Source organism: Solanum verrucosum, unplaced genomic scaffold, assembly GCF_900185275.1.
Source record: "Solanum verrucosum unplaced genomic scaffold, falcon-dt-bn FXZP01000268.1, whole genome shotgun sequence".
In the NCBI taxonomy this organism is placed as follows: domain Eukaryota; kingdom Viridiplantae; phylum Streptophyta; class Magnoliopsida; order Solanales; family Solanaceae; genus Solanum; species Solanum verrucosum.
In genome coordinates this window covers 3,403,385-3,898,892 of record NW_026019957.1, presented here as the reverse complement: position 1 = coordinate 3,898,892, position 495,508 = coordinate 3,403,385, and the positions used below count along the sequence as shown (strand labels likewise).

At 31.9% G+C, this 495,508-nt stretch overlaps 41 protein-coding genes, 1 long non-coding RNA gene, 2 other non-coding genes and 3 pseudogenes across 54 annotated transcripts; 22 read left to right on the top strand and 25 right to left on the bottom strand.

Annotated features, from left to right (window-relative positions):
• Window positions 1-11,175: 11,175 nt before the first annotated feature.
• Window positions 11,176-12,979, top strand: LOC125814412 (myricetin O-methyltransferase-like). The gene is given in 3 exon segments (XM_049493861.1): window positions 11,176-11,271; window positions 11,273-11,929; window positions 12,677-12,979. Coding segments are annotated over 3 exon segments (1,056 nt in total).
• Window positions 12,980-26,717: 13,738 nt separating this feature from the next.
• On the top strand, window positions 26,718-29,134 carry LOC125814411 (2-oxoglutarate-dependent dioxygenase 19-like). Its single transcript, XM_049493860.1, has 4 exons — window positions 26,718-27,041; window positions 27,490-27,725; window positions 27,814-28,141; window positions 28,799-29,134. The coding sequence occupies exons 1-4, from the start codon at window positions 26,790-26,792 to the stop codon at window positions 29,042-29,044; spliced, it is 1,062 nt and encodes a 353-aa protein (XP_049349817.1). The 5' UTR covers window positions 26,718-26,789; the 3' UTR covers window positions 29,045-29,134.
• A 2,869-nt stretch (window positions 29,135-32,003) lies between these two features.
• Window positions 32,004-32,927, top strand: LOC125814420 (probable acetyltransferase NATA1-like). Its single transcript, XM_049493867.1, has 2 exons — window positions 32,004-32,405; window positions 32,559-32,927. The coding sequence occupies exons 1-2, from the start codon at window positions 32,032-32,034 to the stop codon at window positions 32,923-32,925; spliced, it is 741 nt and encodes a 246-aa protein (XP_049349824.1). The 5' UTR covers window positions 32,004-32,031; the 3' UTR covers window positions 32,926-32,927.
• A 5,390-nt stretch (window positions 32,928-38,317) lies between these two features.
• Window positions 38,318-41,085, top strand: LOC125814435 (uncharacterized; annotated as a pseudogene). The gene is made up of 4 exons (XR_007442121.1): window positions 38,318-38,704; window positions 39,782-39,852; window positions 40,527-40,716; window positions 40,805-41,085. The product of XR_007442121.1 is annotated as an uncharacterized LOC125814435 (transcript).
• Window positions 41,086-42,946: 1,861 nt separating this feature from the next.
• On the top strand, window positions 42,947-43,028 carry TRNAS-UGA (transfer RNA serine (anticodon UGA)). Its single transcript has one exon. It is a non-coding gene; the product is annotated as a tRNA-Ser (tRNA).
• A 6,718-nt stretch (window positions 43,029-49,746) lies between these two features.
• LOC125814406 ((-)-camphene/tricyclene synthase, chloroplastic-like) lies at window positions 49,747-54,294 on the top strand. The gene is made up of 5 exons (XM_049493855.1): window positions 49,747-50,132; window positions 50,466-50,684; window positions 51,644-51,782; window positions 52,575-52,823; window positions 53,989-54,294. The coding sequence occupies exons 1-5, from the start codon at window positions 49,747-49,749 to the stop codon at window positions 54,292-54,294; spliced, it is 1,299 nt and encodes a 432-aa protein (XP_049349812.1).
• Window positions 54,295-57,078: 2,784 nt separating this feature from the next.
• TRNAS-UGA (transfer RNA serine (anticodon UGA)) lies at window positions 57,079-57,160 on the top strand. The gene has a single exon. It is a non-coding gene; the product is annotated as a tRNA-Ser (tRNA).
• A 1,837-nt stretch (window positions 57,161-58,997) lies between these two features.
• LOC125814403 (histidine decarboxylase-like) lies at window positions 58,998-63,162 on the bottom strand. The gene is made up of 6 exons (XM_049493852.1): window positions 63,094-63,162; window positions 62,063-62,291; window positions 60,719-60,953; window positions 59,999-60,192; window positions 59,777-59,913; window positions 58,998-59,697 (listed from the first exon to the last, which is right to left on the bottom strand). Exons 1-6 carry the CDS (start codon window positions 63,115-63,117, stop codon window positions 59,119-59,121), a joined length of 1,398 nt encoding a protein of 465 aa, XP_049349809.1. The 5' UTR covers window positions 63,118-63,162; the 3' UTR covers window positions 58,998-59,118.
• A 21,924-nt stretch (window positions 63,163-85,086) lies between these two features.
• Window positions 85,087-87,396, top strand: LOC125814404 (histidine decarboxylase-like). The gene is made up of 5 exons (XM_049493853.1): window positions 85,087-85,303; window positions 85,762-85,996; window positions 86,076-86,269; window positions 86,355-86,491; window positions 86,572-87,396. Exons 1-5 carry the CDS (start codon window positions 85,150-85,152, stop codon window positions 87,148-87,150), a joined length of 1,299 nt encoding a protein of 432 aa, XP_049349810.1. The 5' UTR covers window positions 85,087-85,149; the 3' UTR covers window positions 87,151-87,396.
• Window positions 87,397-96,531: 9,135 nt separating this feature from the next.
• On the bottom strand, window positions 96,532-97,240 carry LOC125814423 (tyramine N-feruloyltransferase 10/30-like). Its single transcript, XM_049493871.1, has one exon. The coding sequence runs from the start codon at window positions 97,224-97,226 to the stop codon at window positions 96,540-96,542; it is 687 nt and encodes a 228-aa protein (XP_049349828.1). The 5' UTR covers window positions 97,227-97,240; the 3' UTR covers window positions 96,532-96,539.
• A 9,038-nt stretch (window positions 97,241-106,278) lies between these two features.
• Window positions 106,279-111,084, top strand: LOC125814421 (probable phospholipid hydroperoxide glutathione peroxidase). The gene is made up of 6 exons (XM_049493869.1): window positions 106,279-106,663; window positions 108,273-108,349; window positions 108,444-108,505; window positions 109,370-109,488; window positions 109,570-109,737; window positions 110,909-111,084. The coding sequence occupies exons 1-6, from the start codon at window positions 106,403-106,405 to the stop codon at window positions 110,936-110,938; spliced, it is 717 nt and encodes a 238-aa protein (XP_049349826.1). The 5' UTR covers window positions 106,279-106,402; the 3' UTR covers window positions 110,939-111,084.
• Window positions 111,085-122,001: 10,917 nt separating this feature from the next.
• LOC125814369 (probable phospholipid hydroperoxide glutathione peroxidase) lies at window positions 122,002-124,715 on the top strand. The gene is made up of 3 exons (XM_049493826.1): window positions 122,002-122,109; window positions 124,327-124,551; window positions 124,674-124,715. The coding sequence occupies exons 1-3, from the start codon at window positions 122,002-122,004 to the stop codon at window positions 124,713-124,715; spliced, it is 375 nt and encodes a 124-aa protein (XP_049349783.1).
• A 933-nt stretch (window positions 124,716-125,648) lies between these two features.
• On the top strand, window positions 125,649-132,226 carry LOC125814440 (enhancer of rudimentary homolog). Its single transcript, XM_049493883.1, has 5 exons — window positions 125,649-125,748; window positions 129,552-129,645; window positions 131,126-131,246; window positions 131,729-131,838; window positions 131,988-132,226. Exons 1-4 carry the CDS (start codon window positions 125,746-125,748, stop codon window positions 131,823-131,825), a joined length of 315 nt encoding a protein of 104 aa, XP_049349840.1. The 5' UTR covers window positions 125,649-125,745; the 3' UTR covers window positions 131,826-131,838; window positions 131,988-132,226.
• A 799-nt stretch (window positions 132,227-133,025) lies between these two features.
• Window positions 133,026-133,648, bottom strand: LOC125814426 (pectinesterase inhibitor 6-like). Its single transcript, XM_049493873.1, has one exon. The coding sequence runs from the start codon at window positions 133,611-133,613 to the stop codon at window positions 133,026-133,028; it is 588 nt and encodes a 195-aa protein (XP_049349830.1). The 5' UTR covers window positions 133,614-133,648.
• Window positions 133,649-134,391: 743 nt separating this feature from the next.
• LOC125814401 (probable folate-biopterin transporter 2) lies at window positions 134,392-141,235 on the bottom strand. 2 transcript variants are annotated; one of them, XM_049493849.1, is made up of 5 exons: window positions 140,522-141,235; window positions 136,683-136,942; window positions 136,454-136,549; window positions 136,216-136,386; window positions 134,392-135,270 (listed from the first exon to the last, which is right to left on the bottom strand). In XM_049493849.1, exons 1-5 carry the CDS (start codon window positions 140,928-140,930, stop codon window positions 134,665-134,667), a joined length of 1,542 nt encoding a protein of 513 aa, XP_049349806.1. In that variant the 5' UTR covers window positions 140,931-141,235; the 3' UTR covers window positions 134,392-134,664. The 2 variants fall into 2 exon arrangements, with proteins under 2 accessions (XP_049349806.1, XP_049349807.1); XM_049493850.1 differs by having other exon boundaries at window positions 140,554-140,767.
• A 1,331-nt stretch (window positions 141,236-142,566) lies between these two features.
• LOC125814433 (mediator of RNA polymerase II transcription subunit 30) lies at window positions 142,567-145,521 on the top strand. The gene is made up of 3 exons (XM_049493878.1): window positions 142,567-143,016; window positions 144,379-144,477; window positions 145,044-145,521. The coding sequence occupies exons 1-3, from the start codon at window positions 142,627-142,629 to the stop codon at window positions 145,140-145,142; spliced, it is 588 nt and encodes a 195-aa protein (XP_049349835.1). The 5' UTR covers window positions 142,567-142,626; the 3' UTR covers window positions 145,143-145,521.
• Window positions 145,522-146,561: 1,040 nt separating this feature from the next.
• LOC125814393 (conserved oligomeric Golgi complex subunit 2) lies at window positions 146,562-149,175 on the bottom strand. Its single transcript, XM_049493842.1, has one exon. The coding sequence runs from the start codon at window positions 149,032-149,034 to the stop codon at window positions 146,806-146,808; it is 2,229 nt and encodes a 742-aa protein (XP_049349799.1). The 5' UTR covers window positions 149,035-149,175; the 3' UTR covers window positions 146,562-146,805.
• Window positions 149,176-151,212: 2,037 nt separating this feature from the next.
• On the top strand, window positions 151,213-157,407 carry LOC125814434 (uncharacterized). Its single transcript, XM_049493879.1, has 6 exons — window positions 151,213-151,426; window positions 151,603-151,659; window positions 154,126-154,279; window positions 154,489-154,586; window positions 154,718-154,783; window positions 156,949-157,407. Exons 1-6 carry the CDS (start codon window positions 151,298-151,300, stop codon window positions 156,979-156,981), a joined length of 537 nt encoding a protein of 178 aa, XP_049349836.1. The 5' UTR covers window positions 151,213-151,297; the 3' UTR covers window positions 156,982-157,407.
• A 1,589-nt stretch (window positions 157,408-158,996) lies between these two features.
• On the top strand, window positions 158,997-171,845 carry LOC125814397 (probable monogalactosyldiacylglycerol synthase, chloroplastic). The gene is made up of 8 exons (XM_049493846.1): window positions 158,997-159,797; window positions 160,072-160,244; window positions 162,927-163,088; window positions 163,165-163,306; window positions 165,439-165,663; window positions 166,270-166,332; window positions 166,476-166,550; window positions 171,603-171,845. The coding sequence occupies exons 1-8, from the start codon at window positions 159,273-159,275 to the stop codon at window positions 171,834-171,836; spliced, it is 1,599 nt and encodes a 532-aa protein (XP_049349803.1). The 5' UTR covers window positions 158,997-159,272; the 3' UTR covers window positions 171,837-171,845.
• Window positions 171,846-172,443: 598 nt separating this feature from the next.
• LOC125814436 (uncharacterized) lies at window positions 172,444-177,118 on the top strand. The gene is made up of 5 exons (XM_049493880.1): window positions 172,444-172,700; window positions 172,796-172,891; window positions 174,957-175,082; window positions 175,547-175,586; window positions 176,772-177,118. The coding sequence occupies exons 1-5, from the start codon at window positions 172,545-172,547 to the stop codon at window positions 176,840-176,842; spliced, it is 489 nt and encodes a 162-aa protein (XP_049349837.1). The 5' UTR covers window positions 172,444-172,544; the 3' UTR covers window positions 176,843-177,118.
• A 1,109-nt stretch (window positions 177,119-178,227) lies between these two features.
• LOC125814437 (uncharacterized) lies at window positions 178,228-182,115 on the bottom strand. The gene is made up of 3 exons (XM_049493881.1): window positions 181,814-182,115; window positions 178,718-178,867; window positions 178,228-178,572 (listed from the first exon to the last, which is right to left on the bottom strand). The coding sequence occupies exons 1-3, from the start codon at window positions 182,024-182,026 to the stop codon at window positions 178,477-178,479; spliced, it is 459 nt and encodes a 152-aa protein (XP_049349838.1). The 5' UTR covers window positions 182,027-182,115; the 3' UTR covers window positions 178,228-178,476.
• A 1,019-nt stretch (window positions 182,116-183,134) lies between these two features.
• On the bottom strand, window positions 183,135-187,700 carry LOC125814407 (uncharacterized). Its single transcript, XM_049493856.1, has 7 exons — window positions 187,462-187,700; window positions 187,241-187,363; window positions 186,536-186,747; window positions 185,584-185,727; window positions 184,712-184,929; window positions 184,086-184,344; window positions 183,135-183,636 (listed from the first exon to the last, which is right to left on the bottom strand). The coding sequence occupies exons 1-7, from the start codon at window positions 187,577-187,579 to the stop codon at window positions 183,502-183,504; spliced, it is 1,209 nt and encodes a 402-aa protein (XP_049349813.1). The 5' UTR covers window positions 187,580-187,700; the 3' UTR covers window positions 183,135-183,501.
• A 3,430-nt stretch (window positions 187,701-191,130) lies between these two features.
• On the top strand, window positions 191,131-214,575 carry LOC125814392 (dynamin-related protein 3A-like). The gene is given in 21 exon segments (XM_049493841.1): window positions 191,131-191,532; window positions 193,148-193,430; window positions 193,600-193,628; window positions 193,791-193,892; window positions 194,608-194,676; window positions 194,759-194,818; window positions 195,361-195,474; window positions 195,724-195,772; window positions 198,422-198,531; window positions 198,748-198,840; window positions 198,941-199,033; window positions 199,183-199,320; window positions 200,787-200,873; window positions 205,752-205,794; window positions 205,908-205,975; window positions 205,977-206,004; window positions 212,674-212,813; window positions 212,916-213,059; window positions 213,175-213,227; window positions 213,751-213,850; window positions 214,208-214,575. Coding segments are annotated over 21 exon segments (2,319 nt in total). The 3' UTR covers window positions 214,322-214,575.
• Window positions 214,576-216,572: 1,997 nt separating this feature from the next.
• Window positions 216,573-217,652, top strand: LOC125814416 (protein ENHANCED DISEASE RESISTANCE 2). Its single transcript, XM_049493863.1, has one exon. It carries the CDS (start codon window positions 216,654-216,656, stop codon window positions 217,524-217,526), a length of 873 nt encoding a protein of 290 aa, XP_049349820.1. The 5' UTR covers window positions 216,573-216,653; the 3' UTR covers window positions 217,527-217,652.
• A 543-nt stretch (window positions 217,653-218,195) lies between these two features.
• LOC125814445 (uncharacterized) lies at window positions 218,196-223,409 on the bottom strand. The gene is made up of 3 exons (XR_007442122.1): window positions 223,252-223,409; window positions 223,056-223,167; window positions 218,196-218,210 (listed from the first exon to the last, which is right to left on the bottom strand). It is a non-coding gene; the product is annotated as an uncharacterized LOC125814445 (long non-coding RNA).
• Window positions 223,410-224,518: 1,109 nt separating this feature from the next.
• On the bottom strand, window positions 224,519-396,383 carry LOC125814442 (anaphase-promoting complex subunit 13). 4 transcript variants are annotated; one of them, XM_049493885.1, is made up of 4 exons: window positions 396,379-396,383; window positions 226,550-226,642; window positions 225,781-225,834; window positions 224,519-224,929 (listed from the first exon to the last, which is right to left on the bottom strand). In XM_049493885.1, the coding sequence occupies exons 2-4, from the start codon at window positions 226,629-226,631 to the stop codon at window positions 224,862-224,864; spliced, it is 204 nt and encodes a 67-aa protein (XP_049349842.1). In that variant the 5' UTR covers window positions 226,632-226,642; window positions 396,379-396,383; the 3' UTR covers window positions 224,519-224,861. The 4 variants fall into 4 exon arrangements, with proteins under 4 accessions (XP_049349842.1, XP_049349843.1, XP_049349844.1 ...); XM_049493886.1 differs by lacking the exon at window positions 396,379-396,383 and adding an exon at window positions 281,115-281,118; XM_049493887.1 differs by lacking the exon at window positions 396,379-396,383 and adding an exon at window positions 242,585-242,588.
• Window positions 229,289-234,425, bottom strand: LOC125814409 (3-oxoacyl-[acyl-carrier-protein] synthase 3 A, chloroplastic-like). Of its 2 annotated transcripts, none has more exons than XM_049493857.1 (9): window positions 234,307-234,425; window positions 233,575-233,622; window positions 232,465-232,613; window positions 232,160-232,296; window positions 231,309-231,414; window positions 230,694-230,812; window positions 230,197-230,261; window positions 229,878-230,103; window positions 229,289-229,522 (listed from the first exon to the last, which is right to left on the bottom strand). In XM_049493857.1, exons 1-9 carry the CDS (start codon window positions 234,381-234,383, stop codon window positions 229,301-229,303), a joined length of 1,149 nt encoding a protein of 382 aa, XP_049349814.1. In that variant the 5' UTR covers window positions 234,384-234,425; the 3' UTR covers window positions 229,289-229,300. The 2 variants fall into 2 exon arrangements, with proteins under 2 accessions (XP_049349814.1, XP_049349815.1); XM_049493858.1 differs by having other exon boundaries at window positions 233,575-233,619.
• LOC125814402 (rop guanine nucleotide exchange factor 5-like) lies at window positions 238,021-240,251 on the bottom strand. Its single transcript, XM_049493851.1, is given in 7 exon segments — window positions 238,021-238,473; window positions 238,476-238,623; window positions 238,712-239,068; window positions 239,231-239,521; window positions 239,607-239,681; window positions 239,815-239,969; window positions 240,051-240,251. Coding segments are annotated over 7 exon segments (1,422 nt in total). The 5' UTR covers window positions 240,160-240,251; the 3' UTR covers window positions 238,021-238,186.
• On the top strand, window positions 259,412-263,088 carry LOC125814424 (peptidyl-prolyl cis-trans isomerase FKBP13, chloroplastic-like). The gene is given in 6 exon segments (XM_049493872.1): window positions 259,412-259,619; window positions 259,621-259,842; window positions 261,524-261,616; window positions 262,278-262,338; window positions 262,423-262,491; window positions 262,956-263,088. Coding segments are annotated over 6 exon segments (681 nt in total). The 5' UTR covers window positions 259,412-259,448; the 3' UTR covers window positions 263,021-263,088.
• Window positions 269,260-271,204, bottom strand: LOC125814413 (zinc finger protein CONSTANS-LIKE 4-like). Its single transcript, XM_049493862.1, has 2 exons — window positions 270,379-271,204; window positions 269,260-269,794 (listed from the first exon to the last, which is right to left on the bottom strand). The coding sequence occupies exons 1-2, from the start codon at window positions 271,105-271,107 to the stop codon at window positions 269,474-269,476; spliced, it is 1,050 nt and encodes a 349-aa protein (XP_049349819.1). The 5' UTR covers window positions 271,108-271,204; the 3' UTR covers window positions 269,260-269,473.
• Window positions 287,531-288,121, top strand: LOC125814368 (protein GLUTAMINE DUMPER 1-like). Its single transcript, XM_049493825.1, has one exon. It carries the CDS (start codon window positions 287,531-287,533, stop codon window positions 288,119-288,121), a length of 591 nt encoding a protein of 196 aa, XP_049349782.1.
• On the top strand, window positions 294,614-311,977 carry LOC125814419 (uncharacterized protein At1g32220, chloroplastic). Of its 2 annotated transcripts, none has more exons than XM_049493865.1 (10): window positions 294,614-294,793; window positions 298,984-299,101; window positions 299,197-299,285; window positions 302,091-302,146; window positions 302,229-302,284; window positions 305,078-305,171; window positions 308,824-308,903; window positions 310,228-310,270; window positions 311,101-311,192; window positions 311,657-311,977. In XM_049493865.1, exons 1-10 carry the CDS (start codon window positions 294,750-294,752, stop codon window positions 311,834-311,836), a joined length of 852 nt encoding a protein of 283 aa, XP_049349822.1. In that variant the 5' UTR covers window positions 294,614-294,749; the 3' UTR covers window positions 311,837-311,977. The 2 variants fall into 2 exon arrangements, with proteins under 2 accessions (XP_049349822.1, XP_049349823.1); XM_049493866.1 differs by having other exon boundaries at window positions 294,656-294,793; window positions 298,987-299,101.
• LOC125814367 (glutamate receptor 2.8-like) lies at window positions 325,305-332,743 on the bottom strand. The gene is made up of 6 exons (XM_049493824.1): window positions 332,536-332,743; window positions 329,103-329,882; window positions 327,544-328,094; window positions 327,093-327,405; window positions 326,056-326,462; window positions 325,305-325,871 (listed from the first exon to the last, which is right to left on the bottom strand). Exons 1-6 carry the CDS (start codon window positions 332,741-332,743, stop codon window positions 325,305-325,307), a joined length of 2,826 nt encoding a protein of 941 aa, XP_049349781.1.
• On the bottom strand, window positions 343,436-344,146 carry LOC125814365 (uncharacterized; annotated as a pseudogene).
• Window positions 344,146-345,326, bottom strand: LOC125814364 (uncharacterized). The gene is made up of 2 exons (XM_049493823.1): window positions 345,165-345,326; window positions 344,146-345,069 (listed from the first exon to the last, which is right to left on the bottom strand). The coding sequence occupies exons 1-2, from the start codon at window positions 345,324-345,326 to the stop codon at window positions 344,146-344,148; spliced, it is 1,086 nt and encodes a 361-aa protein (XP_049349780.1).
• Window positions 352,266-359,615, bottom strand: LOC125814443 (glutamate receptor 2.8-like). The gene is made up of 6 exons (XM_049493889.1): window positions 359,402-359,615; window positions 356,077-356,856; window positions 354,505-355,055; window positions 354,054-354,366; window positions 353,017-353,423; window positions 352,266-352,832 (listed from the first exon to the last, which is right to left on the bottom strand). The coding sequence occupies exons 1-6, from the start codon at window positions 359,613-359,615 to the stop codon at window positions 352,266-352,268; spliced, it is 2,832 nt and encodes a 943-aa protein (XP_049349846.1).
• LOC125814410 (acetylajmalan esterase-like) lies at window positions 370,577-373,064 on the bottom strand. The gene is made up of 5 exons (XM_049493859.1): window positions 372,779-373,064; window positions 371,731-371,937; window positions 371,455-371,603; window positions 371,087-371,360; window positions 370,577-370,981 (listed from the first exon to the last, which is right to left on the bottom strand). The coding sequence occupies exons 1-5, from the start codon at window positions 373,062-373,064 to the stop codon at window positions 370,764-370,766; spliced, it is 1,134 nt and encodes a 377-aa protein (XP_049349816.1). The 3' UTR covers window positions 370,577-370,763.
• LOC125814363 (B3 domain-containing protein REM9-like) lies at window positions 376,586-378,577 on the bottom strand. The gene is made up of 4 exons (XM_049493822.1): window positions 378,512-378,577; window positions 378,054-378,372; window positions 377,196-377,341; window positions 376,586-376,951 (listed from the first exon to the last, which is right to left on the bottom strand). The coding sequence occupies exons 1-4, from the start codon at window positions 378,575-378,577 to the stop codon at window positions 376,586-376,588; spliced, it is 897 nt and encodes a 298-aa protein (XP_049349779.1).
• Window positions 379,978-393,729, top strand: LOC125814400 (protein KAKU4). The gene is made up of 11 exons (XM_049493848.1): window positions 379,978-380,271; window positions 383,015-383,070; window positions 385,916-385,992; window positions 388,268-388,347; window positions 388,481-388,593; window positions 389,467-389,646; window positions 391,184-391,436; window positions 391,553-391,632; window positions 391,798-391,876; window positions 393,036-393,123; window positions 393,201-393,729. The coding sequence occupies exons 1-11, from the start codon at window positions 380,019-380,021 to the stop codon at window positions 393,517-393,519; spliced, it is 1,578 nt and encodes a 525-aa protein (XP_049349805.1). The 5' UTR covers window positions 379,978-380,018; the 3' UTR covers window positions 393,520-393,729.
• LOC125814444 (cytoplasmic 60S subunit biogenesis factor REI1 homolog 1-like) lies at window positions 393,698-395,833 on the bottom strand (annotated as a pseudogene).
• A 464-nt stretch (window positions 396,384-396,847) lies between the features above and the next one.
• LOC125814399 (probable E3 ubiquitin-protein ligase RHG1A) lies at window positions 396,848-402,699 on the bottom strand. Its single transcript, XM_049493847.1, has 6 exons — window positions 402,467-402,699; window positions 398,684-399,846; window positions 398,548-398,598; window positions 398,369-398,467; window positions 398,003-398,167; window positions 396,848-397,198 (listed from the first exon to the last, which is right to left on the bottom strand). The coding sequence occupies exons 2-6, from the start codon at window positions 399,821-399,823 to the stop codon at window positions 397,067-397,069; spliced, it is 1,587 nt and encodes a 528-aa protein (XP_049349804.1). The 5' UTR covers window positions 399,824-399,846; window positions 402,467-402,699; the 3' UTR covers window positions 396,848-397,066.
• A 17,401-nt stretch (window positions 402,700-420,100) lies between these two features.
• Window positions 420,101-422,647, top strand: LOC125814396 (uncharacterized). Its single transcript, XM_049493845.1, has 2 exons — window positions 420,101-420,222; window positions 420,916-422,647. Exon 2 carries the CDS (start codon window positions 420,952-420,954, stop codon window positions 422,563-422,565), a length of 1,614 nt encoding a protein of 537 aa, XP_049349802.1. The 5' UTR covers window positions 420,101-420,222; window positions 420,916-420,951; the 3' UTR covers window positions 422,566-422,647.
• Window positions 422,648-428,918: 6,271 nt separating this feature from the next.
• LOC125814530 (serine/arginine-rich splicing factor RSZ22-like) lies at window positions 428,919-433,456 on the bottom strand. Of its 2 annotated transcripts, none has more exons than XM_049493985.1 (6): window positions 433,178-433,456; window positions 431,055-431,157; window positions 430,250-430,338; window positions 429,799-430,024; window positions 429,610-429,720; window positions 428,919-429,233 (listed from the first exon to the last, which is right to left on the bottom strand). In XM_049493985.1, the coding sequence occupies exons 1-6, from the start codon at window positions 433,206-433,208 to the stop codon at window positions 429,197-429,199; spliced, it is 597 nt and encodes a 198-aa protein (XP_049349942.1). In that variant the 5' UTR covers window positions 433,209-433,456; the 3' UTR covers window positions 428,919-429,196. The 2 variants fall into 2 exon arrangements, with proteins under 2 accessions (XP_049349942.1, XP_049349941.1); XM_049493984.1 differs by lacking the exon at window positions 433,178-433,456 and adding an exon at window positions 432,199-432,350.
• Window positions 433,457-436,008: 2,552 nt separating this feature from the next.
• LOC125814536 (probable sarcosine oxidase) lies at window positions 436,009-437,372 on the bottom strand. The gene has a single exon (XM_049493991.1). It carries the CDS (start codon window positions 437,329-437,331, stop codon window positions 436,015-436,017), a length of 1,317 nt encoding a protein of 438 aa, XP_049349948.1. The 5' UTR covers window positions 437,332-437,372; the 3' UTR covers window positions 436,009-436,014.
• Window positions 437,373-447,839: 10,467 nt separating this feature from the next.
• On the bottom strand, window positions 447,840-461,961 carry LOC125814639 (trans-Golgi network-localized SYP41-interacting protein 1). 3 transcript variants are annotated; one of them, XM_049494109.1, is made up of 11 exons: window positions 461,947-461,961; window positions 461,734-461,854; window positions 459,115-459,648; window positions 458,761-458,995; window positions 453,356-458,688; window positions 451,415-452,195; window positions 450,632-451,317; window positions 449,501-449,636; window positions 448,679-448,760; window positions 448,476-448,589; window positions 447,840-448,142 (listed from the first exon to the last, which is right to left on the bottom strand). In XM_049494109.1, exons 2-10 carry the CDS (start codon window positions 461,782-461,784, stop codon window positions 448,487-448,489), a joined length of 7,941 nt encoding a protein of 2,646 aa, XP_049350066.1. In that variant the 5' UTR covers window positions 461,785-461,854; window positions 461,947-461,961; the 3' UTR covers window positions 447,840-448,142; window positions 448,476-448,486. The 3 variants fall into 3 exon arrangements, with proteins under 3 accessions (XP_049350066.1, XP_049350068.1, XP_049350067.1); XM_049494111.1 differs by lacking the exons at window positions 461,734-461,854; window positions 461,947-461,961 and having other exon boundaries at window positions 458,761-459,006; window positions 459,115-459,258; XM_049494110.1 differs by lacking the exons at window positions 461,734-461,854; window positions 461,947-461,961 and having other exon boundaries at window positions 458,761-459,006; window positions 459,106-459,249.
• A 1,315-nt stretch (window positions 461,962-463,276) lies between these two features.
• On the bottom strand, window positions 463,277-465,200 carry LOC125814596 (UDP-glycosyltransferase 74G1-like). The gene is made up of 2 exons (XM_049494060.1): window positions 464,555-465,200; window positions 463,277-464,079 (listed from the first exon to the last, which is right to left on the bottom strand). The coding sequence occupies exons 1-2, from the start codon at window positions 465,194-465,196 to the stop codon at window positions 463,345-463,347; spliced, it is 1,377 nt and encodes a 458-aa protein (XP_049350017.1). The 5' UTR covers window positions 465,197-465,200; the 3' UTR covers window positions 463,277-463,344.
• A 268-nt stretch (window positions 465,201-465,468) lies between these two features.
• Window positions 465,469-467,201, bottom strand: LOC125814595 (UDP-glycosyltransferase 74G1-like). The gene is made up of 2 exons (XM_049494059.1): window positions 466,463-467,201; window positions 465,469-466,351 (listed from the first exon to the last, which is right to left on the bottom strand). The coding sequence occupies exons 1-2, from the start codon at window positions 467,102-467,104 to the stop codon at window positions 465,617-465,619; spliced, it is 1,377 nt and encodes a 458-aa protein (XP_049350016.1). The 5' UTR covers window positions 467,105-467,201; the 3' UTR covers window positions 465,469-465,616.
• Window positions 467,202-495,508: the final 28,307 nt, after the last annotated feature.

Sequence of the window (495,508 nt, the reverse complement as noted above, 5' to 3'; positions counted from 1 at the left end):
TGAAGATTGGAATGGAGAATTGAAGCTTGAGATTGAGTCTTGAATCCGGAATTAGAGCTTGAGATGTTTGAATTTGGTTGAAGATCTTGGTGGAATTTTGGAGAAAGCTTAGAGAGTGTTTTTGAAGTTAAAAAAAATGACTAAGTATGGGACATTTATAAAAAATGTCCGTAACCCGCATAAAAAAAAAGCTCATTGGAAATTGCAAATCTGCACAGACAGGTTTTACGAAAATGGTCATAACTCCCTCATCCTAACTCGGAATGAGGTGAAACCAAGTGCGTTGGAAAAATAACTCAAAGAGCTTTAATTTAATAAGTTGTGGCCCTTCCAGTTTCTTGTGTGCTAAGAGATATGCCCCTTTAAAATTGACCCTCCAAATCACATTTTTTTGCGATTTTTGAATTTTGATACGGTTGCTCTAAAATTCGGGTTAGACCCATTTCCCACTCAATTTGATCCCCTGAATAAGAATATGAAGTCGAATTTCCGAAATCATGCACGGATTTTGAGATATATGGAAATTACAATTATAGGTGTTTCCGAAGCACATTTTCGGGCATTTTTGGGGTCGTTTCAGGGCCCAAGATGGGTTGCTAGGTAGAACTCAATGATAGAGTAATGTTAGTTCCACCATCTGGACCTAACAAGAAGCATAATTCTATTCTAAAATTTCGTTTCATTTAACAAGAGAATTCAAATGGCAATACAATGAGACATTATCACATTGGTTCAAGACAATATTTTTATTGTTACATTATAAATGTTATAGACAGGTTAAAAAGGTATATTTATTGTAATTAAAAATAATTTCATAAAATAATATAACCGAAACTTTATGTAAGCTTATCTGCATAACCTAAATTGTGGTGACAATTAATTTCACCAAGTATGTTCTATTAAAAAAAAAATAGCAATAACGCCTGAAAGCTAAGGGACATTATATATTGTATCACATGTCAAAAAAAAAATGTACACCATCACATGCGAGCCTGCAAGGACAATATATAATATATATGAAAAGTCAAATGATTCTAGGTGTTTGTTTCTAGCATACCGTCCTAATAAGTTTGGGGTCTAAAGCCAAATTTTATAAAGAGATCTTATTTTTTTTGCTGACATATATAAATTGAATAATTATAACATACAAGGTAGGCGCATACATTATGAAGTAAGAATGTAAATTTTCAATGAAAAATATATAATATAAAGTTAGAATAATTATAAAGCCTGACTCAAAAAATTGAAAACAATATATATTGATATCGAAATAGTGTTGCATTGAAATTGATAAGTTAATATAATGATATAAAAATAGTGTTGGTTAGGTTTATTATTTTGAAATTCAAAGAGGACACCAAACAATAAATTTGACTTTTTTTTATAAACACACAATAGATTTTGCCTAATGCAGAAGGTTTGACGTTTGAGAGACTTTAAAATATTCAATAATGAGAGAATAAAAATAATGGAAGGGGAATAAAAAAAAAGTAAATATAAGAATAATAATGTTGGTTCATGATAATCGTCTGAATATAAATGAGGCAACAAAATAGATAGTCACATAAGAAAGGTTTCTACAATTAACTAAATATTATTCTATTTCTCAATTATTACAACGATCTCTATATTAATTGTAACGACCCGAACCGTCGTTATTTAGAAAAGGAAAAACGTCGGGAGAACTGGACACATCATCCCGCCATAGCGGGACATATGCCGCTAGGGCGGCGGCGCTCCAGCGGGACAGGGAGCGCCAAAACGAGATGGTCGGAGCAGAACTTAAATGACACGAAATCTTATTTTCTCCTTTTTCCCAAAACACCAAAAAATGGGGAGAATCACCCCGGAAACCCTTAAAAAGATAGGCTTGAGAAGAAAGGAGAAAGAGATTTCTAGCGTATGGACGACGATAGCTTGCGAATTTCCAGTCAAAATCCACCGTCTCGTTGACTGAAAACCAGGATTGGAGCCATAATCCCTTGCAGTTATTTGGCGCCTTAATTGAGTAGTGTTAAATCTGTGTGCACTGAGTAGTATATTGTTAATTGACAGTAGACTTCATGCGTAGGCCTACGGGTACGAAAAAGGGATGATTATAGATATATACTATCAATTGTTGAGTAAGATGGGCACCGTAAAAGGAAACCTTGTCCTGTGAGATAGGTCTAGAGGATGTTTCGACTTCTGCTTATTGTGTTGTGCATTCTTGTTATTGGTCCCATGTTATGTGTACCTGAATGAGAATAGAGAAATGTGAACCGAAATCAAGGGAACAACTAATTATGAATAATTACATGCCATGAACCTGTCACTTGATTGTATGATTTGAGTATCGTTCATTATGGATGTGATTGTAATTGTGTTAACTGGATCGGATGTCACGTTCCGACACATATATTGGATCGAATGTCACGTTCTGACATATATATTGGATCGAATGTCACGTTCTGGCACATATATTGGATCAGATGTCACATTTCGACACATATATTGAATCACGTGTCACGTTCCGCACATAAATAATGGATTGAGTGTCACGTTCTGACACACTAATAGCTTGGGTGTGAGTTCCATGAGAGAACCATTGGTGACTACTATGTTCATATCTACCTGATGTTGGGAATTAGTATGGTGCTTCTAAAATGATGACTGAATTGTATTCTGCATATGTGTGTTCTACCATGTCGTGTTTACCTGTTATATGTCTCGTATTGAATGAATTGTGAATGGTCAGGCCCAATCGGAATGTGGTATGATAAGTGGGGACTGAGGTTCCAAGTGTTACTATGTATTGCTTTAGAAAGGATGTATGTGTTCTTAAAAGTGGGGAGGTGTTTGTGTCGTAAATGTTTGGCAGCTAGGTCTTACCTGGGAAGGGGATTCATATTGAAACGGTTAGCGAGCCTTGATAACATGCACTATGGGGTCAATGGTGAGTGGTGATGTGGAACAAATAAGGGTATGTCGTGAGGGGTTGACCGAATTGGTAGTGATTGTATTTGGGGTCCCCTCTATGAGATAGAATGGCTAAGTCATGATTAAGAGCGGAGCGAGTAAGGGGTTAGAGTCAAGTATACTAGTGTGATTTAAGGTGTTTGGAAATGGTAAGGGCAGGAGGATAAGGGTTGAAGGGTGTACGGTTTTATTGCATGTTTCCTGCTAGTCGATTTCCTTATATTATGCGGTGGGTATCGGGTTGACCGATGATGCCTACCAGTACATGTGGTTTGTACTGATACTACTCTTGCTATGTCTTTTTGGCATAGTGTGGTTGTAGGATCAGTGATGTTTCATAGGTGAAGAGGAAGATAATCTCCAACAACTCCTATTTTTTCTTCCATGTAGTGGGAGCTGCGTCATTTGTTATTATGTTACATGCCTTGTAAATCTTAGAAGCTCTTGTACCTGTTTAGACTAGATCCCTGGGGTGTTAATTACTTTACAAGTCTTAACTTGAATCGTTGAAAAACACTTTATTTTGTAAAATCTCATGAATGTTATTTTATCTCCAGTTTTTTTAATCTTCCGCATATCTTTAACTGTTTGGGAATCAAAGATTCTCCTACTTAGGTGTTAGAGTAGGTGCCCGCACGGCCCGATGGATTGGGTCGTAACATTAAATGAGGTAATAAATTATTATATTTTCTATTCAATTTTTTCTTTTCAAGTTTATTAATATATGAGATTTTTTAACAATATATATATATATATATATATATATATATATATATATAGGTAGGCCAAACACATATGCAGACCCTTAAACTTGTCCCTAAATTTCATTTTGACACTCCAACTCAACCTTGTTCCATTTTAACCCTTCAACTTCAATTTTTTATGTTCCATTTTGACACTTCTAAGTGATGTGACAGAGAGTGTGCATCACACATTCTCTAAGAGAGTGAAAGACAAAAAAAGTATTTTTTAAAAAAATAATAAAAGATTACCCTTCAACTCTATTTCTTTTATGTACCAGTTAACACAAAATACTAATTTTATGATTTCTTTATTTCTATTTATGTTATTCAACTGCAAATTTGCATTTTAAAAAATCAACGATCATTCGTTAATTATTGTAAAAATTAAAACTGACGGATTATCTTTTTTTTTATAAAAGAAGTAATAATTTCTTTTTAAGAGTTTTTCTATATTTTTGCGTGAAAAATAACCGATGAAAGTGTGTCGATTTTCTTTCTTAAAAAATCAATGACAACCCAACGAAGTCTATCGAGTTTCAACATTTTTTTGTAGTGTTATTAATTAGCAATGAACATGAGTTGTTTTTACTCGTATTTAGTTGAATGAAAAATTAGAAAGCTGATATTTGAGTTAGTCCAAGTAGACTAGATATGAAAAAAATATGTGATGTTATTTAAATTAACTAATTGTTTTTAAAAAAAACCAACACACTTTCACCGATTATTTTTTCACACAATAATGTACAGAAACTCTACAAAAAATATATTTTTAAAAAAACGATGTTCATCCATTATTTTGTAACACAATAATGGCATGTGAAGTACACACATCCCACTTTGTTGATTCTTTGGAAAGAAGTTCTAAAATGGAACATAAAAATTGGAGTTGAAGGGTTAAAATGGAATAAGATTGAGTTAGAGTGCCAAAAAGAAATTTATGGACAAATTTAAGGGTCTGCATATGTGTTTGACATATATATATATATATATATATATATATATTTCTTGCTTTCTATGAGAATTTTGAATTTAATGGCCTGTAATGACTTCCTATCTACATCAAGATTTCAACGAAATCTAATTATTGTGGTCATTTACTTTTTAAGGTTTTAGGAACATCCTTATAATAAGCACGTGCTACTATTTTCTCTGATATAATAAAGACACCTACATATATATATATATATATATATATATATATATATATATATATATTTCTTGCTTTCTATGAGAATTTTGAATTTAATGGCCTGTAATGACTTCCTATCTACATCAAGATTTCAACGAAATCTAATTATTGTGGTCATTTATTTTTTAAGGTTTTAGGAACATCCTTATAATAAGCACGTGCTACTATTTTCTCTGATATAATAAAGACACCTACACACACTATTACTTGCAACTTGCAAGACAATAACACAAGTGAAAGGACATATGAATAACACCAAGTTATAGATAGGAAATATATGGATGTTGAAATTCTATTTTAGGAGAAAAAAACATAATAAAAATAATAATTAATCTTTGTAATATTTACATTTTGGGGATGCTAACCTTCTATAGTTTACTAAATTAAATTCGTAAATATACATTTTATATATACGTAAATCTCAAGAAAAAAAAATACTCCAATCAAATCTTTCAACACAAAATGAATTAGGTGGCCATGCTAACCTTCTATAGTTTACAAAACCGCTTGTACGTATATACGTAAATCTCAAGAAAAAAAAAACTCCAATTATTGAGTCTAGTACCTCTTCAATTTGTGAGTAAAAGCTTCTCCCGTCAGGGAAAAGTATTTCTTAGTATGTTGTGAGTATGTAAAATATATTATGGTTTGTTGGTAAAATAATGGTGTGAAATAAAAAGTTTGGTTTATATATTTCTCTTCTTTGAGCTCCATAAATAGTCTTAAGTTAAGGTTGCGATCGTAAGCCTTGAGGAAGAATAGTAAAGAAGTAGCCAAAAGACTGAGGTCGTTAGGGTGAAATATTGTTCATAGCCTGAAGGAGAACTACTGTTGTAGTGATAAAGACTGTTCATCGATCAAAAAGAAGGAAGGTATACACGCTCAACTTGTTGTTTCATATTTATTATTTTTACAATAAACTATATTTATATTTTATAACATACTTAGACATAAAAGGAAATACTTAGTACCTATAGGGAATAAAAAATTATTGAAAATCATAAACAATATGTATAAATTGTATCTGTTTATACACATTCTTTTAGCATTTATAAAATGAAAAACATTCAACAACACTTGCATCAAATAAGAAGAAGAGCCTGGAGGCATAAAAAAACTTTATATCACTTTAATAAAGCAATTCTTGAAATGGAACAAGCATACTTAAATGCAAGTAGAAGATCTACAAGACTCATATTTGCTATACATGAGATGAAAATGTATAGAATTCAAGAAATTTTTGAATATAAAAATGCTAAGGCAATCTTAGATAGAAATTTAGTATTTACTGCTTAATATTATCCGCACACCCTGTCTTAAATTTGACAAATAGACAGCCAAACATATATATATATATATATATATATATATCGCAGTTTTTTCTCTGCCAATTTAAATCTTTTCTTTTACTTCCTCACTTGCATTTTCCTTTTTTTGCTTGTTAACTCTTATTGTGATTTTATTTTATTATATATATATCGCAGATGAGTTTCAAAGCTTCTTTAATAAAATAAAATCACAATAAGAGTTAACAAGCAAAAAAAGGAAAATGCAAGTGAGGAAGTAAAAGAAAAGATTTAAATTGACAGAGAAAAAAAATGTAAAAGAAATGAAATAAGTACCATATGGGTCCCACAATATACAAATGGCATCCCAAAGAGGCCTCACACAACTGACAATATGTGTGCCTCACACAGAATAAAGTTTTTCAGTGATTCTAGGTGTTTGTTTGTAGCATACCGTCTTAACAAGTTTGGGGTCTAAAGCTAAACTGTATAGAGAGATCTTTTTTTTTGACATATATAAATTGAATAATTATAACATACGAGGTAGAATATACCCAGACATTATGAAGTAAGAATGTAAATTTTCAATGAAAAATATATAATATAAAGTTAGAATAATTATAAAACCTGACTCAAAAAATTGAAAACTTTATATTGATATCGAAATAGTGTTTTGCTGAATTTGATAAGTTAATATAATGATATAAAAATAGTGTTGTAGTATTTTGAAATTTGAAGAGGACACCAAAAAACGAATTTGATTTTTTTATTAACACACAACAATAGATTTTGCCTAATGCAGAGGGTTTGATGTTTGAGAGACTTTAGAATATTCGATAATGAGGAGAAAAAAAAATGAAAGGGGACTCAAAAAAAGTAAATATAAGAATAATAATAATGTTGGTTCATTATAATCGTCTGAATATAAATGAGACAACAAAATAGATAGTCACATAAGTAAGGTTTCTACAATTAACTAAATAGGCGAAATAGTCTGATGGACCCTTGTACTTGTATACATTTGTATTCTGGACCCTTCTACTTAACTATTTGTCAATTGAACCCTTAAATTCAATGTAACTTAGCATTTTAAACCCCTTTGGCTCTGCGTGTACTTCAAACTCTCAACAAAAATGACACATTATCATCCACATCAGATTTAAAATTACACATCATTTATTATTTATTTATTTAAAAAAATCAATTGTGTTTTATTTAATAAAAAGTAAAACAATAAAATTTAAATTTATTCCTTAAGCTAAAAAAGAAACCCAACATATTTCCAAAATAGATTAGGCAATAAGCTCTTCAACTTCTTCTGAACTTTGACAATGGTGGCGCTTCTATGGAGGAGATCAAGCTGGTGGTGCGTTTCTTCCTCGGAGGGTGAGTCCCCATTCCCATCTTAAAACATACAAAATCTACTATTTTCCTTTCCTCCTCCTTCAACCACACTACAACAAATATGATATATAGCTACGAAATTATTAGCTACGACATCAAATTCGTCACTAATTGTTCGCTTTTAGTGACAAAATTTACTTTTCGTGCTTAAATATATGAGACACATACTTTTAGTGACGAAACAAAAAAATCGTAGCAAAGTTTCATCTACTAAAGTTTCCCACCAAAAAATTAATTGGCGCCATTTGTTAAGTAGTGTTAGTCACAAATTTAAAGTTATCGGTGACACATTATTTCGTCACTAATAATGTATCTAATTCATGACAAATTATTTTGTCTTAAAATTTATTGATTTTTTTACCCAAAAAAATTTCATCTAAAAAAATATGTTGTTACAATATCGACAAATTAGAATTTGTAGTTAAATATTATAAGTTTTAGCTATAAGAATTTAACTTTAATTATGATATTTATTTTCGTCACTAATAGTATAAATAATTGGTGACAAAGATTTTATTGTCTCTAAACAATCTGTGATTCAGTGACAACAAAAAAATTGTCACAAAATATGTAAGGTGTTAAATAGTGACGACTTAAAATTTGTAGTGAATAATTCAACTATTTGCTACGAAAAAAATTCATAGCTAAATACAATTTTTTTTGCTACAATTGTTCATAATTACAAGTGACAACTTACAAAAAGAATAATATAAGTGCTTCATAAGAAATAGACAGAGTCCTTTCGTTAATTGGCGAGGAAAAATATTAAAACCAACGAATTCGGTCCATTTTGTAAAAATGAAAAAGTTCAATTCATGAATTTTCTTAAATTACACAATTATGCATCATTTCAAAAATACAATCCAGGTTATAAGTATCGTGAGTGGGGTACGATTCTGCCACTAGATCACTAATATTTTTTGGTTTAACACTTTTATTTTTTTATTTGATACACTTTCATCGATAAAGACGATAGAAAAAATAATTCTCAAGTCTTGGTGCTAATTTTTGTGCGTGTCTATTGATTTGTGATTGGTAAACTGCATAGACTAAGTCGATCTATTTGCTTCTGTCTAAAAATATGTAGTTATTTAATAGTAATTCCACAAATGCACGTAGATCAACTATACAGAGATAACATCAACTTACAAACTTAGACTTTGCAAAGGTGCGAAATATTTCATGAATTTCTATTAACTTTTCCATCAGTGTAAAAATCGAAATAAACTAAAAATATGAAAGCACAAATGAAAGAAACGAACAACCTAGGATTTCAAATATATTATGATGAAGTACTATATATAGTTATGGGTATCAATGTTTTTTTTTTACAAAACAATTGATTTACTGACCGAATTGAATCGATTATTCAATTTTTTAAATAAAATCAAAAGTTTAATTTTATTTAAATTTATAATTGTACTATATAATTTTTAAAATTTATAAAAATAACTAAATAAAATAACAGAATCGTACTGAATATATTTAAAGATATGTTAAAAAAATATACAATTCAATTAAAATATAATCTACATTGAATGAATTGTGGGTGGTAACTTTCATGCACTTGTGTATATGTATAAATAATCATATAATATATTATATCTACAAAAGTTAAATTTGAAAGAAGTGAATGAAGTAGAAAATGAATTAAAATGAGAGACAAGAGAGAGTTGATCTGATGGTAAGCACTCCTCATTTCCAACCTTAAGGTTGTGAGTTCGAATCCCCAAGAAAGCATGATGTGGGAGCTCTTAGGGAGGAGTTTAAAATAAATTTGAGATGGGGTGGGGGGGGTGGGGTGGGGGGAGGATAATAGGAAAATTAATCTTTTTATAATAATAAAATTGTCCCTAATTAATACATTTAATAACAAAATAATTTTTGGTATATAAAATATAGTCATTAGCGACGATATAATTTTGTCGGTAGTAATAACCTTTTTAGTGACAAAACATACTATTATCTACAAAAAATATACTTTTTACGACAAATGAATTTGTCACAAATGTTTAAGCATTTGGGGACGATTTTTCTTTTTATAGTTAATATAATACTTTTAGCGACGAAGCACTAAATCGTCTTTGTATACTTTTAGAGACACATTTAGTGATGACTGAGTGACGAATTATTTTTCGTCTCACAAGAATTTTAGTGACGAAATATGATTTATAAATGACGAAATTATTTGTCCCTCATAATCGAATTTGTTGTAGTGCCATCACACAACTACCAACCTAAATCTCTGCCGCCGCCGCCGCAGATCTAGCCGAAAATCTCTTCGCTGTCGTAACTAAATCCTCCAACCCTCACCCGCCTCATTCTCCACTGACTAGCACCGTCTCTCTCACTCTACTGCGAACTAGTTTTCTCCGACATGCACCACCAGCATTGACCTCTCCCACTAGCGGTGATTCAATGGACTCAAGGAGGTTTCAATGCCAAGATCTCTTAAAGATGATGACAATAGTATGAAAAGGAAAAAAAAAAAGAGTCGGGGCATGTAGATGGCTGCAAATGAAGGTGGAGTGGGTGAAGAAGATGGAGACTTTTTAATTAAATTTTTAACTTTTGTATTATTTTATTCTTTTATTAATATAATTTTAAAACTGAAATATAGTACTCACTCGCCTTAAGGAGGTGAAGTCACACACTTTCACCAACTCAGCCATCTTAAAGACACGTAAGTGTGGTCAATGTTCTGAGGGGTTCGATAAATTGTGTTTTATTGAGTTTAAGGGTCCAAATGACAAATGTATAAGTAGAAGGGTTCAAAATACAAACTGACACAAGTACAAGGGTCTATCATACCATTTCGCCAACTAAATATTATTCTATTTCTCAATTATTACAACGATCTCTATATTAAATGAGGTAAAAAATTATTATATTTTCTATCCAATTTTTTTCAAATTTATCAATATATGAGATTTTTTAACAATATATATACAATACATATATATATATAGACCTCTTGATTCTTGAAAGAAAGTGGGGGCCTCAAAAATATTGAGGCCCCAAGCGATTGCTTTAGTGACCTTATGATCGAGACGACCCTGATTTATTGCTTTCTATGAGAATTTTGAATTTAATGGCCCGTAATGACTTAATATCTACATCAAGATTTCAACGAAATCTAATTATTGTGGTCATTTATATTTTAAGGTTTTAGGAACATCCTTATAATAAGCACGTGCTACTATTTTAGGAACACCAAGTTATGGATAGGAAATATGTGGATGTTGTATTTTCATTTTAGGAGAAAAAAACATAATAAAAATAATAATTAATCTTTGTAATATTTACATTTTAGGGATGCTAACCTTCTATAGTTTACTAAATTAAATTCGTAAATATATATTTTTTATATACGTAAATCTCAAGAAAAAAAAAACTCCAATCAAATCTTTCAACATACAATGAATTAGGTGGCCATGCTAACCTTCTATAGTTTACATAAACTGCTTGTACGTATATACGTAAATCTCAAAAAAAAAAAAAAAAAAAAACTCCAGTTATTGAGTCTAGTACTCCTTACTCTTGTATATATTTACATCTTATTTGTAGCTTTAGATGACAACTCTAAGCAAAATAAATGTCAACGAGTGAGAGTAACTCTGAGCTTCTCCAAGCTCAAACTCAAATTTGGAACCATATTTTCTCATTTATGAGTTCTTCAGCGTTAAGATGTTGCAGTTCAACTAGAAATTCCTGATATTCTTTACAAACATGGTAAGCCTATGCATCTTTCCGATCTCTCTACTGAACTTTCCCTCATAATCGACCCTTCTAAGATTTCCTTCTTACCAAATTTAATGCGATTTTTGGTTCATTCTGGTATAATAGAACAACATGATCATGATTACTATTCTCTTACCCCTTCTAGTCGTTTTCTTGTGAAAGATGAGCCCTTTAATTTGAGATCACTCGTGCTTCTCACCCATGATCCATCTGTTCAAAAAGCATGGTTTGAGTTAGGTAATTGGTACAAAAATGATTTTCCCACCTCATTTCATACTGCTAATGGAAAATCTTTGTGGGATTACCTTTCGAAAGAACCAAAATTAGGTGATATTTTCAATGATGTAATGGCTAGTGAGTCAGGATTGATTGTCAATATGCTTATCACGGAGTGTAGACACATTTTTGAGGGGTTGACATCATTGGTAGACGTTGGAGGTGGCACTGGCACTGTGGCGATTGCCATAGCCAAAGCTTTTCCTTCCATAAATTGCATTGTACTTGATCTTCCACATGTTATAGAGGACCTCAAGAGCAATGGAAACATGGAGTTTGTTGGAGGAGACATGTTCCAAAAGATTCCTAATGCTAATGCAATCTTACTCAAGGTACAAGTATATATAGTTCTTTAGAAATGACCTTTTATAAATATTGCATGTATGATTTTTCGAAAAATATATTGTTATCGCTCCTTTTTCAATCTCTCCTTAGGAGTTTTCACCTGAGCAATTTCGTCTTGTTAATTTTCATACTTAATCATGATTAACTAATGCATAGTTTTATGATCTTATTAAGAATATATGACTTCATAATCAACTACCATGATTTGTTATAAACATGAACTATTTAAAATTCCACCATAAATTTATGTAAAATCTAGCAAAATTCACATCCAAGATACTTAGGAGAATCTCTTGGTTATTTTTGTGTATAGGGCTTGAAAAACGGTTAAGAAAAGAAGTAATCAACCAATCAGATTCATTAAATATGAGTTGGATAACCGACTATTTAAAAATGGATCAATTATGAATGTTATTCATTAAAAAAATAGATATATAGGTGGATAATATGGATCTATTTATTTTTATATTATAAATGCTCATTTGTTTACTTAATATTTTTCATTAATTCTTGCTTTTTGAAAATATAAACTTATTTTTATTTTTAACTTGTTTTTTCACTTGACTATTGGTATTCATATTATTCACCGAATATCCCCCTCCTCTTTTTTTTTTTTCTTTTTTTTAATATGGTAAGTATTTATCTATTTTTGACCCGTTTAAAGTTTCTTGTCCATTTGTGAAAATAAAATTCCATTCAGAATATATGTTTGAATTTTTCATCATATTAAACAGTGGATTTTACATAACTGGAATGACGAAGATTGTGTGAAGATACTGAAAAAATGCAAAGAGTCAATTCCGAGTAGGGATGAAGGAGGGAAATTGATCATTATTGACGTTGTGTTGGAAGATCCAAAGAACACGAGTGACTATGTTCGAGCACAACATAATATGGATATGATGATGATGGTTTGTTTTGCTGCTAAAGAGAGAACTAAGAAGGAATGGGAAAAACTCTTCAATGAAGCTGGTTTCAATGAATGCAAAATAACATCCATTCTGGGTTCAAGATCTCTGATTGAAGTATATCCTTGAACAAGTGTTGTTTCGATTTTTCACCATGATCTATGATGTTTTGGTTTTCTATTCATGTTGATGATGCAATTATGTACAACACTTGATCACTTATTATTGGATATATGTTGATATTATCTCGTTTGGTAGGCCGCATTATAAGAAATGGTCTATGTATTATGTATAGGATTATTTAGTACTATGTTTGGTAGGAATTACATCCTACATGGTATTATAGGATGTATTACTAATATCTTCCCTTTTGGAAGGTATTAATAATATATAGGATATAATATCATGGGATAAATGTATGTAAAGACAAAAATATCCCTCAACTCATTTTAATTATTTTGTTTAATTTTTTGATTTTATGTATGATATACTCTGATAATATCATTAACTAGTGAGTAATTTCCAAACAAGAAACCTTAATGATACATATATATATATATATATATATCCTATGTATTGTCGACCCATCCTATGTAATGTCGACCCATCATTCAAAAGGTAAAGTTTACCTACATAACCTAAATTGTGGTGACTATAAATTTCACCAAGTATGTTGTATTAAAAAAAATTATTTAGCAATAAGGCCTGAAACCTAAGTGACATATATTGTATAAAACATGTCATTGTCTATAAAAATCAATGCACACTATCACATGCAAACCTACGAGGACAATAATATATATGAAGAGTCAAATGATTGAAGTGTCTGTTTCTTGCTTTCTATCAGAATTTTTTGAATTTTATGGCTTGTAGTAATTTCATATCTACATCAAGATCTCAACGATATCTAATTATTGTGGTCATTTATAATATAATATAATATATTATATATGTAGTATTTCGGGAAAAAATAAGATATTGAGAACATTCCTAAAATAAACATATGCTACTATTTTCTTTGAAACCCATATTGAAACAAACCCGAATAGATCATTATAATAATAAGAATGGAACATGATTATAACTTTAGAATAGTACTTACAACTCTCAAATTGTTGAATTACAATGGGATTATTGAAATTACAAGTAGCTAAAGGATAGAGATAAGAATCGGATGAGAATATCTAGCAAAATTCACATCCAAGATACTTAGGAGAATATCTAAGTTATTTTTGTGTATAGGGCTTGAAAAACTATTAAGAAAATAAGTAATCAACCAATCAGATTCATTAAATATGAGTTGGATAACCGACTATTTAAAAATGGATCAATTATGAATATTATTCATTAAAAAAAATTAGATATCTAGGTGGATAATATGAATCTATTTTTATATTATCAATGCTCATTTAATTTGTTTACTTAATATTTTTCATAAATTCTTGCTTTTTGAAAATATAAACTTATTTTCATTTTTAACTTGTTTTTTCCAATATATATATGCTTGAATTTTTCATCATATTAATTAAACAGTGATTTTACATAACTGGAATGACAAAGATTGTGTGAAGATATTGAAAAAATGCAAAGAGTCAATTCCGAGTAGGGATGAAGGAGGGAAATTGATTATTATTGACGTTGTGTTGGAAGATCCAAAGAACAACACTGACTGTGTTCGAGCACAACATAATATGGATATGATGATGATGGTTTGTTTTGCTGCTAAAGAGAGAACTAAGAAGGAATGGGAAAAACTCTTCAATGAAGCTGGTTTCAATGAATGCAAAATAACTTCCATTCAGGGTTCAAAATCTATAATTCAAGTATATCCTTGATACAACAATTGTTTCGATTTGTCACCATGATCAATGATGCTTGTGTTATCACCTAAGACCTCATAAAGGAGAAAATATGGTTCCAAATTTGAGTTTTGAGCTTGGAGAAGCTCGGAGTTTCTCTCACTCGATGACATTTATTTTGCTTAGAGTTGTCATCTAAACCCATAAATAGCATGTAATATATTGTAAAAATATGATAAGATAAATTGTATATTTATGTAATTTTTCCATTATTTTAAGTTCTATGGTCTAGTTTTACTTTCTATTTTCTTGTCGACCCATCATTCAAAAGGTAAAGTTTACTTACATAACCTAAATTGTGGTGACTATTAATTTCATCAAGTATGTTGTATTAAAAAAAAATCATTTAGCAATAAGGCCTGAAAGCTAAAGGACATATATTGTATAACATGTCATTGTCTATTAAAATTAATGTACAGTACTATCACATGCAAATCTTGAGGTGTTTGTTTCTTGATTTCTATCAGAAATTCTTGAATTTTATGGCTTGTAATAATTTCATATCTACATCAAGATCTCAACGATATCTAATTATTGTGGTTATTTATTATATATATATAGATATAGTATTCCGAGGGAAAATAAGGTATTAAGAACATCCTTAAAATAAGCATATGCTACTATTTTCTTTGATATAAAGACACCTATACAGAAACAAACCTGAATAGATCATTATAATAATAAGAACGGAACATGATTACAACTTTAAAATAGTACTTACAACTCTCAAACTATAGGATTACAATGGAAATATTGAAATTACAAGTATCTAAATGATAGAGATAAGAATGGGATGAGAAATTTAGATTCCTAGAAAGAAGATGATATGGACAAACGGTTTTTTCACGAAATACATAATCCTCCAAAATCGCATATGACAACCATTTAAACTAGGGGAAACTAAGCAAATACCACATAAAACAAAATAATTACAAGCATATACCCCTTTACATTCATACCCCACTAAATAATTACACTATATACTCCCCAACTAATTTCGCTTAACTAATATTAAATCAATATCATAAATTGTATTGGTATCATTAAGACTGTTAATTTCGCTTAATTGATACTACATCAATATATATATATATATATATATATATATATATATTATATTATATTGGTATCATTAAGATTTCTAATTCAAAAATTACTCATTAATCAAGAATACCATAAGATTCAAATAATTTCGCGATGAAGGTGTTAGGCATCTTGAAAAATCAATAAATACGGTTACCGATGAATTTAATCATTTTCTGGTAACAAAATGTAACTAGCTTGATTAAAACAGAAAAAATTAGGAGAAAGTTTGTTTTGAAATAATATTTATTTGTCGACACTTAATTACTAGCAGAACACAGAAGAAAATCTATGAAACCAAATATGGATAGTAACAATCCTTCTGTTTTTGAAGCATCTCCTTCTTAGTCACCTTATTTTAAAGTGATTTTGAATGATTCTTTTTGTGTGAAATCTTAAAGAATAAACTACTTAAACTCCACTTTATTGGTGAGGATTCGATTTCCCACATAATAATCTCCTCACCATTTCCTCTTTCCCTATCCCCAATTTTGAAAAGAAAAAAAAGAACCAATAATCGATAAATTGATATTTTAATAATTTTACAATCCTTTAATATATTACATTCTACAAATTAATAATCGATAAATTGAATCAATAAATCTCAAAATCGAATTGAACTGATCAATACAGAGTCCTAAGCGTCACCACAAGTTTGTTTAGTATTTCTTTGTTTTATACTTATTTAAATTATGTAAGATTTTTTAATTGCTTTATGAACCATAGATAATGTCATAATGACATGATCCAATTCCCAACCATTTAAAACTAAATAGACACATAACATCCAATTCCATAAAATATCTAATATTCTGTTCATGATTAGGATTTTGTTCGATTAATTAAATCTCAATCACTATATTTTAATCGTAACATGTGTCACTTATCTAAGTAAGAGTTTGGCAAGTGGAAAAGATAAAATTAATTCTGAATTATTTAAATCATATGAAGATCTAGAAGACAAATCAAGAATACTATTACTGAATTAATGGAAATTTTGTTACTATGAAATTCATTTTTAAGATAAAGGACAAATTAGCTAGTATAGTTTGAAATGATCACAATATTATAAAATGATTATTCAACATTAATGGACATATTCCGATTTTATTTTATTTTTTGGACAATTTTATTAAATCATGCTCATAATCATAACAATACTAACACATGTAAAGGCATATGACATGTTATTCTATTATTTTTTTTTTAAAAGAATTAAGTTTTGCTCTACTCTACTGTGATCCATCCTATTTAAATATTTTTCTGTCCGCCTTATTAAGATTTTTTTTCTATTTTGCCCCGTCTTAATTATCATTTTAATTTTCTAGTGATCAAAGTTAAAAACAAAATAAAAAAAATCTTACAAGTAAATATTCAACATTCATTGTTCTTCTAAGTTCTAACATACTTGACATGTTCCTATTTTTCCCCATCTATTTTTATTTTTACTTTTTAGTGATTAATTTTTTTTTTAAAATCTTACAAGTGAATATTCAATATTAATTGTTTTTTTGAAGTTTTAACACACATAGTTTTTACTCCCATATTTCATAATTCCCAAGATATCTATTATAGGTAGTAAAATTATGAACTCCCCCCCCCCCCCCAACACCCACCCACACACAACTCTCATGATATTTATTTAATTAATCATATATGAATATTTTAAAAATAATATCTTTTTATTTTTTTTATTTAACACACATATACACATATTGTCACATACTCCATTATTGTTTTATTTAATTTCCTCTTTTGGCTAAACCATGAGAAGTATCAAAAGGCCATGTTCTAGTTTGAATAGTATAAGAGAAAATATATAAATTCATCATTAAAGTTGTCTCGAAATTTTAAAAAGATACCTTAATTTTGTGGGTGTTTTATTACCCCACAAAACTATTTCTAACAATTATAAATACACCATTTTAACCCATTCTCACAGTAGCTGTAATCTCACGTATTGGGGGGGGGGGGGGCGTGAATGAAAAAAAATCACCCTCAAGCCAATCTAAAAATGTCACGTAGCAAGATTGTAAGCCTCCATTTTCTAAAAAAAGTTCAAGAAACAGAGAATTTCTTGATCAATGCCTTTCATGGTGGTTGTTGAAGAACAATTTCATATTTACTTAAGAATTTAAGAAGATTTTATACGATTCCTAAGGGAAAATCTTTAATGTTATGTAAACAGTGAAAACGAAGGATTCCACAAAAATCTCATATCCAAAACCTTCCATTTTCCACCTCTGCAAAAACTCCATTTTAGCTCATTCCATCTTCGTCTTCTGCAACAACAACAAAAAATAGAGCTACAACTGTACGCCGCTAAAAGAACCCATCAATTGAAATTTCAAAATTATCTCAATGCCTTTGAATTCTTTCCTCAACAATGCAACAACCCATCAAGAACAATTTATATCTGTTAAACCCAAATTAGTTAATGCACTCATTTACATTGAAGTTTTTGAGTTTGTACTCACAACTTGCCTGTGCTTTTGAACTTGACCAAGAAGATTTTGAGGATCAAAATGTGAGTGAGTTAGGATTTTACCCAATTCGTTATTAAATCAGTAAGCAGGTGAAACACACGCACAAGCTATGAGATTATAAAAGATGTAAAAAGGGTGTATTTATAGTTATTGGAAATAGTTTTGTGGGGTAATAAAACAATCGCAAAGTTAAAATGTCTTTTTGAAAATACGAGTTAACTTTAATGATGACTTTATGTCTTTTCTCTAATTATTAATACTTGATATGCTAAAAGTTGGCTAGATTTGATTTTTCTGTACCTTCGACTAAATTAAAACAATCGACAAAGCTATAGATAGAGTCAAATACGTAAGTTCGACTCAATTAATAATTATTTTTAAAAAAAATAATTTTTTTATTTTATTTAATTAAAAAATAGTTCTTAGATATAATATATTTTAAAAATTTATACGATATTATTTTAAACTTGGTATAATATTTAAGGGTTTTTTCAAAAAAATTGTGATTTAAAATCATTATTAAATATTTATGTAACTAAAAGAATTTTCATTAGATGAAAAGAGAAAATTTCAAAAATAAATTATTTTTAATTACAGAAAAGTTATACTAAAAATAAAAATATGTTACACAAATTAAAATAGAAAAAATAATTATTAATTAAATAATCACGATAATAATCAAATCCAAACATGAGTCACTACAATTTTTCCCTGCATATGCTGTTGATAGAGATATTTGTGGAATGGTTTCATTTAAATTAGTTCTCTTTTGAGCTTAGAATTCGATGATTTTCACATCGTTCTTCTCATTTTTGTAAAGGTAACCTTTGTAATGGTATTTTCATGATTATTTAACGTTTCTACTAATAGATTTGATTGAAAAATTGGGGGTTTGGGCCCTAAATTTGGAAGAAATGTTTTTTTTTGTTATTTGGGGGTAGAAATAAGTATGGGACTACACAACCTCAAACACATCAAGGATTATTCTACAAGTTACCATATCTTTGCTTTTGAGCAAGATACAATATATCAACTCATTTACATGGTTCATTTGATTAGTCACCTTATTTTAAAGTGATTTTGAATGATTATGTCACGATCCGAGTCTATACCCTGGACGTGGCCGGCACTCGAAGACCATTGCTGGTCCCCAAGCGAACCCTCATCCTGGCTGACTACAAGCGGAAAACTAACTTAAGCATGCAAAAGCTTAAAACTGAATAAAATTCAATAAACTCAACTTTACAAAACTTTAACTCAAATGAACAACTTAGAATAAAAATAATATATTCAACTCGCCATAAAATAGGCAACTTAAGTCTTTAAAACATTTAACAAAATAAATGAAGATTTCTAAAACTCTATTGTCTATCTATGAAGCCTCTAAATGACAATGATGGAAGTCGGGACGAAACCCACGACCTCCTAACAACTGAAAGTAAATGGAATCCTCCGGAAGCAAGGAGGCCCACCATAGCTAAATCGAACTCCATGTGACTTCAACAAAGCTCTTGTTGATGATCCTGAATACCTGGATCTGCATCATGAGAAGATGCAGGCCAAATGACTCAGTACGTGGAATGTACGAGCATGTAAGGGGAATTCGAAAGCATAACATAAGCTTGAAAAGGATCTGAAAGAAACTGAAGAACTTACCTGGCTCAACTCAACTCAACATAACTGAACTCATTTCATTATAAAGCAGTTTAAAACAGGTGCAATATAAAGAAAAAGGAAAACTGTTTAAAACAAGATGTTAACTCATAATCATAATATCATAAAAGACATACCATGCTCTCTCTCAAAGACTACTTGTGCAATGCATGAATGAAGTCTCATACCCCTATTCACACTAAGCAGAACCCCTTGAGGAATCATGGAAATACTGATGTGGGAGTTTCTCTAACCGACAACTATCACATAAGAGTTATTGTGATGATACAACGATCTTCCGTACACTGCCAACGCATCCTATACCCTGCCAAAGGTGTAGGACCTGAATTACTAAGTGAATCCACTAGTCTATGCGAAAATGATTCATCTAAAAAGTATGACCCTTTTCTACCCATGATGGCTACATGATTTAAAGGGGGCTGATAGTTGTATGAACTCTTCCCCATCGGTGCTCAATACTACTCCCAAAAATAATATTATATTATATTAGCTCTTTATGTTTAAAACATACTTCTTTCTGTGATTTGAGAAATTGCTCAAAAACTTAGCTCAAAGGCTATCTTGGAAATCTCAGTTTCCTCTCTTGCTTCATTTAAAAAGCGATTACTCTTTTCTAAAAACTAGCCCGAAGGCTCTTTGGAAATCTCAGTTTCCATTCTTATTTAAATGTGAAAAACGTTTTAAATCTCTTTGGGAATACATAGTCCCCTTATACTTTTGAAGAAATGAACTTCCAACTCTACTTTTTACTGAACTCAAAACTTAAGTCTTAAAACAAAATTTAAATAGTTGTAAAAGACTTCTTAAAATATGGTCTATGCCGAATTATGGACGTGAACGACTCAATGCAAGGTTTTCAATAACCATAGATAGAACTCAATACTCAAGACTTAGAACTTGAAGATATTATTCCTCTCAAAGGTACTCAACTGATGGAGTTCATGCGAAAGTTATGAGTATGAACGACTCAACTCGAAGTTCTACATAACTACATGGAACTCATGTATACAACTCTTCTCATTCTCTTACTTACTTCCTCTAAAAAAAGTTAGTTCAATTCAATAGTTGATCTCAAAGGATTCACAATTTAACTCAAAGGCTTTCTTGAGCTCTACTTTTAACTCTCTCTTGAATGCGAATTATGAATTCAAGAGTTATGGTTCATGCTATGAAAGATATCATGATGTCAAAGTAGATTCATGAGTACATTCTCCTCATCCTCACACTCACTTGCTCTAGTCTTGATACAAGTTACTAGAAGTTGTAGAAGACTCCACAAAATGACTCAAAGGGACTTTCTTAGAATGTTTGAAAGAATTCTCAAAACTTAACTCTTAACTCTACCTTAAATTTGAATTATGAATTCAAGGTTATGATCATGTTAGGAATGATTTTAGGTGTTTAGAAGTAGCTTAGAGTAGTTAGAATCGAAAATGAGAGAAGGTGTACTTTAAACGAACTCAAACGGGGCAATCGACGACAAACTGGATAGGGCAGGAGACCCTAAGGCTATGGGTGACGCGAAGCGCCAGCCCCTAAACTTCAGAGGAGGGTTTGGGGCGCATCGCGCCAGGCCTCCAACCCAGAAAATATGATGAACTTTTTTGCTCGGTTTCTCACCCTAACTCCCCTTGAATCGAACGGTTTCTTCCCCAATCACTTAGAATCAATTACTTAACATAATTACACTCTAATCTACTCAATACATCCCTTAAAACACTCACTTTAATCTCAAAAAATCATCTAAAACCCAACACAACAAGATTTAGAATGAACTTCAAGAACACCTATCAAGAACTCATCAAGAACTCTAATATATCAACTTCAAGAATGAAATTTCGCTGAAAATAACATGATTGGCGTGTGGGTGAACTAACCCAACACTATGGAAGTTTACAAACCTCTTAGGGATCAAACCCATGGCGACAATCCGCAACAACTCTCAAGAATGTCGACAAACGCCTTCATCCTTTCTCTTTTCTCCTCTTCTCTCTTCTTCTTTTCTCTTCTTGAACTCTCAACTAAAACCCTAGGCGTAAACTAGGATTATAAAACTGAACCTAATCATATTAGACCCCTAAAATTTACTAAAAATGAATTAAATCTAATTGGGTAAGGAAAAGACCAAAATACCCCTCTAAAATCCGGTTTTGACTTTCCTTAACTAGCAGCCTAACTTCAAAAGGCCATATCTCACTCATCCGAACTCGAAACTTAGAAAACTCGGCGGCGTTGGAAAGATAATTCAAAGCTATTTCCTACGGTATATGGTAGCACACCTAACTCATCCAGAGATATGAGTTATGGTTGTTTGAAGTCGACCCAAAAGTCATACTTAGCTTAACTTGCAAAATTTCAGATTTTGCTATTTCCAATTTAATTCTTTTTGGAACTCAAGGTGCTACATCTAATGACCTTAATACTTAAGAAATTTTAATTCCTCGATAAAATCTTACTCATAACGAAGGATGGTTCAAGTCTTAGCTCAATTTTCTGGGGTGTTACAGATTCTTTTTGTGTGAAATCTTAAGGAATAAACTACTTGAACTCCACTTTGTTGGTGAGGATTCGATTCCCCATATAATAATCTCCTCACCATTTCTTTTTTCCCTACCCCCAATTTTAAAAGGAAAAAAAGAACCAATAATCGATAAATTAATATTTTAATAATTTTACAATCCTTTAACATATTTACATTCTACAAATTAATAATCGATAAATTGAATTTGAAAATCTCAAAAATCAAATCGAACTGATCAATAGAGAGTCCTAAGCGTCACCACAAGTTTGTTTAGTATTTCTTTTTTTTATACTTATTTAAATTATGTAAGATTTTTAATTGCTTTAAGAGCCATAGATAATGTCATAATGACATGATCCAATTCCCAACCATTTAAAACTAAATGGACACATAACATCCCATTCCATAAAATATCTATTATTCTGTTCATGATTAGGATTTTGTTTGATTAATTAAATCTCAATCACTATATTTTAATCGTAACATGTGTCACTTATCTAAGTAAGAGTTTGGCAAGTGGAGATCTATGACAAGTAGAGATGAGAAAAGATAAAACTGATTCTGAATTATTTAAATCATATGAAGATATAGAAGACAAATCAAGAATACTATTACTGAATTAATGGAAATTTTGTTACTATGAAATTCATTTTTAAGATAAAGGACAAATTAGCTAGTATAGTTTGAAATGATCACAATATTATAAAATGATTATTCAACATTAATGGACATATTCCGATTTTATTTTATTTTGTGGACAATTTTATTGAATCATGCTCATAATCATAACAATACTAACACATGTAAAGGCATATGACATGTTATTCTATTAAAAAAAATTTATAAGAATTAAGTTTTGCTCTACTCTACTGTGATCTATCCTATTTAAATATTTTTCTGTCCGCCTTATTAAGATTTTTTCTATTTTACCCCGTCGTAATTATCATTTTAATTTTCTAGTGATCAAAGTTAAAAAAAAAAAAAAAAAAAATCTTACAAGTAAATATTCAACATTAATTGTTCTTCTAAGTTCTAACATACTTGACATGTTCCTATTTTCCCCCATCTATTTTTATTTTTACTTTTTAGTGATTAAATTTTTAAAAAATAAATCTTACAAGTGAATATTCAATATTATGACTCCCCCTCCCCCCCACACACACACAACTCTCGCTCTTATCTCCATGATATTTATTTAATTAATCATTTATGAATATTTTAAAAATGATATCTTTTTATTTTGTTTATTTAACACACATATACACATATTGTCACATACTCCATTATTGTTTTATTTAATTTCCTCTTTTGGCTAAACCATGTTCTAGTTTGAATAGTATAAGATAAAATACATAAAGTGATTATTGAAGTTGTTTTGAAATTTTAAAAAGACACCTTAATTTTGTGGGTGTCCTATTACCCCACGAAACTATTTCTAACAATTATAAATACACCATTTTAACTCATTCTCAGAGCAGCTGTAATCTCACGTATTGGGGGCGCGTGAATGAAAAAAAAATCACCCTCAAGCCAATCTAAAAATGTCACGTAGCAAGATTTTAAGCCTTCATTTTCTAAAAAAAGTTCAAGAAACAGAGAATTTCTTGGTCAATGCCTTTCATGGTGGTTGTTGAAGAACAATTTCATATTTACTTAAGAATTTAAGAAGATTTTATACGATTCCTAAGTGAAAATCTTCACTGTTATGTAAACAGTGAAAACGAAGGATTCCGCAAAAATCTCATATCCAAAATCTTCCATTTTTCACCTTTGCAATAACTCTATTTTAGCTCATTCCATCTTCGTCTTCTGCAATAACAACAAAAATAGAGCTACAACGGCAATAGAATAACCACAAAGTTAAGATATCTTTTTGAAAATATAAGACAATTTTAATGGTGACTTTATGTCTTTTCTCTAATTATTAATACTTGATATGCTAAAAGTTGGCTAGATTTGTTTTTTTGCAACAAAGAAAGAGGCATGTGTTCACTGTACCTTCGACTCAATTAAAACAATCGACAAAGCTATTGATAGAGTCAAATACGTAAGTTCGACTCAAATAGTAATTATTTTTTTTAAAAATAATTTTTTATTTTATTTAATTAAAAATAGTTCTTAGAGATAATATATTTTAAAAATTTATACGATATTATTTTAAACTTGGTATAATATTTAAGGGTTTTTCAAAAAAATTGTGATTTAAAATCATTATTAAATATTTATGTAGCTAAAAGAATTTTCATTAGATGAAAAGAGAAAATTTTAAAAATAAATTATTTTTAATTACAGAAAAGTTATACTAAAAATAAAAATATGTTACACAAATTAAAATAGAAAAAATAATTATTAATTAAATAATCACGATAATAATCAAATCCAAACATGCGTCACTAAAATTTTCAGTCATCAAAAAGATACTCTTGATGTGATATATGTTATAAAACTGAAAAATCGTCAAAAATATCTTTTGAATTATACAAATTGAATAAATATATATAATTAATAGTTTAATTTAAAAATATGTTTATTATCAATAATTTAATTCAGAAATATTATATAATGCGTAAAAATGTCTTTTTCCTAATATATATATATATATATATATATAATTAACTAAAATTTATTATTAGAAAAAGAATGTGTCTAAAACGAAATGAAATAATATATTGAATTATTTGAGAAAAGGGTATATTTGACTCATTAAATAATTAAAAAAAATTTAATCAAATTATTAACGAAAGTGATATTTTTTAAACAAATGACATTTTTATTCAATTTCACATAGTTCAAAATATACTTTTTAAACTTTCTTCTGTATAATTGGTTAAATAAATGGTCACTGAAAAAATAGAACATCTCATTTTCCTATATTCAATAACTTCTCTTATAGTCACAACTATTATCATAGACGCTTACCACGTTCATTTTTGAAAATCCATGCCTCCTTTCTACTCGGTTACCACGCTCATTTTTGAAGTCTCACCCAACTCTTTTCCTCAAAATACCTCTAAAAATCCGATTTTTAATCCGAGTTTGAAAATCATTAATCTTGATTCATCTATATTAGACTCAAAACTAGAACTGTTCAGAACAAACAACAACATATTCAGTATAGTCTCACAAGCAGATAAGTCCTTATCTTGTGAAGGTACATAAGTTGTTTTTGATAAATCCTTGACTCAAGAATTGATCAGAGCCAATGAAGATAATAACGTCTTCGTAGCTGGAAAAATGTTAGGGAGTTAGGGAACATGTATGTTAGGGAGTGTTATAGTTAGAAAGTGTGGATTTGGAAAAATGTTGTCAAACGTTTTAGGCTTTGCTACAAGTGAGGATGCTAACAATTAGTTTAGATAGAACTATTAAATATTAATTCTAAGTTGTATGTCAAAATCTAGAGTCATCAAAAGATTCGTGAATACAAGTGTTTCGTATTTAAGGGGTCGTTTGTTAGGACGTATTAGAAAATAATAATACATATTTTACTGATATATTGTTCAATATACTTTTTCAATCTATGTAATACATGAAAAATCATGATATTCGCAATACAAGAGGTTTAAATGTATGTATTAGCATTAATACAATTGCCTCATAACCTTTTCCACACACATCCTTTCTGTTATATTTGTGGAGGGTATTTTTATGAACAAATAAGTAATTTGTTTTAAAAATATGCCATGCATGTTTTAACAGTTTGTCAAGCTATCTGACTAAGGAGAGTGTTAACACATCTTCAACAGGAGCAGAATATTTTGCGATAATAAAGCAACGATATCTCCATAACAAAGAATTAACCCAACATTACATAGAAGGATTAGTTACCATTAAAGTGTGTGATGTATTATAATATCGATATTTTAGGATTAGCTATTTATTTCTTAGCCCATTTATTATGTGGACATATTTTGTTATTGTTATATTTCTAGTTTATCTAAAACAAAAAAAATTCAGACGCAACTTTCCTTCTCGTTATTTTTTCTAGTCTATGTCCAATAATAATATAGGGACGAAACAAATAATTTGAATTTAGACGCAACTTTCCTTCTCGTTATTTTTTCTAGAGTTTTCTTTGCTCTATGTCCATTAATAATTTAGGAAAGAAACTAATAATTTGCGTCATGTTTTCAATACCTTCTCTCATATATGGACAAGTTTACTATCAGACAAAATAACAACTCATTAAAAAAAAGGTTAAAATTGCAAATCAAATATCTCCATTGGCAACTAAAGTTGTTGTTCTCTTATAAATCATCATCATATGGCATGCACAATATACCACCATTTTTAACTAAAATTAAAGTTCTTATATTATGACAACTCCAATAATTCAACCATCCATTAGTGTTAAAACACTTTCTGAATCACCAAATCTCAAATCTATCCCTTCTAATTATGTTAACTCTGATATCTATCCCTTTGATTTCATTGCATCTAAGCCACATGATTATTCAAACTCCATCCCCACCGTTGATTTTTCGCTACTCACATCCATTGATCCTCATCAACGGTCTCAAGCTATCAACAATCTCAATAAAGCTTGCCAAGAATGGGGATTTTTCATGGTACACTATAATATGTTTTTATATTATTATTATTTTTTGGTGAGGAACTATGAAACTAAGAATATTACACATAATTGTGTGTACTTCTTTTGTCCTAACTTATGTAAAAACGTTGAGTTGATTTCAAAATGGTTAGTTTTTATCTCAGAAAATCATGTGTTCTTTTTTATAATCATTTTCTTCAACAAAAAAATTAATTTTCTGATATAATAACTTTTAGTTGATTGATTGGACAAGGAGTTAATTTGAGGATGAAACTTATGGCTCTTAAACAAGTCATACATATTTATATTTATGTAGTTATGACTCATTTCAAGTAAAGGTAAAATAGAATTAAATTGTTACATGCTAAATATAAAAAAATGTCATTTTTTTCTAGACAGACTGTTTAACAGACTAAAAAGGAAAAATAATAATATTGTATACCTAAATATGTTTCATGGTGAAGGTGGTAAACCATGGGATACAAGAAAGTTTGATAAAGAAAGTGATTGATGGTACTCAAGGATTTTTCAATTTAAGAGAGGAGGAGAAGAAAGAATTTGAAGGGAAACATGTTTTGGACCCTATAAGGTATGGGACAAGCTTCAATACCTCTAAGGAGAAAGCTTTCTTTTGGAGGGACTATCTTAAGGTGTTTGTGCATCCAAAGTTCCACTCTCCTAGCAAACCCGATCGATACAGGTATACCAGGAATCTTAATAGCTCAGTTTGTTGACTATACTTACGTATAACCATTATTATTATTTTATTTCTCTTTTTTTTTTAATAGTGATATTATGTGGGAGTATTGTGAGAAAGTTAGAGAAGTAACAAAAGTATTACTTGGAGGACTATCACAAGGCTTAGGACTTGAAGAATGTTATTTGGAAAAAACTCTAGAGATGAAGTCAGGATTTCAAATTTTTATTGCAAATTATTACCCATGTTGTCCTCAGCCAGAACTTGCACTTGGTATGCCACCTCATTCAGATCATGGCCTTTTAACTCTAATTATTCAAAACCAAGTTGGAGGATTACAAGTTCAACATCAAGGCAAATGGATTCATGTCAATGCACTTCCTAACTCTCTCTTGGTCAATACTGGTGACCATCTCGAGGTAATTCAATTGATTGACTATCTGAATTGTTATCTCATCGGTAAGGGTTCAATTCCCCACCTCCTAATCCCCTTAAATTAACAGATAATTTTTAAAAATATGTATTGATTAGTTTTCTTAACTTTGATACAATTGTGATAGGTTTGATCGTAAAAAAAGTTGTATGCTATCCGTCTAAGTAATTTTTAAGGAAAGAGGTCTGAAATATATCTAAATATTGACCGAGTAACAATCCCAAACTTTGGGCAGGACCTATTACCCCATGCACTATTTAATAGTGTATTTTAAAGATATGTAAATGTCCAGCTGGATAAGTTACTATTTATAATGATGCAGTATTTATGATGTCCACGTGGACACCTATATATCTTTAAATACACTATTAAATAGTGCAGAGGGTAATAGGTTCTGCCCAAAGTTTGGAATGGTTACAGTAATTTCGGTCAAAATTCGGATATATTTCGAACCCTTTTTCCTAATTTTTACACTACTATAAAGTCATCATGTTCACCTATTGTAGGATGCAACATGTAACGTTTATTTATTTTCAAGATTTTAAATTCCACATTTGATTCATTAATGGAGAATTTCAGTAAATCAATTGATTGACTGTTTGAACTGTCACCTAGTTATATGTGTGTTTCTATTGCTTGGTAGATTTTTAGTAATGGGAAGTACAAGAGCAATGTACACAAAGTAGTGGTGAACAACACAAGTCCAAGAATATCAGTAGCTGTTGCTCATGGACCATCACTAGAAGCAATTGTAAGTCCTGCTTCCCCATTGGTACAAAGTGAAACCAATTATATACCAATGAAGTACAAGGATTACATGGAGATGCAACAAAGTAATCAACTTCACCAAAAATCCATTCTGGAACAAGTCAAAATTCAAAGGAACTGATAATTTTTTCCTAATATATATTGGGAAATATTTATGTAATAATGTTAGAATCTTAATGTACTGATGCTTATTATTGAATCCATTACATTTGTGTATATATATACACAATGATATTGTATTTTTATATAAAAACAAGGGTGACATTCAGAATTGCAACAATTATAAGAGTATCAAGTTGCTAAGTCATACAATAAAAGTTTGTGACAGGGTGGTGGAGATGAGGGTCATATGAGGAGGGGTGTGACTATATATTTTTGTGACCCAGTTCAGATTTGTATCGAAACTTTCCAGTTTTGATGGAGTTGAACTAAGGATCAACCCTTAGCTTGTTTTGTATACTAACTGAATACTTCCTAGAAAATAAGTATGTATATATTTTAGATTATTTTAGGAATATATGTAGTCCGATTAAAAATAAAAATTGAATATAATAAATAGATAACCCCTAGTTCCACCTTAAATTTTTTTTTATATATATATATATATATATATATATATATATATATATATATATATATATATATATATACTTGAATTATAGCTCATATATTTAAATTATTAAATATATGAGAAATATTTATTGAAAATGCAAGGTAGAAATGAAACTTATTTCTTGGACACATATAATAAAGTTTCTTTCTTAACACATGCATTTGTCTAATAATAATAAAAAAAGTAGTGTAACATCACTTTCATGGTTAGCTATTCAATCTTCTAGCTGACTTCCTTTGAATTTGAATTTGAATTTGAATTATATACTTGATGCTTATATATAGTAAAAAAAAGTTTTAAAAAATGTGGGATGTGTGTCTCAAATATGTCCAAGTCTCTTCATTGTCCATTTTGTACTCCATAACAGCTATATATATATATATATATATATATATATATATACTTGTCCAGTTGCAATTATAAAGTACTAGTAATTAGGGGTGTATGTAATCGGGTTGGTTTGGGTTTTTCAAATATCAAATCAAACTATTTGTGTTGGATTTTCAAATTTATAAACCAAACCAAACCAATAAAACACGGATTTTTCAACCTCGGGGTTTTTCGGGTTTTTCTGTTAAAGTATTATACAAACATATAATTTACTTGTACTTCAAATATTTCTTTAGTCCTACCAAAATACAACTATCTAAGGTGTTTCTTAAGAAAATAACACAAAATATGATATGATTAATGACACTAAAATATCCAACAAAAAAAAATAATGAAATCGCGAAAAATAAATATTGCAAATTAATAAGTCATAATGAAAATGATTATAATTTAAAAGTACTAAATAATGCTAAAATAAGTCTAATAAGTATTAGCTACATGACTAAATATTAAAGGAAATAAAAATTAGATTATGTATTTTAATTGTCTAAACCAATGTAAAACTAAAGAACAAATATTCAATATTATTGTCATTCTTAGTGTTGACTTGATTTTCCTTTTTGCATTAGTATTAATTTGATTTTGATTTAAGCTTTATTATAGTTACCAACATCTATGAACTATAATCTTTATTGGACCATTCAGAATTCTAAGTTTCAAACTTGAAATAATATATTAAAAGATAAAAACTATGAAAAAGTATAAGAAATATTTAAAAATTATATCAAAGTAAATATTTTTATGTATAAAATAAAATTTTAAAATTATCTATATAATGTCGGGTTGGTTTGATCTCGGATTGTTTTTTTTAGTTAAAACCAAACCAATCCAAATATAGTCTTTTTTTTTTCAATACCAAACCAAGTCTAACCAAACTACTAGTCAGGATTTTTTTTTCAATTTGACTTGATTTGCGATTTGGTTCGATTTTCTATTCAATTTTGTATACCCTACTAGTAATAATAGTTGTTGAGACATTGAAGGAAGAGTGAAGTAGCTAGTTTACTTCACAATATTATCTTTGACGGTAAAAGTTTCATGGGTATTTTATTTAGATATCGATATTTAATCTGTATTTATTTTTTAAAATTCTTTTGGTACATTTATTAATTTCAAAATTACTCTAGATATGTTGTTTCTTATGTGGTATTTGAAGTTACATATATTTAAAATTCAGACGTTTCTGCCACAAATTTGAATAAAAGTAACTATACCTTGGCTATATGTTTGTTTGTTTTGCACTAGAGAAGATGCACCTGTCCAATGTACTAGGTAGAGGCTTTCATTAGATCGCGATGTACGTATTATAAAGTTGAAGTAACGAGTTAAATGGAAGGTGGCTAAAGCTATAGACGAGTCAATAATCAATCAGGAGCGGACCCACCCTTGGCCAAGGGGTATCAAGTGACACCCCTTCGCCGGAAAATTACATTATATATAGAGGTCAAATTTTGGTTTAATAAATATATATAAAGTATTGACACCTCTTAACACAAGTGAAAAGTTTAGTGTAGTGGCTAAGGGGTTGATAAAGTTCCGAAATTTGAGTCGAAAGTATCTAATGCATAGGAATATTTTATCTAATATTAAAGTGCTCAATCAAAATAATTCATAATTCTAGTGTCTAAATAGAATGTACTAGCAAGTGTAAAATGTTATCGTTTTATTCAACCAAAAAGTCATGGATTCAATAAGGTAGATCTGGCATGGTTGGAGCTTCATTGTCCATAAAATGTTCCAATAATTTCTATATAGATATGGTATTTATATTGAAAATATTATTAAATATATAAGAACTATTTATTAAAAATCAAATATCAGCTATATATGTCTCAAATATGTCCACGTCTCTTCATTATCCATTTAGTACCCCATAACAGCTAAAGACGAGTCAATATTCAACGAAAAGTTATTCTTGTGTGATGTGTTAAAGATAAATATATATTTTAATAATTAAAAAAGTGACCCCTCTCTAGACAATATCTTATAAAGAACTTTAGTTTCCTAATTAGAATAAAGGGTCACTAAAAAATAGTAACATATTATTGTCTTATCATTTTCTTTTATAGTCGCAACTATTATCATAGCTTACAATACTTCCAAATATGGCTGAAAAAATCAGTTTCAACACTCAAATCTTTGGTAGAGTCCGCCTCGCTACGGAATCGGACGTGCCACATCTCCACAAACTCATGTATCAAATGGCAAAATATCACAATTACACTAAAGTTTTTAATGCCACGGAAGCTTCCGTTACTACCAATCTTTTCAAATCCGATAATCCATGCCCTCCTTTTTACTCGGTTACCACATTCATTCTTGAAGTCTCACCCGACTCTTTTCCTCAAAATACCCCTAAAAATCCCATTTTCGACCCAATTTTGAAAACTGTTGATTTTGATTCACCTATATTAGACTCAGAATTAGAACTGTTCAGAACAAACAACAACATATTCAATACAGTCTCACAAGTGGATAAATCCTTATCTTGTGAAGGGAGAGAAGTTGCTTCTGATAGACCCTTGACTCAAGAACTGTTCAGAACAAACAACAACATATCCAATACAGTCTCACAAGTGAATAAACCCTTATCTTGTGAAGGTAGAGAAGTTGTTTCTGATAGACTCTCGACTCAAAAACTGTTCAGAAGTACTAGTAATGAAGATAATAACGTCTTTGTAGCTGGCTATGTTCTTTTTTACCCTTGCTATTCGGGTTACTTTGAGAAACCTGGTTTTTTTATTGAGAACATGTTTGTTAGGGAGTGTTATAGAAAGTGTGGATTTGGGAAAATGTTGTTTTCTGCTGTGGCATCTCAAGCAATTAAAATGGGGTTTACTAAAGTTGATTGGCTTACTGTTGGATGGAATGAAAATGCAATTGATTTTTATCTTGGGATCGGAGCTTATATTATGCAAGAAGTCAAACGTTTTAGGCTTTCTGGTGAAGGACTTGATGCATTTGCTACAAATGATCAAGATGGTGGTGACAAGGTTTGAGTCGGGGGTCTATCGAAACAGTCTCTACACCTTAGAAAGATAGAGATAAAATTTGCGTACATTCATTTTCTCTATACTCTAATTATGAAATCACACGAGATATGTTATTATTAATGGAGATGATGACAAGTTTAGACAGAACTATTGTAAGTATATAAAAAAATCTTTGTTAGCGGCATTCTCCCTTCTATCTATCAACTATTTCATTATAAAACTTTCTCCCCGAACTGCGGAACTAACAAGTCTATTAGAAAGTCGAATTAGCCACTTTTACACGAATTTTCAAGTGGATGAAATAGGTTGAGTGGTCTCAGTTGGGGATGGGGATGGGTATGAAAGAGTCCACCGCCTGCCTTATTAGTCTCAAATAAGGTGTGCATACCTGCTTTCTAAGTGGATTGGTTCGAATTTTTCATTTATCAAATTAAATAATGTTGGGTTAATATCTCCAAATCAAATAAAAAAAGTGTTTTACATGTTTTTTCCCAACTTAGTAGAAGTATTAAAAACTTTACAAGATACAATCAACAACATAAAGCTTATGCTTTACTTAAACTTCTATCACCCCAATGTGGTAAGTGAAGGAGTTAAAAAGGGACGAAGTAGACCTAAAATCATAGACTTCACTAAAGATAGGCTACTAGGAGGATATGTTTTAGACTCAGTATAAAATTTTTATTATTATCAATTTATTATTAGAATTAGTATTACGAATATTTTTCCTATTTCAGCTTGACAATGATCTTCTACTATAAGATGATAATCCATTGGCATATTGTAAGGTGATAATATGTAATATACTTTTACACATATGGTGTGTTTGGTAAAGACTTGAAAAATAAGTAGGTTAACTTACACATTTTTTTTTGTTTGGTAACTAAAATAATATTATCTCAAGAGTAACCTACATATTTTTATTGTTTGGTAAGAACACGAACATTATTTTAAGAGTATTTATATATTATCTAGCGAAATACTATAGGGTGAAATATGGTGTGGAGTGGGCTGCGGATTCAAGGGTTGGGATGATTAAGTGGAGGGATGTGGGGTATTGGATGAATGATGAAGAGATAATGAACTTACAATGTCACTTTGTAACTTGTTTTCCCTACTTTGATTAATCAAGTCATTTTCCTTATTTCTAAGTAACTTTCTTTTCCTAAAAAAAATATTTTTTGGTGTACCAAAACACTACCAAAGTATCATATAATTAACATATACTTTCATAAGATAAGAACTACGATGAGTAGGATTTCCAACCAACTTTACTAACTCGAAGAACAACTTCAGATTACAACTCTACCAGGTGTCACACCCCAAATTCGGATGTGATGGCACGTGTCCATTTCCCACCGGACACATCAGCCTAACCCAACCACAACGATATAGAAGTAGAAATACGATAATAAAAGATAATAAACAAGCGGAAGACTTTAATTAAGACTCAACACTACCCAGAATTTGGTTGTCACATGTACAAACCTCTAAATACAGAATTCGAATAAAAATATACAAGTCTCAGAGTAAAGTTCTCGAATAGAACAAAACTGAAAGTAATGATAACTCAAGGGCACGTTTGGAATGAACCGCTACCTCTCGAGTATGTCCCGAAGCTCAATCTTCTAAAGAAAATACTAAGCCGAATCTGAGAGAGAGTTGTCAACCTACACAATTGTGTAGAAGCAAGGGTGAGTACCGAAAACCACTGGTACTCGCAAGTAACTATAAACTAAGCAAAACTAGCAGCTACAAACAACTTCTTTCAATCCCAACCGAACCACCGAAACTTCAATCTAACAGCAAACCAACCAACCTATACCAAACAGATCATATTCAACAGCCAGAACCAACAGTATATCCTCATCAACCTCAGATCAACAAATAAGAGCAAGCAGATCAAATTCCACATAAGAAGGGTAAACCGATACAATCCACACATCACAGACAAAGATAAGACAAATGCGATGCAAAATGCAATAATGATGTCATGTAGTCATGATGCATGTCTGTCCTACAATACACATATGTTGATGTAATCAGTCCGCGCTGAATACTCAAATCAGAACCCATGGGGGCCACACATGGACCATGTATCACCGTCGAAACCAGATCCCATCGGCATCCAAATCACTAGCCGAAGCTAGTCCATCTCATATATCTCTAGCCGGAGCTAGTCTCAACTGTGTCTCATATCCATCCATCCTCATATCAGTGTCTCAGAACTCATGCAACAGATAGTTCACACATGGGATGAATAATGAATATGCACATGTCATCAATCACAATCATATCACGATCACATCATAGTATTACACATCATCTGTCTCAATCACAACCATATCACGGCCACATCATAGTAATACACATCACATGTCTCAATCACAACCATATCACGACCACATCATAGTATTACACATCACCTGTCTCAATCACCACCATATCACAACAACATCATAGTATTACACATCACCTATCTCAATCACAACCATATCACGATCACATCATAACACATTTAGCTCGTTTTATTCCCCATCTTTCATTTACAACAAATTTCAATCAACAAATAAAACTCATCCTCAATCCCCATTACTCCCCAACACAATTAGGAAAGTAGTCATGCGTAGTCTAAGAGTTTTAAAAAGTTTGGAAGCCACTTGCCTTAAAACGAACTCCAAAAGTTACTTGACTTGAGCCTTTCCTTTCCGAGTAGAATCTGGATCACGATAATCTATTCAAACAATTATTCACAATCACAATTCGAGTCCAATGACACCAAAATCAAGAAATTTAGGGAAAAAGGGCAAAACGGTCCAAAAGTCTCATACCGGAAAACGATACCCAAATCTGGAAATTTTTGATGTAAAATGATCCTTAAAGTATTTGGAAGCTAATGGTGAAAACTAATTTGAAAACGGAGTTGAAATCAATTCACAAACTCAATTTGAAGGAAAATCTACGTTCTTGAAGAAGCCTAAAATATTCGGATCCGAAACCCCGACTCGAAAATGAAATATCTCTTGAAAAACATCTTACCCATGCTTAGATAAGTTCAAATATGAAATTTCATCAAAAACGGAGTTAAGATCGACCTTGAAATTCTCAATTTATCAAACTTTAACTTTACCGGGAAAGCCCAAATTGTACGCGGTTAATATGATGAAAATAATCGATGAATCAATAATTTTATGTTAAAATCAGTTTACCCATAACATAAGGATCGTAAATATACCTTTTTCATCAAAAAGGGAGTCCAAATCGATAAAACCCCAATTTTTCCCAAGAGGTTTACGGATAGGAAAAAAAATCAGATAAAGAAATTATGAGAAAATGTCGAATTGAAGATTGAATACTAACCCTCATATTAATTCAAGAAGAAACCCGTAAGAATCACTCCATTCCGATCTCTAGAACTCCCGATATGCTCAAAATACCAAATGAACACAGTCTGAGATTTTTATAACAGTGCATGGCTGTTATGCACCAGCAAAACAGCAGTTAATCTTTCACTAAAAAGGCCGTAATTTCCTCATACGATAGTGAAATGACCGATTCTTTTTTGTAAATGTCTTAAATAATGATACGGACCTGCTCGTTCAATCGGAGCTCAATTTCATGCTCGTTTGCCCAGTCAAATATCATTTCTACTCGGTAAACAATTATTTCTTATTTGCGATAAAAGTCCAATCTCGGGTTAGCGAAAATGCACCAAAAGTTACAGATAAGTCCTATAATTCATGCTCAAAATTTCAGAACCTTCGGAATAATTTTTCGACCTTTAAAACTAATAATGAACCCTTTAGTTGCCACAATTTGCTGAAATAGTATCAAAGCATCCAAGAAGCTTAAAAACTTACCCAAAACTCATTTGGCACTTCCCGAACACAAACCAAATATGCTACTAGCTTGAAAATGACATTTCGGACTCAATGAAATCGTCGGAATTTGAATTCGAGGTCTCCTTGACCCGGTATCCGATAAGGCGTCAAGAAACTAACTTTAGGCTCAAAAACTCGAAACGTACTCGGGGCCTCTAAAAATTCAACCAAGACTCATACTATACTTAGAATCACCCCCTGAATCCAACGGTGCCCTCGGAATTCCATTTTGAGCACCGAAACCTCGTTTGTTGACCAAAGTCAACTCTTGATCAAAATTTCACAATTTTAGCAACTTAGGACCTCAAATCTTTGTTTTAACTCCAAATTCGACTCCGTAAATTCTCATAGACCCGTTTCGACATTCTAAAACTGCTGGAATCGACGGAAATCCGATTCGAGTCTCGAAACTCCAAATGACTCGAAATAGCACTTTTAACCAAACTTTAACTCTTAAACACTCAACTTTCCAAAAAATTTCCTCCAAACCAACTTCGAAAAATACAACAATTAGGACTCGGGGCAACTATCGGGAGGGGTAAAACGGTCATTTTATGAAAATTTTCAAAAATGACCTTTAGGGTCATTACACCAGGTTCCTTATCCAGAATTCTGCTGGATGATAAATTTCAACCAAGAATTGGAGATTTTGGCCTAGCCAGGTTGTTTTCCCTCGAAGATCAAGAATATTTCAAACACTACATTTGACTGGACACGAAATTCAAGAATAAAAGAAAAATTCAAATATTAAATCCTAAGAAGAACCCAAATGTAATTTTGCCGATGAACCCAGATGTATTTTTGTCATGTAAAAGAAATCATCTTCGTCCTTGTTTTTCGCGTGCAATATTTGGAGGCACAATATGTTCTTGATAAAGACAAATATGTTTTTTTAAGCACAATAAGTTTTCCATGGTGAGACTCAGACACATCATTACTAAACATTATTTTAAATTTTTAAGTGTCTTACTTTGATTTTGTCCTCATTTGCATCGAGAAACCGTTTTATAAACACTGAATCAAACCAAACTGATCTAGTTTGGTCAAGAATTCAGTGCACGCTTCTTAAAAACTAAACATTAAAGAATTGAACCAAAATTTCAATAAAACCGAACCAAAAAACCAAACACCCATCCCCATTCCTAGTTGGGGTAACTTTAATTATCTTCTCTCTATATATATATATACCCGGTGTCCGGCTCACATTGGAGCCCCAACTAAATCAGGATCGCGCACTGCACAGCCCATTCGGGGGTGACACTCCCAATAGGATTTTCTCCAACCCAGGCCAAGGCTCGAACCCGAGGTCTCGGAGGTGGCACTCCCAACATGATTTTCTCCATATCCAGGGCTCAAACCCGAAACCTTTGACTAAAGATGAAATATTCTCACCAATGCACCACAACCCACGCTGATTCCTATATATTTTATACCTAATCTAAAATTTGTGCTTACGAGGAGAAAAACAATACAAGAGTTGGACAGGAAAAAGGAAAAAAAGATAAAAGGAGAGAAAGACAAATGGAAAGATATATGGAGATGGAGGAAACAAAGATTTCCTCTAATGTCCTCCAACCACACCCACACACACAATTCAACCTCTTTCCACAATTAACCCCTCTTTTTTTCCCTTCCATATATGGGGTTTTATCTAAGTACCCCATCCACATTATCCCTCTTGATAAAATGGACCAACTATTCTTCAAAGATTTGATTTTTTTGATGTGGGTTTGAGTATTCATGAAATTTTGGGGCTTTTTCCCTTGGTGGGTATGTGCTAGTGAATAGAGATGAAAAGGTCTGTTGAGGGTTTCAATGGAATTAGTTTTGTTGATGAAGAAGAATCCAAGGTGGAGAAGCTAAACCAGAAAAAGCTGTTAAATGAGTTATTAGAACTGCAAAAGGTTTGAACTTTTCTTGATTTTTATGTTTTTGTGAATCCTAATTAGTTTGATTTTAGATTATCTTGTTTGTTCCTTTTTCAGTAATCCCCATTGTGAACTTGTCTAATTGAGTTTGGTAGTTATTGTGCTGTTTTTATTTGTTACTTTGAAGGGGTTGTTCGGTATAGTGTATAAGAATAATATTCAATAGGGTGTATTAGCTGTGGTGGAGCTAGGAATTTGACGAAGGGTATGCAAAATTAAATATATTCATAATAGCTAACATTTTACCTTTGTACAACACATAATTTTCCGAGGAAAGGTGTGCACCGGACTGCCCTTCGCCCAGAGGCAAGCCCAGGATTAGAAGACTTCGGGTGCATCAATATTACCTTAGCTCAAATATGAGCTCTAAGCTAAGCTTAAAATAAAAACAATAAAAAAAATTGAGCTCTAAGCTAAACTTATAATAAAAACAATGAAAAAGGACTTTAGCTGGATTTGAACCCTCGTCTCTGGGTGATTCTTCTAGCTTGTACCAGCAACACAAGGGCACTCCTATGCTTCTCATGGGTACATTGTTAACTAAATCCTAGTTTATGCCAGTTTCTCAAAATAGATATATATATATACACATGATTTTTTTCGAAGTTAGTAGGTGCACGTGCACCCCCTCCAAAGGTGTGGGTCCGCCTCTACCTTTTCCTAAGGTGGCTCCGCCTATGTGTATTAGTAATGTTGAGATTAGTTATGTTGGGATTATGTCTATCCACTGTTTGGTCAGGTGTATTAAGGTTTGCTTTGTCTTTAACCATGCTTATCCATGTATTAATAGCCTTATATCGCTAATACTATGGTTTGGCTATGCATTAGTTATACATCGTTTAATATTGAATAGGCATGTATTAGTTATATATAGGCTAAAAATCCTACCAAGCAAACAATTAAGTAATATCATGAATAATACATGTATTAGATTAGGATTCTGAATTGCTTTTTTCCCGTGTGATTATTGACTGTTCTGTAGATGAAATTGTGTATTCAACTTGATAATTCTGGATGTTAGTTGTGTGATGATGGTGTGGCAATTGTGTATAGGATTTTGTCTCCAAGAAGAGGAAGTTGCAGGCTGCAAAGCTGAAGAAAGAAAACATTTTGGGTGAAATCCTGTATGATCATAATTTTCTCAATCCTAAAGTAGTTAGATTCTACTATATGAATCCTCTATAAACATTTCGTTCTGTTTTAGCCTGTTTCATTCCAATGCTCGATATTTCTTCTTTTAGACACGTAAGGGGTTTTCAAGAATCGGAGATTCTCTGTATCTCACACTATATGCATATATACAATGACCATACCTTAATCTCAACTAATTGGTATCACCTATTGTGGATACTTTTCTTTTCTCTTAAATGATGTAAAGGGACAAAAAAGAATAGAAGAAGAGTACAATAACAACATAACTAGTGTTATTGCACACGCTATGTTGCCCGGACAATCCAAAAGTGTTGTCGCATCCGTATCGAATTCTCCAAAAGTACACTATTTTTGGAGTATCCGACGCCCATCAATCGTTATTTTTGAAGAGTCTAAGCAATATAGTCCATAAGTGGGGTCTTGGGAGGATAGAGTGTACACAAACCTAACCTAACCCTTACCTCGTAGAGATAAAGAGGTTGTTTCTGATAGACTCTCAGCTAAAATAAAGCATTTCAAAGCCGTTTGAAAAAAGGAATAGAAAAATGAAAGCAGTAACAACAAAAAAATAATGCAAAATTGAGAGTAGCACACAAAACATACAGAAGAAGAGTAATGTCCTAATATCATACTTGTTTAATTTCAGATTCTTAAAGCAAAGGCGTAGATACTTATTGAAAAGCCAATCTTCCGATGACGATAATGAAAAGAACATTTCACATTTAAAAGAACACTTCGATGCTGAGAGTGAAGTCCCTAAAGTAGAAAGATCCAACAGTGGCTATGATGCAGTAGTAGAGTCAGCTCGTCCTGCCTTCACCTCAAAGTTCAACTCGGTAACATACTACAGTTAAGATATGTCAAAGATTAGAATATTCAATGCTTTAAGAGTTATCTAAGTTTAATTAATTATTCATGTTACAGGAACATCATGAAGTAGGATACGAAGAACTGTTAGCAGGCGGGGACGTGTTAAGAATGGAGTGTGTGCCAAAGAATTACAAAGAAGAAACTCTCCTGGCATGGTCAAGTCACATTGAAGGTCTAAAATTCTGATATATCTTTCTTTAAGGAGAGTGATCTCCATAACTTATCGATATCTTATTCTTGATTCCCTTTTCGCTTTCCTCCTTTGTTGCCACGGTGAAACACATTAACTTGGAGTATGCAATATCTGAGGTTGTCTAATCTTTTTCTGGGCATAATTTATTAGCCATGTGCTTATAATTTGCAGTTCTGTAGTTTGATAATATTGGTTTGTGTTTTCAAGTGTCTACGATGTGGCGTGGTACCTTTGCTTTATATGCAGAGGCGGACTTAGGATTCCTAATAATGGAATTCAAAAGAAGTCATACTAAAGTGGTGGTAATGGGATTAGACCACAAAATGTTACTAATGGAATTCAACCATTAGTAATCTTGAAACTGTACTCTGTATTTCAAGTTGATTTTGGGAGCGTAATTGTGTTTATATTTCCAGATTACAGGTCGCGGACTAGCCTTCGATGTGTTGTTTGTGTCTTTTTTAACTATACTTTGACAGTAAGAAGCTTCCCATTGTGTGAGAGTTTTGGGAAGTTGCACATGGAAAATGGCTTTTTAGCTCCCACATTTACTCATTTTCCCCACTTTTAAATGCACTAGTTTGATTGACATGGAGTTTTAAGCGCGATATACGTGCATCTGAGGGTGTAGTTTATTGGTCAATGAAGTAGGTGCAAACCTCGGAGATCATGATTCAAATCTAAAAGAGATGAAGATAAAAAATTAGGTGATTTCTTCTTATCTGCCAAAAACTTGGAGGACAGAGTTATCTAGTACTTGTGTTGATGGTTGCTAGAAGCTACACAATGGAACAATCGAGATGTGGCCAAGCAAGCTCGAGCACCACCTTGTATAAGAAAAAAATGAGCACTATTTTGCGATGCTATGGAGTAAGTAGCTATATGAATCTTCAATGTCCATATTGCTCCATTTAAAGCTTATCCATCTATTTTGAAGATTCAACATAACTTTGACTAGATTTACTCTGAATCTCAAGTTACCACAACCTTTCTCCTCCCTCAGGACTGACAATGTAAGCAAGCTCATACTTGGAAGTTGATTGTCTAAATTTATGTGACTTATCGTATAGGGTTATCGATTCAGGAATGGCTGCATTGGATTGTACATTTAGTTACTAATACGCTTCACCGTCCTTCATGCTTAAGCATATCATGCTTGTAGTTGTTGTACACACCATTGTAGTGTATATACTTCTCCATATGCAGCATAAGGATACTTATAGAAGGGAATATGGTTCTCAATGTTACCTGTTAATTGAGTGGAAAGAGGATATTTTAGACTCGGAGGCGAATTCATGATTTAAAGCTTATGAATTCTTATCGCAATGAAAATTGGGTTAACAGTCAAATATTTATATGGAATAGCTATTAGATTCTCAGAAACTCGTACATAAAGGTTTAGATCATAATATTTTTTGTTTTATGAAAATTTGTTAGGGTAAAATCGAAAGCTTAAAAATATAGTATTGTTTTCCAAAAAATTACGATCACATAAATTGAGTTAGAGGAAATATTATTTCTTCACTTCAATAAATAATTCTTACCGTAAAATTCATGTGGAATAATTTTCTTTAAAATGAGGAAAATGACTTTAAGTTTTACGAGTGACATTCCATATTTATTGTATCCATTCAACACGCGTCATTTTCACCTTCATCCTTTTAGCCTCATTCCAATTTCCCACCCTCACTCCCAACTCTTCTGTTATTTATCTAGATTATATACAAATATCTTTCTTCGTACCAAACACACCTTGAAAGTATGTAGTTTCCTCATTATGTCATAAAAGTATTTTATTTTTTTATCGAGTCTTGATTTCTTATTTTATCCTCAACATTAATAATTTATTTTCTAAATCATTTTTCAAGATCCAAAGACAATATATCAAATCATCAATATATTTAACTGACATGTAACATCTTAAGTGAACACATGAAAGTGAACGGAAGGAGTGCTATTCATTAATTTAGATAGACATTTTTGCTATTGCTATAAACAACAATGTCAATATGTCCGAGTGGTTAAGGAGACAGACTTGAAATCTGTTGGGCTTCGCCCGCGCAGGTTCGAACCCTGCTGTTGACGTTTTTCTTTTTCTTTTTTTAATTTTGAAAATTAAAAATATTTAAGAAATAAGTCCTTCCGAATTGTGTTTTGATTAAACCAATTTTGAAAATTAAAAATATTTAAGAAATAAGTCCTTTCGAATTGTGTTTTGATTGAACCATTAGATCTATATCCTGATTTTGGAATCATAGCAGAAAGAATCATCGAATTTTGAGTTCATATGAAAAAGTTATGATCTTTTTATCAAACTCTGCTAATCTATCGACATGCTTACATAATAAGCTAGTAAATCCCTACCTTTATTTATTTTTTTAAAGTTCAAATATAATATCCATTGAGACTAATAGTACTAGATCATCCACAAGTTTAGGGCCACCATTGATGTATATTGTAATGAGTAATCATGTGTCGATAACGCATGATTTTTGTGAATAAGAAAATAAATAAGGAGAAAAGAGAAGAATATTTTTTTTTTTGAAAGATTAATTTATAATGAAGAAAACTTTTTTATTTATAAGAAAAAACTGACTTGATTCCTAACTAGGATTACTAACAATCAACTCACATAGCAACAATGTAAATTACTACCGTTTACAATTAAATCTAAAGACATTTGCTTCTTTTTTTCCGTACGTAAGCTCAAGTTATAGTCATTTCAATTTATTGTGTCTACGACTCTTTAGTACATATTATAATTAGACATATTTTACTATGATATATATTATTTATCTATACTATTAAAATATTACGTATTTTACTATTAATGAGAAGTTTTCAACGTATCATACGCTTATATATATACAAATACACAAAAATAAGGAGAGAGGCGAGTGAGATTGGGGAGGGAGGGGAGTTGATTCGAATGCATTTCAGATATATGTGATTCACACTAGACACACACTAGATATATGTATTTGTATGTATCTGAAATTCTTATGTATCTGAGATACTGATAACATGGGAGAGTGGTGAGCGAGATGGGAGAGAGGCGAGCGAGATTTTGAGGTATTTGGTGGAGTGTATTAGAAGAAAGTCTATTGATATTATTTAGTATTATGTTTGATAGGAATTTTGGTCCTATGTATAACTAATATTAGTTATACACTTTATTTGATATTATAGGGTGCATAACTAAGATCTTACATTTTGTGGTATTAGTAATACATATGATCTAATATCATGAGATTAAAAATGAACACAAAAATACCCCTCAAATCTTTTTAATCATTTTGTTTATTTTCTTGATTTTATGTTTTATACTTGCACTGGTAAATTTATTTACATAAATTAGCTTACGAATTTTGTTATTGAGAGAGAGTTGTTTGTTGTTAAATAAATCCAATACAATATTTAAAATGTGATTTGCTTAACATTTACTAATTGAAAAGACAAATATATGACCACATAACGTTTGCGATCTTAATTGAATGTATTATTTATTTGATTGTATTATTAATTGTGTGTGTGTGTGGGCGGGGGGGGGGGGGGGGGGTTCCTGATTTTTTTTTGTATTTTCAACAATTTATTAAATTGCACACATATTAAAACTATAACTTGCAAATTTTATGTGTAAACGTAGATGGTTTATTCGATTTTACTATTGTTTATCATCTTTTCGCTTTTAAAAATAAATTATTTATCTTTTTTAAATTGAAAATTGACATTTGTGGGTGGTCAATTTATTAAGATGACAATTATTTACCCACAAATAAATCAAGTGAAAAAATAACAAACATAACGATAACATTATTCTTCTCTTAGCTAGTTAGAAGGCCACAAAAAAATAATATTGTCCGATAGTTATCTACCTTAATCCAATCATAGGAAATATAAAATCTCATAATAATTCAAGAATATAATTGGAAAGAAGCTTTTTGTAGAGTTTTAAACCGAATACAAAATTAAGTGGGAAGCAATGAACCAAACGCTTGATACAAAAATAATCTCTGCATTACGAATACATACGTTACTAATTAATGCATTATTAATCTTTGTACCCAACGACCACTTAGCTTATTATACTCTAATCCTTATCATCTTATCTTCCTTGTTCCTTCCATGAACTCCTTGGATCGAGTCCATTAGACTCCATATTTTTTTTTCTTTACATTTTGGACATTTGTTAAACTTAGACATTTATCTCTATCTTATTTTGTTTATTTGATGATATTAGTTCTAACTTTAATTTAATTTTCTAAAGATGAACCAATTTTGTATTATGTTGATTTATTTCAAATGCTTTTCATCTAATGAATTTTTTTTAAGTAAGCTAGATTGTTCAAAAATAGTTAGATTGTTTCAAGTTAACTTTTTTTCTTATTGACCTAAGAAATGTTTTTACCTTACTTTAAATTATTATTCAATGTTTGTTAAATATTTTTAGTTAAATCGATGTATATATAACCACATGATAAAAGACATTTTAAATGCTAAAACCTTCTCAAAATGAAAATATGAACCTCTTATTCAATTTCTCTAAATTTTTAAAAGATTTATTTGTTAGAGACTTTTTAAATTAACTTTTTCTTTTTCTAAATTTAATTTCTTCAAATAATTATGTAGTGACTCTTTCTAAGTATATTTTTTCTTAATTAATTTTAGAGTTAGAATATTTCAAAAGTAATTTTCAAAAGATCATGACACATAACAACCACTGCACACTCAAAAGAAATAATATTTTTTTTTTATTTTCCACCCCACTAAAAATATCGCTCACATTTCTTCAAAACCTATTTTCTTTATATAGCCTATAATATACCTCACTCTACTCTCTAATTTTTCCACCTTGTATTAATTGATCAGTAACCAATTTCAACAAACGAGTATCCATTTTTCACCTTGAATTAATCAACCTATAGCCAATTTCAATAAACGTATATACCCTTTTAACTTTAATATTTTTTAATTAAAAAATAGGAAAAAGATCAATTTATTTTATAAAAAAGATATTATAGACTTTTTAAATTTCTGGCCAAATATTTTGGCCATTTAGCATTACCCATATTTTATACTATTTTGTGCACTCTCAAAGTTCGAGGGTATAAATGTCAACTGAAACTAAATTAAAGGGCACATTTATGTATTATATCTTTTATAAATGTATTTTCATTTAAACAACATAAACGATGTTAATTAATATGTAGGTACCATATAATTGTTTTACATATGTAATTGTTAATGTAGGGACACCTTGTACATATAAAGACAATACATGCTAATAGCTTCTAAATTTTGAATTAATTACTTTTTATATAACTTGGGAGATACAATGTCAGAAATTAAAGACATATCATACCGTACTAATTAAGATGTTTGATTGTTGATGTAGGGACACCGACACACATAAATATAATCGGAGGAGTTTGATTTTTAAAATAAAGTTTGGAAGTGTAAAAATCAATTAGGAAAAAAGGGAGAAAATTATTATATTGCATTAGTAATATACTAGCTTATAAGATCTGAATTAATTTTTTTTTTTTTTATTTGATACGAAAATAATTATATCGCATAAGATGAGATATGGAGGTGAAATTTAAAATAATGACATTTAAATAGAAATGGAGAGAGAGTAATAGTTATACTTCTTTGGCAAATGAATTTTTACTTATAGAAATAGAGAAAATTTAGAGGTATGGGACAACGTTATGGAGGGGGTGGGGAGGTTCTTTCTGAAAAAGAGATTTTTGGGTGTGATGCTGTTGTAGCGGCACTAAATAGACACATTAAAAAAGAGTCCTAAAATTTTTACTGGTATTAGTTAAGTGTTATTATATTCACTGATCCAGTGTCGCTAAAGGCTTTGAGACATATACAAAGAGTAGTAATTGCCGCTAAAAATACATATTTAGGTACAATTAAGCTATTGTCGTTAATTAATTGCCACTAAAGATAATTTTTTATGTAGTGTGAAGAAAAAGATCAGATAAGGGGAGGGTATAAGCTATTTTTTAGAACATTATTTTTATGTTATTTAGTATTAATAGATTTTAATTTTTTTTTACTTAATTATAAAATGTCACGTGTAATCATTTAATTAGTTATTTGTCATGTCATTATCGAGCGTATTACACTATTCTAATTATTATGTTTGTTGATTGTGAAAAAAACATCAAAATGACAATAGAATCCTACCATGAGTGTTTAAATGAGCAAAACCAAATTGAAATGTCTAGGTGAAAATTGATATCAATTTCTTGAGACGGCCTATAGATTCCATCGGTTTAAAAAATAGTCTAGATACATATAACTAAAAGCATTTAGTTGGCATTTAATATCCAAATTTGGTAATTTTTTTTGAATTATTTTTAAATAATGTAAATTTCATTTTAAAAAATATATATTTAACTTCATTTCTTACTTGCTAATCTCACGATAATCACCGGCTAATAATTGAATTTAACAAGTAGTTAAATAAAAAATGTGTATCCTTAACCTCATATAAATTTAATTTTTTTTTACTAAACAATAACGTGTTAACCTTGTATAAAAATATATATATAATAGTATATACACAAATATAAGCTAACCAAAATATAATATTTTTATATTAAATTGTGTGGCATAAATATTTGAAAAAAATTACATAAATACACAACTTAAGATATTATAATCTCTAAAATTATCTACCATTTAAAAAATTACAAAAATCCCCTCTTGGATACATCTCTATCTCCTCTCAGATACATCTCTATCCTCTCTTGAATACATCCCTCCCATTATGAATCGTTATGTATCCGACAACAGAGCAATGTATCTAACGCCACAACAAAGTAGAGACCAATGTATCCTACACAACAAAATCTTAAGTAATGTATCAGTTGCAATGTTTCGGACATCCAAGGAGTGTATCTGAGAGCAATTAAAAATTGAGATTTTTGTAATTGAAAAAACTTCTGAAATAAAATATAATTAGCTCCTAAATACATGTGATTTCTGTACTTTATACTAAATATTTTCCCTTACTAGGAGTATACAACTTTTAATTTTCCCCTTAAAAAGTTAGTGGTGTGTGCTTGGGAGAATCTATTTATATATATAGTTACTTGTTGGGAATCCAAAAGGCATCAACCAATATGGGGATGCTAATAATACCTATGGCCATATCTCCACCTATTACTACCAACATTTTTTCCTCTTTCTGTCTAAGAAAACCTTCACTAGTTATATCAAAAGCCAATCTTTCTACAATCCCTCAAAATCATACTAGGCGTTCTGGGAATTACAAACCTCCCATGTGGGATTTTCAGTATATTCAATCCATTCACAATGATTATGTGGTATATATATTTTGTCCATTTTAATTTGCTTTCTTAGTTTGCTTGTTTTATATTTGTTTTAGAAGGAATGTCTCTTTCCTCTTTGACTACTCTTTTAATTTCATTTTTTCACATGATATCACTACTAAAAAATGACTATTTTTCCTATTGAAAAATGTTCAGTGGTTGTCTTCGCAAGTATTTTGATTGGATTAGTGAGAAAAAGAAAAAAAATGGTAATGTTCTTATATGAAAAAATTAGGAAGCTTCTCGCTATAATTCAGTTAGAATTTATTTCTCATTATGCATTTATCTAATGAACTGGTTTGATGAGAAATGAGTGGGAAAATCATGCTCAATAGCACAATTTCCCACTGATTCACGATGAGAAAAACCTTTATTTCGAGTAATATATATTTAAGACAACAAGATTAAATGACATTTTGATATATTAATTATATTTTATGTATCTTTAGTTAAAAATCATAAAATTCAAAAGTTAACTTTATTTTTTAATACTCGGCATCAAATCAAAACCAGATGAAGTATATACTGAGCATTTGTACATGTGTTGTATAGGAAGAGGAGTATATGAAGCGTTTTAACGAACTAATGAAGGAAATGAAGAAGAATTTGATGGTGATGGTTGAAGGATCAAGGTGTGTGCTAGCTTATTTTAAGCGGCTCGATATTATCGGTGGTCTAAAGTCAAAATTTTATTGAGAGAGCTTTATTTTGTTTTTCAAGAAAAATATTTATAAAAAGGAACAAGTGATAGTTACAAATAAAACTCGCAAAACTTTGATAGTTTAAATATTTATTTTACCATTATCTTTTTTTTTTAAAGAAACTTATAACCATATTATTTTTTAAAAATAATCCCCTTGAATATTGGGATCTTAAGACACTTACTTTTTTTATTTGTCCTTAAAGCCACCCAATTGCTTCTTTATGTTTCCTCCATTTTAATTTGTTTGTCTTGTTTTGATTTGACACAGAATTTAAGAAAGTACGTCCTCCGTCCAACAATGCTTGTCCACAATACTAAAAATAGATGACCAACAATACTTGTCCACTTTATGAAATCCATGAATAATTTTACACTTAGTTCCTAATTTATCCTTATTATTAATTATAGTCATTTGCCTATTACATTTTTCAATACATTGTATTTATTATATTCAAAGGGTGATATAGTAAAATCACCCTTCTATTTATAGTTTCTTAAGGGATGTTCCAACTTAATAGTGGACAACTATTATTGAACAGATGGAGTATTAAAGAAAAAAATTGATTAATTTTTATAGTCTTAAACATGTCACACTGAAAGTTATAATTAAAGAGTTGTAAAAAGGAAAGAGACTAAATTAGCTATAAAAAAAAGAAGAAGAACAAAAGAAGTAGACCAAATTGAAATAAAGGAAGCACTACATACATGCTCTGACAATTGACATTAATTTCTTGTTATCTTATGATTAGACATGTTGGGCAATTTCAAGGATGAGAATGGCAATTTGAAACATCAAAGTTTTTGCAACGACACAAAAGGTTTATTACAATTATATGAAGCTTCATTTCTTTCGATGGATACTCATGAAACCACTACTTTATTGGAGTCACATCTAAAGACTTATTTGAATAATAATAAACATGGTCATGAAGACAATTATGTGACTATTATTGAAGCATTAGTCCGCCATGCATTGGAGCTTCCTTTGCATTGCATGATGTTGAGAGTTGAGACAAGTTGGTACCTAAACATTTATGAGAAAATGCCAATTTCTAATCCTCTTTTGCTTGAGCTTGCTAAGTTGGACTTCAACATTGTTCAAGCAACACACCAACAAGATTTAAGATATCTATCAAGGTGAGATATGTAATATTTGTACACTTTAAGTGTGTACAAATAGACACTTAAATTTGTATAAAGTTGAACAAATAGACACAAATTTCCTACATGACATCCTACATGACATCCTACATTGCAATTTGTGTCCTACGTATATTATGTCACGTAAGACCCATATGTCTACTTGTTCAACTTTATACAAGTTTGAATGTCTACTTGTGCACACCCAAAGTCAGAGTTAAAACAAAATTTTCTATGATCCAATTTGTACATACAATTTTATTGCTTTTGCAACCTTTAATTTTCTTGAAGCTAGATTCATCTCCAAATTTTTTCATGTTATTAATTAAGGTGGTGGAAGAGCTCATCCCTGGCAGAAAATTTGCCATTTGCAAGGGATAGAATTGTTGAAGCTTTCTTTTGGATAGTGGGGACAATGTTTGAGCCTCAATACAGTAACAGTAGAAGAATGTTGGCCAAGGTGGCTGCTTTAGGTACTCTCATAGATGATATTTATGATGTCTATGGTACACTTGATGAGTTGGAACTCTTCACTGATGTTGTTGAAAGGTCTGTAACTTTTATCTTTTGTTTATTTAGAAACAAGGTAATTAAAAACGTGCTATGTTAAGAGTCAAACTTCTTAATTTTGATTGTGAATTTACATATTTTTGAAATAAAATTTAGAGTGAAGGATCAAAAACACATTTAAAATATTTCGGTTATTTGAGTTTCGTATCTTAACTATCAGGTGTGAATGTTAAGAGTCAAACTTCTTAATTTTGATTGTGAATTTACATATTTTTGAAATAAAATTTAGAGTGAAGGATCAAAAACACATCTAAAATATTTCGGTTATTTGAGTTTCGTATCTAAACTATCAGGTGTGTGAGTTTTCTGCCTACTATTTACCAAAGATATAATACATAAATATGCCTTTTAACTTGGCTTCAGCTGGTTGCTATGCCCTCCAACTTTGGGTGTACACAAGTAGACACTTAAACTTGTATAAAATTGAACAAGTAGACACACACGTCCTATGTGACATAATATCCGTAGTAGGACGCCACATAGGACACAAAATTGTCTTGTAGGACGTTGTAGGATGAATGTGTCTATTTGATCAATTTTATACAAATTTAAGTGTCTACTTGTGCACACTCAAAGTTGGAGGGCATAGATGTCAGCTGAAGTTAAGTTAAAAGACATATTTATGTATTATGCCATTCATCAAAACACATCTCAACTATCAATTGTTCAATTTTCATACCTGAACGATAATATGAAAAATAAACTGTTGATATATAGTACCTTAGATGTGTTTTTGATTGTTCACACTAAATTTATTATATATTTAGAAACTACGTAAAAATTACTACATGTCATCACAATAAGTAACAATTCAAAATATTTAAATAATGATCGAAGAAAAACACATTTATCTCGAAATTTGAACACCGTCACATCAAAATTTTCGATTATCAAGTAAAATGTGGTTTGTGGTTGTGGTTGTGGTTGGTTACATTCAGAATGGATGTAAAAGCAATGGATCAACTTCCAAATTATATGAAAGTATGTTACCTTGCACTCTTCAACAGTATCACCGAAATTGCTTACGAAGTTCTCAAAGAGCAAGGGATCAACATCATACCCGACCTTACAAAATCAGTAATAAAAACTTGTTTTAATCTCTAATTTGTCTATCGGGAAAATGAAGCAAATATACCCGTTAATTTTGCGATTTAGAGCGAATATATTCTTTGTTAAAAAAGTGGTGTAGATATACTTGTTGTCTAACAAATGATGCATATTTATCCGTTGTTAGACAACAAAGGTATACATGACTAGAAACAAAGAGGCTAAATTTTCTATCGTGAATCAATGAAAAAATTGTGTTACAAAACATGATTTTTCAACCCTATTCTCATCGAACTAGTTCACTAGGAAAATGCAGAATTGGAAACATATTCCCATTAAAATACTTGGAAGCTTATTCTCAATTTTTTTTGTTAAAACACTATTGATCCCTCTGTCAACTTTATGTGACACTTTTCTTTTTAGTTATTCCTAAAATGAACGACACATTTCTATAATTAGTTACAAATTCTTTTAAAATATTCGTTTTATCCTTAATGAGATGACTTGTTTTAAACCACAAGTCAATAATTATTCATTCTATTTTAAACTTTGTGCCAAGTCAAACAACATACATGAATTGAGACTATAGGAGTACTATTTTTTCAATACTCACTGACTCTATCAAAATATCTGTTAGAATAACCACTAAACATATTTCAGTAAGAAAATAATGAATTTTTAGTAGTGACATATACATCACTTCTTCAACGAGGAATATATTAATTCGCTTTAAATCGCAAAGTTAAGGAATAAATTTGCCCTTATTCTCTTCTCTCTCTATATACATATATATTTGATACATGCATCCATGTTATTAATTAGTGGGCAGATTTGTGCAAAGCTTTATTAAGAGAAGCAAAATGGTACTACAATGGATATACTCCAAGTCTTGAAGAATACATGGATAATGCATGGATGTCAATTGGAATTCCTGTGATAGTAATTAATGTATTCTTTTGTGTCACAAATCCAATTACCAAAGAGGCAATAGAATCCTTAAGCAAGTATCCTCACATAATTCGTTGTTCTGCTACAATTATTCGTCTTGCTGATGATTTGGCCACATCAATGGTATGTTTTTGACCCTTACATATATTCTTTCCGTCTCAAAATATTTCTGGTTTATTTTTTTAGGTATAATATATAAATGTATTTTTTAAACTTAGCCTCATTTTACATATATACTCTCCAACTTTGAATGTGCATAAGTAGATATTTAAGCTTGTATAAAGTTGATAAAGTAAACACATGAGACTTACGTGCATGTACATGATCACGTAAAGTGCAAATTGTCATGTAGGATGTCACGTAGGATGTGTGTGTCTATTTGTTCAACTTTATATAAGATAAATGCTACTTATGCACACTCAATGAAGGGTATAAACATAAGCCAAGGCCAAGTTAAAAGGCATATTTATGTCTATTAAAAAACAATGATTGATATGAATATTTTATCATAATATTCATACTAATTGATGTTTTAAAAAATAATTTGGAAAATAAGTAATTAATGCTAAGTGTAAATCATGGAAAATAACAATCGTCTTTTCCAATAAATAAAAGTGAAAATGTATTTTATTTTTAAAATATTAGACAAATAAAAGTAAACAAGTACTCCCTTTGTCCCCTTTTTACTTGTCCAATTTTGACTTTTTACTTACCATTTTTTGACAAATCAAAAAAAGACAATGTTTCTTTTTACCTATTATATCCTCAATTTATTTATAGAATTAATATTTTTGAAAAAAGGTAGAACCTCTTTAATAAGTAAATTGATTTTGGAATTCTATCAATTAATAGGGGTAAAATGGTAAATTCACTGTCATTTATAATTTTCTTAATAGGCGTGTCAAGTAAAAAATGAATAAATAAATAGAGACAGAAGGAACACTACATCAAAAATGATTTTTAGTGGTGATTAATTAACGACAATAACTTAATTGCCATTAAAAATGTATTTTTAGTGGCATTTAACACTCTTTGTAAATGTCCCTAAACTCTAAAGCCTATACCAACAATAGATCCAATGTCAATTAATTAATGATGATAAATGCTTTATCACTCTTTTTTAATATGTATATTTATTACCGCTAAAAATTGTTTTTGTTATAGTGGAGTAGGACAGAAGGAGTAGTGTATATTATAGATCAATAATAGTTGTTTACCTTATTTATTGAAGCAACCAATTCTATTATATTATGAATAGTAACCTATAATTTATTATTCTTTATTTCAGGATGAAATGGAAAGAGGTGACGTTCCCAAATCAATTCAATGTTACATGAATGATCATAAGGGTGCCTCTGAAAAAGAGGCAAGAAAACACATCAATTATTTGATAAAAGAGACATGGAAATTGCTCAACATATCTCAACATGATAATTCATTATTCTCAAAATCACTCATTGAATGTGCAATAAATATTGCAAGAACTGGACAAACCATTTACCAGCATGGAGATGGACATGGAATTCAAAATTATGAGATTAAAAATCGCATTTCCAAATTATTTTTTGAGCCCATTAAATATTCAATTCCATAAAGTCCTACCTATAATTTTTATTTTTATTTTTTACATATGCATTCTTAACGAGTTATTCTAAGTGTGTAAAAAATAAAACCATGTGTGTAATAAAAGTATCTATTGTAGGGCCATAATAATTATATTTTACCGTCTTCTTTTCGTGCCATATGTGCTTAAACTTTATTGTCTCTGCTTTTTGGTGTGCCTCAAGTTGAGGACTTGTGTGCTTCTATAGGATAAGGTACGAATGTGATTTCAAATAGTATGCAACTTAACGAAAATGCACAACACATAAACATATTGTTTAACTTGGTCTTAACTGGGGTATATATTTCTTTCAATTTTAAGTGTACACAAGTAGACACTTAAACTTGAACAAATAGACATACACGTTCTACGTGGCATCTTATATGACAATTCGCGTAAGATACACTCAAACTGATTTGTAACGTAGAACATGAGTATCTTGCTTGTTCATCTTATATGACCTCTCTCTCTCTCTCTCAATTTGGCTCTCCTCTCTCCACCCAACATGTAGCTAAACACAATAGTTTTTAATACAATTGTATTCATTGATACAAATTAGTTATATCAATTGTATTTGTGATACAACATGATAAAACAAATACAATATGTATTCAACCTCTCTCTCGCCTCTCTCACATCGATCTCTGTCAAATATCGTTTGTCTCTCTCCTCCCTGTCCTAGCTAGTCTCTCTCGCCTCTTTCCTCCCTCAACATGTAGTTATAAATCATAGTTAAGCAAATGATACCTATGCATCTCTAATTAAGCCCAAACTATAGTCATTTCTTCCAAGTTTTATGTGAATTTAAATGGGTTGAGGCCCGGATGAACTTTATTTTCTATTTGACAAATTAAAAAATCAATATTGAGAAGTTGGTATGGTATGATAATTTTGTGCAATAATTGGCATACCTTTTTTTTCTTTTTTTGGGAAAAACTACATAACTACGAAACATTACTCTCCCTATAGTTTGAAATAGTTACATGTAGTCTCACTAATTAATAATTTAATACCAGATTTCAAGTCAGATACATCTAGATACATATATGATACACTCTAAAAAATATATATACATAAGGAGAGATGCATGGAGAGGGAGATGCGAGCGAGAGAGGGAAAGAGCTGGGAAGCAAGAGAGTCTGTGTATCCTAAGCCAGTGTATCTCAGATACATGTGAATCCACTTGAATAAAGTGTATCTCAAGTAAATTACACTAAGTTTTGACCTCATATATTGAAGATACATGTATTTGGTACGTAACTAGGCCCTAAATTAGTGAAATTTGTATTGTTTGCTCTAAAGTTTTATCATATGGCATCAATAGCCTATGTAATCGAAATTATTTTTCTTTAAATTAGAAGAAGAAAAAATTAGTACTTCTTAACGATTTCACTACACTATTTAAATATATATTTTTTTAACCAAAAAGGGCTCCTAATTTTGAGCAAAAGTGTTCCACTATTTTCTACCAAATCTTTCTACTTCCTTTTGAAGATTCAACATAACTTGGCTAGTTTTATGTTGAATGTCAAGTTACCAAAACCTTTCTCATGAGAGAGATGCATCATGAACACTTGGATCTTTAGCATATGTCATTCTTTGGTAGGACATGAAATTGAAAGACTTTTCGTATAGGGTTATAGATTCATGAATGGTTGGTTAGGGAACAAGTTATTTTGGGATTAACTATCTCAGGATAAGTTATTTCATTATATATATGAGATAATTTACCCATTATTAAGGTATAAATGGTGGGATAAATAATCTGAAGACTACCTAATACCTTCAACCAAATGTAGGATAAAATAGACCTGCATTATATCTCTGAGATTATTATACCTTATACCTTATACCTCACATCAAACGACTCTTTAGTTATCAATACGCTTCACCTTCCTTCATGCTTGTAGTTGTTGTACACACCGTTGCAGTATACTTCTCCATATGCAGCATAAGGATATTTATAGAAGGGAATATTGTTCTCAATGTTACTGTTAATTAAGTGGAAAGAGGATATCTGAGACTCGGAGGCTAATTCATGATTTAAAGCTTATGAATTCTTACCGCAATAATGAAAATTGGATTCACAATCAAATATATATGAGCAAATAGCTATTAGATTTTCGGAAACTTGAATATAAAGCTTTGGGCCATCATATTTTTTGTGCTATGAAAAATTGTTAGGGTAAAATAGAAAGCTTAAAAATGTATTATTGTTATTCAAAAAAATTACAGTCACATAAATTGAATCGGAGAGAATATATTTCTTTACTTTAATAAATAAATAAGTCTTACAGTAAAATTCATGTGCAACAATTTCCTTCAAAATGAGGAAAACAACTTCAAGTTCTACGAGTGACATTCCATATTAATTGTATCCTTTTAACACAACAACGCCATTTTCACATCCACCCTTGTAGCCCCCATTCCCACCCTCACCCCAACTCCTCTACTATATATTTATCTGAATGATATACAAATATTTTTCTTCGTACCAAACACACCCTGAAACATTTCCTCATTATGTAATTTGTGTTGGTTATAAAAGTATTTTTTTATCGAGTCTTGATTTCTTATTTTACCCTCAACATAAATTATTTATTCTCCAAAATCCAAAGGCAATACATCAATTAAAATGGATATTGAGGAAAATACCCATATTAATCGTTATTTTTTAATGAGCATGTAAAATTGAAAGTAAACAAGTGAAAGTGAATAGAACAGAGGGAGTGATATTCATTTATATATGAACTATTGCTAATTGTACACAACAATGTCAATATGTCCGAGTGGTTAAGGAGACAGACTTGAAATCTGTTGGGCTTCGCCCGCGCAGGTTCGAACCCTGCTGTTGACGTTATGTTTTTTTGTGTGTGTCTACTTGTTCAATTATATATACAAATTATAAGAAAATATCTACAACAATTTTTTTTATTTAAAATGTTTGAATATAAATTTCTTTATTTTACTTTAGAAACAAAAAATTACAGTATATATCATTTTGTATACATTATTATACAGTGAATATATACTATCTGAAAGTAAAAAATTCAAAGCCCTCTTGACTGTTATATATATATATATATATATATTGTATAACTATGTATATTTTCGACTATTATATGATCTAGGAAGGGAAGCCAAATGGTAAATTATATGAAGCTCACATTTAAATTGGTAATAAGACCTAGAAGAATGTATTGATACTATATGTGTGTGGAATTGCCCAAGTTTTCATTTTTTATTTAAAATGTTTGAATATAAATTTCTTTATTTTACTTTAGAAACAAAAAATTACAGTATATATCATTTTGTATACATTATTATACAGTGAATATATACTATCTGAAAGTAAAAAATTCAAAGCCCTCTCGACTGTTATATATATATATTGTATAACTATGTATATTTTCGACTATTATATGATCTAGGAAGGGAAGCCAAATGGTAAATTATATGAAGCTCACATTTAAATTGGTAATAAGACCTAGAAGAATGTATTGATACTATATGTGTGTGGAATTGCCCAAGTTTTCACTGATTTACATTGGTAGTGCATTGAGGAAGCCTATGTATGCATTTTAAATATTGACTTTAGTCAAACTTTACGAGTTCTTAATTTTCAAAATTAAAAAGCTTTCTTGAAATGCATCCCATCACCTTGAAATAATCGTTAGTCAAAAATAACTAACCACATCTATGAAGAGGGTAAAATATGAGAAAAGAAACGATCTGAAGGACATCGTTGCCTACTAAACCACACATTCATCCTCAAACGTAAAGAAATAAAAAGTAGCAAAATGCTAAAAAAAAAATTTTAAATTTTGTTTGTTCACCAAACATTTCATAGAACATCAAACTTCAATTAATTATTTGTTTGTTATCTTTAAATATTCAAAAAATATATTATAAAGTTTTTAAAAATAAATAAAAAGTAAATCAACTAACAAATAAACATTAATATAAACGAAATGATGAACATTTCAAATATTTGGAGGGTTCAATGATTCGATTTTTCAACTAAATATGTGTCTATCAGAAAGAGAAAAATATTTGAATTTTTCAACTATATTGGAGATCCTCAAATTATGCCAATTTTGAGAGTCAATGGATTGACCACTTCTATCTTTAATTAGTATATAATATTCCGTATTTAATTAATTAAATTGACATCCATTTAGGGGGGGGGGGGGGGGGGAATCATAATTAATTAAATTGACATCCATTTAGGGGAAAAAAATTATTCTTTAAATAAAATACTTATATGAAAAGATCTCATTATAGTTCTATAATTCAGAGTATCCTTTCTTAATTGATTTCTTTGAATTATATATTCAAATTTTGCGATCAAATATATTCATTAAAAAAATTAAGTGTTTGCATAATCTTCTCATATTCGAAAAAATAATTCATTAAAATAATGAGTCACCACTGATACCGACTCATCTTATACTACTTCTAGTTGGATGGTAAAGTTCAAGAAGTAGTTTTGCAAATTGGTGTAATTGAAAGTAAGGCAGAAAAAGCTTATGGAATAATTAACACTTCACTATATCTTAAATTTCACACACATTTTTATTGCTTTATATATCTTAAAAGACTCATAATATATAAGATTTTTATCAAACCATGTATTTCCCACAACATTAGTACATTTTATGTGGTACAATACTGATACGACATGTAGAATACAATTTTCTGTAAAAGTGGATAAATAAAAAATGAAGACATAATATAAGTTACAAATTACAAAATGCCATGTCTATAAAAAGACACACTTAGTAGCAAATATATATAATTGATTTTCATAGCCCTCTATGGGATAATAAAATCAATTTTGTGGTAAGAGCAAGTACAATTTTGTGCACCAATATCACTAGCAACACAAGGAGGACTAATTCTTCCATCTTGATACCATTTTTTCCTTTGTTGAAGCAAATCAGTAATGAAACCATCAAGAGTTTCTCTAGTTATGCCTGGCATAACAATAACATGTGCCATATCTCTCACACAAGATAGTTGCCAACGACGAACGAATTCATGGTCACGAGGCCTCTCAAGGACAACTATAATGCTAAGTTCATTCAGCATGACACTGATTCCTGCTTGTTGAAGACGGTCTTTTAAGTATTTAGCATTGTCAAAACATCTCTTAACGTCTTTTTGAAAACCAATTTGACCTTTAGCACTTAGACTGTACCATAAGAAGATCGGAGTCAAACCATTTCGACTTCCAGAAATTGTAGCATCCACAGAAGCAATATATTCAACTCTTCTTGAAAGGTTATTAATGTAACTTTTCCTTGTTATTTGAACTCCACAAGGCATTGGACATCCCAAAAACTTGTGACCAGAAATTGTCACACTTCCAATTGGCTTCTTGAAAGTAATCATCTATTATTAAAAAAATAATCATAAATGTTAGAGTTATTTTTATATTAAGCTAATATACTCTAAGAAAAAAAAAACTTACATTTTTAATAAAAGGAATAATAAGTCCATTTAGTGCTGCATCACAATGAATATAAAATTGATCTTGTGTATAGCCACATTCTTCTAGTGTTTGAAGAATAACATCAAGGTCATCAACAGCTCCTTTAAAAGTAGTACCTACATTTTATAAAATGAAAATTATTAGAAAATGTATAAACTTATATATATAATTACTAGAAAATATCTTAATTAAAATATTTACCAATTGTAACATTAATTATTGCTGGTTTGCCCTTGTTTTGAAGCAATTTAGCTTTTAAATCAGAATAATCCATTTCTCCATTTATTGATGCATTAATATTTTCAAAATCCATTCTATACATCATTGCTGCTTTAGCCACTGAATAATGAGAGTCTTTTGATGCATATAAAATTCCAGTTGGAAATATTTCTCTCCTGAAAATATAAAAAAATAAATTAGACAAGTCAAAAAAATAAAATGAAACACTTTTTAATTTTATTTTAATTGTTTTCTTTAACTATATTATCTCATTCTTGACATTTTTGCCATTATATTAAAAATATTGACTTTATGATGATCCCAAAATAATTTTTTTCATTTGAATATAATTTTTTATAGACTTAGTGTTCAATTTTGCATAGTTGTTGAAGAAAGTGTTTTGGGCTCACGCACTCAAACTTTAAAAATTAGGATAATCTTTTTTATAATTTTCTTTTGTACTAAATTGGTTACCACTCACTCAAAGCTCAAGAAATTTGTTCACCAACCAAAAAAATAAAAATAAATTAAAAACTCAAAAAATTCTAATTAAAAGCATTATGAAGAAATTCTAGTTTTTTTCATTTGAATATAATACTTTTATATAATCAAATTGATCTGATCTAATTTAACTATAAAAAATAATTAAAATTAATTCTCGAGAATCGAAACATTAGAAACTTAGTAAAAATTGATTCTTACCCAACCAAAATGCCATGTAAATTTCCTTCAGTACCACCATTTGTAACATAACCCCAATATTGATCTCTTTCAATTTCCCATAAATCAGCAAACCAATTTAAAACAGCCACTTCAAAATCTTTTGAATGAAAATCCACAGTATTTTGAAGAAATGGATCACCACAATTATTTAAATGGAATTGCAAAAGTGGGGCTAAATTAGCATAGTGCTCATAGCATATGTTCACTGGATAACCTGAAAAAAAAAAAATTAAAAATTCAACAACTCATCATCATAAAAACAAATAAATAATTAATTATTTTTGAACAACAAAGAAAATTAATCATAGTTATGTAAAGGAACTTTATATTTTAACATATCTAGTTTTTATTACGCTTTGATTATCGTTATAACTTGTTATGACTTATGACTATTGTTTATGATGATTTGTCAGGTTAACGTTGTCTATTGTATTTTGTGGTGACTGTTTTCATTTCGATTCTTTCTCTATACTGTTGTTGACCCTTTTTTTCTTTTTCTTGAGCTCAGGATCTATCAGAAACCGTCTGTGTATACTCTACTCTTCCTGGACCCTATTTTATAGGATTATACTAGATATGTTATTATTATTGTTGACATATTAATTTAATAATCGATGCAAGTAAGTTTTTACCATGTCAACTGTTATTTTTGACAGAATTAAATAGTCAATAATTCCAAATTGCTGAGATACTAGTAATTTTGTCAATTAGCTATAGGGAACATGCCTTAAAATTATAATTTTCAAGTTTTCAAATTAATAATTTTCATATAAGAAACTGTCAACACAACATCGTGGAACGATGTAATTGACCTAAGACTTTATAACCTTCTTGCATGTCAGCAATAGATTATGGACTCTAGCGGTGTAAGCAATCATTAATATTTATATTAAAGTAGATTGTCTACAATATTCATCAAAAAATTACTTTTATGTATGTATCAAAAATATTGAACACACCCTTAGCAAAAATCTTGATTTTGCCACTATTGGGTTGCGACTCTTGCACATACCCTATATAAACATTGAATATTTATGCACCACACTATCCTTTTGTAATAAATAGATTATGGACTCGAGTCGTGTAAGCAATCATTAATACTTGTATTACGACAGACTGTCTACATCATTCATCAAAAAATCACTTCTATATATATTTTAATTATTGAATACACCCTATACAAACGCGGAATATTTATGCACCAGACTGTTATTTTTAACAGATAGATAAAAGTACATAATTACCTGATGATTGTGTGAATATTCTTTATACTGTCGATATATAAAACTTATAAGTTGACAATATGTAAAAAAGAATAATTACCTATATGATAGTTGATACGTTGGGTAAGTGTATCAATATAATTCATCAATGTACAATCCAAACTAGGTCCATCATTTTTGCCTGGCTCAGTCACTGAAAGATTCAAATTTTTTCTTGGTGTTGTAGGTGTAGATGAGATCTTAAGTCTCATCATTTCACTAAAATCACCATTTACAATTAATCCAGGTGGTGCCAATCCTCTTGGAGTCACAGCTGATGGCTCAAAGTCCTTGAAAAAAAAAAGAGAAACCATACTTTAGAAACATGAACATAATTTTATTAGGTATTCGATCAGTACCTGTTTTAGGGCTTGACTAATTCGAATTAGCACTAGAAAGTCCAATTATATGTGTATGCGGCTTGTCGATACCAGATTCATATGAACCTAGTACTTTCGACATGCAGTGAAAGTTTATATGTACTTATTAAATATAACGTTAAGAATATAATAGATTGGATGCTAAGAATCTTAAAAATTAAACTCATAAAATTTAAATCGTGAATCAACTACTCCCTATCATATAAAAGTTTGTTGTATTTCCACGAACAAGGATTTGAACCTCAAACTTCTAGTTAACTTCTAGTTAAATGTAGAGGGATTACTTACCCACCCCCACCACGTTTTGTGGACTAAAGAACCATGCAAAAGACTAAAAATCATAAAACAAAGAAAAAGTCTTTTGAGTGATATTAGTTTTCTTTTGGTTCATTTTTCCACACACAACACAAGAAATTTATGGACATGTATACCAATCTTTCCCATTGATTTTCCAAGAAAAGGAATAAGAAATCATGCATAAAGATGAAGCAAAAAAAAAGATTAACCCTCAAGTTATCAAGAAAATCCAAAGAGAAACAACGGATATGATATATTAATATACTTTTAGATGCTAAAAGTATATTAATGACAACAAATTAAATTCCATAAATTAACAAACAATAATAAAACAAAAAAAATTAACCACTTGAAGCCAAAAAAAAAAAAAAAAAAAGAATTTGCAAAGTAATATGTAGTTGAAAGAATTATATACCTTCTCAAATGATAAGCTTCCCATTCTTGAAGCTTACGTTTTTAGTTTATTTGTTAGCTAGAATGGAAAATAATTTTGTGATAGAATTATGTATAATATCTTGAGATTATATAGGTCTAAAAGTTTGTGGGTTTGGGCACCAACCACAATTTTATTTATTTATTTCATTTATTTTTCCTTTCACCTTTTATCTTTTTATTCTTTTCCCCTTCACCTTTTCCTCTTGGTTTCCTTTTTTGCCCACTTTTATAAATTCAAATAATAAGTGATTGAGCACTATTGCAAAAAATAAAAAAATAAAATAGTCATCTTGATTATTATGATTTGTGGCCAATTTTTGACCGCGTGGTACAAAAGACTTGTTAGACTTTGTTAGCCCCTTTGTCTACCAAATAAGTTGGTAGGTGAGAATTAATATAAATCCAAAAAATCAAATATTTCATGCAACAAGTGGTGATGTATATACTCGAGTTTGTAAATATAATTCATTCTTTTCTAATGTGTTATTATGATGGGTTTTTTTTTTATCATATGTTCACCAACTACAAATGACAATTTTTTCTATGTTCATAACATAATATTAATAATTTTTTGATTTGATGTAATACAAGTTACAACTACTTCCTAGCTAATTTTTACTTCATGATATAAGTATATGCGCATAATACACAGATAAACACTTAAATTTGATAATAACTGACAATTAAACATTACTTTAATTAACTTTGAGTGTGAATATACATTTAGAGATCTTAACTCGTCTTCACTATGTTAGTTGAACAGTACTCCAACTTACAAAATGACCATCTAGACATTATCAAAATTTATGTGTCATGTCGTGTCTGATGTCATGAGACATAGTAGGGAAGAGTTTGAATATTTATTTGTCAGTTAAGGTATCTAAATATACACTCTCAAATTTGAAATACTTACTTAACAATGGAGGCAAAATTTAAATGTATGATTATATATTATGTAAATTAAAAAAAATATTCACTCTATTTTTGACATCTGTCGTCCCCACACAACTACATTTCTTACCCCTTATCGTGGGAAAATACATACTTTAGCTTCTCTATAATTAAATTAAAGTGACTCATCATCCCATATATACACTACAAATTAAATATGATATTTAGCTAGACAATCAATTTGTCACTAATTATTCACTTCCCTCAACAAAAATTTTCTCCTTATGTTTACTTTTATTTTTTCGCTTTAAGAATATTTATTGATATTACTCCCTCTATTTTATATTAATTAAATTATTGAGAAATTTTTTATTTTTTAAATTAACTTAATTGTTTAATATTCAAGACTTCTTTTAGAATGTTTTTCCAATTTTATCCTTCATTAGTTAGTATTGGAATTAGTTATTAATCAATATTTAGTTATTTTAATCATAATTTTGATAATAATTAATAAGGGTAAAAATGGAAAGTTAAGCCTAATTTATGACTTAATCTTCTTTTCTTAAAGGGTGTGAAACACCTCAATAATTCAATTAATTTGAAATGAAGGGAGTAGTATTTTATTGTACTAATCATATAATTAATTGATATTTAGTATTATATCTTACAAATATTTTAGGGAATAAGCAATTAATGCTAATAAGGTTAAAACATGAAACTCCCCCCTCCCTCTATATATGTATGTGTGTACACGTTTGTCCAATTTTACATGAAAATTAAAGTAAAAATGTAGGAAGTTTTAAATCTTGCTCAAGAAGTAACTAGAAATGTGTTAAAAAAAAACTTAACTTTATATTAAAAAAATTTACATAAGATGATGTAACAATAATCCACTTTCTCTCATTATAAAAAAAAAAATTGTGCGTGAAAGAACAAGTTATTCAAGTCAAAATAGTTTGTGGAATAGTTCTTTTTTTCAAAAAAAAAAAAAAAAAAGTTTCACCATTATTGATGATATATGACCATTTGAGAGTTACAAAATGTGTTTATTAATCATGGAAAAAGATCAAATAAAAGCCACTCAAGACTAAGTAAAAATAACTCCACTAAATGAGGATAAAATTAAATTAACTGCACTATCTTGAACCAAGTCAAAAAAATTAGGTAGTACCTTTTTTTTTTTTTTACAATAAGCAAAAACAAAATAATAGTAATTAAAAAGATTGTTGTAGTCTATTCTATTACATATTTTTAATTAATCTATACAAGAGCTTTTTCAATAGATTTAGCCAGCTGTGTTAGTTGCCTGACATGAATAATAAGCGTGTTTAACATTAATTCAATTGTTATATTAATATTTTGATTAATATATATATAAAAGAGAAAGTTTCAATGATTATGCAAGATTTTTGGAGATTGAACAAATGTATATTTTTAAAAGGCTTAATTTAAGTACTCTATAGAGTGGAAATTTGAAAAATACTAGTTACATCATTTAGTTTGTGTAGCATCAATACAAGTTGTGATACAGTGGTGAGACGGCTTCATTCTTAATTAGAGATTTTGAGTTCAACTTTTGGATATGGAGAAATTTTGTTGGGAGTATCACCACCGAATGAGTTTCGCAATACACAATCTGAATTTAATCAAGGCTCCAATGTGAACTTCGACATCAAATAAGAAATCAAACTAAAATAAAATAAAATAAAATAAATAATTTAATTTAATTTGTGTAGCCCTAGCTCACATGCTTCATTTCCAATTGACAATGAAAAAGCAAGTGAGATTAGGTAATAATTTGCTTATCGAAAATGAACGGATTGAGTTAAATTTCAAGAGCTAACCACCTCTAGTTTGCACAAAAGAAAAAAATTTGGGATGGATATTTGCATTTTGTCCCCCGTTATGTATTTGTGCAGACTAATTGTTTTAGGTTTAATAAAAGAAATTCTAGACTAAAATATTCTTAAACTCAACAACAAAGATGGAAATGCCGGCAAGCGGAAATAAAAGTAGTAAATCTCATATACATGTGAATGATACTAGATACATGTATATGGATATTTGATAAATTTTGAAATACAGATACTTAAGAAGAGAGACGAGGGACAGAGGGAGAGAGGCTAGCGAGAGAGTCAGATACAATATGTGAATTCACTTGGATATAGTGTATCCGAAACAAATTACATCAAATTTTGATCCAATATATCTGAGATACATGTATCTGGATGCGTTAGATATGTATTTTGGGACTGAATATTGGTAAGAATAGTAGTTTCAAAAACTCACAAAAGACACGTAATTAATTAAACACTAAACTAGTGAAATTTGTGTTGTTTGGTCAACTTTATCTCTTAAAGCAAGAGTCAGGTTCAATCATGACTACTATTCGGATTATTCCCGACCCATCACGTGGGACTCACCATAGACATAGGATATGGGCGTTGTCCAACAATTTTCCTCCCAACATCTGCCAAATGCATCATGTCATCATGGAAATCCTACCCATAACCTTGAATATAATATCACTTGTTAAGATCAAGCGTTTACCAGGCCAAACAAGCCCATCAAGCAGACATCATGTTCAATCATGACTCCAACCAAGTCATCATCAGTCCATCACTTAAACCTTACTATTGGCAAAATATTGGCATTACTCAACAAATTTGATTGTTATGAGTGAGTACAATAGCGAATTAAAAAACAAGTGAGCTTAAGTAATTTGGTGAATATTTGCACAAAAAGAGATATTTTGGAATCAATATAGTTAATTTATCTTGGCTTAAAATACGTATAAGATAAGCAAAGACTCTATGTATTCATATGTTATTTAGTACTCTACAGAAAGGGACGAATGCAGGACAGGGCAGGATGGATTTAAGGCTATGCAGGGTGGGGTGGATTTAAGGTTGTGCAGGGTGGGGAGGGATGCAGGGAGGGTTGGATTGGTTTTAAAAAAAATTAATGTGGGGCAGGTTGTGGGTCTATGCGGTTTTATGCGGGTTTAAACTTAATTTTAACTTTTTACTTGTTATAATTGGAGTCATAAAGCAATATCTCTTAAGATAGTTCTTTTTAAAAGTGCTAAAATATTCGAGATAGTAAATGAAAATTATTCAATCAAAATTCAAAACTAATATCATTTCTTACATGCTTCTCAATTGACCTCTAAAAAATAAATGTTTAAGTCATTATGTGTTAAATTAATATAACTTAATGAAAAATGAATTTTATTTTTAGTATCAAACTTAACTAGAAAAGGAAAATATTATAAATTTATGCGGAGCGGGTTCGTGTGGAGCGGATCTAGCGGGGCGGGGCAGAGAGGGTTGAAAATGAAAAAAATTGTTATACATAATGGATTAATTTTTTTACGGTTAAGCTTAACCCACCCCCAACCTGCACCGCTCCATTGCTATCCTTAAGCTCAAATGTTTAAGTATTATTGACTATGATGAGTGATGACAATTCTATTTTTATTTGGACAACTCATTATTTATTAGTTAGAGATAGATATAGAATTCATTAGTTGTATCACATGTGCACAAATAACTGATTGAGGTATATATTTACGGGAGAACTGATTTTGTAGGTCATTTATTATTATTTTTTAGTTTATGTCTTTTTATATATAAGATTTTTTTAATTTTTTAATTTTTACCTATATATATATCCCAAGAGTATTCATTGTATATAGGTAATTCGTAGTATATATCTGAATCTTTGATAAAGTGATGTAACCAATATGACCAAAAATCAAATCATGAAAAGTAAATTAGATAAAAATACTGAGTGAAGGTTCAATTTTATTCATCTACTATTTTAAACAAATAAGATAGATGAAAGATTGATTTTTCCTATGAATAATTTCTCAATCAAGCTTGTTACTTTGAATTTATCTAATGCAATTTATGTCTTTTGTGGTTCAATTTGCTATATAAGAGTAAATTACTCGATAGTCGATACATAGCAACTACAAATTTTTCTACAAATATCAATATTATGTGGTTCAACTTGCTACATAAAACTCTTCACTTGTACAGTTAGGGGTGTGCATTCGGTTTTTCGGTTTGATTATTCGGTTATGTCAATAATTAATAACATAACCAAAGTAATAATATTTAATCTCTTAAATATACTTTCTAATATAAATCATAAGTAAAACTTAAAACACAATATTTATAAGTATATCTATTATAGATGTAATTCAAACATAAAATATAAATGCAATCATCATGAAAGGCAATAACCAAAAAGAGACAAAAGTGGTTAACTCCAACTTAATTCTAAACCTAAACATATTATATATATATATATAATTCGGGTTTTTTCGATTTTTCGGTTTTTATTTTTTAAAATCCGAAACCAAACAAGGTAATTTATTAATCCAAAACCAATCCAAATAAAAATTCTGTTTGATTATTCGGTTAAATCCGTATAGTGCAAACCCCTACTTGTAATGTTGTCAAAATAAATAAATTTCGAGATTCAAATAAGTCTATCTTTGACCGTAATCATTTTGAATCGTCAATTATTGTGACTTATAATACTTTTTACGTAATTTACAAATATATAAATTTCACTTCAAAAAATTGAAAAAGTCACGCACAAATATTTGATCAAACTTAAATTGTTTGACTCTTGAAAAACAAAAAGTGTCACATAAATTAAGATAAGAGAAGCTTGCGCCCCTAGCGTATCCGCGGATCTCGCTTAGAGTCAAAATTTCACATGGAGACTCTATCATTCTTTGGAGAAAATTTAAATTTGACTCGCTTCATTAATTACGGATTCGATAAAACTCATTTAGAAGTGAAAATAACCTTCTAATCAATTAAATTTAATATTTTTTGTTCAAATTTTATATTTATATTTAATTTATTGAATATATAAAAAAAAATATTGAGGAAAATTTTCAAATATATACCACTTTTGAAAATATTTTCATCACGTTGCCCAATATACATATTTGGGGGAAAATTATTATATATATAGTATCAATCTTGTATAAACGGTATAACAAAATGTTTATACACAAATATCAGTTAAATCGTGTGTTTATGCACAAAATATAGATTACATGGTATAAATATTTTTAAAAGTAGACATGAAGCTTAATTTTTCTCGTATAATTAATTTAGGACTTGTTAATCTTAAAGAACTGGAATCTTCAAAAACATAAACTTTAAATTCTGACTAAACTTCTAATTTCTCAACAATTTTGGCCCAAACTCTATTTATCATGTAAAAAGATTATTTGATAGATATAAATAATATATTCTAAATTTAGTAAACTTGAATTTGTAACTCAAAACTTGTACCAATAAGAGTTCTGATGAAATGGTAAGTACTATTTCATCATCCTTAATCAGAAGCATTGGGTTCTAGTCCCTTTAGATACAACGTCGTTAGGGTGCTCTTTATCCCCTTCCCCCCAATATAAGACTTTCCAACGCGAGTTTAAATATAATCAGACTCTAATATATATATTGAACACCAGAACACCGAATGAAAACTTGTAACTCAAGCCTTGAAGAAAAGTCAAAATGGAAAATCTCATAATCAAATAAAAAGAATGTTCTTGTTAAAAGGAAGTGGAAAATATCTAATTATGAAGATTACGAGTACTGGTCAACAGACAAACATAAAGCAATAATTTTAATATTTATTTAAACAATTAATGAACCTTTGAATTGAGTACTTTTTCTCTCTTCACACTAATAATTAGAAATGAATAGGAACTATATTGAAACTTCTTTAAAATAATAATATTATGATGATGCAATGTATCTATTTATTTAATTAGCTGTTAAAAGATGAATACAAGTTAGGTTGCTCCCATTCCGTAGTTGGAGCTAAAATTTGAAATTTTATGGTATGAACTCGTTAATTATTAATTTTACAATTAAATATTTATACATACTTAATGAATTTGTGGTATAAATACAAAATTTAATAGAACCATTTAAATTCGTTCAAATTTGTATTTGTAGATATCAAAATGAATTTCACTAACTATTTTCGACAAAAAGGTTTGACACATATATATCGAGTTTAAGTTCAAATTTATTCAACTTTTCAAATATTAGAAGACTCTCAATCAAAGTTACATAATTAACTATTGGTTCGCTATTTGAATTATAATATTATTATTTTTACCTTCGAAGGAAAATATCGATTACTAAAGAATATTTTTTATATAGGTTAATTCTAATTCTCCGTGTGAAAGGTAAGTAATTAAATTAGAGCATGACTAGAAAAGGAGCTCTTGACTAGTTTTAGTGTTTGGTTCTTTGTTGAATATTTTGTAAATCCCAATATGTAACTTGTAATATTTGTATTGATTTTTTTTGGTTAAAGTAATATGAAAGCAAAACTTTAGGATGGAAATATAATGTTTGACTGTTGATTCTATAATTCCAAAAAAGAAAGATGAAATTTGAAGTAGGATATTCAAATTTTGACACGAATTCACATGGAGTCAAAAATTTTAAATAAAATCTATATATTATAATAAATTTTATTACTTTTATTACGCTAAAAGTAATAAGAGTTAGAATATTTTATTAGAATAATCCAACTAAGTAATAATGTTGTCTGCTTTAGATTTAGACTCTTAATTAATAATTAGTGGGATTTGTTAAGAATGTTAAAATTCCGTTTACTTTTATCTGTCCATATATTACCATGGTTGTACTTCTTTCAAGAGAACAATCTATGAAGTGCATATTTTACTATAATACTCATGACTATTAATATTTTAGAAAATTTAAAGAAATAATTTGAGAAATTAGTAGTAGATGTCAAGGATAAAACAAGAAAACAAATTGTCTTTTTCTTAATATGCTGAACGGGACAATAAACAAATAAAAGTGAATTAAAAAAATAATTATAATACCTTTTTTAGGAATTTAACAATATGCTCAATTAGGTTTGCCAATTATAATAATAAATCATATGGAAATCACATGTAGCCTTAATTAGTATTATTTGTGTTCAAGCCATGTAGACTTAATTAGTAATAAATTCAAAACAAATAATATTACTAATGGTTAATTAGGCTCTAATATATGATAGCACATGCAATTTTAGGCAAAAATGCACAAACCTTAGTGAAAATAATGAATCCAAGAGGTTTAATTTATATAACGCTTTAAACAAATATTAATCACACCAATAAAAGAGATGTTAAATATTTATCGAAGTAATTATTAAACTCTAGTAACACATCTTATCAACGTATATACAATTAATTAAAGAGAATTAATATAACAAGTTGGACTACTACATTTATAATATACAATTAATTAGAAGTATCTAAGAAATATTTCAAAGATTTTGGTTAGAGAAAAAGGTCCTTAATTTATTTTTTTGTCTCAATTTATGTGATAATATTTGATTTGACATAGAATTTTCTATCTCAATTTATGTTATGTTACTTGATTTGACATAAAAAATTTTAAAAAAAATCAAAACAGTTGGTCTAAAACAAAGTCATAGATATTTCTACGACTATAAATCATTCCACTATGGAAAATAGACATTTTAAGGTAAATTATTACTAAATTTAAAAATGTGTCATTATTTTTTTATATCGACTAAATAGGAATTTATGTATTATCATTTTAAGAAGACGTGATTTGTATAACCTTATCCAGTGTGCGGAGCCAGTTTGATTAAAAATTCTAAAAATATAAAGAAGTAAACACACGAACTAGTCAAATGGGGGATCCAACATATATTAATAAACACAAAAAAAAAATTAAATCATATATAAATAATATAATTTTTCTATGAATAAATTCAAACGACCCCTAGCATCAAGCTAGCTCCAACCCTAACCCTATCAAAGTTGGTAAAAGTTTTTATAACCTTAGATTCACATTACACTGTACGACTGAACTTGTTAACTCTGAGTCCATCGTAAGTCGGTAACCTTCTTCATCAATCATCACCTTTATATATATATTGAATGAAAGTTTGGTAGGGAAAAATTGTAGCTACATAACCTACCAAGAAAACGATATTTTTTAGCCAAAAAAAGCCACATAATGTTTCATAAAAAAAATATGTAATATGTGGACATATTATATACATAGTCAAATATTTCAAATTTTTTTTCTTTTGTTTATTAAGAGTGACACGACTCATAAAAAAACTTACCAACCCTACCAATAATATATAGTACGGAAAGTCATAAAAAATGCTCATGTCATGCCCCACGTAAATATGACTTTTAAGTTTACATGGATTTAAGAAAATATCGTCTAACAAGTGGTACATATATACTTTATCGTATAATAAATAAAATTATGATTAGAGGTCACATGGTAAACGATTAAATAAAAGAGGGATTGAGTTTTTAGTATTTTGGTCGGGTCTGGAGGGGAAAAGATAGATAAGATATTTTTTAAAAGACATTTGACATTTTTGGAATTAAAATAAAAATATTTTAAAATATTGTTTTAATTTAGTAAATGTAGGTATGTTAACGAAAAGTGTAATATGCATTATTTGTTAAACGATAATGATATATATGCACCACTTGTTAGATGATGGAGTATATATATGCACTATTGTCTTAAGGAAGGGTATATTTGTCCAATATCCATTCTTTTAATTAACTAAATACGAAATGTTTCAATTAAATAAATAATACATTATTAGATCAAATTTATCATTTTTTTAATCTATTAAATAAAAATAATGTTCTAAACATATTATAAATGCCTAAAAATGTCCTTCAAACTTCCCCCTAACGTTATTTTTCAGGCGTAAAATTGTCCTTTCATTAACAATATAATTATATAATATTTAATTAAATTTTAATCAAACACGTGACCTTAAATTAATTGCTTTCTCCATTTTAGTCTTGCTTTCTTTTTACACCTATTTATACAGAATGTCTCTTTCTTTTTTTAACAACTTCTTAATTATAACTTTCTACATAATATGCTTAAGATAACAAGATTAAAGTATAATTTGGTAAGTTCTACAAAGTACACATCATGAACTTAAGATCATAAGATTTAAATATGTTAAGGGCATTTATAATCTAATAGGTAGAAGGAATGTAATACTTTATTCGTTTCAAATTGTTTGTCTTACGTACTTTCCTGGTTAGTTTTCTTACAAATGAATATTTCTTTCTTAATTTTATAACTTTTTATTTTAACAATCTTGAATGATATATTTAAGATGATAAGATTTAAATGGCTAGTTTAATATCATAATATTCAAAAGTCTTCTTTATTTTCTTAAATTTTGTGACGAGTCATACTACTAAGACAAACAAATTATAATGAAAGAAGTAAATTGTTATACCATTTATGTAATTTAATTTGTTATAGGAGATTACTTAACATTTGATTCTAAAATATATAATTAATAATATTAAATAAAATTATTTATAATTATCTTTTAAGTAACTCGTTAAACTCATTAAAAGAGTTACAATAAATTATTTTAAATTTATGAGTTATACTCTCACACCCGTCTAATGCATGAATTAATTATAAAACGATTATTGAGTAAAAATTATTAATCAGTAAATAACATAAGATTTATTCTATCAATGGTTATTCTTATTCATATCCTCACATTCTTATTTTATACTTTATCCTCTTTAAATAATAATTAGATTCTCGTATAACTTATACATATACTGACTAGTAATGTGGGAGTTTAATAAAACTAATTACCAAACTACATAATAAAGTTACATGATGATTTTGTTGTTTTATAACCAATCAAATCAAATATTATACTCCATTACTAAAATAAAATTTTATATATCCTAAGAGTTGTTAATTCGTTAAACCTAATATCAGATATTAAGTGGGGGAAGGAATAATTAATTAAATACTACTAATTTCTTTGACAATTGCTACCATGCCAGTAATATATAAAACCAAAAAATAAAAAGTCATTAGAAATTATATGAAAATGAAAAAAAAAATAGTTTAAGTAATTTGGCAAGATTAAATATAGCTCTATACCATGAGAAATTGCTCATAATTATTTTATTAATAATATTCCCCTAGTCAAGTTAGTTTTATAAATATTTTTATTTGTTGACTATTTTTTAAAATAAGAGTAGCAATAAACAAACAAACAAACAAAAAACTTTATCAAGAAGGAAGTGAATATGTATTTTAATTTGACCAATTTTGTTTTTTCTTGAAAAAGACACACGAGCTAAATCAAAACAATTTTTTAATTATATTTGCATATATGTTGAACAATCAAATATTGTTAATTGTAATTAAATTCCATATATTGTTACAATGAAGATGTCACTAAAATAAATTCAACATTCAATTTTGTTTTTTCCCCCTATTGTATGTAGCCCATGCTCACATGTTACATTCACATCAAACATGTGAAAGTATCTGATCAAATACGGGTTCAAGATTTGAAAGTTTTGAGTGAATTAAATAAAAAGAATACGACAATATATATATATCGCATTCCTTAATATAAAAAATTATCATAACAGTTAATCGATAGGATGACAAGTACTTTTCAATCTTTAATCATAAATATCACATCAAGTCCTAAAAAATGAAAACACAAATGCAGTTTTAATAAAATGTGTTTACCTTATATATATCCCTCAATGTGAACTTTCAGACGCAAAACTCAACCCGATCAAAAAGCTAGTACAACATATATTTTCTTGGTCTTGGCCTGCAGGTAGAAGTCTTCAACTGCTGAATATACTCATAAATGCATGGACTACAAACATACCAACGAAAAATTATGTTGCCACCAACATATTAAATACAAATATCAAGTATATATTTTAAATAAAATGGTTTTTCATTTTTATTTGTCATTTTTAACATATCAAAAATTATAATTATTTTTTCTTTATTTTATTCTCAATATTGATTACTTATTTTTCTAAATCATTTTTCAAGACGTGCAAAATTAAAGTACGTGGACAAGTAATGATAAACGGAGGGGTAAAATCTAGAGATTCTAATTCTCATAAGCTAGTCAACATGATTGACTTCTTCTAACTCACCAACATTTGGTGATAAATGAATTAATGCATATAAAGATTATTTGCTTTTCAAAGGTCAAAATTTCCCAAAGGTTAGCCCTACTTAATGTAGTCATAATTGGACCCCAATAAAAGTATTTATATTGACTATATATATACATATCAAGCAGTAAAATTAGACTTTTTTTCATCTTCACAAATATCACTCTAGTTCCCTATTCCCTATTGCCTTTTTGCATTTCTGACAACTAACATTGGGGGAGTCATTTGGCGTGAGATATAAGATATAATAATTTCAGAATAAAATGTAGAATTATTTTATCCTTTATTTGGTTGGAGGTATTAGACCATCTCCAACCCCACTCTATTTTACTCTCCATTCTCTATATTTGGAGAGTAAAATAGAGAAAGGGCGCTCCAACCACCCTCTAAATTACTCTCTATTCTCCATTTATAGAGAGGTGAATAGTAGTTCTCCAAATTTGGAGAACTACTAATCACTTCTCTATTTCACTTTTTCATTATTTTATTATTATTATCTATTATTTTATAGTTAACATATTATTTTTCATATAGACCATTAATTATATCTCTAATATTAATAATTCATTTTAAATGCAATATAACACTTTAAATATATATATTATTAAATATATACTACTTTCATCCCGAATTAATAATGTTTCAATTTTTTTTACTTTTTGTCACTTTAATATAGATTGATATCATTATTATTTTCACTATGAAGAATGCACAAAATTAAAATGATAAGATGAAAATTTTAATTTAAAAATACAATACATGACATAATAATTTAAATACAAGATAACAATACATAACACAATAATTTTATCACAACGATAATTTAGTAATCCGGTAGGTCATTTTTCAGATTTAACAATATTCGGAAAAAAATAGTGTATGATCTTCATAATTAGTGTAGTTGTGATTGCGGTTGTGCTTGTTGATTTCTTTTTTCAATTATTCGTAGTAGTTCTTGTTTAATGAAAATCTCCGATTTGAACAATCTTTAGCTAGACATAAAATGATTAAGGATAAAAATGTTCATTTTGAACTCCATAATGCATTAATAGAGCATTTATGAGAGCAATGTAATAATCTTGAAAGTAGAGTATTTATGTAATTATATTTCACTAATAATTTCACTTTTATTTGAATTGTCCATTAATTTGTAAATTATATAATATTAACTTGCAATTTATGTTATTTATAAATTTAGGAAAAATATAATTTTATATTAAGTAATGAATTTGAAAAAATAAATTTTTATATTACATGAATATTATATAAAGTGATTATTTGGAAAAAAGGAAATAAAGGATGTGTATCATGAAATAAGAAAATAATAATGAAATAGAAATAATAATATAATATTGAGGAGAGAGAAAAAGATTCATTTTTAGAGAGTAAAATAGAGAATTGGGTTGAAGTTGGTTGTCTGAAAAAATAGAGAACTCTATATTTGGAGAGTAAAATAGAGATTAGGGTTGGAGATGCCCTAGTTATGGAATTATTTATCTCATTATTTATATCTTAGTAGTGAAATAAGTTATCCCATTTAAATGATAAAATAATTTATCCCAGGATAATTCGTTCTCAACTAAACGATCTGAGTATAAGAAGAATTAATCTTAAAATAAAATTTAGCATAAGATAATATAATATAAGATTTGTATACACTCTATTTTTCTCCAATTCCATTTTTAGAATTATACTAAATATATTATTGTTATTGATAATGCAATGCTCCATCATCTCAAATTACTTCGTATTTTGTTTTGTTTTTTACATATTCCTTAAAAAAATATTAGTAATTAAGTAAAATATTTTATTATCTTTTTCCATATTTATGTATTAAGATATAAATAATATTTATATTACTTATATTCTTACATAACTCAACTTACTTTTAAACCCAATACTAATAAAAATGATACAAAGGGAGTGATGATTGGGCCATTCTTTAATAAAGAGTGTCATTTAGCTAAACGCATATATAGTATATGCATACATCCTATGATTTTAGTTACAATGCAAGTTTCAAAGTCAATTATTAGAATAAATTAATATCATTTGCGTAAAATTCTGCGTACGCCACTTGTGTCAAGATAAGAAAACAAAAAAATGGCTTATTTTTAATCCCATAAAATAATATAGAAAGTAGTTAGTCTATAGTATTTAATATATGATCAAACAAGGGAAAGGAAAACTACCGACGAGAGTTATAGTGGAGTGATAGGTACTTCTTCATTCTTAATCAAACGTTTTGGGTTTGAGTTCCTCTTAATACAAAGTCGCCTTTATTAGGAAGCACTTTATCCCCATTGTGGGACTTTTTGGCGTAAATCCAGATTTAAGTGGGATTCAATATGAATACTGAACATCGGATAGAAACCAAAAAAGGGAGGAAAGCTGTTTTGTCACACTTTCCCTCCAATCCATAATAAAAAAATTCCATTAATTCAAAAATTATATTAATTCAATCTTATTGCGTATACGTTTGATCAATTTTTGTTCTTTAATCACCGACCAGAAGAAGAAATGGTGGGGATGAAAAAGTAGACTTGGAGATTGTGTTAGGTAGGAAAGAATTTATTTATTTTTTGAAAATAACTGAGTTTTTTTATTTATTTATAATATTTTTAATAAATAAGTAAAAAATAAAAAGCATTTTAAATTATTGTGATTATTCTAGGCAAACACATTATGGTTTGAGAAATGATGGAATCAGAATTTTCGTCAAGAGAATTCAACATCTAATATATAGACATAGAAAATATAATTTAGGCTTAGATATACGACGTAATATTTAATGGACAGAATTTTGGATCAGACTTCACCCTTAGAGTGGAGGGTAGTACTGTGGGGTGCTCAAGATTGTGGCTATGAGTGGGAGTGAAGGTGGGAAGAGATATGTTACTTATAAACGTTTTTTTCATTCGTAAGAAATTAAAGAATTTCTTGAAAAATATTTTTCTCTGTACCGAACAAACCCAAGGGAACCCCACATTACCTTCAATGCTGCCCTTTAGTCTCCAAGAACAGCCACGATTCCAAAAAGTCTATATATATATATATATATATATATATATATATATTACAATTCTTGACAAAGTTAATGGCCATTGTATAGCTACCAACTCCATAGCCAAATTTTTCTATTATTATATAAAATAAAAATCAAATATCAGTGTCTAAATTAAAGGAAAAATAAAAGCATAATGTCGTCATGCTTTCACATTAATGAAGTCACAATATAGTTAGAAAAAAATATCCAAGCTAACCCCCTATTAAATAATTTATTATTATTTCTTGTTATTGCTCAATTGATAAATTAATTGTGGTAATGCATTTATATATACCATTAGACTAAAATAAATATTGAAGTAATTTAGTGCACAAAATAGTTTATGTTAGTAGATTTTACGGAAAGATATGATGTAAACAGGTTATCTTAATTCAAGTATTTATCAACAAAAATATTAAAATGTACGTAGGACAAATGATTAAAACTTAAAAAGTTCATTAATATATGTCTCTAATTAAGTTATTCTGCTGCGTCAACAAAAACAACTTCAATATAAATATTTATTTTTTGACAACAAACAACTTTAATTTTCTATTATGATTTTTTTGTGTGTGAAATTGGTCGATTTTTGAACAAATTAAAGTGCTTAGCCGACTGAATATATACTTAAGTTATTGCAATGCTAGTGCTAGTTTTATAATAATATTATTGATTTTAAATAATGAAATTCAACGTATATATCTAATTAATTAGCCACCAACATGAGTTGGGTGCAGTGACAGGACTGTTTTATCCTTAACCAAAGGTTTCGTGTTCGAGCTCTGAATTTGATAGAAATCTTGTTGGAAGCGCCACCCCGAATAGGCCTTGTCGCGCGTGATCGCCGATCTGAATTTAATCCGAGCTCCAAGCGGACTCTGAATACCGAATAGAAACCAAAATGAAAAAAAATCTAATTAGACAAAAGGTGATGGTGGATATCCAAAAACCTAGTAGTTACACTATTTAGGACAATTACATTTGTATAGACTCTACTTTTTAAATTAATATATTTGATTTTGTAGTTTATAAGACATGAATATGATTACCCACTCCCAAATTTTATAAACAATGTAATTTAATTAACTAGGTGATCTTGTTTAAATGGTAAAGGATTTGTATTCATTAATCAAAAGCTTATAAATTAATTATTGCAAATGGCATAGTTAATTTAATTAAAAAATTTGTTCATGCATGGCTGTTGTCCTATAAGAGATTCCTTTAGATAATTCATTTAGACCGCGTAGAAAGAAAAGGATTGAATAGAGGAACTATCGAGTATTTGAAGATTTCAGATATATCTATATTAATGGTGGCTTATTGTTTTTATGAATTATTTATATGAACAAAAGAAAATTATGTAAAATATTTATTTGAGATCTCACTTAAAAAAATAATTGATATATTTTCAACTTTAAAAAAATCATGTAAGATAACCTAAAATTTCAATCATGGAATTATATAATTTACCCACCCACCCAAAGCTCAATAGTATCTTTAATTAGTCTTTATCATAATAATGTCAAACAATACATATAATTGGTAGAATTTTGACATGATAATTATTATTTTTGGGAAGATCCTTTTTCAAGTACTAACTAACTTTCTTTCATCAAATTGTCAAACATAAATCACTAGTAATCTAGTATAATAATAGATTTATTCTAGCCAAGATAATGATTACCAAATCAAAAAGGAATTATTCTCTTAAACTAGATGCCGCCTAGCATAATAATAAGTTGAATTAATGCATTAAACATAATTAAGAGAACGATACATTGTAGGATAAACTTTGCAATATGGGTTGGTACATGGTAGCACACTAGAACTTATAATTCTTAATGAGATATGTTTATAGTCACACAAATATCAGACTATAAATTTTAAAAATTATATATATAAATATTATGACATATTTACAATAAAAATTTCAAAAATCTTTTTTTTAATTAAATTTACCTTAAGGTCTATGTACAAGCTATTCTTTCCTGGCTCCAATTTATGATATTACACTAGGTATATTATTGTAAATTTTGCGCCAAAGTAACTATAACTAACAAAGTAAAAACCGAACCACAACAAAAATTAAATTTAACTATGAATTTCTTCGTTAATCCGTGAATAAATTGCTCATAGATGATAATAGTTTTACATAATATGTTGTTAAATAAGGATATATATCATAGTTTCAATTTAGCTATAAAATTCGTCCGTCTAGATTTTTTCGATAATCGTAGATCAAGATTGCAACCCGTACATTACTATAATATCACTATTTTTCTATTAAAGTTTTTCACAGTAAAATGTTCAATAATAATTTCTATGGATATTTTGATTGAATTTGTGAGTCAAGAAAAAATAGTAGTGTTTTCACACTAAAAAATCAGGAAGCTTTCTAGTATTTTAGTGAGAATTTGTTTTACACCATACATTTTTCCTATAATCTGATTCTATGGAAAATGAATAAAAAAAAGAATCATATTTTATAACATAAATTTCTGATTAATTTGCGATAATAAAAATTGTTGTTCCTACTAGTGGTATAACAATGAAAGAGATTTGGGTGCATGAGTATCACATGTGGTTTTTGCACCAAAAGTTAGGTACTTGATTCCCATTCGGAACAACTTTTTTCATTTTGACAATGGCTTTTAGATCTAAGTTGAGAGTAATTCTATTTTCCTTTGGGGCCACTTTTTCTATTGGTGCATTAATATCCAAGTATTTTAAGAGGGTGCTTGGTGACCATGATCTATCCAAGTGGACCCTGTGGAGTAGTGGTACCATAAGGTGTCACATGATTTTGTCTATTCCTGGTGGAGTGATGGTACCGCAATGTTCACGTGTAAGATAGAAATATTATTCCAAAAGCATTTATGTATAGCCTGGACCCATCTTTTAATATGAAACCAAACTCTTGTCTTGATTCCAATTCGAGACCCGACATGACTAAGGACACAACCTTAACCTCGACCTGACCTTGGTCTAACCCTAACTTAGGCGCCAACAAACGATCCAACCATGACCTGAGATCCAACGGTGACTCAAGATCTATCCCCGAAACTGATTCCAAACAAGGATATAAAAATTTCAGCCCTAAACCAGGACTTGATATTACCCATAAGTTGGGATTGGGGATAGGGCAAGGTCGTGTTTCGAGTTTGTGAGGAGGTTAGGTCTTGAGTCAAGGTTAAAAGTCAGTAGTAAGGTTAGGGTAGTATATCTGGTACCCAGTCGAGGTCGATCGAGTGTCATGTCTTGGGCTAAGGTCGAGTCGAGTCTAGGTCGGGAGTCAAGTTTTGAGTCTAGTTTTGGAAATCGAGAGTCGAGTCCAATATCGAGAGTCTGATACTAAGTCTTAAGTCAAGTTTGGGGTCAAAAGTATAGTTCCTGCCGGTTGACTTCGAATTCCGGGTTGGGGTTCGAGAGTTGGGATTAATTGGGTCCCGATTTGTGGTCAAGAGTTAGTTCACGTGTGGGGATAATGAGTCAGATCTTGGATCGAGAGTCGAATTTTGGATCCTAGATCAGGGTTAGGGGATGAGATTGAAAGGGATTTTTGTTTCAATAGTTTCATTACTTTACATCAGGAAGTCATTTTCCTCTAATTAGAAGGTAATTAATAAGTTCATCTGGAAAATATTTTCTAAAATATTTAAGCTAACAAAATATGAGAAAACTATAAGATATTTTCAGAAAATGATTTCCTTACCAAACACACATTTCGAACAAAAGGTCTAATTCAAATAAATTGAATATTTTCAAATGTTATATCTGAAATGTATAATACGAAAATTCAAACTAAGAATACTAAAAGTTTTAACTTCAAATTTGTCCGAACTATACCTACCTTTATTTCCTTTGTCAGTTGTATTTCACTATAACCGCAATATTGACAAAAAAATAAGGAGGGAGGAAACAATTATTTTTCGATTTCAATTTACGTAAAACATTTTTCTTTATAATATGTCTCTAAAAAAAGGTCATATTTTTATAATTGAAAATAATTTAACTTTAAAATTTTCTTTTTATTCTTAATGAAATTATGTATATTTATAGTCACACAAATAGTCAAGAAGTATTCTAGACCATAAATTATAAAAGTTTTTTTTTGTTATTTAAATTTTATATCAAATCAAACGGTGTCCCATAAACTAGAACTTAAACGTGACTTTTACTAAAACAGGACAGTCTACATACGATTTAGACCAAGAAATATCATAGTGCTAGGACCACACAATGGTGCAGCCAATTTTTTAAAATATAATTAGTCTATGAAAGTCTTGAAGAAATTGCACTGAACTCCTAAAAATTTACATGTCTTCCTCCTCCCAAATTTTCGATAAATGTTTATTTGTATCGAATATTTATATCAAATCATTCAAATTTACTATAGGTAAATGATTTGATTTGGTAAGAATGTATATTATTAATCGTATGTAAATGCCATAAAAGTTTATGTAAAAAATACAGATCGTATATTAATTGATTTTGATATAAACACGAAACGCGATTATGGAGAACAAATTTAGTCGTATATATAGAAGTTCTTTTTTCCTCTCCAACTTTGTGTTAAAAAAAAAAAAAATAGAGTGCTGAGGCAATAATTTTAATATTTTTTATTACTTACGTTATTGTTCAATTTAAAAAGTACCTAATTCGTTTGAATAAGTTCAAGACATGTAATTAATTTCACATTAATTATTCCATGAGTTTTCAATCTTTACTTGGTCTTGAGTGACTTTTATTAATTTTGATATTTTCTATGATCTAGAAATACATTATGTAACACTCAAACGGTCCACAAAACAATAATACTTTATTTTTGAAGAAGAAAAAAATTCATATAAGCACAATTTTTACTTAAATGGACAATCATCAAGTACTAATAATTAATTAAATGTTTCCTAAAATCTGATTGAAAGTAACTAATATTAGTCCTGTATGATAAGCAATTGGGATATAGTTTATTTGTGTATTAAAAGAAGAAATGGTAAAAAGGGTCATAACAATAATATTACTTAAAAATTGTATTGGTTTGGTGCTTAAATAAATGTCCATTGTGATGTTAAGCTAGCGTTTAATTATAAATTTTTAAATATTTTTTTGAAATTTATGATTAAAACGGGTTCTAAATACTCATGGGGGCAATCGAGACTCCATTCGATACCAGTTGAAGTCAAGTATGATTTTGTGTTGATATGAATAGTATACATACTTATACACAGTCCATATTTCAGAAAAGTAATTAAATCTTATTATATGATTAGCGTGAACATCACTATAATAAATAACATATTTGACAGTAATAACATAATTGTCGTTGTATTATATGTAGCGATAACGATAAATATAAATATTTCTAATCAATATTTTATCTAAATATCGCTAAAGACTTTAATAACTCTGATATTAACTTAATTATCGCTAAATATTTTTGCATCGATAAATATTGAAAAATGTAAAAATATTAGTGGCAGATGGCCGTTATTAAGTGGACATAGTAGTTGTGAAACTTGTGATACATCAAAAAGGCAAGAAAAAAAAATGTTTTTATCCTTCGTGTCAAATTTCCATATAATTTATAGTTGTTGAAAATTGATAAAACTAAAACAAACATAAAATTAATTATTTACATGTTCGAGTTCGAGTTTTTTCTTGAGTAAAAAATTTATCGAAAATAGCTCTCAATATCACACAAAATAAGCATAAGCTAAGGTTTGCGACGATCCGTGTACCTTACCCACTCCAGACCTAGTAATGAGATCTCACGAAATATGTTATTGTTATCGAGGTCTAAGTTTGGAAACCACTTGTCAAATAATGGTATACTAATAACGTGTCCAATTCCATATAATTTATAGTTGTTGAAAATTGATAAAAACTATTATAACAAACACAAAATGAATTATTTACAAGCTCAAGTTTTTTCTTGTGTCAAGGATGTATCGGAAAGAAGTTTTAATCTTACCTCACGTAAGAAAAGGTCTGTGACTCTACCTATACCTCACACTTACCAAACCTAACTTATAAGATTTCACTGGATATATTATTGATATTTAAGAGGCCTAAGTTTAGAAAAAACTTGTGCATGAATCTTTGAATTTTAGAAACCACTTGTCAAATAATGGTATACTAATAACGTGTCAAATTCCATATAATTTATAGTTGTTGAAATTGATAAAACTATTATAACAAACACAAAATGAATTACTTACGAGCTTGAGTTTTTTCTTGAGTCAAGGGTCTATAAAAAATAGCCCTTTTACCTCACATAAGATAGAGATAAGGTTTGCGACTCTACTTATACTTCACACTTACCAGACCTGACTTATAAAATTTCACTTAATATGGTATGGTTGTTTACAAGCTCTAAGTTTAGAAACACTTGTACGTGCATGAATCTTTGAATTGTATTTTACCATTCTCACCTAACATTTTGCCAAAGTTTGAGTAGTCTTTGTAACACGGAGTCAAAGAGTTATACTTTGTGCAAACATATTTTTAATTTAAATAAATTTTATATGTAAGTGGGAAAACAACACAAAGAAGGAAACAAATAGGAAAATGTGAGGAAATAAGAAAACAAAAAATAAAAGTGAGTTGTGGTTGGTGCCCAAACCCACAATCTTTTGTACCTATATATATTCCTAGAATATTATACATAATTATATCCAAACCTGATTTTCCATTCTAAAACTAACAAAAAAAATCTTTAGCTCCAAGAATGGGAAGTTTATCATTTGAGAAGGTATAATTCTTACATATTACAAAACTTTTATCGTAGAATTTCTTCTGAGCTGTCTAAACTTCAACCCTTATTTCTTTCTGCTTTGGTTTTCGCTTCTATTACCGTTTCAGTGACTCATAAGGCTTCCCTCACCTCCGTCTTTGATTCTTTTATCATATTTTAGTTATTTGCATAATTGCATGTATACATCTAAACTTTATTTATTTTTCTCGTTTGTGATATTTTATAGGATTTTGAGCCATCAGTAATCACTCCAAGAGGATTAGCTGGATTAATTGTAAATGGTGATTTTGGTGAAATGATGAGACTTAAGATCTCATCAACACCTACAACACCAAGAAAAAACTTGAATCTTTCAGTGACTGAGCCAGGCAAAAATGATGGACCTACTTTGGATTGTACATTGATGAATTATATTGATACACTTACCCAACGTATCAACTATCATATCGGTAATTATCATCGAGTTTTAAGTTATATACACTGATAGTATAAAGAATGTTTATATTATTCATTAGTCTTTTATATTAGTTAACACGCTATTACATGTTTAAATTCCTAATAAAGTTAAAAGAAATATTTATATTTGTAATTTATAATATCTATTTTTAGTAAATTGATGACAAAGTTGACACGCAAGACTTGTCTTTAGTCTATATGTTGACAATTTCTTCTTTTGGTAAATTTTGAGTAGCTGTGTATTCGTATACATAGATATTAAAGGGGGTATACTTTTCAAAATTTTCAAAAGGGAAGGGACAAAATTGCTATCGCGAGCAATTTTGTATTTTTGACTGAAGCTGTCAAAACGGACTGACTCAATCGACAACTATACATTATATTTTGTTTGTTTGTATGAATTTGTAAATGTTGAGTTGTTGAAATTATTTATTTATTTTTTCTTTTGCAGGTTATCCAGTGAACATATGTTATGAGCACTATGCTAATTTAGCCCCACTTTTGCAATTTCATTTAAATAATTGTGGTGATCCATTTCTTCAAAATACTGTGGATTTTCATTCAAAAGATTTTGAAGTGGCTGTTTTAAATTGGTTTGCTGATTTATGGGAAATTGAAAGAGATCAATATTGGGGTTATGTTACAAATGGTGGTACTGAAGGAAATTTACATGGCATTTTGGTTGGGTAAGTATCAATTTTGACTAAGTTTCTGATGTTTCGATTCTCGAGAGTTAATTTTTAATTAACTTTTATTTTCTTGTAGGAGAGAATTATTTTCAGATGGAATTTTATATGCATCAAAAGACTCTCATTACTCAGTGGCTAAAGCAGCAATGATGTATAGAATGGATTTTGAAAATATTAATGCATCAATAAATGGAGAAATGGATTATTCTGATTTAAAATCTAAATTACTTCAAAACAAGGGAAAACCAGCAATAATTAATGTTACAATTGGTAAATATTTTAATACCTTCCTTTTAATAAAAAAATAATTATTATTGTGTTAACATTTTCTAATAATTATTTGTTTTAATTATAGGTTCTACTTTTAAAGGAGCTATTGATGATCTTGATGTTATTCTTCAAACACTTGAAGATTGTGGCTATACACAAGATCAATTTTATATTCATTGTGATGCAGCACTAAATGGACTTATTATTCCTTTTATTAAAAATGTAAGTTTTTTTTTTCTTAGAGTATATTAGCTTAACATAAAAATAACTCTAATATTTATGATTATATTTTTTAATAACAGATGATTACTTTCAAGAAGCCAATTGGAAGTGTGACAATTTCTGGTCACAAGTTTTTGGGATGTCCAATGCCTTGTGGAGTTCAAATAACAAGGAAAAGTTACATTAACAACCTTTCAAGAAGAGTTGAATACATTGCTTCTGTGGATGCTACAATTTCTGGAAGTCGGAATGGTTTGACTCCGATCTTCTTATGGTACAGTCTAAGTGCTAAAGGTCAAATTGGCTTTCAGAAAGACGTTAAGAGATGTCTTGACAATGCCATATACTTAAAAGACCGTCTTCAGAAAGCAGGAATTAGTGTGATGTTGAATGAGCTTAGCATCATAGTTGTCCTCGAGAGGCCTCGTGACCATGAATTCGTTCGTCGTTGGCAACTATCTTGTGTGAGAGATATGGCACATGTTATTGTTATGCCAGGCATAACTAGAGAAACTCTTGATGGTTTCATTACTGATTTACTTCAACAAAGGAAAAAATGGTATCAAGATGGAAGAATTAGTGCACCTTGTGTTGCTAGTGATATTGGTGCTCAAAATTGTGCTTGCTCTTATCACAAAATTGATTACATTATTGCTTAGAAGGTGATGAAGGGCTTCTACCATAGAGTTTGTCTACATATTACAACTCTTTATGACTTTATTTTTTATTCACATACACAAAAAAAAATTGTATTCTAGATATAATGTATTACTATGCCACATAAATCAATACCTTGTAAAGTACATGGTTTGATGCATATAATAATATTTTGAGAATAAATTTCAAGTTTTCATTTGATTATTAATCTAATTGGGATTATAAGATTATTTTCGATTCTCTCTCCATTTAAATAGAGTTATTGTAAGCTTGACGCTAGATCAATTATAAGGGAGAAAGTTTCAAATATCTTCGATCTTAATAAGAAAATAGAAAAATTAACTAGTGTATCACACATCTATTGATGTAGGTTGCTCGACAACATAAAGCTTGATATGACATAGGTTAGAACATAGTCATAATTAATTTCACTATGCATAATTAAGGAGTAAGATTTCGATTAGGAGTGACGTTTTTCTTCATTATGACTATATATAACATAACAAACAAACAAAAAACAAAATATTTTTTGTTAAAATTTCTCATAGGTATAATCCGTTGAATTAGATGAGCCAAACTAGGCTAAGTCAATAAATGAGCGATTATTAATTCATTCAAACTTAAACAGATTGAATGAGTCATATTCTTATAAGCTAATTTTACCGCACATCATTCCAATATTACCATTATTTATTTATTTAAAAGGGGGGGGGGGGGAGTGGGGGTTAAGGAAAGGGAAAGAAAAGAAGATGAGAAAACGAACCCTCACCTATAAGAAAAAAATTTATATTAATAACCAACTGAGCTTCTAAAATTATTCCACATTCTACTATTACCAAAGACCTTATAAATTCACTTTATAATACTTCTCATTTGCCAGTTTGCAGACTCTATCCCAATATAAAATATTCAAAAGTAAATAAGAAATTTAAAAAGAAATTAAAGTGTGTGTATATGACAATGATTTTTGCATATAATTAAAGTTCAATAAATCAATAGCCCTAAAAAAAATCCTTTTAATTTCTTTAACTTTTAAATAGTAGTAGAGCAAAGCAGGGCCATTGACTCAAGCGTTGATGTTATAAATGTTACACAAAATATTCTTCATATCTTCCGTACATCTCAACTAATTTTCATAAATGTTTGTTACCTGTCGGTAGAAACAAATTCCAGATATAACTCTATCTAGTATCCACCATAACAAGACAAATAAAAACAACCAATATGAGTTATGGTATACTGGTGGGACTTCTCCATCCTTAATCATAGTCTCAGGTACGAGCCCCCTGAGTATGAAATTCAACCGGGAGCGTCATCTCCAGAATGAGCCAAGCAGTGCGCAATCATAATTTAGTCGGATCTCCAATACTGACTCCGCACATATATTTTTTTTAATCCTTTTCAATTTAATTTCTTTAATTAATTTTCCTACCTACCAAATCCAATATGAACCTTTGAACAAGCAATATGTTCCCAAGTCAAAAGTGAAATGCCAATTCATGATGACAACATGCTTAGAAATTAGAACTTGGTCTTGACATTTAATATTTTATTTTAATTAGTTGATGGTTGCCATTACCTAATCAATAATAGTAATAATGTACAATATCCGACCAAGCTCAATCATTTTCATAATCTAATTATTTATTATATCCAAAATCCTTTATCTCAGGTGTCATTTATTTCAAACAATTAAGAAAAAGAATATAATCCATTAAGACTTAGACAAAGTTCTAAACAAAATCGTAATCCCAATTATTATTTTTAATTAATCAACATTGTTTTTCTAATCACTTCTCAAGATTCCAACCACCCCCATTAGATAGATATCCTTATTGACGTGGTCAATAAATATAAATAAAATTTGGAAGAAGAAAAATAACAGTAATTAGGGTAATAAAAAATAATTTCTATGTAACTTCTTAAAAAGTACCACATATTAATTAATGATCTCATGATGGAGAATAATTACCTTGGGTCATAACATAAATTATGAGTTATTTTTTCAGAACTTCTTGCGTTTCAATTTATTTATCTGGTTTGATTTGACATAAAATTTAAGAAAGTAAAAAAATTAATTTAAATCTTATGGTCTTAAACTAATTAAAGATATGTAAAATGTATCAAAATATTCTTTAATATGATTTTAAGCATGCAGAAAGTTAGAATTACAATAAAATCTCACTAAATTAATACTCGATTAATTAATAATCTCTCTAAGATAATAATTTTCTCCGGTCCCGACTTGGACCAATGAAAAAAATCACTCATTTCAATAAGATAATATACTTTCAGAAGACCCCTATACAAATATATGGGGTCCCATTAATATAATAATTCTTTAAAAGTACAAATAGATCTAAGCAAATTTAGTGAAATATGATTCTATTATGTTCTATTTTTTTGCTAAAGTTTAAAACTAATTGAAGCTCATCTCTAACTTTTCTTATTATTGCATCCAAAAGTTTGGGTGTTGTCTTTTCTAATTGCACCATAAAATTGTGAAGAGTTCTAGATGCAAGTGTTTCTTTATGCGTAACTAGTTCCAAAGGTATTGTATCATCTTCAACTTTATCATCAACATTGTTTTTCCAATGATATCCACAATTTATTCCAAGCTCTGGACCTATGAACATGTATCATTTTCACCTATCCATTAGGTTATTAACGTCCATTTTATTGCGGTAATCGAGATCATTAATCATGATCTCAAGTTTATGAATGACGTTTTCACAAGTGGATTCTTTCAAATTCCTTGAAATTTCATCCTTGAACAATTTTTTCGGTGTCGAAACATTCTGTATCGATTAAATAATACCTCTATAAAATAATAATATTTCATGATCCCGCCTATATTAATTTAAAGAGGTTTTACTCTAAATAGTTAACCATAAACATTTGTATTCATACAATATATATGGTACACTAGTTAATGACATTTGTCACTTTTTGTGCTTGATTAAAAGGGATATGTTTAATTTCTTTCTTCAAAAGGCAAGTGTACAACCACTATGATATTAATTAATTGGATCTTCAATGTCCCGATTATTCACGAAACGTAAAAAATAATCATCTATTTTTTAATAAGTTAATTTCATTGTTACCGTTCCAACTGTTAACATTAAATTCACTTATTTAAGACTCTTTATAAATAAAAGACATCAGGTTTTAATGTTTGGAGTGAAATCTTAATAACTTTTAGACAGATGATTAAAATAAATCACATTCACTTAATTAACTAACCATAAATGTTTGTATTCATCAATATATACTCGATATACTACAAATATAGATAATGAAAAATTATATATGTGAACTAAAAATTATGAAGAGATAAAATATAATTTCTATTCTTTTAACCAGAGTAATTTAGATTATAAAAAAAAATGCTTCCCTTTAGACTTAGTATTAGATTTTCATCACTTGATGGTTCCCACTACCTAACATTTAGACATAAATAAACTACAATATCCACCCATTAAGCCAATCATTTATCACAATTAATCTAATAATATGCAATCCCAAACCCTTATGTCATGAGGTATTTATTTCAAACAACAAAATATAAAATAAAATCCACTAGGACACTAATTAATTAATTAACTTAATCGTACTCCTAATTCTTTTAGTAAAAAAAAAAAAGGTACGAGTCACCTAACTTAGTTAATACTAATTCATCTATTTTGTCCTTTAATCCTAAGTTCCAACTACCCCCATTAAATATCCATTTTGAAGTGGTCAAAAAATATAATGACCCCTATTGAAATTAAAGTTTGAATAGAGTAGGATACTATAATACATTTAAACATGTTAACTCGGTTTCTGTTGATATTTATGTCATTCAACTTTGGGTGTGCATAAGTAGACACTTAAATTTGTATAAAATTGAACAAGTAGACACACGTGTCCTACGTGACTTAATACTCATCGGACGCCACATAGGATACAAAATTTCTATGTAGGATGTCATGTAGGATAAATATATCTATTTGTTCAATTTTATATAAGTTTAAATGTCTATTTGTGCACATCCAAAATAAAAGATCATAGTTATGTTACCAAATGAAGTCAAGTTATGAATCATGTTCATGTATTATATCTTTAACAGTTAAACCAATATTTGGAGTGATCAATAAATGAGGTTGATAAAATTTCTATGTAACTTCATATCTTTATAATTTAAGTTTGAATAAAGTAGGTTATTTTTAATAGTTAATAAGTTTGAGTGAAAATTGTGCTACATGTGTCAAAAAGTCAAGTCAGGTTAGACAGGTTGGTAGAGATAGCTAAAGGTGAAAGTAGTTAGTAATGCATGCGGTCAATCGCAAGTTAGAATTTTCATTACGAAGATATCAAAATAAAGAGAGGTAGATCTGAAAAGAAGCAAAGGGGTGATATAAATATACATATATAAATTTACCTAGCTACATACTATAATTTTCTGATAAAAGAGTATTAGTTAACATTCCTCAAGTATAGGTGGCTCCGCCACCTAAGTTGATTGATGGTGTTAGTGGTCAGCTACGTAAGTGATTGATCATAGTGATAATTCACGGTTGTTATAATTATCGATGTTGGATTGCTATTTGTGCAATTAAAGTAGTTGGGTGTCGAAAGTGATGATTGAAGTCCAATAATAATAACGCTGAATTATAATCGATAAAATAGTGATAACAACATATTCAATATAAAAACCATACTTAATAGATAAAAAATATTTTTGTGCAATTTTTAAATAAATTTCTTTGAATATCTAATATATCTTTTATATTTGATCAATGTGAAATTTGTCTAAAATAGTGCATAAATCATAAAGATAAATAAGTCTTTGCAAGGTTAAATTACAATTTTTTGGTGGTGGTGTTCAATTCAGGAGGACTTTGTGATGGTCTTGTAATCTTTTTATTTCCACAAATAAATGAAAATATTAGTATTACTAATGGAAAAAAAACACAATAAATAATACTTTTCCTCTGTTTTCATTTTTGGTTAATAATCGGCTACGTAAATTTTCCATTTTAGAATAATTAATTTGACCATTTTTTCCTACAAAAATTAAAACATGGATAAGTTTCTTATCTTTAAATAAAATATAAAATTTAATAAGTTATAAACATACTAAATAAAGTAATTCTGTCCCTTGAAAACAAATATTTCAATTTGTGTGACCTGATTCAAAGTATATGGGTCATATTAACTAATTTTTTATGTGAATTCGTATATATAACGTTCTTTTTTTATTTTTTTATTTTTATAAAAATTACATGAAAAATACTAACCAAAGTACATGAGTCACCACAGTTAATAATTTAAAATATTTTTTAAAAATATATTATCAAAGATAGCACCATTTGGCTCTGCAAATAATAACTATAACACACAATTAAGTGAACGGATGGACAAATAATTACTCCCTCCGTCTAAAAACAGTTGTCATATTTTGCTAAGAGATAACTTGACTAACTTTTTATGTTAAATTAATTTAAATTAATTGAATATTTAAAACAAAAATTAGGTGTTCAAAAACTACATAAACTGTATTATAAGTTGCAATTTTTTTTATATCATATATTAAAAATACATTTAAAAATATTGCTCAAAATTCAAATAATTTGACTCATGAAACAAGACTTTCAAAAAATTCGATGAACGAACATAGGAAATTTTTTCACGCAAAAAAAATAATTTTTAAGATTATTTTCAAAGAAAAAGATTGTATCCCTTAGTTTTTTATTATTATTTTTATAAATAAAAAACGTACAAGGTCGATTTTTGAAGTGCAAAATTATAATTGAAAAGCATAAATAAAAATGATAAAAATATTTCATTAACGTAAAGAACATGTATGATTGAGTGGTAGAATTGTTTGTCCTATCCGTTGGCTTATTAAAACCGATGAAAGCCAAAACCAACATACAAGATCAATTGTTCCTTGAATTTAATCGATTTTATCCTAATTTTGACCCACCTTTTAGTGGTAAGGAGAAGCGAAACATGACAAGTAATTTAAGGTCAATAGAGTCATAATTTTGGTCAAGCACTAATAAATGTATTTCAAGATGTGCAAGAAAAATTTGTGACACCTTACACATCATGAAAAACATAACACAATTTGTTCTTACCTATCTTGACCTAAATTCCTTTATCAACCAAGTATTCTCAACAATGTCAATAATTTACACAAAATTAAATGACATTTGTCACTTTTGTGCTTAATTAATACTAATTTATTATCACATATATAGACCAAGTGAAATGAATCATTCTGAAGTATCCAAAACTACATCCTTGTATTAAATTTGAACTGACATTTCTTTTGACACATATAATCTTAATTAATATAGTTTCTTTTCTTGACAATGAAAGTCTACAATTATTATGACAATTAATTGGACTTGAAGTAACTAGTTAGTAGTCAGAAACACTCCAAAAATAAAGAATTAGCGATAATAATATAATTATCGTTATATTATATTGATCTGTAATAATAAATATGTATATTTATAATGGCATGCTTTATATAAATATTGTTAAATGATTTAGCGACTAAAGATGCAATGATAAATTGATGATAACTCAATTACGGCTAAATATTTTTACAACAAAATTTAAGAAAAAATTATTATCAATAAATGTCTCTTTTGTTGTAATGGGAGTTCTTTTGAGAAGATAATTTTCACTTGGTTAATATTAATTTGCACCTACAACTCCAATTATTAATTAATTGATATTACTATCCCTATCCAATCCTAGATGAACTCAATAACTCAAAATTCAAACAATGTGATTTTCAGAGACGTATAAGAATTAATTCAAAATAACAATTTTATAATCCAAATATATATATATACCCCAAAATTAAATCAATATATAACATGCCACGTATTACAACTTGTATTACTTAGAAAATAGAATTGTGACAAAGTATATTCGGATATTTGCACACATAGAAAAATAAAATAGGCACGCTATATATTTGTACACTTAAAATAACTCGATTTCTATTGATTTGACAATTAAGTTTTATTTTTTCTTGATTTTAAATGAGAAAGTTTTTGAATGATCTTGATATTTAGAGTTGACAATGATTAGAACAGTGCCAAAGACAATGACATAGCCACATATAGTTTTTATTAAAAAAAATTATATACAAAATAATTATATGAATAATATAGGTTAAAAAATTATTTTTATATATATAGTCGTATATATTAAATCTTAAATATTCTTAACGGAATTTCTGATTTTACTACCTGCCTGAGACAAATTAAGGATTTTTTATACATTTACAAATTAAACAACTCCATAAATTCCAAATTTCTAATGTTTAAACAAAAAAATGAACCCTAATTGTCCTTATTAAGCATTCAAATGAATAGGGGAAAAGTAATTTAAATAATTTTTGGTTTCAATAGAACTTTTGATAAATCTAAACATCAAAGATAAAAATTAAAGTCACAAAAAAAAGCCTAGGAATTTTTATTTTATTTTTATTTTTATTTGTTGTTATTGCTTGTGGAAACTTGATGAGGTGTGATGAAAGATTCTTTCACCAACCCACCTATAGGATGTGTCAAAAGGCAGATAATCTAATCTAGTAGGTATACTTACTTCTCATTCAAAAATATAATTAAAAATTATATAATATACTTAATTATTGCAGCAAAATATGACTTTTTTTAAAGACAAAATTGACCTTTTATGTTATACACAACAACCAATGTTGATTGTGTTCACATCAACTTCTTGACAAATGAAAACAAATGATAAGTGGATATGAATCGTGTGAAGTCTACATTTAAGCTTTAAAAGAAAGATTTCTTTGAATTTTTCTTTTCTCAATAATTGTATTTTTTTTTTCTTGTATAAATTATTTAGACATTTAAAATTATAATTTTCGAAATTTGGACCCCCCCCCCCCCCGCCCCCACGCATTAGCAAGTGAAGGAGCTAATGTGTTGGAGAGTCTCATCAATGTTTGTATCGAATAAATTAAAGATAGACAAAATATGTACTTTTTTTATTAGGTTATATCATACACTTCTTTTATATTAGATAATTGTAATCGTAATATTATTAATACCTCTCCTCTCCCTATTAGTAGACATCCAGCGTTATCACTACTATGTAATGCTCATATTAAGTAATTAATATAATATCTTGTTAACCAAAAATAATAATAATGGAACAAATTGGGTGTTGAGGAACAAAAACAACCTAGAATTAAATAATTTAAGAATAAGTGTTATATCACAAGGTTATTACAAAGTGAAATTAATATATATATATATATATATATATATATATATATATATATATATCGCAGATTCTTCATCTTCCTTCATTGTAAAACGTAAAGTTTGTATTCCATGAAATAGTTCACTAGGTTTTAGTACCATTTACGGTGGTTATCGACAATCGAAAGAGAAGAGGAGAGGAGAGGAGAGAGCATGCCCTCGAGGAAATATTATTCTCTTATTCTACATTCCCTATTTACTTAATTGGCGATGTTTTAAATTCTATTCAGGAAAATATTTTTCAAAAGTAATTTTTATAAAAAAAAATAAAAATTCATACCAAACACGCCCTTTTAAGTTTTGTTCTAAATTATCTATTAGTAGCTATAAGTGTTAAAATCCAATGCGCGTAAATGATCATCTTGGTCATTATTTATCCTTAATAAATATTGAGAGAGAGATTAATGTGATAGACAAGAACAAAGTATTAAATTGAGATCAAGATTAAATAAAGATAACAACAATAACATACTCAGTACAATCCCATAATATAAGATCTTAGGAGGATAAAATGTACTTAGACCTTACATCAAGTTACACTTTATAATACTTTTTTATGAAGCATGAAAAAAAATGACACGTAAATAGACCAGACAGAGTATCCCTATGACGATAGTATTAACACATGTTTGTGGTGTAGTGCTAAGTACTCTTTCATCCTTAACCAAACGTCTGGGGTTCGAGTCCCCTGAGTACGAAACCTCCTTTGTTAGAAAGTGTTTTACCTCAATGTAGGACTTCAATTTCCGGCGCGGATGTGAATATAGTCGAACTTCAATATCGAACACCAGATAGGAAATTAAACCAGGAAAAAAGAAACATGTTTATTCATCCAACATGTACGAAGCCGCCTTTGTTATAAAGCGTTTTACCCCAATGTGGAACTTTGACTTCCGGCGCGAATCTGAATATAATCGAACTTCAATATAGATACCAAACACCATATAGGAAATTAAACCAGGAAAAAAAAACATGTTTAATTCATCCAACATTTCCAAACACAAATCAATACACATATAGTAGTAATAAATACTGCTTTTACAAAATGGAAAAAAAAAAAAAAAACTGCAAAATAAATTTAAATATTTTCATGATCAAATCTCCTTAGGGTCAGCATATTTTTGTAAAGCATCACCAACCATTTTCCCATACCTAAATTCTTCAAATATTTCAACCCCCATATCAACATAAAAATCATATGATTTTTTATTCCAAACTGCCACAATTCCCTCAACTGATGAAAATCCATTATTTGCAGCAATTGATGCAACTGTCCCAAACAACAATCTTCCCATGCCCAATTTCCTATAACTTTCCCTAAAATAAAGACTCTCAAAATAAATCCCAGCCTTATCATAAAAACACGAATAATTCGCGTAAAAAAATGAATATCCAGCAATAAAAACGTCGTTTTTATCATCATCATTGATCGAATTGGACTTGAATTCATCGGCTTCTTTGTCTACGACATTTGCCCTTAGGTCAATTTTTTTTAGGACAGGCTTAAATTTTTCGCCTTTACTATCAATATCTGAAAAAGGCGTTGGCGATACTTCAAGTAGAAGTATTGAAGGACCATAAAATAAAGGACTAGGGTTTGTTTTATTGAATAAAAGGTCACAAAGGGAAGATTCAGTAGCTTTGTAAAGATGAGTGTAATTATGATATTCATGAATTTGGAAAAAAAGTTTGTATATATGATGTATATCATTTTCATTTGCAAGTCTAACTCTAACATAAACTTTTTCAGTAATTGTGAGGGGGTTTTCAATTGTAGCCATGATGATATATAATAATAATAGATGGATGGATTGATGAAGAAAAAAGATTGAAGTGTTTTTGTTTTTGGTTATGATGAGATATGTTTGAATGAATATGGTTATTTATAGTTGAAAACTTTGTGTTGTTTTTGTTTTGTTTATTTGTTATTTTTTGTGTGGTTGTTGGTGGAAAAGTATATTAAATTAAAATTATGAGGCGTATTCAACTATTCATGATGTGCAAGTTAGTGTGTGTTTGGTATGGAGGATGATGTTTTATAATTTTTTATGTTTTGTTAGTTAAAATATTTTGGAAAATGAGTTTCTCGTTGTTTGCAATAAATTTTAAATATATGGAAAATAAATAAATCACACAAATAAAATATAAAGAAATATGAATTTTTTTATTGATAATAGGTGCAGGTATAATTTTGTTCCTTCCTTGATTTTTCTCTCATAAGATTTATTCATGATTCGAGGGCCGTTAGTGGCGTATTTCTCGAACTACGATGATTTAGATTTGACCTCTATATGAATATTTCATGACTTTTGTAGAATATATCGAGATGCCTTTTAAGGGAATTTAGTACCCTTTATATAGGCATGACATGAACTAGGATTTAGGGTTGAGTAGCCTCCAAGAAATCTAATTGAAACTGAATACACCTTCTAAACCCCCCATTCGAATTGAACCCATCTTGTAGAGTCCCGCAAAATTTCAATGTCTACACTCGTAAATGTGGAAAATAATTTCTTTAATAAAAATAGAAAAAATAGGTTTTATAAGTAACATTTCAAGTTCATTGTATGTTTGCTATCTTTTGATCATCCCACCTCTAAACCCCCCATTCCCTATCTCATCATGTCCACGTAATATTTTTCTAGATTACGTAATAATAAACTCACATATTTTTCTATAAAAAAAATGTGAAATATTTTCCTTCGTGCCAGACACACAAGAGATAGTTGAATTTGGTTGAGTTGGTGAAAGGTGAGTAGTGAGTACCATGTCCACGTACTTTGCTGGCTCATCATACTTTCCTATTAAATAAATTTGTTTTGAAAGGGACCATATAATAGTTCTCCTTTTAATTATTTTTTTTTGTGGGGAAATCATAAAGCTATTTTGTATTTTATTTGTTAATTTATTAAATATTAAACAGAAATATTAAAAAATGAGGCAGAGAGTTGATAAACTAGTTGATTGACTTGGCATGTGGTATTTAATAGTATTAAAAATGTTTTAAAGTTGAGATTAGGCAAAATTATTTTCTGTTTTTCTAGTTACTAAATTTATTTAGCACTTTTTGTAAAGACAATCTGTCGGATTTTTTTACAAAGAGTATTATCGGACACTATACTTTTTACAACCATCATCATCAATCACCACTCCAAAAAAAGAAAAAAACACTGATACATAATAGTTTCTTCTTTAAAGTTACAAATATATAAAAATTTGTATATTAAGTGAAAATAGTGCAAAATAAACATCTACTTGGAACCTCAATAATAACAACACCAAAGTGACATACAAGAATTGTAATAACTAGCACAAATTATTTACGAAAAATATTATGTACGCCACTAAATACAATTCGTTAATGAACTCCAATCGTGCAAACTTTATAGAGTATATATAAGTTATCCTTCATCATAGTGTATAAGTTATTCATAGAGTTAACAAGAGACAAGTAGTTGTGTGACCTTGGGTACGAAGTCGCCTTGAGCGTTTTACCCTTTGCGTGAATCTGGATATAATCGAACTCTAACGTGAATATAAAAAAAAAAAATAGTCGTGAGACATTTTCTTCTAATGTGAGAAAATGGTCAAACAATCCAACCTACCACCTACCTACCTATCACTATAATTGACAAATGGTATAAAAAAATCAACCTGCAACCATCAAAGTTTGGTGGAATGGATAACATCTTTGTTTTATTGATTGGTGGAATCAGAATTTAATTAATTTTATAGACTTTAAATTTTAAAATAGCAAAACTAAGGGTTAATAATTAAGTATAATTGAACTTATACAGGACTTTTAGCTTCGCCTCAATTATTATTAATTAACTAGAAATTTTAAGTTTGAAATCCAAAAATATAAATGTACTGATAACAAAATTCCTTATTTTTCAATGACTTTTACATAATACAAGTATAAATTAATTACCTACCTATCACTACAAGTCATCAACTAGAAGGTGACTTGCATGTCTAATATATTAAATAAATATCATATTGATATGGTCCAAGCAATGTTTGATGAGCATGGTATTTTCATTACAAAATCTACTAATAATTCTATAGGAAATCTCATTTTTAATGTCCTAGAAATTTTGATTCTGTCTCGATCCAATATTAAACTTTTATGGCAATAAAAATAATAATATCGTGATTAGTCACTTTTTTTTTTCCTATTTATATGGTACGATTCAAATTTTGAGAGTCAAATTTTTAATTTTTTATTGTAAATAGATTGAATTAACAAAAAGAGAACTTTTAAAAATGACTATATATGTTTAGGTTTAATTAGAGATCTATAACTATAGTTTGCTTAATTATGATTTATAATTACATGTTAAAAGAAGAAAAGAGACAAGCAAAATCGGAAAAGGGAGGAGAGAAGCGAGCGAGAGAAGGGACAAAGAAAAGAGAGGTGAATCATATTTGTATATCTGCTAGATAATTGTGTATATGTATCTAACATATGTATATTTATAACTAAGAAAAAGAATTTTAGATTTTAAAATCATATATAAAATAAAATTGAATAAACCCCTAGATCATACCTAGCTTCGCTCCGTGTACTTGTCTCTACGTTTGGGCAAATATTACGAAACAAACATCTTGCAAGTTGTGATACACACCTCAAACTTTCATTGACTTTTTCTACTCAATTTGGTAAAATAGTCAAACTTAACAACTTACCAACTTTACCAAAATCATCTTATTATTTTAATAATTACAATATTCGACATGCAGGCCAATTAAACTTGGGAAGAAACACGTATGACCTACTATTAAGTAATCACTTACCCTAAACGTTTATATTTTATAAAAACACCCATCATTTATTACTACCAACTTGACAAGCTTGAAAAACCACCACAAAGACACGTATTCAACTTATGTAATAGTATTGTTTCATAGAATTTGTTAATTAAAGTAATGTAAATATAAAAATTGGATGCTTCTCTTTGAGTTGAATTTTTTTTAGTATATCCTACATTGATATATGAAATCGTTAATACGTAGTTTGGAACTTATAATTTATATATGGTTTAATTTATATCACCAAGTAAGTTTATTATAAAATGATAATATAAATTGTTGGGTTCTCCGCAGTTTTGTGGTTAATGAAGTGACATGAAACGGGTAAGTCAAGCTGGTTCAACGGTGCACAGTCTGAAAGAGCTGAATTTGTAGCAAGATCATAAAAGACAAGTGTGAAGAAATTAAGAATGGATAATGTTAATTTCGAATAAACCTGAGGAGACCGAGATGTTTTGAATTGAAGAGTTGAAGTTTGAATTGAAGGAGTCTCACTTGAAGTGGAACTCTAAGTCAAGAAAGTTCGAGTCAATGTGGAATTTGAAGTAAAGAACATCCATTTGAAGAGTTTTGCTTAAATAGAACTATAGAAGCGAAGTCGTGTAGAATATATCTGCACTGACATATCAAAAAGAACAATTAAAAATTTGACATTGCAAGTGTTACCAGAAGATTAAAAGAACACATTAAAAAATCAGGTCTTGGGCTTATGTATTAAAAGATCTTCATTGAGTTGTAATGTTGATGTAATCTTAGTTCAGTGAGTTGTAAATTGAATTAGAAGATTTGTCCTCAAGTTAAGATAACTCGAAAACTCAGGAACACATACCTTAGGAGATTTATGTTGAAGTTTAGGAATTAGAGTTAGTTCTTAAGATTGCAAGAGTTGTAATCTAAATTCATAACTTGAAGTAGGTTTGATGATTTGATTGATTGTTGATGTTTAGGAATCAGAGTTAATTTCTTAGGTTATAGAAAATCTTAAATTGTTGAGGCTTAGTGATTTAGTGAAGTTGAAGTTAAATCTTGTAGCCTGTAGGGGTACAAGTCGTGGTTTTTTTACACCTTTTGACCGGGTGTATTCTACGTAAAACATTATGTTCTTTACTTATTGCTCTTACTGTTTCGTTGGAAAATGTTAGACAAGCAATTTTCCACTTAGGCGGAAAGTTATGTTAAGTAACTAAACTCTAGATCGTGTAGAATATCACAAATTTATGAATATTTTTAATAGTTTTTAAAACGTATGAGTATATATCATATTTCTTTAATAATTTACTTGGACTATTCCTTCTGTTTTTTATTTGTTTATCTGATAACACCAAAACGAACATACTTGGGCCATTGCCCATTAGAGGAAGACTGGTTGTTATATTGGGCCAATATGGACATTAGTCAAGCCCAAGAAACTTCATAAATGGAGTACGAATTGGACCTGATGAACAAAAATCATTTTTAATAGTTGGACGTAGGGGTGTACATGACCGAGTTGGTTCAGGTTTTTCAAATATCAAATTAAATCATTTGTGCAAAAAAATTAAATTTATAAACCAAACCAAACTAATAAAATTCGGATTTTTTCGGGTTTTTCAACCTCGGATTGGTTCGGGTTTTTCAAAAACCAAACCAAACCAAACCAAACCATTGTGTCAAATTTTTTAATTTATAAATCAAACCAAACTAATAAACCTCGAATTTTTTCAAATTTTTGGATTTTTTCGGTAAAGTTTGCATACAAACATATAATTTAACTTGTGCTCCAAATATTTCTTTAGTCCAACCAAAATACAATTATCTAAGGTGTTTCTTTAAAAAGTAACATAAAATATGACTGATGACACAAAAATATTCAATAAAAAATAATAATGAAATCATCATATAAAATAAATATTGCAAAGTCATACTGAAAATGATCATAATTTAAAAGTACTAAATCATGCTAAAATAAGTTTAATAAGTATTAGTTACATTTCTAAATATTTAAGAAAAAATAAAATTAGATTATGTATTTTAATTGTCTAAACTAATGTAAAACTAAAGAACAAATATTCAATATTATTGTCATTCTTAGTGTTGAATTGATTTTCTTTTTGCATTAGTATTAATTTGATTTTGATTTAAGTTTTATTATAATTATCAACATCTATGAACTATAATTTTTATTGGACCATTTCGAATTCTAAGTTATAAACTTGAAATGATATATTAAAATATAAAACTTATGAAATAGTATAAGAAATATGTTAAAATTATATCAAAGTAAATATTTTTATGCATAAAATAAAATTTTAAAATTACATATATAATGTCGGGTTGGTTTGGTCTCGAGTTGTTTTTTTTTAGTTAAAACCAAACCAACCCAAATATAGTCGGGTTTTTTTTTCCAATACCAAATCAAGTCAAACTAAATCACTAGTCTGGTTTTTTTTTCAATTTGATTCGGTTCACGGTTTGGTTCGGTTTTCGATTCGTTTTGTACACCTCTAGTTGGACGATAAAATCGTGTGTTGTTATCATTGCTATTATTTTTTTCACTAATAGGTCTTGGTAACTAATTGTAATTTGACAAATTGCAGTAGCTAGTAATTGTGTTAAAACTAGTTTGTATTAAAATAATTATATTATAATTTTAGGATAATACATCATAAAATAATAATTTTATGTCAAATTTATGAGTTATGACGTTATCTGAGAGTTTTTAACACTTACGAATATAAAATCCTATTTTATTGTTTTTCAAAACAAAACAAAAAAATGAAATACATTTTCTGAACATAGGACCCAAACATATTTTAAAACCTCAATTCATACTTCACTTTATCTGATTTTTCAAAAATATTTGAAAATTACTCTTATTTAGAAGTGGCACTTCGAAAGGACGAACACAGCAACAAATACATGTACAAAAAGTAACATTTATTGTACCATAATTTGATGTCAAGTCATTGTCTTATTGGTGAATAGTATCACTTTTCCTGTATTGAGCCTTTGTTGTTTTCCTTTCTAGGCTGACATATTTACCCCTTTGTGCGTTAACTACTGTTTTCAAATTCTCCTTTTTCAATCTTTGGTTTTCATTTGTCTCTCTCCTCTCACTTCCATGTATCTTTGGAGTATTAATTTTTCTATCTCTCTATTTTGATTTTCTTCTCAGAAAATTTCAATTTGATATATCACTATTTGCTTTTTAAAAAATAAATTTTCAGTTTTGGCTCGACTGGCTTTCAAATTCTCCTACTCTGATTATCCACACCTGCACTAATTTTATTTACTTTCAAATATCTGTATTATAGTTTGTGAACTCAATTAGAAATAAGTTTTTGAGCTTAAAATATTTTTTCCCCGAAATTGAAGCTTGATGTTGGATTAAATATAATAGAGTTACGGAATCTTTCGGAATTTGAAGTTTGCCATTTTGGATATATCAAAAGAAAATTTTATTGAACTGAATTGTGATGGTTTGTTAATGATTTGGAGACCATTTGAGCTTTATAATGTGGCTTCTTTTGTCTGATCTAGACGAAGAAAGTCCGAAGCTTCAAAATTTGACTTTTAAATTGGGTTTCCCCAAATTGTGTATTATTTAAATTATGTATTGTTGAATTTTATTAGAGATCTTTTAGTGAGATTAAATATCAAATTTGAGAATGTTTGGTGAAGTTAGTGTGCTTTTGACTAAAATTTCACCAGCAACTTTGAAATAGAAAATTGAACATTGATGATTTTTGTCGATTTTAAGTGGCAAAGAGAATATCTGATGAAAATCATATGGTGTTTACAGGGCACATATCACGACTATTTTAACAGTTCTTTGGTGTTTGAAATATTGTTGCACAGAACAAAAGGAAAATTATGAGAATAAACAAGATGATACGTACATTTGAAGAAATTGACTAATATGATGATTTAGCAGAAAAATATTTCACCTTCTTTTTCATTTGAAATGGTTGATTGCATAGAATTTTTTACATGTTAATAGATTGAAGTAATATTTCACTTCTTTTTCATTTGAAATGGTTGATTGCATAACATTTTTTACATGTTAATAGCTTTAAGTATGTACTCCGTCTGAAAGTCACTGATTTGTTTGCTCTGATTTTGCTTTCTTGGAGACTTGGGAGTGTTTTTTCATGCTTGAAGAACAAAAAGGTACCTTTTCGAAAGTTGATGGAGAATAGGGCTCCCTCAAATTTCTTCTTAAAAATTATTTTACTTGAGAGGTTTATATCAGTTTATCATATTTAGCACTTTATACCAAGATTATCTTCCCCACACAACTTTTTATTTGGTCAAAACGTCAAAACTAGACAATGAATCAGATACCTTATACAGAACAGGACCTTGACAACAACTCTTATGACCAGCTATTTGTGGACAATATATGCATGCTTGATGTATAAAAAGAAATAGAAAAGTTTGAGTTAAGAATGATAAAGAAGCAGCAAAGCAAAAAAGGAAGCAAAATATTGATTGAATCTTGAAATTTTATTAGTACCACATAAATTGAGAAAGAATAAATAACTTTTATTATTTGAAAATTGCGTAAAAGATATTACAAATCATACAATAATAATTAGCAATTTATAATGTTAAAGACAAAAAAAAAATACCATAGTTAACAATAATTACAAATTTGAACTACTTAAAATTAATATTAAAGTTTGATTAACTCTTTAATTTTGTCTGTGTCACATAAATTGAAACAAAAAATAATACATATTGGGCCCGTGCTAACACGGGCTCCGTGTCTAGTTTATATATAAGGGAAAATTGTATTTAATTGTACCCCATAGCAAACTATTGCTATTTAACCTCTCTCCTGGTGAATCTCGCTCGCCACTCTCATTCTCTCCCTCGCCTCTCTCGTTTTTTATACAAACGCAAGTGTATAAAGTGCGTTTGTGTTTGTATAAAGCGAGAAAAAATTGTATATATACATATATTTTCGTTCCCCTCTCTCCCCTCTCCCAGATCTCGCTCGCCACTCTCCCAGATCTCGCTCTCTCACTTGCCTCTTTCACTTTATACAAAAACCGCAAATTGTATAAAATGTGTTTGTGTTTGTATAAAGCGAGAGAAAATTGTATATATACATATATTTTCGTTCCCCTCTCTCCCCTCTCCTAGATCTCACTCGCCACTCTCCCAGATCTCGCTCTCTCACTTCCCTCTCTCACTTTATACAAAAACACAAATGTATAAAATGCATGAAAATTGTATATATACATATATTTTCGTCCTCCTCTCTCCCCTCTCCCAGATCTCACTCGCCACTCTCCCAGATCTCAATCGTCACTCTCCCAGATCTCGCTCGCTCACTCGCCTCTCTCACTTTATACAATTGATCTTTTTGTATATGTATACCAAAACAGATTATACAACTGCTTTCTTTTGTATATGTATAGCGAAATATACGTATTTATGTTTGCTATGGAGCGCAATTATGCAAAGTTTGCTATAGCATACAAATATGAATTTTGTGTTTGCTATATGTGAAAGTTGCTCTATATATAAACACCAGCTAAATAATTGTTATCTCTAAAAATTTATTTTTTTTTCAAAAAATGTGGAATAAGAAAAGAAAGGCTTGTGGATTTTTTATATTTTTTTTTTTTTGAAAAAAGAGATGGTAAGTAACGAACCACGTGATTCTCCAAACTGGGGCTATTTAATATTTTTTTTGTTTTCACCCTAGTTTAGTATTTCTATTGAATCTCGATTAAATTTAAATTTTGAATTGAAAAATCTCATATTGAGAAAACACAAGTGACGAGAAAGGTGAATTGAAACCCAAAATCCCATATTGAGAGAACAAAGTTGAATTCATACCAAAGCATTCAAACCCAAAACGTTTAATTAAAAATATATAATATTTCGTATTAATCAGACTCTAATATCATAATATCATGAACCTTCATATTAATGAGACTCTAATATCATAAACCAACCACGTGGATCATTACATTCCACTTTCATGAATTAAATTAACCAAAAAAATAAAATAAATAAATCTCCACACTTTCCACATTTTAGTTTTAATTTCCAGAAAAAAAAATTAGTATCATTTCTTGAAGAATTCATAGTCACCAAATTCACTGTTGTTCTTCAAATTTAGGTTTTGTAAATCTGAAATCTAAACACCCAAATGGCTTCTTTATCTTCTTCTTCAGTTTTGTCACCAATTTGTACCTTTTTTTCTCAACCAAAACTGAATCTTTACTGCAACTCTTCTTCCTCTTCTTCCTACAAACCCACTTGTAGTTCTTCCAAATCTTCATTTTTCCAAAATGGGTTATCTTTATTAACAGCTAAATCATTTGGGTCTTCATTGAAATCTAAGAATATGGGCAATACCATCTATGCTAGAGCTGCTACTGAGAAGACTATTTATGACTTCACTGTTAAGGTGTTTATATTTTTTATCTCAATTTTTTAGATATATTTAGAGACTATAAATTTGTTAAAGTTGCAGTTTTTTGGTGGAGCTGGATGTTTTTTTTTTGTTTGGACTCATTTGGTATGAGGGATAAGGAATTACTAATTTCGAGATTAATCTTAGGGTGAGTTTATTTCATGTTTGGTTGGGATGGGATAAAATCGCGGAATAATTTATCCCGGGATTATAGTGTTATTCCACATAGAGGGACCTGTTCCCCTTGCTAGGAGGGATAGCTAATGTCGAGATTAATTTTAGGATGAGTTTATCACATGTTTTGTTGGGATAAAATGGCGGGATAACTTATCCCAGGATTGTAGTGTTATTTTTGTCCGACATTGAGGGTGTCGTTTGCTATGCGGGACAAGGTGAGATATTCCTGGATTAAGTTTGGGATAAAATTTATATTGTGTTTGATTGACGGTATTGATTGAATCTAAGTTGAATCTAGCATCCTATTTAAAGCGATTAATGATTATGTTTACTTGATGTGTGTGAATTTCCATAGTGAAAATAGTTGAAGAAAATAAACCTCAAAGATATCTAGGTAGTGTTATCAAAGGCTCGCTTAAAGTGCGCTTAAGCCGTGAAGCTAGGCTCAAAACGTGTTGAGCGCTTCGCCTCGCTAAATGTGTGCTTTAGTGTCGTCATCAACTTTCTAAGGCATACTTTTCCTTGCTGATGAGCCTCTTCTGAAGAGGCGGCAACACTAAACAAATGTCATTTTATCATAAGAAAGTTTCAATTTTTTTGTTTCATATATTTGTCATTCATGTTTAAAATTATTAGTCTTGGACTAAACATATATATTTATAAGTTTTTCTCCCTTTGCGCCTTTTTTCATTGAAGCTCGTGCTTTACCTGCGCTTTGGGCTTAAAGCCCCAACAGATAGAGCTTTTTTGCTTTTGATAACACTGGTTCTAGGCTGCACATATTCCCTGTTTGAAATTGGTATGAACTGTTGGGATTACCAGAAATAATGTCATACACTGAGATGTTTTTCTCTTTCTGCTGAATGCCTTAATCAAGTGATTGGAGCAAATCCATCCCAGGACATTACTAGCCGGGTTTTGAGTAAGTGTTTTTTCATGAGAAGAAGATATCAGTTTCACACCTTCTATTTGTAGATGACACACTGATATTTTCCAAGCCCGATCGACGGATCGAGATAGATTTGTGCACATTGTATTTTAGGCTGTATATGCAGTGTGCATTAGTGAGAAAGTCAGAGTTAATGCCACCAGACAGGCATACATGAACTCACATTTATGAGGGGATGCAAGGTAGTCGAGATTGTATAAGATTAGTTGGGAGATGGCGAGGGGGACCGATAGCCGGTGGTGATACAGAAATTTGTAAAAAGATTGATGGGGTGGAATAGATAGTATTTTTCTAGACGAGGGAGAGGGAGAACACTTTGAATTATGCAACCTGTCCAGTATCACCATGTATTTATACACTTGTTTTCTATCCCAACAACTATTTGCAAAATGTTTGAAGATATTCAGATTGAAATTCTTTAACCAAGCAAAATGGATATGTTTCCTTGTTTATGTTTATGTTTATGTCTTGATGCAGGATATTGATGGCAAAGATGTTCCACTTAGCACATTTAAGGGAAAGGTTCTTCTAATTGTCAACGTTGCTTCCAGATGGTACTTTCTCCTCCATTTCTGACTGATTGTTTAAGATTCAGATAACTTTACCATAGTTTAGTGATCTGACTGGAGAAACTGGTTTTGGATTCAGTGGCTTGACGACTTCAAATTACACAGAGCTCTCTCGTGTGTATGAGAAGTATAAAAATCAAGGTGAGCTGCATGCTTTAGGATTCAATATGTTGAATCTCTGTAAACGTCTGGAAATTTGGTAACTCTCTTGAAATGACAATGCCTCTCCTGAACATGTATAATTTGTGGTTTCTGCTTATTTTTATTCTACTCATAAGAAAGATAGCCAGTAATACTAACACGTGCACAACAACTACATGAAAATTGAATGGCATAATGATAGCTTTCAAAATCTATTCCTGTTACTAATTGTAGAATAGTTTCCCCCGGTGATAGAATTTGATTACAAAAGGAGTCAATCACCTGAAATTGAACGAATCGACCTATAATGTCATGATGAATCATAGATCCTTTTCCGATTTTATTTTCTAGTAACCGACGAATAGATCAAATATGCTTTTACATTTTTGTAGCCTTTCAACTTCAACTTCCCTTATTTAAGATGCTCTCTTGAGTTGATGGTATATGTCCCTTCGTAAATGCTTGAGGAACAGTGACATTTGATGATTACTAATCCGGCTGTAATCTTTATGGAATAAAAAGCATAGTTTCATTGAGCTATATAGTATCTACAATGTGAGGTATATGAGCCAGTCAAAAGAACTCCTATTAACTGCTATCTCATAGGTCATGCGGCTTTACCAAAGAGACATCGGATGCCTCTCTAGTAACATCCGTAATGAGACATCTTATTAGCAAGTACATGTTATATTTTCATTGCACCACTGGCTTAAAATACGTATTAATTTTGAACAATTTTCTGTCATTGCATAACTATTGAATATGTACTGTTTTAACATGTTCAATTTCAACATTGTAATTTTCACTGATATATAGTTTATCCCATGCATATCCTTCCAACTTAGTTGATCACATTCCTTGCAGGACTTGAGATTCTTGCTTTTCCATGTAATCAGTTTGGGGCTCAAGAGCCAGGATCGAATCCGGAGATTAAACAGTTTGCTTGCACACGGTTTAAAGCTGAATTCCCAATTTTTGACAAGGTTTGCATTTACTTCCCCTGCATATAATTTCTATGGAGTGCCATACTGGTATAATCAAAGGACTAATAAGATATGAAACAGGTCGACGTGAATGGCCCAAACACGGCACCAGTTTACCAGTTCCTAAAATCAAGTGCAGGAGGATTTTTAGGTGATCTGGTTAAGTGGAACTTTGAGAAGTTTCTTGTGGACAAAAATGGTAAAGTTGTTGAGAGGTATCCACCAACGACGTCGCCTTTACAAATCGAGGTACTCACTCTTTTACCTCATTTCTTGTATATATACAATATTTGAAGTCATAGAAGCTCCATAATTGGTTTTAAATCTGCTGTGATGTAATTGATCTCTCACTAAGTCATAGCTTTTTTTGATAACTCGACGGGAAGAATAGGTGAGAATTAGAAGGATAAAGAAGAATTAGAAACGACTTTGATAAAACTTGTAATTTCAAGTAAATAGGAAGAAGGAGAAAAAGAGAGGGGGATAATAATAAGAGAAAGAGGAGTGAAGAGCGAGACGTAGTATTTTAGTATCAAATCAATCAATCAACAACAACAACATACCCAGTGTAGTCCGACAAAGTGGGGTCTTGATAGTATCAAATCAATGCATCGAATAATTTCATGTTTTCAAGTTTTAAATGAAAACGGACCTTGGCCCTAAATCAACCCAAATAAATCCAAATATGATTTCGATGATTGTTTCACTTCAATAGATGTTTTTCCTACAGGCGTCTAGTCTGTCTTAACCCCCCAGTGTATATTAAAACTCTGCCTCCCAAGTCCCAACCTTAACTAGTACTATTATCTCACACGAATTCTCCCTAGTAGCCCGGTAAAATGATCATAACCTTCGACCTGATTTGCATCTAAATACCTCACTATGAGTGCGCTTACAGCTTTGATGGAACGAAAATGCATTACCTCTCTTCTGGTTAATCCCCGATTCACAAAAGGAAAACGAACATGAAAATGCTTTTAGAGTTTGCTATTGACACAACATAGTTCTTGAGTGCACTTCTAAATGTCCAGATAGGAAGAAAGTATTAGGAAAGTTTCATCTGTTTAAGCCTTTCCTTGAGTTGAGGGTCTATCAGAACCAACCTCTCTACCTCTGAGGCAAGAGTAAGGTCTACGTACATTCTACCTTCTCCAGACTCCACTTTTTGTGGTACTACACTTGGTATTTTGGTCATATGTTTAAGCCTCGATGAGGTACCTATGCTGGTGGAAAGTAACAAGTACCTGGTAGAATATTTTAGGTGCATAAGTTAGTTCGAACGTCACCGTTAGTTGAAAACAATTATCATAGGACATACAATAAGAAAAGCTGCATTTCTATTTTTTTTCAATCAACTGCATCTATAGATTATGTTGTTTTCTGCTGTTGCCAAGTAATGTTTTGTTTTAATCTATTGCAGAAAGATATTCAGAAACTTTTGGCAGCTTAAATAATGCTCATGAGAAAAGGCTATTTGTGCAATTCAGCTAAATATATATAGTAGCTTCTCTTTAAACAGTTATTCCCTCTGTTGCTATTTAATTGTCATCGTTTTAGATTTCACGTCACTTAAGAAATTATGTAAGTTTATCATTATATTCTTACTTAGTGTTCTCTTAAAGTCAAGTTTTCAATTAATTAACATAAATTAATTTATTTGACCAATGAACATGAATTAATTACTTAGTTTTCCAATGGTATAATGCATACTTCAAGGATAAAATAGGAAGAATAGTGTCATTTATCCATTGATTTTGTGAAATGACAAATATTACTACCTCTGTCCACTTTTAATTGTTATGTTGCACTTTTCGAAAGTTAATTTCAAAATTAAATTAGATTACATTAATTCAATATTTTAAACAAAAGATTTAGATATTCAAAAACTATATGAAAAGTACTATAAATTGCAATTTTTCGCATATCAATATGATTAAAAAATACATCATAGAATGCTACTCAAAGTTCTTATATATCATAAAGAGTAAAGCACAATCATCCATAGATGAAAAAATAATTAATATTACTTATTTTCTAAGAATACTAAAAATATAAAATATAACTTATATTTAAGAAAAATAGTATCTCATTTATATAAATAATTAATTGTACTTATTTTAAGACAACTGAAAATATAAGATATCACTTATGCTAAAGAAATATAATTTTCCTTCTGTATCAACGTAAATATCTTACATTTTTTTATTGGACAGTAGAAAATATAATAATTAATTTATAATTAGAAAAATAATATCCCCTCCACATCACTTTAAGCGTCTTATTTTTCTTTTAATTAGAAAAAGTTAACTATAGTTAAATTTCGGAGAAAGGCCCAAAATAGTCTCTCGTCTTTGGGTTAAGACTCAAAGTCATCCTTGAGTTTTCACATGGAGCATTAATAGTCCCTTATGTTTGCAATATTGGTGCACTTTTGGTCCTCCTTCAAAATATTGTCTATTTTTTAACATTGATTTTATTCATAATTAATGTATGGAATGTTTAATCGTCATTTTATATATTTAGTAGAAATAATAACTCCATGTGAGAGATTGTGAGAAGAAAAACACTTTATTTTGTTTAGTAGAAATCTTATTGCAGGTAAAGTCGAGACGTTCATCACGACGATTTCACGTATAATAGTACAAATCTTTCTTTTCTTGCAATGTCATACATTAAAATGTTCTTAGTTTAGTTGCAGTAATATTTATACTGAACAAAATAAGGTGTTCTTCTTCTCACCTTCTCTCACATAGAGTTATTATTTCTACTAAATATATAAAAAGACGATGAGACATTCCTTACATAAAATTATGAACAAAATTAATGTTAAAAAATAGGCAAAAGTTTAGGGGAGGACCAAAAGTGCACCAATATTGCAAACATGAAGGACTATTAGTACTCCATGTGAAAACTCAAGGATGACTTTGAGTCTTAACCCAAAGATGAGGGACTATTTTGGATTTTCTCTCGTTAAATTTCTTATTACAAAATTAGAAAGAAAAAACAAATTAAATACATTTACCATGAAAAACTTGAGTAAACTTTTTTCCTATCATATTATATATATATAAAAGAAGATGAAAGTTAACCATAAGTATCCCAATTTTAATTGGAAAAAAAAAAAACTTTTGATCATAAAAATTGGATTTAACTTCTTTTTGTTCTAAACATGGTTAATTATTTTATTCTTTTATAGGTTAACTTCTTCCAAAAAAAAATTATTATAAAAAAATTGTCACAACTCAGACCGTCGTGATTGGTACCCACACTAACCATCCGGTGGAAGATCCATAACTACTAACTAACTAACAATTTAAAGCTACGGAAGCAGGTTTAAATAACTAAATAAGGAAGTTCCCATAAACTTCAACAAAAGATCTAACAACTAAACTAAACAAATGCGGAAGAAATAACCTAGAACCTGAAAGTCAATGTACCAAAACTCTAACAAGATTCATAACTCTAAACAAGAAAATCATCTAAAGAACTAGTCTAAGTCCGAATAAGATGGACTAAGCAAAAAGAGAACTCAAGGCAGCCCGAAAAAACTGGCTCACCCTTGAATTCAAATCGGCGATCACTGATCTTCTAAGCAAGGTCTGTCAATAGCCGTTAGAAGATGTCATGTACTCAACAAAAATAAGAGCAAGTACAGTATCAGTACACAACTACCGTGTACTGGTAGGATCACGCGGCTATCCCACTAAGTGTAACATAAACAAGTTAATACAACATTAAGATCATGCAAAATACCGAACATATACAATATTGAATATCACATCCTCAACAATATACATTTACAACAAGTCATTGGTCCTCTCATGGAACCCAAACCCAAACTGTTAGTGCACCAATTCGTGGTACCCGATCCAATAGTTATGCCAGAACGTGACAACCGATCCCATATTTATGCCGGAACGTGGCAACGAATCCAAATTAGTATGCCGGAACATGACAATCGATTCATTCAACACACCACAATCACAATTATATTCTCAATAATCATACAATCAAGAAGTGATTCATGACATATAGTTATTCGTTCATACTCATTTACAATTAGTGTGATCAACAATGCGTCATTTGCATACATATATGCATCATAATGAAGCAAGAACAAGCTTACATCACACAATCATGAAATTACAACCATCACCTACCTCGAATCCAAGCTTGAATCCCCTAAGGCACTTGAATCTTCTTTTTCCGAATTCGTTCCTCTTGTTCTTGGTCTACAAACAAGCAATATAATACGGGAATCAATAAGCAACCACTAATTACCCGAATTACTAACATTTCTATGAACCCTAGATCAAACCCGTGATCCCAATTATCCAAATTAGGGTTGTTTCCACCATATAATCTATAACAAAACCCTCCCTCATCAATATTCACCCATTCTATTACGTTCTACGGTTCGAAAAATGGATTCGGGGAGTGAAAAACTTACCTTTAGCCTCAAGGATGGTGAAAACGAGTAGGAGGTGCCTGGGATTCGTTCCTTAGCTCTAAAAGTTGAAAAGTGCATAATAAGGTCCTTTAGGGGTTTATTAATGACCTTAAGTCGCGTCGAGCCCGCTACAGCGGCACCCACCTCGCTACAGCAGCCTCACTAGAGCGACCAAAACCACCGCCAAAGCGGCTTGCACGCAACAGTGAGCTATTTTAATAATTTCAAGATTCCCATTTCACAACACACATTTAACCAACGATGCTCAGAAAATCCCCTTCACGCTAAGATCGATTCTGGGAGTTCTACTCGCTCGAATTCAATTCCGTAAAGTCGTACGGATTCCCTAATGAGTTATCTATCCACTCATGTAATCAAAAACATAATTAGATCACCCGATTGTTACCAGATTTTTCTACACATTAATGACTCCGATTTCATCCAAATCTAGACTAGGTTGGGAAATCTCAAGATACTACGAAAAAGTTTTTCGACCCAAATTTTTTTCCTGTTGGCTTTTCTATAACGACGGAACCAAAATGTTACAAAAGTTTAACTCAAAATTTTTTTGTTTTTTTTTTATTTTGGGGTGGGGAGGGGGGGGGGGGGGTTCTTGTAAGTGGGCCTATTTTGAGTGTTCATTTTTCACATTTGAATGTGAAACTAACTAAATACGTAAGGCATAATGGCATCAATAAATCATTGAAGATAACTTTTTAACTTACCTATCATCCAAAGCTTCAAATAAAAAAAGAAAAAGGATAACGACAGTTCAATAAGGTATATTTACCTACATTTTATTCTCTTCCAGATTCGACTTATAAAATCATAGTGAATACGTTATTGTTAAAAGGTGTTTACAAGTCAGTTTGAATCGACTATTGGCTAAAATCAAAATTAAAATCAAATTAATTTAATATTTTTAAAAATTATTAAAATCAAACCAAATATAATACAACACATCATACACGAAAATAAAATCAAAAGACAAACTTGTTCTAAATACTTTTTCTTCGGTATACACATGTTCGGAATTTTTTGGTTTTGGACTATTTTATTATTAAAAAAAAATTTTTGATGAAAATATATGTAAGATATTTAAAGATGTTCATAAAAAAAATATTATGTATATATTATTATCACAAAAAATATGTATATAATTTATCCATTCGATTCAATTATTTCTCTGATTTTCCTGAACAAAATCAAAATCAAAATCAAACTAAATATTAACGATTTTTAAAAATTTAAAACCAAATAAAATCATAAACTCAAATAAAATAGATTTATTTAATCAGTTTGGTTCGACTTTTATCCGAATGGTATATAATTAATGTATATAAAAAATAAAGAAACAACTACCCTTTTTGGGTCTTCAATTTAAAGTTACAGTCCAATTTATTTAAAGAGGAAGACATACCTTTACTAAAAGAAGAATAATTTTTATTTAAAATGACGCCCCACATAATCTACGTACCCCACATTTTTCTTTTTATGTTCCAAAAAAATAATAATATAAAAGTGGCACTATTTATTTTATTATATATATCTTTATATAAAATAAAAATGGTAGTATAAATTTTGTTCTTTGGGTTTTAATATTGAAATGAATAAAAAATCTTAAAATTAACATATTTGTAATTTAAAAAATCAACTAAGTGTAAGGCTTACTATATAATGTCAAATAATGAAATTTTAAAAGGGAAAAGGGTGGCGTCTGAGGCGGAGCCAATATTAAGAGTTAGGGGGTTTTAAATTTCCTTTCACTTCTTTATCATTAAGTTGTCAATCGATTTTGTTAGGGGTTCATAAATTATTTAATTTTCTAGTAAATATAGGGTCTACGGAAAAAACTATTGGGTTCGTTCGACCCCACGAACCCCCACCTAGCTTCGCACTTGAAAAAGTCTCGAATTGGCCATCAAACTTTGAGGAAAGGCTCATCTATGTCATCCGTTAAACTTTTGGCTCATCTATATCATTTCCGTTTGAGAAAAGGTTCATTCATTCCATTATTTGTTAACTGAAATGACATAGATGAACCAAACTTTTAACGGATGGTATAAATGAGTTTTTTCTCAAAGTTGGATGGCACATTTGAACATTTTATCTTTAAAAAAGGATTAATTAATGACATGGCCGAATCATAATAAACCACGTGTAAAAACATATTTTTGCAAAATCGAAATTGTTTTCATTTAACAAATAAATGTATGGATGAGCCTTTTCTCAAACAAAAATGACATAAATAAGCTAAACTTTTGACAAATGGCATAGATGAGTTTTTTCTCTAAGTTCAGTGACATATTTGAGCATTTTCCCATTTGGAAAAGAATCTAAATATCTTTATTTATTTTCTTTTCTCACATTTAATTTTAATTTTTTTTAAAACCATATATACTAAAAACTCACTTAAGGTGGCTTCTACTATTAAATTGATATAAAATAAAGGTTGTGTCCAACAACATATGAGATTCCTTAATTTTGCTTAACAATTATTTAAATATTCTTTTTAACCAAACTTTTTTACAATTTTGTAAATTATACAATTAAAAGGGGCTTTCCATTGAAGAACTATTTTACTACTAGATATAGAACCCCGTGCCAGCACGGGGCCCAATATATATTATTTTTTTATTTTAATTTATGTCATATTATGGAATTTCAGAAGTTATTGAAATTTTTATATGATTTTAAAAATATTTTAAATTTTTAGCTATTGTGATTTGTAGTACTTTTTTTAACATAATTTTGAAAATAATATTTATTACTCTGTTTGTTCTAATTTATGTGGCACACGCAGAATTCCAAGTATTAACCATTTTTTATATGTCTCTTTAATATATTAAGTTGTTAATTATTGTATTTTATAGTACATTTTGAACCTAATTTTTTAATAATATATGTTATTTGCCATGTCCCAATTTATGTGGCATTAATTGATAGATTTGTTGGAGTCGAGAGATTTATTTTGTTAATTATTGTAATTTATAGTTTTTTTTTTTCCGTCAATTTCAAATAATATATGTTGTTAATTGATAGAATACTTTTAATGTAATTTTTTTTAAAAAAATATGTGTGACTCTCCATGTCCCAATTTATGTGGCACATGTAAAGTTTTGACAATTAACCAAAATTTTAATACATTTAAAAAAATATTTTTAAGTCGTTAAATTTTAAGTAATTTAGATTGTTGTATTATTTATTACAATTTATAATACTTTTAAAGTAGTTGAAATATTGTACTATTTATGATTTATAACACTTTTTTTAAAAAATTTATGTCATATTATGGAATTTGAGAAGTTATTGAAATTTTTATATGATTTTAAAAATATTTTAAATTGTTAGCTATTGTGATTTGTAGTACTTTTTTTTAACATAATTTTGAAAATAATATTTATTACTCTATTTGTTCTAATTTATGTGGCAGATGCAGAATTTCAAATATTAACCCTTTTTTATATGTCTCTTTAATATATTAAGTTGTTAATTACTGTATTTTATAGTACATTTTGAACCTAATTTTTTAATAATATATGTTATTTGTCATGTCCCAATTTATGTGGCATTAATTGATAGATTTGTTGGAGTTGAGAGATTTATTTTGTTAATTATTGTAATTTATAATTTATTTTTCGTCAATTTCGTCGACTATTTTTTTTATTAATTATTGTAATTTATTGTTTCTTTTTCGTCAATTTCAAACAATATATGCTTATCATATAATCCATTTTATGTGGTACCAATAGAATTTAGAGAGTCAATTAAATTTTTTATATAAGTTTTAAATAATTAAGCTGTTAATTATTGTAATGTATAGTATTACTTATAGTATTTTTAAATATATTTAAATATTATATGTTAGGTTTTTTATCCTAATTTGTATGGCATTGATAGAATTTAAAGTGTCAAATAATTGTTAATTATTGTAATAGATAATATGGAGTATTTAAGTCATTTATACTATAGTAATTAATATATAATATGTAGTATTTAAGTGGAAGGTGGTGGGTCCACTATATAGTTTGATAAATATATTGGATATTAGTAGTGATTTATAGTAGTGTAATTAATAATATATAATATGTAGTATTTAAGTGGAAGGTGATGGGGCCCACTTATATATTTTATAAATATATTGGACATTAGTAGTGATTTTATTGGAACATTGGTAGTCATTCCTAGACTCTTCTATAATATAGTAATGTTAGATCACAAGAAACACATTGCTCCTTTGGCCCCTTACATAAGAAAAGTATTTATTGTTTATTACCAAGTCAAGAATAAAAATAAAAGCCAACTCATCATCAATAAGAATGACTTGTTCCCTACATATTCATATTTTTGTTTTATACTTTCTTTTTTCCTACCAATGATAGTGTACGGATTAATTTACACGCATCTCAATTATTTAAATGAATATCGGTTATTTCTCATCAATACAATAATGTTCAATCATTTTGTCCACCAAAACTTAAACGTTGCATATGTTTCAGCATAATAAGTTACAAATAATCTTACGTAATAACCAAACATCAGTTCGTACTTAATCGTTTCTGCGTTTAATATTTTCAAAACGTTAATACATGCATAACATGTGTTTGCTAATAGACTAGTCAATTTTATTTTTATTTTTATTTTTATTTTTATTTTTATTTTTTTTATCAAAAATAAATATCAGATAACATTGTACATCAAAGTCTAGACACCCTACATACTCATGCATTTTAATATATATATATATAGAGAGAGAGAAGTCATTGTTGTTCAAATCAAATATAACTATAGATAGAGAAAACCCCTTTCCCCTCCCCAACCAAAAACCTCCCAAAAAAAAAATGGCTTCTATGGTTTTTACATCATCACCTTTTAGTGTTCAATCATTTGTCAAATTAAGAACAAACTCAAATTATCCACATCCTTCATGTTATGTACCTAGGGTAAAAAATTCTTATGAACATTTATCCTATAAGAATATTTCTCATATTGAGTCTTCCAAATCTTTATTTTTAAAGGGTGATAATAATTTCTCTATTTCATCACCAAAATTCCCAAGAGTTGCTTCAACATATTCTCCATCTTTGAATATTATTAAAGCAAGTAGAGATGTAAATATATATCATTACCCAGCATTTGAAGGAGTAAGAATTTTTATTGCTTTCAATAAATGTTAATGATTTAGAATATACAATATAATTTTCATTTATATAGTCGTAATTTTCAGTTGTTTTCTTCACTTCAGGTATTGTATTATTTGTTATTGTCACTTTATTTTTGTCATGACTTCTTTACTATTATTGTATTTTCTTTCAAGAGTGATGTCGATATCTTTATTTAAGTCAACACTACATCAATTTTATCTGTTATTAATTAATGACAATAGTTTAATTGCCTCTAAATATATTCTTTTAGCAGCAGTTAACACTCTTTGTAAATGTCTCTAAAGCCTATAGCGACATTGGATCCAATGACAATTAACTAATGCCAATAAAGGCTTTGTCACTCTTTGTTAATGTGCATATTTATTGTCGCTAAAAGTTTTTTTGTTGTAGTGCGAGGGTAAGCTAAGGTCGGATCTAGAGGAGGTGAGGGTGTTCACCCGAACTCCTTAAGTGAAAAATTATATTGTATATACAAGATATTTTTTATACAAAGTTTTTAGTGTGTATTCATAAATTTTGAATCCCCTAAATACAAGAGTAGAGGTCGAGTTAGTGGTTTAGGGGTTCAAAATTTACCTTGAGGTCCCAAATTTAAATTTCAGGCACTACCTTTTTATTTTTTGAACACACTTAATGAAAATCCTAGATCGACCACTGATCTAAGATCTATTGAAAATAACTTTTCTACCTTTATAAGATTTGTAGACATGTAGGGCAAGACTGCTTCAAACACACCACTCATCTCAAACCCCACATATAAAATTATACTGAGTATGTTATTATTGTTGTAGTAATGATGTTATTGCTATACTCCCTCAATCCCAATTTATTTAGCACTTTTCTTTTTTCGAAAATCAATTTAATCTTTAAATTAAAAATTAAATTAAATTTGATCGACTCAATATTTTGAATGTTTAAATATTGTACTAAAGAGTAATATGAATTGCATCTCTTCTCATGTCAATATGATGAAAAAAATTATATTTTAAAATATTAATCAAGATTTATTTTCTTTGAATATGAATAAACATAAACATAATATGTCATATAATTTAAAGCGGAAAGAGTAATATTTTATTTTAATACACTTTGTTAACTCTTTATTCTTTAAAAACTATTCTTTTTTTCTTTCAAGTGGATAAATATATTCAAGTTTTTCCTTTCTGCTAAATTTTGTGCCAAAATAGTTAAGATTATTTCATAATTATATTTATAACTAATCTGTTTGGATAAACAATTAGAAATGTATTAATTGTTTGTATTATTTTACAGGGAGCTAAAACAGGTTTTGAACTTGGGGACAGATACCGGGGATGTTTCTGCTAATTGTTAATATTCCTCAGATGGGGTATCTATCTCTAATTCATAATAAAAAAATAATTCCTCCGTTTGAATTTAGTTGTCTAATTTTAATTTGATATAACATTTTAAAAAATAATAATTTATAGGTGATAGTGACATGTCACAATAAATTTTAAAATGAGAAAAATATCAAAATAAATAAATAAATGTAATTAGAGGTGATAGTAATTTGTCACATCACCTTATCTATATATAGTTTTATATTATAAACAAATATATAGATTTTTTTGAATATTGATTCCACAGCTTTCAGTATGCACAAAGTTAGTAATTAATCATAAGAAAGTTTATATCCATTATTCATAGGAACTTATACTTTATCATTCCATTTATAATTATTTATTTAAAATTTTGATTTAATTATATTGATATTATTTTAAAAAATAATGTACTACATGATTTAGTGTTTTCTTTATTTATTATAAAAATAAACAATAAAATTAGGTGTTTTCTTTGTTTATTAAAAAAAATAAACAATAAAATAAGTAGCAACTTTCCTCCACGGGAATTAAATCATTGTTCTATAAACAATGTTATTTGTCTGAATATATGTATAATCAAATTATTCTATAAACAATGTTGTTTGTCTGAATATTTATTGTACGTTATAGCGAGATGTTATTCTAGCTAAAGAACATACTATATATATATATATATAATGAAATACTGTTATAAAAATTTGATTAAAGTTATATAATTTCATATTATTATTTTTTTTCATTGTTATATATATTCACAATTTTCCTTCCTTTTTTTAGTTCTAAATGGGTAGAAACGGAGATCAAGTTTCTCAATGATTTGCGTAAATTGTATGAAGGCAAAGTATCCTCCCCATTTAAGAAGGGTATATCATTTTTTTTACTTCTCTTTAATTATTGTTTCCTTCTATATATTTTTTCTTCGGAAAATAATATACTTTCAACTTACTTAGGACATGATTATATATAAAAAGTTATGGAGGTCGTGAATTAGGAGGATTGATTAGAGTATATATATGTTTTATCTTATTATATTAATAGTATTAGCATCAATCTTGCAGCCTCTAGTCCCTCAATTTCTGTTACTACATATGTTGTTTACTGTGTTTCGTTATTGTTTTATTTTATTATAGTTACTGTTTCTTTTCTTTGTATACTCTAGAATGTTTCCTTATTTTGCAATGTTTTCATTACTTCTATATGATATGTGCTGATTGAGTCGATAGTCTTTCAGTAACACAATCTCTTTATCTACCTCCGTGAGATTGAGGTAAAATACACGTACATTACATCATTTACAAGCCTCACTTATATAGAATTCTGATAGTCATACTCAATTAATAAAAACATATACTAATAAGCATTTAGATAGTTATTCTCAACTACTTTGAAACTGAAACATGTTATAGTAGTAATATTTACTTGAATTTTAATTAATTTATTTATAATTTCCAATTGTCATACAATTACCCAAATATTGTTTTTTTCTTTTTATTGGTGTGAAAAAATTTCTCCTCCTTATTTTTTAGGTTTTGAGGTTCTAGGATTTTTTTATGACATGGAAAATCGTCATGGTCTGAAATCCTGGCATTGGGGACAAAATCATGAAATTGAAGCAGAAAAAGGAAGAATTCGTAGACTTGCCAATTTTCCAATTTTCGATAAGGTATAATCATATGATATTCAATATTTATTGATTCGAGTAATTTAGTGTGTTCCGCATAAAATTCAAACCTATTAAAAGAGGAAAACTCATTGTCAAGACATTTCTTATTCATATTTAGCTCGAACTCGAAATATTTTAACTATAACTTCAACTTTCATACCTTCTTTTAAAAAAGAAAAAATTTCGAACTCAAAATATTTTAACTATAACTTCAACTTTCATACCTTTTTTTAAAAAAGAAAAAGAAAAAAAAAATGTTCCACTTCAATTACTTTAACTCTTGCGTTATCATTTGGTCCCAAGTAAATGGTATGATTTCTGTCCTTTTACATAATGTATATATATATATATATATATAATATATATATATATATAAATAAAATACATCTGCGGCAAATATTTAAACATTATTAAATTTTACACTCCGTGGATGAAAATTATTTACACTTTCAAGTTAATTTTACATCCCCTCCCTACCCATTCTTATCTTATACAATATTTATTTTACCCTTAATATTTTCAATCTCCCATTTATGTAATACCTAGGTAGTTTAGATTTTTACCTAAGTTCATAAATATTATAAGTAGAATAACCCTTTTACGAATTTGTTGCAAATTCTAACACTAATTTTTATGATTATGAATGTATGTATGTGCATGCATACTTGTGTGTATATTTAAGCTTTGGCTTAAGTCATACACGTCCCCTTAAAGTTGTCCGCATAATTCACTTAGACACCTCAACTTGGGCTTGTTCCAATTGAACACCTTCATTAGTTAAAAAAATATACCTATTGAACACTGTGTGACAATCAATTAAAAATAGAGAGCGCGTGTCATACACTTGCTAATGATGTGGCATAGTAACAAATAAGAAAAAGACATGTGGCACTTCGTCCATAAAAAAAAGTAAAAAATAAATTAAAAAGAAAAATAATAGAAAAACTATGTTTTTAACAAAAAGAAAAACTCTTTTCTTCTTTGCCAGAACACCCCACCCAACCCACCCATCCACCCTTCGTCCATCCTTCCGCTTTCTTTACCGGAACACGCACAGAGCCGCTGTGACTAAAATCAAGGATAATCATCTTCGTTCCACCTTTTTTTGTCTCAACGTATTTTTTTCCACTCATACACCTATCCCTCTCGTTTATTCCGATATCCATCAACATTTAGTTGTCATTTCTCTCAATCTCACTTTTTTTTTCAATCATCAATTCAGATTCTCATATTTTATTTTTCTTCTTCTATGATGTGAGTTCTTTAGGATTTGAATTTTTTAACAATTTGAAAGAAAATAATTTCATATTCGTATTAGTCTTACCGGAAAAAATGGAATTTCGCCGGAATTATTTTTGACGCATTTGATTTTAGGTTTTGATAATATTAGTACTCCATTGTGGAATACCGCTAGTAAAAATAATCATCAAGGAGTGTATGGGAAAGGGATGTGGCGGGGTCATGGCAAAGAAATTTGGCGGGTTTTTATTTAAATAATATGACATTGAAAAGTTTAATTGGGGATGACACAACCAATAATTTAACTAGCAAATTAAGTTTAGCAGATTTAGGTTTTCGTTTTAACAAAAAATGAAAAAAAAAAAAAGTAGATCGAAAATGAAGTGCAAGAGATTTTTAAGATGGAGTGAAGAAGATGACAGGTAAAGGGGTGTACGGTGGGGTTGTTTCTTTTTCTTGATTAAGAGCTTATTTTTATAGTTATTTAGTTAATGTATGCAGGTGTTAAAAAAGTAACAAATTATCTAAAAAAAAATAAAATTGAAAAATGAAATAGGAACCTATTCACGCGCTCAACAGCGGTGAGGTACACTTATTTTGCCACGTAAGCACTTTGTGTTTAATAGGTATATGTTTTGAACAATTTAAGTGTTCAATAGGTACAAGTCCTAGTTGAGATGTCTAAGTGAATTATGCGGACAACTTTAAGGGGCTATGTATGACTTAAGCCTTAAGCTTTAGTAGGTTACTTATAATTTTTAATTGGCCAAACACATACAACCCTTAAACTTGTTCCTAAATTTCATTTTGACACTCCAACTCAACCTTGTTCCATTTTAACCCTTCAACTCCAATTTTTATGTTCCATTTTGACACTTTTTTTTTTTTATAAGTGATTAAAAAAGATCTTAATTCCTCAAAAATAAATAAATAAATTATTTTTTTGAACATTGATGTCATATTTTACTTATTTAACAGGTTGAAGTGAATGACGATAGTCATGACAATCTTTATAGATTTATGAGGACATCAAGAAATATCCCAAAAATCGAGGAAGAATTTGAAAAATTTCTAATAGACGGAAATGGAATACCTATAAAACACTTTATTCGATACGATGGAGAAACACTAGAACCTCAACCTGTGAGACCAGGAGAATACCCTGGTGAATCATTCACGTCAAAAGATACCAACCCCATAAAGGTACGTATTTATTTACTTTATACTTAATTGAGTGGAGTATTATTTTTAATGTCAAATCAATAAATATTGAATACAACTAATTAATTTACTATTAATGTTTTCTTTTTTCACCCTATTCACAGGCTGAAATTGATAAATTTCATTGGGAAACAGAATCTCAATAATTATTAAATATCTTACATCAAAGTTATTACTCATATTGTGTGAACATTTTACTCCGTAAAAGTATTGTAATAGTAATTGAGATTATAAGAATTATAAATAAATATTGTTGCTTGTTGTTTTACGTATTTATTCTATACCTATGGAGCTTTTGATTTGTATAATTCAGTAGATACATCCAATTTTATACAAATTGTTCAGTTTTGTATAAATTCATTTATACATTGTAATTTGTATAATAAAATATGTATTTGTATAATTATAAGTGTATAAGACGAAAATATATATATTTGTATTTGTATATACACTTTTCTCTCACTTTATACAAACACGAACACATTTTATACTGAAATGTATAAAATGGCTAATTGTATACATAAATCAGATGGCAAAAAATGGGATGTTTGTTGCGAATTACAAATAAAATAAACTATAGCTATAACATTTAATTTGAATTAATAATTTGTTATTTCATACAATTTTTCCTAAATTTAATTATGCTCCATAGGTATAGTTGCATATTTACAGGTTGTAGCTATAGTTAAAACTGTATCGTTTGTATAATTTACGGGTACATTTGTATAATTGAGGCTTGAACTATTTTTGTATAAACTCGAAATAATGAATTTATACAAGCGCAAACATCTGGACTTTAAACAATTATACAAATTATATTATACAAATTTTAAATTATACAAACTCGAAACCTCAGCCCACGTAATTATCACTGAATGTTGGTTACGAGTGGTAATTAACTATTTTTTTTTATTTTTTTAGCCCGTCTAAAAAAACACATAATCGAAAAAATAAATAAGAGTTGAGGGGTATTATTGACTTCTTTTTTTTTTGCTTTGTTAAAACATTAACGAGTCGTCCCGTTCCGTCAACCTGTATTATTTGATTGGGAAAACAGTGGACGGAACAATCGTGCCGCCGCCTCCCTCCATTCCCCTTATTCGTTCCTTACGGGTTTTCCGATCCTCTACTTCAAAATTTCAGCAAATACAGGCTCAATCCTTATTCATTCGTAAAATGGTAATGTTGATTTTCTCAATTCCGACATTGTTTTTATGCTTTTTCCTTGAATTTTATGTGATTTTTCTATAATTTTACATTTTTTTGACCAATCCGATTGTAAGGGTTCCGATTTGCTTATTCTTCAATTGTGGATGCATTTAAGTTTCTTAATGTTATAGGAAAGCAGAAAATAGGATATTCATGCTATTTGTTTTGGGGCTTATGAATTTATATCTTGTTCTTTAGAAGCCTGTGACATGGTATTTAAAGCAGAACTTTTTATGTTTTACCTCCTCTTGGATTAGCTTGCTTTTACTTTTTGTATAAATTTAGCTTCTCTACCTCGAAGACGTAGGAGTAAGGTCTGTGTAGACTCGATACCCTCCCAGGCTTTACTTTGTGGGGTTACACTGGATATGTTGTTGTTTTTGCTTTTGTTTGCTGAGATGATTATGCATTAGCTGGTTTAAAGCCTTTTACTAGCATAATATATTAGTTTAGGCTGGCTAAAAAACTACATTACATACTGTAGCTTTATTTATCTATTTTACTTTTTTTCCTTTGGTGGGGTGGAGAACCGAACATCCAGGATGCTACAGCTTCAGTAGCATCTTCGTTTTCTAAAATTTCCCGTTGGAGTAAAGGGAAGTGGATGAATTGTTCGAAAAAGGAGCTACGGGAATTAAGGTGCAGTACAGGTGCTGTTGAATCTGCAGTTAAGGGAATATCACTAGCTCTTAGAATAAGAGCTCCGGGACTTCATGGCTTTGAAGTATACAAGTTTTGTGATGTGTTTTCCCATGGGTATCTGGCAACCATGTATCTAGGGGGATAATGGGCGATTTGATAGCAAAAGCAATAAGAAATCCTATATAGAATATTTACTTTTTTGGGTTTGTGAGTGGAGGGTATAGTGCATCTTTAGCTCACCGAGGACATGACCCTTGGTAAGAGGGTGTGGAGGTCCATGTTTAGGGCATAAGGTTAGTAGGAAGTTAGGCATATTTCTTTTCCATTCTCAGAGTATTAGTATTACTCTTCCTTTTTTTCCTTATCTTTAGATTTCTATTACTACCTGTTTGTTTCTTTAACCTTGATATCTTATTTTCTTGTTGCTGTTTCTCCTTGTTACTGCCACCTCTTTTTCATCATTCGTTCAACCAATGGTGTATCGGAAATGACCTCTATACGTTCTCAAGGTAGGGGTAAGATCTGCATACACTCTACCCTCCCCATACCCCGCCTATGGAATTACACTAGGTTGTTGTTGTAGTTTGGTTTGTGGATGGAGGAAGAGGGGGAAAGAGAATCCTGTGGGTGATATTAACCATACACTGCTTGAGTGTTAGATGAAGTAGCAACCACTAGGTTACAATTCCAATCTTGTCTTAGTTTAGCTTTGTGTTTTGGTGTTGGAATCCGTGTCTTCCTTTCTCTTTCTTGGAGGAAATGAGGTAATCAAAAGGGTTGATGGAACAAGGTGACACATTTTATGTGACTTCAGCTTCGGTTTTCAATTATATGCAATTAAATTGTTTAAACATATTGGTTGAACAATTCTTTGTTATGAAGCTTTGTTCACAAACGAATGGTTGATCGGTTGAGGCATACTAGTGACAATCTGGAAATTTCATCTTTTACCACCACGTACAATACTTAGTCTGAGGTTACTGTGACCTCAAACTGACCAAACAACTCTGTCATAGAGAAAAAAGGATTGGAAAGAGGCTTTGGCTTACAGCTGTTACCCCTCATTATGCCATTATGAACTTTATGGTAGCAAAATTGATGGTTAGAAGAGCAGTTTTACACACTAATAAAAAAAAGGAGTAGTTTTGCACTAACTATGTCCCACAGATGATATATCAGTAATTTTGAGTTTCCATGTGGTGGTTGACATATACATTACTTCATCAAAAAAAATGTGGTGGTTGACACATCAATTTACTTCATCAAAAAAAATGTGGTGGTTGACATATTGTAGAAGTAGATTAGCTGAACTGATGAGCAAATCAGTTGTCCCTCTTTCATTTTTGGTGTTTTTTGTAATTTATCTATTTAGTTATTGTTTTCTGGGGTGAAGTGGGTGCAAGAGGACTATAAGTACTAGTGAACACCATTACAAAGTCTTCGCTTTTCCTCCTTTAAGAAAGACTTCACTTTTTCGTTCTAGAGCATTAACATGTAAATGAATTCTTGTTTTCAGAAGTCTAGAGAAGAGAAAATCAAAACCATTCACTAGGTTAAGTTTTTATTTATTTGTTTTATTGTGCATATCTTTTCCCAAACTCATCCTCTTCTATGGTTTTGATGTACCTGGAGGCACACAATGTTTCGAGTGTGTGCAGATGAGTCAGCTACAGGGAGTTGTAGCATAAACTAATCTTGAGTTGCTGATGGTTGTATGATTTGTGTACATGCCTACTTGGGTCCTTGTAGTGTTAAACTGGTCATAGAAGTGGAAAGATGGATTGTAGATAGGTAAAGTGAGAAGCGATAATAGAAGATATGACCATATCTTGGCTATGAATATCTGAAATTATACCAGTCATACACTCAAGGCTAGTAAAGTTGATAGTTGTAATAGTCATTGAGGGTATAGAGTTTTCTGACTTGCTGCTAGTGAAGAAACATTTGCTTGAGGAAGTTCCACTGTGAAATAATAATTTGAATAGGTTGAACCTCTGTTCCAGTGAACCTGTCTTTGCTGATTTTGAAAGAGTCTTAGCTCTATATAATGAGGACGATATATTGATTCATATGGATGGTATTAGCTTCTTTTGCAATATTATCCTGTTGCTCCCTCATGGCCACACCATAAGGTATTCTGGTGCTGCCTCAATAAGGTCTCATCTCTTTTTTCTTGGTCAACATCATAATATCCCATCGTCTTATTGTCTTTACCAAATAGTATTATTGATTGGGCTGTACTGGATCACTTTCTCTTTTAGATCTTCTTTCAGTGGAAACCTGAAAGGTAATTTTTGGTGATCTATGATCGTTATCCTTGAACGTACTGTATCACTTTCTCTTTTAAGATGTTCTCTCTGTGGAAAGAGACTTTCTTCGTGATTTATGATGCTTATCCTCAGATGTTGCTTTTTTCCTTCTGGAAAAGCTAAGGTGCCCAAAGTCTCCAATCCTCTATGTGACTTAAGTAACATTTTCTGAATACAAGGACATCTTTCGTCCACTTTGTTTTTCTTTTGAGGGCGAAAAACATACAAAGACACACCGTATGCATCTAGTTAGAGATAAAAGTTCGGATCACCTACAATACTATTTTACTAACAGTTGGGAGAAATTAATGTACATGATTCCCATCCCAATTTATGTATGGTATTTCCATCTTGGGACATCCCCAGGGAGAAAAAAGATACTTCATCAGGCTTAGATATATTTAGGGTAAACCCTGAGGGGTAGCTCAGCTGGTAAAGGCCTGGGACAAAGTCCTTCAGGTCGCCGGTTCGAGCCCCAGCAGGGCCACTGGAGGCATTACAAACCGGCCGCGTCTCCAGGGCCCCGTGGAACTAACCGTGGTGGACCCGCCTTGAAACAGCGGGACCCGGTGGGTACAGCTAGTCGGGTTCGCAAAGCGACGCCCGGAAACCACGGTAAAAAAGAAGAAGATATATTTAGGGTAAGTTGTATGTGCATTTTGATGTAAGAAAAGTGGTACAACATGGAATTCTAATAGGAGTGCTGTATGAAGACAACATGATCTCATTGGCATGATGCTTATAATTTAAGTACATCAAGAACAAGATGAAGGCCAAGAGCTACTAGCATATTTATTTGACTACTCTTTGGGTGCTATGCAGGCAAACAGGCACACTATTGTTCTCATGCAGACATCTCAGAACCGAGCAACTCGCACTTTCATGGATTACGAGTCAATAAGTCAAGCAATGGATGGTATGTATTGCGACATTGCTATAATTGCATTTCACTCTTGATATATTTGCCCTTGTTGAGGCAATACTTGATTCCCCCTGAATGTAGTTAACCAAAAATAAGGCACAAACTTAGGAAAAGATGTCAAGTTCACAAACTTAATTAATCAACAGGATTTATATCAGCAGCATGAAATCTGAAACTAGAACCCAATAGATTACACCTGTAGTACTTGCAAACAATTTCATTATGCATTATCAGCCATTGGAGAAAATCCCTCTCTCTTATTCGAAACTTTGACGAACACTTATTCTTTGTCTTCTCACCGAAGTTCAAGGAACTTTGTCTGGCTAATACAAGCATGTTAGTCTAATTTCCTATTTTGTTCGTCACACTTCTAAAATTATGGGGGGCTAGAATTTTTTTGGTGGGAGAAATTATGTTGGACTAGAGCTAGATGCATATAGGAACGACGTCTATCTTTTGACTTCCAGGTAAAGGAAATCAAGGCAAATAAAGAATCACTCTCATGATTGGATTAGATAGTAAAAAGGAGCTGGGACCGATATCTACTTTTTAGGGATAAGTAAGATCTTAATGTTGAAGGGAAGGGTTTTGTATTGGAACTCCATAACATTGCACATTTTTGCTTTGCATTATAGGTGACACTTCACATTCACAGATGGTTACTTTCATGGAAGCTTGTAAAACACTATCAAGAATCTGTTGTTATAGACCTCATGACAAGAAAGAAGGTTCATTGGTGGGATGTTAGTTTTGGTATAATAGTGGAAACATATACTATAGCTAGTAATGAACTTCTAAGGTGAATTATCCAAAATAATTTGGCGGGAGTCAGGAGAGGTAGAGGCAGGCGTGATTAGTCATGACATGTCGCATCTTTAGCTTACTGAGGACATGACCTTAGATATGAGGGTTTGGAGGGTGCAGATTAGAATAGAATGTTAGTTGGTAATTGAGCGTTCTCTCGCTTTTCTGCGGGATAGACTCGGTGCCATACCTGCACCTACTTTCTTACCAGTAGTATTAGCAATATTCTCGTAGTTTCTTATTCTTCGATTTCGGTTATCCCGTGTGTTTGTTTGTGCTTTGGTTATCGCACTATTTCGTTCTTGTTACTACTCGTTCTTCTGTATGTTGTAGTATTGTTTTCTATTTCACATTATTTCGTTATTGTTAGTTGTTACTGCTTTCATTTCTATATTCCCTTTTTCAAACTACTTTGAAATGTTTTTTAAGCCAAGGGTCTATGGTAACAGCCTCTCTATATCTATAAGGTAGGGTTAAGGATGTGCACTGATCCCACTTGTGGGATTATATTGGGTATGTTGTTGTTGTTGTAGATGGAGGAAGAAAATATCATGGGCGGAAGACATTTTCTTCACATTTTTTGCGTAAATTATTTACCTTGTGCATGTGATTTAAGCTTCAATGTTCCCTCTTATGTTTAGCCATTTTCTAAGATACTTTTTTCCTGCAGGAATTTGTGCTTTGTATGAGAGGAAACTCAAGGAATTGAACCCAGCCATCAGAGAAATCACTTACGACATCTCAGATCTTTACAATTTCATAGATGGCCTTGCTGATATGAGTGCATTAGTGTACCTCTTCCTCCCTCCCTCCTGCTCTCTCTCTCTCCCTCTCTCTCTCTCTCTCTCACACACACACACACACACACACACGCACACACACGCACAGAGATTCCACCTGTGCATCCATTGAATAGAATCCCAAATCAGAGAAATATGCAAGTATTGCACATTTCGTTACCGACACAGAAAAGCAAATATGAAAATATGGCTTTCTGTGAGCAGGTCTTTAAATGCTACTGCTTTTTTCACTAACAAAATTTTCAGTTCATCTCATTGATGTTAAAACATACACATACATCTTACACGTTTCCATTTGACCTCTCGGGTTTCTGTACTTTCATTTCATGAACAGGATGAACTGCTACGTGCACATCAAACAATTGGCCACTGGTCCATCATACCTGATAGAACACACATTGTTCATATTCTTAGCACTCACTATGCTTTTGAAATGTTAACTAATTCCAGCATTATTTGTTGACTTGCTGCAGGTATGATCACTCAATCCAGGCTTACCTCCCCTATGACCGGCAGTGGATAAAACAGAAAACATTGCAACACCTGAAAAAACTGGCATCGCAGAGATAATATATCTTAAAGGCTAGTTTCTGTATACCATGTTCAATTAATTTCCTGATGGCTTTTATGAAGAAAGAGCTGTGGATTGGAAAATTGCAATCTGGAGTAAAAATCTATGTATGATACGCTTCTTTTCCCTGAAATCCAAATCTTATCTGTAGAGCTACAATTGGGAAACCAACTGTTGTCGGAACTGAACCTAACACTGGCGTTGCAATTCAAATCATGGATGTATAACTATGCATAGTTCTGTAAATTGAGCACTTTAAACTTGCTAATGATTCTGAGTCTCATTTCTTGTCAGTACATTTACTTGAACAAATATATGGGCATGAAAAAGTCTTGGACTTGAGACAGTAGACACAATATTGTTGGATAGGTGCTGTTCGAGTCTAATTTGTTTTTCTTTATGATCTTATGCTGAGGTTCTATTGGAAACAGCCATCACGTTCACAAGAATGGATGAGATTTGCATACATGTTATCCTTCTCAGGATCGACTCATGGAATTACAATGAGTATGTTATTCCACTGACTTGACTAGTCTTGCATATAACCTATATTTTATTATATTGATGTGTCAAACCATCTCTAATTCAATCAAAATGATGACTGAAATGGAATTTGGTAATACTGTGGTACGCATCAACAAAGTACAAAAATATTTGCTTATTGGGTGATAAAAGTATCAGTAATTCAAACAATTTTTGAGACCATACAAAAATTCAAGATATAAAAGTGTCTTCAAGCCTATAACATTACAAAAATGTAGAAAATCACATTAGTCTAATTAAACTTTGATTTTTTATTTTTTATTTTAAGTTCAAATGGTAAGCCAATCCACATTGTCATTCTTATTTATTCAAATCTTTGATCTTATATTTCACAAAACCTTGAATTATATGACTCGACATACACATGCACATGTCAAGAAACTAATCTATTTTTTTTGGGAAAAAAAAAATCTTACACGGAAAATACATTTTTTTTTTTACATTATATACTCTTAACCTTTAATAGGAACTGGTTACTAACAACAATACATAGCCAGTATAATCCCATAAATGGGGTCTGGAGAGAATAGAGTGTACATAGACTTAACCCCTATGAGAGAGGTTGTTTCTGATAGACGCTGAACGTAACTTTAAAAAAAAAGGCATTTCAAAGCAGTTGCTAATAAATTCATATAAAGAAAAATCTGCAAATTCTTCTACTTTGAATTTTCTAAGCATTGTGGTCCTGTTGTTGCAAGTTTGTTGACTAAAGCAAGTGCATTACTAGTCATATAACTCACATTTGTGACTTTGTTCAAGAGTAACTTTACTTGTTTTCTCTTTTTGTCTTCAAGTCCATCTAAGCAAGTGTCTTCATCAGTTAGAGCAGCACTTAGCCAAGTGGTCACATCACCCATTTGGTCATTAAAAGTTTGGCTACTAAGTTTTCTTAGCACCCCTAATGAGTTGTGTAGATTGTCAAGTGCATCTTGCAAACAATCAACACAATCTAAAATAGCAACTCTACCTTTCCCTTTCAAGAAATTTTGTTTCCTCAATTTCAACAAGGATTGAGTGACACCCTTGGCTTGGCTTATTGTCACCGAGACCCCGGCCCGGGCCCACTTGCTAGGGTTGTCCTTGGCCGTCCTCGAGAATGATGCTAGCGAGTGGAGGCAAAGGTCCTGATATCGAGTCACACTACATGCATCGCGAACATAACTTTCTCCTCCCTTACTCAAACACATTGTAGAACAAATTAGTGAAGTTAGACATGCTAGGACTAGCAGTAATTTATTAGTCATGGGATAGAAAGTAAAGATATCTAATTGAAGCAAATAAGAAATAGTAATACAATGCTTATAAAAGAACTTCATGAAGTCCCCTTTTTAAAGAAATGATATATGGGTGACTAGGATAAAGTTAAAGCTGGGTATCTTTATTTGAGGAGTTTGTTAATGAAAACAAGAAAGTGGTGAATACATCAAAAGAAAGCAATTGTGTCTTAGATATGAGGGAACAAATCTTTAGAATAATGATGATCATGTTAAAAGGGCCAAAAGTTGTTTTATGTCCATTTCTAACTACACTTTTTTCTGGAAACTGAGGAAAGAAAAAAAAAAACAGGAAAGTAAAATCAAGAAAATATGAGATCACTTTAAAAGTGTATCGTCATTCTTTCCTTTTTTTTCAAAAACAAACTAGGGGTAGTTCTTGGTAATATATAAACAGATACTCAAACTTGGCCGCAACTGATAAGTAAGCACTCCAACTTTGAATATGCACATCTAGACAACTCAACTCAACTGCATTGTGTCTCAAATGAACAGTCCAACTTACAAAATGATCAACTAGACACCTCCAAAATTTATGTGTTACGTCAGCATCAGGTGTCCATGAGACACTGTGGGGACGAGTTGAAGAAAATTGATAAGAAAGTAGAGCATCTTTGAGGTTTCATTTAACACAATCCATTTCTGAAGTTTCAAGGTGTAAAGAAGAATTTACATATATGATAAGAATTACATTCAATTTTTAATAGAACATTGAGCATGAAATGGTAAAAGATCATCAAGCTGAATGTGTATGGATCACATTATACTTATATAATCCACAAGAAACAAGTGCCTTGCAAGTTTAACAGACAGTGTAATTTCTGTTTTCACATGTTTGATGTCAATGTGACAAAAACTCGTAAAAATACAGAGAAAAATGAATCTTCTATCCAATGACGTTTACTATCTAAATTAAACCAAAATAATAATAATAATGGGTGGTATCAAAAACTCATACCCGGTAATCACTTCTATAAGTATGGTTATGGAAATAGTTAAGCTCAAAAACGTGTATAATCCGCTATCTAGTATCCATGTTGTGAACCAGAGCGACAAGTTCGATGTTTTCATTCTGAGTTGCTGAGGTTCCAGTGGTTTCTTTTGAATCTGACATCTCATCAGGAAGGATAGAGGAGTTGGGATCACTTCTGGGAATCAAAAATAGTACAAAAAGTGGAGTGATTCTCAAAATGTTCCTTATCAAAATGGCTAGCCAGAGATTATGAAACTTTGTCCTTGTAATTTTGAAGACATGAAGCAACAATCCGCCAAACCATGTTGATGTCAAAAGTCCGGTATTGTCAATTGACATGAGCAAGGCGAAAAATGTGCCTTCAATGCCAGGAGGACATAGCTTGGAACTTAGAACAAGAAGTGGCATCCACTTTAGCCGTCCAACCAATTGAGTTACACTTGCATCCATCACCATGAAGAAATAATCAGGTATGCCAATTTTCAAATTTAAACGCAACACTAGCACCAAATCTAGCATTCCTGACAGACCAAACAATAACTGAGTCCAAAAAAGCAGGTCTCGAAAAGAATGGTCTTTCAATCCATATTGGTACAGTATAGCCCCTAATAGTGATCCAATGGAGGCTACTGCTGATATGTATCCGATATACTCCTGCAGGAATAAAGCATTTACAGAATTTCACATTTCCATTGTGAGTTCATCTACCAATAATACCAAAAAAGTACGCATGTTTAATAGAACGCATAATACATAAGCATACACTCACACTTGTCCTCAGCCGGCAAGTAAATACATACTCTTACTCTGAGTATGCACTATGCACGTCTAGACACCTCAACCTGTCTCCACTTTGTCAGCTGAACACTCCAACTTACAAAATGATCATAACCTCCAAAATTTATGTTTCATGTCAGCATCGGGTGTCCACGAGACAGTGGGGACGAGTTGGGAGTATTTAGTTGTCAATTGAGACCAAGTTGAGGTATCAAGATGTGCACTCTCTAAGTTGGAGTATTGAGTTGCCAGTTGAGACCAAGTTTGAGTGTTTGTTTATGTATTGTACCTTAATAGAATATCTCACGTGGGCTTCTTTCATTCTAAATAAGAGAACTTACATGAAATAGGAAGAAAGAAAAGTGCATTCAATCAGGTAAATCAATTTTTGTTATCCCCAAAAAGAGTACAAAGAACTAATTTTAATTTGATAATAAGGTTTTCTGATGCATTTACAACATTAACAAGAAGTCAAACCAAGATGTCAAATGAAAAGATAGGAGAGACCTACTGTATGTATAGTTGATAGGGTAAGCAACATTTGGCTTAGCATCTAAGCAGGTTAACTTGGGCCTCTGAGTTCCCTTATTTGTTTTTGTCCTTGTATAATTTTGTCTTGTGTTGTTAGTTAGAGCCTAGAGGGGGATACTCTCAATTATGCAGAACCTCTCTTGTGTGAGATGTCTCCTCACTCTAATTAAAGCCTTGCAAGTTGGATATTTTAGAAATGTGTTATTAGTTTCCTTTGGTTAACAGCAAGTTAAATGAATTTATGATTCTAAATAGCTTGATAGGAATGTGACATGTCTAACAGTTATTCACCTTTGAAAAATGTGGTCCTCCCTTTGCATCTGTTGCCCAGTAGAACATTCCTTCCTGGATATCTACACTCACCGCAAAGGATAAGTACATATAAAGACATGGTCGCCAAACTTCCGGGCATTTCAAAGTATTCCACATAGCCTTGGCAGCATCAGTTAAGTTCTGATTTACCTGAGGACGGATTATGATTTTAGAGACTGAATTGTTCACAAATAGTAGTGAGATGAGATGTAAGTACCTGTTGATAAGCAAAGTTGTGTGTTGGAGATTCCTTGAGCAAAACTCCTACCAGAATAACAAGCCCGGCTGGTATGGACAATAAGCCATATACCCCCTTTTTTTCAAAGAAAAGGATTCAGAAGTAATCTAAAAAAAAATTCAGAAGTAATCTACTATAATTAGACATTCACTAGACTTCCCAAAATGAATATATAAAAAGTTGTTAAAATTATGGATAGAAAGCTAACCATAGGGCCAAGTAAGTGAACTAATATACCACTTAAAGAAAATCCCACTAGTGCCCCAATTGAGGAACTCAAGGCACATAAGCTTTGCATATCAGCTGCAAGGGAAGGATGAGAACCACTGTTTTGCGCCACACATGCATCAACAGTCACGTCAGCTATAGCAACAGCAGCACTTCCTGCTGTCAAGGAGAGCAGTGCAAGCACAATATGCAAGTTCTTGTGCAACGATAAGAACAGCATGGAGACAACTCCAAGAGAACCTGGAATCATTAATGTCATGCTTTCATAAACAGAACGAAAAAAATAGCAAATATGCCAAAGAAATAATAAACAGAGACGATATTCAGTTAACTTTTTTCATTGAATTTACTTTTGTCAGCATTTTGATTCATTAAACAAGTTATGGTAAGGATGTCATGAAAAACTAGCACGAGACACTTGAAAATTTCATCAGTTTCAACCAATATTCCCTTAGGGTGCAGGCAAATGGTAGAAGTGTCATCAAGTGCAGAAGAAAATTTTACTGTATCAGTTTCTTTCAGAAAACTCGAAAAGGGGAATTAATTTCTTCCATCAGCATTAGCTAATGTCTCCTTAGCGAGTACCATAAAACTAAAAACTTAGTTAACAAGATATATATCAACACTTACATGATCCCTCCTTCAAAGACAATAATACTGATGTCTACATTAATCTAGGTTGTTAACATTTTCTTTGACCAAGATATATTTCCAATTTTAGTGGTGTCAGGGCTGAGTGTCTCAAAACCTAAGTTGTTCAGACTCTCCAAAAATGTTGCCGCACCTGTGTCGGATCCTTCAAAAATACACTATTTTTGGAGGATACGACACGCACCCGTCGACATTTTTAAAGAGTCCGAGCAACATAGCTCAAAACAAATTGTAACAAAAGCAAGAAGGAAGTCTCTTTTTAGTAGAATGGAATGGAGTCATTTACATGGAGCTAGAATGGATTTAAATCCAAATTCATTTCAGAAGTAGATGAGGACTTCTAAGATCATATGAATATTTCAGTTCCTTTTGAGGGGATAAGAATGTATTATCGGAAGTTTGAAGTGTAAATGTAGCCACTTTTCTGGCCAAATGTTAAAGAATATGAGAAGCATATTCAAAGTGCTATAGTCTTAAACCTAAGAGTTTCCTATAAATGCACCAAGGGTCATTCATCTCACCTGCACTAACTACAGTTTAGAAGGCTGGAGAAGATTCCAATTATTTGAAAATGTAGGAGAGCAAGTCATCACCTTATTAGCAAATTCCTAATCCTACTGATTATTACTCAGCTACTATCTTATTTTTCAATTGTAGTATTACCTATTGTTTCTTTGCTTCAGTTAACATACTATTTTGTGGTTGCTACTGTTCTCTGCTTCATTGTTTTCAGCATGGCTTATTCGCTATTGTATTTGCTATATATATTTGTTTTTTTATATGATTTACTTGAGCTAAGGGTTTATTTGAACCAGTCTCTCTACTGTCATTAGGTAGGGATAAGGTTGCATACATACCTAATACCACCTCCCCAGATCCCACTTATGGGATTACACCGGATATATTGTTGTTGTTGTACTGATTATGAGTACCATATCTAATTCATTAAGTTGTCCAATTTATGTTACACTAATTGAAAAGATGTCTTACACTAATTAATATGCCTACAAATCCTCTAACTATGGAATTTCTTTTTCGTGATCATATACATATATAATATATTCAGTTCATACGAAATTATACACATACATAATACAACATAGTTACACTCCCATTGATATGCTCCAACCTTGCTACGAATATATTTATCCTTGGGTGATAAAATCGGCATTTCCCTTGGACTGGAATGTGTAATAAACTTCAAATATCACACTAGATGGAAAGGGTTTCTTGGCTGTCAAAGGATCACATTCTCCCTTGTAATGCATATTTACCTGCCAAACCTACATTATGTGAAGACCTCATTCCATTGAATCCCATAGTTGCCGAAGTTCCATTACCTTTTGTTCCTACAATCTTTTGATTGCCCTTAGGGGGTGGAAAAGATTATTAATCCTTGGAATATGATTACTAATTTTATTAGTATCATGTCAGAATTACAGTAAGCAATTGCCTGACAATAAATAGTAATTCTCTAGTAACAAATCTTTGATTCCAGGAATTTCCTTACCTGATGATATACATCTTTTTTGATAAAGTTCAAATTGTTGACGAACGAAAGCACTTAGAAAGTATTACATAAGTTTACAAGTTCAATATATACTCACACACTTCAACTTCATGTTGTAGCTTTCAATATTTATGATTGAATAACTACAACTGTTAGGAACTTCAGAGATGCTCTTAGTCTATGCATGACAACCAACAAAGTTTTATTTGTTTGAAATCTTAAGGTTATCCAAATCACAGCAGAGACCAAATCACTTTGTGATTTCTTTCTCATCTACCTACGCCTTTTGTGGACAAATTTACTCAGTACCATACTAGTAGGAGGTAGCAGGTACCCCATAGAATAGGCGAGGTGTGCACAAGTTGGTGCGGACACCACTGTTATCAACAAAAGAATCCAAAGGTTACCTAAACAAGAAAATATTCATGGAACCTGCTCCGCAAGACATGTCAAATGGACATGTTATGTCATATGTGAGCTGATTGAAATAGATAGAGGAAAAGAACAGACTATGATTAAACCTTTACAAAATCTATTTGTGTCCAACTAAATTGGCTTAAGAATATATTGATTAGTGAGTAATATTCTTCCCTACCCTACTCAACACAATCCTATTTCTTAAGTAAGTGTTAAAAGATGAAATAGAAATCTTAATCCTAGATATAGTAGATAAGCTTGTTTTCTAGTGCCTGTAAAGTGTACTATGAAGTCTGGACATTTAAACCTGAAGCACTACACACTTGGTGAAAGAATCTAAGCATCCATCTCAGAAACTTAAGGCAATGGGTGGAGTAGCTCAAGACATTATAAACCCCTTTGGGAACTCTTATACAAACAAATGTGTGAAATAAACCAAAAATTTGGAATATGTTTGACTTTGATATAATATGAAAGTATTTGAGCATCCTACTGGAAATCTTAAGACAGTGGGTTGAGTGGCCCAGGCACTAAAACTTGCTTATGAAAACCTTACATTCCCTATGAGGGATAAGTGTATTCAACACCTTAACTAATACTATATTTTTGTTTACTTTTTTGAAAATTCCCAAGAAGGAAATTGCAATCTCAGGTTTGTTCTTAACTTGTTTGTAGTCACATTTAATTTCCTCTCCATCAAAGAATTTGTAGATGATTTAAATATTATGATGCACCAATAATTGCAATTCTCACAGGCAGCATTCTTAAAACTCTTACCCATCTGAGAACAGCAATGTACTTCAAACGCTACTCAAATTACAAGCCTAAGTTTGAGTTGTTTGTAACCGACATGCGACTCAACTGAAGCTACACCCTGAACATGCTACCAAAAGAAACTACTTAACATACTGATAAAAGCTTTCTTAAAATGGAGAGAAATATGTGCCAGTAGCATATTCTAAGATTCTCGTTCTTTCAATGACAGTTGAGCCTGACAGCCATAGGAGTTTTAGCTAAAGTTCTGGAGAAGATATCATATCCATCTTATCCTTTTCCCGCTACTTATGTACCTAACTACATCGGATTTTCCAGTTTTAGCAAGTACTATAATATAATGTGGACAGATTTCAACTAGCTATCAGCCTTGAGACAACATTAACTACAGCTAAACTAACAGATAATCAAGAGTCTAAAATCAGCAGTAAAACAAAATAAAAGCTAAATGGCATTGCATATTTTACCCGCAAACAAGAAATAAGGTCTGCGACGATACCCCAAAATGGGAACAGCATCAGTGAGAAGACCCCAAAGAGGCTTGACCATCCAGGGGATTGAAGTTATCCCTGAATAAACCTGAGATTCAGAAGGTTGCACTTTTTGTACATCCTTCATATAGTACTCTGTGCTTATTCTGGAAAAAGCTCCACCAAGTCCTTGGCTTACTCCATATACAATCACCACACTAAACACAAAATTCCAGTGTAATTCCATAGCAAGCATTTTGAACCAGTTGACTGGAGCACAAATAGAACTACAGATCCCATTATTATGCTCACTTTCTTGCACTTCCTCATCCTCACTATGAATAATTTGAAGTTTGGCTTCTTCCCCCTCACTATGAATAATTTGAAGTTTCTCTTCTTCCCCCATCACTCCCCAAATCAACAAAATGAGATCCCAAAAGAACAAGAAAACCCCACTTCAAAATTAGGCCTTTTTCAAGATCCTAGTACAAAAAATGTCCTGGAAAAGTCAACCTCCAAGCAAATGGAGATCCCAATCTGTAAAACCTCAGTTCAAGATTGAACCTTTTCAATATTCTGGTACCTCAATGTCTTGGAAAAGTCAACTTCCAAGCAAATGGGGATCCCAAAATCTGTAAAACCCCACTTCAAGATTAGGCCTTTTCAATATTCTAGCACAATAAAAGCATGGAAAAGTCAACTTCCAAGCAAATGGGGATCTCTTAAGCTTGTTTCTCCCATGGGGTTTTAGAGATTTCTTCCTAAACTTGGACTATTCCTCAAATAGCAATGAAATAAACTGTCTTAAAAAAAAATACAATAAAGATTCAAACTTTATCTGATCTACAAGCTAAATTCCCAAAAATATGTCCCCCTAGACCATTAATTATTCTTTCAACTTGCATATTGCTCCAAATTTCTCTCTGTGTTTGTCTGTTTGAGAAGGGTAAAAAATAGGTAGATTCAAGTGGTTGTTGGGGGGACAAGGGAAAATTTCAAGGTAGCTAAGTTTTAACATTTTCTTGTTCACACTTCACATCAAACTTCTGTATTATTATAGTAAGTAAAATCATCCCAAGGGAGAAGGAAGGCTGTAATAAAGGATTTAGCATTTTCAAACGAAAGACTACGGCTACTACATGCTGTCTTGTCTTTGTTAACTTACATACAATAATAAAGAAATTACATGTCATTTGTATATTTTGTTCGGATAATGAGGAGAACATGTCATTGTGATTATAACACTTCCTTTATTTTATGTCTACTAATATTATTATATATGTAATATTAGGTCCTAATGGATTGTTTTAATAGGATCTTTGATTTATTTCTTTCAAAATCTCAAATGAAAGATTTTTAAGATTTCTTCTTGCCTTTTTTATTTTTCTTGGAATCTCACTTTTTTTTTTTCTTGCTTCTTAATAACTCAAATTCATATTGATTAAACGTAGAAGATGCTTGTTATTCGAGCAATTTCGTCTTATTAAAATCTGTTTTTTACTTTATATATGCATGATTTATTAGGTCTTAATGGCACATCATAAAAAATGATCTTTGATTTGTTTCTTTCAAAATCTCAAATAAAAGATTTTTAAGATTTCTTCTTGTTTTTTTAATTTTTCTTGGTATCTCAAGCACATGCATATGCGATACACAAACTCTCTCCTTCACCTCCCTTCTATCTCGCTCGTCTCTCTTCGTATGAATTTGTATTTTAAAGTGTATATGATTGTATATTACATGTATCTAACTTGTCATCTAGTATGAAATTACTAATAAGAGACGGTATGTAACTTTTTCAAACTATAGAAAGAACTAGTTAATATGATAGGAATGTTTGTGTAATTAGGTAGTTTTTCCGCCAATCTCAAAAGTGGATATTTGCCCCCCTCCCCAACATTGAATTTTGACCCAAGTAACTTGATTTTGGGCTTGATCCAGTAATAGATAGCTCCTTACCGGCCCAAAAAGTATACGCCACGCATAAACGACGTCATTTCATGCTTAAATTAATTCTCCTTAAAACTTCTCGCACCGCCGATCGCCACCACTACCGCCGCCGCCGATCTAGGGTTTTGACAAGCCGGTGATATTTATCCAGAATGGAGGACAAAGGCACAGTTACAAGCCTTAAAACCATACAAGAACTAGCCGTAGAAGGGCAAAAGCATTTAGAAGATACAATAGAAGCAGCACATCAAATTCTCTCCGCCATGAACGATGAACTCTGTAATCCATCACTTTGGTCCACTCTAAATACAGCTGCTTCTTCTGCGGCGGCGGGTGGAGGAGTTGGTGCTAGTGCTGTTTTGAGTAACGGACAGCAGCACCATACAAACGGCGACATTTCGTCTGATACTTCTTCGTCTTCTTCTGCTTCAGCTCAGCATTTGGATATTGGTGGTGGTGCTCTTGATGAATCTCGTCTGCGTTACAAGTCCTCCATTGCTTCCTTGCGTTCTGTTCTTATGGCAATTTCTAATTCCCAAAAGGTAATTCTACGTGTAGAAATGCAAAAAAAATTTAACATTTTTTTAAATTGTGTGATATTTGTAATTTGTATGGTTAAGATAGTGATCTAAGGAAAAGTTAGTTTGATGTAATCATGAATCAACTATGGCTCGATCATAAACTAGTTGGATTCAGCTATATGAATGAATCACTTCTAGTGAAGTCCATTAAACAGAAAATGTGTAAAAGACTGGGGCTTTGGTTCAATGCCAAAGGTAGATCAACGTGACGCAACGAATTTGGATCCAACGTAGATAACCTCTAGTTTTAGAGGTTCCCAAAGGTTAAAACTATTGGATACTGGAGTGAAGTGGTTCCATATGGATATGGAAGATTCGTATACCTCCACCATCAACTAGCTTGAGGTTGAGGCATAGGTGGTGTTGGTGTTCTGTTAGATGGTAGTTTTGATTGGGAATGAAACTAAAGTAGATATTCTAGAAATGTATTTCCTTTGGAGTACTATAGGAGAGAAAAGCAGTATCCAGTTTGAGCAGCCAAAAAAGACGTTATCTAGCGATAAAGGTAAATACAGTGTGAAAAGAGTTTGGTGATTGATCTTAATCAAAAAAGAAAGGGTTAAACAGTTTTGGTGATTGATCTGGGAAAGACATTATGTGGTTATATACTAGCACAATTTGCCTTTACCAATATGAGCAACAGTTGTACATGGCAATTGTATATTTTGATGTTCTAGACATGGTGATAAGATTTCTTGACTTATGAATATAATATTCACTTGTTTGATTATCCCTCGTCATCAGTTGATGAAGCTCAACTGTGCTGCTTACTATTTTTCTGATTTGTCTTATATCCTTCTGGGTTTGTGGGTGGCTGTTGGGGCCTGGGGGTGGGAGAAGATATTTAACTATGTTTTCCAGGTTGTTCTTGTTTACGCTGTTTAAACGCTCATGAGGTGCAAGTGTTAATACCAAGATAAACTACTGTGTGTTATCCTTTTCAAGAAAGACTTAGCACTATAATCACATGTCAAGTCCTTGGTGTTGGTGGATGGATTGCCTTACATTTGTGCATTTGGAGAATCTGGTTAAGCATTAAGAGTTTTGTTTGTTTCTGTTTGTCAGTTTTAACAAATAAATCACTGATGTTGAGTGCCTTTTTGTTGCTCAGCATATGTCCGACTGCACATTAAATGAGTTCTTTTAGTAACTTCTTACTTTAGAATTGTGCACGTATTTGCTCCGTTTTAACTGCAAGTTGTCAAACTCTCCTTCGTGTTATCTCAATTCTCATGATTAACAAGTTATATTTTCTTGTACGTTTTGGAAAATTGTTGACTTATTGTATGATACTTCACACTCATTACTGGCTTTGTTAGCTAGGCAAAAGCATTGGAAGCTGCTTCTGCTAGTGGTTCACTATCTGCAGCAGATCAAGCTGAAATTGAGCAGCTGGAAGACCGGGCCTCTTCATTAAAAAAGGTATTTATAACATATCAAGTTTTGACATCTTACAATTTCGTTGGATTTTTTTTGTTGGTTTTTGGGATGCATGGTGGGGTGGGGGTTGGTGAAGCGAATGTGTGTGCATATTGAACCATGACTGATATTCCTTGATCCATTGTGTAATTTCTTATTCATTAAAGCAATATTGAGGTATACCGCATGTCACATTTCCATTCCTGACACACCCCAAAATATCTTCTTGTACAAACTTTCTGAAGTCTCAATATTTGTCACAACCTCAAATCTGAGCAATGTGACTTTGTAATAACATATGAAAACTTGGTTTCGACATCCTCTGCTTGTTGTACATACTGTATTATTATTAATTTTATTCCTATTACATTAAAATTAGTCAAATCATGTTTCATTTGCTTTATGTCTTGTCTCCCCTAGTGGCTATGAGAAGTCCTCAAATGAAGGTAGAGTTTTATCATACTTGAGTGCATGCCTAAAAGTTTTCTATTATCTTACGGTAGTGAAAAAATCAAATTGCTATTGTGGTCAAGATTTAAAGCATATTCTATTGTTCTTACAAATTGCAGGAGCTTGTAGACAAGAACAAGCATCTCAAGCTTCTGATTGATCAGCTTCGAGATCTTCTTTCTGACCTATGTACATGGCAGAGTCCCTGTTCTACATGACTCTGCTGCTATAACTTCAAGCAGATAAATTAAACCGATGAGGTGTTAGAGATGCCAAAAAAGAAATGTATTCAATCCTAAGAAACTGTTTTATTTTTCCCTTCTTTTGTACAGAAGTTGCTGCTAGATTTAAACAATTGGTCATCGCCGAACCCCTGCAATGATGCTGCTCGCGGTGCTACTGTTGTTTATGTTGAGATGTTCTGTCTGGTCTGGAATGAGCTGAAATTGTTTAGAATATATAATCTGTTTGAGTGGGAAGACTAAAGAGGGAAAAGGAGAAACCTTTTGATCTTAACTAATTATGCGAAATTTGTTTTGTTGTACACTATAATTGTCTCCTTGCAGCTAATTGTGCCTTGGTTTGCTCTGTTAAAGAAGCCCATGAAATTGTTTAGTAGCATTACAAATCTATCATAGAGCTTTGTTCATGAAGCCTCAAAACAAAAAATAATGTTGCAGACCTTATAAATACATCGTATTGTAGATGTCTATTATACTGTTTTTTGGATGAGTTTGAAATCAAATAGACTGGTTGCATGTAGCTTCTTGAAAATCCTTGCAGTGCTGTTTCTAATAATTTGCACACTTTCAGATAAGATGGTCACACTCTTCAACACAGTTATCGGAAATCCCATGATTTGTTTACACATCACAGCCCTAGCAAAATCAGCATTGACACTTGATCACAGCACACAGCCATGTCCACTCTGTGAACTGGCTATACAAAAGTGTATGATTTGGTTCAGATGATAAACAAGATGACTCTGATGAACAGATCAAACACAAATAGAGCCTTCCCTTATCAGTTATCACCAGAACAAACATTACATTTGGGAATCTCTAATTTGTCCTACCACAAGGGATTATACTGGATCAAATTATGGTCAGTAAAGCCATTTTCAGCTTGGAATTGACAAGACATTCTTCTATTGATAAAACTTCAAGATTGAATTAGCACAGCAGATAAACAAGACAAAAAAACTTAAACTCTGTTCAATTTGTCATAAATCTTACCTACCGATATATTGCAGAATGCAACAAAGCATAGGGAAAATGTTCGACTCATTAAACAAATAAAATGGAATACTGGATAGAGAGGAATGGAAGATACTATGAAGACAGATTCGAAACATCTCAGAAAATCAAGTGGAACTGCATTACAACTTTCTGTTTTGGTGTAAAGAACACTGTATAGAAGAAGTTGAACAGTTTTTTTGGAGGTCTCCAGCATGTTCTTAGTGCTGAGGAATACTGCATACCAGTTTCCAAATAAAAAAACAGCTCCAAGATATGAAAAATGGCTTCTAACCAATTCATCTTATCATATGTGTACACAAACACTAGTGCTACCATGCAGTGGAATTCATCTGTCTGAATGGAGAAAATTTAGCTGTTAATCTATGTTGATCAAAGGGAAAATGAAGTGTGTTCTTTTATTTCTAATTAAGATAGCAGTCACTCTATGTATGTATGACTTTGGGAAAATCCCCCTTACAATATTCAGATATCCACCACAATCAGTATCCATATCAGGAGATCTCAGAAATCAATGGCAGCTTTGTTACATCAAAATGATAATATAACAGAGGGGAAAAACAATAAGAAAAGAATGAGATATTGATACAAAACGAAGTAGACATATAAAATAACCAAGTCTAAACTAGAAGCTTATTGTGTTTTTTCTCTCAGCAGGGGCAACACACTGCCATAATGATTGATAAGGTGGAATACTAGCTGCATCCACCCCAAGAAATGAAAGGCTCCGCGCATATTCCTGAATATCAAGAAACAATTGCATGCAGATCTTGTCAGTTTCAGACAAATTGTGATCCGAAACATCTGAGCTTGCTCCAGCTCGTCTTTGAGCACCCAAACGTAGTTTTTGAAGAGAAGATTCCGTTCTTCTACTCATATTCACAAGTTCTGAAGTTAAATCATTGTAACATTGAGTTATTTCCAAAGCAGCACCTTGCAAGAGCTCATTCCTCGTCTCATTTGTCAGACATGTTGCAGCCCTTTCTCCCTCCAAAAATTCCTTCAACGGACGCAATACTCCAGAGACATATGGAGAATGCCTGATTGGGAGAGGCTTGTTAGTCATCCTGTAGGTAGCAGTTATCCCTTTCAACTGCCTCAAGTCCTCTACAGATTTCTCAACTATTGTCTCAATTATTGCACTCATCACAATTGGTAAAAGACCCTTCAGGGACTTCCCACCTAGTAAAATACTCTGTTTTACAAAATCACAAACTTCAGCAGGGCATGACTTGAGCAACTCAAGTATGTGTTCAAGGTAATCACCACACACTTCCTCCCCCAAACGGTTCAAATCGTGAACTACGTATACTAAATCGTCAGGGACTGCAGAAATAGCCCATTCAAATCCTGGGTTTGAGCCCACATTACCAGCTTTACGAGCAGCCAATCCGCCAGATAACCAGCTTGAGAATCTGGACATAAGTTGCAAAGACAAACGCAAGAACCTGTCTGAGCAAGATAGGACAAGAACATCATCTCTCCAGCAAGATCTTAAGCACTCTAAAAGAGCAATACTCTGCTTCAAAATCAAGTCTTGAGGCTTCCTCTGGTCAGAGGCCACTGGGACAAGACCAGCAACACTAAGTGCAGAATCAAGAGCCCCAGCTATCTCTTGGAACCTCAATGAGAAATAGACACCCACATTCCATTGCTTCATGAACTCAATATATGCAGCTTCAGACCGAAACTTGACTACTTCAGATCGTGAGGGACAGTAACCTTCTAAATGTGCCAGGAAATCCAAGCTTGCTTTGTAATTTTTTAGAAACACAGTAGGCCTTCCGGGAGAGAACACCACTGGTTTTCCTTTCTGGATAGCGAAGTGAACCTCTTTAAGGATAGAATTCGCAAGGAAGCTAGAAACATGCAGACCCGAATTCTCAATAGAGGATATATCCAATAGAAACTTACAATCATCCTCTATATATTGCTTGATCTTAACATAATCCTCCTCAAGTTCATGTCCAGATGATCCACCAACAACTCCAGATGGATTTTGCGGGATAACTTTTTGGATCAAAGGTCCCACTATAGTCGATCGAAAAGTTTCCTCCGCATTCTTGGTATTATCAATGGCAGCATACGCACGCAAGCAGTTATATATAGCATTAGCATCCCTATATTCAAGCCCGTCTACAAGACAATGTCCTAAGCTTGTATCTAATAAAGAACTAGCATTCTGTATTCTCTTCTCCATATTCTCAATAAAAGGCATATTCTGTGCATGAGAAATATAAAATTTTAGCCTATTCATTTCACTAGCAATTCTCTCAAGTAACATACTTTGAGTTTCCCTCAAATTAGATCCACTCTCAACATAATCAGTTTGTCCACTTGGTAACTCCTTAATCAATTTTTCAACTTTAGAAACAACATGAAAAGTATCAAGCAAAAGTTCAAGAACTTCCCTGGCTTCTCCAGCATCAGCTCGTTGTTTAAGCCTGTTTTGTAAAGCAGCAAGAGACCCTTCAACAGCATTACGAAAACCATCAATTTTCTCCCTGATCTCAAACAACGGAGCCCTCATACGTACAACAGCAGCATCAACATCAGTAAGCTTCGTACTAAGGCTAACAAAATCAGCATAATCTCTATTGATGAGATCCACAAGGTCACGCTGAAGCGACGTGAAGTGAGAACGGAGCTCCGAACGGAGAGTTTCAAGGGGAACAAAGGTGCGTAAATCGGAGATATATGATTCTGGATCGAAATCTTGGGATTGGAACAATGTGGGGTTTAGCCATTGTGGTGGATTTGGGTCAGTCGGGTCTCCGAACAGGTCTGTGGCGGAGCGTGGTGGCGCGTGAGTGGATTGTGGTGAAGGGGGTGGTTGAGATTGAAGATCTTGCATCTGGGTATTTGCTAAATTCGATCAAATTGCTCTGAATTTTGAAGAAATGCAGAGAGTAATCAAGATCTGGAAGTGAAGAAATGCAAAATTTCTATTGAAACTCCACTCTGTGTTTACTTAGTAGAGAAGAATTGAAAATGATCAAAATGGTGCTTAATGTATGAGATTTGGTTGCATTTGGTCCTTAGACTTATGTAAATATGAGTGATTTCTAATATGTATAATCTCACTTCGAAATTATACTGATTATATTGTTATAATTAATTTGGTTTTATGTCGTGTTAGTAAGGATAGTTGTTTGTTTTCCTAATATAATAATACGTATTATACTTAGCTCAACTGAAAATATTAAGTATAGATTTTCTTTTATATTTCATTGAATATAATTTCTTCAAATTTTGTTTCTATATCGAAAGTATTTTAAAGATTCTTTCAAGTGAGAGGTAGAAAATTTGATGTAGATTGTGAATTCGGAGTGAACATATTAGAAGATACTTATTATTTTGTAGCTTATCAACTCGTGTGAAGTACACATATCAAGAGTCTATGTTTTCGATAATAGTTAATTTATTATCTTTATTTATATGTCTTAGAATGACGTTGATCGCTTTTTAATATATATTAAAGACGTTTTTTTTTCACACACGCATTTCATGACGAGGCACAAATTATGAAATAAAGTTTTTCTCTTAGTACAATTATAATTGAATATTATATGTCAATTAAGGAAGGAAACTCAAAAATGATGGAGAAGGCAGACATTCAAGTTAAATAAACTCCTCCATCGTAAGACTCTTACAAACTCAACACGAATGGCTCGGCAAACATTAATTCATACTTAGGAGACACTGAGAGTGTAATCAGGGATCATAAAGGACAATGACTTTTGGATTTCAACAAGATACTAGCACACACGAGCACCACACAGACTGACCATCATGCAATCCTACAAGGTCCAAAGATTGCAAGATAAAAAAACTAACACTCTTAAAATTGAATACAGATTCTACAAATGTTATCTCAATGCTCTAAAGAGGACATCTTCCTTATGCCAATATAATTTTCGAATACAGTTAGTTGATGCATCAGCTAGGAGGTAGCGAACATGCTAGCTAAAGATGAGATAAGGAGACAAATTCATTATGCTCCTATATTTTTTGAAAGTTCCCCTGATGTATGCTAGGGAAGCATTACAAGCAAATATCAATGGAACTTTTTTTGTTCGGAACATTTCGTTTTACAATATTGATACTAATGACTATACCACAACCCAACATTCAACTATGAGGGATGCCCTGTCAAGTAATATATTAACTACTTACTAATTTATATTTATGAAAATCCGGCTTAATCAATAAGATATCCATTGATTTAGTATCCAGTTCATAATTATCGGGTGATTAATACGTGGTGTATTGACTCAATCAATTCATATTCCCTTTTTCACTTTCACTCATCAAACGAAACATTTTTCTTTTTCTACTTAAACATTTTTATATTTAACAAATCTTCACCTATACAACAACTTAACATTTTAAAACTTAAAATATACTATATATATCAATATATTATACACACAAGAAGTGAAGACTTGTAGGTTATGATCCCATTCAACTAACTGGTAGACCAGTAAGAAATTCAACTTACAAATATGTATCAGGTCATATTAGGAGCAACAAAATACTAAATGAGGCTCTAAAATAAATAATATACACTTTATATACCAAGGGGTAAAAGTATAAATAAATATTACTTAACGGGTTAACAATTTATACAATAAGAAATTTGAGTAATCTTTCTCCATATTAATAAACCATTAACTATAAAATTTGAATTTAAATAAGTTCACCAATTCAATAACTCAATATCAATAAACCAATTTCACGATTGCCTCAGTTACAGTTCAATTTTAAGTAGCCTTATGAATGACTTTCTATAGTGATGAACCACGATATAATTATAAAATATTATATTCATTATAATAACCCGATAATATATAACATAATGTATATCAAGAAACAATACGTAACAATCCTCCAAACAAATCAGTGTAAACATGTGCAAAGTGCAGCTAACTTTTTCCCAAAAATCAACTTCAATCCTCATAATTTTTTTCAATTACACTTTGCCCCTCTTAATTCTTACCCTTGTGACATTCTCCACCTTATAAAACCAACAGAAGACTCCCAAAGGCCAAAACTCCTAAATTTCATCAATCAACGAAACACAGTGTGTGTTGTGGTGAATGAAGTGAAAAATCGCCATGGATAAAGGTAAAGCAGTGATGGGTATGGGGCGTAGATGGGCAGTGGACTTCACAGATAATTCTACTTCTCCTCCTTCCCGTGACATCCCTGATCCACTTGGATTCACTCGCGCTTCTCAAGATCAGGTTTTTTTTTTTTGCTTTACCCAAAATTATACACGATTAGTTAATTTAGAGCTTGTGGGTTTGTAGTGGGTGCAGTCTATTGTATATATATGTGCTTAATTTTTGTGTTTTAGATCGGCCGCTGGATTCATGTTTCACTTGAGTTTAATAGCTGTGATGTTTATGTTTTTTGTTAGGATGATTCAACTCTGAGTCGTGAAAAGAAGAATGCTGAAGCCAATTGGAAGTCCCAGGTAAAAAAGCTGATTTTTTTGTTTGTTTGTTTGTATTTTGTGTTTTATAATGATTTTTTGGATAGGAAGACTCGACTTATGTGAATGAATGCTCCATAGTTTGTGGTCATGGCTGGATTCACCTCTAGGCCAATGAAGGCCAGTACACCCATTTGGCCCATATATGTATACTCCCCTCTGTTTCAATTTGTCCGTCTTAAAGGGCATTTTGATATGTTCTACATATTTTTAGTTTTAGACCACAAGATTCGAAAGTCTTTTTTACTTTCTTAAACTCCGTGTTGAGTCAAAATCAGACAAACAAATTGAAACTAAGTGAGTAGTTGAGTTTTTTTTGAAAGATTTTTTTGTACTAAATTGGTAGCCTTTGTTGCAAAGGACTTGTGAGTACACTGATGATCTGTGATATATCTTTGTTAGTGGTACCAATCTAGGAGGATTGTGTTGTGATGGGTTTGGTTTTTATATAGCTTTATGTGCTAATTCTACTCATTTGTTACTAGATTGTTTACTTGTTTTAAAGGAAACATGGAACCTTCAAAGAAAATGTTTGTTCGTCATTTATTCCATTCTAAGTACTTTGATTAATAGTTTTCTAGTATAGGAATAGGCTTTTCAGTGTAAGATTCTTTGCTTGCTTCTTTCGGCCAGCTCAGCGGATGAGTGGCCGTGGCTACCCACCATGCCTGACCCTTAATCTTACTGTAAGAAGAAAGAGGAGGATAGAATGCAAAAGTATGTGATACGATAGATAACCTTAAGCAGTTTGGCAACTCTCTTGATTGATCAATGGTAGTGAACTGTCATTGGACGATTTTAAGTTCCATAGATTGACTGTCAATGTGATAAATAGTCAAACCATGATGAATCACAACTAGTATGGTATTGCTGCTTTTATGATTCATTGCATTCATGTATTAGCTTTTGATTTGAGTCTACTATAGTATTATCCTTGCCTAATGCAATGCACCAAGTTGACTGTTTGAAATATCTGCTGCTGCTCAGTGTGTGCGTGTGTCTAATTTAAGAACAGGAAAAGGCTTTGGTATCTTCTTACAATCATATGGTTTTTTAATATAAAGTTGAAGAGTGATGAAATTGGGATCTGCTACTCTGGCATTGTTAATGAACTGATAAAGCATGGTAATATTGGATATCTGGATTCTTGAATGCAGAAAGCACTATACAATGGGAATATAAAGAACTTTGAGTTGTCATTTCTTTTGTCATCATACTGGGATCGGTAGTGTAAGTACCAAAACAACTCAGAGGAACTTCGAAGCTCGTGTGTTGTGCCATGAATTGGATTTGGGGAATTATAGTGTGCAAATTACATTAAATTGCTCACACTAAAGAATAATTTCTGAGGAATCTATGTTGAGTGAACGCGAATGAGAATCAATTTAGTTGCATTCATTACCCTGAGATTATTCCTTCACCTCTCTTGGTTGTCTTGTTTTTTTTTTATCAGTAGAAACTCTTGCTTTACCTTAAGAATTCAAAAAAAGATTTCAACTTGTCGACTTTTTCACATGCATTACTGTAGTGTTGGTTCTTTAGGGAAAAGCTAGGTATTATTATATGAACTAACATGCAGAACTTTGCTGCTTTCGACAAAGATTTAAGGGAAGTTTAGTAGAAATAAGATTAATACTTGATAAGCAATGTATTTATGATGACCTGAAACTCTATAATGACGTAAAGGAAAAGGGAGAAGCTAGTCTCATATTTTGGTAAAGTTGCCAGTTCAAATTTTAGCACCATAAAGGAAAATAAAGCATTTTACAGAATCAGAACTATACACTACACAATTGTGAAGATTTTTTCACTGGAAAATTAACCAAGAAATAGGCACATCTTTTTGAAAATTGATGTGTAACACCGAAACCAAACTTTTATTTTAACCATAAAATTGATTGCTTTTCACAGTGCGACCAAATTCTTGGTAGGCCCTCAAAGATAATTCCCTGTCCAGCCCAAATTCAAAGTAGAGACCTCATGCTATTTTGAGCAGCAACATTTTTGAAAACTTGTGAAGATGTGGGCTCTAATGAAGATATCATTTGGAAATTCCCTGAAAAGAATATCTTTCCTAGACCGATGTTCTACTTTTATGATTTCTCGAGTGTCTCGAAATGTATTGGATTAACCTTTTTTTAGTTCTCCAACAGTTATATAGTCAAAATTCCCTTTATTATGAGTTGATTATTTCTCAATTCTGGTTTACAACTATTAGAAGGTGATTAGGTTTACTGTACATTTTTAGATTTATAACACATGTATTAAGATATTCAAGATTATGTACTCATTTGGCATTCTATAATTAGGAAATATTCTGTATTTCATGGAGCCTAAACTCTATATATCAGGAGCTCTTCCATTGCTTCACTTTTCACAACAATCATGTACTTAAAATTCCCTTCTCAAAAAAAAAAATGTACTTAAATTTGATATTCGTTGGAACAGAAAGCGTGGGAAGTGGCACAAGCACCTTTCAAGAATTTGATGATGATGGGTTTCATGATGTGGATGGCCGGAAGCACAGTTCATTTGTTTAGCATTGGTATCACAGTTTCAGCTCTGTGGCAGCCTGTCAGTGCTCTTCAAGGAGTTGGGAAAGGTCAGCATCATATCAGAAACTATTGAATTAACTGCTGTATACTTGTGTAGTTAAACTCTGACTAGAGATGGATTTTTTGGCTGAAATTTGTCTCAAATTTAGACAATTTCATACTGTTTGTACTTTCGCTGAATTAAGCTATGACTTGATTTGGCTGCTCCTTTTATTTCCTTTTACTTATTTCTTCTAATGTTTCCTTTCTGGGGCAGTTTTTGAGCCTTACAAGGACAGCAAAGTGGATCTTCTTGGGCCAAAATTAGTATTTATTGCGCTCAATCTAGTGGGTTTAGGACTGGGCGTCTGGAAGGTAGATATTCATCTGTTTCATACATGTTATTCAGCATCAGTTCTCTGAAGATATTCATCTCTCACACATGTTATTTGACATCAGTTCTCTGATAAGTGGTTTGCTAACATGGAATTATGTATACTTTGCAGCTTAACACTTTGGGTCTTCTTCCAACTCATGCGTCAGATTGGGTTTCATCCTTGCCACCTGCCCAGGTTAGATTTTTAGAATTAGTTGTATATCAACTCCTTTTCACATAGATGAATTGAGGCTTGGAAATCTTAGGCTGTCGATACTGTTAGAAATATGTTTCCGAAAGAGATATTGGCATATTCTAGTCTAATATGGGTACATGAGCTTGAGCAATTCTACTTACCCACCCAGTCATTGTCATCGAACTCCTAGAAAATGGAACTGATGTGGTCCATGAAATAATGAAAATCCAAATAAAGATTGTGTACTCTGTTATGTTTCAGAAAGAGATGCAACATATTCTTGTCTAATATGGGTAAATCAGGCTGAGCAGTTCTACTTTTCCACCCAGTCATTGTCAGTCATCCTGCTCCAGCTTATGGAAATGGAATATATGTGGTCCATATAATAATGTAAATCCAAAGGAAGTTTTTGCTTGAAAGGTTATATTTTTTTTTATTATTTATGGGAGGAAACACTTTCGTATACCAGTGTTTATAAAAAGGCATAGAACTTACTGATAAAATGATTCTTCATGAAAAACATCGAATTTTCTATACAAATTGAAACCTCACGGTGTACCAAAAATAAATAGGGGATAAGAGATCCTCTACTGTACAAAAACGTTTTGTCCTTCAAAAGCTTATTTCACATTTTCTACACAATACACATGAGTGCTCTTGGAGCAACATCCCACACTCTTCGTCTTATCCTCCGTTTTCTTAATGTTGAGCTGAAAAATTCGTCCTTCACAGTGTGTGGAATCAACAGTTGTAGCCCAAATCAGTTCTAGATTTCCAGCGTGAGCGAGATGCTATCTGATAATGTAAGGGGAGGTAGTCTGTGCTCACTAACTCTTAAACAACGCACCAATCTGGCATTTGTAGTTCTCCTTGTCCTCAAGTTTTCAGCAGTCAGAATCACCTGTTTCTCTTCTAATCACATTGACATCCTGATGATCCCAATTTATTTATGTTAAATGTGTCTAATCAAGAGCTTATTGTAGTAGGACTTTTCAGAAAGCATCCCACTATTTCCCACTTACTACTTCCAAGAATTTTGATTGTCATGCGAAGAACTCTGCTTATAAGAAATTCATTTAGAATTTAGAATTAGAATTTTGTTACCTCGCAGCCCGGAGGTTCTTCTAAACCTTAATTACAGTGAACTTTCCCTTCTTGTAACATCTGAACACTTACTGACAAGGTTATGGATATGTTTTGACACATGAATCCCAATGCATTATTTATGTACTACCTGTGCCCCTTACCTGACCCTGCACACTTCCCCTACCCTGAAAGTGATGTTGCCTTCCCATCCATTCAAAATTCTGTATATTTCACTATGAGATCCCTCCATAGAGTGTGCTCCTCTATCCTAAATATCTTATATCCATTTCTCGGATACGGCCTTGTTAAGCAACTGGAATATCTTTCACTCAAGGTGATCCAAACTCTTTGGAGTTGTAACCGTCTCTCAATTGACCAATGAAACTTCCTTGCCCCATCATGAAAAGTTCCTTTTGTATTCACTTTAGCTGTGCCTGTGACACTGATCGGCACTTGTTACAAAGATATAAAGTATGTGGGTAGATGGGTTAGAGGAAAGAGTTGCACCCGACTTGCAAGGCGAAGACTCTAACACTCAAAAAACCTGGTCTGCCTGATAAATGTATTATCAATCTCCACATCCAATTCTGCCCAGCATTTGATTCTACTTAGATAAATCTGTTAATTTGTCCCATGTAACCTCTCATCAGTACATCTCTTCTACTCACTTCTTTTTCACGAAATTTTAGGTGGATCTAAAATTGAATTCAAATTAAGAAATAGAATTTTAGAGATAAGGAATAAATGAAACAAATAAACCATGTTTGCAATTTCTCAGTAGTCTATATCTTTTTCTCACTTTTTCCTAAAAACAAATTTTGCATCTTCCGATGTTTTCATTAAGTTGGTGTGATTGAGAACTACTTTTATACCTTATTGAGTTTTCCTTTGCACATATTTGTCCTTCAATTCTGTTGTATTCCCTACCTTTATGCAGATTTTAATCTTTATTACTGTTCTATCCACATGCGTTTTCTCTAGCTGTTATGTCTGGAAGTGGTTGTTTAAGAAAATCATTCATGAATTTATTGTCCTAGTACTTTTCGTTTTCATAACGTTTTGGAGCCGTTGAAATGCAGGAGGTTGAGTATTCTGGTGGAGGTTTCCTTTGAATTAAACAAGACAGAAGATCTTGAATTTGGCCAAGATAGAAATTACACTTGTTGAAGCAGTAGTTTGACAATATTTTCTTGATGCAATTGAGGATAAAACACGAGATACTTATCGTTCATTTCTCTCACGATATCTATCATTATCGTCTCACAAACTGCATGATCACTTTCCTATCTTGCTTATCCTCTCAAGAACCTATGTTTCTTGCAGCCATGTTGTTCTTTTGGAGTAATGTTTTCTAAGGGTCCACTTTTATGTCATATAGCTATGAATACTTATTTATGATAGTTGAAATTCCAAGCATTCCCACATCAATTCCAAATTGTGTGTATTCATCATTGACTGTTAGCATCTTCAATATAATGGGTAGACCACTTTATACTGTACATTTAACAACTCTAAAACTTAAACATGATCAACATGTTGTTCAGTTTTTATGCATGTTGCTTTTTTGGGTCAATATACTACCTAGTACTTTCTTCTAAAAGATTTTTCTTCAACATCTACATATTTTTTTATATCATATAATATGGTGATGATTAGACTTTTTACTCCGCAAAGGCAAAGGTAGGGGTAGGTCTGCATAAACTGTTCCACATAATCTATCTTCTTTATATTTCATTTGTGAGATTATACTATGTATAAAGATAGTTGATCCAGATAGTATGTCGAGTTCTAATGGATAAAATTTTCATAAAATTATTGTCGTGTGATCAAGAGGCATTATTTGAGTTGTGATTAATTATGCTGAAATTATTTTTTACTCTGTGTTTAAATTAATATATTAAAAATAACATACATTGCTATGTTTCTAAGAAAAGATTGTTTATTTATAAAAATACCTTCCATATTCTATAACTTTATATACTTTCTTTGCAAAGCTTTATTGTTCATTCTGAAAAAATGAAAGCAAAAAAAAAAAGTTTGGTTTTCTCACTTAAGTTATTAGGGGAAAATTATGGATTGAGTACCATGATATCTATGTTTGAATTTCAGTAAAAACAAACATATTAAATACTTTATGTTTATTGGTATTACAGATAGAGTTGTCAAGTATTTATGTTGATACGAGATAACATTATTTTTATGCAGAAGTTAGTTGAAGCAAGCACAAATCACCTCTTTCGAAAACAAATAATTAATCGTCTTCTTCTCACGTTGCCGAGAATCCGAGACATTAAAAATATCCAAAAAGGCATTTCGAAAACCGGCCTGATTATCTAAATATGTATATGTATTGAACATGTGCAAACTGCAAAGCATTTACTTTTGTTTTTCCAATGGATACACAATTGGTCAATGTGGTAAACTTCACCGACCAATCCTATTTGTGTTTGGTTTCAATGTAATGTTGGTCAACTAAATTCTTTTTCACAATAAAATAAAAATTTAGGATAATTTGATTGGTGGTTAAAAAAATAAATAAATTCATACACTAAAATTAATATAGTTAATATTATAGTTGGTAATTGCTTTATATAAAATTCAATACATTAAATACTGTGCTTTGATGGTTATTTTACAATATCACATAACTAAATTGTATATAAGGTATAAATTAATTCATACATTCTATAATTTCAATTTATGTATTTTCTCCCTTTTAGTCGATCTAAAAAAGAATAATATTTTTTTATATTTAGTGCTAATAATTTAATTTTAAACCTTTTTTTATAAGAATAATAGCCATAAATTTCTATGACTTATTTATAAATTCTAAATTTCAAAAAATTCTTTTTTCTTGAATTCAGTGTTGAAACGGACATATTTACAAAAATTAAATGAAATAAATTTTATATAAAATAAAAAATAGAACAATTGACTTCTGCCTAACTAATTCTATTATAATTTATAAGTTTATAACTCGTTTTTCTTATTTCACATTCCATATCAAACCCGCTATTTCGAATTTGAGCTACACAATAAAAATAAACCCCTTTATAACTCCAGCCAGCAGCCAGCAGCCAGCAAAACTAGCCTTCAATTTTTGTTGTGTGAGTATTTTAAAAAAATAAAAATTCCTCAGCATATTACATTCTTTGTTCCCCTAAATCTTCTCTTTGTGGCTCTCCAGCCTCCTCCAAAACACACAGTACCTTTCATATTACTTGGCTTTTTTATTAGTGACACTTTTTCTCTCTCTGTATACTAACTTTTTCTTGTTATGTAGGATTCTTGATGCCCCAGAAGAAAAAAATCCAATCTTTATGTTATATAGAAGGACCCTTTTGGATTTTAAATTGATTTTGAACTTCTTTTTACAACCCCTTGCAATAACAGAAGAGAAAAAATGATGCAGCATTCTTCTGTGACTCAAGAATCTGCTAACCCTTTTGGTTTTGTATCTCAAAAAGCCCCCTTTGTATTCAATTACTCAAATAGTAACTGTAATTTAGATGCATATTCAACTTTGCTGTCTAATTACTTGTATTTTGATTCTAGGGGAAAGAAAGATTTTTTGAATTGCATGAATAAGCCAAAGGCTGTATCTTTATTGAGTTTGAGTATTAGTAGTAGAAGTGCTTCATCAAGAATTAGTAAAGCACTTTTTCAGTTTAACAAGGCTATTAGATTCCATTGTGAGAAAATTCCTCTTGGGTTTGCCTCAGTTGGTGGAGGGGTTCATTGTGGGGAGAACAATGGGGTTAGAGAAGAGGGGAGTGTACTGGAGAATGAGGGGATACCTGTCAATGGTGTCGAATCAGAACCTCCAAAAAAGATACTTATTTTGATGAGTGATACTGGTGGTGGTCACAGAGCTTCTGCTGAAGCTATTAGGGCAGCGTTCAATGAAGAATATGGAGATAAATATCAGGTCAGTTTTGATGGACTCCTATTGACTTCTCATGTAATAAGCTTAGACGATTTACGATTTAGAGTCAGTGGGTTCAGAGTGAGTACTATTAGTTTTACGTTTGTATTATCTGTATATATATATATTGTCTGAACTGAAAGCATTGAATTTGGTTGAACTTGCTGCGAGGACTATGCTAATAAGTCGTGGAATTATGTGTGTTTTATGTGATAAAGAATGAGAGATATGAGTATGTCTGATTTTGTTATATCCATTTAAAGAGGGTGCATTGCAGGTGTTTATTACTGATTTGTGGGCAGAACATACACCCTGGCCTTTCAACCAATTGCCACGGAGTTACAACTTCTTAGTGAAACATGGCTCTCTGTGGAGAATGACATATTATGCTACTGCTCCTCGTTTAGTTCATCAAACTAATTTTGCTGCTACATCTACATTTATTGCTCGGTAAGAATGACTTTTTTGATTATGTAAATCCCTTAATCTGTTAGCATCAATGATATCCTTGACATGACTAAGATTGAATGTTTGATTGATGAAACTGTTGGTAAATCTCACAACAAATATGCAGTCCTTCCTTCATCATCATAGTGCAGTGTTTGTTTTGCAAGATGTTTTATTTTTCGATATGGTGAGGTTCTTTTTTCTTTTATCATCAAAAAGAATCTGTTGTCTATTTTGTTGTGATAGTTACTGTAGGACATTTGTTGTAAAGAGAATTTGGTATACTTTTCTTTTAAGAATATTGGTAAAGTCTATTCTGCAATCTGCATCCCTATTTTAAATGTGCTGAGAGCTAGATGTACTTTATATCACTATCAGGCTTTATGTGTTTGCTTTCTGCATCCCTTTTGAATAGCATTTAACTGAATCAAGAGCATGAACTTGAACATTGGTACATATTCACGTGTGGCTTTAGCAAATTTGTTATATCAAGTAGCTAGTTATCATTCAATGACAAGCCACCTCTTATGGTCTTATTTCAAGGTCCATTGCCAGGAGTTCATCCTTAATTCTTCATCTTCTGTCATTGTTAAGTGATAAGGTGTTTTCCTTTTGTTTTGGTTTCTGCAATTTATGGCGATTGATTATATTTTTGAAAAGTGCTGGTAAAAACAATCATCTACCGTTTAAAATGAAAGAACAATGTGAAGTAAGGTATGGAGTATTTTACTTTCAAAGTTGGATGTTCACCCCAATGAGAAGCCATATTCTTTTCAAAAAATGGATACACATAATCTATTGAATTCCAACTTAGACCTCCTTCTACTGTAAACTACAGTGTGCCTACTTGGTGCTTTTCACGGTTAAAGTCAAAGGTCCATTAGTGGCAAGGTGGGAGACTTAAAAAATATTTTGTAGCAAGCTAGTTGCTGGGTAGAATTAGGTTCAACGTCCTTTTTTCATAGTTCATAGTATGAAAGCCAGACCCATTTTCTTTCTTGGTATATTATCGCACTCCAGATGTCTAGCCTTAGACATGCATGGGACGTTACATATTTCATGTTGGTTGAGGTAATGAGGAGTTATCTCCTTATATGGTCTTTTCCTTAATGTTGATCGGACTCTTCATTAATGTCGACGGGTGCATGTCTGATCCAGATCAAAAGTAGAGTATTTTTGGAGGATCTGACACGTGTGTGGCAACATTTTTGGAGAGTCCAACACGTGTGCGGCAGCATTTTTGAAGCGATTTTGTAAGGATATCTGCTAAATGGTCATTTAATTTGAACATAAGGGTGTGGCATAGGGGTCAATAAAGTGGATACAAAGCTCAAAAACTAAGGTTTAAATTCCAGCAAAGACAAAAAATACTAGGAGATTCCTTTCCATCTATCTAAGATTTTGAGGGTAGATTTTTTAGTATATATGCCGGTTGGAGGTAGCAAGGACCTGGTGGAATAGTTAAAGTGCGTGCAAGTTAGTCCAAATACCACCGGCACCATTATAAGAAAAGATCATTTGAAATAGGATGGAGGTTCTAGTGGACCATGTCTACCCTAGAGATAAGGATAGAAGGCCATGCAATTTTAGATATTGGAGATACAGTATCATAATAGTCAAGCTCAAGGCCATACACCACCTACATTGTGCTGTGGACTCTGGAGGGGACATGGATGCCCCCTTATAATTTGCCCAAGTGGCTGAGCTTATGTCATAATAGTTTAGGCCATCTATCTTTATTAAAAAATAGTCATAGTCATTTATTTGAGTGTGTCATTTGACAACAAGCCTAGTTTTAAAACGATTAACTTTCTCATCTTGAATTGGCTTACCTTGACTATAAACACTCAAAAGCATTTAATTGTAGTTTTATCCTGTGATAAAGGAACCATCTTCCAAATGCCATTACCACGTTGAATAGTTATTTCATTGACAATAACCTTGCATCAATCAAGAATCAATCAAGACGAGTCATTACTTTTTTCACAGTTATACCTATTGGGACAACGGATAAATTTGTAAAAGGATATGTTATTAAGGAGATAAATAGGTGAATCTGTATTTTTGTAAAATGTATGCTTCATTAGTGTCAGGCTTTTGCTTCTCACCCCAAGAGTCTTGTCACTTTTTGCCTGTCTAAATGACCTGTATATAATCCTCTTGACATAATACAAATTACTTCTTATGTGTGACTCAATTCGTATGGTGCAGTTTTTTTGGTCAGTAGTTTGCGTGGTACGATATATTTGCTATGTCCTCTTTGATTCTGTATTTTTCTTTTCTAACTGACTTGATATGTGTTGCTTGAGCCGAGGGTCTTTCGGAAACCACCTTTCTATTCCACAAGGTAGGGGTAAGGTCTGGGTACGCTCTACCCACCCCAGAGCTCACCTGTGGGATTATACTGGGTATGTTATTGTTGTAATAATTTGCGTGGTACGATACTATGAGTTTTCTACTTATGTTTCTCCTATTTCTCAGTTAATCGTTTCTTTTGGTTCTTCTCTTTAATATTATGGCTCTTATGACATTCTGTTGAATTTTTTCCTTCCATGCCTTTAGTATGAACATGGACTGGTTGAACGTTTATATACATATCTGCACCCAGCTGTAAGCTGACTAATTTTGATTTTCCCTTGTAGCAGCTTCAGTTGTATAACAAGCCTTCTCTCCTACTTTGTGCAGTGAGGTTGCTAAAGGTTTAATGAAATATCAGCCTGATATTATTATCAGTGTTCATCCTCTAATGCAGCATGTGCCTCTTCGCATTTTGAGGTCCAAAGGTCTCTTGAAGAAAATCATATTTACCACTGTTGTAACAGATTTAAGCACTTGCCATCCTACATGGTATATTTTATTAGTTACTCAACCATTCTGTTATTTTGATCCTTGTACTAATTTTGCTTTGCAATTTCATATTTAGGTTTCACAAACTTGTTACTAGGTGCTACTGTCCATCAGAAGAGGTATCAAAACGAGCACTGAAGGCTGGTCTCAGTTCATCTCAAATAAAAGTTTATGGGCTTCCTGTACGACCGTCATTTGTGAAGCCAGTGCCTCCCAAGGTAGGTGTAATTCCTGTACTTCCTCTTTCCCATGGTGCATGGAAATAGGGAGCCCTGAATCTTACTTCTGTATCTTATGCATAGTTTTATTTTTTATGTTTTATTGAACACTATGAGTAGGTGTTTATTTGCATTAAGAATAATTAATTCCTTCCACGTCCCAATCCAATCTATTCTTTCATGTTTCGGTGTTGCAAAACAAAGCTCTGGCATTTTGCAGCGTTTTGTTAATTGTAGTGAGTGTAGGAGCGTGAATGGAACAGTGCCATCTCATAGGTGAATTTTAAGATGCCAAGAGGCAATATTGACACTACAGAGTGTGTAGATATATCCAGAGTATAACTGAGAACATTCCTCCAGAGTATGAGTGAGATTATTTAGGCTGCAAAGATGTGTTCCTTTTGATATGGTAAACACCATCTCCTCCCCCATTATGTGCTGCCCAAACAGTGGTCGTTTATCACTTTGCTGCCTTGGTTACTCGGACCTCCAACCTCTCGTTTCCACTATGCTATTGTTCAGTTGTCTTTAAATACTTCTTGTGCCATTTTGCTCTACAAGCCATACTATACAGGATAGAGGAATGAGAGAACCGATTGCAGCATTCTATTGCATGAGGCATTTTCTTTTTGAGAAGGTAAAAATTATATTAAACCAGCACCAAGAAATGCTGCAAAAGTATGTACATCAGTTGCCAAATCCAGAACTTCAGAGTATCCCTATCCTATTCTTGTAGAGCATAAGATCTAAAACTGATTCAGCATCATTTTCATATGCTTCTTTACACCAGAATAAAAATAGTGAAATACAAGTCATTTTCAGAACATCTTGAGTTCCTATCTCTCTAAATTCTCCACCAGATGCATGCAGGAATGGTATCCCACCGTTTGGTTTGGCTTTTGGTCAAGCTGGATCTGTTCCAGCTGCTCAGTGGTTCACAGGGATTGTTAAGCATCACCCAGCTGCTTAATATTGCATGAGTCTATATTGAAATGTGATCTGAATAAGCAGCTAGAGATATCATCACATCCTTGATAGTCGATAAACTTGAACTGAATAGATTGCTTGTTGCAGTAAGAGCTTTTGATGGCGCCTCAGTCTTTATATTTGTGGATTAGCTCCTTATGTGCTACCATTCCTATCCACTATGATAGGGATGACCACTGTTGGCTGCTGGGAAGGGGAGTTTGGGGTGGAATTTTACCAAATCATTAGGAAAAAAAGTGGAAAGAATAGCAATTGTAGGGGGTGTGGGGCTGTTACCTCGAAGATATACTCTTGGCTGTGTGACTTGAATTTGGTTTAAGCAATGAATATATTGAAAAGCGATGCCGTTTCCTTACCCTGTAAACTTACTTGCTTTTATATTTTATTTGTGTAAATCCAGATCACCTGAAAGAAGAAAACTGGAAAGACTACATTGATTATTTGACAGTCATTGTAGTGAATCTCAATGGTAAAATAATTATCAAACACTACCTCTGCCATGCCTGCACTACAACCTTCCAAACCCCCTTCTACTTGTGTCCAGGATCATTTAGACTTCAAGTAAGATCAATATTAAACAATTTTGTCCAGGATCAATTAGACTTCAGGAAAGACCAATCTCAAGCATATTCTGATGTTCTTCTTCATGAAAATTGTATTCCATTTTGAAGTTTAGAGAGTGCTAGAATATTTCCCTTCTTATCTGTGACCTTATAAGTGATTTCCCTTCTTATCTGTGACCTTATAAGTGATGAACTTTTCTAGCCTTCTGCGGGTAGAACTTTCAGATTGCAAAGAGCTCTGCTTTGTTTCTTATACTATGTAACTGTAAAGATCTTAATCCTCTATGTTGGATAAATGTACAACAGGATCAGCTGATACATTGTGGTAGAGTGACCAACTAAAATAAGGACTTGTGAATTTGCAAAAAGATCTAGGACTGGGGTGTAAATAGAACTCTTTCCAGTGCTCAGTAAAACACTTTCTCAAATTGCCCCATTTTAAAGAGATCCTTTGCCAGCATCTTACCTCATTCACTTGTGACTGAATGTTTACCTTATTATTGGGCTCTTATATTTTCTCATATTCTTTGCACCATCTCCCACATGATCAGTGCTTTTAGACTGTTTTCTATCCAATTCTAGGTTGAACTGAGGAAGGAACTTGGAATGGAGGATCATCTCCCAGCAGTACTACTGATGGGTGGTGGAGAAGGAATGGGTCCAATAGAGGCTACTGCTCGAGCACTTGGAGATGCACTGTATGATGAAACTATAGGGGAGCCAATCGGGCAGGTCCTAATAATATGTGGGCGCAATAAGAAGCTTTTCAACAGATTGACTTCAGTGCAGTGGAAAGTTCCTGTTCAGGTATTAGTCACTGAAACTTTGCCAGCCTGATGTTTTCACACTAATCTGTTTGTTGTATTATCTGAAATTGTTGAGCATCTCTTTAAGAAACACTCAATTGTGAGGCCTTTTTTTTCCTGTTTCATGTTGGTTGGTGTGGTAAGCTTGGTATCCCATAATCACACCATTCTATTGTTGATATCAGACCTCCATCTTCACGCGATTTCCCTTTACACCTTTCTCATTTGACTGGTGTACTAAGATTACCATGTATCATAAACTTTTACAATTATATTTTTAGATCACGTGTAGCCATCCTTATCAAGTTTTACTCAAATAATAAGTCAGTGATCACAAACAAGCTGGTTATGGATACGTAAAGACACGAAGGCCGGTAATCGTCCATTTACATTTTAAGTTAGGGTTTATTGTCAATTTTCATACTTAAGCACTGTGGTTTTCCTTTTAATCTACTTAGAGTAACATTTTCCTATATGTGAGTTGCAGATGTATGTGAGTGACTGACTTGTAATACCAAATTACCAATGTATGTAGTATATCTTCGACTAAAGATATACATGTTCAAACATTTATGCGTCTCCTTAGGGTATCTATGTCACCTTTCAGGTAAAGGGGTTTGTCACTAAAATGGAGGAATGCATGGGTGCTTGTGATTGCATTATTACCAAGGTTTGTCACTTTCTTTCAAGCCCGTTTTCACTAAAACAAACTGAAAATAAAAAAAAATGAGACCCCCCCCCCCCCACACACACACACCTCAAAGTCAAAAAAGAAAAAAAGTAGACTACTCTGATTATTCTGGTTGTCTGTAGGCTGGTCCAGGGACTATTGCGGAAGCCATGATTCGTGGACTGCCTATAATTCTTAATGGTTTCATTGCTGGTCAGGTATATTGAGTATTCAATGTTATTGGTTCTTTTTCTTTGAGTTTCTTTTATTTGTCTTGCGCTTAATCAGAATACCTTTTTAAGAAGTAACCATCCTATCACTTGTGTCATCCATGGGAGAAAAACAGCTCATTTGAAAAAATAAAAAGAATTTGCTTCTTATGTGTAATTTACTTCAGATTACTGATTCAATAAGGCTTCGATCCAAAATTTATGCCGGGGAGTAAAAGTTCAGCAAATTGAAACAATGACAAATTTTGGATTTTTTCCCCTTTGTTTCAACAAAATCTTGAGTAAGTTTCTTGGAAGTCAATAAATTCGGTGAAGTTGGAATCGTCGTTTTCAATCTTTGGCATTAATTTTGAGAGGATGGTCTATCGGAAACAACCTCTCTACCCGCAAAGTTAGGGTAATTAATTCACTTTAAAATAGCACCCCCCCCCCCCCCCCCCGGGGGGGGATCTTCATAGGGTAATATTCATAATAGTGAAGAAATCCTCCCTCAAAATATTACTAACTTAAACAAATGAAGTGGTTAAATGGAATAAAATTCAAACACCAAATATTATCAACATTGAAGATTCCAAAGGAAATGTTGTGATTATTTCATGACGATGCGATCTCAGAAAATACTACAAATAACAATCTTTATTTATTTTTTGAACTGACTTCCAAACCCTTCTATGACATCTTCAACTTTCAGAAAAGTTGTTGATTTCATCTTGGTATCATCAACTCATATTTTTCCATCTAAGTTTTTTAAAATTTTATTGGGTACATGTCTAGTCTGGCTCTGCAGTCAGAGAAAACTTTGAAACCAGTCCAGGCTTGGTATTTAGGCCTAGACCAGACCGGTTTGTTCGTAGACTGGTTATCCAGATTTTTCTCTACCATGTTTTCGTGTGAAATGAGCCAGCTGTGTTTATCTCTATCTAGATTAAGCCACTATGGTCATTCCCTTTGCAAGTTCAGTTTTTCTCCATCTAAGGAGAACTAATATGGTATGAAGTATCTTTTTTTTTTGACATAGGTAACTGTTTCTATTTCTGTAACACACTGACATGGGTTGTACTGAAACCATATTTACAAAATAACTCAAAATCTACTATCCTATCCTTATAATGAGTCTAAGACATCAATGATAGAGACAGTATCATTAGAGTATATCTGGTTACACCAAAAACATAAGGTCAAAATACAATTCATTTTGACTTGTTCTATAGTATTCTCCATATTCTCAAAGACTCTGAGGTTCCTCTCCTTCCATATTGTCCACCATATAGCTGCAGGTACAATTCTCCAGTTGTTTCTGTTTTTAGCGTGAACTCCTGCTTCTTCCCAACTGTGTAATGCTTCTGTGATTTTCCCTGGCATGGACCAAGATATGTTTTTGAGACATAGGAATAATCTCCATAGTTGACTTGTGACCTTGCAATGTATAAATAGATGAACCACTATTTCTGCAGTTTCCCCACAAAAAAAACATCTCGAACATAAAGGGATCCCCTTTTTCATCAAGTTATCTTGTGTCAGCACTACTTCCTTAGCCAATAACCAGACAAAGCAAGCTACTTTGTGTGGGATTTTGGCTTTCCAAATGTGTTTCCAAGGCCATCGAAGTATCTGCTTGTTTGGTTGGTTCATCTTCCTGTAGGCTGCATTTACTTTAAAAGTCCTGTTACTATTTCCCTGCCACTAGTGGCGGAGCCAGGATTTTCAGTAAGGGGGTTCAAAATCTAAAAAAATAGACACACGAAGTAGCCGAAGGGGGTTCGACATCTACTATATATACCTAAAAAATTATTTTAACCATGTATAAATCATATAATTTTCCGCCAAAGGGGGGTCGGCCCCCCTCATTGTAAGGTGGCTCCGCCACTGCCTGCCACTGTAGTCTTGTCCAGCCTTCAAACCACTGAATTGGTCAATGGTGCTGAAGAATCTTGCTACTCTTGGTATTTCCCAATCATTGAGGTATCTCCTGAACACAAAATTCCACCCTTGAGGTGTCCACAATTCTGCTATTGTGCTATGTTGATGTAAAACTAAGTTATAAATATCTAGGAATAATGTCTCCATGTTGCCTGCTTCATGCCAATCATCCTTCCAGAAGACAGTTTTAACTCCATCTGCCACTTTGACTATGGTATTAACTTTGAATTCATTCCACAAAATTCTAATAGATTTCCATAAGCTAACACCATAAGGAGTAGTGACCTCCTTTGTCATCCAATTATCGTTCTCCTCATATTTAGCTTTAATGACTCTAACCCATAGACTTTGATTTTCATTTGAATATTTCCATAGCCATCTCATTCTTAAAGCTTTACTCTGATTCTTCAGATTTTTGATCCCCAATCCCCCAAATCTTTTCTCATTGATCACTGCCTTCCATTTGACTAGGTGGTAACCCTTCTTGCCTTTGTTCCCTTGCCATAGAAATTTCCTCCTGATGCTATCCAACCTATTGATGATTCCTGGTGGGATAGGAAATAATGACATTATCTATGTTGGAAGTGCATCAAGCACAGAGTTTATCAAGGTCAATCTTCCACCCATGGAGAGATATTGGGACTTCCACCTTGCTAACATCTTCTCACATTTCTCAATCACCCCATTCCAGATTTCCATAGACATAGACTTGGCCCCCAAAGGCAATCCAAGGTAGATAGTTGGTAGAGCACCCACTTCACACCCTAAGATTGTCTTTAAGATTTCCATGTTTGGCACTTCATTAACCAGGTATAAGAAGCTTTTCCTCCAGTTAACATGTAAACCTGACATTCCTTCAAATATTACCAAGATCAGTCTCAGTATTTTGAGATGCTCTTCTTCAGCATCACAGAATATAAGTGTGTCATCTGCATACTGAAGATGAGTTATCTTCAAGCTATCCCTTCCAGCTCTAGCAACCTCAAATCCTCTTAACCAACCTTCCCTGTTTGCTGTCTTAATCATGTTGTTCAGTCCCTCCATGACTAAGAGGAACAAAAAGGGTGATAGAGGATCACCTTGTCTTAGGCCCCTCTGTGTATTAAAATAACCTGCTGGTGAAGAAGTTCACTGTTGAGATACAAAATTTAATCCACTGATTCCATTTACCTCCAAATCCCATCTTCTCTAGCAGATCCATAAGAAAGCCCCAATTGGCATGATCATATGCTTTCTCAATGCCTAATTTGCATAGGATTCCAGGTTTCTTCAAGTTCACCCTGGAGTCTATTACTTCATTTGCTATGAGGGCAACATCCATAATCTGTCTTCCTTTGATGAATGCCAGTTGTTGTGAGTCCACAAGCTTAGCTATCACTCTTTTCAACCCTTCAGTAAGCACTTTGGAGAATAGCTTGTAAATACTACCTATCAGACTGATGGTCTGAAGTCTCTTAATTCTTTAGCACCTTTCTTCTTTGGAATAAGAGCTATGAAGGTAGCATTGAAACTTCTTTCAAACCTTCCTTGCTCGTAGAAATTCTGGAAGGTCTTCATGATATCATTTTTTACCACTTCCCAACACTTGATGTAGAACCCCATTGTAAACCCATCTGGACCAGGTGCTTTATCAATTGCACATTGCTTTAGGCATTTCAGTACCTCCTCCTCTTCAAATCCCCTTTCTAAATCTTCCATTCCCTCCACTGTCAGCCTTGGGCAATTTGTGAAGTTGCTCTCAGGTCTCCACCGGACATTCTCCGAGTACAAGTTTTGGTAAAATTCCACTATTTCCCCTTGAATCCTTTCTTGATCATTGATCAGATTCCCTTGAACAAGAAGTTGGTCAATGTTGTTATATCTCTTGCGTGCATTAGCCATCTTGTGGAAGAATTTGGTATTCTTATCTCCTCCTTTTAACCACAGGGATCGAGATCTTTGTCTCCACAAGATCTCTTCATTCTTGATTAGCTGCTCAAAGTTCATGATTAAGGATGCCTTCTCCATTGAAGTATCTTAAGAAGTAAGCTAACTAAATAAGGCCAAGGGCTCTTTACTGAAAGCTTAAAATGGTAACAAAGTACTCTAATTACCATGAAGTAAGATCAAAGTATCATCTGCCTTCCAAAATGCTGACATATATGGGACGGTTGTAGTTGAAGGGTTTGCCTCCATGGTATCTGGTGTATGGGCTGGTAGTTTTTGGAAGTGCAGATTTGAATTAGGCCGAAAACATGGTTCCGGAATGGTGAAGTAATCTAGTATCGAACTATCGATATGGATCATGATTTTAATGTTTGAGGAGACAGAAGACAGGACTATAAAAGGTGGGTGGAACTGAGAGAGACATGGATATATAACGAATTGATTTTACAGAAAACTGTGCAGACTTTCAAATACAAGATGTGACAAAAGTATTACCACGACTAAGAGTCTAAGACGTCTGTTAAATATGTAAGAGCTTACTGCATGAATAACCATGATTCGTCTCTTCTATATGGTAGACCATCTTTGATGAGGAAGAGCTTTAAGAGGATTACAAGTCCAATTTCACCTATACTCTTGCTATTCTAAACTAATCTACTTTGGAAGCTAAGTTACAATTGCTTTTTGTTCTTACTCGATAGTCACTACTTCCTGTATTGGGAGTATAATAAACTATCTACATCCTTGGTATGTTGTCTTCACTTTTAACTCTTCTCATTTCCGAGAGTCATTTCCAAATGCACCATTTAAGTTCCAAAGTTGCACTTCAGTTGTTCCACGTCATTCTTTCCTGATTGCAGATGGGCTAGATTTGTTAGCCTGTGTTCTCTCTCTCTCTCTCTCTCACACACACACACACTCTTTCTCTCTCTCTCCTTCTTCCCTTTTCCTGGCATAGATTCACATACTGCATTTGAATGCTTCTCATGCAGTTTATTGATGTCTTGATCATCCTAGAAGCAGAATATAAGTTTACTACAACGGTACAACCAAACACAGACCGACTAAGTTCCAATATCTCTTCTTTTATCTAGGTTCATTTCTGTTGTCAATGGCCGATGTTTTCCTGTTATGCACAACTTTGGAGTCGTTTAACCTCTAAATTCTTATCCTTGTATGTTTGATCTACAACAGGAAGCTGGAAATGTGCCATATGTTATCGAGAATGGATGCGGGAAATACTCAAAGTCACCTAAAAAGATAGCCAGTATAGTCGCGCAGTGGTTTGGTCCCAAACAAGATGAACTCAGAATCATGTCCCAAAATGCTCTAAGGCTATCAAGGCCAGATGCTGTTTTTAAGATAGTACATGACATGCATGAACTGGTCAGACAGAAAAATTTTGTACCACAGTATTGTCCTGCTTAAATTACTTAAGTCGGTGGAAGATAGCAAGCACCCAATGAAATACTCGGTGTGTGCAAGCTAGCTCATCAAACGGAGTAATTATTATTATTACAACTTAATCTTGGCTTGAATTCTTAGTAGAATACTAGAATGTAACATTGCCCTGATAAACATTCATTCAGAGTGAACTTCTTGGGTTTAAAGTAAAACTTTAATTACACTGAGCATGTTGTTGTTGCTATGCAAGATAGACTCTTTAACTAGTGTCAAAATAAGAATATCTCGTGCAATTAGTTATCCTTATTATAATACAAACGAATTCCCCTAATCAAATACATAAAATAATCCTACATTTTTATATCGGGGGTTATTATCCATTATTCCTCATATGAAACGACTTCTTAGGATGATATATGAGTATCTTTTGTTAACATATCGAACACAAGAAAATAAAATAAAAATCTCACATATTTTTCGTGAAAAACATTTTCCTTCATACCAAAGGTAATACAAAAAGGGAGGTAAATAGATTTATACACAACTTAAGGGATCATTCCACAATACTACAATAGTTCAAAGGACTCATTTGACAATTCCCTCCAATTTCCCTTTCCTTTCTTCCCCAAAAAATTCAAAAAACCCTCCAAATCTCCAGTTAGGTATACAGCCAAGATTCTTCCTTTCTGCAATTTCCGACCAAAGAACTAGAAGAGGTGAAGGAAAAGTGAAATGGGTCATCGAAATCTCAGTCATTATCACCATTTAGAGAACGAACAACATCAATCAGTAGATGGGTTATTGACCCTTTTCACCAAAGCCAACCATGACCTGAACATGGTTCAGAACAAGCTCGAGAAGGAATTTCGACAAGTTTATCCGGATAATGTTTGTAATTAACGCAACCCCTTTAATTTTTTTTGTCAACCCATTTCTGGGTTTTTGATTTTTCTCGTCTTTTTCCCATTTTTTTTTTGTTACAGGCGAACCCCATGAAGCTAGTTTCGAGGATTAAGAAAGTTCAGGATGAAATGTCCAGCTTGAAGGAGCAGTGTCGTGAGCTACTTGCAGCTAAACAGGTACTGCTATTGCTAGATTGCTACTAATTTGTCCTCAATACCAAGTTTGTTGGGGTCATTTGTATGCAGAAGCGAATATAGGATTTCTAGAACATGGGGTGCACCATTAATGAAAAAAGAAGAAAAAAACTGTATTAAATGAAATTGATAACTCGTCATTCAACTAAGTGCATCATTCAGCTTTCTTGTAGCATGGGTAATATTAGTACCAATTTTAGAGATATATACAAATACCTAGTTTTACGGAGAGACCACGGATTCTCGTGCCCCATAATATAGCATATAAATTCACCTCTACCTGTATGAATTATCTATATCCGTCTGCTCTAGTTGGATCTGTTTTATTTAAGTACTCAATAATTTGTGCTTCAAGACAAATTAACGTATGTATGTATGTATACTAAACTGTGATTGTATTTGTCTTTTCTGCTTTGGAACCTTAATATTATTTGAATTTCTTAAACTTGGATAAAATTAATACTTAAATGTAGGAGGAAGTGAACCAGGTTGCTTGAATCATGCCATATTTGTGAGGAACAAGGCACTGTCATAAGATTTAAAGTTTTAGCTAGGTGTGTTGGCCTGTATTTGTATAAGTTGGTAAAGCCAGTTATTTTTTTGCAGTAATCCTCTTCCTTTTCTTGTCCAATTTTAGACTAGGTTTGTTTCTTTTTCTCACCTGTTTTTCGAAGTATCTAAAACTTTTTCGTGGTTCTTTAGTCAAAAAACAGTTTCCGGACGACTTTCTATTCTTGAGTTCCTGGTGAAAAGCTGAAATCTGGTTACCAGCATGGTATAAAGAGAAACTGATTTCTGCCCACTTCTCCATCCAAATGGTTTTCAAAAGTCAAAACGTGTTTGAGTTATTGCTTGGCCATCGGGAATATGATGTTGGAAACTGTATAATCTGGTAATAAGTTATAGCTACTTTGAACTCATACATCAAGTCGATCACAGTCCAAAATTTTCAATCTTGCTCATGTAGTTGTGTATGAGAACTAGTTTTGGTCAATAATACTTCAAGTTCACTTCCATATGATAGCAGAATCCATTGAACCGTGATTATTGTTGATGGGAGACATTATATGAGGTTTCACTCGTAACGATTAATATTGACTCTGGATTTCAAGTCGATATTGAGCTTAGCATGTCACTTTATGATGTTTGTCTGCTTGTACCCTTTGGAAAAACAAAAGACATAGAAGATATGTGGTGTGTTGTTGATACAGATTGTGTGAGCTAAACTGCTTATAAATGCATTTCATTTTTATTTATCATCAATCCGTTATCATCATGGAAATGCCACTACTATGATGATGAAGTGTCAAGTACTGTGTTTTCAAAGTAGTGGATCTACTAAGAAATGGACCATGATGATGTCAAGCTCAGTGACATCTGTTAACTGTGGGACAATGAAAAACGTAAGGATATTCAGGGAAAAAACAAATTCACAAAACTTGGTCAAACTGATTGAAGATTTCATATGATGCTACAGTTTAGTCCTTCGGAAAAACTGACGGCTGCATTGAATATGTAGTAGAAACCTTACCACTGAATCTGGAGCATCGAGTTTCTGATACTTAAGTCTACATCAAGTAATCTCATATGAGTAATCTTACCACAGAAGTTGAGTGCCTTTTTTTTGACAAACACAGAAGTTGAGTGCCTTAATGATGGAATCCATGATAAAGCAAAAGAAATGCAGTTCAAAATTAAGAAGTGTACTTAGTTTTCTTTGTGGCCTATGATTTAGTTATCCTCTACCTCTTGATTATATTGAATATCCTCCTTCCATGGGTTAGTACTGGAATGCATATATCAAAGCTCAGTGTGAAATTTGAATGAGATATGTATTTCTTTTGAGTAATTGAGGTTACACAAAATCACAGTCTGTATAAAAAGTTCATGTATAGCTTTTCTGTACTTTACAAGTTGCGATTGTTGGGACCAAGACTTTCTGGTTATTAGTAGCAAAGAGGTGTCCAATCACCTCATTCTTTATTATATATGTTGCTTTTACTGTGCTGGGATTTTAAAGGTTTTATGCTGAATGCACTAAAAACAGGATTTGATTGATAAAGCTCGGGCAACCTTAGTTGGGAACAGGTCGTTGTTGCAAAGGTTGCAATTATCCACAGGTGTTCCTGTCTTCAGTGATTCTGATGATCCATCATATGCTAGTTTCAACCAGGTAACTTGATTTTGCAGTTTTATCCTTTAGGAAAATATTGTTCCTATATATATGTTTGAGTGTTGAGCCATTCCTCTCCCGCCCTACCTTAACCATTCTATCTGGAAAGACTGCATGCTTGAGTTGTAATCAGTGTGTATAATATATTATAATTTGCTCCAAGAGATATCTTGTAAGGTTCTATCATTCATCCTTCTTTGTCTATCAATTCCTAGGTTTTACTCCGCTTTGTCTATCTAACAGCAATTTTATTGACTTCATCTATACTGTAGCAAGATTGCAAAAATTTCCAAATGGTTTCTAATTATTGTGCACCATTTGCCAGCAAGCAACCAAAATCTAATCTGAAGGGCAAGGATTCCTGATTTAGTTTCATGGCATTTAAGTGCTTGCTGTGGTGGCAATTTTTGGTGTTATGTCTCTCTCTCTCTCTTCCGCAACTTTTCGTTTTTCTTGATGTGCAGGTCATTGATGAATGGACAACTCAAGTCAGATCAAGAACAGGTGCAGTATCATAATAGCAGTTCTATAACTTACATGTTCAATTTTTAACACTTGACTGGCATACAAATTATGTTTCTTATCTAAAGAAAAAAATAGAAATGAAAGAGAAGTAAATATGTGTCTGATGGTCCTGTTGTGACTGTGACCAACAAAGCTTTTGACCATTTTTGAAACTTAAAAGCAGAACTTCCTTCTTTTTTTTCTCATCACCACTTAGCAAATTGTTGAACCTTGGTGATTGATGGTTTGTTAAATCTTCTTTTGAAAAAGGCTTTACCCCTGCACTGCATTGTCAACTTTGGGCTAGCTGTGATCAGTCCCTGGGAGCATTTTGGGCATCTAAACTCAATTGCTTAAATTAAGAAATGGGTGCAATGTACAACTTACTATTTCCGCAGACTTAGTTAAGAACAATACAAATTAGTGAAAATCAAAAGTTAGTAGTTGTTACATTATGTCCGGGTAGGGATAAGTCAGAGATTTAGAGAATCTCTAATTTGTCTTAAATGACTATCCACTACAAGTAGTTGTATGAAATAGGTCCGAATAAAGCAAAATAGAAATACGTGATTCAAATAGGCAACACCAATTAGTTTGGGATTAAGGCATAGTTTGCTGGCTTACCTTTATTTCTTTGAGTGCTTCCCAGCTCCAACCCTGGAACGGGTGTAGGTTGGCTTTTGCTGATACTCATAAACATTCATGGTTTAAATAAATATGTGCTTTTAGTTTTTTTAAGGTGTACCAATGAGGTGCCAAAAAGTACAAAAAAGAGAGAAATGTGAAACAGCCTTCTCCAGGTAGAAGGAAATTCAGGAGGTCAGGCAACAACAATATACCCAGTGTAATCCCACTAGTGGGATCTGGGAAGGGTGGTGTGTATACAGCCTTACCCCTATCTTGAGAACGTAAAGAGGCTGTTTTTGAATTCAGGAGGTCACACTCAGACATAGAGACTAAATCAGATACAATGCTCTTACTGTCTCTCTAGTCATTGAAGCATCTGTTGCATGTGTTGTTTCTCTCCTGCCATGAAAGCATCTGTTGTGCTTTCAGGTTTTGTTACGGGATTTACTCAATGATCAATAGTAGAACGTAATACCAATGATCAATGTCATTCGTTAAAGTAGTTTTTTCTTGAAGGGGGCAGATCTATTTTTGTTGACTAACATCTCCATTATGCAGAGGAAGAGAGTCCTGAATCAGGTGAAGATATCAACCAGATGCTGTTTTCAGCTATTGTCCATGATAACTAAGAAGTCATTCAACCTTTGAATTGGGAAGATGCTTGATGTTAGATATCTAGTACTATATGAGCTTGTATGACATCTTATCATGTTATATTCTAAAATGGAGATTTTGCAATGGTCTCTTGGAAAATTCCTGTATCTTTTGGTTCTTTAAGTTTACATAGTTGCTCTTTCTTGCTATTTCAGACAGGAATTAGTAACATCAAGTAACTTTCTTTCTTTTACAAGAATGTAAAAAGGATTGTAATACATGTTAGAAAATGAATGCTTCATTGTTTGAGCAAAGGTTATACTCCTTTCCAATATGGCACTTTGATCTTAAATTTGGCATGATAGGTGGCTTTTGACCCCTATTGCGGACGAAGTGCGGAGAAAGGTAGAGGGGCGGACCCATACTCCCCGGAGAACCCATTGGTTTACATATATCTCTGTTTTGCAAATTTCATGTTTTCTTGGTCTGATTTTATTTGATGGTATTTTATGGAGTTAAAAGTAGTGGCAGTGGAAGAAAAATAGAGATTAGAGAATATTAAACCTATAGTAAAAGGTTAGTTTTTAGAGAGAACTTTTTAAATTTTTGAATATTAAATGAACTTGTATTCTTGAAAGTTGTATAGGAGTATAATCTTTGGATGAAGTCAAGGTACTACACTAATAAGATGACAAAAGGTGGGAAGTGACTTAATTTTTGTTGCACTTTTAACTATAGAAAAGAAAAGGTAAAGACTTTTACAATATAATCAAAAATGATAGCTGCAAGTTTTAGCTGAATAATAACAGCACAGCATATGATGCGTAAATTAAGCGAGTATGTCATAAATTTGAACCTTTTCATGGACCAAATCATAGTATTTAATTATAAAGAAAGATAGAAAGACTAGTTCATTCGCAGATTTCTCAAAGTAATAAAGAAAAATAAAGCAAACTAATGAACTGAGCCAAGTGCATTTAATCAACAAAAGATAGGTATTATTCTTGGGTGTATGTTTTGCTGCAAGGTAGATGAAAACATCCTTCTATTTTTCTGGCAAATTATGAAGCTTTTAAATTACAATCTAAGAACCTATTTTGAATAAACTGAAAATCCTATGAGGAAACGTAAGGTGCATAATCTAAAATGTTAATAGTAGTTATTACCAATGTTAGACTACATCTAACATTGTTTGTAAATTTGAACAATATATGATCAAACATTACGACTCAAAACTAACATTATTCGAATTTGAAAGTACTCTGGAGAAAAATAGATTAGTACAGAAAACACACTGCATTGCCCTTTTTTTTTGGCTGATAAAGACGACTAAAATTAAGACAGGAATTCTACATTACCTTAAATCTACAGTAAAATCATGAACTTCTAATGCAAGATGCATATGTTGCCGAACTTCACGAAAATTAATGCTATACAATCTCATTTATCGTTTTCAAAAAGCTTCTATCAGGCTCAAAAGAGAACCAAAAGGGAGGAAGAATTGTGCTTTACACAAATGGTATATCATGAAAACTAATGTAACAAATTGTACAACTTAGAAAGAAATATTATTTTCAACAATGAATACAAGTATCAAGATGCATTCTGAACATTGATCCTGTCCAAGGATCAAGAACCTGATTAAAATTTCAAGAAATTAGTGGAGAAGTTACTCTTCGGTAGCAGGAGGCTTGGGAATAGGAGGCTCTCCCAACCACTTTGCACGGTGACCTGTTCCTTTACAGTCGGTGCAGCATACAGAACCCTAAAATAGAAGAGAGTTAACTCACTTGAATTGCATCTAGTCTAAACATATATGCATTACAACTCAATCTATCGGAACACAATCAATCTTAAGAGGAAATCTGCAATAACTACAACTTAGAATAACATAGGCTCAGGACAGTTACCTTTCCAGTGCAGATGACACAGCTAGTGTTGCGAGAGGGCACTTGACAGAGCATATTGTCGCCTAGTATAAAGAAACCAGTACCACCGCACCAGTTGCAATCCACAAGTCCATTTGAGTCACAAGTAGAGCATATAATTGGCCTAGGTTGCTGCACACATCAGGGAAGCGCAAAAAGAAAATAGGCAGCAACATCAATATGGAGGAAAGTCTTGTTACAAATACAAACTTTAACATTGATACTCAGATATGTACGAGATAGAAGAAAACGATTTGAGTTATTTATTTGATTAAAACCAGTGAATCTCCCACTGAAGTACTTAGTTAAGCATATGGATCACATGACTTTCGAAAAGGTAATTATTATTCTTACATTTTGGAGAATACAAAAATATTCCGTTCAATGTGGATGATTGGATACTCCAGGTAGATATTATATTTTTGTAGGATTTCCTTATTTCTGTTTCTATCTTGCATTCGGGGGTTTTCTATTTATCAATAAACTATTCACCTACATGTATTTCGTCTGTATCTCATCGGTAGATTTTAAAAACCTTGTGAATTGACTTGGGTTGCAGGTGTGGTTCGGGCTGCATGAGTACGACTTTAACTTTTTTAGGTGTTGCTCTACAAATGTAGATGGCCTAACCAGCCAATTTGTAACTTGAAAGTCCCCATAATTAGCTAAACTTTTCATAAACAAAAAGACACCATATACCCTTTTAGGATATACCATATCATAGAATGTAAAAAATACTACCAAAACAACATGATAGATGCTCTTATCCCCACTCTAAACCTCTCTCAAGTAGGCCAGTATTTTAGATATTTATGTTTGACCACAAGGTACTCTCTTGACCCATAAATCATGTGCTTTTCAACCAGAAGCTTTTCCTAAACCACCTAACCTCCAAAGATGCATAAATCCACCTAGATTGACAAACCAAAGTGAAACTCATGGATACTTGTAATGAGCACAGGTGGGTCCATGCAGGGTTTGTACATGTGTGCAACAAAGCTGAGAGATAAAGATACTTCACAACATAGGGAGAGAGAAAGAGAAACCTAAATAACATAATTTCTTACAGACTTACACTGTCCATAGGTAAGAAATGAGGTTATGCTATCATGTCTTTGAATTATGCCTTCCGGATTCCCACAAGGTAGCAACCGTTGGATATAGGAAAACATGATTTATCCCTCATGTAAAGAGTGAGTTGGAATTTTTGTGCTTTTTTAGAGTAGGAAATTGTGTTCTTATTGGGTATGAAGGAAAAATCCTCTGTAACTCCTTCCTTGCTCCCAAATTCCTAAATTATATCAGCTCCAAAGATTTAGGTCTTCAAGTTTTCTTCCATTAAATGGTAATCAGGAAGTACTCTTCAGGTTTACTTCCACAAAATGGTATCTCATTTTAACTTTTCTTTTCTTTTTGTTTGGTGTATGTAGTCTTTTTCAAGCTCCTCCCTCACAAATGGAGTTTTGTGAGTGGATTGCCGACCCATAGATCTTGTTTCAAGTTAGACTCTGGGTCCTGGGATATTTGAGGTTATTTGATCCAAAGATCCTCTTCATAACCTACCAGAGCTAAATGGTTCTTGACCAGCAAAGGTTAAGTGTTCTAGGAGGCCAGCGAAGCTGCTCAAACATGATATATCCGATAAAGTATCTGAAGCATACATGTACACCTTATTGAAATAATAGGTATAGAGTTATTGTGCATCATTTTCTTTTTTTGATATAGCTCTCTAGTTTTAGACTTAAAGTATCTGAAGCATACATGTACGTATCGTCTACTCACTTCAGCATCATAGCCACATATAGGTACTAACTCATCTCTCTTTTACAAAAAATGTGCACAATGTTAAGTCTTACTGGTCAAACACCAATCCAGGGTAACATAATCAATCATCACCATCAAAGTGAAAACAGAGACCAAGGTATGAGAGTAAAAAGAGGGGAATCATCTAATCTTATCAACAAAAAAAAAAGAGGGGAATCATCTTTCTAGAAGTTATGATGCTGGAACAAGCAATTAGGAATGTTGTACCTCATTAACAACTCATATTCCTAGGTTAACATTTCTGGATAACACCATCTATTTAGCCAAGGAACAAGCATAAATAAAAATCTTCCCTTTTTATCATTGTTTCCATAATCCATTTTCCTTTTTCTTCAAGCTTAAAACTTAAATCTCCCCAAGCTTCACGGAAACAAAACCAGACTTCAAGATGAACTAAAGGGCATGACAGGAAATACAAGATGGTATAAGGGAGGGCATATGATGAACACAATACTTAGAGGATTCATGATACTATGATTATTTATACTATTTATCAATTTGGCCACCGTCCTCCTTTATCCGGACTTGAGACTGGCTGTGGGAAGCTCACATAGGCAGAACGGAATGGATATAGAAGATTCACAAGGCCAACTTCAACTAGTTAGGGGTTTAAGGGAAATAGTTGATTGATCAATTTTTTCTACAACATGGTGTCCACACCAGCTTGTGCACGCCTCTATTAATCCACCAAGCAATGGTGAATTTATGTGTTTAAAAATGGTCACGTAAACCCATGATAATCTGACTAAACTCGGTATCTTATTTGTATAATTTTTAAAATATATCTAGTATTATTTGAAGGCACCCATAGTCAAAAGAGACTTGAGTGGTGCACTGGTTTGAGCCCTAGTCATAACCCTTAAGGTCGCAGGATTGAATCCCATTTGCTGCCCATTCATCCCCCTTTTTACAGCCTTATAATAACTTCATTTCTGATAATGCATACAGCAGCAGAACTATGCAGTAAAGCAACTAAAATTTTCTTGTCACTATAAAATTTTAGATTTTATCTTAAAAGCATTTAGGAATCCTGGATTCACCTCTGCCACCCACCAACAACAAGTAGTGATCAACTCTCTCCACCAAGTCTTAGATTCCTTCTACAGGAATTTAAATCCTAATTTTCCATAGGTCCATTTTAGCTTTACTGACTGCTAGTCGTTAATTCGCTAAATACACACAAAAGTAAATTTTTTTCTTCAAGCATCTATCAAAGCTAAAATTGATGAAAAGCTGAGATGAAAAAGGAAGTACCTTAGAAATCAACCATGCCTTCTCGATGCGTTCAACAAAGTGAGATGAACTATCAACTGCTGATGCTCTTACAACACAAATTCTGGGTATTTTCTTTACTCTACGATCTCCATAGATCATCAATTGTGATAAAAAACGATTAACAACATCTGATTTTTTTGCAGAAATTATAGGTCTATAATAAGAACATGTACAACTACAGCTACTAGCCATTTTTTTCTCTTCAATTTCTTCAGCAAAAATGCATCCAATTTTATACAAAAAACAAGAAATTATGACTCCATTTTGCTTTGTTTTCGTGTGGCGTTAACAGTTTTCGATGAAAGTTAGTCCGATACTATAGTTTAGTCTGACCCGCCTTATGGACCGACCTTCCACAGGGTGAGCCTGATATGACACGCTATTTGAAAGTTAACTTTCATATCGTAATTTTGATATTCAATTGATATTTTAAAGTTTGATTTTGATATTCTACGAAAATGATAAATTGATAATCATGATTTGGTCAATTCGATTAATATATATCCTTACGACTTTGACAAATAAAACTTTGTTAACTATGATGAAAATTAATGATGTATAGATTCCTACCTCTAATTTTAATTATTTGTCTTTAAGCTCAAGCTTGGGAATAATTATATTTAAGTCAAATTTTATGTTAGGAATAAATAATGATGTTTGAGATGAACTTTGACGGTCCTTTTAAGGTTATATTACTATTCATTTTAGTACGTCAACTAATGTTTATAATTATTATTACATCATATAAATTGTGCATATTGAGCGCCGCATATAGATATGAAGTGGTTTTCACTTTATACGATCCTAAAAAGATTATAGTACTTCTCATATTAACATATCAACTAGTGTTAAATATAAAGATAAAATTATTTTTAATATAAATATAATAAGTGTTAAGAATATTCATATCCTCTAACTTTTTCGTGTGTTACTTGATCAGATTTGAACCTATTAGAATTCTAAATTCGCGACTGATCGTTGAAAAATGCACAATTCACTCTCAAAACTCCCCCTCATCTCATGCACTATTTTCCTTTAAAACTCTCTCAGCCACCATTGTTGACTACCAGCCACTTTGCACCTCTAACCTTTCTTTATCACCACTTAATTTCCTATTCAACAAAGCCACATAATTTCACCTTTGAACAATATGTGTTACATTTTCAACTGTTATAGTGAGAACCCCAAAATCAAAAAGAAATCAAAACTTTATTGCTTCATTTTGGCAAACCATAAACAATTTCATAAATGTATAAACTCAACAACACATATTAGTGATGTATTTTACATACCAGAAGATGAGAAAAGAGTGTTGAAGTTCCTATAGAACACAGCACAAAAGATAAATGCCTATACTGATCTTGTTGATGTTTCTAGAAAATAAAGAAGGAAACATGGAGTCAATTTCAAGAACTTACATATAGTTACACAAAAAAATAAGAATACAAGCTGTGTCTGTTTCATTTTTAGCTAGAAACCATCTGTCATCTGATCTGAGCGGGCAATATTGACCTGTTGTTTTAAGCTCAAGCTCCATTTGGATCGCGAACGTTGACTAGTCTTACAACCAACAACCTCAGATAGCCTGGTCATTCTTCTAAATGAATGTGCACACATTCTCGCTCAAAAAGAAAAAATCCTCTGAAAAGACCAAAATTAATCTGCCCCTAGAAATCGTACTTTGTCCTGCCACTTCTTAAGATTAAGCATAACATGTCGGCAATGTCTGAAGATGACGTTGACTTTAAGAAGTTCCAAGACTCCAGCATAAGTCTCTTTCTTGATCCCTTAAAATGCACAACCTGTACACAAAAACGAATCCAAAACTCAGAACGAAACCAGGTATCCTTTTGTAATCTCATCTATGAAGTATGTCATTCATCATGAGATTGGAAGTTTACCAATTCTAATTCTTTTTCAGATTTTCAATAGCTGCGAACAGCATCTTTTCGCTTAAGAGGTCCACATGGAAGCGATTTAAGAGTGCCTATAGCCCTATACTTAAGCAACAGTACAACTGTACAAGCCACGTGTACAACATAATGGAGACTCAGACTTCTGAAATTCTAACATGGAGAATGCATTTGGATATTTTGTTTCAGTTATATGTACATTTAGTTGATAACCATCTACATATTTATATGTCAATAATTTACAACTCCCTAAACTCGTAATCCAAAAGTAATTTCAGAACATCACTATAAATTTATCATTTATAAAACCCAAAACAAAGCTTAAACCAGATTTGTACCTTAACATCCAAGGGCATCCCATGAAATTGACCGGCACCCTCCGGTGGTGTCCAGTTATAAATGGAACACGGCAAAAATAGCACTGAAGCACCACTGATTTGGTCCATAAATGCTTGTTTCCTAGAAAACCTTCGGACATCAAAGGAAGAGTGAGATTTTACAACCCAAGCAAGAGCTAATTGATCCCCAAGCATTCTGGAAGCTTTCATGAACTTTGACGTGTAGGCTTTTAGTACTTCTTCCAAGAAAAACTTTGCTCTGCACAGTTAAGGAGTTACAATGGCTTTAGGAAGAGATATAAACAAATGCATTTCCAAGTTCTGCTGTTATATTAGTGAAAGAAACTTTACATTCTGACAAAAAAAAAAAACAGATAATACTAAATCACAGGTTTTCGAAATTTCAAGCATACATACAAAGAAACATTTGTTAAATCTCTGGTGTTCCTCCTAAACAATATCAGAACTACATAAAACAACACCTATTAGCTTAGGATTGACTGAGGAGCACCTTTCGTTGCTATCACAATCCAAAAAAAATCGAACACGCAAGCAAATCACCATTACTAGATATCCTATTAGCACTGTCCCCCATAAATTCAGGGAGAACAGACAGATCAACAAACCTTAAAATTCCCTCTGGAGTGCCCCTCACTGCTATAAATCCTGAATTCAGAGGTTGTTCTTTGTTGTTACGGAATGTTAGAGCCACATGAAAATCAGGGTGATCATTAAATATCTGCCCCAAATCATCAACCACTGCTATATCTGAGTCGGTAAAGATGTAGTGATTCACTTGTCCCTTCAATTTTGAATGCTCTGCAGCCCGAGTTTCTAGAAAGACCTGCAGTGGAAAACATTTAGCGGAAAAGAACACCATGCATGATACAAAAGACAAATCATCTAAAATTTTCTTAGGAAATTAGACTCGACAAATCAACAGAAATAGAGTAATGATAGAAAATTTTGCAATAAATCAACACTTACATACAAAAGATGGAACTTTTAACTATATCCCTTTACTATATGTTTATATGTCATCATTGTAGAGAATTGCTCGATAATTTCTGGAAACACGCTGACACTTAACTATAGTGACCAATTGGAAAGAAACATAGAAACTATTCTGGCGCGACAAGAAATCGCCAAATTAACAATCTGAATTAGCTCTAATAATTACTAGACGACCAATCAAATGCAAGCAAATATTCATGGTTGATTCAACAGTATAAGGACATGCTGATTTGCTAATATTTAAAATAAGGATACGGATTATTCAACAGTACAAGGACAGTAAAGGCCCACGTGCATTCGAAAATGCAAATATACATGTAGCCAATTAGCTTATCGCAGTTTGGGAAGGTGATTTTCCCGAGTTACAGAAGATAATCTGAAGCACACCTGGCGTTCTGTAACCACAATAGGAATTGGGGAAGTTCTAAAGCCAAATCAACATAAAAAGAAGAATACCCTTCATAATAATGAACTGTGCTCTTACAATGTAAGACCTGATTCTTTGTAGCATCAACATTTCTCGTGAATAATCACCTTGAATGGGAAGAATGGTCAGTCTATCTCTTTCCACTGGAAGTTTAGATGATGGATTAGTAAGGATGATGATGTTGCTTTGAGGCATGGTTTCCTGCACGTATCAATTCCATGTCAAATATATTGCAACTGAAATCAACTTCTAGCTAATACATATGGCAATAGCTTGGCAATAAGATATTATCAGAAGAACTCTAATTTTGCAGCAAGACAGGCACTTTGGAAGTAAAATATGAAAGAAAAATGGAAGTGCCAAGATATCCAGAAGGAATATCAAGGTTCTCATAAGACTATGAAACAAAAAAATGACGAAGCAAACCATCACTTCTGTTTGTTTGCGTCCACAAAATAAGGCCAAATAAGCGATCGATCAAAGCTCACTTTAATGAGTTTGAACTAAAGACTAATGAGAAAGGCAGTCTTTAATGTTTTATCATGGATGCTTTTACCTGACACCTTGCCAAAGTGAGCCAAACACCACTAAGAAGGATGCAAGAGGCCTTTCAAATAGGAGCATCTACCATAAAACCTCAGCAGTTGAAAGCCTTCACGCATCTCAAACATATGTATACCAAAAAACAACACTTCAAAATACCAATCCTAGACAAATTCTTTTGTAGGATCCATTAAGAGGTATGCATAGCACAGTAACCTTCACCATTATTAGTCTCAACTATTTCAAAGTGTGATATGAAGAAAACAATAACCTTTTTTTTTGTGGATAAAGTAGGAAGAAAACAAAAAACTTTCGAGGAGAAGTTTTCCAAAAATGATTTCTGCTGGTGTTTTGTCTGATTATCCAATTTTCATATCAGCAAAGCAGAGCTTATGGCATCAAAGTCTACTTGAGAATCTTAACAAGTACACGGGATTGATCTATAATGTCTAGCACATGGGTTTACCTGAATGAAATTAACGAAGACATTCAAGATGGCAATTGACCTTTCCACCTTGCTGTAGGAAATGTTCCCAACCGTAACACTGTCTAATGATTTGCCATTTGTCTGCTGATCAACATTATACGTGGCAAACACAGTGACAATGGAAATATTGCCTCCAGCCTTCAAATGTTTAGAAGATGCTCCAAAATGTGTCTTGGTGAGAGCTTTGTTGCCTGCCATTTAGATTAACAAAAGTAAATTTACCAATCTTTAATTTATATGCATGAATATATAAACAGATCATATGGTAGAAACACTACTAAGTTAGATTTGGAGCAATCCGAACACGCATTTCATGCAACTGAGATCCAGAAATGCACCTTAAGAGAGCTAATTGAATAACACTGCAGTTGGAAGGAGGTTATCCAGTATACTGAGCCTGAAATTATTAAACTAGACACATACATGGCGTAGTACACTCTAATTAGAGCTTCTTACTAAAAGTTTGAGCAACATAACTAGTTCACATGAGACATACGTTTACAAGCATACCATTTCACAAGTTTCTAAATGTCCTAAGAGGAAACTACATACAAATTTGCACCCAGTCTCAGGTTCAAATGCTAGTAGAGACGCATACACTAGGAATTACCCTAACACTACTGTTAAAAAAAATACTGTGAAATTTAATAGGAATCGCAAATATTAATGCAAAAAGTTGTAAACCTTTGCACTGTAGCCGATCACGCAACCCTTCGCCTGCAGCAGGTCCAAAAACCAGATGATCACACTTTTTGTATTGTTTCCTTTGTGGAACTTCTGCAGCAGAATGCTGCCGCAGTTCTAAAACTGAGAATCGGATAATTTTAACCAGTAAGCTCTATTGATGCTTCAATTTAAAAGGCAAAGAGTACGAAGATTGAAATAGGGAACTACTCAATATTCACCTGACATTATATGAACAAAAACAAAAAACAGAGGTAAACATAAAAGGAACGGGCGCCATCCACTGCACACTCTCCTTCCTATCATATCTTTGTAGGAAACACCAATTCCTAATACCATCCCAGCTTCAAAGAGCAAAAGCCGGAATCCGATAGCGACTCAATGCAGAGCCAATAGTCCTGTCTAGATCGCGGGGATTTCGCCGGCAAAATGGATTTAGAGTGTAGATTTCGCCGGAGAAAGAGAGGAGATTGAGGAAGTTACTGGGAGATTTGAAAACTGGGCCTTAATAGATCGGATTGGGTCCAAATATGGAGTCCGGTACAGCCCATTGAGCTTGGCTGGATCTTTTGGCCCATGGAGAATGAAACCATAAAATTCTCTTTTTTTATGTTTCTTTTTTTGCTATTTTTGCCAAAATATTTAAAGTTCATTTTATTTGTGGAAGATTGTTGTTGGTTATTAGAGTAATTTAGTTTAGACACGTAAGTTATATGAGGAAATTGCGTGGATAAACAAATATATACTAGTTAATTAGTTAACATAGTTATTATTTGAATTTATTACCATTTGCAACCACTTTTTAGCTATAATTATGTGTGCCTCTCTCCTCTCTTTCTCTCTCCTCTCTTATATGTATATAAGATAATTCGTCTCTCTCCACTTTCTACTCTCGTTTGCTCTCCTCTCTCCAGTTACATATATACATATACAATTTGACAAATATACAAATACATTTCACCTCTCTCCACTCTCTAACCTCTCTCGCTCGCCTCTCTCCTCCCTCTAATTTGTAGTTACGAATCATAATTAGCAAACTATAGCTATGGAGCCTAATTAAGTTATTTTTTAGTCGCTATTTGTGAAATTTCCTCGTTTTTTGGGGAAAATTATGCGAAATGGCAAACATCTAAAGTATATTATGTAATAGAACTATAGTTTCGATTATTTTTAATCTATGACACAGTTTCACGAAATTTTACTATTCAGTTTCCTATTTGTAAAAACTCAGAATTTGTATAATTTGGTCCTTGATTGTATAAATCCATAATTTGTATGATTTGATTCCTGATTGTATAAATCCAGAATTTGTATAATTCGATTCTTGATTGTATAAATCCAATATTTGTATGATTCGGTTCCTAATTGTACAAATTCAGACTGAATTTGTACATGATTGCCTTAACTATTTGTACACGATTTATGAAAAAATCATATAAATTACCAAGTTTGCTTATTGGCCGCGAAATATCAAACGGAGTTATGAAAATTCTTAAATATATAATTATGGAATTTGTATATACTTACCATATTTGTATATTCACAAGCGAAATATATAAACCGCAACCTCCATAGCAAACGAAACTATAGCTATAGAGCGCAATTACTAAAATTATAGCTATATAGTCTTATTATGCTATTATCTTTGTTATTTGTGAAAAATTATCTTTTTTCTTTTTATGATTATGGTGTTAGAGCCAGTTTTTGCGCACATCAACTAGTTTTATGGAATACATGCCACCTCCAATTGACAACACATACTAGGTAACTTTCTCCATCAAAATTAGGATAGAGGGTTAAATCACCTAGTATTTTTATCTTTGCTTTGACGGAATCTTTTGATGTAAATGGAGCAATGAAACCATAAAATTCTCTTTTTATATATTTTCTTTCTTGCTATTTTTGCCAAAATATTTTAGGTTTATTTTATTTGGGGAAGATTGTTGTTGGTTATTAATTTAATAACATGTACTACTTGAAGGTTTAAGTATTTATGTTGCCTTGGTATGAACTACTCATTACCCAAATTATTTTTTACTATGTTCGTTGAGACTCTCTACTAATTAATATAGCCTATCCATTACGAACAAATGGAACCATTTATATCTCTTTAGTGGTTGTAAACTTACAAAACAAATATAGTTAATGATTAGGTCTCTTAAGTGGCAGTAAACTTACAAAACAAATATAGTTAATGATTAAGACTTATTGAGATTTGGACTTACAAAACTAAACGAATTTAATGACTGGAATGTGATCGATTAACATAAATATATTTAATGAAATTTTATAAGTGAGGTTTGAAAAAAATATAGTATATACTAGTACATATTTTATTCCTATCTTGTGAAGGTAAACAAATTATTTTTAAGGACCTTCGGCTCAACTATAACAAATCAACTCAGGTAGGTAAAAAGAAAAAAGATAGTGGAAAAAACAAAACAGTTGTTCCCTTCGTTTCTATTTATATGTCATTATTTTAGATTTTACGTCTCTTGAGAAACAAAGTAAATTTACTTCCTTATTTAGCGTTCTCTTGAAGTCAAGTATTCAATAAATGAATATAAATTAATTTATTTTGATTAGTTAAATTGACCAATGGACATAAATTAATCATTTAGTTTTTCTATGTTGGTCAATTTCATATTTTCAATGCTAATGACCCTCAAGGAAAAAATAGAAAGTATAATGTTGGTTATGCATTAGTTTTGTGAAATAACAAGTATTAAGTCTTGGTGGAGTTAGAAATTTAGTAAAGAATGTGCATTTTTTCGATAAAGTGTGCGCTAGAGCATCCTACGCCTAAAGTGGCTCGCTCGGCTCCCATGGTATTAAGAAACATCAAATTTTACTAAAGATGATATATAAATAGGAACAAAGTGAGTATTGAAAATCATTTTGGACCTTTCTTCCCTCCTAAGTCTTACACATGGAAAAAGTTTTTTAGGAATAAACTTGGAAAATTTTTATTCTATGAGAGGCATAGAAATTAGGTGGCAGACAATACTTGTGTGAGGTGCTTTGCCAAGTGGATTTTGGGGGTCCCTTTTTTTCTTTTTTTTTTCTTTTATCTCTCTCCCTCACTAGTCCAAATTTTCTTATGGTATTTAAAATTTGCTAACGTAATTTTTGTTATGTTTTTAGGCTATTCGGTTTTGTCATTTTTAATAGAAAATATGATAATATAACAATAATAATTAATTAACAAATACAAAAAAAAACATAAAATGCACTTCTGACATTATCAAAATAAAAATATAAATCAAATTAGAAAATAAATACAAAAAAAAATTGATTATTATAAAGACAAACACCTAAATATGAATGAAGAGTTCAGAAGATTAATATCTATCATAATCTTTTTATTTTTTTTTAAATATTTATTTATATAGTTCATGTGAATTAAAGTGGTGAATTATTTACGGATAATTTAATAGTAAATATTTGGGTGAAAATTTCTATTATAATAAATCAATGTATGATATTCTATAAGCGAACACAAAAATGAAAAAAAAATAAATCTAAGTTCTCATATTTTCTATATATCATTTATAAAATATTTTTTTTAAAAATATTTTATGAAATTAAGACACAAGATAGATTTCATATCTTGTGTCTTAATTTCAAAAATTTTATGTGTATTTATTTAACTTAATGCAAATTTATTCAAAATTGAAAGAGATAGATTTCATATCTTGTGTCTTAATTTCAATTTTTTTATGTGTATTTATTTAACCTAATGCAAATTTATCCAAAATTGAAAGAGATAAATGTGAAACAAGTCTTGTAAGAATCTTCTACACTCTCTTCTCACTTCTCTATATAAATTAAAAAAATAAAAATACTCCATCTTCTCATGCTGATAGCAAAATTCCATAAAAATAAAAACAATGGAGAAGAATTTGAAGAAATCAAACTCAGACTCGAACGACGACGTTCCGCCATCTACACATCCTTCTTTCTTCATTGGTTCATCTGTGATTCCAATAATCAATAAGCTTCAGGATATCTTCGCACCGCTCGGCGATATCGACGATCGACTTACCGGTCTCCGGCTGCCGCAAGTGGCGGTGATTGGTAGTCAGAGTAGTGGAAAGTCGAGTGTACTTGAAGCTTTAGTTGGCCGTGATTTTCTTCCACGTGGTAGTGATATTTGCACTCGCCGACCACTAGTTCTTCAGCTTGAGAAACGTTCTGCTGGAATTGGTAATGATTCGCTTGAATGGGGAGAGTTTGCTCACCTTCCTGAGAAACGATTCTATGATTTCTCCGCTATTCGCAGCGAAATTCTGGTCAGTTTTTTTTTTTTAAAAAAAATTAATTCCACCGGTTTTTGCTTGGACTGTTCAAAATTTTAGTATATATTTCTAAGGGAAGTTGTTTTTTTGACGTATACCTAGTATAATTTTTTCTATATGCACAATATAATTTTTCGAAGTGAATGTAGATATGCTTCCTCCCACCAGCCACCAACAAGTTAACTCTGTCCACTAAGGCTAAAACAGATGGTAATAATTAAGAAATCTCGTAGTAGTTTTTCTCTGTAGGGAATTGAATATGAGACCTTATTGTGCTCAACCAACTTCATTGACCACTAGGCTAACATGATACTGGAAATCACTGTGAGTTGGCTGGGAAATTAGAGTTGCCAGGCTCTATGAGCACGTTTCCCTTAGTTTTCTTTGCAGCTAATATGTTCTGTTTCTTTGCTTTTTCACATGCTACATTTGGAGTAATTGGAAATTTAAGCCTCCTGGATATGCAGTTATTTCTCCTGACTTGTATGCTGTTTCTATAGATAGATGGTGCTCCTTCTGTCCACTTTTACTTTTGCAGTTGTGCTACTATACTAAAGATAGATGCCCATTTTTACTAGTCCAATTTAGAAAATCGAGAGATAGATTACCACCTAGGTCCTAATATACCTTTGTTATTAACTATAGTCATTTCCCCATGCATTTTTCACAGTGTTGAATTTATTATATTCAAAGGGTTTATATAGTAAAATTGTCATTCTATTTATTGCTCCTTGAGTGTGTGCCAAATCAATACTCGACATGTACATGTGTGCTAAGGGAGTAATATTTTCTGTTTGGTCTTTTTTCTCTTTCTTCATAGTTAAAAAGTATATTGGAAGATTAAACTATACAGTCAGTTAATCAGCTTTATAATTTGAATTCTGACTTTGGTGTGAATTATGGACTCTGAATCATTGAGCTGTCCCTTGAGAAAACATATGATGTGTCCTTTTGTACTTCTTTTGATAAGGTAAAATAAAATACTTTCACAAAAGGGAAAGTTTTCATGCAAAAGCTACAGTGGAATGTGGTTATCTACAAAGTTCGCCCAATATTCTATGCAGACTGGACTTTAAAGTGTATTTAATTTTGTGTGTTTATGCCATTCTTTTGGAAGTTTGACTCTAGATATTCTCTATGTAGTTATGCTGTGAATGTTTACTAAGAGCTTCTCAAAATAGTGAGACTAATGACAAGTGGGGGCTAAAAAATTAGCAGGAATAGATTGGATGGAAATGGAAGCAAAGAAAGAAGATAATTTGTGGAGAAGTTAAAGAGAGCTATTTTATATCATAATCATGTTTGAGACTACGTTAAACTTGTTGGGGAACCAATGAAACCGGAATTGTCTGTTACTCCTTTATGTGAGATTTTGAATGCAAGAAATGTTCAGGAATTCCTGCATGGTCATGGAGAATTGGAGATGCAACTTTGTGCATGGAAGTAGGATGTTCATCTCATTTACTGATGCTTATCAACTTTTTGTTGTTTTCTTTCTGACTACTAGGTTGGAGATATCTTTTTTTCTTTAAATTAGAACTTGTCAATATACTGGGACTTGCATCTTTTTCATGCCTATTATGTGAATACACTGATTTTGTTAGTGCAGGCTGAAACAGAAAAAGAAGTGGGAGTGAACAAGGGTGTTTCGGATAAACAAATTCGGTTAAAAATCTGTTCTCCCAATGTTCTCAATATAACTCTTGTTGATCTACCTGGAATTACTAAAGTTCCTGTGGGTGATCAACCTAGTGATATTGAAGCAAGGATCAGAAATATGATAATGTCCTATATAAAACAAGAAACTTCAATCATATTGGCTGTTTCTCCTGCAAATGCGGATTTGGCTAATTCTGATGCACTACAAATGGCCAAACAGGTAGATCCAACTGGTAGGTCTCTGGTGTAGGTGTGTAGCTGTCTGCATAGTTTTAACTTATTGTTTTAGTACTTAAGTCATTTTTACATGCATACACGCAGACAAAATATGTTTTTGTCTGATTTATGATTTTCTTTTGATCTTCCACATCCAGTGCCTTGACTTGATAACTTAATTGGCAGGTACACGTACAATTGGTGTAATAACTAAGGTTAGTTTTCAAATTGTTCATTGGAGGTTAAAGAACATCTCCTTCACTTTCCAAAAGAAAACTATGTCATGAAAAAGGAAATTTGTGCAGCTATGTCTTCATTAGCATCTTAGTGAAATCACCAAAAAGCAGTGTGATCTTACTATTGTATTTTGGCTACAGCTAGATATAATGGATAAGGGTACCAACGCGAGAAACTTTCTGCTTGGAAAAGTTATTCCACTTCGTTTAGGTTATATCGGTGTTGTCAACCGCAGTCAAGAGGTATATTCTAGAATCTGTACTCAACCATCTGCTGTTTTTACTAAATCCCCATCATTTATCTGAACCATAGTAGTATAAGGAGATTACTAACTTGCAGTATCTATCTCACTTCATATCATCAAAAGCAATTAAAAAACTATTGTGTGATTACATCAAAGAATTGTGAGGTGAAGGATCCTCCTTAAGATTTTGTATCTTGTATCTCATCTTAAAGTTTAAGCTGTTAGAGAGAGTACATGCCGATGGTTTCTTTTGCTGTTCAGTTACCAACATCCCTGAGAAAGAGTTCCATCATCACATCTGTTTTTGGTGATTCAATACCATTCCAACGAGATTCTTGTTTCAACTGTCTATGTTTTCAAAATAAACAAACTCAAGTTGGTTTCCCCTCTTTGAATTTGAGGGGAGATGGTAGAATATCACTAGAATGTATGTCTAGATTCATATCTAATGTACTTGAATAAGAAAATCTTATAAAATATTCTACAGTATACCTTAGGACATTCTTTATTTAGTTATAAGTTATTTTCCTACCTTCTTAGCTGAGAGATTGATTATCAATTGTATTACTCGTAACCTACTTGTACATTATTACTTGGTCAAGTCAATGAATTTTTTTTTCCTTTCTATTTCATTTACTCACCAATACATCACGTACTTACATGGTGTTTATAATTCACATAGATCCAAGTATGATAATATAGGTGCTTTGCAGGATATTAACAACAATCGCCCTATCAGAGAAGCACTTGCTTATGAGGAGCAATTCTTCCGTGATTATCATGTACATGTCTGCTATTTTTCATTTCATTTTTTTTTTTGTAAATTCTTTACATTGATACATGGTAGTTGGCATTTGTTTGAAGGTATACCGTGGTTTATCTGATCGATGTGGAATCCCACAATTGGCAAAGAAGCTAAATCAGGTTAGAGCAAAAACTGATGGAGAAAGGATGGAGACACTGTCATATTTTCATATCAATGGTTCTAAATTATGTTAATTTACATACTGTAGACAAGTCTTTTGTGTTTCCCGAGAATTTGTTCAGTGCCTAGAAAGGCATTTTTAGATGCATTGCTGTAATTTAGAGGCAAAATTGGAAGATGTAGTTGGAGTTAATGCAATTGTCCTTAGAAGACACTTGTCCTTTCTGGATTGTGGTCAACCTTTTAGGAATTATGGAATTGATGTTTGTTCTTCATTTCTTGTCAGCATTGCAATAATGTTTCATTCATGTTAACAATGTCTTTTGCGCCTTTCTGTAGATTGATGCAATTGTAAAACGGTAACTTGGTTTACACTAATGCTTAGAAAGTTGGAATACAAACATCAAAATGAAATATCCTGTTTGATGGTCAATCTAGAAGGAGATCATTAACTTATCTCCCTGTGATATAAATCTGTGTTTTAAGTTTAAATAGTATTAGATAAGAGCATTAAGCTTAAGGTACTTTTGTTTTGTTTCAGATTCTGGAGCAGCATATTCGAAATGTTCTCCCCACTTTGAAGACCGATTTAACTTCTCATTTGGTTGCTGTTGAAAAAGAGTTGCGTGCTTATGGAGAGGCTTTGGAATCAAAAGTAAAAACAATCTGCTATTTTATTTTAAACCTGTTTGCTGGAGAGTGATTCTTTATGAATTACAGTGTCAAGCATGGAAATAATTGAAAGAAATTCTTAATCAGATTTTATATCATAGATAAATGAATATTATTTAATTTAAATAAGATACCAAAATATGGATGGAGCAATGTATTTCACTACTAGAGACAAGTATGGCATTGACTCTAACTTAACACCCTTGATTATCTTGTTGCATCCATGAGACAGGGAGAAAGAGGAGCGATGCTGTTGAATATTCTGACAAAATACTCTGAAGGTGAGAAGTATCTAGGTTTCTTTTTATTGCGGTTTGCTAGTTCCTTATGTCTTTTGGGAGCTTTGTACCAACTTCTCTTTAGCGATCATATTTTTTGAGTTACTAGGATGATAAAATTAGTAATACTTTAATTGTATGGCCTGAATATGATCTGTTGAAATATGTGACCATCTCATCTAAAATTCGTTAGAGAACATATTTTTTAGTACTTAATTATGTCTTCAACATGTCCTCTCACGTGCGAGCTTGGTTCAGAGCCAAACACGTGAAAATCCTTTAAATAATGGGTGATGGTGAGACTAGAACCAAGGACCTCCGTCCGATCTGATACCATGATAAGAAATAAATCTTGGGCCTAACTCAACACCAAAGGTAGCTTATGAGGTAAGGAATATCCAAAACCACATAAAGAGACCTACCCATCCCTCTACAACCATTATGAGACCAACACTCTTGATTAAGAAACGGATCTTGAGCCTAACTCAATCCTGAACGAGAGGATTGGCAAGACTAGATAAAAAGACCTACTAATCTCTCTATGTCGGTCTCTTCTATCAACAACCCCCCCCCCCCCCAAAAAAAAATAAAAATAAAAATAAGACGGGATATTTGGAGCATGAACAATATAACATGGTGATTAAACATTGGTAAACCAAGAATTTGAATGAGCCTAGCTCTGATACCATAATGAAATGTGAGATCATCTCATTTAAAAGTTTACACTGTTAGAAAATTCTTTTATTTACTTGTGGAAAAAGAGCCTGATATTCCCCTTAACTTTGCGATTTAGAGTTGATATACCCCTCCTTAAAAGAGTGGCTCACTTTTTTTTTATGAAGAAAAGTGGCTCATATATATTCTTGCCGTCCAACAAATAGAGCATATTTTTCCTTTTCATTAATAGACTCATATTAATTGAATTAAAAAATCATCTTTTTTTTTAAAAAAAATTTAAATTTAAAAATTTGGCTTTTAAAAATAACTCCCACACATTTATTTTTACTTCTCTAGACCCGACCCAACTAAAAAAAATACCCTACCCCCTCGTTGGCCGGTGTTTCATCAGAGCCCGCCGGCGGGCATGGAAGTATTTCCCTGTATCCTTGAACCTCTCGCCGTTGGAGTTGTTTAACATTCTTCTTCATCTTCAGAATCCTCTCTTGGCTTAGTTGAAATTGATCTCAAAGGAGCAAGAATCACAATTCCAGCAATCAACCACTTCTTGTTTTCTTCTTTGCTCCCTTCCAATTGGTGCTTTTTTGAAAATTCCATCTTTTAACAGAACCCCACAACCCCTAATTGCATTTAAAACAAGAAAACAGAAAAAAATGATCTCTATTGCTGTAAAGATTCAAATTTTGTCAGTATGCAAAGAAAGTTTGGAGAACTAAGACAAAGTTACCCTTATCTCAAAAAAAGTTTGGAGAACTAAGACAACATAGAACTCACACTCATATATTAGAACATGCTAAGACAGAGGAATACAGAGGATATCAAGTGAACTGAATGATGTTTTTTTTTTTTGCTGAAAGGCAGTAAGAATTACGAGAAGATGACCTATAGAACTAAAACAACATAGAACTCACACTCATATATGAGAACCTGCTAAGACAGAGTAATACAGTGGATATCAAGTGAACTGAACGATGTTTTCTTCTTTTAGCTGAAAGGCAGTAAGAATCAAGATAATATGAATGAACCAAAAGTATCTTTCTTGTTTTTTCAGATTCTGAATTTTCTTTTCAGTAGTAGAGATGAGAGAAAAAGGACATTTGAGTTTTTTTTCCAGTTGGGTTGGGTCTGATGGGGTAAAAATTAATGGGTGGGAGTTATTTTTAACAGTCACGTGACAAATTTTAAATATTTTAATTCCGTAAATATGCATCTACTAACGAAAAGGACAAATATGCTCTATTTGTTGGACGACGAGGATATATGTGAGCCACTTTTTGATGATTAGCTCTAAATGCCAAAGTTGAGGGGTTTATCAGACCCTTTTTCCCTTGCTTAATTATGTCTTCAACATGGTCTTATCGATGTTGAGCAAGATACTGTGTGGGAGTTTAATATGTATGTACCAGATTGGCTTGTATGTGAAAATTAAGGGTTATTATTCAAATACGATAACATAGATTTAACTTTAGATGTGCATATTCTCTTTCCCAGATTGCCTGGGTGAAACTAGGCAATTATTAGTCTGTAGCCACATTTAGTTCATCCAGACTCCTTTTGTTTCATTTTGGTTGGCCTACTCTCTGTCTGAAAAGATTGATCTTTTCCTTGAAGTGGTAAAAATTGCAATTTTAAAAGGTCAAAATAACACATAGTATTACCTCTCCTGTGTGGTTTGCCAGCTATTGCATTGGAGCGAGGGCTTTACCCTGTGCGCACTCAAAGGGTAGCGGATTCAAATTTCCCTTGTATAAAAAAATCATATAGCATTATTTTCATTTTTAAAAAAATTGATAAACATCTTTACAGTCTAGTCAGTTCTTCCAATAATCACTTCAACATTCTAACAAACAAGTTACACATAAAATGTTGTTGTCTTGAAACATTTTGCTAGTCAAAATAGGTTAATCAAGTCAAGATAGAGGGTGTAGAATTTTTGTTGCTTCTAACATTCTTGCATTTGTTGGTGATAAACAGCATTTTCTTCAGAGGTGGATGGTAAAAGTCAAGCAATGACCACTAAAGAATTGTCAGGTGGAGCACGGATTCACCACATATTTCAGTCAATTTTTGTAAAGAGCTTGGAGGTGCAAATTTTTGTTCCTCAGTTAGTTTCTTGCTGCTTCTGATCTTTCATGGACTAACTTCTCTAGTGAAGGGCTTAGTTCGATATTGTTTTTATATTCTTTGTTTAACTATTCACAGGATTTTATATACTTGATAATGTTACTGATGGCTTTTAGAGTAGCAGTAAGCTTTTAATGTTACATAAGGTAGTTATGTTGCTTTTTGTGTCACTGTAGGAAGTTGATCCTTGTGAAGATCTAAGTGACGAGGACATAAGAATAGCTATCCACAATGCAACTGGTCCAAGAAATGCGCTATTTGTGCCAGAGGTGCATGCCATGACAGTTAATTTATGCTTCAAGCAGAGCACCTACAATTCTTTCTATTGTAGAAATTGTTGGGATGATAATAATGGTACAAGTGTTTTAGGTCCCATTTGAAGTTTTGGTTAGACGACAAATAGCTAGGCTGCTTGATCCTAGCCTCCAGTGCTTGCGATTCGTCTATGATGAGCTTATAAAGGTGATAAAGGGGTATTGTTGACCAATATGACATTTTTCAGTTTCAATATTTAGGTTTCTTCTCTCATGAGTATCATATGAACACTCACAAACAAGATCCTTGCGGCACAATGGATATTCAGTTGGATGTACTTTTAAATATTCTTGCAGATTAGTCGTGCTTGTGAAACAGTTGAAATGCAGCGCTTCTCAGAGTTAAGAAGGCGACTAGAGGATGTCACTGCGAGGTTTCTACGAGATGATGTAAAACCCGCCGAAAGAATGATAACAAATCTTATTGATATGGAGGTATCTGATCTCTGATTGCATATTTGTTTGACCATTCTGCTTAAGTAGTGTCTTTAAACTAAACATTCTTCAGGTCACGTAGTGTAGATACTCTTACATCTTATGATTTATTCTCTTAGATGGTTAGGATAAACTCTTGAAGACAACAATTCTAGAGATATACGGAAGCAGCTATACCTCAATTCAGAACAAGTTGGGGTCGGCTATATGAATCCTTACTGATCATGATTCTTCATTTAAGTCATGTCAAGTCGACATTATGTAGAATAGTAAAGAGTACTAGAAGTTTTTTTTTCTTTTTTCCTTTTTGCATAAGAATCTCTAAAAATGGCTAATAGACTCCTAAAAAGAATAGGACCCAATGTAAACGTGCTAACATAAATAACAACAACATTCCCAGTGAAATCCCACAAGCGGGGTCTGGGGAGGGTAGAGTGTACGCACACCTTACCACTACCTCACGGCGGTAGAGAGGTTGTTTCCGGAAGACTCTCGGCTCGAGTACAACAAATCAAAGTAACATACATATTCCTAAGTAATTGGTATCACCTATAAAGATCTTTTTCTTCCATTATGCCCTATCTAGCGCCAAGTCTTGCATGATTCCAAGAGATTGTAGTGATTCCAAGAGATTGTAGGTATTTTTAAGACAACCTTCTTTCAGATGATCATTTCCTTCTAAGACCTTCGCATACCATGGTTTCACACCTGTGAACCTGTGCATCGTAGGATCATGACCAAACCATCTCAAGTGACCTCCTCTCATTTTATCTTCAATGTGTGCTACTTGCACCTTCTGGTGAATGTGGTTATTTTTCATTTTGTCTTGTTGATCACACATCCATCTTAACATCCAAATCCTTTGGACACTTGTGCGGAGATGTTGTACTTTAACAGCCTAACATGCAGTGGCGGAGCTAGGATTTTTAATAAAGGGGTTCAAAATTTGAAGAAGTAAACCACGAACTAATCGAAGGGGGTTCGACATCTACTATATATACGTAAAAAATAATGTTAATCATGTATAAATAGTAATATTTTCCGCCGAAGGGGGTTCATATGAACCCCCTAACTCTATGCTAACTCCGCCCCCCTGCTAACATGCACTCCCATGACCCATCCATATAACATTGTAATGTTTCAAGATTTTAAATGGATATAATAAGATTCAGTTTTTTCAACTGAAAGGTTTTTTTCATTGGGATCAGTGGTATCTCATTTTTATGAATTTTCTGATAACTGATGTCCTGTAAATGTATTTTGTATTTTAAGATTATTTATTCTCCTCTCTTTTATAGTCTACCTAGGACTATTATTCAAAAGTAAAAAGTCAAATAAGATGTATTGTCAATTTTCTCCTTAGTTTTTGTATTTCTATGGTTTGATTTATACATTCCATGCTTATTTATAGGAGTCAAAATATTAGCTTCCTATTTCTGATCAACCAACTCTTTAATTTATTTTAGATGGATTATATAAATTCCTCGCATCCCAATTTTATTGGTGGGACAAAGGCGGTTGATATGGCGCAAAACGAATTGAAGACTATGCAGGTACCACCAGCTCTGATTCTGTTTCATGTCTAAATACAATGTGCTTGCGCATGAGAAGTGGAATATTATATATAATTCTGTGTATATTCTATAGAGTTCTCAATAATTAGGAAATGCAATTGATGGTATGCAACCATGACCAAGACTTATATTTAATAAGTCTCATTACATAATAATTCAGTAAGCATTTTTCTCTTGTATCTTGGTCACCTGGTATTAGAGCAAGAGAAGGAATAACCACCAAACATGTTTTCTGGTGAAGTTCATTAAGTGCACTGCTACCTTGATATCAGTGCCGATTCGGTGGCCAAGTAAGTTAAATTATCACATCAGGGTCTTCTACTTCACGTATATAACACAATCATCAAAAGAGGTAGAAAGAAACACCCTATGTGCCACCTGAAGGAACGTCACTCTTTGCGCTAAGTCACGTGCCACAATTGTTCCATCAGTGCCATGTTAGCACTAAATTAGTTGACTCATCAGTGTCCGGAGGTGACTTGTGTATCAATTCTCACTTCCCTATCCTCTTCTTGTGATGCGACGCTAAACTTGCTCTCTGTTCTAGTCCTGCCCAGCCTGAAGCCTTTAAACTCTCTCTCCAAATCTCTAGTCTATCTTTAACTTCATTGCGTGTCCTGCCGATCAATACTATGATGTCTGCAAATAACACACACCATGGTAACCTATGTTGGGTCTCGATATTAAATTTCCCATGCTTCAGATGTCCATCCATGTTGTGTGTGTGTAGTCCATATCGGTGGATGAGGAGAAATTGATCTTTTTATATGGTTTTGGGCAATCTTCACCTCTTGATATAACTTTTGGGGTTGAGTTCAACCTAAATTCCATTAACAAGGGTAAAACATATAAAATTGTAATAAGTTGCAATATATGTCCATTTTGTTAAAAAATTAGCACACAGAAGTGTGCATTTGTTCTAACAAAATTGTAATATGTTTAAACAGATACACATTCTGTTGACATAGATGCAAAATTATGTGTAGTAATTTCCAACATAATTGACATCAAATAACAGACTTGACACCTAACGAATCAACTTATGCACATAGTTTAGAGCCAAAAAGTACTACATCATCGAAAGATAAATTATAGGTAATTCTAATGCTTAGGCAAAATACTAACGATATAAGCAATTTCTAAATCACAACTACAAGCATGACAATGAAAATCGACATGTTCATCGTCATTATCAAGAGGCCAGCCATTTTTTGCGAAACGACGCTGATGTTGAATAGTGCAAGGAGCAGGTCTTTCTCCCAAAAGTAAAGGATTCTTCACCCAAATATTTGCCAAGATTTCTACTAAACTATTTCAACATTCTCTTGTTATTTTTCGAAGTGACTCTATTTCTTTCATGTGCCAATCAATATTACCCCTTCTCGCCTGGATTTACCGCCCAAGAAGATTGAAATTATGCCAATCATATACGATGCCCCAATGTGGCTTTCTTTTGCTGGTTGCTTCAGCAATTCCACTGCAAGTTCTGACCTATCGTTTTTGAAAAAGTCCATTTGGAAAAGAAACACAATTAAGTGTACATTAGTATTAATTAGGCTGAATAATCGATAAACCGTTAAAATTGTCAGTAATTATTACCACGCCATTTCTGTGTAAGACTTCTGTATTCCCACATTCTCTGCATAGCTCCATGAAAGAAATAACTTTATTTATCTTCTTTTCGTTCTGCACTAGTCATGAAACAATCGGAAAGTCTACCAGCATTACCTTCTGATATATGTATCATTCATTTACAACTTCATTAAAAACCTTGCAACTAAAAAATAAATCTGTTAGGAAACAAAATTTAAATTATATATTGTAAATAATAGATTTATAAATGTATATACATATCTTAATTTGACATTGATTAAATTTTTGAAGGAAAAAGAAGCAACCCTTGCAAAAATTTCAGTAAACAATTTTCTTCTTGGGAACAATTGATGAACTTTTGTTCTTCGATTGAATCCCTTTCCAAGCAGTTACTTACTGAATGTTTTTAACGGTTGCTTCTTTTTCCTTCAAGAATTTAATCAATGTCAAATTAAGGTATGTATATATATTTATAAATCTATTATTTACTACGAAAAATTTAAATCTTGTTTCCTAACCGATTTATTTTTTAGATGCAAGTTTTTTAATGAAGTTGCAAATGAACGATACGTATATCAGAAGGTAACACTGGTAGATTTTCCGATTGTTTCATGGCAAGTGTTAAACAAAGAAAAGATAAATAAAGTTATTTCTTTTATAGAGTTATGTAGAGAATATGGGAATACAGAAGCCTTATACATAAAAGGCATGTTAATAATTACTAACAATTTTAAAGGGTTTATCGATGTATTCAACATACTTGATACTAATGTATAATGTATATTTAAATGTGTTTCTTTTTCACAAATGGAGTTTTTCAAAAACCATAGGCTAGAACTTGTAGTGGAATTGCTGAAGAAAGCAACAAAAGGAGACCACATTGGGGAATCGTATGTGATTGGCATAATTTCAGTTTTCTTGGGCGGTGAATCAAAGCGAGAAGGGGTAATGTTGATTGTCAGCATGAAAGAAACATAGTCTCTTAGAAAAATAACAAGGAAATGCCGAAAGAGTTAAGTAGAAATCTTGACAAATATTTGAGTGAAAAATCCTTAGTTTCGGAAAAAAGACCCACTCCTTGCACTATTCAGCATCGTGTTCGTAGGAATGGCTAGCCTCTTGATAACGACGATGAACATGTCGATTTTCATTGCCATGCTTGTAGTTGTGATTTAGAAATTGCTTATATCGTTAGTGTTTTGTCTGAGCATTAGAATTACATAGTAATATTTTCTGATTGTGCAATACTTTTTGGCTCTAAACTATGCGCATAAGTTGATTAGTTAGTTGTTCGGGCGAAGCCACTTGATATTGAATTAATTTTTTCATCCTAAAAAAAAGTCTATTATTTGATGTCAATTCTGTTAGAAATTACCACACAGTATTTTGCATTTGTTCCGACAGAATGTGCATCTATTGGAACTTATTACAATTTTTGTTGGAACATATGCACACTACTATGTGCTAATTTCTATTGCAACATATTAGTGTTAAATGTCAGAATTGACATTTGTCCCAACGCATTACAATTCTTTTGGAATAGATGCACACTTCTGTGTTGTAATTTTCAACAAAATTGACATATGTTGCTACAAAAGTGTAACCTTACACATCTAATTATTATGTAATTTAATATGATTCTGATATAAAACAATGATTAATCATCGTATATAGTATTATAACGTTGCTTTTATATAAGGTTCAATGTAATAATTTTTATCAAATTGGCCAATTCATCAATCCATTAAGGATAATATCATTGGTTGATCATCTAATCACTATGTAATTCAATATGATTGGGATATAAAACAATAATTAATCATCATATATAGTGTTATAATATTGTTAATCACTAAAATAAGGTTAAATATAACAGTGTTCATTAAATTGGTCAATCCATCAAATTGACATATGCCAATTATGTTGGAAATTACCACATAGAAATGACATTTGTCCCATGATATTACAATTCTGTTGGAACAGGTGTACACTTCTTTGTTGTAATTTCCAACAAAATTGACATATTTTGAAAGGTTGTAATTTCCAATAGTATTGACATATGTTGAAACAAAAATGTAACTTTACACATTTAGTTACTACGTAATTCAATATGATTATGATATAAGACAATAATTAATCATCATTATATAGTGTTATAACATTGTTTATTACTCCCTCCGTCCCATTTTATGTGACACTTTTCAGATTTCGAGATTAAAACAAGTCTATTTTTTACCGTAAATTTTTCATTGATCTTTTAAACATTTGTAATTATCAATTATTGTGACTTATAGTACTTTTTACGTAGTTTACAAATATATAAATTTCGTTTCAAAAAAATTGAAGATTTCATGCGCAAATTCCCGGTCAAACTTAAACTGTTTGACTCTCGAAAAACGAAAAGTGCATTGGGACAGAGGGAGTACTAAATTAAGGTTAAATGTAATTTTTTATCAAATTGGTCAATTCATCAATCCATTCAGGATAATATCATTGATTGATCATCTAATCAATATGATTATGATAATTAATCATCATATATATTGTTATAACATTGTTTATTACTAAATTCAGGTTAAATGTAATAATTTTCATCAAATTGATCAATCCATTCAGGATAATACCATTGGTTGATCATCTAATCACTATGTAATTCAATATGATTTTGATATTATGATTGTGATATTTGACAATAATTAATCATTATATGTAGTGTCATAACATTGTTTATTATTAAAATAAGGTTAAATGTAATAATTTTCATCAAATTGGTTAATCAATCAAATTGACATTTGTTGCAACAATGTCAATTATGTTGGAAATTACCATGCACAATTGACTTATGTTCCAACATATTACAATTCTGTTGCAACAAAGTTTGCACCACCTTACACTTCCATGTGCAGAGCCCAACCCATAACTGGCCTAGAAAACTAAAATGGAAAAACAATGAACGGCCCATTCCTTTGTTATCCGGAAGGGATTTTATATATATGTGAGTGTATCTAGGGTTTGTTTCCTAATTAGGTTCCTTTTCCTTCGTCTCCTTGGCGCTTTCTCCTCTCCTCTTCATCTTTACTCTTCTCGCCATCTCGCCGATATGTTACCACCTTGGACTAATCCAAGTCTCTGTCAGCAGTTGCTCTGGGTCATCAATGTTATGATGTTGTTCTTTATGAAAGCTGTTGTGTCAGCTAACATGCATCATTTTGTTATTAATATTTTAAAAAATCCTTGCTGATTTTGTGCATTTCACTGTTTAAGGTGGGTCGACCTCAATCTGACAATGATAGAGTGTCATCGGCAGGTGAGCTCCTTCAAACTTATTAAACTGCCATGCCTTTTTAAGTTCTTCCCACGCCTGATGTCCCTTTTTTATCATCTACTCTTATTTTGTTGCTGATAATGCAAGATGAATAGAAGAGAGCAAAAAATTGAAAAGAGGCTGGTTAGAGTTTTCTTTTGGTACCTGGGTTGGGGAGGGGGGAAGGGAGGCTTGAAGCAACAGTGTGGAGAAGTACGTTAATCTGGATATCTTAATCACTGGTGATTCATTTTGAAGCATTTGTTATTGTTTCATTAATAGAATATATTTATTCGCTTAACTGCTTAAACAGTCTATGATGTGGCTTCTTGGTTCAGAGAGAACTCAATGACAGCATTGAATTGTTCGAATTAGTTTTTTTCTTGCTATTGTTTGTAGTTCTCCTGGTTGAATGAATCATCATCAAATTTTGAGAGTTTTTAAGACATCCTATTAGGTTCTCGAAACCTACTGAAACTTTAGATAAGAACAAATTATTACCTAAGGTTTTCAACTTTTGGTATGGTTGCTATATTGCAGATTTTGGGGTTTTTGCTTGCATATATACTCAATGTGATTTCGAAGCCTTGCAACCCCATTGTGACATCTTGGGTTGACTTTGTAATTAAATTGAAGTTGATAACTGAAAACCATGGTGGAAGTTCAGGATTGGAAAAATGAAAGCAGATCTCAAAGATTCTTCTTCTTTTTTATATTCTATTTAATAAAAGAATAATCTAAGCCTGTAGGAGTTCGTTTAATTTTGTGAGTGGAGATAATTAAGGATTATAACAATTAAAGACTACAGGGAGAATTAGCTGCTTTTTTGATGGCACAAAATCTATGTAAAGCTTGCATATCTTTGTGTGATCTTTACACAAATAGCTGGCCTGATACATTGTTTACTTCTCCTAGCCGGTATACATAAATTATTCATTGATTATACATGGGCTATATGCATATTATATATGGATGATACATATATTATATATCCACATGTTTTAGTTTAAGGTGCGGCTGTTCAATTTTTTTACTTATATCTTTTATGTAAGACTTCATATTTTGTATGGTAAGGTTGAAAATACGCCTAGAAAGGCAAAATTGGGACTTCAGGAGGAAAAGAGAAGTCTGATACCATGGAAAGTTGTTCCACTAGTCACTATGTGGGTTATATGGAAGGAGAGAAGTAAGGTAGCGTTTGAAGGAATTGACCATGATTTGTAAAATTACGAAGAAGTCTCTTGTTTCTAGTGTCTTTTTGGTGCATCCATGAGGTTGCTCTTTCTATAGAAGATTGAGTTTCTTTTGAGAGAACCATGGTTTGGTGTAGGTTCTCTAGTTTTTGACATATAGCTTATACGGGGGATTCCCCACCATTAATAAATTATTTATCTTGATAAAAAAGCCTAGGAAGGGCAATTACTGATTGATTGCTGTGTTTTTGTTGTAGAAGCCATTAAATGTGCCTCCTGCTCATACACTCATTAACGTTAAACTCCGAAAGTGGAACATAAAAGTTTTTGATCACGTCTTAGTTCATAATAATGTAAAATGAGATGATCAAATTTAAAACTTTAGCACTTGTGAAGAGACATATTGTGCGTAATTATTGTTGATTGTTTTTTTTTAATGAAGTAATTAGTTCTATTGCCGGCATCAAGTAGATGCATAATAGTTACAAAAGCAAAGTAGCAAAAGGTCAGCTCTCCTTTACATTGTTAGTTAAGAGTCAAGGAGCTGACAAAGTTCAGAAATGAATCAGGGAAATCTATAGGGGATAAATAAACCCAACTATACAAAAACATGAGGCAATTAGCTTTTAAAGATTGGTAGGTAGTTGATATTCCATCAAAGCATCTTCTCTTCCTTTCATTCCAGATACTCCAAAAAATGGCTGCAGGTATCATCTTCGAAATTCTCTTGATGGTGCTATCAACTTTTCAGCAACTCCAGCTTATCAAAACATCCCTGATATTTTTTTTTTTGAAACTTGGTAACTTTGTATTATAACACAATAGTACATGGGCAGTACTAAACCTTATATACAGATGAACTCCAAAAACTCCACTATTCTAAATCTAAACTGAATCTAAAACATCAATTATAGAGACAGTTTCATTTGAGTATAATTGATTGCACCAAAAACATAACAACAAAATGCAGTTGAGTTTAACTTTCTGCATACTATTCTCTACGCTCTCAAAACACCTAGAATTTCTCTCTTTCCAGATTATCCACCAGATTGAAGCAGGGATAATTCTCCATCTCGTTCTGTCTTTAGCTAGCACTCCTGCCTCCTCCCAACTTTTTAGGGCTTCAGTAATTCTCCTAGGCATAGCCCAGGATATGCCTTTGAGACTCAAGAATACCCTCCATAATTGTTGAGTAAATTTGCAGTGTAGAAATAGATGGCTAACAGTTTCTGATGTTTCTCCACAAACAAAACACCTAGAACATAAGGTTATCCCCCTTTTCATAACATTATCCTGTGTCAAAGCTGCTTCCTTAGCTAGCAGCCATATAAAACATGAGACTTTATAAGGAATTCTGCCTTTCCAAATTTGTCTCCATGGCCAGATAGGAATCTGTTGACTTGGTTGCTCCATCAACCTGTAAGCTGCACCTACTTTAAATATACCTTTGCTGCTTCCTTTCCACCATAATGCATCCTCTTCAGCCTGGAGTCCATTGAAGTTTCCAACAATGTTGAGAAATTCTGCCACTCTCATCACTTCCCAGTCATTGAGATGTCTTCTGAACTGGAAATTCCAGCCCTGTGTTGTCCAAATCTCTGCAATGGTCCTTTGTTGTGATAGAACTAGGTTATATATGTCTGGAAAGAGGAGTTCCAGATTACCTGACTCATGCCATTCATCTTTCCAGAATTTGGTCTTGTTCCCATTCCCCACTTTCACCTTGGAGTTGAGTTTGACTTCCTCCCATAATTCTCTTATGGATCTTCATAAACTGACCCCATAAGGTGAAGTCACATCCTTGGTCATCCAACTATCTTCCGCCTCATATTTGGCACCTACCACTCTTTTCCACATTAACTGATCTTCAAACGAGTACCTCCACAACCATTTCATTCTGAGTGCTTCACTTTGGAATATCAGATTTTTTATTCCCAATCCGCCATTCTTTTTCCCAGTTACCACAGATTCCCATTTCACCATGTGATATCTTTTCTTTTTGCTGTTACCTTGCCACAAAAAACTCCTTCTTATCCTATCCAATTTTTTGATGACCCCTGCTGGAATAGGAAATAATGACATCATATATGTTGGTAGAGCATTAAGTACCGAGTTGATGAGGGTCAACCTCCCTCCCATTGATAAGTATTGAGTTTTCCATCTAAGCCAATTTTTTCTCACACTTCTCTATCACGCCATTCCAGATTTCAATAGGCTTGGATTTTGCTCCCAAAGGCATGCCCAAGTAGGTTGTTGGCAAAGTGCCAACTACAGCCCCAAGAATTGAGGCTATATAACTCATATTATTGACCTCATTAATGGGATACATAAAGCTTTTCCGCCAATTAATGTGCAGGCCAGATACCCCTTCAAATAGGACCAGTATCACCCTTAAATTTTTCAGTTGTTCTTCCTCTGCTCCACAGAAGATGAGTGTATCATCGGCATATTGAAGGTGTGTCACTTCCAAACTTTCAGCACCATCTCTCGACACATCAAAACCTTTCAACCATCCTCTTGTGTTAGCTGTCTTAATCATTCTGTTCAGACCCTCCATAGTGATTAAGAACAGGAAAGGTGATAGTAGGTCACCTTGCCTGAGCCCTCTTTGTGAGCTGAAAAAACCTGCAGGAAGCCCATTGTTTAGAACAGAAAAGTTTATTGTTGAGATACAGAACATAATCCAGTTCATCTACTTTTGTCCAAATCCCATCCTTTCTAAGATCTTCATCAGGTACTTCCAGTTAACATGATCGTACGCTTTTTCTATGTCTAACTTGCAAAGAATGCCATGCTTTTTCTGTTTAGTCCTAGAGTCTACTGCTTCGTTAGCAATCAAAACTGCGTCCATGATTTGTCTCCCTTTTATGAATGCCATTTGTTGTGAATCCACCAGTTTGTCTATCACACCCTTCAGTCTCTCTGTGAGTACTTTAGATAGTATTTTATAAATACTACCTATACATCCTGATATTATGACGCATGACCCATTTGAGACCAAAAAAGAGCTAAAAATATCTCCATCAGTCTGCTGCTATTTGACATTGTAGAAATAGGTGGTTGTGTGTTTCTGCTTCCTTCGTGCACATATAGCATCTGGTAGCAATCTGAAACTTCCTTCTGGCCAGGTTGTCTTGGTTCAGGCAAGCTCCATGAAGTGCAATCCAGCTGAAGCAACTAATCTTAGGGGGCAGTTTGATTTTCATGTAAGCTTCCAAGGCCAGTGGTCTGTAATTGCATTTTGTAGGCCTAGAAGCTTGAATGCTGCTTTAACTGAGAACTTCCCACCCCTTTTTTCTCCTCAATTGAGTTGGTCTGGTGTTTCACTGTTAATTGCAACATTGTGAAGTGCTGCTAGTAGGCTGACCAACTCCTCCATTTCCCAATCCTGTATGCTCCTTCTGTGGATGATGTTCCAAGAATTCCCTTCTCTATACTGCTGAATAGTAGAGTTTGGGTCCCTTGCTATCTGGAACGTGTTAGGATAAGCGACCATTAAAGGGGAGTTGCCTATCCATTTGTCTCTCCAGTAACTGATATGTTGTCCATTCCCTGCTATTAAGTGTGTGTTGAGAGAACTTCTCCCATAATTTGCTTATACTTCTCCAGACACCAACTCCATATGGCTCTGTTGAAACATTAGAGCACCAGTGGTTTAGGGCTCCATGTTTAGCAATAATCACATCCTTTCAAAGACTCTGCTCCTCTTGAGTGTATCTCCACAACCACTTCATAAGTAGGCATTTGTTGTGCAGTGCTAATTCTCTAATGCCCAGACCACCTAGCTTTTTTGGTAACAAGACTGTTGGCCACTTGACCAAATGGAATTTATGGCTGTTGCTATTCCCTTCCCATAGAAAATTCCTTCTAGTTTTGTCCAGTTGCTTCAAAGCTTTACTGGATATGGGATGTTACAACAACAACAACAACAACAACCCAGTGAAATCCCACTAGGTGGGGTCTGGGGAGGGTAAATAGTACGCAGACCTTGCCACTACCTCGTGGAGGTAGAGAGGCTGTTTCCAGGAGACCCTCAGCTCAAGAACATCAAATCTAAGTGACAGGATATGGGATGTTGATTGTGTTAATTAATATACTAGATTTGTTAGTGATTTGTGTTTAAACCATGCGTTGGGATGGGTTTGTCTCTGATACCATAATAAAGAATTGATATTGGACCTACCTCAACCCCGAAAGCTAGCTCAAGAGGTGAGATTGCCAAGCCATATAAAGAATCCAAAATCCCTTCACATTGCAGATGTGCGATTCAACATACGTATCTTCGAGTTAGCACAATTTAAGATAGATATTGCTATCTCACAAAGAAAGTATGCTTTGGATATATTAGAGGAAACATGCATATTAGACTGTGCCGACCTACAAAAGTCCTGGGGATCCAAATGTTAAACTTGTTTCTGGATATGCGGAGACAACCGGAAGGCTCTAACAAATATGGAAGACTGGTCGGCAAACTGAATTATCTCACAATTGTACAATCAAATATTTTATTCGTAGTAAGTGTGGTATATCAGTTCTTCAAATTTCAGCTTTGTGGTCATTGTTATGCAGTAATCCACCTCCTCTGATAGATTAAAAGAATTCCAGGACAAGGAAGGTTATTTGAAGACAAGGATCACTTATGACATTGTCGGATTTACTGATGTTGATTGGGGAGGTTCTCAGGCAGGTAGACATTCCACTTATTGGATGTTGTATTGTGATGGGAGGGAACCTAATCTCGAGAAAATAAAAAGCAAGAAATATTGAGTTATGGTGTTTGCAACCTGTGAGCTTTTTTCGTGGTTGAAACAACTTCTCCCAAAATTAAGGTGTGCTTCAAATAGATTGATACGTGACAATGAAGCTACTTCCGCATTCCCGCAAATTCAGATCTTTCTTGAAAGAACAAAACATATAGAGGTAGATTTTCGTTTTTAAGATAGAAGATTGAGTCTGGATGAGGTGACACTACATTCATTCGATCAAATGATCAGCATGCAAATGCTCTTATCCAAATACCTCTAAGGACACCTTGGCTTTCATATTTGCAACGAGCTTGAAGTCTATGAAATGTCGGCTACAACTTGAGAGGCTGTGTTGATTGTGTTAACTGATACATAAGATGTGCTTATGATTTGTATTGATTTAATTATTGTAAATCAGCCACATAATTGATTATCTAGATATTTAACTTCCATGTTGTAAACCACATTATTCCAACATAATTATAAAATTCCAACCATGCCTGAGTGAATTGTCTAGCTTTTGAGTTGAATCATCTCTATTTCCTCAGTTATTAATCAGACATCGACACATTATATTCATCTCATTTTGACCTTGTGTCTAATTGGTAACAAAAGAGAATGGAGTTCTATCCTGAGATAGTCTGAGGATTCACAAAACTGTTTTTGTTCTCCAGACAATTCATCAAATTTTCTCACATTCAGTGTCATGGTAAGAACCATGTCCGACTGATGTTGTGTTTGATATAGTGCAAGTAGATATGTTAAATAGGGAACTGCTGTTGATGGTACAAATGATTTGTTTTACATATGAAATAAATTCAGAGACTAGGATATTTTACCAAGATCTTGGCCTTAAAATAATTTTTTATTCGAACACTAGTGTGTGACTTCTACATTTCCTTCTGTTATAGTAACATGTGAAGCTGCAACAAAATGTATTTTAGGTACCTCAACCACAAGGACATGGGGTGTTACTTCCCTATTTGGAATCCGGGGATCATCAGTAGGGCATTCATCTAAGAGACATGCTACTGAAGTGGTGCATGATATTAATCTGGCACCCCCTGTTATACAATTGAAAAATGTAAGTACATACTATTCAATTACATGTCATAAAAGAGAGGAACAACAGACATGGCGATGAAATATCTTATATTTGTGATTCATTCTCTCACTCTCTTTTTAGCCACCGCCGGTCTTGAGGCCTGGAGAAACTGAAACAGAGTATCAAGTCGAGATTATAGTGACGAAACTGCTCATAACATCTTATTATGATATTGTGAGGAGGAATATACAGGATTTGGTTCCAAAAGCTATCATGCATTATCTGGTATTTTCCCCTCTGTTAACTCCTTGGAGACATGTATTATGTAGCCATTTTTGTGTAAGTTTTTCCTTTGCGCTGTGTTTGCCGTTTGTTATCACTCACTTCTGATTTTCTCCAGGTCAATCATGCTAAGAGAAACCTTCTTGGCACGTTCATCGAGAAGTTGTACCGGTATGCTCATTGGGACTAGTGTTTATATTTAATATTATTGGGTTACCGGATGTTATAAATCTCACGTAAATTGATTTGACATCCTTGCTAAACTTGTAACCAGTATGCTAAAGAATCTGAAAATATGATCTTACTTAAACTAGGAGTACCTTGTCATAAGCAGGCAACTCATTCTCAGCTTGTGCTTTTTCTTAATCGGATGGTTTAGAGTTCCTTTCACCTGAGTCGATTATGCTTCTGGTTGTTGTCTTAGGTTTCCTTCTTAATTTCTTTCTTTGTCCACATTTGTTGTTAAGCTTTTTGGATGATTTGATTGCAACTAGATATAAATCTTTTCTAGATAGAAAATGGTAGAAGTTTGAGATAGGTGACTAATATGGACAGCCAAACCAGTACTTTCATGGGCTGCAACTAACAAACCTAGCACAGCTTGTTGATCATGTAGAATTACCTTGTTTACTACAAACTTAAAGTTATAAACAATTTCTGATCATTTGACTGTTTCTCCTTGAGTCGCCCACAGCGAGAACCTATATGAAGATTTGTTGCGAGAGCATGATGATGTTGTCATTCAAAGGAGGACGACTCTAGAGATGTGCAATGCTCTGCGACAAGCTGTCGAGGTTAGTTAAACTTGGTTGCTGTGTTAATTATAAATCAGTTTTGCTCTTGTTTAGGACCACAGAAATTGCAATGGTGACTTGTTTACCTTCAGAAAAGATGTACAAACAGTCGGTGTAGGTTAAGATTGTTTTTGATGTGGCCTGTGCATGTATGATGCCAAGAAAACCAGATTTTACTCCAGGCCTCCGAACTGCATCTTATTGTTATTTACATTTTGAATTCAAACTATTTATACACATGATATAGGCATCACATTTCAAGCATTCTGCCCTGGACTACTCCTCTTTTTGTTCTTTTCGCTAAAGCACAAATAAAATTGCTAAGCTGAAACTTTGTTTCTTCACATTTTTCTGTAGACACTCGATGAGTTCGTTGTTGATGTTTCTACCCTAAGTTCAAGCGACAGTATGGATGCATTGCCAAACTTTTCTTACCTTTCATCAAACTCATACTCAAAATCAAGCACTTGAACTCCAGGTAATCCAAATCTTATATACAACACTCTGTGAGTTAATACAGTTTTGCCTCCAGCTATATCAATCGATTGGTGGAATTATTCAAGCATCCATTAGGTGTATGAACTTGTATAGTAATCTGTTTTGAGTTAGTAGATGAATTGTATAGTAATATTCTTTGTGAGTTGCTTGTAATGAGCAAATTATTACTCCAATGGAAAAGTTAAATTGCATTCTGAGCAGGTTCATTCCTAAATGAAGAAGCAATTATATAATAGCTGGAAAGAAACTTTGCTATATTAAAGCCAGGAATAACTGTCACTAGCACCTTAATTAAAATGTTAATTTCTTATCAAAACAATAAAAAAATATACCAAAAGAAGTAACATTTTTTATGTTGACATGTATTATGTCTTTAGGAAAGTACCCTCTTTTATGTCTTTTTCTTTTATTTGTTCAAAAACAAACATTTACTCCAAAGTTTTTTTTGATGTAATAAAGATGATATTACTTCTACGCAAAAATGAATTTGAAGTTACCTAGAGAAGTTTAGTAGTAAAAATTTATTGTAATATGCTTACATTATTGTTGGTTATAAAGATGATAAGACTTGTACGCGTTGAGCAACTAGGAAGAATGATTGAAGTGGAGTTGTTACTTAGCAACTTGAAGGAAATATTTTGGTGAAATTTTTATATTACAAACAAATAATATTATTCAGTGTAATCTAAAGAAAAGTTTTCAAAGCATGATTTGAAAAATAATACGAAAATAAAATAGCAAGATAGCGCCATGTAGTAATACATATTAAAAAAATAAGAGACTACAATTACTAAATAACCCATGATAGTGTGACAACGCTCGACTAATTACCAGTCATTTATCTTGATTTTCAAAGTTCAAACCTTCTTATCTAGACTCATGTTTTCAATAAGAGGAAATTGCATCATCTCTTATCTAATCACTTTCTATCATATTCTTTTTCGACCTTCCTCTACCGTTTCTATTTGTTTATTATAATCAACTTCTGACACCTCCTAGCTCTTTTATATTTATTTACTATTGAGTATAAAAAAAACATGGTTGGAGTTTTTTCCACATTTCCTTATTTTGATTCTCAACCACACAAATAACAAGCTGTCTTGTAAAAAGTGCCGTTAATTTTATTTTTTTGGAAAAGGAATTTCTAACATTAAAAATTGACCCCAAAAATGCACCAACATAGATCTGTCAATTCATTTTCCAACGTATTACAAGTTTACAACCAAGAAACAGCAAATTATTTCTGTAAGAAAAAGAGTAAATAATTGAAACGGCATTTTTCCTATAATAAGAACAAAACAATCATATAATCAATAGAAATTTACAACCACTACCTATCGAATATGCATAGAATAAATCCATTCTCGTATAATAACTTACAAATTACATAGGAGAAGACGTAAATTATTTGTTAACATGAAATATCATCTGTTATACTAACTTAATCGTCCATGTCGACTACGAATTTTGTTATTCTTTTCTTATTGTACATTATTCCAAAAGCAAATAGTTGAAATCAAATGGAGAAAGAATAGTTATCAGATGATTTATTTTTTTGGATAATGACAGTTCAATTCAAAAGAGATTCTCTACAACTGGATTCCACCAGCTTATTTGTGTTTTATTTTTATTAAAAAATAATTCTTAATATTATTTGATGTATGAATTGGTTAAAGCATACTTTATTTAACTAATCATGTTGAGTATTAAATATTCTATTTCTACCTTAGTAGTAATGGACATGATAAGGTATTGAAAACTTCAATATTTAAATTTTAAAAATACTATATATCATTATGATAAAATATTAAATTCAACTTTGATTTTTTATGGTATATTTGTTCGATTTTGTCTTATATATACTCATATAATAGAGAATAATAGCTTCAATATTTCGTCATTTCATATATAAACATTCATATCTCTATTCTATTCCATGAAACAATATATAAATTATCATATAACTTATATATATATATAAATTATGTTAAATCAAATATCATCATGATGAATTTTAAAACATAGGTGAAAAGAAAATACTACTAAACGTAATATTACTTATACCTGAATAATTTAGCTCCTAACTAGCTACGAAGTACCTAGTCACAGTATTAGCTGTCGATCCCTCTTCCGTAATTTCTTGCAAACTCAAGGGCAAATGTTGGGTTTGACCAATTCTCATATATATTCATGAAACACCCCACGCCCAGCATTACAATAAACTCCATAGCTACGGAGCCCGGAGAGCTCCTCCATTACTCCACCCAAATTCCGGTGGATAAATTCGAGCTATTTTCATCGAAAAATGTGCTCCGCAAAGCAAAAACTCAGTCAACATTGTCCGAAAGGCGGTGGAAGAGATTGGAGGGAAGAAGTAATTACCGGCGGGTCATTGAAATGCGTAGATTTGAATAACGGGACAAATGGATGGGCGTCACCTCCGGGAGATAATTTCAATCTCCGAGGTCCGAATTACTTCACAAAAAAGACGAAAATACCCTCAGGTGAATGGCTTCTACAACCCGCCGGAGTTGATTGGCTCCGATCAAATTCAAAACTCGATCACGTCCTTTCTCGGAACGACAACCGTGTAATGAACGCGCTGAAGAAATCTCATTCACAAGGTGAGTTTCTAAAAACCTTTGTATTCGCTGTAAACCTTCAAATCCCCGGTAGAGATCAGCACAGCGCGGTTTTCTACTTCGCTACTGAACAAAACCGCCCGCTCGAACCGGGGTCACTCCTCTACCGATTCGTACACGGCGATGACTCGTACCGTAACAACCGGTTCAAAATCGTGAACCGGATGATTAAAGGACCGTGGATTGTGAAAACCGCCGTCGGGAACTACTCCGCTTGTTTACTCGGTAAAGCTTTGAATTGCTATTACCATAAAGGACCTAATTACTTAGAAATCGACGTTGATATTGGTAGCTCGGCGATTGCGACTGCGATTTTGCATTTGGCTTTAGGTTATGTTACGTCGGTGACGATTGATATGGGGTTTTTGGTGGAGGCGGAGACGGCAGAGGAGTTGCCGGAGAAGCTATTCGGAGCGGTGAGGATATGTCAAATGGAGATGAGTTCCGCTACTTTTGTTGAAACGACGCCGTATAAGAAATTAATTTCTAATCATAATAGCAGCAAAGTGCAGGCTGAAAATAACGAAGACGAGTAGACGACGATGACAAATGAGTTTATTTATTATTATTTTTTGTAATTTTAATGACGTGGAAATTCTTTTGATTCATAATATCTCTGTGGTCAATTTAATTTTAATAAAATGGATTTGTCCCAATATTACAATATTTGTTTTTGTATTTTCTAACAATAATACGGTAGTGTAAGATTTATTAAGTTATTCCATATACACGATGATGGAATAACTTATTCTCAACTAACTGACCCCCTAAAGTTACCGTTCTTATACCAATCGACAAAGTTACCATTCTTCTAATGAAAAAATACATCTTGATTAAAGTTTGAAATGTTGGAATGTAGCAACTTTTGGATGAAGAAAATCTTGTGTCTACAAACTTTTAACATGCTTACATGACTAACAATCCTCAAACTTGTGTTGTTGCAATTTTCATACTAAACTAAATTTACAAGTGGATGAAAAGCTCTAGTAAAAATTCATGAAACACACACCACAGCAAAAGAGGATTGGAGATGCAAAAAAAATCCTACAGAAGAATTACACTGATGTTAATAGAGAAGAACAAAGAAGTTTCTCAACAACGGTACCACTAACGTGTAACACATGCCAGACTTTTCCAGCATAATTGCACAGTGTTCACGAAGAAAAGGAGACTCACATATGCTAAGGCAAAGAGGCCTTGAGTGAGTATAGAATGAATCCCTAACAAAGAAAAAGAAATTCTCAGTCATCAGAAGCCGAAAGACAACAAAAAACTGGAAGTAAAAGGGGACATGCATAATGCATGATATCATGGATGATGAGTATTGTTTGATATAGCACTCGAATAGCCTGAGCTACTTAGGGCTTTGATTCTGTGTATCGAAAACTCAGATGGATATTCTACAACAATGAAGCAGTACATGTAAGAACTGGTAATGGATATGCTCCTTCTAAGTGGTAAGCTGATAACTTCGGAGTTAACAGATAGGGAACACAATATGAAAGAACATCAATGCATCTAATAACTTTGGAGTTAACAGATGGGGAACACAATATGAGAGAACATCAATGCATCTAAGTCGGGAATCAAGATATAGCTCCTCAAAGAATAAAACTAATCTGAAAAACCATAAACATGTCCATTCAGAAAATTATCATCAAAATATGGATGGCGTAGATGCAAAAGCAGGTCAGAAAGAACTGATTTGCAATTTCTAAAAAATAAAAAATGTATGTGAAGATGGAAAATGCGAGACCCCCACAATAGGGTTGTAAATTTCAAGCCCTACTTATTACCAGTACTTTCTATTGGTGCACATAAACCCCTTGTTTGGTTATCAATAAACACCTATCACCTTCAGTTGCCTTTTGCATAAACTTCAAAACTAGCAATGTTCAATAATCAGCCAACATCATTCCTTTCTATGCTACCCAACCAACTTTAATTCAACATAGGGGTGATGGACGGACACCCATGCTGCACGGGGTGATGAGTGATGTAGTTAGTTTCTGCTAATGACAAAATAAGGTAAGACAGCCTTTGTTTCTTGTTTCTCTTTTGCCCATTTCTTCTATATTTCAATTTGAATTTCCTACCCTTTCCAATCTCGTTCTTTTGTATTTCCACGTTAAGCATCACATGAAAACAAGATAAAGTCGAGAAAGTATAACACTATTGCTTTGTTCTTTATTATCAATAATATCAAAGATAAATAAGAGTAGAATATGCTATAAAACTTCATCAGTTTTTTGAAAAAGACTGCTATAAAACATAAACATGTTGTCACAAACTTGATTTGTTATTTATTAGTATTGTTTTTATCAATAAAGAAGAGAAATAAGTGCATTATATGTTATAAACTTTGTTTTCCTCATCAAGGAAGCGTAACAAACTTTGCTTTTAGATTATTGGGGGATTATCCAGAAATGAAAAAGAATTGTTGTTGAATCGTGTGAAAATCTTATTAAAAAGCTTAAATTGTCAAATAGGAGGCATTAATATTTATTTACTTTGTCTACAACACCCTCACTCACATGTGGGCCTAATTCTTTCTCTTGGCCAAGCGTAATGTAGATACACTTTTTTTATCACTGGGTAACAACAGGGATCAAACTCAGACTCAGCTTAAACAATTAGAGAGGGGATATTTTTATTTCTTCATTTTCTGTCTACTAAAAGGGATAGAATATGAACATTCAACTCAAACTTTTAAGACAGTGGATCTATGAGTGGAATTGGCCGCGTATCATGTGAAAGAATTTGAGCATCCATTCCCTATTAAGGCAACAAATGGAATCTCAGCACCTTTACAAAATTCTTTGGTTGACCTTATGTACCCAATGTGGGATATAAATAGTTCAAGAAGATAGTATTTTGAATTTGATGTAGGAATCTCTCCAGTTAACCTCGGTTTATCACTTCCTCCGTTTCACTTTATGTGAACCTGTTTGACTGGGAAAAGAGTTTAAGAAAGAAAGGAAGAATTTTGAAGCTTGTCGTCTTAATCAAGCCATAACATTTTTATGACTAAAAGGGTTTTGGAAATATGTGGTCTTAAACATGTCTTAACATATGTGTGGCTATAAAAACTTGTCATTAAGGGCAAATGGGAAGTTTAAGTTATAAATAGTTTCCTAATTTAGAAAGGAGTCATTCTGTCAAAAAAAGAACTAGGATCGCATAAGCTGGAATGGAGGGAGTTGGATGTTACATATCTTTCATTCTACATTCTTCATTCTCATGTTCAGAAGCTTTGATAACATACTGATAGTTTATATTCTTGCACGATGCAGTCCTTACGTCATGTTTTCTAGCAATCACACTACAAAAATCACACAAATTCAATCCCAATTCCACCTCCAAAACAATAAGAAAAGTTAAGGACCTTTTCAGGCTTTTTCTCTTTAACTGGGAGTTCAGAAAAACATCCCTGAAATCCTAGTTCATGACTTCTTTAAAAGCAAAACCAACATTAGAGTATCCACCAATCATCCATATTTATATTATACAAGAATGAAATTTCAAACCATAATAACAGATTCATAAATTATATTGTATTATCTTCTTCACTTAATCCCTGAATTCTATCAAACCATCTATGTCGACTAATAGTTTTGCCACCAGTCAGCAGCGCTTCTGAGATAAGTACTTAGCAAAGGGAAAAGAGGGACAGAGACATGATGTTTTCAAGTATAGAGTGCTCAGCAATCTCACTAGACATCATTTTAACAGTAACTCACCAAAATAGCTGGCCTTTTGAAACTACCATGTCCTAAACATTACAGGAGACATAAAATGCTCTTAAGAAATTTTGGACTATGTTCCTACCAAACTTACCCAAAATCCACAAGAGTTGCAGAGTTTCTAAGGTTCTTTTATCATTATAGGAAAAGCCTCTGAGAATTTATTACAAAGAAGAAAAGTAGATATTGAGTTCAACAGAAGACCATAAAATTCATGCACATAACACCAGATAAGTGCCACTAAACCCCAGAATCCCTTGTAAAGGAAACAGTTGAAGTCAACTGATGTAAATCCTAACAAATTTGGAATATTTTAGTATTTATCTACATCACATATTTATCATTATCCCTTGTTTGATTTTACCTACATCTTTTTGCTGTTTGTTTATTGAAACAGGAAAAAGGCTAGTAAATAGGATTGATGCTATCTATCTTTATCTTCTCATTCTTCTTCTCCTATCAACCTCGAACTCTTGACCAGTGGTGCGGAGAGGACTCCCTAACCACTACGAACAAGCAAGGCCAATGTTATCTATCTCTAACTTATCTTAGATTTTATTTTTATCTCTTATTTGGAGATAAAGTTCCTACTTTTGAGGATTCTACCTTGTGCAAGGTTCCCTACATGTAAACAGGAGCCTCCTTTTTCTTTGATGAGATTCTACCTTATGCAAGGTTCCCTACATGTAAACAGGAGCCTCCTTTTTCTTTGATGAACATACTTCATTTAATAAAATACTATAGTTTATGAGTTGATATCTTCTTTCACTTCTCCTATCTCCCTCTCTTCATTATTCTCCTCATTCTCCTTCCTTCCTTTTGGTGCTACATCAATATCAGTGATAACATTCATGATTCTAATACCAAATGTTGCACTTCTTTAACACCATCAAGCCTAAGAATTTCCAGAATACCCAGCACCTCTAAATAACCATCAATTATTTCCATTTTAAATTCTAATTCCCAAAGAAAAAAAAGATAAAGCGAATAATTCTAGCTCAAAAGCTGCTTTGTGCCATTCTAAGTCACATCACTTGTCTTTTAAAAAAAAAAAATGGGGGTAGGGGTAAGGGGTAATGGGAAGGGGATTACAAGGTGGGGAAAAGCTCATGCTTCCATCATCCAGAGATTTAAGCAACGAAGCAATCACTTTCCATTAAGTTCAAAAACATTCTTCATAGTTCATACAGTTATGTGACTTACCAGCTAAGTATGAAGCCACATCAAAAGAGAAAAAGGTTTTCACTATTGGAGAAGATTTTCACCCTTACCCCCTAAGAAGATGTACAGGACTCTCCCCAACCTCATTTCGTTAATAACGTTGACCCCAATTACCTTAACTAAATTATCACTTCAAAAGATTTGACATGTAAATTCAACAAAATAAGTTCCCTCTAGAGTTGGTTCCTTTCCTCTGCTTTTTTTGCTCATTTTAAAAAGGAAATCGCTACCTTGTCATCCAGTTAAACTATTGCTCAATTTTTGTCCTTAAACTATAAGATAACTAAAACATAAGCACTAGATTTTCAGTAATCGTTATATTCTTTAACAAATAACATCCTTAAATTTCATTTCTGGATACTACAATACACAAAAGTGAATGGCAACTCTGCATATACTACCTCTTCTTAAAGTTTCAGCAGTGCTTAGTCTATTTCATTTAAACTGCAACAATTTCTGTACCATTTTTAACTAATACACCAATTCAAAGAAATCAAAACTCCTAATATGGGTGAGGGGTAAACCAAGTTGGTATATCAAGAATCACATGATCAGCCCAAAATTGAAAAAGAAAACACTGGGGGAAAAAAAACAAGGATCACTCACCCCACCCCAAAAATATTGTCAGCTCACAGCGTGATCTCTCATTCACAAAGTTCAGCAATGCTTAATCAATTCCATTTTGACTGCAAAGAATTGTTTACTATCATACTAACATACACATCATGTGTCCCTTAAAGAAGCTCAATAGCAAAAGAAAAGAGTAATTCACTCAGCCCATGACTGTGCCATAAAAGTTCATTCACATTCGCAACCATGTTGGACATCAGGCAATATATGAGCACTCCAATTCAAAGAAAACGAAAACCCACAAAAATCAAAAATCATATTATCCACCGAAAAAGGGAAAAAAAAATACACAAGCACCAATCTCCCAACATATTAACAGCAAAATTAACAGCTCACTAAGCGATCTCTCATGCACAAAATTCCAACTGATATGACACAGATTTAACAAGAAATTATACTTACAATAACTCGAATTCTCGAGTGATTCAAATTCCAAAGAAGAAAAAACTGAGAAATAACTAGGGTTTATACCTTGCATTTTCCTACAAGCTGAAGCAAAATGAAATCAATCTATCTACATTTGCTAGTGCTTTTTACTTCTCTGAGGCTGTTTCTCAGTTGCTACCCGGTAAATCCAGTACACCTACAACAAATTCAGCAAAACAACTCAATCTTACTAGTTCGAGAAAAATACACACAGTGGGGAATGAAGCAAATTTTCAAATACCAAAGCGAGAACATGAGCAGCGATTAGTATGACTACTAGAAGAGGTAATGCTTCGAGAATCCATGGCCGACTCGATCCTTGCTGCTGATTCGCCATTTTCAACAATTTGTATTTCACAAAGACGATCACTGCAAAAGCTTACAACACTAAGCACAAGGTTGTATTCTACTTGTAATGATATTTTTTTTAAAAAAGGATTATATTGATTTGCTAATTATATACTTACCTTCTTTTTTTTCTTTTTGCAACTTGTATGAAGAATTTTATAAGAAAAAAAAAATCATTTTACATTATTGATCTTATAAAAAGATTATTTTAAATTTCTTATTTATTTTCATGTATTTAGTGAGTAATAAATAAAAAATATTATTTTAAAAGTATTTTCATATAATTTAATCATATACTATGGGATGTGGTAATGGGACAGAGGTGTGGGTTCGTGAAACTAATGTCAAATGATGTTGGTAGTTATGTAGTGAAAACTGATAGTAATAAACAGAGTTTAGATAAATGGTGTTGGTGAATGGTTGGTGGTAGCTATAAATGATGTACGATCGTGATTGGTGGTGGTTTTTTGAGGTAGTGATCGATGGGGGTGGCAATAGATAGTCAATGATGTTAATCGTGCAATAGAAGTTTGGTGGTGATAGTGATAGTCGTTCAATGATAGTGCACAAAAGTTGTAATGTTAAATCTTATATTCCTAGAATAGTATAAAAAAACCTAATTTATATGATGTTATGAGGTGGTCATTGGTAGAACTAGTGATGAGTGATGTTGGTTGATGGTGATAGTTATGTCGTGAACAATGATAGCAATAGGAGTTCAAGTAATTGGTGTTGATTATAACAATGGCTAGAAATGATGTATAATTAGTGATTGGTAGTGATTTTTGAAGTAACGGTTGGTGAAAATGACAATAAATTTGTCAATAATATTATTTGCACAATAGAAGTTGATGATGGTCATCGTACAATAATAGTGCATAAAAGTAGTAATAAGTAACCTTCATAATAATGTTTAGGTGGAAGCTCTAATAACTTTTAAGGATAATTTCAAGGAAAAAATTATACAACTAGTCAAAACTCCTAACTTATTTAAAAAATATCCTTTCAATTTAGGTTTTTAACTTTTAATTACTATACCTTTATTGAGGTATTTTGTTAAACTCATACTAATTATCTCTCTTCTAGTTTAGGACTTAACAATGGTTTACTTCAATATTCATTTAAGTTTGTTGCAACAAAACTCATTTTTGGGACAAAAATTTGACCAACTAGCTTGGTGGATGACATATAATAGTAAATCTCATTATATTTCAAACAAACTCTTGCAGAAATACAAGGTACAACATCAGTAGTGGCACAGAGTTCAAAACTCGATGAATAATGGGTCCAATCCTCCAAACTTTCTCCACTTAAATTCCGGGTTTTTGTATGTAGAAAGGTTTGAACTCCATGAAATGCCACACACCACGCAATGCACTCATACCTACTAACCAACATAATATATCAAGAGATAGAACGGTTGAACTTAGTTTTCGTACAAGTACATGACCAACAATACATATGATGATAATGGTTGCAAATCAAACCACAAGCTTGATCATTTTAATGTCGATGATTTTCCAATGCAAGGTCGTGCCATGCATCTCCATCAACTTGTGGAGCCTCTTGATCTGCAGAAGGATAGAATTCAATCATCCAAAGATGAGAACTGACGGAAAGTAGACAGCATGAAAGCAACCAACAAATTGATTTGTTTCTCAACTCATCGAATGTAAGATTCCTGATATCAGAACTCAACAAAATGTGCGTGGACCAGAAAATATCTGAATTACATCTATGTTTAAGTGTTCCTAATCTCGGTTTATGCCAAAACCCATTTCAGAAATAACCCAACTATAGCATCAAGTTCTTCTCATTAAAATTCCATCAAATGCTTAAAAGCAAAAGCCATAATGATACTAGTTAAAATGATGTATGATATTCTTGATCTCTTTGATGATTGCAGAAAGTGAACAAAACAAATGCCAAAGAGCATTATACTGAACAAGAATATAGTCGATGCTACAAGGGTTTCAACATTACAGAATACGAGTAAGGAAAGCCCTTCGGTACACACCAATCGTGGATGAACAGAGGTTAGATTAAGCTTTAGGGAAAGTCGTTGCAGGCTTGCAGAGCCTACTAAAGAAGTCTCAGAGATGACTTCAAATTTCAGCTTTCTTTTCAAAAAGCAATATAACCCCACATATGAATTGCTAAACTAAGGAAATTTTGTCTTACAGCGTAGCTATCTAGGATCTGCAACACTAATAAAAAGGGGGCTAAGAGCTAGAAGCCATTTAACAGCTACTCACTTTACAAGAAATCTATTCTAACTTCTACCAGAACATGTCGATAAATAACTTGAAAGTCTTAACTTGTCATCTTTTGTTCTCACATTTCATACCCAAACCAACAATTAAGGGATAAAACATTCCCACATTCAATATCTCCCAAGCGTATGAATACAAGTAATACTTACTTGAGTCTTCATTGTCATCAGTCTTAGGAAGTAGTACGGGTGGTAACGGGAGATCTGCAGAAAAAGATGAATTTAAAGTATGAACAGTAAATTCTACTTTGCCTCAATTCCAAAGTAGTTAAGCTACACAATATAAATGAAAAATGGAAAAAAATGAGACAAAAAAAGTATAAGAATATACATAACAATTATTATCCATCTAAATTGAGCTAAAGTGTGTGATTTAGGAAACCTCTAGCTTTTTAGAGAATTCCTAATTTTCCCCAAATAAAATTTATCTAGTATTGGAATGAATGGACCTTAATAGAGCGAAATATGATTCACAATAGAAGGCAAAAGGCCAAAAAAGAAAAAAAAGGAGCTTATACTCTGCAAGAATTGATGAAGAAAAGCCCAGACATTGAATTTTTTTAAAAAAATTCAATGCAAGTCAAGAATAATAGCTATAAATACAATCAAATATTATATGCACAAGGGAATTATAATAAAATGAAACAAATATATAATTAAGTGAATTTTATTGTTTATACTGCTCTCTTCAAGATAGAGGTCATGTGTGATGCACAAACTTAACATCTCACTGGCAACTGGAGTGCAGCCCAATTGAGACAACACATCATCCTATCTTGGACCAAACTTGAAAGCCTAAGCACGCCGAGGGTAAACATTTGATAAAACTGACGCAGTTCAATTGCAACTAATTTGGATTGAAGCATAGTTGATTGACTGATATATAATAATAATAATAGTAATTGAATGAGGATAGTACCATCAGCGGGCAGGGTATCTCGCATCCATTCTTCATCCACAACATCTATGAGGACTCCCAAGTTGAGGATTTGCTCTGCCATGCTTTGTTTTTCTATATACATTTCCATTTCAAAGATAAAATCTCTACTTAGATGAGAGAAATTCAAACAGGACAATCACATCTATGCAAAAAATATCAAATTAAAGTCCAAAATAGTCCCTTTAGCTTTGTACTTAAATTCAAAATCATCATTCTTTGACTTGGAGCCCTAATAGTCCTCATTGTTTGTCAAACTAGAGCACTTTCAATTTTTCTAGTTTTTAATGGAGAGAGCACCATGATTTCATTTCCAAAGAAAATAACAACAGTTCACCCCATTACTCCTCCTCCTCCTTCGCTTCTTCTTCTTTCTAAAAGAAAAGAAAAGCCTCAACTGAAATAGATACTATGCACTTATGACCAGCAAAGTTGAATAATTTATTTTCTTTGTAAGAACAATGGGCATGATCAGCAAGGTCTGTTTTGTGTTCGTGCTCTATCATGTTATCCAACTTGAATCTGGTATAAATGGAATCTCCACATTCACAACAATCCTCAATTTGCCTAAGACTTGAATAGACTACACATTAGCATTTCTTACCTACCCTGTAAGTGCTAAATACATTTGATGTGTAGCGTGAATAGAAAAAATGAGATTTTTATGATACACGATAGGCATTAAATTTTGAATTAGATACTTTCTATTCTCACAACAGCTAACATTAGAGAGTCAAACGACAGACCACAAGTTTTTTTGAATCAAAGAGAATCTTAAAAAAAAAAATACAGCGAAAAACAACTAATTTTACTATCAGGTATTAACACTAGACCCTCCCAAGAGTTACTATCATAAATGATGAGTACAGAGAAAAAAATATTGCAATTGAACACAACTTAAGCAATCAAATATTGGACAGTCTAGTCGGATAATCCCCAAGAAATGAAACGTAGAACTGCAAATGCTATCAGAAAACAGAACTAGCCGGAACTTTAGGAAATGATGTAAGCAAATTAAGATTATACATACAACAGGAGTGATGAAATCATGGTACTCTCTATGATAACAAGTACTCCCTCAGCCCCAAAAAGTATCACTTTTCACTTCTCGAGAGTCAAACATGAACTTCAACCAAAATTTTAAGATGTATTTTTCACCATATCAATATGAGAAAAATTGCAACTTACTAATTTTCGTACAGTTTCGAATACAGAAAATCTTAATTCTATAAAATATTAAATTAAGTTAATTCAATCTAGCTTTGAAGATCTGTCAAATTAATTCTCGATAAATGAAGAGTTATACATATTTTGGGATGGAAAGAGTGACAGTTTAGCAAACAATTAGGATCATTTAGTGCTTCCTATGAAAAAAGAGATGAGTTTAAGTGTAAACTCAACGATAATGAACTATATTGGGAAATTTTTAATCAAAACAATCTCTAATCTACAATTCCTCCTCTAATAATTGGTAGAAATTCGAAAAAATGATTAGGGTTAGGACAGATACTGAACATCAAATTGTCTATCATGCAAAAGGTAAATTCGGAAATATTCTGGAGAGAGAAAGAAGGAACTTACAAGTCTTATATCGCCGGAGACGGAGACGGAGAAGTTCGCCGGAGATGGAGTTACAAGTATTGGGGATTATGATATTTTAATCAATTGGGGCTTCGTTAAGGGCCCGTTTGGCCACCATTTGAAATCAAATTTATTTGAAGTAAAAACATTTATAGAAATTTTACTATTTTTTAAAAGATTAATTATTACTCTTTGTGGATTTCCATTTTATTTCGTTGGCGTCGTTCAGACCGAAAAATTTGATATAAAGAACTCCGTTTGATATTCAGATCTAGCTGAAAAAATTTTCTTAGACGATAATTCATCTTCAATACGTTTTTGATGATTTGCCCATTTTACATATAATACAATTTCTTATGTACTTATGTTCCTTTTATTGGAGATGCAACATTTTAAATGTTGCTGATCATTGACTTGATAATCGAGCAATATGTTAGGTCTATGTTTTAGCTATAGGCGAGCTCCTTTCGTTCTTGGAGCGCATTAAGTTTGTTTGGTTGATTCAACATATTATTATGACTTGGACCTTATCCTGGTATACAATTTATTCATGTTAGAAGCTTCATAGATAGACGAGTTACAACATTCAAGCAAGTTATGAAATTTCATTTTTGACCTTGGTGTCATCTTGTTTTGGAACTTAAAGATTTTATTAATTAAAAGCCTTTTATTTTATAAATAAATATGTTTTGAATTTTTATTTATTTATTAAAGTCTTTCATCTTCGTTTACGTATGTGTCTCATGCCATGTTAACAGTTCGCTCAGACAAGTTAAAGATATCAAACACCGACCACATCTAGAGTTTAGACTCGGGGCTTAACAATAATTATAACATGTTTATAGTCAAAAGTTGATTTTTTTTTTCTTCTTATATTGAAAAATAACAAGAATTTTCATAAGATATTCCCAAAGAAGTCCTTAAAATTACAATAAAGGCATGTGAGGACCTTTTGGGACATAGTTTCTTCCTTTATTGAACCAGCTTAATATGATCAACGTTCATCATTTTTGAGCTTGCTCTTCAGAATATAAATCAAATTTTCAAATGTAAATGTTAAGTGTTAAATGTTTATAAATAAAATGAATATTTTACATTTATTAGTTTGATATAAACACTTGATACGGATAACTTTTTTACTCAAAGCAGCATTCATCCCCATCTGAATATTGCAGAAGCCCATGTAAGGCCAGCTCCAAATCCAGCAGCAGCAATGACATGGCCTGGCTGCACCTTCCCGCCCCGAACAGCTTCATCCAACGCTAAGGGAATCGATGCAGCACTAGTATTCCCATAATTTGCCACATTTGATATCACGCGCTCTGATGGAACCTCTAACCGAGTTGCTACACCATCTATAATCCTTTGGTTTGCCTGCGCGTAAAGTAGAAGTAAGACTGAATACATGTATTGCAAGTTTACTCATGAACGTAACGAAGTTGAGACCTAAAACACAAACAATGTAGGTATATATCTAGGCTCGTTGTTTCAAGAGAATACTGAGAACAAGTGCTACCGGAGTGTTATGTTGATAGAAGGATGTCTACGAAAGTGAAAGGTAAGTTCTATGGAACAGTCATTAGTCATACCACCAACGGTGGTATATGGTAATGAATGTCGGGCTATTGTTCATAGTTGAAGGGGAGTTCGATTTTTAAAGCAAAGTTAGGAGGTGTAAATGATTTTTCACATGATTGACATAATATTGTATTATCTGAGAAAATTATACCTGATGAAGGAGCAACCAATCGAAATTATTAGAGCCAGCTAAACCTGCTTTCTCTAAAGCTGCTTCGATTGATTGTGGTACTACGCGAACAGCAAACTTGAAAATCTCTCTGCCATTCATCTGGAGGTAGGAATAAGAGGAACACTTGGGCGGAAAACTAGTCGTGGAAGGATTTTCACTTGATGCATCATCTGTTTCATTCTCTTTGAAAGTAGAAATCAAGTGTCTGACAATGGAAATTTAAACCAGTAGTTAGTGCCAATCCGAAGATGAGGACACAGTAATGTAATTCCTCGTATGATGAATAGACGTAACGTACCTTTTACCATCACCATCACTATGCAAGTCGAAACCAAACAAGCCATCTTCTCCGATATCACAGGCCTAAAAGAAACATGGATATGTGAATTTTGAGATATAGATATTGGCAAAACTGGTTGTAAATTTGATCATTTTGAGACTTCAGACTTTACATGAAAGACTCTGAGACCATCGAAATGATAGTAATAGAATCAATGTGTTTCAATTTCTGGCTTTGCTCCAACCATCCAATGGACCATGGACTAAACGTCCACTGCCTCTATGTCCAGGGAACCCCCACCTACCACAAAAACACACGAGGCACATCTCATGCCTATAGGCCGCTATGCCTATATCACACTTTAAAAATGTGCGGTGACTAACTCCTATCTACCCCGAACAACAAAATGAGCATGAACTTCACAGTAATACTGAATGTCAGGAAAAATATAAAAAACATTCATCAACTAATGGAATTTTTCTTTCAGATAGTTCTAAACTCTCCTTTATCGGTACCTGCACAAGTACAGCACCAGCAGCATCACCAAAGAGAATACAAGAACCTCTATCCGTCCAATCAACAAAACGAGAAACAGCATCAGCCCCAACTACAAGGACATTCTTAAAACCACCAGCTGCAATAGGAACAAAAAATATAATATCAATAGAGCAAATCCTTTATAACAGTCATCCTTCATAACAACATTTCACTATAACAACCAAGTTTTCTTTGGAACTGATTTTTCATATTATGTTATATTATATGTTCTCTATAACAACATTTCGCTATAACAACCAAAAAATATCCTGACAAAGGATGCTGCTATAGAGAGGTTTGACGGTAAAGGGCATCATTAGCTACAATCAAAGGCGGAGCCAAGATTAGGAGTTTGGGGGTTCTAAATCAATTTTGTTTGGGGTGCACATGTTAATATACATATATTTGTTTAATTTTCTAATACAAATATAGGGTCTACGAAAAAGCTAGTGGGTTCGTCCGAACCCATGAACCCCCACCTAGCTCCGCCTCTGGCTACAATATTCGACTATTAAAACATAATATATCATGTAAAGGATGATTATACAGTCCACAAAAATTTCATAATTAAGGAAAAGTTTAGAAGATTCTACCTTTGATGTAGCAAGAAGCAGAAAACAAACCCAATAAGAACCCGCTACAAGCAGCTGTTATATCGAAAGCCAATGGATTGTGTTTGCAGCCCAGTGCTTTTTGGATCTAAGAACAGAGAAGCTATAATAACTTAAAAAGATTCAACAAAATACTTTTTCCACAGACAAGTCACCTATGCTACTCGGACTCTTCAAGAATGTTGTTGCATCTGTTCGGATCCTAATAAGAAATGCATTACTTCTGGAGGATCCAACACGTGCCTATCAACATTCTAAAAGAGTCCAAGCATCATAGCAAGTCCAAGTACAACAACATGTCAAGCTAGTTAGTGTAACTAGTAAACTGGAGAAATTGAGACGAAAATATAATCTTAACTTAACTAACTGGTAGAATGCTAAAAACCAATTGCTAGTTTCTCTTCATTTGGTTCACATATATGCATATGAAAAAGAAATAGTATATAACGACACGTTTCATGCAGGGGAAACCATAAACCCGCAAGTTGTTCTTGTATTCTGTTCTTCTTTCAGGAAAGTTTAGTGATTACATTGCCCAAGTTTTTTCTTATCTAAGTTGTTTCCTACATTACTCGAACTCTTCAAAAATGTTGCTTCACCCTTGACGAAAATGCACAACATTTGGAGGATCTGACACAAACTTATTGACATTTTTGAAGAGTTAGAGCAACATAGGTTGTTTAATTCTCTAGAAGGAGCTTCACTTAGTCGAGTTAAGGGGGATATCAGCTATTATCCTAGCAAACACATGAACCAAGACAATTAAAAGTATAAATTGGTAAATTATGTTGCTCTAAGATGTAGAGAAATGTCACTACTCTACAAAGTCATACCACTGGAGCACCGCCAAAACAGTCATCTCCAGTTGAAGAACACAACAAAATTAGATCAACATCTTTAGGATCAACTTCTGCCATCTCAAGAGCTTTCTGCGCAGCCTCTATAGCCAAATCCGTTAAATTCTCTTTGCCTGTAAAAGCGTATATCAGATCACTGCCTTGTAGCATTTACATACGAAAAATGTTTCGTATTATTTTCCATACACTTCCAATGTAATAACACATCATGTTACTGTCAAAGAACAGAACACAACAACATGTAGTAGGTTAGTATGTATCAAGATCAATGCAAGATTCACCTGAAAGAACTCTACGATTACGTATCCCTGTCCGAGTGGATATCCATTCATCATTAGTATCAATAAATTTTGCAAGATCATTATTGGTAACTCTCAGGCTTGGTACTGCAGAACCGCATCCTACTAGTTTGCAGCCTGTGTTAACTAATCTGTATATATGATAAACGGGGAAGTAAGTAGTTCTGTGACAACAATCTAACATAATCTTGAGACAAGATATACAAGATAGAGAACGAATTCACATAGTACGTGCTTTTGGGCTCGATAATGTAGTCCAAAGCACGTACAAATCTATAAGGTCTGTTAGGAGAAAACCGGCAATACAGCAATAGGCTTGGACTATTACAGATATCGTATTGAAGTTAGACTTTCATAGCTCTTCAATGGTGGTGCATACATCAGTGAACATTCTTAAGTCCCTATGAGGAGTATATATATGTGATGCCCCTGATGGAGGGCGATCGAGTTGATGAGGTTTGATCAATGTGAAGGACTAGACACTCTTCTAGGCTAGTAAGGGTCCTATTTTAGTTTTCACTATCTTGCTTGTGGCTGCCTATGTTGATCATATAGCCGCACTTGCATTGGATACTCTAAAAATGCATATACTTTTGGAGTATTTGATACACACTTATCAATATTATTGAAGAGTCTGAGCAACACAAATACTCCTTCTGTTTCAAGTTGTTAGTCTTATTTTCCTTTTAAATCCGTTTCAAAAATGAATGTCTCTCTTTCCCTTTTTTTGGCAACTCTTTCATTTCAACTTTCTAAAAGACATTTTGATACATTTTGCGTATCTTTACTTTAAGACCACAAAATTCAAAAAGTCTTCTTTACTTTTTTAAACTCCGTGTCAAGCCAAAACACGACAATCAAATTGAAACGGAGGGAGTATCTACTACTATCACTAGATTTGTCTGCCTTCATCTTCTGATTCAAAGTTGAAACACATATCTAATAACAGTTAATTAATCCTCATCAACATAAACTATCCTCATTTAATTATCTAAGTTGTACAAATGAAGCATCAAAATCAGATATCCACATTAATTAAGAATCCTAATTTACAAAATAAACTGTTTATCAAACAAAAATTAAACACATTACCTTGAAAACTCCTCTGCACCTTTAGCAGTATTGGAACACATTATCCTGTTGAATTTTCCATCAGAGAATTGATTTAACTATTTAGACAAAGTAATATATGTACACAAATATATCATATCTATCACAAAATTCTTAATTGAGTTATTGTCACAGGTGTCAAATGGGCGTGTTGAATTAAATTTTGAAGACTTTTACAACAGGTTGAATTAATAAATGAACAGGTTATTGACCCGTCCAAAAAATCACTTAGCTACTAAGCGAGTCAAAACTCAATCGACCCAACTATTACTAAGTTTAATTGTGTTATTATAATATTTCTTTATTATGAAATTTCAAATAAAAAAAAGAAAATATTTTGATAAATTTCTCAACATCAATTTGGGTTTTATATGAGTCCAAATTTTGAAGAGATGAAATGAGTTGATCTACTAAATAAAACAGATCAATAATTAACCCAAACTTAAACAGATTGAATGGGTTATAATGTCATGTCCTGATTTTCAAACCTCTACTTACAATCAACCATTTAAAACGACAAAATTCAAAAATAAAATATTTAGCACTGTACAAGGAGAACTCATTTCTATTCAACAATATCAGTAATCACCAGTAAGATTTTGAGTTTATGAATTCTAAAAACTTTTAGTAACACAATATATCTTAACAGATCGATCCAAAGCTACTGAATTATACCGAAATATTTTGCATTAACACATTGAAGGTACAACTTACAAAGTTGGTGCTGCTTGATGCTGCCTCATTCTGCTAATACCAAATATTTGCGCTGCAGCCATAGTTGTATTCGCCATAAAATCGATCGAAAAATCAATGTCGGAGCTACAATACTAGCTAACTCGACTTCAATCACGTAGTCAGAAATTTAGCTAAGAGTGTTTGAACTTTAAATAATGCAAATTATATAAGAAAAAAATTTAAAAAATTTCTAATGAAACAAATGAATATATATAGAATGAAAGAATAAGAGAAATGTTATATATAACAAGGGAGATGATTAAATAAAATATCTAAGCACATGGCATGTATAATGGTTTTGCGTGCATTAGTTATTTGAAAATTAAATTATGCAGATACGAATCTGTATATAGCTTGTTATAAGGTCAACGTACTAGATAGGTGGGTACGTATCTATTTGGCCAAATTTTTAAAATTATTTATTTCGTGTTAATTTGCTTAGCGTAATTTGATTTGAAATTTAAGAAGGTAAAAATATGACCAAATATAAATTACGACAACGAGATAGTTGTCGTTGCCCCATTGTAAACTGTAAAGTCATTTTAAAAATACATTATACTAATTTCCTACTCTCTTCGTCTCATATTATATAGGTACTTTCTATTTTACGTCGTGATTAAGAAATCATTAATAGATTGAATAACTTTACTCTCTCATTCTCATATTAAATGGACACGTTCAATTTTATACAGTGATTAAGAAATCATTAATAGATTGCTCAACTTTACTATTTTACCCTTAGTTCATACTAATTAGCCTCTAGAAAAAAAATCGTATATCTTTAAAATTTGTTTAAACTTCCAGAGGCCATATTAATTATAGGGCTAAAATGAGAAAAATAATTAATATTATCCTAATTTAGTAAGTAATCACATTATATGAGATAAATATTTTTAATAATATGATCATCTATGGGATCGAAGGAGCAGGGGCGGAGGCAACATATAATTGGAACCCCTCGACGGAAAATATTAGTATTTATATATGGTTAAAATTATTTTTTAGGTATGTATAATAGATGTCGAACCTCCTTTCACTAGTTCGTGTATTTACTTCTCAGATATTGAATCCATTTATTAAAAATTCTGGCTCCGCCACTCGAAGGAGTAATAATGAGGGGAAAAAGAAGTAAAATAGCATGATTTTGATATTTATTTATGGGTAGTCCTTTTTTGCGGCAGTTGGTGTAAATATACTTTATTTCAGAGTAATGAGTTATTTAACTTCTTCAATTCATTAGGCAATAGCCCCGCCGCTTTAAAGTATCTATCGTAATTTTAAAAATAATTATTTCAATTTATTTTTTAGTTTAAAAATTTATGATAATATTAGTTATAAATCTTTTAAAAGAATATAAATACCTCAATTATGTAGAAATGACACATAATAAAATAAATATTCAACAAAAAAAGTATATCTTAAGAATAATTCGACTATTTCCTAATTTATATTTTATCAAGAGACATATTAAAAAAAACAAGACAAATAATTTGAGACAGAAAATAGTATTATATGATGCAGACTGAATCAAATTAATAAATTTGACTCCTCACCGTTTTCTTTTTTTTTTTCTCATTTTTCACAAAGTTTTTATTTGGATAAGATCAGATAAAAGTACTATTTTGAAATCAATGATTTGGATGTGATTAACATAAACTTGAAAACTAATCATGGCTAGGAAAATAGTTATTTCATACTATATAGTTTTTCAATTTTTTTTATTTCCTCCTACAAACTAGGTGGATCTCTAGCCCCAAAAACTATCCCAAAAAAGATTCACAGATATGCCAATCTTTTTGAATATTTAAGTTGTAATCTACCTTGGTGTATTTTTATAATAACTAAAAAGTGATGTGACAATAACATAAAAGATACCTTAGTTTATTTGCCAAATTTTAGTTCATGTTATATTGTGGTAAAAAAAGTTCCTAAAAATAAAATGTATATTATTTTATGCCAAATTTTAGCTCATGTTATATATATATTGTGGTAAAAAAATTCCTAAAAAGAAAAAATGTATTTGAGTTATTATATAACCAAAAAAAAAAAGTGGGCTTTTTATGCCAAGCTTTAGGCTACGTTGTGATGATAAAATTCCTCGTTTTCTCCTAACATGATTTTATTTTACTTGCTATCATTTGTGATGCATCTTGTTTAAAATATATTTTTCTCTTAATATATATTTTAGGTCTTTAATACAAGCTAATCAAAATAAGTGTGTCATGAATAGTTTTTTTACTTGTAATAATATCATAAAAGGTCTCAATATTTGGCAAATACAATGCCAAATATTTTTAAAATATTTATTTGAAGCGGACTATTTTATGCCAAATTTTAGTCTATGTTATATTACTATCATAAATTTTCTATAAACTATTTAATACCCACCCAAAAAAGGTGGAGTTTTATGCCAAATAATTTTTGGAACCCCAGGATAACCCACAATCGCTACAATTTCTGTCACAATCTTTGTCCTTCGGGTGTGGTGAGCACTTTGTGCGCACTGGGTAAACCCCTCACTGTGTAATAGTTTGCAAACCACACAGGATATAAACCGCACTAGGCAAGCCCTATGCAACATGCTCGACTCAGAAAATATTGAGGGGGATCGATCCCAGGTCATCCGTGTATGTTATAATAACAAAATTCCTAATTTTTATTTAATGTGTTTATATTTTGCTTTGTATCCTTTTTGATACACTTCATTTAAAATATATTTTTCCATTACCATATATTTTAGAACTTTTTAATAATTAATTCTCCTAATGACTTTTATCATATACTCTAAGATTCCTTAATTTTTAATATATATTTTCCTCTTATCATATACTTTAGAGCTTCTTAATTTTAAATATTATAAAGATAATTAAATAGTAATTTGAGGAAAATAGTAAATGCAATTTTTTCTATTCTAAAGTCTTTTCAAAAAAACAAAATGGTCAATCAACATTTTCTAACGATCTTTATGCTTTTTAAAGTAATATATATAGATATAAATAGATATACATGAGACAAGAATTGATTTCATGTATGATGATCGAAGTTTACTTACAATAATACTATAATTATAAATGAATAATTCTAAATTCAAGTACGTAAAATTGAATAAACCGTATTCTTATTGACGATAGTCTTTTTACAAGTAGTTAGAGGAAGGCATAGACCAATTTTTTTAATGAAAATAGTAAGTCTGATAAAAAGAAAATAGGCATAATACATAATATTTTTTTAACTTGGCTTCAGCTGACATCTATGTCCCCAAACTTTGGGTGTGCACAAATAGACACTTAAACTTGTATAAAAATGAACAAGTAGACACATGTGTCGTACGTGTCATAATACATGTAGGACGTTACGTAGGCTGTGACAGTCACAAGTACATTGGAGCTCTTTCCATGCCTTGTTATGTAACTAAGAAAAAACAGAACCTTCATCATCTCGCAAAGTTCGAGTTAAGGAGTTTATGCGAGAGGTTTTTACCGCTTTCTCTTCTCTCCAGTACCCTTGGACTGATCATCTTGCTGCAACAAAGCAAGCTTAGGAATGAATCTAATGAAAATTTAGGTCTCTGTCCGCTTGGAAGATTATTCTTTCCGGTAATATTATTAGAGTAGATAGATATAGATTATACCTATTTCAGTGCAACAAAGCTGTTGATAAAAATTTATCTTAGTTATAAATTATGATAAGAGTGCTGCTCCTCAAGGGAACAAACAGAAAGTGTGTACATTACATCACACAAGCATGGAAGTGTAAACAAACTATAACGTAAAAAAAGGGGATAATACAATATAGTCCAGCAGAAGTATCTATCATTTTGCTCTATTCATTCCTAATATTCTTAACTTTAGTTCCACAATCAACGGTCTATTGATCGTAGACCTTTTCCGGCTTGAAGATATAGCTCTGGACTTTGAATAGTGTGATCAGAACTCTTGTTAGAAGTGGCATTTCCAGAATTCTTTGTCTTTGCTTCACAGCCAAGATAATTTGACAAGACTCTCTTCACTCCGAAGCCACGTCCAGTTAGTTTGTTACTATTTGCACTGAGGAATGGAGTTCTCTCCCCCCTTACCGGGCTTATCAGAGGCACAGGTGAAAAGTTTGGTGTTCTATATGGGGTGCCTGAATATGGGGGATTGACACTTTTTTGTGGTTAATGACATTGCCTGTAGGAACAGACGAGTTCCTAGTTAAGGTGTCCACGTGTAGTAGATCATCAATTCGTGCAACAATATTGAAAGCCAGACTCTCAAGGACTCTTGAGTAGCTCTCTAAGATACACTTTCCTACATCCTGAAATATGATTGAAGAACAAAATCTAGTCACCAAATTGTATCAGCAAGAAAGAAAGCATAACGCCTTTTTACACTAGTAAACGAACCTTGTTGTACTGAATCTTGCTGGTATCTAAAGTGGTTTGGGTTAGGCCGGGGAATCGCTGCTTTAGGCAAAGTAGGAGGTTTTCAGCTCTCTCAGCAAGTGACTCCCTCTTGTCTCCATCAACCACTAGATCCTTGACCATCTCCCAAGATGATTTTGCTGTGGAGCGATTTGGATTAGTTGGAGGTCTAGGATGATGCCTTCTTCGCCACACGTAAATTGAAGCCTCCACACGGTTTGCTATCTCTAAGGCAACACATTCAGTTGACAGATCAAGACAATCAAGCAAGCACTCGGAGGAGAAATGCTCTGATGTTATGTAGCGGTAGATGACATCCCCTAAACACGCTCTTCCATTCTAAAGACAAAAAGACAATCAATATCTATCTTTCCTTGACATGTTAGCGGAACAACATAACCATAATGAGGCAGACAACAAGTTCAACAGAAAGCACGGAATTAGCAAGTCTAGTAAATTTATTCACATATAAGTTCAGGAGATGATATTTCAAAGATGTACCTTTGGAAGAGCATCTAAATATGATTCAGGAACTTCCATCTCAGCTAATGTAATGCTATTTATTGACATAGCAGCTTTCAGAATTTGACTAGCACATTCGCGTTTGTGATTTAACTGCTTCCTTGTGTCTTCAAGCAAACCACCATGAGGCACCCTTGGGACAGGCAGCCACCACTTGTCTTGTTGTCGCTGGATAGCCTTCCGAAAAGAAGCTGAACCATCATCCTCAGCCGCAATTATCCCTTGATCCACATACCAAAACTCGGTATTGGTGAAGCTATCTAGTATTTCCTGCAACATACCAAATGGATCATTTGAAGATCTACTATTCTCTACAGGCACTACTGTGAAAAAAATAGGACAAAGAGATTCTTACAATAAGCATATTGTCAAGTTTTCGTAGAGCTGGAAGATTAATAAAAAGGTCTGCTCTTGGTCTACTAGTCATAACCTGGAGATACACAAAGGAAATTAAATCGATAACACTTGCATTCGATGATCCTCAGCTTCATAACGGCAGCTAGATAAGTAACACAATCACAAGAAATTCATGTTTGCACTTCAACCAAAAAGCGGCTCAGTACCTCAAGCTTACTTCCATCATGAAATGTTTGCCAAGAAGGTTTTAATTCAACAATGTGGTCACTAACAGCAACAAGCCATTCCATCTCTCTTCGCCACATCGATTTCTTTTCCTGAGGCAATGGTTCTAGTCTCCACAATTGTCCAAATATAGTAGCTACACATCGAATATTTCTCAAGAAAAGAAGAAAAAAAACTGATAAAAACAATAAAAGTAGTCTCGAAAAAGAAAATTTACCGCATAGATTGGTTATCGCATTTGAAATAGCCAATGATGTGCAAACTCCTTTCCCAGTACCAGACATGTCTTCTCCAAGCAACAATTTTGAAAATCTCTCTTTCATCATCTCCAATTCTGTTCAATGTAATGCGAATAACTCACATAACCTTCTAATTCAAAGCCAAATTGCTTAACCGCCATAAAATATTCAAATTTGAATTTGAAATAAAGCAGAATGTTTCCATTTAACCCAAAAAATAAATATTAATTCACTAAAAATGAAAGTAAAAAGTCAATTCTCCTTTTATCTTTTTCTTCGACCATAAAATTCAAACTAGGAAAAAAAAAAAGCGAACCTGAAATATTTGAATTCACAACATCTTTTTGAGCTTTTCGAATAGGCCATCCTAACGGAGAAGACGGTGAAGAAGAAGAGTCCTTCTCTTTGCTCTCATCAGAACTGGATCTACTCCATACCGAAGATTCACTCAATGACCTATTCTCATTCTCAGCTTTATTTTCCATTTCAGTTCGAAAATTTATCGAGGATAACCAATCTCATAGTTCAAATATGGGTAATCAACTGGTCCCCCTCTAATTTTACTCTATGTATAATTATTATATGTGTTGTTTGTCTGCAATTCCTTTTTTTTCAAATTTTAAGGTAACTGTCAAAAGGCCAATTGCCAACGTCTCTCTACTGGACCCATTTTCAAATTATTATTATTAAAATAATATACTCTTTCAATTTTGTGATTTAGATCTGATATATATCATTTTGGTCTAACAAAAGTAAAAACATTAAAAATAAATGGGGAACTTTCGCAAATAGCCATTATAATAAATTAAATTATGTTTATAGATATAGTTTGCATATCTATGGGTTGTAGCTACAGTTTAAGTTGTCTCGTTGGTATAATTCGTGATTTGTATAATTAGCAGGTTTTATAATTCGCGAGTACATGTGTATAATTCAGTTATTTTTGTATAAACTCAAAATAACGAATTTATACAATTACAAACATTATAAATGTAAACAGTTATACAAATTATATTATACAAATTCTGAATTATACAAAAGTTATACAAATTATATTATACAAATTTCGAATTATACAAAAGTTATACAAATTATATTATACAAATTCCGAATTATACAAATGTGTGAATTATACAAAACTAAAAAGCTGAGCTGCGTAATTATAGCTAAAAGTAGATCACGAATTGTAATTAAAGCAAACTATAACTATGTTAACTAATTATCAGTATATGTTTACTTATACGTGTAATTATCCCCAAATTACATTAAGCCCGAAAACAATGTTGCTTTTTCATGGGTAAATCACATAAATATGCAATAATAAGAAAATATTTACCATCTATGGCAATATAATATTTCTAACTTGATATAGCAATTATTTGGAATTAAAAAATTGTACAGTGAAAGCCTTTCTATCTCGCTTCTTTCCCTCTTTCTCTGCCATTTTTTCTCTTCCTTCTCTTCTTCTTTTTCTTTGAAATTTTCATTTAAAGAAATATCTTCAAATCAGTTTTTGCCCATATATCGCAATTTCACCCAAAAATACGATAAGAATCATGTGCTCAAGTAGGAATTTCAAATCTCTAAAATCACAACATCAAGAGTTCACCATTGATGGTCATTATAAAACTTCAAATTTTGAATTCATTATTTAAATTTTATGAATTTGTTATTAGTTTAAATAGGTTGTTCCTACAAATAATTGAAAATATCATTTGGAGTTTATTTCTCAATTTTAACAGGGTTTGGTTAAGTTTAGAATTGATTTTAGGAGAAATATTAGATTGAAGCTCGAAAAATATGAAGTTTACGGATCTATATCTCAATTGTATTAAAGTTGTATTATATATGTTTCATAATTGTATTAAAATTGTAAATCATGAATAATACATTTATAATACATATTGCAAATTTCACTCCCTTTTTAGTGATATCAACTAAAATAATTTAGGTAACACAGTTGTAATACATTACAATATAGACACAATACATTTGTAATACATATTGCAAACTATGCTCTTTTTCTTAGTAAATCAAAATAATTTATAAGACACATCTAATACATGTTTTATTCATGAATTATACATTTTTAATACATATTGCACACTTCACTCCTTTCTTAGTGATACCAACAACAATAATTTAGGTAACACATTAATAATACATTTTTAAGACATGCACAATACATTTTTAATACATATTGCAACCGTTTCTCATTTTTTTAGTGACACAAATCAAAATAATTTACAAGACACATATAACATAAGTTTTATCGTGAACAATACATTTATAATTTGCAAACTTCACTCTCTTCTTATTGATACCAACCAAATAATTTAGGTAACATACTTATAATACATTTATAATTCATATTACAAATATCATTCATGTTCTTAGTGATACAATCAAAATAATTTATAAGACACATATAATACATGTTTTATTCATGAATAATACAAGTTGAATTCAGTCTATGGATAATTCTCTCGTCTTTCGTTAGTAACGTTTTTCATTAATTCTTAATTCTCTCTTCTAATTCAACTTTAATATTGTGTAATACATTTTTAATGCAAATTTAATTCATTTTGCAGTTTATTGATTGATTTGTTACTATTGAATTACTTGTTCAATTCATTATTGATACAAGTTTAATTCATTCTATAGATCAATGTCTGGTCTTCATTAGTTACGTCTTTTATTTATGTTTAATTCTCTCTTCTAATCAACTTTAATATTTGTGTAATACACTTTTAATACAAGTTTAATTCATTTTGCAGTTTATTGGTTGATTTGTTACGATTGAATTACTTGTTTAATTCATTATTGATACAAATTTTATTCAGTTTACTGATCATAGAATGTTCTTTCGTTTGCTACATTTTGTATTCATGTTTAATTCTCTTTTAATTCAACTTTAATATGTGTGTAATACATATTTAATTCAAGTTTAAGTCATTTTGCAGTTTATTATGTCTCTTTATTTGTTACAAAGATGACATCATATCTTCAAATCTAACTTTCTCATGCGAATTCACCTTTAGAAATGAGGAAGTATGGGGCACAAATATGACATTATATCTTCATTTATTCAAACTTTCATATCTTCAAACATTCATATCTTCATATATTCAAATATTCATATCTTCAAATCTTCATATATTCAAATATTCAAATCTTCAAATTTTCATCAGGTATAAATACAATTATTTATATAACCTTCATTAGAATGAAAATCGTCGACAACGCCAAAGCAACAAATAAAAAACTAATCGACTTCTTCTATAAACTAAGCATCCCCAATTCTTCGATTTCTGAAAATTTCCCTAACTTTTCTATAGATCTTTTGCCTTTGATAAAAGCCTAACTTTTTTTTATAATATTGAAAAATCATAGATAGAGGAGGTACAGGGAGAAAAAGAAAGAAAAAAAAAAGCATAGAGAGAGAGGGGGTGCAGAGAGGCTGCAGGGCCAGGGAGGAAAATAAAAAAATAGCGAGAGATAGAAAAAAAACGGAGAAAGAGCGCAAGAGAAAATAATAGATCGAATAAAATAAGTATACATAATATTATTATATATTGCTATAAATGGTAATAATTAAAAAATATGTTTAAAAATAGTAATTATTAATTAAAAGGGACTTATTCAAGTAATTAATCCCTTTTTCATTGGGTTGAGATTTTGAGCCCAAAAGCTGAGCCCATATCAACTTTTGCTATGGGACTTCTAAAAGCCCAAAAAGAAGGAGATTCAAACCCAAGGTACTTTTTGCCAAACTGTGAACCCACTTGGAGTCAAACCTACTTTTAAGTCATTTTTAATTTTTAGAAGTATTTGATAACATTAAAAATAACTTAAAAGAAGTTTACATTGACTTTAATAAAATTAAAAACCAAAAGTAGTTTTTTCTATTTTTTAATTTTTGATTTAAAAGTCATTTAAGTTTGACTTCTTATTTTTTGTAAAGCTTAAAAAAGCTATTTTTTTAAAACCAATTCAAACGGGCTCTTAATCACTTGGTTAACATAAACAATTGAGAACTTAAATTTTGTCAAAACATTTGATTTTGAATTCTCTTTTTCTCTTTTCTCTGCATTGTTTCAAAATAAAGCAGTTCAAAAGTTGTCACAGTTTGAGGTATCCCTATTTTAGTAAAGAAAATAATCCAATACTACCTCGATATCGCACGGTAAGGGGATTAAATTCATTAAAGACACAAAGTGAATTATGTGGATTCGTAATTAAATATTGATTTTAATCTGGACTAGTTATCAACTATGACTATAGTAGCCTTTTCTCTTTACATTCTTTGTAGTTTCAACTTTGATAGAGAAAAATTCAACTCACACTATGCTTATTCCCTGTTGAGGATTGTTTCACTTTTTAGCGGGATTAGGCTTGGTGGAAGTCTGGAAGCACCGTGTCTGTTTTAGTATTAGCCTTATTCTTGTAGTTGCTTGCTTTTGATATCTATTACCATTGTACTAGTTTCCTTACTAGTTGTCGTGTTTTCTTCTTTGTTATATTTCCTTTTTCATAACTATTTTGATTTGCTGCACTCGAACTGACGGTCATTGGAAACGTCTCTACCTCCACCAGGTAAGGGTAAAGTCTGCGTATACACTCCACCCTTCCACACACCACTTATGGGATTACACTGATTATGTTTATGTTGTTTTTGTACCCTATGTGGAACTGTTCCGGATGCCATCACGTTTATATGTTCTGCAGATAAGCTTCTGGTGCTATTTTCTTGATATTCTGCAACTTTCATACAAACTAAGACCAGCAAACTAGAATTTTGGCACTTTAAATACGAAATTTTTGCTTGTTCCTTAACAAATTCTGCTTGATATGCCTAACTTATACTTGAATTAGAAATTAATCCTTTCATGGTGACACTTACATTACGTTTTAAGTCTTACGTTAGCCCTTCATCGTGAAATATCGATTGCTTATTGAAGTTCCTACAAAAATGGGAAACGTCGATCTACCTTTGAGTGTTGTTTGAACTATTAATACTATTGTTACAGGATTCAGAGTAGCTTTGTTAATGTGGGATAGACTATAAAATCAAGAAAATAATTTTATTTATTTTCAACCATTGTTAGTATACAAAGTCTTTTGAGCCGAGGGGTTATCGAAAACAAACTTTCTATATACACCTAGAAAAGTAGGAGTAAAGTCTGCGTACATCCTACCCTCTCCAGACGCCACTTGTGAGATTACACCGGGTATGTTTGTTGTATATATCTAGCATGCATTCATGTCTCTCCACTCTGTTCTGTTCTTATTAAATTCTGGACACCGCGAAAATAAACCCAAAAGTAGATGAGGAAAGAGGTGCAGCCTATTAAGATATATGGTTTAGTTTTATACTTAGTTTTATGTATAAGCTGGAAAGTAATTACAATAGCTGAGCTGTCAAAGTTAGTTAGAAGTGTTGTCAGAGTTACTTAGAAGTGTATCAACTGAACATTCTAGAAGTTGATTTCAAGCATCTAATTAGTTAGTGTTAGATATTTTTTCTCATCATGTATATAATGTTGAACAGTTAGCATGAATGAATTAATTTTCATTTCCCCAAATTACAGATTGTATATTCCTCTCTGTTCTTATCCCTCAGTTTCAGTTTTTGCTCAAGTATTCATCAATGGGGAACTGTTCTTATATGTCTCATCATATAAGAATGATGGAGGCAACAGACCTCCAAATAGATCCAACCTATTTTGTGACTATTGCAGGAAGCCTGGACACACTAGGAACAAGTGCTACAAACTTCATGGATTTCCCCTAGATTTCAAGTTTACCAAAGGGAAGAATGCAGGCACAACAACTATTGCTCATGGTTACCCTGAGGACACAATGAACAAAGGAAAAGGTCCTGTTGAGAGTGCTGAAGGATCTGTTTATAAAAGGCAAGGCCAACTTCTTACAAGGCAGCAGTTTGATCAGTTGGTGCACCTTCTCCAACATGTTCAAATTCAAGAAGACAGTAACACTACAACAGGGATTGTGAATGACAACACAGGTGGAGCTGTGAACTTTGCAGGTATTCTAGCATGTTGTTCTTCAATTTCTGATATTGGTAATCTGTCATGTAAGTGTTTCAAACTATCTGTTGACTCTTGGATTATAGACTCAGGGGCCACACACCACATGACCTTCAACAAATCCTTACTTACAAATATAAGACACTTACCTTACCCATTCCTAATTACTCTACCTAATGGTTACAAGGTAAAGGTGACTGAGATTGGTGATGTATGCTTGAATCCATCACTGACTTTGTGGAAAGTATTGTTTGTGCCTAGTTTCAAGTTCAATTTAATATCAGTCCATTTTCTAGCTTCACATCTCAAAGGTGTTGTTAGTTTCAATAAATTTTCTTGTTTGATGCAGGGCCCTTCACTGAAGAGCCCTCTGGAGATTGGTAGAGCAAGGAATGGACTGTATTTCCTATGCTCAAAATGCCACACTTCTTGTCCTGATCACACTTCTACTACTCTAAGAAATGCTACATCCATGCCTTCTTCTTCTTCTAGTTTAACTAGTCTTTCTGTTAATCTAGTTTCTTCTTGTAAGAGTTCATGTAATCTTCTGAATTTCAGTTCTGATGTAAGCACCTCACATGCACACACCAACACACCTGTAAGATCCATATGTTGTTCAAATAATAAAATTGTTTCTCCTGTTCTTACTGCTGCATCTTATGTTTCTACTGGCAACAATCATTTCATAACATGCATATCTCATGGAAATAGTGTTGACCTCTTATGGCATAATAGATTGGGACATGTGCCTTTTATAGAAATGAAGAGGATTTCCTCCATCCCAATAAATTTTTCGTCCAAACAACCCTTCATGTGTACTGTTTGTCCAATGGCCAGACAGACTAGACTCTCATTCCCAACAAAAACCATTGTCTCCAGCTCCAAACCTTTTGATCTCCTTCACATGGACTTGTGGGGACCCTATCATGTTTCAACCCATGACAATTACAAGTATTTTTTTACCATAGTTGATGACTTTAGCAGATCAACATGGACTCACCTTTTAAGTTGCAAAACTAACACACTTCATGTCATGAGCTCTTTTGTAACTCTTGTGGAAAACCAATTTAACACCACTATCAAGTCAATTAGGACTAACAATGGGACAGAATTCACCAATAATGAGACAAATAAATACCTCCAAAACAAAGGAATAATACATCAAAAATCCTGCCCATACACACCACAACAAAATGGTGTGGTTGAAAGAAAACATAAACATCTCCTTGAAGTTGCCAGAGCCCTTTTAAATCAGTCCAAACTTCCCACCAAGTATTGGGGAGAGTGTATTCTGACAGCAACCTACTTGATCAATAGACTCCCAAACTCAGTTCTTCATAATAAAACCCCCTTTGAGACATTATACAACACACACCCCACCTATTTTCATCTCAAATCCTTTGGATGCTTATGTTTTCCTACCCTAAAGACTCATAAAGCAAAATTTGACCCCAGATCCACACCTCACATCTTCATTGGATACCCTTTCAACACAAAAGGTTACAAAGTCCTTGATATGTGCACTAAAAAGATACATGTTTCCAGGGATGTGGTTTTTTATGAAAATGTCTTTCCTTTTGCATCTTGTGATTCTGAGTCTCCTGAGTCTGATACAAGTTTTTCCACTGTATTAAAGAAATTCACCTCTACTTCAAATGTATTGAGCTCAACTAATAATTCTAATAATATTTTTGACAATAGTGATGTTTTGGATGATAGCACCACCTCAAATGTCATCTTACCTGAACCTGCCTCACCACCTGCACCTGTCTCACCACCTGAAACACTATCAACTGATCAGCCATCAAATGAACAATTATCAACAACTCCCATTTTGCCAGAAACCACCACTTATCAAAACCAATTACCAAACACCAGAAAATCCAGCAGACCACATGTTGTTCCTGCTTATTTGAAAGAATATGACTACTCTCTACCTTCCTCAACACACCACTCTTCCCCTACAAATCATTATTCACTCACAAGTTTCAACCAAGATAGTCAACAGCTGGTTAGAAATGTTTTTCATGACAGGGAACCAGTTTCATATGAAGATGTAATGTCTGACCCTGCTTGGCAAACAGCAATGACATCTGAATTTGAAGCCTTGTATGCCAATCACACTTGGGACTTAGTTAAACTGCCTCTGGGGAAGAAAGCAATAGGTTGTAAGTGGGTTTATAAAATCAAGCATAAAGCTGATGGGACAATAGAGGGATATAAGGCCAGATTGGTTGTGAAGGGATATACTCAACAGGCTGGTATTGACTATAATGAAACCTTCTCACTAGTGGTCAAAATGACCTCTGTTAGGACACTGATCAGCTTAGCGGTAAAGAAAGGGTGGGATATGTATCAGTTGGATGTAAATAATGCCTTTCTTCATGGAGACTTATATGAGGAAGTGTACATGGACATACCTCCAAGTCTCATGGTGCAAGACACATGATTGGTTTGTAAACTCAAGAAGTCTTTGTATGGTTTAAAACAAGCAAGTAGACAATGGTACGACAAGTTGGCTCAAACATTGTGCTCAAGAGGCTATTCTCATTCAGACAGTGACTACTCTTTGTTTTACAGAAAGATTGGTTCTTCTCTGGTTTTCGTTGCTGTTTATGTAGATGATGTGATCTTGACAGGCACTGATGAGCATGAAATCACTTCCTTGAAAGCATTCCTTCATGATGAATTCAAGATAAATGACCTGGGAAGACTTCAATACTTCCTAGGATTGGAGATACTTTACAAAGATACAGGAGTTTTAATTTCTCAAAGAAAATTCACCACAGATTTATTGCAGGAGTTTGATTGTTCAGACTATAAACCAGTTATATCCCCCCTAGAATCCACAGTCAAGCTCAAGGCTAATGAGGGTGCTCTACTGAAAGACCCTACACATTACAGAAAGCTGGTAGGTAAGCTAAAATTTTTAACCAATACAAGGATAGATATCGCCTTCAGTGTCTAACATCTTAGTTAATTTCTCCAATCTCCTAGAGAACCACACCTCAAAGCTGCATATCATGTGTTAAGATGCCTTAAAGTTGATCTTTGCCTGGGAATTTTCCTATCTAACAGTACAGATTGTAGCGTTACTGCATATTGTGATTCAGACTGGGCTTCGTGTCCTGATTCTAGAAAGTCAGTTAGTGGTTACATTGTCTTGATGGGTGATAGTCCCATCAGTTGGAAGTCCAAGAAACAAACAGTCATCTCATTGTCCTCAGCAGAAGCAGAGTACAGGGCTGTTAGAAAGGTAGTGGGAGAACTGGTGTGGCTGGAGAGACTGCTGACTAAATTACACCAACTATGTAACTTGTCTGTGTCTGTTTTCTGTGATAGTCAGGCAGCTGTTCATACAGCAAGAAACCATGTGTTCCATGAGAGGACAAAACATATAGAGGTGGATTTCCATTTTGTCAGAGCAAAGCTACAAGAAGGCCTCATTGTACTTCACCGCATACCAACTGGAGATCAACTGGCTGATGTTCTGACAAAACCTTTACCTAGTGCTCAACACTCTATTTTACTGCACAAGTTGGCTGTGAGTTACTGACCTCCAACTTGAGGAGGGGTATTAAGATATATGGTTTAGTTTTATACTTAGTTTTATGTATAAGCTGGAAAGTAATTACAATAGTTGAGCTGTCAAAGTTAGTTAGAAGTGTATCAACTGAACATTCTAGAAGTTGATTTCAAACATCTAATTAGTTAGTGTTAGATATTTTTTCTCATCGTGTATATAATGTTGAACAGTTAGCATGAATGAATTAATTTTCATTTCCCCAAATTACAGATTGTATATTCCTCTCTGTTCTTATCCCTCAGTTTCAGTTTTTGCTCAAGTATTCATCAATGGGGAACTGTGATTCTCCTCAGTTCAACACAGCCGATGATACAGACAGAAATGGTAAGAGCTGTTGAATGTGCTAACGTTGCATACATACCAGATACAAATGCAATTACAACTACAAACATTGTCATACCTTGCAGAGAGATTGCGTCGTTATAAAGTTTCCATAAAAGTGGATACATTTCTGTATAATCTTTTGATGAACGTCTTGTGTCCGCCATGAAATAGTATATGAACATAGTCCCCGCGAAGCATGAAAAGGCAATGGCATCCGTAACAACAAATGCACAGAAGGCTGTGTTTCGTATTAGAATCGTTGTTCCTTTATTAGTGCTATTAGGATCACTATCAAAACCTCCTGGCAATGTGAAGCCAGCTGCAAAGGTAACTGTAACTAATAAAGTAGCCACAACTAGATGTGTTTGAGATGCATTCATAATATTTTCAACTCATTTTTCATAGATCTTAGTTTTGTCTTGCCTCGACGTGTCTTCAATTTCTTCCATTCTTTTAAGGGATATATATATATATATATATATATCTCCCAAATTATATATGATGATCTTGTGAGTCCATTACTTTCTCAATGATATATATACATATATAGGAAAAAGGATTAGAGCATTTGCCTTGATCAGGACTTAGAAAGAAGGAATGTGGTCCTTACCTTTGATCAAAAGAAAGGGATAATTGAATCCACTGACAATTAACTAACACTGGTAAAAACTTCAACACTTTTTGTTAACGTGCATATTTATTGCCGTTAAAAGCTATTGTAGTGAATGAGTGGAATAATTCCTTAGTTTGTTTCAATATTTGAGATTGTATTACACATTTTCTTTTGTTAACCTTGATAGGTACTATTATTAGGTAAGGATTATTTAGTGAATGCTTTTTAGGGGTGAGTGAATTTCTTAAGGGGTGTGGCAATGCTAATAATATCATATAATATGTGATAGCAATCCGTGTTTAAAAAACCAGAATTATTGATTTCAATAAACTTTGCAGAAATACGAAGTAACCAAAGTTTAATAAACCAGTAAGAATAGATGAACATAAATTAATTGACACAACTAAAATCTGTAAAAAAAAACGTACCACAATCTGGAAAAACAGAATCAGAAAAAGATCAAGTCCACTGAATGCACAGTGTCCCCTTAAGAAAATTATTCCCCTCTAGTATTCAAGGTTTGATTTGGAATATGTCCTCCCAGGATAGAATGATCTTAATCACCAGTGTATTGATACCCAAAACTCTGGTGTCAGCGAACCACTCAACAACAGTCAAGTATACAAAGAAATTTTGTGCAGAAGAAGAAGAAGAAATCAGAAAATTCGTAAGGAATAAATCTGAGGAATCAATGTATTTATAGGCAAGGGGAACTGGTTCCGAAAGGTTGCAATCCTTTCAAAATCCACACGACCATTCATGAAAGTTTGCAACCTTTCAAACGGTCATGGCTGTTTCTGAAAGTTGCAACCTTTTAGAACAGTCACTTCCAACAACGGGAAATTCAAATAAAAAAGGAAAGATTTAAATAAAACGGGTCGCGCGTGGATCCGAGTCGGGTCGGGTCAATTAACTAATTAATTGAAACACTTTGGTGTGGATCCGAGTCGGGTCGGGTCAATTAACTAATTAATTGAAACACTTCGGTTAATTAACTAATTAAAACGTTGGCCATTTAATTAAATTAAATTAAATAAATAATTAACTAAAATAATTAAAACACAAAAGATTTAAATAAAATGGGTCGCGCATGGATTCGAGTCGGGTCGGGTCAATTAACTAATTAATTGAAATGCTTTGGTTAATTAACTAATTAAAACGTTGGCCATTTAATTTAATTAAATAAATAATTAACTAAAATAATTAAAACACAAAAAATAATCTCTCGATCATTTTAAAACGTTGGCCATTTAATTTAATTAAATAAATAATTAACTAAAATAATTAAAACACAAAAAATAATCTCTCGATCATTTTCCAAAGCCAAAGCCAAGCCGAGCGACGACGACGGCATGAGGGGGGTCCCTCTTTCCAACCCTTTTAACAATTAATAGGAGTGTTTTTATATTTAAACTCTCCTATTTTTCTTTCCACCACCGATGAGGGACAAATGCCTTTCAATAAAGCATAAGAGGACTTTTCAAGTTCTCAACTCTTCAAGTTCTCAACTTTTCAAGTTCCTCTCTTTTCGTCTTCCCTCCATTTCCCATTAACTCTTGCTACATACCCAACAATATGGACCTGGGGGGGCGGAGGGGGGGGGGGTAAAAAGCTTCGTTGATATAATCGAAAAATCTCTGAAGGCCACTAACTCACAGTTTGAAACTCGATGGATGATGGACTCACTCCCTCTATATTTCTCTACTTAAATATCAAGCTTTTGTACGTAAAATTGTCCTTATATATAGTTACTGCAATCAGTTTTTTCCTAGGTTCCTTGAACAATTTATAGCTATAGACAGTACATGAAGTATAGGCATTGGCAAGGGAGGATCCACTATATGACATGATTCACAGGAATCCAGTAGCTTTTGTCTAGTCTCTGTATATGTATCAAGTTATATATCTAGCAAAGGGATTTGGGCATTTGCCTTTGAAAAGAAAGGGATTTGTTGTTTGTATGCCTCAAGTAACAATATTGTCATTGTTCAAATACTTTAGTTTTCAAGTGCATGTTTTACCTTAATTTGATGGCATGATTCAATATTTGAGATTGTATTACACAATTATTTTTTGTTAGGTAATTTAGTGGAACACCTCCTTAACTTTTTAGGGGTGAGTGAATTGCTTAAGGGGTATGTCAATGCTAAAAATACCATACAATATGGAAGTAAAAAACTTCTTTGTTATAATTGAGAAATCTCTTAAGGCTAGTGACCCATGGTTTGAAATTCGATGGATGATGAACTCACCTTTCTATCTTTCTCCCTCTATATATATATATTAAAAATTGTGGAAAGTCGAAACTATATGAATCTATTATGAACCATATATTATGTGGATGTATCCTAAATTGGCTAACCAGGCTTTATTCTAACTTGAGATCAATAATCTGAGCAAACGCATATAGGATCTATCTAGAAGGACAGATTTATAAATACACTAGTCTTGTTTGTTTGGAGAAATTAAAAGAATCATGATAAGAATGAAGTAAATCTTAAGAGATGCTAATATAATTGCTTTAATATTCACTTTGATATTCTTTTTATGCAAGCAGTAAATCCCTTTCTTTTTTGTTAAGGCAAAGACCAAATTCCTTTCTTCTAAAGTTGTAATCAAGGCAAATACCAAATTCTCCTTCATTTTAGAAATACAACAAAAATCAAGAGCTTCGAGCCAATAAAGATGGAGAAGATTGACTCAAGAACCAATTTCATTCCAATCTCTATATATATATCATAAGTATTGTCAGTGGCAGAGTCAGAAATTTTACTGAAAGGTTAAAAAAATGAAGAAATAAACGTTGAAATTAAATGAGATTCAACATTTACTATATATACATAAAAAAATAACTTTAACCATATATAAACAATGTAAATTTTCTACGTTGTGCCCCTAACTGCTGCGATGGAAGACATGATAAGCAGGACAAAGCATGAAAACAGAGTGGAATATATTATGAAGGCAGCTCAATTCTATAAAGTATAATAAAATAATAAGTGATATTCTGTGTGCATGTTTACTAAGTAAGCATGTCAAAAATGTTTATATGTAATTTAGAAGAAAAAAAACACTGTAATTTTTCATTCATGAGAGTTTGGATGAATCCCTCCACTCTATCTAGCTCCGCTCCAAAGCTATCAGAAATCAAAGCTATTTTTTTCAACATATAAAACACATCTAATTGTGGCCACTCTACTAGTTACATTAATCACCTTTGCAGCTGGTTTCACATTGCCAGGAAATTTTAACATCGATCCGAATTAATAAAGGGGATATATATCATAAGCGCTGTCAGTAGCAGAGTCAGAAATTTTACTGAAAGGTTAAAAAAATGAAGAAATAAACGCTGAAATTAAATGAGATTCAACATTTATTATATATACATAAAAAATAATTTTAACCATATATAAACAATGTAAATTTTCTACGTTGTGCCCCTAAGTGCTGCGATGGAAGACATGATAAGCAGGACAAAGCATGAAAACAGAGTGGAATATATTATGAAGGCAGCTCAATTCTATATAGTATAATAAAATAATAAGTGATATTTTGTGTGCATGTTTACTAAGTAAGCAAAAAAATATTATCAAAAATGTTTATATGTAATTTAGAAAAAAAAAACACTGTAATTTTTCATTCATGAGAGTTTGGATGAATCCCTCCACTCTATCTAGCTCCGCTCCGAAGCTATCAGAAATCAAAGCTATTTTTTACAACATATAAAACACATCTAGTTGTGGCCACTCTACTAGTTACATTAATCACCTTTGCAGCTGGTTTCACATTGCCAGGAATTTTAACTTCGATCCGAATTAATAAAGGGGATATATGGCAATTCTACTAAATAGAATCGTCATACCTTTATTAGGCCTTATTAGAATCGATATCTCTTGGCGATGCGAAACCAATTGCGAAAATGATTGTCACTAATTAATAGACCGGCTACAACTAGATGTGTTTGAGTTGCCTTAGCTTCTTCTTTTCTTCAATGAAAGAATGAAATTGTTGCTTGCAAAGTAGAAGGGAAGTATATCTAAGAAGGTGAGAATTGAGACTCAATATATAGATATTGTTGGACGCTTTAACTATGTGAAAAATGTAGATGAAAAGGTGTGTTTGGTAGGAACATTGAAAATGTTTTTCTAGTAAAATAATTTGATTTCTTTGTTTATTTTTCTTATATTTGGTATATAATAAAAAATATTATTTTAAAAATATTTGTATATAATCTGATATGATAGAAGATGGAGGTAGAAGGTAGGGGTGCGTCATGAGTGGTGTGGTAAGGATGGGCGCTACAGAAGCAAAGTGAAGATGAGATGTGTTGGTGAGTGAGGTGGATCAAATGAATGTGAAATATTGAGCTTGTTTATTTTCCTTATTTTGAAGAAAAAATTGATTTTTTTTAAAATCAAACGAGCATGAAAGAAATTAAAAAGTATTTTTCTTCATATACCAAACACATATAGTCTCTCCGTTTCAATATGTTATTTAACTGGGCATATAATTCAAGAAATATGAAAAGACTTTACAATATGTCAAAATTATCCTTAATATATATATAAAAAAGTTAGAAGAATACACTTTTGTAGACTAGTTGATAAATGAACAGAATACAACAAATAAAATATTAATAATATTATTAAACATATTATTTTATTTTATTTAAATTAACTAAAATAATATATCGTATAAATTGAAACGAAGAAGTAGTTTCTTTTTGTTGATAACCACGCCATCAATACCTGTGGGCAAAACCACGTTGAAAGTATAAAAAGTGGATGCTTTAGCTATTGGAGAATGTGCAGAAAAGTAGATTAAACAAGGTTTCAGATTACATTACTCTTTAATTTCTTTATTGTTTCTCAATTGCTTTCTTTTTCCTCCACTTTCTCTTTTTTGACTTTGGTGGTTTGATTCAGAATCAAGTTATTCCAAATTATAATTTGGATGTGTTCCATTTTTTTATTTAATTTTGGACAATTAGTATCCAACCGTTCAATCTGAATCAAAATAAAAATTTAGTTTGATTCGATTTTTTTTTTCGTCCATTTGATTTAACATATAAGATAATTCAGATATGGTAAAATCAACTAGTATCTGGTATGTTCAATCCTACACTACAAATTTAAGTGTAGTACGGTCATAGTAATAATAAACTCAAGGAAGGTTGAGGTTGATTTCACGAAGAGCAAGTGCATGTCAAAATGTGAAAAGTGTCTGAGCGTACGAATATGTGAATTTTCTAAGCTTATTTTTAAATGAAAGAGTGATTGAGTAATATTGATTTAAAACTAAACTATTTTCTTAGTTAAGAATCTAATTGAACGCTTGAAATGCAAGAAAATATGATTTGTTTTTATATTTTCTAAAGTGATCAAAAGTGTAGTTTCAATATGACATACATATTCATGAATATAAGTATCTTGCTTACATATAAGAGATTGATTATGATTCAATTGTCTATTTACTACTCCCTCTGTTTAAAAAAGAATGACTTCATTTCTTTTTTAGTCTATTTCAAAAAGAATGACCTCTTTATTTTTTTGGTAATATTTTAATTTCAGTTTTCCACGTGGCATATTTAAGGCCACAAGATTAAAGGGCAATTTTGTACATTTGACATAACTTTAATTTAGGACCACAAGATTCAAAAAATTTCTTTATTTTTTAAAATTCGTGTCAAGTTAAACTAGGTCATTCTTCGTGAAACGAAGAGAGTAGAATTTTACAACTCAGTCCAATCAAATGATCGACCGCTGCCAATATATGGTAACAAAAATGTATTGTTCGGGGATGGTGGGGCGAGATGGTCAATGGGTGGGAATTGGGGATATTGGGTAACGCCGTAGCTAGGGGTGTGCAAAAATCGAACCGACCGATAAATTGAACCGAAAAAAGTGTTATTGGTTTATTGTTATTGGGTTATCGAGTTAACGGTTATTTAATGGTTTTACAAAAAAGAATTATCGGGTTATCGATTCGTTATTGGTTTTTTAATATTGGGTTATTGGTTTAACTGATAACCCATTAAGAATATAATAATTTACTATTTTAATTTTTAATTATACATATATAATATATTAAACAAAAAATATTAATATAATCAGTAGTATATTAGACTAAAAATATAAAAACCCTACACAATAATTAACACTACTTAACAATTAACTCTCCTCTCTACTTTTAGTTATTTAACCTTTAGGTTTTACTTTTTAGTATTACTTATTTACTTTAGTTAGTTTATAATTGACTAATATTAGCTTCAACGTAAGAACTTCATTTAGTTGAGTCTTTTCTTTATATATGATTTACCATAAGCATGACCTCATTTGCTACTGTTTTGACTTTTGTCTATGATTTGGTTTTATTTGATTCTCTTTATTGCATAAAGGGGACCTCGTTTTATATATTATGGTGATCGAAAATTAACCAAGACTTTGTTGTGATGACCAAAATACAGCAAGTTGGTCCCTGTTATCCCGTTTGGGATGATTATTTCGATGTATGCGTATTGCGTCAAATTATTGGATAAGTCACATATTTGTTTTAAAAGCATTTTCTTATAGGTTAAACCGAAAATCGAACCGTTAAAGATTTAAAACCGATAAACCGATAACAAATATCTTATTGGTTTGGTTATTGATTTAGCATATTTAAAAATCAAAAACCAATAATACTTAAAACCGAATCGAACCGAATCGACCGATACACACCCCTAGCCGTAGCGGGAAAGGAGACAATGAATATGGAATGTCACTATTAATGAAACTCGTATTTCCTATTCTTATTAGAGAAATCATTTCCCTCATTTTTAAGGAGCTTATTTTTCTAAAAAAAAATTTATCTAAATATTTTGACCAATCAAACTTAAAAAATATAAAGAACATTTTTTGAAAAATTCCTCCGTACTAAGCACAAAGTCTATTACAATTTGCACCGTGGGTATTTTAAATTCAAAGTAACCATTCAAATTTTTACCTCCTTTTTTGGCAATATAAATATGCAGATTTGTTTACAAGTTAAAATTCGTTGTTTACCTTAATGAAATAACTTATAGTCACGTAAAATATAAATATTTAAGATTTATTTTAGATCATAAATTTTTAAAATATAATTTTTTAAAAATTTTATATTTAGTTAAATAGTGTCACATAAAATAAGACGAATGGAGTAATAATATACTCCCTCCATCCCACATTAATTCTCCATTTTTTTCATTTATACGTCTTTTAAAAATTCATAAATAAAAAGGAGAGTTTTATTAATTTACCCCTTAAGAAATGTTTTTGCAACTTTACAAACTTGTTAACATTTTTTAAACGAATTCATTCTCTTAATTTTGTAATGCAAAATTGTTAAGTAACTTGACAATTGTTTTTACCACTACTAGAAACAAAATTTTCCTACCACAAATTAATGTGAAAATTTATAGAATATGATTTTCTCGCTCATTTCTCACCAAACTAGCTCACTAAACAATATATGATGGAAACAAATTCTTATTGAAAGAGTGAAAGCCTTCTTAATTTTTCAGACTGATTTAATCAAAATATCTATAGAAATAATAATTTGAGTGAGGACAATAATAAGATTATTTTTTTTGGTTTCTCACCCAGTATTCAGTATCCACATTTAGGGGTGTTCATGGTTTGGATAAAAACCGATCCAAGCCAAAAAACCAACCAAATCGATTAAATAGCCGATTTTATTTGGGTTTGTTTTGGTTTTACATTTTTTAAAACCGATAGTATTTAGGTTGATTATGGTTTTGTTCGAAAAAAAACCTAAAGAAAGATCTGAATCAAACCGACAAATTATATACATATATTTTATTATTATACATACATAATATATTATTTTTATAAACAATTTTAAAGATCTTATATATGTTTTCATCAAAATTTATTTATAATTTACTTATGAAAAGAAAAATGTGCAATGTGAGAACATTTATCTTATTGGTTTCATGCAAGGGCGGAGCTAGGTGGGGGTTCATGGGTTCAGACAAACCCAGTAATTTTTTCGTAGACCCTATATTTATACTAGAAAATTAAGTAATAACTTCTGAACACCTAACAAAACTGATTGACAAATCAATGGTATGGAAGGAGAAAGAAATTTAGAACCTCCAAACTCTTAATGCTGACTCCGTCTCTGATTTCATGTATATGAGTGTGTATGAAAATTTTTTGTGTGATTGAAAATGTCATTGTCTCTTCCTTCTAGGCCAAAATACTGCATTTTGAAGCTTTATTCATAGTAAATTCAATGATCGAAAGTTATGTAATTTTAGCTATTCTAACTATTTTTCGTTTTGAATGTATTGTTGTGGCTTTTTTCACGCTTTGAATGAAGTGTTTTTTTTTGTCTGATTAATAACTGAATAACCGAATTAAATCAAATTGAAACCGATAACAATCAAACCAATAGATATATATATCATATTTAGTTTTGTTTGGTTTTGATAATATTAAAACCGATTAAGTTTGTTTGGTTTTGATTTTGACCAATAATCGATCCAAACTAATCTGTGAACACCTCTACCCACATTGAAGTCTGATTAAATTTGAATTCGCGTCAAAAAGTTTTACAATAATGATAAAATGCTCCCTAACAAAGGAAACTCTGTATCCAGAGAGACTCGAACAATAATATGATTTTAATACAGTAATAACGTGACAACTAATATGAACAAATGGAATCCACGTATGGGGAGAGGGGGGGAAATATTTATTGGTGGAAATAAATTCACTTCATTGTCTTTCTTAACTGTTCTAAAATTTTCTGTTTGGTGGAAATGAATTCCATTCCTTTCTCCATTGTTCCATACATTCCTTCAAAGCAGCCATTGTTACTCTGTACCAAAAATTCCCAAACAACAACTGATACAATTCCACATTTTATCAAATCCTCAATACTCACGTCTTCTTCGAAATCTGTGAATAAACTCGCAGAAACAATTAGTCCAATTGTCTTTTTCGTTCAATAGAAGAGAAACCCTAAGTGCTTTCGGATTGGGTTTTTCGGCGATTTTGTTTGAGGCTCTTTTGCAGCCGCAGTCGAATATTGAAGCAATTGCTGAAGAAGCTGCAGCTACGGAATGTGAATTCACAGTTACACCTTCAGGTCTTGCTTATTGTGATAAAGTTGTGGGTTATGGACCTGAAGCTGTTAAAGGACAATTGATTAAGGTAACTAATTATTAGTCTTTAAACTTCTCTTTGATTTCATCATTTGATTTGATTTATATTTTATGGTTATTTGTTTAGGGGAAAAAAATTATTTTCACCTAGTTTTAGAAGAATTAACCTAAATAGTCGTGTAACCAACTCTCGTTGGTAGCTGGTCTGGAGATGAGTTATGCAGCTATTAAATTTTGTATATCTCGACTACTTCCACGTAATACCTCCCAACTCCCACTAGTAACAGGTACAAGATAACTATGTCCACCAAGGCTAGTATTGATAGGAAGGAATACCTAGTGTATATATCTTCACTGGGTTTTGAACCTGAGACCTCATGAATCTCAACCACTTCATTGACACGTAGGCGACATCCTTGGGTGCAATGATGTATTATTTTATAAAGGGTAGATAATGAGATAACTAATACATAAATAACTAAACTCTGCATTACTCTAACCTACTACCAAATGACTCCTAAGTTCATTTGGTACGACATAAGTCATGTTTCATGTGTTCGGTTGGTGAGTGGCAAGTTTATCCGGAAAATATATAGTATATATTAAGATTAATGATAACATTAGTAAATCGGAGAGTGTATTGATGAAAATTTTGATTAGAGAAGATTAATATACTAGTGTCTAAGTGTTAGTTGGAGCAAGTAATATGAAGTTAAAACCCAAAATCATTGTAAGGAATTTGACTTTTGTTCATGTGTGACGGCAAGGGAAGTCATTTTTCCCCTGTATGTACATTTATACGGTAACCAAAGACCAGAAACTGACTTCCGTTGTGCCAAAGAGGAATACTAGTCCCAAGTTAAGTGATAAATATTTCTGCAAAAGACACATGTATGCACAAATTTAGGTAAAAAAAGTATAATTCTTTTTGTTGCCTCTCGTCATTATAGCCAAGAAAGTAAGTGGCTGCATTTTTATATGAGCTTCTTAAAAAGTTCAGAGGTAAACTAGCAAAATGGGATCAACATAAGAGGAAAGTTTCGTAAAGTTAGTACATCCTGGGAGGTGCGTTGAGATTCATACAGAACCTATTAATACTACAGAGATACTCAAGAAGTACTTGAAATACTGCATTACCCAAGTTTTCCTGGATCGTTTTCGTCTTGAAGCAGTTCTGCTTATGTAGTTCTTAAGAAGACAACTTATTATCTTTTGAAGGTCAAAAAACAGCAGAATCAACAAATGTGACTAGCAATTCCCTCATTTCAACAGTCATGATTTTACTTCCCTAAGTACTAGTCAAACCTCATTCTTCAGGTAAAATCAATGCAACAAGAATCATGAAGAACCTAGTCTTAATGTTCAGAATTCAAATCTTAAGGAAAAACAGTTGAACTAGTTTAACACCTTTGCCCAATCTTTTACATGTGTGTTTCATGTAGCTAACTCTATAGTTTGTCCCACAATAATATATATAAAAAATACATAATATGGTTAAGTTATGTTGTTGATACAAAACAAAGCAAAGTGACTTTAGTAGATAAATTCATCAAGTTGAGTGACCATTTGAGAAAAATTTTCCAAAAGAAATTGATTTATTAATTAGAGGAAAAACTTACTCTGAAAAAGCTATTTGGTATAGTAAGACTAGATGTTTGAGCTCTTCCTTAATTTTTTTCTCTTCTATACTGAGTCGTATCACATTATTATTAAGAGATTATGTTGTTCAGGCACATTATGTAGGTAAACTGGAAAATGGGAAGGTCTTCGATAGCAGCTACAATCGTGGAAAGCCTCTTACATTTCGCGTTGGTGTTGGCGAGGTAAGTTATTTTGTTATTCTATAGCAGATTAGCAGTAAGAACTGGACAAAGAAATTTAGGTTATCCCTATGACTATCTATTGTTCTCCTCGCAGAGCCGTAGAGTGGTTCTAGTGTTGATTGACTAGATCCTTGATCCCAGAGGTTTATCTACATCCAGTTCCTTCTATAGTACCGAATTAGTATCCAATCTTGTAGCTTGATATAAAGACTAACTACGCTAGCTGTTCTCACCAGAAACTTATATCTTCAGCATGGAGTAGCAACCAGGAATATTAGTCTGAACTCCCCGAAACCCCCTCTTTGTAACGACTTCAAGTCACCCTTCGTACAGCCCCTTATGAGCTAATTTGCTAGAGAATGGGGCGTGACTACTTAATGGGGGGATTCACCGCAAATACTAGCTTTGCTCATTATTGCCGAGATAATGGTCTACTATTGACTCTTCCCTGAGTAACACTGTCCCCATTTGTACTACGGATCCTGTTACTGTATCGTCTAATGCTCCTTGTACTTTTATCCCTTAAGTAATAATAATATACTATGTTTCTTCTAGAGCCATAAGAAAAAACAAACAAACTATTGTCCTATGAATATAACTTTACAATGTTTAATGGTAAGATGGTTTACTCTTTCTTTCTGCTTATTATTTCCTGTTGTAGGTTATTAAAGGTTGGGATCAGGGAATTCTAGGAGGTGATGATTTTCCTCCAATGCTAACTGGTAGGAGCAAATTTTGTACATCAAATTTCTTCATACTTGTAGAATTTTTTTAAAAAAGTTACTATCTCATCACTTAAATTTCAGGAGGAAAGCGTAAACTAAAGATTCCTCCAGAACTTGGATATGGGATAAGAGGAGCTGGTTGCAGAGGAGGTAAGCAAATTCAACGAACGATTCCCAGTTACATACTTTTTTTTTCTGTTTAACCATCCGATACCCAAAGTTCACTGTCCCGACTTGTTCTAGGCCTGTAAAAGGGTAAATCGCTCTCTACGAAAAGATTTTCCATTCTCAGAGTTCGAAACCAAAACATTTGGTTAAGGGGATAGGGATCCCTACTATCCTACCACACTAATATGTGGGGTCTGCCAGTTGCATATGTTCTTTTTCTGCTTAACCATTCAGTACCCAAAGTCCACTGACCCGATTATCTAGGCCAGCTAGATGGGTAAAGCGCTCTCTAGCAAAAGATTTTCCCTTCATAGAGCTCAAAACCGAGACTTCTGGTTAAGGTTAGAGGGACCCCAATCATCACGCGACACCCGTCTGTGGTACCGTGCAACTGCATATGTGGTAGGTGTAAATAATGTCCTAACTGTCACATACTGGTGGTTTAGGTACATGCATTATTCCTCCAGACTCTGTTCTATTGTTCGATGTGGAGTTCGTTGGCAAGGCATAGATTTCAGCAACAGAGGTATAGTTTCTTCCATGAAGCTATTCATAAAATGATTGATCTTCTTTGCAGCCAATTTATGAAGTGCTACATATGTCAGGTTAACTGGTTTATCAATGGGCAAATTTTTTGTAAGCTGCAGCGCAAATGATAATGCGTGTCAATACTTGAGATTTTTCGAGTACATACCATGACCTGTTTGTATATTTTTGGTTAGATTTACAAAAAAAAACAATTATTTCGTACAGAATGTTAGTAATTTTGCAGGGCAATCAATAAGGATTGTGGTGGAGTGGTAAGTATTCATTCATCCTTAATCAACACCAATAGGTGTTGGGTTCGAGTCTCTAGGGTACAGAAATCACCTTTGTTAGGAAGCGCTTTACCCCTAATGTGAGACTTTCTAGCGTGAATTCAGATTTAATCGGGCTCCAATGTGGGTATTGGACACCTGATGGGGAACCAAAAACAAAAATTGCAGGGCAGCTACTTTTTACAACGCCATTTAAGGCGCAACACTTCTAGATCTCCCGTAGTCCCATGTGTGCCATCCATTTACAAACAGTGTAGGATAGGACGGAATAGAAATAGACCAAGTGCCCGGTTCTAGCTCAATGGCAAAATCAATATCACGCTCACGAGGAAGGCTCTCCCTATCAACACCGCACACATAACTGTTAAGCCAAGTAAGCCAAGTCAGATGATCTCCGATATCATAAAATAGAATAAATTACTCTTTCCGTTCACTTTTATTTGTCACTTATTCTTAAAAATATATTTTCATTTTTACTCATTACTTTTGACATATCAAAAAAAGACAATAATTTTTTTCATGTTTTACCCTCAGCATTAAATACTTAATTTCCAAATAATTTTTTTAAGACATCATTTATTAGGAAATAGTTTGATAAAATACCTATATCATTAATTATTTTCTTAATGAGTATGTCAAGTTAAATTGTGACCATTAAAGTGAGCGGAGGGAGTAAAAGGCATGTTATGATACTTGAGGAAAAAATGGAGTCGATAGAATTTGCCATCTTGTCAACTATTCTATGTGGAATCATTAGTCAAACTGTCATCCCTCAATTGAGATAATTGCTTCCCGCATCTTCACGTGGCATTAATTATAGGGAAAAAGGACAAATATACCTCCGAATTAACGAAAATGGTATACAAATACCCTTCGTTATACTATTGAGACACTAGAGCCCCTACCGTCCAAAAAGTGGTGCATCTATGCCCTTCTCTCTAACGGAAGGACACGTGTCGTCATCCTATGAATCTACCCTTATTATTCACCAAATTCTAAACCCACAACCCAAATTAAAAAGACATACCCAAATAACCCATAACCCACATTGTCAAGTCAATTTCAACGTCTTCAAGGTCCGGTGAGCTGCAGCGAGAGCTGCGCGGTCCTTATCCTGACGAAATCATCGGAGGGAACGAAATTCATCCCCTGCATTTTGAAAGGCGTCGTAGGAGGCGAAAGTTGCTAATTCCTTTGTACCACTCTTTCTCCGCTGAAGCTTCTGAGGCTTTTCCACCGAAGGTGATAGCTCCGTTGGAAGCGACGACGGCATAGAAGCTGACGGTGGTTGAGCCTCTTGTTTTTCGTTGTGCTCAACTTCAGGTTCATTACTCTGCATTTCAGCCTTGTATGAAAGGATCTTCTCTTTTTCAAATTCACCTGAGGTTCCTTCCATGAGCTAATCGGAGGAGGTTTTTCCGGCAATAAAGGTTCAGATGGAGAAGAACGACTTTAAAATGTATCTACTGGAATCACCTCAACATCAGGTTCTTCCCTCTGCTTCTCGCTCCGCCGTTAACGGTGACTATCATACTCCGATATCGTAGAACGTAAAAATTCACACCAAAAAGAGACATTTAAACCCCTTTCTGCATATTGTGCAGAGTATTTCTTTTTCTTCAAAATTTTGAACAGTAAAATATTTATTTATCAAACTAATTCATTATTTCAATTTCATTTTCAAATGAACTTTATATATTATATCAATATGGATCCATGTCCAAATGTATGTTTACTTAGAAATTGATCCTTCCATTGACTTGTTTCTATTGAATCTGGAAGGAAATTATTAAGTCATTGATATTGAAAGTTTACATGCATTGCAACAAGTGTGAACTTGATCTAAAAAGGAGGAGAGGGTGGTTGTCGGTGGCGTTGACGGAGGAGTGTGGTGGTTGGTTGGGACCAGATAGGTGGAGAGTCTCCATCTAGTTCCATGGAGACTGGAGTGTAAAAGGGGTTTTTTCCCCTTCATTTTTTAGGAGGGTCATTTTAATGGGTGGGTTAGGGGGTTATTTGGGTGGGTCTTTTTAATTCGGGTTGTGGATTTAGAATTTGGTGAATAATAAGGGTAGATTCATAGGATGATGACACGTGTCCTTCCGTTAGAGAGAAGGGCATAGATGCACCACTTTTTGGACGGTAGGGGCTCTAGTGTCTCAATAGTATAACGAAGGGTATTTATATACCATTTTCGTTAGTTCGGGGGTATATTTGTCCTTTTTCCCTTAATTATATAAACAATTAAGAAGTTACTAAACTACCATAATAATAATAATATTTAAAAAATGCTATGATACACTAAAGCTCTCCATACGTGGTTTTATGTACTTTCTCTATTTTACTTGCTTTGTAATTTTTAATTTATAACAGTTATTTCCTTCATCTCAATTATGTGACATTTTCTTTTTATCCTAAAAAGAATTTATGTTATCGATATTGATGCTTGACTAATTTGTATTTGCGCCAAAAAATCTCACATAGAGAATAAAGTACTCACTAATAAAGGCGAGTTTGTATCCAAAGAGACTCAAATTCAAGACTTCTTGATTAAAAATAATTCTAACCAACTACCATACGATTTCTCAATTCTCACACGTCCACTTGGAAAGTTTAGGATATGAGGAAATCTATTCAGCCAATAAGCTTTTAGAATTTGATATTAAAGTTGACCCACAAATTGATTATTAGTAATAATTTATTATTATTTTGATTTTTCTCTCTCTCACTTTTTCTTTTAATACTTTGGTGAGTAGCTTGCTGAAAGGAACTAAAGTGTTGCGTAAACCGTGTATGGATGTGACTTTAATATTATCCTAGATGTTGAGTAGTGTAAATTTTCTGTCCACAACAAATTGATGGGTTGGAAAGAGTTCGTTGTACCAATTAAAGTGTATTATTTTAAAATGTTTTTACTTAAGTTGGGTAGAAAAGGGTGGATTAGGAATTGAATTGAATTGTATCGTAATGTCTTTGTCTTACTAGCAAGAAAAAAAAGAAATCTCTTTTTATTGAATTAATATTGTGTTAAGTTAAATGTTGATAACTTCTATAAACAAATATTTGAAAACACTTTCAAATTTTAGATAAATTAATTTATCTTTTTGTTTTAATGAGTTAAAATGGAATATGAAAATAGGAATACCAAAAGGGCGTCTTTATTTCACAATAATGACATACTTGGAGTAATTCTACGAGTGGAGTTTGAAGAGGGTGGTATGCATGTACTATGTAGCCTTGCTTCTGTCTTGTGAAGGTAGATAGATTGTTTTCGATAATCCTCTGTCTCAAGTAAAGTATATCAAATCAGATATGAAAAGAAAATACATTAGAGAAAGGAACAATAGCAATAACAAATAAAATGATAATCGAAGTAAAGAAAACAACACGTAATAATAAAATCGAAGAAAAATAATAAAAGAGTAATACTCCTATCTTGGATTATGTCCTTGATAATCGGCTTGTTATGTCATGTATAATTATTTTTCTCCAATATGTCTTCGGCCTACATCTATCTTTCTTCGGACCCACCATAATCAACTTTTCACACCTCCACTGAGACATTTGGTGCATCTTTCTTTCACATGTCAGAATCATCCTAGTCTTGCTTCCCTCATCTTGTTCATCAGGCAACCACTCTCACCTTGTTTTGATATCTTTGTTTCTAATCATTTTTCATAGTATGACCACACATCCATCTTAATATTCTTAATCCCATTGGGTTCATCTTCTGAGCATGCAAATTTTTGACTAATACAACATTTTTATCTCACAAGCACTGAATGTGAGTCTCAATCTCATCCACCCCACTCTACTACGATGTATAACATCATCGCCAATCTCACCATTTTCTTGAATTATTGATAAAAAATTCTTGAAACTTCCTCTCTTAGGATGACTTGTGAATCTATTCTCACTCTAAAACCTGTCACATGAGTTACGTCACTGAACTTGCATTCTAAATAAATACTCCATCTTACTCATGTTCAACCTAAACCTTTAAACTCCACGGTCTACCTCCAAACACCAATCTATTGTTAACTTCATCACATGCATATCTCATTAATTAATATTATGTCATTTCTAAATAACATACATAGCTACACCTCCCCTTAAAAAAAACAAATTAAGAGTGGATTCCTAATACAATTCCATCACAATTGAGAAACGTTTCAAAAATCTCCTCACTTTGATCTTGATGTCCTTGTTTCACATAACTATAATATTCTCAAATTAAAGTGGAGTATGACTATCTCTATATTTGTGTAGCGTGTAAAGAAAAAGCACACGCCAACCACATTTTTCACTAAAATCTACTATTCTCCTTTACACTATTTGATCGATCCATCAGTTTCCTTGAGACTGCTTTTCTCCTGGTATATTCCAAAAATAATATTCCAACCATCTTAATTTATGTGGTATCATTTAATTCTGACGTAAAATTATATTATTTTTATTTTTATTTTTAATTTATGGCTTAAAAGAAATGTTGAACATTTATGTGAGTTATAGATTATTTATTAAGAGTAAAATGAAATTTTTTAAGAATAAATTATTTTTAACTATAAAAAGGTGGCATTCTTGAGACAAACTTGAAAATAAAAAGAATGTCGCGTAAATTGGAACAAAGAGAGTAAAAATTATGGCACTCAATATTTGTATTAATATGAAAAACTAAATAAGCAATTACAAATTACACCAACAAGGGTTGTGATGAAGTGGTAAGTATTCCTTCATCCTTAACCAACATGAGGTCTTGGGTTCGAGCCCCCTTGGGTATGGAGTCGCCTTTGATAGAAAGCGTTTTACCCCCAATATGGGACTAAAGTGAAAATATACATTTTTGTGTGGCTGTAAATCATTTCATTAAGGGTAAAATAGATATTTTATAGTTAAATTGTTATTTAATATAGAAATATGTTATTCTTTTTGGACTGACTAAAAAAGAAAGTAAATCACATAAATTGGGACATAGGATAGGGAGTACTAAAAGCCTTAAAATTGAATTCATAAAATTTAATTTTGAATCCATTTCTTTATACAAATCACAATGTATTTTATACTTATTAATATGATATGAACACCTAGCGTGAAAAAAGTTGTTAAACTTCAACATTGAATGTGGAGGTTATTCAAACTACGGACTAAGGCATTGATTGATGCAATAATAACAAACTTTATATATAATAGCTCCCACCGGCCTATTGATAGAAATAAATTGATTATTTTGAAAATGATTTAGTTCAACCTATTGAAACAATTTCATAAATAAAATTAATCATGATAGATTAGCTGATTTACCATGTTTGCACTCAGCATGCAATTTGTATATTCTAGTTTCTCTGGTACGGAGTCGTCATCACTGGCGGAGCCAAAATTTTCAGTAAGGAGGTTCAAAATCTGTAGAAATAGACACACGAAGTAGCCAAAGGGGGTTCAACATCTCCTATATATACATAAAAAATTATTTTAACCATGTATAAATAATATAATTTTCCGCCGAAGGGGGTTCGGTTAAACCCTCTATAAGGTGGCTCCGCCCCTGGTCGTCATCGTTAGTGAACATTTCATTTCTCAATATGGGGGTTTACCTGAATCCTTTTGGCCAAAAATTACATTATATTTATATGGTATTTCTAAGAATATTTTTGTTCTATATATTAATTTTGAACCTCTGAAGGTAAATATTAGAGGTTGAGAGGTTCAAAATGATAATTTTGGATTCTCACTATTTCCAATGCAAATCTGAATAGGAGGTACCGAATATCGAATAGAAACCAAAAAAAGGGATTATGAGTAGGTTCTTTCTTCTTTTAATAAGAGATTTTGGATTCAAACTGAGATTGAAAGCAATTCTGATAGGAAACACTTCCCCTAAAACAAGTATTACACCATGCAAATTCATATTAATCAAAAACATACCAAAGAAAGATTGAAGCAACATGAGAGCTTTTTAATACCATAATTAATCAGTTTCCATGGAGCTAATTTTCTTTGCAAAATAAGAAAAGCTCATTACATTACTAAACAAACAAAAGTAGAAATGGAAATTCTACCAAATAAAAAATAAATATGTACACATATCATATTACTAGCTACTACTCCTACCTTACCAACAACATAAAAAAAAATACTTCTTAAGATTATCAAAACGACGGAACGACGCCGTACAAAGTGTCGGAGGCGACAAGGGAGTCTCCCGCGTCGTTCTCCGTACGCTTCGCAAATCTCCCTTTGATTCGAGGTCGAGTCTCAGCATAGGCTTTTCTAGAAGCATATCGTATCGTCTTCTCGAATTTTCGATTCTTTCTCTTCTCTCTATACCTTAATACTCTTGCTTCTCTGTCTAAACTCGAAACCGGGTTAGGTAGTCCGTCAATGGCGGAGTTTCTAACAAATGTGTTTGATACATCTGTCATTGTGTTATGGTCAGGCACAACTCCAACTTCCATAGATGATGAAGAGACCTGTTCAAATAACATAACGTTTCATTAGTTTATGCGGAAACTAAAATGATTTGTTTAACTTTTATATACTGACAGTCATAAGATCTAAGTTAAGGGCTTGACCAGGGTTGCAAGGGATTCATACGAACCCCTTTCGCTTGAAAGAGTTAACATGGTGGAAAAATCATGTTTTATAACACAAATTTTCCATTAATTTGCGAGAAAAAGACTATGAAAAATCTTTTCAACTCCAACGATTTTGCAAATTACTGTATCCGTCAATTTTTATTTGTCATGTTATGTTTTTCGAAAATCAATTTGATTAGTTTTTAAAATTAAATTAGATTATATTAATTTAATATTTTTTTAAAAAAAAATTAAATAATCACGAAAAGTACCGTGAAAATTTTATACTTCTCTAACAATTTTAGCTATTTTCTATAGGTTTCTTTTGAGTTGAGGCTCTATTAGAAATAATCTCATTAGAAGTAAGATTCGAATATATTCTATGCTAATCAAACCCCACTTATGAGATTATGGTATAGGTTAAAGCAATAAAATGAAGAGTTAAAAGGTAAAAAATGGAGAAAAAAAAGAGTACATACACTTTGGCTAATGGATTGAGTTGTGAAGTTGTACATGAAAGGTTTAGATCCACCAGAAAAATCCATTTCATAAGTTGGGTAACCATCAACAACTGGGCCTTGTAATTGGATCTCATTCTTATTGTTTTGTACATGAGGTACAACACAATCTTCTTTATACTCCTCTTGATTACGAGCAATATCCATAGTAGTCGTACATGTTTTCTGATCTGCAATTATATCCATTTCCACATACGGATCCACATCGCTAAACAAATACTCCGCAGATTTATACTCAATTCCTTGAGTATTACTGCTCGGCGCTTGGAGCAGCCACGACTCCGCTTCCGCTTCTTCTTCCTCCGTCTCGTCCTCGTGCTGGTGCGGATCATTTTCATCCGCACCAGCACCACGAGGAGATTTGGCGGAGGCGGAGGCGGAGTCGTAGAATGGAACTACGGGGATCCGCTCGTGGCGTCGAGCTAAGGGATTAGCGGCGTGGATGTCCTGGTCGCAGGTGACGCAGAGTGCGGCGGCGTCGGCTTTACACGTGACGCTCGCCGGCGCGTGCTCGCAAACTTCGCAGACCCAAACGCGCGCGTGCCTGGACGCGAGCTTGTTCGCAGCGTGGATTTTGGAGTCGCAAGTTAAGCAGAGAAAAGCCATGTCCGCCTTGCAGAACACCGTGGACGGCGTCGCTTTGCAGGCATCGCAGCATTTCGCCGTCGTGCTCCAGCTCTCCGCCACCATTATTGTGAGTTGTTTTTTTTGTTAACTTTTGCTAGTTTCTCTCTCTAATGCGTAGTTTCTCTCTCTAAAATTGCAATAATGGAGATTGATTTTTAGCTTTGAAGGAGTGTTTTGTTGCTTTATTATTCAGACAAAGTTTTATCTTAATAGGGAGGGAGGAAATCTGAGATACGACCAATGAGAGGATGACAGGTGTTCTAATCTTAGCCAAATAAGTTGGAATTAATTAGTACTCCCCGTTTCATTTTAGGTGGCATCTTTTTTATTTTTAGTTTGTTTCAAAATAACTGAGTGGAATTGATCGATCTACATCTAAAGTTTTGACTTCCCTTCTCATGGGCACATCTATGGAATAAAGAGAGCCCGCACCACACTCATTATCTATTAGGACCATTAGCTTTTACCGAGAAGAAGAGATTAGTTCTGGCTAGCTTTTATTCCTAATCCTAAGTCCTAACCAATGAATAATAAGTCGGCTTAGAATAATTGAAAATGAATTCAATTTCAATAATCGAATTTAGGAATTGTTTCGGGCCAATGTTACAAGCTTTCGGAATCCAATAAAATCTTTTGCCATTTAACTTTGCTTTCTCGATCCACTACTATCTTATTTTAAAAAAATAAAGGAGCTTCTGACTTAAGAGAAATAAAATAAGCACACCCTCCGGTGTAGATCTACTTTGTTGTTAATAGATCTGTAAGAGTCTTGTTCTACTTGTTATTAATAAATCGGTAAGTGTCTTGTTTCATAAGATATATAAAATATCATTTTATTATAATTAGAAATAATTTATTTTAAAATTATTTTTACTCTTAATAAAATAATTTATAGCCTTATAGATATCTAAAATTATATTTGTCTATAAAATTTTAATTTTTTTTTTTTTTTAATTTATAAAATATCGTACCAAATTAAACAATAACACATTTAAATGATACCGATGGAGTACTCGGAAAATACAAAGTTGTTGTGTTGGTGAAGGTGGGTAACGAAGAAAAGAGTCGTGTGCTGTTTAACACAAAGGTGTTAGTGGGGCTGTGGGGGTACTTTAGGTAGGGGCTGGGCATAAATATCAAAAATAAATTGAAAAAATGAAGTGAATCAAATTAATTGAAATTTTTTGAGTGAATGGTCAAAAACATATTTATTATATGTTGATTTTTAAAGTTTTATATTTGAATTATCAAGTGTGTTTGTTTCCTATTTGAACTATCATCAAATAATTATTAGAACATATTTTAACTATCAGTTGTTGTCTTTTCTATCTAAAGTATGTCAATATTTTACGTAGGAAAAAAACAACTCATAATTAAGGTGTACTTTAATAAATATTCGATGATAAACAAGAAATCCACATCTAATAATTCAAGTATTAAATTCGAATAATTAAAATACTTCAAATGGTTGTTAGTTTTTTACAATTTTAAAAGAAAATCATCTCTTTATGGGCAGATGATTAACAAATTTTAATTAATTATTTCACTCGTGAATTGAGTTTCAATAATAGATTGAATTTTAATTTAAAAAAAATTGTTGGACGCTCTATTTTGTGATATAAATTAAAAAGTTTAAAATGGACAGATGAGTGTTTGACAACCGCATCAAATGTTGTATTACTATCTTATAATATCGATAGTGTCCATTAATTAATTATTTCAATCATATGATTTGGAGTTCAAAAAAAATATATTTAAGAGATTTGACCATACTATTTCTCATTATTTAAATAGTTATCCTTTGTTCGTCATTCAAATATGTTACTATTTTCTATGTATAATATTAGATCGATATTATTTCATATGACATAACTAGAAATTGAAAAATCGAACAAAACCAAGTTAATTTTAATTCGAATTGGATGCTATTTTCTTCAAACCAAAACACTCAAAATCGAATCACACCCCTGATTTAGAGTATGAAGATGTGACGTATTATGCTTTTTTTAAAAAGCTTATTTCTCTCATTTACTTTTTTTTTTTTTAATCCCAGGATAATCCGCAGCCGCTACAACCTCTGCTAGGGGTGTTCACGATTTGGATAAAAACTGATCCAAACCGAAAAACCGAACCAAACAGATGAAATAAAACTGATTTTATTTGAGTTTGGTTTGGTTTGGTTTGGTTATGGTTTTATGTTCGAAAAAATTGAAGAAATAACCGAACCAAACCGATGAATTATATACGTATATTTTATTAATATACATACTTAATATATTATTTTTATAAACAATTTTAAAGATCTTGTATATATTTTCATTAGAATTTCATTATAATTTACTTATTGAAAGCAAAACTGTCAAGATGAAAACATTTATCTTATTGATTTCATGTATATGAGCGTCTATGACAATTCTTTGTAGGACTGAAAATGTTATTTTATCTTCCTTCTAGGCTAATATAGTGAATTTTAAAGCTTTATTGATAGTAAATTTAGTGATTGAAAGTTCAGTAATTTAAGTCATTCTAACTTTTTTTCGTTTTGAATGGATTGTTGTCACTTTTTCACATTTTGAATGAATTGTTTCTTTTATTTTTGTATATGGTTAATAACCGAATAATCGAACCAAATCAAACCGAAACCAATAACCACCAAACCGATAAATGTATATTATATTTGGTTTGGTTTGGTTTTAATAATTTTAAAACTGATTAAGTTGGTTTGGTTTTGATTTTGACCAATAACCGATCCAAATCGACCCGTGAACACCCCTAACCTCTGCCCTTCGGGTGAGCACTCTGTGGTGAGCACTTTGTGCGCACTAGATAAACCACCCATTTTGCCATCTTATTCCTGATTTTTTAATTATATTTTTTCCCTTGTTATAAATAAAGAAATGCATATGTTCTATAGCAAATCTATTTCTCCTGACTTTTAGGCTTTACTTTATATCTTTTAGGTTTTCTTTATGATATTGAAGGCTTATGGTAAATGCTCAGCAAATTTACTCCGAAGAAGTTACTACAAAACTATCTCTCTTTTGCTATTTAAGGTTTTAATATACGGTCTTTATTTTATAACATGTTATTAACACAAGATCTCCTATAAGGTATGTTTTGATTATATAACTATTTTTATATTCTAGACACGAGTATACATAATACATATGTATATTTTCAGTTTTTATGTTCTCTAAATAATATTAGGTGACAGTGACCTTAACCAAGGTTTTTGTCCCATAGGGTTTTTCCTGATAAGATTTTTTAATGAGGCAACAAACAATGTATATTAAGAATAATTATGTAGAACCCAGGATTTGAAGACTTCGGTTGCACTAATATTACCTTAGCACAAATATGAGCTCTAAGCTAAACTTAAACTTAAAATAAAAATAATGAAAAAAGGGCTTTAGTTGGATTTGATCTCTGGTCCCAGGGTGGTTTCTCTAGTTTATACTAACAACACAAGGACACTCATATGTTTTTATGGGTGCAGTGTTAACTATATCCTAGTTTCTGTTAGTTTCTTAAAATAGATATACATATATACTGTATACATATGATTTTTTCCGAAGTTAGTGAATGCACGTGCACCCCTTCCTAAAGGTATAGGTCCCGCTTCTGACTGTGTACACTCTTTCTTCTTCTAAAATTTCTTTGTACATGTACATCGGAGTATTGTATTGTAAATAAAGAAATGTGGATATCCGGTAACAAATCCACTTCTCGTGACTTTTGGGCTGTAACTTTTAGATTTTCTTTATGACTTTGAAGACTTGCGATAAATGTTAAGCAAATTGAAGAGATTTTTCTTAAAATGACAAGTATTAAAGAGGGACTTATGTTAAGCAACAAATACAATAGGTAAACTTTACACAACTTTAGATATAAGAAACCAAGTTCATAAAATTGTTTAAATGTTTTAGAAGTTACTATCACAATGTAAGGGCCACATCATTCTTGTACAAATAAGGATCAAACTTCTCTCCAAATGAATTTGTCAAAGGAGGGATCTCACACTCATGTTCTTGGGAGTATGTGAATGTTGTTCTCCTTTATTCCAACTTACTTATATGTATGTATTGATTGATTGAAGAATCAAAACATACCTTCAGATGTTAGTCAATGCTTTCTAATATGTTGCTTTAGTGATTGGCCATTGGATGTTTGTGTTGTGGCTATAAATCTTCTAACAAAGTCCAAGAATGTTTCTTCATCACACATTTATGAACCATATATAGCCTTTTAGATCCAAGAATAGAAGAGGGAAAATACAAGTCTTCTTTGTATCATAGATCGATGCATATGGTTATTTTTGGAAACAGCTTCTCTACCTCTCACGAGGTAAGGGTAAGGTTTGCGTACACTCTATCCTCCCCAAACTTCACCTGTGAAATTACAGTGGGTATGTTGTTATTGTAGATGCATATGGCTATATGTGGTTTGTTTCTTTTGCAATTTGTCAAGCTTTTCAGGATGTCATGAACACATTTTTCGCTGAGCTTCCCATGGAGTTTTACTCGTTAATATGTTCACTTTCTTCATCTCTGGAATCTAATTCTTTGGGTTTCCAGGATGAAACTAATGGTTAGCTTCTATCAACACTTCCCAATGACTGGTGATGTTTGCGAGTGAATTGATCTTCAGCCCAACAAGTACAAATATCTTCAAATACATAAGCAGAAATCATCCAGGATTCGATGAAGATCAAAAGGAATTGTACAAGAAATGTCCCTTGGTACAGAAACTCGAGCTCCTAGAATATCCCCTGCTTGCTACACACATTATCGCGATCTGGAGAGCCAATTCAAGTCCCTGAATATTTTTTATGTGTCACTACAGTACTGTTATCTACTGATACATCTCCAGTAGCTAAGCATTGTCATCACCTTCAACGTCGTGTTATAAATTGTTATTCATATTCAATGAATTAAGACAATAGTCAATTCAAGCTCATGAGTTTCTTGCTAGCTAGATTTGTGTATTTCAATTTGCAGATATTTGGATTCATGAGCAATTTATTATTGTCAATGTCTTGGAGACTTTAAACTTCAAAAAGATGTCTAAACCAAAGTAGAAATGATATTCAATACTTTATCATGATCAAGTGTCTTGAGAAATTTTTATTGGACACTTTTAAGAATGACTACAAGGTAGCCTCAATGCCTAAACAAGAATACAAGACGTCATGTTTGCTGAAAAATGACTACTACAAGAAACAATTGATTCCAAAAGATAACTACGAGAAAGTAGTCCTATATTCCTAAACATGAATACAAGGTGTCATCTTCGCCAAAGATTGACTAGATACAATGTGTCATTTTCATCAAAGAATGACTACAATAAGAAGTCATCAATTCTAGAAGATAATTACAAGAAGGTGTCATCAGTTTCAAAAAGTAACTACTACAAGGTGCTCTTAGTGCCTAAACAAGAATAGACAGTGTCATACTACTACAAGAAGTCATCAGTTACCCTCATTGCCTAAACAAGAATACAAGAGTACATACATTTAACCATTAAAAATGTAAAAAGAACAATATTATATATATTTTGATAATATACTCAAATACACACATATATATACATAATATCACTATGTGTATACCATGTTGTTTAAAGCATATACTTCTAACCATTAATATATGCAAAGAACTATAATATATATATATATATATATATATATTGAATAAGTAACATAATTTAATATATTCATATGTCCATATCTTATACATGTATATTAATATCTCAATTATATGTGTCATATATAGTACCAGTATATTTATACAATGTTATGTATATTCTTATCTTGCATTTTGGGTCTTTCCTTAATTTCCTAACAAGTGTGAGGAAATTGTTTTGTCAATATTTTCTCGTAGATTACACAATTCCCCTGGCGAAAATTATACATACAACACGAATAACAGTATATTAATATCTATATTATACATTAATGTATATATATAAAAAAATACAATATTGGCTTCTATGCAAACTATTTTTGTCAATTTCACAATATTTTATATTGTGTCTGGTATAGCCTATACATTTGTTGTAGCCCACAACTCAATTTACCATAATGATTTCCAAACACTTCTCCTATACTAAGAAAATAATCTAAGTTATATTAGAGTCCAGAAGGACTCGTACGGTATGCTGGACAAATATAGATAATTTTGGGATAAAAATATAGAATTGCTTTATTTATTGTTTAGATACTAATTTTGAGGTAAGCTGTACGCATATTAGTAATCAGGATAAATAATCCTTATTAGAAGATGGAATAATAGTATTGTAATTAGCTATTCCGAGATAAAGCAATGAAAATGAAAAAAAAAAAAAAACCCTTAATGTCAGTAAAACTCTCTTTTTACTAAATGAGGTGGAGAAAATTTGTGTAAACAAACAACTTCTTAAAAAATATGCAATACATGTTATTTTTAAATAACTTAATAACTAATCCCAATGCATATAATTAATTCGATTATAACTTGTGTTCAAACTAAACAACCTCTTTAAAATTATTCTCCAGGGACCAAGTATTTGGAGGAAGATAGTTGTGTTTAACGTAGAATGGAATAAAAACTTATTCCAATGTGCAAAGAACATTCTATAGAAATATCAAACATCTTACGGTAAAAATTTACTAGGATATATTGAACAAATAAGATACTTTCTTTTATTTCTCATTTGGTGTTCAGTGTCTTGTATCTACGGTAAGTTTCGTGGGTCGCCCATGTGGATCGACCCGACTTGATCAAGTTCTGCCCGATCCGATCCAATTTAACTAATTAATTAATTAAATGAATAATTCTTTTTTAAAAGGATAAGAGGGAACCGTTATAAGGTAACCTCCCCTTGAAAGACTCCTAATGAGAGTGTTTTGGAGAACGTGGAAAAATAGATAGAAACGTGAGAACGTTGAAAATCAGTGAAAAGGAAAACAGAGAAAACTAAAAGTCATCTTTTTTGCCAAAAATATTGAATCGACACAATCTTAGATACTTAGTTTGTGAACGAGAACGATCTTTGTTTCCTTGTGATTAAAAGAGAGATCAGAAGCAATTAGTTTTGACAGCAAAATCAACAACAAATATTTTCGCTGCAAGTTATAAGGTACACATCTTGTTGTTGCTTTGCTATTAATATTCCTTCACCTACATTGGAATATAGTTAATTCAGAGTTGCACTACGTAAAGTCCCATTCGGAGAAAAAATTTCTCTATCAAGAATTTTTTTATATATAGGGATCGAATCTGAGAACTCTGATTTAGTGCACTACTCTTAGTAAGTAAATAAGATGTTAAAGATGCATGTGTCAATATGGAATAAAGAAAAGGTTGACATCTTGGGATTCTGTTCAAGAACATATTCATTATTTAATTCTGCACTACGTACTGATAGTGTCAACCATGCATATTTTTGTGTTTATTCTATATGCTTTTGCTTTGGATATATAAAGAAAAAACAAGTGAAGAATTTTTCAGATATGACAGCAACTTTGCATGTTCCAATTTTATTGGGTTATACATATGAATTTGGATTTTTTCTTTTAGGGTGTGTTTGGTACGAAGGAAAACATTTTTCGGAAAATGTTTTTCAATTTTCTCATGTTTGGTTGGGTTAAATGTTTTGGAAAATGTTTTTCAAATCAACTCATTTTCCTCAAATTTAAGGAAAATGACTTCCCTTCAAAACTTAAGGAAAATATTTTCCAAAACTCTCTTCCAACTTCCAATTTAAAAAAAATTGTTGAAAAAATCAATTTATTTTGTCCCTACCCTCAAACCAGCCCCCCAACCAACCCCCCCCCCCCCCTCCCAAAAAAAAATAAAATAATTTAAAGCTTGTTTTTAAATTCAATTTTTTTACCCACCCTCACTCCTACTCCTACCCCCACCCCCTCCCAAAAAATATTAAAAATAAATTTTAAAAGATATTTCTAATTTCATTTTTTTATTTTTTACCCCCACCCACTACCTTCGCCCCCCCCCCCCTCTATCAATTTTTTTTACTGTTTTTAAAAAATTATTTTCAACTTCAATTTTTTATTTTTTCATTCCGATCCTCGATCACCCACGCCCCCTCCCCGGCCTATCCCCCCCCCCCCCCAAAAAAAATTGAGTTTATTTTAAAAAAAATATTTTCTACTTCAAAATTTTATTTTTTTTATCCCCTACACTCGATCCCCCCCTCCCCCCCCCCCAACTCACCCACCCCCTACTCGCCACCCCTATCCCAAAAAAAATAATTTAAGTTTGTTTTTAAAAAATATTTTCAATTTCAAAATTTCATTTTTTCACCCTACCTTGACCCCCCCCCATGCTCCTCCTACCCAGCCCCCCACTCACCCTACCCCTACCACCCACCCCCCAAAAAAAAAATTCAAGTTTGTTTTTAAAAAATATTTTCAACTTCAAAATTTCATTTTTTCACGCTATCCTTGACCCCCACCCCCAAAAAAAAAAAATTAAAGTTTGTTTTTAAAAATATTTTCAATTTCAAAATTTCATTTTTTCATCTCTACCCTCGATCCCCCACCCACCCAGGCCCTACCCCCCCCCCCAAAAAAATAAAAAATTTAAGTTTGTTTTTAAAAAATATTTTCAATTTCAAAATTTCATTTTTTCACCCCTACCCTCGACCCCCCTCCAGCCCCCCCACCACCACCACCCCAAAAATAATTTTAAGTTTGTTTTTCAAAAATATTTTCAATTTCAAAATTTCACCCCACTCCACCCACCCCCTACCAGCACCCTCCCCCCCCACCACCCCCAAAAAAAAAATTAAGTTTGTTTTTAAAAAATATTTTCAATTTCAAAATTTTATTTTTTCACCCCAATCCTCGACCCCCCCCCCCACCCAACCCCTACCATCCCCCATCCCCAAAAAAAATTTTAAGTTTGTTTTTAAAAAATATTTTCAACTTCAAAAATTTAATTTTTCACCCCTACCCTCAACCCACCCCCTACCACCCCCCCACCCCATCCCCAAAAAAATTTAAGTTTGTTTTTAAAAAATATTTTCAATTTCAAAAATTATTTTCTATCCTAGTAAAAATAAAAGATATTTCTCAAAAAAAAAAAATCATTCATAAATCAAACACTAAAAATCTTTTCTGGAAAATATTTTCTACTCACCAACCAAACATGAGAAAATAAGTCAAAAATCAACTTGTTTTCTAGGAAAACATTTTCTTTCATACCAAACACACCCTTAGTATTGTTGTATCAATTAGAACCATGTAAAAAAGATTCACTTATTTTGCATAAGTTTATCAAGAAAAATAAAAAAAATACCAATCTATACAATCTTTTAACAACTTTTATAGTTTTATATTTTTTAATTGCACAAAAAAATAACAAGAAAAAAGAAGAGTTTTACCACTGCTAAAAAATAATTATTTTCTCATTAAAAATTTTCATCGAAAAATGTTCAGTATATATAATAATGTTTTATTACGAAAAACTTAGGAAGTTTTACATTAGCTCAGTAGTGAATCCAAGATTGTTATTATAAGGGGTGTCAATGGTTGTAGACGTGTAGTAAAAAATAAAATTATGGAGCTAGAAGGATTAGAACACACGACCTCAAGAAATTTTCACAATGCCTTAATCACTACACTAAACCTTTTAACTTATGTCAAGAGGTGTCAATATTTATATATATATTTATTAAATCAAAATTGACTTTTATATATAATGTAATTTTTCAACGAAGGGGTGTTGCTTTACACCCCTTAGCTAAGGGTGGGTCCATGCCTGACTGAGCTGGTTTGATGGGAAATGAGTGAAAAAATTATGTTTTATAACTAAAATTTCCCACTAATCGACAACAATGGAGAAAACCTTTATTTCCAGTAATATTGTACCTGATATATATATATATATATATATATAACTTTTTTTTTATAGAAATAGATAAACAGGAATATTAAAAATTGGTTGGTTACATATACTAGTTTTCTCTGGCAAAAATATTTAAGTTTGGACAGAATTAAGTTATTTATACTAATTTATTCGTTTCATTTTATGCAAATTTATGCCAGACAATATCCCAAAGTAATGATCTTAATTCTTAAGAATCAAGGCAAGTTGTTTTTTTTTACAATAAAATTTAAATAGTCAATAGAGTATATCATCTTTATAAAATTTAATATAGTAAAATATTATTCCTGGATCCAACTTAATAAGAATTTTTTTAAAAGGAAAAAATGTTGACATTGGAGTTTTAACTACTATTAGGTAATTACAGAGAATAACTTTTGTTTGTTATAATTTCTATATGATATGATAATATATTCCACTTAAAAGGCACTTTTTAAATGGATGAGAATAACCTAAAATATCAAATCATAATCTTAGATAATTTTAGAATTTAGCTCAAAATTGCACTTGCAAATTGAGGTTAGCTACATATTCCATGCTAATTCCTAAATGCATTTATATGATCTCTTATATTCTTTTGTTCTTGAGGAATTTCAAAGGGTGTCATTTCACTCTCCCCATATTTTACCATTATGTTTAAACAAAACAAAAAAGATTCTTTATATTAAAAAAAATGGATCTAGGGACCCCTTAGATTTTGAAAATCTATTACATTTTATTGAGTTTTTGTTTTATGATTTTAGTTCTTCAGCCAACCACAACACACAATTAACAACATAATCACAACCACCATTACTGTCAATCATATAATCAGTCGTCAATATTAATATTCATCATTTATAATTATTATTATCCATTACTATTACACAATTATTATCAAACATTACTGACAATCACCATCATTAATCACCAATATATACCGTCAATCATTATGATCATTAGTTATTTACTAACCATCATAACCAACTATATAACCATTAACCACTATGTTAGTCACCATTGCCACTAACTATTACCACCACATAACCATTAGCCAAGATCATTCTCAATCAATTAAAATTCCGCTTGCTTGTCATCACCATCACCAACTATCATATAGTTTTAAAAAAACTTAATTGATATAGTTAGATTAAATTTAGTATTTTATTGAATTTCATATTTAATAATTTCTAAATAAAAACTAGTTATATTTATTCAGATGATGAAAGAACAAATAGTCTCAATTATTAATATTCAAATCTTAATACACTATCTTAATATCGAGATGCATGTATTCAAATTAAGATATGTAAATCTTATCCACACTGAACAATGTAGAAGTACGATTTGCACGATCAAACATACATAGAGTACAATTCTACATAACAATATCTTATATTTAAAAAAATTATTTTTTAAGTGAATGTGCCCTATCCACTCACCAAAATAATAATTATGTGATCCTATTTTAAGCTAGTTGGCCAGCATATTATTTGATTTAAACAGACAAGCTAAAAGCAAATGCCCTATATTAAGAAAAAAATTATTAGTGCCATTATTATTTTTGAGAATTCTATTCAACTAAGATGTGGCAACTATGATTAACTTTATATAATAATCATAATATGATAGATTATGGGTGTGTTTGGTATGAAGGAAAATGTTTTCCTGGAAAACAAGTTGATTTTTGACTTATTTTCTCATGTTTGGTTGGTGAGTAGAAAATATTTTCCGGAAAAAAATTTTAGTGTTTGATTTATGAATGAAAAATATTTTTGAGCAATATCTTTTATTTTTACTAAAGTAGAAAATAATTTTTGAAATTGAAAATAGTTTTTAAAAACAAACTTAAATTTTTTTGGGGGGTGGGGGGTGGGTGAAGGGGGTCGAGGGTAGGGGTGAAAATTTGAAATTTTGAAGTTGAAAATATTTTTGAAAAACAAACTTAAAATTTTTTATTTTTTTTTGGGGGGGGGGGGCTGGTAGGGGGGTGGGTGGGGGTCGAGGGTAGGGATGAAAAAATGAAATTTTGAAATTGAAAATATTTTTTAAAAACAAACTTGAATTTTATTTTTTTTGGGGGGGGGGGCTGGTAGGGGGGTGGGTGGGTGGGGGTCGAGGGTAGGGATGAAAAAATGAAATTTTGAAATTGAAAATATTTTTTAAAAACAAACTTGAATTTTTTTTTTTTTGGGGAGGGGGGGTGTTAGGGGTGGGTGGGTGGGGGGCTGGGTAGGAGGTGGGTGGGGGTCGAGGGTAGGGTGAAAAAATGAAATTTTGAATTTGTAAATATTTTTTAAAAATAAACTCAATTTTTTTTTGGGGGGGGGGGGGGTGACCGGAGAGAGGGGTGGGTGATCGAGGATCGGGATGAAAAAATAAAAATTGAAAGTTGAAAATATTTTTCAAAAACAAACTTAATTTTTTTTCTTTTTGAAGGGGGTTGGGGGCTGATAGGGGGGTTGATGGGGGGGGGGGCGAGGGTAGTGGGTAGGGGGTAAAATAATAAAAAATTGAAATTAGAAATATCTTTTAAAAACAATTTTTAATATTTTTTTGGGAGGGGGTGGGGGTAGGGGTGAGGGTGGGGTAAAAAAATTGAATTTAAAAACAAGCTTTAAAATTTTTTTTTTTTTTTTTTTTTTTTGGGGGGGGAGGGTTGGTTGGGGGTGGTTTGAGGGTAGGGACAAAATAAATTAATTTTTTCAACAAAAAAATAATTGTAATTTGAAGTTGGAAGAGAGTTTTGGAAAATGTTTTCCTTAAGTTTAGAAGGGAAGTCATTTTCCTTAAATTCGAGGAAAATGAGTTGATTTGGAAAACATTTTCCAAAACATTTAGCCCAACCAAACATGAGAAAATTGGAAAACATTTTCCGGAAAATGTTTTCCTTCATACCAAACACACCCTATGACACAATTCATACATCAATGAACTTTTAAAAAGCATACTATGTTGAATAATGAATATATAAATATGATTTTACAAAATCTAAAATTTTATAATTTTAAAAATATGTTATAATATTTGTGTGACGATACAAAATTTTCACTAACAATAAAATGAAAAAATTTAAAATATTTTTGAAAATTATGTTAATTTTTTTTGAATAAATTATTTAAACTAATGCCACATAGTACAATTTAGCATGGTACTTACCTTAATAAGTAATATTTCAACTATAGAAGCTTCTAAAAAGCTTTTATTGATAATGTCTTTTGATGGTGTTTCATCTATTAAACTATTAAAAGTTATTTTCTTAAGGAAATTATTGTTTAATTAAATAGACAAAAACCACTTTCTTCATCAATATTCATCTTCTTCCAAGAGAAGCACAAGTTGTTTTCTTTTACAATGAACTTAATCCTTGCCATTTTAGTCCTCCTTTATTTAGTGTCATTAGTTGTTTGGATTTATGGCATCTCCTTTTTTTTTACTCCCATCACAAAACTATAACTTCTCAACGAGTAAAACATAAATCTATTCCAATTTTCTTTTAACAAAATATATAATCATGGTATAAATTTTATAGCTAACAGCAAAATCTATCGTTAATTCTAGTCAACAACAAATTTGCAACAACTTATAAAAATATTATTAGCTACAAGCAATTTAGCAATAGATCATTAGCAACGAAGTTTTGTAGCTAATTCTAATGTTTATAATAAATTTCATGTATATGATTGTCTGACTTACATATAAAAAAATTTCTTTTATTTTTAATTAAACATTTTCACATAAAATGATTAAAAGCGCGAAAAGAATTGAAATTTTCACATAATAAATGCGAAATTTATCTCAAGTTCTACTAGTTTAGTGGATATGTATGAGGCAATAACATCAAATTATAAAGCAAAATAATAATAGCATCTAATGGATGATTATAATGTTTCACTTTACCCCACAAATTATATTCTTTTATTCACCTCTTTAGGACTGATTAATGATTGTAAACTCTTTTTTATAGCCCAATCACACTGAAAAACTTGAGTGGGGTTTCCCTATTTGCCACTAGGCCCAATAAAGGCCCACTAGGTGGGCCCAAATCTAGGATCCGTATTCATTTTCAATGAGATAATGTTGTATTTCATCATCATTATAGACACATTCACTAGTAGGAATATTACTTGGTGGATGATGTCAATAACAACATCCTCTTGTCGTTCCATATTAGAACTCAAAGACAATTTGAGATTTGTTTTCGTGCATCTACATTATTTATCGTGAATCTGTTACCTCCCATCAGTATAGATATCAAATAATTTTTCTTATCTGAACTCAATCGAATTCAGATCGCACAATGCAGGGTCTATTAGGGACAACAGTTTTAATATGATTTTCTCCATGATCAGTACTCAAAACCTCTAATAAAGGGTGGAGGAACCCCGACCATCTCACCACAATCCAGATAGATGCTTGAACTATTTTGCTAAAATAATGAAAGAAAAACTCAAATGCAAAATGGAAGATTGTGATATTCTTGTGCAATTTAGTGTAAATTAGGTCTCATCAACATGTGCCAAAACGTACGTGTTCAAGCCCTTGAGTCTCAACTCTAATCTTATCAACAAGTCCCATAACATAAACCAAACTATTTTTACATATAAAAAAAAGTTGTCAATATGAAAAGAATTTGTGTGTTGCACATGAAAATAGAATCCGCAAAGCATGCTTCATGTTTTTAGGTTTATTAGTTATCATGATTCTTCAATATTTAACAAATCGCACCCCAACAAAAGTTGCAACAAAGAAAGGATCAGAGTTCCCTCCCTGCTTTGCCTTGCTCACCTTTAGCATGGCTCTAACCACTGACTTTTACTCGGTCCCAATTTATGTGACATAGTTCTAATTTCAAAAGTCAAACATTACATATTTTAAAACTGTACAGAAATACTACAAGTCAAAATAATTGATCAATTATGGTCAATGAAAGTGTTGGTTGAATCTCAAAATTCGAAAAATGTCACATAAATTAGAATAGAGAGAGTAATACAGTGTTCATAAATGATGTGGAAGATAAAAAAGAAAATTGTGGTTATTAATTAGATATATTTATGTTTGAAATTCATTTATATATGTGAAAACTTTTATGTATATTCATGTTAAGACATGTTGGGCTGAATCTACCTAAAGATACTTTTAACATAGTGTGATATTCTTCGCTTTGGGTCAAGATTGCACGATTTTTACAAAAACCTTCACACCATCTGGAGAGATCCTATATCTTATATGTGCTTACCAAATTCCGCTACACATGTGGGACTTTGTTCACACACCCAACGATCTCCTCCACAAACTAAGTTTTACATGTCTCATCACCATGATCCCGAAAAATACATAACAGTTAATGAAGTTATGTAGTTTGTGCCTTAATAAAAAAATTCAATAGTGATTCAACAACTTCATTGTTGTTGCTACAATCAAGTATAGTAGATTCCTAATAAAGAAGGAGATTAGCATAATTGATGTCAAAGATCCTACTAGAGGATTGAAGAATTTCATATTGGTGAAGGCATCCAAAACGTGAAGTTTGATGTATGGAAAGCATACTTTGCAAGGTGTGAATCAATTACTAGGAATCAATTCACTTCTAGCACGAATAAATGTTTTTGTCACTATATAGTGTTAGAAACAATAAAAAATAATTAAAGTTATACGAAGCGGGGCAAAAAAAAAAATGCTTTTATAAGAAGCGGGGAAGGACAAAGTCTTTGAGGATTTATGCGAATTTACTTCGTATTCACCCTGCATACTTCTTTTATTTTTTGTGTTCGGCTAAGAAAATAGTAATAACACTATGATCAATAGGGGCCGAGGTTACAATTCAATTGTTTCAACTTACTTTGGTACCACTAAAATGCAGTATTCAAATTTACCTACCCAAAGGTCCACCCTCTTCTCAAATAAATAAAAAGTTTGTCTTGAAAATATAAATAAAAAGAAATACAATTTTTAAAAAATTAGAAATTCTTTTTTCATTCGATATCGTATTAAAATTTGGGAAAAGGTAGTAGTAGCTTCCTAGACTATGACCAAAATCTCAGAGACACACATTAATTAAACTAAAGTTATATTACCCCTAAACTCATTTTTTTTGTAATTTTGTACACCCTTTTGACTTACGTGGCATCCAAATATCTCCCACGCACCTCAACTGCGTGGAGTCACGGGGTGTGCCACATAAGTAAAAAGGTGTACAATATTATATACAAAATGAGTTCAGGGGATAATAGGACCTTAGTTTAGTTAAAATGTGTCTCTAGATTTTCGGTCATAGTCTAGAGGGCATTTATGCCTTCTCCCTTAAAATTTTGACTAAATTTAAATTCGCACAAGAAAATTCTATATTTAAAGATGAAACATTTTCTAAAAAAGGCAACACATGTACAATCGAGTGAAAAAATACTTATCATTCTATCATAATCTTTATCGATCCCGAAAAAATATTTCCCTTTTAGGAATTTTCAACTTTTTTCCTTCCACTTGCTCTTCCTCTTATAAATACACATTCATCACTCTGCACTTCTCAAGCTCAGAAAACAACAAAGAGAAAAAAAAAAACACCTCTCAGTTTCCACTAAACTTTCCAAACAACAAAAATTTCAACCAAAAATAGAAAAATGAGAACAGCAATTGGCTTCTCTACAATCACATCAAAGTTCGAACAATCCAAATCAACCGTAAAAGCTACATTTTCACCGCCGGCGATGGTACAGAGATCGCCATGGCATTCTCCGGTACCGTATCTCTTCGGCGGTCTAGCAGCTATGTTAGGGTTAATAGCTTTCGCTCTTCTAATTTTAGCTTGTTCTTACTGGAAACTCTCCGGTCATTTAAGAGAAAACGGCGAAATTGATCACGATTCGGAAGTAGATCCTGAGTCCGGCGACGGTGAAAAACCGGCGATCGGAATTGTGAAGGCGATGCCGGTGTTTGAAGAGAAGATTGTTGTGATAATGGCTGGAGATTTGAGGCCTAGTTTTTTGGCAACGCCTGTGTTAAGTAAAAACTCTGTTTTGGGAGACGGAAGTGATTTGAATAAATTCGAGAAGAAATTGGAAAAGGAAACCGAAGAATTAGGTGATGAGAAGGAGAAAGAAGAAGTAGTGATTGAAGTTAGAGAAATGAGCCATGGAGAATCTCAAAACAGCCATGGAGAATCTCAAAACAGCCATGGAGAATCTCAAAACAGCCATGGACAAAATCACTAAAAGAAATTCTTCTATCACTCTTTTTTTTTTAACAAATTTCGTGCGACGAGCTCAATTGAAAATGCATGCATATAATATGGAACTCAAAATCTACTACTTGGAGTGTGACGAGCTCAATCGAGAAACACATGCAGATCATATTGAACTCGAAATTTTCTACTTGAAAAATCTTCTGCTCAATCAACTCGATCATCATCACCAATGTGACATTTTTTGTTTCTTCTTCTGCTTTTCTGGGGAAGGGGGATTTCCAGTTTTGAGTTAACGGGAATTGTAAATTGTTGGTTGAGATGAGATGAGTTGTGATTTACTTATGTACATAATGAATATTTGAGACATACATTAAAAAAAATCATTTTTTTAATTCAAAAGTATCTATAGAAATATTTAATTATACGTTTAGGTGTTTAATTGGAAACATATTATAGTCCAAGTATCAAAATAATATTTATTGACAAATTTAAGATACACTATCAAGTATTTTGCCAAATATGTATCATGTCAAGTATATAATTTATCTCCGTGTTACATGAGTTTGAGCAGAGAAATCAACCACTAATTCTTGCATTAGAATAGCTTGTATGTATCATGTCGTGGTTATGGTAATGGTTATAAATGGTAGCTAATAATGGTGACGACAAATGATAGACATTGCTAACTATATTGGTGATTATGATTAATGGTGTAGTTGATAATGAAAGGTAACAACGGGGATAGTAGGTAATAGTGGTTGATGATGGTGACGAATGGATGGAGTTGAAGACATATCGTTAAGATTAAATGCAAACAAATAAGATTTTAATTTAAATAACACTCTTTATGTATTTGATGGATATATTAAAACCTAAAAATTATTTACTGTGAACTAAAACAAGAATAAATAGAAATATATTTTTAAAATGCTAAATTCTTCCTTTTTTTAAAAATAAATGAACATTGTTATAAAGTTACTTAAAATGAAACTCGAAAATCAAAAGACAGATCTTGGTTTTGATGTTATCCATAGTGTTTATGTAATTATAATAATTTAATAAATAAAATACTATTGCATTTTGATCCTCCACTAAAGAGGGGAATAATAAAGTGGAGAAGAAACAATAAAAGTATATATTCTATCTGTTGGATTCAAGTGTGTTCAGCATTAAAAAAGTTTTTTTAAAATATATATATTAAGTGGAGTAAATTAAATGTTTCTCCAGTTGTATGGGAAGTGATGTTAGCAAATAGTAATGTCTCAGTTATTGATAAGGATGGCATTAAAATGAATGAAATTTCTTTATTTTTAAGTATTAATTTTGGAATTCTAATCTTAAATATAAAAGAAATTACTGAATATGTTATTCTTATTGTTATGGTATATAAAAGAAATCATGTTATTAGAAGATGTTTTCCAACTAATATAAAACCCACACAAATTTTAAATTAACCAAAACTCAATATTAATATCAAATAACAAAAATCCCTTTATTTCCATTTTTGTGACACTTTTATAATTCGAAATTCAAATAAATTTATTTTTGATCGTAACTTTTTCATATATATTTTCATATGTCAGTTATTGTGATTTATAATATTTTTTTAATATAATTTTCAAATATATAAATTTTAACTTTTTAAAAAAAAAATATTCCATACCCTAATTCACAATTAAAATCAAATTATTTGACTCTTAAAATTCAAACTACGCAATATCTTGAGAAAAAAAAGAGAGTAGCAATGTCTAAATTTTCTTGGCGGTAGTGACTTTTTTTTTTTATATATTTGATATCTGCATCAAAATTCGACTATTTCAAATTTGTTTCTATTCATAGAGGTGGTAGTTGAAAAACAGGTGAAGTGAAATAATTGTGGCACTGTTTTCTTCGCAAAGCTGATGTTGAATTGGGCGCTGTGAGGCTGGTGGGTTGTCCGTGAAAGTGGGCGACGCGGCAAAAATGCGCCTGTGAAACCTTTTAATTTTGCTAAACTGTTAACTCATTTATTTTAGTGAGATGTGAGACAACTGTTTTAGAGATTCGAGAAGAGGTGAAGTTTTGAAAAGTTGTATTAGAACTGGATTAAATATTTTCTTCATTTAAATTAATTGAATTGTTAAGGTATTTTACATATTTTAAGAAAAGAAGATCAAGACATAAATTAGGCATGACTTTTCATTTTTATCCTTATTAATTAATAACTAATTCTAATACTAACTAATGAAGGGTGAAATTGGAAGAACATTCTAAAAATAATCTTGAAACTTGAACAATTAAGTTAATTTGAAAAATAAAAAATGTCTCAACAATTCAATTAATTTGAAATGGAGGGAGTAAAAATTATGGTTGTAATACAATTTGAATTCAATATTATACATGGTAATGAATTCGATAGTTGTAATTCTAGGACAAATATAATCCATTTTTGACAATGAAAACTAGTTTAGGTAATACTGAAATGTTTGAAATTCTCATAAAATACTTATAATATGTTTGTATTAAAAATATCTTAGTTATATATCCACCACGTGCATTAAAACATGCTTATATTATGTATTATGTATTGAATTCAAAATATATTACATTTTTTTTCTCTAATTAACAACGTTAAAAATGGATTATATATGAATCTTAAATATTCAAATATTATTCGAGTTAGTTTTTGTGTTACTATATTAAAATTGTTTTAAAAATCCTATATATATTTGGTATATGCTAGGAAGGATTACAAACATAATAGAAAAAGTTTTCTTGGTTGTCTAGCACTTGAAGAATACAATTATTTACCTATGATAAACTAGAAACAGATATATTATTGAGAAAGAAGCAGCAAAGATATAGACAACCAAGAAACGTGAGCACTTACGTCATCAAGAAAGAGACGTAAAAGAAATTATATATATATTCCATAATTCATTAATAAAATTATATAATAAATTATCTATGTAAATTTTGGCCAAATACAAATCAGCCTTTTTGTCTAACTTATCAAAGAAAGAGAACAAATCAGCTTCCAAAAATCTTCATATTACCCTTCTTTAAACTTGAACAGTTTCTGAAATAACAAAATGCAAACAAAATTTCTTATCAAACTACATCACACAAGTACATTTTATAATAATATTGAAGATCAATTTATAAAGTTATTTGATACGTTGTGTAAAACGGAGTATCTGAAAGTATAATCAATAATAATATTATTTTATTTTAAAAAATAAAAAAATATTGAATACAATTGAAATTCATTCATACCTAAAAGTCTCAATATCGTGGCTTATAGCCATACTAGTTGCTCTCGTAAAAATAGTACGAACTACGCACGGGCCCAATAATATTAGGAAAAAACTTTTATATTCCAAAAAAGAGAACTATTTACAAGCGGTTATCTCCTTACTTTTACACTCTGCTATTTTTTACTACTAATGCATATTTACTACTTGATACCATCAAAGTGTATATATATATATACTTTGATGGTATCAAAGAGGAGGAACCATTGCTTCAGTGAAAAATACTACTCAGTTACTCCTTGATTCCATTTGAGTATATATATTTATACTATGCTGGCATCAAGGAGGATCAAAGAGTGTTTCAGCGAAAAGACTGATCAGTTATTGTTTGATACAATCAGAGTATATAGATACTATCAAAGTATATATATACTACGATGATATCAAAGATGAAGAAGCAGTGGTTCAATGAATAGAACAAGGGGGTTGCTGGTTAAATAGTTTGAGTCGTGGGCTAGTCAGGGTAAATAGTTTGAATTGGGTCTAATTTAGATAAATACTTTACTTGAATCCAATTTGTATTATAATTTTTTAAATAATTTTATATATATATATGATACCTCTCTTCTCTAAATTCCATGAATAGTAGTAAGTGAAGGTTGCGATCTTCAGCCCTAGGGACGAACAATAAGGAAGTAGCCGTAAGACTGAGGTCGTGAAGGCAAAAAACTGTTCATAACCTGAAATAAAAGAAAATATCTAGAAATTTTTTGCACCAAAAGCAAAAAAAATAAAGACTTTGTGAGTCAGATGCAGGGTCAACCCAATGAGTAGCATTTCCTTACTACAATCAAATATTTTGTAATAATATTCTTCGAATTCACAAGTGTATTCTTGAATATAACTCATTTTGTAAATTTGCATATATTATATATATAAATGACAATAAGCAGCCACCCTACCGTCAACAAGTGTGGGTATTTTTGAAATTCACTCAAACTATTGCTTTAAAAGTTGGCAAAAGAGTCTGGTGGACCTTTGTACTTACTTGTATGAGTTTGTATTGTAAATTCTTCTACTTACCCATTTGTCATCTGGACCCATGAACCCATCTAAACTCAACATTTTAAACACGTTTTCTGACTTGGCGTTCTATGTGGCAAACACAGCCAAAGGGCGTGTGATACACACACCTGAGGAGCGTGAAATCTGGTTAAAAGGGTCTAATAGCCACATTAGGGTTTTATAAAGCCCTCTTCTTCCCCATTTGCATTTAACGCCATTATTAGACAAATTTGAGCTTTTTCTTGCCTCTATTTCTATCTTCTTTCTCCAAATTTCTTCTCCATTTTTTTTCATCGTTATACTCCTCTTTTATTTCTATGCATTTCCAGTTAATTCTTTGCTTCATTTTATGGTTGATCCTATTGTAGTTTTCTACATCATCATGAAAGTTGTTTTTCTTAGAATCCTATAATCTAATATAAATCATGAAACATGTAATTGAAAGCATAACAAATAGAATCCCCAAAAAATTTCAAAAAAATCAGTATAATCGACTAAAAACCTAAAAATTAAACAAAGACATAAATAAAAGATGAAATCTAGACTAAACAACATACAAATTCGAAAATAAGTTACAAAATTTACATAGATAAATTAAAAATCAAACAAAACCAACAAAAATACTCAAACAATTTTGTGGGAATGAAGAAAAAAATGAGAAAGAAAAAATGTGGGTATATATAGCCACACACAAATATTGATCTAGGACGACGCTGACACACGGTACACTCAAGCGGCGAACCTCTCTTCTTCGATTGGATGAAAACAAAGACGGATTGCCTTGATTGCTGCTGGTATTTTTTCTTCAATGAAAAGAGTAGAAGAGGTTGAAAAAAAATGTGCAAGGAAGATGAAAGAGAAATGAAATGAGATTGTGGGGGAAAGTGGTGGGTTTAGTGGCAAAAGGCAATTATAAATCAGAAATATATTAATTAAATATAATAAAAATGTCAAGATGACATGAAGTGGTATATATATACACGTATCATTTTGTAATTATTTTTAAAATTACGTGTCAGACGTTTGTGATACACACACAATTAAAGAGTAAAAAAAAGTGTTTAAAATATTGAGTTTAGATAAATTCAGGGGTCCAGATGACAAATTGATAAGTAGAAGGGTTCACAATACAAACTCATAGAAGCACAAGGGTTCACAAGACCATTTTGCCTTAAAAGTTATGTACATTCAACTATTAAGGGTTGTGCTACTGTCTCATTTACAAAATAAAAATAAAAATGACTTTTCATTATTTCACTTGTATTTTATCAGTAGTACTACTATTTTTGGCAGTTGCCTTTGTACCCTTACTTTGACAGTTACCCTTTTACCCTTGCTTTTTCTATTTTATTTTCTTAATTTTCCTATATATTTTGGTAATATAATCAATTCTATATACTAATTAATTAACTAGAGAAGTCATGATGACATTAACCCATTGTAAGCACCAAACTGATCCTATTCATTTTACTTACTAATTCCTTTGAGCACCTTTTTTCTTCAAACATTATAATATTTCCAACCTCAAAACATTTTGTGATCATTTTCTAATATGAAATTAACAATATGTTATATAGCTATTTTCATAGGTAGCCTTTTAATCCAATATGCTATATACCCCTATTTTATATAATTAACAAAGCAAAATAAATTTAATTATATATATATACTTTTATAATATTATTGACTAATGAGTAATTTCTGAACAAGAAACCTTAATCATATCACAACAATATACATATACTCTTATAGTATCATTGACTAATGAATAATTTATGAACAAAAAACCTTAATCATATCACAACAATATACATATACTCTTATAGTATCATTGACTAATGAATAATTTCTTAACAAGAAACCTTAATCATATCAATACAACATATATATGTACTGTATTAGTTAAGCGAAATTATTAGCCCTAATGATACTAATACAAATATGATACTGATATAGTATCAGTTAAACAAAAATTATCAGCCTCAATGAAGGAGGTTATGAGCTGTAATTATTTATGAGAGAATGAATATTTCTTAAATTATTTTCGATTTGGATATGAACATGTAATTATTTTGGATTTTATGACCTTTTCCTAATTTTTTGGTCCTTTAATCTGAGCCCAACCTAAGACCCATTATTGATTTTCGGGTTCAAAAGTCCGGTTGGGGGCTCGGCACATATTAAGCCACATGTTCCACTTGCGTGCCGCTCCATAAACCGTCCACGTAAATCTCTCTCTGCAATTAACCTTTAAAAAAATACACATAGCATAAGCAACAGTATCAGTATACAGAAAAATCCAGAGATTTCTCTATTCCATTTCGCAGCTTTGAGATTCATTCATAGGTGAAACGGATCATGTCACGTTTAATTCAAGCTCGATCCTCTCTCTCCAGATACTGGTAAACACATTTTCGCCCTAATTCTTCAAATGTGAAGTTTATTTTGTGCACAATAGAAGCTCAAATTCTCGTCTGTTTTCGTTTTTGATGGCTCTGTTGAGTTTTCTGCATTGTTGATTTGGTTGCTATATGTTGTGAAATTGTGGATTTTGTTAAATGTGTTAACGGATGTATTGTTTGAATAAAAGAGGTTTTTAATCCTAAATTATAAGGGAAAAGATGGAAGGAAGATAAGTGTATGAGCAAATATCAAGCAACTGGGCTGATAAATTCGTATCTATTGCCTGAGCATTTATTTAGTAGATACCCTTGGAGAGACGAGGCGAAAATATAGAACAATAAATGATAGTAATACAATCAGGCTTCGTGGCTCGTGCAATGTAGTGTTATAGTGTGAATTTTTTTTTAGTATTAACCAAGCCTTCCTTTATTAGTGTGAGCTGGAAAAATAAAATTTAGATAGCAAAACCAAGAAGTTGTGAAGTTGAGTAGTTGGAGTGTAGTTAGGCTAATCCTAAATAGTGTGAAGTGTCGAGAACCTCCCATGTTTTCCAATTAAACATTGCCATGTGTCAGGAAGGCTATCCTGCTAATGTTCTTTTGTCTGAACTGAAAGAGAAAACTAGGTTCTAAATATTTTGATTGCATTCTTATTAGACATGTTGAACATAATGTTGCATATCGGTTTTTTATTTTAAAGAGTGATGTGTTTGGCTGCAATACAATAATTGAAACAAAATGTGATAATTTTTTTGAGCATAGTTTTCTACGGTCGGATAAAATTTCTCATGCACCTATCGAGACATATAATGAAATGACCACTACTGAGTAACTGAGAAGCAAAAATCCAAGAAAAGAATATTTTTTCTTATGGAAATGATTTTCTAACTTTTCTGGTTGATAATGAACCATCTACTTATTTTTAAGCTCTATCTTCTTTTCATGCTACATGTTGAAAGAGACGATAAAAGTTGAAATTGATACTATCATGAAAAGTAAAACGTGTTTTGACTAGTTTACCTCTTGGTGCAAGATTTATGGATTGTAAATGAATTTTCAAAAGAAAATTAAATCTTGATGGCTCTTTAGATAAATATAAAGCTCAATTAGTAGCGGAAGATTTTCTCAAAAATAAAATCTTGCACTCATAGCTAGAATTTCCTCTACTTGAATTTTAATAGGCTTATTCTCAATTGATGAGTTTTTTATTCATCAAATGAATGTTAAACCAACTTTATTAATGGTGATTAATTAAAAGAAGAGGTATATGGTTCAACTCAAGGGATGTATCGGTCCAAGACAAGAAAATAAAGTTTAAAATTAATTAAATCACTTTGTTGCCTTAAACAAGCTCCTAAATAGTGGCATGAGAAACCTGATCAAGTCTACGGGCCAACTTACGTACACCTCGACTAATTCAATGTGATACCTGCCACTTTCCACTAGCAAAAAGGACTAGATAACTATGTCTACTAAGGCTAGGATGGGTGGGAAGAAATCACTTAGTGTGTTTGTCTCCGCTAAGATTTGAACCCGAGACCTTATGGTTCTTAACCACTTCATTAACCACTAGGCTACACCCTTTATTGAAAGGCTACTTTTCTTCCGATGAAGTGGATAAATGTGTTTACGCTAAAGTGATAAGTGGAGATTATGTGATAATATAGTTGTATGTTGATGCCATGCTTATGTTTTGTACAAGTTTAGTTATTATGGGAAGTATCAAATGATTTTTGTCAGCCAAATATGAAAGATATGACGGAAGTAAACATGATAATAAAAAGTCAAAATTATGAAGGGTGAAGATTGTAACACAAGATTACTATGAGGAGAGACTTCTTTAAAGTTAGAATGTTTTGATGTGGCACTTGTGATTACTCCTTGTGATGCTAACTCTCAACAGAAAAAGAAAGATGGTGACACAATTGCGCAAATTATTAGGAGTCTAAACATGATGAATGTTCAGGGTACAGGGTTAGATTAATGAAATATTTGAGAGGTACCATGAATTATGTTATCTTGCATAGTGAATTTCCTTCTATTTATGAAGGCTACTGTGAAGCAATTAGATATCTGACTCAATTCACTTGTGGTTATGTTTTGACCCTTGGTGACGGTGCAATATATAGAAATCAGCTAAGCAAACGATTATTTCTAGATTGACTATGAAATCAGAGTCGTTTGTAGATGTGGAGTTAGCTGGTTCTGAGGATGATTAACTAGGAAATTTCTTGGCTAATATTCCTTTAATCAAGTACTTGTTGTTTATACATTCTGATTTTCAAGCAACAATTGCTATTGCCAAGAACAAATCTTATGACTACAAAAATAGACGCATGAAATTGAGACATGATGTTTTTAGTCAGTTGTTAGGAGATTGAATAATTTTCCTCTACTATGTGAAGTTAGAAGTAAATTTGGCCGATCTCTCTCAGGCTAAACCTGTGGAATGTAAATTAATTCTTCATATCTAGAAAAAAAATGAGGTTACAACCACCTATCGAAATGAAAAAAGAGGTTACAGCCAACATGAAATCAAAAGAGATGGTAAACCGACCTATCTGATTGGAAACTCCATGAGGCATGAAGTAAGTTTATATAAGTAATAACAAGTCGATATTGACACTGAAGTACTAAAAGATGAGTGCTTAACTGCTATTAACTGTGAGGATGAGATATAACTCTTAATGAATGCATACTCCTTAAGAGTGATGTATCTAAAGCAATGTACACTTGACGAATTCACCTAATGAGAGTGGAGTGAGGTCGCTTCTATGAGATTTTGGTTAAGTCTCTGGGGCTCTCACAAATAACCATGTGCATGACTTATTCGTGCAAAACTGCGTCAAGCACCAAAATTGTGGGGGTCACAATGTGGCTGATAAGATCTTTGACATACAATAGGAATTACTGGTTCATAGAAATATAACCCATTTACATTTCACCAGTAATTCTGTAAGTCATATTTTGTCAGTCTAAGTTTGGTTCATAGTGCAAAAAGACACCAAGGTGATTGCATTTGGACCATACAAGTCCAACAAGTCTTATTCTTTGAATCCTAAAATGCTATTGAAGTATGCGAGGGATGGTTGACAATATTAGTTATTTCAAAGGAATCTATGTTCAAATGTCATGTCTTGGGGACAAGTGTCCAAAGACTATTGACTACTTGGAATGGTTAGTGGCACTTTTTCCTAAGTTGGACAAGTCTCATTATTTAATTGGCCTAGTTGGGAGGTTCTTGATACTAGGTCACTATTTAGGACAAGCATCCTAAAGATGAACCAAAATGTGACATGTGTCATGGTTAGTGACGAGTTTCCCGGTTCTCTGAAAGGTGGGTCCATATCGTATACCTATAAAGACCTCATTATGATTTCATCATTTGAATACCAAGAATTAGCTTACTAGCACTCCCACATACCTAACTCTCTTTCACCACTTGTTGGGTTTTGTATCTAAATTTTGTTATTTCCCATCCTCCTAATAGAGGAAGGCTTGTCGAGTGCTGGGGAACTTTCACACTGCTGAATAGTTGTTAAGAACAGTGCACTGCATGAATCAAGCCCTATTTGTATTTTCTCGTAAATAAATAACATTTTATTGATCTATTTAACTTGTTTCCCCAACAGATTGCCTTAGTCTCTCTTATTGGTGCTTAAATACCCTGGTTTTGAACTCCAGTGATTCATTATATGCGTAGGTGAAGAGAAATTTTTTGCTGCTAGATACCACCACACTACTAAAAATAAGGAAAGATACCACAATATTCAAGGTGTGGTCAAAATATGGGATGTGTTCTTGAGTTTTCAATTATTTTATTGATTAAGAAGCCTAAAACATCTGAAGCAGTTTATTTCTGTTCCACATGACTAGAATGATCTTGGAAGTTTCTATCATGAAAGGAGTAAGATCATAGAATTCCAAGATATGTTGTACCTCCATATTGGTCATTGAACTTCTGTTTAGATATTTTTGCTGGTCATGATGTTATTTTTGCATAGATATCTGTAAATTATATATACTTGGGAGTTAGGGCTGTACAACGGTCGAGTTGACTTCTTTTCATTTTTGCTTTATTTCTCAATTCTACTGGCAAACCATTAACTTTTTTTGTTGTAAAATTGAGATATAATTTCATTCATTGGAGATGTCTGTTTTAGTTTGGCTGATTTACAATCTTTTAACAGGAGTGTTGCATCATCCAGAAATGTTCGGTTTTTGTCAACTGAATCCAATAAAACAGATGAGCCCTTTAAAGTTGAGGAAGCAGAAACAGTAAATATGCCTCCACCCCCAACGGAGAAGGTGTTAATGCTTTAAGTTTTAGTGGGATTATATCACTGTCAATATGTTGCTGCTTGCACTCACTCATTTGAGGTCTCTTTAAACTTTCACTTCAGTTACTTGTGCTCGGTGGAAATGGATTCGTAGGCTCACATATCTGTAAGGAAGCTCTAGATCGTGGTCTTACAGTTGCTAGTCTTAGCAGGTATTTTGCTTCACTTCCATTGTGAGTTAGTTATATATGTCTGCTGTACTTGGAGCATGAGCATTTATTTAGGAACTGTTTTGTTGGGTACTTCTAAGTTTTTGATCCTTATTTTGGTTGAAAGTGCAAGGGGGGGAGGGGGTTAAGCGGGATTGACTCTTTGACTAGAGGAAAGAATATTGCATTACAGGAAAAGGGGAATCATATTGACATCCCTATCTTGTGTAATTCACATCCTTCAAATTAGATTACCTACTTCCTGCTTCCATGCATCTAAGCCACCTTCCCACCCTTTAAAGGTCTAGATAAAAGAAATAAGGAAAAGGTGAACTTACGAAGAAAGACCTAAGAAAATGGGAAGTTGAAATATGACCAAATAGCAAAAGAATATGAAAACTCTGCAGTTTGACCAAAGTAAGGGGGAATAAGTTCAGCAACAATGTTGATGCTCTTGCGGAAGAAGTTAAACCTAAAGCAAGAAAAAGGAACTGAAGGAAGCCATAGTCAAACTGCATGCACTAAGAGCTTCCTGTGACCTACTCCTAATTCTTCTTTCTCCCTCTTGGTGGTTGCACTGAATGTTGCAAGGAAGAGCACTGTATGCAGGGCAATGGTCTGAAGTTGGGGAGGAGATAAGGTGGTGGAGGAAATAGATGATTTGGGAAGTAGGGGTGGGTGGAAAAAATGAGAAACAACATTGAGAGGTGAAGATCTTCTGCTGCAGTGCAGAGACTCTCTTGCTGAGGCGGAATTTGCTGCTGAATATCTGAACTCTGTTTTAGCTACTCATTGTCCAGATACACTCATGTTGCTTCCCCAGCATGTTCCCAGCATCTTCACAAGCATGTGTAAGGGTTTACAAGACATCTCCAAGCCTCTTTAACTCATATTCCACCAGAATGCACTTATTAATCTTCAATTATAGCACGACTAACTTCTCTTGAAGCTCTTTACCATGCGACCTCGTCATAGGACGACGAGGTGAATCCTTAGCAGCAGTGCCACGCGATAAACTTTCTTGTGTGCTAACAAACTCCGATATTTGGGACTATATCATCTCTAGTGACGAGTGACCTCTGATTTTATTCTTTATGTCTACCATTTGCATCTTCTGGCGAAGGTGATCATTTCTAATTTGTCTTATTTTGTAAAAGTGCTTATCAATCTTAACATCCGTATTTTATTTTAAGACTCATCTTGTAGAATATGTTTGACTTTATAGGTCCAAAATCACCCCTATATAACATTATTGGTCTCACTATTGTTTTATAAAGCCTTCTTTTCAATTTGGTAGATATCCAATTAAGATAATATCCTCTGCAAATAGTTTACTTCATGGGACTTATCTTATATGGTGTTAACTAGCTCATCCACAACTAGAGTAAATAAGGTAGGCACTCCTTGCAAATCCCTATTGTGAACTCATGGGGTAGAGGATTGTGTATCCTATCACTGATGTGACTGTTCCTTCATACATATAAGTTTTATTATGAGATTCATATATGTAATATAAGCATAATACATAAATGTGCCATTAACTTGGCTTCAACTGACATCTATGCCCTCCAACTCTGAGTGTGCACAAGCAGTCACTTAAACTTGTATGAAGTTGAACAAATGGACATACACGTCCTACGTGGCATATTACACGTAGGATGCCATGTGGGATGTGAATTGCCACATAGGACGCCATCAAGGACGCATGTGTGTACTTGTTCAATTTGGTACAGGTTTGAGTGCCTACTTGTGCACCCAAAGTTGGAGGGCATAGATGCCGGCTGAAGCCAAGTTAAATGACATATTTATGTATTATGTATTATGCCTTTCATATAAATTTATTTTTTCTCCAGTCATTGCTGAGAACACTTTAAATATGCTTATTCTCCAGGTCAATAAATACCATGTATAGATCATTTTCCCCCTCCCTCTAAAGTTTCATTTTTTCAGCAACAATACAACATCAAATCTAGCAGGTGTAAATCCAAATTGGTTTCTTTCTCTAAATCCAAGCACTATCATTATTTACCCACAATTTAATTGTATAGCTCATTAGTTTGACGTGATGAAGTTTGCACAACTTCGTATATCTCATTGATCTTATATTTTGGAATCAAGGTAGTCTTGCTCCACTTGTTTGACATCCTTCCATTCCTTAGAATAGCATTAGGTAGCTTGGCACGCCTCGCTAAAAATCTCAGGGGTTTATTTATATGGAAAAAAGTGTTCAGATGTGTACATAATTACTCTTTACCAATCAACTTGAATTAAAGTTGATTGATAAGCTTAATGAAGGACTAGAACTGGATGTTGCATTAAAACTTAAATTGTTCTGAGCATTCTATCTTAAAAGGCTTTCCTCTTGTATGAATCCTCCGTCCTGATGGGAGTCTTTGTTTCCCTATCCAAAAGGAGACTGAAGAGGAATTATTATCTGACAAAATAAATGCAATTTGTTTATAATCATTCAGCAGAAGAGAATTTGCCTATCATTCCTCTCAATTTTAGGCATCATGTTGTAGGTTCTTTTTTCCATGCCTTGTTTCAATATGTCAATGCAAAATCATGCATGACACAATTTTTTCTTTTTACTTTTTGAGTTCATTGTGCATGCCGTCTATATCTAATATAAATGTACTTAAAATAGTTTTTGGACTTGGTCAAAGGGAGGGCCAGTCTATGTGTCCTATTGTGTCTTCTATCATCTATTGTATTCTGAGGTCCCTCTAGTCTATGACCCTTCTCTAGTTGGAAGTTTTGTGAGGTTGCCAATTGTGTTGTTCAAATCATTTTTTGGCCTTTTTGTAGAACAGGAAGGTCGTCCATACAAGATTCTTGGGCTAACAGTGTGATTTGGCATCAAGGTTGGCTGTTTCTCGTCGTGCAACTTACTTTTAACTCTTCATGATGCTGATGGGCCTTCTAAGCATTTTCTCCTCCTAACAGGAAACCTTTTTTCAACTGATTCATGGAAGGATGCACTCAAGGGAGTAACTTCTGTTGTATGTACTGCCTCTAGCCCTGAATTTTATTATAATTGCTAGCTGGAACTGTTACTTGGTTGAAGCACACTGAAGTAGAAATGCTGCTGCCTATCTTTTGTTGGTTCTGTCTGTCTCCCCCTTTTTGCGGGGGTGGATAATTTGAAAGTTATGGTGGTTGATGGCAAGATGTTCCTCCTTATTTTAGTCGCTAATCCTACTAAGAAAGTTGTTGTTGGCCGTGTTTTAAGGATTTTCGTTTTCTTTAAAGAAAAATAATTGGTAGCATGTTTCAATTTTTCACAAGATGTGTTGTTAATTTGTGGTATTTTCCTGAAGGATATAGTTTTTGCGGCAAAAGATGCTAAACTGTGGTAAAAAACTGAAGAATATTTTTGGGTAATTGATGCTGATATAATCTGTGGGCTCTTGCTGATGGATTCTCTTTGTACTGAAACTTATCCTGAGCTATGTGCATGGTAATCGTAGGAACAGTCAATTCTCCACATTATGGAGGCTGGTTTATCTTTGTTTAATAGAGTGTAAGGAAGTTGGAACAGTATGCAAGTAATCAATCAGTCAGATTGGTTGTACCAGAGAGAGATGGGATGTTTGGTTCACAAGGTCTCTGGTTCGAGCCCTGAGAATAAGAACTTCTTGCTAGGGAGTGGTACTCATAGTGCCCTACTTGTCGCAGACACAGATTCTGGGGGAGGAGTTGGTTTCGGGTTTTGGATACTGGATGGTTAAATAAGAAAAAACAGAGAGAGGGAGTTCGTCTCTTATGCAGGTTGCTGATCAGAGTGTGATAAAATAATTGGACCAATTAATGCAGATCTATAATTGGTGTGAGACTAGTCCTCAGATCCACCATCCTTTTTTTTTTTTTAATAACTGTGAATATTACCAAATGATAGCAACAACAAAGACAAAACACCTAAAATTACCAATTGACAGCAACAAGAAAGACAAAACACCTAAAATTACCAATTGATAGCAACAACAAAGAAAAAATACCTATAGAGGACCTAATCCCACAACCACCTTCTAGGAAGGGTGTTATGAAACTTAGGCCTTAGAACAGTCACTAATTTTATGGTAAATGCTGCAAAAAACCGCTAAATCCATGAACTCGCCTAGACAATTTAAGTTAATCTATCCTCTCTCAATTTCCTTCTTAATCTGTGTAACTACCACCTCATTATGTACATTTACTCCTTTAAACAATTTCTAATTCCCTGCTATCCACGAATGATAAGACTATATCCCCCAAATTGCAGCTATCACTCCTTGAATTGCTTCCAATGCTTCCTTTTGATTCTGGCTAGAACTTGTTGCATCTCTCCAGCTTGTATCTGAATTCCACTCCATTGTATAAGGGGATCCCTGACAGTTTAGTCCCAAGTGCAATCCCCAAACAAGTGATGATTCATTTCAACTGCCTCAGTATCACATAAGCAGCATCTCATATCTTCCACAGGAATTCGTAAGTTGAGTAGTCTCTCCTTGGTAACCAGCCAGCCCTGAACCGCCATCCATAATATTTGAACATTCTGCACTCCAATTGAGTTCAGAAATCTCTATCTCCCTTTGAGTCCCAATAATGGTATTGTAAATTCTTGTGATAGAATATTTTACTCCAGGAGTTGGGTTGTAGCTCCTATGCTCATACCAAACATTCATGTCCTCTTTCAGGGAATTGATATTTTTCTGGTACCAACTGCAGTCCTGTGGGGCTTTGTGTGTCCATACTGTCTAAATGTTATTCCATGCATCCATTTGACACAAAGAGAGGCTTTGTTCTCAATTAGATGCCACACCAGTTTTCCAACAGATGCCATAATTCAGTTCCTGCACCCTTTAATGTTCGCCCCCCTACACTTCTTAAGTAAACAGACTTTCTACCAAGCTAGTGAGATACTAAAGAAGCTTTCCTCTTCTCTTCAAAACAACCCAAAGATGATCACTATTTTTTCTATCAACTTCCTTCTCCCTGCATATGATAATTGTTTTAGAGTATGTGAAGTTAATCTGCTAGCAATCTTCTCAATCAATTGGTGACTTTCCAGCTTGTTCCATCTCTTGGGAGACAATAGCAAACCAAGATACCTTAAAAGGAAAAGAACCTAGTGAGAGGCCTGTCTTAGCCAACAATAATTCCTTTGTATGATCATCAACCCCAGCCATGAATATACTGGACTTCTCCATATTAGCAATCAACCCACAAGCTTTGCTAAAGTGTGTCAAGGCTTCAATGACCCTAGTCACAGAACCTAATTCACCCTTGAAAAATATCATTGAGTCATCAGCAAAAATAAGATGAGCAAGTTTTAGCTGCTTACACATAGGGTGATATTGAAATCAGGCAATTCACTCGTACTCTTCAGAATTATTGGAAGATGCTCCATGACTATTTTATTACCTTCAAAACTGAGAATTTTTTCTATGTTAATAAAGGAAAGTAAGTTGGATCCCTAGTGGTTTGAAAATGAATATGGGCTTTACTTCATAGAGCTTCACAATATTCAGAAACAGTTAAATTTACCTGTACTTGTGGATTGCCTTATCTATATCTTTTCATCCACAGCTACAATTAAGTGGACTTACTGATGAAGTGTGTTTTCCCTCTTCCTAGGTTCGAAAATATTTGTCTATGCTTTTTCCGGTTAAAGTTACTGTTCCAATTCAATATGATTTTCGTGAAGTCTTTCTGAACAGCCGCTATGTTCACCACTTCTTTTTTATGTTATTTATATGAGAAGTTACGAGCACTGGTTGTTTTTTCGCTTATGCGATGGCAAAATATCTCTGCAGATCTCTTGCGTTGGTGGGTTTGGCTCTAACTCACACATGTATAAAATCAATGGGACAGCTAATATAAATGCCATCAGAGCTGCTTCAGAAGAAGGTATTAGCTAGCTATAAAAGCCTACTTAAGCACCTCTCCATATTGGTATGAGATTTAAATTTAATACTTTTTTTTCCAAACCTTGAAACTATGTTCTTTCAATGCCATAAGAGAAGCTTAGTTATATATGTAGATAACTTTACCTGAATGTTTAAGTCTTTAATTAATTGCTATAGATTGTATCCTTCCTCTTATTAATCAAAGAACCTTCCACAGCCGTTAAGATAATTCTTGTTTTTTTTATAAATAATTTTCTCACTTGCCTGAAATTTTAAGTCTTAAGAGATGCCTGTTGGTTATTCAAATTGGTCGTAGACCACCTCAAGTTGCTTCTACAGTTGATTGCTTAGTTTTGACCTGGATTTTAAATGTTTATTGCTGCCTCTAGGAGGTAAAAGTAGGTTAATTGCCTGGAAGGACCTGATGGTTGGTAGCACTTTTAAGTGATGTTCAACAGTTGGAAAGGTCTCTGTTATCTTATGAGGAGCATATTTCTCTAAGCAAGCTTTTCAGCTCTTTTTAAAAAATCCCTGTGGGAGTTATGAGTATTGATGTTCTATGTACAAATTCCTTTGGATAGGTGGAGTTGAGGTATGTGGTGGAAGGGGGGGGGGGGGGTTGATCTTGTTGATTGGACTTTGTGCGGCATCTAAGGAGGAGGAAAGTTGGGTCTGTAATCCAGCGGTGAAAACATTTCATTGTTAGGAAAAAAAGTTTTTAAATGTTTGAAAAAGAATAATCTCAGACTTGATAATTCATAATGACTTACCCTGTTTCAATGCCACCTAAAAATAGTAATGGTAGATATAATGGTAGATATATTGGTTAATGTTTAATTTTTTATTGCATAATTGATTGGAACCCAAGGTAGTTAGATGACAATTTGGTGCAGTCATAGAATCAACTATCAAAAATTTGTGAAGTTTTCCATATTAGAAGGCATGATCGTTTCTGTTAGAATATGAATAGGTTTATACAATCCTATTAGAATAGGAATAGGTTTATACAATCCTATAATAATAGGAATAGGTTTATACAATCCTATAAGAATAGGAATAGGAATAGGTTTATACAATCCTATTAGAATAGGAATAGGAATAGAAATAGAAATAGGAATACTAAATAGTATCCTACTTGGTAAAGGATTGTATTCTAGGGTCTATAAATAGGGTCTCAATGTAATAATGTAAACAACACAACAATTCAATAATATTCTTTTCCTATATTTCTCACAGTTTCATTTCACGAGTTTATCTTCCCTTCTTCTGCCTATTGTCTGAAGGAGTGGATAACGCTGACCTAACTTTCCTTCTGGAGGTCCCTTTAATTTGGACATCCCTTTCTACCTTTCAACTGTTGAACCTGAAATATACCTATCTCACCTTTCTGTATCAACTATCAACAATTTGTGGAAGTTTTCCATATTAGAAGGCATGATCATTTCATTTCACGAGTTTATCTTCCCTTCTTCTGCCTATTGTCTGAAGGAGTGGATAACGCTGACCTAACTTTCCTTCTGGAGGTCCCTTTAATTTGGACATCATCCCTTTCTACCTTTCAACTATTGAACCTGAAATATGCCTATCTCTCCTTTCTGCCAAAGGGAACTTAATTTCTTCTCTCACTAGATTTCCTTTGAAGTTTGACGGTAGAGAAGTGAATAATCTCATAACTATTTTGGCGTTTCCCAAGTACCATGACCGTATTCCCACGAGAAGTCAATGAAGTGGTTGATAACTATGAGGTCTCATGTTCAAAACTCGGTGGAGACAAAAAAAAACCACTGGTGATTGTTCTCACTGGCTTAGCCTTGGTGGACAGATCTATTTGGTACCTGTTGTTGGTGGGAGGTGGGAGGTGGCAGGCGTCCCATGGAATTAGTCAAGGTATGCGAAAGCTGGCTTGGACACCATGGTCATCACCAAAAAAAAAAAAGTTTTGTACCTCAGAGTCATTTTGATTCTCTTCGAGGCTGTCTCAGGCCTGCATGTGAACTAGGAAAAAAGCCTGTTATATCCCATGTGTGAGGTTCCAGTTAGTGATAGCCACACACTTACTGAAATTCTGGGTTGTAAGGTAGGTCACTCCCCTACCAAATATCTGTCTGTCCCTGGGACTCAAAGAACAAAGCCCTGGAGATTTGGAATGAGGTATTGGACAAATTTGATAAAAAAAATGACAACATGGAAGGCTTTATCTCTATCCCTTTGGTGTAGAACCATCTTGATCAACACAGTGATAGATGTAATGCCCACCTATGTCATGTCCCTATTTCCTATCCTTGCCAAAGTGGAGAAAAGGATGGACACTCTTGAGGAGTCGGTTCTTATGGCAAGGGAATGCAGAGAATAATGGGTACAACCTAGTGGTGATGGAAAACAGTCACCCAGAACAAAAGGGAGGGAGAAATGGATATCAGAAACCTCAGTTTCAAAATAAAAATAAAAATGGATATCAGAAACCTGAGGTTGATGAGTTAACTGGCAAAATGGGTATTAGAGAAGAAAAAAGCCTATCGAGGGAGGTCATTAATATAAAGTATGGATCCCTTAGCCAATGGAGCACCAACACAGTCAACACCCCCTATGTAGTAAGGAAATCCATCAGGTTTCTATGTGATGTTTTTGAAAGAAACATTGAACTTTCCCCCGGGAATGGTAGGAAAATTGCTTTCTGGAATAATAAATGCAATGGCCAAGAACCTTTGAGGGACAGCTTTCCAGGAATACATAGACTAGCTAGGAATACTGATGCCACTATCAGTGAAGTCTTGACCAAAAACTTTAACCTCAGAAGAGGGCTAAATGATTGGGAGATGGAAGGATTGTATACAGTTCTTCAGCTTTCAGAAGGGATCAGAGCACTAAATGAAGATGTTCTGGTATGAAGGACATAGGGAAGAAGGTGTTCATAGTTGGGGGTACTTATGCTTACTTAGTAATGAGATTCAGCAGCAACCCAACTGGCCTTGGAAGTTGGAAGGCAAAAGCTCCGTACAAATTGAACTGTTCCTCATGGTTGGTGGCTCAGAGACTTGTTTAACTATTGTAATCTTCAGAAAAGGGGTATGCAGTTGACATCCAGATGTTTTTTTGCAAAGCAACAGCAGAAGACAACACCCACACTTTTGTGCACCGTGCTTATACTTCGCAGCTGGCAGCTTTTGCTGATTCTGAATAACCTGAAATGTGTTATGTCTGGCTATACTTTTGAACTTCTGATAGCTTGGGACCAAGCTGGGAAGAATGTTAAATAGAAGAAATGGTTGAGGGAAATACCAGTGTGCATATGGTGGACCATTTGGAGGTTAAGGAAAAACAGATGTTTTGAGAACAAGAATAACCCAATCCAGAAAGTCAAGGTGAACTACATTCTGAGCTTGCATTTTTGGTGTAAAGAGCTGGAGGATGCTGACCCCATCCTAGATTTTTTGGAAGCCTTGTGAAGTGTACATAGGCTTCTTTTCTTTCTCTGTGTGATATTCTAGGTGCTAGTACAATCTTTGTACTGATGAATAGAAAAGAACTACCCACATACACTTTGTGTAAACGAAAAGAGGACCCCCCCTGCTGTATGGTAGATCTGATATGTTGTTTTCATGCTAGAGTGGTCGATGTTATGTTGTTATAATATACTTTATCTCTATGTGCAGGAGTGAAAAGATTTGTTTACATCTCTGCTGCAGACTTTGGCATTGCAAATTATGTGTTACAAGGTTATTATGAGGGGAAGGTATTAGCTCAATACTTTTCATTGATGTAGATGAATGACTATTTAAGAATGTGCAAAAGATGTCAATTTCTGTACTAAAAGACATTGTGTGGTATGTTTTCTTTTGAAACTGGTAAGGTTGTATTCTTCAGCATTAAGGGCATGCTGGCCACCACCAAAAAGTGTCAATTACAAACTTCCTAACAAATCTACAATCTGATCTGTATCTACTATACATAACTGTTTACACCAAAAAAGTAGAGATACTATACAATTCCATTTGACCTTGTGTATGGAATTGGATCTATTTTTGAAGCATCTACTATTCCTTTCCCTCCAAACTGACCACCATATACATGATGGTATTAACCTCCACCATTTCCTCCGACTCTTGGTGCCTCCTCTCCTTACCCAGCTCTTCAACACGTCTGATGTATGTTCTGGCATTGTCCAATTCAGATTTGAAATGCTAAGGAACAAATTCCAGATTTGAGCAGTGTAATTACAATGCAAGAAAAGGTGGCTGTTAGTTTCACTTGTCAAATTGCATAAAAACACCTAGGGATCAGCTGTCTACCCTTCTTCTGAAGTACTTCCTGTGTTAAACAAGCTCTCTTTATCACTAGCCAAGTGAAGCATTTCTCTTTTGTAGGGATATCCCCCTTCCAAAAATGGTTCCAGAGGTGTTTTGGTCTCCCTGCCATCACCTGGAGACCTCTTCTGTAGGCACTGTTGACTGAGAAAAGGCCATCTTTGCTGTGCTTCCACAGCATCCTGTCTGTGGCACTTGCGTTTATGGTCTAACTCCACCTAGCATCCCTAATATCTCAGCCACCCTTTCCACCTCCCAATCATGGTATCATTTGACTAATTAGAAGTTGTGCTTTTTCTTTCGGTTGGTAATTCGAAACCTCTAAGAAGAGGCTTGGGGATGGTTGTTAATTCCTCCAAGGGGTCCTCTGCTGTTTGGAAGCATTTTTTAGAAAACATAACAGACACTTTAGCACCAGTTATCACTTATGCCAATAGACACTATAGCACCAGTTATGCCAATTCTGTCTCCATTCCCCATCTTTAAACGAAAAAAGAAGAAAGAAAGATAATAAGAATCTTCAAATGACTTCTGGTACCTTTGATGTTTAAACAATTTTTGGAGGCCTTGCACTGACAATTTGTGTAAAAATAAAATATTATGGTCTAGGATGTAATGGTGAGAGAGTAATTAAACTAGCACATAATGGTGGAACTTACTGTTAAGTAGGTCGGATGATCGGGAATGAAATCTAGAGAACTTCTGAAAATGACCATTTTGTTCTTCTGCCTCATGTCTCTATTATGTTTGCAGAGAGCTGCTGAAACTGAGCTGCTAACAAGATATCCATACGGAGGTAAGCTGTTTCAGTTTTCATTGCGTAACCACTTTTTGGTGCACCCACTATGTCTATTAACCACAGGACTTGCATTGAAGCAATATGCAAAATTGCAATTTGTCTCATATCGGGTTGTTGCAATTATATTCTTTCTCAAGCTTTTGATTAGTTATTTTAAGATAATTGTCAACAGATCATAAACATTGTGCTATTTAATCTACCTGTCCTGATCCTCACTTACTTCAAACTGCATGGGCAATGTAACAAACTATTAGAGCTTCTTTAGGGGTTTCCATTTCCAAATATTCGTGATATTTCTTCAAGAGCACATTATGTCACCCCATTATGGGCTTATGCAACATATATCGGCCTTATAGGGTGTTCACCCGAACCCCCTCGGCTAAAAATTACACTGTATATAAAAGGTGACCTTTTTTATTTTTATGCATATATATATATATCCCAAGTAAATCCTAGATCTGCCATTAGTCGGAGGAGTGATGTGAGGAGCTTTTAGATGGATGGAAGACAATCATCTGAATTTGTGACCCATTAACAAGTGGCTCAAACTAGCTTGTTTAGAAAGTTGAGGATCCACATCTAGCGCTTGACCTAACTCTATAAACATGGGAAAAAGCTGCAAATGAGTGAATATAGAGGAACACTCCTTGTTTTAGAAGGAAACTTTCATGGAATGTTCGACTTGATGCTTTTCACCTTTATTGCACAAGGTTGTAAGTTTATTCTGCTTGTAATTGTATCTTTGTTTTAGTGATTTAAGATCAAGTGTTGAAGACTTGCTCCACAAGTTTATAAAAATCCATCTGATGAATATCATATTTTTTCAGGAATAATCCTGAGGCCTGGATTTATCTATGGAACCCGTCGTGTCGGGAGCATGAAATTACCCCTCGGTGTAATTGGTTCTCCTCTAGAGATGGTGTGTACCCTTTGCTTAATTTTACTCCTTTTCAGGCACAACTAGTGCACATACTGCTTCTTATCCTGGAAAATGAACAAAAGTTGGACTACTCACTGATCCTTGCACTTTTTCTTTTTATCATGTACATCCAACAGAGATTAGTTTTTTTTGTTTCACCTAGCAGTCATTCCTTAACGAAACTCCTTCGGTTATTGAATTGAACCTTTGCTGTATTATCCAAAGATGCAAAGCACCTCAAACTTCATTGTCCCATTTATGCAAAATTAATAATGTAATAAAATAATAGTTTAGATGGAAAAGAACGTGAATCTCTTTTTTTGTCTCCTGTCCGATTGATGCTATGAATGGTCATTCTATATGAATCTTCCATCCATGCAAATTTTTCCTATTTGTGCATTGTAATAGTTTCTCTTTGTATATTTAGACGGCATTGGTTAAGTTTCTGTTGGTTCCATTTTCAGATTCTACAGCGTGCAAAACCTCTGAGTCAAATACCCCTTGTTGGGCCTCTTTTTACTCCTCCTGTGAATGTCACTGCGGTAGCTAAAGTTGCCGTCAGAGCAGCAACAGATCCTGTATTCCCTCCTGGTGTGATTGATGTTCACGGAATCTTACGCTACAGCCAGCAGAGATCTGTATAAGGTGAATGATTTCATCTGAAAATAATGATAATGTGATACCAACGGCGGAATTCTTTTACAATCCTCAAAGAAGCGTTTTCATATATTTCCTGATGGTAAAAGCGTAAAAGGTTCCATTCAATAAATAAAATAATGCTTCTGTAATCGTTATTTTCTTCAGTATATCTTGCTTGTAGCTAAATAGGTTGCATTTTCGTCAATGACATTCGTCTGTCTGTAGCTCAACAGGCTGCACCAGATATTTATCCCCCCCCCCCCCCCCCCCCCTCCTTCTTTTGAGTTTGGCTATTGCTAAGTTGTTTTTGCTTAAAGAATAAGAAAATTGATGCCCTTAGATATAAGAATTCAGTTTCTTTTTTTCTTTTCTTCCCTTCACAACTTGATTTCAAGCAGAGCAGATTGGTTCAATTCATCAATTTGTATTGATGAGAAATGGTAGTTGAATATGTGCAAGTGGTTTATAAATTGAGAAATGAGTTTTATGAGTTTGATTCGTAGGCATTCAGTTTGATTTTTGATTTTATTTCGATTTATTTATGAGTTCACAAATCGTAACTTTTGAATTAATTGCAAAAATCTTCTTTTTCCTTCTCTCTTGATATTTGGGGACATCACTTCATCTTTATTAGATAGATACATTGCAATTTTGTTTGTGTATAATGTGTCTGGTACAAATGTTATTGTTGACATATATATAATACCAATTATTTCGAATCTAAATTAGTATGAATCTGGTTTAATGATTTATAATTATGTATTTGGTATTTGATACATAACTCTTGCATCATTTGTTATGTATAGGGTGAAGAAGCAATGTATTTGTGAGTTTTGAAAAGTCTAAAATTATTGTAATTTGAGAAACTTTCGAAATAGGGTGTAAATTAAGCCCAAATTATTAGAGTTTCTGTACTTTATGTTGAATGTAAACTGTGAAGTTGATTAATACTTGTAAAAAATAATTTAAAAGTTTGTGTGTACTAGCAATTAATATGAATGTTTATGTACACGATGCAACATTTTTTGTTCTCATGCAAAGGTGATTGGTCTTCTACTTGGATTGATACATTTGAGTTGAGAGTTATTCGAAAGCAGCCTCTCTGTCTTCAAGGGGCAGTGATACAATTTGTGCACACTCTATTCTCTTTAAATTTCAGTTAATGAAATTTTATTGACTACGTTATTTTTGTTGTTGCATGCAAAGGTGAGCATGAGGTTTAGTGAACAAACTTTATTGAATACGTTAGGAAGATCAAAGTTTTAAAAATGAAGTAAATAGTATTCCTCTGTTTCTATTTATATATCATCCTTGCTAAAAATAGATAACTCTTAATATTAGTCATTTCACAAAATTAATGTATAAATGATATTATTCTATTTTTTTTTTCTTGATTCAAATCACCGTGGATGGGCTTTATTTAATATTAAATGACATTATTCTTTCTATTATACTTGAGAGCTATTAGTCTTGAAAGTATAAATTTGACCAATATCATATAGAAAAAACTACATGATTAATTCATGTTTATTGGTCAATTAATTAATAAAAATAAATCAATTTATGTTAATTTATTGAAAACTTGACTTCAAGAGAATATTAAATAAGGAATAATGGTAAACTTACATGGACGTGAAATCTAAAATGGTGAATAGGAACCGAGGGAGTAGTAACTTTTCGTTTGCCAATTCCTTTTTTGATGAAATATATGCATCCACCAGCATTCAATGGACCAGGTCCCTTGACTCAGTAAGAACAATGCAAAAAGTAGTATGCATAAAATAAGGAACACAACAATTAACGTGGAAACCCCCTTACTCCAGGGAGGAGAAAATCACGACCTGTATCACATGATTTTAACCGAACTTCATTATCTTTAAAGAAGCCAATTTAAAGGAATTAAGCTATTTTCTCAGTTTTTTTTTGTGTGTAAACCAATGAATTTTTTGGTGATACGACTTCCGAAAGAATTCTTTGCGAAATTTTTACAGAACCCTCCATAGGGAGTTGAGGAAGAAGTACGTAAAGTCTTACCATTTTTAGAGTTCATTTGGGCATTTAGGGGGAGGGAGTTGAGGAAGAAGTACGTAAAGTCTTACCATTTTTAGAGTTCATTTGGGCATTTAGGGGTCAATTTACAAGAACTAGGCAATTCTTTTAGTTTTTCGTGCGTTATCCCATGAATATTTTGGTGATACGACTTTCGAACGATTTCCTTGTGAAACCTTTACGGAACCCTCCTTAAGGAGTTGGGTGAGCAGTAAGTATAGTTTCACCATTTTCATAGTCCATTTTTGGACATTGAGGGGCCAATTTACATGAATTAGGCGATTTTCTCAATTTTTCGTGTATGTTAGCCCATGAATATTTTTGCTATATGGTCTCTAGACGATTTCTTTGCGAAACATTTATGGAACCCTCCGTAGGGAGTTGGGGGAGTAGTACATATAGTCTCACCATTTTCAGAGTCCATTTTGAGTATTGAGAGGTCAGTTTACAAGAATTAGGTGATTTTCTAAGTTTTTCGTATTTGTTGGCCCATGAATATTATGGTGATACAACTTCAAGATGATTTTTTTGTCAAACCTTTACGAAACCCTCGATAGGGAGTTAGGATAGCAGTACACACATTATAATCATTTTTAGAGTCTATTTGGGGAATTTAGGGATGATTTTATAGAAATTAAGCGATTTTTTAAAGTTTTTTCATGTGTGTTAGACAATGATTTTTTTTTGTTATACGGCTTCTGAATGATCTCTTTGCGAAATATGTATTTCATGATTCGGCGTAAATACGGGTAAAAAATGTTTATTCAAGCTCAATTAGTTACTTACAAATTATTTTAATCTTCGGCAAGAAATTCTCCTTCAAACCAATAAGAAACTATAAAACGACGTATTACAATTACCATCCAACAACATAAAGTAAAACTCACTAAGGCAGTCAACTATCCAGATATAATGGAGTATTATTTACAAAGACATGGTGCTTAATACACGTGCAACTTTACGAAGTAGTGATGAGTTTCACGTGCTCTAAGTTCGGTCCGCGCGCGGTTATCAAGATTGGCCGCAGAGCGGTACCACCCACCCTACCCTACCACCTATAGGTGTATGGTGAATCCCGATTATTGACAAATATAGCATGGATACAATTCAGGTTACATGAATCTCAAAGACTAAGCTTTAATACACGTGCAATATACACATGGTGAATCTAGTTCACAATAAAAGAGAGTAATAATTTTATGTTGAATGAATTTTTTTTTGAGGGAACTTTCGACTCAACATCTTGTTTAGAGTTTGTTTAGCTACGCGATATTTATCTTGGACGAGACAAGTCAAGAATGTTACTACTGAAATATTAGTGAAAATTATAACTTAATGGACTTGAATCTCTTTAGAAAATGAGATATACACGCCTCAATTTAAATATTTATTAATTCTTTTTATTTTTCAACCGAAATTTATGATGTTTTCAGCAAACACTTTTTATATATCCAAATTGAGGTGCCTAGCTAGTTCGAAACCCATGCTTATAAGAGGCAGATATACAATTTATTTACTCACATAGTTGACAGCTTGACACTTCTGTTCAAATTTATTTACTCATCTTGTTTTATATATTTCATTAGAATTAAAAATTTTAAATACAGTTGTAGATTTATTTTTTAGGAAAATAATTTCATAATTTAGTAATATTGTTATGCTAATTCATCAAGCGTCTACAAATCTCTGACTAGGGCAAAATGATCTCTGAAGGCCCTTTTAGATTGTTTTTCATTTATCTACTTTTAAAAAAATAATTTATGATTTTTGGAGAAGAGAAAAGAAAAAATATAAAATAAAATAAATTTAGTAAGAAATCCTATTCAAAGTGACCAAATTAATTGTATTTTCTAAACAATAAGACTAAATTAACTATATATATATATATATATATATATATTGAATAAGAGAAATAAAATAAATTGTATTGACCAGATATCTTTAAATTAGATTTTTTTAGGAAAATAATCTATGTTTCTAGAAGAAAGAAAAGGAAAATTATAAAAAAAATGATTTTTTAGTAAGAAATTGACCAGATTCATTTTATTTTCTAGACCATAAGAATAAATCAAGTAAAATATTTATTAACTTAATAATGTAAAGAAAATTAATTGCATTGACCAGATTTTCTTTAATTCAGATGATACTTGGCTAGCTATAAATAGGACCTTCTAAGTAAAAATAGGGTAAACCCAAATGAAGGAAGCAATAGGTGAATAGATCGGCAAGATGAATGTAGAGAGACTGAGCTACTTTTCAGAGATTTGAAACTTTCAAACGAAAATTCACACTTCTGGATCCACTGTCAGAATTGTCAATAAAGCACCTCATTCTTTGAAGGAAATTTTTTCCCCGGAGAATGGTTCATAATAATATTTATCAACTTTTCCTATAGTGGCTCTAGAGGTGCGAAGTTTCGTTTTGAAGTTCCAATTCTCTAGCAATCAGTTCGGCCTCTCTGTATTCATCTTTTCCTATCTATTCACCTGTCACACATGCGTAAAGATATTGCCATTAATAGAAGGTGCTAAGTATCTTCAAATCTATCTGTCTACTAAAGTAAAAAAGGAGTATTAACTATTTTTGAATCGCTCTTTTTATTTATGCCTGTTAAATAAAATCTTATACATAAATATATCGACATTTATACTTGCGTTTTTTTTATATATGCTAGCTAGCCTTTAACATGGATTATATTATGAACTGTGGACACCTCATCTTGAGCAAAATACAAGTTTTAAATGCCTTCGATGTTGATTATGCCAACAGGGTTTTGGTTTGAAATGTACAAAATGCATGTCCTTGCACTTATAAGAATCATTAATTAGGTGAAATAATATCTACAACAGCTTAGAAAAACGTAACAATTCTTTATAAATTCATCATAAATATTTATAGAGTTTATTTATACACAGAAGATTAAGTTAATAGCTTTTATAAGTATAAAATTTATGTATACAATCTAAGACATAAGTAGGACAAACAATCGCTATATGATTACACTATAAGATTAAATATAATTTATTTTGATAATTGGAGCAATATAGTTGTAATTTTTTGTACGAACACATTTTGTATGTATTGAATAGACCAGATAGAGACAAGTCCTTATACCGATTAAATAAAATAAATTCTTTATAAGTTCACAAGATATATTAATACTTTTAATCTTAATAAAATTATTATTAGTTGTGTATATTATTTCTTATTTTAATTTATTAAGATGTGATATTCTTTTATGGGTCAATATACTCGAGAAATTTGATGATATAATATACACTGGTGAAGTAATAATTGGTTGATGAAATTCATGCAAAAAATTTAATAAATAATAAATTAATTAAATTATTGATAATTTAATTTGATTGATTAACATCTGAATCCTAACGTGAGGAGTTAAATAATGTCTAAAAGAATATCTTTGAAATTGAACAAAGTGCAATTACAATTTTTTAATGAAATAATTCATAATTTATCATATGATAAGATTAATTCAGCAATATATGATCCCTATTGTGCATGAATGAATAAGTAGAATTTAATGAAATCAGGAGTCTTTTTTGTGGAAAGAAGACCTGATATATATGTTTTAGAAACAAGTATGTTTTTTAAATGATTACGGTTGAAAAATTGTTAAGATTGGAAAATAATTTTAGAACCCTAAATTGCTAGTGTCATGATCCAAAAATGGATGTGATGACACTCGTCTTATTCCACCAAGACAAGTCAATCTAATCCAAAATACGATAGAAATGTAGAAAATAAACTATCAATAACATAAGTGCAGAATACTTAGTCAATCTCATAATACCCCCAAAACTTGATTGTCACGTGTATAAACTATTAATTTATTAAAGCAAAATGACAAAATAAATACAACTCTCATTGTCTTTGTTAGTACAAGAACATCGTAAAAGAACAGGCATGCTGAAGTGACAACTATCTATCTCTCAAGTCTCTACGGAAAAGCTCTGAAGTGACTACGTTATTTTTGTTGTTGCATGCAAAGGTGATCATGAGGTTTAGTGAACAAACTTTATTGAATACGTTAGGAAGATTAAAGTTTTAAAAACTAAGTTAATAGTATTCCTCCGTTCCTATTTATATATCATCCTTATTAAAAATAGATAATCCTCTCCGTTTCTATTCATCATATATCATCCTTACTAAAAATAGATATATCCTTAATAGTAGTCATTTCACAAAACCAATGCATAAGTAATATTATTTTATTTTTTTCTTGGTTCAAATCACCCGTGGATGGGCTTCATTTAATATTAAATGACACTATTTTTTCTATTATATTTGAGAACAATTAGTCTTGAAAGTATGAAGTTGACAAATATAAAAAAATTACATGATTAATTCATGTTCATTGGTCAATTAATTAATCAAAATAAATTAATTTATGTTAATTTATTCAAAACTTGACTTCAAGAGAATATTAAATACGGATGTAATGGTAAACTTGCATAGTTTCTTAAGGAACGTGAAATCTAAAATAGTGAATATGAACAGAGTAAGTAGTAACTTTTCGTTCGCCAATTCCTTTTTTGATGAAATATATGCATCCACCAGCATTCAATGGACCAGGTCCCTTGATTCAATAAGAACAATGCAAAAAGTAATATACATAAAATAAGGAACACAAGAGTTAACGTGAAAACCCTCCAGGGAGGAGAAAAACACGACTTGTCTCGCATGATTTTAATCCAACTCCATAATCTTCAAAGAAGGCCAATGTAAAGGAATTAAGCTATTTTCCCAGGTTTTCTTTTTGTGTTTGCCCATGAATTTTTTTGGTGATACGACTTCCAGATGAATTCTTTGCAAAATTGTTACAGACCCTCCATGGGGAGTTGGGGAAGAAGTACGTAAAGTCTTACCATTTTTAGAGTTCATTTTGGGCATTTAAGGGTCAATTTACAAGAACTAGGCAATTTTCTTAGTTTTTCGTGTGTGTTATCCCATGAATATTTTGGTGATATGACTTCTGAACGATTTCCTTGTGAAACCTTTACGGAACCCTCCGTAATGAGTTAGGCGAGCAATAAGTATAGTTTCACCATTTTCATAGTCCATATTGGACATTCAGGGGCCAATTTACATAAATTAGGCGATTTTCTTAGTTTTTTGTGTGTTAGCCCATTAATATTTTGGCCATGCGGCCTCTAGGCGATTTCTTTGCGAAACATTTGTGGAACTCTCCGTAGGAAGTTGGGGGAGTAGTGCATATAGTCTCACCATTTTCAGAGTCTATTTTGGACATTTAGAGGTCAATTACAAGAATTAGGTGATTTTCTAAGTTTTTCGTGTTTGTTAGCCCATGAATATTGTGGTGATACAACTTCAAGATGAATTCTTTGTGTATCCTTTACGGAACCCTCGAGAGGGAGTTGGGGGAGCAGTGGTACATTATAATCATTTTTAGAGTCTATTTGGGGAATTTAGGAGTGATTTCTTAGGAATTAAGCGATTTTTTTAGTTTTTTGTGTGTTAGATAATGATTTTTTTTTAAATATTATACAGCTTCCGGATGATCTCTTTGCGAAATCTATATTTCATGATTCAGTGTAAATACGAGTCAAAAATATTTATTCAAGCTCAATTAGTTACTTACAAAATATTTTAATCTTCGGCAAGAAATTCTCCTTCAAACCAATAAGAAACTATAAAACGACGTATTACAATTACCATCCAACAACAAAAAGAAAAAATCACTAAGGCAGCAAACTATCCAAATATAATGGAGTATTATTTACAAACTTATATTGGGTGAACCGAAATCATTAGTTATAACTATTCACTTGGATTTTGAAGACATGGTGCTTAATACACGTGCAACCTTACGAGGTAGTCATGAGTTTCACGCACTTTAAGCCCGGTCCATGCGCGATTATGAAGATTGGCCGCAGAGCGGTACCACCCACCCTACCCTACCACCTATATGCGTATGGTGAATCCCGATTATATGACAAATATAGTATGGATACAATTCAGGTTATATGAATCTCAAGACTAAGCTTTAATACACGTGCAATATACGTATGGTGACTCTAGTTCACAATAAAAGAGAGTAATAGTTTTATGTTGAATGAAAATATTTTTTTTAGGGAACTTTCGACTCAACATCTTGTCTAGAGTTTGTTTAGTTACGCGATCTTGGACAAGACAAGTCAAGAATGTTACTGGTGAAATATTAGTGAAGATTATAGCTTAGTGGACTTGAATCTCTTTAGAGAAAATGAGACATACATGCCTCAATTTAAATATTTATTAATTCATTTTATTTTTCAACCAAAATACAGACACTTTTTATATATCCAAGTTGAGGTGCCTAGCTAGTTCGAAATCCATGCTTATGAAAGGCAGATACACAATTTATTTACTCACCTATAGTTGACAACTTGACACTTCTGTTCAAATTTATTTACTCATCTTGTTTTATATATTTGATTAGAATTTAAAATTTTAAATATTGTTAGTAGATTATGTTTTAGGAAAATAATTTAATAACTTAGCAATATTGTTATGCTAATTTATCAACAAATCTCTGACTAGGGCAAAATGATCTCTGAAAGGCCTTTTTAGATTGTTTTTCATTTATTTACTTTTTAAAAAATATATGATTTTTGGACAAGAGGAAAGAAAAAATATAAAATAAAATAAATTTAGTAAGAAATCCTATTCACCAGATTAATTGTATTTTCTAAACAATAAGACTAAATTAAGTAGAATATATATATATATATATTCGTTTTGACCAGATTTCTTTAAGTTAGATTTTTTAAGAAAAATAATCTATGTTTCTAGAAGAAAGAAAAGGAAAATTATTAAATAAAAAGATTTTTTAGTAAGAAATTGACCAGATTTATTTTATTTTCTAGACCATAAGAATAAATTAAGTAAAATATTTATTTACTTAATAATGGAAAGAAAATTAATTGTATTGACCAGATTTTCTTTAATTCAGATGATACTTGGCTAGCTATAAATAGGACCTTCTAAGTAAAAATAGGGTAAACCCAAATGAAGGAAGTGATAGGTGAATAGATCGGCAAGATGAATATAGAGAGGCTGACTGCTTTTCCGAGAATTGAAACTTTGAAACGAAAATTCACACTTCTAGAGCCACTGTCGGAATTGTTGATAAAGCATCTCATTCTTTGAAGGAAATTTTTTCCCCAGAGAATGGTTCATAATAATATTTATCAATTTTTCCTATAGTGGCTCCAGAGGTGCGAAGTTTCGTTTTAAAGTTTCAATTCTCTAGCAACCAGTTCGGCCCCCCGTATTCATCTTTGCCTATCTATTCACGTGTCACACAAGCGTAAAGATATTTTCATTAATAGAAGATGCTAAGTATCTTCAAAACCATCTGTCTACTAAAGTAAAAAAGGAGTACTAACTTTCTTTATTTTTGAATTGCTCTTTTTATTTATGCCTGTTAAGTAAAATCTTATACATAAATATATTGACATTTGTACTTGCGCTTTTTTTTTATTTTTTATATATGCTAGCTAGCCTTTAACATGGATTATATTATGAACTAGACACCTCATCTTGAGCAAAATATAAGTTATAAATACCTTGGATGTTGATTATGCCAACATGATTTTGGTTTGAAATGTATAAAATGCGTGTCCTTGCTAAAAAAACGTAACAATTCAATTATTTTCATCGAGCATTTAGGTAAACACAATAACGTATAAGATGATTATACATAATGATTTATCTCAACGTGATTAGATATATGGTGAATTTAATTTATCTGATGATCAAAACAACATTCGACATTAGCTTGACAATGACATTACTATTTATCATGACTTGTTGTTCATTTAGTTTTAATAAAAAAAATCTAATGAATCATGTATCTGTTGTATATCATTTACTTATATAATAGATGATCTATTATATAGAGTTTATTTATATACGGAAGATTAAGTTAATAGTTTTTATAAGTATAAAATTTATGTATACAATCTAAGACATATGTAGGAAAAACCATCACTATATGATTATACTATAAGATTAAATATAATTTATTTTGATTACTAGAGCAATATAGTTGTAACTTTTTGTACTAGCACAGTTTAATTTGTATGTATTTAATAGACCAGATAGACACACGTCTTTATACCGATTAAATAAAATAAATTCTTTATAAGTTCACCAGATATATTTATACTTTTAATCTTGATAAAATTATTATTAGTTGTGTATATTATTTCTTATTTTAATTTATTAGATTGATGATACATCTTTATAAAATCTTAAAACTTTTCATGGTAAACTCTGCATGTGAATTTTACATCTAACTCATAAAATAATTCATGCAATTTTTTTAATAAATAATGAAATAATTCATAATTAATTAAGATTAATTCAGCAAGAAACGAATTAATGTCATAATGAAGAGTAACGTTACTTAATTATGTGATCCCTATTGTGCATGAATAAATAAGTAGAATTTAATGAAACCAGGAGTCTTTTTTATGGAAAGAAGACCTGATATATACATGTTTTAGAAACAATTATGTTTTTGAAATGATTACGGTTGAAAAATTGTTTACGATTGGAATATCAAAACATTTCGTTGATAGGGTGATGAGAGTATTAGTTGTTCTAAAGGGTCGGTGTCATGATCCAAAAATGGATGTGATGACACTCGTCTTATTCCATCAAGACAAGTCAACCTAATCCAAACATATGATAGAAATGTGGAAAATAAACTATCTATAAGATAAGTGCGGAATACTTAGTCAATCTCATAATTACCCCAAAACTTGGTTGTCACGTATACAAGCCACTAATGTCTAATATATTACAGTAGAATGAAAAAATAAATACAAGTTTCATTGTCTTTGTTACTAGAATAGAACAAGAACATAATAAAGAACAAGAAGGCATGCTGAAGTGACAATTGTCTATCTCTCAACTTGACACGTCTGTTCAAATGTATTTACTCATCTTGTTTTATATATTTGATTATAATTTAAAATTTTCAAATACAGTCTTTAGATTTATTTTTTAGGAACATAATTTAATAACTTACCAATATTGTTATGCTAATTCATCAAGCATCTACAAATCTTTGATTAGGGCAAAATGATCTTTGATGCCCTTTTAGATTGTTTTTCATTTATTAACTTTTAAAAAAATAATTTATGATTTTTGGAGAAGAGAAAAGAAAAATTATAAAATAAAATAAATTTAGTAAGAAATCCTATTCAAAGTGATCAGATTAATTGTATTTTCTAAACAATTAGACTAAATTAAGTAGAAATCCTATATATATACACACACTTAATAAGAGAAATAAAATAAATTGCATTGACTAGATTTCTTTAATCTAGATAGAAAAATAATCTATGTTTTCTAGAAGAAAGAAAAGGAAAATTATAAAATAAAAATATTTTTAGTAAGAAATTGACTAGATTCATTGTATTTTCTAGACAATAAGAATAAATTAAGTAGAATATATATATTTACTTAATAATGGAAAGAAAATTAATTGTATTGATCAAATTTCTTTAATTCAGATGATACTTGGCTAGCTATAAATAGGACCTTCTAAGTAAATGGGTAAACCCAAATGAAGGAAGCAAGAGGTGAATAGATCGGCAAGGTGAATGTAGAGAGGCTGAGCTGTTTTTCAGAAAATTGAAACTTTGAAATGAAAAGAAGGAGACAAGAACTATCTTGCTATACCTGAATCAGTTTGACTCAATGCTTGCACTTGGATCTTTCGCCCCAACTTCTTTCTACGATTCTAGTCAATCCCCGTCCTCACTAAACCAACTTGAATCTGAACTACGATTCAGATCAAGTCTTACCGAAATAGGATTTATTCACACTTCTAGAGCCACAGAATTATAAATAAAGCACCACATTCTTTGAAGGAAATTTTTTCCTTGGAGAATGGTTCATAATAATATTGATCAATATTTCCTATAGTGGCTCCAGAGGTGCGAAGTTTCATTTTGAAGTTCCAATTCTCTGACTACCAGTTCGGCCTCTCTACTTTCATATCTTTGCTTATCTACTCACATGTCGCACATGCATAAAGATATTGCCATTAATAGAAGGTGCTAAGTATCTTCAAAACTATGTCTACTAAAGTAAAAAAGGCGTACTAACTTTCTTTATTTTTCAGTCGCTCTTTTTATTATATTGTCAATTTTTATTTATGCTTGTTAAATAAAATATTATACATAAATCAATTGACACTTGTATTTGCCCTATTTTATATATGTTAGCCGTTAACGAGTATTATGAACTAGACACCTGATCTTGAACAAACTCTAACTTTTTAAATCCCTTCGATGTTGATTATGCCAACATGACGTTGGTCTAAAATGTACAATATTCATGTCCATGCAATTATTAGAATCATTAATTAGGTGAAATAATCTCTCCAAAAAACCAAAAAAACGTAACAATTAAACTATTTTAATCGAACGTTGAGGTAAGGGCAATAACCATAAAGAGAGTTGATTATACTAAATGATTTATTTCAGCGTGACATAAAATATTTGGTGAGTTTATTATGTACTAATTATTGTCACCTATATATGATCGAAACAACATCCAACGTTAGCTTGACAATGACAATAATATTGATGTTCATGAACATTTCACAATAAAAAGGCACAAAGATGGAGCTAGAATTTGAACTTTATGGATTCTAAATTATAGGATAGCGATATAAAGTGTTAGTGACTTGGTTCTGAATTTAATTTGTATACATATTTAGTGAGTTTCTTAACAAAAATATTGAATTTGAACTAAAACTCCCGAGTTCAGCCAAACCAGTACCTTGACTTCTAGCTCCGCCCCTGAAAATGGCATCGCGCAGTAAAAAGTAACAATGGTAAGCACCATGAGTCCATGACTACACAAAACAATTCTATTAATTAAAAAAAATGCACGAAAATCCATGAAAATGACTAAGATACCCTCAATGCCAATGTTAATAACTTTAAAATCCATGGCGACGGGTAAATGCTTTTTTTGAGTTCATATCAAGATCCTAGAAAAGACTTTTTGCTCACCATGTGTTAATTCTATTTCTTTCTATGAGTTAGCAGGTGAGAAGGAAAGACTAGTGCTTAGAAATCCGACTGACATTGAACTTAAACTACCTGTTGTCATTGAAAGAGTTCCAATTTTTCGAATGTCCCTTAAGTGATCAGACTTCACAAATGCAAAATAGGGTAAATTTACTCTAAACACTCATGTAATATGAACAATCACACATACATTCTGTATATTTTAAAATCAAACACTTGCATCCTTTATACAATGTGAAGGATAGCACATATATACATAAATACAGGGGTGGAGCTATCTATAGGTAAGGGGATGATTCAATACTAAGGAAGAGTGAAGTTCGAGGCTTACTAATACTAAAAAAACATCTTAAACCATTTCTACTTGACCATTAACTGCTTCATTCTCGCCACGCGAAGGTGAATCTCCTTCCTCCCCTGGAAAATGTAACATCTGCTCTGTATGACTAGAATTGCTTGGACTTGGTGGTCCAATAGTTCGTGGAGAAGGTAACGATGACAAGTTACCATGAGGACTCCGCGAACAATCTAAATCATGTGTTGAATCTGCTAGTACATCTCTTAGTTCACTTTTCTTGAAAGTATGACAACTATAGTCCTTTGTGTCAAACTTCCTGGCCAAGATTCTGCTTCTTTCGCGCAGTGAAAGATTAGATCGTCTTATGATGTGCCAATGCTCATGTATGAATTTTGTTAGAAAGATGACGAGAGCCAAAACTGCAGCAATTACAGCCATGACAAAGAGTCCCCAGAAGCTATCTAGGCCAAGACTGTTGGAGGAGAGTGATGTACTAGAATCGGAACATGTAGATTCACCAAACCATGCTCTCTCTATTTGTACCATCTTTTCACCTTCTGTCACATTCAACACTGCTCTCGAAACATCAGGTACTAGAGGAGATCCTATCGGGAAGGCCTGAATATAATTCATAATATTACTGTTAGTGGAAGGAACTTTCTTGATCGAAAAAGGTGAGGTAATAGAGTATAAAGCTAAGATGTTCAACTGAATCCAACATTTTCAACATCGTACATAGATATATATATATATGTGGAGTACTATACCAGAAAGAATATCAAGTAAAGGAAGAGTTACTTACAAATCCAAAGCCATCAGTCTTATACGTAGGTCCAATCGTGGTAAATTTCAAACAATAATTTGCAAGGAAAAGCTTCACATAAGGAATCTCATCGAAAACAGCAGCAATACCACCATTTGAACTTCCTTTAGCGAGTAAATCAACGCATTCCTCTGGAGTCTTATATGCCTTAAGCCTGTCCTCATCAAAGTTCATTTTTCGTAATAGTCCTACTACAAAAGAACCCGGTTGGTAGCCCACATAGTCCTTGCTCTTCAGAAGTTCTTTTACATCTTTAACAGTTGGCTGGAGTTTTTCAACTGTTAACATTGATGTAAGACTTGCTGTATAGCTTGAAGTCAATATGAGTACCACTAGGAACCAGATGATCAATACAAACCTCGCCAAATTGCTTACGATCCTCTCCTCTGTCGATATCAAGAATCAAAATGAAGAAATTTCAGGCTAGAAATCTAAAGCATATATTATACATAAGAACAAAAGGTAATTCAAATTGAAGAGTGTGTGTATGTGTGTGTGAGTGTATGTGTATACTCCCTCTGTATCGTTTTAAATGGTTATATTTGACTGGACATGAAGTTTAAGAAAGAAAGACTTTTGGTACATACCAAAAGTGACAACTTATGGTCTTCTAAACATACCATGACATTTCTTATGTCTATGAGAACATTGTCATTAAAGGCAAAATGGGAAGTGCTAATAAGTAATATCAAAAGCAAAAAGTTCTAAGGTGTGTGGGGCTTTAAGCGCAAAGCACAAATATAGTGTGGGGTTTAATGACAAAAGGCGCAAAGGGAGCAAAAATATACAAATGAATATGCGTTTAGTGAAAGACTAATGATTATAAGCATGAATGACAATTTTTTTTTATGATAATGTGAAATATCAATTGTTTAGTGTCGTCTCTTGATTGGCAAAGAAAAGTGACACTGAAGTGCACAAGGCAGAGCGCTCAACACATTTTGAGCCTCGCTTCAGGGCTTAAGCGCGCCTTTGATAACATTGATACTAATTCAAGAGGAGGAAAGGGAAATTACTCTGTGCAAAGACCATAGTTGAGAAGGAGAACCAAAAGATCATGCCAACTTGATGCCAAAAAGGTCCTCTGAAGTCTTCATTTACTCTATGTTCGAGTAGCCAAATAACGAAGCCAATGAAAACAAAAGAACAGAAGCTTGTTAGCCAGAGCTCCCAAGTCAATGGCTTCAAGAATACCCATGTATTATCTCTATTATCATCTTTGATTGGCACCATCATCGTAACTCCAGATTCCGTGTATGGTAATGTAAAGTCTACAAATTGTGACCTATTCAAGACAATGGTAGTGTCCCCTACAACAACATCAAAGTTCTGTTCATCGGTTAATCTTTGTAGCATGTAAGAATCATCAAAGTATACAAGTGCAATATATATTTCCCTATAAGATCTCTTCGCATTATCAGTATATATAACTTAAAAGTCGATAGTAGAGGAGTCAGAGAAATTTACCCCAAGAAATACTTGATAAACCAGTTCATTATAATCTCCTGCACTCTTTCCATCAGGAGCAGCAAAAGGAACATATTCATAAGGAACATAATATGGTAATGCTTCCATCACTGCATCAAAAACATCGATGCAGTATCCAGTAACTGTCGTTGTGTTAGTTGTAAGATCTCTTGTAACTTTCACAAACTCGGTGAAACCATCCTTCACCGGAACTCCAATTTTCAGTTTCTTCCCATTTGTTGGTATCACCCAACCTTTAGGAACAGAAGTAGTGTCACCAGGCCATATAATGGATCCAAAATTCTCCTTAGAAACAGAATATCCGCGTCTAGAATTCAGTTTTCTAACAATGCCATTTTCTCTTGTCCAAAATCCAATTTCTTTAGCACCATTACCAACAACATTGATGATCTGATAAGGTGGAGATTGCAATTGTCCATCCACAAGTTGAAAGTTTCCGCTAAGGCCTTTGAAAGTAGTGTTTAGTATAGCTTTAAGAAGCTTTGGACCATCCCTCGAAACTCCAAAAGCTTCAAGATCTGTTGCATTTCCTGAAAATTTTAGAGGTGTCAAAAAATGTTGCCGCACTCATGTTGGATCCTTAAAAAATGCACTACTTTTGAAGGAGCTAACATGTATTTTGTGACATTTTTTAAGAGTCCGAGCAACATAGCCCACCAACCGAATCTGCTCAAGTTTAAACTGGTTGCATTACAGCCTATTTGTTGACTTGATCAAGTTTATCAAAGGCATAATATATAAATGTGCCCTTTTAACTTCGACTTACTTTGCATTTATGCCCTCCATCTTTGGGTGTGCACAAGTAGACACTTAAACTTGTATAAAGTTTTACAAGTAAGCACATGAATCATATGTGGCATAATACATGTAGGACACAAATTGTCACGTAGGATGTCGCATAGGACATGTGTGTCTATTTGTTCAACTTTACAAGTTTAAGTGTCTAGTTGTGTACATTCAAAATTGGAGGGCATAAATATGATTTGAGTCCAAGTTAAAGAGCATATCTATGTATTATGCTTAAATTTTAACGTTAAAATGGGTTCAAAATTGATTAAAGGTTCATATGATCCGATTCACGCTAAGTGTGATTTGGTCGGATTGAATTGGGTCAAAATATATCAAATAATCAGTTATAATTAAACATGACTCGTGGTGTATTTGACTAAGCTTTTGCGAGACAAAATTTATTTTGTTAAGAAAAAAGCATAATACATAAACATGACCCCTAACTTGGCTCCAACTGGTAACTATGACCTTTTAACTTTGAGTGTACTCAAGTAGACGTTTAAACTTGTATAAAATTGAACAAATAAACACATTATTCATCATACATGACAATTTTGTGTCCTACGTTGCGTCCTATGTCATGTAAGACACGTGTGTCTACTTGTTCAATTTTATACAAGTTTAAGTGTCTATTTGTATTTTGTGCACAGTCAAAATTGGAGGACATAGTTGTCCGCTAGCCGAGTTAAGGATCATGTTTATATATTATACTCAAAATTTAACCCAATCTGTCCATATGCCACTCTTACCTGAAACATTTGGTTTACGAAAAAAGGCGCCACTGATTCTCGATTTCTCCACGGCCATGGCTAATGCAGTAGCAGAATCATAAGCCCATAATCCATACACATCCAATTCCACATCAACAATCCTCGGATTTTCTTCTCGAAACTTGATCTTCCATCTCTGAGTAAAATCCTCAACTTTTTTACTCTTCGGTACATAAGGTTTCACCCCAATAACACCTTCCATAGATTCAATAACCGAAGCATCCATCGAATTCAGTTGATTCGCCATTGCATCTGTAATAATCCAAACAAAACCTTCACTCATCATACCAATTTCCTTCGCCATTGCAAAAAGCTTCGATCCGAGTGAAATCGGCATATGCACAATAAAAACCCTAGTCTGCATATTCATCAATTTCAATAGCTCAGATTTGATCTGATCTAAAGTGGCGAATTCAGAAATTACACTTCGATAAGGTATACGAGTGTTGATTTCTTCCAATGCGTCTGCTAAAAAAGGGATTATTCCTTCTCCGAATTGATTGTCGATGTAAATTGGTACGATTTGTCGCCATCCGAATGATTGGATTATTGAACTGATAGGTTTTACTTGAGATGAATCGTTATGAGTTGTACGAACAAAAATTTGATTGCGGAATGATGAAATTGATGGACTCGTTGCAGAGAAGGAGATGATTGGAACTTGTGATTTTTGGCCTAAATTGATGAGGAAATCTGCTTGCATTGATGAAATTGGACCTATTATGGCTTCCACTTCAACATTCTTCAATAGGTCAAGTGCTGCATACAATCAATTTAAACGACGTGATCACATTAAATTGATCCTTATACAAAAATAGTATTTTTCGTGGTAACCTAACAATGAATTTAAATGATCTATTATAATAAAGTTTAAGTAACTATTGAAATAAATATTGTATGAACGAACAATACAATACAGCGGATAACAACCATACAAACAAGATCATGTAAATGACTGCAGACGTTTGATCACAATATATGCTGCATAATTCACAATCGCAGAAAATAAGTCAGAACACTATTGATCCTCTGATTAATCAAGTTATATTGGGGTAAATGAAAGTAGTTAAAATTGTTTGATAGTCTACTAGAATTATGCATGTATTATTAATACATGAATTAATTATGAGAAAAATTATGCATATTTTATATAGAGAAAAAGAACAAATATACCGATGAACTATCGTAAATGATATGCAGATACCTTCAGTCATACTTTTGGGACATTGATGTCCCAGCTTCCTTTCTTTTTTAACAAATAGAAAATTGTAAACTATATCTCATACTTCCTTTATTTTTTATAATAATATATTATGGGCTGTTGATATGTTAAATTTTTTAATTTACCTAATCTAAAATTTTCTATATCATTGAAGAAGAAATCGAGATTAGAATACAAGTCAGTTGAGTCAGTGCCATATGTTTACAAAGCATGCACCCATACTTAATTATGTAAATTTTCAATTATATATTAATAAAAGGTTATGTCAACCTAATAAACTATATTAATCACAACTGTTAATAACTTGTTATTTAAGTTACTATAAGTTTGAACAGGTCAAATGGACTAACAGCAAATATGTGTGGTACCACTCTATCATGATATTTTATATTCTCCTATCATAAAATATTTTGTATTACTCATCTATCTTAATCTATCTTAATTTATGTGATGTAATTTTATTTGATTTTGAGTTTAAGAAAGAAAAAATATTTTAAAATTTGTGGTTGAAAATAAGTCACATATGATAGTATGGATAAATCATTTTATTAAGGATAAAATATACATTTTAAAGCTAAATTGTTATTAAATATATAAATGTATCATTTTTTAACTGAATAAAAAAAGTATGTCATATAAATTGGGACAAAAAAAAATAGTATGTATTCTAGGGGATTGTTTGGCAGGAGGAATTAGAAGAAGAAAAATAAAATTATATATATATATATCAAATTTAGTATTATTTGGTCTCTTATTTGATAGTGTTTCAATTTACGATATATATTAAATATACACCTTATTCCATACTATTTTTAAAATTATGTCATTAGCAATATTAGATATTATCTTTATATTATATTCAGTGCTATTCAAACCACCACTAAATTCTTTAAGTTTTGGTTGAAAAAGTCAGAAAGTCAACATAAAAAGACTTTAGCTATTTAATTCAATCATACGTACCAATCTATCACTTGAATAAGATTAACAGAATATCTAATTATAAAATCATGATGTGACTTATTTAACTAAAATCATGATGTGACTTTATAGTATATATCATGACAAGCCGTTAGAACTGTTAAAAAATTTCACATGTTTTTTAAAAAAAATAAAAAAAATTGGAGGAGATTATTATTGAGTGAGAGCATATATATTTGGCTATAAGTTGTTTAAATTAATTTGTTCTAAAAATAAATTACTTTTAAAAAAAAGTTCAATATGAATAACGATTTGTTTTTGACCATATTATTTGAAACGTGCTTTCATTTGTTTTTTCGTATTTAGAATATTTTCAAAAAAGTGCTTTTAAGTATCAAGTTACCAAAAATGAAATATATTTATGTACAATATTAGCAAGGTGACACACAAAACATGCATGGTTAAACACTTATATATATAGAAAATGAGTTTAATTATTTAGGATACGTCACATTTTAGTTTTACTTTGAACCACAATTTGACTCATCTTAATTAACCTAATCAGTTTTGAACGGATCGAGTCATGACCCCATCTATTAACATCAGCGGCATAGCTAAAATTGATCCAAGAGTGGTCACTCGAATATTATTTGTCAAAAAGTAATATTGTGCATAGAGACAATAACATTGTGTATACAGACACTACAAGAAAAGTGTGAATTACATGGGATTTTCCTGGGGATTAGTATGAAACTTTGCAGGAAAATAAGTTTTCTACGAATTTTCATACTAATCCCCAGGAAAATCTCCATGTAATTCACAATTTTTTTACAGTGAAATCAGGAATAACTTTTTAAAGATATATAAAATTTTACCAAAATTTCTAGTTTCGTCATGATTAACATTAATAGTTTTGATATTATCACAACTTTACACACGTATGCAAACATATATATACAACCAAATTTATGTGATTCCACTTTTAGACATTTATAGATAACATTCTTCTTAAATATTAATGTAACTCATATTCTTTTTGATATTTATAGTATTTCCAAAAGAAAAAGAGCGATTTAGGGTCATGGATGATAAAATCATAATTGATATTTGAGTTTATCTTTAGTTCACTATGGTGAATTTTATTACTATTAGGTTAAATTGATCGACAATAATAGATAACTTTTTATATAAACGATGATATGAAAAATAGTGTCACAATTTACTGCAAGGTAACAATTTTTTTTTTCATATTATCAATACATATATACGTACCTGCTGCAGCAGCACCAACAACATCTTTCTTCGAGTCACGAGTATGGAGAACCAACCTAGTCTTATAATTAGAGCCATCAATGCTATAAAAGTCCGATAAAGCCATAGATATACAACTCAAACCCATTTTTCCAAACCATTCATCCATGTCCAACACAACTCCTACATTTATGGAAACTATTGATGATTTGTTTTGTGCCATAGCCATTTTCATGGAGAAAAATATAACTAAACATAGCAAGTAAAAAGAGAAGGAAATTGATGAGAAAATAATGAATTTTCCTGTTTTCTTTCTCATCTTCACAAAAAGAAACCTTTGAATCTTTGTTTAGTTGGACATGACTTAAGTTTTTTATATAGAGACCGGAAGACTTGACTAAAAACAAATATAATATTACAAATATATATATATTATATGTATATTATATATTAATATATCAAAATATATATATTTGTTGGATATTATTTTGGTAGACGGTTAGTTATTTCAATTTGTCTCCCATCTTGACAAAAAGAAGCCTTTTAATGGAAATCTTTGATTAGTTGGACATGACTTGAATTTTAGAGAGAGAGAGAGAGGGAGACTTGACTAAAAATAAATATATTATACTCTAATAATAATAATTATTATATATATATATATATATATATATATATAAAATACCTTACGAAATATATATTTATTGGATATTATTTTGGTTGACGATCATTTATTTCAATTGTTCTTTTAATAATAAGTTTACCTACATAACATCTTACGAAATATATATATTTATTGGATATTTATTTTGGTTGACGATCAATTATTTCTATTGTTCTTTTAATAATAAATTCACCTACAAAGGTTAGGGACTTGGGGTTAACTTTAACCAGTGTCGATACTAAGAAGAATTTTCAACTATTTAATTTTCATGTTTATGTGTCTTTCAAATATAGAGTAATTAATGATAAAAGCGGATTCAAAGATATAAAATCTCTAACATTAAACCTACTATACTAATGTTAAAGTTATGACTTCATCATATCTATTAGTTTAATAATTTCAGTATTACACAAAAGAAATTAATTTATTATATATAGATATACTAACATATATATTTAGATCATCTCTTCATAGACAAATATGGAATTCTAATAACTTGTAACACATATTTCATATTCAAATATACTTGATTTGAAGAGCTATCAAAAAATATTTTTCTATCTTAAAAAAAAAAGAGGGTGTGCGCAGATATCACCTACTCTAAACTCTACTTGTAAAATAGCAATAGATATGTTATTGTTCAACCCCTTTAAACTCTGTCCTCGACTACATTCGTTCTTGTTCCGATCAAAGGTGGAGCTACTATATAAATTATGAATTAGACATTATCCAATAACTTTATCTTAGATTACATAATTATATTAAAAAAATTATTCAATATGCATAAATAATTTATTTAAATATATAATATTTTTTTCTTACAACTAGTTCTGCGTGACTTTTCGATATGCATAAATATTCCTCTTACTTTTCTCTCCCTCTTTTCTAATTTCAACAGTCAAAAAATTTAATTGGTCAAAGCCAAAAATCAAGTCCAATTTTTTAGGAAACAAGTAATGAAAGTTACTAAATTAATGACTTTCATATAAGAAGCCAAATCCTAACAAATATTTTTTATATATTTGTTTCAATTTGCGTGACACTATATATGACTATATGAAAATTATGTAATTGCATGATTTAAATAACATAATCTATAAGAATTCCTATTATTTAAATTAATTACAAAAACTTATTTCCTTCTCTCTTAATATTCAAATGCATCACTCCACCTCTATCAGATGAGCGATTTTCCATGTTCATTGTCGTCTTATGAAAATAAATTCCTTGAGAGAGAAGGAAAAACAAAATCAATAAGTGATTTTCCATATTGATTGTCTCTTGCCTATCTCAACACTTCATCCCCCATTATTTTCACCGAAATTATATATAAATGTTCTTAGAATAATACTTTCACACCTACACTTATAAAATATAAATAAGCAACCCCTTTTTTTTAGGAAAATATTATTCTTCATACCAAAATTACTAAACTTCACCTTTTATTCTTAATAATGACATGATTCTTACTTATATATTGAAAAAGTAATAAGAATGACAAGTGTTAAATGAACTAGAGTGTTCATAAAATATCTGTAATGGAAGGTTAGTTATTTTGGGCGGTGGATCTAATGGTGTCGGTTCATTTGAATCCAGTAATTCCAACACAAATGCATAGATTTATATGTAAAAAAAATTAGATTTCAATAAATACTAGATATAAATTTATAGCTTTAAAAATATACTTTCCTTGTTAAAAAAGAATGACGTAATTTGATTTGACACGGGGTTTAAAAAATTAAAGAGAACTTATTAACCTTGTGGTCATAAATTAAATTTATGTCAAATGTACTAAAATATCTTTTAATCTTGTAGTCTTAAACAAGCCGCTTGAAAAACTGAAATTGAAGTGTTGTCAAAAAAGGAAAGGGTCGTTCTTTTTTAAACGGAAAAGTAATAAATTCAATGCTAAAAATCTTAAAAATTGAACTCATAATACTTAAAGTTTAAATTTTCCTTTGTTATTTTTCTTTACCAATAAAAAAGGAATCAAAATTTCGTTGTTGAGTTGTATTCATTGAATGGTGCTCACAAATCACAATCTCCCTAGTGATCATAAGAATAGGACTTTGCAATAACAACAATGTATTACTTTGATATGATTATTAAGTAGTAGAAAATTATATAGCTTTTCATAACGATAATGATAGATTAAGCTCCATCTTTAATTTTTTAATTGGTATCTAGTATCGACTTTAGAATCTAACTAATTCAGATGCATGTGGTAAAATATTCTCTATCAAAAGCTATTCAATATTCAATCCTCGGGACTCAAACCTGAAACCACTTAGTACTTACCACTCTACCTTAATGATAGATACTTTCTAATGAAATGTAAAACCTGCTTTGTTGTGTGACTAGGTTTCTTGTAGAACTTGCAATACTTGAAAAGATTCTTGATGTTAACATTGTTGAAAAAAGTGAAATGACAAAGGTTGAAATACAACTTGGTAGAATTTTCTTTTATGTTTTACCAATTGCAAAGTAAAGATTAATTATCTTTTTAATGGCTCATCATATCACAGAAGTTTCCTTAAGTACCTTTTAATATTATCAAGTATAGTGAGTCTTTGTCTAATATGTCATTAATGGGTCCTTTGTTGTTGATGTACACTTAAATACACTAAACGGTTCATACTTCTTTGTGATTATTTTCAATATATTTTGAATATCAAATTATACAAAAATAAAAAATAAAAAGAATGTAATATGGTTTATAAGAAACCTAATTTGATGCACTAATCCTTTGTACATTTGACTAGTCACTCTTTAATTTTAAGGGATACAACTATGATGATATGTCAAATACATTTGGAAGTTCTCAATTAGTTGATTATCTGATTATTATTTTTTAAGGAGAGTTTGATTCTTGTAATCCCCTTTCCTATTTCCCTTGTCCCAACCCCCAATTTAAGAAATAAAAAAATGGCAATACATCCATTATAAATTTATAATGATGTCTAAGTCAACACCAAGGATTGTGACGAGATGGTGAATCTAGTTCACAATAAAAGAGAGTAATAATTTTATGTTAAATGAATTTTGTTTTGAGGGAACTTTCGACTCAACATCTTGTTTAGAGTTTGTTTAGCTATGCGATATTTATCTTGGACGAGACAAGTCAAGAATGTTACTACTGAAATATTAGTGAAAATTACAACTTAATGGACTTGAATCTCTTTAGAGAAAATGAGATATACACGCCTCAATTTAAATATTTATTAATTCTTTTTATTTTTCAACCGAAATTTATGATGTTTTCAGCAAACACTTTTTATATATCCAAATTGAGGTGCCTAGCTAGTTCGAAACCCATGCTTATAAGAGGCAGATATACAATTTATTTACTCACATAGTTGACAGCTTGACACTTCTGTTCAAATTTATTTACTCATCTTGTTTTATATATTTCATTAGAATTTAAAATTTTAAATACAGTTTGTAGATTTATTTTTTAGGAAAATAATTTCATAATTTAGTAATATTGTTATGCTAATTCATCAAGCGTCTACAAATCTCTGACTAGGGCAAAATGATCTCTGAAGGCCCTTTTAGATTGTTTTTCATTTATCTACTTTTAAAAAAATAATTTATGATTTTTGGAGAAGAGAAAAGAAAAAATATAAAATAAAATAAATTTAGTAAGAAATCCTATTCAAAGTGACCAAATTAATTGTATTTTCTAAACAATAAGACTAAATTAACTATATATATATATATATATATATATATTGAATAAGAGAAATAAAATAAATTGTATTGACCAGATATCTTTAAATTAGATTTTTTTAGGAAAATAATCTATGTTTCTAGAAGAAAGAAAAGGAAAATTATAAAAAAAATGATTTTTTAGTAAGAAATTGACCAGATTCATTTTATTTTCTAGACCATAAGAATAAATCAAGTAAAATATTTATTAACTTAATAATGTAAAGAAAATTAATTGCATTGACCAGATTTTCTTTAATTCAGATGATACTTGGCTAGCAATAAATAGGACCTTCTAAGTAAAACTAGGGTAAACCCAAATGAAGGAAGCAATAGGTGAATAGATCGGCAAGATGAATGTAGAGAGACTGAGCTACTTTTCAGAGATTTGAAACTTTCAAACGAAAATTCACACTTCTAGATCCACTGTCAGAATTGTCAATAAAGCACCTCATTCTTTGAAGGAAAATTTTTCCCCGGAGAATGGTTCATAATAATATTTATCAACTTTTCCTATAGTGGCTCTAGAGGTGTGAAGTTTCGTTTTGAAGTTCCAATTCTCTAGCAACCAGTTCGGCCTCTCTGTATTCATCTTTTCCTATCTATTCACCTGTCACACATGCGTAAAGATATTGCCATTAATAGAAGGTGCTAAGTATCTTCAAATCTATCTGTCTACTAAAATAAAAAAGGAGTATTAACTATTTTTGAATCGCTCTTTTTATTTATGCCTGTTAAATAAAATCTTATACATAAATATATCGACATTTATACTTTGCGTTTTTTTTATATATGCTAGCTAGCCTTTAACATGGATTATATTATGAACTGTGGACACCTCATCTTGAGCAAAATACAAGTTTTAAATGCCTTCGATGTTGATTATGCCAACGGGGTTTTGGTTTGAAATGTACAAAATGCATGTCCTTGCACTTATAAGAATCATTAATTAGGTGAAATAATATCTACAACAGCTTAAAAAAACGTAACAATTTTTTATAAATTCATCATAAATATTTATAGAGTTTATTTATACACAGAAGATTAAGTTAATAGCTTTTATAAGTATAAAATTTATGTATACAATCTAAGACATAAGTAGGACAAACAATCGCTATATGATTATACTATAGGATTAAATATAATTTATTTTGATTATTGGAGCAATATAGTTGTAATTTTTTGTACGAACACATTTTGTATGTATTGAATAGACCAGATAGAGACAAGTCCTTATACCGATTAAATAAATTAAATTCTTTATAAGTTCACAAGATATATTTATACTTTTAATCTTGATAAAATTATTATTAGTTGTGTATATTATTTCTTATTTTAATTTATTAAGATGTGATATTCTTTTATGGGTCAATATACTCGAGAAATTTGATGATATAATATACACTGGTGAAGTAATAATTGGTTGATGAAATTCATGCAAAAATTTAAATAAATAATAAATTAATTAAATTATTGATAATTTAATTTGATTGATTAACATCTGAATCCTAACGTGAGGAGTTAAATAATGTCTAAAAGAATATCTTTGAAATTGAACAAAGTGCAATTACAATTTTTTAATGAAATAATTCATAATTTATCATATGATAAGATTAATTCAGCAATATATGATCCCTATTGTGCATGAATGAATAAGTAGAATTTAATGAAATCAGGAGTCTTTTTTGTGGAAAGAAGACCTGATATATATGTTTTAGAAACAAGTATGTTTTTTAAATGATTACGGTTGAAAAATTGTTAAGATTGGAAAATAATTTTAGAACCCTAAATTGCTAGTGTCATGATCCAAAAATGGATGTGATGACACTCGTCTTATTCCACCAAGACAAGTCAATCTAATCCAAAATACGATAGAAATGTAGAAAATAAACTATCAATAACATAAGTGCAGAATACTTAGTCAATCTCATAATATACCCCCAAAACTTGATTGTCACGTGTATAAACTATTAATTTATTAAAGCAAAATGACAAAATAAATACAACTCTCATTGTCTTTGTTAGTACAAGAACATCGTAAAAGAACAGGCATGCTGAAGTGACAACTATCTATCTCTCAAGTCTCTACGGAAAAGCTTTGAAGTGACTACGTTATTTTTGTTGTTGCATGCAAAGGTGATCATGAGGTTTAGTGAACAAACTTTATTGAATACGTTAGGAAGATTAAAGTTTTAAAAACTAAGTTAATAGTATTCCTCCGTTCCTATTTATATATCATCCTTATTAAAAATAGATAATCCTCTCCGTTTCTATTCATCATATATCATCCTTACTAAAAATAGATATATCCTTAATAGTAGTCATTTCACAAAACCAATGCATAAGTAATATTATTTTATTTTTTTCTTGGTTCAAATCACCCGTGGATGGGCTTCATTTAATATTAAATGACACTATTTTTTCTATTATATTTGAGAACAATTAGTCTTGAAAGTATGAAGTTGACAAATATAAAAAAATTACATGATTAATTCATGTTCATTGGTCAATTAATTAATCAAAATAAATTAATTTATGTTAATTTATTGAAAACTTGACTTCAAGAGAATATTAAATACGGATGTAATGGTAAACTTGCACAGTTTCTTAAGGAACGTGAAATCTAAAATAGTGAATATGAACAGAGTAAGTAGTAACTTTTCGTTCGCCAATTCCTTTTTTGATGAAATATATGCATCCACCAGCATTCAATGGACCAGGTCCCTTGATTCAATAAGAACAATGCAAAAAGTAATATACATAAAATAAGGAACACAAGAGTTAACGTGAAAACCCTCCAGGGAGGAGAAAAACACGACTTGTCTCGCATGATTTTAATCCAACTCCATAATCTTCAAAGAAGGCCAATGTAAAGGAATTAAGCTATTTTCCCAGGTTTTCTTTTTGTGTTTGCCCATGAATTTTTTTGGTGATACGACTTCCAGATGAATTCTTTGCAAAATTGTTACAGACCCTCCATGGGGAGTTGGGGAAGAAGTACGTAAAGTCTTACCATTTTTAGAGTTCATTTTGGGCATTTAAGGGTCAATTTACAAGAACTAGGCAATTTTCTTAGTTTTTCGTGTGTGTTATCCCATGAATATTTTGGTGATATGACTTCTGAACGATTTCCTTGTGAAACCTCTACGGAACCCTCCGTAATGAGTTGGGCGAGCAATAAGTATAGTTTCACCATTTTCATAGTCCATATTGGACATCCAAGGGCCAATTTACATAAATTAGGCGATTTTCTTAGTTTTTCGTGTGTTAGCCCATTAATATTTTGGCTATGCGGCCTCTAGGCGATTTCTTTGCGAAACATTTGTGGAACTCTCCGTAGGAAGTTGGGGGAGTAGTACATATAGTCTCACCATTTTCAGAGTCTATTTTGGACATTTAGAGGTCAATTACAAGAATTAGGTGATTTTCTAAGTTTTTCGTGTTTGTTAGCCCATGAATATTGTGGTGATACAACTTCAAGATGAATTCTTTGTGAATCCTTTACGGAACCCTTGAGAGGGAGTTGGGGCAGCAGTGGTACATTATAATCATTTTTAGAGTCTATTTGGGGAATTTAGGAGTGATTTTTTAGGAATTAAGCGATTTTTTCAGTTTTTTGTGTGTTAGATAATGATTTTTTTTTTATTATACGGCTTCCGGATGATCTCTTTGCGAAATCTATATTTCATGATTCAGTGTAAATACGAGTCAAAAATATTTATTCAAGCTCAATTAGTTACTTACAAATTATTTTAATCTTCGGCAAGAAATTCTCCTTCAAACCAATAAGAAACTATAAAACGACGTATTACAATTACCATCCAACAACAAAAAGAAAAAATCACTACAGCAGCAAACTATCCAGATATAATGGAGTATTATTTACAAACTTATATTGGGTGAACCGAAATCATTAGTTATAACTATTCACTTAGATTTTGAAGACATGGTGCTTAATACACGTGCAACCTTACGAGGTAGTGATGAGTTTCACACGCTTTAAGCCCAGTCCATGCACGATTATGAAGATTGGCCGCAGAGCGGTACCACCCACCCTACCCTACCACCTATATGCGTATGGTGAATCCTGATTATATGACAAATATAGTATGGATACAATTCAGGTTATATGAATCTCAAGACTAAGCTTTAATACATATGCAATATACGTATGGTGAATCTAGTTCACAATAAAAGAGAGTAATAATTTTATGTTGAATGAAAATATTTTTTTTAGGGAACTTTCGACTCAACATCTTGTCTAGAGTTTGTTTAGTTACGCGATTTTGGACGAGACAAGTCAAGAATGTTACAGGTGAAATATTAGTGAAGATTATAGCTTAATGGACTTGAATCTCTTTAGAGAAAATGAGACATACACGCCTCACTTTAAATATTTATTAATTCATTTTATTTTTCAACCGAAATACAGACACTTTTTATATATCCAAGCTGAGGTGCCTAGCTAGTTCGAAATCCATGCTTATGAAAGGCAGATACACAATTTATTTACTCACCTATAGTTGACAACTTGACACTTCTGTTCAAATTTATTTACTCATCTTGTTTTATATATTTGATTAGAATTTAAAATTTTAAATAATGTTAGTAGATTATGTTTTAGGAAAATAATTTAATAACTTAGCAATATTGTTATGCTAATTTATCAACAAATCTCTGACTAGGGCAAAATGATCTCTGAAAGGCCTTTTTAGATTGTTTTTCATTTATTTACTTTTTAAAAAATAATTTATGATTTTTGGACAAGAGGAAAGAAAAAATATAAAATAAAATAAATTTAGTAAGAAATCCTATTCACCAGATTAATTGTATTTTCTAAACAATAAGACTAAATTAAGTAGAATATATATATATATATATATATATATATATATATATATTCGTTTTGACCAGATTTCTTTAAGTTAGATTTTTTAAGAAAAATAATGAGAAAATACATAAAACCCCCCCTGAACTTGGCACGAAAACTTACTTTAGTACTTAAACTACACGGGTGTTTATATACCCCCCTTAACATCTTTTATGTGAATTATTTTCAACCCTCCGAACACCAACCCAGTTGCGCGTGTTGTTACAGCTTAGAACGGCGCGTTAGTCATCTTTTAACATTTTTAAAAAATTAAATTTACCCCTAATATCCGACCCATTACCCATTTGAAGAACAATCTTCACTTTTGAAGAACCCTAAATACCTCTTCTCCCTCACCAACCTAATCATCCAAAAAATGGCGACTTAATTCATTATTTTTCTCAAATCTTAGCTCTTCAAACCTAAAAGTTGAATGTTTAAAGGAATTGTTCTTCAAAATGTAAGATTCAAACCTAAAAGTTGAATCTTTGAAGGAAGTGTTCTTCAAAATGTAAGATTCAAACCTACTCTTCTTCATCTATTATTTTGATTTTTCTTTCCTCCCTTTTTCTTATTTTCTGTTTTTTCTAGATTCTCGTTAATTCTTGCACAAAATTGTTGCACACAATGCAATCAATTAATTTGACAAATCATTGTATGGAAGAAGATGATTATACTACGAAGAAAAAAGTTTATTGTAATCATGGACTTGTGGTGCGTTTGAAAACATCTTGGACTTCAAATAACCCCGGAAGAAGATATTGGTCATGTCCTTATTATGGGGTAAAGATCATTTTTGTTTAAATTTTTTTAGCCGATTAAGAATTTGATTAACCACTAATTCCTTCATCCTTTTTCATTATTGAAGAGTCCTAGATCTTGCAACTTTTGGTGTTGGAAGGATAAAGAAAATATTGATTCGAGGTCGAAATTTGTGATTCCTAAACTAATACAGAAATTGGGTGAGCTTGAGAATATAGTAGAATCCTCTCAAACCTCAGCCACTGCATTTGAATTGATTGAGGTTACTGAAGAAGTTGACAAGCCGGGAGATTTCAAACAAGATGATGATGGTCTAGGTATGAACTTGAAAATGTTGCAAGAAGAGGTTGAGAAGATGAAAGTGATGCAGAATAAATGGAGAAGAACATGGCAGAATGTGCTCTTTCTTGTTGTAGCTTGTTGTTGCGTTATGGTTATAGCTATAAGCTATTGGTTCTGGGTGATAAATATGAAGAAATGTTCAATGAAGTTACCTTAAGTTGTTGATGTAGTGAGATCCAATGTTGGTGTAGTGTAGCACTGTTTATGTTGTAACCAATTAGGTGCAAAACTCTTTTGTAATGAGTTTTCTTATTCTCTTAATGTAATTTGGTGGTTTGTGTATTTGTTTGTGTTTTATTTACAACTGCATTCGCTAAATTGCAGTCACAATTGCATAATTGTACACATAAAAGTAATGCAAAACTGGCTGCATAATTGTTTCAAAAAGAGACAACTAAAATATCAAACTAATGCAGTCACAACTGCATAATTATTTCAAAAACAAACATAGATCAAACTATGCAGTCACAATTGCAACATAATTGTTTCAAAAACAAACAGATCAAACTAATGCAGTCACAGCTGCATAATTGTTCCAAAAACAACTAAAATATCAAACTAAAGCAGTCTCCATATCAAACTTCAGCAACATTGGACCTTGTTCTCATTCTTTTGTTTTCTCTCATCTCTTGAAGACCTTGTTGAGTTACAGCAGCCTTTCCTTTCCATTTTAAGCCTGATCTTGGTTTATGATGCCCAAGATTTCCAGTCACTACTGAAGAGTTCATAGGCATTCCAGGCTAGATTCACAAAAAGATGTTGTCTTAGATGCTTCATAAGTTAAAATTAAAAAATGTGTAAATAATTAAGACAACTTACATTGTGGATTGTAAAACCACTCTGTGTATGTAGTATCCCCATTCCAACCATTCTTGGCCTCTTCCCTCTTCCAGTAGCACCAGGAACATCAGTAGCAGTAGCAACTACACTAGTTCTTCTTCCCCTTCCAGCTAAACCAGTTCCAGTTCCTCTTCCCCTTCCAGTGGCACCAGAACTATCAGCAGCAACACCAATCCCTGTTCCATTACCAGTTGCAGTTCCTCTTCCCCTTCCAGTAGCATTAGCCTATAACATAAGTTGATCAACAAAAATATTAGACTGATTAAGATGTAAATTAACAACTAAATGAATTACTATAAACATTACCTGTTTTGTAGAACCTCTTGGTCGACCTCTTCCTCTCTTTGTGCTTGATTGTGATTCAGTTGGTGCTCTAGAAGAACCAACACTTGACCTTGTTGAACTAGGCTCACATCCTTTCCCCATTCCTCTTCCTCTGCCTGCATTAGCTTTGATTATTCAAATGACAACCCCTCTTATTATGACCCTTTGCATGACAAAGACTGCATGTCATCTCAACACCTCTCTTGGACAATTTTCCTGTTTTGTTTTCATTCTGCTCCTTTCTCCTACACTTTCTAGGCCTTCGTGGTAGTGTTTTTATAACAGGTGGAATAACAGAAGAGTTGGCCGACTGTGGCCACATTTTCATGTTAGTAACTGGTTGAATGTAGTGACTATATACCTTGAGATAAGTCTCCTTGCTATACCAATGTGCAACATAGTTAATGGGCTCCAATTTTCTAAAATGAAGTGCAGCTATAACATGACAACAAGGTATACCTCTTAGCATCCAAGATCTACAAGTACATGTTTGATTGCCTAGATTCACAACAAATGTGTTATCCCAGCTGTTTTTAACCTCAAAACCATATTCACCATTCCATTCAATGTTACACTTCATTGACTTTGTTGTGTTCTCTGTCAATACCTTTAGGGCCATTGGAGATATGTTTGTTATCCAAGTATCACAGAACTCCCTCAATTGTCCTATTCTTCTCATCACTTTGATCCTTATTTCTTCAAGCATTGTGATGATAGTTTTGTGTCTTGGCCCCAAAATCCATGAATTAAAGCTTTCAGCCATGTTGTTGTCAACACTATCACAACAGCTAAAAAACTTAAAGTATAATTTAGACCACCTCTCTATATTGTACCACAATAAGTCATCACATATTCCAGTGCCTAACTTCTCCATATGATCCAAATTTCTTTTCAATTCTTGTTCATATGTAGATTTGGCACATCTCCAAAAACAATTTCTTCTTTCAATGCCTTTCCAATTCTTAGACCAGTTGGCTAGAACATGTCTTGCACACATTCTTTGTTCTGCATTTGGCAGAAGATCTTGAATAGCTTTGTCAAGACCCTTTAAACAACAACATTTAGAATAACATGAGATCTAACTTAATGAATAAATTAAAAAGAAAATAAATGAATAAATAAAAAAGAAAACAAAAATACCTTCTGCATATCAGTAATGGCTGTCAATTCTGTTCCATCTCCTAGCTCAAGATCATGTCTTACAAGCTTGATAAACCATTTCCAAGTAAATGTGTTTTCAACCTCAACAACTGCCCATGCTAGTGGTAGCCTTTGGTTGTTCCCATCCTTACAAACAGCCATAAGTAATTAACCTCTAGAAACACCTTTCAAGAAGCAACCATCAAATCATATACATCTTCTAGCTCCAGCTTTGAATGCCTTCTTTAAAGCATCAAAGCATATGTAAAATGATTGAAACATTTTTCTGTCACCTTCAAAAGTTTCTTCACTAAGTCTCACCACACATGTGCTGCCTGGATTAGTCTTTAAGAGCTCATCTCTATAATCTAAAATTCTTTTAAACTCCTCCACATGATCACCCATAATTGGTTTCAACACAATGTTTCTAGCTTTCCTTGCTACAGTCCTCCCTACATACACATTCAACTCTTTCTTCACTAAAATTTGAAACTGAAAAACTCTAAAGCCAAGCTCAGAAATAATTCTGTCCTTGTACCTTTCTGATAAGTACTTTGAATTCACCAATTTATTTTTGGTTGTGCCATTGCATTTATGTACTGGATTATAATTCTTCACCATAAAATCTCCTGTTCTTGAATCAATACTTCCAAACAACAACCATGGACAACCAGCTGTACACTTTACCCTCACTCTAGTTGCATCATTAACATATTTATCTAATTCAACATGTTCTTGAACTGCATATCTAGTAATAGCTTCTCTAAATTGCTTAACACTTTCAAAAGCAAGACCAGTCTCCCAAACTATTAATTGACAGGTAGGATCAAATACAACTTTCTTTTTATTTCTTTTTGATCTTCTTGCTTTTCTTGCTTTTCTTTGTCTTCTTATAGGTTGTTCAACCTCATCTTCCTCATTAACATCTTCATCAGTATCTATTTCAAAACTAACAGCTTCATCTGAATCAAAGTAGGACTCATCTCCAGCTATCTTACCCTCAAAAGTAGTTTGTTTCTTGGATAAATATTCATCATATCCCAAATCAACTCCTTCAGATCTAGGGCCCTTTTCTTTTCTCTTTTTTATTTTAGCAGCCCTTTTCTCTTTCCTAAGATTTATAACCTCCTCATGAACATCACTACCATACTCATCTTCTCCTTCATCAGACAAATCTGCATTGTTTGAATCATCACTTGCTTCTGTTTCACTTTCCCAATCAGACCCAACTTCTGGAATATTAGATGCAACAGCAGCAGCAGAAGAAGTACCACCCAAGTCTTCTCCAACACTAACAAAATCCCTACCCAAGTCCTTTCCAACACCAGCAGAAGCCCTACCCAAGTCCTCTCCAACACTAGCAGAAGTCCTACCCTACTCTTCACCCACAATAGGTTCTTCAGGTTGTGCAGCCTCTTCAAATCCTAAACCTTTACTACTCTCAAAAGTTTGACTAGATTCCTTATCAAAAGTAGTACTAGATTCCCCACCCACATCATTTAGATATCCAATTTCGGGGGGGGGGGGGGGCACAACAGCTTCTTCAACTAAATGAGTTACATAAAGTTCAACAATATCTCCATTTTTTAATTTATGTACAATACCCATAATATCCCTATCACTTTTAACTTCAACAACACGTCGACATTTAGGTGGTTTAATATAAACAACACAAGCAGAACAGTTATAGCCAATTTCTTTAACTATATCAACAAATTCAAAGTAGGACAATTTATCAACATCTACATCAAAACAATCAGTGACAATACCTCCTTCATACTTAATACGAGGTTTTTGTTGTAGTTTTTCACCATGGTGAAACCTTAAGGTAACGTACACATCCATCGTCAAACTGAAAAGATAAAAAAAACTAAGCTTTACGAAAACCCTAAACTCGGTCAAATATTACAATCATCTAAACGAAGATTACTAACCTGGTAACTTTGTTTCTTCACGCAAATCCTTTGTTTCTTCACGAAAATCCTAAACTCAGCAAATCCTTCACGCTAATGACTTGTTATTCTTCAGATTAGGTCTTTAGATTTGAGAGAGATTTAGGGATATTTGTTTAAAAATGGGTTGGGTTGTATTTTGGAAACGGGTGGGTTATATAAAACGGGTAAGATATTTTTAAAACCCTTTGCGACGTGGACCAATAAAAACACGCGTGGGTAACAATGCCCAGCCTTCAACTGGGTTGGTGTTCGGAGGGTTGAAAATAATTCACATAAAAGATGTTAAGGGGGGTATATAAACACCCGTGTAGTTTAAGTACTAAAGTAAGTTTTCGTGCCAAGTTCAGGGGGGTTTTTATGTATTTTCCCAAAAATAATCTATGTTTCTAGAAGAAAGAAAAGGAAAATTATTAAATAAAAAGATTTTTTAGTAAGAAATTGACCAGATTCATTTTATTTTCTAGACCATAAGAATAAATTAAGTAAAATATTTATTTACTTAATAATGGAAAGAAAATTAATTGTATTGACCAGATTTTCTTTAATTCAGATGATACTTGGCTAGCTATAAATAGGACCTTCTAAGTAAAAATAGGGTAAACCCAAATGAAGGAAGCGATAGGTGAATAGATCAGCAAGATGAATATAGAGAGGCTGAGCTGCTTTTCCGAGAATTGAAACTTTGAAACGAAAATTCACATTTCAAGAACCACTGTCGGAATTGTCGATAAAGCACCTCATTCTTTGAAGGTAATTTTTTCCCCGGAGAATGGTTCATAATCATATTTATCAATTTTTCCTATAGTGGCTCCAGAGGTGCGAAGTTTCATTGTAAAGTTCAAATTCTCTAGCAACCAGTTTGGCCTCCCTGTATTCATCTTTGCCTATCTATTCACGTGTCACACAAGCGTAAAGATATTTCCATTAATAGAAGGTGCTAAGTATCTTCAAAACTATCTGTCTACTAAAGTAAAACAGGAGTATTAACTTTCTTTATTTATGAATCGCTCTTTTTATTTATGCCCGTTAAGTAAAATTTTATACATAAATCTATCGACATTTGTACTTGCGCTTTTTTTTAATATATATGCTAGCTAGCCTTTAACATGGATTATATTATGAACTGGACACCTCATCTTGAGCAAAATATAAGTTATAAATGCCTTCTATGTTGATTATGCCAACATGATTTTGGTTTTGAAATGTATAAAATGCATGTCCTTGCAAAAAATAATGTAACAATTCAACTATTTTCATTGAACATTGAGGTAAACGCAATAACTATATAAGATGATTATACACAATGATTATCTCAACGTGATTAGATATCTGGTGAATTTAATTTATCTAGTGATCAATACAACTTCTAATGTTAGCTTGACAATGACAATACTATTTATCATAAACTTGTTGTTCATTTAGTTTTAATAAAAAAAATTTTAATGAATCATGTATCTGTTGTATGTCATTTACTTATATAATAGATGATCTATTGTATAGAGTTTATTTATACACAGAAGATTAAATTAATAATTTTTATAAGTATAAAATTTATGTATACAATATAAGACATATGTAGGAAAAACCATCGCTATATGATTATACTATAAGATTAAATATAATTTATTTTGATTATTAGAGCAATATAGTTGTAACTTTTTGTACTAGCACAGTTTGTATGTATTGAATAGACCAGATAGACACAAGTCCTTATACCAATTAAATAAAATAAATTCTTTATAAGTTGACCAGATATATTTATACTTTTAATCTTGATAAAATTATTATTAGTTGTATATATTATTTCTTATTTTAATTTATTAAGATGTGATATTCTTTTATGAGTCAATATACCTGAGAAATCTGATGATATAATATACACTGATGAAGTAATAATTAGTTGATGAAATTCATGTCTCTTAAACTTTTCTTGGTAAACTCTGCATGTGAATTTTACATCTAACACACAAAATAAGTCATGCAAATTTTTTAATAAATAATAAATTAATTAAATTATTGATAATTTAATTTGATTGATTAACATCTGAATCCTAACGTGAGGAGTTAAATAATGTCTAAAAGAATATTTTTGAAATTGAACTAAGTGCAATTACAATTTTTTAATGAAGTAATTCATAATTTATCATGATGATAAAGATTAATTCAGCAATATATGATCCCTATTGTGCATGAATAAATAAGTAGAATTTAATGAAACCAGGAGTCTTTTTTGTGGAAAGAAGACCTGATATATACATGTTTTAGAAACAATTATGTTTTTGAAATGATTACGGTTGAAAAATTGTTACAACTGGAAAATAACTTTAGAACCCTAAATTGTATGTTAAAGGGCCTCTTTTTCATCGAGAAGACAAATAATTTCTAAGGGTGATGAGAACATTAGTTATTCTAAAGGGATAGTGTATGACCCAAAAATGGATGTGATGACACTCGTCTTATCCCATCAAGACAAGTTAACCTTACCCAAAAATACGATAGAAATGTGGAAAATAAACTATCAATAACATAAGTGCGGAATACTTAGAGTCAATCTCATAATACCCCCAAAACTTGATTGTCACGTGTACAAACCACTAATATATTACAACAGAATGGAAAGATAAATACAAGTCTCAATGTCTTTGTTACTAGAATAGAACAAGAACATAATAAAGAACAAGAGGGCATGCTGAAGTGACAAATGTCTATCTCTCAACTTGACACTTCTGTTCAAATTTATTTACTCATCTTGTTTTATATATTTGATTATAATTTCAAATTTCAAATACAGTTTGTAGATTTATTTTCTAAGAAAATAATTTAATAACTTAGCAATATTGGTATGCTAATTCAAGCGTCTACAACAAATCTTTGACTAGGGCAAAATGATCTCTGAAGCCCTTTTAGATTGTTTTTCATTTATTAACTTTTTAAAAAATAATTTATGATTTTTGGAGAAGAGAAAAGAAAATTATAAAATAAAATAAATTTAGTAAGAAATCCTATTCAAAGTGATCAGATTAATTGTATTTTCTAAACAATAAGACTAAATTAAGTAGAATATATATATATATATATATATATATATATATATATATATACACACACACACTTAATAAGAGAAATAAAATAAATTGCATTGACCAGATTTCTTTAGAAAAATAATCAATGTTTTCTAGAAGAAAGAAAAGGAAAATTATAAAATAAAAAGAATTTTAGTAAGAAATTGACCAGGTTCATTGTATTTTCTAGACAATAAGAATAAATTAAGTAGAATATATATATTTACTTAATAATGGAAAGAAAATTAATTGCATTGATCAGATTTCTTTAATTCAGATGATACTTGGCAAACTATAAATAGGACCTTCTAAGTAAATAGGGTAAACCCAAATGAAGGAAGCAATAGGTGAATAGATCGGCAAGGTGAATGTAGAGAGGCTGAGCTGCTTTTCAGAGAATTGAAACTTTGAAATAAAAATTCACATTTCTAGAGTCACTGTCGGAATTATCGATAAAGCACCTCATTCTTTGAAGGAAATTTTTCCTCGGAGAATGATTCTTAATAATATTTATCAATATTTCCTATAGTGGCTCCAGAGGTGCGAAGTTTCGTTTTGAAGTTTCAATTCTCTGGCAACCAGTTCGGCCTCTCTACTTTCATCTTTGCCTATCTATTCACCTGTCGCACATGCGTAAAGATATTGCCATTAATAGAAGGTGCTAAGTATCTTCAAAATTATCTGTCTACTAAAGTAAAGAAGGAGTACTAACTTTCTTTATTTTTCATTCGCTCTTTTTATTATATTTTCAATTTTTATTTATGCTCATTAAATAAAATCTTATACATAAATCGATTGACATTTGTATTTGCCCTATTTTATATATGTTAGCCTTTAACGTGTATTATGAACTAGACACCTGATCTTGAACAAACTATAACTTTTTAAATCCCTTCGATGTTGATTATGCCAACATGACGTTGGTCTGAAATGTACAATATTCATGTCCATGCAATTATTAGAATCATTAATTAGGTGAAATAATCTCTCCAAAAACCAAAAAACGTAACAATTAAACTATTTTAATCGAACATTTAGGTAAGCGCAATAACCATAAAGAGAGTTGATTATACACAATGATTTATTTCAATGTGACTAAAAATATTTGGTGAGTTTATTATGTACTAATTATTGTCACCTATATATGATCGAAACAACATCCAACGTTAGCTTGACAATGACAATAATATTGATGTTCATGAACATTTCACAATAAAAAGGCACAAAGATGGAGCTAGAATTTGAACTTTTTGGATTCTAAATTATAGGATAGCGATATAAAGTGTTAGTGACTTGGTTCTGAATTTGTATACATATTTAGTGAGTTTCTTAACACAAATACTGAATTTGAACTAAAACTCCCGAGTTCAGCCAAACCAGTACCTTGACTTCTAGCTCCGCCCCTGAAAATGGCATCGCTCAGTAAAAAGTAACAATGGTAAGCACCATGAGTCCATGTCTACACAAAACAATTCTATTAATTAAAAAAAAATGCACGAAAATCCATGAAAATGACTAAGATACCCTCAATGCCAATGTTAATAACTTTAAACAGCCATGTTGAATAAGTAATCCTTTTTCATGCTTCTATACAGTATAAGTAAAAGAATAAGAAAAATATCATGCCTTTTGGCATTGCTGGAGATTTGACAATTAATCTTTTTTTGAGTTCATACCAAGATCCAAGAAAAGACTTTTTGCTCACCCCGCGAAAGGCGCATGTGTTGACTCTATTTCTTTCTATGAGTTAGCAGGTGAGAAGGAAAGATTAGTGCTTAGAAATCCGACTGACATTGAACTTAAACTACCTGTTGTCATTGAAAGAGTTCCAATTTTTCGAATGTCCCTTAAGTGATGAGACTTCACAAATGCAAAATAGGGTAAATTTACTCTAAACACTCATGTAATATGAACAATCACACACACATTCTGTATATTTTAAAATCAAACACTTGCATCCTTTATACAATGTAAATGATAGCACATGTATACATAAATACAGGGGTGGAGCTATTATAGGTAAGGGGATGATTCAATACTAAGGAAGAGTGAAGTTAGAGGCTTACTAATACTAAAAAAACATCTTAAACCATTTCTACTTGACCATTAACTGCTTCATTCTCGCCACGCGAAGGTGAATCTCCTTCCTCCCCTGGAAAATGTAACATCTGCTCTGTATGACTAGAATTGCTTGGACTTGGTGGTCCAATAGTTCGTGGAGAAGGTAACGATGACAAGTTACCATGAGGACTCCGCGAACAATCTAAATCATGTGTTGAATCTGCTAGTACATCTCTTAGTTCACTTTTCTTGAAAGTATGACAACTATAGTCCTTTGTGTCAAACTTCCTGGCCAAGATTCTGCTTCTTTCGCGCAATGAAAGATTAGATCGTCTTATGATGTGCCAATGCTCATGTATGAATTTCGTTAGAAAGATGACGAGAGCCAAAACTGCAGCAATTACAGCCATGACAAAGAGTCCCCAGAAGCTATCTAGGCCAAGACTGTTGGAGGAGAGTGATGTACTAGAATCGGAACATGTAGATTCACCAAACCATGCTCTCTCTATTTGTACCATCTTTTCACCTTCTGTCACATTCAACACTGCTCTCGAAACATCAGGTACTAGAGGAGATCCTATCGGGAAGGCCTGAATATAATTCATAATATTACTGTTAGTGGAAGGAACTTTCTTGATCGAAAAAGGTGAGGTAATAGAGTATAAAGCTAAGACGTTCAACTGAATCCAACATTTTCAACATCGTACATAGATATATATATATATGTGGAGTACTATACCAGAAAGAATATCAAGTAAAGGAAGAGTTACTTACAAATCCAAAGCCATCAGTCTTATACGTAGGTCCAATCGTGGTAAATTTCAAGCAATAATTTGCAAGGAAAAGCTTCACATAAGGAATCTCATCGAAAACAGCAGCAATACCACCATTTGAACTTCCTTTAGCGAGTAAATCAACGCATTCCTCTGGAGTCTTATATGCCTTAAGCCTGTCCTCATCAAAGTTCATTTTTCGTAATAGTCCTACTACAAAAGAACCCGGTTGGTAGCCCACATAGTCCTTGCTCTTCAGAAGTTCTTTTACATCTTTAACAGTTGGCTGGAGTTTTTCAACTGTTAACATTGATGTAAGACTTGCTGTATAGCTTGAAGTCAATATGAGTACCACTAGGAACCAGATGATCAATACAAACCTCGCCAAATTGCTTACGATCCTCTCCTCTGTCAATATCAAGAATCAAAAAGAAGAAATTTCAGGTTAGAAATCTAAAGCATATATTATACATAAGAACAAAAGGTAATTCAAATTGAAGAGTGTGTGTATGTGTGTGTGAGTGTATGTGTGTACTCCCTCTGTATCATTTTAAATGGTTATATTTGACTGGACATGAAGTTTAAGAAAGAAAGACTTTTGGTACATACCAAAAGTGACAACTTATGGTCTTCTAAACATACCATGACATATCTTATGTCTATGAGAACATTGTCATTAAAGGCAAAATGGGAAGTGCTAAGAAGTAATATCAAAAGCAAAAAGCTCTAAGGTGTGTAGGGCTTTAAGTGCAAAGCACAAATATAGTGTGGGGTTTAATGACAAAAGGTGCAAAGGGAGCAAAAATATACAAATGTATATGTGTTTAGTGAAAGACTAATGATTATAAGCATGAATGACAATTTTTTTTTATGATAATGTGAAATATCAATTGTTTAGTGTCGTCTCTTGATTGGCAAAGAAAAGTGACACTGAAGTGCACAAGGCAGAGCGCTCAACACATTTTGAGCCTCGCTTCAGGGCTTCAGCGCGCCTTTGATAACATTGATACTAATTCAAGAGGAGGAAAGGGAAATTACTCTGTGCAAAGACCATAGTTGAGAAGGAGAACCAAAAGATCATGCCAACTTGATGCCAAAAAGGTCCTCTGAAGTCTTCATTTACTCTATGTTCAAGTAGCCAAATGACGAAGCCAATGAAAACAAAAGAACAGAAGCTTGTTAGCCAGAGCTCCCAAGTCAATGGCTTCAAGAATACCCATGTATTATCTCTATTATCATCTTTGATTGGAACCATCATCGTAACTCCAGATTCCGTGTATGGTAATGTAAAGTCTACAAATTGTGACCTATTCAAGACAATGGTAGTGTCCCCTACAACAACATCAAAGTTCTGTTCATCGGTTAATCTTTGTAGCACGTAAGAATCATCAAAGTATACAAGTGCAATATATATTTCCCTATAAGATCTCTTCGCATTATCAGTATATATAACTTAAAAGTCGATAGTAGAGGAGTCAGAGAAATTTACCCCAAGAAATACTTGATAAACCAGTTCATTATAATCTCCTGCACTCTTTCCATCAGGAGCAGCAAAAGGAACATATTCATAAGGAACATAATATGGTAATGCTTCCATCACTGCATCAAAAACATCGATGCAGTATCCAGTAACTGTCGTTGTGTTAGTTGTAAGATCTCTTGTAACTTTCACAAACTCGGTGAAACCATCCTTCACTGGAACTCCAATTTTCAGTTTCTTCCCATTTGTTGGTATCACCCAACCTTTAGGAACAGAAGTAGTGTCACCAGGCCATATAATGGATCCAAAATTCTCCTTAGAAACAGAATATCCACGTCTAGAATTCAGTTTTCTAACAACGCCATTTTCTCTTGTCCAAAATCCAATTTCTTTAGCACCATTACCAACAACATTGATGATCTGATAAGGTGGAGATTGCAATTGTCCATCCACAAGTTGAAAGTTTCCGCTAAGGCCTTTGAAAGTAGTGTTTAGTATAGCTTTAAGAAGCTTTGGACCATCCCTCGAAACTCCAAAAGCTTCAAGATCTGTTGCATTTCCTGAAAATTTTAGAGGTGTCAAAAAATGTTGCCGCACTCATGTTGGATCCTTAAAAAATGCACTACTTTTGAAGGAGCTAACATGTATTTTGTGACATTTTTGAAGAGTCCGAGCAACATAGCCCACCAACTGAATCTGCTCAAGTTTAAACTGGTTGCATTACAACCTATTTGTTGACTTGATCAAGTTTATCAAAGGCATAATATATAAATGTGCCCTTTAACTTCGACTTATTTTGCATTTATGTCCTCCATCTTTGGGTGTGCACAAGTAGACACTTAAACTTGTATAAAGTTTTACAAGTAAGCACATGAATCATATGTGGCATAATACATGTAGGACACCATGTAGGATACAAATTGTCACGTAGGATGCCACATAGGACATGTGTGTCTATTTGTTCAACTTTATACAAGTTTAAGTGTCTAGTTGTGTACATTCAAAATTGGAGGGCATAAATATGATTTGAGTCCAAGTTAAAGGGCATATCTATGTATTATGCTTAAATTTTAACGTTAAAATGGGTTCAAAATTGATTAAAGGTTCATATGATCCGATTCACGCTAAGTGTGATTTGGTCGGATTGAATTGGGTCAAAATATATCAAATAACTGGTTATAATTAAACTTGACTCGTAGTGTATTTGACTAAGCTTTTGCGAGACAAAATTTATTTTGTTAAGAAAAAAACATAATATATAAACATGACCCCTAACTTGGCTCCAACTGGTAACTATGACCTTTTAACTTTGAGTGTACTCAAATAGACGTTTAAACTGGTATAAAATTGAACAAATAAACACATTATTCGTCCTACATGACAATTTTGTGTCCTACGTTGCGTCCTATGTCATGTAAGACACGTGTGTCTACTTGTTCAATTTTATACAAGTTTAAGTGTCTATTTGTATTTTGTGCACAGTCAAAGTTGGAGGACATAGTTGTCCGCTAGCCGAGTTAAGGATCATGTTTATATATTATGCTCAAAATTTAACCCAATCCGTCCATTTGCCACTCTTACCTGAAACATTTGGTTTACGAAAAAAGGCGCCACTGATTCTCGATTTCTCCACAGCCATGGCTAATGCAGTAGCAGAATCATAAGCCCATAATCCATACACATCCAATTCCACATCAACAATCCTCGGATTTTCTTCTCGAAACTTGATCTTCCATCTCTGAGTAAAATCCTCAACTTTTTTACTCTTCGGTACATAAGGTTTCACCCCAATAACACCTTCCATAGATTCAATAACCGAAGCATCCATCGAATTCAGTTGATTCGCCATTGCATCTGTAACAATCCAAACAAAACCTTCACTCATCATACCAATTTCCTTCGCCATTGCAAAAAGCTTCGATCCGAGTGAAATCGGCATATGCACAATAAAAACCCTAGTCTGCATATTCATCAATTTCAATAGCTCAGATTTGATCTGATCTAAAGTGGCGAATTCAGAAATTACACTTCGATAAGGTATACGAGTGTTGATTTCTTCCAATGCATCTGCTAAAAAGGGGATTATTCCTTCTCCGAATTGATTGTCGATGTAAATTGGTACGATTTGTCGCCATCCGAATGATTGGATTATTGAACTGATAGGTTTTACTTGAGATGAATCGTTATGAGTTGTACGAACAAAATATTGATTGCGGAATGATGAAATTGATGGACTCGTTGCAGAGAAGGAGATGATTGGAACTTGTGATTTTTGGCCTAAATTGATGAGGAAATCTGCTTGCATTGATGAAATTGGACCTATTATGGCTTCCACTTCAACATTCTTCAATAGGTCAAGTGCTGCATACAATCAATTTAAACGACGTGATCACATTAAATTGATCCTTATACAAAAATGGTATTTTTCGTGGTAACCTAACAATGAATTTAAATGATCTATTATAATAAAGTTTAAGTAACTATTGAAATAAATATTGTATGAACGAACAATACAATACAGCGGATAACAACCATACAAACAAGATCATGTAAATGACTGCAGACGTTTGATCACAATATATGCTGCATAATTCACAATCGCAGAAAATAAGTCAGAACATTATTGATCCTCTGATTAATCAAGTTATATTGGGGTAAATGAAAGTAGTTAAAATTGTTTGATAGTCTACTAGAATTATGCATGTATTATTAATACATGAATTAATTATGAGAAAAATTATGCATATTTTATATAGAGAAAAAGAACAAATATACCGATGAACTATCGTAAATGATATGCAGATACCTTCAGTCATACTTTTGGGACATTGATGTCCCAGCTTCCTTTCTTTTTTAACAAATAGAAAATTGTAAACTATATCTCATACTTCCTTTATTTTTTATAATAATATATTATGGGCTGTTGATATGTTAAAAATTTTAATTTACCTAATCTAAAATTTTGTATATCATTGAAGAAGAAATCAAGATTAGAATACAAGTCAGTTGAGTCAGTGCCATATGTTTACCAAGCATGCACCCATACTTAATTATGTAAATTTTCAATTATATATTAATAAAAGGTTATGTCAACCTAATAAACTATATTAATCACAACTGTTAATAACTTGTTATTTAAGTTACTATAAGTTTGAACAGGTCAAATGGACTAACAGCAAATATGTGTGGTACCACTCTATCATGATATTTTATATTCTCCTATCATAAAATATTTTGTAATACTCATCTATCTTAATTTATGTGATGTAATTTTATTTGATTTTGAGTTTAAGAAAGAAAAAATATTTTAAAATTTGTGGTTGAAAATAAGTCACATATGACAGTATGGATAAATCATTTTATTAAGGATAAAATGCATATTTTAAAGCTAAATTGTTATTAAATATATAAATATATCATTTTTTAACTGAATAAAAAAAGTATGTCATATAAATTGGGACAAAAAAAATAGTATTTATTCTAGGGGATTGTTTGGCAGGAGGAATTAGAAGAAGAAAAATAAAATAATATATATATATATATATATATATATATATATCAAATTTAGTATTATTTGGTCTCTTATTTGATAGTGTTTCAATTTACGATATATATTAAATATACACCTTATTCCATACTATTTTTAAAATTATGTCATTAGCAATATTAGATATTATCTTTATATTATATTCAGTACTATTCTAATATCAAACCACCACTAAATTCTTTAAGTTTTGGTTGAAAAAGTCAGAAAGTCAACATAAAAAGACTTTTGCTATTTAATTCAATCATACGTACCAATCCATCACTTGAATAAGATTAACAGAATGTCTAATTATAAAATCATGATGTGACTTATTTAACTAAAATCATGATGTGACTTTATAGTATATATCATGAAAAGCTGTTAGAACTGTTAAAATATTTCACATGTTTTTTAAAAAAAATAAAAAAATTGGAGGAGATTATTATTGAGTGAGAGCATATATATTTGGCTATAAGTTGTTTAAATTAACTTGTTCTAAAAATAAATTACTTTTTAAAAAAAAGTTCAACATGAATAACAATTTGTTTTTGACCATATTATTTGAAAAGTGCTTTCATTTGTTTTTTCGTATTTAGAATATTTTCAAAAAAGTGCTTTTAAGTATCAAGTTACCAAAAATGAAATATACTTATGTACAATATTAGCAAGGTGAGTAGGTGACACACAAAACATGCATGGTTAAACACTTATATATATATAGAAAATGAGTTTAATTATTTAGGATACGTCAAATTTTAGTTTTACTTTGAATCACAATTTGACTCATCTTAATTAACCTAATCAATTTTGAACGGATTGAATCATGACCCTATCTATTAACATCAGCGGCATAGCTAAAATTGATCCAAGAGTGGTCATTTGAATATTATTTGTCAAAAAATAATATTGTGCATAGAGACAATAATATTGTGTATACAGGTCAGGAATAACTTTTTAAAGATAGATAAAATTTTAAACACTCCTACCAAAATTTCTAGCTTCACCATGATTGACATTAATAGTTTTCATATTATCATGGCTTTACACACGTATGCAAACATATATATACAACCAAATTTATGTGATTCCACTTTTAGACATTTATAGATAATATTCTTAAATATTGATGTAACTCATATTCTTTTTTATATTTATAGTATTTCCAAAAGAAAAAGAGAGATTTAGGGTCATGGATGATAAAGTCATAATTGATATTTGAGTTTATCTTTAGTTCACTATGGTGAATTTTATTACTATTAGGTTAAATTGATCGACAATAATAGATAACTTTTTATATAAACGATGATATGAAAAATAGTGTCACAATTTACTGCAAGGTAACAATTTTTTTTTTCATATTATCAATACATATATACGTACCTGCTGCAGCAGCACCAACAACATCTTTCTTCGAGTCACGAGTATGGAGAACCAACCTAGTCTTATAATTAGAGCCATCAATGCTATAAAAGTCCGATAAAGCCATAGATATACAACTCAAACCCATTTTTCCAAACCATTCATCCATGTCCAACACAACTCCTACATTTATGGAAACTATTGATGATTTGTTTTGTGCCATAGCCATTTTCATGGAGAAAAATATAACTAAACATAGCAAGAAAAAAGAGAATGAAATTGATGAGAAAATAATGGGTTTTCCTGTTTTCTTTCTCATCTTGAGAAAAAGAAACTTTGAATCTTTGATTAGCTGGACATGACTTAAGGTTTTTATATAGAGAGAGGGGAGACTTGACTAAAAACAAATATACTATTATGTATCAAAAATATATATATTATATGTATATTATATATTAATATATAAAATTTATATTTGTTAGGATATTATTGGTAGACGGTTAGTTATTTCAATTTGTCTTTCATCTTGACAAAAAGAAGCCTTTTAATTGAATCTTTGATTAGTTGGACATGACTTGAATTTTATATAGATAGAGGGAGACTTGACTAAAAATAAATATATTATACTCTAATAATAATAATAATAATAATAATAATAATAATATATATAATATATATATATATATATATATATATATATATATATATATATATATAAAATAATTTACGAAATATATATTTATTGGATATTATTTTGATTGACGATTATTTATTTCAATTGTTCTTTTAATAATAAGTTTACCTACATGACATCTTACGAAATATATATATTTATTGGATATTTATTTTGGTTGACGATCATTTATTTCTATTGTTCTTTTAATAATAAATTCACCTACAAAGGTTAGGGACTTGGGGTTAACTTTAACCAGTGTCGATACTAAGAAGAATTTTCAACTATTTAATTTTCATGTTTATGTGTCTTTCAAATATAGAGTAATTAATGATAAAAGCGGATTCAAAAATATAAAATCTCTAACATTAAACCTACTATACTAATGTTAAAGTTATGACTTCATCATATCTATTAGTTTAATAATATCAGTATTACACAAAAGAAATTAATTTATTATATATAGATATACTAACATATATATTTAGATCATCTCTTCATAGACAAATATGGAATTCTAATAACTTGTAACACATATTTCATATTCAAATATACTTGATTTGAAGATTTATCAAAAAATATTTCTCTATCAAAAAAAAAAAAAAAAGGGTGTGCGCAGATATCACCTACTCTAAACTCTACTTGTAAAATAGCAATAGATATGTTATTGTTCAACCCCTTTAAACTCTGTCCTCAACTACATTCGTTCTTGTTCCGATCAAAGGTGGAGCTACTATATAAATTATGAATTAGACATTATCCAATAACTTTATCTTAGATTACATAATTATATTAAAAAAATTATTCAATATGCATAAATAGTTTATTTGAATATATAATTTTTTTTTGTTCAACTAGTTCTGCGTGACTTTTCGATATGCATAAATATTCCTCTTACTTTTCTCTCCCTCTTTTCTAATTTCAACAGTCAAAAATTTTAATTGGTCAAAGCCAAAAATCAAGTCCAAACTTTAGGAAACAACTAATGAAAGTTACTAAATAAATGACTTTCATATAAGAAGCCAAACCCTAACAAATATTTTTTATATATTTGTTTCAATTCGTGTGACACTATATTTGATTATATGAAAATTATGTAATTACACGACTTAAAATATAACATAATCTACAAGAATTCCTACCATTTAAATTAATTACAAAAATCTTATTTTTCCTTCTCTCTTAACTTTTAGATACATCACTCCACCTCTATCAGATACATATTTACAACTTTATTTGTGTGGAATATATTTGGTAACAATATTATTGTTGATACGACATAACTCTAATAATTCCAAACCTAATTAAGTGTGAATCTGGTTTATAGTTATATATCTGATACGTAATTTATGTATTGTTTGTTATATATCTGGCTAAAGAGCAATGTATCCACAAAAAATTCGGAATTATTGTAATATGGGAAACCTTCGAATTGGACGAAAAACATAATCTAACTTTAACTCTTAAAGAGTGTGGAGGAAAACATTTTCTATTATTGCAGAAGATATTTTTTGATTTATCACTTTTAGTTGGTCAATTCAAAATACTTTTTCTAAGAAAATAAGTTTTTGAAAATATGAAAATTAATTCCTTGAGAGAGAAGGAAAAACAAAATCAATAAGTGATTTTCCATGTTGATTGTCTCTTGCCTATCTCCACACTTCATCCCCCATAATTTTCACTGAAATTATATATAAATGTCCTTAAAATAATATTTTACACCTAAGACTTATAAAATATAAATAAGCAACCCCTTTTTTTTAGGAAAATATTATTCTTCATACCAAAATTACTAAACTTCTCCTTTTATTCTTAATAATGACATGATTCTTACTTTCATTGTTGAGTTGTATTCATTGAATGGATGCTCACAAATCACAATCTCCCTAGTGATCATAAGAATAGGACTTTGCAATAACAACAATGTATTACTTTGATGTTATTATTAACTATTACTAGAAAATTATATAATTTTTCATAACGATAATGATAGATTAAGCTTCATTTTTAATTTTTTATTTGGTATCCAGTACCGACTTTAGAATCTAACTAATTCAGATGCATGTGTAAAATATTCTCTATCAAAAGCTATCAATACTCAGTCGTCGGAACTCAAACCTGAAACCACTTAGTACTTACCACTCTACTGTAATGGTAGATAATTTCTAATGAAATGTAAAACTTTCTTTGTTGTGTGACTAGGTTTCTTGTAGAACTTGCAATACTAGAAAAGATTCTTGATGTTAACATAGTTTTAAAAAGTGAAATAACAAAGGTTGAAACACAACTTTTGTAGAATTTTCTTTTATGTTTTACCAATTGCAAACTAAAGATTAATTATTTTTTTAATGGCTCATTATATCTCAGAAGTTTCCTTAAGTACCTCTTAATTTTATCAAGTATAGTGAGTCTTTGTCTAATATGTCATTAATGGGTCCTTTGTTGTTGATGTACACTTAAAAACACTAAACGGTTCATACTTCTTGTGATTATTATATATTTTGAATATCAAATTATACAAAAATAAAAAGAATGTAATGTGGTTTATAAGAAACCTAATTTGATGCACTAATCCTTTGTACATTTGACTAGTCACTCTTTAATTTTAAGGGAAACAACACTATGATGATATGTCAATATATTTGGAAGTTCTTAGTTGATTATCTGAATTTTTATTTTTGTTAGGATAGTTTGATTCTTGTAATCCCCTTTCCTATTTCCCTTGTCCCTACCCCCAATTTAAGAAATAAAAAATGTCAATACATCTATTATAAATTTATAATGATGTCTAAGTCAACACCAAGAATTGCGGCGAGATGGATAAGATGTCTCTATCTTTAACCAAAGATTTCGGGTTCGAGTCTCAGTGATGGAAATAATTCTTATAGGAATTGGTTACCTTCCTTGGGGCTTGAATTCAAAATTTCTAGTTGTAGATACATGTATCTCATCTATCCCGACATATCCTTTTTGTTCCTTTAGACGTTTACTTTTGACCAATTCAATGTCTCTAGTCTCTAGGTTTACGTGCTTAATACTAAGATGCTCAATGTTATTTGCTTATTGTAGTCAATCTCAATAAAATATTCACTATTTTAAGTGATAAAACGTTAAAAAAAAAAAAAAAAAAAAAAGATACGAATGTAATCTTTCAATGATAGTAAATATCTTCATATACTATTATTTATGGGCATATTTGGTCAAACCGATTAAAAACAATTATATTTGTTAGTCAAATATACAAAAAATAAAAAGACTCATGTTAGTAATAATACCATAAGGTATGTATATTGAATCATGGAAGTTAGTCTCAGGCTTAATCGTCGGGTTGTTGCTTAGTTTCAAGCTTCTTTGTGTGTTTACTTCTTATCATATTTTAAATTTTCTTAATGAAAATTTTGACTCCAATACTGTAATGAAATTTAATGATAAGTTTCCTTAATCTTAACTCAAGATATATCAACACATGAAGTTCTGAGTTAGTTGATTACCTGAATTATTATTTTGTCAATGAGAGTTTGATTCTTGCAATCCCCTTTCTTATTTCCCCTGCCCCTACCCCCTACCCCCTACCCCCTACCCCCCCCCCCCCATTTAAAAAAAGAAAAAAATGTCAATACATCCATTATAAATTTATAATGATGTCTAAGTCATCACAAAGGATTGTGATGAGATGGATATGATCCCTCTATCTCTAACCAGAAGTCTCGGGTTCGAATCTCAGGGATGAAAATAATTCTTGTAGGAATTGGTTTACCTTTCTCAGGGCTCCAATTCGAAATTTCTGGTTGTAGATAAAAGTATCTCATTCATCTCAACACATCCTTTTTGTTCCTTTTATCGATTCAACTAATTTTAGTTTTAATTTTATTTGCTTCTTGTAGTCAATCTCAATAAAATCTTCACTATTTTAAGTGTTAAAACGTAAAAGGAAAAAAAATACAAATGTAATCTTATAATGATAGTAAATATCTTCATATATTATTATTTATGGTCATATTTGGTCAATCAACTAAAAATAATTACATTTGCTAGTCAAATATACAAAATAAATCATGTTAGTAATGATATCACAAAATATGTATATTGGATCGTGGAAGTTAATCTCAGGCTTATTTGTCAAGCGTTGCTTAGTCTCAGACTTTTTCGTGTGTTTACTTCTAATCATATTTTAAATTCTCTTAGTGGAAATAGTAAAAATGGTCAGAAGCACACGTCTTTTCGCCGACCCTTGGCATGTGTTTCTTGGAAATATAGTGGATGAAAGGGCATTTTTGTCATTTAAGTAATAAATTATTATAAAGAAATTTTCAATAATTTATATATTTAAGAATTATGTAAAAACTATTATAAATTACAATAATTAACAACTTAAAAAAAATTAAAACATATAAAAAATTACTCTCAAGGAAAAAAAAAATTGACTCTCCAAAATTTGATATATGCCACATAAATTGGGACATAAAGAGTAAAGACATTTCCAATAATTTATATATTTACAAATTCCGTTAAAATTACTTCAAATCTCAACAATTAACAACTTAAAATAATTTTTAAAATTAAAAAAATTACAATAAAAATAATTGAATGACTCTCAAAATTTTATATCTATCACATTAGTCAAAATAAAGAAAGTAACATATATTGAGTTTATGTTGAAGACTTCTATATTCTAATTTATTACAATAAAAAAAATTGATTGACTCTCAAAATTATTGTTTTCTTTTGTTTTTCCTTTATTTTTCTCCAACGATACTACCCTTGAGTTATTTTAGTATATGATAACGAGAACTGATTTTGGAATATCTAGAATTTGAAGTGCCCAACTGAAAAAGGAAAATATTATACTGATTTAATATATAATAATATCTTCTTGTTAATTAAATCTTAGCTAATTATTATAATTATATCACTTAGATTTTCCACATCAAGAATTAGTCAACACTACTTGCTTGATCATTTTCCGAAATAAAATAAATAAATAAAATTTATTGAAAGATTGCATTTATTTATTCAAGTCACAACTCATAAGAGCCAAGAAGTATTGTTGAAAAGTCATTATCAGATACCAACTTTTAAAAATTGAGTAAATTTTAAAAGTAACTAGGTTGAATGTAATTATGTAACAGTAAGCAAATTCAATGAAACCGTATCAAGTGGTGTTAATGAAATTAAAGTGCTATAGCAATTAAAATAACATAATTACGATAAAAATGACATGTCAAAAGAATTGAAATAAGACGTTATAGAATAGCTTTAACGATTAATTCACGATTACCTCGTGAGAATATTACCCTATACTATTTATTTAACGAGAATACAACATATGTTCCCTCGGTCTGAATTCCAATGTAACGGGTTAAGTATTATGTAACGGTTTATTGAGAATGGTCGCGAAAGCCTTTAGCGACTCCAACATCGCCAGCTAAAGATCAATGGCCGGTAAAGGATATAGTGACGATTGTTATTGCCGCAAAAGTTAATTTTTATTGCCAATAAAGACCCCTTTTTGTAGTTGTGGATGCACTAATCCGTTGTACATTTGACTAGTCATTATTAAATTTTAAGGAAAGCAACACATCAAAAAAATTAATAGCTCAATTAGTTGATTATCTAAATTTTTATTTTGTCACTGAGAATCTAGTTCTGATCTTGTAATCTTCTTCCCTATTCCCACTTGCCCTTGCCCACAATTTAAAAAAGAAAAAAAAAATCAATACATCCCTTAAAAATTTATAATGATGTCTAAAACAACATCAAGGATTGTGACGAGATGGATATGATCCCTTTACTATTAACCAAAGATCACGAGTTCGAATCCCGATGATGGAAATAATTCTTGTAGAGAGAGGTTTACCTTCCTTGGGGCTCAAACTCGGAATTTCTGGTTGTAGATAAAAGTATCCTATCCATCCTGACACATCCTTTTGTTTCATTAGGCGTTTACTTTTGACCAGTTCAATGTCTCTAGTCTCTAGGTTTTGCGTCAAAACACTAAAATATGCAACGTGTTTGGAGAAATTCAAAACTATTATTGAGTGACTCTTAATCTCAATTTATTAAAAAAATAAAATTATACATTCAACTCATTATAGTTTTAATTTTATCTGCTTCTTTTAGTCAATCTCAATATAATGTTCACTGTTTTAAGTGATAAAACGTAAAACGAAAAGAAAATACAAATGTAATCTTATTACAACGATAGTAAATATCATCATATACTAGTATCCATGGACATATTTGGTCAACCAACTAAAAATAATTACATTTTCTAGTCAAATTTACCAAATGAATCATGTTAGTAATATTACCACAAAATATGTACATGAGCCATTTATGCAGTGATAGCATGATAGCTAGCATTTCTATTATTCAAGTAATAAATTTTTAAGAAGAAATTTTAAAGAATTTATATATCTAAAAATATGTAAAAAGTAGGATAAATCACAATAATTAACAATTTTGAGTGAACAATTTTGGACTATTACTGCTCTATATCTTGAGTGAAAAAAGATCTCGAGTTTGAATCTCAGGGATATAAATAATTCTTGTAGGTACTGGTTTACCTTCCTTAGGGCTCAAATTCAAAATTTCTGGTTGTGGATAAAAGTATCTCATCCATCCCAACACATCCTTAATTTTCACAGGTTATCAATTCAATATCTCTAGTCTCTAGGTTTTACGAATCTCAATTATAAAAATAAAAAATAAATTGAGATTTTGATTCTTGTAACCCTCTGCCCTATTTTCCCTTGCCAATGCCCCCCAGTTTAAAAAAGAAAATATTTGTCAATACATCATTTTATAAATTTAAAATGATGTCTAAGTCATCACAAATGGTTGTGACGAGATGGATGTGATGCCTTTAACTTTAATCAGAGGTTTCGGGTTCGAATCTCAGGAATGAAAATAATTCTTGTTGGGAGTTGTTTACCTTCCTCAGGCTTGAATTTGAGATTTCTGGTTATAGATAAAAGTATTTCATTCATCCTAACACATCCTTAATTTTTATTGGTTACCCGTTCAATATCTCTAATCTCTATATTTTACGATCTCAATTATATAAAATGATTTATCGACTCAACTCATTTTATTTTAAATTTTATTTACTTCTCGTAGTCAATCTCAATAAAAATATTCACTATTTTAAGTGTTAAAACGTAAAATAAAAAAAAATACAAATGTAATCTTATAATGAAATATCTTCATATTCTATTATTTATGGGCATATCTGGTTAACCAACTAAAAATAATTATATTTACTAGTCAATTATACAAAATGAATCATGTCAGTAATATTACCACAAAATATGTACATGAGTCATTTATGTGGTGATAACATCGCTAGCATTTCTGTTATGTAAGTAATAAATTATTAAGAATATTTTTTTTAGAAAATCTATATATTTAAAAATTATGTAAGAAGTATTATAAATTACATTAAATAATAATTTAAATATTTTTTAAATATATAAATAATTTATAAAATTGTCTGACTCTCAAAATGTGTCATGTAAATTGGGACATAAGGAGTAAAAACATTTCTAGTAATTTCTATAATTACAAATTACATTAAAATTAATACAAATCACAATAATTAACAACTTAAAATACTTCTAAAATTATAAAAAGATTATAATCAAAGAAAAATATTGTTGACTGTCAAAATTTTAAGATATCACATTAATTAAAATAAAAAATATAACATATAATTAATTGGGTATGTGCTGACACAGACTTTTATATCTAATTTCTTATATATAAGTCACCTTTATTTTTCTCTAAAGATCCCAGTGGCCAGTACCCTTGAACTATTTTAGTATGATAACAAGAATTGACGTTGGAATATTTTAGAAATTGAAGTCCCCAACTGAAAAGGAAAATATTATACTTTTATTTAATATATAAAATAATATATGCTTGTTAATTAAATCTTAGCTAATTATTATATCACATAGATTTTCCTCATCATGAGTTAGTCAACACTACTTGATTGACAACTTGTCAGAAATAAAATTTATTGAAAGATTGCATATAATTATTCAAGTCATCACAACTCATAAGAGCCAAGAAATATTGTTGAAAAGTCATTATCAAATACCAACTTATTAATACGACTTACGGTCATCTCCGGCCACTTAAAGTTATCCACATAATTCACTTAGACACTTTAATTTTTTCTGTGCCAATTGAACACCTTATTTGTTCAAAAGTCATTTCTATTAAACACAAAATACTGACATGGCAAAAAAATGTGTGCTTCACTTTCTTTGAGCGCATTAAGTTATCAAAAAATAATATTTTTTTCTTTTTTTTCCCTTAACTTATGCACCTGAATTAATAAAAAAGAAAAAAATTAATTATCAAAAAAAAAAGAGCAGTAGTCTTCTTCCCCATCCCTGCATCTATTATTCCACCATTTTCATCATTTTTCTTACACACATGCGCAAGGGCGGACCCACGTGGTCTCCACGGGTTCACCCGAACCCTCTCGGTAAAAAATTACACTGTATATATAAATTAAATTTTCTGTATTTCTGTAAATATATATTTTGAACCTCCTTAATAACAAAGAAAAGCTAATGGCGTAGTGGCAAGTCCCCCAGAAATTAAGTTGCGCGTCACTAGTTCGAATCTCAGTGAAAGCGTTTTAATTTTTTCTTTTTCAGTTTCAATTTTTTTTAGTTTTTTTTTAAATTTTTAGTTCTGTTTTTCATTTTTTTTTAGTGTTTTTTTTTTTTTACTTTAAAAACGTGCTAAAAGTGTGGTTTTAAACCTAAAAAAAATAAAGGTTCGCATTTTTAGGCTTATTTACACGTTTATACTTTTATTTTTCGAACCCCCTGAACGAAAATTTTGGATCCGCCACTGCACATGCGCACACCCCACCCCTTCCACCTCTCTCTTTCTCTCACCCTCTGTCATTCTTCTTCTTATTTCCCTTTTTTATGTTAATTTACGTCTCAAATATCTCGATGAAGCTCAATTTATTACATGAAAAAATATGAATTGATTTTTTTTGGGAAAAAGATTGTTATTTTTTTTTTCAATTCTAATAAATAGTTACTAATGGATAGAAGATGAAGGCAATGAGTAAAATATATTCATGCTATCGAAATGAAAGAGAATGAGTATTTAGCTTGAGTGAATAGCAATGGTGTATTTTGTACTATCGACGCCAACGAAGATAAGAAAGAGGTAGAGCGATGGTTTGCTGGCGTCGCCGGTGCCGACACCGGCTCCGGTGAAAGAGGAAACCAAAGTTGGGTCTATCGAAGAAGAAGAAGGGAAAGGGGGCCCGGGGGGTTGTTAATTAAAAAAACTTTTAAATTTTTTAAAATACTTTTTGGATTATTTAAATAGAGCTTTTAAAAAAATTTGAACACAATACCACGTGTCATCATTTTATTGGTAAATCGATTTTGTATTCATGTTTGAGATACACGTATTTTTATTTTTCAATTGTTTGTCAGTTTATGTCAAATAGGTAAAAAATTCTTAATGTTAGAGTGTTCAATAGGTACAAGCCTTAGTTGAGGTGTCTAAATGAATTATACAGATAACTTTAAGGGGATGCAGATGACTAAAGCCTATTAAAATTGAATAAATTTCAAAAGTACGTTGAATGTAACTATGTTACAGTAAGCCAATTCAATGAAATAGTAGCTTATCAAGTGGTATTAATAAAATTAAAGTGGGATAACATTTAAAATAATATAATTATAGTAGAAACATCATAAAAATAAAATAACTAGGGATAAGTAGTAGAAAGGAATAAGAAGATACAATATATATGTGCCCTCGGTCTAAATTCCAAATTAATCTTGAAAAAATTAGACAAAACATTCATTGAGTCAAAATTTCTTATCTAAAATGACTTAATTGTTATTTTATTTTTATTTTTACCAAAAGTGGGCATGGAAGCGAAGTGCAATTCGCGTTTTTTCCTCCCTTCTTTGGTCTTCTTCTTCTTCCGGTCATTAATGACTTCTTCTTCCTTAATTCTTTGTTGTTTTCTTCTCCTCCTCCTCCCCCCCCTTGTCTTTCATTTTTTGAGCTAGACTTTAAGAATCTACGTGCCGCAAACGTGAATTATTTCAAGTAAATAATATATCAAAAAACTTAAAGTATTTAGAGTAGCCCATATCCACATTTTGGGATTGTTTAGAGGATATTTAAGTTGGTTGGGATTGAAATCTGCAATGTATACTTTATTGTAATAACGATGCATGTAGAGTATATACATCTCTAATATATAGTTTATACATCATCTTGATCAGTATACACTGTTTATACAAATCGATATATTATATATACATATCAATATGTTACATATACATATGGTCATTTTGTTGAAACTATTTTTTATTGCGTGTACACACATTGCTAATTTGGACTATTTTTTATGTAAATGAAAATTTGACTATATTTGTTACAAATGAAACTACTTTATTGTACATTTATGAAATCTACTCATTAATCTAGTCATAATTAAGTTGAAACTTGAGGATGATCTTTCACTTCTCAAAATAAGATTAATGACATTTGAGGACAATTTTTTTTAGATCGACATTATACAAATATGTAATTACAACGTGAATCAAGGGTATAATAGAACCCTAGAATCAAGTAAAATTTCATGGGATGTCTTATTTTTGTCACGTTATTTAAGTAATATCCGCCTTCTGATTCATCCATTTTGCCAAGAACTTAAACATGACAGTTCAATTTGGGCAACATGTCATCAATTAACCATCTTGTTAACCAACTGTATGCTGCTTGTGTCAAATGGAGTCCATCCCAATTGAAGTGAGTACTAGGGTCATCACACACTGGGACTCCTTGAGCTCCACATTTTCTACTTTTGTCGTAATTATAGTCTCCTCCTATTCCACAACATGCTTTCTGTAGAGAGTTTTTGTCAAATCCTGAAAATACATAAAGAAAGTTTGTGAATACATATAGCTTTCTTCGCGTTTCCATTTACTCTAACCTCAAAAATAGGAAAATAAAACGATGCTTTGAGCACATACCAAGAGTAACAGCATTTTGTAGAAACCACATATACGCGTTGTAGTAGTCGCCATAAATGAGTGTAATGTTTGTATACTCTTTCTTCATCTCATCAATGGCTTGTTGCAAATGATCATTATAGAAAATCGCCAAATTATTCAAGTCTTTCAAGCAATGGTACTCATCGTAAGAAGATGAGTGGTTGGTCATGAATTGCGTTAGGGAAGCTGGACCACAACCTTTTGGGAAAGTCCCTGGAACTACAATTCGAGTAGCACCAAAACCAATGACTCTCTAAAAAGTAGTGAGAATCGATCGTTATGAAATAAACTTCAGGCAAATGAAAGTGACAAATAACAATCATGAAAACAGAGAGATTAAAACTCACTTCAACACCATGAATGATGGTCTGAACAACATCTGGAACCAATCTTCGCAACTCTTCCATTGTTTTACCTTGCGATAAGCCATAAATGATATCATTTCCTCCTATATGTCCAACTAGGAAAAGAGACTTCTTTAACTGTACTAGGCAATCTAGCAAGCAAAAACTAGAAAATTGTCAATCAGTGAATCACACTATTTCCTTAATCGGAAGTACAACAACAACATATTCAGAGCAAAATGTACGCAGATGTTATCACTCCTTAATTGGAAGTATTACCGGTGGAGCAGGTAGTCTCGAAATGAGAAGACATCCAATCAAGTTGAACATCTAATGAACTATTTGTGAAGGACAGAACAATCTTCTTCTCTGCCATGACTTGGGCTGATAAAGCAGTAGCCCCTGCTACTGCAAAATTTGCACCATGTCTAAAATTTGCACTTTGATCCTTATAAGGATTTAGGAGAGGAAGACCAGATTCCAGGGCTGTATGAAAAAACACAAAATCAAACATACTGACCAGAGGTGATAAAATTTGCTCATGAAATCATAACTTGCCCAACCTGTTTAAGTAAGGATTGATAATTGACTTGCTCATTCAGTATCTCAGGCCAGTGTTGTTCAGACTCTTTCAAATCGGATCCTGCAAGTGTATTTTTGAAGGATCCGACACAAGTGTGACATCATTTATGGAGAGTCCGAGCAACTTAGTCTTAGGCCATCAAAGTTTGATCCCGGATAAATCTTATCTTATCAAAATATTTTCAAGACAAAAAATACTGGGTCATTCTTTTCCATCTATCCGGACAAAGTTACCGTATCTATTGCTAATGGAAGGTGATAGATATCTCGTAAAATTAGTTAAAGCGTGCGAAAACTTACTTAAACACCGCGGTTATAAAAATAAAAAAAAAGGCATTTGATTTTAAAATAATTAGTCCAATTAGCATCCCATGATAGCAATAAATTCAAAATTGTCATACTTTTTATCAATTATACATATAGTAGCTGGTCGGTTCATGTTTATCTGGTATTTTATTAGATGCCACTTTTCTCTTTTATCTCTAAAGTTGCACATTCCTTTTAAAATAATAAAAGATTTTTTTTTTATTTTATCTATATATATTCATAAAAAAAAATTATAAGATAGCTTAAAAAAATTGTAAAAAAACAAATAAAACAATTGAAATTTGGTTAAAATTCAGCACATTTTGACCCATCCAATTAACCTCAACTCGCTCAGTTGCCATCTATACATACATTATATATATAATATTAGCTACTAGCAATTTAGTAACGAAGTAATTGGGGATTGAGCTTTGCATACCTATGAAATCAATCATGAGCAAGCCATTAGAACAACGCCCAGTTGGTTTATGGAAAAAGTTGATTCCATAAGGAGATTTTGCACAGGAAGAATGAGATCCACAATAGCTTTCTCTGATACAGTTTCCGGTATCGGAAACTGAATCACCCAATTGATAAATTTTATCAAATCTGCAGTTCATCAATCTTCGTTTTCGATGGATTTGCAATTTTTTAGCATCGATTTTCAGTTGAAACACCGTGAAAATAACTAGGAGAATTAGCAGCACTCTGGTGGAGAACGCCATGGTAACCAAAACTTACGAGCAGTAGTGGTGGGTTTTTAGAGAGATAATTAGTGTTATTTGTTGGTTTAGTTAACCAATTGTGACCCAAAGTTCTAATTTGTAGTATTAGTTTATTAATCAATTTAGCTTTAATTTAATCAACTTCTTTTCAAACAGTAGCAGCAGCTGGAGACAAAAGGGTTATTTGAATCCTCTCGAAAATTACCTTATTATATATGGTTTTAAAGTTATTATTTTTATGTATATATAATATAAATGCTTTTTTGAAATTTCAAAATAACTTGCAATAGCTATAACTTCTGCACAATCACTATGTAATAGTCTGCAGATCATAAAGTACGTAAATCACATTAGACAAATTTTATAAGATACACTCGACTCAAAAGGTATTAAGGGGTATTGCTTCCAGATCATCTACGCTCTCCAAATTCATTCAAAGGACCCAAACCAACTAAGTCATTAATCCCTTTTTGACCCTCTTTATATATTTTTCTTTTTATATTTTGAACTCTTTAGCGAAGATTGCAGTTATCTCCCTTGAGAAGCAAGAATTTCTTTTCGATTAAAGAAGTTATGGAAAAATAACCCAACCATCATGGCACCATTTATAGATTGAAAAAGCAACTAGATCGGCATAAATCATCGTATTGAAATTTAATTTATCATATTGAATTGAATTATGAATATTCACTATTTGATATTTACTTTAAAAATATTGAATATTAAACGTCTATAGTTATTATTACACAGTATAAATAAATTATTTATATATAATTACGCAAAACTGATACATTGTTCATCTATAGTTATACACATGAGATACATTATCTATTTATGTATAAAAATGTCAATACATGAATATACATTGTGTAATATAGATTTAAAAGAACTGAAAATGAAAAAATAAGTAGTATGTTTGTGCTAGAAGTCAACTATTTATGATTAGATACTTCATATGAACTTTTACTGTTGAATTATTTTTCGAGAAAAGGGTCAACAATACCCCAATACTTTCGTCTATTAATTAGTCAAGTTTTTTCAACCTTGAGTGTAGTCCCAAAAACAGGGTCTGACAAGGGTAAGGTATACACAGACCTTACTCCTACCTTGAGGAAGTAAAGATGTTTCCAAAAGACCCTTGGCTCGAGTAACGAACATTAAAGAAGCAAAAAAATACAGAAGTAAAGATGACATAAAATAATAGGAAAACATAACATAGCATTCAAAAGAGCGCTCAACATAATTCACTAATGTGATAACTGAAGCATATTGAATAACGATGAGTAACAAAGGTCATAAGACAAGCAACTACGAGACAAATCCTACTACTACTACTGGTATAAACAGGGAAACATGTACAATGCACCAACCTACTACCAAGCCTATCCTGCTAGGAAACGAGACAACGTTCAACTAATCCACATAGTTTATACAACCACGACCAAGCCATACTGAGTCATCGATGCCTGTACAAAAGCTGGCTAGTCAGTCATTACTTCCAAGTCTCACTCATTTACTTACCTTACATGAAGATTTTGCAGAAACATTGTACATAGGTTTTGAAGTATAAATACCAAACATTGGATCAACCAATTTGTATTTTTAATAGTGAACTTGCTTCATTACTGTTCCTCGCTCTTTGCAACCTTTCCAGAATATTTGCCTGCAAAACATCATTTTATATTACACTGTCGGAGCATAGAACTTAATCTTGACAACAGAACATTACTACATTAGAACTAAAAGAACACTTACAATGGAATTGTGCTATAGGCATTTCCCCATTCTTTATGAGTTCAAACTTGTAAGCATCTCCTACTCGGAGTCCATTTTCTGCTCTGAATTTTGGCCATCCGCGTATAATTCCAAAATGACGTCCAGCTCTCCCAATCCACACTGACCAACATCTTTGTGCTTCATCTTTCAGAACCATCTCACACTTTCTATTCATCAATCCATTTGACTTCACAAAATCCAATGGAAGATGCTACCATAAAATTTATTCAGTTGAGTCGATTAAGTTACCGTTGTATTTTTTTTTTAAAAAAAGGACTACAACAAAAAGAGTCCAAGTCCTAGACACTCAACAGAAGTTGCCAACATTATTGTATATAATTAACTTCAACCTTAACAAAATTTAGTTCAATAACTTACCAAAAATGCCCTTGTGGAGCAATAAGGTTTAACGGTTGAACTAAAAGAAGGATGGTGATCATCACCAGAAGTCGAAGTAACTACTTGTGCATTGAGAAGACTCATATTTGAGGGTTTTTTCATAATGTCTGCTTATTAAGAAAAACATAGCAAAAGAAAGAAAACTTGATAAGGAAGTGTAAAATTAGGATAAAAAGGAAGATATAACATATATAAAATTTTCGAAAATTAGCAGGGGACGCTTTCTAAATATGGACCTTTCATGAACTCTTTTTCAAATTCCAAATCATTTTGGAAGGAAAAAAACAGAATAACAACTACTACTACTACTACTATACCTTAATGCAAACTCAAATTACGGTCTGATATATGAATCCTCACTGAGGATGTCGCTCTATTTAGAAAAAATAGAACAACAACTAATACTACTATACAATGGCATAGTCAAAATTTTCATTAAGAGGTTCAAAATATGAAAAGTAAACACACAAAGAAGTCAAAGGGGCTCAAAATCTACTATAAATATAAAATAATAATTTAAACCTATATAAACAGTGTAATTTTTCGCCTATGAACCCCGTTCACCCTACCTAGCCTTGCCCCTGCTACTATGCCTTGATCCAAACTCAAATTGTGGTCGGAGAAATGAATCCTCACTGAGGATGTCGCTCTATTAAGAAAAACAGAATAACAACAACTAGTACTACTATGCCTTCATCCAAACTCAGATTGTGGTTACCGATGTACGAATTTTCACTGAGGATGTCACTCTAATTAGAAAAACAGAATAACAACAACTAGTACTACAACTGTGCCTAAATACAAACTCAAACTGTGGTCTGATGTGAATCCTCAGTGAGGATGTCGCTCGATTAAGAAAAAGAGAATATGATATCAAAATAAAGTTTACTGGTTTGGAATTGAACTTGACTATATTCTAAAACTCACAATTATATATTTTTAACTATCAGCCCCCCTGATCAGTGACTTTGATATTGATTTTCAGCATAATCGGTAAATACCGTTTTCAAGCTGCATTCTTGAGTGAATACATACAGCAAACTGCACTTAAGCACTATTCTACTAACATGAAGAAGTAGCTAAAAGGTACCGCATAATCGAAAAGAAATAACAATCATATATAACACTTCTATTTGATCACATGAAAAACACATTACATAGATAGATTATAAGTAGCAAAGGATGTAACAACTACTATATTGATCGAAACAAGTGATATGAAATACAAACAGAAACAGTTTAAGTAATGGAATTACACCCATTTTTTTGTTTTATTAGGTGAAAATGGTTTACACACTTGAGAAAACGTACCAAGAAAAAAAAAGATTCAATCCAAGACGTAATACTTATATAAACAACACAGAATAATACACATATATGACAATGAAAAAGATCATTATCAAAGACTTAATTAAGAGATTGGTTACATGAGAAAACTTGCCTTGAAACTTCTGCAATGGAACTTTTCGATAAGTAACTTGAAATTTCCATATTGGTATTTCTCCATTAGTAACGACCTCAAACATTATGCAATCTCCCTTCTTTAAGCAATTATCAGCAAAGAATTTGGTCCGCCCGCATCCAATGATAGAGGTTCGAGTTTTAGAAGAACTTAGCTTTACATTCCACGACCTTTGTCTTTCATCTCTTATAATCAAATCAGACTTCTTATTGGCGAGGCCATTTGCATATGTGAATTGTCGAGGAAGGTGCTAACATGGTGTATACAAAGAAAAAAAAATAACAAAAGGAATTTAGTTTACATACATTGACAATGTAAACGTTTTTATAATGCTAGTCTAGTTTAACATGTGATTACAAATTAGTTATCATTTTTACCATGTAATTAGTAACTAATTAATGGTTATCATAGCTTCTAATTATCTAATATGTGGCCTGATTGTGTAACACATTCACTTGAAGAGTTTGCAAGTAATAATGAATTTTGAAACTTACCAAATAACCTCGCGACAAGCAATATTCTCTAATAGTGCATTCAATTTGAGAATGACCAAAAGACTTGTGATGAGTAGCAGCTTTTACATGGGAAGAAGCCTTTTTTGACGACTTGATCTTGCGCCATGGTCTTTCTGTTGCATCCTCTGGAAATTAAATATGACAATTGTACTTGAGAAAATCAGCAACATTTAAATAATAACCAACATACTTTTTGGCTAATTTGGAATTAGTTTTTTCTTACAAAATAATCATCATTTGGTTTATGTAGTTTCCATTACAAGTTGCATGAAAATAATTTCCATAAATAATACATTTTTTCCTTTTTTGGCAAGTCTTTAGTTCTAAGTTTCCACGTATGTGTTTAAGACCATGAGATTAAAGAACATTTTGGTTCATTCTACCCATCCCACAAGATTCAAAAGTCTTGTTACTTTCTTAAATTTGTGTCAAGACAAAAAATAAGACAAACAAATCAAAACAGAGAGAGTAATTTTTAATATAAGCAAGTTGAGACTTATGCTATGATCTAAGGGAATTAACTTGCAAAAATCATCAAGTATAAATCAATGGACTCTAAAGATGTTACCTTTACACCAACAATATACCCAGTGAAATCCCACAATGTGAGGTTTGATGAGGATATAGTGTATGCAAACCTTATATCTGCCTCTTGAAGGTAGAGATACTGTTTCCGAAGGACTCTGGACTCAAGTAAACAAATCAAAGTAGTAATGAAAAAAAAAATAGCAAATTAAAGCAGTCCAGAGCATATATGCAAGAAAATTGTAAAATCACAACACAACAAGGTGCGATCACCTAAACACAATAAACACCAGATGACAACAAAGATGTTACCTTTGGATTTAAATTTCTTGGAAATCTCTTCACTTGTATGATCTCCTCCTCCTCCTCCTCCTTCCTCCATATACTCTACATATTCTCTATCACAATGAGTTGAATCAAATATGGAAACCTCAAATTCCATGTTCCCTTCATGTCTAAACATCAATATATCTCCCAATTTCAAACCTTGTTGTTCTACAAATTCAACCCAACCCACTTCGAATCGATGTCCATTCACCTTCATAGGCCACTTATAGCCACCCCTTTTCAATATTGCATGTTCAACATTGTCATTTCCCTTCAAATACTTCAAGAAACCTATAGGAATTTTCTACAATATACAACATAAACTTGCCCTAATTAATTAAATAAATACTACAGTACCTTAGTGAAAATCATGAATTCGCCGCTATTGCATGTAACATAAGGTAAATAAAGGAAAGATGAGAAAGGCAAAAAGGATGACTTACAAGACCATTCTTGAAACCTGGTTGAATAGGTTTGAAGAAATGAGGTTTTTTTGGAGGGATTTTCATGGCAGCCAAAAATGATCTATGTCTTGACAGATTAACAATGCATGACAATTTTTTTTTTTATAAGGAGCTATAGAGTCGCCATCAATAAGAGAAAAATGACGCACACATTGGGACAAAGCAAATAGTTCAAATTGCAATAATTAAAGCAAATATTTATATGTAGTCATTTTAGATTCTACCTACATTAAGAAACTAAGTAAGTTTATTATTCTACTCTTATTTAATGTTTTTTTGAAGTCAAGTTTTCAATTATTGAACATGAATTAATTTATTTTGGTTAAGTAATTTGACCAATGGACATGAATTATTTACTTAGTTTTTCTATGTCGGACAAATGTATATATTTTCAAGGTTAATAACTCACAAGGGTAAAATAGGAAGAATAATGTTGTTTATGCATTAATTTTGTGAAATTAAATAAATTATTCATTTTAGTTAATACTATTATCTTTGGTTTAATTTATGCAATTTAGTTTGTATCGGTATAAAGTTTTTTTTAAAAAAATAATTTTTTTCTTTTACTTTATTTGAAATCAATATTTGATCATAAAATTTTTGATGATATCTTTTAAGTTAATATTTGAAATTTGAAAAATATCCAAAATCTTGTTTCACTCTTAATACTTTTACTATATTTTTCTTTTAATTTTTTAATTTTTAATTTAATAGAAAAAACTCCATTTTTTAAATCATATTTTATGGGCTTTTTAAAAAAGTACTTTTAAGCAATAAAATATTATTTGTAAAAATTATAATCAAACACAACTCCATCTTCAATTTCAACTTCTATAAAAATTTCAAATAAAGCGAAAAAATATTATAATAATAAATAATAGCTCGTATATGAAATCTAATCTATTATATTAAGAAACTATTTATTTTGAAATATTACTCTTCTAGAACAAATTTGAGTGGCAAAAGGTGGAGGATTTATGACTTAGGTCGCAGGTTCAAGTTCCACACCTTGCAGAGCGAAACCTGGTATTTAAGTGGAGAATGGTAGATGGGCGGACTCATTATCCACCGAGTTTAGAAGACTGTGATTGGTCCAAAGACCGACGAATCACAAACGAATTTTTCGGTTATAAAAAAAACAAATTTGATCATACCACATAAATTAATCAATTTGCATGAACTTACTAGTTTTTAACTATTCGAGGTATATATAAACCATATAAATAGAAACTCAAATTTTGAAATATTTTTTTTATAAAAAATGACCAAACACAACATTAGCTTAAAACATTCCAAATAAAATATCATAATTAAACACCTACTTAATTGTTTCTAAAAAAAAAAAAAACTGCAAAACAGATCACATGAAACAAAAGAACCAGAAAAATGCAACTTCTTTTTGAATAAACACAGAAAACCGAATAAAAAAGGCCCCTTTTTTTCTTCTTCAAGTTTTTAGCGTCACTCTCTGTGAAAAAATATCGCCATGGATTCTCGTTCTGGAGGAAAAATTGTAACTAACAGGCGAAAGAGATACGCCGTTGGTCCATATGACCGTCCACAACAACCACCACCGGCAGCGGCGGCGGAAGAACCGTTTCTCAAAAGCCCTAATTGGCTCACTGGACATGTTTTTCCGGCGACACGTACGATTCTCTCCGGTGCCGCTAAGATTCTGACTTCTGTCTTCAATTCCGACTCTTCTTCTTCGTCTTCGTCAGGCAGCGATTCCATGTTTGGTACTCTTCTTCAAATCTCACTCCTTTTTTTGTGTGTGAGAGATCTAGAAAGTGATAAATTACGAAATTACCACTCATTGCTCATCTCAAAGTGGTGATTTTTAAAATGCCTTTGGTTGATGTTTGTTTGAGTATTAAGTAAAAAAAAAAACTCTCTTTTCATGTTTTTTTTTTTTGTGCAAATTAAGTTTGTAGGTTGCTTTTAATTTATTTTTTCTTCTAAAAATACTGACTTTTAATGGAAATGTTATAGTACAGGCTAGGTGATTTCAGTTTTCTTTTTGATTGCGTGTCATTGGAGTTTAGGATATTTTAGTTTAGTAAGAATGTGAGGTATATTTTTTGAAATTTCAGAGGGGGAGAGAGGTTGAGATAATTAAAGTTGGTTTTATGGATGTAGTTTCTGTCAGATACTGTTCATTTGATGGTTATTTTTGGTAAGTACTATTGAATTGATAATTAAATGCTTTGGAGTATAAATGGTTTAATGCAAGTACATTATTGAAGTACTTATTAAGTACCATACTCCTCATTTACAATTAGGAGTTAGACTAGTTATGATGAAGATTTGTTGAGCCTGTTATTTTGTATTTGATTCTGATATGAATTTGAATGACCCGAATCTAACATAATGTGTTGAGGATTGTTTATGAGATCCTGTAACCTAGAGGCAAATGCGTGATAATTGAAGCGGGGAAGCCAACTGAACCCGCTTTTTTTGGGGGATGGGGGAAGTAGAATTTATGTATGTAATTTGTTTTTGAAAAAGATAAATATAGTATGTGTAGTAAAGGTTACAACCACTTGATAGTTGATATCTCTTGATGTCATACTTATACCACACGAGTGAGGCTGCTTGTATAAAAGTTTCCCCCCTTTGCCTTGTAGCCTTTGATTTTATATTATTACTTTATATTATTTTCTAGAAGGAAAGCCAAAATAAGATAAAGATAAGTACAAAATATTGCAATGCAGGGGGTGGTTTGGTAATATGATTTCTAAATACCACTTTAGTGGTAAGTTACCAAGTTTCAAAAAAAAAAATACCACTTTAGTGGTACAAACATACTGCAATTCAGAACATGCTGTTTTAGGGGCGAGATGCATCTAAAATATAATTAATAGTAATATAACAAAAAAAAACATATTGCAATTCATTTGAGTTTGGCAGATGCGCGTTCACTGAAGCTGGTTCAACTGAATTAGCTTTGCTTGGAACAAATTGCTAATTGCAGATGTGGATTGTATTAAAAAATAAAGTTGCACTATGTTGTAAAAAATAAAAATAAAACAAACAGAAAAAAAATTGAAGTTGCAGTATATGTTGTAAAGGTTGTAATCATTGATGTCTGTCTAAACATTTGCATAAAATATTAAAATTGTATTGTGTTCTCAAAAAAAAGTGTGCAGTCTTAAACAGATGCGTTGAGACGTGTTATCCCCCCCCCCTCTCCCCCCAACCCCCACCTCCACTCACACACAAAAAGAAAGAAGTAGAAGGCAAATCTCGCCTATTATACCTGGTGCAGCCTTTAGTTTTAGTGATAATTAATTCAAAGTTACTAGTCAGAGTGTGAGAGTTAGGCGTAGCATTGGAATTGATAAGTAGGCTTGTACATATCCAGTGCATGGCTAGTTGCATTGCTCTTCTTTGCAGACTCCAGCACTTGGAACTTGAGAACTCCCTTGGATTTTTTTCTGCAACTGGTTGATATGTATTCCTCAGCATAAAGCATTAAGGACATGTGGGACACCATCAAAAGTGTTAGATACATAAAAAGAAGAGGAAATACTTACAAGGTTCTTAATAAATCTACCAAATGGTCTAAATCCTCTAGTCCTACTACATTATACCAAAAGTATACTATACAATGTCAGTTTACTTTCTGAATGAAATTGGATCTATCTTCAAAGCACCTCCCATTTCTTTCTCTCCAAACTGTTCACCAGATGCATTGTGGGATTATCCTCCACCACTTCCTTTGACTCTTGCTACCTCCTCTTTTCATCTGACAACTTCGCACGTTTGCAGTATGTTCAGGCATAGTCCAACTTGTCTCTGTTATGTTGAGGAATAAGGACCACAGTTGTGCTGTGAATGTGCAATGTTAAAACAGATGATTATTGGTTTCATTTGTTTCTTTGCACAGGAAACATCTGGAAACTATGATGGCCACCTTTTTCTTCAAGACTTCTTGTGCCAGACATGCTCTCTTAGTCACCAACCAAGTGAAGCATTTAACCTTGGTTGGAGCTGGACACTTCCATAGGTTTCTCCATAGTTTTGGCTACCCTCCATTCTGCACCAAGTCTTCCATTCTATATGCCTTGTTAACAGGGAATTGTCCATCAGTATTGTGTCTCTATCTCAAAGTATCTTGCTCAACATTAGTGCCAATGAAATCACCAATCTTACTTAACAGAGCAGACACTCTTTCAATCTCCCAGTCATTTAGCATTCTCCTGAAGGATAAGTACCAGCCCTGTAGCAAAGAAACAGAAAGGGGACATCCTTGGATTCTTTATGCAGTCTTGGCACATGTAGCAAAGAATACCTTATTCAAGCTTTAAATAAATAAAGCTCTCTTGTACCGATACTATTAGCTATCTCTTTGACATTATAATATTAATTTCATCTAGGTGTGAGCTCAAATATTATGGTGGCCAATGAAACTATTTTGTTATAGCATGCTCTCATTTTTATTTTGTTTTTCTAATAGCTTACATCTGGCTTTTATTGTAGAGGATGATGACAGAGAAGAGAATGATATTTGCTCGGAAGTGGATGAGTTAAACAAGGTAATATATCCCATCTGATTATGTTATTAATTTTTAAGCATTAGGAATCAATTGATTTTGTGATTTAGTACCATGATTCTCCCTGTGATACCAATTTGTTCATCTGGAATATGAAAGTTATCAGTAGTATATCAGATAGGCTTTCCTTCTATGGGATATAGTTGGTCCGTTTTAAAGATATAATTAAGTAAATAAAAGCTATGTTGTATGGACTCTTCAAAATCCTTGCTGCACCCATGTCAACTTGACCTGATGTGGCCCTGAGATCCACACCGGATTTGGTCTACTCATCGTGGGTGCTTTGATTACATGTATAGCCGAGAAGTATACATTGATTGGGTAATTGGTTGGATTTTGTAGGTTTATGTTATAGATATATATAGTTATATAATATGAGTATGAGAATGCTATGGCCTATGCTATTACGAGATGTCTTATGAATAAAATATTAGATGTCTATAAAGAATTAAATTTTATTAGCTTTAATTCAGTAACTTTAAAATATATACTGTATATATGTCACAACTCACAATATAAATTTATTGCCTGCATCCCAACATTTGTATCCATACCCCAAATCCTAAAAGTTGTGTTATGAAGATTCAACCTCTAGATTTGCACTCGTATCGGGTACCCACACCCGAGTGTGTGCGACATAGAATAAAAGTGTGATCTCTCTAGCAACTTAAACTTTTTGATGAGTTGGTCTCAAACTTCAACATGTTATCATAGTAGCCAAAGGTCCCAGGTTCTCGAGCCTCACTGCCACCTATTATTAAAAAATTCACGTGTTATGCCCGTTAAAAAATTCAAGTTTGTAGGGGGGGAGGGGGGCGCATTGAAGATATAATTAAGTAAATAAAAGTGTGTTATCTCTAACAACAAAAGTTTTTTGATGAAACGGACACACAATTTAACAATTTGGATGCAACCAGAGGTAGCACAAAGATGCAAGGGGACTGTAAAAACAACAATAGACTTCCACACGAAGGTCCTTATATGGAATGCCGAAAATATCGGTAAAGTCGTTAATGGTTGACACTGTCATCTGCCCTATGTCCAAATGAGAGAGAGAGAGAGAGAACTTTTCCACTTTTTAGTTTTGAACTGTATGTCCTTAAGGAGATAAATACTTCTCTTTTGGAAGATGGAAAGATCATCGTCATAATCCAATATTCCAACTTACTCATGTACAACCTTTATTTATTTTGTATTCCGTCATTAGTGGTAAAGAAAATCAAAAACTAGTCATGAATTTGCTATATGTAGGGTCTCAACGGAGAAAGATAGTATTCTCCGGTGGAGTGGAACTAGGTGACCAACCCCCCATATCCACACCTTTTCTTTATATTTTTTATAAGGAACTATGTGACTAACCCTTTGTTCAAAGGAAGCATATGAAAAAGCTACTTTCAATAAAACATAGCTAAGGAAGTGGCAGATGGATGCTTGCAATGAGTGAATGGTTGTCAGAAGTGATGACATACTCATTTAGGGAAAATAAGCTGAAAAAAGACTCAATTCATTGATTTTGGTAAGATGTTTGGTGCGGAGAATTGGCCTCCAATGAAGCATATCCACATATAAATGGCATCACGAAAAACAGGTATATTGTGGTAACAAGTTTCCTCACTAGGAATAAAACTAACAACTTGTGAATCTAGGATTCAGGAGAACTTTCCAAGCTTGGGAGCTAGACAGTTGAACTATTTTTTCGTACAGATTTGTGATCATTCATAAATTTATCGCGGGAGAAAGTTGGTTGATTTACAGAGGGTCAAAAAGTGAAATTTTCATTGGACCATTTCTTGGTTCCATGTTGACCTTCTCGGTATTGTTTCAATTTTATTGGATGTTTCCCGAAGAGACCTAAAAAATAAAATTTTCTTGGTAAAATCTTTTCATGTGTGGTTACAGATGGAAGGATATAGCGTGCCTATGTGTTAATTGTTAAGGAGAACTTGTGCCTTGATGAATATCTATTGCATGGTGTTCAAAAATGGAAAGTCATCCTAACGATCAATCAACTTAGATATATGAATACTCTGTATGCATTGCACTCAATTTAGGCCAATTTTATTTTTTACTGAATAATTTGTCTCCTTAAGGAAGTTAGAGGTTCTCTAGTCCTTGACTTATCCTTGCATGGGCTTAGAAGTCTTTAAACTGGAACAAAAATAAATTCTCAGTAAATACTACCCTTTTTGTAAGTGTAACCGGAACAAGTCAACCTTAGGTTGCAACTAATTGGTGTTGTCTAAATGAATCCTTTTCCCCCGATCTCCATTATGTTCTATTCTTAGCCAATTTCATAGTGATTCCAAGAGATCATATGTATTTTAAGATAATTTCCTTACATATGATTTTAGGTTTACCTTGTCCCAACACCTTCCATTATCATATTGTCGTGTGTATGAATGCTAACATTATTTAGAGGAAACTCTTGTTGTAAGTCGCTTCTTATGCAAAAAATACAAAAACAAAAAACAAGGAGGTTGTTCCCCCTGCCCCCTCCCACCCAAATTGAAGAGGATGAACTAGGCAAGGAAGGAAGTGTGGATCTAGTTGCAACATGTCTTTTATGGTGAATTTGGGAAGTAAGAAATAGAAGGGCTTTTGAAGGAGTCTAGAGCACATCATGGGCACCTAAAAGGTCCCTTTTGTCATCAGGGTATTGTTGTGGATAAGGAATGTACCACTTCATGAAGTTGGGATAGATACTCTGGAGCTCAAAATGAAAAGATTTAAACTTTTGAGCTCCAACTTGGTGTAGTATGAATAAATTACTCTTGAAGTATCAAAAAAGAAATTTATGTATTCTTTTGAGCTTCTCTTTTGTGTGTAGCATCCTCAATTACGTGGAGAGAGAAGTCAAACCAAGCACCTAATTGAGCAACTACTTATGCAGGAGACATTTTCAAGGTTAGTTGCAAAACTTTCATTTATTTATGCTGAAATTTTGTTTCATAGTGTTTAAGTGATATTTCTTGTATGTGACAGGAGACTTGTGTCTTATCGATGCTGTTATTTTTTATGTTTTTTCCACGTCTCATTTCTTTGTGGATATCCAACTATTCTTAAATCTTAACTTTATATTTAGCATTTGCATGTAGTGTGATATCTGTCTCGATTTGTTTGCATTTTATCAATTCATTGGGCTTGCCTGCTCCCTTTCGTGCGTCTTTAGTCCTTTCTAAGTTTTGCTAACATTTAAAACTTTTCACCCTGATGTAGTTTGTATAATTCTCCAGGAAAAGGACAATATGAATTTCAGATTTTGGACTGTTTCATGATTTATAATTTATCCTCATGAATTGAATTTTCGTTTTCTTTAGTGTTTTTAGCAGAGGGAGGGTAATTTTTTCTGAGATTTTATCGTTAGGCTTTTATTTTTTAGTTGTAAATGCAATTTGATGGAAATGCTGGGTGTCATTTGTCTTTTTTTTGGGTTGAGGAACAACATAATATGTTTATTGATTAGCCATTTTTAATATTATTTCAGTAATAGGTATCTATTTCAATATATAAACGGTTCGCAATGCCTCAAATTCATAGGAACAAGTCAATACAGAATGTTCAAAGCTGAATAACTATTGCACTTGACACTCAAGGGATCCAGCAGTGATTGAAAAATACACAAGCACACAGATACATGCATGCACACGTTCAGTTACAACCTACCATTTAAAAAATAGGAGGAATAGTCTTTCAAATTGTATGGATGTTGAATGTATGCACTGCTAATCTTGAAATGAAAAAATATTTATGATAACTTAATGAAGTCTCGACTAAAAACTGATTTATGATCACTTAATGAAGAATCCGGGACCTTTGCTTGCTCCTGAATTAGATTCTTATCAACACCCATTAACTGAATCAGGCCCGCACGTGAGGGGGCGTGTTGATGGGATAACTAAAAAAATAATGTTCTCTCTAACAACTGAAGATTTTAGATGAGATAGTCACACACTTCAATATGAGAAGAAATTGACATTGGGCCTAACTCAACCCCAAAAGCTAGCTCATGAGATGAAGATTGTCCAAGACCATATAAAGAAATCAATTTTCCTCTCACAACTGACGTGAGACTTCAATAACCCTTCGCAGTCCCAAGACTTAACATTTGGAGCATCGACAATAATATGGGGGCCCATCATCAAGAATAAGCTAAGAATTGGGATGAATTTGACACTGATACCATGAGAAGAAATAGATATTGGGCCTAACTAAACCTGCTCATGAGTAAAGATTGCCCAAGACCATACAAAGAGATCAATTTTTCCCTCCCACAACCGATGTGGGACTTCAACGTCGTCTATGATACTACTAATTGTAGAATAGTGTCGAGCATTTTGAGGTTGAGTGAACAGTAAATCTTTTTCTTCTTTGGGTCAAGAACAGTATATTACTACCTCAGGAAACTAATTCTGCCTTCTTCTGTCTGTGTCCAAATTCTAAAGTTATCTTTACACATACAAAGAGAGAGAGAGAGAGAGAGAGAGAGAGAGATCAATGAGTAGAAACAGGTCTTTGCTGCTAGCAATTTGGAAGAAAAGGTCTACACTCAATACTAGTAGGTGAGAGAAAAAATGGAATTCATATTTAGTACATATGACAAGCGATCCAACTTGATAAGGCAGGTAAGGCTTACTCAATAGCTAACTGTGTCCGTCATATCAATACCAGATGTGCTCATGTAATATTGGTGATTCCCGTCTTTACTTTGGATATGGTGGTAGTCGAAGCTATTTCCTTGTACTTCCCTGGAATCCTGGGTGTCGGTGTATTTCAAGCTGAGGAGCACTCCCATTGGAAAACTCAGTCATCCCTTTGCATTTTCAATTGTGAAGTGGTGCAGTTAGCTTATTTTTTCTTCTTTTTATGTATGCATGCCTATGTTTTGCTTGTCTTTTATGTATGCATCCTATCTTTTTCATATTAAGAGACTGTCAATTTCCCTCTTTTATGCTTGTCTTCAATATTGTAGTTTTCTTTGTAGTTGTATTTGGATTGGATACTGCTGTGACTTGGTGAATCTTGAACAAAAAATTAAGTAGGGCTTTGACTCTTTGACAGCCAGATGACATGCATGTGTATCGAAAGAGCAAGATATGATGTTTGTCTGTAAATGCAAAAAAAGGGGACAAAAGAAATATAATGTTTCTTTCTGAACCTAGTTATACTATTAACTTTGCAGGGAGGAGCGTGACCAGTTAGTAACGATCATCAACTCAAGGGTTGTGGATTCTTCATCACTTGAAGGGAAAGACAGTTTGGGTTTGCACTCGACACTACCTGATCAAACAATTGCAGATGATAATAACTTAATGAATCTATCATGTGGTTATAGCTTGTGTTCTTCCTGCAAAATGTTTGCATAAAGCTGAATAGTCTTCTATGTTTCATTCAGATACGTTGGACCACAGTAGTCAAGCAATTATAGAAGCGAGGAAATGGTTAGAGGAAAAGAGAGATGGACTCCATTCAGATAATACTCTCGGAGGTGTAAGCTCTGTAGTTAATGTAAGTAACTCGTTTTATCTGTCTCTGGAGTTCTCTAAGTGATGGTTTCATTAGATATCTTACAACCAGAATCCCTCTATCCACATGGTTTACATTAATTTACAACATAATGATCTCCCAGCTTTATCAATTTGAAGTTGTTTGCATGGTACTTTTGATATTTTTCCCTTAATTGGCTTGGATGTCTTCTTTTAGTCTCTTGACCAGATCTGTCTCCTCTCTTTCACATACCTAAGTTTATTTTTCCTTGAGTTTCCACGTACTTTAAAGATTGGATCTCATTGTTAGTTGACTCCTCATTAGAGACTGCACCACCATTAATAACCAGGCTGTTTATGTGATTATATTTTTGATGTGCATCTGCCATTTTCTGGAAAAACTTTGTATTATTGTCACCCTGCTCAAACCAATTGCTTCTTAATTTTTGCCTCCAAAATCTGTCCTCGAGTTCAGAAGATCCTCCTTTCCTATTTTACTATATCTAATTTATGGGCCAATTTTGGGCCCGCTCTCCTTATTATACGGGATGAATTTGTCGAGTACTTTTTGTCTGTATTACATTAGTTCCTTCATTTATATTGTACCGTTTCTTAAAAAAGTCATTTTAATGTTGTCAAATTTGATTGTGGAAACTTGAACCATGAGAGTGTTTTTCCTAATTGATCTGAATTAGATGCCTAGTTTATATGTATTTTATCTATAATATTATTTCTACCTCGAACTTTCAATCCTTCTTTTTCTATAAGGAGCTTTATGGTGCTACTAGTGTTTCTCATGTAATATTTTGTCAGCACAATGACACATATTTTACTGCTTTCAGCTATGTGATACCGAAATATAGCTATGTAAAAATGTTTATTGATGCTCTTATAGGTGGATGATACTTTTGGCTCACCTGTAGAAATGGCCAAGTCATATATGAAGGTTCGTCCACCGTGGGCATCCCCTGCTGTTGATAATAGTGGACTTAGAACCCCCTCACAAATGAAGGCAAAGCTTTTTGACGAAGAAGCTCCATATTCTGTCAGTGGTGATTCTCTGTCTTCCTTGAAGGTATTGAAAATTTCTATTTTGCTTTTATTACAGCCTGTTCACTTTCATTTCAAGCCTTTGAGGATGTACACTCCTATTTTGTCGAACGGTGGTTGAACCTTAGTTTTCTAAGATTATACAACGATGTCTACAATTAGCACTAGAAGCTTTGATGATTCAGAGTGCCAAAAGTTGGTAGTTTTCAGATAGAAAAAACTTATTTAGCAAAGTAATAAATTGGAGACCAGGCTACTTTCTTGCTAAAAAATGTCCAAAAAGGGAAGACAGAGAAGAAAGGTTGCCTAGATGCATATCAGCTTGCCTTACTTGCTATCTCAAACTTAATCTTGATTGTGCCCACACTGTGTTTCAATCAAACGAATGTGCTTCTTGACTTTGCTTAACAGGTGTGCTTAATCTACAAAAGATACTTGCCAAAGAATGTTGCTGTGAGAAATAAAAGCACGAGAAAAATATTATCGAGAATGCTTTTACTACTATTTTTTTAGAACTCTATTTATACCTATATTTACATAATATATTATATATATTTTCCAATATACATGAACTATCTACATTGCAAAAGTTTCAAACTGACGAGATGATGAAAATTACAAAGCAGCCATGCACATGTTGATCTTTGGAATTTGATATGTACAATTGGGTTGTTTAATATTATGAAGGGATCTTATTGCCTTGCAATGGTTTGATAAATTTATAACTTTTGAAAGAATTAAGCTCTTGGACTTGGATCTACTTATGAGAAGTCGTTTACATTAGATCAAATTGTTATCAATCAAATATTAAAGAGCATTGCCAAGGTTACACCGTTACAAACTAAAGGTTGTAAACTAAAGAAATGAAATAAATTCTAAAGCAGCCATGCACGAGTTCATCCATGTAGTTCGATATGTGCACGTGGTTTAGAGGACATTGATATGGGATCTACTGACTTGCATCCAGTTGATAAACTTAGAACTGTGCAAGAAACAAGCTGGTTGATGCTTTGACTTAAGATCTACCCTTATAGCAACATATTAACTTGAAATGTTATCATTCTAATAATAAAAAAGGGTTAGTTGTTGTGAAATTTATTCCTCTCAACTTGATTAGTGCAACTTCATAACAGAGACTTGATATATCAAACAGTTTACCAAGTGACTAGTCCTTATCTTTGCATGTTTGGTTGTTCCATCACTAGTCTCACTTTTGGTGCATGTGTTATTTTAATTTTCTAAATAGGTAGAATACTTCTGTTTACTCCTCTTGGCAATTCCTCAGAATACTGAATTAAATATTATGTCATGTTTCATTTATCAAAAAAATAAAAATAATAATAATAATGTTTCATATGTGTGTGTGTGTGTCATGTTTCAAGCTGTACCTTTGATCACACTTCATCATTTTAGTGATTTGAAGGAGCTCTGTATTCTTAAACTTAGTTAGGCATTTCATGTCAAGGATGTTGAACAGCTACTTAGTAGTACTAAATCCATTTACTTTATCAATTTTCTGTTCTTTGCTGTCTTCTGATATATGTTTTTCTGCTGGATCACAGAAAAAAAGTTCTTATGCATCTGGGTCATGGAATATTCATGAGGAAATACGAAAAGTCCGGTCAAAAGCCACAGAAGATATGTTACGTGCCCACCCTTCCAAGGAAACTGACTACCAATTACGTTTGGTAGAACGCAAAGCAGAGCCAAAATCTGCAGTTGGTGATTTAACAGGAACCAGTACCGCGGAGAAGATAAATGACTCAAGTTCTTTGAGACTTGCTAAACTGTCAGATGTACCCATTAAGTGGTCAGGTGTGTTGTGCTCTAATCTGGCCTCTTAGACTGGTCTTATGGTGTTGTCTTGGTTTAATTTGTCTTCTGCTGTAAATTGCTAGTTTTCTGTAGAAACCTCATTTTTTCTCTTTCAGATGTGGAAATAACACAAGATGGTGGAGAAACTGAGAATGGGCCTTTAAATGCTGCCTCTTCTATTCAGCTGCAAGATCAGGTAACCGTTTGTTTTAGGGATTTCAGTACTTTATTCATCATTTGGCACATTTGGACTAAAAAAGATAGCATTTCAATATGGACAATAAGATGTTGAGTTTACTTATGTACTTATTTTTGAGAAATAACTTATGTACGTCTGTCCTCATACTGTTCAAACTTACAGGCAGTTTGGGTTGGTGAGCAAGCTTCTCGTGAATCTTACATGCATACTGGTTCAGTTTTCCCCTCTGAGCACAATGATGGTACTTGACGCCATTCTTTAAGATTTTTTCTGTTTGTTTTATGTTGTGAAGCTAATTTGCAGTAATGGGTTCAGAATTAAACTTATTACTACTTACCAATACACAAATATATGAAGTTGGCCGAGTGACATGTAATTCATATTTGATCATCTGGACAATACAAAATTGTTGCCTTCTATTACCTGGTCAGATAGGAGTTGAAAGTTGACTTACTAGGTATGTGGGTTTATCTTTTAAATGGTCTGATAGAGACGTAAACAAAGATGGAGGCATTTGATACTTCCCTAGTGTCTTCGAAGGTGGAAGTTTGTTTCTTGGCTTCCTATCTCCTAAGCAGTTCTCATGTCAGGCCAATGGTGGATATAAATCAGGGACCACAAATCACAGCCATGATAGTGACAATATTAGTCTGTTGATTGGGGGAGTAAGGAGGATATGTGAGAGAGAACCATGGTGACTGCAACGGTGTAACCAATGGCAGGCCTAGAATGGTCAGGATGGCACATGGAGGAATACAAATTTGAATTCATCCTATATCTTATGTAGTTCTGACTTATGGGTGTAATGGAACTAGATGCAAACCAGGAAAACTTGTGACCAATGTGGTGTAATGGAGTCTGATATCTGGTTTAGTTTAGAGCTATTTTGAACCCTAGTGCTCGACAAGTTGGTAATTTTGTGACGCTTTGTAAACTTGACAAACAAATCCAGCTCTTAGTTTGAACCCTGCATTGATCGTCAAGTTTACAAAGCTGCTTGACTGACAGGCTCCACTAGCATTTGGCTACCATTACTGGTGGATGATCTAGGCTGAGTCTACAGATGTTTAGCACTTCTCACATAGTGTGAACTATAGTTCTAGATTTAATATATCTTCTTGTAAAACATGTTCGTCCAATACTAAAATAGCTTGTGTATCATGTGCGAGATTAGTAATGAGTCTCAATTCACATTTGTTCCTCCATTGCTCTTTCTTGTGATTATGGCAGCGTGTATAGTTGGATAATTATGTCCTAAAATATGCAAGTGACATTTGTTATATGCGGTTTTCTGTCTCTCTTTTTTCCATATGATCTGCGGGGTTGGGTTAACTGCTGATATCTCTCTCCATTATGACCAATTTAATTTCTCTTATATTTACCCATTTTTACAAGTTCAGGTCTTCATATAACTGCCTCTGACGCACATGAAGTGACTCGACCAAATTTAGCCCCAAGTTCTAATGGATATACATCATTAGATGCTAGGTAAAAGAATGAATGATAAAGCTCTTCAATTTTTCTGGAGCTCGAATCCCAATAATGCTGGTTTTCCCCCTCGATAGTTTGTCTGCAGGTCAAAGTAGAGGACAAAACGACTCACACATTGGTGATGAGAAGCCAAAACCAGGAACATCAAGTCAGGACAAGTCGACTAAATCTCACCAAGTAGCGGATAAGTGTGAATTTCTTAGCGAATCTGCTGTGGATGTACCAGACATGAATGAAACAATAGAGAGTCCTGCTGCTTCCATTCCTAGTGAAGATATGTCGCAGGAGGAACCAGTCTTGGCACGTGACTTGGCAAAGAACGGGAAAGTTGTGAAGCAACAAGGAAAGAGACCGGTGAGAAATGTTCGAAAGACCACCAGAGCAAAGAGGTAAGTGATGATATATGTAGACCAGGCAGTCTGTAGACCTGAAATTGTTGTATATTAGCTTTACTAAAAGAAGAAATTTAAGCTATTGTAGGAGGATCCTTGATTCATCTTTCCCTTCTTTTTTTCGAAAGACCACGTTGTGTAGTATTTATTCGTAAGTTCATGTAGGAGACTTCACCACTCTCTATCTCATTATAAATTTGAGGTTTTTAAACCTTTTGGCCTTGTCTATTTATTTTTCTGGGTTGGGGGTGTGTGGTTACCAAACATTCATACATAGTTAAGAGGCATGTTTATGTATTATGCCTTTCGGAAACTATACACACTAATAAATATTATAACACTCGTAGGAAATATTGCAAGATAATCCATAGGGAAGAGACTAATATGGTATATTTTTAGGGAGGTTTCGAATAACATTGCTTTTCCTGCCAATCCCAGAGTGCATAGCATCCAGACCACATCTATTCATGGCCTTCAACACCTTCATTTTAACGTTGTGCTCCCTCGATTACACGGTTGCTAGGCTCATGCTTCGATCCCTGAGATGAGAAAACGAATGTTGGCTCAAACGACTAAATATTAGTTGCCATCGTGTGTCATGTAACGAGTCAAATTCGTACCTTGAAGCTTAAAGCAGAGCTTATAGCTGTATCATTAGTGCGCGTAGGCCTTGGTTTCTGGCGATAATATCTCAAAAACTCTCTTGAACCGATTGATTTAACAGACAATCGATCATCGGTTCTTGTTGTTATTATGAGTTCAGATCCACCACTTCCTAGTTCTACATTGTTGTTAAAATCTTCAGACGAAACAAGCTGCTTTCCAGTTGCATCCACATAGCTAGAATATGAAAAAAATACAGATCTTAGTAAAGGATAACAACAAAATTTACCTGCATGATGATGTTCTTAACCATCTGCGGTTCAAACTTTAATAAAGTTCCCATTGGGAACAACCTCTCCATCTCTACGAGGTAGGGATAAGGTCTGTGTACACTCTACCCTCTCCAAAGCTAAGACCTCACTTGTGAGATTACATTGGATATGTTGTTGTTCAAGCTTAAAAAATATAGGTTGCATCTATCTTCTGCTCAAATGTACATTAGAAGCTATCAAATCACCAAGCATACCTGCTGCTATAGTCGTAAAACTCTTCTAATTCCGCCTCTTCATCGTCACCACCATCACCATAATGCACTTTGCAATGATTTTTTGCATCCATATGCTTCCGAACTGCTTCCAAACTACTAAAAGGACGACATCTATCGTTGCAATACAGACACATATAATCCCTTCTAACCTGAGGACGTAAAGAGCAATTTTTACTGTGTTATTTAAACGGACTTGAAGATCATACAAGAAAAACGAAACCTAGAGTATTACCTTGAGACCAAGGTAGGTGAGGAAGCCTTCAGGATCCTTCAAATACTCGATATCAGGTATGAAGAACCCGTGCTTCTTGTGCATATGAACCACACAGTTTTCTACTGTATCTTGTTCCAAATCACACATGAAACAACAACGCGGATCCAACTCATCAACATTGTTACCTTCATCATCCATAACACCATTACTAGTACTACTTCCATTCATCTTTAGTTGTCTCAATGAGTCATTGTCTTCACACGCGATCTCTTCCTCTTGATCAACCTCCTCCCACTCGCTCTCATCCCTTCCACTAATAACGCTATTCTCATCGTGATGATGACCTGTCTCTTGTGAAGCTCGTGCTAAGTGAGTTTTAGATTTCAGATGTTGAGCATAAGCTTTAAAGCTTCTATATTCTTTGCCACAATGTACACAACTATATAGCAATGGAGTTTCTTCTGCAAGTGCAGACTGTCTGGCTACAAAGAGTGCCTCATTCAATCCAGGAACTCCAGCAACCTGAAATAAATACCAAAGAAACAGAACAATGAACTCTAATCCATTCCACAATCATGTAGCACTTAGTTTAAGTTTGACTGGAAATTTGCGCGTAGAATCTTCAAAATGAAATTTATATATTTGTAAACTACGTAAAAAGTACTATAAGTCACAATAATTGATAATTAAAAATAACTAAAAGATAGGAGTATATAAAAAAATTATGGTAAAAGATAGACCTGTTTGAATCTCGAAATCCAAAGGGATGGAGGGAGTAATGTTTATGCAATAAAATTCATTTTTACTTTCCAAAAACACAAAAAAGGGTAAATTTAGCTGTTTACCTTGCGTTTAAGATTATAAGTGTGCCATTCTGATTTGTAATGAATTTTTTTGCTCATTTTCGTCAAAAAATTCCTTATTACAACAGTTACAAATTAAACTCTTCATTTTTCTTCTTTTTCTTCTTCTTTGTTTGATTCAAAATTGGGTCTGTAGGTTTCTGTATATATAAAGGCAGCAGATTAAGGGCTTGTTTGGCGGCAAAGTCAAAGAAATATATGTTTTGACCAAATGCTGTCACAAGCACAGACGTAAGCAAATTTGAAAAATACTTGGGACTCAAGGAATACTTGGAGCCCAAGGATGACTAATTTGATACTCCCTTCATCTCGTTTTATACAAGTTAGTTTAACTTAGATACAGAGTTTAAGAAAGAAAGAAAGATTTTTAAATTCATGATCGAAAATGAGTGATAAACGTTTGTGTGGTTATAAATCATTTTATTAAGAGTAAAATTGATAATTTAAGACAGACTAAAAAGGAAAATGAGTTAGATAAAGTGCAACATAGGGAATAACTAATTTTAGGATTATGTTTGGTTGATAAAATAAAATAAAATTTAAATTATCTTCAAATGAAAAGGTATTATTCATTTTAAATGGACTAACAAATATCTTTTATTTTAATGGCCCATAAAGTGGAATAAAAGGGTATTAATTCTTATTAGTGTTATGGTTCTCAATTACTTGTGAAAGTTGTAACAAACATACATTTTCATTAATAAAGTTTTACTATATTTAATTGAAAGAGAACCACAAACAAACCACTTAATGGGGAAAAAAAATGAAAAATAGAAGCAAACAAAAGTAACCATTAGAAGAAAGTCTATTTTTTAGTACTTTTGGTTGGATTGCCTACTTTAGATATATGAAAATTGATACTCCATCAACCTATTTGGACCAAAATGATCACCATTTCAAATGATGTTAGAGGGAACCTACCTCCTTCCAACAACTCCGGTTAACTTCATCATTAACCAGAGGTCTCAAGTTCGCCCCTACTGAATACAAAATCACCTTTGTTTAGTGAATCCAAATTTAGTCAGGCCTCAATGTAGGTACCAGAATGCGGATAGAGTAGCATAACAAAATCCGGAAGTTGGGATAGTTATGACAACACCAGTAAGTAAATTCCAGAACACTTTTTATAAGGATTTTTGAAGGAAATAAATATCAATGTTCATCAGCTATCACCACAAAGCCTGCATTGGCATGGGTTTATTGGTTTGATGTGACAAGAACTGTATATATATACAAAAGCAAAGAATTCAAAAAATGAACAGAAACACCCCCACCCCACCCTTCAACTTGATGAATTTGTACATTAGGGAAACAAATTGAGCTAAGATGGAGCTGCTGAAGCTTTGCATATAGGACACCAATTCTTGAGACTCAACCAATGTTTTACACATTCCACATGATACCCATGATCACATTCCAACCTTCCTATTTCATCTCCAATCACATACTCCTCCTGCGAAAAACACGTCATTTACTTAATTGAGTCACAACTTTGAATTCATTTTGGTATGCAACATCCTAGATGCATGAAGTGGCGGAGACACCTTCCTACAGTGGGTGTTATCCGACACCTTTTTTCATAACGAAATGATGTTATAGAGAAGCATAGGATAACATGAAGAAACGATTCTAAAGATAACTTGATAGTAATAGTGAAATGTTGTTATTACTATTATAAAGAGGTCCTAACTATGTGAGTGTGCGCGCATGCATATTATAAAATATATTTTAGGAAACAATAAATATTATATAATAGACCGTCACTGGGTGAAACTATCATCAATTTAGGACAAGTAAAGCAATAGAACCTCTACAGCCTAGAACCAAACATACATGTTGAGTAGTGATTATACGCTAACACCACATGAACAAAGTATGGTCGCTAGATGCATGGAACTATGTCTAGAATGGGATAGACTTGTCTATGTTATGCAAAAACAGAATTAAATCTAGTGACATTCACTCAAATTACGGCTCTAATTATTAGGTCAGGAATTTTTCTACTCCACCGTGTTCAAGAAGAGAGTTTAACAAGGCATAAACCTAGAGAACTCTACTAAATAAAAGTTAGCTAATTGATGACTAAAACATCTTAGGATGTACAACATAAAACTAATGTAGTGTTAACTGCACTTCAAGTAATATTGCATCAGAAAATAAAAACAAAGTGACAAAGCAAGGTGCTACCTACTTAGATTTAAGTACAACACATCAGGAACATTGGAATATACAAAATATTGCTTGAAGTGGGAAAAACCTGACAAATAGTGCATTTGACCTCATCTTCATTCTCGTCGCTTCCAAATTCCCCTATTTCTGAAGGCATAGCCTGATAAATGCTTTTCCGGATGCACTTTGACAATGCCTCCTCTGACAGAGCTGTGCTAACACTCCCCATCCTCTCCTCGAGAGCTAATAATTCCTGTTAACAGGCAAAAAATTAAGTTTTGCAGGGCGTAAAAGGTATAACTAACGGTGGGAACTTATCTTTTGTGCGACGGTGATCTTGAAGCTATTGGATGAACCTCAACCCACTACCCCCATAAAAAAAACCTCGACATTTTGATGAAAATTAAGTTTGGATGAACATAGTCAGTAATAATATACTGAAGAGAATAAAGACCTCATAGGACATATTGTCTATATCCAGCCTCATTCCTCTATGCTGGTCGTAGAAGTTGAGGCCACCAAGAAACAAGTTGGTTTCCAACACAAGTAGTTGCTGTACATGGAAAATAAGAGTTCATCATAAATACAAATAGGAAACGCCTGAGTGGTACGAAATACTCAAAGGTGGACTACCTCATATGTTAATTCCTCATCTTGTTCCATTCTTTCGAGTGCCACTAATACCTGTACAGAAAAGCAGCGATCAAAGTGAAATACCGTAAAACCTGATCCAGAAAAACAGTGACTGAGATTCTGTTGGGTAAAATACCTGAGCAACTCCATCCATGTTATATCGCTGCAAGGCATCACGGTTCATTAATTGGTTTATACCTAGTTGTGCAGAAGTTCCAGACACTCCAGCTGGGAGATCTTCAACATCATTTCCAGGAAAACTAAAAGCACTTGAATCACTCGAAGAGGCATCTGAGAAAAATTGACTTGATGACTGCAGACTGAAATTTGGAGATTCAGGCTGAGGTGAATTCTGGAAAAAGCCAGATGACGAATCTCGTACTGAATCTCTAAGCCTAGGCACATTCATTGACCTGCGAGTCCTCACTGATACAGCACGATTATCCTCCCTAATATCAAAGTTTTTACTACTCCTTGAATCGGAAATTGAGATACCACGAGTTGGACGAATGACATCTCCTCCTTTTGGTAATGCCCCACTTACTTTCTTCCCTTTAGAGGATGAAGTGCTTTCACCTTCTGAATTTCTTCTTTTTACCATGTCCCTTCTACTAAATCTTGAATCTGCTGTTGAACAACTCTTTGGAGAGATATCTGATCGTGAGTTGCATTTTAGATATCTCGGCACATATCCAGCCCCACTAGCAGTGCCCCTGGTCCCTGCACCAATGGCCTTAGACGACAAAGAAACAGACGAACCTACTGGACTATTTTGATTGGAATACTTGGGAGTAAATAATCTACGAGGTCTACTGCTTGAAGCGCCACTAGAGCAACCTACTTCTTTCAATGTAATTTTACTTGATCCAGTATCTTGAATTACTGAATTGAATTGGGGTTGATGCGCTTTTGATGACTTCATGTGTTCCGAAGCTTCAGGTTCACCATGTGAACAAGTTGTTTCTGATTGATCATTTCCAACATGAGAATTTGCTTTCCTGTCCTTCAGTGATTTTCTTGCATTAGCCATCACAGAGGATGTCCTACATGAACTTCCAACAACTTCTTTTCCATTTGAAGAAGTGAAAGAAGGCCTGAGAGGTCTTGGTTTCTCTGTACTTCTAACTTGCGGGCTCTTCATAGATTTGTGCCGGCTGCTGCATCCATATCGAGAGCACAACTGAACATTTTCATCCCTGCTGTCAGCTATGTCCCTCAAACCTCTTCTGGGAACGTAAAGGCCATTAACAGCTCTTTTGTTTGAATATTCATCCATAGATTACATACAACCTCTTAGTTCTGTCATGTCAAAACCAAATAGCATAATGTTACTACTAGTTAGACCTTAAAATCACGAAGTCAAAGACTTACTTTTTAGCAAATGAGGACAGGACTACCATAAAAAAATTCAATTATCACAGCAATCAACAAGTTTCAAGAAGAACGATCAAGTATATTGCAATTGAGAAGAAACCTCAATTTTACCACTCTGAAATTCACTTTCAAGGTGATGAATATAAGGAAAACCTCAAGCAAAATTAAAGTCACAAACTCATAGTGATAGATGACGAGAATTTTCTCTAACCCCTATCATCAAAACTCAGTTTTCCTACAAGAAACTGAGAATCTTTCGATGGGAACAACAAAAGTAATACTATTACGAAGACAAGCAGTATCAGAAAAGGCAACTCGTAATCACATCATTTGCAAGTTAATCAACTATCAACAATGTAGCATGTGTCTAGGAGATCATAACCCGATGCATTCATTATTGTGATGATTGTCATAATTTACTACATTTGGTGCAATTCTTCCCCTTTAACCGGAATTGCAACCTTACGAAACTCACATAGGCAGCAAGTAAACCTCAATATTAGTAAAAATTTCTCACATAACTCTGAATATCACAGATACAAATCTATGAATATATGCCTTAAGTTGCACAGATGATTTGCCAATAAATAAAATCCTAAAAGATGGCTAATGGTATCACAGCTACCCAACAGTGAGCACCACTTGTCTTTCATCAATTCCTTGTAATATATTTGAAGAATCATCCAGAAATCAGAAACCAACTAAAGGAAAAACTCCAAGAGTCTTACAAACCAAACAAAAGGGGAAAGAAGACGGAGGGAAGCAATATAATCATAAGGGTGACACCAGTTATGAATTCAAAGATAGAGCCTTTACAGAATTCAAACAAAGCTATTCAGAAAAACAAAGTAGACATCAAAATTTTCATCTTAGTCACATAAATAGTCAAGAAAATAATTTAAAAATAAAATAGAGAATCCCAATAAAATTGAGCATAACAAGAATAATCCAGTCAAAATTAAAGCTTGAAAATATGAAGAAAAACAAATACCATTGGAATCTACTACAAGGGAAGCCAATAAGCATCAAAAACAGAAACTTGGAGACAAACCCATGCCAAGAAAATCATACTGCTGACATATCATCAGTCAAAGTCCATTAAAATGGTTTTTTTAGTTCTTTAAATATCAAAATATTATGAGAAAGAAAAAAAAACAGCAACTCCAATAAAACTGAGCATAACAAGAAACAATAAAAGGGAAATACCACCTTTTAAATTGAAATACCATAAGAGATTATCAAGGAAGCCAGCGGACATCAAAAGTGGAAACTTGGAGACAAAACCATTACAAGAAAATCACATTATTGACATATCATCAGTCAAAAAACTATTCAAATTAGCTTTTTTTCCAATCTTTTCACTCAAACCCAATAAAATTGAGCACAAATAAGAAACAATAAGAGTAAAAAAGATCAAATTTTTATATGAAAATATTACCATAAGAGCCTATCAAGGAAGCTAGAGCACATCAAAAATATCAACTTAGAGACAAAACCATGTCGAGAAAATCATATTATTGACATATCATCAATCAAAGACCATTGAAATACTAACTTCTTAAGTTCTCTAAAATATCAAATCTAAAAGAGAAGGCAAAGAAAAAACACAATCTCAATAAAACTGAGCAAATATAAGAAACACTAAGAGTGAAAAAGATCAAATTTTTATATGAAATATTACCATAAGAGCATATTAAAAAAAAGCAACTTTGAGACAACCCCATATTAAGAAAATCATATTATTGACATATCATCAAATCAAAGACCATTGAAATACCAACTTCTTAAGTTCTCTAAAATATCAATACCTTAAAGAGAAAGCAAGGAAAAAACACAATCCCAATACAATTGAGCAAATATAAGCAACAATAAGAGTGTAAAAGATCAAAATATTACCATAAAGGCCTATCAAGAAAGCCAGAGAACTTCAAAAATAGCAACTTTGAGACAACCCCATATTAAGAAAATCACATTATTGACATATCATCAGTCAAAAAAACATTCAAATTAGCTTCTTTATTTCTTACAGTCTTTACACTCGAACCCAAAAAAGTTGAGCATGAAAAAGAAACAATAAGAGTGAAAAAGATCAAATTTTTATATGAAATATCACCATAAGAGCCTATCAAAAAAAAAGCCAGAGTACATCAAAAATAGCAACTTGGAGACAACCCCATATCAAGAAATCACATTATTGACATATCATCAGTCAAAAGACCATTGAAATAAAGTTTTTTTTTCAATTCTTTACACTCAAACCCAATAAAATTAAGCATAAATAAGAAACAATAAGAGTGAAAAAGATCAAATTTTTATATGAAAACATTACCATAAGAGCCTATCAAAAAAGCCAGAGCACATCAAAAATAGCAACTTGGAGACAACCCCATATCAAGAAAATCACATTATTGACATATCATCAGTCAAAAAACTATTGAAATTAGCTTTTTTTTCAATCTTCACACTCAAACTCCATATCAAATTTACAAAAATAAAAAGTGCATTACAGTTATCATATCATCCTTAAAAAAGATTAAAACTTTACTTTATTTGTTCCTCTTCCTTCTTGTTGTTCTTCTCTTCTTCTTTACACAAAAGGAAAAAGAAAATACAAAGAAACAAATGAGGGGAAAAAAGAGTCTTTTTAGAGAGAGAGAGAGATAAGGGGAGAGAGAGAAACGTGTAAATTATGTAAAGATGGGAAGGTGGTGGAGATTTGGAGAAAGAGAAATTAATTCTCAAACAGATAAATACTGAAATGCCGTCCTACCAATGTTTTTTTATTTGTTGTCTCGTATTCATATCGAAGTTTGACTATTTTGAATTTACGTTATATAGGCTCCATTCGGAAAAGAAGAACCTATCTGTAGAAAGTGCTTCTTACCAAAAAAAATTCATACTCACTCCAACTCGAGAATTAAGAAAGAAACAACTTCATTCACCGCACATATCCTACCAATATTTTAATTTTATTAACGAGAAATATCAGCCGTTGGATAAAATAATCATCCAACAATCTTGTTTTATTTACAAAGTCAAAAATTATGGACCTCACTTATGTCCCCACTTAACTAGTAAAACAGTATCACTGACTCCCATAATTAATCTTTTAGGAAAGTGATATTATTGCTCTTCTTTTTTTTTTGCAAAGAGACTAGAAAAGGTAAAAATTACTATTTCCTCCGTCTAATAATAGTTACTATCTAGTATATTATTTTGGAATATCTAATAATAATTAATATTAATTCATTTTATGAAATTAATAGATAATTATAGTCATTTATCTATTACATTTTTAAAGACATTATATTTATTATATTCAAAGAATGATATAGTAAAATTAGTCTTCTATCAGGGAGAGTAATTCTATTTACATTTCAAAATATTTATTACAATTTTCATTTTAAAAATTGAAGTTAGGAATTTTGATCAATTTTTAAGATGTTTTTTTTATCATATTGATATGAGAAAAATTATAGTTTATAGTATTTCCCACATTTTTTTTAACCATGTCTCCATATTTGTGCTCGCACTTTTCTTTATAAGTTATTCACTAATCTATAATTATAAATTCAATAATTAAAACAAATTATAAGTTTGATGACGATCCTAAAATTCATAAACTCTTCCTACTTGACCATTTGTCCTCCACTTTTCTTGATCAATTTTCTCAATATAATAATAATAATAATAATAATAATAATAATAATAATAAGAGGCTTTGACAAGTAGAATCGATCCATGCTATCATCAAAGGATGTACTGCTTTTTTAATTTAATAAGAGGTTCTTGGTTCAAGTTTGGAATATAATTTTTTTTGTAAAGAATAATGTTTCTTTCATATGATGCAAATTAAAATTAATTAAACTTTAAAACAGATATGAAATATCGAATGAGAAATAAATATTAATAAAAAAAATTCATCCTTATTTTGTCTATTCATAAAAGTTTCAAAATTGGATCATTTTTCATAGTTTAAAGAAACATGTTTCATCTTGTACATGTATATATTCATAATTGCGATTCAATAATTAAAACATATTATAAATTTATTAATAAATTAAATTCAGAACTCTTAAAACTTTAATTCAGAAGCTTATTTCATATTAGTTCTACTTTTCTTGATCAGTTTTCTCCCTACAATAAGGGGTCATTATATTTGCGAAAGCAAGTTATTTCATAATTTTAATCTTATCTTTAGATAAAATAAAATAACATCAAATTTAAGATATAATTTTATCTTAGTATTAATTATACCTTCAATAAAAAAATAATATTTTATTTTTGAGATATTCTATCTTACCTGATGAACTAGACAACTCCTAATAAATCACAAGTAGAATTTCATCTATGAATTCATCTAGGTTTTTGTCGATTCATAAAAGTTTCAATAATCAAACATTATTGATAGTATACACATGTGTCATCTTTTATGTCTTCTTCATATAATACAACCAAATGGACATTGAATTTATCAAATACTCAAATCATATATTATTATATTTTTAATTATATACGAAGGGAAAATAAATATTTTTCTTGATATGTCATTTTCTTTAAAAGTAAAGTACAAATAATTACGTTACTTTCAACATAAATAAATGGACAAAATAAAAGGATAAGTATATAGTTACATGAAGTCCAAAAATTAAGAGGAGCCACCTACATCTAGTTTCGTTTGCTTTTTGTGGACATAACCAAACCCCACCATAACATGAAAGGGAAAGTCAAACAAAGGGCCACCTTATAATAAACTACTACTTCTACTTATCAATTTACGATATCAGTATTAAAATCTGATTAAATTCAAATTATCTATCAAAATTTTTTTATGAAAAAGTAAAGCATTTCCTAACAAAGATGATTTTATCTCTAAAGAATTTTTTTTCTTTTTGAACAAGTAAAAAGATTTTACTAATGTTTGATAATCATTTTGAAATTCAGTTTATTCGAATAATTTTATCGTGAGATATTACAAAGAATTACTTCATTTATACGATTTGAACATGGTACATATAGTTTAGAATGAAGATTATATCACTCCTAACAACCTTATGGCGCATTGATTTTTGGAATGTTATGACATCAATTATCTATTTATATTAGGCATTTCTTCGATCCATTCTTCTTAACATGCTCTTCAATCAAATTCATAATTGTTGTTATCGATTAACACCATTTTGAGATATTTTGATAAGATTGTATACGAATTGTAAAAAGTTAAAATTTTCACAAAATATAAAATTTTATGTTTAAGAAAAAAAATATGATTTTAAAAAAATTCAAATTATACGTCTAAATAAAATTTAATTTCAAATCATGAAATATTTCATACTATTTTTTTCTTTAAGTAGAAGATACAAGGCTTTATTTTTATTTTTTTTGTGATTGAAGCATATAACCCCGTTCGGTCTGTTGTTCTATTTTGTTTTCTAAGTTAAAACTTTGATATATTTGTACACTTTTAATATTTTACAATTATTTTGATATAAAATGATTGAGAAATATTTTTTCATATCTCTCTCTCTCTCTATATATATATATAATAAGCCACAATGCAACTATCATTGTAACTATCTTGTTAGCTTTCAATCAAAAGCTAACAAGATTTTTAATTACATATTTATTATTTAGTTAAATAATAAATATGTCATTGTATGAGCTATTTATTACTCATTCCTTTTGAATTTGTTAATCTGATTTTGATCTGACACATAGTTTACGAAAGTAAATTAGATTTTGAGAAAAAACATTAAGTGATAATTGAAGTTGTCCCAGATTTGCAAAAAGACACCTTAACTTTGCGTACGTCCTATTACCCCACAAAACATTCAAAATCACAATAAATACATATTTTTTACACAATATTTCCACTTTGGACAAGAATATCCTTCGAATGTGCAATTTCTTAAAAATAAAAAGTCGGACCCATTATTGATGTATTGAAGGATGCTTTGGTAATTTCCTATGATGAATTCGTTTTGTTTGTTTCTTTTAAATTTATTTTACTATACTAAATAATTGTATAAAAATATTATGAATCACGATAATTAATTACTTAAATATTAAAAAGATATAAAAATATATAAAAGATCTGATTGACTCTTCAAATTTTACTGGTGACACATAAATTGGGACAAATGAAATAATATATATTATTTGAAAATTTCTTAGAAAGTACTATAAATTACAAGAATTAACAGCTAAAAATATTTCAAAGACAAAAAAAATTGATTGAATCTCAAAAAAAAATTAGTACTACATAAATTGAGAAAGAAGAAATGACCTCTATTATTTGAAAATGGCGTAAAAGTATTACAAATAATACAATAAGAATTAACAATTTTAAATTTTAAAAGACTTTAATGCTTTATACTTATTCTATTTCCACTTTGGACAAAAATATCCTCCCAATATGCATATTTTTTAAAACAAAAAGTGGGACCCATTATTGATGTATTCAAGGATGCTTTGATAATTTTCCTATGATGAATTCGTTTTGTTTGTTGTTTAATTTTTTTTAAATAATTATATAAAATATTATAAATCACAATAATTATTTACTTAAATATTCAAAAGATATAAAAAAATATGTAAAAGATCTGATTAACTCTTCAAATTTTATCGGTGACACATAAATTGGACAAATGAAATAATATATATCATTTGAAAATTACTTAGAAAGTACAATAATTTACAGTAATTAACAATAGAATATTTTAAAGACAAAAAAAATTGATTGAATCTCGAAATGTTATTAGTACCACATAAATTGAAAAAGAAGAAATAACCTTTATTATTTCAAAATTGCGTAAAAGATATTACAAATCATACAACAATAATTAGCAATTTAGAATGTTAAAAGACATAAAAAAAATTTACCATAGTTAACAATAATTAAAAATTTAAACTATTTTTAAATTAATATTAAAGTTTGATTAACTCTTTAATTTTGTCTTTGTCACATAAATTGAAACAAAAAATGATACATATTGGGCCCGTGCTAGCACAGGCTCCGATGTCTAGTACTAATAATAAGTACGAATAAAAGCTTTATTGAAAAGAGAAACTTTCACATATAGCCACACAAAATTAGCCTAATAACTCTCCATAGCTATAGTTTGATAATTACAATTCGTAGCTATATGTCATAGGGAGGAGAAAGGTGAGCGAGATTGGGAGAGAGAGGAGAGAGGCGAGCAAGAGAGGGCAAAGAGTGGGAGAGAGGTGAACTGTATATGTATATCGGTTAGATAATTGTGTATTATACATATGTATATGTATATATGGCAAGCGAGATTGGGAGAGGGAGGAGAGAGGAGAGCGAGATTAGGAGAGGGAGGAGAGAGGCGAGCGAGATTGGGAGAGGAAGGAGAGAGGCGAGCGAGAGAGGGCAGAGAGTGGGAGAGAGGTGAATTGTATATGTATATCGGTTAGATAATTGTATATTATACATATGCATTTGTATATATGGCAACTGAAGTTGGGAGAGGGAGGAGAGAGGAGAGCGAGAGAGGCAGAGAGTGGGAGAGAGGTGAATTGTATATGTATATCGGTAAGATAATTGTATATTATACATATGTATTTGTATATTCTTGCTAATTATACATATACAAACGTGGCTAATTATACAATCTCGAAGTCAGCCCACGTAATTAATGTATAATGTTAGTCGCGAGTGGTAATTATAACAAACTATAGCTATGATGAGTAATTAAGTAGTATAAGTTTGCTTAACCACGTAATTTTCCCTTGAAAAAATTACGTGACACAATATTTCTCAATGAGCGTAAAATAAGCTAAAGTAATACCCCATATGTGCACTTTTAATTGTCATGTTGCGTTTTTCGAAAGTTAATTTGACTGATTTTCAAAGTTAAATTAGATTACATTAATTCGATATTTTAAACAAAAAAATTTAAATATTCAAAAACTATACGAAAAGTACTATAAATTCCAACTTTTGCATAACAATATGATAAAAAAAAAATACATCGTAAAATGTTAGTCAAAATTGTTACTATCATTTAACTCTAAAAAGAAAATTATGACAATTAAAAGTGAACGGAGGTACTACTTATTATATGTACAAAAATATCTAGACAATTATAAATGTGCGAATACATTTATTAATTTTGCAAGTTCAATGTATTAATACATTTACTCGTGCAAATATAATATATTCCATTATAGAGATATCATTTTGGCGCAAATACATTTATTGTGCACAATATGTATGCACAAATACAATGTATTTCTTATATTTTTAATATTAAATATTTCTACATTTAGAATTAATTAGTATATAATATTCGCTATTGTTCATCAATCTAATGCAAATAATGTTATTTACAAAAAAAAGCAAACTTTATTCTCGTTAAAAATTGAATGTTAAACTATAAAAACACTTTTATCATGAGTCCTAAATCCTAACGAATTATAATAACATAAAATTGAAAAATTAATTGTTTTTATTTTTTAAATACACAAATACGATAGCACCTCTCTCTAAGACTATAACAACATGTTAGTTCCGAGAATTTTTTGGAATTATAGTGACATTTAATATTTAAACAATATTGGACTATTACAGGCAAAAATAATATGTAAAATTATTTAAATTTTAAGCTTACTCATACTTTATATTAAGAAGGAAAATCTTTTAATGAAAAAAATATATTCATACAGTATTCTGTGTCATAAATAGTGTAAATAATTTAATGTCAAATTTTAAGTTTAGAAACACTTCATATAAAGAAGGAAATATTTTTAATGAAAAACATATATTCATATAATATTCTTTGTCATAAATAATGTATATAAAATATCAAATATTTGATCAAAATTACTAAACATATCATTGGTAACCTCAGAGAATTTGTCTATATAAAGATGGTTAATTAAGATATTACCAAAAAAATAAATATAAAGCTAATAATTTTTAAAAAATATAAGCTAAGAATTTTTTTCCATATATTATATATAAAGTCATTTTACGTCTTCTTAGATTTTAACTAAGTATTTACAATAATTGAGTCAAAGAATATTTATCCTTTTTTTTTTTTTTGGTCTTTAGAAGATTTTCGACCCATAATTATATTTTGACTTACGCATTTTTTAAAGATTTACTTCTTATTAATATATATTTATTTATATGTGCTAAATTTCCAGCTAATAATTATGAAAATAAAATGAGCTGTGCACTATCGAAATTTCCTTATGTATATTTTCTTCACATAAAAGTAAGCTAAACTTTTTTTCACTCTTACAAATAAAATATTTACCAGTTAGAAGATTTTTTTTTAAAAAAGAAAAATAATCATATCTTAGATTATCTTTCCTTAAGTAGTTTTGAAAAATATACTTTTCAGAAAAGGAAAAAAATTGTCTCTATATACGTAGTTTTATTAAAATATATATAGGTTAATTAATTAATTACTCCTAAGTTTTGATTGAAGACCAGGGAGAACAAATCTAATACCAGAAAAGTTGGTGAGTGCTTGTTAGTTTTCTTCTTTTTTCTTTTAGTTTAATACTCCTTCTTTTCGTTCATTTTTACTTGTTATATTTCGTTTATCGAGAGTTAAATTGTATGAGCTTTAATCAACTTTTAAGATGATGAGAATGATTACAAATTTGCAATTTGCAGTTTATAGTATTTTTCGTATGGTTTTCAAAAATCTAAAATCTAAATTTAGAATATTGAATAACTCTGATTTGATTAATTAGCTTTAAAAATTAGTCAAATTAATTCTAATGAAGTGAAACGTGACAAATAAAAGTAAATGGAGAGAGTATCTTCTAACTATTTGTCATTTTTCTAGGCAAAGTTGCAGTTTTCTTCTTTATTTTTTGAATAATTTCTGTCTTAATAAAGGGTTAAATTTTTATGCTTTGCTATTCCTTATTTTTTTTGTTTTATAGCATAGTTGGTTAAAAAAAAATCAATTTCAAACGTTTTATTTCTTCTTCTATTAATTAAGTACGAATAAGTATTTATCATTTTTATTCTCTATCACCTCGTATTTTTTTTAGTAAATCACAAAATCAACCCCAAAGAAATGAAAACATGAATGTTTTGGTGGATACTTCTTCCGTCTCAATTTATGTCACTTTTTAAAGTTTGAAATTCAAACAAGAACTTTTTTTAGCGTAATTTTTATAATATATTTTTTAAAAATATTTTGAATAGTCAAATATTGTAACTTTTTATATAGTTTTTAGTATATAAATTTTATCACCAAATTCACGATCAAAATTAAACGTAATTTACTTGAAAAAAGTTTTTGTAGGGTGTGGAAGCATTCTTCAATGGATCCTGACATGATTCGTCCACGGAAATTCAAGGTAGATTACATTAATTGGAAAACTTGAAAAATCAAAATACTTCCTCCGTCTTAATTTACATGATATCTTTCAGAATTTGATTACTATCAAAAAATATTTTTAACTGTCAATTATTGTGATTTATAGTACTTTTTCTGTGATTTTCAAATATATAGACTTTATTTCAAAAAAAAATCTTGAAGATTCCATGTCCAAATTCATAATCAAACTTAAATTGTTTGACTCGCCATATAAACTGAGATAGAGAAATTAACTTTTAATTTTTATTTTATTTTTCTGTATCAATGCACAAAATTAAATTCTTACAATGTTTCTCTTGTGTGGTATGACAGCCTTGTCCACCACCACCATCTCCTCCGCCACCTCCATCGCCTAAAAAAGAGGAACTGCCACCACCACCACACGGTGAACATGTCGCACAAGGGTGTCAACATGATTGTTGTGAATTTCGTGGACATCCGTTATCTTTTTTGCAAATAGCACCACCATCAGCACCACCATCATTATGGCCGTGTCATTTGTCACCACAACCCCCACCACACGTCAGAAACTACTGGAATGATGACTCAGAACGGTTTTCGAGAATGAGGAGGGTTGAGAGCCTTGAGATGGGCTATAGGATGAATTTTCGTGACCCTTTGGATGATTTGCATGAGAATAACCATCATACTCTGCGTCGTTTAGGGGGACACCACCAATGCCATGGACCACCACCAATGTTAATGGGGCACCACCGTTATCAACCACCACCATCGTTGGGGTACCACCGTGGACAACCATCCTTGTTGTTGGGGCACCACCGTGAACCACCAGCATCCTATTTCCCTCAAGCCGGTGACTGTTATGGCTACCAATATGGCTATGATAATCCAAATGGTTGCATGATTATGTGATGTCCACAAGTTAAAATTATAGCAATATTTTTTTATCTATATATTATTTCTTTTGTTCACTTTTATTTTGTCGACTATTATAAAAATATATTTTTATTTTAAATATATCAAAAAAAATAATTATTTTTAAAATTACAAGAGATTTAAGATTCTGATTCTGACAATGACAAGCACATTAAGGCCTCATTTGTTACTCTTAATAGAGTTTTGAATTTGAATGATCGTTCATATCTTAGCCTAATAAGTATATTTATTTTTGTTTAGATTTTGCCACATATTCGATTTTATTCAATCTAATTCGATCAAATCTGCAAATAAGTCTTAAAAGCATTCAGACCTTCATATTTTATTAAAGATAAAGTATATCATGAATAAATATTTTGGGTCACATAACGAATATAATAGATGAGATTATATATATGGCATTCCTTGACCTTCAATCATTTTGGTGCTCTTATTATTTACTATTTTGTTATCGTATTTCATGATAAACTATATTGATATATTTCATATGTTATCATTTTAATGATTTTATTATGTTATAATGATATCTTCTCAAATATATTATTGATGTAATATTTAATTCAAGTAGTACACATTTAGACCTTAAAGAAAAGTAGATTACTTTGACAAAAATAAATTTAGATTACCAAGTATATATATGCTAATGAAAAACCTAAATATCCAATAAAATTATTATCCAGCATGTATATAAGATAACTTATTTCATTACTATGATATAAATGGCGAAATTAAATAAGTTATTCTAAACTTGACAACCGAATAAGATACCAAAATTTTATCCCTAAACTATATTTTATCCCATAACAAATTATGTCTATCCCTCACCTCAAACGACCTCTTAAATATCAAATTAATTCGAATACCAACATTATCATAAAAAAAAATGTTTGTGATTGAGTTGGCAAAGTGTATACATATGGATAAAATAAATAAGCATTTGCGTACACGTACTATTAGATATCCATGAAGCATGACAACATTGACCCACCAAGATTGGTATAACTCACTAATTTGTTGTCATCTAACCTTTGGTCTATCTGTACTAGTAGAATCTCATCAATACTAATAAGAGGCTAAGCAACTTTTCATTGACGTATCTGTTTCATGTCGAGGTAATTTTTAAATTTTGAATTTTTTTGTTCATGTGTTTACTTTGTATCGAAGGTGTTTTTAAACTTTTCAATGTTTATTCTTTAAAGATGTTTTTTCCACGATAGTTTGATTCCAAATATCAATAAAAAAAAAAGGTTTTTTTAAATATGTGGAATCAACTTGGATAAAATGTTAATAACATCCGTAAATATTTATCAAATAAAAAACTATGTCTTTGTTTTGACTGGCTAAAAACAATAATCTAAGATAAATTAAGACAGAAAAAGTACGTCAGATCACTTTGATCTTACTAGTGTGATTTGTTGAGACCATGCTGAAATGGGACTTTGCATCTAGTGGTTTTACAAGGCTTTTGGTTTTATTTCTTTAATTCGAAATAGTTGATTTACTTTGGTCAGATTTGCTGTTGCGATACTAAACTTACATGAGGACCTATTACCTCCCTAGACTATTTAATACCGTATTTTTTACCCCATGAACTATTTAATAGTGTATTTTAAAGGTATATATGTGCACACGTGGACACATTACTATTTATAATTTTACATTATTTTTTATGTCCACGTGGGCAAATATATATGTTTAAAATACGGTATTAAATAGTCTAGAGAGGTAATAGGTCCTCATTAAAGTTTAGTATCGCAACAACAAATTTGACCAAATTTTGGATATTTTTCAGACCCTTATCCCAAAGATTTATTCAACAAAATATATAATTGCTATAGTGAATATTAAATCAATTATTATAAAAAAATGATTGTTATAAACATTCTACTTGTATAAAAAATGAGGTGAAGTATCGCTTTTACAAGGATTTGTTTACCCTAAAATGCGACTTTTGACACGTATCTGAATAAGTCGGACCTCAAAATAGAGCTTTTTCAACAAATAGCATTTGTCCGGGGATTGAGAGGTTTGATTCACTTTTTAGCTCAATAAGTAATGGCATGCCAAAACAATTTGACTACTAAATTAATGAATGCAATTAGCCTATATTTAATTAGTGGAATTTCTTAAGATCACATTAATCATTATAATAAAGTCGTTTTCCCAATTAACAATTCAACTTATCATTGATGGGTATTAAAGGGAAGAAAATGGAGTTATTTTCAAATTCAAACAACTTGCCATTGTTATGTTGAGCATAATATAATTAATTGCGTTATTAAAGTCAAAGATGATATCTTATCAACTTCAATTCTTAACTTTGGTATTTTTGTCTTTAAAGATTCCATTTGTTATCCTTTTGATTAAATTATTGGTAGTAAATTGTAGAGCCGTCAATATGGGTTAGGCCCATAGGGTCGGTCTGGTCTAACCCGTGATTTGATAGGGTTGAACTAGGATTTTTGGAGCCCATTTAAGAAAAGGGCTTTTAAGCCCCGCCTGAATAAGTCTGCCGATTTGTGGGGCTTGAGAAATATGGATAGGGCCGGCCCGTGGGCTAGATAAAAATTAATTAAAAAATAAAAATAAAATAGAGTATTAAAAATAACAAGAGTCTAAACTCAAAATCTGTTAAAAGTTTGAAATATTACAATTTAAATATAAATTATGTTTATAAAATATGTACTACATAAAATAAAAATTTCCTAAAATTTCTAGGGAATCACTACATAGGCCGTAACCTATGGAATGTTATCATAGTTTTTGTGTTTTATTATGATCATTGGAAAACAATTTGGTTAATATTTCTATTTAGCTATTTATGCTTTTACTTGAAATCAAACTTAAAAAATATTATAAAAATAATTTTATTTGTGGATTTGATTAACAAGTGGTAACACCATGTAATATTATTTTGTCGATATTTATAATAATATTTTTAAATTATAATTTAATTTAAAAAATTATTAAAAAAATATTTTTTAAAAAAGGGTTGGCCCGACAAAACCCGTAACCCATGTACTTGTGGGCTGGGCCGACCTTTTTTTGGCCCACACCAAAAATGGGCTAGCCCTGCCTGACTCATAAAATTTCAAAGCCTGTATGGATTAGCCCGGATGGGGTGGGACAGCTCATATTGACACCTCTAGTAAATTGAGTCAGTTACATATATTTGTCTGATCGTCAAAATAATTACATTTGCTAGTCAACTATATATATATATACTAGATAATGTGGCCTGTGCTATATAAATGGTATGTTTTGGGGCTAATAACCGAGTTTTTGAAACGATTGTTTGCGTGGATAAAGGAATACGTTTTTTTTTATCACAAACCCGTACTTTCTTTGATGCTATTTAAGGCATAATAAGACTACCCACATACAACATTTTTGAAATATTTTATGTTGTCAATTATCATGATTTATAGTATTTTTACGATAGATTCACTTCAAGAATCAATGGAATTTTTTGTATTTTTTTCAAAACATATTTTATATTGTCAATTATCATGATTTATAGTATTTTTACACAATTTTTAAATATAAAAAAAAATAAAAAATAAGACAAATAAATTAAAATGGACCCAATATATGTTATTTTTGTTGTCTCAATTTATGTGACACAAATAAAATTTGGAGAGTCATCCAAATTTTCATATTTTTTTTAAAAATGTTTTAAGTTATTAATTATTGTGATTTATAATATTTTTATGTAACTTTCAAATAACGTACATTACTGGTCACTTTGTCCTAATTTATGTGATATGGATAAAATTACAAAATTAACCCTTTTAAAATGTCTTTCAGATATTTTAAGTTGTTAATTATTATTATTATTTATAATAATTTTTTGGTAATTTTAAAATGATATGTGTTGTTTTTTCTGTCCCAATATATGTGAGCCTAATAGAATTCTGAGAGCAACGTATTGTATTATATAACTTTTAAATATTTTAAATTGGTAATTATTGTAATTTTTAATGCTTTTTAAGTCATTTGTAAATGATATATGTTGCTTCCTTGATTGATACTTTTCCATTTGTGACACATATATATAGATATTTGGTGCCCATGCCAGCATGGGCCCAATAAATATTAATTTTTTTTGTTTTAATTTATGTGATATAAATGGAATTTGAAGATCAGTCGATTTTTTATATGTTTTCTTAAAAATATATTTGAAATTATTAAATTGTTGTGATTTATAGTATTTTTGCATTAGTTTTGAATAATATAGGTTACTCATGTTTCAATTCACGTGAATAATCATAGATATTTTCAGTTGTTAATTTATTGTGAATTCTAGAAATTTTGACGTTATTTTCAAATAGTACATGTTACTTATTCTATTCCAATTAGTCAACCAAATTTCTTATATGATTTAAAAATAATTTTAATTGCTAATTATTGTGATTTATAGCATCTTTTATGTAACTTTTAATAATATATAATTTGTTCAAATTCATATGACAATGATAAGATTTCAAGAGTCAACGCAATAAAAATTTAAATTTTTTAAAAAGTTGTACCTCTAATATATTTTGTAGCTAAAATATACTCTCTCCGTCCACTTGTATTTGTCATGTTGCGGTTTTTGAAAGTCCATTTGACTAATTTTCAAAGTTAAATCAGATTGTATTAATTCGATATTTAAAAAAAAAAAAAATGCAAAATCTATACAAAAAGTACTATAAATTGTAATTTTTTGCCTATGAATATGTAACTAAATTTGAAGAAGTTTAAAATAAAAGGTTGAAAAAAAGAATTAGATAGAGAACATATATTGAAAATTGAAAACATATAACTAATAAATGGGCCCAAATGAGGTCAAACTTTTTGGCTAATAAAGTAATAGGTAATTAATGGTGTTAAATTGTCCAATAATATAAATTTTAAAGGTACAACCATAAAAGAAGAATGTACAACACTATCAAGCACATATCATCCAACACTTGTCATGTGCTAAGTAGTAGATATTCCCACTTATTATATATAGTAATATATATATATATATATCAAAATAACATTTATTTTGAGACGAAAGAAATTATATTTTGAATCATCAAGAATATAGATAATCGAGAAGTTTAATTTGAGGCAATTTTTAGCCAATTAAGTAATGACAACATTTTGACTGCTGCCTTAATGAATGCAATTAGCCTATATTTAATTAGTAGAATTTTTCTAATCATATTATAAGGTCGTTTTCCCAATTTGCAGTCCCACTTTATCATTGATGGATATATATGTAGGGAAGAAAATGAAGATATTTTTCAAGTTCAAATAACTTGCAATTATTAGGTTGATGTAATTAATTTTGGTATATCAAAGGAAATTTAATTTTGGAATTACTTTCTTAATTGTTAGAAAATTAATATTCTTTAACTTATACCTTTTTTCTTTAAAGATTACATTTCTTATCCTTTTGTTTAAGCTATGATTAATGATAAATTAACTAAATAATCATCCACTCAATCATTTAAATTAAAATAGTGCAAAATCATATGTATGTCAAAGTCATATAAAGAGATCACTCATCTCATAATGATTGTGTGAGACTTCTGTAACATTTTTTCTTATGTTCAGGAATGGACATCTGAAGTATGAACAATTTTATATGAAACTCAACATTGAGAATAAAAATCGAAATAGGTATTACCCAGCTACCATATTTTTAAAAAAAAAATGTTTTAGACCTAAATCAACTAAACTAGCTCACGCGGGGTGAGAATTATCCAAAACATCAAGAAATCACTCATCCCATAATTGAACGATACGAGACTTCTTCAACACCTTTTTCACATTCAGAACTCAATATTTGAAGAGTGAACAATTTTAATATGAAGACCCAACTACAGAAACGAAAATTGGGATGCATCCTACCTAAATACTATAATAAAGAAATAAATCTTGATCTGACACATTTCAAAAATTAGCGTCAGAGGTAAGAATTATGCGAGTCATATAAATATATCACACATCCTATAATTAATGTGGGACTTCTTCAACACATTACTCTTAATGGGATGGTTGAGAGCTAACTTATGTCATTCTTGTTCCAAGACATTATTATAAAATTCATCCTTTGCAATTATTATTCTTGTAATGTCTAATCAATGAAGGTGAGATAGGGAACAATTAGATATATATAAATTAGTTTAGACCAAAAAGATTTTACTTAATTAGTTAATTAGAACATATACTTATAATTTATAATATGGTTGTTAGTGCAGATATACATTATTTTGAAATTGAGATACTCTGAGATTGTCAAATTATTATAAGCCAAACTTTTTCAAGTTTCTTTATTTTTTGTTTAAATAAAATTTGAGTTGGTCTCTCCTTTTAATAAGTAAAAATAATCAAAATATTCCATTATAATTTATAATTATATATCTGCAGTCCCTTCTTTTTTCCCCTTTTTAATAATAATTTATTGAAGATAAAATATTAATGGATGACAAAATTGATACACTTGTCATATTCTCTCCACAATTAAACTAATGGATGGATTATAAAAACTGAAAATGTGTAGGTCCCTGTAGTTTATGGTTTAAATGGACAAACGTAATTAGCCAAACTACTTATCTGTACTTATCGTTAAAAACAAAACAAAAAAATAAAAAAAAATATATAATATTTATTTATAGTAATTAAAAAGAGATTAGTAATAAACAAAAATTTCAAACTAAGTGACAAGTTTTTTTAATTTTTTTTTTATCAATGAAATGATTTTAACTAGTAGATAATGTATTAATAAATAATAATAATAATAATAATAATAATAATAATAATAAGGAACAAAAACATTACTCCATGATTGTGTGATTTGATTTCTTTATTTTCTTGAGATTTTATGTATTGATTTAATTACGTTGAGAAACTAGATGTCGAATATTTTGAAAATAATATGATTTGATGTACTCAAACAAATTATATTACAATTCAAAATGTGATTAGTTTTTTTTAGTACTAATTGTGCATTGTATTAGTTTTTTTTTTGTAATATTGCTTGCATATTTGTGCGGATATTATATTACTATAAAGAAAAAATAGAGAATAAGAAGATTAAAGAAAAGAAAAATCAGTTGCTAAGATGACCTTTAATTTTAAAATTAAAAGCCGGCAGTGTTTGGAATTTATAATTTGTTTGTGACCAATTCTATTATTTTTTTAACTATAAACATTATTTTTTTAACTATAAACATTATTTTTTTCTCTTTGTTTATTCGAGTCTGCAGTTTCAAGATTGGATATAGAAGATATTTATCATACGAGCAACTTGAGATATTTAGTGATGTTTGTGGTCCATTTCGGATAGTATTTCGCCTATTGAAATTGTAGTAGAGGAAATCCTATTTTTGTGTAAGTTTGTATGATATTGTATATTTTTATATAATTGGATAAATTATGTATAAATAACTCTTATATGGTTTTAATTTTATACAAAGTTGATATATTATTTAAAGAAGGGTGTGTTTGGTATGAAGGAAAATGTTTTCCTGAAAAACAAGTGTAAATATTGTATATGACTATGTAGATATTTTTTTATTAAAGTTCCATATTCTTATAAGAATAAATTGCACCCTTATTGGTAGAGCTGTCAATATGGGCTAGCCCACCCCATCCGGGCTAACCCATACAGGCTTTGACATTTTACGGGTCAGGCCGGGCTAGCCCATTTTTGGTGTGGGCCAGAAAACGGTCGGCCCAACCCACAAGTACGTGGGCTACAGGCTTGCCGGGCTAGCCCACTTTTTTTAAAATTATATTTTTTTTATAATTATTAAAATAAATTATAAATTATAATTTTAAAATATTATCATAAATTCGACAAAATAATATTACATCATGTTAATGTTACTACTTGTTAATCAAATCCACAAATAAAATTATCTTTATAATATTTATTAAGGTTTTTTCAAATAAAAGTATAAATATATAAATAGAAATATTAACCTAATTGTTTTGTCACATTAAAACACAAAATATGTGACAATATTCCAACCATAAAAAAGTTAAAAATAAACTCCTTAAAAAAATCATGAAACTTATGGCGTATCTAACACATCATGAAATCTATGGCGTATTCAACACTTCATGATCATCTTCATCAAGCATATCTGAATCAGCTTGTGGCAAGGTTGTCTTAACATCTTCATTTTCATCTGCAATTTATATGCCGTTTCAATTAGTTAAATATTAAATAGATTTTGAGTTTTTAATTTTAAATTTTAATATTATATTATATTTTTATTATTATTTTTATTTGGCCCACGGGCCGGCCCTACCTATATTTCTCAAGCCCAACAAATCAGCAGGCTTATTCAGGCCGGGCTAAAAAGCCCTTTTCTTAAATGGGCTCCAAAAATCTTAGCCCAGCCCTATTAAATCCCGGGTTAAGCCAGGCTGGCCCAACAGGCCTAGCCCATATTGACGGCTCTACTTATTGGAAAAGGTAAAAATGAAAAAATACATCCATTTGGTGTGATATTTTAATGTTTTTAGAAATATTGATTTTTTTGTGATGAAATTGTGGCTGATTATTGGGTTTCATCCTTATTGGGCCACGGTTCAGTTTTAGTATATTTGGGCCTGTAGAAATCAAGAAATATATATATATATATATATATATATATATATGTTATTGCAAGGGAAAATATGTTATTTGAATTTTGAATACTAGAGACATAGGAGTTCACCCAAAGCAATTTTAAATTAGTCGAATCAGTAAACTTTGAATATCAAATAATTAAATTGAAAATAAAAATCACATATATTTGTGTTTTTATATGCTTTCCACAACCTTAGGTTGTGCATATTTTACGCATACAATGTTAACAACCAAACTACCAATTTTTCTGACCAATTAAAAAATAATCCCACTTCTTCTTATAAACTATTTTTCCCTAGTCTTTTTTTCTTTCTTTTTCTTCCTTCTTTTTTTTCTTATTTTCTCTCAAATCCCTCACTTTCTTTTCCTATCAATTATCCATATATAATATGAAGGCTTTCATTCATCTTCTTTATTGAAAAGGTGCATTTTCTTTATCAATTTGTATATTTTCCTTTGATGATTTTAAGAAAATTATTAAATGATTTCTGATTGGAAAATCAAAGTTGAATAAAAGGGATATTTAATTAATTAAGTTCTCATATGCACAAAATGCATGAGAAAAATGTATTTTCTTTCATATAATTTTTTTTTTAATTGGTTGAGATTTGGAGGAATGATTTTTTCTTCTTTTATTAAATTTCATGATATTTATATTTATGTGATTATGTTCTCCAGAAAATTGTTATAATTTGAATTTAGAAATTAAGTCTCAAAGAAGTAGCACTCTTTGTAAAGTTATGGTGGAAAAAAAGATTCATGTATAATTTTCAATTATGATGAAAATAAATAATGAGAGAATTGATTTTGGCATTGAGAATTCCCATTCTTATTTTTCATTACTCACTATGTTCTTTTATTGCTTAAACATCGAATTTAACTTAAATATACGGTAATTACATTCACTATATCAGTTATAATCATAGTTGAAATTAACTTGTTATGTGAAGAAGTTCTTGTTCACTATGTTTTTATTGCTTAAAGAGTTTAACTTATATACATCGACAGTCTAAAAGTATAAACACTATGATCAAATCATTTAAAAAGGTAATTACAATTAATTAACTAAATCAGTTATAATCATATAGTCGAAACTAACTTGTTACCTTTTTACAGGTCCAAATAGTCTTGTTGAGGACTTGAGGCAAAGGAATGGCAACAAAGACAAGGGACATTGCCCCTATAGTAAAGGGCAAGAGGAGCCCTAGCACATCCAAGACAAGGTCTCTTGCACACACAAATGCCATTAATCTTATTGCTTCAAATAGGAAAAATACCTATCTCAAGTCCAAAGTTTCTTCTAGTCCTGAGAAAACTCAAGGCAAGAAATCAACACCATCAACTTATCCCAACATTCACCATAAACAAACCCTAGATTATAGAACATCGATCGATAAGCCTCCATCTAATTTTGATAATACTCAAGTCAAGAAGAATCCAACATTGTTGAATGATCTCAACATTGTCCGCAATAAACCAAATGTAGCTCGAGGAAGTTTGTTTGATAATAGGCCTTCTCTACCTTCTAGTCTTGACAATGTTCAAGCCAAGAAGATAGCTTCATCATCTTCTAGCATTCATAATAAACAAAATCCAGCTCAAAGAAGATTATCGTTCGATAATAAGCCTCCTCAATCTCCTAATCTTGATCATAATACTCATGGCAAGAAGATAGCTAGTGATACCAACACTCACAACAAACAAAATCTAGCTCGAAGGAGATTGTCTTTCGATCATAGGCCTCCCCTATCGTCTTTTCATGATCATAGTCCTCAAAGCATGAAACTAGTCCCAAAAAGTGATCATAGCATTCATAGGAAACAAACTCCAACACGAAGAAGATTATCAATTGATCATAAGCCTCCCCTGTTTTCTCCCCTGCTAAAAAGCAGAACATCCTCTACTCCTAGGGAGAGAGTTCTCAAACCATCCATGCCATCTTCAAGTAAGAATTCCACTTCTCATAAACCCCTTTTGAATAAATTTCCCAAAACACCACATACTAGTAGTAAGAATGTTACTGGAAAACAACATAGTGTTGGCCTCTATGCTAAGGCATTGACCATGAACAATACTATCACCAAGAACCAAGATAGTCCTTTTGGTTTAACATCAAATATCATAGCGAATATCGTTCCTCATGAGGGCAAAGAGTTAGAGCAAGAGGAAGACCAAGAACTAGTGATTGAAGATAATGGAGAGCTAAGTGAAACTGTAAACATTGATGAATACCTCAAGGCTGCAGAATCATCCTCATTATATGTTGTGGAAAATCAAGAAGTCATCAAGAATATGGAAGTACCAAAAGAAGAACAACTATTGGTTGACGAAACAAGCATCATCGAAAACCATAAAGAACTAGAAGAAATCAAGAATCTTGAGCCTAGTAATCATGATCTTGAAGAGATCGAAAAACAAGAAAACGAGAATCAAGAAGAGAAAGAGAAAGATCAAGAAAATGAAACACCATTGGATGATTGTGAACAAAAGAAAGATGAGGGAAAAGAATTGAATTTGAAGATTGATCAAGAAGAAAGTGAAGGAAGAAACAACAAAGAAAAGGAAGAAAACAACAACAAAGTTAGCACAACTACAATGACATTTGCAAAGGCTTATACACATTTGGTGCATAAGAAGGAAATTGTAGTATCATCTAATGATGTTATTGAAGAAACAGCAAGTAAACTTAGAGAGCAAAGGAAGAATAGGGTGAAAGCATTGGCTAGTGCTTTTGAAACTGTCATCTCTTTGCAAGATTCCAAGTGAGTTTACACTAAATTGTATGAATCATTATTCATTCTTGAACATTGTAACAACTTTTCTTAAATATGTTTTGGACAAATATGAAGTAAAAAAATTTCCATGTATTACACGAAAATGTGGAGAAATATTTAATTCTAACCATGACAAGATTGTACAGTCAAATCTCTCTATAACGATGTCATTTGTTTCGATGTTTTTTAATTGTTATAACGAATTGTTATTACAGAGAACATATAATATAGCATGAAAAATCGATTCAAAGAAAGATTTGTCTGTCTGTTATAAAGGATAACTGTCATAGAGAAGTTTGATCGTATACATTTGTAATTATGTAGTCATATGCCATTCATCCCATAAATAGAGAAAAATTACAAGTGAAAACAAATTCAATAGTAATAGTAATAGTTATAGTAGTAAAGATACAAATATAATAAATTATGTCCTCCAAAACTCTCAACATATTATTTATTACTTGCTCAACAAGAAATCTTCATGGATCATTTGCAATACCGAAGTTCCAAAGATATTTGTCTTTCCAATCTAAGTTGTCTTCTAAAATTAGCAATAAACATCTCTGCTCTCTGATCAACGTCCTTTTCATCATCATCATTATTGCGAGCAATATTACTTTTGATTCTTCGAATGCAATGTGTAGAAGGACCTTCTTGTTGTTCAAATTGATCATCTATGTCGCGAATTGCATCGTATGACGAGCTCTTAGACTTCTTGAACAACCTTATAGGATGCTTCCTTCTAAAGTTTAGGATTTTTGAAGTTAATTTCCATTTGTGCATTTTAGAGCTAAGTAGAAAAATTATGTTCTTGGTTGCTTTATTCATGAGTGACTTTAATTGTGACCAATTTTGTGTTTTCATGGCTAAGTATTTTTGCTAGCTAGAGAAGAGTTGTAAGTAAAGGAAGCTAAGAGGTTTCTTATATTGAGAAAGAGGAAGGATTAAGAGAGCAAAAAATTGTGAGAGAAGTTACACGGTTTGGGCCAACAAAAAAGAAATTTTTATTCACACTACACACAACTTTTTGGTTTTTTTTGTTTGTAACTGTATAACCATCTCATTTAAAAGTTTAAGTTATTCGATTAAGGTAAAAATTTTGTTTAGTCTTGGTGAGATTTAAATTCACAATCTTCGTTATACTATTACTGTGTTAAGAAAATAGATCTTAGGTCTAATACGAGAGGTTGACTAAGGCCTTATTTTTTTTTTAAGATTAAAACGTCTGATTGTGAATTTACATCTAAATATTTGAATGGTATATGCAGGATAAAATATATTAAGAGTGGTATGTTTTCTTAATACCCTGAATTTTTCAATATTTATAAATCTTAAAGTAAAAGAAAATACTAATTAACCTAATACTATACTTCAACATTCTTTTAGAAATAATTATATAGTGGTAATTTGTAATGGTGATGACTAACAATGGGGAGTGCGAGTGCCGATTCGGACAGTGATCGATGGTGATGGATAATCAATGGGTGACGATATATAGCAGTGATTGATGTTGAAAATTACAAGCAAAGAGTATATATAACTTTAAGCATGGTTAATTTTGAAGTTACTAAACGTGGGTTCCAAGGATGAACTTTAACCAAGTTTTAGTTGGGTTTCAAAAGTAGGCAAATTGTATGGTCCATTGTGACTTAATAATATAATAATATAATACTAAGAAGTTATTAATCTTGGGCTCTAAGGACAAAATTATCACTTGATCTTTAACTTCATAAAGGTATTTAAAATTTAAAGGTTGAAGCTAGTCAATAATATGAAACTTTTTTCCTTTTCATTTTCTTGGGTCAACCAAATTCATAATGATAAATTGTTTGATAATTGAATGCAATATATTCAAGAAAAAGAGAGGAAAAAATGATGCCATCATATACTTAAATTCAATAGTAGCAATAATAACAACAATAATTATCATCAAATGACTAGCAAATTAAAGAAAAAATTTAAATATCCCGTTTGTTCAATATAACTAAGATATATATATATATATATATATATATACTATTTATTTCTATCTTTTTCTTTTTGGTTGTAGAACTCAATAAAAGAAGTGAAATTAAATAATAAATCATATCCTTCAAAAACTCTCAATAATTGATCGATTACTTGCTCAACAAGAAATCTCCATGGATCATTTGCAATATCGAAGCTCCAATGATATTTGTCTTTCCAATCTAAGTTGTCTTCTAAAATTAGCAATAAACATCTCTGCTCTCTGATCAACGTCCTTTTCATCATCATCATTATTGCGAGCAATATTACTTTTGGTTTTTTGAATGCAATGTGTAGAAGGACCTTCTTGTTCTTCAAATTGATAATCTATGTCGCGAATTGCATCGTATAACGAGCTCTTAGACTTCTTGAATAACTTTATAGGATGTTTTCTTTGAAAACTTAGGATTCTTGAAGTTAATTTCCATTTGTGTATTTTTGAGCCAAGTAGAAAAGTTATCTTCATGGTTGCTTTGCTCATTAGTGACTTTAATAATGACCAATTTTGTGTTTTCATGGCTAAGTATTTTTGCTAGAGAAGAGTAGTTTTTTGTGTTTTGTGTTGGAGAGAGTAGTGAGAGTTTATGAATGAATAAAGCTAAGGATGTCTCTTATATAGAGAGAGGAAGAAAGATGGGAAATAGTTTATAAATTGTGAGAGAAGTCACACGGTTTGGCCACACAAATATACATTATAAAATAAATGTTAGATTGAACCTAAATTTGACATTTCCTATTTGTCACAATAATTCTTTTACGTACATATTCAGTGAAATTCACGAGTGTAGTCTAGAGAAGGCAAAGTGTACGCAAATCTTACTCTTATCTCGTTGAATAGAGCAGTTATTTCAAAGGACATTGATTCGAGTGCAACAAATCAAAATAGTTATGAAAAAAGGAAAAGACATTAACATAAACATGATAGCTAATAAAGAAGACAGTGCAGAACATTCAAAAAAGGATTATTAACAATAACAAAATAGTGTGCTGACGAAAACATCTATAACCACATGGTGCAAATATCAAAAATAGAACACAACAAAAATAAAGTTAATATTACGATAGACATGGTGCTCCAAAATTCAAATTACCACCGAGCAAAAGGTAACAATTCAATAAGTTACTTGTTGTAAAGCTTAAGTTGATAAATAAGATACTATTAATTCTATTTTCAGAATATTCGTTTATTAGTAGTATTTTTGTTTTAAAAATAAAATTACTTAATCCAAAATTATTTATTTTATATATAAAAGATGTTACAAACAACGTGATTTGATATTTAAAGGCTATTTTATATAACATTTTGAGGAAATCTGCTTGACTTTTTGAATATACTAAATCCATCCATTACATACATATATACATATATATAAGTGGGGATACCAGGCAGGTCATGATCGACATGCCTGGCAGCTACCCATATATTCAATTTCTTTTCTTTTGTTTTAATTTATTTGTCTTATATTTAATTTTCTTTCTTTCGTTTTGATTTGTTTGTCTTATTTTTTTAATTTTTATATATTTAAAAATTACGGAATAAAGACTACTATAAATCATGATAATTGAAAACTTCAATTATTTTAATTCGATTGCTTATAAAAAAATCGATTCGTTCATAAAATTAATCTATTTTACTAATATATAAGTGGGGATACCATGCATGTCGAGGTTGACATGCCTACTTGACAGCCACCCATATATTTAATTTCTTTTCTTTCGTTTTAATTTGTTTGTCTTATTTTTTAATTGTATATATATTTAAAAATTACGTATAAATACTATAAATCATGATAATTGAAAACTTCAATTATTTTAATTCGATTACTTATAAAAAAATCGATTCATTCATAAAATTAATCTATTTTACTAATATATAAGTGGGGATACCATGCATGTCGAGGTTGACATGCCTACTTGACAGCCACCCATATATTTAATTTCTTTTCTTTCGTTTCAATTTGTTTGTCTTATTTTTAATTTTTTATATATTTAAAAATTACATATAAATACTATAAATCATGATAATTGAAAATTTCAATATTTTCTAAAAAACATATAAATAATTCGATTGCTTATAAAAAAAATCGATTCATTCATAAAATTAATCAATTCATGTCACATAAAATGGGACAAAATAGATAGTATGTATTATTTAATTTGGAAACTACATAAAAAATGTTGTAAATCTCAATAATTAACAACATTTGATTGACTCTTGAAATTCTATCTATGCTACATACATTGGGACAAAAGAAGTAACATACATGATTTAAAAATTACATAAAAAGTACTATAAATTACAATCATTAACAACTTTAAATATTTAAAAATCATATTAAAATTTAATTGACTCTATAAATTTTATCTATATCACACAAAGTGAAACAAAAAAAAAAGATATTGGGCCATGCTAGCACGGGCACTTGTGTTTAGTAGTATATATAAGATATAAAATAAGTAATAAAGATAAGAGCTGTAATAACACATTTGTAGAGTAGAACTTTTTTTTCTTTTAAGGAAATTCGTCATAATAAATTAATAATATAACTAGTCAAAGTAATGTTATGAACTTCATTTTCTTTTTCATCGTGATAATCTAATAAATGACTAGTATGTTATCAAAATAATAGTCACAGGAATTTCAAACAAAGTACCATGTAACTACTCAGTTGTGTGATAGACATACTAATGATTTTACATTGACTTGTGAGTTGTGACCTATTCAACCAAGCTTTTAAAATCTGTCAAACTATTTTAAAAATACATTTAACGAATAATAGTTTGTATAACTAATCAATTGAAAAATAACTTTCGTCGATATTAAAGACGTACCACTGACTAGCAAAGTTAAAGAGTGACGATTCACAGATATGCAATGAGATGTGCTTGATGTAATGACACAACGAATAGTTTTTCTACACAAATATATATTGTATAGTTGAAAAACCTAAATATTATACTTCAAACATCAAAAGTAGTAGTTTGTATCAAAAGGGAAATAGAAGAATTTCCCTCTTTACTCAAAACATAATATCTGACAACTGAAAATTGGTGTGAAATCACAAACCTGATGACTGAGATGAGGTTACCATAAGTAATAAACATATTTCGAAGGTAAAGTTGCTTGAAAGTTTCAAGCCATTTGAATACAAAATAATATCATAGTACGCACTCAAAGCTCTAGCAAGCAGGCAATTTGAGAAGATGGAGGGGGGTGGTCAATGAGATGTCGCTTTAACAACTTGAAGCTAGCAAAATCAAGCCGCAGGTGTTGTGGAAGGAGAAAACCGGGTACGAAGCAAGTAAAGCTCAATGATGTTTCCCATGGAGTAAGAGCAAGTTCATTGATCAAAAGCAGAGCAACAAGGTTCCTGCTAATATGCAATGAACCAATCTAAAACAGGTGCTTCAAATGACGATTGATGTAGACTCTCAGATGAAATTCACCCTCTTCTAAAATTTTAAAGCAACGACGACACTTCACTGAAAACTACAAGTCGAGTAGAGCAAAATTTTGAAAAAGAAAATCATGAACCATTTTTGTCTCCAGCAGAAAGCAAAATAGAGAAACAGATTTTGCAATACAATACAAAATTTTAAGGAAATAAAAGGGAAGGTTCAAAAAGGGAAGCGAAGTATAACACGGGTCTTTACTTGGTTTCACACCAATCTCATGCAAATCTTTCAAAATTTTGAGTTTTAATAGGTTGCAAGGCCACTTTATAAAAAGGAAAACATCAAAATATGTACGGATAAGTACAGAGATGAAAGGAAATATTTTGATGAAATATTGTTCACTTCTCCTCCAATGACGGGAGAGATGATGATGGAAAAAAGATTTTGATAAAAGAATATGATGAAAGTAAAAGGCACAGAAAAATAGTTTAAAATGGCATAAAATGATAAGCAAATAATTGATTTTAAAATAAGAGGCAAAGGGAATCACAGGACCTAGGATGTTACATGCAACCCTTGAAGCCATGAACTTCCACGAGTAAGCTTTCAGATACCGGAACAATGACCTTGCTGATGTGGCGATCAATTGTTTAACAAGAATGTGAGTTTCTCAACCTCTCTGTAACAGACTAGGTACCTGCCATATGACTGTGATGCCATTCATCATCCTTAATATCTACTTTTAATATACCACTACACTTTGAGGTGAGGCGTGTCATAGCAGCAGAGATTCAATCAAACAGAAGAGCATCTAGTGATGTAGCTAGCTGGGATCCACAATCATTGAAATTGAAGATCCCACAGCAGGGCAGTGAAGAACGAAACCACAGAGTGTGGGAGCAGAAAACCAACGAAGCAGAGTACCGTGAAGACACCTCGATACAAGAAAACAAAAGTAAATTTTTAGCAGCATTCTTTAGGATATTTCTTTTCTAAAGATAATAGACGCCATAAAGTACAAAAGGTCTATGTCCCTAACATAATGGTTCTTAAAAAGGGAAAAAGTTGAGAAATTAAAAAAACACACTTATAATATCATATGAAAATTAAAGCCGTTGAAGTTGAGGGCATGGCCTCACTTACACAGCTGTGATCAAGTCAAGCATAGTAACACACACATCGAAAAACTCCTGAATGAGACAAGTAATCAACTTCTCCGTTCAGCTCCTGCTTCTGATTCGGTCCCTGACACCATTTCTGTTTTACAAAGCAGAAGAAGGATAAGGATAACAAGAGCATTGATAAGATTCATTATCAATATGAAAGAATAAATAAACGAACATATTTGTATAGCATGAGACCAGACAATGTCCCAAAATCAAAAACCCAAAACAAGTAGGTAGGTAGCAACACTGTCAATACACAAGCTACACGAACTAAGGCATGAAACACCAAACAGATACAAAATAATTCAAATGAAGTTCCAAGAAACAATCCAAGAAACAAATCCTAATGTATATAGATATACACATTAGGATGAATCACCCAACTTTAATCAGGTACGAACACTTGAAAAAGAATGCCCAATCAACAAAGATGACACAATAAATGATGCTAAAGTTAGGAAACTCACCCATTGGAATAAGGAACTTCATCTCTTCCACGGTATGGAGATCGGCTATAACTACGGCCACGAGGTGACACGCTTCGGCGTCTGGGGGAACGTCCACGAGGACTATAACTCCTGTTTCAAAAAGGGCATTACAAGGGGGTAAAAGTGAATGTCATGTCCTACTACATATTTGAAAAGTTCTCTTCTGACCTGCGACCATAACTTGGGCTCCTCCGATATCTAGGAGGGCTACGACTTCTACGTTTACCAGGACCTGGACCTCCTCGCACTCTGCATTCACGAGCAAAATGACCAGACTCACCACACTCATAGCACTTCAAATCAGAGCCTCCAGAACGACCACGACCTCCTCCACGGCCCCCACCCCTTTCTCCTCTAGAATTATGTGAGAGCTCCACTCTCCATCCATTTTTACCTGTTTAATGTATCAGGAAAAGAAAAACTTCAAATGCTTCAGTATTTGACATATTGCCAGACTTTACAGATGCTGATGTATAGAGCAAAAAAATATAAAATTGATAATGAAGCTGCAAAGTATTTTGAAAAAGATTGAATTCGGAAAAAGGCAAGATACACGGCCATAAGTAAGATAAGAACCCATTCAGAAGGTTAAACCATATGCATGAGTAAGGGGCAATACCATCCAGATCCCTGATTGCGTCTTGTGCATCTCTACGGTCATCAAAGTCAATAAAAGCATAACCAGGTGGGCGTCTTGCAACCCAAACACTGCAAGCATTTCAATTTTTTTTCATCAAGTGCGTTATGCGCTAATCAGAAAGCATTATAAACAAAGACGGATGGAAAAACAAAGTAGTCAAATTCCATAAATGAAATAGCCCCTACTTATACTGAAGTTCTACGAATGTTTTTAGTAGCTGAATTTATATCCCAAATCCCTTCGATTTAAATCTCAACATGTCACTTTATTTGTCATTCAATAATCAGTCTTTTTTTAAAAGAATTCAAAACAACACATAGGAGTTTCAACAGATCAAAGAGCAACAAAAGCATGGATATCTGATATCTTATACCAGATCCATTCCTTAGAAATTTCTGGCAAAAGTTAGTCATGAATATAAGGAAATAATGTGCTTGCAGTACAGCTTACAACCATTACATCTAAATACTGCTTTAGAGAAACAGGTATACTCATTAAGTTAGAATAAAATTATCTTCTATCTGATAAAAAATAAAACTTAAATGCTCCTTCATGTCAGATTGTTAGTTTATGCTTCATTCATGAACTGAGAAAATATAAGCAATAGAGAATGGATGACTAGTAATCACTAATAACAGGTTCTAGTTGTAAACTAAATATTTACTTGCTCTACTCTATAAGAGTATTCAGCAGCCAATTACTAAAAAATTTGCACATCCTATTTTAAAGAGGTCAACAAGGCATACAGATCAAAAATACAAATGTAGTGTAGAATTTGCTTTACCTTCTTATAACTCCAAAGACACGGAATTCATCTTCTAGTTCTCTTTCAGTGACCCTAGGATCAAGATTTCCAACATACACTCTTGACATCTCGGAATAATAACCTATACAGGAATACACACTTTGGTCAGACACATATATATATATATATATATATATATATATATAAAAAAGTTAAATATTCATAAGGTAATTATAAGAAATTGAATGGTACCGTGTCTGGAATATGCCAAAATCATCAAAAACAAAAAGTTATTTTCAACTCTGTTTTCTTGGTAGCACTGTAGTATACTTAAATTATTAAGGATTTATGCTGTATATGCTGATGATTGCAATATCTGAAAACAATCTGTCTATCCTATTTCACTAAAAACACTAATCTACAGTTGTATGAAAGTGTGTAAAAATAGTTTTACTACAAGTGACTAAGAACTAAACTCCATCATCAATTATTCTTTATGGCGAATACTACGCACTTTGGAATACTATTTTTTTAAGAAGTAGATATATATATTTTATGTTTTAAATTATATAAAAAAGGTGAGGCCACCTATTAAAACTGCTTTCACTATGCAACAACAGCATACTCAGTGTATGCAACCTCACACCTAACTTCTGAAGGCCGAGAGGTTCTTTCCGATAGACATTCAGGTCGACTAAAGCATATACATAACACATATGAAAAGGAAATACATCAGTAAAGAAGTCATGCTAAAAATAAAGAAGAAGAAAACGGTAGCAACAACAAACAATTACAAGAAAAGACATTAACTAATGAGTTCAACAAAACATTATATACATCTACAAACCACAAAAAAGATGATCTTTTTCATATTTTTATTCCCAAAAGGAGTAGGGAAACGGAAATGGCGAAGCAGATTACACCGACGGGAATCGAAAACCTTGCCAACAAGCTGAAAATTCAGGTAGTCAACTAATTGAGCTACTTAAATTCTAGTAAGATGTTCGAATTCAATAAAACGATTAATTTCTTCAATTCTATGAAATTTTTAACAAAATTAGGATTGACGGAACCGCAAAATTCAACTTATCAAACTAAAACAAGTCATAAGTTCAATATTAAACATCAGATCAAACATAAACAGATCTATACAAGTGAAAATTGAAGCAAGGAGACGGCAAACCTGAAACCCTAGTGAAGAACGCGAGAGAGAAAAACCCTAGGCCACCACTATGAAAAGGGGAAATGTTAGAGATATGAATAACTGGATTTGGAATGGGCTTGAAAGCTGTACTCATTGGGTTTAGGCCCAATAGAGCTGATACAAATTTTGGGCCTAGGCCTTTTTAGTTGTGAGGTTGATCCAACTTACTTGATACCTTTTTTATTTCGAAATTCAAATGAATTTTTTTTTGTTACTATAACTTTTTTCACATGCATTTAAATATTTTAATTGTAAAGTATTCTGATTTATAGTACTTGTTATATGTCGTTTTCAAACATGTAAATTATATTTCCAAAATTTTAAAAATTTCATGTCTGAATACTCGGTCAAACTAGAGAGATTTGATTCTCAAAATTCGAACTATACCACATAAATTGAAACAGAAGAAGTAATATTTTTTAGCTACTGTTGAAATATAATTGAGGATTAATCATAGCTCAGAGATTAGAGCGCATCGCATTTGTAACGCTATGGTCATCAATTTGCTTCCGATAGCCAATAGTTTTCCTATTCGCTTTTTTTTCATTTTTTAGATGATTGATAATGTTTCTTTGAAATTAAAGAAGATTGAAATAACATTTTCCTCCTTTTCCCAAAGCTATCAATTTGTTATAGGAACTTTCAATTATGTCAGAAAATGATTATATATAAAATAGAAGGAGTTTTTGTATATTTATCCAATTCATCTCATTCACATCATTCTTTGAAATATTATATTTTAATTTAATTTTGAAACTACTATAACTCCTATTATTTTCTGCGGTAAGAGGGGCCTTCTGATTTTGTTTTAAAGCGTCTAAGAAAAAGATAAAACATTCTAAAAATAGTTATTAAGAAAACATTTATTTATTTAACATCTCAAACAATAACATTTTCACAGGATGGGAGAAATAGAAGTGACCCAAAAAACAAAAACAAAAAAGTGAAGATTACTGACCTTCTCCCATGCAACTCATGAACAGACCCATTATATTTTCCACTATGAACAAGCAAAAGTTTCTCTAGTATATATAAGGTTTAAGAGAAAGAAATACAAGTGAGGAGAGGATGGAATTACCATCGAAAGATATAGTGCAGTGGATAAGGTTGCTTCTTATTTAATCAGAAGTCTTAAGTTTGAATCCTTAGTATTTAAAAAATCCTTGATAGAAAGTGTTTCCCCTTGAAAGGGGTCTTATGTTGAACGAATTTGAATTAATCGAACTTCAATACAGATATCGAACACCAATATAAATAAAATAAAAATGAATAAGGGATTGAATTGAATTTGATTCTATCTTGTTTGTTTAATTGTCTAGGTGTGATGGCTACTGCAACCTATATTTTTTCAGCTAGCATCTGATTCCTAACTTTCACCAATCCTATCGAATATTTTGTTTCGTTCAAATATAATATTGTTAGTTAGAGGTGAAATCAGATTTTTTTTTAAAGATATTCAATATCAAATATTTATTATGTATAACAATAATATATTAAAGGAAATTGCAATAGACTTTTTGAAATTTATATCATACCAATAATTTTGATTATCATATTTTATATAAGTGAAATTTGATTTTTTGAAGTCGTCCAAATCATTCGATTTTTCTTCAATATCTATATGCTTACTTAGGTGTGTGTTTTTGTCACTTAGAAAAAATATCACAAGTAAAACTTGGGACATAATGGATATCATGCGTACTTATTTGAGAAACTCATATAAACAATTTGGGATCATCTAGAGGTGATTTGAGTTGATCGGTAATTGAAAAATAAATCAATTTATTGAGAGGATGAACTACAACAATATATGTGCATATATATACAATATCGTTACATTACAAATATATTCCATCATTTAAAAGACTCAAAACAATCAAAAGAAGTTCATATTTAAAATTTCGGATCATCTCAAGGAAATTTGAGTTGGTAAAGATTGAAAAAAACACTTTATTAGGACTTAAGGTATCCCATTGAAACAAGATTTAGTTCAAGCATCTCAACAAAATATTCTGATTGTCAATACAGAAAACATCTCGCGTTAACATAGAACTCGAGAAAGAGTGAATAAGGTGTTTGGGGGTAGGCAAGCACACGTGATTACAAGTTACAAGCCATAATCAGTTTAGTTGGCTGCTTGCTCTCGAATTGGCTCAAGCAGTAGTACTATTGTGTATTCTACTCCCGTGACTCCTCCATAGACGACAGAGACACCTACGAGCAGAGGCGGAGCTAGGTGGAGGTTCATGGGTTCGAACGAATCCATTAATCATAGATCATATATTTGTATTAGAAAATTAAATAAATATATATGTATATTAACTTGTGAACTCCCTACAAAAATTGATTGACAACTCAATGGTAAGAAAATATGGTGAAAATGCTTTTTACACTAATATTGTGGATTCGAACCCCACTATCAATAAAAAAGAATTCTTTTCCTTTTTTAAAAGAAGCATGTTTTGCAGTTTCAATTTGTATGATATAGTTTTAAAAAAATTATTTAATAAAAAAAAATTGTAGAAAAGGGATTAAAGACAAAGGAGTTAAAGCTGTTGATCAAATTCATTTCCTCTAAAGCTAAAAAGCAAGGTCATAAATTAGAATTAGACTTTGTAATAAACATCTAATTCAATTGACTTAAATTCCTTTTAGAAGGGTTTGAACTCTGAATTAGGTGGATTTAATCAGAATTACAACTTATGAATCTGTAAATTATTTTTTGTTTAGTTGGATAAGCAAGTGCTGAGTACAGTATTTACTATTATGCACAAAATATTTTATATTAACAGGTCCATCAAAAGGTTGCATTCTAAAAAGTGTGATATAGTAATTGAGGTCAACTTTTAATGCACTCACAAATATACATGATCGTTCAAGTAATATAGACCTATGAAATCCACATATAGTATCCAAAACATCACAATTGAGACAAATGTTTAAGTAAGCAATAGAAGATTTCTGGTTGTTGGAGTATAATTTACATCTAAGTTGATTTTTCTCCATATTTTTTCATGCAATACATCTAATCACATGTTTTAGCTCATTATAAAAAAAAAATATGCATCAAATGCAAGATAATGAACCATTATCATTCTCAAAATAAGGTGAAATGTGGATAAAATATGACAAATAGGTGTACAAAAACACCCAAGATCATAAAGACATTCAAATTTTGTGGTCATAATTTACATTCTCAACTTGTTTATCCTTAGGAAGGGAAAAATATTATTAGGAATGTTGTCCCCAGAAATAGACCCTCCAATGCGCAAAATCAAATTTAATCCGACAAAAAATTTAAAAAAAACTCATTTACTACTTCGAGGCAAGATTGCAGAGTCTACTTCAGTCAGATTTATTGTTTACTTTTCCAATTTGTATACCTATATTATATACATATTATATATGAATTATACATCTATCAGTTATTTTTAGTTTAAGCTATTGAATGAACAACTATTTAGTTTTTTCAAAAACATAAATAAAATTAGAACACAACTCAAACCTTTGTAATAACAAGAGAACGTTGTTCGAATGGTAAACTCCTCGTCTCCAATCCTAAGATTGTAAGTACAAGTCACCGAAAAAAACAAAAAGAGTAAAAACTCTAAAAAGGATAAAAAAAAAAAAAAAAAAGCTTTACAATATTCTTTTCACTAAAAGTTCTCAAAAACAACCCAACATACAAGATCAAAGAAATAATAGCATCACTTAGATAAGATACCACATAGTTACATGAATTACATATAATAATACCTATAGAAAAGACAAATAAAATTTATGACAATGTTTCACTTAATTTGCTGAACTCACTTGATCATCAAAATTCTTCAAATTTCCTTTAGAATTCTTCTCAAATCTCTTAATTCTAAAATGCATCAACTCCACATCTTTTGTTTCTCCATCTATAACAAGATCACTTAATATTTTCCCCACAATTGGTCCCATTTTGAACCCATGCCCAGAAAATCCACCACCAACCACAACATCATCTCCAAACTCTCCACCAAGAAAATCAATGACAAAATCCTCATCTGGTGTCACCGAGTACATACACGACTGCGTCACGACCGGCCTCGTTGAATCAACGAGGTCTCCGAATTTCTCCTGGATCCACTTCTTGAGTGGATCCAGACTCTGTGTGGGCTCCCACGTCCTATCAGTAGGCTCACAGGGGCGTCCACCATGTATCGGGATTTTAATCAATCCCGGATACTCGAGTGACGGTGTGCCGTATATGTACGGCTCACCGTAACTAGCGAAAGTTGGAAAACCATTTCCAATAGTGAATTTTGACTCATACCCTTTTTTAATCTTCCAATAAAGTACAGTTGTCTCCAATGGTTGAATTGGAATTACAATTCCTGTTATATTTCTAACTAATTTATTCATCCATGGACCAACAGTAACAACACATTTTTTTCCACTAAATTTTTCTCCATTTTTCGCGATAACCAAAACACCCCCTGTTAAACTATCCTTCTTGATATCAACAACTTCCATGTTATCTTTCAAAAAAGCTCCATTCTTGATCGCAAGTGTTTGAAACATCGAAACAGCTTTCGTTGGTTTAATAACACCACCATACTCTGTAACAACACCAATCCAATTATCAGGTAATTGAATCAAATCATCGAATTCTTGAAACATCGTGTTACGATCAATAACACGAACAGGGATCGAGTTTTTGTTGCAGCTAGAAATGACAGCTTTAAGTGCTTTGCTGTTAGAAGGTCCTATATCGAGTTGTGGAGTTTTGAAGTAGACTTTGTATCCAATTTGTTCTTCAGCATCTCTCCAAAGGGTCTCGGATTTTAAGACCATTTTCGGGTAGTAGTCTTCGGGGTAAGTGGCTCGTATGGTTCTTGATTCGCCATGGGAAGAACCAAGATGGTGCAAGAAATCGAATTGTTCTAAAAGTAGTGTCTTTTGATTACGTTTTGATGTTTGATAAGCTGTGCAACTACCCATTATACCAGCACCAATGACGATTACATCGAAAATTTCTATTGATTTCTCCATTTTTTTTCTCTTTTTTGTTTGTGTTTGCTCTGTTTTTTGTGTTGGAGATGGAACAGGGGAGATGAGTTTTTGGAGTTGTGGAGTAAGCATTAGGAGAGAATGGCTATGTTTTTAAAGGATTAAATTCCATGTATATAATAGCATATGTTACGATTTTGCCCTCATTTTTTTTCCATATTTGAGTTTTACTCAGGGCCGGCTCTTGCCTATAAAATTTTAGGCATTTGCCTGAGGCCCCTAATTTTTTGGGGGCCTCAAATTTTTATAAATAAAAAATTATGTATCTTAACCCCATTCAAATAGAAGAAATTAAGAAAATATTATTTTGGATTCTTACATTTTCTTCGTTAACACTCACATTATTTATCCTTTGTAACTCTTTTTGCACTCTATTTCTTCAAATCTTTGATAGTTAGAGTAATACACTCTCAAAAATATGAATCAATAGTCGAAAAGTGTTGAACAAAGTGCATTACAATTTTTTTTAAAAATTTATTTGTTAATTTTCATATTAAAGTAGGTATACCAAGTTATCAACTTTTTGAATCAAATTCTATGATTTTAACTCTTATCTTTAAAGTTTATCAACTTATTATTTATAAAATTGTGTTAATAATTCATATAATAATTGTCTCAATAAATGGATGTTTTTCAATGTTGAATTGATAAAATCTTACTTAAAACTAATAATTAAAAAAAAAATGTTTTGAAAAATCATTTATATAAAAGATATTAAGTAGTAATTTACGTCTAGAAATTTAGAAAAATAAATAGATATAGATAAAATTTATATAGATTTTAAGCCTCTAATAAAAATTTCGCCTTAGGCCACAAATTATGTTGAGCCGCCCCTGATTTTACTTTTCAGAAAGAAAAGTTAAAGCATTATAATATGCAATTGTTTTTACTTTCCTGAAAAGAATTAAAAAAAAAATTCTCTTCTATATTTGGTTATTTTTTCTTCAAAGATAGCTCATACTAAAAAGTCTTTTGATACAAATCCTAATCGTTGTGCTCTGAAATGAAGAATAATCTTGTCGTATAATGACAAACTAAATAAATAAAGATAAACTCGTTATATAAAATATTTGAAAACATATTCCACACACATATATATATATATATTGCACTAAGAAAGTCAACTTAAGGATGACCACTAATCCTTTAATTAAGAAAGGTATAATGTATAACATAATATAAGTGATATCATAATACGATGTTATGATAATGAGGAATATATCCGATCAACATATATTTGACGTTTGAAATCAAGAATTAACAATTCGTTAACCATCATAAGGTAAATTACTCTCTAACAAATACTTTGTTACATATGAGTGATTTATATATCTAGCATCATGAATAACAACAATAAAAAAGCTAGTAAAATTTCGTAAGTAAGATCTGAAAAGAATAATGTGTATCTCGTCTTACTTCTACCTTATAACGAGCAGCCTCTTCTGATAGACTCAACACTCGAATAAAGTATGATTCATCTAGCATTATATATATATATAGCAACTCCTAGTCAAGCATACGTGGCAATGACTTCTTTGATATACAAAACGACAGTAAAAACCACCATTTTTGTTAATGCAACAACAACTGAAATCTCTTAATAAGAAAAGATTCCATGTATATAATAGCATAGTACTCTGTATTACGATTTTGCCCTGATTTTTTTTTATATTTGAGTTTTACTTTTCAGAAAGAAAAGTTAAAGCATTATAATATGCAATTATTTTTACTTTCCTGAAATGAAAAAAAAAAATCTCTTCTATATTTTGTTATTCTTTCTTCAAAGAAAAAATTTGAAGATTTATAAATTGAAGATCTCTATTCTCATAGCATAACACAATATAATCTACATATAGTTGTTTAGAAACTTTTGTTTATGGAGAGAATTTCCCTCTACAGTTTTTATGCTTTTTATTAGTTTTTAAATAGGTAGGTCATCTGATTTATCGTAATATGATTTGCAAATTATAAATTTACGCATGACGTCCTGATTCTTTCAAATCCAACGCTTTATGCCAAGATACACTAATATGTTGAAAAAAGGACATGGTGAAGCGGTAAGTATCTATCCATTCTTAATCAAAGATTTTGAGTTTGAGTTTTAGAAATGAAGTCATCTTTGATTGTGAAGCGTTTAACCTCCAAAGTAGGATTTTTGACGTGAATCGAATTAGTCAAACGCTAAAACGGATCTTAAACATTGAGTGAAAAAAATGAAAAAAAATATGTTAAAAGGAAAAGTCCAATGTACAAAGCATTTTACCTTCACACAAAGAGCGTGATGTAGATAATTTATGCTGACACACATATTAGTTGTTGGTGGATTCCCACGATTCGAGCTTGTGACATGTTGATGTAGGTGAAGGCAGAGGTAGGCTTTACCATATATGGATTTGACAAAAAATTAATAATTTTAGTCCAAATTTTGTAAATACATTAAATATGTATATAGAATCTATTTACTAACACGTGAAGTTAAGGTATTAAATCACATAAAAATAATTTTACCTTTTACTCTAGGCTCTCCTCCACTTACAAATTGCCTACATAATTTAAGCTTTATTGTACCAATAGTCAATTTAACTATCACTTTAGCCTACTAAAAAAAGGATAAATACAAGATTTAGTTTACTAAAACATCATTGATTTTCACTTAAAAATAATTCTGATCTTAATAATTCATATTTCAATTCTTAAGTCTGTTTGGTTTTAAATTCAAAATTTAATTATTAGGTGTGTTTATTTTTATGATCTTACAATTATTTAATGAGAGTAAATAGATATGAATAATTAAGATCTATATTTATAATAAAGACTTAATATTTTTAAGATGTCTATTCAAAGATTTCTACAAAAACGACATGAACTACCACCATGCATCACCACCTACAACTATCATCATCAACATCAATCACCATAGTCACTTATAACAAGAAGTCATGATTTTAAGACGTTAAAAAACATGTTAAATGTTGTAATTTTATGTTTCGCTGGTAGCAACAGAACGGTTAATAAATATGGGGCACAATAGAACGGTCAGTGGACTCTTCAAAAAGTTACGAATTCATATTAGTATTACCTCATAGTCAAAAGTCTTTTGATACAAATCCTAATCGTTGTGCTCTGAAATGAAGAATAATCTTGTCGTATAATGACAAACTAAATAAATAAAGATAAACTCGTTATATAAAATATTTGAAAACATATTCCATATATATATATATATATATAATATCCTAATGGGCCTAATTTGAAAGCAACCCTATTATTTGCTTATTCACATTTATTAGATAGTAAAATATTGCACTAAGAAAGTCAACTTAAGGATGACCACTAATCCTTTAATTAAGAAAGGTCAAGACTTTATAATGTATAACATAATATAAGTGATATCATAATACGATGTTATGATAATGAGGAATATATCCGATCAACATATATTTGACGTTTGAAATCAAGAATTAACAATCCGTTTACGATCACAAGGCAAATTACTCTCTAACAATTACTTTGTTACATATGAGTGATTTATATATCTAGCATCATGAACAACAACAATAAAAAAGCTAATGAAATTTCGTAAGTAGGATCTGAAAAGAATAATGTGTATCTTGTCTTACTTCTACCTTATGACGAGCGGCCTCTTTTGATAGACTCAACACTCGAATAAAGCATGATTCATCTAGCATCATATATATATATATACTAGATATGGGACCTCGTGCCAACACGGGGCCCAATATATGTTACTGTTTTTGTTTTATTGAAGTTGATCAATTTTTTAGTATGTTTTTATATATTTTAAGTTGCTAATTATTTTTATTTAGAGTATGTTTTACGTAAATATATTATAAATCACAATAATTAACAAGTTGATATAAAAAAAAAACTTATAAAAAATTCATTGACTTTTGAAATTTCATTTGTATCACAGAAATCAAGACAAAGCGAGTAATATATATGAAAATTACATAAAACGTACTATAACTCACAATAATTAGCAACTTAAAATATCTATATATCTATATTTCTCCCAATTTATGCGGTATAGATGAAATTTTGAAAGTTAACAAAAACTTTTTATACGTTTTCAAATATTTTAAGCTATTAATTATTATGATTTATAATACTTTTTATAAAAAAAAATTATTTATATAAAGTATAAAAGAAAAAAAATTAAAAAAGGAAACATAAATGTCAGCAGGGGTCCAATATATGTTAATTCTATGTTTTAATTATTGTACTACCGATTGAATTTAAAGAGCCAACTAAATTTTTTTAAAGGATTATTTTTATAAATTTTAAGTTGTTAATTATTATAATTTATAATATTTTTATTAATTTTAAACCAATATATGTTTTTCTCTGTCTCAATTACATGAGACATATGGAATTTGGAGAGTCAACTAAAATTTTAAATTGTGTTAAGTTGTTAATTATTATACCTTATAGTACTATTACGTGATTTTCAAATAAAATATGTATTTTTTTATTTCAATTTATATGTCATTGATATAATTACATATATTAAGTAATGAAGAATTAATGTCTAAATTATGTGACACCTATGAATTTTGGAGTGTAAATCAAATTAGTTATATGATTTAAAAAAAATAAAACGGTTAATTATTACAATTTATAATACTTTTTATAAATGATATATATATATATCTTTATGATATTGATATTAGTATTATAATAAATTAAATTTTATTATTTTTAAATTTATGATCTCAATTGTCAGCCTATGCCACATTATAAAATGTTCCAAAGTAGATATCAGATTTACAAAAATGTTTATGCCAGCTAAAGTAATAAAATAACATCTAAGGGCATGAACCTATATATGTATATATAAAGCTGAATATAGACAATTTGATGTGGCATCTCTCTATGACCAGTATTTCTATTCATCTTTTTTCTCCTTTTTTTGACATTTTATCTTTGTTTTGTATTTTAAAAAAAAAGTATTTATGTCATACTCGATTAATTATGCCCTTTATAATATCCATTACACTAATATAGATTTAAGTAAATGAAAATGGAAGATGAAAAGATAAAAACTATTTATTTTTTATAACTGTTTATAATTATTTAGCCTATAAAATAAAAAAAATAGTTGAGCATTTGTAACAAATAAGAACAAATTTCTTCACTTTGCCTCTTCTTCTTCTGACGATGATGATCAATATATGGTATCAACTTCTGTCGCTAAGATGTCCATCAAATTTCTAGGTCATGTGACTTTTTTAACAAAAGAGAGATAAAATATCTCATGAATCTTGTGAAGACATTGATATAAAGAAAGAGATTATGTAACAAAAAATTCTTTTCAAAATAAAAGACTTTTTGAAAAAATGTTTATTCTTCCTACAAGGAGAGAAAATTCATTGTGGTTGAGAAATTTATAAGAAGGCTGATTAGTGTTTCAAAGGGTAAGAAAAATTATTTAGAGAAAAAATCATTCTATTTATGGAATTCGTATCAAATTAGGAGGAGAACAAGCAAAAATTTATTTTGTGATTTGAAAAGAGAGAAAATTAGATATTATTTCTTTCAACCTCATTATTCTTCTAATTTCTTTCTTCTTTTATTTTGTCTTGATTTTTTGTATCTTTAATTAAAGTTTTTTTTTTCTTATTTATCTTTAATTAAGTTTATATATATTTTCTTAAAAAAGAATTTAAAAAGATGATCATATTTAGTTCCTTTCCTCATCAATGCTATTAATCTCATAATTAGTGTTATTTATATTATTTTCTTAATTACTTTTTTTTCTTTCATTTAATTATTTATTTGAAGAAATTAGTTATTATAACTTTATAAGAATTACACATGTATTTTTACATAATTGATTTGTTATTTTTAAATTTTTTGAATCATTCTTCATCTTAAAGTTTCTATTTATATGTAATAATAAAGCTAAAATAGAAAATGTGGGGTGACACCTTCTTAGCAATAGATATTTATTTATTCTTATCAATGTTTCTGACATTTTTTGTTATTTTTTCCTTAAAATGATTGTTGCCTCGATTTTTAGTTTTAGTTTTATTTTTTTAGCATTTTCTAATTTTAAAAGACTGAAAAATTTATATTGAAAATTTACAAAATATAAAAAATGATTTATTTAACTCCTATCATCATCATTATTATTATTAATTTGTTTTACTTCTTTTCTTAATCTTCATTTCATCATTAATGTAATTTATATCATTTTATTATATATATATATATATATTTGTGACATTTCTTAGAAGTTAGGATTACTATTTATTTAATTTTTAAAATTTTTGAATTCTTTTGTCATACTAAATACAACATGTTTTATTATAATTACATTTAATATATTAATCAATATGTTGTACGAATGAAAAGAAAATTTTCATTTCACAAAAACAAAGGTTAAAATATAACTTATTATGATTAAGGAAAGATAAAATTATTATTTCAATATCCATAACCATATATAATACATTAAAAATTAATTGAAAAGCTGTAAATGGAAAAGGAATCACCATTTAAGGAGTCATTATTTTTAAATTTTTGGATCATTTCTTCTTCTAAAAGTTTCTATCCATATGTAAAAATAAAGTTGAAATAGAAAATGTAGTGACACCATTCTTAGTAATAGATACTTATTTATTTTTATTAATTTTTTCTGACAATTTTGGTTATATTTTTCTTTAAAATAATTATTGCCTCGATTTATTTTTTTTAACATTTATTTTTAATTTTAAAAGATTGGAAATTTTATGTTAAAAATTTTAATAATAGAAAAAATGATTTATTTAACTTTTATCATCATCAATACTACTAATTTTATTTGACGTTTTTCTTAATCTTCATCTCATCATTAATGTTATTTATATAATTTTCTTAAATCACTTATTTTTTCTTTTTTAACTCTTTTATATATATAAAGTTGGATATGTAAATGATGATGTGACATTTCTTAGAAGCTAAGATTACTATTTATCCAATTTCTCCAATTTTTGAGTTCTTTTGTCATACTAAATACAATATGTTTTATTATAATTACATTCAATATAGTAAACAATATGTTCTAGGAATTAAAACAAAATTATCATTTCAGAAAAATAAATGTTAAATTATAATTTTATTATGATTAAGGAAAGATAAAGATATTATTTCAATATCCCATAACCACATTCAATACATTAGAAATTAATTGGATATAACTGTAAATGAAAAATGAATCACCATTTAAGGAAAATAAATGTTTGCAATACCATAATAATTAAGGGGAGAGTAAGATATTATTTTAATATCCTAATTCGGAACTTTTAATCTACTACTCAATTAAAAAGAAAATGCATTTAATAACATTAAAAAGTTATTAGTTTAATATTTTTTCTCATTGTACTAATTCAATTCAATCAAACTTAATTTTAAAGATAAAATAACAGCTTCATTTTAATTGTTATCAATATATTTCAAAAAATTATCGTGAAAAGGCTTTTCTTCCACCTTATTTTAATTTTCATATACTATTATTATTATTTTTGTCATTTTTCAATGATTTTTTATTTCGATTTAAAATTTAATGTTTACTCTTAAAACTCTGATGGTACAAATTAAGGTGGAGTAGAATATAATAAATGATGATTCTTCTACTAAATAAGAAGATATAACGAAATTGAAAGGGTGAAGCTTTTTTTTTTAAATGGATAGGAAATTCTATTAAGGTATCATTACGTCATTATTCAATATATTTTTAATATAAATTTCATTTGCTGATGCATTTGTTTAGTACTCCCTTTGTCCCTAATTACTTGTTCACTTTTCCTTTTATAATTGTCTCTAATTACTTGTCCATTTTGACAAATCAAGAAAGAACATTTTTTTTACCTATTATACCCTCAATTAAATGACTAATTATTTTGAAAATTGCAGAACTTTTCATCTACTTCATAATTAATAGTGGTAAAATGATAAACTCACTATGTCATTAATTGATTTATTAATAAATGTGTCAATTTAAAAGTGGACAAGTAATTAGGGACAGAGGGAGTATTACAGTGTTAGTTGACATTATGAGATATTTCTTAGACATTTAAGGAGAATGGTACACCGGAATATATATTATATATTAAAGGATCAACTTCATGCAATGGAAGAATTTGTTATTAGCAAATATATTTTAACTTATTTGATAAAAAATATATTCTTCCTCATTTAATAGATGTGAAATTTGTGAAGCTTTATTTTTTTCACAATCTTCATATTATTAAAACAAATAATAATATTACGATTAAGCAACAGAGTAAATATAAATTAATCAAAAATATTTAATTTAAATGATCGCGCGAAGTGCGGCCAAGTTCTCTAATTTAAAACAAAAAAGTAAAATTTAAATGGGTCTACTATAGAATTCCTAGAAATCCAACTTGAAAAATTATTTTAAAAATGGAAAATAAAAAGTGAAATAAATTTAATTGAGAGTTATCCTTCGTCTGTCCCATTTTATGTGACACTTTTTATTTCTCGAGAATCAAATAGTTTAAGTTTGACCATAAATTTGCGTATGATATCTTCAATTTTTTAAAAAAAATTGGAGAAATTAGATAAATAGTAATCTTAGCTTCTAAGAAATGTCACATCATCATTTACATATCCAACTTTTATATATATAAAAGAGTTAAAAAAGAAAAAATAAGTGATTTAAGAAAATTATATAAATAGCATTAATGATGAGATGAAGATTAAGAAAAAACGTCAAATAAATTAGTAGTATTGATGATGATAAAAGTTAAATAAATCATTTTTTCTATTATTTAATTTTTTAACATAAAATTTCCAATCTTTTAAAATTAAAAATAAATGTTAAAAATAAAAATAAAAATCGAGGCAATAATTATTTTAAAGAAAAATATAACCAAAATTGTCAGAAAAACAGGTGTACAGAAAGCAGTACACATTCCAATGTGTAAAAGTAGAAGTAGATGAAGTTACTTTAGTTCATCTTTTTGGTGGGTCTCAATATATAATTTCTATAGCTTTTAGTCCAGCTCTTTAGTGCAGTGTTGGTCCTCTCAAACTCCCATTTCTAAATAGGAGTAATATATATCAATCAATCAACTCCTAGTCAAGCATACGTGGCAATGACTTCTTTGATATACAAAACGACAGTAAAAACCACCATTTTTGTTAATGCAACAACAACTGAAATCTTTTAATATGAAAAGATTCCATCAAATCAATGTTCAAAAATATGTTGATATCTTTGTGTCTTTTTCCTCTTTGACAGGACAACATATGAAACAAAGAATTTCCTGTCATTCACATGAATCACGAGTACACATTTGTTCCTTTTCGAGTTTTTTTACGACAATATTTTCCGTTCGGTGTTCGATATCTATTTTAAGGTCTGGTTAATTTTAATTCGCGCCAGGTAATCTACTTAATACAACTTTATTTCGATTTCTTGTTGAGTTTGATATATGCTAATGATACAAAGATTAGTAATAAGAATTTTAATTCATGAATTATAATATAGAGATTTGTCATTTAGTAATCTTAATCCATGTAATACTAATTTTCATTTATGTATTTCACATTTTATTCCACGTAAAATTATATATAAAATGCCAGCGAGTATTAGTTTGGGAATCTTTGTTATTGGAACCAATCATTTGTAATTTGTATTATATTGGTAACGAAAATGAAAAAATTAGAAAATATTTTCCATTTGATCAATCCCTTTCAAAGACTTATGTCGCTATATTAACAGCTTGACGTATACGTATAAGAAAAAAAAATCCCAGCCCCATATATACGTTGAAGATAAATGAATTTCATTATTCTATCCATAATTAAGTTGAACTACATCGATGTTATCATGTTATAATATCTACATCTACATGCCATTAATTTGTGCATATTAATAATAACTTAATACATTCATGATACTCAGTACCTTAGATTAAAGTCTCAAGTTTGAGTTTTGAAAATCGAAGAAACCTATGATAAGAAATTCTTTCTCCTTTAATGGGTCATACACCTTTGAATTCTTCCATCCCATCCTTTTTCTCCACTTCAAACCTCAAAAGGCGAATCCAAGATTTTAAATTAGTATATTAATACCCATTACTTCTTTACAATAATGAATATAGTGATGCGTCTTGTCTTTTCTTTTTAATTCAACTACGTATGCATAATTTAGTTTTTAGTTGCACTTGAGCCCGAAGGTCTTTTGAAAATAACCTGTCTACCTCCACGAGGTAGTAATAAAATCTGCTTACATTCTCCAAACCCCCCTTGTAAAATTTCACAGGGTATGTATGTTGTTGTATGCATAATTTATTTAAACAAAAGGCATTGGATTTTGAAGTAAGTTTTGAATATGTTAAACAACTAAACAGAATGACCATTCAGATGAACATTTTAATAAATGTAAAATATAACCACAAGAGATAAAAAAAGTAGATCAACCATAATTTCACATTTTTATGTGTATGTGGCTACACCTAAACCCCAAAATTTAATAGACAAAAAGCAATGTGGTAGTACAAGTACCACTTACACATTTCTTATTAAGAATCAGTAACAAATGGGTACTATTAAAAAATTTACACATCTTTTGACTGTGATCTTCACTAAACTAATTTCCCATCAATGTGCCCAGTTCCCTACTGCTATGAAATATCATATTTGGATTTTGCCTATATATGAGTGTGCAACCAAGAACGTGATTTCACAAAAAAACAGAACAAATCACGAATTCCTTGGTCGAGCAAAATAATGAAGTGATCAACCACAATCTAGTCAAAACTAACTTGGATGATTTACAGAAGATTGTGAAGACAGCCATATCTTGCCCGTGACTCCACAATTAATCACAGTGAGAAAATCAGACAACAGACCTGCAGAATACGGAGACAATCAGCAAAACTGTATTTCATTACTCAATAAGAAATAAAGACCTGTGAAACATTCAAAATTCATGTGTACGATGAAGAGAATAATTAAACAAGGCATTCCAAGATTCCTGAAAATCCATTTCTCTTACAAATATGGAGGAAGGATCAACAGTTCAAGTGTGTGTGTATCACAGATAAAACAATTAGGATCTTATCATCAATTCATTTAGGTAACTTAATTCTCCGCATACAGCAAGAAGAAATATGTAAGGAAATTCAGTACCTGGATCAAAGTACAGCAGATAACGAGAGGGGAGATGAGAAAAAAAATCTGACCTATTCTGCTCTCATACTACAAATGCCGCAAGAAGAGCATGCAACACAACCCAATAGATGATCACACTAAGCCGTAGAACAGGCTGCCGCATTAGTGTCCGATCACAGGATACCCTAGTAGTGTTTCAAACACAATATTGTTTTAGTTAGATAACAACATTTCAGATGCATACAAAAATGAAAGCAGGAGATGAAATTCGTACCATAGACCATCTATCATGTCGGTTATGGGTCTTGTAAACCGTGGGACGATTCTTGATGTCGTCATTGACTTGAAACCATGAGCTGAGAGGAAAGAAAGGTGTTATCAGCAGTTCGAACATGTGAATACAAACCAAACCATAACGAGAAGAAGACAAGAAGACTGCGTAAATGAATGTAGCCAAGACACAAAACATGTCATTAACAGAAAACTCCACAACTGCATACCTAGCTCAAAATATGACCTCATATACAGATGTAAAAAAATCAAATACCCTTCCTCTTCCTATACCCTGTGCCCTACCACCCCAAAGAAAAAACAAAGTAAAGAGGGAAGAAAGGACTCTTATATTTCCTAACCAACCATTGAAGCGTTCTCTTAAAACCAAAATGCCTTTCTAAGATTATATATCACCACAAAAACAGAATCTACCACACAGCAAGAATGAATATAAACCAAAAACAAAAAAAAAAAGGAAAAGAAAAAAGATAAAATTGACAAGGCATGAAACCCCACAAGGTTAGAGAAAGAAGTGAAACTATCGAGGTTAGTTTTTTAGGGTTGAAACTATCGAGGTTATATAAGAGCAAAAAAATGTTAACGGCAATATGATGTTTAAAAACCTTCATGCACTATGTTACATCCCTAACAAAACCACATCCACAATCACAGTGAAAGGAAGCTCAATCTCAAACCATTTGACATTATTATAAACATTGGACTCTACTCACAACATATGACCGGGAAACAAGACAATAGAATACAGTAAACATGCTTAACAATCATAAAGATTCAAAATAAACTAGCAATAGGAAGTCATTACCCTTATCATCATCTTCATCATCTAGTTTCCCACTATCAGGATCCACATCTATAGCAACAGCTACTTGGTCATTATTAGTTTTTCGCAAACTGCGAACTTGAGATGCAACAGTTCCAGGCACTACCCTTTTGTTGGCCTGCATTGAAAATCAGAAGGAAGTAATGCCAAGAGTATAGCCCCAGGAACATGAGGCTTAGTCACGAAATAATGAGGATATTTCAGAGATAAGATACAAAGAACTTTCAGTGCAAATCCATAGCATGTAATTGTCATATTCCAATTCAAACTAGGTTTTGTATACGAAGTACACTCTTAGTCTTACTACAGGTCTATAGCTTGGTGATCCTATTTTTCTTTTAAGTAGGAGGCAGCTCTAGTGTTTTTCTTCAGAACTCAAACTTTAGCGGACATCGGCACAAAGTACATATACTTTGAACAGAATGATGGGCAGACTCTATATGTGTCCTCAGAAATTCATTTATTAGCGTACATCCTTCACATGTTCTTTTTTTTTTTGATAATGTGCATCCTTCACATGTTCTTCCAACTAAGGTGGATGATGGTAGTCTGTTTAGTTACTATGAAGGATCATTGGCAGAGTCCATTCATATTAGTAGTTGTAGTATTGATCTTGTAATTTCTTGGCCTTCGATTTCTGTAACTACCTGTTGTTTCTTGTACCACAATTATCATATTGTTTCGTTATAGTTTTTGTTTTGTTGCTATTGGTTGTTTTTATGATTATCTGTTGTTTCTTGTACTTCCGTTACTCCTTTTTGGTTTTTGGGACTGCTTTGAACTATTTTTCCTTAAGTCGAGGGTCTATTGAAAACAATCTGTCTACCTTAAGGTAGGGGTAAGGTATGTGTACACTGTACTTCTCTAGACCCCACTTGATGGGACTACATTGGGTATGATGTTATTGTTGTACTAAATGAAAAAAAGTGGATCAGCAATTAAGCATATTTAAATTTTGGAAAACAAAATATGCAGAAAGCAAATAAATATCTCAATATGCTACACTTCAATTGGCTGATATGTAACATTATCAATGATAAAGCAGTCGAGGCACCATGATGGAAACAACAAATAAAATTTAATGAATAGAACTAAATAAATGAAACGACATACCACTGGCTCTATCTCTATAATCTCTGATGAAGAATTTGCTAATTGCCCCATGCCACTAGCACCTCGAAGCATGGTTAATTGAGATTCCTTGTCGCGCAAAGAGTTCTCAAGAAATTCTTCTTTCCTCACCAGCTGTTCTACTTTATCTTTCTCTACTTTCAGCATCAAATCTCTTGTCTGTGCCAGTGCACGCAGGTCCTCCACCTCAGATATTACAGCCACCACCTGTTTCTCTAACATTTCTTTATAATCATGAATCTGGTTAACTTTTGCATCATCATAATCCATATCATGAGCCTGGACTCGAGAAATCATCTTGTCTACCCATGCCAAAAAGTCATGGATTTCATCACTATCTCTTTTGCTACTCATCTGAGCAGAAGCTATTGCATCATTAGTGCATCTTGTAACTTCTTGCCTCAAGAAAGAAATCTCTGTATCTCGCTCTTGTAATTGTGACTGAAGATTCTCAACCTCAGACAGAAGGCTTTCAGATAGTTGATGAAGTTCATCAAATTTGCTTACTGTAACAGAAAGCTTCTTCATGGTCTTTCCACGGGAAACTTCAAGGTTCTCCATATCTTTATTTTTTTGAAGCAAGAGTCTCTCCATTTCCTCAATCTTGTTTGTTTTGTCTTCCATTTGGGCCTCCTCCTCCTCAAGTGCTTGCATCAGTGCCTCGTTTTCTATTGTAATACGAAATGTAACTTCTACCAAGTTAGAGTTCAGATAAAAGCTGATAACAACAAAAAGATTTTAAGTTCAAAACTTCAATAAAATCACCTTGTTCCTTTGCCTCTAGCATGTCTTCAAGTGATTTAACTCTTAACTGTAAGTCAGCAGAGTTAGATTCCTGATCTTGCAGTTCTTTTATCCTGTGTGTCAGAGAATCTTGTTCCTTCTCCATCAGTTTCACCTTCCTGTGTAAATCATCCATCTGAGATTTTGCTATCTGAAGCTCTTGTAAATAACTCTTTGAAATAGATTCAGCTTCCTTAATCTGACTAACAAGTTCTGCACATATTTTCTCTCTCTGAACATCTTTGTCCTGAAGTTCTTTCTGCAGACTTGCTATAGCAGCTTTCATATCCCTTTGACCAAATTCAGCGATATCATTTTGCACACTCATAATATCTTTCACAGCCATGAATAATCTCTCTATTACTGACCTAATACCTTCCTCAGTAAACCGGTCAGTCATCTCAGCCAAATCATGTCCTTCAGCTAAACTTTGATACACAGAATTGATTTTGGGAGCCCCAGAAGTTAAGCTGCTTCCAACCAATTGGGATTTTCTGCTTTCAATTTCCATGACCAAAGTGGTACAAGCTTCATAAAGCATAGCATTGTATCTTTGCACCATAAGCAATTCTGCATCTTTCTCCTTTTGAATAGATTCTAACCGCATCAGGTCTGTCTTCAATGAATTTGAGTGCTGCTTGTCGTGGGATATTTCTTCATGTATGGTTTTTAATATTTCAGATAAACGAGCAGCTTCTTCATGCAATAAATGTGAGTGCCTGTTTAACTTTTGGTTGATAGAACCAATTTCTTTCCCAAAAACCTGCAGCAAGTACACAAACATTTTTACTTTAATGGTCCTTTCAATTCTCCATCTCAGAATTTCTGAGAGAATCTATAGAATGGAATTGTCCTAAATGAATTTCACATTAGAAAGGGCAGTAAACTGACAAATTGTTTGACACAAAAAGTTGGAAAAGATCCGAGACTAACGTATCTTTTGAAAATGGCAGATGAGGATGAAAAATGCAGTAGCAAATTTCAATTTTATGTAAACAGTAATTCAACTTAAACAATGTAAACATCAATTCAAGGCAGAAGTAACTAAAAGCACAAAAGAAAGCAGCCGAACAGAGACTGTGGAAGCAGGAAGTGTGTAATAGAGAGCGGTCATTTGACTATTACAAGATAGGAAGGGAACTCAAAAAAATTTATGTCAAGAGACAAATACACTGAAAAATTCCTAGTCCTAATCTGGTAAAGAACCAATGAGAACTGCTACAGTGTATTTCAAAAGGTTTGACACTAACAGGATTTACTAAAATATGTCTGGTAACTTTCCCTGACATATGGTAAATCAATTGCAGGAGAGATAAACAAATTTCGTGCGACATGAAAAAAATGAATTTCCTGCTCCCCTCCCCCCAAAGAAGAAAAAAAAATCCTCTTTCCTCCACCAGACTTTTTGAAAATCAACTACCTTGTTTTTATTTTGAGAAGTTGAAAAGCAACTACCTCAGCAATTTTCAAATATTGAAGCATGTCCTACAATGTATATCATTCCCACCCCAGAATCAACATCAAGAGGAAATCTACCTTTATCAACCTTAATAAGATCATCAAAGTTCTTGATTATTAGATGCCACATCATTGAATAAACTAGGTTAAAAGGCTGATTGGGAAATCTTTTTGAAAAGGATTTTTCTTTTTTTGCGAAGGACTGATTGGGAACTCATAAAATGCAAAGAAAAACTAAAAAACATAGAAATAACTATGAAAAAAATTCAAGTCAACCCCACAACCCAAGCAGAAAAAAATCAGCCGTAGAGCAAAAGGGCAGAAGAAAAAAGTAATCTGTTTTCTTGATGATCCTGTCACCGTTTTCACAAAACAATACGAAGATGATAGAATTGGAACTTCACAACCCAAAGATATTTATAAGCATTAAGAAAAGTAACATGAAATGACATAAAACTACGGTACCTTGTTTTCTGGTTCCGCAAAGGTAAGGCCACTTGAATCAGCCACAAGTAGAGGAAAGTGATTTTGATCAGTTGGTTCTTCGCAAACTTTCATACTAGAACCAAAATGGTGCATAGTCTCCAAATCCTTGGATAAAACATCAGTGAGCAAACGGTCAACAACATAGAGATCCTTCCCTAGCTGATCCACACCAGATTTTAGCATCGTAATTTCAGCTAATTGGTTCTTTCTTTCTTCTGAGTGAACGGAAGATAACTTTTCTAAACGTGCAAGAGCTTCATGTTTAGCAACTTCAGCAGATTCTTTTTGCTTGGACAGTCCAGAGAGTTCACTCAGAGACTTTGCTAGCTCCTCTTGGAGGCCATCATTTCTTTCTTGCACCTCATTTAACTCGGCAAGAAGTAGCTCAGCTGCTCTTTTAGATTTCTTTGTTTCATGTTCAGAAGATGTAAGAGCTGATTGCAAATCATGGCATAATTGCCCAACTCTTTTTAGCTTCTCAACTGGATTATCGATGTTAGAGCCAACATTAACTTCATCCAGGGTACACAAAATCATGCTCAAGGTGTACTCTTTTTCTTCCAACTGATCTCTCAGGATTGAACACTCAGATTCTATTGTCTTTATCCTCTCAGGGTATACAGATAAATCTTTTATCCTTCCTTCATAGTCTGAAATAGCATTTTCCTGCAATCTGATCTCGGACTTTAAGCGCTCAACTTCACCATTCAGTTCTTCAATTGATTGCTTCAGGCTGTCCCGATGTTGCACCAACGACTTACCTTTCCTAACTGCAACATTCAATTTTTCTCTTAAAGAAGATGACTTCTGTTCCTCTTGATTGAGTAGATGTTGCAGTTCGTTATTTCTGATACCCAATTCTTCCAGTTCACGAACCAATGATTGATTTTTCAACGCAATACTCTCCTTTTCCTCCTTCAATGACAACAAGTCGCTTAGAGCATCCTCCAATTTTCTGTTGAGAGCACCTCCATCTGCATCTTCATCGCAACTGACATTACTTTCTCTCTTTTCTTCATGAGAGAGATCAGCCCCTTTACCAACATGCTCAAGAGGAGTTGTATCAGACTCAGTAGGTTTCCCCAAAGAAAGTGTGGTATACTTATCTATAAGCTTCCTAATTAGCTGCTCCAAAGATTCAGTGCTACCAGAGCTAAATAACACATCATCTGTTTCAGAAGTCCAAAGGAAATCTTTGATCACATCTTCCAATCTTCTTATTTCACCTTCAAGATGATGAATACGCTCCTCTGCTCCAAGCATTTCATTCAGTTTCTTCTGCAAGTCACCTACTCTGCTCTGCAAGTCATCATTACTCGTTTCGGATTGGGCAGCCTTCGTTGACATTTCCTCGAAATCAAAGTTCAGAGACTCCAAACTCTTCAAAAGTAACTCTTTCTCACTGACAATCAATTGATATGCATTTTCAAGCTCAGATATTTTTCTATTTGACTCTTCAAGTTCAGCACTCGTTGATGCAAATAATGATTCAGAATTATCATACTTTTGTTGGAGTGAGTTGTACTGGTTTTCAGCTTCTGAAACAGCAAGCACTAACCAACCAATCCGATCTTCTGGCTCCAGAGATCTTAAGTGTGAAGGCATGTCTATCCTGTCCAAAATCTCTTCCCATTTCTGAACAAGGTTGTTTCTTTCCATCAAGGATTGTTCAAGCATCTCATTTTGTTCTGCCAACCCATAAAACTTGCCCTGGAGCTCCTCAAATCTTATTTTAAGGTCTTCGGAAGAACCCATGTTTGGCTGTGACGCCTCTTTCCATCCATCACCAAGGGCATATCCTGCATCAGAGTATGATCCTCCAATAGTGCTCTTGTGATCCCAATCAGTCAGAGGTAAAGAATTCCCAGCAACTGACTTCGCCAACCAATCAACTTTATCAATGATATCCTTTGAATGGAAATGATCCGGAAGCTCCAAATCTTCTAAAATCTCCTCTATTTTCTGAAGAACAGTGTCTTTGAGATAGAATGTCTCCCTTAGTGCAGTAGCAGAGTTGCGAATGTACGAGAGCTCAGATTCCAAAGCTTCCGTGCGCTCACCTGCCTCCGAATAGGTCTTGAGTTTCATTTCTACTTCCTGAAGCCTTGCATCTTTCAACTGTAACTCCTCAGAGCATTTCTGCAGTTCAGAAGATGTGTCTGCAAGAGACTGTTTAAGACTGTCACGCTGCACAATCAGACCTTTGCCTTTGGTTACTGCTATGCCAAGTTTCTCTCTTAGAGATGACACCCGTTGCTCAGACTGTTCAAATTCAGCAACTTTCTCTTGATATTGAGAACCAATAGATACAACATCCTCCTCAACTCTCTTCAAACTTTCCCTAAGGACTACAACTTCATTTTCACATTGAACAAGTAATGAGCTCAAGTGATCCATTTGTCCTTGCAAATCAATCACTTGTGCTTCCTTGGAAGCACATTCCTCCCTGGACAACCTCACATCTTCAGTTGCCCCTTTATATTTCTGAACAAGGAGAGAGGTCAGGGACTCTAGACATGATACTGGCTCATTAATGTTGATTTCAAAGCTATCTAGAGAAATGACTCCCTCAACCACTTGAACCACCCTTAAAATAGAATCTGATCCAAGGGATCTTTTGCTCAGTTCTTCAAAATCTTTTGTCCTGGCCGTCAACTCAGATTTCAGCTTTTCATTTGCAGACTCAACTTGTGTTTTTTCATCAAGAAACCTTTGCAACTGCTCCAGTAGGGAATCAAAAGCACCAGGATGAGAAAGATCTACAGATTTCTTGGGATCGTCAACTTCATCTTCTTGTAGATTCCCTGGCATTTCAGTCACAAGTTTCTTGAGGTTACCATAAATCTTATATAAAAGACTGACAGACTTTTCATTTTCAACTTGCAAAAAGTCTAACTTCTCGTTGGCTTCACGGGAGGTACTCAACATTGACTCATGGCGAGCAGCTTCAACTTGACCCTGCAATGCCTCAATCACATTGATAGCAGCATCAATAGATGCAGCAGTACGACTACTTAAGTTTATGCACCCTGGATCATGGTCTACTCTTGAAGGCAAAGAGGAGCCAACGGACTCAACAGATAAATCTAGCCTCCGCAGTGTCTGAAAAATCTGATCAATTGTAGAGTTCCATTCTTCTTGGAGTATTAATCCTCTGTCAGAAACTTCCTTGTAAAGACCTTCTACCTGATTAGAGATGCAAGAGCCCATTTCTTTGCAGCTTTCACGCATTTCACCCAGCTGGTTCTGCAAAATAGGAAGTTTTTCCTGAATGCTACTAAGATTCTCCCTTAACCGACTGTTCTCAGCTTTTGTAGCGACTTCTTGCTTGTGCAAAGCTTCATTAAGGACCATAAGCTCTCCCTCCCTTTCTTTAGCATTCCAGAAACATCCCCCTAAACTTTCATTGAAAACCATTAGCTCAATGTTTGCTCCTCCCAAAATGTCAATGTATTCATTCAGAGACTCGCATTTGGCCCTCAGTTCTTCAGCAGCAACCTCAGTGGCTGTTTTACTACTCTTCTCTCCTTCGAGAAATTGGTAGCCATTGCCAGCTGCCAGCACCAAATCTTTCAGCAACGCCCTTAATGTTTTTGTTAGCCCTTGAATCAGCACATAGGGATCTGCATCTGTTCGATTTTCAGATGACTGGAACTCCTCTGGTTGGTGCTCGTCATCATGGTCTTTTGACTCAAAAGCTTGAATAAGTTTTGACACACCAGGTGAAACAGCTTTACCAGACGACCTACTCATAGAAATTAACTGAGAGTGCACCTCTTCAATTGCATTATCAAGCTTTTCAAGTACTCTATCTGCCTCCTCCATGTGTCTATTCATAACTCCAAACCAATTTGAACCATCATCATCAATTAGATTTTCTGGTGCAAAGTTAGAGTGGCAAGAACCTTCAAGTTGATGCCCAGCTTCTTCCTTAGATTGATATGCAAAGCTACTTTGTTTAGGTGACTCTGTTTTCATCGTTTCAGACAACTCCAATCTTCTCTTCAGATGCATGTTCTCCTCAGTCAGATGTTCAATACGCAGACTTGCGTCTTTCAGGTCATATTCCACCTTATTGCACGAGTTCTTGTATTCTGCCAACTGAAATGACTGTTTCTCAGTTTCACTGAGAAGATACTTCTTCTGCTCCTCAAGCACATTTCTCTCTTCCATCACCGAGGTCAAGTGCCCCTTTGCTTCAGCCACTTCCGTCTGCAGAGCTTCAATTAGAGATTTCGACTCCGAAAACTCTGATCCTAGTTTCTCAGTTTCACTGAGCAAAGACTTATTCTCCTCCTGAAGCTGGCTCTTTGCTTCAGTTACAGATATCAAACTCTCATTTATGTTCTTGTTCTCAACCTGAAGAGCTTCCACAACATTTTTGTAGTCCGACAATTGAGCAAACAGATTCTCGTTCTCACTGATTAGGTGTTCCTTCTCTCCGTGAAGTTTCATTTTCTCCTCACTCAAAGAAGTGAAGTTCTGCGATAAATCTTCATTATCCAACTGCAATGATCCGAACAACGCTTTAGACTGTGCTAGATCTGTTCCCAATTTCTTATTCTCAAGAACAAGATTCTCCTTCTCCTCCAAAAGCTTTTTATTCTCTTCAGACAACAAATTAAGGCTTCCTATTAAGCTCTCATTTCGAACCTGTAGAGTTGCCACCAAATTCCGGCAGTCGACCATCTCTGAAGACAAACTTGCATTTTCACCAAGTGATATTTCCAATTTAGTCTGCAACTCATTTATTCTATCAGAAAATTCTCCAACCTCACCTTTAGAAATGTGAACCTGCTTTTGGAGGTCATCCCTTTCAGATACAATCAATTGAAATTCAGATCTTGATTGTGCAAGCTGATCAGCGAGGACATCATTCTTCTCTCCAAGTTCAGACGATGAAGCTTTGGCCGCAGATATTAGATCAGTCAACTTATGATGTTGACGGCTGAGTTCCATCTGAATTTCTGACTCTTCAGATAGCTGCAAACAAGATACATCTTTTGCAAGACTTGCAAGGTATAGCTGTTCTTTGAGCTTCTCAAAAACGTCAAAAAGTTTTAGAGAAGGTGCATTTGGAGCTGAGTCTCTGCACGTGAGCAAGAACTTAAAGTCATCTTCGTCAAGGTCTCTGACCACCTCCGCCAGCTGACACAAGCTAATATAACTTGCATCTGACCTAGATGAGATGTTCACCATCTTATTCTCCGCAGAATTCTCAGAAACAATATCGCTGGAGTCAGAAATTTGAACCTCAGAAGCTAGTTTTTCTTCCATGCATGAACCAGAAACTGCATCTTCCATCTGATGACCTACCATTTGAGAACTTATTAAAGAGAGTTCATCCATTTCAGATAAAGAGTAAACAGTATTTAGTTGCCTACCCCTGTCCTCAGCTATTTCAGCATTCTGAGTTGCGAAAACAGTTGATGGAACATTGTTTGGCTCGCTGAGTTGAATGTCTTCGGATTTTATCTCTTCCTTGCCCTCATCTCCCACTAGAGTGGCGGTCTGGCTAATAGAAGTCTCACTTGGTTCGTTCAAAGGAAGCTTCTTGTCTCCTTCAATCTCTACCTCACTGCTTGAATCACCTTTCTTCGAACCTGCATTATGTGATTCCTGCATTGTCCCTACCCAGCAACAATGAGACTTTCATTATAGGCAAATATGTACAATTGGATATATGGCATGCAAAGGGCATGGATGTCAAGAGAGAAGGCACAACCTACATCTGTTACCTGCTCCTGCACATGCAGCCTTTCCACTTCTACTTGGTGAGCAACTGCTTCATCAGCACCGGAATAAGATGAAAATTCAACAGGCACATCTGTTGCAGAACTTATAGTGGACACATCAGAAGCAATAATTCCTGGAGCTTCCAAATGATCATCCTTTACATCCTCATTTACCATTTTGGCATTAGCATGTTCAGAAATTGAAGATGAATCAACAATAACCTGATCACCAGAATCTGAATTCAATGCAGCTTCAAGTTCCCCAGCATCCTCTTTTACCAGCTTGCCACTGGCTGGTGTTGTTTCAACTGTGTCAACATTGTTCGACTCATCAAGAGGAGTTTCAGCATGTTTTTTGGTGAGAGACTCCGAGGAAGAAGGAGTACCACCACCTCTCTGAAGTGGTTTTTCTCCATCAGGAACTTGGTCTGATTTTGCCGTCACATCAACAAGATCTGTTGTAGCATCACCAGCAGATCTACTGGCTTTACTTGATTTACCACCTTTACCGTCTTTCTTCTGTCTGAATTGTTGAAGCTGGTAAACCAAAAATTATCACATTTAATCAGAATAAAACGAGATAGGCTTGTTTTACATAAGAGATCATACCAGACATAAAGAAAGTCATCCATACATCTCCAGTGAAATCTTTATAATCTGAGTTTCCTCTAATACTAGCAGAGTCACAAGATACGAGTCTCACAAGTCCTATACAACATTGAGTTACACATGAACATATGAAATCTTCCAAAACGAGATTATTTTTTTTTTGTTGAATAATTTACATGCACGCATATCCATACAGAGACCAGAAATAATTCATCAAATCGTGTCGATAACTAAAAAGAACATTCAACACAAACTTTTCTAAAAAACTGGTACATTGAGAACATGTTGGACACCATCAAAAAGTGTTGGATTTTTTTTTTAAAAAAAAAAAACACAATACGCCGAAGGATGGAAAGCATGAACCAAATGTTTGATGAAAACAGGTTGTTGGTTGGGAAGAAGACCAGTGCTGAGGCTATGGTGGCCAAAGTAAAGAAGACAACCTCAACAAGAAGAAGAAATATACTGTGACGTGGTGAAACAAGAATAGTTTTGCATGCAAAGCTGAGGGTTACAGTGACACACAAGGATTAAAGCATCACGGAATATTCCGTCTTGGTGCGATGTTTTGGGGATTTTAACGCTTTTACACTCTAACTATATAAGCTTCAACCCTACTATGTATCAGGGAATTTTATAGTTATAAGCACTCGCTGGATAGAATGAGAATATTAGGATGAACATAATCAAGATTGAGATTCTTCAAAACTTAAAATTAAGGGGTTTTTTTCGATCAATGAAACTCGAAAGTAAGATTTAGACTTGAACCTTATGAGATTGGGTTGAGTTACATCATGAGTGTTCCTAACGTCGAGATTAACTCACAATTAGAGTTGGGTTTAGCAAAGATTAAGGGAAAATGGCAGAATTTAAGGGTAATCCTATATTATTGTTCCTAATGATCAAACCCCCAATTCTCTGGTAATGTCAATTAATTGTAGAGATTATCACATTAATAGTGCAGTTAGAAGTAAAAAAGAGTTTTAAGAGCTTTGAAGTTGATAACCCTACTTATAGCCTAATTTTCATTCTTGCATAAAGCATGAGGTATATAACACTTTCACTAAAGTATTGTGCTTGAAAAACATGCTGGACGGTCTTAAATTTTCTTTTTTATTAATTTGTCAAAACGGGGATCTTAATACCGATGGTAGAACGTGGTCATTAATCAGAGCAGATGCTCCAGTAATACTCGTGGAGAAAGAATTGTACTTAATTAATGTAAAGAAGAGACATCTGATACCCAATAGCAAAGAGATTGCAGTAGTTTATCACTCACATGTAATCTCTATTGTAACTTCAATGTGTAACATTTAAAAAAAAATCACCCACAAACATATGAAGGACAGCTAGTTGTGCACATATAAAAACTTTGCGGGTCAAAAGAAGCTACTCCTTCCGTTTCACTTTCTTTGTCTTAATTTCCTTTTCAATCCGTTTAAAAAAGAATGCCTTTTTCCTTTTCTGACAACACTTAAATTTTAACTTTCCACGTGACATGTTTAAGATCACAAGATTAAATGAAATATTGATACATTTTATCTATCTTTAATTCAAGACCATAAGTTTAAAAGTCTTATAACTCGGTGTCAACTCAAATCAGACGAACAAATTGAAATAGAGGGAATACTAAGTACTAACAAGTAAAGGGTAACACTAGAAGAAATGCCATAACCATTTACTTCTCCATTTTCTCTTATTATATCAACTACACCACAATGCAAAACAAGTTCGGATTAGCTACACGAATTGTCATTTTCCTCTATAATACAGCACGAGCAGGTCTTAGAATTCAATATAACAAAGATTCATCATCATTTAAACTATTTCTAGTCTAACTCAATCCTCCTCTATTATTTGGGCTTAGGACCAGCTATACTACACTCCAATTTTCCTAATTTCTCATATTTCACAACAGCAATTCTTACACAATTTTACAACAGGTACCTGCTACACCAACCCATACCCGCACAAATATCGAGTAACTCTGCCACCTAAGCGGAAAATGGTTACCTTTTTACGACCGGCAGCAAGCAGATCGGTTCGGTTCTTGTTCTTGTCCATCCGATTCCGATCAGATACAGCTGCAATTCAATTAATGCTTTTCTAACACCATTATCCTTCAACAATCAAACTGAAAAATTCAAAAAATACAAAAAAAATCAGAAAAAAAAACCTAAGATTCAAATACAGAAAAAAGAAAAATGAAATATACGATTCGATTACCTTTCGAGTTTCTATAATGAAAACTGAATAGTAATCTGTATGAAATTTCAATTATTTTTTGCTCTGAATATATATATATACACATATATAATATATATAATTTCCCTTTTTTCGGTTGAGAAGTATGAAGACGACGGTGAATTATCTTAGATCTGACGCAAAAGTTGTTGGTTTTCTGGTGAAAATATTGGGTAGGCCCAATTTTGGTTATTATTGGGCCTTATACTACAAATAACCCGTACACGGCCCATTTTACTGGACATGGGTTGGAAAAAAGAAAATAAAATTTTAATTAAAAACAAATCTAGAAGAAGAATAATGAACAAGTAAAATAAACGAAAGAAATAGTTTTCCTGAAAAATTAATTTTCAAAATAATTTGACCAATCAAAACTTTTTGAAGAAAATGTTTCTATACTTATTATTGTACTTTGATCTGTTATAACATGTTATTCATCTAGAGTAATTTGATAGATGAAGTGATAAAACAAAAAGATCAGTGTATAAGAATTATTGTTTGGTTTGAATATGAGTTATGATGGGATAAGTTATGTCGGGATTAGTTATGATGCGATTATTTCTTATTGAGCGTTTGGTTTGTTGTATTCAAAATATTATATATTGATAAATTTTAAGAACAAGTTGTTTGTTTACAAAATTACCCTTCACTTTATTTAAACTTTTTAAATTTTTCTTTGCGAGCTTTAGTTATTCATTTTTTAAAATAAAACTTTTATTTTATTTAACTTAAATATTTTTGTTTATGTATCCCCGTGATAAGTACCATGTGTATTTAAAAATATAACTTTTTTCTTATTTAGCTTAAACTAGAACTTCCCTCTTAAGTTTGTTAAAGAGAAGAAAATTTATGAGAAATCAAAATAAAATAAACATAAGAATTAGTCAAATAAATTCATAAATAAAAATTATATTTATATAGTGTAATTTTTTAATAGAAAAATATGTATAATTATCATAAAAATAAGGAGTAGTAAATATTATTATACATGGTATTAAAAAAATGTAAATATACATAAATGTGAAAAATGGTGTATAAAAAGGATTTAAAGGGACATATTTGTCATTTACCTATTTTATCCCGGGATAAGTTATCCCGGAATTACTATACCACCCATGGAGAGGGATAACTTATCCAGGTACTAATTATTAATCCCGGGATAAGTTATCTCGAACTTGCCAACCAAACAACAAATTAAGTGGTACTATAATTTAATCCCGGGATTATTTGTACTTATCCTTTACACCAAACGACCCCTTAAAGCTAGAGAATCCAAACATTATTACAGTTATAGCTTGTTACATAAATAGCCAAATTGCTTTAGCCTTCCACAAAAATAGGGGAAAGGTAGAAAATAAAGGAAGATTCAAGTCAAATTTCCTACTTAGGAGAAATAGTCATCAACTTGGAAACAAATTCTTCAATATTTTTATCTGAACTTCCTCCTTCATCCACAACATTTCTAGCCATTTCCTTCCATTTCTTTGCATTTTCCCTAATTAATTTTCCTTTCTCTTCTTCCATCACTAATTTTATACATTCTTCAATAACTTCTCTTCTAACTATCCCTTTTTCATCTTGTTTGGCTCTAACACCTATTTCCCACACATCCTTCACAAATTTTGCATTTGTTGGTTGATCTGTCCATTGTGGCATTGCCACCATTGGCACTCCCAAACTAATTGCTTCCAGAGTCGAATTCCACCCACAGTGCGTCAGAAAACATCCTATCGATTCATGTTCCAACACTTGTAATTGTGGACACCATGACACCACTAGTCCTTTTTCAATTGTTAATTCCTCTAAAAAATTCTTGGGAAGTTTGGATTCTTCAGTAGACCTAACAACCCACAAGAAGTTGTTGTTGCTATTCTTCAAACCCCAGGCCAATTCTTCCATTTGCTCAGCTTCTAATTTGGTTATACTTCCAAATGATACATACACCACTGAGTTAATTGGTTGATGGTTTAACCAATTTAGGCATTCATTTCTCATTGGTTTGAAGACACTAAGGCCATACTCTTTGTCTTCATGTAGTCTCTTGTCTAAGTACATTGATGGTATTGTTGGTCCAATTGTCTTGATTGGATATATCTTGGACATATAATCAATTACCTACAAGTCAAATAATAAAAATAGAATAAGATTTCATGTAACTATTTGAATAATTTGTACAATAACATAGGTGACTAGAAGATGAAGTCTGAGGTATTATATAGTTTAATTCCTTCTATGTTTTCCGTGGCAGAGTCAGAATTTTTACTAAGTAGATTTCAAATATGAAGAAGTTTACACAAAATATTTAGTTTGGATGAACCCCTTTCCCCCACATGACTCTGCCCCTGGCTACTACATAATACCTCACAGAATGGGTGTTTTCTTTTAATTGAACTTCTAACATGTTATAAGCTTTAATAAGTAGCTTATGGAGGAGCCCTAATACGAAATCGGGAGAAATATTTTTCTTCTAAATACGAAAACTACAACAATCTTCATGAACATATGCTTTGTCAGTTCATTTCTTATATAACTTCAATTCAATAGCTAAGAACGCGAAGAAGAAACAGAACGACAATAGTATATATGTTACCTCTTTCTCCAACTCATAGAAGCTGTTGATTAGAACCCAATCAACTTTGTCAAGATTTGAGAATTGATTTCCTAACATTTCAATTATTCTTTCTGCTTCAGGATTAATAACAAAAGAAGGTACATCTGATGCATCGATCGGACTTGAAAATCCAGGAATTAAGATTACTTCATCATTTTGAGTAGGTGGAAGTTTTATTACCCCTTTATGAACATGGTAATAAATATCATCCACTGCACAATTTTGTGTGAAAAATGCAGCACTAATTAATCCAAAATTCTTTGCGACTTCAACAGCCCAAGGAAGGAATGGATCATATACTATGCAATTTACAGGACATCCACTATTTGCTAATTTTTGAATAAGATGAGACAGAGTATCCGAGCCAACTTCTTTGAATCGTGTTATGTAGGCTACGAAAGTTCCTGCTTGGTGGTAACCACCATCATCGTAGCCATCAGATATGGCCTCAATTGATAGTGAAGTTGGCAATTCTTGCATTGTTTTCAAGAAGAATTTTGTGAGTGCTATAGTGATTTTAACACGTTTGGATTGTAAACGTTTGGAGAATTGGAGCATTGGGTTGATATGACCTTGGACTGGAAATGGCAAGATCAAGCAATGAGCTTTGTGAGTAGTCATTTTTTATTTTGCAACTTCTCAATGAAAGAGTTGATAGATAGGATGAGAAAAATTATGTGGTTCTTATAGTTAGTGGATAGAGTTGAAGTGTGTTTTGGCTTCTTCTGCCTATTATTGATACCAAGTTTTTATTGCAAACATGTGCAATGAGGGTACTACGCAATAATTATACGGCCCAATATATATTGTTGAATGTATCACATGTGAAACTCTCCAGTATATGAATGCTTCAAATGAGTTACTAAACTACAAAGTTATTCATCACTGTCATCTTGATTGCAAAAACAATAAAATAATTATTTACATATCATCAATTTATACCATAGTCTTAGAAAATAGGCAGGAAATGACCCATTGACCATCAATTTATACCATCAATAGAGAATATTACAATTAAGCAAAATACACTTGTTTATTTTTCTACTTAGGAGAAATAGTAACCAACTTGGAAACAAATTCTTCAATGTTTTTATCTGAACTTCCACCTTCGCCCATAGCATTTCTAGCCAATTCCTTCCATATCTTTGCATTTTCCCTAATGACTTTTCCTTTATCTTCTTCCATCACTAGCTTTATACATTCTTGTATAACATCTCTTCTAACTATCCCTTTGTCATCTTGTTTGGCTCTAACTCCCATCTCCCAAACATCTTGCACAAGCTTTGTATTTGTGGGCTGATCTGACCATTGTGGCATTATCACCATTGGCACTCCCAAACAAATTGCTTCCAGAGTCGAATTCCACCCACAGTGCGTTAGAAAACACCCTATTGATTCATGTTCCAACACTTGTAATTGTGGACACCATGACACCACTAAACCTTTTTCACTTGTTAATTCCTCTAAAAAGTTCTTGGGAAGTTTGGGTTCTTCAGAGGACCTAACTACCCACAAGAACCTCTTGTTGCTATTCTTCAAACCCCATGCCAATTCTTCCATTTGCTCAGCTTCTACTATGGCTAAACTTCCAAATGATACATACACCACTGAGCTAATTGGTTGATGATTTAACCAATTTAGGCATTCATTTGTCATTGGTTTGAAGATACTAAGACCATACTCTTTGTCATCATGTAGTCTCTTGTCTAAGTACATTGATGGTATTGTTGGTCCAATTGTCTTTATTGGATATATCTTGGACATCCAATCAATTACCTACATGTAAACAATTAGATGCATGAATATTATCTTTTAAATGGAAAATAGTGACTTTCTAGTAGTGAACAAAACATAGAAAAGAACAAAAGTTGAAGAGTAGTCTCTTACCTCTTTCTCCAATTCATAAAAGCTGTTGATTAGTACCCAATCAGTTTTCTCAAGATTTGAGAATTGATTCACCAATAGTTCAACTAATTTATCTGATTCAGGACTTGACTCAAAACTAGGCACATCTGAACTCTCAATTGTACATGATAATCCAGGAATTAATATTTTTGCATCATGTTGAGTAGGTGGAAGTTTTATCACCCCTTTATGAACATGGTAATAAATGCTATCCACTACACAATTTTGTGTGAAAAATGCAGCACTTACTAATCCAAAATTCTTTGCAACTTCAACAGCCCAAGGGAGGAATGGATCATATACTATGCAATTTACAGGGCATCCACTATTTGTCAATTTTTGAATAAGCTGAGACAGAGTATCCGAGCCAACTTCTTTGAATCGTGTTAGGTAGGCCTCGTATGTTTTTGCTTGGTTGATGCCATCATCGTCGTAGCCATCAGATATGGCCTCGATTGACACTGAAGTTGGCAATTCTTTCATGTTTTTTAAGAAGGATTTTGTAGGTGCTATAGTGATTTTGACACATTTGGATTGTAAACGTTTGGAGAATTGGAGCATTGGGTTGATATGACCTTGAACTGGATATGGCAAGATCAAGCAATGAGCTTTGGGAGTATTCATTTTATATTTTTTTGCAACTTCACAATGAATGGCAAATTAAGATTTGAGAAAGGATATTGGGAAAATCATGTTGTAAATATGTGGTTCTTATAGTTTGTTGACAGAGTTGAATGCCCTACAAAGTTTGTCGGCATCTTTCTAATGTATACAAACTTTTTATTGCCAACATGTGCAATGACATAAGAAAATTATAGGGGCAGAACATAAATTTTCATTAAGGGGTTTTAAAATATGCAGAAATAAACATACCAATAAGTTAAAGGAAATTAATCATTGAGCTTTTATTAGCTCCGCCCCGATTTTGGTAGTTGGGAGAGGGAAAGGAAAAAGTAGGATCATCACACAATGTTGAAATTAAGTTGATAACGCCAAAAGAAAATTTTAATCTAATGATATACTTACTTGGTATCTGTTGCTAGCAGAAGATAATAAATATCTTATGGAATTAATTGAGATGCGCGTAAACTGATCCGATTACCATAGTTATCAATTATTATTTTTTAAATCTAGTGACGAATAAACAAGGAAAGAAAAAGGAATCCTAATTTTACCTAACCCATGATTCAGTTTAGAGTGTGTTGGCTGCTTCCTATTATTATTGCCAACACGTGCAATGACATAATAAAATTATGCAATGAATGACACCAAAGTGTACCAAAAATATATATACTTGATGATGAACTGGAATTGGTCTTTTCTGTCATACAATTAATTTTGTCACCAAACTGTAGTAATACAATTACTAAGTTTTACTTAATATAGTACTCCCTCTGTTTCAATTTATGCGACACTTTTCATTTTTTGAGAGTCAAATAATTTAAGTATGATCAACAATTTGCGCATGAAATCTTTAAATTTTTTGAAATAAATTTTTATATATGTAAACTACGTAAAAAACAGTACTATACGTCACAAATAATTGATAATTTAAAATGTTCAAAAAATCTATGAAAAACTTATAATAAAAAATAGACTTGTTTGAATCTTGAAATTCGAAAAGTAGCACATAAAACGAGACGGAGGGAGTAACATTTTTTTATTATCAAATTACAGTATTTGAAACAAATCAACAAATACATGCAAGGAGGGAGGCAATTCAAGAGGAGTTCTTCTAAACGTCAGGACCGACTCTATGCTTTGATAAATAAGGCATAAATTGGCGCTCTATTATTTATGATAAGTATATTTTTTTTAAAAGAATTATATCATTTTATTCTATTTAACCTAATTCAAATAGAAGAAATCAAGAAAATATTATTTTGTCGTTTTACATTCTCTTCACCAATACTCACATTATTTTGTTCTTTTCAAGTCCTTTTGTACTCTCCTTTTTTAAAATTTTGATAAGCTAGAGTAATACTCTATCAAAAATATGAATCTTTTATAATAATCACTTTACTAAAAGGAAAAAATTACCTAAATACATATCTTATTTTATCATAATCTCTAAAATTTCCTATCATTTAAGAAATTTCAAAAATTCCCTCGTGTATACATAACTTCCCTCTCGCTGATACATCCCTCCCCTATGTATCTGGATGTCCTATCCCCTCTTTGATACATCATTATCCTCTTTCTGATACATCTCTCTGCTCTTGGATACATCCCTCCCCTATGTATCCGGATGCCCGCTAATGTATCCGAAAGTCTAGTGATATATGTGTTCGAAATTCATAAAATTTTAAGTAATTTGGAAAAAAAATAATAATAATATAATTAACTCTTAACACTATGAGATTTATATAAATTATACTAAAAAAATAATATTTTATAAAATATCCTAATGGGCCTAATTTGAAAGCAACCCTATTATTTGCTTATTCACATTTATTAGATAGTAATACTCAGAAGATATTCTTAATCGTTTATAATAATCACTTTAAATAAATAATCATTTTATAAAAATTCAAAATATTTAACGGTGTCAATGAAACTTTTCATGAAGTTTACAACTATGACGATATTTAATAAGAAAGAAAGAAAAAAGAAAGAGAAAATGAAAGATGTCACATACTTCCGTTTTAGAAGTCAGAATTGAATTTTTAACTACATACAACATACAATTATTCATCATAAATGCATCGATATAATTACCTGAAAAAATAAGGCATGCAACATTTATATAGTACAAGATGTTAAATTAAATTGATAACGTTGAAAGAAAATTTAAATTTATTGATATATTTATCTGGTATATATAATTGATGAAAAGTAGCAAATATCTTATTATTAAATTAATCAAAATGCTTATAAACTGGTTCAAACATTATAGTTACTAATTATATCTTAAAAATTTAATGTGGATGCTTCCTTTTATTGTTGATACCGACCTTTCATTGCCAACATATGCAATGACATAAGAAAATTATGCAGTGAGTGACACCAAATACCAAAAATATATATTACGCATATCTCAAATTGACAATGATGGTTTATTGAAGTGAAGAATCAAAAGTCGTCGTATGTGTTATGTATATCTTTAATGTTAGGAATAAAGTGGAGTTCTCTTTACACAATAATTATTAAAATTTTATTTAATATAATATTATATAAAAAAAAAGGTCAAATGTTTTTCTAATCTATAATCAATTTTCAACTACATATTTATATTTTACGAGTGTCCTATTACCCTCTTAAACTATTTTAAAGCAAAATAAATGTACCCTTAAGTGCTGACATGACACATGTGCTCACTCCTTAAACGCATGTGAGAGACAAAGAACTAATAAAAAATTATTTCAAAAATATTTTAACTTTTTGTTAAATATCATTTTTCAACTTTTGCCTTTAATTTTATTTTCTTTACTTTTTTTCATTTCTTTTTCCTTTATCATTTTTCTCCCCCTCTGCCTCTCTCATCAACACCCACCCTACCTATAAATCTCCATCACCATTGTTGAATCACTATCACCATAGCAGCCTCAACTCCTCACCCATCTTCTAATACTTTTTCATAATTTATCTCACTATTACTCGCATCCATTAACCATCAAAATCACCAAACAACCATAAAAACTATTATTTATGTAGTAAAAAAATAAATTGAATTCATTAATTTTCTTGCTGAGGCAAAATCTGTCAACCTTCAGATCTTATTTTTAGTCTTTATTAACGTCTGATGAAGGAATCTAACCTACACATAATAAGAATTTCACGAAGTTGAGTAGCAACAATCAATTGATTCTACTCAATCCCGATAATTCAGTTATTTCTTTAAGTGTAGAAGGCGTAAATCCTCCACTATTTAAAAAATAAATAAAAGGGTGTATTCATCCTCAATTCTAAGACGATTAGTGAGAACTTGAAGCTTGAAATTGGAATTACAATTGAAGAATTTGAGTGGGAGAGGTGAAAATGGAGGTTTAAATAGCTAATAAAGTAGTTGTTGTGGTGTTGCTGATGAATATTGATACTTAATTTGTGGGTTATAGAAGGTGGGAGTGGGGATGGGGGTGAGGAGTGATTTAGAGAGGAATAGATTGGAGAGAGACATAGGTTTTGGGGAGTTACAGTGAAAAAATTTGAAGCATGACTTAGGACAAGTGAAGAGGAAGAAGATGATGAAGAAAAGAAATATAATTATGTTTTTTCTTTAATTTTTTGCTTATATATGTGATATTTGACAACTGACAATGCGTGGTGAACACTACATGGAAAGAATATGGTTGTCTAGTTTTAGAGTTGTTTATATTCCGCTTTAAAATAGTTTAAGGAAGTAATAGGAACCCCATAAAGTATAAGTATGTAGTTGAAAATTCGACTATAGATTAGGAGGTCATTTGACCATTTTCTCTAGTATTATATATAGTCACAATTTTTTTCTCTACTTTATCTAAAGACATAAAATTATAGGTAAAATTATTCGATTTAGCAAAATATCTCCCTTTTTGATAAAAATATATATACAAATTCGGTAAAATCATATAATTGGACATACAAATAACACACTCACTTTGATGTGTGATGCATCCCAGATAAGATAGAGAGATAAGAGAGTGGCGAGTGAGATGGGAGGGAAGTGAGGGCGTGAGATTTGTCTATGTATCCTAGATACATGCAAATCTACTTGAATAGAGTGTATCTAGAACAAAATACTCCTAATTTTGAGTCCATGCATCTGAACGCACCAAAATTTGGTAAGATTCGTAATATACAATATAGCGTGCCTTTAAGTAATTAGCTCATACACTAGTGAATTTTTGGTAAATTACCCTTGGTTTTGGCCCATGGACCCTAACCCGACCATGATCAAGTCTCACAGTCCAAAGACTTATATGAGTCGAACTTATAAGTCCTAATTTTAAATGGGCTTGAAAAATTCTATCTCAATCTTATTCTAATAACGGATTTAATTGGACCGGCCCCATGAACTAAGCCTATATTGACGACTCTAATGCTAACTAATAGGCTTACCTCATTAGGATAGCATTAGTATGTTTACACCAAATTGAGTTAAATAATTTAGTGGAGTAAATATGTACATTAAGTGGCCATATATAATTAAATAATATTATTTTGATTTGATGTAAACAACATATATTATATTATTCGTTTATTCCAGTTGAATGCACCACTGAATAATTTGACTGAAAATTCTGTCAGTGGTGGATTCCTTCAAAATTATGAATGAAGCTAAGGAAGTATTCGATTTGCTTAAGTGTAAATATTCTATCATGTCCGGTAGTTGGCATCTACTTTTGGCGGTGCTTAACCTGTTGTAGTCATTGATCCAGATGTCCCATAAAAAGGTATCAACTAAATTCAAACTTTATTGTGTTGCTTATGCTCCATCAAATAATTCATCACTTCTATATTTCTCATCTGATTCATTGCATACATTTTCATAACACCAAGTTGAACATAGTACATAAACAGTGTGGTGGAGAATATGTACTTGTTTTTGGCATCGATCTTGTGCCATTGGGCTGTTGATTTTATAATGAGCTTGATAAATTAAAGAAATTTCAAACCATTATCATATTCACAAAGAGAAATTAATGTTGGTGAGCTTATTGTAAGAAATATAAAATTTCAAATGTCAAGCCTTAAATCTTCTATTGAAACAAAATTTCACCCGCTAAATATGTAATTAGAGGTGGCAATGGGGCAAAGGATGGGCAGGGTGGCTCTTATCTTCTTTATATTTTTAAACTAATCAATAGAAGATTTTGTTCATGTTAATATGTTTCATGTGGTTGGAAATTTTTCGAAATTCACTCAATATTGCTATCAATGATCGAATATTATTTATGACCATCAAAATCGAAATATAACTTCTTATTCATGCGTATTTCCAAGCTATTTTAGACATGATAAAAATAGTAAATCAAATCTTACATTATTACTCTGTCATCTTATTTGTTTGTCTCATTGAAACATTAATAGTCTAATAATATCATTTATTGAGCTAAACTAATAGTCTAATAAAACAGTACTATACGTCACAAATAATTGATAATTTAAAATGTTCAAAAAATCTATGAAAAACTTATAATAAAAAATAGACTTGTTTGAATCTTCAATTCGAAAAGTAGCACATAAAACGGGACGGAGGGAGTAACATTTTTTTATTATCAAATTACAGTATTTGAAACAAATCAACAAATACATGCAAGGAGGGAGGCAATTCAAGAGGAGTTCTTCTAAACGTCAGGACTGACCTATGCTTTGATAAATAAGGCATGAATTGACGCTCTATTATTTATGATAAGTATATTTTTTTAAAAAGAATTATATCATTTTATTCTATTTAACCTAATTGCCAACATATGCAATGACATAACAAAATTATGCAATGAGTGACACCAAATACGGCGCTCTATTATTTATGATAAGTATATTTTTTTAAAAAGAATTATATCATTTTATTCTATTTAACCTAATTGCCAACATATGCAATGACATAACAAAATTATGCAATGAGTGACACCAAATACCAAAAATATATGTTATGCGTATCTCAAATTGACAATGATTGTTCATTGAAGTGAAGAATCAAAAGTCGTGATATATACATGATTAACAATGATTATTCATTAAAGATAAGAATTCAAAGTCGTCATATGTGTCATGTATATCTTAAATGTTCTGCTCGTTGGAAGAGGAATAGGTTAAAGTGGGATTCTCTTACACAATAATTATAAAAAAAAAATTCTCTTTTATCTAGAGACATAAAATTATAGTAAGATTATTCGATTTAGCAAAATATCTCCCTTTTTGATAAAAATATATAAAGCCGTCAATATGGGCTAGGCTCGTTGGGTCGACTTGGCCTAACTCGGGATTTGATAAGGCTGGGCTATGATTTTTGGAGACAATTTAAGAAAAGGGTTTTTTAGTCCGGCCTGAATAAGTCTGTCGATTTATGGGGATTTGAGAAATATGGATAGGGCCGGCCCGTGGGCCAAAAAAAATTAATTAAAAAATAAAAAATGAAATAGAGTATTAAAAGTAACAAGAGTCTAAACTCAAAATCAGTTTAAAGTTTTAAATATTACAATTTAAATACAAATTATGTTTATAAAATATGTATTACGTAAAATAAAAATTCCCTAAATTTTTTAGGAATCACTACATAGGTCGTAGCCTATGGAATATTGTCATAGTTTTTGTGTTTTATTATGATCATTGAAAAACAATTAATGTTTATATTTTTATTTAGCTATTTATATTTTTATTTGAAATCAAACTTAATAAATACTATAAAGATAATTTTATTTGTGGATTTGATTAACAAGTAGTAACACTAACACCGTGTAATATTATCTTGTCGATATTTATGATAATATTTTTAAATTATAATTTAATTTAAAAATTATAAAAAAATTATTTTTACGAAAAGAGGGCTGGCCCGGCAAGCTCGTAGCCTATGTACTTGTGGGCTGGGCCGATCATTTTCTGGCCCACACAAAAAATGGGTTAGCCCTGCCTGACCCATCAAATTTCAAAGTTTGTATGAGTTAGCCCGAATAGAATGGGCCAGCATATATTGACCACTCTAAAAATATTGTGTTGTGATACAAGACCTTAAGTTGAACTGATAATGTTGGAAGAAAATTTAAATTTAATGATATATTTATCTGATACATATAACTGATGAAAAGTATTGACACCCAATTTTGGCCCTCCACAATATAAATTAATCATCGAATTTCTTAAATTCCAACCGATTTGAAATAATTGACTTTATAAAATTCAAAATATTTTTTAAGTTATTTTAAATAGTTTTGCAAGATAACCTTTGGCTCTAGAGGAGTGACAAGTAAGTCGAGTATGAAAAAGAAGCTTGCAACCTCTTAATCATGAATGTGGTACACTTCACACCCATAATTAAAAACTTATATGGACATAATTTCCAAAGCTCTTAGTGATTGCCTTTGAAAAAAGGGAAGAAATTCAAAAGATTTTGAATTTTTGCTGAACTTTTTCCCTCCTAAATCAACCCCAAATTCCCTTTATATAAACCTCCATTTTTCTTTAGCAAATATCTTATTATTAAATTAATTAAAATGGTTATAAACTGGTCTAAACATTATAATTAGTAATTATAAAATTAATGTGGATGCTTTATTATTATTGATACCGACCTTTCATTGCCAACATATGCAATGGCATAAGAAAATTATGCAGTGAGTGACACCAAATATCAAAAATATATATTATGCATATCTCAAATTGTCTATCATGGTTCATTATTGAAGTTAAGAATCAAAAGTCGTCGTATATGTCATGTACTAGATATAATGAGCCCGTGCTTGCACGGGCCTAATAATTATTATTTTATTTGTCTATTTATATGTGTGATTTATAATATTTTCAACATAATTTTTAAATAATATATGTTACTTTTTTTTAATTCTAATTTATGTAGTATATGTGAAATTTTGAAAGTTAATCACATTTTTTAAAATTATTAGTGTTAATTTAAATTTAAAATTGTTTGAGTTTTAAATTTAAAAATATTTTTAGGGAAAGTGAAGTGAAAAACATACAGAGAAGTAATTTTAGATACTTGCAAAGAGAAGTGAAAAGTTTGTTAAGGAAAGGCACTACACACTTGTTGTTTAATGAAGAGAACCATCAAATTTGATAAAGTAGTATATGAAGGTTAAATTTCAGATTAGATCCCATCTTTATAAATTTCTAAACTTGACCCTAAGTACCTAAAGCAAGTTCCTCTCGTTGTAAATTTTGAAATTTGATCCCAAGCTGCTCTAATTTATATGTTTTTAAATACTTTAAGTTGCAATTATATAGTATTCCTAACGTAATTTTCAAATAATATATGTTATCCCATTTGTTCCAACTTATACTTTAAGTTGCAATTAAATAGTATTCCTAACGTAATTTTCAAATAATATATGTTATTCCATTTGTTCCAACTTATGTGGTACATGTGAAATTTTGAGAGTTAATATGTTTTTCAAATATTGTAAGTTGTTAATTATTATGATTTATGATATTTTTAATGTAATTTTCAAATAATATATGTTACTCCCTTCGTCCCAGACCCTAGTTATACAATATGCGTGAAATTTCGAGAGTTAACCAAATTTGTAATATTTTTAGTTTATTTTTTAGTACTATTTAAAAAGGAAAATATTAAAATAAAAATAAATTAAAAAGATAAAATATTATTATATTACTATATATAATAATTGGGAATTAGATGAGAGACAATTTTATAAAGAAAAATTACAGAAATTCCACTTTTAGTTTACTTATTACCATTGTCCCCTATAAGTTTTACAAATATTCAAAATCCCTCATTTTCGCGCATCAGATTAGTGTATCTCGGGCATCAGATTAGTGTATCTCGCGCATCAGATTAGTGTATCATGTATAAAATGTACATCAGATTAGTGTATCATGTATAAAATGTAATGTATCTTACTTAACGATTAATGTATCTCGCGCATCAGATTAATGTATCAGCGCTTATATTATTGTATCTGTTTGAGGGATTTTTGTAATTATAAACCTTTAAGGGACAAATTATAATTTTGTCTTAAAAGTATGTGATTTCTGTAATTTGCCCGTTTTATAATGTATTTGTAAGTAGGTGGGCCAACTTTGTGATAAAAAGGAAGGAGGGAACTAAAGTAGGTGGGCCAACTTTGTGATAAAAAGAAATTAAGGGCCCGTTTGGCCAAAGATTTCCCAAATACTAGTTTTTTCTAGTATTTCGGCCAAATCTCATTATTTGGGATCTTTTGAAAATTCAAAATTTTACACCAAACTTTTATCTTTCACAAAAACACCCTCTATAGTAATTGTTTGTGTTGTCTTACATAATTTTTTGCGTGAACATCAAAGTAGTGATGAAGTATTCAGTGAATATGAAAGTGCTGATGAAAATGATGAACATTCGACTCAGGGTAAAAAAATCATGTGGTTTGTCTACTTCACGATGTATGAAATGATGCTTGTTGAACTCATTCCAAACTACCACATTGCTCTAGTGTCATGGACACCACTTGTTATTTGTTGCAACGAAGATCCAATTGACTTGTAAGACAAACTTATGGTTCGTTTTGATAGTTTTTAAAACTTATTATATATATATATGTAAGTGGCAATAAGCAGACATGAGACGGTCAACATGCTTACCGACCAAGGGCATCTTTGGAATAACACTATATAATTTTGCTATGACATGTTGTACATTGTAGGATCGATTATTGGACGTTTTGAGATTTTGACACAAAGCCCAACTGTTTTTTTGCTTAATTCAAATAGCAGCACATGCATTGCTTTTTTATGTTTTGATTTTGCCTCGGATTTGATCCTTTATTACATGATTGCCTGCAGATAATTTCGTAAATATTGCAAAACCAAAGGATGATTCTATTTAAAAAGGCACCAATAGTGATGTCAGAGAGTGCACCTGCCAAGTCCTTTTGCTTTTCCACAATTGTGGTCCCATGTGCTTTGCCTTTATTCATAGACATATTTTCTCTCTCTCTTCTATATTCACAATTTAGCTTTTGTTAATAAAAAAAAATCACAATTAAGCTTTTGTTAATAAAAATCTTTAAAAAATCGTCCACTTTAATGTAAATAATATTTTTGTAGTACATGAGATAATGAAGACAATTGTAAATTAATACAATTTTAGTAGTTAATATTTAATAATTAACAACATTTGATTGACTCTTGAAATTCTATTTGTGCTACATACATTGGGATAACAGAAGTAACATATATTATTAAAAATTTACGTAAAAAGTACTATAAATTACAATAATCAAAAGAAGTAACATGTACTCCTAATATTTAATTTGGAAACTACGTAGAAAATATTGTAAATCTCAATAATTAACAACATTTGATTGACTCTTGAAATTCTATCTGTGCTACATACATTGGAACAAGAGAAGTAATATATATTATTTAATAATTACGTGAAAATACTATAAATTACAATAATTAACAATTTAAAATATTTAAAAATCATATAAAAATTTAATTGACTATCTAAATTCTATATGTCACATAAAGTGATACAAAAACATAACAGATATTGGGCCCGTGCTAGCACGGGCACTTGTGTCTAATTATTTAATATAGTAGCATTATATACCGTCACAATTTTTTTCTCTCTTTTATCTAGAGAAATAAAATTATAGGTAAAATTATTCGATTTAGCGAAATATCTCCCTTTTTGATAAAAATATATATACAAATTCGGTAAAATCATATAATTGGACATACAGATAACGTACTCACTTGACATATAAAATACATAATATATTCTTTTTCTCCCTTTTCGAATTTCAACCTAGAATATCAATCAAAATCAATTCTAATTTTAATAATAAAATTTTCTCAATTTTTTCATTTATACTCTAAGGGATATTCTCAACGGTTTGCAACAATCAATTTAAATAAATAATATTTTTATAAAATTTAATTTTTAAATTCAAAGCTTTAAAATATTTAACTGCGTCAATGAAACTTCTTGTCACACCCCGTGACTACACCCTGGACGGGACTGACACTCGAGAACCACTTCTGGCCCCAAGCGAACCCTTGGCCTGACTTAACTCTTAGCGGAAGACTTACTCATGATAAAATACTTTTAAAAAAGTAAATTGAACTACTCAATAAATAACTTAGAACGTATAAAGAACATTCACTAGCCAAAATGACACTCAACTCTCAATCATTAAAACAGGAAATGGAAAGACTCAAGAACTAACATCAACTACTGTCTATGAAGCCTCTAACAACTGAGATGGACGTCAGGACAAGACCCACGACATCCTAATGAACTAAAATGATAAAGTAATGAAAAAAGGAATCCTCCGGAAGCAAGGAGGCTCACCAACAACTCTGAATCTCAACTGGATCAACAATGCGCTGGATGCTGATCCTAGGGGTGGGCATAAATACCGAAAAACTAAAAAACCGGACCAAACTGAATTAATTCGGTTCTTTGATTTTTCAATTTGGTGTCGGTGTTATTTTTTTGGAAGTTCGGTTCGGTGTTTGGTGTAAGGGTCTCAAAACTTCGGTGCATCGAAGAACCGAACTTTTATTTTAAAAAAATTAAAAATCAATATATATATATATATATATATATATATATATATATATATGGATATTCTCTTAACTAAAAATTAAAAATTCAACTAACAATTAAATCATTCATGAACAAATCAAAGTAACAATTCAATAGTTAACTTCAAATATTAATTTCCAAGAGAATTTCAAACATATTTCTACCAATATACATTATGTAAAGAAACCGTCTTTGTACTTGTTTTTCTCGAGAAATAGTTGGAGGCACAATGTTCTTGATAAAGACAAATATAGTGTTTTAGTTAGCACAATAAGTGTTCCACGGTGATACACATCATTCCTTAACATAATTTTAAATTTCTAAATATCTTATACTTTATCCTTATTTTATTTTTCATTCTCACCGGAAAACCAATTTAAAAACACCGAACTAAACCGAACCGAATTAGTTTGGTTTAATATATGGTGCACACTTTTCTAAAACCAAAAATCGAAGAACGGAACCGAAGTTTGATAAAACCGAACCGAAAAATCGAACGCCCACCCCTAGCTGATCCTGGTTACCTGAATCTGCATCATTAAAAGATGCAGGCCAACTGACATCAGTACATTAAATGTACGAGCATGCGAGGGGAGTACTAAAACAAGACATAAGCTTGAAAGGAACTGAAAGAACATACATGGGCTCAACTCAACTCAACTTAACTCATTTCAATATAAGCAATAAAATAAATGCAATATAAAGAAAAACTTTTAAAACATGGATAACAACTCTATGTATTTAGAAATACAATAGTAACTCTGTATGTATGAAAAGATACAATATAAATTTTGAATGTATATAAAAATACAATCAACTCTGTGTATATAATAATACAAAATATTGTTGTGCATATAAAAATACAAAATATTGTGTGGGAGTTTCTCTAACCGACAACCATCACTTAAGAGCTATCGTGATAATACATCGTTTTTGCCTCATGCTGCCAGGGCCATCCTATACCTAGCCGAGGGTATAGAACCTGACTACTAAGTGGATCCACTAGTCTATGCTAAAAAGCACTAAGGAATCATCTAAAAAGTATGACCCTTTTTCTACCCATGGTGGCTACATGGTTTATGGGGGTTGGGAGTTGTCTGAACTCTCCCCCATATCGGTGCTCAATACTACTCCCAAAATATGATACTAGCTCTATGGTTTGAGATAATTACTCAAAAACTAGCTCGAAGGCTCTCTTGGAAATCAATGTTTCCTCTCTTGCCTAATTGTGAAAGCATTTACTCTTTACTGAAAACTAGCTCAAAGACTCTTTTGGAAATCTCAATTTCCTTTCTTGTTTAAATGTGAAAACATTTTACTCTTTGGGAATACATAGTCCCGATATACTCTTTTGAAGAAATGAATATCAATCTTTACTCTTTACTCAACTCAAAACTCAAGTCTTAAAACAAAGTTAAAACATTTGTAAAAGACTTTTGGAAGACTCTATGAACTTCTCTTGACTTGGCTCTTAACTTTTCTTGAATTTGAATTTATGGATTCAAGGATTGTGATTTGAGATAGGAAAGATCTCATGATGTTTAGGAGTGTTTTTAGATAGTTAAACATGAGAAACAATAAAGAAATCACTTCTTGGAAGCAAGTCCGCGACGCGGAGATGCATTTAATTATTTGGTCACGAAATGAATTTTGAGACAGAAAGGTCTGTGACCGCTCCGCTACGCGGGATAGAATTTTCCAATCCTGAGAAAAAGGTCCGCGACGCGGACCTGGTACCTAGATTTGCCCGACTTGTTCCTTCTTCATTTTCTAACCTCAATTCGCCTAAATTCGATTCTTTTTCTAAATTTCTCTTTAGATTCAAATATCCAGTATATGTACACAAGAATCTAACTCAAACAACTCAAGGAAACAACACTATAACCTCAAGAAACTCCTCAATCTCAACCCAAATTCAAGAACGAAAGCAATTCAAGAACATTTAAACTTTCAATCTTTTCAGGACGACTTCACATAGGAATAAACATGTTTGGCACATGGGTGAACAAATTCAACGTTATGTAAGTCTTACATACCTCGTAGGATCAAATCCTTGATGAAATCTGCAATCAATTCCTCACGAAGACGACGAATCTTGACTTTCCTCTTCTTTTTTCTCTTGAGTTCTTCTCTCTAAACCCTAACGTGAAATCTTTGAGTGTGTAAACTAAGGCTGACAATTGGACAGGACCGGACAACAGGACCGGTTTTACCGGAACCGGTCCTCGTTACCGGATTTAGTTATCGGAACCGGGTCTTACCAGAAGCAGTTTTACCGAAAATTTCCAAAGGTTCTGTCCGGTCCCTTAGTTACCGAATAGGAACCGGTTTGGACCAGACCGGAACCGGTTCTTACTGGATCATTGTGTATCGGTAATTTTTTTTTTATTAACTTTAATTATTATATAATATTTTACTATTAATTAATAAAATTATATTATTAAAAAACTTCAATTTAAAACTTTAAACTTTAAAGTTACTTTAAAGTTTCAATTGAATTTAAGTTTAAACTTTAAAGTTTAAAATTGACTTTAAATTTTAAAGTTTATATTGAATTTAAAGTTTAAAATTGACTTTAAAGTTTAAAGTTTATATTGAATTTAAAGTTTAAACCTTAAAATTCAATTTTATACTAAAGTTTAAACTAATATTAAAATAGTTGAATATTAAATTTCTAAAATGATTTGGATTAAATATAAGAGACTATTTTAAAAGAAAATCAAGGCGAATAGCCGTATATTTATTCAAATAAATAAATTGTACAATACAAATATTAGAAAGAGACAGAGCACATAATCTAGGTATTGAATATTAATTATTGTACTAACAATTGAAACTTTTTTTAAAAATCTTTTCGTAACTTTTGTATCATTTCAAAAGAAACATTTTTTAGAACTTGTATTTGTCGTTCTTTCTCCCATTGCTTCCATGCCATCATCACTATTATCACCAAATATTTCATCTATTTCGTCTTCTATTTGACTATTTAATTGTGGTAGTCCAGTATTTCTTCTTTCGGCATTGACCCAATCTCGAAACAACACCGATATTTCCAAACTATCCTTTGCTAACGGATATCGATGATCTCCAATCATAAATCTCGCCGCACTAAAGGCTTGCTCCGAAGCGACTGATGATGCTTGAATCGCTAGCACGTCTCGAACAATCCTAGCAAGGGTCGGAAAATTGATTTTCACGATTCTTCCACCATACTAATATTGGAGCTTGAAGTTGTCCTTCTTCATGCCTAATCTTTTCCCGTGTCTGATTGAAATATAAATCAAAATCATTATTAGTAGATGATTCAAGGTCAAGATAATAATCCATTCAATCATCCGTATCATCACTTCTAGGTTTACAAGATGGAGGTTCAACTATTGGAATATTTTTTTCATAGATTTATATGTATTATATAACTCTCTAGCTTTTATATATATGCTACTTTTACAATCTTCAACACTAGGAGTTTCATCATCTTTAATTTCTAAATTTGCATAAATCTTTTCAACCATTCTTTCAACACCTTTTAATTTGTAATTTGGGTTGAAAGTAGTAGCAGTCAAATAGATTTGAGGAATAGGGAAAAATATTTTTTGAATTTTTCAATCATAAAAACAAGGGAATCTTCAAATCGATCTTTTCCTTTATATTTTGCAAATTCAGATGAAATAGCACAAATATTTACTAAAACATAAGAAATAGTTGGATAATATTGACCGGAAGCAACATTTGTTGCTTTATAAAAAACACTTAAAAATTCAATAAGTTCTTTTGTATCTTTCCAATCTTCATAGCTAATTCTCAAATTTGGGTCCGCATTATGAGCATTAAAAACTAATTGTACCGACTCTTGATAAATATAAGCAACTTGAAGAATTTCAAATAAAGAATTCCATCTAGTGCATACTTTTTTTGGAACTTTTCTATATTCAAGTCCACATTCTTTACAATGATTTTTAAATTATGTAATTCTAGCTTTTATTTTAGCTTTAAAAATCCAATTACAAGCAAGTCTAATTTTTTCACAAGAAATTCCAAATTGAGAAATACCATCTTTTACTATCAAATTATACACATGTGCGGCACACTTAATATGAAAAGAATCATTATCAATTGGACAAAGTCTACATTTTAAATAATCAATTGCTTTTATATTATTAGAAGCATTATCTAAAGTGACACTTATTATTTTATCACATATTCCATAAAATTGTAAAATAGAGCTTATTTTTGTTACTATATAAGAATCGGTTTTAGTTTCTTCAACATATTTATACCTAATATTCGTTTTTGCATGTTCCATTCATGGTCAATCCAATGGACAATAATTGTAAAATAATCATTACCATTAGGACTACGTCCCATATCAGAAGTAATAGATAATCTACCATCATAATAAACAAATAAACAACGAAGAAAATGACAATATTCTTTTTGATATTTAAAAAGATCACTTTTAATTGTACTTCTTGGAATACCTTCATAATCTGAGTTATACAATTCTCGAATATACTGAATAAAACCAGGATGTGAAGGAAATGAAAAAGGCAAACCACAAACAACAACTATTTTAGCTAATTCTCTACGATCTTTTTCTTTACTATATGCGCGGTGTGTGCTTCGGCTAGCCGGGTTAGTCATATTTAATACACTTTGAACCATATTAGAACCTCCAACTCCCACAGAATTTTCAGGTATGGGTATATATTCCATTTCTATTAGCCCTTTCTATATCATCTAGGCGAGCAAATTCTTTATTACACTTTCTCAAATGTGTTCTTAGTCGTCCCGTTCCCCCTTGTGTACTCGTAGTTATATGTTTTATGAGCAATTTCCATTTCGTGCAAGTAACAGTAGTTTTTTCCTCATTTTGTACCAAATATTTTCATACTAAAGATCTTTTAACACGTACATCGGTCTTTGAAAAAGTAGGTAAAGAGGGGACTTCATAAGACCGGTTCCTTACCGGTTCAACCGGTACCGGACTTACCGGTACGGGAATTTGACCGAAATCGGACCGGACCGGTCAAAAACCTGTCCGTTTGCTAGCCTTAGTGTAAACTGACCCGATTCAGTTTAGACCCCTAAGTAATTACCAAAAATGAAATAAATTAATTTGGGTAGTGAAAAGACCATAGTGCCCTTCAAAAATCTGGTTTTGACTTTCCTTATGTAGACAACTCAACTTCAAATGGGCATATCTCCCTCTTACGAACTCTAAATCGCTCAAACTCAGCAGCGTTGGAAAGATAATTCAAATATCTTTTCTACGGTATCTTATAGAACACCTAACTCATCATGAGCTAGGAGTTATGGTCGTTTGAAGTTGACTCAAAACTCATACTTAACTTTGTCAAACTTTACAAATTTGATTATTTCCAAAAACAGTTTCTTTCTAATTCCAAGTCTTTCTAGTAGCGGGGTGTTACACTTCTATAGCACGATCAACTCATTTTTCATTCGTATTAAATATGGAAGAATTTTTTTTGCAAAACATGTTTTTTTTTTCTTGTTTTTTTTTTAAATAACCTTTTGTTGGTAGTGGGGTTCACCCACAACTCTACTGTGAAAGACATTTTCACCGCTCATTCTGTAATAATGCAAAAAATCATATTTTGAAATTTTTGAGCTATTTGTTAATTATGATTGTTTAGTTGACAGGTTATTTTAAATAATTAATTTTAGTTGATGGCTAATGGGCTAAGTTCATAATTTAATTAAAACTCTATACTATTTGGTCCATATATATTATAAAATAAGATAGTGAATTTGTCACTTTTTAATAAATAATTAATTTAATAAAGAAAGAGGATGCAAAAATTAACCTACGTGCGGCGTGAACAGATCAGAGGATGACGAACTGCTCATGTAAGGTAGTTTCAATTGAAACTAGCAATTTTACATATGAATGATTAATTGCTCTTCACATGTATACCTTAATTGCAGCACACACACACACATATATATATATAACAAGAATCTAATGGTATCAGTGTTGACATTCAATTTTAGACCTCCCCATTATAGATTAATTATTGAGCTTCTTCAGTTTCGAACGAATAAAACAATTAGTTTTATAAAATCACAAAAGAAAAATAATATAGTTTGCAAGTTATTTTAAATAGTTGTGTCATTTTTATAATTCTTAAATAATATATATATTTTAAGAATATTTGAAAATCATCACAAAAGATTTTACATTTTAGTTAAATATTTTATTAATTTAATTTAGTTTAAAATATAATTATAATTTTGAGTTAATTAGTTTGCAATTAAATTAATTATTTTATAATCGATTTAATTATTTTATTTCGTTAAGATTAAGAAGCTCCTTGATTAATTTATATTAATTCGTCTTATATAAATTTTACCCAAAGTCATAAAGTTACAAATTGGCCAATTTTCAATTCCCTTTTCAGTTTTATTCCATCTCAATTCATAAGCCAATTTTTCATCAATTTGGACTCATCCCCGTAGCCCAACTCAAATCCAATTACCCAACCCATTACTTCCTACTCCAATTCAATTCTTTTCAGCCCATTCTTCCAACTAGCAGCCCAAATCACAATATCAACCCATCAGAAGACATACATACCCACATTCCCAAAAACAAACTTATAGCATACCAAAACCGACCCTACTCTGCTTCTTCTTCTTCTCCACGCGAGAAGAACAAACAAAAGCTGCAAACCAAACCTAGAAACGAACAACAGCCATACCCTACGACCCCTATATCGTCTTCTTCACGCAAAAATCCCACCAAATCACGGAAATTTGGCAACCTTATCTCTTGGGAAGAGATTTTTGAATTTCGAATTTGGAAATCATCCCATCTTTTCAATCCGTTTCCCCCTTTTTTTTCAATCCCAAATTCGGCCTATAAATACCCATGTTCACTCTTGAGGAGAGGGATAGAGGGTTGGAGTTTTTTTTTTTAAAGCAATAGTCACTTCTACACCTTCAAGAAAAAGATATATCTGGTTTTCCGATTTTAAATTCCGAAAAGATCGCTGCCCGAATTTTCTTAACTTGCTGCTCCTATTCGAAAGATCGTGGTAGAAGAATCGTTTCTCTCAAACTCGTTTGTCCCGGTTCGCTGCTCCGAAAAGGCCCCCATACATCCGGAGACTGTCACAAGCCTCAGAGACCCAACAGGTTGCTGAAAATTATTTCAAAAGCCCAAGCAATGAGTTGTATACATACTGTGTACAGCGTTATGCAGCGAATTACAGGTCCAAAAATGCAAAAATATAGAGACAATGTAAAACACAGGTGTTCGGAAGCAGGAGATACACGAAGAGAGCTGATATACATTCCGATATACACTGATATACAGTCTATATATACAAACACGAGATTGGTTCAAAGGCCAAAATTTTCAGCAAAATTGGCCCAAAAAGGGGGCCCAAATGCATTTCTCCTTTACCTTTAATTTATTTAATTGATTTTATTTATTGTTTGTTTTTTTTATCATTAACTCTAACTTTAGAATTGTTAATTAACTTAATTAAATTCCCCAAAAGAAGAGTTATATTCTTTGTGTTGGTTTAATTTTTAATATATTTTCATGTTTTTGTGTTCATTTATTTTATTAATCAAGTATATTGATCAAAATTTTATTAAGTTAAACCTTTGGTCCTTAAAGGAGATATTCTTAATGCTTTTCACTTAATCACATTTTATTCATTTTAAAATTATTTTAAAGTTAAAGTATTTTTCTCAAATAAACTTTAAAAATGTTAGTCAAAACCTTTCCAATCAATAAAAAAATAAAATAAAATAAAAAATATACATATATATATATATACACACACACTTAGTCATTTTCTAAAAAATGGTTAGTCAATTAATTTAAAAAATGATTTTCATGCTTTAATTTATCAAATTTGTTTAAATTATTATTTTTAAAATGAATAAAATAAATTCTAATTATTCTAATTCTATTAATATTCTAATGACTTGATTTTCAAGTCAAATATTCCATTTTTGATCCCTTTCTCTAAAAAATAAAATAATATAAAATGCGTCATTTATTTAATTATTTTCTCAAAACTAATCAAATATTGTAAGTTATTATTCTTTATATTAAATCGTTATTTTCTTAAAATAGTCAAATATATTCTAGTCAAGTCGCAGGTCAACCGCATGTTAGCGGGCACTTCGAATGCTTAAACCCTTCTCGAAGTGTAAATTGAACCCCGAACCCTCTTTGACATTTTTCAAATGATTTTTTCTGTTTAAGTCTTTGAAAATTATAAGTTTTCTTAATTTCTTTAAAAAATTAAGTGACGACTCTTTGCTAAGTATTTTTCTGAAATTGTTTTATACTTGGAACATTTCAAAAGTGATTTTTCTAAAGGTTAGGAAAATTACGGCATAACAATCAGAGCCAAGTAACTAAAAGAAATTATGGAACTAGATTTACTCTAGTAAAACCTATATGGTATATAGAAAATGAAACCTTAGTAGCAATACTACAGGTAGTTAAAAGATTAGATGAAGATCTAAGAAGAAAAATAGTATCCATAATTACTTGGAAAAATAAATTTGATGAAGAAAGATATGAAATACATTATAACTTTGATGAAGAAATTATAAATGATATGGACACTTTTGATTATTACTTTTCAGAATAGATAAAAATGAGTCTAAAAGAAGTCTCAAAATTATTAAAAGACTTAATAGAAAGTCAAAAACAATTAACTTTAAGGTTAAAAATGATAGAAATAGAAATTATTTCTATAAAAGAAAATCTTCCGGAAGGAATAACAAATATAATTGAAAAAACAGAAAAATTTGACAAAAGAGAAAGTAAAAAATACATAAAAGAGTTACTAGCAAAGAAGTTTGCAAGTAAAAACACTTATCAAAAGGGAAGTATGGATGAAATACTAATCCAAATTTTTTTAGAAAAACAAAAAATTGAAGAAGAAAATCTAGAAACAACAGAAAATTCTATTGAATTAGAAAAAGAATTACCAAAAGATGAATGAACTAGATGAGCTAATATATGCTATGGAAGATCTTAATCTTTCAGAACATGAACTAAAAGTATTTATGAATAAAGGGGAAACAGGAAGACCCCAAGGAAGGTTTGAAGATGGTGATGGATCAAAATCTATTAAAGAAGAATGGCAAGAGCCAGAAAAGAACGATAAATTTTTTGCAAATAAGGCAAAAAAGAACAAAGATTTTATAAAACAATATCATAATGATGATAAATTCAGGTTCATGCCTAATAGACTCCCAACAGGGGATATTGGAACCCAATTTCTAGATCTGGATTGTAAAAGAGATCCGGAAGCAAGTCTAGATTTATGGTCCCAAAATATGCTTTTATATTTCCTATTAGGAAAAGGAAGTTATACAGATGAAGAAAAATACATCATCATGATAAACACTTTCACAGGGAAAGTAAACGATTGTTTCTCTGGATTAACAGAAGATTCAGAAAAAATAATAAAAAATGATACATTAGAAGGATTAAAAAGATCCATACAAGAAGGTATTACAAACCTAAAGCAATACATTGCAAATGAATTCTTTGGTGGACAAGGAAGTCCCCCAGATAATAGAGAAAGAACAAGAACTCGGGGGGGCCTACACATATATTCTTTTGCACACATTAAAAAAAAATACGAGCTTCTTTTGCACACATTAAAAAAAAAATACGAGCTTCTTTTGCACACATTAAAAAAAAAAAAGGCCACATGAAATGAGATTAAAAATAATTTTTGATTTTGGTTAGCAGACTAAAATAAAAAGGAGAGCCGCATAAAATGACACAAAAACTTCTTACCAAACACAGTCATTATTGATTTTGGTTATGATGGTAAGAGATTATATTTTATAATTAAAAATTGTTTGGTGTTTATTGTGGCTTCTTACCAAACGCAGTCATTATTGATTTTGGTTATGATGGTAAGAAATTATATTTTATTTAATTATTTTCTCAAAACTAATCAAATATTGTAAGTTATTATTTTTTATATTAAATCGTTATTTTCTTAAAATAGTCAAATATATTCTAGTCAAGTCGCAGGTCAACCGCATGTTAGCGGGTACTTCGAATGCTTAAACCCTTCTCGAAGTGTAAATTGAACCCCGAACCCTCTTTGACATTTTTCAAATGATTTTTTCTGTTTAAGTCTTTGAAAATTATAAGTTTTCTTAATTTCTTTAAAAAATTAAGTGGCGACTCTTTTCTAAGTATTTTTTTGAAATTGTTTTATACTTGGAACATTTCAGAAGTGATTTTTCTAAAGGTTAGGAAAATTACGGCATAACAGAAATGGCGACTTCCGCTGGGGATTTAATTAGGTTCTAACCATAATGACTTGACTCTCTTTGACTATTTGCTAATATTTGTTGAATTGTTTTACCTCAAATGTGCCTTATTTGCTTAAATTATGATATCAACTGTCATTGCATGCATATCATTTATTCCGTCAAATGACATTTTTTTTTCTTTCTTTTCACTTAAAGGACGATTATGCGGGCCGCAGTCGTTTGTTAACCAAATTGTTCTCGGGACACCCTGACGAATGTAGTTGGCTACTGGATAATCAACGGTCGTTAACTGTCCCAGCCCAAGTAGTCCGCTTGGGTCACCAATCCACTTCAAATACACCTCACTCTTAGTAGAGCCAAACCAAATCCCAAATTTAGCGCATTTGAACTAAGTCGACCCAACACCCAAGGCGTGTTTGGGCCCATTAGAAGTCCACCTTGTGTCTATTTGGCCCATTGGTCAATAAAAGACAATCATGCTTATGTGTTTAAATTTGAAGGATGTATACGCCATTTAGCAAACCATTGTCTCTTGGGGTTGAGTTTTAATCGTTTGTTCGAGTCGAAGAAGGATCAAATTATCATAGCATCCAAGAGCGTGGACATTCGAAGATAACAAGAAATCAAGAACATATGATATTTCCTTGGAAGCATAGAGTAGGATTGAACTCCTGTGCGGGACTGATATTTTGTATCCCATTTCCCCTATTATGTATCCCCATTTAGTTTATTCGTAAACTTGTATAAATTTGGGTTTCGGGGCAATGGAATGTTTCAAATGACGTCATACATCCTTCAATTCGATAGGCCCACCTTTGGCATAAAAAAAGGTCACAAGTTTAGGGCGCGATATAAACTATTTCTGTGTTGCTTGATATAATTGTTTTGTGTTGTGATGTGTCACTTTGTCTAAAGCAGAATTAATCTACTCTTGTTTCTTAGAGCACTCTAAGCATATATTAAAATTCACAACAATAAAGTCCGTCCAAATTACTTCTGAAGTGTTGTCCAAGTTTCTCAGAAATATATAAAATGTCTGCTCTAAAAATCTCCTAAGTTTTATTCGTCCATCACAGGAAGGTCGACTTGCTAGAATGTCTGAAAAAAGTGTCAACGCACCAATCCCACCCATTGCTTTGGTTAGTGATGAAGAAACTGAAGAGTCAATGTTTAGAAAATTTGTCGAGACTAGAGAGAGGATAGCTATAGCCAAAAGGAGACATGCAATACTGGACCAAACTGAATGGATGCTACGAGAGAGAATTATTGAGGTTGACATGGAAACAACCTCGGTGAAAAGAAAGATTGCAAAAATTGATCAAGAGATAATTAATATCACTAAAGCGTCTGCAAGGATCCCTGAAATTGAACGGGACATTAAGGAACTAAATTTTGGGAATGCTCCCTGCGTGAGGGGAAAAGGTTAAACAAAAGTAGGTTCAGATGACGAGAGCACCGGATCGTCACCCTACAGTTGAAGAAGAAGGAAAAAAACCTTTGGGTAGATTTAGGTTCATGTAACACTTCTCTTATGTTTGTCATGTTGTTTTTAAATTTTTATTGTAATAAAGAACTACGCGAGACTTGATCCCATAGGGGGTACGTAGGAAGCTCTTTTCGAGCCTAGTCTCTCTATAAATTATGGGAAGGGTACGTTTAGGTTATCTTATGTAATTCGAACTACGTCGGGCCTGATTTCCTTGGTGGATACGTAGGCAGCCTACTTAAGGCTCGGTCCTTATCTTTTTTTTTTTATTCTCCCTTATTAGTGAATGATTCTGAAGACTTTCACCTACAAAAGCATATGAGTGGGAGAAAATAGCAAGATTCTATGCAAGTCGACCTTTCCACCTTTCCAATTCAATTACAAGAAAAATTTCTTTCCATTTGAGTCCTCCCGTTCACCTAAAATATTTTCGTGGATTAATCTGCTTGAAGCAAAATGAACTTGTGTGGTTATTATTATGTCATCTTATTTGCATATCTCGTTAAAAACAAAAACTGACACATATGTCTTTTGAGTTGTTCTTCTCTACAGGTAAAAACTGATCTGTGTTGAAATCAAACTGGCTGACCATCCCTACTTTACAAGATCTAAAGCAATCATACCATCCTTCCCTGATCATTCTCTGGAGAAAGGCAAGAGCAAAATGACTGGTACTTCTGAAGAAACAGGAATAGTGGATGTGACTATCAGAAATGCTGAACTCGCTGATCAGAGTGAGTTGTGCTCTCAGTTAATGCAACGAATTGCAGACATGTAGGAAGAGCTTCAACAGACCAAAGATCTGGCCAAACTGGCCATTGCATCGAATGAACCCCCCTTGAAACTAGAAGACCGCCTCCTCCTTTTCCATCACTAAGTTCCCCATTACCCAACCATTTCCCTACCCATACCACAGGACCAATCACTTCCACCCCTAATCCTCATACCATTGATTTAACTGTATCCAATCCTCCTTACGCCAGCACTTCCTACCAAACACCACCACCATTACCAAATCAGAACCAAGCACTTAACACTAATCATTCCCAAAACTTCACACCAACCTACCAAATCCCATCCCCAGCTACTGATAATCCACGTGTTTTGCCTAGCCAGCCTGCATACCCTTCCGTAACATTCCAAACTCCACCAGCCTATACAATCCCTGAACCATGTCCTAGCTTTCCCGTTCAGCCGGAGCTGGATCACTATGAAGAAATGGAGAAGGAGTGGAGGTTCAGAGAAGAAAAACGTGAATAAGAAATGAATATCATGAAGGATGCAATCTCCGAGGCAATAAAAAGTGTCCAATCTTCGAGGAAGATAACATGACTTGAGTATGAGGACCTTTGCATGCACCCTGACTTGGAAATACCCGAAGGTTACAAAATTCCAAAATTTGAAACCTTCAATGGTATTGGGAACCCTATGGCTCACTTACGAGCTTATTGTGATAAACTCGTGGGTATCGGGAAAAATGATGCATTGATTATGAGGTTGTTTAGTCGAAGCCTCAGCGGGGAGGCGTTAGAATGGTTCACATCTCAAGAACTCCGTCAGTGGTCTACATGGGGGGCTCTGGCCAAAGATTTCTTGGAGAGATTCCAGTTTAATGTCGAAGCTGTCCCTGACAGATATTATTTGGAAAAAATCAAGCAAAAGTCCACAGAGGACTATCGTGAATATGCGTGCCGCTGGAGGAAAGAAGCTGCAAAGGTACAACCCGTGATGACCGAAAATGAAATAACCTCTGCTTTTATTCGAGCTCAGGAGCCCGAGTATTATGAAAGGATGTTGCCTATGATGGGACAGAAGTTTTCGGAGCTAATCACAATGGGAGAGGCAATAGAAGATGGCCTCAAGTCTGGAAATGTTACAAGTCTCACTGCCTTGCATGCCGCCAACAAATCCTCACCATCCATGGCCACAGGATTCGTTAGGAAAAAAGAAAGAGGACGTGTCTGCTGTATCTTTTAGCCCGAGGCCAAGGCCGCAAAGGTATTTTGGGTCTGGTTCTGCCATTGGAAACTCCAACCGATTCCCCACCTCAAATATTTACCCATCATCTCCACAAGCTCCAATCCCAATCTACTATGCACAATAGAACTACCAAGCACCACCGCCCATCTACCAAAATCAACCACTAACCTACCAAAATATACTACCAAATCACCAAGCCAATGCATCAGTCTACCAAAATCCTGGACAAAACAACCCAAATGCCAACAATCTACCCCGCCCTAACCTCGAAAGAAAGCCTCCCAGAGTTTTTACTCCTTTGGCAGAAACGCGTACCCAACTCTTTGAGTGTCTAAGAGCGGTAGGATTGATCCAACCAGTAGACGCAAGGGCAATTAATCCCACAACAAAGTTCTTCCGAGCAGATCAACGTTGTGCATACCATTCTGGAGGGGCAGGACATGATACAGAAGGATGTATCAATCTGAAACATAAGATTCAAGACTTGATCGATAATAGGGTCATCACTCTCCAAGCCCCTGCCCCCAATGTGAACCTTAACCCATTGCCGAATCATGGAGGAGCTACCATCAACATGATTGAAAGAGACGATGATTGGCTTGCTAGACTATCGGTGAAGCGGCTGTCAACTCACTTATACCAACAGTGGCCTCATTGACCATAAAGGCCCGCCCAGAGTTTGTTGTAATAACTGCACCTCATCAGGCATTTGCTTTGGTGAAGGAAAAAAGCAATGAGCAGTTCGAAGAAAGGTTTGTTGTCCAGGCGGCCACCGCACAAGGGATGACACGCTCTGGAAGATGCTACATTCCAGAAGAACTAACTCAGGAGACACGAAGAAAGGAGAACCAGAAAAGGCCGATCACAGAGGGTGAGGCTGAAGAGTTTTGGCGAAGAATGCAGCCTAAGGAGTATTCCATTGTCAAACATTTGGAGAAGACTCCTGCTCAAATTTCTGTTTGGACTCTATTAATGAGTTCTGAGTACCATCGAAAAGCACTGTTGAAGGTACTTGATGAAGCATATGTGCCGACGGAACAAATGGTGAGAATCTAGCCACCATGGTAAGTCATGTCATTGGGAGTCATCAAATCTCTTTTCGAGAAGAGTTGCCACTCGAAGGGGTTATGCACAACCGTGCCTTGTATATCACCGTCAAATGTAGGGGCAAGTTTGTAGCGCGAGTATTGATTGATAATGGCTCAGGACTTAATATCTGCCCATTATCAACCCTTACTCAGCTAAATTATGATATAGGGAAAATCCGTAGCCGCATGAATGTAAGGGCGTTTGATGGTTCGCAAAGAGAGACCATGGGAGAAGTAGACTTGTGTATCCAAATGGGGCCTGCAGAATTTGTCACTGAATTCCAAGTGATGGGTATATCTACAAGTTACAACTTATTGCTAGGAAGACCATGGATCCACGCTGTTGGAGCAGTTCCATCCACATTGCATCAACTTTTGAAGTTCATCTGGGAGGACCATGAAATTGTCATTCATGGTGAAGGGAGTGACTGTAGGTACCCTGGTTTCTCCATTCCAGTTATCGAAGAGTCTTCTCAGAAAACTGACTTTCACATGGTAGAGATAATGAATGCTACTTTTGAAGATACGACATTGCAAGTACCAATGCCGCAAATGTATAAAATGCTAGCCATAACTATGCTGAGAAGTGGTTTTGAACCTGGGCGTGGGTTAGGCAAGAATTTGGATGGCATATCCGAACCTCTTCCTATACCATTTCAAAATTTTCGATTCGGTATCGATTATGCCCCAACAGAGGAAGAATTGTTTGAAGCAGAAACAAGGAAGAAACATGACTGTGATATACCGAAGCCTATTCCAGTATTGTACCAGTCATTTGTTGCTAAAACTTTAGAGCCTGAGATTGATGGTCTAGTGGAAGGGATGGGAAGATTGTTTGATGAAGAAGATTGTGCTGTGATCTCGACAGAATGCACAACAACACCCACCATCCGAGATGCCGGACCTGGAGAGATGCTGCAGAATTGGATGGCCACTCCATTATGATCCATCGAATGGCTTGGTAGACAAAGACAAGATTTGAAGTTTATTTTTGAAAATCGGTGTTGTTCGGACGAGGCCCGAAACCACCATTTATGTCACTTTATTTTTCATCGTAATGTTTAAAAAGGAAATGACTTATGAGTCATGACCAAAGTTTGTACGCCTTTTTAAAATTCCAATGAAAGCCTCGTTTATTTTAAATTGATTATTTTGTCATTGCGAATTATTCTGCAACAAATACATTTAAACTCTTTCCATCTAACATGGTTGATTTGTTGTTCTTTTCAGTAAAAATGAATCTAAACCTGCCAATGTCATGACATGTCACGAACACGGCGAACCAAGTAAGGTCGATGACGATGAGTGTGAAGAATAAGATGAGGAAACTATGATGCCTGAACACCTTACCGAGGACTTGAGGCAACTCGAAGACGATAAAAAGCCCAACCTGATGAAACAGAGACAGTAAACTTGGGAGATGACGAGTCGATCAGAGAAACCCGAGTCAGTGTTCATTTGGCAGCAACAGAAAGAGAAGAATTGGTCAAACTGCTCAGACAATACATCGATGTGTTTGCCTGGTTTATGATGATATGCCAGGGTTAAACACTAATATTGTTTCCCATAAGCTGCCTATCAATTCAGAGTACTGTCCAATAAAATAGAAAACCAGAAAGTTCAAGCCGATCTGAGTTTAAGGATAAAAGAGGAGGTCATAAAGCAGATCGAATCAAAAGTCGTTGAAGTGACCAAGTATCCCACTTGGTTGGCTAACATTGTTCCAGTGGCAAAGAAAGATGGAAAAATCAGGATATGCGTGGATTATCGGGATCTAACAAAGCAAGTCCGAAAGATAATTACCCTTTGCCAAACATCCACATACTCATCGATAATTGCGCTAAGCATGAGCTGCAATCTTTTGTAGATTGCTTTGCGGGATACCACCAGATTCTAATGGATGAAGAAGATGCAGAAAAAACAGCATTCATCACACCTTGGGGAGTCTACCATTATCGAGTGATGCCGTTCGGCCTCAAGAATGCTGGAGCCACCTA

Bases quoted from the DNA above. Each gene is read 5' to 3' on its own strand.
- LOC125814411 (XM_049493860.1), top strand. From the start codon at position 26,790: ATGACAACTCCAATAATTCAACCATCCATTAGTGTTAAAACACTTTCT. The intron at 27,726-27,813 runs GTATACCAGGAA...TTTTTTTAATAG, and splicing joins AGCAAACCCGATCGATACAG to TGATATTATGTGGGAGTATT. The intron at 28,142-28,798 runs GTAATTCAATTG...ATTGCTTGGTAG, and splicing joins ATACTGGTGACCATCTCGAG to ATTTTTAGTAATGGGAAGTA.
- LOC125814420 (XM_049493867.1), top strand. From the start codon at position 32,032: ATGGCTGAAAAAATCAGTTTCAACACTCAAATCTTTGGTAGAGTCCGC. The intron at 32,406-32,558 runs ATCCTTATCTTG...TAGACTCTCGAC, and splicing joins ACAGTCTCACAAGTGGATAA to TCAAAAACTGTTCAGAAGTA.
- LOC125814406 (XM_049493855.1), top strand. From the start codon at position 49,747: ATGTTGGGCAATTTCAAGGATGAGAATGGCAATTTGAAACATCAAAGT. The intron at 50,133-50,465 runs GTGAGATATGTA...TTATTAATTAAG, and splicing joins GATTTAAGATATCTATCAAG to GTGGTGGAAGAGCTCATCCC. The intron at 52,824-53,988 runs GTATGTTTTTGA...TCTTTATTTCAG, and splicing joins ATGATTTGGCCACATCAATG to GATGAAATGGAAAGAGGTGA.
- LOC125814403 (XM_049493852.1), bottom strand. From the start codon at position 63,117: ATGGGAAGCTTATCATTTGAGAAG. The intron at 62,292-63,093 runs GTATATAATTCT...TTTTTTTTCAAG, and splicing joins GAAGCTTATCATTTGAGAAG to GACTTTGAGCCATCAGCTGT. The intron at 60,954-62,062 runs GTAATTATTCTT...TTTTTTTTTCAG, and splicing joins ACGTATCAACTATCATATAG to GTTATCCAGTGAACATATGC.
- LOC125814404 (XM_049493853.1), top strand. From the start codon at position 85,150: ATGATGAGACTTAAGATCTCATCAACACCTACAACACCAAGAAAAAAC. The intron at 85,997-86,075 runs GTAAGTATCAAT...ATTTTCTTGTAG, and splicing joins TTACATGGCATTTTGGTTGG to GAGAGAATTATTTTCAGATG. The intron at 86,270-86,354 runs GTAAATATTTTA...TTTTAATTATAG, and splicing joins AATAATTAATGTTACAATTG to GTTCTACTTTTAAAGGAGCT.
- LOC125814423 (XM_049493871.1), bottom strand. From the start codon at position 97,226: ATGGCTACAATTGAAAACCCCCTCACAATTACTGAAAAAGTTTATGTT.
- LOC125814421 (XM_049493869.1), top strand. From the start codon at position 106,403: ATGGCTTCTTTATCTTCTTCTTCAGTTTTGTCACCAATTTGTACCTTT. The intron at 106,664-108,272 runs GTGTTTATATTT...GTCTTGATGCAG, and splicing joins TTTATGACTTCACTGTTAAG to GATATTGATGGCAAAGATGT. The intron at 108,506-109,369 runs GTGAGCTGCATG...CATTCCTTGCAG, and splicing joins TGAGAAGTATAAAAATCAAG to GACTTGAGATTCTTGCTTTT.
- LOC125814369 (XM_049493826.1), top strand. From the start codon at position 122,002: ATGGAAAATCGTCATGGTCTGAAATCCTGGCATTGGGGACAAAATCAT. The intron at 122,110-124,326 runs GTATAATCATAT...CTTATTTAACAG, and splicing joins ATTTTCCAATTTTCGATAAG to GTTGAAGTGAATGACGATAG. The intron at 124,552-124,673 runs GTACGTATTTAT...CCCTATTCACAG, and splicing joins AAGATACCAACCCCATAAAG to GCTGAAATTGATAAATTTCA.
- LOC125814440 (XM_049493883.1), top strand. The intron at 129,646-131,125 runs GTATGTATTGCG...TTTTTCCTGCAG, and splicing joins AATAAGTCAAGCAATGGATG to GAATTTGTGCTTTGTATGAG. The intron at 131,247-131,728 runs GTACCTCTTCCT...GACTTGCTGCAG, and splicing joins GCTGATATGAGTGCATTAGT to GTATGATCACTCAATCCAGG.
- LOC125814426 (XM_049493873.1), bottom strand. From the start codon at position 133,613: ATGACTAATAAATTACTGCTAGTCCTAGCATGTCTAACTTCACTAATT.
- LOC125814401 (XM_049493849.1), bottom strand. From the start codon at position 140,930: ATGGGGGAAGAAGAGAAACTTCAAATTATTCATAGTGAGGGGGAAGAA. The intron at 136,550-136,682 runs GTTAGCTTTCTA...TTTGAAAAAAAG, and splicing joins TTCACTTACTTGGCCCTATG to GGGGTATATGGCTTATTGTC. The intron at 135,271-136,215 runs GTGAATAACTGT...TTATTCCTGCAG, and splicing joins GAGGACCACATTTTTCAAAG to GAGTATATCGGATACATATC.
- LOC125814433 (XM_049493878.1), top strand. From the start codon at position 142,627: ATGGAGGACAAAGGCACAGTTACAAGCCTTAAAACCATACAAGAACTA. The intron at 143,017-144,378 runs GTAATTCTACGT...TTTGTTAGCTAG, and splicing joins CAATTTCTAATTCCCAAAAG to GCAAAAGCATTGGAAGCTGC. The intron at 144,478-145,043 runs GTATTTATAACA...TACAAATTGCAG, and splicing joins GGGCCTCTTCATTAAAAAAG to GAGCTTGTAGACAAGAACAA.
- LOC125814393 (XM_049493842.1), bottom strand. From the start codon at position 149,034: ATGCAAGATCTTCAATCTCAACCACCCCCTTCACCACAATCCACTCAC.
- LOC125814434 (XM_049493879.1), top strand. From the start codon at position 151,298: ATGGATAAAGGTAAAGCAGTGATGGGTATGGGGCGTAGATGGGCAGTG. The intron at 154,587-154,717 runs GTAGATATTCAT...TATACTTTGCAG, and splicing joins TAGGACTGGGCGTCTGGAAG to CTTAACACTTTGGGTCTTCT. The intron at 154,784-156,948 runs GTTAGATTTTTA...GTTGAAATGCAG, and splicing joins CATCCTTGCCACCTGCCCAG to GAGGTTGAGTATTCTGGTGG.
- LOC125814397 (XM_049493846.1), top strand. From the start codon at position 159,273: ATGATGCAGCATTCTTCTGTGACTCAAGAATCTGCTAACCCTTTTGGT. The intron at 159,798-160,071 runs GTCAGTTTTGAT...GGTGCATTGCAG, and splicing joins AATATGGAGATAAATATCAG to GTGTTTATTACTGATTTGTG. The intron at 163,089-163,164 runs GTATATTTTATT...TTTCATATTTAG, and splicing joins AGCACTTGCCATCCTACATG to GTTTCACAAACTTGTTACTA.
- LOC125814436 (XM_049493880.1), top strand. From the start codon at position 172,545: ATGGGTCATCGAAATCTCAGTCATTATCACCATTTAGAGAACGAACAA. The intron at 172,701-172,795 runs GTTTGTAATTAA...TTTTTGTTACAG, and splicing joins GACAAGTTTATCCGGATAAT to GCGAACCCCATGAAGCTAGT. The intron at 172,892-174,956 runs GTACTGCTATTG...CACTAAAAACAG, and splicing joins AGCTACTTGCAGCTAAACAG to GATTTGATTGATAAAGCTCG.
- LOC125814437 (XM_049493881.1), bottom strand. From the start codon at position 182,026: ATGGCTAGTAGCTGTAGTTGTACATGTTCTTATTATAGACCTATAATT. The intron at 178,868-181,813 runs GTACTTCCTTTT...TGATGTGTGCAG, and splicing joins AGGCATGGTTGATTTCTAAG to CAACCTAGGCCAATTATATG. The intron at 178,573-178,717 runs GTAACTGTCCTG...CTTCTATTTTAG, and splicing joins GTGTCATCTGCACTGGAAAG to GGTTCTGTATGCTGCACCGA.
- LOC125814407 (XM_049493856.1), bottom strand. From the start codon at position 187,579: ATGGTATTAGGAATTGGTGTTTCCTACAAAGATATGATAGGAAGGAGA. The intron at 186,748-187,240 runs GTTTACAACTTT...TCTAAATGGCAG, and splicing joins TGATCGGCTACAGTGCAAAG to GCAACAAAGCTCTCACCAAG. The intron at 184,930-185,583 runs GTAAGAGCACAG...TTTCCACTGCAG, and splicing joins AAAGAATCAGGTCTTACATT to GTCTTTCTAGAAACTCGGGC.
- LOC125814416 (XM_049493863.1), top strand. From the start codon at position 216,654: ATGTGCTCCGCAAAGCAAAAACTCAGTCAACATTGTCCGAAAGGCGGT.
- LOC125814442 (XM_049493885.1), bottom strand. From the start codon at position 226,631: ATGGCAGAGCAAATCCTCAACTTGGGAGTCCTCATAGATGTTGTGGAT. The intron at 225,835-226,549 runs GTACTATCCTCA...CTTTTTCTGCAG, and splicing joins AGATACCCTGCCCGCTGATG to ATCTCCCGTTACCACCCGTA. The intron at 224,930-225,780 runs GTAAGTATTACT...ATCCTTCTGCAG, and splicing joins TGATGACAATGAAGACTCAA to ATCAAGAGGCTCCACAAGTT.
- LOC125814409 (XM_049493857.1), bottom strand. From the start codon at position 234,383: ATGGCGAATACAACTATGGCTGCAGCGCAAATATTTGGTATTAGCAGA. The intron at 232,297-232,464 runs GTGAATCTTGCA...ACGCTTTTACAG, and splicing joins TAATCGTAGAGTTCTTTCAG to GCAAAGAGAATTTAACGGAT. The intron at 230,262-230,693 runs GTACCGATAAAG...TGTTTCTTTTAG, and splicing joins CTGGTGCTGTACTTGTGCAG to GCCTGTGATATCGGAGAAGA.
- LOC125814413 (XM_049493862.1), bottom strand. From the start codon at position 271,107: ATGGTGGCGGAGAGCTGGAGCACGACGGCGAAATGCTGCGATGCCTGC. The intron at 269,795-270,378 runs GTATGTACTCTT...TTATTTGAACAG, and splicing joins CTCAATCCATTAGCCAAAGT to GTCTCTTCATCATCTATGGA.
- LOC125814368 (XM_049493825.1), top strand. From the start codon at position 287,531: ATGAGAACAGCAATTGGCTTCTCTACAATCACATCAAAGTTCGAACAA.
- LOC125814419 (XM_049493865.1), top strand. From the start codon at position 294,750: ATGTCACGTTTAATTCAAGCTCGATCCTCTCTCTCCAGATACTG. The intron at 299,286-302,090 runs GTATTTTGCTTC...GCCTTTTTGTAG, and splicing joins ACAGTTGCTAGTCTTAGCAG to AACAGGAAGGTCGTCCATAC. The intron at 305,172-308,823 runs GTATTAGCTAGC...CTCTATGTGCAG, and splicing joins CAGAGCTGCTTCAGAAGAAG to GAGTGAAAAGATTTGTTTAC.
- LOC125814367 (XM_049493824.1), bottom strand. From the start codon at position 332,743: ATGGCTATGGCACAAAACAAATCATCAATAGTTTCCATAAATGTAGGA. The intron at 329,883-332,535 runs GTACGTATATAT...GATTGTATGCAG, and splicing joins TGTTGGTGCTGCTGCAGCAG to CACTTGACCTATTGAAGAAT. The intron at 325,872-326,055 runs GTAAGTAACTCT...AATTATATTCAG, and splicing joins AGACTGATGGCTTTGGATTT to GCCTTCCCGATAGGATCTCC.
- LOC125814364 (XM_049493823.1), bottom strand. From the start codon at position 345,326: ATGGCTGTTTGTAAGGATGGGAACAACCAAAGGCTACCACTAGCATGG. The intron at 345,070-345,164 runs GTATTTTTGTTT...TGTTGTTTAAAG, and splicing joins CCATTACTGATATGCAGAAG to GGTCTTGACAAAGCTATTCA.
- LOC125814443 (XM_049493889.1), bottom strand. From the start codon at position 359,615: ATGAAAATGGCTATGGCACAAAACAAATCATCAATAGTTTCCATAAAT. The intron at 355,056-356,076 runs GTAAGAGTGGCA...TAAAATTTTCAG, and splicing joins TCGTAAACCAAATGTTTCAG to GAAATGCAACAGATCTTGAA. The intron at 352,833-353,016 runs GTAAGTAACTCT...AATTATATTCAG, and splicing joins AGACTGATGGCTTTGGATTT to GCCTTCCCGATAGGATCTCC.
- LOC125814410 (XM_049493859.1), bottom strand. From the start codon at position 373,064: ATGGCGTTCTCCACCAGAGTGCTGCTAATTCTCCTAGTTATTTTCACG. The intron at 371,604-371,730 runs GTAATACTTCCA...TTTGCTTGCTAG, and splicing joins CGAGACTACCTGCTCCACCG to ATTGCCTAGTACAGTTAAAG. The intron at 370,982-371,086 runs GTATGTGCTCAA...ATGTATTTTCAG, and splicing joins ACAAAATGCTGTTACTCTTG to GATTTGACAAAAACTCTCTA.
- LOC125814363 (XM_049493822.1), bottom strand. From the start codon at position 378,577: ATGAAAATCCCTCCAAAAAAACCTCATTTCTTCAAACCTATTCAACCA. The intron at 378,373-378,511 runs GTAAGTCATCCT...TGTATATTGTAG, and splicing joins CAGGTTTCAAGAATGGTCTT to AAAATTCCTATAGGTTTCTT. The intron at 376,952-377,195 runs GTAAGTTTCAAA...ACACCATGTTAG, and splicing joins GCTTGTCGCGAGGTTATTTG to CACCTTCCTCGACAATTCAC.
- LOC125814400 (XM_049493848.1), top strand. From the start codon at position 380,019: ATGGATTCTCGTTCTGGAGGAAAAATTGTAACTAACAGGCGAAAGAGA. The intron at 388,594-389,466 runs GTAAGTAACTCG...ATGCTCTTATAG, and splicing joins GTGTAAGCTCTGTAGTTAAT to GTGGATGATACTTTTGGCTC. The intron at 393,124-393,200 runs GTAAAAGAATGA...CCCCCTCGATAG, and splicing joins TATACATCATTAGATGCTAG to TTTGTCTGCAGGTCAAAGTA.
- LOC125814399 (XM_049493847.1), bottom strand. From the start codon at position 399,823: ATGGATGAATATTCAAACAAAAGAGCTGTTAATGGCCTTTACGTTCCC. The intron at 398,168-398,368 runs GTCTTTATTCTC...GCCTGTTAACAG, and splicing joins TAGACAATATGTCCTATGAG to GAATTATTAGCTCTCGAGGA. The intron at 397,199-398,002 runs GTTTTTCCCACT...TGTTTTTCGCAG, and splicing joins TCAAATGCACTATTTGTCAG to GAGGAGTATGTGATTGGAGA.
- LOC125814396 (XM_049493845.1), top strand. From the start codon at position 420,952: ATGGCAACAAAGACAAGGGACATTGCCCCTATAGTAAAGGGCAAGAGG.
- LOC125814530 (XM_049493984.1), bottom strand. From the start codon at position 432,313: ATGAGTACAGCTTTCAAGCCCATTCCAAATCCAGTTATTCATATCTCT. The intron at 430,025-430,249 runs GTATTGCCCCTT...TACATTAAACAG, and splicing joins CGCAATCAGGGATCTGGATG to GTAAAAATGGATGGAGAGTG. The intron at 429,721-429,798 runs GTCAGAAGAGAA...TTTTTGAAACAG, and splicing joins AGCCCAAGTTATGGTCGCAG to GAGTTATAGTCCTCGTGGAC.
- LOC125814536 (XM_049493991.1), bottom strand. From the start codon at position 437,331: ATGCTTACTCCACAACTCCAAAAACTCATCTCCCCTGTTCCATCTCCA.
- LOC125814639 (XM_049494109.1), bottom strand. From the start codon at position 461,784: ATGGACAAGAACAAGAACCGAACCGATCTGCTTGCTGCCGGTCGTAAA. The intron at 448,761-449,500 runs GTAATGACTTCC...CTTTCCTCTCAG, and splicing joins TGATGAAGATGATGATAAGG to CTCATGGTTTCAAGTCAATG. The intron at 448,590-448,678 runs GTACGAATTTCA...AAACACTACTAG, and splicing joins GACATGATAGATGGTCTATG to GGTATCCTGTGATCGGACAC.
- LOC125814596 (XM_049494060.1), bottom strand. From the start codon at position 465,196: ATGACTACTCACAAAGCTCATTGCTTGATCTTGCCATTTCCAGTCCAA. The intron at 464,080-464,554 runs GTAACATATATA...TTTGACTTGTAG, and splicing joins TCTATGAGTTGGAGAAAGAG to GTAATTGATTATATGTCCAA.
- LOC125814595 (XM_049494059.1), bottom strand. From the start codon at position 467,104: ATGAATACTCCCAAAGCTCATTGCTTGATCTTGCCATATCCAGTTCAA. The intron at 466,352-466,462 runs GTAAGAGACTAC...GTTTACATGTAG, and splicing joins TTTATGAATTGGAGAAAGAG to GTAATTGATTGGATGTCCAA.